The following is a 563,367-nucleotide window of genomic DNA, read 5'->3' as shown; positions in this document are numbered from 1 at the left end:
CCTCTACATGGGGCTGCCCTTGTGTCGAACGCGGAGACTCCAGGTAGTGCAGAATGCGGCGGCCAGGCTGCTAGCGGGACTACCTAGATGGGAACACGTGCAGCCTGTGCTGCGGGATCTGCATTGGCTGCCGGTTGTCTACCGTGTTCGCTATAAGGTGCTGGTTATCACCTTTAAAGCCCTATATGGCCGAGGACCTGCCTACCTACGGGACCGCCTCTCCCCATATATTCCCCAGAGAGCACTAAGATCCAGCTCCCAAAACCTTCTACAAATCCCTGGGCCAAAAGAGGCCAGACTTAAGATAACCCGGGAGCAAGCCTTTTCACTAATGGCCCCTCGTTGGTGGAACCAACTCCCAGAGATGGTGCGAGCCCTGCGGGATCTGAATCAGTTCCGCAGGGCTTGCAAAACCCATCTTTTTCAGCTCTCATTTGGAACAGGACCTGACCAAACTGACTAACTATCGTAATTTTAGCCACTTTATGTTGAAATTGGAACTGATGTATGACAATATGTAAACTATGACCGACAGAAATATAGCACCTATTTCTACCTACTTTATATTTTTATATCTTTTAATCTCCTATTCCCTTATTTTTATATTTTTAAACTTTATTAATTCATGTAATTGTATTATTTAAACCATTGCTGTCTATTTTAACCGAATCATGCTTGTCATGTCTGTGAGCCGCCCTGAGCCCGCCTTCTGGTGGGGGAGGGCGGGATATAAAAATAAAATTTGCTTTGCTTTGCTTTGCTTTTGCAACTCGGCTGAAAACAAAAGGTCGTAGAGCTGGAGGGGACCTCCAGGGTCATCTAGTCCAACCCCCTGCACAATGCAGGAAACTCACAAATACCTTACATTTATCCCAGTTAAAATTCATTTTGTTTTAGCCCAGTTTTCCAGCCTCTCAAGATCATCCTGAATCCTGTTTATGTCTTCTACTGTATTTGCAACCCCTCCCAGTTTAGTATTATCTGCAAATTTAATGAGCATTTCCTCTATTCCTTCATCCAAAACATTTATTAAGATATTCAACAAGCATTCCTCTGATCCAGCGAGGTAGTCACTTTCTCCAAAACAGTTAGTCTGACATGACTTGTTCTTGACAGGCTGGAAAACCAGGCTAAAACCAATAGAATGAATTTTAACATGGATAAATGTAAAGTTCTGCATTTAGGTAGGAAAAATCCAGTGCATGGTTATAGGATGGGGGAGACTTGTCTTAGCAGTAATATGTGCGAAAAGGATCTAGGGGTCTTAGTGGATCATACGTTGAGCATGAGTCAACAGTATGATGCGGTGGCTAAAAAGGCAAATGCGATTTTGGACTGTATCAACAGAAGTATAGTGTCCAGACCACATGATGTGATGGTATAATTTTATTCTGCTCTGGTAAGACCTCACCTGGAGTATTGTGGAGTTTTGGGCACCACATTTTAAGAAGGATATAGACAAGCTGGAACGGGTTTAGAGGAGGGCAATGAAGATGGTGAGGGGTCTGGAGACCAAGTCCTATGAGGAAAGGTTGAAGGAGCTGGGCATGTTTAGCTTGGAGAGGAGGTGGCTGAGAGGTGATATGATCACCATCTTCAAGTACCTGAAGGACTGTCATCTAGAGGATGGTGTGGAATTGTTTTCTGTTGTCCCAGAAAGATGGACCAGAACTAACAGGATGAAATGAAATTAAAAAGTCTCCAGCTAAACATGAGGAAGAACTTCCTGACTGCTAGAGCAGTTCCTCAGTGGAAGAGGCTTCCTCCTTGGGAGGTGGTGGGTGGGCTATCCTTCCTTGGAGGTTTTTAAGAGACGGCAGATGGCCATCTGACAGTGTGCTGATTCTGTGAATTAGGTAGATTGTGAGAAGGACGGCAGGAAGGACTGCATCAGAGCTGAGTTCTTGCGACCCTTTCCTACATGCCCCTCTGGGGTCAGGCAGTGATTTTTCTGCAGGCCACTTTGGCCTGGGATCCTGGAGTTTTTTTCCATCTTCTGGGCATGGAGCCTGCAGGGGTCCCTGGGGGGGGGGTGTACTTGTGCATTTCTCACATTGTGCTAGCCCTGTGCTAAATGATCCTGGAGGTCTCTTCCAACTCTATGATTCTATGACTCATGGACCCCCCCCTCCCCAAGGGTTTCCGGTCCACCCCTTCTGCTGATGCTCAGGACAAAAACAGTTAATCTGTCTGAGGGGGGGGGGGAGAGTATCTGGCTTGGTCTGTAATGCGTGTGGGGGGGGGGAGTAGCGATGTGATGATGACTGGGCTCCCATCTGTCCCCTCCCTGCTGATTTCTACTAAGTCCTTCCTTTGGGACTTGGGAAAGGAATGAGTTTAGAATTCAGCCCCAGGAGTGGGCAATGAGGTCTGTCCAATCTGCATGCCCGCAATTAACATCTGCAGGGTTGCCAAGTCCAGGCTGGAGAATTCCCGGTCCTTGGGCGCTGGAGTCTGGGGAAGGCAGGGCTGGGGGGCAGGAGCCCCCCTCTGGCTCCTAATTCCGGGAGGCGCCCAGGGCCTCGCGGGAGGTGGCAGCTCTAGGTGGGGGAGAGGGTGCGAGGGCGGCGGGCATGGAGCAGGGGCCCTTGGAGCCCGCCACGGGTGCCGCCGCCTTCGCCTAGCAGGGCGCTTTGGTGCCGGGCACTTTCTGCTCCTGGCAAGAAGACGCTGCTCTCTGGGAGAGGCACAGACGGAAGAGCTGGACCCCCCACCCGAGGCAGGCAAGGATGTCCCAGGCCAAGCCAGGTGTCAGGCAAACCTGCGGGTGGGGGGAGGGGGGAGCTAGGGCCGCTGGGGAAGAAGAAGAAGAAGGGGCCCGGTTTCCCTCCCTGCGGGGCTGGGGGCGAGAGCGCGCGGGGGCTGGGCTGCGGGGGCGGCTCCTCCTGGGGGGCAGGGCTCTCCTTTGTCCCCTGCAAGCAGCGCAGGTGAGGAGCGGGGCTGGGGGGGGGGCAGGAGGCGCTGCGGCTGAAGCTGGGCTTGTGCTCGCAGGGCCCGGCTGTGGGCGGAGGAGGGGAAGGATGTGGCGGTGCGCGAAGGGCTGCTCTCCTTGCGCCACTGGCTGGATGCGCTGGAGAAGAGGCTGGACTCGGGCCCACAGGTGAGTCCGTGGGCCGCGGGGGGCCAGGAAACAAACAAGCAACCCCTCCGCTCGGCCCCCAAGCGATCTGGGCGGCTAGGGCTGCCCGGTGCCCCCGGCCCAAGTTGTCAGATCCCGGCGGGCGGGGAAAGTGCTGGGGAGTGGGGGATGGAGCCAGCCAAGAGGGGCTGAGGGAGCAGACCGCGCGGGGGGGGACCCCCAAGCCCCAGGGACAGAATCCGGGGGGGGGGAGGTAGCGGGAGGCCGGGAGGCGAGGGGCCGTCCCGGGCAGCAGGCGGAAGCGAGGCCAGGCTCTCGGGGCGCCGGACTGCGGGGGAGAAGCGCTTCAGCCGTGCTCCTTCCCGGCCTCCCCAGCTGCCTGGTGCGACCGAGGTCCTCCCCTCCCCTCCCGCGAAGGCGGCCCTGCCATCTCCGGCGCCCGCCCTTTCCCCTGCAGCGGGGGGCGGCCGAGTCGCCTCGCCAGCAATGGGGCAGCCCCGGTGGTATGGCCTGCAGATGCCAGCCTCCAGGTGGGAGCGGGGCACTCCAGTTCCCCGGGAGAAAGGTGGGGCTGGAGCCGGCTGGACAAGAGCCCCCCTCGCCCCGGCGGTTGCCCAGGCAGGCCTTCTCCTCGCGGCGAGCTGCAAGGGGCCCAGGCCCTTGGCGGGGAGGCGGAGGGGGAGGGGGAGTGGACCCTCCAGCAGGAGGCGCGGGCGGGCGAAGGCTCTGCAGGAAAGAAGGCCTGCTCTCTGGAGCCTGTGGGGCGGGGGCGATGCCCGGTGGGCCCTCCTGGAGGTTGGCAGCTGTGCTCAGGAAGGAGCTGGGCGGCCAGGCGGAGGAGTCAGGCCTGCTGTGCGTTGCGGGCTGGGCCAGAGCGGGAGAGGAGGGCTTCTTCGGGGCCTTTGGTGGGGTGGCCCCGGGCGCACAGGGCTCTGGCTGAGAGAGGCGGGCTTGCGCTGCCGAGGAGCCTGTCCGGGCGGGGGCTGGGGGGGCGATTTGGCGGAGAGGCAAGGCAAAGGGGCAGCGAGGCGAGCGCCTGTGGCCGGCCGGGAGAGCTGCTGCTGCGGCCCGCGGAAGGGGAAGCCGGCGGGCGCTCCTCTCGCTCTCCTCCTCAAGGAAGGCGCGGCTGGCGGGCAGGGTTCTCCAGAGGAAGGGATCTCTGGAGCCTGGGGATCCGTTGTCAACCCTCCGGGAGATGTCCAGCCCTCAGCCCAGAATTGGTGGCAAGGCAGCCGGGGCAACCCGCGTGGCGATTCAGCGCCCACCGCTGAAGAAGTGCTGCGTCCTTTTGCAAGGGGCCGGCTGGCGGCCTCCGTCCGTGCCCGAGGGGGCTGCTGGAGAGAGGGGCTGAGGCCCGCCTCCCAGCGGCGCTTCCGGGCACGGGGGGGGGAGGGGGGCCGGCGTGCTGGTGGGAAAGTCCCCCTCCCCCCTCCCCTTCCCCCGCGGCCGGGATGCTTGCCCGCCCGCCCCTGTTTCCCCAGCAACGGCAATTGTGTGGGGCAGGCACAAGGGGTTAATGTGTGTGTGTGTGCGTGTGTGCGCGCGGCCTGACTGTGTTCGCCTGAGTGTGCCGAGGGGGTCAGCGGGGCCGAGGGGGGCAGCGAGGGAGGGTCTCTGCCGCGGGAGGGCAGGCAAAGGCAGCCCTTCTGGCTCCCCCCCAGCCCCCCAGGGCAGCCCAGCGCTGGGCCTGGCGCCTCCCTCCCCAGGGCCGCCCTCCTTCCCTCTCCCCCGCCGGGCAGGCCTCTGGAGAAGACCCCCGACCCCCGGGGCCCTGCACGCCGCCGCCGCCGCCAAGGAGGAGAAGGCCGCATCCCAAGGGAGCCAGAGCTGCCCACCTCCCGCCCGGGGGAAGACAACCAGCCCAGCGGAGCTGCCCGCGGGCGCCCGACAGGTGAGCGGAGCGGAGCGCATCAGCCCCCGCAGCAGGGCAGAGGGGAGGGGCGCCTCTTGGTGCAGCAGGCGGACGAAGCGGCGGGGCCGAGGCCAGGGGGACGGCCGCAGAGAGCGAGGCCGGAGCAGCAGGTGGCGGGCTAGGGGCTCTGGCTGCAGCCCAGCCTGAGGCCCAGAGGCCGGCGGGAGCGGAGGGAGACGGCAGTGCCCCAAAGCCCCGCCTAGGGCCAGGGAAGGGCTGCGTCTGGAGAGCACGGGGGGAAGTCCGCGCGGGTCTTGGATGGCGCTCCCCGCGGCGGGGCTGGGTAACGGGGCTGCTGGCGTTGATGTGTTGCAGGCGGCGGCGGCGATGGGCAACTCGGGGGGGAGGCCCAGCTGCCTGGGGGCGAAGAGCGCGAAGGCGTCCGAGGACTTCCTGAGGGACTCCTACGTGAAGGACGCGGGCTTGGGCGGCGAGCAGAGGCCGAGAAGGAGCCAGTCGCCGCCAGGCCCCGCGGAGAAGCCGCCGCCCGCCCCGGGAGCCCTGGAGAACGGCTGGCCCCTGCGAGCCCTCCCCAAGCAAGGCAGCCGCCCCTCGGCGGGCCTCCTCCTAGCTGCGGCCGGGAGCTCCTGGGCCTGGCCGCCCCTCGAGGTGACCGAGGTGACCGAGGTGACGGAGACGGTGGTGACCGAGGTGCTGGAGGTGACCGAGTACCCCGGCGGCGGCGGCGAGCCCCTCGTCTCCAGGAGCGTCAAGGTGGTGGCCGAGGGAGCCCGGCCGGCGGAGGTTAATAGCGGGCCGCCTCTGAAGGAGGAGGAGGAGGAGGAGGGAGAGCCCCGGCCGGCCCTCTGCGCCCAGCCCGGCCTGCCGCCGCCGCCTCCTCCTCCAGAGCCCGGGAGGGAGGGAGGGGAACCGGCGGGACTCCCTGCCGCAGGAGGGGGCGGCGGCTGCAAGCAGGGAGCAGCATCTGGAGCAGAAGTCCAGCGGTGGCTCTTGGCCCCTGTGCGCCCCTCCCTCCCCCAACAGAGCTTCTCTTCGGTTCTTCTGAGGGAGCGAGGCCGCCGGGGGGGAAGGCGGCAGGGCTGCAGGCGGCTGCAGGAAGAAGCCCCTGCCCGCCCCCCCTCCCCCCCAGCAGGGCCAGCGCCACCGCCTGGAGTCCCCTCCCTCCCTCCCTGAAGCTCTGCCTCTGGCCGCTGCCCTCCGGCCCTGCTGGACTCTGCAGCCTGGCTGGCTTCCCGCCCCGCTGCGCCCCCAGCCGAGCCGAGAGAGCGGGGCTGCCCAGGCCGCTGGGTGCGCGGGCCAGGAGGAGCGAGGGGTCCTCCGGGGGGCCTGGAGCAGAGCTGAAGCCAGCCACCTCCAGGTGAGGCCTGGAGACCTCCCGGAGTTCTCCAGGCGGCTGGTCTAGAGAGGGTGGCACCGGAGCCTGCCGAGGAGGAGGCGGCCTGAGGAGTCTCCTGTGGCTGGGCTCCACCCGCCCTCTTCCTCCCTGCAGGCGCTGGCCTTCCTGGGAGAGCAGCGGAGCCCGGAGCAGGCCCACGAGACTCTGGCGAAGCTGCTCACCTGGGTGCGAGACATGGAGGAGCTGGCGGCGCTCCAGAAGGCCCCTTCTGCAGAAGCAAAGGTGGTGAAGGCGCAGCTGCAGGAGCACAAGGTGAGCGGGTGGGGAGGGCGGGGGGGGGTCTGATTCAGGACAAGGAAGCTTCGGGTGACCCCAGAGGGCAGCCTGCTCCCTGCGAATGCACTGGGACTGGGGGCCCCAGGCAGGCTGTCTGGGGAGGCTGCGCTGCCGGGACGTTCCAGCCTGTGCCACAATGCGGCGGTGGGACGCTCACAGGCCCCAGCAGCCCTTGCAAGGCAGACAGCGGCTCCGCAGGAGGGGAACCAGCAGGGGTGCGAGGGAGGGAGGGAGGGAGGGAGGGAGGAAGGAAGGAAGGAAGGAAGGAAGGAAGGAAGGAAGGAAGGAAGGAAGGAAGGAAGGAAGGAAGGAAGGAAGGAAGGAAGCCGCAGGCAGTCCGATATTTCTGTCTTGCTGTGTCCTGACCGCGCAGCCTTTTCTGGATACTCTTAGGTTCTTTCTGGGAAACTGCCGCACAGGAAGGAGCAGAGCAGAAATATTGCTAATGTGAATGCGGACATAAATATTCGGCTTGCTGAGAGCTCAGGCGGCATTTGGGGGGCAGTGAGTTGCCAAGCGCCGCCCCCCCCCCCCCAGCCGCTGTGGTGCTCCGCCTCTGCTGGCTCCGGTGCTCACCACTCTCCCCCCAAGCCTCCATCAGCCCAGCGGACAGCCTTCGACCTGCAGGGACAGGCTGGGGGGGGGGGGGGGTCCCCGCTTGCAGAGGCTGCCCTGCTTCCTGCCAGCAGATGGGGGGGGAAGGGGCTTCGCGGGGGCCAGCCAGAGTCAGAAAGGAGGCAGGGACTGTGGGGGGGGGGAGAGGAACAGAAGGCAACCTGTGGCGGGAGGGAAGTCCACCCCCCAGTCCTCTCCTGGCCTCCCCCCCCCCACCCGGGGAGCTGCGGTGCAGCAGGCGGATGCCAGCCTGCCCTCTGCCCTTCCACCCAGGCAGGGCGCTGCTGCCACCCCCCCTCCCCCCCCCCCCGCCGCATGGAAGAGGCCAAGGAGGCTGTCATTAAAAGTGAGCCGCCTGGGCTGAGAGGAACAATGGGCGCAGGCTGGAAGCCGCCATCGGCCCTAACGCGGCCAGCTGGAAAGAGCAATGGTCCGGGATGCAACGGTGGGGGGAGGGGGGTAGAAAGAGAAGCCCCAGACACCCCCGGCTGCTGCCCAAGGGGGGGAGAGCGAGCACGTCTGCCCTGCCGTCCAAGCGCCGGTGCTGCTGAGGGGCAGGCGTGTGCTCCGGCTGCCAGAAAGGGCTGGGAAGCAGAGGCCCCTCTGCCAGTGCCCCAGGCTGCCCTGCCCCTCTGCCCTCCGCAGCTCTTCAAGCGCCTCCTGGAAGAGCGCCGAGGCCCGGTGGAGCTGCTGCTGCTGCAGGCCAGGCAGAGCCTCCTCGAGCCGGCTGGAAGGAAGGGAGGCCTGGCCAGCCTCCAGGAAAAGTGGGCCGCCTTGATCCGCGGGGCAGAAGCCAGGTGAGCCCCGCAGTCTGCTGGAACTCCGCTCCGTTAGAGAAGGGCAGCGAGAAGCAGCAGCGGCTTCAAGCACCCTAAAGAGAGCAGAGCTGCTCCAGTGCTGTGCCCTTTGAGAGGGTCGCTCAGTCGCCCCTGAAGCAGCAGTTTGTGTGGCCCAAGTTCTCTGGAGCCCCTCAGGGTGTGGCTGCTGCCTCCATTAGTAGCAGTAGGAGCCTCGGAACCCCCTCCAAAGGCAGCCCCAGGCAGAGGGCGTGGCAGTAGTCTGGCCTGGATGTGATCAGAGCCTCAATTGCCGCGGCCAAATCTTCCTTCTCAAGCGGGCACCGGCAGAAGCGGGACGGGGCACTGCGTAGCCTCAGCTAAGCCAGCTGGCAAAACCAGTCTCTTTTGAAAGGTGATGAGAGAGAGAGCGAGAGAGAGAGCAGCTTGCCCAGAACTACCCTGAGGCCAGCCTTTGATCCTGGGGGTGGGTGGGGGGGCCCTCCGGGTCATGCTCGCCTGAGCTCCGTGTCCCCCCCCCCTCGCCCCTCTGCCAGCCCTTCCCTCTCCTGGGGAGGTGGGCGGGGGGCTCTCCTTCCTTGGAGGTGCTTCAGCAGAGGCCAGGCTGATCCTGTGAATGAGGCAGATGGCGAGAAGGAGAGCAGGAGGGGCTGCCTAGCCCAGGGAAATGCTGGCGGGCACTTTGGGGCCAGGGATCCTGGAGGTTTCCTGCCATCTGCTGGGCCTGGAGCCTGCAGGGGTCGCTGGGGATGCAAAGAAGAAGAGGAGGAAGAGACTGGATTTATAAGCCGCCCTTCACTACCTTGTGGAGTCTCAGAGGAGCCTCCAATCCCCTCCCCCTCCCCCTCCCCCTCCCCGCAACAGACACCCTATGAGGTAGGTGGGGCTGAGAGAGCTCTAACAGCAACTGCTCTTGAGAGGAACAACTCTGAGAGAACTGTGACTGACCCGTGGTCACATCAGCAGGTGCAGGGGGAGGGCAGGGGTATCAAGCCTGGTTCTCCCAGACAAGAGTCAGTGGACTTGACCACTGCACCAAGCTGGTCTGTGTGTGTGCTGTGGGTCTTTGTTCCTGCCTTGTGCAGCGGGTTGGACTAGATGACCCTGGAGGTCCCTTCCCACTCGAGGATTCTATGGCTGAGCCCCCTTGAGACCTTCTGCTTGCCAAGCAGGCGTCCTCCCCCCCCCCGCCCCCTCACTATCCCTTCTCAGCAGTCTGCCTTTGTTTGGGGCTTTGGGACCTCACCGGCTCCCTGGAGGGAGGCCTTTGGACTGCATGGCCGTGGTCAGTTGGGCCCTGGATGCAGAGGGAGGGAGGGAGGGCTCAGCCAGCCAGGCAAGCTGAAGGGTGACATCTGCAGTGGCTGGTGGCCCTCTGCTGGCACAGACTGGAGGAGGCCTTCCCTGCCTATCTAAACGTGGCATTCTTGACGCCACCCCTGATGTGCTCCAGGGAGCCAGCGGTGGTGGTGGGGCATCCAAAGGGCTCCCCTGCAGAGAGCAGGCCTGCCTGTGTATGGGGGGGGGTGTCTTCTCTGGGTCTGCTGAGCCCGCCTTCTCTGCCCCCTGTCGTTCCAGGCACAGCTGCTTGGAGCGGCTCCTTCCCGCCGCTCAGACCTTCCAGCAGTCAGTGGACGCCTTCCAGGAGTGGCTGAGCAGCGCTGAGCGCCAACTGGCCCACCTCTGGGACGCCAAGGGGAGCCTCAGCCAGGCCCCAGCCTCCGGCCAGCAGATCCAGGCAAGCGGGGGGGGGCGGGGAGGGGGTCGAGGGGGAGTCCCTCCCTCCCTCTGCCTTGGACCGGGCTGTAGCCCCCGCCTTGTCTGCCCGCAGGACCTGAGCGAGGAAATGCAGGCCAGGGCGGGGGAGCTGGAAGCGCTGCTGGGACACGGGCAGCGGCTCCTGGAGATGGTGTCAGGCAAGTGCCCAGCAGGGGGGCCCCCTGGGGGGCGGGCCAGGAGGGGTTCAGCTTCGGGGGACTGGGGAAACGGGGCGGGGAGGGCGCTGACGGCTCTGGGGCCGCGGTCCGACTCCTGCCGCTGCAGGCGAAGAAGCCCGGCTGGCCCGAGAGAAGATGGACTCGCTGCGGATGCGCTTCGTGATCGTGGGCCGGAGCAGCAGCGGCCCCTGGCCGGAGGCCACCCCCGAGGCCCTGGGCGGCTGGCTGGAGCGCGTGGAGAGCGAGCTGCTCCGACTGCCCCCGGGGGAGGCGCCTGCTGGCCCCGGCTGCGCCGCGCACCGAGAGAAGGTAACTGGGCGCCGGGGCGGGGCGGGAGGGGCGGGAGGGGCCGGGAGGCTCTGGCCGGGGGCTGACGCGGCTCTGGGTCTGTCGTAGCTGGAGCAGGCGCTGGCATCGGAGCTGGCCCGCCAGGCCCACCTGCGCAAGCGCTTGGAAGAGCTGGCCCGAGTCCGCCTCGACGCCCCCGCCCTCCGCCTGCAGCTCGGCCAGCACCAGGTGGGTCGCGCCTCTGCGCCTCGCCCGCCCCGGGGGACCCCCCCGCCCCGCCCCGCTGACCTCCGCGGGCCCAGCGATGACGGCCCGGCGGCCCCCTCTGCTCTCCGCTCGCAGCTCCTGTCGGCCGAGCTCCTGAACCACCAGCGCCTGGCCCAGCGCCTGGCCGCCCTCGCCGCCCCCCTGCTCGGCGCCGCCTCCTCGCCGCCCGCCCAGCAGCTCCAGGTGAGACCCCGCGGCCGGCCGCCCTCCGCCTCTCGCTCCTGCCGCGGCTCCGCCTTGGGGGCGGTGGGGGGCTGAAGGCGGCCAGAGGCGCGCGCTTTGGGGAAGGGGCTGCTGCAGCAGCAGGAGGAGGAGGGTCGCTTCTTCCTTGCTGGCTTCTCTGGGGCTGCAGGAGCGCCTCCCCCTCCTCCCCTGGAAGGGGCCTTGTTCTGGCTCTGCACCTGCGGGTACATTTGGGCTGAAAGCTGAAGTCCAGCTAGGCGCCTTGAAGAGCAACCGAGTTCAATTCTGGGTGGAAGCTTCCCTGTCCTGGACCCTTCTCCAGGTGCACTCGGCTGAGTGATGAAGGGGCCTTCTCGCACACCAAAGCTGACATTCCGAATAAAACTTGGTTGGTCTTAAAGGTGCCACTGGACAGCTGCTTTGTTCTGCTGGGAGCTGCACTTCTCGCTCAGGCACTCCTGCATCTTGCATTAGCCCTTCCTGGCAACTAACCTCCCCCCCCCCCCCCCCGCATCTGTGAGGCTTGAAGAAGCCTGCCTCCAGGCATCTGGAGAAGTGGCAACGCCCACAGCAGCTTCTCCCCAGAATAAAACTTGGTTGGCCTTCAAGGTGCCTGGCTGGACTCCAGCTGTGTCCTGTTTGGTGTAGTGGTTAAGTGTAGAGCCAGTTTGGTGTAGTGGTTAAGTGTGTGGACTCTTATCTGGGAGAACCGGGTTTGATTCCACACTCCTCCACTTGCACCTGCTGGAATGGCCTTGGGTCAGCCGTAGCTCTGGCAGAGGTTGTCCTTGAAAGGGCAGCTGCTGTGAGAGCCCTCTCAGCCCCACCCATCTCACAGGGTGTCTGTTGTGGGGGAGGAAGGTAAAGGAGATTGTGAGCCGCTCTGAGACTCTTCGGAGTGGAGGGCGGGATATCAATCCAATATCTTCATCTACCTCACAGGGTGTCTGTTGTGGGGGGAGGAGGTAAAGGAGAATGTGAGCCGCTGTGAGACTCTACAGAGTGGAGGGCGGGATATCAATCCAATATCTTCATCTACCTCACAGGGTGTCTGTTGTGGGGGAGGAAGGGAAAGGAGATTGTGAGCCGCTCTGAGACTCTTCGGAGTGGAGGGCGGGATATCAATCCAATATCTTCATCTACCTCACAGGGTGTCTGCTGGGGAGGAAGGTAAAGGAGATTGTAAACCTCTCTGAGACTCTTCGGAGTGGAGGGCGGGATATAAATCCAATATCTTCATCTACCTCACAGTGTGTCTGTTGTGGGGGGAGGAGGTAAAGGAGAATGTGAGCCGCTGTGAGACTCTACAGAGTGGAGGGCGGGATATAAATCCAATATCTTCATCTACCTCACAGGGTGTCTGTTGTGGGGGAGGAAGGGAAAGGAGATTGTGAGCCGCTCTGAGACTCCTAGGAGTGGAGGGCGGGATATAAATTCAGTATCTTCATCTACCTCACAGGGTGTCTGTTGTGGGTGGGGGGGAAGGTAAAGGAGATTGTGAGCCGCTCTGAGACTCTTTGGAGTGGAGGGCGGGATATAAATCCAATATCTTCATCTACCTCACAGGGTGTCTGCTGTGGGGGGGAGGAAGGGAAAGGAGATTGTGAGCCCCTCTGAGACTCTTCGGAGTGGAGGGTGGGATATAAATCCAATATCTTCATCTACCTCACAGGGTGTCTGTTGTGGGGGAGGAAGGTAAAGGAGATTGTGAGCCGCTCTGAGACTCTTCGGAGTGGAGGGCGGGATATAAATCCAATATCTTCTTCTTCTGTTGCTTCAGACCAACAGGGCAGTGCCCACCCGGATCTATATTTGGGGTTGCAAGCCACCTTGAAGGCAGGCTCTAACTATCAGACGGGAAGGCAGCCAGGTGTGCAGGAGAGAGGAGCTGGGGCACCTGCCACTTCCCCCCCCCTCCCTCAGGCCCTTGTGGCCGAGGGGAGGAGGGGGCGGGCAAAGGCTCTGCTCCGTGGCCTGGCAGTTTTGCCACTGGCTGCCCAGTGCAGGCTTGCTTGCCCTGAGAGGGGGCCTCTTGGGAGGCAGCCCCAGGCTGGTTGGGCCGCCTCTCCTGCAACACTCTCGCTGCCCCGCCTCATTCCGCCTTCTGCAGGAACAAGCAGAACAGCTGCTGTGCCAGAGCTCAGCCTGTGCCCTGCAGCTGGAGCATGCCCAGTTGCTGCTGGCCCAGTTCGCAGAGGCCCAGGAGGAGCTCTTCCCGTGGCTGGAGGAGACGCAGCTCACCCTGGGATGCTTCTCTCTGGACGCCCTCAGCTGCGAGACCCTCAAGGACCGGCAGGAGCTGCTGCAGGTGAGGGAGGTCCTCATGGGGGGGGGGGGGCTGGTAGGACTGGTGACTTCCTGCTTCAGCTCCCACTCTCTTGACTTCCACAGGGTCTCCGGGAGGCCGTTGCAGAGCACAAGCCTCTGATGACCAAGCTGCAACGCGTGTTGGTGCAACTCACCAAGCTGTGCCCGCAGGAGGCTGCTCCCTTCCAGCAGGGCTGGCAGATGGCAGAGGAGCAGTACGGGGGCATCCGAGAGCGCCTCTCTCAGGCTGCGGCTCTCCTGGAAGATGCCCTCCCCCGCTACAGCCAGGTAAGCAGCAGTCAGCCCAGCCCGGGCACAAGGCAAACTCAAGGGCAAAACCCAGGCCAGCCACTCCTGCTGCGTCCAGGGGCTCCAGGAGATGCCAGGCAGACCAGGCTGCCTCCCCGCTGTCCCTTCCCCTTCCGATGTCCCCTGCCCACCCACCCCCCCGCCCTGCGGGCTTCCTTGTTCTGGGGAAGTTCCAGAGAGAGCAGTCCTGAGGGCTTGCTGTGGAAGAGCTGAGTCCAGGGACACCAGCAAGGCTCTTCAGAGAGTCCAAAAGACTAGCTGTCCTCTTAGGGACTTCTGGACTCAGATCTCGCTAGATCACACATTATGATTAAAGAAACCCAACACATTCCAGGCTCTCAGTGGGGCAGGACGGGGCTTCCAATCAGGGAGGCCCTGGGCTGGGTCAGGTCAGGTCACAAGGGGGCACAGAGGAGATGTGCTATTTGGAACTGGCTCTCACAGGCGGAGTCCTGCTTGCAGCAAATAGAGTGGGACAGAAATCAAATAAACATCATAATCTCTGCCGTTGCCATGTTAGGGAAGAAAATGGTTTCTCCTTTAAAATGATAGCCACTAAACAAGGACCCTGGTTTCAAATACCTCAGCCAACTGGAAGGGTTGAACTAGCGCCTCCTCCTCCTCCTCTTCCTCCTTTTTCTCCTCCTCTTTCTCCTCCTTCTCTTCCTCCTCATTTTCCACCTCTCCACCTCCTCCTCCTTTTCCTCTTCCTCCTTTTTCTCCTCCTCCTTTCCTCTTCCTCCTCCACCTCCTCCTTCTTATCCTCCTCTTCCTCCTACTCCTCTTTCGCCTTTTCTCTTTCTCTTTCTCTTCCTCCTCCTCCTTTTTCTCCTCCTTCTTTTCCTCCTCCTCCTTTTCCTCTTCCTCCTTCTCCTCCTTATCTTCCTCCTCCTCCTTCTTTTTCTCCTCCTCCTCCTTTTCCTCCTCCTCTTCCTCCTAATTATCCTCCTCCTTTTCCTCTTCCACCTCCTTCTCCTCCTTATCTTCCTCTTCCTTCTCCTCTTTCTCCTTTTCCTCCTTCTCCTCCACCTCTTACTCCTCCTCCTCTTCCTCCTCCTCCACCTTTTTCTCCTCCTATTTCTCCTCCTCCTTCTCTTCCTCCTCATTTTCCTCCTCCTTTTTCTCCTCCTCTTTCTCCTCTTTTTTCTCCTCCTTTCCTCCTCCTCTTCCTCCTCCACCTCCTCCTTCTTATTCTCCTCTTCCTCCTCTTCCTCCTCTTTTCCCTCCTCCTTTCCTCCTCCTCTTCCTCCTCCACCTCCTCCTTCTTATCCTCCTCTTTCTCCTTTTCTCCTCCTCCTCCTCTTTCTCCTCCTCTTCATCCTCCTCTTTCTTCTTTTCCTCTTTCTCTTCCTCCTCTTTCTCCTCCTCCTTCTCCTCCTCCTTTTTCTCCTCCTCTTTCTCCTCTTTTTCCTCCTCCTTTCCTCCTCCTCTTCCACCTCCTCCTTCTTATCCTCCTCTTCCTCCTTTTCTCCTCCTCTTTCTCCTTTTCCTCTTTCTCCTCCTCCTTTTTCTCCTCCTCCTGCGTGGCCTCAAGGCAAACTGAAGGTGCAGGAGCTCTTGGGCACTTTCTGGTGGGCAGGAGAGGAGGCCTGATTTTTGTCCCCTTTGACGCCACTTGCTTTCCATGCAGGGAGTCTTAGACCCAGTTTCTGGCTTCCCAGAGCCAGCTAGGAAAGACCCTCTGTAGACTCCCCGGAGACCACCGTGGCCTTGGGGCAAGGTGGACCCAGGAAAGGGCTGGGACAGGTGTGGGGGTGGACAGCTGCAACCTGCAGGGGGTCGTCAGAATTCCCCATTGCTTCCCACAGCTGTCTGATGTGAGCCACGCTGCCCCCTAGCATCCCCCCAAGGCTTGGGGCCAGGACCCGTCCTCAGCTCAGCCCCTCCCCTGTGCCTGCCTTGCAGCTGTCGGGGCGCCTGGAGTTGATGGCAGAAGGCCTGGAGAGGTTGTGCGGCCAGCTGCAGAACCTGCCTGCTGCACAGGGGGACTCAGCCTGGCTGCGGGAGCAACTGAGGGAGAACAGCCTGAGGCTGGCTGAACTGGAGAAGCTGGGCGTGGCTCTGGAGACCCTCCGTGGGCAGGGGGCTGAGCTGCTGGCCCCTGTGCAGGCAGGGGCAAGTGCAGGTACGAGCCCCTCAGCAGCATGCATCGGGCTCTCAAGCCCACCATGGTGGGGGTGGGAGTGGGTGAGGGGGGTGGTCAGCCAATCAGTTGCAAGTGTTGCTTGCCCTGAGCCAGTAGGAGCCCTGACTCCCCCCACCTCTTGCTCCACCTTCCCCCCCCAGAGAGTCTGTCCCCAGAAACCTCAGCCTCTTCTGTTCCGTGAGACGAGAGGGCCACGTCTCCCTCTGTGGCAGGACTGGTGGCGTGCTTCCCTCTCCCTCTCCCCCCCACCACACAGGGATCCTCCAGGCCCACGTGGAGCAGCTGCGGAGCCAGTGGGAAGGGCTGTGGCAGCAGGCGGAGGAGCGGGAGAGCCAGCTGCAGGGCCTGCTGGCTCTGGCTGACCAATTCTGGCAGGGGCTGGCTGACCTGGGGGCTGCACTGGGCGACACCCAGCAGATGGTGCTGGACCTGGCTGAAGGCTCCTCAGACCCAGAGGCCGTCCAGGCCAGGCTCGAGACCATGCAGGTACGGCTGCTGTGGCTTCTGGGGAGGCGATGGGGCATGGGCGGGGGGTGCTCTGGGTTGCAAAAAACTCAGTGGGGTTCTTGCTCAGAGTAGGAACTCCATTTCCTCCACCCACATGCACTGAAAACAGCGGTGGGTGGAAGGGGGCAGGCTGGAGAGAGAGCTGCTGCTGCCAGTCTGAATGGACAATGTTGACTTTGATGGACCGAGGGAGGTCTGATTCAGTTGAAGGCAGCTTCATGGGTATTCCAGTGAGCTACATGAACTTCCTGAAATATTTTGACTCAGGGACTGCAAGGGTTTTATTCCTAAAGAGGACTCTTGGCTTCTAAGAATATAAGCACATCAGAAGAGCCCTGCTGGATCAAACCAGTCAGGGCCCATCTAGTCCACCATCCTGTCCCTCACGTAATGACCAACCAGTTCCTCTGGAGGGCCAATGACAGGGCAGAGAGGCCGAGGCCTTCCCCTGAGGAGAACACGCTGGATCAGACCAGGGAGGGTCCATCTAGTCCAGCCTCTTGTCTCACACAGTGACCAACCAGTTCCTCTGGAGGGCCAGCAAAAGGGCAGATAGGCCAAGGCCTCCCTATGAGAACATCAGAAGAGCCCTGCTGGGTCAGACCAGGGAGGGTCCCTCTAGTCCAGCCTCCTGTCTCACACAGTGGCCAACCAGTTCCTCTGGAGAGCCAACAACAGGGCATGGAGGCCGAGGCCGTCTCCTGAGAAGAACATCAGAAGAGCCCTGCTGGGTCAGACCAGTGAGGCTCCATCTAGTCCAGCCTCCTGTCTCATACAGAGGCCAACCAGTTCCTCTGGAGGGCCAACAACAGGGCAGAGAGACTGAGGCCTTTCCCTGAGAACCTCAGAAGAGCCCTGCTGGGTCAGACCAGTGAGGGTCCATCTAGTCCGGCCTCCTGTCTCCCACAGTGGCCAGCCAGTTCCTCTGGAGATCCAACGAGGGGTCACAGAGGCTGAGGCCTTCCCCTGAGGTTGCCTCCTGGTTCTGGGATTCAGAGGTTAATTGCCTCTGAACATGAAGTGTTCCCCTCAGCCACCGTGACTAGTAGCCACTGTTAGACCTCTCCTCCATGAATCTGTCTAATTCCCTTTTCAAGCTCTCTCTGCTTTGTGGGAGGTTGCTGCTTTGAGCCTAGCCGGAGCTGAAGGGTGGATGTTGCCAGAATTCCCTACTGGCTCATTTCTGTCATTCGTGGACTGCCAGAATCCCGTCCCCCGCTGGCCAGCCCAGGAGTGCGGCATTGTGAAACTTCCTCCCCTTCATGAACAAGGTTCGAGTCCAGCCAGGCACCTTCAGGGCCATCACGGTTTTCTTCTGGGGGAGGCTTCTGTGCACATGAAAGCTTGTCCTCGGAATGTGACTATGTTGGCCTCAAAGGTGCCTGACTGGATGGGAACTCTGTGCTGCTGCTTCAGACCAACCCGGCTGCCCCACCTGAATCTGGCTTCCCTTGAGGCAGCCGCCCGACGCCCTCCCTGTTCCCCGCCAGGTGCTGCGAGAGGAGCTGGACTCTCTGCAAGGCGAGCTGGACTCCCTGGGCGTCTTGGGCACAGAGCTGATGTCCTCGTGTGGAGGCCTGGACAAGCCGGACATCACCAAGAGTTTGGATGATGTAAGCGGTGGGGAGATGGGGGGGATCCTGAAGGCCAGGGTACTGACTGCTGGAGCCTTCCTCGTGGGCCCTGGGAGGCCATCTGTGAGGGGCGTGGTAGGAGGCGGGCACACACAATGCATTGGCGAGAATGGCAGCTCTGGGAAAGTGTGCCGCTGAGCCAGCTGACCCCCATGCCAGTCAGCTGGCTCCCCTGATGAGGGAATGGGAACTGGGGGGGGGTACAACTAGGACTAGGAAGACCCAGACTGAAGATGCCTCTAAGCAACTTTGGGCCCATCATCTCTGCCTCATCCTACCCTTCCTCACAGGGCTGTTGAGAGGAGAAAATTAAAGCAGGCAACTCAGTGAACTCCTTGGAGAGGAGCAGAGCAGGATCCAAATGTGCTAGAAAGGCAGAACACGGAGTGGGGGCCTTTGCAGGGTCAGTTCCAATGTTCCCTCTAAGCTGCAGGGTCTTGTGAGCAAAAATTCCACTTTGTGAGCTCCTGGCAATAAAGCTGTGAGCTCTGCGGTCCTCCTTCCTGAGCTAAGACAAAGATGTGTGAGCTGGAGGCTAAAAATCTGTGAGCTAGCTCACACTAACTCAGCTTAGAGGGAACACTAGTCAGTTCCCTTGCGAGGGTGTGTCACAAGCAGGGGCTTTCTACTGGCTGCCCCCACTTTAGTAAGGCTCTGCCTGGGAGGGCCCCTGGGTCTTCCTTCTTAACAAAACACCTTCTATCTGTGATCGAGGAGACGTGAAGACCCAGGCAGTATAACAATAACAAGTTTATTATAAGTGCTCAAGAAGAAACAAGTGGGTTGTAAAAACCTTTTAGTACTTTAGTGAATATGAAAACAGTAAAAGAGGTATAAAGCAAAATAATAGCCCTAATACGACTAGCTCTGTGTTCCCTTCCTCTAATGCCAACAGACTCACCACCTCTTGGGTGAAGGAACCCTCCTGCTGCAGCCTCTCCAGAGAGAACTCTCTTGACTGCAGCCTGTCCAGAGAGAAACCTTCCCCACCCCCTCTGGCTGGGCCTCTTATTTCCTTCCTTCCTTCCAGGTCCTGCCTCTCTGGTCTCCACTGGGCAAGTTTTCCCTCACCCAGTCAGAGGGACAGAAGGGATCCCAGGAAATGTAGCACAAACACATCTGCAGAGTAAAGCCCCCCTCCCATTCTGTAGAAACCAAAAAGGAGATAATTGCAATCAAATTATCTAAGAGGCTAATGAGTAAGAACGATTGCAAGAAGGAAAAGCTCTAGAGCCACAAGTGAAGGATGCCCCAGCCCAGAGAGGGATTCTCCCAGCCTGGAGGGTCTTGCTCTGTGGGGGGGCAGGGGGAGACAAGGGACACAGCCCCCTCCCCTAGGCGCCCTGCTGGAGAAGGAGGCGCTGTGATGGATTCCTGCCCAGGCGGGGGAGGGGGGAAGGGTTGGCACGATGTCTGCCCCTCCCTGGCGCAGTTGGGCTCAGGATGGCTCCTACAGGTGGCACAAGCTGACTCCGTGGGCAGACGGGGGGGGGCGGTTCCTGGGTGGAACTCTGGACCTGCTGCCCCCCCCACCCACTGGTTCTCTCTTCACACCCGCCAGCTCTATGCCTCCTGGAACAGCCTCAACAGGATGTGGTCAGCGCAGCAGAGCCGTCTGGAGGAGCTCCTACAGGCCACCCTCCAGCACCAGGAGACCACGGAGGTGAGACGAGCCCCGGGAGCCCTCTGGGAGAGGGGCCTTTGCCCTGCAAGTGACTGGCCACTGGGGGCACAGCCCTCCCTTTGCGCACCAGGTGGTCCTGATGCCCAGCAGAGCTGCCAGTCCTGAAGAGCTGTGCAGGCCCTCCCTTCCAGGCACTCTCCTGCCCCACTTCCCACCCCCTTCCTTTCTGTGTGTCCCCCCCTGCTGCAGAGGCTGCTGCGCTGGATGGAGAGGGCTGAGCTGCGGATTGCGGAGGAGTTCCTGGTTGGGGGGGAGCCGGGGGTGCTGAAGCAGCAGCTTCTGGAGCTGAAGGTGAGCCAGGACCTGGCATGAGTGGGGAGGACCTGGGAGGGGGGGGCGGGCCCCTGCATTTCTTCTCCTGCCCCAGTGGGCCCCTGGGAGCAGAATGGGGCTGGGGGAGGGGCTGCTGCTGGGAAGGGAGCTCTGACTGGCAGTCCCATTTTGGCAGGACTTCAAGCGAGAGCTGTACCAGTGCCGGGTGGACCTGGAGAGCCTGTGCCCCTGGGGGGGCCCCCGGGGTTCTGCCCACAGGGCCCCCCCAGACACCCTCAGTGGCTTGCAGGAGCGCTGGATCCGGCTGGAGGAGGCGGTTGTGAGCCGGCAGGTGAGGCCACGGCAAGAGCTGGGGGAGGGCCTCCTGGGCCTTGGAGCCGTCGGGGCAGAGAGCCAGCTGCTGGAGGTGGTCCTTCTACCTCCCTGACTCCTGACTCTGCGGGCTCCCCTCAGCCCACCCCATCCTCTGGGCTCACCCCAGGGCCCATCTTCTCCTGTGTTGCAGCATCAGCTGGAGGAGGCCCTGCTGGGCCTGGGCCAGTTCCAGAGCCAGCTGGAGGAGCTGCTGCAGTGGCTGCTGCACACCACGGAGCAGCTGCGGGACCGGACTCCCCCTGGCCTGGACCTGCAGAGCTGTGAGATCGAATTGGCCAAACACAAGGCAAGGCGTGGCCCAAGGCGTGGGGGAAGGGAAGCCCCTCCCCGGCAGGCCATGCTCACCGGGCACTCCCACAGGTGCTGCAGAATGATGTGCTGTCCCGCTCCCGCACGGTGCGCTCCGTGGCCGAGGCTGGCGAAGGCTTGCTGCTCTCCAGCAGCCGGGGGGGCTCGGAGGAGGAGGAGGAGGGCTTGCGAGGCAGCCTCGTGCAGCTGCACCAGCGCTGGGACTTCCTTCAAGCTGAGATGGCCAGTCGCCAACTGGAGCTGGAGAACAGCCTCAGCCAGGTAACCCCGAGCAGGCTGTGCCTCCCACCCCTCCTCTGGAGCTGTCCCCCTCCTCTGGGCCTGAGCAATGGCTGCGGCTGCCCCCCACAGGTGCAGGATATCACCCTGGAGATCACGGAGTTGCTGCAGTGGCTGGACCGTGCGGAAGTGCAGCTCTTCTCCACCCAGCCCACCTGGGGCCACCCTGAGACCCCCAGAGACAAGCTGGCAGCGCACCTGGTGAGCTCCCTCCCCTGCCCCAGCACCCGGAAGGCAGGCAGGAGCTGAGGCCTGGGCTGCCCAGGGAGCAAAGGACAGGGCCCCTTCCCCACTCTGGGAAGGAGGCAGCAGGAAACAGAAACAAAGGAGTCAAACTGGGTCCCGAGGAGAAGAATTCAAAGAGAACGAGAGGGAGTGAGCAGTGACTGGCGGGAAGAAGAGAGCACCAGGAGCAGAGAAGGAGCAGAAGGGAGTCTCGGAGTTGTATCCTGGAGGCAAAAGAGGAGGAGGAGGAGGAAGGTCACGACTTGCATCTGGATCAGAGCACTGAGGGGCCACGCCTTGTCCGGCATCCTGCGTCATGCAGCAGCCCCCCCACCCCCCAGCCTTCTCTGAGGCTGCCTCTGAACAAGGACCCTGGGTGGACCCTCCTCCTCCTCCACGGGCCCTTCTTTTGCACCCACCGATGCCACTCACAGCTGCCCCTCCATCTGCTCTCTGGGAGGAAACATTCCCTTTTGTTGTCTGTTGTGAAGGTGTGGCTCGTGGCCTTCCCGGAGGGTGCCTCTCGTGTGAAGGGAGAGGGCAAGAAAACGCTCCCTCTGCCTCCTTCAAGCGTTGCCAGCTCCAGGCTGGGGAATGCCTGGAGACTTTGGGGATGGAGCGTGCAGGGGCTTGGGGGAGGGTTCGTCCCCCAGAGCAGCCGTTTTCTCCTGCAGAGGGGTCTTGCAGCCTGCTTGAATGGCCTTTTCTGGCAGGAGCTGTGCAAAGAGGCTGAGGCAAAGGAGGGGGTGTACGGCCGGGTCCAGGAACAGCTGCGGCATCTGCTGGCCACCAGTCCTCAGGCCCCTCGGCCCTCCAGCACCGAGCACAGCCTGAGCATCCTGGAGCAAAAGTGGGGCAGCGTGGCCGTCCTGCTGCAGGAGAGGAAGGTCAGTGGGGCGGGGTGGGGGTGCAGTCAGGGTGGCAGGCTGGCCGGCGAGCAGCTGCAGGGCTCCATTTCTCCTCCAGGAGCAGCTCACAGAGGGCCTGAGGCTGACCACGGAGTTCCACGCCACCTCCCAGGAGCTGCTGAGAGGGGTGGGGGCCATGGAGGAGGCCCTGGCGGTCCTGCCCCCACCCAGCTATGTGCTGGAAACTGTCACCAGCCAGGTGCAAGAGCAGAAGGTAAGCCTTTGGCAGTCCCGCTTTCTCTTGGAGGCCCAAGAGGCTTTTGAGAGTGGGGGGAGGCTGTGTCTTTCCCCAGCCAGTCCTCCTGGGCTCCTTGCAGGCCTCCATCCACTCCTGCTGCCGATGCTGTGGGCCCACCTGCCCTGTCGGTCCCTGCCAGGTGCTGCTGAAGGAGGCCCAGGGGCAGGAGGAGAAGCTGGCGGGCCTGGAGGCTGTGGCCACCCGTGTGAAGGACTTCAGCCACCAGCAGGAGGGCAGGGCCGTCCACCGCCTGGTGCTGAGTGCCAAGGAGCGTCTGGCCAGAGTGCTTCAGCGAGTCAGCCAGAGGGGCACCGTCCTGGAAGAGGCCCGCAAATGTGCCAAGCAGGTACCTGGCACCGAGAGGGGGTGCTGCAGTGGTAGAGGGCGGGGGGGGGGGTGAGTGGGGGCCTGCAGGACAGAGGTGGAGCGCTCTGCCCCTCTGGGCTTCAGTTCCAGGAATCCTGGCAGCTGCTTCTCGACTGGCTGGAGGAGGCAGAGTCCACCCTGGAGGCGACCAGCAGCACCGCCAAGAGCCCGGAGGAGATCAAGGCCCACCTGGCGGAGCAGAAGGTAAGGGAGCCCCCCCTCCCGCCAGGATAAAAGGGCCAGACTGGCAGGGGCGGGGACGGGGGCGCTTCTACCTGGATCCTGCTGGTGCTGCTGCAGACTGGGTGGTCCTGTCCTGTCCTGGAGACCCCAGAGACTTTCACCTGCAGCCCACCAGGCACTTTCTGGTGCCTGGCAGTGTTTCGGGACAGAGTGGCTGGCTGGGCAGGTGCACCCTTGGCATGGGCTCGAGGGGAAGTAGAGTGGCATCCTTGGCATGGGGGGAGCAATAAGCAGTGCCAGCTGCAGAAGAGGCCGGAGAGTCCCAGCAAGCAAGTCAAGCTGCACACAAGAGAGGAACACTTCCATGGAGGCAGCTGTCTTGGCATGCAACTTCCTTTTATACCAGCTATTTGGCCACAAAAGATGGCCCAGGGAAATGCTGATCGACGCTTTGGGGTCAGCCATTTTTCTCCAGGCCAGTTTGGCCAGGGATGCTGGAGGGTTTTGCCATCTTCTGGGCCTGGAGCCTGCAGGGGTCACTAGGGATGTGTGTGTGGGGGGAGGTATTTGTGAAGTTCCTGCATTGTGCAGGGGGTTAGACTAGATGACCCTGAAGATCTCTTCCAACTCTATGGTTCTGATTCAGCCCTTCCTGCCCTCCTTCTCACAATCTGCCTAAGGTCACAGAATCAGCATTGCTGTCAGATGGCCATCTAGCCTCTGCTTAGAAACCTCCAAGGAAGGAAAGCCCACCACCTCCCGAGGAGGAAGCCTCTTCCACTGAGGAAAGCCCACCACATCCTGAGGAGGAAGCCTGTTCCACTGTCAGGAAGTTCTTCCTAATGTTGAGCCAGAAACTCTTTTGGTTTAATTTCAACCCATTGATTCTGGTCCAACCTTCTGGGGCAACAGAAAACAACTCCACACCATTCTCTATATAACAGCCCTTCAAATACTTGAAGATGGTGATCATATCACCTCTCAGTTATCTCCTCTCCAGGCTAAACATACCCAGCTCCTTCCTGGTAGGACTCGATCTCCAGATCCCTCACCATCTTCATTGCCCTCCTATGGACATGTTCCAGCCTGTCTAGATCCTACTTAATTCGTGGTGCCCGAAACTGAATACCATGCTCTAGGTGAGGTCTTTTTTCTACCTAATGCAGAACACTGCATTTCTCTCTGTTGAAATTAATTTTATGTGTTTTAGCCCAGTTTTCCAGCCTGTCAAGATCATTCTGTGTCCTGACTCTGTCTTCTACTGTATGTTCAATCCCACCCAATTTAGTATTATCTGCTAATTTATAATTTAATAAGCTTTTCGTCTATTCCTTCATCCAAATAATTTATGAAGAGGTTAACAAAACAGGTCCCAGGACAGATCCTTGAGGATGAGGAACTATTAACAAGCACTCTTTGGGTGCAATCTGTCAACCAGTTGCAGATCCACCTAATAGTAGCAGGATCCAACCACATTTTACCAACTTGCCAATAAGGATAGTATGTGGACCCTTATCAAAAGCTTTACTGAAATCAAGATAAACGATGTCTACAGCATTCCCTGATCCAGCAAAGCAATGACTTTCTTTAAAAAGGAGATAAAGTTAGTCTGACATGACTTGTTCTTGAGAAACCCGTGCTGGCTCTTAGTAATCACAGCCATTTTTTTCTAAATGTTCCAGGAGTCGGACTGACTTTTTCATGATTTGTTCTAAAACTTTTTCAGATACAGACATCAAGCTGGTGGGTTGGTATTTTCCCAGATCCTCCTTTCCCCCCTTCTTGTTGTTGCTGTTCAGTCGCACAGTCGAGTCCGACTCTTTGCTACCCCGTGGACAAAGTCACGCCAGGCCCTCCTGTCTTCCACCACCCTCCAGAGTCTACTCAGATTCATATTTATTACATCAGTAACACTGTCTAGCCATCTCATCTTTTGCCATCCCCTTCTTTTTTCTTCTGTCTTTCCCAGCATCAGGGTCTTCTCCAGGGAGTGCTCCCTTCTCATTTGGGGGCCAAAGCATTTGAGCTTCAGCATCTGACCTTCCAGGGAACAGTCTGGGTTGATTTCCCTTAGGACTGACTGATTGGATCTTCTTACAGTCCAAGGGACTCTAAAGAGTCTTCTCCAGCACCACATCTCAAAAGCATCTATTCTTCTGCGCTTGGCCTTCCTTATGGTCCAGCTCTCACAGCCATACATTACTACTGGGAATACCATCGCTTTGACTATATGAACTTTTGTTGGCAGGGTGATGTCTCTACTATTTATTATACTGCTCAGGTTTGCCATAGCTGTCCTCTCAAGGAGCAAACGTCTTTTAATTTCATGGCTACAGTCACCATCTGCAGTGATCTTGGATCCCAGAAATGTGAAGTCTGTCACTACTTCCGTGTCTTCCCCTTCTATTTGCCAAGGTGTGATGGATGCCATGATCTTAATTTTTTTTGATGTTGAGTTTCAAGCCTACTTTTGTGCTCTCCTCTTTCACCCTCATCAAGAGGTTCTTTAGGTCCCCTCACTTTCTGCCATTAGAGTAGTGTTATCTGCATATCTGAGGTTGTTGATGTTTTTCTTAATTTTGGCTTGTGTGTCATCCAGGCCAGCATTCCACATGATGTACTCTGCATATTAAATAAGCAGGGTGACAATATACATCCTTGTCAAACTCCTTTTCAATTAATATCTTGATCTAATCTGTAGTTTAATCCACCAATCTAAGGATTTTTCATCAAGTTGTAAATCGCCTTTATCATCTAATAAGGTCTCATAATTAAGATTGTGCTCCCATTGGTAAAGGTTAGGGTGAGCTGATGCTTCTACCGGAGATAGCCATACAGGCATGTACCTGTAAAATTGGGCTTTTACTCCTATCCAAATTTTATAGATTGACTTTCTTATTTCGTGTCTAAAAAATACACTATTCTTTTTTGGGGGTTGGTACCAAATATAGGAATGCCACCCCCTTATTAGATCTGCCCCTTCTAATATCAGTAATCTCTTATTCTTCAATAAAAGCCAATCCTTTGCCCAAGTTAAAACACATGTCTTGTAATATGTTTGCCAGTCTGGTAATGCAAACCCCCCTCTTCGTTTACTATCTTGTAGTATCTTCAATTTTATTCTGGGCCTCTTATTTTGCCATATAAATTTACTTATTATCTTGTTCAATTGTTGAAAATAAGCTGTGGGATTACAATCGGACTCGTTTGAAATAGGAAGAGAATTCGAGGTAGCTCATTTTAATCGACGTGTTTCTTCCTAGTAGGGAAATTTGCAGATCATTCCATCTTTCTAAATCAAATTTTATTTCCTTCATAATCTTATCAAAATTGTCATGTTTCAAGTTTTTCAATTCTGTTGTCAAGTAAATACCTAAGTATTTTGCTCTTTTTCCATGTCCAATACCCGATTTCTCTTCCAATTCACTAATTTGCTTTTGTGACATATTTTTCGCAAGGAACTTGGTCTTTTGATAATTTATTTTAAGGCCCGCTACATCCCCATATTGTTCCAACCTCATTTTAAATTTTCCAATTGAGTGTATGGGATCTTCTAGGATGAATAGCATGTCATCTGCAAAAGCTTGGATTTTAAACCTTTCCCCTTTATTCTCGCAACTCTGATCTCCTTGTCCTCACGTATCGTGTTGATCAGAAACACCAAAGCAAAAACAAAAAGGAGAGGTGAAAGCGGGCAACCTTGTCTGGTACCTTGCTCAATATGTATAGGTTCTGAAAGGTTTCCATTAATATTTATTCTAGCCTTTTGAGTGGAGTAAATAGCCTTTACAAATTACAGTTTTCTTCAGTTTAAGCCTGAATTTTGCGATGAGTAGCTCATGATCTGAGCTGCAGTCAGCTCCAGGTCTTGTTTTTGCTGACTGTAAGGCACTTCTCCATCTTTGACTGCAGAGTATATAATCAATCTGATTTCTGTGTTGCCCATCGGGCGATGTCCATCAGGTGTAGAGTCGCCTTTTAGGTTGTTGGAAGGGGGTGTTCGCTATGACCAGCTTGTTCTCTTGGCAAAACTCTATTAGCCTTTGCCCGGCTTCATTTTGTTTTCCAAGGCCAAACTTGTCAGTTGTTCTGGTCACCTTTTGACTTCCTACTTTGGCATTTCAGTCTCCTATAAGGAGGAGGACATCTTTTTTTGGGTGTTAATTCTAGAAGATGTTGTAGATCTTCATAGAACTGGTCTACTTCAGCCTCTTTATTCAGCCTCTGAATTTTAACAGGAATAAATATAAAGTTCTGTATTTAGGTAGGAAAAACCCAATGTATGGTTATAGGCTGGGGGAGGCTTGTATGGCCCTCCGGTGTTTGGACAAATTCCGCAGGGCCTGCAAGACCTTTCTCTTTAAAATGGCCTTCACTTAATGCTGAGCCAAGATAGATTCGCTGAAGATGTTTTTAGCCACTGATTTTATAGAAGATCTGAGTTATAGCACCATAATGTTAATTTAATATGTTGATTTAAATGATGGTTTTATCTAATTGTAATTATTGTGTATTATGGTTTTACTGTGTATTGTATTTATGTGTTGTGAGCCACCCTGAGCCTGCCTCGGCGGGGAGGGCAGGATATAAATAAAAAGTTATTATTATTATTATTGTCTTAGCAGTAGTATGTGCGAAAAGGATCTAGGGGTCTTAGTGGATCATACGCTGAACATGAGTCAACAGTGTGATGCGGTGGCTAAAAAGGCAAATGCAATTTTGGCCTTTATCAACAATAGTGTCCAGATCACGTAATGTGATGGTATCGTTTTATTTTGCTCTGGTAAGACCTCACCTGGAATACTGTGTTCAGTTTTGGGCACCACATTTTAAGAAAGATATAGACAAGCTGGAACGGGTCCAGAGGAGGGCGATGAATATGGTGAGGGATCTGGAGACCAAGTCCTATGAAGAAAGGTTGAAGGAGCTGGGGATGTTTAGCCTGGAGAGGAGGCGGCTGATAGGCGATATGATCACCATCTTCAAGGACTTGAAGGGCTGACATATAGAGGATAGTGTGGAATTGTTTTCTGTGGCCCCGGAAAGTAGGACCAGAACCAGTGAGTTGAAATTAAATCAAAAGAGTTTCCGGCTCAACATTAGGAAGAACTTCCTGACCATTAGAGTGATTCCTCAGTGGAACAGGCTTCTTCGGGAGGTGGTGGGCTCTCCTTCCTTGGAGGCTTTTAAACAGAGACTAAATGGCCATCTGACAGCAATGAAGATCCTGTGAATTAGGGGGGAAGTATTTGTGAGTTTCCTGCATTGTGCAAGGGGTTGGACTAGATGACCCTAGAGGTCCCTTCCAACACTGTGATTCTATGGTTCTATGATTCTTCTGCATCAGTGGTTGGGGCATAGACTTGGATTATTGTGATATTGAATGGTTTGCCTTGGATACGGACCGAGATCATTCTGTCATTTTTGAGATTGTATCCCATTACTGCCTTCCTCACTCTCTTGTTAACTATAAAGGCCACACCATTTCTTCTATGGGACTCTTGCCCACAATAATAGATGCAGTGATCCTCTGAGTTAAATTCACCCATTCCCGTCCATTTTAGTTCACTGATTCCCAAGATGTCGATGTTCATTCTTGCCATCTCTTGTTCGACCACATCTAGCTTACCTGTGATATTGAATGGTTTGCCTTGGATACGGACCGAGATCATTCTGTCATTTTTGAGATTGTATCCCATTACTGCCTTCCTCACTCTCTTGTTAACTATAAAGGCCACACCATTTCTTCTACGGGACTCTTGCCCACAATAATATGTAGTGATCCTCTGAGTTAAATAATATGTAGTGATCCTCTGAGTTAAATTCACCCATTCCCGTCCGTTTTAGTTCACTGATTCCCAAGATGTCGATGTTCATTCTTGCCGTCTCTTGTTTGACCACATCTAGCTTACCTTGATTCATAGATCTTACATTCCACGTTCCGATGCAGTATTGTTCTTTGCAGCATCGGACTGTTCTTTCACCATCAGACACTGTTCTTTCACCATCAGACACATCCACAGCTGAGCGTCCTTTCGGCTTTGGCCCAGCCACTTCACTCTTTCTGTGGTTACTTGAATGCTCTTCCCCAGTAGCATACTGGGCACCTTCTGAGCTGAGGGGCTCATCTTCCAGCGCCATATCTTTTACCCCTTTGTTACTGTTCATGGGGTTTTCTTGGCAAGGATACTGGAGTGGTTTGCCCTTCTTGTAGATGGGGACAATGTTTGTCCACCTCCAAGTCTTCTGGCACCTCACCTGTTCTCCAAGAATTCTCAAAAATAATGGCCAGAGACTTAGGAATTACATCTTACATTGGGGTAGGTATTTGTGGGTTTACATTGGGAATTACATTGGGGTAGGTATTTGTGGGTTTCCTGCATTGTGCAGGGGGTTGGACTAGATGACCCTGGAGGTCTCTTCCAACTCTATTCTATGATCTGCAAGTTCTTTTAGTACCCTTGGATGCTGTTCATCTGGCCCTGAGGACTTAGTTTCATTTAAAGAAACTAGGTGTTGATGTACTACTCCTGTGCGGATCCTAGGCTGCAATTCCCTTCCCTCTTCATATGTCCCATTTTTATTTATTTTATTTTATTTTATTTATTTATGATTTGTATCCCGCCCTTCCCACAAGTGGCTCAGGGCAGCTCCCAACAATTAGTCAAACATAAAATTAAACAATATTTAAATATATAAACAGTTAAACATTTAAAACAGTTAAAACCTTAAAAACCAGTAAACATTCCAAAAATATATATAACAGGAGTCTGGCAAGCTACATTGAGTTTCTCATCTCAGCTAGGTGTAGGCTAGCCGGAAGAGGGTCGTCTTACAGGCCCTGTGGAACTGAACAAGGTCCCGCAGGGCTCTCACCTCCTCCGGCAGCTGATTCCACCATGTAGGGGCCATAACAGAGAAAGCCCTATCTCTAGTGGATTTTAAGCGGGCTTCTTTTGGCCCAGGGATAGTGAGAAGATTTTGAGTTCCTGACCTCAGTACTCTCTGGGGAACATGTGGGGAGAGACGGTCCTTCAGGTAGGCAGGTCCCAGGCCATATAGGGCTTTAAAGGTAATGACCAGCACCTTGTACTGAACTCGGTATATCACTGGAAGCCAGTGCAGGGTCCGAAGACCCGGCTGAATGTGTCCCCATTTTGGGAGACCCAATAACAGCCGGGCCGCGGCATTCTGCACCATTTCCGAGTTCGGGACAGGGGCAGCCCCATGTAGAGGGCATTGCAGTAGTCCAACCTCGAGGTGACCATAGCACGGATCACTGTTTCTAGGTCGTCGCACTCCAGGAAGGCGGCCAACTGCCTTGCCCGTCTAAGGTGAAAGAACGCGGACTTGGCAGCGGCTGCTATCTGAGCCTCCATCTTTAAAGAAGGCTCCAATAGTACCCCCAGGCTCTTGACCCTGTCCGCCGCCGTCAGCGGCGCACCGTCAAAAAATGGTAGGGGGATTCCCCCTCCCGGCCCCCGGCGATCCAAGCAAAGGACCTCTGTCTTCGCAGGATTTAGTCTCAGTCCACTCAGTCTGAGCCACTCAGCCACGGCCTGTAGTGCCTGATCGAGATTTTCCGGGGCGCAGACGGCTGGCCGTCCATCAGTAGATAGAGCTGGGTGTCATCAGTGTACTGGTGACACCCCAGCCCATACCTTCGGGCAATCCGGGCAAGAGGCCGCATATAGATGTTAAATAACATCGGGGAGAGAACCGCCCCTTGGGGCACACCACAATCGAGTGTGCACCTCCGAGATAGCTCCCCCCCAATTGCGACCCTTTGTCCCCGACCTTCAAGGAAAGAGAAAAGCCACTGTAAGGCCAACCCCTGAATCCCCACGTCGGCAAGGCGGCACATCAGTAGCCGATGGTCGACCGTGTCAAACGCAGCCGACAGGTCTAACAACATCAGCACCGCCGAGCCACCCCGATCCAGATGCCGTTGAAGGTCATCTACCAGGGCAACCAACACCGTCTCCATCCCATGACCCGGGCGAAAGCCGGACTGAAATGGGTCAAGGACGGAAGCGTCCTCCAGGAAAGTCTGTAACTGCATCGCCACTGCCCTCTCAATAAGTTTGCCCAAAAAGGGCAAATTTGAGACCAGCCGGTAATGTGCCAATTGGGCCGGGTCTAAAGATTTTTTTTTTAGGAGGGGACGGACCACAGCCTCTTTGAGCAGCGTTGGAAAATGCCCTTCCGTCAGGGATCTATTTATGATATCCCGTACAGGATATCTAAGGTCCCTCTGGCAGGATTTAATAAGCCAGGAAAGGCATGGGTCCAATTTACAAGTTGTTGGGCGAGCAGATAAGAGAATCCTGTCAACTTCCTCCAGGCTGAGGGGGCTAAAACCATCCAGAATATGATCCGAAGACAGGCTCGGGGCCTCGGTTTCACTAACTGTCTTAAAACTGGCAGGGGGGTCGGGGCAGAGTGACGCGATTTTATCCGCAAAAAAATTCGCAAAAGCCTCGCAGCCTATTTCCAATTCAATAGAATTTGGTCTGCCTTGCGGCAGCGTTGTAAGTCCTTGAATTATATCAAACAGTTGTGCCGGGCGCGAAGTTGCGGACGCAATCTTAGCCGCAAAGAATGCTTTCTTTGCGGATTTGATTGCCATCTCATAGGCCTTCAAACTCTCTCTATAAGATGTTCAGGTCACTTCATCTCGAGTACGCCGCCATTGCCTCTCCAGTCATCTGAGTCCCTGCTTTAATTGCCACAGCTCCCGGTTAAACCAGGGCGACGGCTTCGAGTGGGGGCGCAGAGGGCGCCTGGGTGCAATCTCCTCGATGGTCCTGGAGAGCCCATCGTTCCAGGACTCTACTAGATCATCCAGGGAATCGCCAGTGGGCCAGGTGTCCCGTAGGGCCGTTAGGAACCGTTCTGGGTCCATCAGACTCCGCGGGTGAGCTAAAATACGCTCTCTGCCTAAACAGGTTTTGGGTGACACATCCATACGAGCCTTAAGGGCAAAGTGATCCGACCATGGTACTGCTTCCATTGCAATATCGGTCACTGATATTCCGGCTGCGAAGACCAGGTCTAACATGTGTCCCCCCTGATGAGTGGGCATTGTAACAACCTGGGAGAGTCCTAGTGTTGCCATGGATGACACCAGGTCCATCGCCTGGCTGGAGGCCGCGTCGTCAGCATGGACATTGAAGTCACCCAAGACCAAGAGCCTTGGGCACTCCAACGCCCAGCCTGCCGCGGCCTCCACCAGGGATGGTAAGGCGCCGGCCGGTGCATTAGGCGGTCGGTACACCAGCCAGATCGCCAACCCCTCCCCAACATCCCACATCAGGCCAACACATTCAATGCCCAGAATCTCTGGAGCCAGAAGAGCCCTAAAGGAGTAAGCCTCTCGTATGAGTAGTGCCACCCCTCCCCCCTGCCCGCTAGTCCGTGACTGGTGAAAGACCGAGTATCCCGGGGGGACCGTCTGGGAGAGAGCTACCGTCTCCCCCTCATGCACCCAGGTCTCGGTCACGCAAGCCAGGTCCATATCCTTTTCGGACAGGAACTCCCGCAGGGAAGAGGTCTTATTGTTAATGGACCTGGCATTGCATAACACCAGTGACGGAGGCGAGTAATTCAACCTGGCCCTACTACCTGTCACCGTCGGGATGGGACGAAGGCTGGAAGGAGGTCGAGCACTATTCTCAATCTCCTTCCCTTATAATTCTGCCTAGTCCCACCGTCATATCTTCCCCTCCCCAGGAGCACTGTTTTCCTCAGAAGAGAAGACTGAGGAATTGAGGGGTCCTGCCCTCTCTTCATTACCTGTTACAATTTCACTTTCCTGCCCTCGTAGTGGCTCTGCCATCTCCTGGCTCTTTTTCTTACTTGGTACAGAACTTACTTGGTATGGAACTCTGCTTCCGGGGGGCTTCAAACATCTTCCTGGATTGCAAGGCAGGGCACGGGGTGTGGCTCAGTGGCAGAGGGCATCTGCTTGAAGGCCCCAGGCCCCCGTGATGGCAGCAGCAGCCTCTCCAGGTGAAAGGCTCCACCTGCCAGGGCTGCCGAGGGCCTCTTCCACCTCAGGCCCTGGAGAGCCGCTGCCAGTCCAAAGGCTGACCTTGATTGATTGAGCCAGTCTGTGATTGCAGAGGGCAGCAGCTGGGTGTGCTTGCTGCTCTCCAGGGTGCGGTCCGTTTCCGCTCCCCTCGGGTCCTTGCTGCATCTGCAGCCACCTTTGGATGAAGTTTCTCAATCTCTCCCCAGCAGCCGTCATCCCACATTGGCTCCTCCTTCTTGTCCTCCTCCGCCATCATCCGCTCCAGCCTGCTTTGTGTCTGGGCCGGGTTTTCTGCTCACAGGAACTTCCACAAGAAGCTGGCAAGTGGTGACTTGCTTCTTTGGCCTTTTGAGGGCAGTTGCCATGGATGCAGCAAGAAGGGGTGGCGACTTACACAGCCTTAGAACAGACCCCCCCCCCATCTCTTGTTTCAGAGGGATGGCGGGGGGCTTTGTGTACCCAGATGTTATTTTTTTACTTCCTTCACAAAGACCGAACAGCTGCCTTCCAGAAATAGCTGGACTTCTTCGCGAGTTATGAAGGGCTAAAAAGGCCTCCAGAATTTCATCTCAATTGTTTAGTGACCAATGGCTTGCTTCATTCATCTTTGTTTAACAAAATTTGCTGTGAGATTCAAAGACACCCGATCCCTCCGCACTTCCAGGCTGCCTGTCCCAGAGCCAGGGCCACCTCCCCCCGCAGCCTTCCTGACAGGTGTCCCTGCTCCTGAACTGTGCAGCACCTCCCTGTGGGCACAACCCTTGTCTTCGGTGAAGCCTGAAGCTGTGTGCGCTTCAACCTGGAGCACAAGAAGGTCCTCCCTCCCTCCTTCCTTCCTTCCTTCCTTCCTTCCTCCTCCTTCCTTCCTTCCTTCCGTCCTCCTTCTCCTTCCTTCCTTCCTTCCTTCCTTCCCTTCCTTCCCTTCCCTTCCTTCCCTTCCCTTCCCTCCCTCTCCTCTCTTCCTTCCTTCCTTCCTTCCTTCCTTCCTTCCTTCCTTCCTTCCTTCCTTCCTTCCTTCCTCCCTCCCTCCCTCCCTCCCTCCTTCCTTCCTTCCTTCCTTCCTTCCTCCCTCCCTCCCTCCTTCCTTCCTTTCTTCCTCCCTCCCTCCCTCCTTCCTTCCTTCTTCCCTTCCTCTTCCCTCCCTCCCTCCCTTCCTCCCTCCCTCCCTTCCTTCCTTCCTTCCTTCCTTCCTCCCTTCCTCCCTTCCTTCCTTCTTCCCTTCCTCTTCCCTCCCTCCCTCCCTCTCTTCCTTCCTTCCTTCCTTCGTTCTTCCCTTCCTCTTCCCTCCCTCCCTCCCTTCCTTCCTTCCTTCCTTCCTCCTTCCCTCCCTCCCTCCCTCCTTCCTTCCTGCCCCCTTCCTTCCTCCTTCCCTCCTTCCTTCCCTCCCTCCTTCCTTCCTTCCTTTCCTCCCTCCCTCCCCCCTCCCTTTCTTCCTTCCTTCCTTCCTTTCCTCCCTCCCTCCCTCCCTCCCTTCCTTCCTTCCTTCCTTCCTCCCTCCCTCCCTCCCTTCCTTCCTCCCTCCCTCCCCTCCTTCCTTCCTTCTTGCTCCTCCTCCTCCCTTCCTTCTCCCCCTCCCTCCCCTCCCTCCTTCTTCCTTCTTTCCTTCTCTTCCTTCCACTTCCTCCCTCCCTCCCTTCCTCCCTCCCCCTTCCTTCCTTCCTTCCTTCCTTCCTTCCTTCCTTCCTTCCTTCCTTCTTCCTTCCTTCCTTCTTCCTTCCTTCTTCCCCCTTCCTCTTCCCTCCCTCCCTCTCTCCTCCCTTCCTCCCTTCCTTTCCTCCCTCCCTCCCTTCCCTTTCTTCCTTCCTTTCCTTTCCTCCCCTCCCTCCTTCCTTCCTTCCTTCCCCTCCCTCCCTTCCTTCCTCCCTCCTCCCATCCTCCCTCCCTCCTCCCTCCTTCTTCCTCCCTCCCTCCTTCCTTCCTTCCTTCCTGCCCCCTTCACTTCCTCCTTCCCTCCCTCCCTCCTTCCTTCCTTCCTTCCTTCCTTCCTTCCTTCCTTCCTTCCTTCCTTCCTTCCTTCCTTTCCTTCCTTCCTTTCCTCCCTCCCTCCCTCCCTCCCTCCCTCCCTCCCTTCCTTCCTTCCTTCCTTCCTTCCTTCCTTCCTTCCTTCCTTCCTTCCTTCCTCCCTCCCTCCCTCCCTCCCTCCCTTCCCTCCCTCCCTCCCTCCCTCCCTCCCTTCCTTCCTTCCTTCCTTCCTTCCTTCCTTCCTTCCTTCCTTCCTTCCTTCCTTCCTTCCTTCCTTTCCTCCCTCCCTCCCTCCCTCCCTCCCTCCCTCCCTCCCTCCCTTCCTTCCTTCCTTCCTTCCTTCCTTCCTTCCTTCCTTCCTTCCTTCCTTCCTTCCTTCCTTCCTTCCTTCCTTTGTGCTGTACTGAGCTCCAGGCAGGCCCCAGTTGGATCCTGGGGCTCAGCTTTCTTTGGGTGTGTGTGTGAAGAAGAGCCTGTTGCTGACCTGCAGCTAGTGGCCTTCCTTCCAGCCCCACAGCCAGCCCACCTCCCCACAAAAGGTCCTTAAGCTGCCCCCCACCTGTGTTGCGGCCCCCTCCCTCATGGCCGTCTGTCTCCCAAATCTTTGCTTGTGGCCCTCCAGGCATGAGCTCCTCCCTGTGCGACTGACTCCACTGCCTGGGTGTGTGTGTGTGTGGGGGGGGGGGTAGGGTGTCCCTGGCAGTCCCTCCCGGGCAGGGAAGCCGTCTGTTTTTCTCCCTTCTCCCGCTTGGTCCCTCAGCAGCTCTGCCAAAAGGGGCACCTGGCCCGGCCCAGTGGGCTGTTCTTCTCTCCCTGCTTTCCTCATCTTCGGGCTGATGCCAGGGGGCCCAGGGGACATGTTGGCACCAGCTGAGGCAGGGCTGGCACCCTGGGCCATGTGAGGAGTCCCTGAGCAAATCTCTGTCTTCCACCTGGAGAGCTCCACACATCCCAGGGGCGTGGCAGAGGCTGAGGCTGAGGCCTGCCTCGCACGAGACGCAGTCGTCACGGGGGGGGGGTGTTCTTCCAGGAGGGCTCCAGGAAGCAGGGGAGTCTGTGCTGTGCTGCAGCTGCCCCCCCTCTCTCTCAGCCTCCCCCTCCTTCCTCCTCTGCCTTTAGGAGTTCCAGAAGGGACTTCGCGCCAAGCGCCCGGTTTACGAGGCGACCCTGAGGAGAGGGCGTTTGCTCCGCGAGAAGGCCCAGCTCCCTGAGGACACGCAGGCCCTTGAAGAGATGCTGGGGGAGCTGAAGGAGCGCTGGGAGGCCCTGGGCAGCCAGGCTGCGGAGAGGTGCGTGGGGGGGAGGGGACTGGACTCCTGCTTCCCCCTTCCTCTGCCTGCAGCTCCACCCCCCACCAGCCGCTCCCCACTTGCCTGCCTGCCTGCCCCTCAGCTCTGCCTCTGCTTCCAAGGGTGCACCTTTTCAGGCACTCACCTGCTGACCTGTGCTGCATTCGCCCCTGGTTGCAGGAAAGCCCACTGGCCATAGAAGCTGGCCTCTGGGAGAAGACCGCCTTTCTCCAGGGCACGTGGCCACAGTCTTTGTATTTGCCGCTCTCCTGTGCTCACCTGGTGGGGTCCCCTGGAGCATTAAGGATGAAGCCCCCCTCCCCTCTGCTGCCAAAGGAAGGAGGGCAGCAGCCCCCTCGCCCAGGAGTCGCAGGAGGGGCTTCCCCCATCCCGTTTCAGGCCTTCAGTAGTGAAGCTGGTGTGTGCTGGAGGAGGCTGGGGTCCCCCTCCCTCAGTTGCTCAACTACAAAGCGGCTCCCCCCCTCCCCCGGACTGGAAGCATGTTGGCACGGCCTAGCCGCCTTCAAGAGTCATTTCTGCGAGGAATTCCCTCTCTCCAAGGACTGAGGACTATATTCCACTAGCAGGAGGCACAGATTGTTAGGAAGCAAAGGACATGTGTTTGGGGTGGGTGGAAATCGTTCCTTCCGGGCAGGGCTCAGAGTGTTGTTGGAGAAACAGGCTGATCCGGCTGCAAAGCAGAGGTTCTGCCTGCTCCACTTAGCCCGGAAGATGGCCCCTGCCTTGGCCCAGCTGCTCCAGCCGCCTGGATTCCCGTTGGGGTCGTGTCGCGGCAAGACTGCTGCAGTGCCCCCTGGGTGGGTTCGCCTTCCAGAGACCAGTCAGCCACAGCTGGGGGCTTCATTCTCTGTCTCAAGAGGGAACCTGCTCGCCAGACTCCTTCTGCAGATGCTCCCTGGGCCACCAGCCAGTGGCTGGCTTCAGTTCAGTGCCTGAGTTGTCACCTCCGGGCATGCAAAGGAGTGCCACAAATAAAACAAGGCACTCGTCAAAGGTCTGTTTATAGGAAACAGAGAGGCTGAGGATGTGACCTCCTGCCCAGGGAGGGTGTCAGAAGGAGCTCGGCCAGCTTCAGGCACCCTCTTCAGAAGTGCTTCCACAGACTTCGGATCAGTATTCCAAGAAAGCAAGATACGCATAGCAGAGAACTACAGATGAAGTTCTGCAGAGCATTGCTGAGCCCCTGGCTGCTCTCTCTCTCTCTCTCTCTCTCTCTGTCTCGCTGCTGCGGGACAGAGCTTGTGGGGATGACCTTGGGGCACCCTCTCTTTCAGCCTGACCTTCCTCACAGGTCAAGATGGACGGCCATGGCAGTCTCTCTGCAGCGGGAGAAAAGAGCCAGAGTCTAGGGACACCTGAAAGACTCACAGAATTGGTGGCCACAGGGGAGGAGCTTTTGGGACTCCCTGCTCGCTTCTTCAGATCTAGCTAGAATGGAAGTCCACTCTAGTGGGGGGATTTCAGATGCCAAAAGACAACAGCAGGCGAATGAATGGCAGTAGCAGGCATGATTGGATTGGGTGTGCTGTGCTGAGGGGTGGTACACGGCATGTGGTTTGTAGGACAGGTGCCCTGGACACTCAGGCCAATCCCTTGACAAAGAAGGAAAGGTCAGAAGTCTGACATTGCAGACATCCAAAAAACAGTGTGTGTGGGGGGGAGGGGGGACATTTTAACCTTCTGAACATTCAGCTGCTGACCTAAGAGCAGCAGCAGCAGTTCTCTTCCACGGGGATTTCAAGGGGAGATGAGAGAGAGTCTCCTGAATTGCAGCTGATAGTGGAGTGCAAGACCACGCCCTGAAGCCAGACCAGGCCGACTGCTGCTCCTCTGCATCTCACACCCAATCCAATCATGCCTCCTACGGTCTTTCATTTGCCTGCTGATGTCATTTGGCATCTGCAATCAGGCCTGGCGCTACGGGTTCGAGCACCCCAGGCCAAAACCTGCCTCCCAAGGTGTCTATTCACACGTGCATTGTGTGCACAGCAAGCTCTAGGCCCACCCCTGTGCTCGGCCCTCTCCCACTTCAAAGGGAGCGGGAAAGAGCTCTAAAGCAGGAGAGGGCCAGGCACAGGGCAGGCCGAGCTGCACGTTCTTTCAAGAATGCCCCTTGCCTCCCCCAACTTCGCCAACGCTTCCCAAGCCTCGGTGAGATCCAGATGGCGCTGCCACGCCCCCTGACTTCGATGAGGCTTCCTGAGCCTCGTGAAGCCTCGGCAAAGTTGGACACGTGCGGCAGCGAGTGCGCCCAGAGCCGGGCTCTGAGTGCGCCCTGTCTTCCTGACCTTGCCAAGCCTCAGGAAGTTAGCAGCCCAGCACGTGAGGAGAGGGGGCACCTTGTGGCTCCCACTTGGCCTCCTCCCACACGCCGGCCCTGTCTGCAGTCACGCCGCTCTCCAAGCGATAAGGACAGACCCTGGACTCACCTTCCAGCTGTGCCTGCCCCAAATGTGCTCCTGGCCCTTTTCTCCTCTCCGGAGCTTCTCCAGGCCCCTGCAGTCTCCAGGGAGCCCTGCTGGCCCCTCACAGGACGTCCACGGGCAGGAGCCGCATCAGAACAAGCTCAAGAGAAGCAGAGGGGCTCATGATGCACCTGGGAAAGAGGGCTATTCCTCCGCCCGGAGGATCTCAGAGCCCCCTCTGCCCCATCTTTCTCAGGCAGCAGAAGCTGGAGGAGGCGCTGCTCTTCTCGGGCCGCTTCCCCGATGCCCTGCAGACCCTCCTGGACTGGCTGTACCGGGCCGAGCCGCAGCTGGCCGAGGAAACGCCGGTGGCAGGTGACAGAGACCTGGTCAGGGCACTCATGGACAAGCACAAGGTGTGTGGGGAGGGGGCAGCCGGTCTTGAGCCATGGGGGGAGGGCAGGATGGTTTGGGGCTGGCTGTTGTGGGCAGTGCCAGGAGAGAAGAGGCCGGGGCACACCATCCTTTCCCCCTCCCTCTCTCCCCCGCAGGTGTTCCAGAAGGAGCTGGGGCAGAGGGCCAGCTGTGTGCGGACCCTCCGGCGTTCTGTGCGTGACCTGACGTGGGGTGGCCAGGCGGGCGACTCCCAGTGGCTGCCCCACCAGATGGAAGAGCTGGGCCACCACTGGGAGCTGGTCTGCCAGCTCTCCCTCTCCAAGCAGGCGCGCCTGGAGGCTGCCCTGCAGCAGGTGGGCAAGGGAGGGAGGGAGGGGCACGGGGGCTTCTGCCGGGGCTGAGATGCCAACCGCTTGCTCCCACGTGCCAGGCAGAGGAGTTTGACCGGCTGGTGCATTCTCTCCTGGGCCGCCTGTCGGAGGCGGAGAAGAGGATCAAGGGAGGGGCCACCCCAGCAGAGGCGGAGGCTGTGCAGGAACGCCAGAGCCAGCTGAAGGTGAGCACAGGGCCTGCCTCCCCCCTCCCCTCCCCAGCTCCATGGCCCTCCCCTGCAGCCCTCAGAGACTCTCTTCCTTCCTCCCCCTCCACTTGGGCCCCTGCAGGAGGTGCGGCAGAGTCTGCAGTGCCACCAGCTGGAGCTGGACTGCGTCACGTCCCTGGGGGAGGAGATCCTGAGCACCTGCCACCCGGACGCCGTCATCCCCATCAAGTCCTGGCTGACGGTCACCAAGAGCCGCTTCCAGGAGGTGACCTGGGTCGGGGGGGGGGGGGGCTACAGGGAGAGTGAGAGAGCAGGAGGAAGTAGCCCAGCTGATGGACTGGAGGAAGCCCACCCTGGACGGGGGGGGGGGGGCGGGACCTGACCAAAGGGCAGCGTTCTGATGCTGCAGGCCGGGGTGTGTGTGTGTGTGACCTCAGGGGGCTCTCCCTGCTTTTGCCCTGCCTTGGTGGGGATCTCTGGAACACCTTGAGGTGGTGGGCTGAGCCACGGGGCTTCCGCCTCCCTCCTGAGCTTAGCAGGGGAAGATGTGGCCTTGGGGGGTGGGCAACGGCCAGCCAGGCCCAACTGCCTCCCTCCCGCCCACCCCTGCAGGTGGAGAGCTGGGCCCAGCGGCAGGAGGAGAGACTCCGAGGCCAGGCGGCCTCGCTGGCCGCCGAGCGGGAGGAAGTGGCCCGGCTGATGGACTGGATGAGGGCTGCGGAGGAGGCCCTGGGCCTGCGGGAGCAGGAGCCCCTCCCGGAGGACGCCCAGCAGCTGCAGGAGCTCGCCTCTCAGCACGCGGTAACTTGGCCCCTGCAGCAGGCCTATGGGGAGCCCTCCCCTCCCCTCCCCTCGGGAACCCCACACCATCACAGGGGGGCGAGGCCAGGAGTGTGTGAGGGGCAGGCCTCCCGGCAGAGGTGAGCTTTGAACCTCACCCCATGATGTTGTCGCTCTGACTCCCTCCCCCAGCTGGGCACTGTCTGGAGCAGAAAGGCCATTCCCGACACAAACACCCCCCCCACTCCGTCCTGAGATCCAGGAGCAAGATGCAGGATGTCCCTCCCTCCCTCCCTCTGGGAGCTTCCTGGGGGGGTGGGAGGGGGTCTGAGGCTCAGGTGACCCTGGGCGGCCCCCTCAGTTGCTGCCTCCCTCCTGCCAGGTGTTCATGGACCAGCTGAGCCAGAAGCAGCCAGATGTGGAGAAAGTCACCAAGAGCAGCAAATGCAGACTGCCCAGCGACCCCCTGGGCCCCGCCCCCCGCAGGTTCCCTTCCCGTGAGTAGACTCCTGCTGGATCCTTTGCTCCCACTCCTCTGCCTACCTGAGCTGGGTGATTCCTGTCCAGGGCATGACTCCTCTCCTAGAATCCTAGAGTTGGAAGGGATCTCCAGGGTCATCAGCCCCCTGCACAATGCAGGAAACTCACAAATACCTCCCCGCCCCCGTTTAAAAAAAAAAAAACCCTCCAGAATCCCTGTCCAAACTGGCCTGGAGAAAAATTGCTTCTTGACCCCAAAGTGGCCGTCAGCATTTCCCTGGGCATGTCAGAAAGGGCCACAGGAACTAAGCACTGAGGCAGCCCTTCCTGCCCTCCTTCTCCTGATCTGCCCAATTCACAGGATCAGCCTTGTGGTCAGATGGCCCTCTAGCCTCTGCTTCAAACCCTCCACGGAAGGAGAGCCCACCCCCCACCTCCCCAGGAGGAAGCCTCTTCCACTGAGGAACTGCTTGAATGGTCAGGAAGTTCTTCCTAATGCTGAGCCGGAAACTCTTTTGATATAATTTCAACACGCTGGTTCTGGTCCTACCTTCTGGGGCCACAGAAAACAATTCCACACCCTTCTCTAGATGACAGCCCTTCAAGTACTTGAAGATGTGATCCTATCACCTCTCAGCCACCTCCTCTCCAGGCTAAATATCCCCAGCTCCTTCATAGGACTTGGTCTCCAGACCCCTCACCATCTTCATCACCTTCTTCTGGACCCATTCCAGCTTGTCTAGATCCTTCTTAAAATGTGGTGCCCAAAACTGAACACAAGACTCCAGCTGAGGTCTTCCCAGAGCAGAGTAAAGCGATACCATCACATCATGTGATCTGGACACTAGACTTCTGTTGATACGGCTCAAAATTGCATTTGCCTTTTTAGCCACTGCATCACACTGCTGACTCACGTTCCACTAAGACCCCGAGATCCTTTCCACACAGACTACTGCTAAGACAAGCCTCCCCCATCCTCTAACGACGCAGGGCTCTCTGTCCAGGAGCGGGCAGAGCCGCCATCACCTCCCCCCACCGTGTCTCTCCCCCCACAGGGCGACGCTCAGCCGGGAGACTCTCCCAGAGGGCTCCTGCTGTGCCCCTGGACGATCTGGAGCTGCAGAGCCCCCTCCTGGCGCAGCTGGTGCGACGCTGGCAGCAGCTCTGGCTGCTGGCCCTGGACAGGCAGTATCGGCTGGAGAACGCCCAACAGCACCTCCGAGAGGCGAGGCCAGGAACAGGACGGGAGGGGAGGGGAGGGTCGCCCTTCCAAAGGCCTCTCTCATTCACTCTCTCGCACTCCCACAGCTGGAGGAGTTTTCCCACTTCGACTTTGCCGTCTGGCGAAAGCGATACCTGCAGTGGATCAGCCAGATGAAGTCTCGGGCCCTGGACGTGTTCCGGGGCATCGACAGGGACCAGGATGGGCGGGTCAGCCAGCAGGAGTTCATTGAGGGCATCCTCTCCTCCAGTGAGTGCGGCCCTTGAGCTGCAGCAGGGCTGGACCCGCTGCTGGAATGGCTCCTGTTGCCCCCCTGCCCGATGCTGTTGACGAGGAGGGGACCCCTCCCCTGTGCTGAGGGATGGAATGAGTCACACATGCCCCAGTCTCCTGCTCTCCTGGCTGGTTGGCAAGGGGCTCTCTCCAGGCTCTTGGGCTTTGGAATGGCCCTTGAACCCCTCCCTCCCTCCCTGCCTTGATTCAACTCCCTCCCTCCCTTCCTTCCTCCCTCCCACCCTTGATTCCTCTCCCTCCTTTCTTTCCTCCCTCCCTCCCTTGATTCCTAACCTTCCCTCCCTTCCTTCTTTCTTTTCTCCCTTCCTCCCTCCCTTCTACCTTCCCTCCCTTGATTCCTGTCCCTCCCTCCCCCTCCCTCCCTCCCTCCCTTCCTTCCTTCCTTCCTTCCTTCCTTGATTCCTGTCCCTCCCTCTTTCCTCCCTCCCTCCCTTCCTTCCTTATCCAGGATTTCCCACCAACGTGCTGGAGATGAGTGCCGTGGCCAGCATCTTTGACCTGAATGGGGACGGCTACATCGACTACTGCGAGTTTGCCAGCGCGCTGCACCCCAGCCGGGACCTTCTGCGGCGGAAGGCTGATGCTGACCAGATCCAGGATGAGGTACAGGCTGAGGGTGGGGGAAGAGCTGAGTTCAGATTCTAATGGATTCTGCTCCATGGCAAGGAGGAAAAAGAGGGGCAATAGCAGTGGAGCCAGCCCTGGTCTTTTCCTTCTTTGCAAGAGAATTGGAAAGAAAAGCCCTAAACTTCCTATCAGAAGCAGACACAATTAAGATTTCCCCCAGCAAAGAATCCAGCTCTTCAGCCGGAAGGTGGGGGGCGGGGGGCAGGATTCTGTCTCCTTCCATTGTCCTCTGCCTTCTTTTGTGCTTCGGGAAGGGCTCACTCCTAGGCTTTGGGGTGGAACTGTGGCCTCCAAGGCCCATGCCAGGGGCTCAAACTGGCTGCCTCCTCCGGGGAAGACGCAGAAAGGAGGGCCTGGGCAGGAGCTGCTCTGGCTCAGCTAGGTGGAGGTGCCTGGGAGGGGGAGGCACTGATGCCATCCTCAAAACCCAGCACTTGCGCCCACTTCCTCGGGCCTTCTGTGGCCCAGGGCGAGAGAGCTGTGAAGGGCATCATTCAGCCTGGAGGGGGGGGCATCCCTCCAACCTCCCCTGAACTCGAGTGGCCTTCCCAGTGCAGTTCTTCCATAGAAGACATCAGGGGGAAGGAGACTTCAAAGACAATCCCTTTTCTGCACGACCAGGGGTGGGGGGGGGGGGCTGGAGAAACAAGGAAAGTGAGCAGTGAGGCTTCACACTCTTTCCAGACCACACCCACCTTTTGTTGGGCACCTTCAGCTGTGGCGTTTTGGATGTGACCTCTTGGGTGTGTGGAGCAGTGACCAGCCGAGCCTTTCTGGCCAAGGGCTCCTCTCAGAAGCCGCTCCTCACTTACTTGCTTCCTGTGGCGGCAGCAGCCTCTTCCTCAAGCATCCTTCCACCGCCCCCCCCCCAGCAGCAAACATTCACTGGTTCAGCCCATCTGCTCAGAGGCAGGGTCCTCACTGCTGGTAACTCTCCTGGAGACCCCAACCCCCAGCTGCTGGGAACGTCTTCTCTGCTCCCCCCGGCCTCCTTAGGGGCCCAGGATGGCTGCTTTGCCTGCACACCCAGAACCCAAGGGGGCAGGCAGAAAGGGGCGGGGTTGTACCCACCGGATGGGGCAACGGTATAGGGTGCTCCCTGAAGAGGTGTCCTCTTTTTCGAGGACAGGTCGTCTGTTTTGGTGGATTCAGCAAACGCAAATAAAGCAGAACACAGTGGAAGATTCCAAACAAAACAACAAAGCAACTGTGTAGCCAAAACAAATCACTTAGTATCTTTAAAAAGTTTGCTTGAAAAACTTTCTATACAAAAGTGTCCTTTGCAGTTCAAAGTGCCAAAAGGCACCACATAAATAGTCTTGAAGTCCAGAAACTTGTAAGAAACCACTAAGGGTGGTCAAACCAAGGCTGCTTCAAACATGAACGGAACGGTGGAAACGTATTCAGAGGATGCCAGTGACACGGCGTCCCGCAGCCCTCTTTCTCCCTTTGGAAGGCATCCTCTGAACATGTTTCCACCGTTCCGTTCATGTTTGAAACAGCCTTGGTTTGACCACACCTTAGTGGTGTGGTCAAACCAAGTGTTTTTTTAAAAGTTTACAAAACCTTAGTGGTTTTTTACAAGTTTCTGGACTTCAAGACTATTTATGTGGTGCCTTTTGGCACTTTGAACTGCATAGGAAAGTTTTGTATAGAAAGTTTTTCAAGCAAACTTGTTTAAGATATGGGCAGCCCAATCCAGACAAACGTGACGGCCAACTGTGGTGTAGCTACCGCGCCGCTAATACACTTCCTGAGGACTTCGGCACGCTGGAGTGTGGGGAGGGGAGAGTCATAGCTTGCCGTGAGGGAGACGGTCACCATGGCAATGCCGCTGGTGGAAGCACGGAAGGGAGGTGGAGGCAGTCGGACAGGAGGGCCAGCCCACCCCCCCACCCCATTGGCCAGTCCTGGCACATGCATCACGGCTCATGACAGTCAGGGATGGGGAGAGGCGGCCCCAGAGAGGCTTAGCCATCCCCAACCCGTCCCCAAACAGAGAACAGAGCCAATGATGGGCAGACCATCACAGGCAAAGGAGAGACATCCCACCAACACGGGGAGGGAACAGGAGTGAGGCTGGGCATGCGCACACGAGAAGCCTGGCTTGGTGGCGAGGCGGGAGTGGGGGCGAGACAGGCCCACACGGGACCACGGAGAAGCCGTCCATCGCCTCACACCCTCCCGCTGTCAGAGACTCTGCCAATGGCAGGCAGGCAAGCAGGAAGTACCAAGTGCAGGAGTTCGCTATCATAGACAGCGGCTGGAATGTGTGTCTGGGAGTGAGCAGCCCAGCAGCAGACACCCACCATTCACCCAGAGACCCCCTGTGTTGCCCTGACGCCCCCCGCCATGTGCACGGAACACCTCCCCCGGGAGCTGCAGAGCTCAGAGTGTGAGTACATCAGCTGCAGAACTCTGAGTTCACTTCATCAGTCCCCCCCACACAGTGCCCTGCTGAGGGGCGGCATTCTCCTCACCTGTCCAGGCATGCGGGGGGCAGCATGGCGGCTCATAGACCGCCCCCCCCCCAACACCAAGTCTGCCCACCCTCCCAGGCATTCCCTCGGAGAGGCCACTGACGGGGGGGGGGGGGGGCGGGTTGCTCAGGGAACATGCAGCAGATGCCAAGCAGGAGAGACAACAGAGGGCACAGCTCAGACTTTATTTTTCCGGAACAGAGTGCACCAGTCTCCCTGGCGCGCGCTGGGCAGTCTCGCTGTGGGTGGGCTCCATTCCGAGCGGCAGGCAGAAACAGCTGAGGGAGTGGGGGGGGGGCAGTGGAGCAACACACGCAGAAGCCTGTGTTGGAGTCCCACCTGCAAAATGGAGATAGAGGTCAAGAGCACCTGCAGGGGTGGCAGCTGGAAGAGCAGGCTGCATTTCAGCAGGGTGCTCTCTTAAAGGGACAGTCTCTGAACCACCTCTCTGCAATGGGGCAGCTGCCACACACATACAACCCGTGCCCTGCCAGGGGTTGGGAACATGGCCGAGGGCAGACCAAGGGAAGGGAGCAGGCGGCAGCCCAGGGGAGCGGGGTCAGCAGACGCCCCCTGCTGGAGCACACTGCCTGCTTCAAGTGCCAGAGACGCTCGCACACCAAGCGGTCGACAGTGAGGGGAGGGGGAGGCTGGGGGGGGGCAGTGGAACTTACCCAGCCATGGGCGACAGTCCTCGCATGCAGAGCCCGGAACCTGTGGAGACATGGAAACGAGCAGTTAGCCCCAGGATAGAGACCTCTCTCTCCCCCTCGCAAGGCAAAGATACCGTCAAAGCAACCACACAGTGCATAACCCGTCACCAATGTGCCTGCCTGTTCCTCCCCCTGTATGGCCGGGAGCTCGCCAGCAGAGCTTCCCACCACTCACTCCTCTCCCTAGCAACTGAGTTGTGTGAGGCCAGAGTGGAAGTATTTCTGGGAGGGGAGACCGCAATTGGGTGCTGGGGAGGGGGCTCGTCAGCCTGAGGCATGAGAGGATTGGTGAGGCAATCACGCCACTCCCTAAGGGATTTGTGAGCTTCCACAGTGGTGGAGGCGACCTTTGTTTTTGGTTTCAACGAGTGCCTATGGGACACGCTGCTATTTTTGCCGGCGTGAAGTAGCACTTCTCGGGGGGGGGGGGATGTCATGGACCAAACTGCTCAGGAAGCCGCCTAAGCCTGGCCGCGCCCCCAACTCCACCCCCTCCTTTGCCTGAATGCCACGCTCCGCCTCACTTCCGCCCACGCTTGGACACAGCCCTCAGGTGCCGCTGCCCTTGGACAGAGCGGCGTTTGGGCAGCCCCCCACCCACATAACTCCCTCCCACTCTGGCGGCGCCGGTCATACGTCAGTGCGAACCCTTCCTGCACCCACGTAGCGGCTCTTCGGCTCCCAAAAGTCTTTCCGCCCCCCTCTCTGGATTGTGCTGCTAGTGATTTGTTTTGGCTACACAGCTGCTGTATTGTTTTCTTTGGTGGATTCAGCAGCAGCAGTGTGGGCCTGCAGCAGCAGGAGAGAGTGTGGGTCCAGGGGCGCCTTGAAGCCCTACAGAGATTCCTTCTGGGCCTGAGGCTTTGGGGGCAGGGATAGGAACGCATCTGCCTGGAGTCAAGGTCTGTTGGTCTTCAAGGAGCCCCCAGACTCACACTTTGTCTTCTCTTTTTGGTGTCTGCCCTCTTTGGGGCTGTTTTTTAATGATGAAAATGTCTTCCTTGCTGGGTTGGAAGGTTAGGGCAATTCCAAGCAAGCAGAAAGGATCGCAGCGCAAATAGTGGGGGGAGATTTGTGGCAGTGATCACTAGTTGGACATGGCCAGTCATGACCTCTGTCCTCTGGCTGGCAGGCGGGCGGGTGGGCACCTCCGGGTGTGATGGGGATTGACAGGGGGTGGATGAGCTGGCGCAGTGGCACAGGGGAACCAGTTGGGGTGCACCACCCCCTGGAGTGGGGGGCCTGGCCGGCTGGGCTGCCTCTCCCCCTTTTGAGGAAGCAGGGCACTCTGCCTGGGGAGGGGGGGCAGCAGTGGAAGCAACAGGCCTCCCTCCTCCTCTGCTTGTCTTCCAGGTGAACAGACAGGTGTCCCAGTGCAGCTGTGCCAAGCAGTTCCAGGTGGAACAGATCAGTGCCAACAGATACCGAGTGAGTGCTTGCCCAGCACCCCTGCCTTGGTGCTGGGGGTGGGGGGAGCTGGCTGCTGGCCTCCCTGGGGGGGGGGCGTGGGAGTCAAGGCTGGTGAGTCAGTGCTGGGGAGTGGGGAGTCAGGCAGAGGGAAGACCTCTGGGCCCCCACCTGGTGGCCTTCTGGGAGCTGGGAGAGCCCCTCTTTTTGGGGGGTGGAAAGGGCAAACTCTGCCCAGCAGGGGGCTACCCATTGCTTCTTCCCCTGCCAACTCCCCCCCTCCCTTCTGCAGTTTGGGGAGTCCCAGCAGCTGCGCCTGGTCCGGATCCTGCGCAGCACCCTGATGGTGCGAGTTGGGGGAGGCTGGGTGGCTCTGGATGAGTTCCTGGTCAAGAATGACCCCTGCAGAGGTGAGTGGGGATGGGGGAGGGGAGGGGGCTGGGGCCCTTCCTCTGAGGGAGACAGCCCCTGCTGGGTCTCCCCGCTTTTGACAGAAGACACATGGGGAGCCTTGCCCTCCCTCTGCCCTCTCCTTTGGGCTTCTGGGGAGGCTAGCAGTGGGCCTCCTCCCCCCCCCCGGCAGGTCCTTTAGGACCATCCCATCCCACCCCCCTCCCCACCCCACTCCCTTCCTGCTGGCAGAGAGTCACTCCCCCCCCTCTCCCCCAGTGAAGGGCAGGACCAACATGAAGATCAACGAGAAGTACCTGGCCCCCGACTCCTCCTCCTCCTCCTTGGCGTGTCAAGGGCCCAGCAGCCCCTCCTCTGCCCCCAGCTCCAAGGGTCCTTCCCCCGGCCTCTCCATGGCCAGCCTCTGCAGCAGCAGTGCCTCCGCCCCCAGCAGCCCCCTCCCCAGGAAGGTAGGTGGCTCTCCTTCTCTGCTTCACTCAGGCTCCTCCAAGGGCCTGGAAGTTCTCCCTTCCTCCAGCCCCGAGAGAGGGGGTGTGGGTCAAGGGCGGGGGGTGGGGAGAGCGTGACTGTCCCAGGGTTGCTCAACCATGGGAGGACCCTGGCCCTGCCCCCCAGCCACTGAGGCAGGCCACCTCTCCTTGCAGCTCACCTCTTGTCTTTGCTTCCAGTGTGTCCTGCGCAGAACACGCTCTGGGGATCGGAGCCTCCCTCCCCGCAGCTCTCTGGTGGTGACGGAGAGCCTAGAGCAGCTGGCCTTTGCCAGCACAGCACAGGATGAGGCCAGTCTTCCCGCCGAGGCCCTTCCTCCAGGTGAGCACTCTGCACCAGGCAGGGAGGCAGCCAGAAGTCTGAGCTTCCTTGCCCACGCTGGCCAGCTGCCCCCTGGACAGAGAGGCGGGGGTAGGATTGCTAGGCCCAAGGTGGGAAACTCCTGGAGATCTGGGGGTGGAGCTTGGGGGGGGCAGGGACCTCCTCAATGGGGCACAGAGCCTTTCGAGTCCTCCCTCCCAAGCAGCCCTTTCCTCCAGGGGAACCAACCAACCTCTGGAGTTGATCAGGAATGCCAGGGGGTGCTCAGCAGCCCCAGCGATGTTGTCTGTCCCAACCACAGTCAGAGCGGCAGGAGGTGTGACCACGCGGACGTGGGCAGGGAGGAGAGCTGGGATCTTTTACCTAGCGAGGGGGTTGTGGGTTGCAAGTTTAAGCAGGAAAAAGATGATGATGAGGAAACTTGATTTCAAGATTCTCAACGGAATACGGAGTTCATTGTGGGCTTTGGAGTATCGTTGGGCTTATGCTAAGCAGACAGCGGCAGCTCCTCGATCAGCAGCACAGGCCTTCCCCAAAGGCACCTGCAGCCAGGAAGGGGTTGGAGCAGGAGTTACTTTTAAGATAAAGGAGTGGGGGGGGGGGATGGGGAAATAGGCCAGGGGAGATGTGGACTCTGTCAGGTCTTCCAGCTGTGAGGTTGAGAGAGCGGAGAGGACCAAAGTGCCAGTTCTCCGTGTGGTGCTGTGTGTGTGTGTGTGTGGGGGGGGGGTTGGAAACAGAGGAGGAGAGATCAGGATGGGGAGGTGAGCCGTGCCTCTCGTGGCCTGCATATCCATCCGAGGAAAGAAGGAGCAGACTCAAAGGACAGGCTCTGAAGCTGGCCCAGTCGTGCAGCCGAAGGCCCTGAGGAGGAGAACAGGGCTCCTTTTCCGGAAACAGAAGGCTGCAAGAGCACCGATGGTGCTGGAGAACTTCTCAGGAAGGGACTCAGCAGGAGGGGCCATTTTTGCTTGAATTCTGTTTGAGGATGAGGAAACTAGGCAGGCGTCTGTGTCGAGTTCTGTCTGGGGACAAAGGGAAGGTCTGAGCCAGAGCTCCCTTCCCGGCTGGCACACTTAACACCCCAATGGTGCTGAGGGCCAGTGACTGCAGCGGAAGAAGAAAAGGACAAAGGGTAGGTTTTCATGCCCTGCTTTTCTCAAAGCGGCTTGCGATCACCTTTCCCTTCCTCTCGCCACAAGTGGCTCCTTGGGAGGCAGGTGGGGCTGAGAGAGCTTGGAGAAAGGGGACTAACCTAAGATCACCCAGCCAGCTGTAGCTGGAGGAGGAGAGGGGCGGGATCCAACCCGGTTCTCCAGAACGAAGTCTGCTCGTGGGCATTCGATGAAATTGCTGAGCAGAAAGGTTAAAACGGATAAAAGGAAGTACTTCTTCACCCAAAGGGTGATTAACATGTGGAATTCACTGCCACAGGAGGTGGTGGTGGCCACAAGCATGGCCACCTTCAAGAGGGGGTTAGATAAAAATATGGAGCACAGGTCCATTAGTGGCTATTAGCCAGTGTGTGTGTATATATAATTTTTTGCCACTGTGTGACACAGAGTGTTGGACTTGATGGGCTGTTGGCCTGATCCAACATGGCTTCTCTTATGTTCTCTTATGTTCTTATGCTGCTCTGAGCCAGGAGGCCACTCCGGCCTTCTTTGTGATTGTCCTCTAGAAACCTAGCCGGGCGGAGCTTAACTTCTCTCTTCCTCCCCAACTTCTCCCCAAAAGGCTCCCCTGGTGCAAGAGCCATCTTGAGGCGCCAAAGGTGGCAGCTGCTGGCCAGGCTCTGGCAGGGAGGGAGGGAGGGGAGGGTGCCTTCATTCCGGGGCCAGCTCTGTGGGAGCTTCTCTCTGCATCTTTCCAGATCCCCCGGGAGGACCCCCACCATGAAGACGCTGCCGCTGCCTCCACCCCAGAGACAGGCCAGCCACGCTCAGCAAGCAGAGGCTCCGTCCGCCAAACAGCGGGGCTGCCCCCCGAGCAGAAGGAGGGGCCCAGCGGAGCTCTCAACAGCCTGTGTGGGTGGCACCCTCCACGCTGCCATTCCTGGGAGCCTCCCCCCACCCCCGGCCAGTGGTGCCAGCCTCTTTGTGGGGAGGGGCAAAGGCTTACATGCTCCCCCATGAGCACGGAAGCCGCCCTGAGCCCGCTTTGGTGGGGAGGGCGGGATATACATGGAATTAAATCAATAAATAAATTCTGCCACTCCAAAGAGCTGCCTCCTCTGCCGCAGGCCCTGATCCCCCTGCTCCCCCCTGCCCGGCCCGGGGCTCCTCCCTCCCCACACACTTCGTTCTGGTGCCAGCCCCCCTCCTGCCCCAGCTAGGGTTGCCAAGTCCAATTCAAGAAATATCTGGGGACTTTGGGGGTGGAGCCAGGAACAAGGGTGTGACAAGCATCATTGAACTCCAAAGGAACTCACATTTAAAGGGACTGCACACCTTTTTAAATGCCTTCCTTCCATAGGAAATAATGAAGGATAGGGGCACCTTCTTTGGGGGCTCATAGAATTGGACCCCTTGGTCCAATCTTTTTGAAACTTGGGGGGTATTTTGGGGAGAGGCACTAGATGCTATACTGAAAATTTGGTGCCTCTATCTCAAAAAACAGACCCCCCAGAGCCCCCGATACCCGCAGCTCAATTCCCCATCATTCCCTATGGGAATCGTTCATGGAGGTGCATGATAGCTGTGGGGGCGGGGCTTCCCCCGCCGGCCAGCTGGCTGGGGGAGGGGGGAAGCCTGTAAAACCAGGGGGTCCCCCCTCTGGGACCTGGGGATTGGGAAGCCTAGCCCCAGCCCCCCTCTTCCGCTGCAGCCTAGGACAATAAAGCGCAAGGATCCCTGGGGGGCCCGCTGCCCTCTGGCTCTGTGTGTCTTTCTGGCCCCTCTGCCCAAAGCAGGGCCTGCTTGCCTCTGCCAGGGGTGGGCAGGCCCCTCTGGGGGGCTCTTGTCTGGCATCTCCCTCTTGGGGGCGGGCCCTGTGTCTGCCAGGAAGCGGGCGGGGCAGCAGGTGGCACGGAGAGGCTGGCCAAACCCCTGGACCTCGGAGACGGGAGGGAGGGATCCCTTCCGCCAGGCCCTGCCGCCTCCCCCCCAGGGATGGCAGGTTCCTCTGGGGCCGCTGGGCCAAGAGAGCTCAGTCCTGCCGGCGTGGGCCCTGGAAGCCAAGTGCCGCACGAGGGCTCCGAAGGGGCCAGGCTGCCCTCTTCCCCGGCTGCCGGCCAAGAGACTCCGGGGTGCCTCTCGGCCAGCCTGGCCTCCTCTTCCGTCTGAGTCCGGGGCTCTCGAGGACCGGAGGAGGGAGGGTTTCATTGCCCTGCAAGGGAAGCATCCAACCTCCCTTCCTAGTTTGCATGGTCAGAACTCTTAATCCCGGTTTGGCCCATTGGGGTGGCAGGGCTGGGGTGGGGGTGGGGCTGGGGGTGGGGAGGCAGTGGAAGGCGAGAGGCATTGGGAGGTGGGCTGCCCTGGCTTGCCTCAGCATAGGGACCCTGGGCTTGCCGGGGCTGGGGGGAGGGGGTCCCCATCCAGATACCTGCTGCCCTTCTGAGATCTGCTGCTCTTGGGCTCACCGGCGCCATCCTCAGGGCAGGACCCCCACGCAAGACTGCCGAAGCCACCTCATGCCTCAGAGCTCTTCTCTGTCTTGTGGTTTGAATCCCTGCCCGGCAACGGATGGCACAGGGCTCAGTGGCACCCCCTCTCAGGGGCTCCTGGGGGGGGGAGGTTTCTGCCAACCGGCTGGCTGCTGCTGGCTCCCTTTGAACAAGGAGAGGGCCTCACCATTAGCATCCAGATTCCTGATCAGGCCTTTGTGGTTTTCCCTGACCTTGAATCCGAATGAGTCAGGAGAGGCCTGGCCTTTCTGTGTCTCAAAGACGGGCCTCTCCGCCGAGTGGACTCAACTGCATGCCCCTCCCGCTGAGCTTTCTGGGGGCACCTTCCCTGATGCCCAGCTGGGCTCGGGGGAGGCCCATCCCATGCCGGGTTGATGCGCTGCTGGAGCCGGGCCAGGGGGCCAGCCTTGCCCCTGCCCCCCCTCAACACCTGGCAGGCCTCCTGGGGGGGGCGGTCAGCTCCTTCTGCAGCTGCACCCACTGGCAGGTTCCAGGCTGGGCTTTTTCACTGAGCCTCAAGGCAGGTTTTGAAAGATGTGTTTGAACAACTGCTCCGACAGCCAAAGCCATCTCCTAAAGAGTGCCATGGGGCAGGGAGAAGAAACCAAAAAGCCCCGTTGGAGGCCTGACCTCCCTGATATGGAAAGGGGGCCCCCCTCTCTCCCCCCTGCAGGGTCTGCTCCCCAGGAGTGGGGCTCCCTCTTGGCCATCCCCAGAGTGAAGGGAAGGGGCCACAAGAAGAGCCCCGGGGCGGGTTCAGGCTGTGGGGCGGGATGACCCCTCTGGCCAGGCCCCCTGTTGTTTCTGGCCATGGCCAGCGCCTGTGCCCAGGAGGAGCCGGTGTGAGCAAGCTCACCGGTGTTCTAGTCTCCAGCTCACATTTTTGCCTTAGCTTGCAACGTCCATCCCAGTAGCTCACTAAGTAGAATTTCTGCCTCCAAGGGAGCATTGCCCAGGAGGCAGCCCCCAGAAGGTGCCCAAAAGGGGCTGGTGCCTTGGGAAGCAGCCTTCTCAGTGGGCAGGGAGGGGCTGTGGGGGGGGAGTGCCTGCTTGGTCTCCTCTTGGGGAGGGGGAGGCTCTGGCTGTGCTCTCTCCACACACCCCCCCTCTGCCAGGGAGACACATGGCACCCAGCAAGGGACTCCTGCCTGCCTGGGGCCCCTCTTTTCTCCTTCCAAGGGCTCCAAGGACGACGCCAAGGCAGGTGCCATGGCCTGCTCCCCTGCACCTGGGCCTTCTGGATCCCACCGGCTGTGACCTCCCTCCCCTCTGCTGGCTGAGCTCCCCGCCCCACACAGAAGTCCACCTGCGTGGCTGCCCGCGGAAATGGCTGCAGAAAAGCCTGAGTGTGCTCTGGGTTGAGCAGGCAGCTAGGAATATCTGTGTGTGTGTGTGTGTGTGTGTGTGCTTGCATACGCAAATGACAACAGGTTGTGCGGCTTTGGGGCTGTTGCTCAGACTTGCAGCTTTCTTCTGAAGGAAGCGCCTTTTGAGCACAAAAGCTGGTTCTGGTTTCCTTGCCAGAGTTGCCTTCCCAGGATGTGAGGCGCAGGAGCGTGCACTGGCCAGCCCGGCCCCTCTTCATCTCTCTCTCTCTGTCTCTCTCGGGGGGGGGGGTTCCTCGTGAGCCATGTCCCCCCCCCCAGCATGCCATCCCTTTTTCAAGTTCTGCGTTCTGGGGGTCCCCCTGTCAGCACCGGAGTGGGAAGGCCCAGGTGTAGGGACACCAAGGAAGTGCCCCCAAGGTGTGGGGAGATGGGAGGGATGCCTGGCCCTGGGCTCCCCCCCCCTCTGGCCGCTTCGCTTTCCACCCCGTCTCTGCCCTGAGGGAAATGTGCTTTGCTGCCAGACCCAAGGGCCAGAGGAGGCCTCCCAGCTGTCTGTCTGGGGCTGGGCAGGAGTTGCTGGAGCCGGTGGTGACAAGCAGGGGAGACCCAGGCCCCCTCCCTCCCCCTCTAGGCCCAAACAGAAGCTTCTGGGAGGCACCAGCACAGCCCCTGGCTTCCTCACTCTTCTCCCGCTCCCCCAGGCAGGTGGGGCTGCACATTCCAGTGCCGCCTGCAGAGCCGCAAAGCTCTCCCTGCACCCTGGGCACTGGCTCTGTGCCGCCTTGCCTGCCTGCCCCTGAGGCTGCTGCCGGTGCAGGATCCTCTTGCCAGGGGCAATGCCAGGCAGCCAGCAGCCCTCGGAGGGCCGCCCTTTCCACTTGTCTGCAGCCTTTCCCGGCCAGGCCAGGCCAGCTCAGGGCAGCAGCAGCTGGGGGGCTGAGCGGGGAGGGGGGCGATGGGGCTTCCAAAAGGGCAAGCAAAGGAGCAGCCTGGTGGGCTTGCGTGGACCGTGGCGGGCATCCTCGGGGGGGGGGGGGCGGAAGGGGCACCACTCAGTCGGGATGCTTTCCCAGCAGCTGGGGGGAGGGGTCAAGGGATGTGCTGCTCAGCGCCTGCTGCTTGCTGGAAAGGCCCAGTTCTGAGGCTGTCCCCTTTCGAGGCCCCCTTCAATGCACAATGCTGGCCAAACACCCACCCACCCACCCACACACACTTGTCATAGCCGCCCCAGGCTCTGGTGCCGGAAAGGGCAAGGGGGCCTCTGCCTCCCCTGGGCCACAGCAGTGCTGCCATCTCTCAGCTGGGGGGGGGGGGTGCTGTGGCCCCCACAGCTGGAAAAGGAGGCCTCAAGACATTCCCTGCAAGGGAGGCAGGCAAGAAGCAACCCCCACAGCCCCCCCCTTGCAGGGCACAGAGGAAGCAGCAGACCCAGCTGGAATGCCCAAGGTCGGGGGGGGGGGCACTGCATTCTCAGGTGGAGCCCTTGGCCGGGCAGGCCAGAAGAGGGGGGGCACCAGGACACCTCCAGAGCCTCCTGGAAGGGACTTGCCACAGATCTTTGGAAGCCTCAAAGAAGCTGAAATCCTAGAGTGATCTCACTGCCCTACTGAGCTCCCTCCCCTTTCCAATTCAACCTCCCCCCAGCCCCCCCCCAATCTCATAGCCCTCCCCTTCCCCTGCCAGCCCTGGAAAGAGCCCCCCCTCCCGTGCGTGCCCAGGCCGCTTGATGAGTCTCTTCTTCCTCCGCTCCGCTCCCCTCCCAGGCAGCCTGCAGCCCAGGGCAGCTCTTGGGCTCTGGGAGCCAATCTCCGTGACAGCAAACACGGAGGCCATTAAGTCTGGGCTGCCGCTCTTTCTGCTGCCTGCCAGGCCCTGCCGTGCCAAGGCGTTGGCAGCTCTTTTGGGCAGGAGGTGTTCAGCAGGCTTTTCGCAGGTGTGCCCTGCAAAGCAAACCCTCCAGGGCATCTCCCTGGCAGCACCCAGGGCCAGAAGTGGGCATGTGCGGCACTGCTCTGGGCAGCAGGCAAGAGCAGCAAGTGTCCCTCCCCCCCGGGGCTGTGGTGGTGCCAACCGTGGAGTGGGGAGGGGGCCCTTCCTTGGCCTCTGCCCAGCGTGCCTCAGTCTCTCCCTTTGCCCGTTCTGCCTGCCTGCCTGTCTGGCGCCTGCCTGCTTTCCTCTGCCTCACCCAGAAGGGAGACCTCTCCGAAGAGAGAGCCGGACTGTTCAGGGCTGAGTGAGCTCCTTACATGAATCCCCCGACAGCTGCCTTGTCAAAGTACGAATGCAGCTCTTCAACATATTAGGATTCATGTATTAAACTGTCAGAATGGATTCTCAGCTTACAACATAAATAGAAGTGCTTTTTCCAAATTACTTATCCTTTAACATAATCCACTTTTAATAGAATAGTCAATATAGAAATTGTTTCTTGTGTTCCGCATCCCCAGTTGGGCCCAGGGAAGGTTCCTAAGTCCAGTTGCCAGGAAGGGGCCCAGAGGGGCCCACCTACAAAACGGCTCTGAAGACCCAGAGGCCCCCCAAGCGGTCCGTCCCCCTGGCTTGGCCCTGTGGCTCTTGGGAGTTTTCTGAGCCAGCCCTTTCCCAGGACAAGTGATGTCAACGCCTCCGATGAGAGGAGCCAGTTTGAACACATCGTTTCACTCGCCGAGCTCTCGCAGAGAACTGGAACATGGACATTCTGAGGAGGGAAAGCCTCAAAAGCAATTCGTTCAAAACCAGATAGGGAATTCCAGCTCTCACCCAGACAAGGCGAGCTGCTCAGCTACACTTTATCCCACCCTGGAAGAGCAAACAGAAGCCTCAGGCAGCGCCCAGGGAACACGAAGCAGCCGGCTCATGCCAGACAACACTGAAAGGCACCACGCAGGCTTGTCGCCCACAGCTTCAGAATAAAACCTTGCAACAAACATGAAAAGTTACTCATATCATTCAGACCCTTGGGCACTAAGGCATTGTGGGGAGGAATGCAGAGCCCAAGGGGTGGAGCTGCGATCCCTCCGGCTGGCCCACGCTCTGAAAGCCTCCCTGGGGGTAGGGCCAAGAGCACTGCAGACCAGCGCCTGAAAGGGGGCCCTGACTGAGGGTGTCAGAAGCACTGAGAGCTCCCAGAGAAGGGAGACAGCTGCCCCCCCCCCACCCACCAGGGCCACCCAGGCCACCTCAGTCCCCTAACCAGGCCGGCCACCTTCCTGGAATGGATCTAGACACCCCTTTCGTTCAGGAATCCCTGAAAAGAGCCGGTCCCCTTGCCCAGAGGGTCATTCTTCGACTCTCCCGGGCCCAGAGCAGGTCTCTTTCGGCACAGAGGCACCACTGTCTGCTTCAAGGCAGGGGCCACTCCGTCCTGCCCCTCTCTCCCGGAGCTCCTGCAGCCCCCCTGCAGCTTCCTGCCACCACCTGGGGAGACTGGGCAAGCTGAAGGCTATCCCACAGCAGAACAAACTGGCGTCCTGGGACCATCCAGTCTCCCGACGCTCCAAGGCAGGAAGAGGGGAGGCAAGCCCCAAAAGGGGCAGTCAGTCTGCAGATGGGCAGGCTCAGCCCCTCCTCCCTGGGCTGTTCTGGTTTGGGTGCCCCTCCCTCCCCGCCCTGGGGGGCCTCTGGCTGCTGGAAGCAGCTGGAATGTGTCAAGAGGGCCTCCGGACATTTCAGCCAAACTGCTCTGATCTCTGTGTAACCAAGGAAGGGAGCATTTTTTCAGCCATCTCTGCCTGATTACGAGTGCACCTGCAAGGGGCCTGGGAATGGAACAGGGGGGGGGGGGGGACAGCTTGCTTTGCAAGTGGGTTTGAATGTGCCACTGTTTGTACGCTTGGTATAAGCTGAGAGTGTTTGCCCACCCAAGAGATTTTTCGCAAGACCCATCTTGCGCTGGGATTGTCAGTAGTCCAAGGAAGTCTATTCTCTGGGTGGCCTGGTGTGGATCACTGAACTGTCCGGGACTTGCCTGGCTGCCCTCTGGCTGCTGGAAGCTACAGGGAGAGCAGCCGGAATGCCCCCTTCCCCTCCTGCATCTGAAGCCTGGCCCCCATGCTTGGACGGAGGATGAGGTTGCCAGCCACCAGGAGGGGTCAGGAGATCTCCCAACCACAGAGATTAGTTCCCCTCCCTGGAGGCTGGGCTGCTCTGGCCCCGCATGCCTGCTGACCGCCCCCACCCCCTGCACCTAGCCCAGGCCCCGCCCCCAAGTCTCTGGGAGTTTCCCAACCCCAAGCTGTAAAGGTCTCAGGAAGGCGAAGGGGCTGCTGGGCAGACTCCGCACCCGCTTCCCACAGCAGCAGGAGCAAGAAGGCTGGGGAGGGGGAGGAGGAGGAGGAGGAGCATGTAGGGAGGAGGGCCTGGGACCTCCCCAAGAGAAGGGCCCGAAGTTTTATTTATTTATGTGCATTATATTCAAGGCACTGGAAAAAGTGCAGAAAAGGGCAACTGGAATGATTAACGGTTTGGAACACTTTCCCTATGAAGAAAGGTTAAAACGCTTGGGGCTCTTTGGCTTGGAGAAACGTTGACTGCGGGGGTGACATGAGAGAGGTTTACAAGATAATGCATGGGATGGAGAAAGCAGAGAAAGAAGTACTTTTCTTCCATTCTCACAATACAAGAACTCGCAGGCATTCAATGAAATTGCTGAGCAGTCAGGTTAAAAACGGATAAAAGGAAGTACTTCTTCACCCAAAGGGTGATTAACATGTGGAATTCACTGCCACAGGAGGTGGCGGCGGCCACAAGCACAGCCAGCTTCAAGAGGGGATTGGATAAAAATATGGAGCAGAGGTCCATCAGTGTGTGTGTGTCTGTATTTTGGCCACTGTGTGACACAGAAAGTTGGACTGGAGGGTCCATTGGCCTGATCCAACATGGCTTCTCTGATGTTCTTCAGGCAGCTAACAACATAAAATAAGTAATAAGCAATATTAAAACAAGAAAACAATCAGATAAATTGCAATGGTGTTACTTTAGGCATATAATATTTCCTTTCTCAGATCCGAGGCAGTGAGTACTGAAGTGTGATGGATCCAGCTGTGGTGGCCGCCCTCTGCCCCCCGAAACGGTTCAGTCTTGCAAGTGGCGTTTGGACTGGCGGCACCAGCAGCCGCTCCCCTCAGAGGGCTGAGCCCCCCGAAAGCAGGGCTTGGGGTGGTCCGAGGCTCCTTTTGGGGCGCAGAGCTTTCGAAGCCGCATAAACTCTTGCGGTTGGAATGGCAAAGAAGGAAGCAGGAAGCCAGAATGAGGAACTGCCGGCCAATTCCAGCTTGCCGCTTTGCATGCAGCAGCAGGAACCTCACAGCACCTAACGGTGTGGGGAGGGGAGGAGGGGGCAGACACAGACCCACACGCACCCCGCTGCCTGCTTCTCAGCATAAGGGGCTCGTGGAAGAGCAGGGGGCAGGCCCGCAGCCTCCCCCAAACAACAAATCCTGCCGTGGGCCCCACCAAACATGAAATCCCGGCTCCGGCCCTAGCAGGGGGGGCATGCAGCTGGCACCTTCCACTCCCTCCCTCCACCCCCAGTCTCCCCCTTTCGCAAATGCCTCTTGTCTGAGCAGAGAGGGAGACCCACAAGCCAAGCGCACCCCCTGCAAAGACCACAGCAAGCGCAAGCAGCCCAGGGCATGGGGGGGGGGGGGTTCCACCTGAACCACTGCCACTTCCTGCTCCGAAGGGTCTTCTTGGGCATGAGTCCCTCACCTGCCAACCTTCCGGGGGGGGGGGGGCTGCTTTCAGGCAGCCTGAGCTGTTGGCCTCCATTCTAGAGATGGCAGCAGCCTCCAGGTGGGCCTGGCGACCCCCTGGAATTCCAGTCTGGTGTAGTGGTTAAGTGTGCGGACTCTTATCTGGGAGAACTGGGTTTGATTCCCCACTCCTCCACTTGCACCTGCTGGCATGGCCTTGGGTCAGCCAGAGCTCTGGCAGAGGTTGTCCTTGAAAGGGCAGCTGCTGTGAGAGCCCTCTCAGCCTCACCTACCTCACAGGGTGTTTGTTGTGGGGGGAAAGCCAATTTGGCGTAGTGATTAAGTGCACAGACTCTTATCTGGGAGAACCGGGTTTGATTCCCCACTCCTCCAATTGCAGCTGCTGGAATGGCCTTGGGTCAGCCATAGCTCTGGCAGAGGTTGTCCTTGAAAGGGCAGCTGCTGTGAGAGCCCTCTCAGCCCCACCCACCTCACAGGGTGTCTGTTGTGGGGGAGGAAGGTAAAGGAGATTGTGAGCCGCTCTGAGACTCTTCGGAGTGGAGGGTGGGATATAAATCCAATATCTTCTTCTTCTCCTCCTCTCTAGACCACAGAGATCCTTTTCCCTGGAGAAAAGGGAGGGTGGGTTGGGGGAGCTCTAGGGCACTGGGCCCCATGGGGAGGGGATTCCTCCTCTCCTCCCCAGCCCCCCCCCCCAAGTCAGCCTGGATCTGGAAACCCTTTCTCCTCCCATCCCCCACTGGTGGTCCGGGGTGGGCGGGACTGGAACCCCCAACTTCATTTTGCAAACGGCAGAAAAGAAAGAGCACCTGGCCACATGCACCTGCTGGCATGGCCTTGGGTCAGCCATAGCTCTAGCAGAGGTTGTCCTTGAAAGGACAGCTGCTGTGAGGGCCCTCTCAGCCCCACCCACCTCACAGGGTGTCTGTTGTGGGGGAGGAAGGTAAAGGAGATTGTGAGCCGCTCTGAGACTCTTTGGAGTGGAGGGCGGGATATAAATCCAATATCTTCATCTACCTCACAGGGTGTCTGTTGTGGGGGAGGAAGGTAAAGGAGATTGTGAGCCGCTCTGAGACTCTTTGGAGTGGAGGGCGGGATATAAATCCAATATCTTCATCTATCTCACAGGGTGTCTGTTGTGGGGGAGGAAGGTAAAGGAGATTGTGAGCCGCTCTGAGACTCTTCGGAGTGGAGGGCGGGATATAAATCCAATATCTTCATCTACCTCACAGGGTGTCTGTTGTGGGGGAGGAAGGTAAAGGAGATTGTGAGCCGCTGTGAGACTCTTTGGAGTGGAGGCGGAATATAAATCCAATATCTTCATTTACCTCACAGGGTGTCTGTTGTGGGGGAGGAAGGTAAAGGAGATTGTGAGCCGCTCTGAGACTCTTCGGAGTGGAGGGCGGGATATAAATCCAATATCTTCATCTACCTCACAGGGTGTCTGTTGTAGGGGAGGAAGGTAAAGAAGATTGTGAGCTGCTCTGAGACTCTGCGGAGTGGAGGGCAGAATATAAATCCAACATCTACCTCACAGGGTGTCTGTTGTGGGGGGGGGGGAGGTAAAGGAGATTGTGAGCCGCTCTGAGACTCTGCGGAGTGGAGGGCAGAATATAAATCCAACATCTACCTCACAGGGTGTCTGTTGTGGGGGGGGGGGGGAGGTAAAGGAGATTGTGAGCCGCTCTGAGACTCTGCGGAGTGGAGGGCAGAATATAAATCCAATATCTTCTTCTACCTCACAGGGTGTCTGTTGTGGGGGAGGAAGGGAAAGGAGATTGTGAGCCACTCTGAGACTCTCCGGAGTGGAGGGTGGGATATAAATCCAATATCTTCATCTACTTCACAGATTGTCTGTTGTGGGGGGGGGGGGGAAGGTAAAGGAGATTGTGAGCTGCTCTGAGACTCTTTGGAGTGAAGGGCGGGATATAAATCCAATATCTTCATCTACCTCACAGGGTGTCTGTTGTGGGGGAGGAAGGGAAAGGAGATTGTGAGCTGCTCTGAGACTCTTTGGAGTGAAGGGCGGGATATAAATCCAATATCTTCATCTACCTCACAGGGTGTCTGTTGTGGGGGAGGAAGGGAAAGGAGATTGTGAGCTGCTCTGAGACTCTTTGGAGTGAAGGGCGGGATATAAATCCAATATCTTCATCTACCTCACAGGGTGTCTGTTGTGGGGGAGGAAGGGAAAGGAGATTGTGAGCTGCTCTGAGACTCTTTGGAGTGAAGGGCGGGATATAAATCCAATATCTTCATCTACCTCACAGGGTGTCTGTTGTGGGGGAGGAAGGGAAAGGAGATTGTGAGCCGCCCTGAGACTCTTTGGAGTGGACGGCGGGATATAAATCCAATATCTTCTTCTTCTTCTTCATGGGGGAGCGCAGCATGAGCAGAGCCACCTGCCTCCACTTGCGCTGCAGCTGCCGCTCAAAGCTGGCAGGAAGTTCAGTGTGTCCAAGTGTGAGAGGAGCCCAGCATTGCCCAGTCCTGCTGTGGCCTGGGCAGCTTCTTGCTGCGGGCAGGTGTGGCGTGTCCAGCAAGAGAGGGGTGGGGCCAGCTTTTGACGGGAACACAAATGGCTTTTGGAAAGCAGTGGTGCTATCAGCAACTTCCACCATAATTATACAAATGTATTCAAATTAGAAAGAACTGATGACTTCAGTTGAAGTTCCAGTGAGCTGCACGGAGCAGGCCTCTTGGGCTGAGTCAGAAGGCCACCCTGTCGGGCTGTGTTTCCAAACCAGCATGCTGCTGTTTGCACAGGCAAAGGACTTGACAGGAGGCAGAGAGAGACAGGGAGTGCAAAGGGGCAAACGGGCACCATGCTGCAGACTCCTGTTTCGGGGGGGCGGGGCACTGCTGCTGCTCACCAAAGACTTTGTGTTTTGTTTGGCATCCCCAGCCTCACTTTCACTGGCCCTCTTCCTGGCTGGCACATATGAGAACAGAAGAACATAAGAGAAGCCATGTTGGATCAGGCCAATGGCCCCTCCAGTCCAGCACTCTGTGTCACATAAGAACATAACAGAAGCCAGGTTGGATCAGGCCAGTGGCCCCTCCAGTCCAACACTCTGTGTCACATAAGAACAGAAGAGAAGCCTTGTTGGATCAGGCCAATGGCCCCTCCAGTCCAACACTCTGTGTCACATAAGAACATAAGAGAAGCCTTGTTGGATCAGGCCAGTGGCCCCTCCAGTCCAACACTCTGTGTCACATAAGAACATAAGAGAAGCCCTGTTGGATCAGGCCAGTGGCCCATCCAGTCCAACACTCTGTGTCACAGAAGAGCATAAGAGAAGCCCTGTTGGATCAGGCCAATGGCCCCTCCAGTCCAACACTCTGTGTCAAATAAGAACATAAGAGAAGCCCTGTTGGATCAGGCCAATGGCCCCTCCAGTCCAACACTCTGTGTCACATAAGAACATAAGAGAAGCCATGTTGGATCAGGCCAATGGCCCCTCCAGTCCAACACTCTGTGTCACATAAGAACATAAGAGAAGCCTTGTTGGATCAGGCCAATGGCCCCTCCAGTCCAACACTCTGTGTCACATAAGAACATAAGAGAAGCCATGTTGAATCAGGCCAATGGCCCATCCAGTCCAACACTCTGTGTCACACAGTGGCCAAAAAACCCCAGGTGCTATCAGGAGGTCCATCAGTGGGGCTAGGACACTAGAAGCCCTCCTACTGTACCCCCCCCCCCCCCCCAAGCACCAAGACTATAGAACATAGTCTATAAAGCCATATTGGGTCAGGCCAATGGCCCATCCAGTCCAACACTCTGTGTCACATAATAACATAAAAGAAGCTCTGTTGGATCAGGCCAGTGGCCCCTCCGGTCCAACACTCTGTGTCACACAGTGGCCAAAAAAATCCAGGTACCATCTGAAACGTCCCTCTATGGCTGGAGGGGTTTGCTGTGTATTTTATTGACGAGGTTCACCTGAGTGTCCTTGTTGTCAAGGTGTAAATTCTTAGCATTTTTCTTGGCTGCCTCTGTGGCTGCCACCATTTCTACAGTTTTGGCCCGAGTCCACTTCACTTCTTGCAATAACGGCCTTTGACTTTGCTCATCCTGCACTCCACACACAAATCTGTCTCCAAAACATTTGCAAAGGTGCAGCGTTCAGATAGTTTTTTAGCTCTGCTACGTTGTCTCATATAGATTCTCCTTCCTTCCTCATTCAGTTATGGAATTTAAAATGTTCCACAATGACACACAGCCAGTTTTAGAACATAACGTTCAGTGAGAAGCTTTTGCAAATCTGTTAAACTTGCAAGAGGGCAAAGGTTGACTGCCACAGACAGTAGGAAATGTTGCTTTTGGTTTGGCTGCATCTGTGATCTCATTTGCCAGAAAGCGGTGGTCCAGTCTTGCAACAGATTGCTGCCAATTCTCCTCTTCTAGATTAAACCCCCCAGTTTTGCCATTCAAGGCCATGCTTTGTACCCTCGTCACCAGTTTTGTGATCTCATGGTGGTAATTATTACATCTCCCTTGGTACTCACTTGAGTTGCTGAACGTAACATGACTGCTTTATTGCAATCAACTTCAGACTAACACAGAAGCTGAAAGCAAGAACAGAGAACAGGTGGTGGTGGTGGGTGGAGTTCCCTCTAACCCACAGTCAGGCCCCAGGTTTACTGTCCATTTCACCACACACGCACCTGCGCGGCTGAACACAACCAGGCCTGGCAACATAGGCAGGCTGTCCGGCAGGCACACCATTTCACAGCTAACAGGGGCCAGGACACCTTTGATAATGGTTTCCCACCTCCCCCTCTTGCACTCTGCACATGCCCCTTCGCCCTAGCCCCACTCCCATCCTCAGAAAGGCATTCCTCCGGCGGGTGGGCCCTCCACCACGGCAGGCCCGGCATGTCGTCGCCCAGGCAACACAGCCGCTGCCCCCTCTAGGGTTGTCAGGCCTGTGCTGGGAAATGCCTGGAGACTTTGACGGTGGAGCCGGGAGAGGGTGGGGCTTGGGGAGGGGAGGGGCCTCAGCAGGGTCCAGTGCTAGAGAGTCCACCCTCCAGAGCAGCCCTTTTCTCCAGGGGAGCTGAGCTCTGCCAGCAGGAGATCAGTAAAGAACATAAGAGAAGCCCTGTTGGATCAGGCCAATGGCCTCTCCAGTCCAACACTCTGTGTCACATAAGAACATAAGAGAAGCCCTGTTGGATCAGGCCAACGGCCCATCCAGTCCAACACTCTGTGTCACATAAGAACATAAGAGAAGCCTTGTTGGATCAGGCCAACGGCCCATCCAGTCCAACACTGTGTCACATAAGAACATAAGAGAAGCCCTGTTGGATCAGGCCAATGGCCTCTCCAGTCCAACACTCTGTGTCACATAAGAACATAAGAGAAGCCCTGTTGGATCAGGCCAACGGCCCATCCAGTCCAACACTCTGTGTCACATAAGAACATAAGAGAAGCCTTGTTGGATCAGGCCAACGGCCCATCCAGTCCAACACTGTGTCACATAAGAACATAAGAGAAGCCCTGTTGGATCAGCCCAATGGCCCCTCCAGTCCAACACTCTGTGTCACATAAGAGAAGCCCTGTTGGATCAGGCCAATGGCCCATCCAGTCCAACACTGTGTCACATAAGAACATAAGAGAAGCCCTGTTGGATCAGGCCAACGGCCCATCCAGTCCAACACTCTGTGTCACACAGTGGCCAAAATACACACACACACACACACACTGTGGCTAATAGCCACTGATGGACATCTGCTCCATATTTTTTGTAAAAGTGGGAGATCTCCAGGCCCCACCTGGGGAGGCTGGCAACCCTAGCCCGCTCCCACTTTTCACGAGGCCCTCCTGCTATCACCAGACCCTCCTCTTGCCCCCTGCCAGGCCAGGCTCTTCCTCTCTGCCTCTGCCAGGGCAGAGAATGCCCGGCCGGGGAGGGGAGATGCCAATCTGCTTTCTGCAGCAGGAGCAGGAGGAGGAGATCCACCCAGAAGCCGCGTTCCAGCTGTGGGAAAGTCTGCCGGCGTGACTGCTGGTGCCACAGCCTCCTTGGCCTTTCTGGCCACTCAGCTCTTCTCCCCTTCCTGCCCCAAAGCACTTCCTGCAGCCATTCTGGGCCAGCCCCCCACCTTTGGTCTGAAGACACCTGCTGGAAGGCTGCTGGGGGGGGGGGTGGCAGAGTGGCCTGGCTCCCTCCCTCCCTCGACAGCAGCAGCTCCAGGATCCTGAGGCACAGCGAGAGCCAGGGCATCCTTGATGCAGAAGCTGAAGGGCCTCTGAGCATATGCCAAGTGCTTTCCCCTCACCATCGAGCTGCAGCCCCCTCCTCTTGTTCTCCCCGCTCCCTTAGGCCTCCACGCCACACAGATCAAGAGCCGGGTCTTCTCTCCAGTTCAGCCCCACCACCTCTCATCGTCTTCCAGGCCGCAGAAACCACCTTGCTGCCGGCCCACGACCCCCCGCCTCCACCCCATTGGGGCCTGTTCAGCTGAGGAGTCTGCATGCAGTAGCAGGCCTGAGCAAAGAGATGGGAAGGGGTGTGCTCCTGAGAACGCGCAGAGCGCCTTGTCCTCCTTTCTGAACTATGCCCCCCCTGCATCCCCGGCCAGCCCCCCCCCCCCAAGGCACCCCTGCCACCCCTCCCCAGTCACTGGGGGAGTCTCCCTCCTGGGCCATGGAGCCTGCCCTCGCCTGGGCCCCCTCACCTTTCCCAGTTCTGCCCGGGTGGGGGGAAGGGGAGCGATCACAGCCTCTCCGGTGCCACCTGGGCCCTGCAAGAGCAGATGGGTGACTGAGGGCCCGAATGAAGGCCAGGCTGGGGAATGAGCCGGGGAGCATGTGGGGCGTGCCCCGCTCTTTGTAGGGGGAGATGCAGGAGAGGCTGGTGAGCTGGCCTGGCTTCCTGGGGCGGGAGGGGAGAGGGGCAGGGGATTGCTTTGCATATGGCCTGGAGCGCTTTCCATGGAAATACAGCTTGGCTTGCTTCCTGGAGAGTTCTGCTGTGCTGCATGGGCGGGGAGAGGGTGGGGCTGTGTCTTGGGCACTGGCTTTGCTTTCCTGGGGGCCAAGCCCCTCCGGGCTGTGGAGGGAGACGCGGAGAGGGGGGTGGCCTAAGAGTCAACCCCCTGTCCCCCCCCCCTGCCCAGAGGGCCAACGGGGGGAGGGTTGTGCTCCGCGGGGGGTCCTGATCCCTGAGAATGCAGCCTGGCTGGTTTGCGCTGTGCAAACCCCGTGGGCTGCCCTCCCTCCCCCCTGCAGGCCAGAAGAGCCCCAGGGATATGAACATATGAAGCTGCCTTATACTGAATCAGACCTTTGGTCCATCAAAGTCAGTCTTGTCTTCTCAGACTGGCAGCGGCTCTTTCTCCAGGGTCTCAAGCTGAGGTTTTTCACACCTATTTGCCTGGACCCTTTTTTTTTGGAGATGCCAGGGACTGAACCTGGGACCTTCTGCTTCCATAAGAACATAAGAGAAGCCATGTTGGATCAGGCCAATGGCCCATCCAGTCCAACACTCTGTGTCACACAGTGGCAAAATATATACACACACACACACACACACATTGTGGCTAATAGCCACTGATGGACCTCTGCTCCATATTTTTATCTAAACCCCTCTTGAAGGTGGCCATGCTTGTAGCCGCCACCACCTCCTGTGGCAGTGAATTCCACATGTTAATCACCCTTTGGGTGAAGAAGTACTTCCTTTTATCCATTTTAACCTGTCTGCTCAGCAATTTCATTGAATGCCCACGAGTCCTTGTATTGTGAGAAAGGGAGAAAAGTACTTCTTTCTCTACTTTCTCCATCCCATGCATTATCTTGTAAACCTCTATCATGTCACCCCGCAGTCGACGTTTCTCCAAGCTAAAGAGTCCCAAGCATTTCAACCTTTCTTCATAGGGAAAGTGCTCCAGCCCTTTAATCATTCTAGTTGCCCTTTTCTGGACTTTCTCCAATGCTATAATATCCTTTTTGAGGTGCGGTGACCAGAACTGCACACAGTACTCCAAATGAGACAGCACCATCGATTTATACAGGGGCATTATGATACTGGCTGATTTGTTTTCAATTCCCTTCCTAATAATTCCCAGCATGGCGTTGGCCTTTTTTATTGCAATCGCACACTGTCTTGACATTTTCAGTGAGTTATCTACCACGACCCCAAGATCTCTCTCTTGGTCTGTCTCTGCCAGTTCACACCCCATCAACTTGTATTTGTAGCTGGGATTCTTGGCCCCAATGTGCATTACTTTGCACTTGGCCACATTGAACCGCATCTGCCACGTTGACGCCCACTCACCCAGCCTCAACAGATCCCTTTGGAGTTCCTCACAATCCTCTCTGGTTCTCACCACCCTGAACAATTTAGTGTCATCCGCAAACTTGGCCACTTCACTGCTCACTCCCAACTCTAACTTCCCAAGCAGATGCTCTACCACTGAGCCACCCCCCCCCCCGATCACTCCAGCTGAGGGCCCGGATTGCCCCCCCTCCCCGACCACTCTTGGGGCTCCCTGGTTGGGAGTGCAGAGCCCCCCCCCGCTGCCCGCCAGAGCAAAGACTGCTCAGCCTCCCGCCGCCTCGGGCGCTCTTGCAGGCAGGGGCGCGGCGGGGCCAGAAGCGCCGGGCTGGCGGGCTGGGAGGGCAAAGAGCAGGCGTGCAGCGCCGCTCGCAGAAGCCTCCGCCTGGCCGGCTGGGGGAGCAGGGGGTCCTTCCTTCGCACCCAGAGCCGCGGGGCCTTGGAGGGCGGGGCGCCGGGGCGGCTGCTGAGAGAGCTCCTCCCGGGAGCGCCTGTGCAGCGGGGGGGGGGGGGAGCTTTGCGTGCCACGGCCTCGCCTGCTCTGCGACGGGGCGGGCGTGGAGAGGCACCAGGTGCATATTTGTGCGAGTGTGCCCGCGTGTTGATCCGGCGGAGCTGCAGGGCCGGGGCGGGCCGGTGTGTCATCCCAGGGCGGAGACAGGGCGCAGGTTTCAGTGCAAGCCCGTCGTGGCCCCGCGCACTTCCCGGCAGGAGGCGGCGGCGGCGGCAGGTGGGCCCCCTCGAGGACAGCGAGAGCGAGCGAGCGAGCGAGCTGCAGGCTGGGGCTGGGGGCGCCCAGGTAGGCTGAGGCAGGCGCGCCGGGCGGGGGGGGGAGCCCCTGGAGGGAGGGGGCCGAGGGGCCTGGCAGCAGCCAAGGAAGCCGGAGCTCCCCGCCCACTAGGGCCCCCCTCCCTCCCGGGGCGTTTGGGGCTCAGGCAGGGCTGTTGCCACCCCCCCCCCCCGTGCTGTCAGCGGGGTCCTTGCTGGGCGAAGGCCACCCGCCGGTTGCACAGCACCCCCTCCCCGCCCCCAGGCCTCCTCCTCCTGCACTGCCCACGGGAAGCCAGGCCTGGGCCGCGGGGGGCCCGCAGCCACCTCCTTTCGGAAGAGCACGAGAAGCCAGCAGCGGGCACGCGGAGCCCCTTCAGAGGCTGCAGCGCATCAGCTGGCCTCGTGCTCACCTCGGGCCCAGGCGGCAGTCCTAGCTGGCATCAGAGCTCCGCAGGCAGTGGATTCCACCGGCTAATGCCAGCCTCCCCACTTCACCATCTGCCCCCCAGTCCTCCTCTGTGTACCTCCGCCCACTTTCTCCACCCTGGGCTCTTTCCTTGCCCCCTTAGTCTCCCTCCCCCCACGGAAAACTCCCAACCTGCCCTCCCTGGCTCGGTCCTTTGGCTCGGCCTCCTCTGCACTTCCAAGAGCTCCGGGTTCTTTCGCCTTGCAGAGATTCAAGGACCAGACCTCCAAAGGAGTCCACACCATAGATCGACACGAGGCCACGACAGTGCTGGCTCTTTGCTTTTCAGCCTCTTTCCAAGGAATTCTGGGCCTGGAGTGTGGCTCCCCCCCACTGCCACATGCTGGATGGACATTTTCCTTGAGCTTCCCCCCCAAAAAAAATCTCTTTCCTTTTGAGTTCCAGCAAGTTCCGGCCCCGTCAGCCATTCCCCCTCCTGTTGCCTGCTTGCCCCATTTGTGGAGGTCCTCTTTGCCTTCCACCATCCCGGATAATGTTGCCTCATCTGCAAAGTGGCCTCTGCACTCTCACTCCTGTCGCCTCGCCAGTTTCTCCTCTGGCAGCTGAGCGTGCTGGAAGCCAGGCGGGGGTGAGGAGCCTTGTTGCCCAAAGCCTCTCGAGCAGGCAAGAAAGGCTCCTGGACTGTCCTCTCTCACCTGCTTGTTAAGTCGCCCTGCAACTCGAAAGGGCTGCTGAGTCAGGAGTCCCCTTTGCAAAAGCCATGTCGGGTTCCCATCAGCAGTTTGGCTCCTCAGTGGATGCGGCATCATTCTGTCTTGAATAACAGTTTGTGCTAATTCATCTGGAAAAGGTGTTGGGCCGAATGGCCTGATCTGTCCTGACCGCTCCCCTCTGGACCCATTTTTTAAAACGGGGGTGACGCCTGCTGTTTCCCAGTCGTCTGGCACAGAGGCCAGTTCTAGCCACAAGTCATGCAGGCTGGTTGGCCTTTCAGTTTGGGCTGTTTGCCGTCTGGACCGGGGTCTGACTGGCTTCCCATTTGCCTTGTAGTCCCCAAACTTAATCTCTCATCAGTTCAGTTTAACACCATTCTTCAGACACCCTTGCCAGAAGCCGTGGCCCAGCCCAAGTACATGCCCCACATTTCCCACAGTGAAAACAGAGACAAAAAACGTGTCACGTTTCTCTGCCAGCGCCCTTCTTTCTTCAGAAACCCTTTTGTTCCTTTGCGGTCCAGCAGCCCAGCCCCCTCCCTGGGCAGCTTCTTCCTCCTCCTCCTCCTCCTGCTGATCCATTTGAAGAACTTCTGACTGTTTGTCTTCATAGAGTGTGAATTCCGTTGCGCCTTTAAGACCAACAAGGCCTTGTTCTAGGTGCAGCTTCCCATGGGCAAGCTCAAACAAGACTTTGCTGGTCTTAAAGGGGCCCCTGCTTCGGACCACCAATCGGCTGCCCACCTGGACCGGTTTCGGCAGCCTGCCCCTCACTTTGTGGTCAGCTTATGTCCATCCTTTGCCAGCTCTGAAAGTCTGTGTGTGCTCATGGGCCTCCCTTGCTGGGACTGAAGGATGTGGAAGCCTGTGAGTGGGACCCTCTCTCTGTGGGCAGGACCTACATTTCTTCCTGCTGTGCCTGAGTCCTGCAGGGGCAGCTCCAGCGCAGGGTGTCTGGGGTCAAGACTCAAGCTGGGCTGGAGTTCCGTCATGGGAGAAGGTGTCAGCTGGTCACGGTGGGCAGTGGGGCACTGGCCTGATTGTGGGGGGGGAGGGCAAAGGGGCTCCCATGCCATTTCTTCAGGGGTGAAAAATGGCCCCCTGGCAGGAGTGCTGCTGTGTTGACCCCCCCCCCCTGCTTTGCTGAGCTGCAAAGGACAAGGAACCAGACTTGGCCGATCAGGAGAAGTGAGGGGGTGGGGGGGGGGCTCTGGCTGGCTTTCTGCCTGGGCCCCCTCCTTGCAGGCCCAGACTGGTGCTCAGACAGGCACCACATCTCAGCAGGCTGCCTGGGGAGGGGAGGGGGGCATCAAGAAGCCAAGCGTGTGTCTGGTGGGGAGAGAGGAAGCGGAGGTGTTGAAGAAAGGACTGCTGTGAGCCACTCAGTCTGCAGGACTCTCACCAACCCCCTTGGCTGCAGCTGAGGCCGGCCTCGTGTGGGACTGTGGTCATGGCTCCAGGAGGTGGCTGGCAGCATGCAAAGTCCTATGACTCTCAGAGAGAGCCTTTGCCTGAGACCCCCGAGGCCACTGCCTCACTGGCCCGAAGGTTTGTGCCAGCCTGTCTGTGGCTTTGGCCATGTTGATGGGAACCAGCCTCATATCCTGCTTTGGTTAGGACAAAGGCAAGCACAAAAGCATTCAAAACAGAAGGACACACAAGAATGGATCCTACCAAGCTGCCTTCCCTCAGGGCCATTCTGCTGCTGTGTTCTGCTGCCCTTCTGGGGTCCAGAGACCCTCACCCACCTGGTCTGGATGTGGGGGTGGGGCTCCCCTTGATTCCAGCTGTGCGTGTCTCAGGGCAGTGGACTGGAAGTAAGCCGGGGCCACGATCATAGTGGCAAACCCTCCAGGAGCCTTGCATTCCTGTCTTGAGTTTCCGAAGGGAAAGGCGTTTGGCCTCGGCTCCTCTATCCCTGGGTCCAGGCTTCAGGCAGGGCCTGGAGGCGTCCCAGAATGACAACAGATCTCCCCCCCCCCTCCCCAGATCCCTTCTGCTTTGGAGGGTTGACTCGAAGGCATGGTGCCCCCTCCCTCCCCAAAGCCTGCCCTCCCCAGATGTAGAGGGATTCCCGCCCCCCCCCCCAGGCCATCTCTCGCTCACTTTGGGGCAGCTTCCACCACCTCTGAGCTGAGCCGGCTTCCCTTCCTTGGGCCGACCTGTGCTTCATAAACAGCCATTATCTCCCTAATTGCATTATCAGAGAGCCAAACCACATAATTGCTTCTTCCCACAAAATTATATCCTCCTCAGCAGGAGTGCTGCAACACTCCCCTGGAATTTGACATGTTCCCGGCAGCCACAAGCCGGAGACCAGACCAGAACTGCCTGCCCCCCCAGCCCACACACACCCCTCCCCAAAGAGCAGTGATCCCCAGGGCCAGAGGGAATGGGTCTGGAAGAACTGGAAGGCCTGGCTGGCTTTTGCCTGGAGACTCCCTTTCCCAGGCCTGCCTTCTTTCCAGTTGCCAGAGCCAAGTAGAGCCAGCCCAGCCCCATCAAAGAAGGAGGCAAACCCCCCACCCCAGGGGCAGGAGGGCCAGCCCAAGCCATGGGAAACAATGGGGGAGGGGCTCTATTCTGTGGCATCCTGACTCCCTCCCTGGGGGGAGGGGGCACCTGCAGCATTCCTGGAGTGGAGGAAGTGCAGAGGAGGGGGCTTTGGGAAGGAAGGCAGAAGCTCCCCCCTCCCTGGAGAGGCCAAGGGCTGGAGGCTGGGCCCCTGGGGCAGGAGGTGGCTTGCAGGACCAAAAGGGAGTGCTCCGAGAGCAGGGCTGGGATCAGGAGGAACTGGCTGGCTGTGGGGCAGGCCCTCCCCTCACTGCATCCACCTCGAGCCCCTGTGGGGAAGAAAAGGGGCCAAAATGTCCGGTGCTGCTGCCCAAGTTGGATGCCTTTTCCTGCGTAGCTTGGCGTAGATACAAGGGAGTGGGGTGGGGAGGAGGATTTATGCCACCCACGGCAGCAAAAAATCTCCCCCTTCAGCAAACCACCCATGCTGAAGAGTTTTGGGTCCAAGCCTCAGGAGGTCTACTCAAAAACAAGCCCCCTTTTCCCTCCCTGAGCCCCCCCCCCCCCGAGAGGGTCCTTGGGGAAATCAGGCAGCACTTAGTGGCGCCTGGAAGACTGGCAGCACTGAGGTGAGTCTGAACTCCCTTCCTCTGCCCCAGAAGGGGAGGGTCCTCTGTCAGGCAGCCGCATTGGTGCTCAGAGCTGCAGACACAGACGGGGGGTGGGGTGGGGGGATTGCAGGCTCCGATCCAAGAAGTTCCCTGCGCTGCATAGCCCTGGCTAGCCTGATCCCGCCAGATCTCACCAGGGTCGGCCTTTTGCCTGGGAGACCCCCAAGGAGAAAGCCCAGGGTTGCTCCGCAGAGGCAGGCAAGGGACAGCCCCTTCTGTCCCCCCACCTCACTTGCCTTGAAACCCCCCTGAAGGGTCACCCCCCTGAAGAGCCAGCAGGGCCTTGCGGGCACCTTCCTCTCCCAATCCAGAAAGCCAGCAATCCGCACCCACTTTTTGACAACTAGGAACAGTCGAAGGTGCATTAAACGGGTCCACAGCGGGATGAGTTACGAAGCCCAGATCCAATGCAAAAAGCAGGACACATTGAAATGAGTCAGGCATGAGATGCACGAGCAGCACTGGTGACCAGTCAGAAAGGACAAGCCCCTGCTAAGACCCAGACAGAGGCTGCTTCCCCCTGGCCAGGAGTCCCAGAGAACCTGGAATTCAGAGGGGGGGGGGCGGCTACAGGTTGCTGAGATATCTTTTGCTATAGCAATGGGCAGTTATTTGTAAAAGCCCTCTGGTAGAGTGGAGAAAACGGGGGGGGGGGGGAGAGGCAAGGAGAAGGGCACCAATGGAGGTGGGACCGTAAGGCAATGCACCCCTTCCCATCCACATGGCATGCGATATATTTGGAGTGCAAGCTTTCCAAAAAAATCAAATCAAATCCAGTTTGGCAAAGATGACATTGCAGCAGCAGAAGGTTGAATGTGGCAGAGAAGGGAATGACCTCATCGGGAGGGAGGTTCTTGACAAACCTGCTCCACTTGGGGTGTCAAACTAGAGCAAAGTCTGTGTGTGTGGAAGGAAGGAAGGAAGAGAGGAAGGAAGAAAGGAGGGAGGCAGAGACTGACCAAGAGAGAGATCTTGGTCAGTCTCTGCCTCCCATGGTAGATAACTCACTGAAAATGTCAAGACAGCGTGCGATTGCAATAAAAAAGGCCAGCATCATGCTGGGAATTATTAGGAAGGAATTGAAAACAAATCAGCCAGTATCATAATGCCCCTGTATAAATCAATGGTGCGGTCTCATTTGGAGTACTGCGTGCAGTTCTGGTCACCGCACCTCAAAAAGGATATTATAGCATTGGAGAAAGTCCAGAAAAGGGCAACTAGAATGATGAAAGGGCTGGAACACTTTCCCTATGAAGAAAGGTTGAAACTCTTGGGGCTCTTTAGCTTGGAGAAACGTCGACTGTGGGGTGACATGATAGAGGTTTACAAGATAATGCATGGGATGGAGAAAGTAGAGAAAGAAGTACTTTTCTCCCTTTCTCACAATACAAGGACTCGTGGGCATTCAATGAAATTGCTGAGCAGACAGGTTAAAATGGATAAAAGGAAGTACTTCTTCACCCAAAGGGTGATTAACATGTGGAATTCACTGCCACAGGAGGTGGTGGCGGCTACAAGCATGGCCACATTCAAGAGGGGTTTAGATAAAAATATGGAGCAGAGGTCCATCAGTGGCTATTAGCCACAATGTGTGTGTGTGTGTGTGTATATATATTTTGCCACTGTGTGACACAGAGTGTTGGACTGGATGGGCCATTGGCCTGATCCAACATGGCTTCTCTTATGTTCTTATGGAAGCAGAAGGTCCCAGGTTCAGTCCCTGGCATCTCCAAAAAAAAAGGGTCCAGGCAAATAGGTGTGAAAAACCTCAGCTTGAGACCCTGGAGAAAGAGCCGCTGCCAGTCTGAGAAGACAAGACTGACTTTGATGGACCAAAGGTCTGATTCAGTATAAGGCAGCTTCATATGTTCATATCCCTGGGGCTCTTCTGGCCTGCAGGGGGGAGGGAGGGCAGCCCACGTGGGCATTCGATGAAATTGCTGAGCAGACAGGTTAAAACAGATAAAAGGAAGTACTTCTTCACCCAAAGGGTGATTAACATGTGGAATTCACTGCCACAGGAGGTGGTGGCAGCTACAAGCATAGACAGCTTCAAGAGGGGGTTAGATAAAAATATGGAGCAGAGGTCCATCAGTGGCTATTAGCCACAGTGTGTGTGTATATATGTGTATGTATATATATATATATATATTTACACACACACACACTATATATATATATATATATATATATATATATATATATATATATATATATATATATATATATATATATATATAGTGTGTGTGTAAATTTTTTGGCCACTGTATGACAGAGTGTTGGACTGGATGGGCCATTGGCCTGATCCAACATAGCTTCTCTTATGAGGGAGGGAGGGAAGGAAAATTGGAGGGAGGGAAGGAAGGGAGGGAGGGAGGGAAGGAGAGAGGAGAGGGGGGAGGAAGGAGGAGGGAAGGGAGGGAGGGAGGAAGAGAGGAGGGAGGGCCTGCTGACATGCCAAGGCCTGGGAGGGGGAGGAAGGGAGGGGATGCCTTGGGCTGCTCTCAGCTGGGGGCTGCAGGTGGCCTCTTGGGCTGTTGCAGGGCAGCCCTGCCCTGGCTGAGCCTGTCTCCTTTCCGGGGGGGGGGGGTGCGAGGGCTGTCATCCCAAGAAGGCCCCTTGTAAGTTCTGCAAAGGAAGAGTCTCTGCCGGAGAGGTGGCCACAAATGTGGTTGTGTCGTGGTGTTTGTGGACAGCAGATTGTCTGGTGTGCTTTGGGTGGCATCATGCCCAGGAGCGAGTGTGTTCCTTGTGGCAGGTGGCCCTCAGGTATCCCTCATGTAGCAGTACAGGGATGCTCAGCACATGTATTTGTTAATTTTTTAAAAATACTGATCTGCCACCGTTCCCTGTGGCTCAAGGCACAATGCATTTTAAGCATTAAATTTACAACCAATGCAATAGAAATCCAGATCCCCCGTGTTGCGTGGAGACATCCGGATACCCCGTTGCAGGGACTGATCTGTGACTGATGGCCGGGTGAGAGTCCTTAAAGGTCCTGGGGGGGCCTTTCCTGGTGTCCAGATGAGGGAGGAGTCTCAGAGAGGGTGGGGGGAGTGCAGGGGGCTGCCTCCTGATGTGCTGTCAGCTCTGCCGTCGCTGTGGGTGGGGCCGCAGTGCAGGAGCCTGATGGCCAGATGGGTGGTGGGATGGGCTGCAGAGTCCTTCTCTGCTGGGGATGTTGGCACAGAGACGTTCACCTTCCACAGTGGCCAAAACCGGATTTCCTGGGACGGGAGTTTTCTCTGGAAGCCAACGGTGTCATGCCAGTGACTGCAGGTGTTGCTGGCAGGGCTGTGAAGGGGAGGCTGGGGCCCAGGATGGTGCCGATGTGTGGGACCATGGGGCATGCTGGGATGCCAGGCTGCTGGTGTGTTCTGAGCAGCTGAGGTTCGCAGGTTGCCCTCCGATAGGATTCCTTTGAACTCTAACAGGCAGGGGTTTTTTGTGACTTATTGGGCCACACCTCCCTGATGTAGCCAGTTTTCCTGGAGCTTACAGCAGGCCCTGTACGAAGAGCCCTCTAAGCTCTTGGAGGATTGGCTACATCAGGGAGGTGTGGCCTAATATGCAAAGGAGTTCCTCCTCCAAAAAAAGCCCTGCTATCAGGCATTCCCTGGGGGAGGCCTGAGGAAGTGATTGTGAAGGCCGTTTCCGGGTCATCTAGGCAGACCAGGGGAGGCGCCCGTGGGGCCATTCCTGAGAGGCATCTGAACACCTTCTCCGTCCATCGTGAATATCGTTGTCCTGCTGGGGCTTAGAAGAGGGCATCATTGCTGTGCTGAATGTGGAAAGGTGATCTCCAGGCGGGCCGCTTCTTCTCTTGAAAGCCCCGGTGAGGTCTAAGGTGAGCGGAATTCACGCCCAGGTTCCTCTGAGTGGGAGTGGGAGGACTTGAACTCAGGCACCAGGTCTAACTGGCTGTGCACATTTCACAAGGAAGCTTCCCTTTGGGAAGTTGTGCAACCCTCCCGGTCTGGAGGACAGAAACCGAAGCTGCAAGACGGGGCGGGGGCTGGGCCTGCGTACTTGGGCAGGTTTGTTGTGTGTTGCTGAGCAACGCTGTGGGTGTGTGTGTGAGGAGGAGTGGGGGAAAGTATGTGTCTTTGCCGTCCTGTGTAAGAGCCTGGAAGGGTGTGGCCAGCGGCTCCATCCCGTTCCCCAGCTCTCCCAGGGCAGCAGCAGAGGGCCAGATCCGGAGGAGGAGGCAGTGGGGTGGGGTGGGGGTGGGAAGCCCCTCCGGGGAGTCCTCCCACTTCTAGGCAAAGGCAGATGATTAAGAGCTCCCAGGTGAAGCAACACCCTCTAATTACTGGGGGGGCGGGAAGCAGAACACCTTCTCCCAGTCAGCTGCGGAGCTGCAATCCACAGGTCTCTCTGGGGTGTCAACACCGCCCAGGGAACAGGCCGGAAGCCACAAGCCATTTCTCCTCCTCCCTGGTCAGGTGAGAAAGCTGCTCCCAGCCCCTCTTGCCCTGAGGATGCCAAGAAGGAAGTGCCCCCAAGAGCCCCTGGCCTCCATCCCCATCTCCCCCCCTTCCCATGAGTCTCCCCACATGGTCCGGAGACACATTCCCCGGCCCTGGTGCCCAGGCAGGCCCTCCTCAAGTGTAGCCCTGCAAGCCAGAGGGTGCTCCTGAAACAGCCTGTGATTCTCCCACCAGGAGACAGGGTGGCCAGATGCCACGGGGCGAGGAGGGGTCTGTCTGGAGATCTCCTGGAATCACAGGCCATTTCCAGGCTACAGAGATCAGTTCCTCTGGAGAAAGGGGCTGTGCTGGAGGGTGGGCATTAGACGCAGGTGAACCCTGACCTTCCAAGGCTCCAGACCCAACCCTCCAGGGGTTTCCTCACTTGGAGAGGGCCACCCTAGAATCCCAGAGCGGGAAGAGACCTCCAGGGACATCTAGTGCAACCCCTTGCACAAGGCAGGACATTCACAAGCACCTCCCCCTAACACACACCCAGTGAGCCCTGCAGGCTCCAGGCCCAGAAGGCGGCAAAAAGACCCTCCAGGAGCCCTGGCCAAACTGGCCTGGAGAAAAATGGCTGCCTGACCCCAAAGTGGCCACCCGCATTTCCCTGGGCGTGTCAGAAACCAAGCCCCGAGGCAGCCCTTCCTGCCCTCCCTCCCGTGATCGGCCCAATTCACAGGACCCTCGTTGCGGTCAGGGGGCCGTCTAGCCTCTGCTTAAAAACCTCCAAGGAAGGAGAGCCCACCACCTACTGAGGAGGAAGCCTGTTCCACTGAGGAGCTGCTAGAATGGTCAGGAAGTTCTTCCAGAAACTCTCTTGATTTAATTTCAGCCCGCTGGTTCTGGTCCACCCTTCTGAGGCCACAGAAAACAATCCCACACCCTGTTCTTTAGGTCATCCCTATAAGTGCTGTGATGTCCAAGCTCCCGCCTTCCTCTCCCAGTGGGATTTTGCACGGTGTCCCTCCCCCTGCCTTTCCCTCCCCCCTTCTGGGGGGGTGTTGCATATTCTTTGGGGCCTCTGATTCCAGAGGGGGGGTGCTGCTGGAATATCCAGCTGTGTCTGCCCTGAGCACAAGGGGGGGCAGGAAGGGCTGCTCAGGGGGGGCTGCCCTGCAGGGGAGGCCAGCAGCTTCTCTTCCCACCCAGGCCTGGGGCTGCAGATCCCCCCTGAGCCTAGGAAAGGGCAATCCCCCCCCCCCAGGTAGGGCTACCAGCTGTGGGGTGGAGGAGCCCTGGAGATTCCTGGGGAGAGGAAGGGCAGGGACCTCCGTAAGGTGTCACATTGCCATGGAGCCCACCCACCCAAGTAGCCTCTTCTCCGGGAGACTGGGCCTCTGCTCCCATCTGAAGAGCAGGAGATGATAATGGATTTATAGCCTGCCCTCCACTCTGAATCTCCGAGCTCTCCCAGAAGCTGCCCTTTCAAGGACAGAGTCTCAGAGCAGACTACAATCTCCTTTCCCTTCCTCCCCCACAACAGACACCCTGTGAGGTGGGTGGGGCTGAGAGAGCTCTCCCAGGAGCTGCCCTTTCAAGGACAGAGTCTCAGAGCGGCTCACAATCTCCTTTTCCTTCCTCCCCCACAACACACATCCTGTGAGATGGGGGGGCTGAGAGGGCTCCCACAGGGCTCTCTGCCAGGGCTATGGCTGACCCAAGGCCATCCCAGCAGGTGCAAGTGGAGGAGTGGGGAATCAAACCCGGTTCTCCCAGATAAGAGAGCGATGGCTAACCCAAGGCCATTCCAGCAGCTACAAGTGGAGGAGTGGGGAATCAAACCCAGTTCTCCCAGATATGAGAGCTATGGTTGACCCAAGGCCATTCCACCAGCTGCAAGTGGAGGAGTGGGGAATCAAACCCGGTTCTCCCAGATATGAGAGCTATGGCTGACCCAAGGCCATTCCAGCAGCTGCAAGTGGAGGAGTGGGGAATCAAACCCGGTTCTCCCAGATAAGAGAGCTCTGGCTGACCCCAGGCCATTCCAGCAGGTGCAAGTGGAGGAGTGGGGAATCAAACCCGGTTCTCCCAGATATGAGAGCTCTGGCTGACCCAAGGCCATTCCAGCAGCTGCAGGTGGAGGAGTGGGGAATCAAACCTGGTTCTCCCAGATAAGAGAGCCATGGCTGACCCCAGGCCAAGTGGAGGGGTGGGGAATCAAACCCGGTTCTCCCAGATACGAGAGCTCTGGCTGACCCCAGGCCATTCCAGCAGGTGCAAGTGAAGGAGTGGGGAATCAAACCCAATTCTCCCAGATACGAGAGCTCTGGCTGACCCCAGGCCATTCCAGCAGGTGCAAGTGGAGGAGTGGGGAATCAAACCTGGTTCTCCCAGATAAGAGAGCTCTGGCTGACCCAAGGCCATTCCAGCAGCTGCAGGTGGAGGAGTGGGGAATCAAACCTGGTTCTCCCAGATAAGAGAGCCATGGCTGACCCAAGGCCATTCCAGCAGATGCAAGTGGAGGAGTGGGGAATCAAACCTGGTTCTCCCAGATAAGAGAGCTCTGGCTGACCCAAGGCCATTCCAGCAGCTGCAGGTGGAGAAGTGGGGAATCAAACCTGGTTCTCCCAGATAAGAGAGCAATGGCTGACCCAAGGCCATTCCAGCAGATGCAAGTGGAGGAGTGTGGAATCAAACCTGGTTCTCCCAGATAAGAGAGCTCTGGCTGACCCAAGGCCATTTCAGCCGGTGTAAGTGGAGGAGTGGGGAATCAAACCCGGTTCTCCCAGATAAGAGAGCCCTGGCTGACCCAAGGCCATTCCAGCAGCTGCAAGTGGAGGAGTGGGGAATCAAACCCGGTTCTCCCAGATAAGAGAGCTCTGGCTGACTCAAGGCCACTCCAGCAGCTGGAAGTGGAGGAGTGGGGAATCAAACCCGGTTCTCCCAGATAAGAGAGCTATGGCTGACCCAAGGCCATTCCAGCAGCTGGAAGTGGAGGAGTGGGGAATCAAACCCGGTTCTCCCAGATAAGAGAGCTATGGCTGACCCAAGGCCATTCCAGCAGCTGGAAGTGGAGGAGTGGGGAATCAAACCCGGTTCTCCCAGATAAGAGAGCTATGGCTGACTCAAGGCCATTCCAGCAGCTGGAAGTGGAGAATCAAACCCGGTTCTCCCAAATAAGAGAGGGGTTCTCCCTAGCCATTGGTGGGGGGTAGGAGGTGGAGGCTGCCTGATGCAGGCTGGGGAACACCTGGAGATTTGGGGCTGGGGAGAGCAGGGACACCAGAGGGGTGCAGTGCCCTGGCAGAGTCCATCCTGGCTGAGTCAAAAACTGGCTGAGTAATAGGAAGCAGAGAGTGAGTATAAATGGGCAGTCTTCGCAGTGGAGGACGGTAAGCAGTGGGGTGCCGCAGGGCTCGGTACTGGGTCCCATCCTCTTTAACTTGTTCATAAATGATTTAGAGTTGGGAGTGAGCAGTGAAGTGGCCAAATTTGCGGATGACACTAAATTGTTCAGGGTGGTGAGAACCAGAGAGGATTGTGAGGAACTCCAAAGGGATCTGTTGAGGCTGGGTGAGTGGGCGTCAACATGGCAGATGCGGTTCAATGTGGCCAAGTGCAAAGTAATGCACATTGGGGCCAAGAATCCCAGCTACAAATACAAGTTGATGGGGTGTGAACTGGCAGAGACAGACCAAGAGAGAGATCTTGGGGTCATGGTAGATAATTCACTGAAAATGTCAAGACAGTGTGCGTTTGCAATAAAAAAGGCCAACACCATGCTGGGAATTATTAGGAAGGGAATTGAAAACAAATCAGCCAGTATCATAATGCCTCTGTATAAATCGATGGTGCGGTCTCATTTGGAATACTGTGTGCAGTTCTGGTCGCCGCACCTCAAAAAGGATATTATAGCATTGGAGAAAGTTCAGAAAAGGGCAACTAAAATGATTAAAGGGCTGGAACACCTTCCCTATGAAGAAAGGTTGAAACGCTTAGGGCTCTTTAGCTTGGAGAAACGTCGACTTAGGGGTGACATGATAGAAGTTTACAAGATAATGCATGGGATGGAGAAAGTAGAGAAAGAAGTACTTTTCTCCCTTTCTCACAATACAAGAACTCGTGGGCATTCGATGAAATTGCTGAGCAGACAGGTTAAAACGGATAAAAGGAAGTACTTCTTCACCCAAAGGGTGATTAACATGTGGAATTCACTGCCACAGGAGGTGGTGGCGTCCACAAGCATAGCCACCTTCAAGAAGGGGTTAGATAAAAATATGGAGCAGAGGTCCATCAGTGGCTATTAGCCACAGTGTGTGTGTGTATATATATATATATATATATATATATATATATATATATATATATATATATATATTTGGCCGCTGTGTGACACAGAATGTTGGACTGGATGGGCCATTGGCCTGATCTAACATGGCTTCTCTTATGTTCTTATGTTCTTATCCTGATCGCCCCAGCCGGGAGATGAGTTGTGATTCTGGGGGATCTCCTGGTGCCCCCTGGAGGCTGGTGGCATCCCTCTCATGCAGATGGGCATGAGGCTTCCAGAACGGGCCAGGCAGTCTCCCTGCCTCCAGCAGTGGCCGTGGGGTGCTCCACCGGGGGATGGGGCAGGGAGTAGCAAATCGGGGGGAGGGGGGAGTCCTGGTCACCACGTGGCCTGCTGTCTCGTGGACATGGAGCTGCACGCAAGGTCTGGGGGTGTAGAACTGTCTTGTGCTGCGTCTCCCCCCCACCCCCTAGCCTCCAAGTCATCCCCAGCTGGGGGAGGCGTGGCTTGGCCCTGTGGCCAGACTCACCTGCAGGGCTTCCTTTCCATGCAAAAGAGGCAAGAGAGGAAGGGGGCCCAGGCTGTGGGCACCACGCCTGCCTTTCCCTCCAAGGTGGGCGGCGACTGCACTGGTCCCCTTCCCTCTTCCAAGGCAGGCTTTCTCAGCAAACAGAGAGCGACTGGCCCAGAGGTGGAGAGGAGAGCCACCTGCACCGCCATCTAGGGCTGCCACCTCCCCGTGGGGCTTGCATCTCTCCCAGGATTGCATCCCATCTCCAGAGACCCATTCCCTGGAGAAAACAGCTGCTTTGGAGGGGGGACCGCTCCCCAGACCTTGGGCCTGCAGCGGAACCCCGGCCACCTACAAGAGGGGTGGGCGCCCAGCGGCGGAGGCAACGGAGGGCTGGCAGGCAGGCAGGAGGCGGGGTGGGATAAGGGCAGATGGGCCCTGGGGGTGGGCAGACGGGGGCACTGCCTGCCAAGGGCCCCCCAACCCCTGGAACCAGCCCTGCGATACTTTCCACCCTTTGATTCAAAGGCAGGAGTACTTCAGAGACATAACAAGATTTTTTTTTTAGGGGGGGCATGAGCTTTCAGAAGTCCAAGCCCCCTTGGTCATCTATGAGTAAGAATAGAGCTCTCGGGGTCTTTCTTTCGCAGTCAGAAGGGGTTGGGGGGGAGTGGGGGTGGCTGCTGCAGAGATGGAATTCATGATGATGCAAAGACACAGCAGGGCCTATCGTAATCCACTTGTCTAGAGTAGAGGGGAAACGCGGGGGTGGGGTGGGGAGCTCAGGAAATTCACTTCTGTCATGAGATACAAATCCTCTGTCCCTATTCAGCCCTGAGGCACTTTGTTCTGGATGGTTCTTTTGTGAACTGTTGCCAGGGCCTAGGCCTGCCACAGGAGGTGGTGGCAGCTACAAGCACAGACAGCTTCAAGAGGGGACTGGATCAACATATGAGCAGAGGTCCATCAGTGGCTATTAGCCACAGGGTATTGGTGGAACCCTCTGTCTGGGGCAGTGATGTTCTGTATTCTTGGTGCTTTGGGGGCGGGGAGAAGAGTGGGAGGGCTTCTAGTGCCCTGGCCCCACTTCTGGACCTCTTGATGGCACCTGGTTTTTTTCTAACCACTGTGTGACACAGAGTGTTGGGCTGGATGGGCCATTGGCCTGATCCAATATGGCTTCTCTTATGTTCTTATGGAACACTCTGTCTGGGGCAGTGACGTTCTGTATTTTTGGTGCTTGCGGGGAGGAAGAGTGGGAGGGCTTCTAGTGGCCTGGCCCCACTGATGGACCTCCTGATGGCGCCTGGTTATTTTGGTCACTGCGTGACACAGAGTGTTGGAGAGAATGGGTTAGAGAATGAGAAGCCTGACCCAACATGGCTTCTCTTATGTTTTTATGTCTGGGGTAAGTGATGCTCTGTATTCTTAATGCTTGGGAGGGGCAACAGTGGGAGGGCTTCTAGTGTCCTGGTCTCACTGATGGACCTTCTGATGGTGCCTGGTTTTTTGGCCACTGTGTGACACAGAGTGTTGGGCTGGATGGGCCATTGGCCTGATCCAACAGGGCTTCTGTTATGTTCTTATGTGACACAGAGTGTTGGACTGGAGGGGCCACTGGCCTGATCCAACAGGGCTTCTCTTATGTTCTTATGTGACACAGAGTGTTGGACTGGATGGGCCGTTGGCCTGATCCAACATGGCTTCTCTTATGTTCTTATGTGTGACACAGAGTGTTGGACTGGAGGGGCCACTGGCCTGATCCAACATGGCTTCTCTTATGTTCTTATGTGTGACACAGAGTGTTGGACTGGAGGGGCCGTTGGCCTGATCCAACATGGCTTCTCTTATGTTCTTATGTGACACAGAGTGTTGGACTGGAGGGGCCATTGGCCAGATCCAACAGGGCTTCTCTTCTGTTCTTATGTGACACAGAGTGTTGGGCTGGATGGGCCATTGGCCTGATCCAACAGGGCTTCTCTTATGTTCTTATGTGACACAGAGTGTTGGACTGGAGGGGCCACTGGCCTGATCCAACAGGGCTTCTCTTATGTGACACAGAGTGTTGGACTGGATAGGCCGTTGGCCTGATCCAACATGGCTTCTCTTATGTTCTTATGTGTGACACAGAGTGTTGGACTGGAGGGGCCACTGGCCTGATCCAACAGGGCTTCTCTTATGTTCTTATGTGTGACACAGAGTGTTGGATTGGAGGGGCCATTGGCCTGATCCAACATGGCTTCTCTCATGTTCTTATGTGTGACACAGAGTGCTGGACTGGAGGGGCCACTGGCCTGATCCAACATGGCTTCTCTCATGTTCTTATGTGTGACACAGAGTGTTGGACTGGAGGGGCCACTGGCCTGATCCAACAGGGCTTCTCTTATGTTCTTATGTGTGACACAGTGTTGGACTGGAGGGGCCACTGGCCTGATCCAACAGGGCTTCTCTTATGTTCTTATGTGTGACACAGAGTGTTGGATTGGAGGGGCCATTGGCCTGATCCAACATGGCTTCTCTCATGTTCTTATGTGTGACACAGAGTGTTGGACTGGAGGGGCCACTGGCCTGATCCAACAGGGCTTCTCTTATGTTCTTATGTGTGACACAGTGTTGGACTGGAGGGGCCACTGGCCTGATCCAACAGGGCTTCTCTTATGTTCTTATGTGTGACACAGAGTGTTGGACTGGAGGGGCCACTGGCCTGATCCAACAGGGCTTCTCTTATGTTCTTATGTGTGACACAGAGTGTTGGATTGGAGGGGCCATTGGCCTGATCCAACATGGCTTCTCTCATGTTCTTATGTGTGACACAGAGTGCTGGACTGGAGGGGCCACTGGCCCGATCCAACAGGGCTTCTCTTATGTTCTTATGTGACACAGAGTGTTGGACTGGAGGGGCCGTTGGCCTGATCCAACATGGCTTCTCTTATGTTCTTATGTGACACAGAGTGTTGGACTGGAGGGGCCACTGGCCTGATCCAACAGGGCTTCTCTTATGTTCTTATGTGACACAGAGTGTTGGACTGGAGGGGCCACTGGCCTGATCCAACAGGGCTTCTCTTATGTTCTTATGTGTGACACAGTGTGTTGGACTGGAGGGGCCACTGGCCTGATCCGACAGGGCTTCTCTTATGTTCTTATGTGTGACACAGAGTGTTGGACTGGAGGGGCACTGGCCTGATCCAACAGGGCTTCTCTTATGTTCTTATGTGTGACACAGAGTGTTGGGCTGGAGGGGTCACTGGCCTGATCCAACAGGGCTTCTCTCATGTTCTTATGTGTGACACAGAGTGCTGGACTGGAGGGGCCACTGGCCTGATCCAACATGGCTTCTCTTATGTTCTTATGTGACACAGAGTGTTGGACTGGAGGGGCCATTGGCCTGATCCAACAGGGCTTCTCTTATGTTCTTCTGTGACACAGAGTGTTGGACTGGATGGGCCGTTGGCCTGATCCAACATGGCTTCTCTTATGTTCTTATGGGTCAGGATTCAAAAATGAGCTGGGAAAGTGGGACAGGGTGATGGGGGTGGGGGGATAGCAATTGATCAGTGGCTTCCATAGTAATCCTAACACCACTTCCTGGGAATCAGCCCCAGGGAAGAGGATTCGGAGTAGACCTGCTTCGGGTCCTTTCTTGGCCCTGTGACTCAGGCCTGCCTCTAGCCTAGGAATTGGCCCCAAATACCAGGCAGGTAGTGAGGGGGGAGCGTCTCCTCCCCACTCAGAGAACAGATTCTTCTTGACTGTACTTCTTCTTTAGTAAGGTGTGCTGGGGTTGAAGACAGCTGGGATATTCTCCCTCTTGTAGTAAAGTACTCCTCCCCCCAGTAGTGAAAGGTTTCTGCCTGGGGGTTATAACTGCCTGAGTTGGTCATTTGGGGGCTACAGAAATTACATAATAGGATCCTACTTTACAATAAACCTGCTCTATACAGCAGTAAAGACCCTTGAGGGAAGCACATGAATCCATGTTGTACTTTGCAGCCCTACAACCTGCACTGAAAAGCCCCAAGTAGTTTTGCACAGTTGGCAGAAGGCCCGGAGTGTGTGTGTGTGTGTGGGGGGGGGCGGGGTTCTTGACGTCCTCAGGCCAGCCAGTTATTCCAGCAGGTGGGAACCACAGTGGAGGAACAGCGCATGGGGCAGGCAGCTGCCCGTCTTTGCCCATGCGCAGGCTGCGTACTGCCGCTGAATACGGCAGTTGGGCACTCGCACTCTGCTCCTGCTCTTTCAGGCGGTCCCAGGCGTCTCATGTCCAAGCGCCCTGGCTCCTGGATGGCCTGTCCTGTCCTGATGCACTCTGGGTAGTCCACCTTCACTTTGGGTAATCCACTTGAGGGAAAGGCAGGCGATAAATAACGTAAAGGAAATATAAAATAAATAAGCCAGAGTTTGACAAGGGTTACTCATGCGTAAGTAAAAGGTGTTCTGCAGAAGGTCAGTGCCTTTTCGTACAAAGGCAAGGGGGGCAGGGTTGCGACTCATAATAAGACAAGGAGTGGAACTGGGGTGAATATTTCCATTCCTCCCCCTCCCCCCGCCCACAAGATCCCCCCTAGTTCTGAGCAATGTTCCCTCTAAGCTGCAGAGTCCTGTGAGCAAAAATTCTACTTTGTGAGCTGCTGGCTGCGTTCTGGGGTCATCCTTCCTGAGCAAAGACAAAAATGTGTGAGCCGGAGGCTAAAAAACTGTGAGCTCATCTGAGATGGAGGACCATTTCTGAGCAGGGTTCCCTCTAAGCCGAGTTAGTGTGAGCTAGCTCTCAGGGTTTTTTAGCCTCCAGATCACACATTTTTGTCTTCGCTCAGGAAAAAAGGCCCAGGAGCACAAAAATATATGCAGCAGCTCAGGAGACTCCACAGCTTAGAGGGAGGCTCATTCCCCACCCCCCACCCCACCTGGCCCCAAGGCTCTGTGACGGATAGCCTCTAGTTCCGCCCTCCAGGCATCTCATCCAATCCACACCCAGGAGTGGCCTCAGCCAATGGGAGGCAGTGGGAGTGAGGGGAAGGGGGCAGGACAGAAAAGTGGAGGGAAACTCCCTCATGGCTTCCGGGAGGGATTTTTTTTGGGGGGGGGAGCAACAGGGAAACCAAGAGGGGGGAAAGGCCGGGATTTCTGGGAGGAGAGTCAGGGACTGGGGGGGCGAGAGAGCTCAGGCTGGCCTTTCTTGGGTGTGCTGAGGGGGGTTGGGGGGCCCAGAGATGCAGGGAGGGGCAGCGCAGGTGGTCCTCTCAGTCCTCTGAGGGGATAATCTGTGATTGAGGATGGGCTTGGGATCCAGGGGAAGACCCCTCCCACGTGCCCCCTCTTCTATGGGGCTGAGAGGTTCTTGGGGTTCTGGAGGAGATCCACTTTCTGACCAAAACTCCTAAATGTCTGTGGGGTCCTTCCAAAGAAGAGAGAAAGAGCCTTTTTCCTGTCGTGAAAGGAAGGTGTTGGTGTGAATCACTGCAGGAGACTGGGTGGGGGGGTCGCTCGGGAGGATCCTGTTCCCCCTTCCCCCTGTTGGGTGCAGCGAGCGCCACCGACTTGCTGCACCCAACAGCTCCACTCCTACAAGGGGGAAGGGGAAATGCGCACACAACTTTGCAATTTTCAGCTATTGTGCTTACCCACTGCCCCCATCTGTTGCCACAATCCAGACAGATAAAAATAATCCACGTGGTTTCTGTTCAAGCATTCAGGCTGAGCAAGGCTGCAAAGAAAAGGCGAAAGTTTGCCTACCCTAAAGTCAATACTTATCCTAAATGATGTGGAAACAGAATGGGCCACAACCACTGGAAGCTCATCAGCGTTAGTTTAACATCCATCTTTGGCTCAGTTCTCACTGTTGGGACTTCTCCCCATGGCCCCCTGCGGCGTGGAGAAGATGGAGTCCATTGGTCTGTAAAGTGCTCTGGGGCTGCAGCAGGATGGCTGATCCCTTGGCCCGCTCGGAGTCCCCAGATGGGCCAAGTGCCGTCACCAGGACTGAAATGCTGGGGTGGGTCCTGGGGTCAAGGGCATTTCTCTATCCCAGTTTAGCCCCCAGCCTCTCAACAGCTGCAGTCTTCCTCTGCAGACCCTCCCTGGAGACAAAGGCGGCAGCCCTGCAGTTCAGAGCGACTGCACAAAACAGCCCTTGGGGGGAGGAAACGCACTTTGGCATGCCTGAGCAGAATCTGAAGGCCCAGGTCTCACACACACACACAAGAGGCAGGACAGGTGGGTGCTGGGTGACCCTGGGCCGGCCATCCTCAGGGTTGTTGCTCGGAGAGTGCAATGAGGAGAAAAGCAGGGCATGAAGAGAACATTCTAAACAAACAGTGCCAATGCCGTCTTCTTCCTGCTCTTCCCCAAGAAGAGGCCTTTGACTCCCTGTTTCCTTCCTTTGCTCTCTTTGCAGACACCCACGTGCCATTCCTGAAGGGAGCAGAAGGTTCCTTTGCCTGTGTGAGCAGAGCCCAGAGCAGCTCCCCCACCACAATGGAGCCAAGAGAGTCAGCGTCCGAGAACCAGTGTCACCCCCCTGCCCTCCCAGCAGACCCAGTGGGCCCAGACATCCAGAGCATCACAGGCGTCTACGTGGAGGCTTCTGCCAGGACCATGGGGCTCTACGAAGCCCTGCAAGAGCATTTCCTCCAGCCGGACCTCGCCCTGGCTCTGCTGGAGGCGCAGGCGGCCACGGGTGGCATCATCGACTGGAGGAGCAAGCGGCTGCTGTCTGTGGCAGAGGCCCTGAGGATGGAGCTGGTGGGGCTTGAGATGAAGGAAAGGCTCTTGTCTGCTGAGCGAGCAAGAACGGGCTTTGTAGACCCCTACACAGAGGAGACGGTCTCTCTCTACCAAGCCATCCAAAAAGAGCTCATTGGGAAGGAACAAGGCTTGAGCCTCCTAGGTGCCCAGATAGCCACAGGAGGCATCATCGAGCCCACCACCGGCCGCCGTGTTTCTCTCCGGGAAGCATGTGAGCTCGGCTACCTGGGGGAGGAACTGAGCAGCTTCCTTTGTGATCCAGGCAATGAGGCAGCCAAGGGCTTCTGGGACCCAAACAGCAGCCAGAAGGTCACTTACAGGGAACTTAGGAGAAGGTGCATCGCAGATCCAGCCAGTGGCTTGCTCCTGTTGCCCCTGAAAATATCTTTCCCCGGACTGAGAGGCAGGGTGTGCAGCCATGAACTGCTGGATTCTGGAATAATTGATTCTGCCCTCTTCAAAGCCCTCCACAATGGGGAGATCACGGCACAGGAAGTTGCAGAAATGGACTCTGTTCAGCGGTTCCTCTCAGGGACAGGCAGCATTGCGGGTGTGGCTGTGCTGGAGGCCAACGCCTGCAGGAGCATCTACCAGGCTTTGACAGAGCATCTCCTTGTGCCGGGCACAGCGCTGACCCTCCTGCAGGCTCAAGCAGCAACAGGCTGCTTGACTGACCCTGTCAAGAATGAGAAGTTCACTGCGGACACAGCCGTGCAGGCAGGAGTTGTGGGACCAGAACTCCACGAAAAACTGTCTGCAGCCGAGAGAGCGGTCACAGGATACAAAGACCCCTACAGTGGGGAGACGGTTTCTCTGTTCCAAGCCTTCCAGAAGGGTCTTGTGCCCAGGGATCCTGCCATCTTCCTGCTTGATGCCCAGCTTGCCACTGGTGGCATCGTGGACCCACACACGCATCACCGGCTTCCTGTGGAGGTGGCCTGCCAACGGGGCCTTCTGGACAGAGACACGCATGCCCTCCTCTGCAGTCCCACTGACGGCACCCGCGGCTTCTTTGAGCCCAACTCCAAGGAGACCTTGTCTTATGCAGAGCTGCTACTGAGATGTGTTACTGACCCAGAGACGGAACTCTACCTCCTACCTCTTTCTGGAGACCCCCGTGGGGCACATTCCTTCATTGACCACGGCACACGGGTTGCTCTCGAGAACACAGAAGTGCCGGTGGTCTGTGGCAAATTCAAGGGGAAACAGATGTCACTCTGGAAGCTCCTTTTCTCAGACTACTTCACGGGAAAGCAGAGGCGGTCCCTCATCCAGCAGTTCCGCTCTGGGGGGCTCTCCACTCAGGAACTGGCTGACGTCATCTGCGACAATATCCGGCAAGGGGCTGCCCATTCTGCAGTCACGTTTGAAGGCCTCAGGGAAAAGGTGACCCCTGCCCAGCTGCTGAGTTCCAAAATCATCAACCAAGATTTGTTTGAGAAGCTAACCCAGGGGGAAGCATCGGCCAAAGACGTTGTTGGCATGGGCACAGTTAGAAAGTACTTGGAAGGGACGGGCAGCATTAGTGGCTTAATCCTGCCTGACTCTGAGGAGAGAATCGGCATCTACCAAGCCAAAAGAAAGGGCTTCCTGCGGCCAGGAACTTCCCTCATCCTCCTTGAGGCACAGGCTGCAACGGGATACCTCATTGACCCTGCCGCCAACAAAAAGTACTCCGTGGATGAGGCCCTGCGTGCAAATCTCATTGGCCCAGAGGTATACGACAAGCTCCTAGCTGCTGAGAAAGCCGTCACTGGCTACACAGACCCATACACCGGCCACAAGATCTCCCTCTTCCAGGCCATGATGAAGGACCTCATTGTGAAGGAGCACGCCATCCGTCTCCTGGAGGCTCAGATTGCCACCGGAGGCATCATTGACCCAGTCAACAGCCACCGCCTCCCCGTGGAAGCCGCCTACCAGAGGGGCTACTTTGACAAGAAGATGAACCTGATCCTCTCAGACCCCAGCGACGACACCAAGGGCTTCTTTGACCCAAACACACACGAGAACCTGACCTACCTCCAGCTGAAGGAGAAGTGCGTCACAGAAAGCTCCACGGGCCTCTGCCTCCTCCCCCTGAACAGCAGGAAGCGCCAGTTCATCGATGATGCCACCAAGCAGGCCTTTCGGAGCTCCTGGCTCCTTGTGAAATACGGGCGCTTCCGAGGGCAAAGGGTATCTGTCTGGGATCTGCTGAACTCAGAGTACTTCAGTGAGGGTAAGAGGCGGGAAATGTTCAGTCACTACCACCTGCGCAAGGTCACCCTCGAGCAAATCAAGCTCATGCTGCAGGAGGAGATGAAGAAGTGGGCCCGCATCACATTCCCAGCCATGAGGGGCCACGTCACGGCCTACCACTTGATGGAATCCGGTATCCTTGGCCGGGACCTCTTTGAAAGGCTGCTGGAGGGAGCCTTGAGCCCAGAGGAGGTCCTGCGCATGGATTCAGTCCGGAAATACCTCTATGGCACGGGCAGCATTGGGGGGATTGTTCTGCAGCCCTCCAAGGAGAAAGTGGGCCTCTACGAAGCCATGAAGAGAAACATTGTGCTGCCAGGGGTGGTCTTACCTTTGCTTGAAGCACAGGCAGCCACTGGGTTCCTCCTTGACCCGGTGAGCAGCCAGAAGGTCTGCCTGGATGAAGCCGTGAAGGGTGGCCTCGTCGGCCCAGAGCTCTACGACAAGCTACAGCGTGCAGAAGCTGCTGTCACTGGCTACAAAGACCCCTTCACCGGTGAGAAGGTCTCACTCTTCCAAGCCATGAAAAAGGGCCTTGTTCCGGACAAAGAGGCCATAAGGCTCCTGGATGCCCAGCTGTCCACTGGGGGAGTAATAGACCCTCACAGGGCCCACTATGTCCCTGTAGAATTTGCCCAGAAAAGAGGCTATTTGGATGAGAGCCTCACCAGCAGACTGTCCCACCCAAACAGTGACACCAAAACGTTCTGCAGTCCTGACAGCAAAGAGAACGTGACTTACAGCCAGCTGATAGATCGGTGTCAACAGGATGAAGGCTCCGGTTTCCGCTTGCTGCCTCTGTCCGAAACCGCCTCTCTGGTCTGCACAGATGAGCAAATGGAACGCCTGTTCCGGGAGACCCTGGTGGAAGAAAAAGGGCTGAGTCTCTGGGAGCTCCTGCACTCTGGCTACTTCACTGAAGAGCAGAGAAGGGATTTCTTTGAGAAGTTCAGGTCGGAGGCAATTTCGCTCCAGCAGTTGATCCACCTTGTTTTGAGGCTCATTAAGGAAATGGAAATGAAGGCTCAAGCCCAGGTCACCTTCCAGGGCTTGAGAGGAACAGTGCCGGCTGTCTGGCTCTTGGATAACGGCATCCTTTCGGAAAAGGTCTTCACAGAGCTGGTGCAGGGCAGGAAGAGACCCGAACAAGTGGCCGAGATGGAGAGCGTGAAGCAATATCTGCAGGGCACTGGGAGCATCGTGGGAGTTTTCCTTCCAGCCTCCAAAGAGAAAATGAGCATCTACCAAGCCATGCAGAAAAACCTGCTCATGCCGGGCATGGGGGCAAGGCTTCTGGAAGCGCAGGCGGCAACAGGGTCCCTTGTGGACCTGGGGTCAAACCAGAGGCTTGGTGTAGAGGAGGCCACCAGGACTGGTGTGGTGGGCAAAGAGCTGACCGAACAGCTGCTCCAGGCTGAGAGAGCACTGACAGGCTACAGAGACCCTTACTCAGGAAGGCTGATCTCGGTGTGCCAGGCCATCAGGAAAGAGCTGGTTCCTGCCGCGGCTGGCATCCCTTTGCTGGAAGCTCAGCTGGCCTCTGGAGGGGTCATTGATCCAATCCACCACCATCACCTTCCTCTCCATTCCGCCTACAAGCACGGTTTCTATGACGAAGACATGCACAGGTGTCTTTCTCAGCCCACGGAGGACTCCTGCGTCTTCTTTGACCCCAACACACAGGACAGCCTGACTTATCAGCAGCTGAAGGAGAGATGCATCCGAGATCCACTGACCGGGCTGTTGCTACTTCCTCTCTCAGAAGATGCTGCTTTTTATGGGGACACACAAATTATGGAGGTGCTGAAATCAGAAACCGTTTGCGTCAGCGCTGGGCGGTTTAAAGGGCGAGTGGTTTCTCTCTGGGATCTACTCAACTCTGAGTACATCTCCAAGAGCAAGCGGAGAGAGCTGCTGATGACCTACAAAGAGGGGGCTGCTGAGGCCCTTCAAGAAATCATCACAGCCATCACCACGGCCATTGGAGAGACTGAAATGCAAGGCAAGAGGTTCACCTTCAGGGGGTTGCGCAAGCAGGTGTCGGCCAGCGACCTCTTCCAGGCAGAGCTCATAGACAAGGGAACTCTGGATGAGCTTCACCAGGGAAAGAAAACTGTCCAGGAGGTCACTGAGATGGACTCAGTCAGGAGGTTCCTGGAGGGCTGCAACTTCATCGCTGGAGTCCTTCTGCAGCCGACTTGTGAGAAGATGAGCATCTACCAGGCCATGAGGCAGGGTCTCCTGAGGCCAGGAATGGCCCTTGTGCTGCTTGAGGCACAGGCTGCCACTGGGTTTCTCATTGACCCCGTGAAGAACAAGAAACTGTCTGTAGACGAAGGGATGGCCACAGGGCTGATTGGAAGAGAAATCTACGAGAAGCTGCTGAGTGCAGAAAGAGCAGTGACTGGATACACGCACCCCTACACGAAAGGACAGATCTCTCTCTTTGAGGCCATGAACGAAGAGCTCATTGTGCGAAGCCATGGCATCCGCCTGCTGGAGGCCCAGATCGCCACTGGGGGCATCATCGACCCTGTGCACAGTCACCGGATCCCTGTAGAGGTAGCTTACAAGCGAGGCTACTTTGACGAAAAGATGAACCAAGTCCTTTCAGACCCCACTGATGATACCAAAGGTTTTTTTGACCCTAACACACACGAGAACCTCACTTACCTCCAGCTACTAGAACGATGCGTTCAGGATGCAGAGACTGGGCTGTATATGTTGCAAATAGTGAGAAGGGGGGAAAGGTACTTCTATATCGATGAGACAACGAAACAGTTCTTACAAACACAGTTGATCCAGATGCACGTAGGGAAGTACAAAGGCCAGGCTGTCTCCATCTGGGACCTCCTCTGCTCCCCATACATTCAAGAGCAGAGAAGGAAAGACCTGGTGAGGCAGTACAAGTGTGAAATGCTGACATTAGAACGTCTCATCAGCATCATCACCACAGCCATTGAGGAAACAGAACACAGGACTCAGAAGCTGAAGGTGAAGGGCCTCAGAGGGGAGGTATCAGCTGCAGAGCTCTTCAACGCAGACATAATTGACAAGAAAACGTTAGATGGGCTGCATCAAGGGGCTCATGCTCTCAACCAGCTTATCCAGAAGGACTCCGTAAAACGATACCTGGAAGGGACTGGCTGCATAGCAGGGGTTTCTGTGGCATCCAAGAAGATGACTATCTATGAAGCTGTGAAGATGGGACTTCTCTCCCCAGAGAATGGTCTTGTCTTACTAGAGGCCCAGGCAGCAACTGGCTTCATCACCGACCCACTGAAGAAGAAAACATTCTCTGTTGACCAAGCTGTCTCGGCTAGAGTTGTAGGTGATGAAATTCACGAAAAGCTTGTTTTTGCAGAGAAAGCTGTTACTGGGTACACTGACCCTGCCACAGGGAACAAACTTTCACTCTTCCAAGCTATGAAGAAGAGCATTGTTGAGAGAGCCTATGCTCTCAGGCTGCTGGAAGCCCAGCTTGCCACTGGGGGCATCATGGACCCTAAATCTGGCCACCGTGTCCCTGTGGAGGTAGCTTACAAACGTGGCTGTTTGGATGAAGACACCCTCGTCCTACTTTCTGATCCAGAATATGGCATCAAAGGATTTGTGGATCCCAACACACACAAAAGGATTACATATGCTCATCTCCTTCAGAGATGTGCCAAAGACAAAGACACAGGGTTGCACCTCCTACAGCTGCTCAACAAAAGTGAATATTTCTATGTAGACGACACAACAAAAAATATTCTGTCATCCACCAAAGTGAATGTAAAGCTTGGGAAATATGCAGGGCAGACTCTCTCTGTATGGGAACTTCTTTGTTCAGATTATATCAATGAAGAAAAGAGAAAAGAGTTGATAAAAAAATACAAGCAGGGATCCTCTGTTATTCTTCAACACATCACAAATGAAATCCTGGACATCATAGACGAAAAAGAGAGAAACAGAAGGGATATATGGTTCCAGGGCCTTCGACAACAAGTTACAGCTTCAGAATTATTCAAAGCTGACATAATAAGTCAGGACACAATAAAGAAGCTGGAGGAGGGAAGACAGACTGTCCAAGAAGTGGCCAACATGGATTCAGTCAGGAGATACCTGGAAGGCACCAGCTGCATTGCCGGAGTGCTTGTGCCATCCAAGAAAGACCCTTCCAAGATGCAGCAGATGACCATCTACGAGGCCATGTGGAAGGGCATTCTCAGGCCAGGCACTGCCCTCGTGCTGCTGGAGGCACAGGCTGCCACCGGCTTCATCGTTGACCCGCTGAAGAACGAGAGGCTCTCTGTCGATGATGCGATCTCTACCGGATTAGTGGGTGGAGAAATACATAGCAAGCTCCTTGCAGCAGAAAAAGCTGTGACTGGATACACAGACCCATACACAGGGAAAAGAATTTCACTTTTCCAGGCAATGAAAAAAGACCTTATAATCAAAGAACATGGAATCCGCTTGCTGGAAGCCCAGATTGCCACAGGAGGGATCATTGACCCAGTCAACAGCCATCGCATTCCTATTGAAGTGGCTTATAAACGGGGCTACTTTGATGAGCATATGAACCAGGTTCTCTCAGATCCTACAGATGACACCAAAGGTTTCTTTGATCCCAACACTCATGAGAACCTCACGTATATGCAGCTGCTTAAAAGATGCACTTGTGATCCTGACACAGGACTCTTTATGCTTCAGATAAACAACAAAGGATTTGGAGTCTTTGATTCAGAGGAGAACATTAGGAAGACTTTGAAGTCTACAAAAGTAAAAGTCAGTTTGGGGCAATTTCAAGACCAGAATGTCTCTCTCTGGGACATTCTCTACTCTACATACATCTCACAATACAAAAGACAACAACTTTTAGAAGAGTATAAAAATGGGAAAATAATGTTAAAGGAAATTACCACCATACTTAAATCAATTCTAGAAGAGATTGAACTACGTGGCAGTTATCATATTCAAAATATGTCAAACCTGAATGAAGAAGAAAAAATATCAAATAAGGAATATAACAATACACTACAGAACAATGAGGACTGGAAAACCACTCTGCAGAGGGCTACAATGACTGTGAAAGAAGAAGGTCTTCCAGACAAAAGACTCTCAGTATGGGATACTGTCTTTTCTATGACCATCCCAGAACACAAAAGAGAAGAACTGCTAAGCAATTACAGGAAAGGCAAGCTAACCATGGAGAAGCTCAAAGAAATCCTTGCTTCCCTCCATGCTGAGACCACCAGCAGAGTGGCCATATGTCCCAGTGCCCCAGACCCCCATCGTCCAGCCATGGCATCTTTTGCAGAAGAGGAGGATGCTGCTGCAGCAGAAGAGAACGGAAGAGAAATGGCCTTGAAGACCCGTATGGTTGAAATACGTGTTGGTGAGTTCCGTGGTCAGAAAGTCTCCATATGGGATCTGCTCCATTCCAAGTACATCCCTGAAGAGAAGAGGAAAGAGATCCTGCATTTGTACAAGACTGGCATTCTCACCATTGACCAGATGGAAACCGTGGTCACTGGCATCGTGAACGGAACAGAGGAGGAGAAAATGAAGGAAGCAGCTTCTCCCACAGCTGCATCGTCATCCTGGGAAGACCCCTTACGGAATCACACCGTGGTCTTGCATGTCAGTGAATTCCAAGGCCAGGAAGCCTCCCTGTGGGATCTCATCTTCTCTCAGTCCATTCCTGACAGCAAAAGAGAGGAGCTCTTGACAAAGTACCGGTCAGGACTTCTGGACATTCCTGACATGATTGCCACACTCATCCCCATTCTCACAGGGAGAGAGGGAAGCCACATCCAAGATGCAGGAAGCAGTCTGGCCAGCAGGAAACTGTTGCAGGAAGGCAGAACTGCCCTTCCTATGAACGATCAGGAGCTGGAACAGGCATTACGAATGATGACCACGGACGTCCCTGTGGGTGAATTCCAATGCTACAAGTGTTCCATCTGGGAGCTTCTCTTCTCCAAATATGTGACTGTGGAGCAACGTCAAGAGCTCCTGCAGAGGTATCGAGTTGGCGCTATCAGTGCTGAGGAACTCGTCCAATTAATCATTGCCCTGATTGAAGAAACAGAAGAGAGGAGCAACACGTTGAAGTTCCCAGGCCTCAGGAGAGAAGTAACTGCCTCAGAGCTCTTCAACTCCCAAATCATTGATCAGGACACACTGTCTGATCTCACGCGGGGAGCCAAGTCCGTGGTGGAGATCACAGAGATGGATTCGGTGAAGAGGTACCTGGAAGGCACCAGCTGCATTGCCGGAGTGCTTGTGCCATCCAAGAAAGACCCTTCCAAGATGCAGCAGATGACCATCTACGAGGCCATGTGGAAGGGCATTCTCAGGCCAGGCACTGCCCTCGTGCTGCTGGAGGCACAGGCCGCCACCGGTTTCATCGTTGACCCGCTGAAGAACGAGAAGCTCTCTGTCGACGATGCCGTCTCTGCAGGACTGGTGGGTGCCGAGCTACAAGAGAAGCTTCTCTCCGCGGAGAAGGCCGTGACCGGGTACAACGACCCCTACACAGGGAACAAAATCTCCCTTTTCCAGGCTATGAACAAAGGCCTCATAGTCAAAGACCACGGCATCCGCCTGCTGGAGGCCCAGATTGCCACAGGGGGCATCATCGACCCCGTGCACAGCCACCGCCTCCCCGTGGAGATGGCGTACAAACGGGGCTACTTTGATGAGGAAATGAACCAGATCCTCTCAGACCCAACGGATGACACCAAGGGCTTCTTCGATCCCAACACTCATGAAAACCTCACGTACATGCAGCTTCGACTCAGATGCATCCCTGATCCGGATACCGGTTTGCTGATGCTCCACTTGATGGAAAAGGGCTCCTTGTTCTTTGCTCTAAATGACAACACACGGAAGTCTTTGCAGTCTGCGAAGACCACGCTTGACGTGGGGATGTTCCAGGGCCAGCAAGTCTCCGTCTGGGACCTTCTCTTCTCGGGATACATCCCCCCGAACAAGAGACAGGAACTACTAAGGCAGTACAAAGCTGGCACTATCACTATCCAGGACATCATCCAGATCCTCACTGCTATCGTCACTGAGACCGAGGAAAGGAACACCAGAAATACCCAGTCCCGCAAACAACCTCCCAGTCCACCCCAAAGAGAAGCACTCTGTCCTGATGCTGCTCATCCAAGCCAAGAGGAAACCTGGGAAAAGACCCTGAAGAACACAGTCATCACCTTGCCTGCAGGTGATCATCAAGGTCAGCAAGTTTCTGTGTGGGATCTCCTCTTCTCCTGTTACATCACCGAAGAAAAGAGGACAGAACTGCTGGAGTTGTATAGGAGAGGGATGCTACCGATGGACCGGCTGATAAGTATCCTCACCACCCTTGTCGTGAAAAAAGAATCCACAAAGAGGAAACTTGACATCAAAGTGAGAAGCCCAGCCCAAGAGAGCGCAGCAGACAAGGAAGACGACATTTCCTCACCCTCAGGAACAGGAAACTGGGAAACTTCCTTGCAGTCTCATCACATCCAGGTGCCCCTTGGGGAGTTGCAACACCAGCAGCTATCACTGTGGGATGCCCTTTACTCCCGGTTCATCCCAGATAACAAAAGAGAAGAGCTACTGAGCGACTTCAGGAAAGGCAAGCTAACCCTAGAGATACTCACAGAAATCTTTGCTTCCCTCTATGCTGCGACCACCACCAGAATGGCTATATGTCCAAGTGCCTCAGACCCCCATCATCCAGCCATGGCATCTTTTGCAGAAGAGGAGGATGCTGCTGCAGCAGAAGAGGACGAAAGAGAAACGGCCTTGAAGACCCGTATGGTTGAAATACGTGTTGGTGAGTTCCGTGGTCAGAAAGTCTCCATATGGGATCTGCTCCATTCCAAGTACATCCCTGAAGAGAAGAGGAAAGAGATCCTGCATCTGTACAAGACTGGCATTCTCACCATTGACCAGATGGAAACCGTGGTCGCCGGCATCGTGAACGGAACAGAGGAGGAGAAAATGAAGGAAGCAGCTTCTCCCTCAGCTGCTCCATCGTCATTCTGGGAAGACCCCTTACGGAATCACACTGTGGTCCTGCATGTCGGTGAATTCCAAGGCCAGGAAGCCTCCCTGTGGGATCTCCTCTTCTCTCAGTACATTCCTGACAGCAAAAGAGAGGAGCTCTTGAAAAAGTACCAGTCAGGACTTCTGGAAATTCCTGATATGATTGCCACACTCATTCCCATTCTCACAGGGAGAGAGGGAAGCCACAACCAAGATGCAGGAAGCGGTCTGGCCAGCGAGACAAAACTGTCGCAGGCAGGTGGAACTGCCCTTCCTCCTATGCAAGATCAGGAGCTGGAACAGGCATTACGAATGATGATGACGGACGTCCCTGTGGGTGAATTCCAAGGCTACAAGTGTTCCATCTGGGAGCTTCTCTTCTCCAAATATGTGACTGTAGAGCAACGTCAAGAGCTCCTGCAGAGGTATCGAGTTGGCGCTATCAGTGCTGAGGAACTCGTCCAATTAATCATTGCCCTGATTGAAGAAACAGAAGAGAGGATCAACACGTTGAAGTTCCCAGGCCTCAGGAGAGAAGTAACTGCCTCAGAGCTCTTCAACTCCCAAATCATTGATCAGGACACACTGTCTGATCTCACGCGGGGAGCCAAGTCCGTGGTGGAGATCACAGAGATGGATTCGGTGAAGAGGTACCTGGAAGGCACCAGCTGCATTGCCGGAGTGCTTGTGCCATCCAAGAAAGACCCTTCCAAGATGCAACAGATGACCATCTACGAGGCCATGTGGAAGGGCATTCTCAGGCCAGGCACTGCCCTCGTGCTGCTGGAGGCACAGGCCGCCACCGGTTTCATCGTTGACCCGCTGAAGAACGAGAAGCTCTCTGTCGACGATGCCGTCTCTGCAGGACTGGTGGGTGCCGAGCTACAAGAGAAGCTTCTCTCCGCGGAGAAGGCCGTGACTGGGTACAACGACCCCTACACAGGGAACAAAATCTCCCTTTTCCAGGCTATGAACAAAGGCCTCATAGTCAAAGACCACGGCATCCGCCTGCTGGAGGCCCAGATTGCCACAGGCGGCATCATCGACCCCGTGCACAGCCACCGCCTCCCCGTGGAGATGGCGTACAAACGGGGCTACTTTGATGAGGAAATGAACCAGATCCTCTCAGACCCAACGGATGACACCAAGGGCTTCTTCGATCCCAACACTCATGAAAACCTCACGTACATGCAGCTTCGACTCAGATGCATCCCTGATCCGGATACCGGTTTGCTGATGCTCCACTTGATGGAAAAGGGCTCCTTGTTCTTTGCTCTAAATGACAACACACGGAAGTCTTTGCAGTCTGCGAAGACCACGCTTGACGTGGGGATGTTCCAAGGCCAGCAAGTCTCCGTCTGGGACCTTCTCTTCTCGGGATACATCCCCCCGAACAAGAGACAGGAACTACTAAGGCAGTACAAAGCTGGCACTATCACTATCCAGGACATCATCCAGATCCTCACTGCTATCGTCACTGAGACCGAGGAAAGGAACACCAGAAATACCCAGTCCCGCAAACAACCTCCCAGTCCACCCCAAAGAGAAGCACTCTGTCCTGATGCTGCTCATCCAAGCCAAGAGGAAACCTGGGAAAAGACCCTGAAGAACACAGTCATCACCTTGCCTGCAGGTGATCATCAAGGTCAGCAAGTTTCTGTGTGGGATCTCCTCTTTTCCAGTTACATCACCGAAGAAAAGAGGACAGAACTGCTGGAGTTGTATAGGAGAGGGATGCTACCGATGGACCGGCTGATAAGTATCCTCACCACCCTTGTCGTGAAAAAAGAATCCACAAAAAGGAAACTTGACATCAAAGTGAGAAGCCCAGCCCAAGAGAGCGCAGCAGACAAGGAAGACGACATTTCCTCACCCTCAGGAACAGGAAACTGGGAAACTTCCTTGCAGTCTCATCACATCCAGGTGCCCCTTGGGGAGTTGCAACACCAGCAGCTATCACTGTGGGATGCCCTGTACTCCCGGTTCATCCCAGATAACAAAAGAGAAGAGCTTCTGAGCGACTTCAGGAAAGGCAAGCTAACCCTAGAGATGCTCACAGAAATCTTTGCTTCCCTCTATGCTGCGACCACCACCAGAATGGCTATATGTCCAAGTGCCTCAGACCCCCATCGTCCAGCCATGGCATCTTTTGCAGAAGAGGAGGATGCTGCTGCAGCAGAAGAGGACGAAAGAGAAACGGCCTTGAAGACCCGTATGGTTGAAATACGTGTTGGTGAGTTCCGTGGTCAGAAAGTCTCCATATGGGATCTGCTCCATTCCAAGTACATCCCTGAAGAGAAGAGGAAAGAGATCCTGCATCTGTACAAGACTGGCATTCTCACCATTGACCAGATGAAAACCGTGGTCGCCGGCATCGTGAACGGAACAGAGGAGGAGAAAATGAAGGAAGCAGCTTCTCCCTCAGCTGCTCCATCGTCATTCTGGGAAGACCCCTTACGGAATCACACCGTGGTCCTGCATGTCGGTGAATTCCAAGGCCAGGAAGCCTCCCTGTGGGATCTCCTCTTCTCTCAGTACATTCCTGACAGCAAAAGAGAGGAGCTCTTGAAAAAGTACCAGTCAGGACTTCTGGACATTCCTGATATGATTGCCACACTCATTCCCATTCTCACAGGGAGAGAGGGAAGCCACAACCAAGATGCAGGAAGCGGTCTGGCCAGCGAGACAAAACTGTCGCAGGCAGGTGGAACTGCCCTTCCTCCTATGCAAGATCAGGAGCTGGAACAGGCATTACGAATGATGACGACGGACGTCCCTGTGGGTGAATTCCAAGGCTACAAGTGTTCCATCTGGGAGCTTCTCTTCTCCAAATATGTGACTGTAGAGCAACGTCAAGAGCTCCTGCAGAGGTATCGAGTTGGCGCTATCAGTGCTGAGGAACTCGTCCAATTAATCATTGCCCTGATTGAAGAAACAGAAGAGAGGAGCAACACGTTGAAGTTCCCAGGCCTCAGGAGAGAAGTAACCGCCTCAGAGCTCTTCAACTCCCAAATCATTGATCAGGACACACTGTCTGATCTCACGCGGGGAGCCAAGTCCGTGGTGGAGATCACAGAGATGGATTCGGTGAAGAGGTACCTGGAAGGCACCAGCTGCATTGCCGGAGTGCTTGTGCCATCCAAGAAAGACCCTTCCAAGATGCAACAGATGACCATCTACGAGGCCATGTGGAAGGGCATTCTCAGGCCAGGCACTGCCCTCGTGCTGCTGGAGGCACAGGCCGCCACCGGTTTCATCGTTGACCCGCTGAAGAACGAGAAGCTCTCTGTCGACGATGCCGTCTCTGCAGGACTGGTGGGTGCCGAGCTACAAGAGAAGCTTCTCTCCGCGGAGAAGGCCGTGACCGGGTACAACGACCCCTACACAGGGAACAAAATCTCCCTTTTCCAGGCTATGAACAAAGGCCTCATAGTCAAAGACCACGGCATCCGCCTGCTGGAGGCCCAGATTGCCACAGGGGGCATCATCGACCCCGTGCACAGCCACCGCCTCCCCGTGGAGATGGCGTACAAACGGGGCTACTTTGATGAGGAAATGAACCAGATCCTCTCAGACCCAACGGATGACACCAAGGGCTTCTTCGATCCCAACACTCATGAAAACCTCACGTACATGCAGCTTCGACTCAGATGCATCCCTGATCCGGATACCGGTTTGCTGATGCTCCACTTGATGGAAAAGGGCTCCTTGTTCTTTGCTCTAAATGACAACACACGGAAGTCTTTGCAGTCTGCGAAGACCACGCTTGACGTGGGGATGTTCCAGGGCCAGCAAGTCTCCGTCTGGGACCTTCTCTTCTCGGGATACATCCCCCCGAACAAGAGACAGGAACTACTAAGGCAGTACAAAGCTGGCACTATCACTATCCAGGACATCATCCAGATCCTCACTGCTATCGTCACTGAGACCGAGGAAAGGAACACCAGAAATACCCAGTCCCGCAAACAACCTCCCAGTCCACCCCAAAGAGAAGCACTCTGTCCTGATGCTGCTCATCCAAGCCAAGAGGAAACCTGGGAAAAGACCCTGAAGAACACAGTCATCACCTTGCCTGCAGGTGATCATCAAGGTCAGCAAGTTTCTGTGTGGGATCTCCTCTTTTCCAGTTACATCACCGAAGAAAAGAGGACAGAACTGCTGGAGTTGTATAGGAGAGGGATGCTACCGATGGACCGGCTGATAAGTATCCTCACCACCCTTGTCGTGAAAAAAGAATCCACAAAGAGGAAACTTGACATCAAAGTGAGAAGCCCAGCCCAAGAGAGCGCAGCAGACAAGGAAGACGACATTTCCTCACCCTCAGGAACAGAAAACTGGGAAACTTCCTTGCAATCTCATCACATCCAGGTGCCCCTTGGGGAGTTGCAATGCCAGCAGCTGTCACTGTGGGATGCCCTTTACTCCCGGTTCATCCCAGATAACAAAAGAGAAGAGCTACTGAGCGACTTCAGGAATGGCAAGCTAAACCTGGAGAAGCTTACAGAAATCCTTGCTTCTCTCCATGCTGAGACCACCAGCAGGGTGGCAATATGTCCCAGTGCCCCAGACCCCTGTCATCCAGCCATGGCTTCTTTTGCAGAACAGGAAGAAGAAGCGGATTCTGATGCCGCAGAAGAGAATGAAAGAGAAAAGGCCTTGAAGGCCCGGACAGTTGAAATACACGTTGGTGAGTTCCGTGGCCAAAAAGTCTCCATATGGGATCTACTCCATTCCAAGTACATCCCTGAAGAGAAGAGGAAAGAGATCCTGCATCTGTACAAGACTGGCATTCTCACCATTGACCAGATGGAAACCGTGGTCGCAGGCATCGTGAACGGAACAGAGGAGGAGAAAATGAAGGAAACAGCTTCTGACTCAGGAGACAAAGAAGAAACGAGTGCTGATGCACCAGAAGAGGACAAAACAGAAATGGCCTTGAAGGCCCGGAAGGTTGAGATAAGCGTTGGTGAGTTCCGTGGTCAGACAGTCTCCATATGGGATCTACTCCATTCCAGATACATCCCTGAAGAGAAGAGGAAAGAGATCCTGCATCTGTACAAGACTGGCATTCTCACCATTGACCAGATGGAAACCGTGGTTGCAGGCATCGTGAACGGAACAGAGGAGGAGAAAATGAAGGAAACAGCTTCTGACTCAGGAGACAAAGAAGAAACGAGTGCTGATGCACCAGAAGAGGACAAAACAGAAATGGCCTTGAAGGCCCGGAAGGTTGAGATAAGCGTTGGTGAGTTCCGTGGTCAGACAGTCTCCATATGGGATCTACTCCATTCCAGATACATCCCTGAAGAGAAGAGGAAAGAGATCCTGCATCTGTACAAGACTGGCATTCTCACCATTGACCAGATGGAAACTGTGGTCACCGGTATCGTGAACAGAACAGAGGAGGAGAAAATGAAGGAAGCAGCTTATCCCTCAGAAGACAAAGAAGAGGGAAAGGATGCTGATTCACCAGAAGAGGATGAAACAGAGATGGCCTTGAAGGCACGGAAGGTTGAGATAAGCATTGGTGAGTTCCGTGGTCAGAAGGTCTCCATATGGGATCTGCTCCATTCCAAGTACATCCCTGAAGAGAAGAGGAAAGAGATCCTGCATTTCTACAAGACTGGCATTCTCACCATTGACCAGTTGGAAACTGTGGTCACTGGCATCGTGAACAGAACAGAGGAGGAAAAGCTGAAGGAAGCAGTTTCTGACCCAGGAGAAAAAGGAGGAAAGGATGTTGATGCACCAGAAGAGGACGAAACAGAAATGGCCTTGAAGGTCCGGAAGGTTGAGATAAGCGTTGGTGAGTTCCGTGGTCAGAAGGTCTCCATATGGGATCTGCTCCATTCCAAGTACATCCCTGAAGAGAAGAGGAAAGAGATCCTGCATCTGTACAAGACTGGCATTCTCACCATTGACCAGATGGAAACCGTGGTCGCAGGCATCGTGAACAGAACAGAGGAGGAAAAGCTGAAGGAAGCAGTTTCTCACTCAGGAGACAAAGAAGAAAAGGATGCTGATGCACCAGAAGAGAACAAAACAGAAATGGCCTTGAAGGCCCGGAAGGTGGAGATAAGCGTTGGTGAGTTCCGTGGTCAGAAGGTCTCCATATGGGATCTGCTCCATTCTAAGTACATCCCTGAAGAGAAGAGGAAAGAGATCCTGCATTTCTACAAGACTGGCATTCTCACCATTGACCAGTTGGAAACTGTGGTTACCGGCATCGTGAACAGAACAGAGGTGGAAAAGCTGAAGGAAGCAGTTTCTGACCCAGGAGAAAAAGGAGAAAAGGATGTTGATGCACCAGAAGAGGACGAAACAGAAATGGCCTTGAAGGCCCGGAAGGTTGAGATAAGCGTTGGTGAGTTCCGTGGTCAGAAGGTCTCCATATGGGATCTGCTCCATTCCAAGTACATCCCTGAAGAGAAGAGGAAAGAGATCCTGCATCTGTACAAGACTGGCATTCTCACCATTGACCAGATGGAAACCGTGGTCGCAGGCATCGTGAACAGAACAGAGGAGGAAAAGCTGAAGGAAGCAGTTTCTCACTCAGGAGACAAAGAAGAAAAGGATGCTGATGCACCAGAAGAGAACAAAACAGAAATGGCCTTGAAGGCCCGGAAGGTGGAGATAAGCGTTGGTGAGTTCCGTGGTCAGAAGGTCTCCATATGGGATCTGCTCCATTCTAAGTACATCCCTGAAGAGAAGAGGAAAGAGATCCTGCATTTCTACAAGACTGGCATTCTCACCATTGACCAGTTGGAAACTGTGGTTACCGGCATCGTGAACAGAACAGAGGAGGAAAAGCTGAAGGAAGCAGTTTCTGACCCAGGAGAAAAAGGAGAAAAGGATGTTGATGCACTAGAAGAGGACGAAACAGAAATGGCCTTGAAGGCCCGGAAGGTTGAGATAAGCGTTGGTGAGTTCCGTGGTCAAAAGGTCTCCATATGGGATCTGCTCCATTCCAAGTACATCCCTGAAGAGAAGAGGAAAGAGATCCTGCATCTGTACAAGACTGGCATTCTCACCACTGACCAGATGGAAACTGTGGTCACCGGCATCGTGAACAGAACAGAGGAGGAAAAGCTGAAGGAAGCAGTTTCTCACTCAGGAGACAAAGAAGAAAAGGATGCTGATGCACCAGAAGAGAACAAAACAGAAATGGCCTTGAAGGCCCGGAAGGTTGAGATAAGCGTTGGTGAGTTCCGTGGTCAGAAGGTCTCCATATGGGATCTGCTCCATTCTAAGTACATCCCTGAAGAGAAGAGGAAAGAGATCCTGCATCTGTACAAGACTGGCATTCTCACCATTGACCAGATGGAAACTGTGGTCACCGGCATCGTGAACAGAACAGAGGAGGAGAAAATGAAGAAAGCAGCTTCTCCCTCAGAAGACAAAGAAGAGGAAAAGGATGCTGATGCACCAGAAGAGAACGAAACAGAAATGGCCTTGAAGGCACGGAAGGTTGAAATAAGCGTTGGTGAGTTCCGTGGTCAGAAGGTCTCCATATGGGATCTGCTCCATTCCAAGTATATCCCTGAAGAGAAGAGGAATGAGATCCTGCATTTGTACAAGAGTGGCATTCTCACCACTGACCAGATGGAAACTGTGGTCACCGGCATTGTGAACAGAACAGAGGAGGAAAAGCTGAAGGAAGCAATTTCTGACTCAGGAGACAAAGGAGAAAAGGATGCTGATGCACCAGAAGAGGACGAAACAGAGATGGCCTTGAAGGCCCGGAAGGTTGAGATAAGTGTTGGTGAGTTCCGTGGTCAGAAGGTCTCCATATGGGATCTGCTCCATTCCAAGTACATTCCTGAAGAGAAGAGGAAAGAGATCCTGCATCTGTACAAGACTGGCATTCTCACCATTGACCAGATGGAAACTGTGGTCACCGGCATCGTGAACAGAACAGAGGAGGAGAAAATGAAGGAAGCATCCTCCAGTGTCGACTGCGATCCAGTTGTTTCAGTGGAGGGGGAAAGTGTACAGTCCTCATACTATGATCTTCTTCAGCATACTTTACGCTTGGAGAATATTGATGTGACCATCCGTGAGATCCAAGGCCAGAAGTCTTCTGTGTGGGACCCTTTCTTTTCACAGTTTGTCTCCAACATCAGGAGAGAGGAAGTGGTTCACAGACATGGGGCACCTACCGTAAGTGTTAAAGAAAGTAGGAGGAGCATAACTACTCTGATTACACAAACTGAAAACAGACCATTTGCAGTGGGACACAGTGCAAAGGGAGATGTTGTGTCCCCAGATATATTCACGGCTTCTGCATCACAACGTCAAACAGAAACAGAGAATGCCTTGAAATCCAGGATGCTGAAGGGATCTTTTGGTGAGGTTTTTGATCAACAGGTTTCCCTTTGGGATGCATGCCACTGTGAACACATCCCTGAGGAGAAAAGGCGGGACTTGTTGAATTTGTTCAAAACTGGCATGCTCACCATTGACCAACTGGAAACCATAATCACCACCACCCTCAACAAAACAGTAGAAAAAGAGAACAGGAGGGAAGGGTCCCACCCAGACTTGCACTCAGAGCCCTGGGAAGACACATTGCATCATCACTCTGTGGTCCTCCATGCTGGGCAGTTCCAAGGCTGGGAAACTTCCTTATGGGATCTGCTTTTCTCTCAATATATCCCAGAAAATAAAAGGGGAGAACTTCTGATCAGCTACAGAAATGGCAGCTTAAGTCTTGAGGAGCTGAAAAAAATCCTTGCCTCCCTCTTTGCTGAGACTGCGTCTGGAGTTAGTGAACAACCCAAGACCCCAGACATACCTAGACCTCCCACGGCATCTTTTGAGGAAGAAGAGGGAAAGGGTGCTGATGCAGCAGAAAGGGACGAAACAGAGATGGCCTTGAAGGCCCGGAAGACTGAGATAAGCGTTGGTGAGTTCTGTGGTCAGAAGGTCTCCATATGGGATCTACTCCATTCCAGATACATCCCTGAAGAGAAGAGGAAAGAGATCCTGCATCTGTACAAGACCGGCATTCTCACCATTGACCAGATGGAAACTGTGGTCACCGGCATCGTGAATGAAACAGAGGAGGAGAATACAGAGAAATCTGGATTGGTCTCAAATCAACCTCAAGAGAGAAAACAATTCACAAAAAGTCCAAATGTTTCTTTTGGTCACTCCCTCTCTCTGGAGAAAATGTTACGATCTGAGATTGGTGTGGGTCCAGTGGGTGATTTCCAAGGGCGGATGGTGTCTTGTTGGGATCTGCTGTTTTCTCGGTACATTTCGGAAGAGAAACGACAGGAACTTCTAACCAAATTCAAAGAGAACATCCTCTCTGCTCAGGAACTGACAGACACTCTCACCAATATCATCACAGAAGCAGAAACGCACCGTCAGGTCTCAAGGCCTTCCAGGAGTCAGCTGAGCGCACCAGACAAGAGTGACGATTTATATGCACAGCAGCAGCAGCAACTGAAAAAATCTTTGCGGACCACTCTGGTCCCTGTGTCCAGTGGGCAATTCAAGGGGCAAAAGGTGTGTGTGCTGGACCTTCTGTTTTCCAAATACGTCTCTCAGGACAGAAGGCAAGAACTTCTCGAGCAGTACAGGGCTGGGACTCTGCCCATTCAAGATATGGTTACAGCGATAATCACCATGATCGAGGAAGCCGAACGCAAACCTGGGAAGGTGGATGTAAAGAGGAAAATGTCCAGCAAAAAGAGGACAGTATCTTGGGCAGAGAAAGGTGCTGCTGACTCGTAGGTAATGGGACACTGGTGCCTTGATGCTCTCTCAGGCCTCCCAGACAGTATCCCTGGCGGCTTCTTCTCCCATGCACCTTAGAGACTCCTGTCCCTCTGTGGAGATGGTGGGCTGGTTTTGCTGACAGGAGGGAAGGGATTACCTGCTGTTCTCCTTGGAGAGCACCTGGTTGCAACCCTCTCCTTTTCTCTCCATCCTCCTCTGATTATCACCTTGGACTCTGGCTTCTGTCAAACATTTAGCCTCCACACCAGATTATCCATCTGTGAAGAAGTTTGCACAGACATCGCTCTCCCTTGCTTGGCAGGACTCTGTGCTTTCTTCTCCATGGCTCACATAACGCTGGGCTTCTCCGCTGGGCTTGCACAGGAAGCAACATGAAGGAAGCAATCCGTTTCATGATCTCAGCCCCCACCCACTGGTAATGTCAAGTCACGTTCTCTCTGCTAGTTTAAGACCTGACTGCACACAAGATGGTGTCTCTTGCAGGGTTACATTACTGACTGCACACAAGATGGTGTCTTGCAGGGTTACATTATTCCCACACTCGTCCATTTAGCGGCAGATGTCCTGAATTTGCCTCTGGGACCAAAAACCAAGAAAGCCTTGGCATTCCTTCTCATTGCTCTTCGGTTCCTAAGGCTATTCTTACAAGTCAAACCTCTACATTGCAGTGAATGGACTGATGGCGAATTCTAGAGGGCCCCTCTAATGCCTCCCATCCCATCCTGACCCTGGCGATTGGCCCACCCTGGCCTGGAGCTGCATTTGCCTGCCTCCTCTGGGTAGAGGCCGCTTCACTCTGTTAATCATCAGGACAGAAATAAACCTTGAAATGTTTACAGGCCTCTCACTGCTCTGTTCAGCTCTAGATCGTCTCTGTCTCTGTGTGTGGTGCCCTCAAGGCCCTTGTGGTGACCCACCCGGTGGGCCCACATTTCCAAGAGCTCCGTTCTCCTCAGGGCCTGCAGGCGGAGGGCCCTCGTGGCTTCCTGGACTGAGCCTGCCCATCTCCTGTCAGGGCTTCCTCTTTTCCTGTTGCCTTCTAAAGCGGAATACCAATAAGCCGGAGGTTCCCTCCACCCAGGTGGCCTTGCTGCAGCAGAAGCAGCAGCATTCTTAGAGGTCCTGGCTGGGGCGGGGAAGGGGGCTTTGTTCCCTGACTAGAGCTAGGAATTCTGGGAAACAAGCTCCACCCCCTGTATTTGGCAGGCAGGGAAGAGCTGTCGGCTCCACCCCACATCTGTTGTCATCAGCACAGAAAGCAGAGGCCGCGCATGGGTGCTTAGAGGCTTCCTGGAGCCATACTGGTCTAAACACCCCCCTCCCCCACACAAAAGGGCCATGCAAGACCTTCCATTGAGGCCAGCCAAAGCTATGCAGAACAGCCAGCCCTTGGGCTGGAGACAAGGTGGGGGGAGGAAGGGCCCAGAAGGGGTTCCAGGGATCTTCACGGCCTCTGCCCAGACCAAAGCCACGGGGGCTGGAAGCTGTCGAAGGAGAAGGGCAGGGCAAGAAGCTAGCTGGATCCACACCACCCAGGGTTCAACTTTCACAGCATGTTCCTGACTGGAAATGGCCCTCCAGGAGATCCCGGCAAAGATTCCCCCCGGCTTCCAGGGCACCGCAGGCAATCAAAAGCAAGGCCTTCTTATTCACACAGAAACAACACTTCAGTACAAATACAGAACTTTAGTTTTGCGTACATAGAAATGCACAAAGTAGAAATTCAGTCCACCACATCCATACATTAGGACCTGCATGCTTGCATGATACAAACCCTCTCAAATGCAAACACACTTGGGTTTTCCCCCCATTATTAAATAGCTGAACTGTTTGTTATCAGGTCACAGTTCGGACTCCTTCATGTCACTGTATTAGCTTGACGAACAGGGAGCTCACATAGATGCTGTACTCTGTGGGGCTGAGGTGGCCCAGAGGAAAGGAAGGCCGGTCAGCCGTGGGTGGCAGGCGGGAGCAGTGAAATTCTTCCTCTGCAGTATAGCCTGAATGAGGCCCTCTTCCCAGAGCTCCCCCATCCCAAACCCCATGTGATACGAAGCAGGTTCCCCCTGAGAACCTTTTCTCCAAGCTGCCTCAGTCTCTGCCAGCCCCTCTCTGTCTCCCCTTCCTGGCTGGACCCCTCCCCCCTCCAGGCCTGGCCAGATCTCCTTCCTCCCCACCCCCTGGGGGCCCAGCAGCCTGCCCTTCCAGGAAGGTTCCTTTCAGCAAAGGCCCCTCTGAGCCATGGCTGGAGAGAAAGGCAGCACCCCACGGCAGAGTTTCCCCAGCAGTCAGCCTGAATATGAGAATTAGGCCCGCCAGCCTCCAGGTGGAGCTGGAGGGATCAGCGCTTCTGCAGCAAATGGGTGCTCCGGATCGTGGCTTTTGTGGTGGCATAATACTAGGGTTGCTGGCTTCAACTCAGGAAATACCTGGGGACTTTGGTGGGTGAACCCATAGTCTTTCCCATGCCCTAAAACAAAGAAATAAACATACAGCAGTCTGTTTCCCCTGAATACAGTCTTTATTTCCTCATTCCCCAGCAGCTGGCTGCACTTCCACTAAATGATAGATAGATAGATAGATAGATAGATAGATAGATAGATAGATAGATAGATAGATAGATAGATAGATAGATAGATAGATAGATAGATAATTTTATTTGTATCCCGCCCTCCCCGCCGGAGCAGGCTCAGGGCGGCTAACAGCATTATATAAAAACAAAGTTACATCCAACATTTAAAAATTCTAATGAGTTTAAAATTAATCAATTAATTAAATTAAATTAATAAAAGTGCTATTGCTATTCGTTCTTTTGTGGTGGCGGTTATCCTTAGCAGCTTCTTTCTTCAGCGAAGGCCAGTCTGAAGAGGAAGGTCTTGCAGGCCCTGCGGAATTGTTCAAGGTCCCGCAGGGCCCGCATTTCCTCTGGGAGTTGGTTCCATAGGCTCGGGGCTACAGAGGAGAAGGCCCGATTGCGGGTGCATTGCAGCTTCACCTCTCTTGGTCCGGGGGTGGTCAGCAAGTTTTTTCCAGCTGACCGTGCTCTCTGGGGTTCATATGGGGAGAGATGGTCCCTAAGGTAGACAGGTCCTCGACCATATAGGGCTTTAAAGGTAATGACCAGCACTTTGTAACGAACCCGGTATATAACTGGCAGCCAGTGCAGCTCGCGCAGCCCAGGCTGTATGTGCTCCCATTTAGGGAGCCCCAGCAACAGTCTGGCTGCTGCGTTCTGCACCAGCTGCAGCTTCCGGGTTCGGTACAGAGGCAGCCCCATGTAGAGGGCATTACAGTAATCCAGCCTCAAGGTGACCGTTGTGTGAAGTACCGTTGCCAGATCTTGGCGCTCTAGGAAGGGAGCCAACTGCCTTGCCCGCCTTAGGTGGAAAAAGGCTGACTTGGCAGTGGCTGCAATCTGAGCCTCCATTGATAATGAAGGCTCCAGTAAAACTCCCAGACTCCTAACCCGGTGCGCCGCTTTCAACGGCGCCCCGTCGAAGACCGGAAGAGGTATTTCCCCTTCCCAGGCGCCCCGACCCAGGCAAAGGACTTCTGTCTTTGCTGGATTCAATTTCAGCCCGCTCCCCCTCAACCATGTTGCCATATCCTGCAAGGCCATATCCTGAAAGTCAACACACATGCTCGCAAAGCAGCAAAAATAAATGCAGTTTGCAAGCACACATATTTGTGATCTTCTTGGGGCAATTTACTCACTGGAGCTGCTGAATGTAACCATCTGCTGTATTTCCATCAACTTCTTCATGCTAACAGAAAAATGAAAGCAGAGCAGCCTAGGGGGTGGAGCCAGAGGCGTCACTAGGGCAGGGCCAAGGGGGCCATTGCCCCCCCCCAGAGCATTCTCATTGGCCCCCTAGGGCTCTTTGAAGGCAGCAGGCGGCAAGCAATCACAGTCTTTATTGGCGGGAGACGCGGGGAGGCTCTTTCAAGGCAGTGGCGAAGCGAGAGAAGGCCGGGAGGGAAGAGGAAAGCGCAGCTCTCCGCAGGCAGGCATCAGAGGGCGAGCAGGCAAACCAGGGAAGGGAGGACGTTGCGAGCCAACCAGCGAGGGAAAGGAGGCTTTAGACGCGCGGGGCGCAGGAGGGAAGGGAAGGGGGCAGGCAGGCAGAGAGCGAGGGAGTCCCTCACGCAGGAGGAAAACAGGCGGCATCGGCCGCGCTCGCAGCAGCAAGAGGAGGAGCGGGTGAGGGGTAGCGCAGGAGCATTGCCGGCAGTGCGCATGAGCGCCAGTGCTGAAGACTCCGCACCGCAGGCGCTGCTGCTGGCGGCGGGGGAGGAGGGGGTAGGCGACGAGGACCCGAAGCGGGCTTCTTTCTCGCTGGTTCTCGCCAGGTGCGCTGAGCTCCCCCAGCCGCCGCTCTCAGCTAGCAACTGGTCTTGCACAAGCCCGCGCCACCGCCAGCGCCTTGGGAGGGACGGACTGATGGAAGAAGTAGTTTGCAGGACGAGCAGCGCCTCTCCTCAAGTTTCGGGACGGTTACCGTCCCCAAATCTTTCGGCTTCTCCAGGCGGAGGCTTCCTTTGTTCGAACGCGAGGGATTTAGCACCTCTGGGCAGCGCACGAGGACTGCTGCTCTTCCCTCCGAGTCCGGCACACTTGGCCCCAGGGTGCAACCGACTTGGTCCCAGGGTGCAACCCACGCACTTGGCCCCAGGGTGCAACCCACCCCAGTGACGCCACTGGGTGGAGCTTTCCTCCATACAAACAGAGGGACTCTGCTCACTTCTCTTCCTTGCACACACTCACTGGGAAGACCCATGTGGCTCTGCCTACTTACCCCACCCGTTCAGCTTTCTTCTTGGTCTCCCACCCAAGTACAAACCACAGGAGTTAAAGGCACACACGTAGTCCAAAACACAGGCAGTTTGCAGGCTTCTTCTGTGTCTGCCCAGATAGAAAGAGGAAACAGAAAGAACTGTGGACCAAAATAAACAAAGATCCTATCTTTTTCTATTTCTTTTACATATTAAGTAAATAACATTCTAGTCAATTTCAGAAGCAAGTATCAGAACAGTGAAAATGCATAATGGTACCCAAATATCGCAGAATAAAAGTTACAAAACAGCCATGGAGGGGCTCCGATGTCACTCTTCAAGAAAGCAGAATGTGCTCAAGTAAAACAATCAGTTTTCATAAAGGCACAGCCGACTTAATATTCTTCCAGCAGTCAGATGTGGTGGACATGCGAAACAGTGCAGACTTATTGGGCAAAAGTACATGAACTTATACAGAAAGTTTTAAAGATGGCTATACCCTTTAAACCTGAATTATTGTTGTTCAATCAAAAAAAAAAAGGTAAAGGTAGTCCCCTGTGCAAGCACCAGTCGTTTCCAACTCTGGGGTGACGTTGCTTTCACAATGTTTTCATGGCAAACTTTTTATGGGGTGGTTTGCCATTGCCTTCCCCAGCCATCTACACATTTCCCCCAGCAAGCTGGGTACTCATTTTACCGAACTCAGAAGGACAGAAGGCTGAGTCATAGAATCATAGAGTTGGAAGGGACCTCTAGGGTCATCTAGTCTAACCCCCTGCACAATGCAGGAAACTCACAAACACCTCCCCCAAAATTCACAGGATCTTTATTGCTGTCAGATGGCCATCTAGTCCAGGGCTGGGGAACAGTGGCTCTCCAGATGTTTTTTGCCTACAACTCCCATTAGCCATGCTGGCTGGGGCTGATGGGAGTTGTAGGCAAAAAACATCTGGAGAGCCACTGTCCCCAGCCCTGATCTAGCCTCTGTTTAAAAACCTCCAAAGAAGGAGAGCCCACCACCTCCCGAGGAAGCCTGTTCCACTGAGGAATCGCTCTAATGGTCAGGAAGTTCTTCCTAATGTTGAGGCAGAAACTCTTTTGATTTAATTTTAATCCGTTCGTTCTGGTCCTACCTTCTGGGGCCACAGAAAACAATTCCACACCATCCTCTATATGACAGCCCTTCAAGTCAGGAATCTATTTGACTTTTCATTTTTAGCAGAGTTGGACTTTCAACAGATGTCTGGGTAATTGAAATCTCCCATAATCACTGTATCCCTTCTCTTGGAGAACTTTGCAATCTGCTGTAGAAGTATCTCATCCAAGTCCTCTGCCTGACTTGGTGGTCTGCAGAAGACCCCCACAATAATACCACTGTTATTTCTTACTCCTTTTATTTTTACCCAGAGACTCCCAACTAAGTTGCCATGCTCAGATTCACATATTTTCTCACAAGTATATACCTCCTTCACATATACTGCTACGCCTCCGCCCTTTCTCGTTTGCCTGTCCCTTTTAAATAAGTTGTACCCCTGAAACCTAATATTTCAGTTGTGAGTGTCATCCCACCAAGTTTCAGTAAGGCCTATTATGTCATAGTCTCCTTCCTTTATTAGGACTTCCAGTTCCTCCTGTTTGTTTCCCATACCCTGTGCATTAGTGTAGAGACATCGGAATCCACGTTTTATGCATCCCTAGGGTTTAGTTTCCGTACAAGCCTGCAAGTTAAGATTACCTAGCGTATGTGCCACTCTTTGCAAATCTTTAATGTTCTTATCCCCAGTTTCTGGCATCATATGAGGCTTTGAATTATTGTCTCGCTCCTCCATACAATTTAGTTTAAAGCCCTCCTTATTAGGTTAGCAAGGCTTTACCAAACACCCTTTTCCCTACCGCCGTAAGGTGCAAATCATCTCCCAATAGAAGACCACCATCTCGAAAGCGTAAGTCATGGTCCAGAAATCCGAATCTTTCCTGATGACACTATTGATGTAGCCGGTTGTTTATTTGAAGAATTCTTCTTTCTTGTCCTAAGCCACGGCCTTCAACAGGAAGCACTGACGAGAACACAACCTGTGCCCCCAGTTCCTTCACCTTCTGACCCAGAGCCACATAGTCTTTTCTAATACGTTCAAGGCTATGACGGGCAGTATCATTTGTTCCCACTTTCAAGTCAACCTTGAGCTGGCTACCTGAATCTAGCTTCCGCTGGGATTGAACTCAGGTCATGAGCAGAGGGCTCCGACTGCAGTACTGCAGCTTTACCACTCTGCACCACAGGGCTCTTTTTGTTAAATATGATGCCACAAATTGTGAGGAAAAGCCCCCTTTTCCGAACATCGTAGTCACCAGTATGGTTGCCAGGGCGCCTGGAGGAGTGAGCTCGCACACGTCTGGCCAGAGAGTGTGGGCAAAACTATCCAAGAACTGAAAGGGACCTGTGTGTACAAGCAGCCACAAGTTATGCAGTCACTCTAATCTGGTACCGAGTGCTTGCTAACACACACAGACGTTTCCCCCATGGAGCGGAAGAAGCTGCGCCGCCCCGGAGCTATCCAGGCGACCGGTTATGAAGCGCTGAACATGGAATCCACCGTGTAACGCTAACACCACTCGTAGCCATCTTCCCGCCAGGCTGGACTTCATTCCCTCAAAGTGGAAGGCTCACGTACACACCTTATGTCACCTTTAGCCCGCAAGCAACCCGTCTGCCCCATGAATGGATTAACAGCTCAACTGTTGTTCCTGATTGTCTGGCAAAGCCCTAGACAAAGGCTCCTGCCCAGAAGATGATGGGAAAAGAGGAAGACCATCTCCTGTCAGAGCCAAGTCTTTTGTCTAAACCGGGGATACCTAGGTCAATATTTGATTCCCTATTGTCACCTTCCCAGATAAGCCCATTTAATCTTAAGTATTTAGCCATTTCCATTCTTCTTCCCAACTGACACCTTGGAGCCGCCCTAGGGCCTGTTGCAATCAGGAAGATTCTTTCAGGTACCCAGGATCCAGGCAAGCTCATTGGTCAAGACAGGTACCCAATTAGGTACCACCAAGGAACTCGCCATTGGCTCTGCAAGTGTCCAGCCTTCATGGTCATCGCAGAGCCTCCCCTTTCTCCTCCCTGATACTTCCCATCCCCTGAGGGCTCAAGAGAGTCCTTATAACCTGTGGACTAGCTACCCACAGGTGTGCTTCTATCAGTAACCCACCTTCCGCTGCATAGATCCATCCCCGATTCCTGATCATTTTCGGGTCCCTTACCCATTTCCTCACGTGTCGCCCATTGGAGCCTTCCTCGAAGACTGCGATAGGTAATATTGCCCTGTGTGTCTACCCTTATATGTTCCCCTATCGTTCTATCTATATTTCCTAGGACTGTGAGAATGTGTGATTGTATTTTTAATCTTGTGTGGAAGACTATATTTTTCTTAATAAATTACAATTGGTTTTACTAAATTAGAGTCTCCTTATTCAAGCATCACTCTCTGGCTGGTTAACCTTGTATACAAAGGTGAAAAGATCCCTAGTGAGCCAGGTGCCCACCTGACTAATTCCCCAACCTCGTTTTGAGGGCATTTAGGCTTACAGAATAACCAATAAGAATTGGTCGGCACATATTGAGAAAAAAATTCAAAGCAATGGTTTTATCTCTAGAACTACTGTCCATGCTGTCTTTCTCTGCCGCAGTCCAACAAATTAAAAACAGGTTGCTAGATATTGAGCACCAAGCCTTATACAGTCTGGCTAAGAAAATTTGTTCCACACTGAGCTCTGAGATCCCTCTCAGGACTGGGAAAAGGGCCTCAAATCTATCCGTCTTGCAGGTGCCGCAGAAGTGTAGAGCTTTCTCCCTTGCCAGATGCAACGCCATACCCTCTGCCATTCTTTATGGCAGATTCAATAAGACAGCCTACTCAGTGGGATACTGCCTCTGTAAGCAAAAATGTGTGGAGTCAATTTCTCATATTCTTCTTTACTGTAATTTGTATACAGATCTTCGTCACAAGCATTTACATCCTCTTTTAGTTAGCGGGGTTGATTGTTCTGATGCACTGAAAGTCTATAGACTTTTGAATGAATGATTCTTCATCTAGTGTCACTGAGAAAGTGGCTAAGGTTCTTTACTCTGTTTTAAAGGCATGTCAGAGGATCTCATAGAAACAGTTAATGTTTATGCTTACTCTGATGTATATGTACACAATCGTTCCATTTTATGTCTTTTAACCAATTTGCTCTGAGATATATATATATCTATATAAAGGTAAAGGTCGTCTCCTGTGCAAGCACCAGTCATTTACGATGCTGGGGTGACATTGCATCACAGCATCTTCACAGCAGACTTTTTACAGGGTGGTTTGCCATTGCCTTCCCCAGTCATCTTCACTTTCCCCCCAGCAAGCTGGAGACTCATTTTACCCACCTTGGAAGGATGGAAGGCTGACTGATCCTGGAGCCAGCTACCTGAACTCAGCTTCTGCTGAGATCGAACTCAGGTCGTGAGCAGGGAGCTCAGACTGCAGTACTGCAGCTTAACCACTCTGCGCCACGGGCCTATCTATCTATCTATTTTATGCCAATAAAGGCTGACTTGACTTGACTATAAGAATTGTAAACATTTGATAATACTGTACATATTGTAGCTGCAGCTAGAATAATTTTTGCCAAACATTGGAAAAAGAGAGATACCAGCTACAGAAGAATTGACACAGAAAATACTAGAAACAGCTGAAATGGACATGTTGACAGACATTTTAAAAGATAAACCTAAGCAAGAAGTGTTGGGAGGGATGGACTCCATTCTATGAATGGATAAAGAAGTAATGAAAATGAGACTTTTTCATAGAGTAGTAAGGTACTGAAATGTTATTCTTATACCTAGTTTAGAAGTCTACCACCTATGGGTTGAAAGAGAGTGAAAACATTTATTGTATCAAGAAGTATATAATATCTTCTCATCCATCCTTCCCCCTCTCCCCCTTCCCTCACTGTTTTTACCCCTGATTATATTCATAATTACAATAAAACTTTTTTGGGGAAAAATATTCTTCCAACAAATGTTAACGGAGTCCACATCTGAAAGATGTCCCACTTAAAAGGATCAATCTTCCTTTACATGCTTGCTAGCTTAAGTTACATGTCTTGCATATCCTTGCTTTTTCTGGAGCCGACTTATCAAACTCTGTGCTAATGAAGCTTAACATCCAAAGTGTTCACATCATTTTTCAATGGCACAAGCTGCCTCTGGGCATGATCTTTACTTTACTTTATTTGATTTATAACCCGCCCCTCCCCGCCGAAGCAGGCTCATAAGAACATAAGAGAAGCCATGTTGGATCAGGCCAACGGCCCATCCAGTCCAACACTCTGTGTCACATAAGAACATAAGAAAAGCCCTGTTGGATCAGGCCAGTGGCCCCTCCAGTCCAACACTCTGTGTCACACAGTGGCAAAAAATTTTATATATACACACACACTGTGGCTAATAGCCACTGATGGACCTGTGCTCCATATTTTTATCTAAACCCCTCTTGAAGGTGGCTATACTTGTGGCCGCCACCACCTCCTGTGGCAGTGAATTCCACATGTTAATCACCCTTTGGGTGAAGAAGTACTTCCTTTTATCCATTTTAACCTGTCTGCTCAGCAATTTCATCGAATGCCCACGAGTTCTTGTATTGTGAGAAAGGGAAAAAAGTACCTCTTTCTCTACTTTCTCCATCCCATGCATTATCTTGTAAACCTCTATCATGTCACCTCGCAGTCGACGTTTCTCCAAGCTAAAGAGTCCCAAGCGTTTCAACCTTTCTTCATAGGGAAAGTGCTCCAGCTCTTTAATCATTCTAGTTGCCCTTCTCTGGACTTTCTCCAATGCTATAATATCCTTTTTGAGGTGCGGCAACCAGAACTGCACACAGTACTCCAAATGAGACCGCACCATCGATTTATACAGGGGCATTATGATACTGGCTGATTTGTTTTCAATTCCCTTCCTAATAATTCCCAGCATGGCGTTGGCCTTTTTTATTGCAAACGCACACTGTCTTGACATTTTCAGTGAGTTATCTACCACGACCCCAAGATCTTTCTCTTGGTCAGTCTCTGCCAGTTCACACCCCATCAACTTGTATTTGTAGCTGGGATTCTTGGCCCCAATGTGCATTACTTTGCACTTGGCCACACTGAACTGCATCTGCCACGTTGACGCCCACTCACCCAGCCTCAACAGATCCCTTTGGAGTTCTTCACAATCCTCTCTGGTTCTCACCACCCTGAACAATTTAGTGTCATCCACAAACTTGGCCACTTCACTACTCACTCCCAACTCAGGCTCAGGGTGGCTCACAGTATAAAACCACAACAAACAATTAAAATCCATACATATTATAAAATTACACATTCAATAATTAAAACAGTCAGAATAATTTGATGCTAATCTCTGGATGTTATATAATTTCAATGGCGACAATATTTCTGCCATTTCCCTACAATACAAGCTCAGCGTGAGCTGAAAGCCAACCGGAAGCGGGTGGTCTTGCAGGCCTTGCAAAATCTGGGCTTCTACTTTGCTGCCTCCATTCCCTTTATGTTCTCATGCCCAGATCTAAAGGCACAGGGTGGCTGATGGGGGGGCGGAGGGTTGGCAAAACCAGGGAATCCCCTGTCCAGATCTGGGGATTGGCAATTTATATACGGGGGGGGGGCAGCATTCTGGAAGAAAAAATTAAAAGAAAGCCTTTTCTATGTACAAGAAGTTCTTACCACAGAGTTCCTGGTGAATCCTAGAACTACTTGGAAGTAACAAAGGGTAACTCTAGGAATCACCAGAAACTCCCTCTTAAAGCCAGAACCTGGCAGCCCCATGGAGGTTCTCAAACCCTGCCAAGAAGCCACCACTCCCCAGGAATTGCAGCCCCTGCAGTGTCGCCCAGCCTTCTCCCCAGGAGGGCACACCCAGAAGGTGAAGCTCCTACCTGGAGCCATTGGATGCAACATCCCAGCTGGGTGGGAGAGCCAGTTTGGTTGTGGCAGGTAGTGGTTGTGTGCGGACTCTTATCTGGGGGAACCGGGTTTGATTCCCCACTCCTCCGCTTGCAGCTGCTGGGATGGCCTTGGGTCAGCCAGAGCTCTGGCAGAGGTTGTCCTTGAAAGGGCAGCTGCTGTGAGAGCCCTCTCAGCCCCACCCACCTCACATGGTGTCTGTTGTGGGGGAGGAAGGTAAAGGAGATTGTGAGCCGCTCTCCAATATCTTCTTCCTGTGGGCTGCTGCCGGAGCACTGGATCCGAGTTTGAGCGAGCGGGGGTGGGGAGGGGGGTCTGGCTCATTCTGCTTTTGAGGCCCTCAAGTGTGTCCGGCCACCAGCGCCTCTGACCCTTACAAGCCAGCAGGTGAAGGCTGATTGGGGTGGGTGGAAGCCGCTTGAAGGGAGTGGGGCCAGTCCAGATTCCCCTCCCGCTCCTAGGCCCGCAGCCAGCAGAAGGGGGGTGGGGGGAGGCTGCTGGGACTTGGGGGTCAGCCAGGTAGGCCTCTCTCACCCTTCCCACAGGCCCCTGGGCATAATAATAAATAATAATAATAAATTTATTTTTGTATCCCGCCCTCCCCCGCCAAAGGCAGGCTCAGGGCGGCTCACAGACATGGAACAACCATGATTTCAATAAAATACAATCAATACAATAAGACAAATTAAAATACAATTAAATTACAGTTGTAAATTAGGTTAAAATTAGATAAAACAGCTGTTATGTGTAGTAATTAAGGTGCTACAATTCACAGTCATATATAAGATGGCTAAAAGTCAATTTAGCAGGGTTCTATCTTGAAAGCGAGCTGAAAGAGGGTGGTTTTGCAAGCCCTGCGGAACTGATTCAGGTCCCGCAGGGCTCGCACCACCTCTGGAAGTTGATTCCACCATTGGGGGGCCATTGTTGAGAAGGCTTGCTCCCTCGTTGTTTTCAATCTAGCCTCTCTTGGTCCAGGGATTTTTAAAAGGTTTTGGGAACTGGATCTCATTGCTCTCTTGGGAACATATGGGGAGAGGCGGTCCCTAAGGTAGGCAGGTCCTCGGCCATAAAGGTAATAACCAGCACCTTGTAGCGAACACGATACACAACCGGCAGCCACTGCAGTTCCCGCAGCCCAGGCTGCACGTGTTCCCACCGAGGTAGTCCCACTAACAGCCTGGCCGCCGCGTTCTGCACTAACTGCAGTTTTCGCGTTCGGTATAAGGGCAGCCCCAGGTAGAGGGCATTACAGTAGTCTAGCCTCGAGGTGACCGTTGCGTGGATCACAGTTGCCAGGTCGCTACGCTCCAGGAAGGGAGCCAACTGCCTCGCCCTCCTAAGGTGGAAAAAGGCGGGTTCAGTAGTGGCAGCTATCTGGGCTTCCATTGACAAGGAAGACTCCAGTAGCACTCCCAAGCTCTTGACCCTGCACACTGGTATCAGTGACGCACCGTCAAAGGCCGGTAGGGAGATCTCCCCTCCTGGCCCGCTGCGACCTACGCAAAGGACCTCAGTCTTCGCTGGATTCAGCTTCAGCCCACTCAGCTTGAGCCAGTCAGCCACGGCTTGTAACGCCCAGTCCAGATTTATAGGGACATCGCCAGTCCGGCTGTCCATCAATAGATAGAGCTGGGTGTCATCAGTGTACTGATGACAGCCCAGCCCATACCTCTGAGCAATCTGGGCAAGGGGGCGCATATAGATGTTAAACAACACCGGGGAGAGAACTGCCCCCTGAGGCACCCCACAATGAAGTGGGTGTCTCTGAGACAGCTCCCCCCCAATTGCCACCCTTTGTCCCCGACCTTCAAGGAAGGAGGAGAGCCACTGTAAGGCTAGCCCCCGAATTCCTGCGTCGGCGAGACGGTGGGTCAGCAGCCGATGGTCGGCCATATTGAACGCAGCCGATAGGTCTAGCAGCAGCAGTACCAGCGAGCCGCCTCGATCCAGATGTCGCCGGAGGTCATCCATGAGGGCGACCAAGACTGTCTCCGTCCCACGGCCCGGGCGGAAGCCGGACTGGCATGGGTCTAGGGTGGAAGCGTCATCCAGAAACATGGAGGTGTTTGCTGGGCTTCTACCTAGGCAGGGGCTTAGATTGGTGGAGCACAAGCGGATCTGCGGCCAGTGGGGCTTGCAGACTCTTGGGGCCAGCAGGGGGCGCTGCTCTCCTGCGCAAAATCCCTCGCGAGCCTCCTCCTCCTCCTCCTCCCCAGGCACGACGGAGCCTCCGGAGCCCGGAGCCAGGAGGGGGCGGCAGCAGCAGGGGGAGGGGGAGGCCGTGGCCGCTTCAGGCGCGGCTGCTGCTCTTGGCCCTCCCCAGGGGAGCCGGCAAGAGGCGCGTCCCGCACTGGTCTTCGTTCCCCTTGGAGCCAGTGACCCAGCAGAGCCGCCGCCGAGCCTTCAGAGAGCCCCTCCAGCACTGACCCCTCGACGGGCTCCCACAAAGCAGTGCCGTCGATTCTTCCGCGTGGATCCGTGGCGGGAGCTCCTCCGCCTGCTCAGAGTCCGGGCAGCAGCGGGGCCAAGGGGGCTGGCCTGTGTGTGTCCTCGGAGAGGCTGCTCTCCCCCTCCCCCCGGGCCCTGCGCCCAGCCCCCCCACGACCCCCGAGAGAGAGAAGGGGGCGGCAGCGGCAGGAGACCGTGTGGCCGGCAGAGGGCGCTGCCTCCTCCGTCCGCTCTGCAAGAGTCTCGCTTCGGCTGCCTGAAGGAGGCGGCGGCGGTTCTCCCTCCCGGGGCTGCTGCTGCTGCTCCGGGCCCCACTGGGAGGGGGTTGGCCGGCCTGGACGGAGGGAGGGAGGGAGGGAGGGAGTTCTTTGCAGCAGGCCCTCTGTCTAGCCGGGGGAGCGGTGGAGGAGGAGCCCGGGCCTGCCCGGGGCGCCGTCGAGGGGCGAAGTGGGGGGGGGGGGCGGGCGGCTTCTCCTCCTCTCAGGCAGCTTGGGACCCCAAGCAAGCAACCCGTCGGGCGGCTTGGCCCGGAGCTCTGCCTTCTTCTCCGGCCCTTGCCAATCTCCCGGCGGGGCTGGGGGGACCTTCGCTACGGAGCGCCTGGCTGCCTTGCGAAGGGGGTGGGGGGCAGGAGGGGGTGGCCTGCGGAGTGGTGGCCCCTGGGCGGGCGGGGAGAAAGAGGGGGGAGGAGCCTCTGTCCGCTCCGCACGAGGGCTGGGCTGATGTGTCATCCCCGGGTGGGCTGGGGCGGGGCGGGGTAGGGCTGGAAGGGGAGGCCTTAAAGCCAGGCGGCGGCGGCCCAGCCGGGCACACACTGGGCAGCAGCAGCAGGAGCAGCTGAGGCCGCCGCCGAGCCCAGGAGCCGCAGGTAGGGGACGGGGAGGGCGGTCTTCTTCTTCTTCTTCCTCTGCCTGCCTGGGCTGAGGCGGGGGGGGGGGCTCCTGCCTGGCGGGCGAGATCACTGGAGATGCCCGACGGTCGCAGCCTGGCTTGGGTCCGTGGAGATGCCCTGGCGCCTGCGGAGAGCAGCCCCGCCTGCAGTCTGGCCGGAACGCCTGCGAGGGGAGGGCAGCTCAGGCTTCCTCCTGAGCAGGGGGGCACAGAGACTGCTGGCGGGGGGCTTCTTTCTCAAGCCGGTCAGCCCGGCCCCGCTGCCCCCGCCTCCGGCAGCCAGCCCCTCGGCAGGCGCTGCTTCTTCCCTTGCCCCGGCTGGCGCGCAGCCTGGCCGCGGACGCTCCGTCCGGGCTGGGAGGGCGGCTGAGCCTCCACGGGCGCCGCGGTGCCCAGGACTAAGGGGCTGACCCCATCCCGCCCCCAGCAGCAGCGGCGGCGACAAGAAGAGGGGGGAACCCGCCTCTCGAGGAGCAGCCCTGCCCTCCGTGCCCCCGGGCGCTTCTGCTGTGCCCTCCACGATCGCCGGGCCTGCGCTGCCCTGCCTGCCGGGTCTGGGCAGAAGCTCCGCAGCTGGGAGGGGGTCTTGCAAGGCCTGGCCGCGGGGGAGGGGGGGCGGAGGGCAGCTCTCGGCCTGCGGGAGGGGAGGGGAGAGGAGAGGAGCCCCGAGGCCAGGCGGCCATGAGAGAGGGTAATGAGCGCTGGGCAGGGCAGCGGTGCACAGACCAGTTTCCCGGCTGCGGGGCAGAGACCGGTCACAGGCCTGGTCAGGCCAGCCGGGCAGAGTCCAGCCCGCCAACCAGAGCAGCCGCTTGGGTGACTCGCCAGGTGGGGGGGGGGCAGAACACCAGCGAGGCCCCTGGAGGCACCGGGCATTCCTCCGCTGCCTGCTCATCTGGGCAGGGGAAGAGGGCGAGGGCACAGCAGCGCTTCTGGCCGAATCCCTGGGCATGTCTGGCCCTTGTCCCTGCAGCCGGCTGTCCAAGGCAGGGGCCATTTTCTGAAAGGGGGGGCACGGGTGGGTTTGGCTCCCACGCAGGGGCCACGTGTGTCAGCCAGACAGCAAAGGCTGAGGAAAGCAGGGAGAGCGGCCCTTGATGATATCCTGGGAGGGATCCCCAGAGTCATCTAGTCCACCCCCCTGCAGCACAAAGCAGGGAATTCACAGACAGCTCCCCCTCCCCGCATACCCCCAGTGAGCCCTGCTCCAAGCCCAGAAGAGGGCAAAAAGATCCTCCAGGACCCCTGCCCAAGCTGACTGTGAGAAACTGCTGACTGACCCCAAAGTGGCAATCGGCATTTCCCTGGGCATCTGCTTCTAAACCTCAAAAGAAGGAGAGCTCACCCCAGCCTGCTCCTCTGAGGAACCACTCTAACGGTCAGGAAATTCTTCCTAACATTTAGCTGGAAACTCTTCTGATTTAATTTCAAACCGTTGGTTCTGGTCTGATCTTCTGGGGCAACAGAAAACAACTCTGCCCCATCCTCTGTATGGAAGCCAGCCCTTCAAGTACTGGAAGATGGTGATCATATCACCTCTCAGCCGCCTCCTCTCCAGGCTAAACATCCCCAGCTCCTTCAACCTTTTTTCATAGGACTTCATCTCTGGACCCCTCACCATCTTTGTTGCCCTTTTTTGGACACGTTTCAGCTTGTCTAGATCCTTCTTAAGCTGTTGTGCCCAAAACTGAACACAGTACTCTAGGTGAGGCCTAACCAGAGCAGAGTATAAACTATGTCTACCGCATTCTCCTGATTCAGCAAGGTAGTCACTTTCTCAAAAAAGGAGATCAGGGTAGTCTGACATGACTTGTTCTTGAGAAACCCATACTGGCTCTAGTGATCACAGCTGTCCTTTCTAAATGCTCAAGGACGGACTTTTATGATTAGTACTAAAACTTCCAGGTATAGACATCAAGCTGGCGGGTCGGTCGTTATCTGGATCCTCCTTTTCCTTGAAGATGGGGACAACATTTGCCTGCCTCCAGTCTTCCAGCACCTCACTTGTTTTCCAAGAATTCTCAAAAATAATGGCCAGAGCCTCAGAAATTACATGAACTAGTATCCGTGGATGCAGTTCATCTCACCCCTCAGGACTTAGTTTCATTGAAAGAAACTAGGTGTTTATGTACTTCCCCAAGAAACTAGGTGTTTATGTACTTCCCCTAATCACACTGGCAGAAATTAGTGTCAGAACGTCACCACTGCTGCCAGACCAAATTAAATTATGAATTTAAAAATGCTTTAACGGGTTTTTATGATATTAGTTTAAGTTATATTGTTAAATTTAAAGTTTTTATATTTATTCTGTATATGTATAAAATGCTGTTAGCCGCCCTGAGCCCGCTTAGGCGGGGAGGGCGGGATACAAATAAAATTTTACCTTACCTTACCTTACCTAAGACTGTGAATTCCAAAACCACATAGTCACTACTGCCCAGGGTGCCCACTGCTTTCACCTTGTCAGTCAGCTCTTCCCTGTTGGTGAGAATCAAGTCCAAGAGAGCAGATCCCCTGGTTTCCCTCTCCACATTCTGGAAAACGAAGTTGTCAGCAAGACAAGTCAGGAATTTGTTTGACCTTCCGTTTTGAGCAGAACTGGACTTCCAACAGATGTCTGGGTAATTGAAATCTCCCATGACCACTGTGTCCCATCTCCTTGAGAACTTTGTAATCTGTTCTAGGAGTGCCTCATCCAAGTCCTCTGCCCGGCCTGGTGGTCTAGGAGACCCCCCCCCAGCATAATATCACTGTTATTTCTTACTCCTTTTATCTTTGCCCAGAGACTCTCAACTGAGCGGCCATGCTCCGATTCACATATTTCCCCACAAGAATATACCTCCTTCACATATGATGCAACTCCTCCGCTCTGTCTTTGTCTGTCCTTTTAAAATAAATTGTATCCCTCAATCGTAATATTCCAGTTGTGAGTGTCATCCCACAGTTTCAGCAATACCTATTATGTTATAGTCAGTATTCCGTCTAAGCCCGAGGTGGGGGGGGGTGCAAACTGCAACTCAGGAGCCACATGTGGCCCTTTCACACATATTGTGTGACTCTCAAAGCCCCCACCACTCCATTGGCCAGCTTGGAGAAGGCATTTGTCTCTTTAAATCACTTCTCCAAGCCAAGATTTCTGGCAGTTTGGAGAATGTATTTAAAATTAAAGTTGCTTTATTTTTACCTCCTTGCCCTGCCCTGCCCTCCCCATCTCCCTCCCTCCCTCCCTCCCTCCCTTCCTTCCTTCCTTCCTTCCTTCCTTCCTTCCTTCCTTCCTTCCTTCCTTCCTTCCTTCCTTCCTTCCTCCCTCCCTCCCTCCCTCCCTCCCTCCCTCCCTCCCTGGTGGCTCTCAAACATCTGACATTTATTCTCTGTGGTTCTTACATTAGGCTAGTTTGCCCCCCCTCTAAGCTGAGTTAGTGTGAGCTAGTTCACAGTTAGTCTCCAGCTCACACATTTTTGTCTTAGCTTGGGAAAAAATGGTTCCCGAGCAAACTCATATCTGCAGCAGCTCACAGCTTTAATGCCAGTAGCTCACAAAGTCGAATTTTTACTCATGAGACTGCAGAGCTTGGAGGCAGTATTGGTCATAGTCCCTTTCCTGTATTAGGACTTCCTGTTCCTCCTGCTTGTTTCCCATACTCTGTGCATTCGTGTAGAGACGTCGGAATCCACGTTTTATGCTCTCTGAGGTTTTAATTTCTGCACTTAACTGTGAGTTAATGTTGCCTAGTGGAAGTGCCACTCCCCGCAAAACTGTAGCATTCTGATCTCCAGTTGCTGGCATCATCTGAGGCTTTGACTTTTTGTTTCCCTCCCCCTCCTTAGTTTAAAGACCTCCTTACAAGGCTTGCAAGAGTTCTCTTCTTGCCCTGTGAAATGGATGTGGCGGGATGATTGAACTTCTGCCTCTGTTTGCGAGGCATCCCGGGCGGGGGGAAGGCCCAGAGCGGGACTCAGAAGCGAAGGGAGAGAGAACCCTCCCCCCAACCGAATGCCAGGGGGCCCAGTCTGGGGCCATGAGCAGTCTCCGTCCAGCCCCCTGGAGGCCTCCCTGTGGGGCAGCAGGGGCAGCCTGGGCACGGGCTCTGCCCCCTGCGCATGGTGCCAGGGCTGACTTGGACCTCAGCCGGCATTGCCAGGGGAGCCACTGTGGTCTGAAGGAGGGCAGAGTGTTGGACTAGATCTGAAGAGCCCCCCCCCCCGCCCACTGGGTGACCCTAGACCACTTGCTCTCCCACACTTGGATCCCCTGACTGGGTAGTCAGGAGAATAAGATGGAGGAGGAAGGCCCCATCTTTGCTGCTGCTACAAACTCCTTGGGGGAAGGTGGGAGAAGGGGGGGTGCGAGGAAGAAACCCCCAAGCACATGGGCAGCGGCAGCAGGAGGGGCCTGTCAGGGAGGGAGGTGACCCAGACAGACGGAGAGCTGGCTGCCCCTCATGGAGGCTGTTCTGTTTCTTCTCCCGCAGAGACTCCGGAGCTGCCTGCCCCTGTGGGATCCACCCCCAGAACCCATCCGTCCAGAGCCATTTGTATCTGCACCTCCACGGCCGCCATGTCCCAGACCAAGCAGGGGACCAAAGGGGGCACCGAAGAGATGCCGATCGTGCAGGTCCGTGAGGAGGCGCAGTGGCCCTTCCCGTGCCCCCCAGAGCTGGGGGAGGAGCCCATCATCGCTGGCGTCCTGAAGGAGCCCAGCAAGGAGAAACTCAGCATCCAGAAGGCAATGCGGAAGGGCCTCCTGGCTCGAGGTACGGGCCTGGTTCTGCTGGAGGCCCAGGCCGTCTCTGGCTTCATCCTGGACCCCGTCAAGAACCGAAGGCTGTCTGTGCGGGACGCCACCAACGCCGGCCTGGTTGACAGGGAGTATTTCAACACACTCCTGGTGGCAGAGAAAGCGGTGACGGGCTACACGGACCCCTTCTCGGGGAACAAGATATCCCTCTTCCAGGCCATGAAGAGAGGCCTCCTGGTGAAGGACCACGGCATCCGCCTGCTGGAGGCACAGGTGGCTACGGGGGGCATCATCCACCCCATGCACAGCCACCGCCTCCCCGTGGAGCTGGCCTACAAGTGGGGCTACTTGGATGGAGACATTTGCCACCTGATCGCAGACCCTGCCAAGCACACCAAGAGGTGCTTCGACCCCATCGCCCGGGAGAACCTCACCTATGTGCAGCTTCTCCACAGATGCGTCCCTGACCCAGAGACGGGGCTGCTCATGGTTCCAATTATGGACAAGGGCTCCATCGTCTCCAAGCTAGACAAGAGCACTCAGAAGTCCCTGCAGGCTGCCACCACCAAAGTCCACGTGGGCCTTTTCCAGGGCCAAGAGGTCTCCGTCTGGGACCTCCTCTTCTCCAGGTATGTCCCTCTGCCAAAGAAGCAGGAGCTGCTGAAGCAGTACAAGGCTGGTTCCATCACCCTTCAAGACATCATCAGTGTCCTCGACTGCATCATCAGTGAGGCAGAAGCTCACAGTGAGGCAGAAGCTCCCAGAAGAGGCTCCTTCCGTGGAAAAGAGGAAGGGCCCAGCCAAGAAATGGAGCTCAGAAGTGCCTCAGAGCAGGAAGGACTAGAGAAGCCCCTGAAGTCGAGGATGGTCACGGTTTCAGCTGGCGAATTCCGTGGGCGGAAGGTCTCCGTGTGGGATCTGCTCCATTCCAAGTATATCCCCGAAGAGAAGCAGAAGGAACTTCTGAAGCTGTACAAGTCTGGCGTACTCAACACCGACCAAATGGACGTGGTGGTCACGGCCATTGTCACCAAGATCGAGGAGGTCAGAGCCAAGGAGCTGGGTCATGTTGCTGGCGCAGGCCGGGAGATGGAGACCATCGATGAAGCTGACATTTTTGACCCCCAAGAGGAAGACCTGAAGACAACTCTGCAATCGATCGGTATCCCTGTCACCCTTGGTGAGTTCAAAGGGCAAAATGTCCCTCTGCTGGACATCATCTCATCCAGATATTTCCCTCAGGACAAGAGGGAGGAGCTGCTTCGTCTGTTCCGGACAGGGACGTTTAGCATGGAACAGATGACCAGGACTGTTGGTGGCATCCTGGAGAAATTGGAAGCCAGTAGAAAGAGGCTGATTGTGAAAGTGATCGGCCAGAGCCAAGGGGCCCCTGGGGGCAGGGAGGGTCCGGTGGCAGCAGATGCTCCAGCTAGCAAACATCTGGATGATGTGCTGAAGTCCAAAATGGTGACGTTGCCTGCTGGAGAGCTCAAGGGCCAGCAGGTGTCCTTGTGGGACCTCCTCTTCTCTCACTACGTCGCCCGGGACAAGAGGGAGGAGCTTCTGAAGAAGTACAGAGATGGCATGTTCAGTGCTGATGAGCTCTCCTTGGTCCTCATTATCCTGGCTTCGCTGCATGAATTCTTTGACTCTCTGGAGTGCACAACGCCCAGGACAAGTAGGAACACCAGAGTACCAGCTGAGCCTGCTCCTGCCGCAGCAACGTTTGAGGAGGATGAGGATGAGGAGAATGACGACGATGATGATGACGATGATAAGGAAGACCAAGACAAGGACAAGGCCTTGAAGTCCAGGATGGTTTCAGTTTCAGTCAGTGAGTTCCGGGGGCGGAAGGTCTCCTTGTGGGATCTGCTTCACTCCAAGTATGTGCCTGAGAAGAAAAGGAAGGAGATCTTGAAGCTGTACAGAATTGGGATTCTCTCAACTGACCAAATGGAAACAGTGATCACCGCGATTGTCACCAGAGTAGCTGAGAAAATGGCTGCCACGGGCAGGCACGTGAGCGCCTCTAGCCCTGACATCAGGAGTGGGGGCAGCCGCCCTGCTCACGAGAAGCCCCGGGGGAAGACGGTGGACATCCTAACCATTGACTTCCCGGTTGGGGAGTTCCAGGGCCGGAGGGTCTCCATGTGGGACCTCCTCTTCTCTAGGTATGTCTCTGAAGCCAAACGGCAGGAGCTTCTCGCCAGGTACATCACAGGGACCCTCAGCAGCCAGGAGATCCTGGCCATTCTCACCACCCTCATCATGGAGACTCACAAGCTGAGGCGCACCTCAAGTTTGCACCATCCCTTGACCACATGGCTCCCAGAAGCCCTCGGACTCTCCCAGGCCCAGGGGGCCTCCTTGCCTGATCTCCACTGCCCCCTGCTTCCAGAAGAGCACAGAGCCCCCGGGATGGTGACTGTCAGCGAGATCACGGTGACCACCACAGTCATCAGTGGGCCGGAGCAAAAGCAGGGCTAGGCACCCCCCACCCCCAGAGCCAAAGCTCCTCCAGAGGGGAGGGGAGGGGAAGGGACATCAGCAAGAGGTAGCAGAGGGGGGGAGAGCGGGAGGCCAAGCCGGGGAGGGGGGCGGGGGAGGCCATGGAATGCCACTTGGCCTGGGGGGTCCAGGGGATAGGCAGGGAGGGCTGGGGAAACAGGCAAGTGGTGTGTGTTGGGGGGCTCAGGCCCACCTGCAGGGTCATGCCACTTGGCATGCAGTATTCCATCCGCACTCATGGCCTGGGGCAGGGGTCAGCTTGACTGCAGTTCTCCCTCACACCTGGGCAATCTCCTCCCAACATACCTGAGGAAGTCAGAGCTCGAGGAAGAGCATGGGGGGGGGGCTCCCATTTGCCCACGGGGGGGGGGAGGCCTCCAGCTCACCTGGCTGGCAGGCAGAAACTAGAGCCGAATGTGTGGGTGTGTGGGGGGTGATTGTCTTGGGGGGAAAAAAAGCAGAACAAGGCCTCCAGTCTACTTGCAGGAAGTTCTGGCCATAGAGTTCCCGGAGCGTCCTAGAGTGAATGGAAGTTTCCGAGAGCCAGAAATGGCAGCGTCTCTCAGGGCTTCCTGCAAGGAGACTGGGGGCTGCACTTAAATTTTCTTCCCTGGACACCAACTCTCCCCCCACAGCCCTCCTGCTGCCACCAGTGGGCACTAGACCTTGCTTGGGGTAACAACCCCAAAGAACCTGCAAAGGGACTTGGGGGGGGGAGGATTTGTGTCTGAAGCCTGGCAGTGAGTGTGTGGTGTGTGTAAGAGAGAGAGAGAACCCCTGCTGAGGGTCTTCTCCCAAACTGGCCATGGAGAGCCAACTTGCTTCATCCACAGGGAGGGTTGGGGGGGTTCCAAAGAATTGTATTGCAGCTAGAGAAGGCGGAATAGAAATGTTTTAAAGAAAATAAATATTGGTTCACATTCTGGAAGATCAGGCACACTGCCTAAAGGGCTGTTTCAGCAGGTAGCCGTGTTGTCCTGCCATAGAACAACTGGATACGGGCCCAGGAGCTGCTTAGGGACCAGCTGGGGTCGGGGGGGTGGGGGGATGAACTTTGGAGAGCCAGAGCTCTCTTTGCCAGGGGCACACCCATGAGGGGTGGCTGCTGGATTTCCTGGTGCCAGTGTGTCCCAAAGGGTGAGGGGATGGAGGGGGGGTGCAGAAGCTGGACGGTTCTGCACCCAGTTGCTAGCAGGGCAGACTGTGAGTGACATCTTCCTTTGGCCCTGGGAGCAGCCAGAGGGGGGAGGGGGCCTTGCATGCCTCAATGGCCAGTGTGCAAACCTCAGGTTGCCTCCTGGGATTACGGCAGATCTCCAGACTAGAGAGAGGAGCCCCCCTGCTGAAGAACATGGCTGCTGGGGAGGGTGGAGGTGGGCCCTCAGACATTGTCTCACGTTAAGGCCCTTCCCCTCCCCCAAACCCCGTCTCCGCAGGGTCAACCCCCAAATCTCCAGGAATTTCCCAATCCCAAGTTGGAAACCCTACTGGCACCCCAAGGGGCATTGGCAAGGGTATAAATGCCCTTTCCTGGCAAGAGCATGAAGCTGCTGGGAAGAGCCTCCTCTGTGGCTCCACCAGCAGCTGGGGAAGGGCCACACCACGAGAAGGAGCTGCCCCCTGCCCCCGTGAGGAGGAGGATGCTCCGGTGCCTCTCGACTGCAGCTGAGGAAGGGGAGGGAGGAGGCCTCCTCTCTGGCACCAGAGCTGCTCCGGCCTCTTGCATTGCGGGGTCTTCGTGAAGAAGCTGGGCTTCTAAAGGACTGGTTTGGAATATTAAAAACTGATCATGTGCAGGACTGGTTTGCAATAGGTATTAAAGAGTAATCATGCTATACGCATTAAATGCTGACATGTCTTGTGGATTCTTGTGAGTGCCTGGGGAAATGTTATGGAGAGAGCTTTGGGAAACAGTCTAGGCAGACCAGACCTTTTGAGGTGCCCCTCCCCTTATCGAGGCAGACCAGACCTTTTGAGGTGCCCCTCCCCACACCACTCCCCCCCCTTGCCCTCTACTCTGGAGGGTCCTCCTGCCCCCCCCATCCCAGCCCCGCCTTCCTGAGCTCTTTCCCACTGTCTCCAGGGAGTGGAGCAGGAGGAAGGGAGTTCCCTCCCCACAAGCTGAGTTCCAGCGTCCTGTGGGGCTGGAGGACCAGGAATGCCAACTGCAGACAGGTTGGGGGGGAGGGGGGCAGTCCCATCCCCCAGAGTCTGATGTCCTTCCAGGCTCCAGCTCCGGAGAACACCCTGTGGCTTTAACTAATGGCCTCCACTCCACATCCTCCAGGCCAGCTGCTTCATGCCTGCCTCACTTCCCCAAGGAAGGAAGGGCACTCCTCCGGGGGAGGCACAGCCGGGCCTCTCTTCTGCTGGCAGGCGGGGGCTCTGGAAGGGCAAGGGCGCTACTGTGCTCTATGGATGCTTCCCCCACTTCTTTGCCAAAGCCTGGGTGGGGTGTGTCTTCAGCATGCCTCCACAGACCTTGCTCTTTGGTGCTTGCCGCACTGTGCCGAAGCAGCCGCTGCAGCCAGCCGGCAACGACTCACTGCAGCCCTTGGAGAACCCACCCCGGATCTGCTTCTCCTCTGGAGTTTGCCCTCAGAGGATGAAAGCCTGCGAGAAGGACTGCTGAGGCAGGGGAAAGGCAGGGCAGGGAGTCACCTGCTGACTCAAACACCCCTCTCTTTGACAACTCCCCTCCCCCCCAAAAAAACCCTGCAGACTGCTAGTGAAGCCACCCGGAGGGAGGGAAGGACGGACGGAGCAGAGCAAGCAGCGTGTGGCCTCTTCAAAGCCACCTAGAAGCAGCTGCCGGAGTGGTGGCCAGGTGGTTCCGAAGCCTGTCCTGGGGGCCGTGGTCTGGGGGCTGACAAACTGGCCACTCACGAGCTCTCCCTCCTGGCCCTGGCGCTGGGGGCTTCCCAGAGTCCCTTAACCAGAGGTGCTCTCAGGGAGAGAGCCTGACCTGCCGCTCAGTGCGGGACTTTCTCCCCCGGCAAATCCCCGTCTTCTCCATGCTCCTCCGTAGAGATTCCACCTGTGCTTCAGCCTCCTTGGTCTGCTTAATACTCAGGGTGCCCCCCCCCCAGTCTGGCAGCAACAGAGGCAGGAGCAAAGCAGACCTCAGCTGGGCAAAGAGGAAAGGGGGGAATCCCACCCCCCCTCCCAGGCAGACGCCACCCAGCCCAGCCAACCCCCAGCCTCTCCATGCCCCGTGACCTCCTCGACTGCCAACTCGCTCCAAGGAAGGAGCTCCCCTCTAGGGCCAGGCTGAGGCTGGATTGCAGCCCAGCAAAGGGCACTTTCCACTTCAGGACCACTGCTTTCCAGGTGCTGCATGGCGTGAACCTGCCTCTCACCAGGTGTGTAGGCTGCCACTCATTGCATCTCCTTCCCTCCAGGGACAACATGCACAGGAAGCAAGGAAGGAAGGATGACTCATGCCCGTCCAGCCCTTGCTAAATGACAGCTTGGGCAAAACGTGCGCTATCTCTTGGCATCAGGCATCATTACTGAGTGCCCCTCCAGGGGCATCAAACACACACCCCTCCCGCTAGCATTTCAAGTGTTATGTTCAGTGCCATTGTGTGCTTTGTGTTGAGCAGCTCTGATTGCACATGAGCCTGAGTTGCAAGACAGGGAAGGGGGCAAACGTTTCCTTCCCGGATGGATGGATGGTGGCCCTCGGAAGGCAGACCCAGTGTCACTTCCTTCTTCTCTACCTTCCTGCTAAGTTGTGGGAAGAGATGGCAGAGAAAGTCGACTGGGTGGTGCTGTGTGAGCCAGCCAAGGAAGCATCATAGAACGGCCACACTGCCTGCACTTCTGTGACCAGGGTCCTGGGGGGAGGGTGTCTTCTCTAAGCACACCATGCTAGGCAGATGCCCCAGTGCTTGCACCTGTGGGGGTTCAGCTCTGACTGCCCCATCTCCTGGTCTGAGGGGGGGAGAGGACAATAACTGTCTGCCACATCGCTGAAGCATAGAAATCATAGAATTGTGGGGTTTGAAGGGATCAGCAGGAAATTCACAAGCACCTTCTCCCCAACACCGCCCGTAGACCCCTGGACAAGCTCTAGCCCAGTGCTTCCCATTTGCAGGGTCGTGACCCAGTACTGGGCCACGCAAGCCTCAATACCAGGTTGCCAGGGCGGCCTGACAGCTGCTGCCCCCTCCCCTTTCTAATTTATCTTTGGCGCTGCATGCGGCACCACGTCCAGCCCCTGTAACTTACGCTGCCGCCGCCTGTAGCACTCTCTGAGTGTCCTCCAGGCAGAGGATGCTCAGAGAGCACTACAGAGACTGCACGTTGGCCAGAAGCCCTCCCCTCTCTGATCTTCAGAAACATCAGAGAGGGCAGGGAAAGCTCCCGGCCAGCTCACAGTCTAAGTATCACTGCCTGAGCATCCTCAAACGGGCCACACGGGGGGGGGGGGGGAGGAAGTTTGGGACAGCCTGCTCTAGCCTGTCTAGATCCTTCTTGAATTGTGCCCAAGCCCTCCGTTGTCTCCTTCATTCTGGCTCAGAGGTTTCTTGCCTTTGCCTTCCAAGCGCCTGTCCTTTGTTTCCTTCTCTACATCTTCTGTTGGGACATTTTCCCTTCCAGCCCCTTGGTCCTTCTAACTGGCTCTCGTTGCTCGATAAGGCCATGGGAGACAGCGGCTGAGGGAGGAGGTGGGGAGCTCCTCCCCCCCCCGGTGGTTTTGAACCCGCGTCTGGATGAACTCTGCCAGAGAGGCTCTAGGCCGGGAGAGTTATGAAGGCCGGATCAGACATCAATGGGGCTTTGTGGGGCCGAGTCAGGCGTGTCAGAAAGGTGATGCCCATAAAGGAGAAACACAATTAAAGATATTATTTGTAACTTAAAATACAAAGATGCTCATTTTAAACTATTTGAGTGTATTTGTTTGTTCACATTGGCAAGTTAAGCCTTAAAGTGTTTGCCTATGCTATCTGGACATTTGTAATTATTGAGTTCCTTTTCAAAGTTTGTATAATTGTAGAAAATAAATAAAAATTTAAGTATTTTAAAAAATACAAAAATGCTTAAAACTCTTGTGATATCTTGTTTAAAATGGAAAGGTGGGGGAATAGTGGGATTTGGCAACGCAATTTTAAAAATAGAACATGAAGAAAAAGCACAAGGATCACAGCAGAAACTAAAAATATAAAAGGCTCTGAATCTAGGGATCATGAAATGGCTGGGCACTGCAAGCTTCTCTCCCCCACCAACCCTGGGTCTACTCAGATGGACAATAGCCCTCCAGTGTGCTGTGGTCGTGGGTGTCAAGACCCTGGCAGTTCAAGAATAACAAACAGTCCACTTCATTAATGACTGTTTATTAACTCCTATGTGGGGACAGGACAGACTTTGCAAAGACTGGCATGGCAGGCTTTTTGCCCCCTTAAAGAAAAGTGGGAGGCAGCATCCTCTCCCCCCAAGTCATTTCCAGGCCCTTTTTGCAGGTGCTCCTATTCTGTAGGGCAACCTTGGTTTCCCTTAGCAACCCCTCAGACCAGTGCGAAGGAATTTGATAACTGTGGCAAAGACAGATGCAGCAAAAGCAGAGAGGCAAAAGTGAAAGCAATCTAGAGAACAGGAAAAAAATGGCAAGGCACTTGACAGTGGGTTCCCAGGTTAGACTACTCACTGGGCACCAGTTTTCAGGTCCATTCAGCAGAGACAAGCTGGCTCAAAGCATCAACTCTTTATTTGCAAGCAGCTTCTACTGGCCATAAATGCTACAAAAAGTGAAACTGTCCTACCTCCACTCCATTGAAATACACTGCAGTACAGAGTTGCCAGAAAAGCACGGGATGGATTTTCCATTAAGGTCTCTGGGGGCAAGAGGGATTTGGCCTTAGCACAAGATTTAGTAAACCAAGGTTTGGTGATTTTAGAATGTTTGAAATTAGGCTTTCTATGAGAACGTGACAAGGTGCTGCCAAACTGTTGGTTCACTTTATCACACTCCAGCAAAGGGTCTTGGGAAATAGCCAGGTTAGACAAAGATGCACAAAGATGAGAGAGAAGCTCATGTGACAACTGCTCCTTCATAGAATCCTAGAGTTGGAAGGAACCTCCAGGGTCATCTAGTCCAACTCCCTGCACAATGCAGGAAACTCGCAAACCCCTCCCCCTAAATTCACAGGATCTGCATTGCTGTCAGGTGGCCATCTGGCCTCTGTTGAAAAACCTCCAAGGAAGGAGAGCCCACCACCTCCCGAAGAAGTCTGTTCCACTGAGGAACTGCTCTAAACTCACAAACCCCTCCCCCTAAATTCACAGGATCTGCATTGCTTTCATATGGCCATCTAGCCTCTGTTTAGAAACCTCCAAGGAAGGAGAGCCCACCACCTCCCCAGGAGGAATCCTGTTCCATTGAGGAACTGCTCTAAACTCACAAACACCTCCCCCTAAATTCACAGGATCTGCATTGCTTTCATATGGCCATCCAGCCTCTGTTTAAAAACCTCCAAGGAAGGAGAGCCCACCACCTCCTGAGGAGGAAGCCTCTTCCACTGGGGAGCCTGTCATAGAACCATATGGAAGGCCCCTCCTAGCAAAAGAGAGGAGATACCTTCCACCTTCAGAGGCAGTCTTTTGGTTCTTTTCGGATCAATTTCCCAGCTTGGGATCCACAGAAGCTGCCTTAAGGAGTGAATGGCTTCATTTCTGCAGGACCATCTGTCAAAGTTTATTGGCATCTTCACTACCACCAGAGTTCTTTGATTTTCTGAAAGCATAAGAGAAGTCTCTGGCTCAGTTTGGCAAACATATTTGTAACTCAAGCAGGGCTCTTATATTATAGAATTAAGGAGACTCAGTAGGAAAATGTAGTGTTGGCGATTTGTGAGAGAGTTGCCAGTGGTATCAATGTCCTCAGAGCATGGTTGCTACATGAACAAGTCTTATCCCTCGACAACACAAGCCTCAGAAACTGTGAAGGTCACTGGTAAAGGAAGCCAGGAACCTTTCTCTCATTTAGCAGAGCAGACTAAAAGGCTACACACAGCAGAGCCGCTTTGCCCGTGTGTGCCAGCAAATTTACAAAGATACACAGAGCCACTTTGCAGCTTCAAAACTAATAGGAAGTTCTTTATTTAGTGAACTCCAGTCTAGATAGCTGAGATGAAAGGCAGGAACAGAATCTAACTAAACTAACTCTCATGGATGCAGGTGCAGAGATGCATGTCCTGCATCCAAGGTGCCAAAGATGGAGAGCCACGTGCCCCTCCTCTGTGTGTGTGTGGTGGGAGAGAGAGGGAGAAAGGAAGGGAGGAAGGAAGCAGTTCCCTGAGAGTATCAGTCTATGCATCAAAGGGACAGAGGCAGAAGAGTAACCAGGAAGGAAACTCACAGTTTGCCTGTCTATCTAGCGGACTCTCTTGTAAACTCCACCCCCGCCTCTGGAGGCTGAGGCTAAGAAACAGTGTCCGGTCCTTCTCTTCCAACAGAACAGGGGCTGTCCATGCCTTTAGCACAAAAGAGCACAGTGCAAAAGAGTCATCTTCAAAAAACAGAAATCCTTCCTCATGAGGAATTGCAGGACAGGGGGTGAGGGTGGAAAAGAGACAAGCATGCAAAAATTGTGGGCTGCCGCCTGTTCCTAAAAAATACAAGGCATTTGGGAAGCCGGCTGTAATTGTGGGAAGCCTGGCCATTTTGCAGGGACCTATCAGCCCACAGCACAAAAAGATGGAGTGCAGGTAGCTGAAGATGCTCTCCGGCCAAGAGCTTTATGCTGCATTCGTGGAAACAAGACAAACTGGAGGCAGAGACTGGGTTTGTCCCAATGCAGGTGAATAAGACCCATTTAAACTGGGTGCTGGGTTCAAGTAGGTATCAGAACTGGATTATAAAGGTTTGCCAGTAAGGTCTAACTGGGATCAACAAAGATCAGTGTTAGTGTCAAGTACACCAATGCTGTGCGCAAGTTCTTGTTCATTGTTGCACCCAAGAGTGTGACACCCATCCTGAGATTAGCAGGTTATATGACAAACTGAAGCTGGTTGGACATGGATTCTCATTACAGGCCCAAACTAATCTTTGGTATGAGGCACTCATGCCAAGAGACCAGGAATTGTTTACAGGGCTAGGCTCTTTGCCAGGAAACTGAGCCGCTCAGATTAACAGAGCTGGGTCTCCTGGAATCTCCACCCATACAGGAAAGTGCCATTTGCTCTTTGGGGTAAACTGAAACCTGAGCTCAAAAGGAGGGAGACCCGCCTGTCCTTCAAAAAACAAACACTGCCCCCCCCCCATCCAACAACCTGAAGACCCAACATACTAGGGGAGCTCTTTAATATTTGTCAAGCAGCATTTGTGCACTTACCTGAGGTCCAAAAGACCTCAGTCAGGGAATAAAAAAGCACCACCTCAAACTGCCATCTGGAGAGATGAGAATGCCCCAGTTTACAATGCACAGTGATTCCCTTTTTTTGCAAGGTTCAGGATTTGAGCTAGTGCTGTGTGCCTTTCATGTCCCACTTGTGTGTCACAGACGTCTTGCCGCTCCTGCTTGCCTCTGGGGATTGGTTCTGCTCCGGCACTCGGTCAGAAGACCAGGCATGTACGTTCCATGAGATCATCACTGGGGAGGACACGGCCAGGAATGGCATTCTCACTTAGGGTGCAACTAAAGAAGGGCATGATTGACAACTTTGGGAAGTCCTGAATATTTCAATAACTACAGGCGGAAGCCATCAAGGAAGCCACTCGAACAAAAAAAGTTGGCAAGTGTTGACAAGCGGTGCCACATGCAACCAAATAACCTTCGTGCGCATTAGGAAAGAGCTACTCAGTACAATAGTTTCTTGTGAAATATTTAATTAATGCATTTAAGGACAGACATCCTTGGAAACAAATCATCAGCCTTATGCAGCTTTCTTTAGCAAATCACCATCTGCATTACAAATCTAACATATGATAATCAAGCGGCAGAAATATGGTTCAACAGAGGATCTTTGTACACAGCCAGCTTCTCTTCATTGCTGACCAGTGTTGCATCCCCCACCCCCCTCCCAGGAGCAGAAAAGACTTTGGAGACTGAAAGGAGAGTGGGAATAAAAGAACCCCCAACATATTAAAGGTTTGCTGATTCTGACTAACGTGGTGACTGTTCAGTAGCCAGAAATTAAAGATACATATGTGGTCTCAGAAATGTTAGAAGTGAACTCGTTACGGCAGATGGAGCGATAGAATCATAACAGTTGGAAGGGACCTCCAGAGTAATCTAGTCCAACCCCCTGCGCAATGCAGGAACTTCACCAATACCTCCCTCCCTTCCACACACACATCCCCATGACCCCTGCTCCATGCCAAATGTGTAATGAAAGCAAATGGTGCTACCCCATCACCTCCCCTGAGAAATATTGCAGAAAATCTGTCAAGGTTGCGGAAGTCTTTGAAAAGTACAAAACTGGGGAAAGGAGCTCGAGAAATGAGGTATTGATCCAGATTTAATTAGGACAGCTTGAAAGGGATATTTAAATGTGGTGGTATTCCAGAGGAAGTTTTCCGTGAAATGCCACACCATCTCCCTGTGCACCATTCAGGCGGCTTGTCAAAGACGGAGACTTCCAGTATGTCACGTCTGGCCCAAACTTTCCCCGTTCAGATGAAAGTAGGAAGGTCTGTAGAAAGCCATCAGACACCTGATGAAGAAAGCTTTTGACGGGGTGATGCTCTGCGTAAGTCCTGATGGTTTACTGATGGGCAGCCTCAGAGAACGGTTGGATCCAGTTTCAGCTTAATTGAGCTAATTTGACCAGAGTTCAAGATCACCCAAAATTTATACCAGGGATCAAGTTTGCATGAGAAATTGATCCACTTGTAGATCGGATCAAAAAGAGAGAGCCACATCCCAGGTCTTTTGTGATCCACCAGGCAATCCTAAACTGGTCTACTCAGAATCCCACCGATGTCGACTTGACGGCCTTCCTGCCAGACAAGTGCTCTTCAAGCAGGGTTCCTTCCAGGAGGCCCCGGCAACTCTCCTGCCATTACAATAGATTCCCATACAATAAAGGTTGGTTGCGATGGAGAAGGGACTTGAGGGCATTCCACCCTGCTGAGGTCCCACCCCCTCAAGGCTCCACCCCCAAATCCCAACCCAGAGCTGGCAACCCGGGTCCTTAGGACTTCACTGACAGACTGCCTGTGGAAATGCACTGGGCTGCAGCTCCTGGGACAAGAGAACTTTGCCAGGGGTGCCCACAGAGGACTCTGGCTCCAGTTCCAGCAAATGATTGTCCACAGAAGGGCCAAGTCAACATCTCCGATGAACTCATATCGAGGCTTTGACTGGAAAGACCCCGCCTTCCAAACGATTATTAGGGAAATGCTAATGGATGCTAATGCAGTGCAATTTATGATGCTAATGGGTGAAGATCATTTCTACAGCTCATGCATTTTCATTACGTAATTTTAATATGTGTTTTTTTTTTCTCTCAGAGGAAGATGTAGTGATAGCATTTAACATTTAGAGACAATCCCTTGCATTTAATAAGGCATTGGCAATTGGTGGATTGGCCCGGGAATTCTGTGCGGAAGGGCTGTGGAAGATGCTTCCTGGCTCTGTGTCTTAAAGCGGCTGGGAGCCATTTTGAGGATGCTGGAGCCAGGAAGACGGCAGAGCCCAAAGCCTGACGGGCCTTGGAAGGTCCAAGACAGCATCGTGCACAGAGCTCGAAAAATCAGACGGGCCTTCCAGCTCTGGACTCGTCTGGGAAATGTGACCTAGGCCAGGCTGCCTGTTCTGGACTGACGGCCGTTTCTGAAAGAGCTTCACAAAACGTGCACCACTTTGGCCAATCCAGAGGTCACCACAACAGCTCACCTTTCTGCATGTTTATAGCATTCGGGCTGGGATGTGCAACCACAGAGAAGTCCTCCTACAGGCCCAGAGCAGGTCTGGGAGAGGCGGCACACACCTGCCCTCCATAAGTAAATGAGCACATCAGGAGTGGACACAGATGGAGCCACTGTCCGTGGCTGAGCATCCATCTTGAAGAGGACGCACACACGCAGCACACCGCCCGCCTGCCTAGGTCCCCAAATCCCTTTGGAATGGTGATCTGTCTAAGAGGCAGACCGCAAGAGAACTAATGGCCCTGTTTTGCTTCACCTTCTCCCTTCCTGGGCCTCAGGCTCCTCTGCCTTGTTGTGATCCTCCTTCCTCCCTCCCTTCCTGGAGCAAGCCGGCTTCAAAGCCTTCCTGCTCATTAAGGCGGCACACTCACTCCCTTGGCCTGTCCCATTGGGGCATAAACAGCTCTCCCTCAAAGAGCAGCCTCTGCCCCACAGCGGCTTTTGGGAGGAAATGAGGCTCCCTGCATTTGAAATACCTAAAGAGTTAGTGGGTTCGCGTCTGTGGGAACCCACTGGGAAGGACCGGCTGGAAGGTCGTCTCCCACTTCCTGCTTTCTTGTGCGGGCTGCCTGTCAAAAAAACACCAAAACAAACAAGGAATGAGAGGAATAGAAAAGGGGCAGAGACAATGAGGCTCCATCCACACATTACAAAGGCCTCATGTTTGTTGGGGAACTACAAAGGACTTTGTGTGTATGGGAGGTGCAAAACTCCTTTTGCACCCCTGATGCCAAATCCTGGTGTTGCTCCCCAAGTAACGCAAGGGCTGGGCTGTAGCAGGAGACAGGTGGTCTGTCTGATGTTGGGGTTTGCCTGGAATCTGGAGGGGGTGTGGAGCAAGTCCTTGAGCAGCACTGCTGAGTCTCTTGGGGGTCCACAGACGCCTGGGCAAAGAGAGGCAACGGGGCTTCTTAGCAGAGGCTCAGTCCAGACCTGAGGAGGAGGTGCTGCTGGCCAGCGAGGGAGTCTCTTCAGGAACCAGGCGGCCCCTGTCCTGGAGGGCTTGGACTTTGGGGGTGCCCCTGGCTGGTTTTCCTGGTCTCCTCTGGGGCAGGGAGCCCCTTTGCCCAGCTTTGGCTGATAAGCCTACTGCTACTGTTTCTCAAAAGGCATGATTGGGCTTCAGCTAGATTACTGTAATGCAGTCTGCATGGGGCTACCCTTGAAGACTATTCAGAAAGGTCAATGACTCCGAAAGCCAACAACCGGCTATTGTGAGGGGCGGGCTCCAAGGGTCCTCTCTATCACCCCTGTGCTGAAAGAGCTGCGCTGAGTACACAATTCACGGGGCAGGTTGGCTCTTCCTTTTCGGGCTGGAGGCCTGATTTGGGGTCTCCTCCCATCCTGTGCTGCCTGCTGGTGGAGACCTCCCTCTCCAGAAGCCCCCACCCTGGGCTCTCTGGATCCCTGCCTTCCGAGGTGAGGCCAGCACTGATGGACCTCCTGATGGCGCCTGGTTTTTTGGCCACTGTGTGACACAGAGTGGTGGACTGGAGGAGCCACTGGCCTGATCCAACAGGGCTCCTCTTCTGTTCAGTGGCTGCAGGCAGGGCCTTCTTGGTAGTGCCTCTCCCCCTAGAAAGTTGCCTGGCTCCTGCCCTGTGGGCTTTTGATGCCAGGACAAAGTGCTCCTGCTCAGCCAGGACTTTTAACTGCATTTCAGCTCCTGCCTTTCCCCATCCCCCACTGATACCGTTTGCCTTAATTCCAGCTTTTACATTGCTAGCTGCTGTTTTAATGCTGATGATTCTTGTACTGAAATTTTTTCCATTTTTATTTGCAATGCTATTCTTTGTTCTAATGTGTAAGCTCCCCTCTTAGCAGATTTTTTGAATATGTGGGATGTAAATTGTTTAAATTCAGCAATAATAGCATTTTCAATGGCACCTGGACACAGACTCAGATCCCTGCACTTCTGCGTCACAGCTCTGGCTGAACACAGAGGATCAGTGACCCAAACGGAGATGTTTTGCCACCGCACTTTTGTGTCCTTTTTTCCTATGCTAATTCTTTTTTCTTAATAAACAATAAGCATTTGGGGCGTCATGTCTGGGGTGTGGAACACACCATATTTCTGAGCTGCACATTGGAGCAGATGCGTTTTTAGTCTTGTTGGACGAAAGGACTTGGACTAATGGATATAAAAGACAGCAAACACGGTTCCGTCTGAATTTGAGGAAGAACTTCCTGATGATGAGGCATGTTTGACTCTGGAAGGGGTTCCCTCAGGAGGTGATGCATTTTTGCCATCCGTCCCCCACCCCCGGTAGCAGTTGGCTACCTAGTCAGGGATATTATAGGTGTGTTGGCAGAGGGCTGGCTAGATGACCCTGAGGGGTTCCCTCCAGCTCTGGGATGAAATAAATGAAGCCCTGCCAGGCTGGGGAGTACTTGAGAGATGGGGGGGGCAGCCCCCAGGACTGCAGAGGCCCCAAGCCGCACCAGTTCTCTCTTCCTGACCTGGGAGTTGCAGGGGCCGGCCCCGCGGGGGCCCAGTGGCCAGTGGAGCTGAGCCAGCCCCACAGCTGCCCGTCCTTTGGTCCTCACCGGGCCCGTAGCCAGGCTGGGGCATCTCGTGGCCGCAGCCCCCAACTTGTGCTGCACCCTGGCCAGGCACCCCCCCTGAGCAAGCCTCTCTGACTGTGGGAGGGAGGGAGGGAGGGAGCCCGCTGGTGCCGCTGCTGCGGCTGAGGCAGGAGCAGTGCAGCTTGGCGCAGTCCTCCTGGTGAAGGTGCCAATGCTGCCGTCACCCTGGGAGCCTTCTCCACCTCTGCTGCCACTTTCAGGCTGTGGCCCTGACCCCCCCCCCTGAAGAGACGCCCCCCCAGGCAAGGCTGGAGAGCACAGGGAGGGAGGTGGAGGCACAGGGAAAGTGGAGCCACCCGTGGAGCAGCAGCAGTTCAAGGCAGCTGGGCGAGTCCGTCCTTTTATTATTGTATTGTTTATTTTATTTCTTTTGAATGTCGTGCCTTCACACCCCACCAGGTTCCCCAGTGCCCCCTCCTAGAAATTCCCTGGCTTCAGGCCTGCCTGCACTGCTCAGCTGAGCTTGTCCCTGGCGCCAGTCTACACCGGTGCTGAGGAGCCCTCCCTCTCCCAAAGGCAAGAGGTGAGGGCAGCACAGACAAGGGGGTCTGGCCGGCTCTCCTGCCTGCCCCCCCTAAGGGAGCCTAGTCTGAGTCCCCTCCCCCCAGGACTGGTGAGGCTGGTAGCTGTGGGGGGCCACCCCCACACTGCAGGAAAGAGCCAGGAGAAGGGCCAGCCCACTGCATTGCAGTGCTGCTGCTGCCCTCTAGTGGAACAAGGCATATTGCACAGCACCCTGTTCCCTTGCAGGTGGGCTTTCCTGCTGCAAAGGGCTCCGAGGAGGCTCTTGCTGAATCCACCCCCTCCCCACCCCCGCCTGGAACGCCTCAGTAGGGCCTGCTGCCCTGTGCAAAGCAAATGGGGGGGGGATTCTTGTGGCTTATTTAGAGCACTCTTTGTTCACTGAAGCCCCACTTATTTTTGCTGATACCTGATGTGGAGAAACCAAACATCTGCAGGCCAGCAGCAATGAGAAGGTTCTGGTGGGTAAACTGGAGGACTGTGGACCAAACACTAGGACAGGGCTTCTTTTGTAGCAGGAGCTCCTTTGCATATTAGGCCACACACCCCTGATATAGCCAATCCTTCAAGAGCTTAGAGGGCTCTTCGTACAGGCCCTCCCAGAAGCTCCAGGAGGATTGGCTACAGCAGGGGTGTGTGGCCTCATATGCAAAGGAGCTCCTGCTACAAAAAACAGTCCTGGTTAGGTGGACAGGGAACTGATCGGAGAGCTGCACTCAAGGAGTACATGTCCCCGGCATTTCATCTGAATCTGCTCTAGTTAGACCTCACCCTAGACTACTGTGTTCAGTTTGGGGCACCACAATTTAAGAAGGATCTAGACAAGCTGGAACGGGTCCAGAGGAGGATGATGAAGATGGTGAGGGGTCTGGAGATCGAGTTCTATGAGGAAAGGCTAAAGCAGCTGGGCATGTTTAGCTGGAGAGGAAGCGGCTGAGAGGTGATATGATCACCATCTTCAAGTACTTGAAGGGCTGTCATCTAGAAGATGGTGTGGAATTGTTTTCTGTGCCCCCAGAAGGCTGAACCAGAACCAAGAGGTTGAAAGTACATCAAGAGAGTTTCCAGCTCAACATTAGGTAGAATTCAGGGCCGGATCGGGGGGGGGGGGGCGGCAGAGGGGGGTGCTTGCCCTGGGCGCTGTCAGAAGGGGGGCACCAAATTGGGTATGGAGTCCATTGTTTTCTTTGGGACCATAAGATAGAATGGCCCATAAGGGGGTGCCATTTTTTTAATTTTGCTCCCCCTCAAAAAAATGTAGATCTGGTCCTGGTAGAATTTCCTGACAGTCAGAGCAGTTCCTCAGTGGAACAGGCTTCCTCCTTGGGAGGTGGTGGGCTCTCATTCCTTAGAGGTTTTTAAACAGAGGCTAGATGGCCATCTGACAGCAATGAAGATCCTGTGAATTTAGGGAGAGGGGTTTGTGAGTTTCCTGCATTGTGCAGGGGGTTGGACTAGATGACCCTGGAGGTCCCTTCCAACTCTAGGATTCCTGACACTTAGAGCAGTTCCTCAGTGGAACAGGCTTCCTCCTTGGGAGGTGGTGGGCTCTCCTTCCTTGGGGTTTTTGAAACAGAGGCTCGGTGGCCATCTGACAGCAATGAAGATCCTATGAATTTAGGGGGAGGTATTTGTGAGTTTCCTGCATTGTGCAGGGGGTTGGACTAGATGACCCTGGAGGTCCCTTTCAACTCTATGATTCGTGATTCTATGAATAGAGGGAGGTGTCCAGTGGGGTGCCCCAGTGCTTGGTTCTGGGCCTGGTACTTTCAAGATTTTTATCAATGAACTGGATGAGGGTGTGGCTGCTGATTTAATTTGCAGATGACACCAAATTGGGAGGAGCAGTGAGCACACAAGATCTGAACATGCTGGAAAAGTGGGCAGAAGTGAACAAGATGTAATTTTGCAAGAGTGAGTGCCAACTTCTACATCTTGGTAACAAAAATTAGAAACACACATACTTGATAGAGGATACATTTTGTCTAACTGTGTACAAACAAGATCTTGTGGTATGGCTGGACCATAAGTTAAATATGAGCAGCCAGTGTGATGCAGTGACAAAAACGGCTAACATGATCTTGGGGTGTGTCAGCAGAAGCGTAACATCCAAATTGCAAGATATCCCAGTCCAGCTGCACACTGCATTGGCCAGGCCAGGCCTGGAGTCTTGTGTGTGGTTCTGGACGCCCCACTTCAGACAGGATGTGGGCAGAACGGAGAGAGCGCAGAGGATGATCAGGGGCCTGGAGACCAAGGAAGCCTTTGAGGAAAGGCTGAGGGACTTGTTCAGTCTGGGGAGAAGGGGGTTGGGGGGGCTTTTACTTAGAGGAGGGCAGGGAGCTGCTCCTGTGGGCAGCAGGAGAGAACTTGCAATAATGGGTCTAAATTAAGGGCAGGAAGGCACCAGCTGGCTATTAGGAAGACTTTTTTTACAGTCAGAGTAGTTCAGCAGCGGAATCAGCTCCCTGGGGAGGTGGTGAGCTCCCCTCCCTGGCAGCCTTCAAGCAGGAGACCTTGTCAGGGTTGCCTTGAGCAGGGGATGTAGCTGGCCTCTTGGCTGCTTCCAACTCTATGGTTCTGTGACATTGAGAAGGAGTCCAGCTTTTGGAGGGCAGGATGACTTTCTCTTTACTTCCAGGTTGGGGGAACTGAGGTGTCCCCCTTGTCTTCCAGACAGACCTCTCAAGGTACAAAGGTGGCTGGCTATATCAGTTATCACACACACACACAAACCAGAGATGAAGCTGTCTCCAGGAATGGGCTGTTTGCCCTGTTTGTTTTCACTGGGGCCAAATGCCAGATTCCACAGAGAGCTCCCGTTATGCGCCAGTCAAGAGCACCTTCGGGCAGCCACGGCCTCCGTCCCAGAGAAGCCACGGTGGCTGGAGAGGAGCCCTGCCAGACCAGGATGCCTGCAGTTCAGAGTCCTGTGGCCAGGGCCAGCTGGCCAGACCCTGCTGTGAAGCTCACAAGCAGGGCAGGGGGGGCTGCAGCCGCTGCCGCCACCTCAATTAGGAGGGAAACTTTTGCTGCTGAAGAAGCAAAGAAGGGAAGCATTTCCAGGGAAGTACCCAATGGATTTGGGCCAGCATCCGAGTCTTCCAGCTGCTAGCTGGACAGCTGTCCCTGGGTCCTGAGCTCCCTGCCAAGGACTAAGCGGGGGTGGGGGGGGCTCTGCCGCCTGGGGCAAGGGGCACAGGGCTCCTGTGGGTGCAGCCAGAGGAGTGGGGAGAGCCTCACAACGGCCCCCCCTCCATGAATTCACTGGCCTCCTCCAGTCCGTGGCCGAGTCCAGGTTCAATCCCTGGCATCTCCAAAAAAAACCCCAAAAGGGTCCAGGCAAATAGGTGTGAAAAACCTCTGCTGGAGACCCTGGAGAGCCGCTGCCAGTCTGAGAAGACAATACTGACTTCGATGGACCGAGGGGGTCTGATTCAGTAGAAGGCAGCTTCATAGGTTCAACTGGAGCCCCCCAAAGCCCAGGGCCGGAGCCAGAATTTGGAGGTGGGGGGCAGATTTTTCCTTGGGGGGGCCACCCAGTTTGGCAGCCTAGCTGGGCTCTGCGGGCAAGCTGGAGATCCCGAAGGCCTTCTTTGCTGCGACGCCATTCGATCGCGACATAAGAACATAAGAGAAGCCATGTTAGATCAGGCCAATGGCCCATCCAGTCCATCATTCTGTGTCACACAGCGGCCAAATATATATATATATATACACACACACACACTGTGGCTAATAGCCACTGATGGACAGGGGCATTATGATACCTCAACATCCACTGGAGTGACTTTGTGACCAACACTGAAGTCCTCAAGCGGGCAGAGGTTACCAGCATCGAGGCACTGCTGTTGAAGACGCAGCTGCGCTGGGCAGGGCATATTTCTAGGATGGAAAACCACCGCCTTCCCAAGATTGCCCTGTATGGCGAACTCTCCACCGGCCATCGAAATAGAGGGGCACCAAAGAAGAGGTACAAGGACTCCTTGAAGAAATCCCTTAGCACCTGTCACATCAACCATCACCAGTGGTCTGACCTAGCCTCAGATCGCAAAGCATGGAGGCACACCATCCACCAGGCTGTCTCTTCCTTTGAGAACACACGCATAGCTGGTCTTGAGGACAAAAGGAGATTGAGGAAGAATCGCACTGCTACAGGACCAACCCTAAATCAGACTTTTCCCTGCAGCCGCTGTGGCCGGACCTGCCTGTCCCACATTGGTCTTGTCAGCCACCAGCGAGCCTGCAGCAAACGTGGACTATTGCACCCTTCTTAAATCTTCGTTCGCGAAGCCAAGCCGAGAGAGAGAGATGATACTGGCTGATTTGTTTTCAATTCATAAGAACATAAGAGAAGCCATGTTGGATCAGGCCAACGGCCCATCAAGTCCAACACTCTGTGTCACACAGTGGCAAAAAATGTTATATACACACATACACTGTGGCTAATAGCCACTGATGGACCTGTGCTCCATATTTTTATCTAAACCCCTCTTGAAGGTGGCTATACTTGTGGCCGCCACCACCTCCTGTGGCAGTGAATTCCACATGTTAATCACCCTTTGGGTGAAGAAGTACTTCCTTTTATCCGTCTTAACCTGTCTGCTCAGCAATTTCATCGAATGCCCACGAGTTCTTGTATTGTGAAAAAGGGAGAAAAGTACTTCTTTCTCTACTTTCTCCATTCCATGCATTATCTTGTAAACCTCTATCATGTCACCCCGCAGTCGACGTTTCTCCAAGCTAAAGAGTCCCAAGCGTTTCAACCTTTCTTCATAGGGAAAGTGCTCCAGCCCTTTAATCATTCTAGTTGCCCTTCTCTGCACCTTCTCTAAAGCTATAATATCCTTTTTGAGGTGCGGCGACCAGAACTGCACACAGTACTCCAAATGAGACCGCACCATCGATTTATACAGGGGCATTATGATACTGGCTGATTTGTTTTCAATTCCCTTCCTAATAATTCCCAGCATGGCATTGGCCTTTTTTATTGCAAACGCACACTGTCTTGACACTTTCAGTGAGTTATCTACCACGACCCCAAGATCTTTCTCTTGCCCATTTATACTCACTCTCTGCTTCCTATTACTCAGCCAGTTTTTGATCCACAAGAGGACCTGTCCTTTTACTCCATGATTCTCAAGCTTTCTAAGGAGCCTTTGATGAGGAACTTTATCAAAAGCTTTCTGGAAGTCAAGGTAAACAACATCTATCGGGTCTCCTTTGTCCAATTCCCTTCCTAATAATTCCCAGCATGGCGTTGGCCTTTTTTATTGCAAACGCACACTGTCTTGACATTTTCAGTGAATTATCTACCACGACCCCAAGATCTTTCTCTTGGTCAGTCTCTGCCAGTTCACACCCCATCAACTTGTATTTGTAGCTGGGATTCTTGGCCCCAATATGCATTACTTTGCACTTGGCCACATTGAACCGCATCTGCCACGTTGACGCCCACTCACCCAGCCTCAACAGATCCCTTTGGAGTTCCTCACAATCCTCTCTGGTTCTCACCACCCTGAACAATTTTGTGTCATCCGCAAACTTGGCCACTTCACTGCTCACTCTCAACTCTAAATCATTTATGAACAAGTTAAAGAGCATGGGACCCAGTACCGAGCCCTGCGGCACCCCACTGCTTACCGTCCTCCACTGCGAAGACTGCCCATTTATACTCGCTCTCTGCTTCCTATTACTCAGCAGTTTTTGATCCACAAGAGGACCTGTCCTTTTACTCCGTGACTCTCAAGCTTTCTAAGGAGCCTTTGATGAGGAACTTTATCAAAAGCTTTCTGGAAGTCAAGGTAAACAACATCTATCGGGTCTCCTTTGTCCACATGTTTGTTCACCCCCTCAAAGAAATATAGCAGGTTAGTGAGGCATGATCTTCCCTTACAGAACCATGCTGAGTCTTCCTCAATAACTCGTGTTCATCAATGTGCCTACTCATTCTGTCCTTGATAATGGTCTCTACCAACTTCCCCGGTATTGAAGTCAGACTGACTGGCCTGTAATTTCCCGGATCTCCTCTGGAACCCTTTTTAAAGATGGGGGTGACATTTGCTACCTTCCAGTGCTCAGGAACGGAGGCAGATTTCAATGAAAGATTACAGATTTTTGTTAGAAGATCCACAAGTTCAACTTTGAGTTCTTTCAGAACTCTTGGATGTATGCCATCCAGACCTGGTGACTTATAAGTTGTCTATCAGTTGTAGGACCTCCTCTTTTGTCACCTCAATCTGACTCAGGTCTTTCAACACCCCTTCCAAAATTAGTGGTTCTGGGGCGGGCAAAAAGTTCTCATCTTCCACAGTGAAGACGGAGGCAAAAAATTCATTCAGCTTCTCAGCCATTTCCCTATCCTCCTTCAGTAATCCTTTTACCCCATGGTCATCCAAGGGCCCCACTGCCTCCCTGGCTGGCTTCCTACTCCTAATATATTTGAAGAAATTTTTATTGTTGGTCTTTATGTTTTTTGCAATATGCTCCTCATAGTCCCTCTTTGCCTGCCTGATCACAGTCTTGCATTTGATTTGCCACAGCCTGTGTTCCCTTTCATTAATCTCACTTGGACTGGTTTTCCACCGTTTAAAGGAGTCTTTCTTACCTTTAACAGCTTCCATTACTTTGTTTGTTAACCATGCAGGCCTTTTCTTATACCTGTTTGTGCCTTTCCTAACTTGTGGTATGTATTTTATCTGAGCTTCTTGGATTATAGTTTTAAATAGTCTCCAAGCTTCCCCAAGGGTTTTGACCGTATTTACCTTTCCTTTCAGTTTCCTCCTCACATGCCTCCTCATCTCAGTGTATTTACCCCTTTTAAAGTTAAACGTGGTTGTGGCGGTCTTTTTGGGCAACTCCCTATTTATACAAATGGTGAAATCAATAACATTATGGTCACTGCTCCCAAGCGGCGCGATCACTTTTACATCTCTCACCAAGTCTTGGGCATTACTTAGGACCAAATCCAGGATCGCCCCACCCCTAGTAGGTTCTGAGACCATCTGCTCCATAGCACACTCATTGAGAGCATCAAGAAACTCAATCTCTTTCTCTCGACCAGAACACATATTGACCCAATCAATCTGCGGGTAGTTAAAATCACCTATTACGACACAGTGTTTACGTTTAGCCGCTATCTTTAAGCCTTCCATCATATTATAATCGTCCTCTCTCTTTTGATTTGGTGGGCGATAACAAACTCCCATAGTTAAATTTCCTTTTGGGCCCTCTATTTCAACCCAAAGCATTTCTAAAAGGGAATCTAATTCTCTGACCTCAGTCTTACTGGACCGTATATCCTCTCTGACGTACAGAGCCACCCCACCTCCAACCCTTCCCTCCCTATCCTTCCGATATAATTTATATCCAGGAATCACCGTGTCTCACTGATTCTCCTCATTCCACCAAGTTTCTGAAATTCCCACAATGTCTATGTTTTCTCCCAACACTAAACATTCCAATTCACCAATTGTACTTCGAACACTTCTAGCATTTGAATACAAACATCTATAATTTCCCAGGCGAGCTAGGCCCGCCACCTCCCTCTTGCCGCCTGAGACTCTGGCAGACAGTCCATAGTGTTTGTCACCATCACAGTGGACAACTCTGGTCCGTTACCGGTAGAAAAATAGCAGCCAACCTTTCATCTCTTTGAGACGAGTCCTCCCGAACCAGAGACAATTCATCTCCTGTCGGCTTTCCCCCAAGATTTAGTTTAAAAACTTAAGATTTAGTTTAAAAAGATTTTAAAAGATTTAGTTTAAAAACAAGATTTAGTTTAAAAACTGCTCTGCCACCCCCGGTGGTGTTTTTCAGCCCCATCAGCACACTGCAGGGCAGGATGTGCCCAACTGAAGCCGCCATCTACGGGCTGCAACTTGCTCTGACGTTACTTGCTGCCCTGAGCCCGTTTGGGGAAAGCGCAGAGTATAGAGAAGGGCCTGGGCAGCCGGAGGGGCTGCAGGGAGGCTGAGGCTGCTGCTGCCCCCCCCCCCCGGCTTAGCCTCGGGATCCCCGCCCCCCCCCGCGGCTGCTGCACCGCGAGGCCAATGGCAGGGCGAGCCTCCCTCCCTCCGCCAGCCGGGGCCGGGCCGGGGGAGGAGCCCGCGGAGGTGGGTGGGTGCCCGGGAGGCGTCAGAGGGGGCGGGCGGGCGGCGGCGGGGCTGGTGCGGGCGAGGATGGCGTCGGGGGGCGAGGCGCCGCTGCAGGAGCCGGAGGAGGAGGAGAGCGAGGACGAGAGCGAGGTGCTGGAGGAGAGCCCCTGCGGCCGATGGCAGAAGCGCAGCGAGCAGGTAGGCGGGCGGGCGGGGAAGGAGGGCGAGAGGCGGCCGCTGGACGGGGCGCCCCCCCCCCCCCGCTCTCTTGCCCCGCTGAGCAGCTGCAGCGCCCGGCCCGCTGCCCCTTCTCTCCCGGGCGGCTCCAGCAGAGCTGCGGAGGGAGGGAGGGCGGCCGCCGCGTCCCCTCTCCCCTCGAAGTGCTGGGCCCGCCGGTGCCTCGGGGCGGGGCGCTGCTGCAGCGCAGGGCGCGGGCGGCGGGGCCCTCCCTCCCGAAGGCTTCTGTGGCGGGGCTGCGCTTCACGAGCTGCAGGCTGCGGAGGGCTGGCTCGGAACTGAGCCTCCCCCGTGGCGGCCCGCTGGGGCTGGGCGGGGCGGGGGGGCGACTGAGCCAAGCAGCCGAAGGGGAGGGGGACGCCCGAGAGGAGAAGCAGCGACCCCCGCTGCACGCCCCGAAGATGGCAAGGACCCTTCTCCGGGCCCCCTGGCCAAAGGCGCCTGACCGCAGCGTGGCCAACAGCCCCAGAATCCCCGGGCTGCCGGGGGGCCGCCGCCTGGCCAACCTCCAAAGGAGAAGAGCCCCCCCCCCACCCCCTCCCCAGGCTCTCGGGCAGCCCGCCGGCCACCTGCTGCGGGATCCGAGTCTTTGATTTGGTTTCTCTGGTTTTTAGCCCTCCCGCCCTCCGCGTGACCGGTCTCAGGGCAGGGGACAAGACAGTCATTCCAAGAGTGTGCATATAAACAGCCTTCAAAACCACAATCTAACGTATAAAGATGGTGACCAAAATATATTTCATATGCTCCAATTGATCCAGTGAAGGATAAGTTATCTCCAGCTCTTGAGGGGCAGAGTCTGCATTGAGCTCAATTTCAGGCAGGGCAGCAAAGGGACTGTGATGGGGCAGGGGGGGTGGGGGTGCCTCCTTCAAAAGGCGCCCCCTTTTGCTGCACCCTTGCCCCTCCCTCCCTCCGCTTAGAGGGAGGACTGGTCAGGGGCACCTTGGGGGTCCCCAAGTGGGAAGGGTCTGGGGGCTGCCTGCTTCAGGTTGGGAACTACCTGGAGATGTTGGGGGAGGGGGGGAGCCTCCATGGGGCACAATCCCAGGGAGTCCACCTGCCCCCCAAGCAGCCATTTCCTCCAGGGGAACAGATCTCTGTCACCTGGGGACCACTTCTCATCCCAGTGCTAGGGTTGCCAACCTCTTGGTGCTGCATCAGTCTCCTTTAGGACTTTAACCGCTTGCACTCCTGTGAATGGAGGGACACGTTCTTGCCCTGCTCTTCCCACAAGGCCCAGCTGCTGGTCAGGGGGAGGGCCAGAAGGTCTGGGCTGGAGGAAGAGGCCTCCTCCCTTGCGACCCACAGAGGGCCACTTCTGGCTCTCTGCGGGGGCGGGGAGGAGGTCACGGAGACGGCCCCTTGTTCACCTGGTCCTACTTGGAAGGATTCATTTACTTGCCTTGGTTCCTTCCAAGGAGGACCATGTTGGGCTGAAATGAGAGAGGTTGGATCAACATCTGGAGCAGAGGTCCATCAGTGGATCTTAGCCACAGCGTATTGTTGGAACTTTGTCCGCGGCAGTGATGCTCTGGATTCTTGTGCTGGGGGGGGGCACAGTGGGAGGGTTTCTAGCCCCACTGATGGACCTCCTGATAGCACTGGGGTTGTTGGGTTTTTTGCCACTGTGTGACACAGTGTGTTGGACTGGATGGGCCACTGCCCTGATCCAACATGGCTTCTCTTATGTTCTTATGTGACACAGAGTGTTGGACTGGAGGGGCCATTGGCCAGATCCAACAAGGCTTCTCTTCTGTTCTTATGTGACACAGAGTGTTGGACTGGATGAGCCTTTGGCCTGATCCAACAGGGCTTCCCATATGTTCTTATGTGACAGAGTGTTGGACTGCATGAGCCTTTGGCCTGATCCAACAGGGCTTCTCATGTGACACAGAGTGTTGGACTGGAGGGGCCATTGGCCAGATCCAACAGGGCTTCTCTTCTGCTCTTATGTGACACAGAGTGTTGGACTGGATGAGCCTTTGGCCTGATCCAACAGGGCTTCCCATATGTTCTTATGTGACACAGAGTGTTGGACTGCATGAGCCTTTGGCCTGATCCAACAGGGCTTCTCATGTGACACAGAGTGTTGGACTGGAGGGGCCATTGGCCAGATCCAACAGGGCTTCTCTTATGTTCTTCTGTGACACAGAGTGTTGGACTGGAGGGGCCATTGGCCTGATCCAACAGGGCTTCTCTTATGTTCTTCTGTGACACAGAGTGTTGGACTGGAGGGGCCACTGGCCTGATCCAACAGGGCTTCTCTTATGTTCTTATGTGACACAGAGTGTTGGACTGGAGGGGCCATTGGCCTGATCCAACAGGGCTTCTCTTATGTTCTTATGTGACACAGAGTGTTGGACTGGAGGGGCCTTTGGCCTGATCCAACATGGCTCCTCTTATGTTCTTATGTGACACAGAGTGTTGGACTGGATGGGCCATTGGCCTGATCCAACAGGGCTTCTCTTATGTCCTTATGTGACACAGAGTGTTGGACTGGATGAGCCTTTGGCCTGACCCAACAGGGCTTCTCTTATGTTCTTATGTGACACAGAGTGTTGGACTGGAGGGGCCATTGGCCAGATCCAACAGGGCTTCTCTTCTGTTCTTATGTGACACAGAGTGTTGGACTGGATGGGCCATTGGCCTGATCCAACAGGGCTTCTCTTATGTTCTTATGTGACACAGAGTGTTGGACTGGATGAGCCTTTGGCCTGATCCAACAGGGCTTCCCATATGTTCTTATGTGACACAGAGTGTTGGACTGGATGAGCCTTTGGCCTGATCCAACAGGGCTTCCCATATGTTCTTATGTGACACAGAGTGTTGGACTGGATGAGCCTTTGGCCTGATCCAAAAGGGCTTCTCATGTGACACAGAGTGTTGGACTGGAGGGGCCATTGGCCAGATCCAACAGGGCTTCTCTTCTGTTCTTATGTGACACAGAGTGTTGGACTGGATGGGCCATTGGCCTGATCCAACAGGGCTTCTCTTATGTTCTTACGTGACACAGTGTGTTGGACTGGAGGGGCCATTGGCCTGATCCAACATGGCTTCTCTTATGTTCTTATGTGACACAGAGTGTTGGACTGGAGGGGCCACTGGCCTGATCCAACAGGGCTTCTCTTATGTTCTTATGTGACCCAGAGTGTTGGACTGGAGGGGCCACTGGCCTGATCCAACAGGGCTTCTCTTATGTTCTTATGTGACACAGAGTGTTGGACTGGAGGGGCCATTGGCCAGATCCAACAGGGCTTCTCTTCTGTTCTTATGTGACACAGAGTGTTAGACTGGATGGGCCATTGGCCTGATCCAACATGGCTTCTCATATGTCCTTATGTGACACAGAGTGTTGGACTGGATGAGCCTTTGGCCTGATCCAACAGGGCTTCCCATATGTTCTTATGTGACACAGAGTGTTGGACTGCATGAGCCTTTGTCCTGATCCAACAGGGCTTCTCATGTGACACAGAGTGTTGGACTGGAGGGGCCATTGGCCTGATCCAACAGGGCTCCTCTTATGTTCTTCTGTGACACAGAGTGTTGGACTGGAGGGGCCACTGGCCTGATCCAACAGGGCTTCTCTTATGTTCTTATGTGACCCAGAGTGTTGGACTGGAGGGGCCACTGGCCTGATCCAACAGGGCTTCTCTTATGTTCTTATGTGACACAGAGTGTTGGACTGGAGGGGCCATTGGCCTGATCCAACAGGGCTTCTCTTATGTTCTTCTGTGACACAGAGTGTTGGACTGGAGGGGCCACTGGCCTGATCCAACAGGGCTTCTCTTATGTTCTTATGTGACCCAGAGTGTTGGACTGGAGGGGCCACTGGCCTGATCCAACAGGGCTTCTCTTATGTTCTTATTGTCAGAACTTAAGAACTTCAAACGGATCCCATACTTGGTTACAAAGCTAGGATTTTATTGAAGAGAACTAAGCACTGGAAGAGGCAAGATAACAGTGATGGCGAGAGCCAGCACCAGCACAATTTTATACACGTAAAACAAACATCTCACAAAGCCCCAATTCACACCGTTACAGGCACATCTGTCTTCTCACCATCGCTATCAGTAGAGAGGATGCCTCCCTACTTCGAAGGCCATGCTGCTCGGCTTCAAAGGGTCCCAGGGTGAGAATGTGCAGAGACAAAACATAACTCATTCTACAACCCCAAATATTTTGGATACCAGTGGGGCAAGGTTAATTACTATTCAAGCATTCTGGGTCAAGCAAGGGTTACAACATGGAGTCAGTTTGGTTCAGTAACAAAGCAGTTCTAAGTCACAGTAAAAATACATTGCAGCATTGGTCACATTATAGGGGACCAGCAGTAAAGATACAAGTTCTGACATACTGCCCCCCCTAAGCACCCCCTCCCGCGGGGCCTGCCTTGGGCTTGTGCGGGTACAGTAGGTGAAACTTTTTCAGCAGTTGCGGAGCGGCTACATTCTGAGATTCGACCCACTCGTCACAGCTCGGGGGGAAGTGTTTCCACCTGATCAAATAATACAGTTTCCCCCGTTTGACTCTGGAGTCCAGGATCTCCTGGACTTCATGGTGACTCTGACCCCTCACTGTCGTCGGAGGGGGCGGTGGGGCCCTGGGATGGAAGGACGTAGCACCAGGGTCTTTCCGAAGCAAGCTGCAATGAAAAACAGGATGGATCTTACTTAGAGATTTGGGCAGTTCGAGTTCCACGGTCACTTTGTTTATTACCCTTTTTATTTTAAATGGGCCCAGGAACTTCAGTGCGAGTTTGCGACAGGCCTGGGGAAGGGGGAGGTTTTTTGTGGACAGAAAAACTGTATCCCCCACCTTCAAGTCCCACTCTTGGGAGTGCTTTTTGTCAAACTGTTTTTTGTAGGCCTTTTTCGCTTCCTCCAGGTTTTCCTGAATACCCTTCCAGCCTTCACGGAGGCCCTCCCACCATTGCTGACAGGAAGTGGGTTCGGCTGGGCTGGCGGGGAGGGCGAGAGTGGGAAACGGTTTGCCCTCGTAACCATTGATAATTTGAAAAGGGGAGGTTTTGGTTGAGCTATGGAGGCTGTTGTTGTAGCCATATTCTGCAAAAGGGAGGAGGTACACCCAGTTGGACTGTTGGAAGTTAATGAAGCAGCGGAGGTACTGTTCCAGAAGGCCATTAACCCTCTCCGTCTGTCCGTCCGACTGGGGGTGGTAGGCAGAGCTTAGCCCTTGCTCGATGCCAGCCAGTTTGCAGAACTCCCGCCAGAAGTTGGCAACGAACTGCGTTCCGCGGTCACTAATGACCTTGTCTGGGAATGAGTGTAGGCGTACAATGTGGGTGAAAAAGAGCTGGGCGAGTTTTTTGGCTGTGGGTAGTTTTTTGCATGGGATGAAATGGGCTTGCTTAGAGAATGTGTCGACTACGACCAGGATGACTGTTTTGCCTTGTGAGGGTGGGAGTTCGACAATGAAATCCATGGAGACTACCGACCAAGGTCTGGAGGCTGTAGGGAGTGGAACCAGGTGGCCTGGGGGTTTCCCCCCCCTTCTTTTTGCCATGAGGCAGGTGGGGCATGAAAGAACGAATTCAGAGACATCTTTCTTAATTTTTGGCCACCAAAATTGGCGGGTGAGTAAGTTGAGGGTTTTGACATAGCCAAAGTGGCCGGCCAGGCGACTTGAGTGACAGCGCTCCAAGACCTCTTTTCTGAGGGGGTCGGGCACATAGATTTTTTCATTGTGCAGCCAGAGCCCGTTTTCGGCTTTAACCAAGTTGGGTGGGCGGTCGGTTTCTTGGTTGTATTCTGAGAGGAATTTAGGCAGCAGCTCTGAATCCGGAGGGCTGGTCTGCCGGCCTGAGCGGGTAGTGACCCCCCCCGAGATAGCTGAGGGGGAAATTAATGAGTCCACTACCTCCTCCCGGAGACTGTCGTGTTGTGGCATGCGAGAGAGGGCGTCTGCTAAAAAGTTCTTTGAGCCCGGGATGTGTTTCAGCACAAAGTCAAATTTAGCAAAGAAACCTGCCCACCGGATTTGTTTTGCAGTCATTTTGCGGCGCCCGGTGAGGGCTTCAAGGTTTTTATGATCGGTCCAGATTTCAAAGGGCACTCTCGCTCCTTCGAGCCAGGAGCGCCAAGTTTTCAGGGCAAACATGACTGCAAACGCCTCCTTGTCCCAGACTGACCAATTCCTTTGTTCGTTGGAAAATTTTCTTGAGATATAGGCACATGGACGGAGCACCCCATTTTCCCCCCTCTGCATTAGTATGGCTCCCACTGCGGCGTCGGAGGCGTCGCATTGAACCACGAAGGGTTTCCGCTCGTCAGGATGAGCCAACACGGGTTCGGAGGTGAAGAGGCGCTTTAGTTCATTGAAAGCTTTTTGGCATTCAGGCGTCCACGTTAGGCGTGCGCCCGGTTTTTTCGCCTCTTCACCCTTCCCTTTGGTTTTGAGAAGTTCTGTGAGGGGGAGCATGACGGTGGCAAACCCCTTAATGAAATCGCGGTAAAAGTTAGCGAACCCGATAAAACTTTGTAACTGCTTGCGGGTTCGAGGGGGCTCCCAGTCTAGTACCGCTTGGACCTTTGCGGGGTCCATGGCCAATCCCTCCCCCGACACCCGGAAACCCAAATAGTCCAATTCGGTCTTGTGGAACTCGCATTTTGACAATTTAGCGTACAGTTTGTGTTTGCAAAGGGTGCGTAACACTTTTCGGACCAGGGGCACATGAGACTTAAGATCTTGTGAATAGATAATGATGTCATCAAGGTACACCACCACCCCCTTAAACAGGAATTCCCGTAGCACTCCATTGATAAAGTTCATGAAAACACCAGGAGCTCCCTGCAGTCCGAAGGGCATGACTAGGTACTCAAATTGTCCCAGGGGGGTGTTGAATGCCGTCTTCCACTCATCCCCCTCTTTGATGCGGACGCGGAAGTACGCGTCTCTGAGATCAAGCTTAGTAAATACTTTGCCCTTTGCTACAGTGTTCAACAAATCCTTTATCAACGGGATCGGGTAGGCGTTGGACATGGAAATCCCGTTTATAGCACGAAAATCTGTGCAAAGCCTAAGAGACCCGTCCTTTTTCTTTCGGAAGAGGACGGGGGCGGCATGGGGGGCAGTGGCCGGCCGTATGAAGCCGCGCTTAAGGTTCTTGTCCAAAAACTTTCGGAGTTCAGCTTTTTCCGCCCAACCCATGGAGTACAGTTTCGCCTTGGGAAGCTGTTGCCCTGGGATCAGCTCGATGGCACAGTCCGTAGGGCGGTGGGGCGGTAGCTCGTCCGCTTCCTTCTCGCTAAACGCTAATCTTAGGTCTTGGTATTCCTTGGGGATCGAGGCGACTTCCTCGAGAGTGAGGCAAGCCCGCATGTTCTGGGGCGGAGCGTGCGGCCCCCATTCGGGGCGCCAGTGGTGATGCTCACACCTCCAATCCGGGAACCGGACGATCTGTTCCTCCCACCTTATGTCTGGTTGGTGGCGGGCGAGCCAAGACGAGCCCATCACCACGTCAAAAGAGCAAGAGGGGGCAATTACAAAAGTTTCAATCCCCCAATGCTCCTCGGTTCCCACCGGGACTGCCTGAGTCTCTAACGCACATGGTTCCCCTCTCATGGGGCCCCCGTCCATCTGTTGGAACTGCATCGGCTGCGGTAGGGGGGAAGTGGCTAATCCCAACGCCTCAACTAGGCGGGGGGTGATCAGTTCCCTGTTACACCCGGAGTCGATCAACGCTCGGGCGTGCATGAATCTCTTTAGGTTAGGGTTGAGGAGGGTAACGGCCATAAAAAGTAAACCCCCTGTTGCTCTCACCGTGAGGAGTGCCGGCTGTTGCTGGACCTGCTTTGCGGCACCCATTAAAGCAGGTCGCTGTCGTTTCCCGCCGACTCGGTGTCGTCCGATTCCTCGGTCGATTCTTCCACGGTAGCCAATTCGGTGGTAAAATCCTCGTCAGTCGCCAGGGAAGTGGCGACAGAGCCCCGGCTGGGCTCCTTCGAGCGGCCGCTCTTTTTCTTCTTCAGCCCCAGGGTAGTTGTCTTCGCCGTGGGTGGGGCGGCACCCACTTTCACTGGGCAGTTGGCAGCGAGATGATTTGGGTCTCTGCATTTGAAGCACTTGCGAGCAGGAGACGGGGTGGAGGTCGCCGGTGTCTTCCTCCCTTCGGATTTAGTCGGTGTGAGTTTCGCCGCCTTCTTTGCCAGCTGCTGCCGTCTCATCCCCACATGTTGGAGGTTGGTCTCCACCTCTCCGGCCAGCTGGATCCATCCGACCAACGTGTCGGGTCTCCCCTGACTGTAACAGCGGTCGAGGATTGTCGGGTTCAGACCATTGATGAACGCGGTATATTTCATGACCTCGTTCCATCCCCTTGCCGCCGCGCAGTACCCCAGGAACTCGGTGGCGTATTCGCGGGTGGAGCGGTTGCCTTGCTCTATGCGCTGAAGGGCGGTGACAGCCTTCTCCTCCCGTAGGGGATCGCCATACTGGCGGAGCATCGCGTGCAGGAACCCCGCCACTGTAGCTAGTTCGGGTTTTCTTCCCATGAAAAGCCCGACGTACCACTTGCGGGCCGCGCCTCTCAGTCGGGACGCGATGTGGTACACTCGGCTGGCTTCGGTCGGGTAATCCGCACCCCAGTGGGTGAAGAACGTGTCGCACTGAATGGTGAAGTACTCCACGTCCTCCGGATTCCCATCGAAAGTAATCTTCAATTCTCTTCCTCGACCCTCGGCCCCTCCCGGGGCTCGCGGCGCCCCCGGCGGCGGCGCGGGGCCCGGTAGAGCCGGCAGGATCGGGGCGGGTGGCGCCGGGACCCCTGGAGCGGGCAGGGCCGGCAGCGCCGGGGCAGCCGGGGCCAGCGGGGCTGGTGGTGCCGGGGCAGGTGGAGCCGGCGGCGCCGGGGCGGCCGGAGCTTGCGGCGCTGGGGCGGCCGGAGCTGGTGGGGCCGGGGCGGCCGGAGCCTGCGGCGCTGGGGCCGGCGGAGCCGGCGGGGCTACGGGCGGTTGTCCCAGCGGTAGCCCTCCTATCGGGACTCCCAGGACCGCAGTTTGCAAGGTGCGGAGCTGGTCGTAGATCGCGCCCAGGTTCTGCTGCAACTCCTCGGCCATCGTCACGTGGGATCGATGCACGTCGTCGTGTATCTCCCGGACCCAGTCGAATAAGTCGTTGCGAAGGGTCCGGATCTGGTCGTCTCCCCCTCGGGGCGCCGGACCCTCCTCTTGGTCGCCGTCGCCGGCTCCCCCTTCGCCCAGCATGCTTCGGTACCGCTGCTCCGCGGCGTCGATTGCTGCCGTGGACTTCCGCGGGCTCCAGGTTCGCGGGGCTGGGAACGCGGCGTCGACCGAGAAAGGCGCTGGGACCTTAATCTTGCGCCGGACTCCCGTCACATTAGGGTCGAGCGGCGGGTCCTCTGTTGGGGTGGTGGGCTCTCCGTCGTCTGGTACTTTTGCCGCCATCGGGCCAAGCCTCCAGTACAGATAAGCCACTAACAATGGGATCACTGTTATAATGTCAGAACTTAAGAACTTCAAACGGATCCCATACTTGGTTACAAAGCTAGGATTTTATTGAAGAGAACTAAGCACTGGAAGAGGCAAGATAACAGTGATGGCGAGAGCCAGCACCAGCACAATTTTATACACGTAAAACAAACATCTCACAAAGCCCCAATTCACACCGTTACAGGCACATCTGTCTTCTCACCATCGCTATCAGTAGAGAGGATGCCTCCCTACTTCGAAGGCCATGCTGCTCGGCTTCAAAGGGTCCCAGGGTGAGAATGTGCAGAGACAAAACATAACTCATTCTACAACCCCAAATATTTTGGATACCAGTGGGGCAAGGTTAATTACTATTCAAGCATTCTGGGTCAAGCAAGGGTTACAACATGGAGTCAGTTTGGTTCAGTAACAAAGCAGTTCTAAGTCACAGTAAAAATACATTGCAGCATTGGTCACATTATAGGGGACCAGCAGTAAAGATACAAGTTCTGACACTTATGTGACCCAGAGTGTTGGACTGGAGGGGCCACTGGCCTGATCCAACAGGGCTTCTCTTATGTTCTTATGTGACACAGAGTGTTGGACTGGAGGGGCCATTGGCCTGATCCAACAGGGCTTCTCTTATGTTCTTCTGTGACCCAGAGTGTTGGACTGGAGGGGCCACTGGCCTGATCCAACAGGGCTTCTCTTATGTTCTTATGTGACACAGAGTGTTGGACTGGATGGGCCATTGGCCTGATCCAACAGGGCTTCTCTTATGTTCTTATGGGACACAGAGTGTTGGACTGGAGGGGCCACTGGCCTGATCCAACATGGCTTCTCTTATGTTCTTACGTGACACAAAGTGTTGGACTGGATGGGCCACTGGCCTGATCCAACATGGCTTCTCTTAAGTTCTTATGTTCTTATGGTTTTTGTCCCCGTGCCCACAGGGAAGGGTCCCACCAGTCGGCTTTTTGGGTGGGGGCTTCCAGTCATTGGCTGAGAATACCTCCTCGTGGGCCAGGCTGCCTGTTCATTGAGTGTTCTGCCCTTCAGCTCTGAATGTGATTTGTCTTCGTCTTCGAGAACTGAGATCAATATGGATTTTGTTGAAGTTTAAGGAAGAAGAGGACATCTGATTTTTGTCACATGGGTTTATTCGGGATTCCCAGCATTAATTTGCACCCAGCATTAATTTGTTGAGATTCTTGCCTAACGAAAAGAGTTCTGCTTTATTTTAACCCAAATCATTTGCTTGCAGCTTCGATCTGCTGTCTTACTGAGAGCAGCTCCTTGCGCTGCAGAGCAAAGTCTCTCCCAGGCAGCCTTCCTGGCAGACCCGGGCGGGGCAGTGCAGAGAGGGTCCCTCCAGGCCAGCCTCGGTGGGGTGGGTGGGGCCGAGGCCTTGCCCTGCTGCTGCCTCGTGGCTGTTCTGGACCCAGAGGCTGAGTGCTTGAATCGCTCTGGCCAGCAGCCCCTGAGGGGCCTCTTCTCCGCGGGCCTGTCTAGCTGGCTGTGCCTGCAGGATATGAGGCTGGCTTCATCCCACTGAGGCTTTCGCTCCGTGTAGAGCTCCAGCCTCAGCCACAGGGAAGTCATGTGAAAGAACAGTGGCAGCACAATATGTAAAATACAAAAATACAAAATGTCTAGGCTAGAATTTTTCCTTCAGAAGTCAACAAGCAACGGAGGGACTCCTGTGGAACTTTATTATTGAGTCTTAGTACTCAGTTTGGAAAACTCAGAGACTGTGTGGGGTCCTCCTTGGAATATTGTTTTGAGACTTTTGTTTGCTGTCTATTTATACTGTATGAATGCATGCCCACTGTTGTAGGCTGTTCATTTCATGACAATAGAATTTTGTATACACCAGTCAAGAGTGTTTGTTTTTGCACAATGTTTTGTATTTTTGTACAGGGAAGTCATGTGGGCAGACTCCTTGGGCAGTCTTGCAGGACTCCCTCTCTCTCGCTCGCAGCAGGCATCTGTCCGTCCCCACTCTCCACTCCTCTGCCACTGCTTGGTGCTTCAGCCCCACGCTGGTCATGCCAGAGCACGCATCCCTCCAAGGGGATTCTGGGAGTGGCAGAGAGGCCAGTGATCCTGTGGAACGAGCAGGCAGGAGCGCGAGAGGGTCCCTGTCTTCCACCCTGCACCCCTGCCCTTCTGCTTTGCCAGAGCCAGGAAGCGGGCAAGATTCGGGCCCCATGGTGGGGGCCCTTATCGCGGGAGAGGCGGCTGGGCCTGCAGACGAGCCAGCTGCAGCTTATCTTGCTGGGGCGAGAGGCTGGAGCCCAGCTTATCAGAGCCACCTGCTCTGGGGCAGGCTTCTGGAGAGAGAGAGGGAAGGCCTTTGTGTGTCCGACCTCCCCCCCCCTCCAACGTCTCGGAGGCAGCTGAGGGGGGCCCGGGGTGTGCTTCTTGCCTCCTGGTTTCCTCTGCGCTCTGGAGGGTTGGCTGAGGGGAGAGGAAGGGAAAGGAGACGGTAACCCTGCCCCAAGACTCCAAGTGGAGGGGGGGGCGGAGTCTAAATCCAGGTTCTTCTTCTTCCATTCCAGCTGGGTGGCTGCTTTGGTCTGTTGCTTGCAGCAAAAGCAAGCAGGAGCCTGTAGTGAAGGCAGAGGTGCCCTCTCCTCTCCTCTCCTCTCCTCTCCTCTCCTCTCCTCCCCTGCTTCTGCTTGCCTGGCGGCTTCCTCCTGCCTCGGGCTGGGCTGCTGGCCTCCTGGGCCTCCACTGGGCCTGAAGGGCACACGCCTGAGCAGTTGTTGTGCCCCCTCCCTCCGCCAGTCCCAAAGCAGCAGAGGTGCCCAGGCAGGCAGGCAGGTGGTGTGGCCTTTTGCTGGCTCTTCCTCCTTGTGATGAGCTGTGGTGGGACCAGGGGGGCAGGGTGGGGCTCAGGCTGCTGTGGGGATGCCGCTGCCAGTGGGCTTGGAAGGGCCCTGTGCCTGCTGCGTGAGGAGGACCAAGAGGGAATGTCCTGGGTGGTCAGGAGGCCGGGGAGCAAAATGGAGGGTAGAGATGGAGACTCTGCTGGGGTTGGGGGGGCATCCAGAGCAGAGCCAGGAGCACCTTGCTGGAGGATCCTTGTTTTCAGTCCTGTAATGCCAGAAGCCGCCTGCCTTCCTTGGTGCGCCTGGCCTGGCCTCCTCGGGGGCTTGCTGCGCACTGGGGCCTGGGACCAGATCCTTGCCTTCCCCCACTGGGGCTGGGGGCAGAGCATCCCCCGTCCACGGCAGCCTCTCAGGCGATGGCAGAGGCCTCCTGCACAGCCAGAGTGGAGAAGCCTGGAGGCTCTGCTTGGCCACAAGTGCTGGTAGCCACGGCACCGAGAAGCCCCCGTTAAAAGCCACAGAGGGCCGTGATCCCAGTTTCATTGGCCTCCAGCTTCTTCCAGCTTGTGCCTGAACAAAGGGGAGTAGAGGAAGTTGTGCGAAGTAAGCGTAAAGGTCAAAAGCCCTCTTTCCCCAGCTCGTGAGTGTTGGATAGACCCAGTCCCTGCTTAGTGGGGCAGACATAGAGCATAACGTGGGGTGGGGTGGGAGAAAGAGGCCGCAGATGCAGCTTTGGGGCTGGTGACCCCCCTAACTATGCCTCGTGTTGTCCTCTCCCCCTCCCTGTGTTGACTGAGCATGTCTCTGCCCCCCCCCTTGCAGGTCAACCAAGGCAACATGCCCGGCCTGCAGAACACCTTCCTGGCCATGGACACTGAGGAAGGGGTGGAGGTGGTCTGGAACGAGCTGCACTTTGCTGACCTGCAGGCCTTCAAGGCTCACGAGGTGAGAAACACACCTGTGGCTGAAGGGGCAGCTGTTCCTCCTGGCCAGGCCTCCCCCTCACTGCCCCCTCCCCTCTTCCTGCAGGAGAAGGTGAAGACCATGTTTGAGCAGTTGGTGGAAGTTGACCACCCCAACATCGTGAAGGTGCACAAGTACTGGCTGGTGATGAAGGACGTCATGGCCCAGGTGAGAGACAGAGAGAGAGAGCCCTGCGCAGGCCAGGTAACCAGTGTGGCAAGGGAGAGCCCCTTCAGGACAGAGAAGGCCCCCTCAGCCCCCGCCCCACCCCGTCTGGGACCTTGGAGAGCTGCTGCTGCCGCCGCCACTGAGCAGGGCAGGGCAGGGCAGTGCCCCTTGGGTAGCTGGGCCGGCTTCAGGGTGGCCATGCCAGGGGCAGCCTCTGGAGAGTGGAGCAGCAGAGCTGGGGGTGGGCAGGAGTGCAGGCACAGCGGCCAGGAAAGAGCCAGGGGGAGGGCGGGGAGATCCCCTGGAGAAAGCAGCCTGGCCAATGAAGCGAAGGATTCTGGGATTCCTGGCACGGACTGCCCCTTTCTCCCCCTGCCAAAGGTGATCTTCATCACGGAGTACGTCTCCTCAGGCAGCCTGAAGCAGTTCCTGAAGAAGACCAAGAAGAACCACAAAGCCATGAACGTTCGGGTAGGAGGCGCCTCCTTCCTGCCTCTCGGGCCGGTCTGGAGTGGGACTGGGGAAAGCTCCCCCCTCCCCCCAGCTGCATTCTCTGGCCCAGCCTGCAAAGTGGAGGAAGGCCCTGCTGGGCCCAGGGCTGCAGGCCACCGGGGGGGGGGGGGACTCATGTGCCAGGGGCAGCTGGGAAAGAGGCAGGTTGGAGGGGACCTCCAGGCTCATTTAGTCCAAACCCTGCACACTGCAGGAAACTCCCCCCCCCCCCCCCGAGAGCCCTGCAGGCTCCAGGCCCAGAAGGTGGCAAAAAGACCCTCCGTGGCCAAACTGGCCTGCAGAAAAACTGCTGCCTGAGCTCAAAGTGGCGACCAGCATTTCCCTGGGAGTGTCAGAAGCGGCCAGGGGAACTAAGCCCTTCCTGCCCTCCTTGGGGTTGGGGCTTCAGGTGTATGGGGGGAGCAGAGCTTGCCCCTCCCTGTCGTTGCAAGGGCTGCTGCCCCCCCAGGGTTGCCCCCACTTCCTGTCGGGCAGGGGCTGGGAGGGGTCTTTCTTTGTGGGCTCAGCAACACAGCCGGGACCTTTGGCCAGGGGCTTGCCTGCCTCCCCGTGGGCAGGGGGTGTCCTGACCTGAGGCCCTCTCTGTCTGGTTCCCACCCACAGGCCTGGAAGCGCTGGTGCACACAGATCCTCTCGGCCCTCAGGTGGGTGCCCGGCCTTTCCCTCCCCATCGCCTAGCAGCCCTCCCCCCAAGGGCCCTGGCACCCAATGGCTCTGTGGACTTCTCCCTCCCGCCTCCTGCAGCTACCTGCATGCCTGTGAGCCTCCCATCATCCACGGTAACCTCACCAGCGACACGATCTTCATCCAGCACAATGGGCTCATCAAAATCGGGTCAGGTACGCAGCAGCGCACCCCCTGCTGATGAATCCTGAGTGGGGCGGTTCTGTGGCCTGGCTGGAGAGATGGAGGGAGTCCCAGGGTCAAGGGGGTGGAGCTGAGCGCAGCCTCTGGGTTGAAGGCTGCTGAGCTTTCTTGAAGGAGCCCTGAAAGGTCTGTGGGCCACCCACCATGGGCTGCTCTCTTCTGAGGGGAGGCCTGCTGGGATAAAGGGGCTGGAAAGACCTGCAATGAAAAGTCCTTGTGGGGGAGTGCAGCGGCGGGGGGTGGGGTGGGGGTCCTGAGCAAAAAGCAGCAGCGGGGCTTTCTCTCGCCTGGGAGGGGGGCTGCTGAGGCCTGCTTCTCACTCCCGCCTCCCATCTCTCCCCCTCCCATCTCTCCCCCTCCCCTGCTGCTCTGCACTCCTTCCTCCCCAGTTTGGCACAGAATCTTTGCAGAGGGTGAGTCACTTTCTTTCCAGGTTCCTCCCTTTGCCCCCCACCTCTACCCCAGACCTCTCTTCCCGGGGGGGGGGGGCACGCTGCCTCCTTCCTTTTGGGGCAGGTCAGGGACTGAGGGGGGAGGGGAGTCTTAGTATTCAAGGGACCCCTGCGAGATGCAGCCTTTGGGGGGGAGCCCCTTCAGCCCCCCTCCTCCCTCCTTCTGAGGCCGTGCAGCTCCTCCCTCTGGTCGGTGTGGGGCATTCTGCCCCAGTCTGCCACCCTGGGGGATGCCCAACCTTGGCTTCCGTCTCCGCAGCCATCCCAGCGGACCTCCGCAGCTCGCTCCGTGCTGGCCAAGAGGAGCAACAGAACCTGCACTTCTTCCCCCCGGAGTACGGCCGTGAGTGTCTGCCTTCCGCCTGGGGGTGGGGTGGGGGTGGGGCAGCTGGAGGCTGGGCGTTGACTGGGCCTGGCTGCTCTGCAGGTGCAGCTGATGGGACAGCCGTGGACATCTTCTCCTTCGGGATGTGTGCCCTGGAGGTAGGGAGGGGCTTCAGCGGGAGGGCTTGTTCTGGGCCCTAGCACCTCCTCCTCGCCACCCTGGGTGGGGCCCAGCTTCTGGCCTCGCAGCAGGACCACCCAAGGGGCATCTCTCCCCCCCCCCCAGATGGCTGTGCTGGAGATCCAGTCCAATGGGGACGCCTGCGTGTCGGAGGAGGCCATCGAGCGGGCCAGGCACTCCCTGGATGACCCCAACATGCGGGTGAGAGGAGCGGCTTCCTGCTGGGGAGGAGAGGGAGGGAGCTCTGCCCTTCCCTTCCCTGCCTGGGCTTGGATGCACCTGGCCCACTCCTCTGGAGGGAGCAGGCTCAGCTGGGGGGGGGGGGAGGAGAGGCAGGACTGATCCCCCCCCCCCCGCCTGCCCTGCTTCTCATGTGGCCAGCCAGTTCCGCTCCCTGACCCTCAAGGCTGGCCTCCTTCCTCGGAGCAGAAGGGAGAGTTGCCTCTGCTGATGCCCCCCCGTGCCCCCCCACCGACAGGAGTTCATCCTGAGCTGCCTCCTGCTGGACCCTGCCCAGCGCCCTTCGGCCCACAGCCTGCTCTTCCACCGCGTCCTCTTTGAGGTCCACTCTCTGAAACTGCTGGCCGCCCACTGCTTCATCAACCACCAGTGTGAGTTGGGGCACCGGGGGTGGGGTGGGGGGGCTGTGCACCCCCACTGGGGCCTTGCTGCTCAGAGCTCCGCTCCTGCCTTTGCTGCAGACCTCATGCCTGAGAACGTGGTGGAGGGGACGACCAAGAGCCTGGACCTCAACATGGTGATGGCGGAGATGAAGCGCCGAGGCCGCCCTCCCGTGCAGTGGAGGTGGGCACCCCCTGGGCTGGCCCTCCCCGGGGAGGGAGGCGGGGAGGGGGTCCTCTGTAGGCCAGAGGGAGAGGAGCTGAGGCTGGGCTGAGGTCAGTTCCTGCCCCCATACCCCCTCTGGCCACGGCAGCCTACCCCCCCCCCCCCGCCCCAGCTGCTCATCTCTCTCCCTTCCAGGTACTCAGAAGTTTCTTTCCTGGAGCTGGACAAGTTCTTGGAGGATGTGAGGTGAGCTATGTGAGGCAAGAGCCCCGCTGCCCTGGGTGGGCGTGATGAGGAGGGAGGCTGGCTGGGTGGGCCCTTGGATCCTGTCCGGCCAGCTGGTGGGGGGGTGCCAAAGGGTGGCCCTGCTGGGACCCCCCAGGCTGAGTCTCCTGGCCCTCTCCTTGTTGTCAGGAACGGCATCTATCCCTTGATGAACTTTGCCACCACACGGCCCCACACCCTCCCGCGGTCAGCCTCCCAAGGCCCCGAGGACCCCCAGAAAGCCTCAACCCCCACCCCAGAGCCCTTCGATGTGGAGACCAGGAAGGTAGGAGCTGCCTCCTAGGAGGGGGCGGCAGGGGAACTGTCTGCCTTCTGCTGACCTGGGGAAGCTCCGTTTTGCTGAAGCTGAGCGGGGAGGGGGGCACTCCAGCATCTCTCCCAGAGTGTCCCCCGTGTGAAACTGGGTGATCTGGGTTTGGAGCTCCTCTCTGCCTCCTCTTGAGGCAGGCCCCTCTCAGCCCCCCCCCCAGCGCTTTCTCTCCAGCAGCCCACCCTCCTACCTCTTTGTTCTCTCTTGGCTCTCCTGGGTGAGCCCAGGGGGGGCTGTTCTGAAGGCCGTGTCTCTGTCTCCCACAGGTGGTGCAGGTGCAGGGCAGCATGGAGTGGAGCGAGGAGAAGGGCCAGTGGCACGTGAGTCTCTCTCTCTCTCTCTCTCTCTGGGGGGGGGAAGGGGAAGAGCAGCTCCCCAGTAGAGGCCTCGGCTTTTCCGGAAGAGGAATGAGTGTTGTCTGGGAAAAGGTCCTCCCCTCCCTCCTATCCTGTCACTTTCTTAAATGCATACCTTCAAGAACATTCTTATTTAAAAACAACAACAACCTGTGAGGAGTTTAATGAAATGTCCTCTGTGGTCATTGCTAGAGAGCCTTCAAGCCTTGGTTTCTGCCTGAATGAGGCGGGGGGGGGGGTGGGGTGGGGTGGGGCAAGGCCTCAGTCAGTTCTGTTTGGCTTGTAGGTGGTACAGGTGTAAGAGAAGTAAGACTGGGCCTCTCTCCTTTCCCCCTCCCCTCTCAGCTCACTCTCCTGCTGGTTCTCGAGGACAAGCTCCACCGACAGCTCAGCTATGACCTGCTGCCAAGTGAGTTGGACTCTTCCTCCCATGGCACGTCCCCCCCCCCCACACCACCCGTGGGTGCAAGGCGCTGGCCAGCCCCATGCCTTCCTGGGACCCCACCCCGTCCCAGGAGTCCCCAGGGCACAGAAGCCCTCCAGATGAGAAGGGGAGGGGTGGGGAATGAGGCTGTCCCAGTTGAACCGACCTGTGCAGCCGCCGCGGCTGAAGGGCATCTCCCCTCTGTTCTCTGCAGGGATTTGGGGGGGGGGGAGGATGGGGAGGGGCTAGAGGCCTGGGCCCAAATAGTCGGCTGCTGGGTGAACTCTGGCCAAATTGGATGTGTGCTTTCCTTGGCATGTCAGATGGTGGGATGGCTCCTTTCTGAAAGCTGCTTTGGGTCCCTTGGGGGAGAAGAGCAGCCTAAAAATGCTTGAGCATCAAGCCCCCCCCCCCCCGCACAATCCCAAAACCCTAGTGGTGGGTGGGGGGGAGATCAATTTGTGGGAGGGAAGAGCAGAAGTTCCCGGCCAGAGTGCCTCCCAAGGGGGCGGCCAGGAGGGGTTTCCTCCATCCCTTTGCCCCTCAAGCCAGTGCTGCTCAGCCCGGGATAGAGGGCAGATTGGAAAGCAGCATCTTGCTGGCCCTTTCCATCCGGAAGCCTGCCTGCAGGCCTCCCAAAAAGGGAGCAGGGGAGCTGCCAGCCAGCTCAAACCCTCCCGGCTCTCCTTCCCAGGGTATTGCTCACCCTTGCTCCTTGTTGGTTCTCTGCAGCTGACCATCCCGGGGACCTGGCCGCCCAGTTGGTGCATTACGGATTCATCCACCTGGTGAGGGCAGGAGGACTGGCTGAGGGCATCAGCAGGGATGGGGGAGGAGGGTGGGGTGTCACTGAAGGGGTGGGGGAGGAGGAGGATGAGGAGGGTGCCTTCTGTTGAGTCTGGAGCCAAGAGGGGCTCTCAGAAGAAGCACCCGGGTGGAAGTGGCCTAGGAGATAAGCCTGCCGAGGGGAGGGGAGCTGGGGAGCAGTTGCAGCTGGAATCCGAGGGGCTTTGCTGTTTGGTCTCCTGGGTCCAGGTGCAGCTGCTCTGTGCCTCCTGCCTTTTTCTCCAGGGGAGGCTACTGTCCCGGAGGGATCGCTGGAAGGGAGCCATGGGCACTTGTGGGGCAGCAGGGAGGGGGAGAGAGCAGAGGGGTGCTTGTGGGGGGGAGGGGAGGAGCCTGAGAAGAGGCGGGGGCTGGGTGGCATCGGGGGAGGGACATTCCGGCTCAGGCCACAGGGGAGGGGAGGGGAGGGGGAGCGCCGCCTTACTGACCCTGCTGTGTGGCTTGCTCTCCTCTAGGATGACCGTGAGAAGCTGGCCGCCTTCCTGGAGAGTGCCTTCCATCGGCATCAGCCAGCTCCCTCCTGAGCTGCCCCTGCCACCGGCAAGGAGATCTGGGGCAGGCAGGCAGGAGAAGTGGGAGGGGGAGGAGGGTCCGGCTGCTGCTGCTCACCCTCTCTGCTAGGCGAGGCGCCAAGAAAGGGCCGGCCACCCTCGGAGGGGAAGGCCAGCGACAGGCCAGGCCTGGGCCGAGAAGATCTTGGGAGGGCAGGAAGGAAGGAATGGATGGGGAGAGAGGAGGGAGATGTGGAAAGAAAGCAACTTTAATGGATTCTCCAAGCTGCTGGCTGGCTTGGCTTCGAGGAATGATTTCAAGAGAGAAATGCCTTCTGCAAGCTGGCTGATGGGGGGGGGGGGCTTTGAGAGCCACACAGTATGTGTGAAAGAGCCACAGTTCAGCCCCCCCCCCCCCGGACTAGATGGTGGGAGCCAAGGCGGCAGACTAAAGGGCTGGCAGCTTGTGGGAGTCCTCAGTCTTGGGCAGCCGAGGGAAAAGCCCTGCTGTCTTCTTGTCGAGGGGTCACCGCTAGCCTCGTCTGTGCCACCGCTTTGCTGCACTGCTCTTCCGGGCACTGTGTCTGCCTGCCAGGGGGCTGTTGTGTGGCACCATTCTGGCTTGGGCTTGCCTGTGGCCTGCTGCCGCCCCCATTGCCGCCGCTTGTGTTGTGCTGAGCCGCATGCCTTTGATGCAAGGTGCCTCCTGCATCCTTGCCCTGCTTTGCTGGCATCTCTGGTAGCCACTGGGCCAGAGCCACGTTTCCTTCCCTCCTGGGCTCCTCCTCAGGCTGCATCCTGGGCCTTTTCGGGGGGACAGGGGCTGCTGCTGCCGCTGCTGCATTTGGCCATGAACTGCCAGGAGGGGGGTTTTGGAGCAGAGAGGCTTTTCTAGGACTCCCATTCCCACCGGGTTCTGGAAGGGTGAGGGGAATGACTGGCAAGAAGAACCCCATAAACTGAGAGGAGGAGAGGAACCTGTTCCAAAGTTAAAAGCCATTTATTAAAATTAAAACCTATTAATCGCACAACATTCTGGTATGCGGCATGCAGAATTTATTACATTACCCAAATGCCCAATTAAAGTGCACTAGTATTTCTTAAAGAATGCATCCTGATTGCTCTGCCCAGAGACCTGTGAGGTGTTTGCCCAGAACAAGGGGCAAGAATAAAATCACCCATTAAATGCCCTCTCCCCACCCATAGGAGCTCATGGATTCGTCAGCCAGGTCTGTGAGGAACATCTGGCTTATCTGATACAGGCCAGCCGCAGCACACAGGAAGGCAGGAACTGTGGCTTAGTCAAAACCACACCAGGAGGAGGGTCAGGCTTCTGGCATTTCTTCAGGTGTATTATCTGTACTAGTGGGCCAAGAAGCCCTTAGACAAATACTACGTCATGAGCTCCTAATCTGGTGTTTAGGCTTTGAAGCTGACAGTATAACCTGTCTTCTGGGACACGGGGCACTTGCATAGAGACAGTGCAGCTGTGCTGTAGAGGATCATGGGAGAGAACCAAAGTTTCTAACAGTGAACAAATGGCTGTATACCTGGGTTTCTAAATCTCACTAAGATTCTGCCAGGGGTGGCAAAGGGTGGGGGCCCCACTGCAGCTCCAGGGAAAGGACTGGGCAGGTGGCTGGACAAAGTCTCAGAATGGCCGCCAGTTGGAGTCCGCGGTGCTGAGCTGGGGCCACTGCTCACCTTGTGACAAAATACTGTATTTGCAGCTGATTTCCAGATCTGCACTGAATCCAGCTCTTGGAGAGCTGAAGCCTCTCTGGGCTGATGAATGCAGCATTTTGTTCTCCTGTTAGGTCTGCAAAGAAGACTGTCGGAGAGAGACTTCTCCTTTGCAGCACAGTAACGGCTGTTGTTGGTCAGACGCCAGATCTTTCACTAGCTGAGAACTTTTAAAGCATTGATTATTTTAATTTAAAGCAAAGCTCATCTCTTTTTATTTAAGGTGTTATTTTATTTAAAACAAAGCTTGTCTCTTTTTATTAGGCAATAACTTAAAGAAAAACAAGTCCAAGTTTAATCCTATGAATCTGGAATAAATTCATGCAATAAAAATCAGATCTAATGTTTTCTAAGCTTTGCTTTGCTAAAGGCATAATGATTACAACTCTCAGAGATTTAAGGCAAATCAGACTTTAAGCTGACGGGTGGGAAGCTGTGCCCTTGGGAAGCCACGCATGCTGTATAAGGCCTCCCCAACAGGAAGTCATAGATAGAATCACAGAGTTGGAAGGAACCTCCAGGGTCATCTAGTCCAACCCCCTGCACAAGGCAGGAAACTCAAATACCGCCTCCCTAAATTCACAGGATCTTCATTGCTGTCAAATGGCCATCTAGCCTCTGTTTAAAAGTCTCCAAGGAAGGAGAGCCCACCACCTCCCCAGGAAGCCTGCTCCACTGAGGAATCGCTCTAACGGTCAGGAAGTTCTTCCTAATGTTGAGCCAGAAGATTAGTTGGTCTCCTTTGACTGGAAGCCACCAGCGGGCAGTCTGCCTGGCATGGCATGTCTTGGACAGGTGACAGGGACAAAAATCTTTCTAACAAGACTGTCCTTTAACTAAAACAATGGTCCCTAAATGGATTACGCTAATGAGTGGTGCCATCTGAACAAGGACATGTCTTCAAAGCTCTAATTAAAATTCTCCAAGCAGAGTTATAAGGCTAAAAGTAGAACTCTTTGTAGTTGAAGAGCAATAAAGTGGCTATTTTTGCAGCTACACTAATGCTGTGTCTTCAGTCAGTCCTGAACTTCCAGCTGGTCTGCCTAAGTGGCAGTTGAGCCCTACGTTGATTCAAATTGTCTGTGGCAGTCTCCTGTGGTCCTTGGCCATTTCCCATCCTGTTTCTTCACGTGGGTCCCATGTTGGCCAGCCTGGGGCAAGAGAAGAGGCCTGGGAGGATGGATTTCCCACTTCCTTTGTATCCGGCCAGTCTTCCCAATTGGTACCCGAAGCAGCTCCCACAGCCCTTCCCTCCTCTTGCCTCCACCCAGCTCTCCTTGGGAGGAGTCTCCGGTCTGCTGGGTTGGGGTTCCCCGTTTGTGGAGGAATGCTCAGCAGTTTAGCTCCAACTGCCAGCGCTGGCCTCCCTTCCCCCCTTGCCTAGGCCAAACTGGGGAGGGAGCAACAGAGCAGGTTCCAGGGGAATGGAGGCGGGCAAGCTGGCGGGGGAGGGGCAGTCGGCTAGACAATGCTGGAAAGGGGGGGGGCGGTTTCTGCCTGGGAGCAAGGGGAGGAGGGGGAGCCATGCTCTGAGCAGGCAGCCGGCTTCCTGCGCTAGCAGGAAGGAGCCCGTGGGAAGAAGGGAAAGGGGTGATTAGAACAGACATGAATTCACCTTCCTCTTGATGTTCCAAAGAGAACAGATGGATGGTATTGGCTGTTCTCAATGCTGCACGAGGGCATGCTCTGACAGCAGTGAGGATCCTGGGAATTGAGGGGCAGAAGGGGGCGTATTGGTGAGTTTCCTGCATTGTGCAGAGGGTTGGACTAGATGACGCTGGAGGTCCCTTCCAACTCTAGGATTCTAACGCTGTTCAACTGCTTTTGCATGTGTGTGTGTGTGTGTGTGTACGCGCTGTATCCTCTAATATGCTGGCCTTTTTCTAGCACAGTGGGTCAGGGTGTGTGTGCCAAATTAGACTCTTTCCACAAGACTTCACATAGAAAAACAATTATTTGCATTAATTTTGCCAGCCTGAATCGTTCTCCCTTGGTGGAGCACAGTTTTTTGCAGTTGATAATTTCGTATGGCCCGCGAATGATGTTATAAGTATCCAAATGGTCCTTGGAAGAAAAAAGGTTCCCCACCCCTGGTCTAGTGGCACTTTTGATGCCACTGGACTCTAACTTTATTCTGTTGCTTCAGACCAAACAACTACCCACCTGGATCTGTGTAATTATTATGCTGTTCGTTTTTCACCTTTTATGGTTACTCTCCAATATGACTGCACCGTAATTGCTGACTGCTCATCTTTATCATATGAGAGCCCCATGGCACAGAGTGGTAAAGCTGCAGTACTGCAGTGGGAGCCCTCTGCTCACGACCTGAGTTCGATTTCAGCAGAAGCTGGTTCAGGTAGCCGACTCGAGGTTGACTCAGCCTTCCATCCTTCCAAGGTCGGTCAAAAGAGTACCCAGCTTGCTGGGGGGGGAAGTGTAATGACCGGGGAAGGCAATGGCAAACCACCCCGTAAAAAGGTCTGCCGTGAAAACGTGAAAGCAGCGTCACCCCAGAGTCGGAAACAACTGGTGCTTGCACAGGGGACCTTTCCTTTTCCATCTTCATCATTCGAATTTTTACTCATTTAGAGCCAAATATCCTTACAAAAGAGAAATGGTGTGATACTTAGAATCACAGAAACCAAACAGTTTGTGAGTTGCTGACTCACTCTTAATTATGCAATCATTATTGTAAATTATTGGTTCAGATAATACAATAATAACAAGCAGCTTTGATGGGCAAAACCCTGACCTGGGCATGACCACTTTCTAAAAACAGCTCCCTTGCTTCCAGGTAGTGCTGGAGTTTTCTTGCACTGCAGGGAGGAGGACTTCAGCACCCCTGCCAAGTTCTTGCTGCCAGAAGAGCTCTCTGATATAACCAGGCTGCAAGGGAAACAACTGGCTTCTGCAAACTGGAAGGCGCTCTAGGAGATGAAATGGGGAGTGGGAGTCGTCCCTCACCATACAGCCCTCCGGCCGGCTCTTTAGGTGAGGGACAAAGGAGAGGGGAAGTGGCACCTGAAGCTGCAGCACTAAATCTGTATATGCTTTTTCTTTTAATAAACCTTCACCATTTGAGTTGGAAATCTGACTTCTGTTTCCTACAAACCACATATATCCCCAACCGTGTTCTACCAAGTCAGAAGGGAAAAGAGGCTGAATGCCACCCCCACCCCTCATCTTGCAAAGGTGCAACTTCAAGTTCCCACTGCACCTAGTCTGGCATGAGGTGATGAAGACAAGCCAGAAGCGGAGCCTGCAAGACTCCCCAGAGACAGAGATGTTGGGGTCCCAATCCTCAAGCTTGAGACACTGATTATGTGGTGGTGACAATGAAGGGGTTAATGTGGCAAGTTGAGACTTGGGGCGCAGCGCCTCTAAACTGCAGGCATGAAAAGAAATGGGAGGCCAGTGAGACGATTTCTCCAGACAGCTCTAGCTCAGCACTCCCTCAGTACACAAGAGACCACTGGTGTGTAGATTAGGGTTGCCAAGTCCAATTCAAGAAATATCTGGGGACTTTGGGGGTGGAGCCAGGAGACATTAGGGGTGGGGCCAAGATCAAGGCTGTGACAAGCATCATTGAACTCCAAAGGGAGTTCTGGCCATCACATTTAAAGGGACGGCACACCTTTTCAATTCCTCCCTTCCATAGGAAATAATGAAGGATAGGGGCACCTTCTTTTGGGGCTCATAGAATTGGACCCCCTGGTCCAATCTTTTTGAAACTTGGGGGACACTTTGGGGAGAGGCACTAGATGCTATACTGAAAATTTGGTGCCTCTACCCTGAAAAACAGCCCCCCAGAGGCCCAAATACCCATGGATCTATTCTCCATGATTTTCCATGGGAATAAATCTCCATAGGGAATAACAGAGTTCCCAGCAGACATCCCCCCCCCCCACCTGGGGATTGGCAACCCTAGTGTAGATGGATGCCTTCAACGGTAACTCTAAGCTGCCCAGAGAGTCCACGTGGTGCAGAGGTGATAAAGCAGGAAGTGGGAGCTGCGGTTCCGTCCCCAGCATGAGCCAGGCTCGTATTCTGTGCAAGGCCAGTCTGGTCCCAGCCGAGGCATCCCCTGCAGCCGAGGCTGTGCGTGCAGCTGGTTCACCAGCAAGCCGTGGCGCTTCCATCTTCACAGGTGGCTTCTCCTGCGTTCCAGATGAGAGGCTGAGGCGGGCGAGGGGGAGCAGCCTTTGCAGGGGATCCCCCGGTCCCTGCTGGGGTGGTGCAAAAGAGGGCCCGCCTTCTTCCTCTTCCTCTCCTGAGGAGGGGGCTCCGCTCTCGCTCTCCCCCCCTCGTGCCTTCGGCCCAGGCCGCCTTCTTCCAGACGCCCCCGCCTGGCCTGGCCTGCCTACCCGGCTGCAGGGGCGCGGAGGCAGCCGGGCAAGGCCGCAGGGCCCCGTTGCCGGGCAACGCTACTCTCGCGAGAAGGGAGGGAGGGGGCGGTGCCGGCGCCTCTCGCGATGGCTGGCCCGCCCCGCCCCTCTCGCCGCGCGCGAGACCTTTGTCCCGCGCTCTCGGCCGAGCCGCAGATCTCGCGAGACTGCGTGGCTGGCGGCAGGAGGCAGCCTGAGACGATGGCGGCGGCGACGGCAACGGCGACCACCACGACGACCGCCACGGCGACGCTCCCTCTGGTGAGCCGGGCGGCCCGGGACGGCGGGGCGGGAGACGATGGAGCCAGGCGGTGCGGCGGAGGAAGAGGCCTGTGGGGCGGGGGAGGGGCCGCGGTGGCCGATGGGGCCGGTAGTCTTTCCCTCCCTCCGAGGGGCCGCGTGGCCGGGGAGGGGAGGGGAGGCCGCTTCTCTTGCCCACGGCCCCGCCCGGCCCGGCCCAAGCGCCTCTGCCGGGGAGGGGAGGGGAGGGGGGAGGCGGCGCCCCGCCCTCCTCACAGCGGCATGTTTTAGTCCATTTGTACCCCGCCCTCCGCGCCAAGGCGGCTTGCATCAGCATCATAGAGCCATTTAAGACAATATGCAGCTGGCGCTAACAATTAGGCGCTTGTTACTCAGAGTCTCAAGATGGCAGTTATTCCAGAATTTTCCTACGTTCGGTTGAAGGCCTGCCGGAAGAGACGGTCTTACAGGCCTCGCGGAACTGAGCGTGGTCCCGCAAGGCCTGACCTCTTCCGGCAGTGGATTCCACCAGGATGGGGCTGCCACTGAAAAGGCCCGATCCCTGGTGGTCACTAATCTCGCCTCCCTCAGCCCGGGGACCGCTAGGAGATGTTGGGATCCAGATCTTAGAATTCTCTGGGGAATGTGTGAAGACAGACTGTCCCTCAGGTAAACAGGGCCTCGGCCATACAGGGCTTTAAAAGGAATAGCTAGCACCTTGTAACGAATCCGGTACACTATTGGTAGCCAGTGCAGTTGAATGATCACTTAGAGAGCACTGAAGCCAGATTCAACAAATGTGTGTCCTCTGAAGAATGAAATGAGAGGGTTCCAGACATGCTTCATGGGAGGATAGGGTCACCACCACCAAAAAGGCACTGCCTGAGGTAGTCATGCTTGCCATGACAGCTATCAAGCACTCCAGGTCTCCCAAAGTGTTTTCTGCTGGCTAGAGAGGGAGCCAAGCCTGGACTGCACCCTGCTACCACAGACGAGGTGCACCTCTCAACAGATGAGGTGTACCAACACGGGCAAAGCATCCAAATCACAAGATGCCCTAGTCCGACTGCATTCTACATTGGCCAGGCCACATCTGGAGTCTTGTGTGCAGTTCTGGAGGCCTCGCTTCAAGAAGGATGTGGACAGAATGGAGCAGGTGCTTAGGAGAGTGACAAAGATGATCAGGGGCCTGGAGACCAAGCCCTACTAGGAGGAAAGGCTGAGGGACTTTCTTCATAGGACTTGGTCTCCAGACCCTTCACCATCTTCATTGCCACTCTCTGGACATGCTCTAGCTTCTCTACGTCCTTAAACTGTGGTGCCTTAAAATGAACACAGTCCTCTAGCTGAGGTTTAAGCAGAGCAGAGTAAAATGATACCATCTCTTTGTGTGATCTGAACACTATACTTCTGTTGATACAGCCCAAAATTGCATTGCCCTTTTTAGCTACTGCTACAGACTCAGGTTCAATGTATGGTCCATTAAGACCCTTAGATCATTTCTGCCAAGGCAAGTCTGCCCCATCCTATAATCATGTATTGGATTTTTCCTACAGAAAACTTTACATTTATCCCCGTTAATATTCATTTTATTTGTTTTAGCCCAGTTTTCTATCCTGTCAAGATCATCCTGTAGCCTGACTCTGCCTTCTACCATATTTGCTACCCCTCCCTATATGGTATCACCTGCAAATTTAATAAGCATTCCCTCTATTCCTTCATCCAAATCATTTATAAAGATGTTGAACAGAACAGATCCCAGGACAGATTCTTGGGGGGCACTTGTCACTCCTCTCCAAGGGGATGAGGAACCATTCACAAGCACTCTGGGTGCAATCTGTCAACCAGTTACAGATCCACCTAACAGTAACAGATTCAAACCACATTTTACCAACTAGTCAACAAGAATAGTATGTGAAACCTTACCAGAATCAAGATAAACTATGTCTACAGCAGTTCCCTGATCCAGCAAAGTAGTAACTTTTCCCAAAAAGATCGGGTTAGTCTGACATTATTTGTTCTTGAGAAACCCATGCTGGCTCTTAGTAATCACAGCCATTCTTTCTAAATGCTCAAGGACTGATTGACATAATTTGTTCTGAGGTGTGTGTAAGTGGATATTTAAGAAGTGAAATTCAAAACGTTTAGTTGCTGAAATCTTGGAAAGTGCATATCTTGTAAACCAAGCAGGAGTCAAGTTGCACCTTTAACTTGACTCCTGCTTTGTTCAACTGCTTCAGACCAACACGACTGCCCGCTTGGATCTATCTTGTAAACCAGTTTTTGAAAGTCTTCCTAAACCAGATTATTTGCATGTTCCCACTTGTTTTTCATGATCTCAAGAAATGTTGGTCAAATGTAGCATTCTGCAAGGAGAGTTTTTACCCTTCCTATTCACAGTGCAAATGGTTGTTGCCTGACTTTGGCTGGGTAGGCATCTGTCCAGATAGTTTGATAATGTGTTGCTTTTATGGAGAGATTAGCTGGGCCTTGTGTAAAGAGACCCAGAAAAGGGCTCAAAATCTGAATAGAACTCCAGTGGTATTCTTTGTGCTTTGGAGGTAATTGTGTTTGGTTTGATTGGATTAGGGCCAAAATAAAGCTAAAAAGCCCCCTATTATTATTATTTACACCAGGGGTGGCCAAACTTGTTTAACATAAGAACCACAAAGAATAGATATTTGAGAGCTGCAAGACAGGAAGGAAGGAAGATGGGGGAGGGAGAGGTGGGAAGAAATTTAAACTTTAAATGCATTTTCCAAGGTGCCAGCTGGCTTGGCTTGGAGAAGTGATTTTAAGAGAGAAATTCCTTCTCCAAGCTGGCTGCCGGGGTGGGGGCTTTCAGAGCCACACAATATCTGTGAAAGAGCTACATGTGGCTCTCAAGCCGCAATTTGGCCACCCCTGATTTACATACAGGAAGCAAATAATATAAAATACATAACCAAATATATACAATGGTATGCAGACTGATTGGGCAATCCCCCTAAATACTAATATCTAAATTTCCAGTCCCCCCCAGTTGCAGCTGGGGAGAGCTCCATCACATCTCCCTGGAAAGCATGATGCTCATATTGCAAAACGAAGTATCTGTGATGTCTTCTACATAGAAAAATTGCCAAAATAATCTTACTGAAACCTCTAGAAAAACATGACATTGTGAATGAATTCATGGAATTAATGTACCCAAATATTTAAACATTGCAGGACTATAATGTATCTTAAATAGAACATGATCTTTAGATAGAGTTTTTCTCAAAAAGCATTCTATTCAAAGTCTGATTTAAATTTTTAAAAAGTCATTTGATTTTTAAAGAAAAATTGTTGATTTTTATTGAGAAGTGCTACTGGATGCAGCTCTGGTTGTTGATCTTGCTGTGCAACCTCACGCTGGGACTGTGCTTGTGCAGGCCAGTCATGAAGACAATCTTTTCTAGCTTAAAAACTCCTGAGAGGAGGCATCCCACCCACGTGGAACTGGCACATGCGGAGGATTCCCCACCATACGTATTGCATGCTTTGGGGCTGGGTGCCCCTTCCCTCAGTTCCATTTTCACCGCCACAAAAAGAGGATGTCTTTTACTAAGCTCCATATTACTCCATGTGCATTTGCTGAACAACACGCCTGCTCTTCTCTGCAAATTATCTATTTCAAGGGATTGGTCTTTCTTACTTCAGTTAGAAAGAACCCCATTATTTGATGCGCAATAATGGGAAGATGGCTTCTAAAGCTTTTTTCAAAAAATGTTCCAGTTGTGGCACCAAGATGATGTAATCAGACCCAGAATCATAGAATTGGATCTCCAGGACCATCTAGTCCAACAATACAGGAAATTCACAAATACTTCCCCGAGTCTACAGAATCAGCCTTGCTGTCAGATAGCCATCTAGCCTCTGCTTGAAAACCTCCAAAGAAAGAGAGCCCACCTGAGGGACCGTGGCTCAGTGGTAGAGCATCTGCTTGGGAAGCAGAAGGTCCCAGGTTCAATCCCTGGCATCTCCAAAAAGGGGTCCAGGCAAATAGGTGTGAAAAACCTCTGCTTGAGACCCTGGAGAGCCGCTGCCAGTCTGAGAAGACAATACTAACTTTGATGGACCAAGGGTCTGATTCAGTATAAGGCAGCTTCATATGTTCATCTCTCAAGGAGGAAGCCTGTTCCTCTGAGAAACCACTCTGTCAGGAAGTTCTTTAGCTGAAAATTCTTTTGCTTTCAACCATTTGGTTCTGGTCCACCCTTCTGGGTCAACATTAAGCATGCAGCCGTCTCAGGGAATGGAACAACAAGGGAATAATCTTGCAACTTGGTAAGCTTTAGATGCCTGCTCTAGTCCTTGTAACATCTAGCTAGAGCTTGTGTAGGAAGAAAGGAAAAAAGAATGCATATCTAACCAAATTTCCTTTGTCTTTCTGGTTGCTGATCTGGTGTTGTGCTAGAAGTATGCTTGTAAACTCTCCAGGGGAGCCCCAAAGCAGCATTTGACCTCTGTGGTAACCAGGCATTGAGTAGTAGAAAAAGAAGAATTGCAGATTTATATTCCACCCTTCTCTCTGAATCAGAGACTCAGAGCGGCTTACAATCTCCTATATCCTCTTCCCCCCCACAACAGACACCCTGTGAGATGGGTGAGGCTGAGAATGCTCTCACAGCAGCTGCCCTTTCAAGGACAACGTCTGCAAGAGCTATGGCTGACCCAAGGCCATTCCAGCAGGTGCAAGTGGAGGAGTGGGGAATCAAACCCGGTTTTCCCAGATAAGAGTCCATGCACTTAACCACTACACCAAAGCAGGAGACCTTGAGGCCCGGCCTCATAAGAGAACAGAGAGTCCTTTCCTCTCAGGGGAAGCCCCTAAAGAGAGCAGGTGGTGAAAGGAAGAGGAATAACTCCTTCCAGGAGGTGGCAACCCAAAGGAAGAGGAATAACTCCTTCCGGGAGGTGGCAACCTAAAGGGAGTGGGCAAGACAGGTCTACCACAAGCAGCAGAGTTTCCTGGTCAAACAGAATAGTGGGGCTGGGAGAATTACAGGTATTAGAAACATTATACCAATCCATTAGCAAGTGGAGTACAAAAAGGCTAAATAATTCAGTCTAACAGCAAAGATTCTTAACAAAACTAATCCTGTGGTTCTGGGACTGGAGAAGTGGCACAAGCAAAGCAGGCTGTCCTCAGGCATCTCTTTGTAGCAGTCTGTTGGGGCAGAAGTTTCCTGGAGGTATTAATGGTGGGTCCAGGGCAGGCCAAAAGAGCCGCAGATCTTTCTGGTTGCACAGGGCCCTTTTCACGTGCCTGCTGCAACAGAAGAGCTGATTGTTCCTGGAATAGTCAAGGAGTGGAAGGGTTTGGAGATCCCTCCCCTGACTGGCCAAGTAGCAGCCCCTCTTCAGAGCCCGGCTGGGGGAGGGGGAGAAGGAACACACCACTTCCTTCCCCTGCTGGGCCAAATGCCAGTAAAGCCAGCTCATTCCCACTGGTTCAGGAGGTGCAGTGGGATTCTACTCAGAAGCAAGTCCTGCTTTGTTCGGTTACACTTACTGCCTAGTAAGCATGATGGGAAACTTGAAGCCTCTACTACAGGAATAAAGCTTTGTTGGCCTTAAAGGTGCTACTTGACTCTTGCTTTGTTCTGCTGCTTGAGACCCACACGGCTGCCCACCTGGCTCCGTCTGCAGGGCTGCTGCTTGGCCTCTCTCTGCTCCAGTTTCCCTTCTGTAAAACCAGGTGGAGGATGGTGGTTTACCTTGTGAGGTCATTGCAAGGAGTGAAATCAGCAAAGCACTTTACAGGCCCAGGGCCTGAATCCCAGATTCATGGCCACAGTGGGAACTCTGGCAAAGGGGGGAATGTTTTTCAGCCAGCCATCTCAGTTGAATTGTGCAGTGCTTATTTGGGCATAGAGGCACATGTTCCTCTCAGCATGGACTCCCTTCCTTGCCATGTGGGCCCAGCAGTCCTGGGGGAGCTGTGGGGAATCCTTTGGCAGTGGGTCATCCAGCGGCTCCCCTGAGATCCCAAGAAACTCTGTCTGCCACAACACATTACCATGAGCATCCTAGATGGATGTGCCTCCTCCTGCCTGGGACTATAGGACCTCTGTGCACCTCGTGGCCACCCTGGATTATCTACCATTCTTCCACCCATGCCCAAGAACCTGGCAGGTGTGACACCCCCCCCCCCTCCGGGCCATGAATCAGAAACCAGCCTCTGATTAAGTTGAACTTGGATGACAGAGCTGGAAAACACAGCAAACCACTGGAAAAGCCCTGTTTTAGCATGACATCCATGAAGCAGGAGAACACCATGCAGTAAAAGAACCCAGGCTGACACGTGCAAGGGTGCAGGAGACTGCAGCAGCCCTCCTGATCATTGCTCTTTTGCGTGTCCTGTGGAATGACCTTCCTGTCCTCTTCAGGCAGGCCATTCTGCAAGGTAGGAGAGCCACCGTTAGCCTTTAAAATGCCAAAGGAGTCTTTGGTTTCGCTGCCCTGCCTGGTGGGAATGTTCCATTTAGGCTGCACTTGCTTGACCAAGGATACCTGCAGGATGTACCTGAAGCACCGCAAAGGAAGGCTGTTGCTCAGAATCCAAACACCACCATGGGTGGGGGTCCTGATGGGAGGGGTGCTGGCTTCCCTCTCCTGTCCTGCCTCTCCTGCATACTGTGGTGGGGCATTTGGGGCTGTGGTGGAGCCAGGGGGGTCAGGAGTTTGCCCTGGTTAAATGCCCTGGGCATCCTGGCTGAGGCAGGACGTGGTGCACTAATCATTTCAAAGGGTCAGATACCGACACTGGTTCTTATTGGCCCCTGAGTGCTGGTGACATAGCAGGTTTTTGAATGAATGGCGTGGGGAGCTGGTGGTGAAATCTGAAGCTTCTGATTTATCTCCATCATTTAGGACAGGAGTGGCCAACGGTAGCTCTCCAGATGTTTTTTTGCCTACAACTGCCATCAGACATTGGCCATGCTGGCTGGGGCTGATGGGAGTTGTAGACAAAAACATCTGGAGAGCTACCGTTGGCCACCCCTGATGTAGGATGATAGCATGCTGGGATCAACTGTGTTTGAGAGGGCAGATAGTAGTGACCGAGTGATCTTTCGGGGATTCCTGCTGCTAGTTGGAGTCAGGGTGGTGCAGTGGGTAAGAGTATTGGACTAGGATCTGGGAGATTCAGGTTGGAATCCCGACTCCTGCCATGGAAGTTTGTTGGGTGCTCTTGGGCCATTCACACTCTCTCAGACTCACCTTCCTTGCAGGGTGGTTGTGAGCCCAAAGTGGAGGAGATGAGAATCATAATGATTTGAAGTTATATATTTGTATTCCTTTAGTTGTTGGGAAGTTGCAGTAGAGAAAGAGGGGTGGGAAGAGGGGGATGAGCGACTGAGGTGATTGGCTGGAGGCAGAGAGTGTGGACAGAGCTAGGAAGGTTGTGTGTGGAGAGAGAGAGGTCAGTTGTGGTCAGTGACCTCTCAACAGAGGGGCAGCAGTTAACTGTCATTGGTGGTCAGTCAGAAGCAGCAGTCTTCTGGGTAGAAACCCCTCTGGGCTGTGGCAGGTGTTAAGATTGTAGGGAAGAAAAGGAGAAATACTTAGAGGGCCCATGAGGGGCCAGAGAGAGAGCCAAAACCTAGTATTGGCAGAGGAGGGTGAGAGACAGAAGCCGACAGAAAGTTGAGTGAGGCAGAGAAAGGAGGCTTTGAGGGGGTGGAGTGGCAGTGGAGTGGATGAGCGAGACATCTCAGTGTTATTAATTTCTACTCTTATCCACTGAAAATATAAGTAGTTATGCATCCTGAAACCAATACATGTCATGCACAAATAAAGTTTTATTTTGTTTTATATTATCCTGGAGTCCTATGATATTAAATTGCAAGAGTCTCCTCAAGGCCACATAGGCCAACGAAGAAGCCTTAGAAGAGTTTGGGCTCAATTCAGTGGGGAATCCCCATGAAATAAAGTGTTTGGGATTAAAGTCCTGGTGGCAGCATTACATGCAAATTAAATTGTGACAATCATGTAAGCTGCTTTGGGTCCCCACTGGAGAGAAGAACGGGGTACAAATGTAATAACAACTGCACAGTGTTTAATTTGTTCCCTTTGTGTTTGCTGTTCTCTCCCAAGCCCCAGGAGGTGTGTGTTGAGGACTGGCCAAAGCCCTCCGGGCCAGATCTCACCAATAAAACAGTGGTCTGCACTGTGTAGGCAGCATAGATGCCTTCTGGCCACATGGCAGAGAGCTGGCTCTGAGAAGCCCCCCACAGAGAGGTTGTTGAGGGGAGCAACCAAGGGTCCACTCGTGGCAGCAGCTCTTGCAGTCCAGAGTCCACATTTTCAGGCATCCAGAGGGCTTCGTCAGATGCCACACTGGCAGATGGAATCCATCCACACCTAGTTTTCCGTTGCTGAATTTCTTGGTGCTGATTACTATAGACAGCACCATCCAAAGGTCGTGAAATGCAAGGCCTGTAGCCTGGTGTTGGCTGTTCTGACTTGTGCTGACTCTCAGGCAGGGAAGGGTCAGTCGTGACCTCTGTGGCTTGAGGTCCAGCTGAGCATGCCTGCGCTTGGACCTTGGGGTTTCCTCTCCACTGCACCAAGCCCCTGGGAACATTTCCTACCCTGGAGGGTTGTTGATGGAGCCACCTTCCAGGCCAGGGAATCTGGAGGGCTTGCCTCATCAGTGTGTGTGTGGGGGGAGGTGGCCTTGGCAATCCACTTTGCACAATGAATGAGAGTTGGCATGGACGGACTTCAGGTTTCCACTTGGCACAGAAAGAAAGACAAGGAAGGAAGGGAGGGAGGTGTTGCAAATACAAATGTGTTTCTCTTAAGGGATTCTAATGTGCTGGAGTGACCTGGCCTCTCTTGGTGCCTGCAGCAGCAGCAGCACCATTTCTGCCATCAAGCTGGCTGGGAGGGGCTTGAGCTCTCAGGGGGGTGGGGTGGAGAGGTCTGTTCAGCATCTTCTGCAGAGGAGGGGTGGCTGGCATCAGCCTGTAGGAACCTGTGGCATGTCAGTCACAGTTTCCTCCTGCTTGCTGGTGCCCAGGAGAGGCTGTGTACTCTGGGGGGAAGAGCAGTGGCACTCTTCCCTGTGATCCCTCTAGGGCTTCCAGAGGGTTAGTGGACGTCTTGCAGGGTAATGGGAGGGGATTCTCCCCCCCCCCCTCCTTCCGCCTCAGCTCAGCTCTTGGGAGGTAAGGGCAGGAGAGAGAAAGCAGCCCCTTGCTGATTACATGGCTGGCATTCTGGCATGGAGGTGGGGAAGGTGATACCCTAGTTGGAGGAAGGAAGCCCTCGGTCTTCTGTGTGTGCGAGCACTGCCTAGTCTGGGTGTGTGTTTTGTAACAGATATCATCTTGTCATTGCAGGGCACAGAGCCCGTCAAAGTGGAAAATGGGCAGAGCACGGCAGCCAAGCTGGGACTGCCTCCTCTCACGCCAGAGCAGCAGGAGGCTCTTCAGAAGGTGAGTCCTTTGGTGGGGGCCTGTCAGCTGACTCTTGGCTGGAGGAGCTGCTGCCTGTGGGCTCTGGTCCCTGACGGGCTTCCTCCCCTGCCAAGCCAGGTGCTGCATTCTGTTGAGGAAGGGCGTTTTGTCCCTTCCTGAAAGGGAACTCGTGGCTGTGGCTTTGGGCGATGCCACTGTACTCTTTTAACGGGCCGGGCTGCAAACCAGCCTGAGAGGCACCTCAATGTGTTCCTGGTCAAGCAGTGGCTCGAGTGCTCATTCCCCTAGCCCCTACAGCACACTGCTGCTGTCTGTCACTGGGTATGTGTGGGAAAAGAAGCTGAGGCAGCTTCCCAGGTGGCTGGAGGCCTTGGCTTGGCTGCTCCTTGGCCCAGGCCCTTGTGCTGAGTAGTTTTCTCCCCTGAGAATGGAGATGCTTGCCTAAACAGCAGAATGCTCCTCAGCCCAGTCCCGTTAGCTTTAGGGAGGCTGGTCTCAGTCCTCCTGGAGGACGCACACCACGGGCTCTTCACAAGGGGGGCATCTTGAGGGCTGGCTCAAGTGAAGCCCTGTGTTCGCTGCTGTGGTGCTCTTCCACCATGACTTTGACTTTTCTTCTCTCCCGCCCACCAGGCCAAGAAGTATGCGATGGAGCAGAGCATCAAGAGCGTCCTGGTGAAGCAGACCATCGCCCACCAACAGCAGCAGCTCACCAACCTGCAGGTGAGGCACTCCTCGGGGCAGCCCTGCCTTCCACTCTCCCTCTCCTGTGCGCCCCCTCCCCCCCCGCCCCAAGGTGGAGCCCTTTATGCACTTAGAGCTACTGCACAGCCCTGAGATCTGCCTGGAGCCAGAGGTACTTTCGCTTCCGTTTCCACTGTGAAATTGAAGTGTGTTTATTTGGCCTGCCCTGTGAGGCCCTAGCCCCCACCCTTGCTTGCACGCGCCGCTGGGGGTGGGCGGAGGTTGCTTAGCTGCCTGGGGAGACCCAGAGCCCCCTCCCCATGCTGGGGGTTGTGCCTGCCCCAGAGAGGTCACCTGGGAGGGAGGGCTGGGTGCAGGGTCCTTGCCCCTGTAGGGAGCAGTGGCTGATCCAGAAGGCAAGGAGGCCCTTAGAGGTGGATGAAGGCCCCCCACCCCCACTTGACTCAGGTGCAGTGAATTGGGGGAGGGGGGGTCTCCTGCCAGGTGCTTTGGGTGGTAGTTCTGGTCACTGGGCGTTTGTGGGCCTGGGGGGGGAAGCATCCCTGCAGTTAGTCAGCTGTTGAAGGTTGAAGTGGAGTCACAGCTGTCAAGAGCCATCTCCCCCCACCCCCCCCCCCTGCTCCCTGGGGCTGTGCAGCGAGGAGGAGGAGGAGGCAGCAGGCAGGCAGGAGGAAGGAGAGGCCTCTTCCGCTTGAGTTTTGACGAAAAGCCGTCGTGTGCTCAGCTCCCACAGACTGAACTCTGTCTTTACTGTCTTTCAGATGGCAGCAGTGACAATGGGCTTTGGAGATCCTCTCTCACCTTTACAATCGGTCAATAGACACATTCACTTCTTCTGGGGCACTTGGTCTTAGTCAGGGCCTAGCGTGGGGAGGACTTAGCTGTGGCCTCCCTCCCCCCACATACCCACCTGCTCTGGACTCACCCAGCCCACCAAGGCCGAGTGTAAGCTCCCCAGAGGAAGACCGTGGGCTGGGGGCAGCCGGGGTCCTTGGAGGCATTGGGCAGAGAGAGAGAAAGAGACAGAGAGAGAGAGACAGAGAGCATTAGACCCAAGCAGCTGGGAGAGCCGCCTTTCTAGGGACGCTGAGGTCCTGGCCTCAAAGTCACTGCCAAGGTAACTCGCTAGTGGGCCAGCTTGGGACACCAGAGGCCTGGCAGGCAGGGAGTGGGATGCGAGAGGCGCTCTGAGATGCAAATTTGGAGAATCCTGGGGAAATGTGGCATGTCCCCTAAGGGGGTGAGGTGGGGTGAGGGGACACTGTGGCTGCAAGCCCGCTGATCGACACGTGCCCACCCCTGCCCCTAGAGGGTAGGCAGAGCTGAGAGGTGCCTGTGGAGGTGGTGACAGGAAGGAGCCACAATCAATCCCCCCCTCTGAGGAGGCAGCACGCCTGAATTCTAGCCGGCGGGATCTGGGATCCTGCTGGGGTCTTGTGCAGAATCCTCTTCCAGGCCAAAGTGATTTTGGCAAGAGCCCCAGCTAGTGCTGTGTGGTTGGGGGGGGGGGGGGGGAGAAGCAGGGAGGCTGGAGGGCAGCAAGGGCACACCTGCGCTGACTTGGCTCGCTCTCCCTTTGTTAGGCAGCTTGGACAGGCCTACGACTTGAGCGACTGGCTGGTGGTCTTATGGCTGCAGTGTCACCCAGCTACTTTCCTGCTGGTTCTGGAGGCTGCCTGGCAGTGCCTGCAGAAGGACAGGTGTGGGCTGGAGTTGGCTGCTCTCAGCCTGGCCTGGCCTTCCCCACCCGTCTCCTGAACTCTTTGTTCTGCTGACTCCTGAATGCAGAAAGGTCATCAAGTCTGTCCCCTTCCAAATTCACCTTGCAGCTTCTGGGCATAGTGTATAGCAGAGAGCAGGAGCCCTTGAGGAGCTCCAGTTCCCAGCAAGCCGGTGCCCCTTGTGCAGGGAAGGACGGCTGAGCTGATGGAGCTGAGGGAAGGAGAGGCCTCGAAGGCACAGGCGTGGAAGGCCTGAAGCCTTCATCCCAAAGGAGGAGTGTCTCTATGTGTCCTGGCAGCTTCCTAGAAAGTATTGCTGGCCCTCTGGGGTTCTTCAACCCCGCTGTTGAATGCCTGTCGAGAGCACAGCTGCCTGTTTCGCCTTGGCAGGGGTCTGGGGCATGGGCCTCTGAGAAGGCAGGAGAGCCTGTGGTTCTTTCCCCTTCTTCCAGTGGCCCCTCAGCCCAGCGCCACGCAACGCGCCAGTCTCCAGAGTTCCCCAGTGCGCCCAAGCGAGGCGGCAGCTAGGTGACTCGGGGCTCCAGCCAGGGAAGGGGACGGGGGGGCATGCTAGCGTGGCTGCGCTGCCGAGGACCGCAGAAGGAGGGGGTCCGTGCACACTGATCCGTGTTTTTTCCCTGAAGGTGCCTGTGGAGAGCGGCTGAGAGGGAGAGGCAGTGCCGGTGCCCTGGGATGGGGGGGGGGGTGGCAGGGAGGGATGGGGGGCTGAGTGAGGACAGGTGCCCCAGACCGGATCTCTTGCTGCCCCGAGGGGGGGGGGAGGGGGCGTCGGACCCCTAGTGGCCCGCTCTGGGGAGCAGTTGTGAGCGGTGGGCTGGGACTTGCGGACCTTTCCCAAGAGAGTTTCCCTTTGCCGCTTTGGAGCTGCTTGCTGCTCCCGAGGGATCGGGGGTGGGGGGGAGAGAGCTTTGCTTGCCTGCAGCCCTCCTCTGAGCTGACCGGCCAGCCGTTCTTCCCCTTCCCATACAGATGGCAGCTCAGAGGCAGCGGGCTCTGGCTATCATGTGCCGGGTGTACGTGGGCTCCATTTACTATGAGCTGGGGGAGGACACCATCCGGCAGGCTTTTGCCCCCTTCGGCCCCATCAAGAGCATCGACATGTCTTGGGACTCGGTGACCATGAAGCACAAGGTGGGTCAGGGGGCGAGGAGGGGAGGGGAGCCGGGGGGCTGGGACTGCACCTGCTGCTGCATCACCACGCGCTTCTCTCCCTTCCCCCACAGGGCTTTGCTTTTGTGGAATATGAGGTGCCTGAAGCCGCCCAGCTGGCCCTGGAGCAGATGAACTCTGTCATGCTGGGAGGGAGAAACATCAAGGTGTGTTTGAAGGTGGTGCCGGAGTGGGGGGGCCACTCTGGTCCATTGACAGACAGGCCTGGTTGATCCTGCCCCCTTCAGTGTGTCGCGTCCCAGTTCTCCAGGCTGCCCTCTTGTGCCCCTGCCTCCTCCCTGCCCAGCCTTTGGGCTGCTGAGATCTTCCTGGGCACCCCCCAGACCCAGCAGCAGCTGAGTGTCAGGAGCCTTGCTTCCAAGGGAGATGCACCAGGTCCTGCAGGCAGTGGGATTCTTCCTGGGACCACATTATGTTGGGGGACTGTGGAACTCTTGCGGTGGCCTGCATGTAGCACGGGGTGAAGGGGGCTGGGGGGGGGATGAGGTGCCCTGATCCCAGTGGAGATGTCTGGTGAGCAGGTGAACATCAGCTGCTCCCTGAGGCGAAGGTCCTGCCGTTCCCTGGTGCCCAGGTGTTGCTGCCTCTCAGCCCCCCTCCCCAGCCAGCCTGAGTGTGGTGCTGTGGGGCAGCAGCAGAGTCGGCCAGTCTCTGACCAGGAGGCTTCCGCTGGCAGGTGGGGCGGCCCAGCAACATCGGGCAGGCCCAGCCCATCATCGACCAGCTGGCAGAGGAGGCCCGAGCCTTCAACCGCATCTACGTGGCTTCCGTCCATCAAGACCTCTCCGACGACGACATCAAGAGTGTCTTTGAGGCTTTTGGGAAGATCAAGTCGTGCACGCTGGCCCGGGACCCCACCACGGGGAAGCACAAGGGCTACGGCTTCATTGGTGAGTGTTCTGTCCCTGCTGGGTGGAGAAGAGGTCTTTAGGGCTGCTGCTCTTCCCTCACGGGCTTTTCTGCCTGCAGAGTACGAGAAGGCGCAGTCCTCACAAGATGCCGTCTCCTCCATGAACCTCTTTGACTTGGGGGGCCAGTACCTCCGCGTTGGCAAGGCCGTCACTCCTCCCATGCCGCTCCTGACGCCAGCCACACCGGGAGGCCTGCCGCCCGCTGCAGCTGTAGCGGCAGCTGCCGCCACAGCAAAAATCACAGCTCAGGTAAGAAGCCTGAAAGCAGGGCTGCCTGTGCCCCCCAAAAAGCTGGATTGGATCCACGAGGATGAGTGTTGGGAGGGGGGAACTTTCTCCTCCTCCTCCCCCCCCCCCGCCCATGCCAGTCCAGCGTCTCCCCACTAAAGAAGCACTTTTCCTCAGAGGAGTCTTCTGGGTGCGAGAGCCAGGGGGGCACGGGAGTGTTGGCTGTTGCCTTCTGTCGGGGCCAGGTCCTTGGCCCCCTGGCCTCTGCTGCCCCAGCCAGTGACTGGGACCGCTGGGGGTTGGGGGTAGAGCCCGTGGTGTGCTAAGCACATGCTCTGCCACTGAGTGGTGGGCCGGCTGGATCCTCTTGGGATGGGCAGAAAGGAGACGGTTGGGGCGAGTGGCGCTGATGTTGTGCTGGCTTTTCTGTTGTAGGAAGCTGTGGCAGGCGCGGCAGTCCTGGGCACATTAACCACTCCTGGGCTGGTGACACCAGCCCTGACCTTGGCGCAGCCTCTAGGGGCACTGCCGCAGGCTGTGATGGCAGCTCAGGCCCCCGGGGTCATCACAGGTGAGTCTGGGGGGTGGGAGAGGAGAGACCTCTTGCTGCCTGAAGGCCACCGGGCCCTCTGCAGTGGCCCCAGCAGAGCTCACAGGCCGCAGGGGGCGGAGTGCAGGGGACCCTGCTGGCTTTCCCTAGCATGTCTCCCCAGAGGTAGCCGGCCGGCCTGCCTGGGCTCTTTTGAAAGCACCTTGGCACAGACAGTAGTAGTGATTCCACAGGGTGGTTGTGCTGCACACAGAAGATATTTCTTTGTCTGTCCTGAACTGCTTGTTGCTGTCATTGGACAGCCTTGTTCCTGTTGGCAATAGAGGGTAGGGTGCACAGTCGCGGGTTTAAATTAAGGGCCGGAAGGTAGCAGCTGGCTCTCAGGGGAACCATTTTCAGTGGAATCAGCTAGTGGGGGAGGTGGGGAGCTCCCAGGGAGGGCCTAGGCCAGGGCTGGCCAAACTTGCTTCAAGTAAGAGCCACATAGAAGAAACATCAGACGTTTGAGAGCTGCAAGACAGGAGCGTCAGATGTTTGAGAGTCTCAAGGAAGGAAGGTAAATAGATGGGGGAGGGAGAGGTGCAAAGAAAGTAACTTTAACCTTAAATGCATTTTCCAAGCTTGCCTTGGAGGAGTGATTTAAAGAGACAAATGCCTTCTCCAAGTTGGCCAGTGGAGTGGTGGGGGCTATGAAAGAGCCACTTGTGCTCCCGCGCCGTAGTTTGGCCACCCTGCTCTAGGCTGCTCCTGCATTGAGCAGGGGGTTGACCAGATGTCCTATATAGCCCCTTCCAACTCTGTGATTCTAGGAAGGGTTGCACCAGTTCTGGTTTTTTTAGGGTTTTTTGCCATCTTTTATTTATTTATTTATTTATTTGGGATTTATATCCCGCCCTTCCCACAAGTGGCTCAGGGCGGCTTCCAGTGATAGATCCAACAAAATTACAGTATTTAAACATATAAAGGGATCAGCATTTAAAACAGATAAAAACAGATAAAACCATGGTTATCAATAAATATTAATAAATATTTCAACTATATATAAAAGAAGTCCGGCAAGTTACATTAAAATTCTCAAGCTAGGTATAGGCTAGCCGGAAGAGGGTCGTCTTACAGGCCCTGCGGAACTGTACAAGGTCCCGCAGGGCCCTCACCTCTTCCGGCAGCTGATTCCACCATGTAGGGGCCATAACAGAGAAAGCCCTTTCTCTGGTGGATTTCAAACGGGCTTCCTTCGGCCCAGGGATAGTAAGGAGATTTTGTGTTCCCGACCTCAGTACTCTCTGGGGAACGTGCGGGGAAAGACGGGCATGGAGCAGAGGTAACGGGGGGTGTTGGTGGGGTAGGTATTTGTGAGTTTCCTACATTGTGCAGGGTGACCCGGAGGTCCCTTCCAACTCTGATTTTATGATTCTTTGATTAGCTTAATCTTTCACCACAAATTCCCTATGGACGGAAATGCTGTCTGTCCCTTTTGTGACATTTTCCATAGGTGGGATCAGGATAATTTCTTGTGGTATAACAGACTAAGCATTCATTAACTATATACAGTGCTTTTTCAGTGAAATATATCAAGTGTGCTTGCTTCCGTGTTTCCAAAGATGGATTAATTTCACAGTGACATTCTAGTAAAGTGATAATTTGCATTATGAAAAAATGATCCAAAATACTACTTCCTAAAAGGGCCCTTTCTGCTGTCCCAACGGGATTTTGGAACTCCTGTCTGAAGCATCAGCAGAAGTCGATTTTTCAGGGCTGATTCTTTCCCTACATTTTCTGCAGGTTTCTTACCAGGTTGTTGATGGGGAAAGGTCTAACTGCGTTGTTTTTTTCTTTTCTTGCTTCGTGACAGTGTTGGATGCTTGCTCCATTTGAATTCCAGCTTTCTGCTCCTTTAGCTACTCTAAACTCTTGGCATTATGATCTAGTGTGAGGGTACAAATGTTGGATTCCTGTTACAAAACAGTCTTTAATGAGTACTTTTCCCCCAGCCGCCGAAACTCAGGATCTGAGTGATGAATGTGGTTCAAATAGTACATCTTTCTCAGTAACACTTATGGTAGAAAAGTTTATTTCCATGCCATTTGCAGTTTTCCAGATCTCATTCTACCCCCCCCCCCCCATCTTTGTGGTCCTCATTTTCTAAGTGTGAGAGTCCCCTCCTTTTCAGCCTCCCCTGGCAAAGTCAACACATCTTTATAGCTGCCCTTTCCTGTCTCCCACCAAAGCAGGACGCGGGTTTATGCTGTGGTGTCCTTGCATTTTCCCTTTCAGCCTCTTTGGTGTAGAGAGCCAGTTTGGTATAGTGGTTAAGTGTGCGGACTCTTATCTGGGAGAACTGGGTTTGATTCCCCACTCCTCCACTTGCACCTGCTGGAATGGCCTTGGGTCAGCCATAGCCCTGGCAGAGGTTGTCCTTGAAAGGGCAGCTGCTGTGAGAGTCCTCTCAGCCCCACCCACCTCACAGGGTGTCTGCTGTGGGGGAGGAAGGGAAAGGAGATTGTAGGCTGCTCTGAGACTCTGTCCTTGAAAGGGCAGCTGCTGTGAGAGTTGTCTTAGCCCCACCCACCTGTTGTGGGGGAGGAAGATAAAGGAGATTGTGACCACTCTGAGACTCTTCGGAGTGGAGGGCGGTATATAAATCCAATATCTTCTTCTTCTTTTCTAATGCAGAGTCTCCCTTCCTTTTCTCTTCTGTAGCCCAGGCTAGCTTGATGGTCTTGGAGGGGGTGGGGGTTGGCCCTGGTCAGTACTGGGGAGGCTCCGGAGGAGTCCAGGGTTGCTACACAGAGGCAGGCAGTGGGAAACCACCTCTGCTCATTTCTTGCCTTGCTAACCCTGCAGGGTCGCCATCTGCTGGCTGATACCTGCACCCAGAGGTGCTTCTTCCTGGTTATGCACAGCAGTGCAGGTCTCTGGACCGCCGCAGGGTTTCTTGTTTCAGTCCCATGGTCAGTGAATGAACTTTATAGCCTGGTTTGGACTTCAGTATGGGGAAGCTAAAGGTGACTGTCCCTGCCACACCTCTGAGCCACTCATGAACAAATCGAATGGCCCCGGTCCAGAACACGGGAAGCCTTCACTGCCTGCTTTCTTCTGCCTTTGCTGTTAATCTGTATTCATTTTATCTTGCTTTTATATTTTTTTGGATGGACTGATTGATTTTGGAAAAATCATATCCTGCTTCTCCGTAAATGTGTCTAATCACAAGGACAGGAGTTGGAACATAACTTGGGAATGAGGGGTCATTGAGGGAATGCTTGGGAATACAAAAGTCGTCTTGGCACACAGTGGCTGAAAAGAAAGTTATCAACCTCTCCGAGGAGGAAAGCTTTTGAGAGTGAAAACAGGTGAAGTCTATCAGCCCTGCTGCATGCACTCAGAGGCCGCAAGCTGCTTTTCAGACCACTGGTCCACCTAGCTCAGTTTCTTTTGCTCCTCAGGCTGGCAGCTGCTCTTGCCAGGCTCAGGTTTGAGCCTGCCCTGCTTCTCCTGCTCCCTGACTCTTTAACCTAGAAGCACCAGGGACTGTAGAACAGCTGCTGCTCTACGGCTGAGTCAGAGATGCTGCTGCCGTTTCGGGGGGGGGGGGCGCTGCTTGGCAACTTCTGTGGTCTAGAAGGAGCCTGTTGTGCATTTTGCGGATTGGCTGTTCCCAGGTGAGGTAGTCCTTGTACTCCTCGGGAAAATTCTCTTAAATCGGTGGAACTGTGAGAGCTTTGAGGCTCCCGGTTCTCAGGGACAGATGTGGAGGTGAACCCAGCGGGAGGAGCTCTTGGGGGGGAAGGAGGAGCAGTCTGAAGCAGGGGAGAATCAGCTGATGCCAGGAGAGAGAAATGGCCTGGATACAGCATGTTAAGAATAGTCTATTAAACTTTCAGAGGATTATTAGGATTATTGTTGGATTATTAGGAAATTATAAGGAGGGAGGGAGGGAAACCCAGGCCTTAGATTAAGCCAGAATGACAGAAAGTGTTGAACTTGTTGATGAGTGATGTATTCATCACTTCCACATTGTGTATTCCTTTTGCAGTTTATTTGTAGAACAGTGTATTTGAGATGCTCAACAGTAGTGCATTGTTTCTTCTTACAGCTCTGCTGGCTCCTCATTTTTGTGAGATAAAAAATGTCCTTGGAATAATGAGTCAGTGTCTTGGGGCTGATAGGGAGAAAGTGGACCAAGAGTGTAGATGCTGTGAGTCCAGGAGACCAGCAAGAGTTTTGTCAGATACGAGAGCTGGTGTGAGATCTCGAGTCTGTCCATCTAACCCAGGCAGCAGGTGTGGGAGGTGTTGTCAAGTAGGAGCGTGGGATGTATAGGTACAACATGCATTGCAGTCTGCTAGCTAACAGCAGAGGGGAAATGCTTGGGGATGGGAAATTAGCATCGGTAGCTAAGTAAAAATCCTGGGTTCCTATTCAGCCCCGGGTGGCGGGGGGGGGGGGGATTCCATTGTTCTGAACCTGTGAATTAACTTCAACTCAGCAATCTTGTGGTGTATTTCTGAGAGCAAGTGTGTGCCCTACTTTTCTGCTGCCTTTCTGCCAAGCAGGTTCTCTCCCCAGCTGTTCACAATAACAGAATCAGGTGAAAATGGGATCTCTCTGCTCTAATGAGGAGGAGCCTGTTAGAAATGGCCCTAAGCATTGCAAGACGCTGCTTTCTGAGCTGCCTTGTTGGTCTGAGAACTTCTAAGCCTCTCGCAGCCTCTGGGGTGTCTCGTGCTGCTGACAGGCAGCGGTTGCAGGAGGCCCCGCCCCATGGGGAGATGTTAGTCCCAGTCAAGGGCTCAGGGTACGGCAAAGGAGCCCTCCTGGATAAGGCTCGTGAGGGTCTGTCGAGTGGAGGGCCAGCAAGCAGGGCAGGGAGGCTGAAGTGGCCTCTAGCCTTGAGAGGCTGCAGAGGCTAGCTGCCTCTGGATGTGGAGGCTGCCTTTAGTCACCCTGGCCAGTAGCCGCTGAACCTCTCTCATTCCCCTCCCCACCCCCAAAGCCCACCTTTCTAGCTCTTTTAAGTCCACCACTCTCACCTGATTGCCCAGCTTTTAAATGTTTTGCTGCCACTGATTTTGAATTCCAGAGGGGAGTGTGACCAGTATACTTACATACAGTCAAGAAACCCTAGAGGGTTGTAATACTAGATTGCACTTCCTTCTGGTGTTGATCCTGTTACTGGTCACCTCTCTCAATGGATCTATTTGGCCTTTATGTGCCCTTACAGCAGTCGAAGCTTTTGGGGTCAGAGTAGGCATCCTCGTTTGCTGCCCTCCTCCTTCAGTGCATAAGAACATAAGAGAAGCCATGTTGGATCAGGCCAATGGCCCCTCCAGTCCAACACTCTGTGTCACACAGCGGCCAAAAAATTTCTACACACACACACTCACACAGAGTGGCTAATAGTCCGAGTGTAGCACCATCCTCGGGGCTTGCAGGGCCAGCGTGTGGCACATGCATGTGTTGTGCAGCGTAGTTGCCTAGTGCTGCTCTAGCCCATGCCTGTCTCTGTGTCTTCCCTACAGGCGTGACCCCAGCTCGCCCACCCATTCCTGTCACCATTCCCCAGGTGGGAGTGGTGAACCCCATTTTGGCCAGCCCCCCAACACTTGGCCTGCTGGAGGCCAAGAAGGAGAAGGAGGAGGAGGAGGTGTTCCAGGAGTCGGAGAGGCCAGAGATGCTCAGCGAGCAGGAGCACATGAGCATCTCGGGCAGCAGCGCCCGCCACATGGTGATGCAGAAACTGCTTCGGAAGCAGGAGGTAAGTGGGGCCTTTGGGTGAGGTCGCTTCGATTTCCTCTCTGGCTTGCAGGTGGGCCAGCCAACCCCCCCCCCCCTTCCCATTGATGCAGAGCACGCCAAGCTTGCTGGATGCTGGAGGCGGCCAGTCCAGTGGTCAAAGGGAGCGAGTGGCACAGCTGGACCACGTGGGTAGCCACTGATGGGCTAGTTCTGTGGAATGAGACCTTTCCCCTCCCCTTTTCTCCCCCCCCCCCAAGTCAACAGTGATGGTTTTGCGCAACATGGTGGACCCCAAGGACATTGACGATGACCTGGAAGGGGAGGTGACTGAAGAGTGCGGCAAGTTTGGGGCGGTCAACAGGGTCATCATCTACCAGGAGAAGCAGGGGGAGGAGGAAGACGCCGAAATCATTGTCAAGATCTTTGTTGAGTTCTCCATGGCTTCGGAGACCCACAAAGCCATCCAAGCCCTGAATGGCCGCTGGTTTGCTGGCAGGAAGGTGGTGGCGGAGGTGTACGACCAGGAGAGGTTTGACAACAGCGACCTCTCGGCATGAACTCTGCTGCTCCAGAGAGACTTTCCCCCCTCCCCAGCCCCATGTTTTCAGAGAGGCGACTGGTCCAGCATCTTATTCCCCTGTGATGTATGTGTAGTTTTGGAAAAAAATACCACAAAGACACTTTGTTGTGTAGCTCTCTGCGTGTGGCCATCTCTCCTCACAGCACATGGGCAGGCTGTGGGGCCAGCAGGGCCTACTGTGAGAACGAGGGAGGGAGGGAGGGAGGGGTCTTGGCACAGATTGTGCAGAAGCAAGGCCAAGGGGACGAAGGGAGAACACAAGTATGTGTTGTGAGTGAACTACACAAGTTGTAGGGGAAATACCTCGCACAGAAAAACACCCAAACAGATACACAGTGCTCCATACACTAGAACAGCACGAGGCTATGGATTATATATACATTTTGAATCTTCAGGAGGCATAAAATGCATAAAAATGTGCAGCACCTGTTTTAATTTTCCCTGTTGGTCCTTTGCCTTGCTCTGGTTCAGTCTACAGGCATCCTTGCCCTGACTGGGCGGCCTGCCAAGCCCAGATTGGTCAGAGCTTGGAAGCTCAGCAGCCTCGGTGTGGGTTTGGGCAGGAAGTAAAGGCTGTGCCAAAACCACCCCTGAATGTCCCTTGCCTTGAAAGCCCCACGAGGGGTCGGTGGTGCTCAGCTACGATCCCACCCTCACGGCTTCTCTGCATGGGCTTGTAAGACTGGCCTGAGCTTTGCTATGGTGGTTGAGTCTCTTCAGACGTGTGGCTGGCAGGATGGGGACTGCCCCCAGACTAGGCAGAATTGGAGAGTATTTTGGGAGCATGCCATGATCCCAGGGTGATGGCTCCTTGCCACTCATGGATCCTGAGGGCCTGGTGGAAGGAGGGCCTCATGCTGAGGAGAGGGGCATGATGCCTTGGGAGGGACTCTGGCCTTGGTGAATGAACAGGTGTCCTGTCCCAAGGATATGCCTCGGAAGGGTGGGGGGAGATTGAATCTGGGTCTGTGACAGGCTTGTGGACAGCATGGTGAGTGGCCCGCCTGGTGCAAAAGCTGCAAACATCCCTCATTGACTAGATAGCTGGATAGTGTTGGGGAGGAGTCAGCACAGCTGTGGTGCACCTGTGATGGAAAGTGTTAGAGCTCCTGGAGGCACGTGCTAGAGAGTCTACAGAGAAACAGTGTGGAGATGTTTCTCTGCAAATACCAGTAGCTTCCAAACCAAAACGAGGGAGTTGGAGTCTACTCTGCGCTGGCAAGACCTCACGTAGAGCCTTGTGTTCAGTTTTGGGCACCACAATTTAAGAAGGATCTAGGCAAGCTGGAACATAGAGAAGATGATGAGGGGCTTGGAGACCATCTTACGAGGAAAGGCTGGAGGAGCTGGGCCTGCTTAGCCTGCAGAGGAGATGATGATGGAGAGGGGATAGGAGCACCATCTTCAAGTCATTGAAGGGCTGTCATCTAGAGGATGGTGCAGAGTTGTGTTCTGTTGCATCAGAAGGTCAGATCAGGGCTTGAAATTAAAAAGACCTTTTGGCTAAACATTAAGAAGTTTCCTGACAGCGGTTCCTCAGTGGAACGGGCTCCCTCCTTGGGAGGTGGTGGGCTCTCCTTCCTTGGAGGTTTTTAAACAGAGGCTAGATGGTCATCTGACAGCAATGCTGATTTTGTGAACTTAAGCCGATCATGAGGGCAGGGAGGGTCGCACCAGTGCTTAGTTTTCCTTGCCCTTTCTCACACACCCAGGGAAACACTGATCACCACTTTGGGGTCAGTCAGCAATTTTTGTCCAGGCCAGTTTGGCCAGGGTTCCTGGAGGGGTTTTGTTTTGGTTTTTTTGGCCATCTTCTGGGCTTCGAGCAGGGGTCCCTGAGTGTGTGTGGGAGGTACTTGTGTGTTTCCAGCATTGTGCAGGAGGTGGATTAGATGACCCTGTAGGATCTCTTCCAACTGTGATTTGGAGAGCTTGGTTTTAAGGGAAGACACAGATATAGCGAGCATAATGAAAACCTGGTGGAAGGGAGAGAACTGGCAGAAGACAGCAATCCCTGGATACAAACTCCATGTGCTGGAGGATGGCTTGCTAAGTGTGAGGTAGCCTAAATGACTGTCCGAGAAAGGTGGTCATGGAACCGACCAGAGGGGAAGTAACCCTGGGCTTAATCCTCAGTGGCTGTGCCCAGGATCTAGGGCAGGGGTGGGGAACCTCTGTCCCGATGGCCGTATGCGGCCCTCGAGGTCACTTGGTGTGGCCCTCGGGGATTGCTGGGGCAAACCAAGCCATGTGTCAGTTTCCCTGGGGCCTGGCTGGCCAGCGAGGATCATGGGGCCCAGCCACGCTGTGCAGCAGCCTCCCCAGGGCCAGGCAGGGATCACAGGGCCCAGATGTATTGTGCAGCAGGCTCCCTAGGGCCTGGCCAGAATTGCTGCAGGGCCTGGAAAAGTTACTGTCACAGTTCAGTTTGCACTTGATTGTCCCAGAGGGTGTGGCCTAATATGCTAATATTAGGGGATGTGGTCTAATATGCTACTGCGTTCCTGCTGGAAGCCTAGGGTTGCCAAGTCCAATTCAAGAAATATCTGGGGACTTTGGGGGTGGAGCCAGGAGACATTAGGGGTGGAGCCAAGATCAAGGCTGTGACAAGCATAATTGAACTCCAAAGGGAGTTCTGGCCATCACATTTAAAGGGACAGCACACCTTTTCAATGCCTTCCATAGGAAATAATGGATAGGGGCACCTTCTTTTGGGGCTCATAGAATTGGACCCCCTGGTCCAATCTTTTTGAAATTTGGGGGGTATTTTGTGGAGAGTCACTAGATGCTATAATGAAAATTTGGTGCTTCTACCCCAAAAAACAGCCCCCCCCCCAGAGCCTCAGATACCCACGGATCAATTCTCCATGATTTTCTATGGGAATAAATCTCCATAGGGAATAATAGAGTTCCCAGCAAACATTTCCCTCCCTTCCCCCCGCTTTCTGATGACCTTGAAGCGGGGGGAGGGTCTCCAAACTGGGGGATCCCCTGCCCCACCTGGGGATTGGCAACCCTATGGAAGCTGTGGACCTATGCATTTGACTAGGGCAGTGGGCCGTGTGTGTGTGTGTGTGCCACATTAGGCTCTGCCTATATGACTTCTAATAGAAAAACAATTGTTTGTATTAATTTTGCGGGCCTGAATCGTTCTCCCTTGGTGGAGCACAGTTTTTTTTTAAGTTGATAATTTTTTATGGCCTGTGAATGATGTTATAAATATCGATATGGCCCTTGGCAGTAAAAAGGTTCCCCACCCCTGATCCTAGGGTGAAATGTAGAGGTACCAGTTGGAAACGGTGAAGACGATGGATCAAATTCAGTGTACACACGTGGAAAGGGACAGTGGCTCAGTGGTAGAGCATCTGCTTGGTAAGCAGAAGGTCCCAGGTTCAATCCCTGGCATCTCCAATTAAAAAGGGTCCAGGCAAATAGGTGTGAAAAACCTCAGCTTGAGACCCTGGAGAGCCGCTGCCAGTCTGAGTAGACAATACTGATTTTGATGGACCAAAGGTCTGATTCAGTATAAGGCAGCTTCATATGTTCAAAAATGACAGCGAACTCCAGCACTTCAAAAGAGGAAGCTTCTCTAAGATGACCAATGTGTCCAGATCCCTTGGGAAGCGCTGGGCGTGACTACAGGTGCAGGCCAGAAGGGGAAAGGCCAAGCGCAACAAAGGCAACAGGAGCAGACAACTGGGCACGCAAGAAAGGCCCCTAACCCATAACGGCGGCTGCAGGGGGGGGGGCAGGGCGATGGAGGGGCCCGCCGGAAGCGGCTCTCGCAGCCGGGCCTGCTGGGAGTTGTAGTAAGGGGCGGGCTGGGCGGCCTCCCGGCATGCCGTGCGCGGGGGCGGGGCGAGGCGAGGCGGCGCGCGGTGCCGGCGGAGGTGGCGTCTGAGGAGGAGGAGGAGGAAGGCCTGCCTCACCTGCCCTGCCTGCGCTGTCCTCCGCTCCTCGGGCGGGCTGGCGGGGGGCGGGAGGGCGGCGGGAGGCGGAGGATGCTGCGCTGCATGCCGCCCTTGTGGCGCTGCAACCGGCAGGTGGAGGCGCTGGACCGGCGCCACTGCTCGCTGCAGGCCGTGCCCGACGACGTCTACCGCTACAGCCGCTCCCTCGAGGAGCTCCTGCTCGACGCCAACCAGCTGCGGGAGCTGCCCAAGGTCAGCCCCCGGGGGGGGGGAGGGCGGGCCGGGCCCCTGCGGTGCGAGGAAGGAAGCGCGGGGGCCCGCACAGGAGGAGGCGCTGCTTGGCGGCCTCTCTGCCTTCCTCGCCTGCTGGAATAGGGATGCTCCCTGAGACCCCGGGAGAGGGGGGACCAGTCCTCCAGCCGGGCTCTGCACAATGTCTCGCAACGCCTGCCTTCCACATGGGCTGGTGAATGGAGGAACTGAAGCCCTCTCGGAAGAAAGAGAAATGTCCTCCATTCACCCCAGAAATCCAGCCACATCCAGTGCATGAATTGCAGCCTGACTGCACACTCCAGGCCACCAAGCCCTAAGCACACCCTGCTTTATGGCTCTGGCTGAAGCAGGACAAAAGGGGGGCATTGCACATCTGGCTAGAATGTCCCACCTCAAGGGAGAGAGACTTGGATAGCCCGGTGGCTAGATAGTAATGTCTTCCTCTTGAGGCAGGAAGAACAGCACTACCTTGGGGAGATGGACTATCAGAGAGGATCCGAGGAAGGAAGAAATTCTCCCTCCGGGGGTTGGGATTAGGGAGGGATGTGCCAAGAAGGTCTCTGTGGCCAGGGGAAAGACCCAACAGAGAGCTAAGTTAATGGTGGACTTTTAAATGCTGCAACGAATACTAGCCTACTCTCGTTAAACATTGCTTATGATAAATACTGAGCATATGGTGAGGATTTTTTGTTTTAGCTGTTCTTTGCGTCCTTGCTCAGCACAATTCCTCGAGCGGACCGTGTGCACGCATCTTATGTTTGTTTGTTAAACTTTCTTATATTTTTAATGCTGTAACTTTGTTCTCTGGAAGAGCAGTATGCCTGTGAACCATGTAGGTGCTCCTTCCTTTGAGTTTGGAAGTGCCACAGATTTCCCTGGTGCAGCTTCTAAGAGTGAAGCAGGAGATGCAGCAACTGGGCAGAGTCTACATGGCCATGGCGAGGCAGAGGACTAGATGCACGCACTACAAGCATAGACAGCTTCAAGAGGGGGTTGGATAAGCATACCAGGGCCAGGTCCTTTTCGGTCCTGGCCCCAACCTGGTGGAATCAGCTCCCTATAAAAATCCAGGCCCTACCTGGCTTACTAGCCTTTCGTAGGGCCTGTAAAACGGAGCTGTTCCGCCAGGTCTTCGGGTGAGGCGGTGGGCATCTACCCACTAGATCAGTCGGCCTCCCTTACTGTATATCCTACTGCACTGTCCAGCTGCACCATCTCATCAAAATTGTTCTGCCGAGCTATTTGTTTATGGAATAATTGTAATTGTTTTTATTAATATATGATTTTAATGTGATTTTATTTATGTTGTGCTCTGCCCTGAGACCCCATGGGGGAATGGGTGGAATATAAATAAACTATTAATAATAATATGGAGCAGAGGTCCATAGCTACAGTTTATCATTGGAACTCTCTGTCTGGGGCAGTGGGTGGGCTTCTAGTGTCCTGGCCCCACTGGTGGACCTCCTGATGGCACCTGGGTTTTTGGCCACTGTGTGACACAGAGTGTTGGACTGGATGGGCCATTGGCCTGATCCAACATGGCTTCCCTTATGTTCTTATGTGACACAGAGTGTTGGACTGGAGGGGCCACTGGCCTGATCCAACAGGGCTTCTCTTATGTTCTTATGTGACACAGAGTGTTGGGCTGGAGGGGCCATTGGCCTGATCCAACAGGGCTTCTCTTATGTTCTTATGTGACACAGAGTGTTGGGCTGGAGGGGCCATTGGCCTGATCCAACAGGGCTTCTCTTATGTTCTTATGTGACACAGAGTGTTGGACTGGAGGGGCCATTGGCCTGATCCAACAGGGCTTCTCTTATGTGACACAGAGTGTTGGACTGGAGGGGCCACTGGCCTGATCCAACAGGGCTTATCTTATGTTCTTATGTGACACAGAGTGTCGGACTGGAGGGGCCATCGGCCTGATCCAGCAGGGCTTCTCTTATGTGACACAGAGTGTTGGACTGGATGGGCCATTGGCCTGATCCAACAGGGCTTCTCTTATGTTCTTATGTGACACAGAGTGTTGGACTGGAGGGGCCACTGGCCTGATCCAACAGGGCTTCTCTTATGTTCTTATGTCTGGGGCAGTGATGCTCTGTATTCTTGGTGCTGGGGGGGGCAACACTGGGAGGGCTTCTAGCCCCACTGGTGGACCTCCTGATGGCACTTGAGGGTTTTTTTTGCCACTGTGTGACACAGAGTGTTGAACTGGATGGGCCATTGGCCTGATCCCACATGGCTTCTCTTATGTTCTTCTGTCTGGAGAAAGTGATGCTCTATATTCCTGGTGTTTGGGGGGGGGCACAGTGGGAGGGCTTCTAGTGTCCTGACCCTTCTGGTGGATCTCCTGGTGGCACTTGGTTTTTTTTGGCCACTGTGTGATCCAGAGTGTTGGACTGGATGGGCCACTGGCCTGATCCCACATGGCTTCTCTTATGTTTTTATGCAGTTAGCTAGCAGGAGATACTTTCAGATTGCCAGTGGCAGCAGCAGGAACTACTCAGTTTGATCTTGATACCAGTAGGAAGGGAAAAGAGTGTTGTTGGCAAGCAGAGAGCTGGGGTTTTCCAGCTTCCTGGGACCCAAGGAATGGGACAGCAAGTCCCTGGATGATGAGGGCACCTCTTTTCAGTTCCTTTACCCCAATGTCAAAGCCATCTGTCTGTTATTATTTTGATGATGTGTTCCTTGTGGATACCTGGCTTCAGCCCAGGGCTAGGGCCCCTGAGGGGTGGTTTGTCTGTGCAGGATGTGCACCAGCAGACAGGCTGGCAGAGCCAAGGGGGCAGGGCCTCCTGCAGACAACCCAAAAGGGTTGCTTTGTGGTACAGGTGGGGGGCTGAGCAGTGGCCAGGAGGGGTATAAATCTGCAGTCCTCCTCCTCCTTAAAAATGCTCACTGTGTTGTAGGTACATGCCCCACATTTTCCACAGTGAACACAGCTGCAAAGAGTTTGTTCGGTTTCTCTGCTAGCTCCCCGTCTTCTTTTAGCAGTCCCATCCCTTGGTCATCCAAAGGCCCCGACCACCTCCCGGTCTCCTTCTCCTGACATATTTGAAGAAATGCTTTTTGTTTCTCTCAGTATTTTTTCCCACCTGCCCCTTAACATCTGTTTTTGCTTGACTTAGTGTCAGCCTACATTTGTTATGCCAGAACCTGCACTCTTTTCTGTTCATGTCATTCAGAAAAACTTTCCATCTAAAGGAACCAGTGGCAGCCACACACATAACCCCCCCCCACACACACACACACAAAAGATCTCTTCCAGGGCTCTGAACCTGTCCTTGTGATCTTGCCATCATGCAAATCCAAGTGGTTGTCCAGCAGCCTGAGTCCCGGGACCCCTTGGGATGGAAGGGGATGAGTCAGGTGGAGTTGGGTACCTCTGGGTATGACTGTCAGTTGAACCAGCTTTTAATTGACTTTTAGTCAATTAGGGCTGGATGTTGGCTTAGAGGAGAAGGCTTGTTTTAGTTAGAGAAAGAAGCCTCCTTGGAGGAGCCCATTATGCCTAATCTCTAGGTACAGGTTGTGTGTACGTGTTGGAGGTGGGACTCTTGGTGTTAAAAGAGCAACCTGGAGAAGATGCTGGCTGTTATGGAAACTGGTCACAGGGAAACCTTGTATGCTGAGGTAACTTACCTGGAGAAAGTGGAGCCACATCCTTCATTCGGATTCTGTGCCTTCTTCTCACCTACCTGTAGCAGACCTTTCAGTTCTTTGGCATCACCTTCCCGTCCAGTTCCCTGGAGAGCCAGTGTGGTGTAGTGGTTAAGTGTGCGGACTCTTATCCGGGAGAACCAAGTTTGATTCCCCACTCCTCCACTTGCACCTGCTGGCATGGCCTTGGGTCAGCCATAGCTCTGGCAGAGGTTGTCCTTGAAAGGGCAGCTGCTGTGAGAGCCCTCTCCAGCCCCACCCACCTCACAGGGTGTCTGTTGTGGGGGAGGAAGGTAAAGGAGATTGTAAGCCGCTCTGAGACTCTTCGGAGTGGAGGGCGGGATGTAAATCCAATATCTTCTTCTTTTTCTTCTGGTCTGTTGATTTATTTATTGTGGCGGAAGGGGCCTGCTCCAGCCTGCAGGCCGTGGCCCACCCTGTCCTCCAAGGTTTCCCCAACACCTGCAGAGCCTTCACTTTCTCTCTCGGGGAACCACGTCTAACACCTGACCTTGGTCAGGCAGACTGAGAACTCCCAGCTCCTTGGCCTTGCCTCGGTGTCTCCCACAGCCTGGACACCACTAGAACAGTTTGCTGAGGAATAGCCACTTGCTAGTTGGCTGCCTTCTTCCTGGCATGCCTTTCGAAAGACTGTGCCCAAGACATGGAGGTCTTATGTGGTGCAGAGAGCCCCTGCCAGCAGTGAAAGCTTGAAAGCATCTGTTAAAAAGGAAATGTTCACAAGCATCTCTTTGGCACAGCCCCAGGCTGAGGAAGGGATTCCAGAGAAAGGGGTGAAATGCAAGTCCTCTGTCCTCCTCTCTCTTCCTGCCCTCTCCGATGATGTTAACGTCTAGGACAGCCTCCTTCGCTTAGAGTGTTATACAGAGTCCCCGTTACCTTGTGGCTGCCTCCACCTACCTGGGCCAGCACCTGATTACGTGGCCTCCTCCTCCTCCAGACCTCCGTTAAGAGTTCTGTCTGCACCAAAGAGACCTTCCTCCCTGCCCCCCCCCCCAGTCTCATCACCCCTCTTTGCCCTCCCCCCTCACTGACTGGCCAAAGGAGCTTCTCCTGGAGACCTCCCGTTTCTTCCTTCCTGAAGTCCTTCTAGGCTTCATTCCTTCCATCCTCTGCTCCTTACTTGGGGAGGAAGGGGGGGAGAGCTTGACCATCCGGTTGGACTGAGCTAAATCTGGAAAGCACTTGATTTGGCTTCTCTCCCCCCCCCCCCCCCCCCGCCTGTTCTCTGCCCAGAGAGAAAAGCTTTTAAAACCCTCTGGTGAAAGTTTTGCTCATTTGAGACCTCCAAGAAAAACATGCATTTCCTCACAGCTTCATTGCCTGCCTTGCTGATACTCACAGTGATTACTGCATATAAGCAGTGTGAGCAGAAAGCACACGGCAACTGATGAGCAATCCGATAGGATTAGGATTACAGCATTAGAGAAGAATTCAAGCCAAAATGGAAGGCGAGGTATACTGTAAACCCCGGGCAAATTTGATCTAAATCATGATTTAAATCACAATTTAAGTCACCAGTCAGTAAGACTTGATTTAAATCAGGGTTTTCTGACTAATTCTTGCTGTCCTTAGTATTTACAACCCAGATGAAGGTTGCATTTTAGTATTATAACTTTTAAGGTTAGTTTTAGTTAAATAGATAAATTATGAAATCACTGCAAAGTGAACTATCTCCAGTTTAATAGATATCTTTTCTGTTGTACTTTATTGGAAGGATAAAAATAATCATTAACAATAACCATTTAAATTGTTTTATTTAACCAGAACAATAACATTATATAGCATCTGTATCCCTGAATTTGCTTACACTTCCATGAAGAAACAGTCATAAAGAAATCTTGAGATTTCTGGAGTGTTCTGTCATTTGTTCTGCTTGGCCCTCCCTCCCTCTTCACACTTGGTCTTGACATCTCCTCCTAATCCAGAGCTGTTCCACCAAAACCATCTTTGAACTTCTTGGAACGGAGCACTTCAGAGTTAAGGGGTTGATTCTGTGTGCATAGGTCTGTGGAGGACCAACAGGACTAAGGTTTCTTAATTCTATATGTTTATTTTGTTACATTTTTGCTGTGAAGAAAATCTCTGCAGACACAAATCCACAGTTTTGAAAACTGCAAAACCAAGCATCTGTGACAATATATTCTAGATAGAAAAACCATTTTTGGGGACTCTTGTGCAGTAGTTCCCTTATCAGAGCATGATGAAACATGGAAACCAGTTTTAGAGTTTTTGTGCAGTAAGGCTAGAATTCCCTCGATGCAGCTGAAGCTAGATGGTTGGTAACTGTGAACACAATTCTGAACCCTCAAAGATGCCCCCATCCACTATTATTTCCAATGGAGGGAAGAGGTTTAAAAGGAAGCATGGGCCCTTTAAATGTGATGGCCAAAACTCCCTTTGGAATTCTGTCAGGCTCTTGGCTTCACCCCCAAAGTCCCCAGAGATCTCCTGGGTTGGACCTGGCAACCAACCCGAGAATTCATTTACCAAAAAGTTTAAACATTGCAAGAATATACAGCCTCACAATACGTAGCTAAAAACTCAGTCCTTATTTCATGATGAGCAACCTTTACACTATAATGTATCTTAAGTAGAAAACTATCTTTAGTTTGATTTTTCCTCAAAAAGTATTTTATTTTTTAAAAATCCAATTTAAAAATCTGATTGTTTGGATTTATTTATTTTTAAAAACCCGCTGATTTTTCTCCAGCCTGCTCTAAACGATAGAGAAGGTCGATGGCCCCCGCGGCAGGGACGGGGGACGCCTGCGATGTGGATTCCAGAGGGCTGATTGGGTGAAGGAAGCCATGAGACCGGAGCAAGGAAGGCTGGGAGGAGAGGAGGGTGGGGAATCAGAAGGGACGTGAGAACACTCAAATAAAAGGGCTCTCCTGGACTGTTCTAGATGCTTTGGGTAACTGTGCTCTTGACCATTATGGCTTTTCATGTATTGCAGGATTCCAGCTGTGTGAAGAAGGGTTTGTTGTTGCACTCAGTGTTTTTGTAACCTGTTCCACTTGTTTTGCCAGAATTTGTGCTGCTTCTTGTTTAGAATATTTCTGTGCTGCCCCTTTAAGGTCCTTCTCAAGGCTGTTTACGAGTAAAATTTCCATGCCATTAAACATGCAATAATTGCTGTGCAGTTCTCCTTTCCTCTACTTGGAAGGCAACCCAGCATCCTTTGAGACGGTGGTACCTTTCCTGATTTGAAAAAGGTAGGGTAGGTACCACCGTAGATCCTGATTTGAGGGATGGGTTCTGCCTAGTGGTCCTGGAGGGATTTGGCTCTCCATCCTCCCTCCCTCCTGACTAGTGTCAAGCCAGAGTCTCCCTGGCTCCTCTGAGCTGCCCTCCCTCCCAGGAGTAGCTTTAAAAGCTGCCTGCTGCCTTTGGGGTGTTCAGGGCCATCAGCAGTCAGGGTCCCTTTGTGTTCAAACGAAGGCTGCCTCTTTTCCCAGAAGGCTTCCTGGCCCTGAATTAATCTGCAGCTCCCTTCCCTGTGGCCCCACTTTCCCTCATCCCCACATGGAAGTCTCTGCCGGTCCAGCTGGCCCTGCAGGTGGGGACTGGGCACAGTTCTGGGAGTGCGGCCTCAGAGGTGCTGGAGCAGCAGGTCCCTGCAGGGGTCTTCCTCCTTGTGACTCTGGTGCCAGCGGGTGCCGTGACTCCTGACCCCTGTGCAGCCAGCCTATGTGATGCTTGCCGGCCTCAGGTGCTCCAGGCGCCCACCACATGCCCTGCCTGATGGTCAGAACCCTTCCTCCTGCTGACCCCTCAGCCTGAGAGGTCTCATAATTCATAAATGATTTGGAGTTGAGAGTAAGCAGTGAAGTGGCCAAGTTTGCGGATGACACTAAATTGTTCAGGGTGGTAAGAACCAGAGAGGATTGTGAGGCACTCCAAAGGGATCTGTTGAGGCCGGGTGAGTGGGCGGCAAGGTGGCAGATGAGGTTCAATGTGGCCAAGTGCAAAGTAATGCACATTGGGGCCAAGAATCCCAGCTGCAAATACAAGTTGATGGGGTGTGAACTGGCAGAGACTGACCAAGAGAGAGATCTTGGGGTCATGGTAGATAACTCACTGAAAATGTCAAGACAGGGTGCGTTTGCAATAAAAAAGGCCAACGCCATGCTGGGAATTATTAGGAAGGGAATTGAAAACAAATCAGCCAGTATCATAATGCCGCTGTATAAATCGATGGTGCGGTCTCATTTGGAATACTGTGTGCAATTCTGGTCACTGCACCTCAAAAAGGATATTATAGCACTGGAAAAAGTTCAGAAAAGAGCAACTAGAATGATTACAGGTTTGGAACACTTTCCCTATGAAGAAAGGTTAAAACGCTTGGGGCTCTTTAGCTTGGAGAAACGTCGACTGCGGGGTGACATGATAGAGGTTGACAAGATTATGCATGGGATGGAGAAGGTAGAGAAAGAAGTACTTTTCTCCCTTTCTCGCAATACAAGAACTCGTGGGCATTCAATGAAATTGCTGAGCAGTCGGGTTAGAACGGATAAAAGGAGGTACTTCTTCACCCAAAGGGTGATTAACATGTGGAATTCACTGCCACAGGAGGTGGTGGCGGCCACAAGCATAGCCAGCTTCAAGAGGGGGTTAAATAAAAATATGGAGCAGAGGTCCATCAGTGGCTATTAGCCACAGTGTGTGTGTGTGTGTATATATATATATAATTTATTTTTTTTTGCCACTGTGTGACACAGAGTGTTGGACTGGCTGGGCCATTGGCCTGATCCAACATGGCTTCTTTTATGTTCTTATGTTGTTATGTCTGCAAAAGGGGTGGGTGGGGGCTTTAAATGGCTTGTTTGTGCTTCATTCAGTAGCTGCTGTGGTCTGAGTGGACGAGGGCCCTCCTGGGAGCTTTGGACTGGCCGCTCCGCAAGAGGCCGCCCAGCCCTGTGGAGGAGTGGGGCTTTCCCCGGAAGTAAGGGCCAAACCCTGGCCTTCCTGAGATTCCCTGGCAAGGGAGACAGAAAGAAGCCTCTTGTGCAACTGTTCCGCAGCTGCCACACCCCGCCCCACTGCAATCCAGGCAGGGCAGGCTGCACCCTCGCGCTCGGGGTGTGTGTGTTGTGGAATGGCTGCCAAAGTGCATTCCTCCCCCGGGGCTGGGGAATGTGGGGTGAAAGGGCAGGAAATCCGGCTGCCGAGGAGCAGAAGAGGCTGGTGTTTGTCTGGCACGGGAGCGTGCTTTGTGGGTCCTGCCCCTGCACTGGTAATTCCAGGGAGCAGCAGCGGTTCTGTCTTGCTTCATTCCCCCATCAGGGGGCTTTGTCTCTGAAACAGTTAGTTATACTGGATTGTGCTTTTGTGGGGCGTAAAGGTGTCCCAAGGCTCCTTTGCTAGTAGCTTCTGGCGTGGTCATGCCGTGGCCAAGGCTGCGTTTTCTCTGGTCCGCTGCCCGTCCATTCCCTGGGTTGCAGGCGCCCGTGGTCTCTCACTGCCCCCTGCCCTGGACATGGCGGGTTTGGTTTTGAGCTGCTTTGTGGAAGGTGGGGGCATCCATGTTCCCCCACATCAGCATTTCCCAAGCAAAACTTTTTGGGAATCTGAGAGGCTTCCTGCTCAGGACTCTCTTGGACACTGTTTCTTGTTCTCCTTCTGCAGGTGGGCCAGCCCCCCTGAAACCTTTAAAATGCAAAGCAAAAGCCCCCCTCGCCTGCTTTCATCCTGAGGGTCCAGGTGAATAAAGGTAGGAGGGAGAGAGACCCTTCCAGCTGGGCCCATGCATTCCGTGGTGGCTGGCTGGAGCTGTGGGCTGACTCCCTTCCTTCCTCCCCGCCCCCCATCTTGGTGGGCCTTGTGGGCTGGAGCAGGTGAGGCCAGCCTTGTGGGCAGGGTCTCAGTCCCCCCCCCCCACTCCCTGCGAGGGGGGGAGCTGCTTGATGTGCCCTCAGGGCTGGGGAGGGGGACATGCCGGGCACCCTGAGATCCTGACACCCCCCCTCCCCAAGGGAGAGGAGAGGGTCATGCTGGAGTGGCTGGAAGAAAAAGGAGAAAGGCTGTGCTCTCCAGAAGCGGGGTGTTGGTTTGAGAAACCCCCAGGAGCCCTTCCCTACCACTGTAACCCTTGGCTGTGGATGAGGCTCCCGTCTTCTGCCCTCTGCCGGGGGTCCCTGTGGGAAGGGGGGGAGGACAGCTCCCCTGCTTCTGTGGTGGGACTGCGGGGGGGGGGAGGGGAGGGAGTGTCGCCTCTGAGCAGGGAGGGGCTGAGCTGGTTTCTGGGGCATGTAATGAGGCTCCCCCAAAGAGCTGCCGCCATCTTGCTGGGGCGGGGGGGGGGGGGCTGTGCCTGGCCTGTGGGAATGTGCTGTGAGTTCAGCTAATCCCGCTGGGCCTCTGGGCTTTGTCTGCAGTGGGCAGCCCCCTCCCCTCCCCCCCTTTGCTTGCCTCGCCTGCCTTTTTCCCACCCTTTGGGAGGCCCTGGAGAGAGGGGGAGGGGAGGCTGAGAGACTGGGGGGGTGGGGCAACAGCAGGGCTGTAATGGCTGGCTGGCTCCCAGGGAATTAATGGGGGGCAGCCCCTTTTCCAGAGCCAACCTGGGCATTCTCAGTAATCTCCCTTAAGAGTGGCAAAGGAAGGAGGGCGGGATATCAGCGCAGCCCTGAAGGTCTAGCGTGGAGGCTGCCGGTGCTGGTGGGTTTGGGGTGTGCATCAACCACACACATTGTCTTGTCTGGCACCGCTGAGGGCCTCCCTCGTCTGGAGGGGGGATGCAAGGGCACTGTGTGTTCCTCATTGGGCAGCCGCTGCTCTTGTGGCCTCTTTCCAGAAGTTCTGGGCGTCGTGGGCATGTCTGAGGAGGGGAGGGGCACTCCTTGCCCGGCTTGTGGTGTCCTTCTGGGGAGGGTCCTCAGAGCTGGGAAAGCCCTTGTTGAGCACTGGGGGTCGGTCGCGGGAGGAGAAGTTCCCCTCACTGTGCTAGGCGGTGTGTCTGTCTTACAGCTTGCAAGCAGAAAGAGCTGCCTTTCCATTCCGGAATTCAGTGCTGGGAATGCCTCCCGAGGTGTCTCAGTTCTGCTCCTGGGCTGGCAACTGTGTGGCGTATAAAGCAGCGCCCCCCCCCCCCCCCCCCGGTTCTGGGCGTTCAATGGAGTGATAGGAACAGAGCCAGGAGGAAGAGTCCAAAGACTCGAAACGATATCGGACCGGTTTTTTATATGTTGTCGGACTTTTATTACAGCTTATACTCTCTTGGACATTGTTCCACAGCACAGTAGGAGCGGTGTGTGCTTTATGTTCCGCAGGGATTTTGTGTTGTATAAGATTTTTGTTTGTTTACCACTGTGAGATACCCGCTATAATGATTTATTAGTAAACACTGGATAAGTTAAGTAGGATGCAGAATTAGTTTTCCTGTTGCACGGAGGGGTTTTCTGAGGTGGATGATTTTGCAGGGAGGCTTTAAGACAAGCGGTTGAGTCCCAGGACTTCTCTCTGGGCTCGTTGGCTCATGGCTTCCAAGGCAGGCTCTGTTTCTAGGGCAGAACAGGACTAAATGAAGGGGGTGGGGATAGGACATTTTGCATTAATTAGAAGTAGCTCTCTTTCAAGAAGAGGTTTCTAAACTTCTGCTTAGTCTTCGTTGTGAAGATGACAGTCAGCATTAGCCTGTATTAATTGGTATTTATGTATGTAATTTAGAGTCTCTCAGGGCAGGTGCCATAGAGCGAGTCAGCCAAACGGGACCCTTGGTGCCCAGGGATTAGGATTGCAGAAGTCTGGGATCACCAGAAAGACTTGAAGCAGAGCATACGTATTCAGAAATTACATCAGAGGAGCCTGCTTTCTATAAGCTAGTCAGAGCCCTGTAGATCACTGTAGCGCCTAATCCTTTCTCCGAGTGAGTTTGTCAGACCATTTTGTGCAGGCAGCCTGTCGCCTCCACAGAAAACCCCCTTGAATAGTTCCGCTTTGTTGCCAGAAAGAGTGGGAACCTCGCTGTGCTCCTTGGGCAGCCATTTCACAAGGTGGAGCCACCCTGGAGAGATCTTGTGTTCGGGCGGTTGTTGGTTTGGCCCGCTTGCAGGTTGGCCCTGCTGACGGGAGGAGCAAAGTGGATGTGGCAGAGCGGGAGGGGGCGAGAGGGAGGGGGGGTAGTCCTGCGCACAAAAGGGCCAAGGCCATGAAGGGGGGGGGGAGGCGTTGTGCGGGAGAGCCAGTTAATTGGTTTAAGCTGAGCCCAGTAACAGAGGAACAGCCAATGGAGTGCTTGAAGAATGGAACGGAATTATGGGAAAGGGGACAGGGTTTCAGATTAGGTTTTGTGAAGGCTAAACAAGGAGTTTGGCTTCTTAATTTTTGGGGCTGGCTCTTAAAGCCAAAGACAGTTTGTCAAAGCCACTGGACAAGACAGAGGTGTGGTCAAGAATACCAGAGTGCCGTCATGTTGCTTCCAACTTGCGGGGATCCTGAATTAATGTCTTCTGAAAGTCCTGTTTTCAGCAGCCTTGCCGAGGCCTTGCCAGTGGAGGGCCCTCGTGGCTTCTTGATGGAGTCTGTCCATCTCACGGATTGTCTTTTCCTAGGAGACAGAAGTGCAATAGCCTCAGGTTACTCATTGTATCTTCTAGGGGGGGTTCAGGCTTGAGTTGATCTCTAGAAACCACTTGTGTCTTTTTTGGGGGGGGAGGCATGGTAACATTTTTCTTCAACACCACATTTCAAATGAATCAACTTTCAAGATCTAGTAGATATGAGAGGAAGATGATAGTAAATCATATGTGGAATATGTAGTTCAAATAACATAACAGCATGTAATCTGTGGCTCAGGGGACTGTTGGTGGGTGTTGGGTGCCTTCCAGGCCTGAAATCTCCCCTACCTTTCCAGCAGGTGCCTTCCCCCTCCTGGACTGCCTCCCCCCCCAGCTCATCTGCCACTCCCATCCCGGGCTCCTTCTGGCGTGGAACCCTTCCCTCCACCTCCTTCTCTGAACCTTTCCCGCAGTCCTCCTGTGGATCCTTTCTTAACTCCTCTGGTCTTGTCCTGGGATGGAGGTACAGGGGAGGGGCTCAGTGTGAGACCAGTGCTTGGCCTGTGGAAAGATCTTGGGGTAGCAGCAGATGTTGGCGAAGGGCCTTCTCTGCCCAGGAAGCCACTCACTGGCCAGCTGCAAGGGCCACCCAGCTGGTGTGGCAAACAGCAGCTCTGACCGCTGCTCCCACGTAGTGGTTGTTGGAGGTGCAAGAGAAATACAGTCGATGAGAGTGGAAGAGGAAATGTTATAATTGAACAAGTTAAGGCTTGGATGCAGCTTGCAGAGAAACAGGGACTTTGACCGGTTTTGCCTGTCAGCTTTCGGTTTTGATGGAGGCCTAAATGTGCTGAAAGAGGATCCACTTACAGTCATCCTTCATTGATTTATCGTGCATACGGTGGGTTGAATGTCCACACGTATTTGGTGACAGTAGTCACACCTTTCTAATAAATGAAGATACTTGAGACACTTGATACTGAAACATTTTTTTGAACTTCATCAATCTAGAAGTCTGTTCCATACGGTGCTGACGCTTGCTCTCCAGCTCCCCTGGAGTTGGCATGCCTTATAGAGAAGGCTTGCTTGGCTTAGCAGGAGGGCAGCAGAAGAGCTAGGATGGAGCCCAGGAGCACCGAAGAGGCCAACCTGAGAGGTTCAGGGTAGAAGCTGCTGTGGGCTGGTGGCAGCAGGAGAGGATGAAGACCATGGCTCTGCTCACACAGGCTGGGATCCCTCCACTCCTGAGCAGGCTCACTAGACCGGGGGTGTCGAACTCATTGCTTATGAGGGACAGATCTGATATACATGAGACCTTGTCGGGCTCTGGCCATGAGTGTTGTAAAATGTAATTCCAGGTAGCAGATACAGAAACTTTATAAAGTCTATAAACACAATTATAGATTTAATTTAATTAAACACAATTAAAGATTTTTTAAGAAACTTAAAATAAAACATGTTTAAAAGATTAGCACTCTTGCAGTATTTTGTTTAACAGTCTCTGATACTAACACCTCTTGCTCTGAATTACTGCATCAGAATCTGGAGTCAGTATCTGCGTTCTCTGTAAATTACAAACCTACTTTTGATTTATTGACACTCATTGCAGAAATCTCATGGTCAGTGCTTTGAGCCTAAGACCCAGAGGAAAACATTGCGAGCTTTTGTACATAAGTTGCTTCTTGTTCTGGCCAAGAACATGTGAAGGCACCATGACGTAGACTGAGGGCTATGTGTTTGTCTCCAAAACTGTAGTCTTCCCCAGAGGAATAACTACAACTCCTATGAGGCAGTGCAAGAACAGGGAAACAGCAATGTAATAGTGGGGTTTTTTGGCCATTGTGTAACACAGTGTTGGATTGGACGGGCCATTGGCCTGATCCAACATGGCTTTTCTTATGTTCTTATGTCAGTATCAGCCTACTTATATGGGAAGTGTAGGTTAAAAATCCTGTCTGCAAAGGAAGTGTGCTGAGTGAACTTGGTTTGGGCGTTCACACTCAGCCTGATCCAGCTGTCTGGCTTGTTGTTATTCCTCATCTTAATATTTCACATTGCTTTCCTACTGAGAAAGACTGGATCATGAAGGCATGAATTCAGAGAAACGGGAGAGGCAAAACCCATTTGCACCCAGGAGAGCCCTGGCACGAGTCAACAAAATTCTCTCTCTGGCCTGATAGGAGCCCTCTGGGGGCCTGATCTGGTTCCCGGGCGGCATGTTTGACACTCCTGCACTAGACAGTAAGTCCCACTGAACGTCATGGAATTTACTTCTAATTATGCATGCCTAGGATTGCACTGTAAGTGTGGGTAGAATCATGGTCTTTACATGGTGTGCTTATGAGTTCTTATACCTGTTCTGCTTTTTGGCTCTTCAAGGAACAAAGTGCCTGCCAGTAAAAAAAAAAACAGTACCATCATGTTGAAGAATGCAGTTTGAAAGCTGCCGGGTCCATATTTGTGTGGGGTGGTCTTTGTGGAGGCCCCGTCTCTCTCTGCCTTGGCTCTTGAGGTACCTTGATGTCTGCTGCCACCCTGGTTTGCAGCCCAGTTGCTTCACCCTGTGGGGAAATGGATGCATTTAAAATATATGAATAAACTGCCTTTCCCTAACCGGTGGGCCCAAGGTGGTCTGTGTACAAATGCCACCCACCCAAGAATTCACTCCAGTGTTTCCATCCTTTGGGCTGCACTTGGCTCCCAAATTGCAAACTCAGAGCCAGCTGAAAGAGGGGAAGTGGGAGGACTTACTCTGGCTGGAGTAAGACAAAGGTTTCCCTCCATCTCACATCCTGGTAGTATGTGAAACCTAAAGAAGACAGAGACTGCTGTGAGCCAGAAGAAGTAGGAAGGTCATCTGAATGACCCCAGGGAAGGAGGGTGGACTCTCCCGAGGGGAGATTATAAACCCCTTGGATGCAAAGAAGAAGCTGTCTTACTCTTACGGCTTCTCACCTTGGTCTGTGGACTCCCGTTTTATCCACAAGACAAGGGAGGTTGAGTAAAGTTCCAGCTGTGAGAACCAAGGCAACGATGATCTTTGTTAAAGCACAATTAGCCTGTCCTACTGAAGCATTGCTGAGGATAAGCAGAGAGGGCAGGGTAGAGAAAGGGGGTTGCATTTGCTCACCTTTTCATTGTAGCCCTGCTCAGCCTGAATGCTTGAACATCATACCAGGTGTACTCTTTTTACTCGTTTATTAAGATTTCTTGTGTGTTGAATGTTCTGAGCCTGATCTCTGGAAACGCATCACGCCTCTCTGGTCTTGTTGTCTGAAATGTGGTTCCTGCTGGGTGGGGCAGCAGCCAAGCTCGCCAGCCCAGGAGCACAATAGCTTGAAATCATGGTGCTGGGATAGATTGCTTTGTGCCAGCTTGTTGGAGTGAAGCAATGAGGCGGGGCCTCTGACTGGCAACACAGGCAGGGACAGAGCCCTGGAAGTGGGACTCCACTGAGGAGGAGATACTCTCAGCGCTGCTGGTAGCAGCAGAAGTTGCCGGCTTCGCTTATGCCAGCCTCAGGGAGGGAGGGAGGGGAAGGGGCAGCGCTGCTGAGGGGAGACCTGGCATGGCCACAGGGTTTTCTGACCTTTGGGGGGGGGGTGCGGGAGCTAGCTGAAAGGAACTGGAGGGGCTTGGAAGGCCCTTCCTTCACATGGTCTACAACAGGGGTGTCAAACATGCAGCCCGGAGGGCTCCTATCAGGCCCCCGAGCAACTGGCTGTCTTCTGTTTCCTTCTCCCTCTCTCTGGCTTCCTTCTGCATCACAGTTTGCTTTGCAAGGCTTGCTCAATTGCACAGGAGCTACAGAGCAAAGTCTGTTTTCTCCATTGGTTGAGGAAGGGGGGAGGGAGAGCTTGCTTTGCCAGGCTTTCTCAAGTGCACAACAGAGCTACTGAGCCAAACCTCTCTTCCTTCTATTGATTGAGGCTTCCCCCCCACCCTGGGGAAGGAAGGAAAGAGCCAGAGCTTCCTTTGCCCAGTTCCCTGGATCCCATGGGCGAAATACAAAGAAAGCACCTTTAAGACCAGTGAGTGTTAATGTTTTAAGTTAAAAAAAAATGTGTTTGTCTGTGTTCTTTATAAAAATGTATATCTCTGCTACCTAATCTTAAATAGGTCCACGCGTGGCTCGGCCCCTGAAGGTCTCATTTGTGTCAGATCCGGCCCTCATAACGAATGCGTTCAACACCCCTGTTCTACAAGATATGCTGCAGCACATATAAACAAAAGACGTATAAAACTTAGAGCATGTAAAACTGTTCTATGTAGCATATTTATTAAAAGCAGAAATCCTTGAATTTTGTACAAGCAAGATCTATATTAATGAAAGGCACCCTCTCTCTGACCACTAGCTTCAGGAAGATGACAGAGGAGTTGTCCTCAAAACAAAAAAAACCTGAAACGTCTTTGGCCAGGCTGTTTTCACTATCCACCTCACCTTCGCTCTTGGCAGTGAGAGCTACAATTGACTTTGCAAGCACCACTCAGCCAAGCTAGATGGTTTCAGGGGGCCATGGGAGTTGTGGTGCCGAAAAAGAAGAGAATCAGAACATCCTTGTCCAAGCAGTCCCCAGAACATAACCCCCCTCCCCCAATTTTTTTTTATAACATGTATTGACATTTATCAACCAACAAAACAAACATACATTTCTAAAACTTACAAACATCTAAAGGAGCTTTAGGATAAAATCTAATACATTTAGCTTAATCTATCTATTTAGTTTCATACTGTTTTACCCATTCATATATAAGTTCCCAAGTACATTAAATAACATTTCCATCTCTCAATCTGGTAGTTAATAAATCCATTTCTGCTGTCTCCATTAATCTTACAATAAATTCCTTTCTATTAGGTATTTCATCAGTTTTCCAATATTTGGCATACAATATTCTGGCAATAGTTATCATATGGAGTAAAAGTTTTTTCTCTACTTTGGTTGTCTCAGTTTTACAGACATTTAATAAAAATAATTCTGGGACATGAGTTTGCTTTTTTAACATCTTTTGAATCCATATAGACTCCGGAATCCAATATTTCTTCGCCATATCACATTGCCACCACATATGGAACAATTAACCTTTTGTTTTTTTGCACTTCCAACATTTATTCGAAACCTCCGGGTAAGCTTTGGATAGTTTTTCCGGAGTATAGTACCACCAATAAATTATTTTATATAGATTTTCTTTGAAGAGAGCAGACTTCGTCAGTTTCAAGCTCTCCTTCCAAATTTTTTCCCATTCTGTTATTTCAATACTATAACCAAAATCTTTCATCCATCTCACCCAAGCTGCTTTTACCGTTTCTTCCTGCATTTTACATTCTAATAACCAATTATAAATTCTAGATACAAGTTTTCGATCTGACTCTAGTATTATGGAATCAAATTCATTCAAATTGTTTGTAAAACGTTTTTCTTTATTATCTTTATATCTAGATCTTATTTGTAATTTTAGCCACCAATCCATTTTAGAATGCTCCTCAATATTTATATCCCCCTTAGAATCTCATAAGCATTCATTTCACATTGGGAGCCGTGGGTCTCAGCACTGGCCACCAGCCTTGGGGTGATGGTGAGGCTGTCACTGCCGGAAATGAGGGGGATCCGGCCATCCCTTCCCTGCCCAGGTGGTCCGCGGAAACCCCCTCCTGTGCTGCTTGCCAAGGAAGCAAGGTGGTCTTTGCGGCAAGCTCCGCTCATCAGAGGGTCAAACAAGGAGTCTCAGAATTGGCCAGAGCCTTGGGATGATGATGGGGCTTTTAGTGCCTGAAATGAAGGGGATCGAACCTTCCCATAAAGAAGAACTTCAGAGGGTATCAACAGAAATATAGTTTGGGCTGTATCCACAGAAGTCGAGTGTCCAAATCACATGAAGTGATGGTATCACTTTGCTCTGGTTAGACTTCACCTCAAGTATTGTGTTCAGTTTTGGGCCCCACATTTTAAGAAGGATGTAGACAAGCTGGAATGGGTCCAGAGGAGGGCGACAAAGATGGTGAGGAGTCTGGAGACCAAGTCCTGTGAGGAAAGGTTGAAGGAGCTGGGCATGTTTAGCCTGGAGAGGAGGCGGCTGAGAGGTGATAGGATCCCCATCTTCAAGTACTTGAAGGGCTGTCATCTAGAGGATGAGGGGTCTGGAGACCAAGTCCTGTGAGGAAAGGTTGAAGGAGCTGGGCATGTTTAGCCTGGAGAGGAGGCGGCTGAGAGGTGATAGGATCCCCATCTTCAAGTACTTGAAGGGCTGTCATCTAGAGGATGAGGGGTCTGGAGACCAAGTCCTGTGAGGAAAGGTTGAAGGAGCTGGGCATGTTTAGCCTGGAGAGGAGGCGGCTGAGAGGTGATAGGATCCCCATCTTCAAGTACTTGAAGGGCTGTCATCTAGAGGAGGGTGTGGAATTGTTTTCTGTGGCCCCAGAAGGTAGGACCAGAATCCAACAAGGCGTCCTTATTTCATTGCTTATACCATCTAACAGACCTCCCCTGTGCTGACTAACCATCTGGGCTGTTAGATATCAGGCCAACATCTGGGACGTCTAGGACATCTGTAACGTCTATGACTTAACTTATAAAATGTGTCACACCATCCACGCTGCCTTATCTTGTTTGCTTGTCCTGATTGTTTTATTGTTGGGGTTTTTAACTGTTTTATTGTGCTGGTAATCCACCCTGAGCCCATTATGGGAAAGGGAGTACAATAAATAAATAAATAGGTTGAAATTAAGTCAGAAGAGTTTCTAGCTAAACATTAGCAAGAACTTCCTGACCGTTAGAGTGGTTCCTCAGTGGAAGATGCTTCCTCCTTGGGAGGTGGTGGGTGGGCTCTCCTTCCTTGAGGTTTTCTAACGGGCTGGATGGCCATTGACAGCACTGCTGATTCGGTGAAAAGTGGATCACGAGAAGGAGGGCCTCAGTGCTTCGTTCCTGTGGCTCTTTCTTACACACCCAGGGAAATGCTGGTCGCCCCTTTGGGGTCAGGCAGCAATTTTTCTCCAGGCCACTTTGGCCCCAGGGATCCTGGAGGGTTTTGCCACCTTCTGGGCATGCAGCAGGGGTTGCTGGGATGTATGTGTGTGGGGGAGGTATTTGTTCATTTCCTGTATTGTGCAGGGGGTTGGACTAGATGATCTTAGAATTCTAGAGTTGGAAGGGACCTCCAGGGTCGTCTAGTCCAACCCCCTGCACAAGGCAGGAAATCCACAGCCCCCTCCCCCAAAATTCACAGGATCTCCATTGCTGTCAGATGCCTCTGTTTAAAAACCTCCAAGGAAGGAGACCCCACCGCCTCCCAAGGAGGAAGCCTCTTCCACCGAGGAACTGCTGTCAGGAAGTTCTTCCTAATGCTGAGCTGGAAACGCTTTTGATTTAATTTCAACCCATTGGTTCTGGTCCTTCCTTCTGGGGCCACAGAAAACAATTCCACACCATCCTCTCTATGACAGCCCTTCAGGTACTTGAAGATGGTGATCCTATCACCTCTCAGCCGCCTCCTCTCCAGGCTAAACATGCCCAGCTCCTTCAGCCTTTCCTCATAGGACTTGGTCTCCAGACCCTTCACCATCTTCATCACCTTCCTCTGGACACATGCCAGCTTGTCTATATCCTTCTTAAAATGTGGTGCCCAAAACTGAACACAATACTCCAGGTGCGGTCTTACCAGAGCAGAGGAAAGCGATACCATCACATCACGTGATCTGGACACTATACTTCTGTTGATACAGCCCAAAAATCTTGGAGATCTCTCTGCTATTTAAAATGGAAGAAAGGGTTTACTCATGGGAAGCCCAGATAGTACTGACAGCACAGACATGGAGGGTGGAAAATAGCCCCACAGTGACAAAACAAAGGGGGCTTAACATAACAGACTGTGTGATATAGTGATTATAATGTCAGACTAAAATCAAGAAGACGACTGCAGTTTTATACCCCGCCCTTCTCTCTGAATCAGAGTCTCAAGAGTGGCTCACAATCTCCTTTATCTTCCTCCCCCACAACAGACACTCTGTGAGGTGGGTGGGGCTGAGAGGGCTCTCACGGCAGCTGCCCTTTCAAGGGCAACTCTGCCAGAGCTAACCCAAGGCCATTCCGACAGGTGCAAGTGGAGGAATGGGGAATCAAACCCAGTTCTCCCAGATAAGAGTCCACACACTTAATCACTACACCAAATTTGCTCTCAAGGAATCAAGGAGATCTGGGTTTAAATCACAGCACAGAAGCTTAGAATCCTAGAGTGGAAAGGGACCTCCAGGGTCATCTAGTCCTACCCCCTGAAGCACAATGCAGGGGATTCACCAATATCTCCCCCCACCTACCCACCCCACACCCTCCCCAGCGACCCCTGCTTCCTGCCCTGGAGAGGGCACAAAGTCTCCAGAATCCCTGGCCAAACTGGGCCAGTCTCACATTGTCCTTGTAGCCTACCTCAACGGGTGGTTGTTGTGAGGGTAAAGTGGAGGGCAGGCGTGCTGTGTGTCTACAGTACACAAAGGAATGGTCACTTTCTAGCAATGGCTTGAAGGTTTCACACAGTACATACCATGCATTTTTAAATTTTATATTTTGTAACCATCCAGGCTGACAATACTCAGGCAAATAAGCAAGCACATGTTGACATCAAAGTGCATTTAAAGCAAATGAAGTTTCAGAAAATCAAGAGAAGCTTTCAGAGTTGCCAAGAAATGAGACTTTTCAAGCAAATAACATTACAGCATCTCAGGATTACTGGTTCAACGCCTGATGGTCAAATTTACAGCAAGCTTCCAGTTCTTGACTGTGAACACTTTGGTGGCTGAAGCGAGACCAAGTAGAATAGTGTTGGGACATATCAGAAGTCAGATTTAACATAATTTTTAAGATGACCCTGTAGCAGGACTTCTAAACAGTTGGATGTAGCCAGCATATGCCCGTCTGTGTTTCTGGCATTTCTGAGACACCGCCCTGGGGCATTTGTTTAGCCTGTGGAAGATAAAATACCTTAAATTTTTGGCAGTTCGCTTATTCAGTTTTACATATGTGCAAATAAAGCTTATAAGCCCAACAGACAATGGATTGGATCCAGCGAGCTTTTCCCAGTGTTGAAAAAAGGAAGGACATGGACCCTTTAGTAGCCAAAATTCTAAGCAGAGGATCATGGGACTTGAAGGGACAAACGCCAGTGAAGTGCAGGGCCTGCCCTCAGGAGAATAAATTAGAGGGGGCTGGCGGCAAAGCGGGCTGGATATGCCCCGTATTAATAATCTTCAGGCACTGAGTGTTTCAGCATTTTTCCCCGATGACTGAAAAGGCTCTGTCGGTTTCATTCTGTTGGGCCTCAATAAAATGTGTGTAATAAGCCCTTGGCTCATTCTGTAGTCTTCCGAAGTTGCCCAAGTGCTTCTCAGAGAAATAATGGCATTGTTTGAACTACTGCCCCCCCCCGCCCCGCCCAGTCTTGCAGTTGTGAGAAGGCAGCTCAGGGCTTCAGGATATTTCAATACAGAGGTGAGCACCTGGTTGTCCCTGAGTTGGAGAGGGAGTTCTAGATCCACTGATGGACCTCCTGATGGCACTTGGGGGGTTTTGGCCACTGTGTGACACAGAGTGTGGGACTGGAGGGGCCATTGGCCTGATCTAGCAGGGCTTCTCTTTTAAAAATAAAATCCCCGTTGTGTGTTTTGAGAGACTCTTAAAAGCATTTCTCTTAATTAAGCTGGGTATTCCCTTGAAGGCTGTCCAATGCTCTCCAAAAGTTCCTACTGGAAATTTTTTAAAAACCTCCTCTTGGGTGAATCTTGCTGGGTGATCTTGGACCATTCATGCACTTAGCCTGGCCTACCTCACAAGGTTGTTCTGAGGGTAAAATAGAGTTGGGGAAATGGAGGCATGTTGTCTGGCACTCCTTGGAAGAAGGGCCGGTAGAATGTAATAAATAAATGTTGGGGACTGGAAAAAGCCCCCCATCCCCCACATACACACAGACTTCTATAGTTCCCCCCCCCCACTTTTAAAAGATAATCATACACTTCTTTTCCATCTTGCTGAAAAGTGGTTTCCAGCTAACACAACTTTTAAACACATAGTCCACAACTATTTGGGGTAAATAAAAGCATTTATTTACCCCAAAATTAACCTAAACATAAGAGAAGCCATGTTGGATCAGGCCAATGCCCATCCAGTCCAACACTGTGTCACACACTGGCAAAAAAAACCCCCAGGTGCCATCAGGGGGTCCATCAGTGGGGCCAGGGCACTAGAAGCCCTCCCACTGTTGCCCCCCCCAGCACCAAGACTACAGAGCATCACTGCCCCAGACAGAGGGTTCCACCAATACCCACTGATGGACCTCTGCTCCAGATGCTTCTCCAGCCTCCTCTTGAAAGAGGAGCTGTTGCTCGTGTGCAGCCAAGTGCTGCAGGTTCTTCTAATGCCGAAAGCTCAGAGAGGCGATGCTAACTGCCCTGCCCCCCACCCCAATCTGCAAGTTCTCCCAGCAGTTTGTTCTCTTCCCCTCCCCCAAATGCCCAGTCTGCGTGGTGATTTTGATCACTGTTACTTCAGGACGCTTCTTTTAGTGCCACGTTGCCTCTTCCGCCTTCCCCCCACCTAGTCAGTGCCAGCAGAGGTGTGGCATTTGTTCCTCTGCAGCTTTGGAAGGGAGCAGAGCTTGATCCTGGGAAAGCCACAGTGGTTCAGGGGTCTTGGAGAGGTGAGTGGGTTTGAGCAGGTGTGCCCGAGAGACCCCTTCAGTGCTGCCTCCTCCTCTTCCCCAGAGCACCCAGGGCTGGACCAGATGTGTCCAGATGAGCTTTGTGTTCCTGCTTGGGTCGGGTGCCTCCTCCTCCCCCTTGGTGGTTTCTGGGCAAGCGAGCCAATTGGAGACAGCAGCTGCTCCCTTCCCTTGCTCCGCCCCCTGCCCCAAGAGGAGGTGGTGCCAGTTAATGCCCGGTGCAGCTGGCCGAGCAGTGGATGGGCCCTGCAGAGCCAGACCTGGAGCAGGCTGCATTCTGGGGCCTCCCTTTGAGGGCAGTGGGCTTTCTCACACCAGGACTGATGGCGCGCTGGAATGTGTAGAGGAACAGAGAGCCCTGCCTGGTCATTGGGGAGTTCCAGCGCACACAGCGCCATGTGTGCCTAGGATTCATATCAGGCTTGGGAAAGGCTTAGCAGTCTGCAGGCCCCAGAGAGCGAGCGAGCGAGCCCTCAGCCCAGCCCTCTTTTGCACAACAAGACTATGCAAGTCTCCGCAGGCAACATTGACTGTGTCAGTGAATAAGCAGAGGGGACCCGGGTCAGCCCCCCTCAGTTGACTTGCTTGCAAACTTTGGGGCTGATCCCCAAATCCAGCCTTGCTGCCCAGGCCTCCCAAGAACTCGTTTCCTGCTCAGGAAGGCACAGCTAGAGGAGAGGATGCGGCTCAGGATACAAGTGTGGTTAAACTGGTGCTTTACCACCTTCACCGGGTTAAGCAGTTGGTTCCCTTCCAGTCTCCCTCTGATTTAGCCAAAGTGACCCATGCAGTCGTCACCTCCAGGTTGCACTGCTGTAACTCGCTGTTTGCAGGGCTTCCCTTGAAACTGACCCAGAAATCGCAGCTAGTCCAGAGTGCAGCTGCTGCGTGAGTTCTGAGAGGAAGGCCCTGCACAGCACATAGACCTCTGGGCACTGCCAGCTGCACTGGCCCCAGAGTGAAGGCCAGATCATGGTCCAGCTTTTGGTGCTGACCTTTAAAGCCCTAAAGGGACTGGGATGAGCATATCTTTGGGGCTTCCTTTCCTTGTATATCCCCCACCCCCCCCAAAAAGAGCATTATGCTGTAGTGATCCAAATCCGCTGGCAATCCCTGGCCCAAAGAGGATCTGGCTGGCCTTTTCGGCCCTGGCTCCCAGGAGAGAGCAGGGCCCCGCGGGGCTCATGATGGGTCTCCTCTTCTCCATCATCCTTGTCACCCCCTTTCTGCCTTTTCCCATCTGGTTGCAGCGGGGGGGGGGGGGGGGAGGCATTTGCCTTCCTTTAGGACAACATCTGCTCTCTGAGTCTGAGGCCAGGTCTTCCACACAGGTGTATTTGGAAAACCTCTCCAGTGTCTCACTGAGTTTTAGAAAGGCCTCTTGAAAAGGCCCTCTTTACTTATTCTGTTGAAGTGAACTGGTCCACTCTGTTGCTTCTGTGTTGGAGTCTCTCTTTCCCCTGCGCTCTTTTTAAGCTCACCATCCACTCGTACTGGGGAGGTCATGAATGCTCCTATTCTGTAGTTTAGCAGCTCTTCAGAGGAGTGAGATGGCCTCTTCCTCTCCTTCCATGTAGCTGGTTTTACATGGTGACCTTTGTTGATGGTTGGAAACTGCCTTTCTGGTTGCTGTAACTTCCGGTAGAAGAGCAAGTGTGCTGTGTGTGTGTGTGTGTGTGTGTGTGGAGAACCTACTATACCTTCGCTTTCGACCCAGTAGGACCCTGTGTTGTGACCCGTCCTGACCTTCCTCCCCAAGGCGTGGTGCTTTTGTTTCATCCGTGTTGGGATTTAGTTTTTCCTGTCCCTTGACAGTCCCTTTGTGGGGCTGGCTTTGGCTGTCTGTACAGAGAGAGATGCTCCTTTCCATGAGGCCTCCCTGGCAGCTGAGCAGATGGGCAGCTTCATCCATCCGTCCCGCACTGTGGTCCCAGCTGATGATGCAGGTCCCCTTGCCCCAGAGCATCTTGAGGGCCGCTCCAGGACCCACGGAGATGGATGGATGGTGTGTGCTGGAGCAGGGCCGGCTTCTGCAGAGGGGCCACTGCTGGGAGGGGGGGGGGGAGGATGGGAAACAGCCTCCTCCTGTCTTTTTTCCTTCAGGCTGAAATAGCCTGGAGAGAGAAGCAGCCTTTGCCAAGAGGTCCTCCCTGCTGCTCGGTTTGCATGGACAGCACCTCCTCTTGCTTCTCGGGGTCCAGCCTGCTGGGTTTTATACCCCATTGACAGGGTGCATGGAGACACACCCCGGAAGCTGCCTTGAGAGAGAGCCCGTTGGGTGTAGTGGCTAAGTGTGCAGACTCTAATCTGGCAGAACCGGGTTTGATTCCCCACTCCTCTTCCACAGGCACCTGCTGCACTAGATGACTCCGGGGTCCCTTCCAACTCTGGGACCTTGGTCAGTCCTAACTCTCTTGGAGCTGTTCTCCTCAGAGCAGTTCTCTCAGAGCTCTCTTAGCCCCACCTCCCTCCCTGTTGAGGGGAGGGGAAGGGAAGGGCCTGGAAGCTGCTCTGAGTGAAGAGCGGGGTATAAATCCAGCCTCCTTCTCTCCTCTTCTTCTGAATCAGACCTTTGCTTTGTCAGCCTCTCCAGGGTCTCAGGCAGAGCTGTCTTTCCCCTCTCAGCTGGAGCTGTTCTTGCCCTGGGGGCCTTCTGCCGTGGCCCCTCCATTGTGCAGAAGCAGTCCAGGTCACTTCCCTGGGCCTGGCATTCTTCCTGTGTGGGGATTGGGGCCGTCGCTCCACCTGCCTCCCCTGAAACAGACGCCTCTTCTTCTCCCGCCGAGTGGGGAGGGGCGACTCTGTGGGGCATGCCTGTTGTGTGGAGCCCCTGCCCGTTTAGCTCTAGAAGTCCCCACCAGCACCCATTGCAGGTCTGAGCCCCCCTGAGCGGGATGGCAGAGATGCCCCGGGAAGAATCTCTGCGTGAGTCTCCTGCAAGCCTCCCCTTCCAGCAAGGCAGGCTGGTGCCCAGGAATCATGCCCAGCTCTGAAAGCTCCTGCCCTGCCTTCACCTAAGGCTGAACGGGGTTCTTGTGTGGCAGAGAGGGGGGCGGCTGCTGCACTTCTGGAATTCTCTTTTCAGCCTGCTGCTGATGGGGAGTTTGCCTCAGGAAAATGTGGCGTGAGGGCCCTGGTGACAGTGGGTGTGACCCATCCTCCCTCTTGTGGTCTGAGTGGGGTCCCTGCCTTGGGACAGAGGCCTTGTTTGCAGCAGTCCTGGATTCCTCCCTCCCGGAAAGGAGGCCTCTCTCGCTGAGGTTCAGCCCTGGCCTTTGGGGCGCCAGAATCCTCTCCAGGGCATTGGTCTGCTGTGTGCCTGAGGACGGGAGGCAGGGGAGCTCTGGGGGTGGTCCCAGAGGGAAGAGGCACACACATGTAGCTGCATTAAAGGCACATGAGCAGGCTTGCCGGCAAGCGGTTCCCCCTTGGCTGGGCTGCTGCAGAAGCTGCCTGGAGAATTCTGTGCTGCAGCGCCTTGGCCGGGGCTGGCGGGGCCCGTTTTCTCCCACACCACAGATGTCTGCAGATTGGCAAGCAAGAGAGCAGCCCTCTTGTTCCTTGGGCGGGGGGGGGGGGGGCACGCTCAGCCTTTTCCCAGCTTCCCTCCTTTGGGAGTGGCTCTTCGGAAGGCTGAATGCCCCCCAAGGGGGGGGGTTGTTGGGGCCCTGGCAGGCCCTTCCGGGTGAGGTTTGGAGGGCTGGGGGTGCCCACAGGCAAAGGCTGCACAGAGCCTCTCTCTCAGCCTGTGTGGGGTTGGGGTCTTCTTGGGACGGAGGTGCCTTGGAAGCCGTTCCCTGGCCTCCTTCACAGCCTCCGGGGCTTCGTGAGGCTGCAACAGCCCTGCAGGAGAGGCCCTCCCTGTCATTCCTGGCTGCAGGCAGGAGGCTGCGAGGGACTGGCTCAGCCAAGGTCCAGCCATGGTGTGTGTGTGTGTGGGGGGGATTCATGGCACAAGTGTGAAGGGGCAGCGCTCTCTCTTCCGGTCCTCTGCCACTGTGCTTCCCCTGCTCTCTTCCGGGGGGGGGGGGGGCGTCCCAAGCAGGCCAGGGCCCCAGGGTATCTGCCAGACTCAGTGGGCTCGAGAGCACGTTGCCTTAACCAGCCTGGGTTCAGGACGTGGTCTGCCCACCCTCTGGGGCCTGGTGGCTGGGCCTGGGCCATCTCTGCTTCCCACTGTGTCTAACGCCGCCTCTCCTTCTCTCCCCTCCCTCCCTTGGCAGCCTTTCTTCCGACTCCTCAACCTGCGCAAGTTGGGCCTGAGTGACAATGAGATCCAGCGCCTCCCGCCCGAGGTGGCCAACTTCATGCAGCTGGTGGAGCTGGACATCTCCCGCAATGGTGGGCTGCAGCCGGGGGAGGGAGGGGGGCTCTGTGGTGCTGCTTCCCCCTTTCAGGGCAGCCGCAGGGACACAGGCAGTGATGGGGGGCCACGGGGCTCAGAGGAGGAGAGGCCTTCCTGATGTGGGCGCCCCCTGGGGCAACTCTCTGGATGGAGTCCTCTGGGTGGGGAGGGGGTGGGGTGGCTTCCTGCACAGCAGCCTATTCTGCCTGGCCAGCCCCAGTCTGATGCTCCCCCCCCCACTCCCGCTCAGGGGATCAGCAGGCATCTCTCTGAAGAAGGCTGGGGCTGCTGAAAGCCCCTCCCCCCCCCCCCCCCCGTGTAATGAAAAGACTGCAGGGTTAGCAAGAAGCCTGGTGCAGGGCGGCTCAGGGTTTGGTATTCAGAAAGGGGGGAAAGTAGTTATTACGAAAGGCACATCAGAGATTTACACGGCGAGAGAAAAGGCAGCCTCACCCCAGGAGTGCAACGGCTGAGCAGTGGTTTGAGCCCAGGGCTCCCTCGACCATGGCCACGGCCACGCTTCCTCCTCCTCCTCCGTGGCTTTCCCTGCCCGGTTGCCTGGAGGAAGTCTGTAGCTGCCCCTAAGCGAGGGGCTCTTGTTTGTCCCGGGTGGCAACTGGCTTCTCACTCCTGGCTCTTTCCTCAGACATTCCAGAAATCCCCGAAAGCATCAAATTCTGCAAATCCTTGGAAATTGCGGACTTCAGCGGGAACCCCTTGTCCAGGTACGGCAGGTCGGAGTGCTGCTGCTTTAACCCTGCCCTGCCCAGTGCAGCTCTTGCCCGGGGGCCCCCTGGGTCTCCTGGAGGTCCGCTTGGAGAGTCAGCTCGGCTGTGTGCAAGGGGGGAGGCCGTGGAGGGCATCGTAGCAGGTGGCGCAGGGCCCCGTCCCAGTCTTTGGGGGCGGGGGGGGGGTGAGAGAGCGCTCCTGGCGGCTGCCTTCCCCACAGCTCCTCTGCCTGCAGGCTCCCCGAGGGCTTCACTCAGCTGCGCAGCCTGGGCCACCTGGCCCTCAACGACGTGTCTCTGCAGTGCCTGCCCCGGGACATTGGCAAGTGAGTCTTTGGTGGCCTGGCTGGGGGGGGGCGGGGGGGAGGCTGAGCCCATTGGCCCCCGGGAGGCACAAGCAGCGGCATCTCTGAGGGCTTCCTTCTCTTGCAGCCTGGCCAACCTGGTGACCCTGGAGCTTCGGGAGAACCTGCTCAAGTCCCTCCCTGCGTAAGTATTGCTTGGCTCCTGTCCTCCCCTGAGGCAGGGGGCCTGGGAGGGGAGGGAGCCATGGCAGTGTTTGGGGTGTGTGGCTGGGTGCTGCCTCCTGAGAGGGGACATGTGCCACGGGGGGCGGGGGAGGAGGAGGGGGCCCAGCCTCTGCCTGCTGGAAGATGAGCTCTGCCTCTTTGCAGTGCTGACCATCCTCTCCCCCCCCCCCCCGTTTCTCTGCAGCTCCCTCTCCTTCCTCGTCAAGTTAGAGCAGCTGGACCTGGGGGGCAATGACCTGGAGGTGCTGGTAAGGGGGGGGGGGTGGAGGCATCTGGAATCCCTTTGCCCCGCCTGCTGCATGTGTGGGGATGGGGTGTGGAGTCTGCCTTGACATTCCCTGCCCTGCCTTCCAGCCGCTTCCTTCTGTGGGAGGGGTCATGGGGGTGTTGCAGTCCTTGTGGGAGGCTTCCCAGGGAGGGAGGGAGGGAGGTCATGTGCTGCTTCTCTTCCACAGCCAGACACGCTGGGGGCGCTGCCAAACCTGCGGGAGCTGTGGCTGGACCGGAACCAGCTCTCGTCTCTTCCCCCGGTGAGTGTGGATGCTGCTGGGCACACGAGGGTGATCAGTTGGGGTGGTTGCATCTTGAAGCTTTACATTAGAATCTGGAGAAGCCTTGGTGGAGGATGGATAGAGCCAAGAATGCCTCTTTTGCTGCAGTGGGTGGGTGGTGGTGTGTGGGAGTCAGGTTTGCAGGTGGAGGTAGGTACAAAGGTCATTCGAAAGCATCTGGGAGCTTTGGATGGGTACAGGGCCCCTGGAGGTGTCCGCTCAAGAGTGCTGGAAGTTGGCAGAGCGGTGGTCCTTTATCTTCAGGGCTTCTTAGAGGGTGGGGGAGGTGCCAGAGGACTGGAGGAGGGCAAATCATGCCCCAGTTTTTTAAAAAGGGAGGCAGGACGATGCAGGGAACTAGAGGCTGCTCTGTTTAACTTCTGTCCCAGGGATTTTTAAAGGGCTGAGGATCACTTGGGGTGAAGAAGCAGCCAGTGTGGGTCCTGTCAGACTGTTCTCATTTCCTTCTTTGATCGGGAGACAGGTTTGGCAGGTGCCGTGCAGATTGCATGGTTGGATTTCCAGTGATTTCAGGTGGATAAGATTCCCCGTGATGTTTTGATGGGCAAGTTGGACGGCCGTGGATCAGATTCTAGGATGGTCAGGTGGAGAAGGAGTTGGTTGGATCATTGCCCCCGAAATGGCTCCTTGTCTGATTGGAGGGTGGTATCTAGCGGGGTTCTGGTTTTGGATCTGGGGGTTTTATCCGTGATCTGGATGAGGGTGTGAAGGGGCAGCTCCTCAGCGTTCCAGATGACACCAAATTGGGAAGGGCAGCAAACACTCCAGAAGACAGAAGTAATGACAGTTGGATAACCTGGGGAAATAGGCAGGTTTTGCATCAGCGTAGCAAGAATCTTATGCAGCTGTGCCAGATGGAGGACGCTTTTCCAGGTTCTTGCGTGTGTGAAGGGGATCTTGGGGTTTTGTAGACTGCAGATTGAATACGAGTAGCCAGTGTGATGCGGCAGCAAAGGAGGCAGATTTGATCAACAGCCGCATGGGCTCTGGGGCACCCGATGTGGTAGCAGAACCCTGGCATCCTGGCCTGGCCAGAGGCCATCGGGACTGCTGTGTCCAGTTCTGGAGGCCTTTTTATAGGAAGGACACAGAAACCTCAGAGCTGATACAGAGGAGAGCGATAAGGATGGAGACTGAAGGCTGATGAAGAAAGGCCTTGGAAGGGGGGCAGGGGGGGGGAGTATGATTTCTCTTTTAGCTGTTAGAGGAGGGTGGGGGGCTGTTTCAGTTGGTAGTGGAGCACAGGACTTTTAATGCTGGGTTTAAATGATGGATGTGGAGATACTGGTGGGCTCTTGGGAGAGCCTTTTAACAGTGGTGGCTTTGTTGGCCCAGGGACAAGGTGGGTTCTCCTGCCCAGGAGGTGTTTGCGCATCGGCTGGACAATGACTTTGCTAGAGATGCTTCAGGGGGTAGGAGGCTGGACTTAGATGGTCTTTAGGCCCTTTCCAACTTTTTAATTCTGAAATGCAGCAAAAAAAAATAATGCAAGAGCATTAATTATTCCAAGAACTTTGTTTTCTAGCTTAGCAGGTTTAATTGCTTGCATTGTCGCAACTGATGAAATGCAAGAGGCATTTTGCTCTGTGAGAGCGAAGATTGTCTGCTCCCAAAAGATCCTGCCTGAGAGTGAAGCTTATCTTTGGGGGTTAAGCTTCAGTTACCTCCCCCCCCCAAGCAAATGTGAAGCACAAAGGCTCCCCAGGACAGAGCCTTTTCTGTGGTGGCCCGCTGCCTTTTGGAACACTCTTCCTGCTGCACATTGTGCCTGTTTCCTCCTGTGATCCTGTGGGCTCCTTCCCTTCCCTTCCCTTCCCTTCCCTTCCCTTCCCTTCCCTTCCCTTCCCTTCCCTTCCCTTCCCTTCCCTTCCCTTCCCTTCCCTTCCCTCTGTGTTTGGGCAACTTCTGGCCTCTCATCCTTTAGGTGACCTGGAGCATCTGGCTCCCCATCGCTGGGAGGGAGTTGTGCAGAGCCAGATAGGCTCTGCTTGGCTGCGGCTGGCTGGCTGTTCCCCAGGATCAATTTTAAAAGCTCCTCTGGGACCGTTTTGCCATTGTCAGCGGTCTGGCTTCGTTTTTGGCTCAGCCTCATTTCTTGCGGGCTTTAATAGCATTTTAAGGGCTGGATGCAGTTCAGTCGCAGTCTTTGGCGTGTTCCAGGCTTAGGTGGGGGGGGTGCAGGTTTTTGAAAGAGATGAAGGGACTCCGTTTGGCACAGGAAGCCTCTGTCTCTGGGGGGGGATGCAGCCCCCAGACACAACAGGCACATGGGAGGCATTTTGGCCTGATCCCTCCCTCCTCCTCCCCCCTTGCAGGAGCTGGGCAATCTGCGCCGCCTGGTTTGCTTGGACGTCTCCGAGAACAAGCTGGAGCAGCTGCCCGGCGAGATCAGTGGGCTGGTGGCTCTGACGGATCTGCTTCTCTCCCAGAACTTGCTGGAGAACATTCCTGATGGGATTGGTGAGTGTGGCTGGCTGGCAGCAGGGCAGTGGGCACCAGTAGGAACGGACGGGCTCCGGAAGGAGGCTCTCTGGGGAAGGCAGCTGGTTGCTTGGCCTCTTCCAGCTCAGAGGGGCAAAGAAGCCTAGAAGTCCCCCAGACCCAGTCCGGTCCTCCCGAGAGGAGGTCGCCTCCATATCGGAGCAGAATGGAGAGCCTCTCCCCTCCTCCATTCAAGGAAGGGCGTCCAGTGTGACTCGGTCACAGTTCTCTCTGAGCTGCTCTCTCAGCAGCCGCTCTCTCAGCCCCACCTCCCTCCCTCCCAAGGTGTCTGTTGTGGGGAGGGGAAGCTGCTCTGAGACTCCTGGTAGTGAAGGGCTGGGTATAAATCCAATCTCTTCTCCTTATTCCTTCAGTGGATCAAGATGTGAGAAAGATCAGGTTACTCTGCAGGCTCTCCTCAGGGAGAGGAAGGCAAACTTTCTGAGGAGGAGCTGAGGGAAACTGTTCCTCAAACTCCCAGAAGTATTTCGAGTTGTTGCCCTAAAATCTGTTTCCCAGACGATGGGTTCTCTAATGGGACCGGTGATAAAATGGCCCTTCGTGGAAGACTCTGTGTCAGAATGGTCTCATTTTGTGAAGGCAGAGGTTTGCTCTTTGTGGCTGCTCAGGGGATAAGTTGCCGGTATTCGAAGCCTGCCCTATTCAGAGCGCCCAAGATGGGTTGGTGAAGCCGCTGGTAGACTGACGGGGCAGTCCTCGTGAGGAGGCCAATCAGAGACAGGATTCTGGCGGGGGGGGGGGCTGTGCAATCTCACTGTGATTTTCTCAAGGTGGGAGTGGAGGTTCCTTCTTGAGGTCTAGAAGCTTGAGGCCCAGGCCAGCAAAACAACCCCTCATTCTCCATGATAAAAATACATTCCCTCCGTGTTGGAGAAGGCTCTTCAGGCCCGAGGGGAACCCCCCAGCCAGAGTCCAGTCTAGTCCACCTTGTTCTTCCTGAGCAGCAGAGAGGTTCAGACCGGAGGGGTGACCTCGCCGCTGCCTTCGTGCTGCTCCTCTGTGGTGCTTCCCGCCTCCGTTGCGAGGTCTCTGGGTGGAGAATGCGAATGCACAGGAGGGAACCCCTTTCCCCTTCCCCTCCTTCCCTCGCTCACCTCAGGCCTGTCTCCCTCCTTCGTGTCCAGGGCAGCTGAAGCAGCTCTCCATCCTGAAGATTGACCAGAACCGGCTGGTGGAGCTGACGGAGGCCATTGGGGAGTGTGAGAATTTGTCAGAGCTCATCCTGACGGAAAACATGCTGCTGGTGGGTGTGCTGGCCCCAGTGCTCTGGGGGTGGGAGATGGCCTGGGGCAGCATACTAGCCTGCCTCTCTTGCTTCCTACTCACTGGGGCCCTTGGCCCGCCAGCCCCTCTCTAGGCCGCTTGTTTCCCCAGGGCGGGGCTGGGGCAGCCCCTCTGACCACTCGTCTTCTCCTGGCTCAGGCCCTGCCCAAGGCTCTGGGGAAGCTGGCCAAGCTGACCAACCTCAACGTGGACCGGAACAGGCTGCTGGCCCTGCCCCCTGAGATCGGAGGGTGCAGCAGCCTGAACGTCCTCTCTCTCCGCGACAACCGCCTGGAGCTCCTGCCCCCAGAGCTGGCAAGCACCACCGAGCTGCACGTGCTGGATGTGGCAGGCAACAGGTGAGAGGCCGGGGAGGGAGGTCACTTTTCTGTCTGCTCACTATAGCTGGAGTCCCCTCGTCTCACAGAGACCCTGGGTGGGTCACGCAGTGGAACGCAATTCAAGCAGGAGGGCACTGGCACAGGATTGGGTTGGTTTGTTTCTTATTTTCCATTTCTGACCCGCCCTTCCCCAAATGGGCTCTGAGCAGGTAACGACAATCAAAACCGGATCCATATAGTAGAACAATATAACATTCCAAAACCAAGCTCCGGTGGTGCAGGTGGTGGCCTCAGTTGCCTCCACTCACCCCCCAGCTGGTATCAAGCAGATGACTCCATAGAATTATTTCATCAGGGTCCTGCAGCAGGGAGGCCACAGATTAGCAAAATGCCCCCTGCCTCAGTCAGAGGCCTGGTGGGACAGCTCTGTCTTACAGGCCCTGCGGAGCTGCAGCAGTCCCCTCGGGGCCCTAATCTCCAATGGAGCTTGTTCCACCAGGTAGAGGCCAGAACAGAGAAGGCCTTGCCTGGGTGGAGGCTAAGTGGACTCCCTTTGTGCCTGGGGTTACCAGCAGATGCTGATCCATGGAGTGTCAAGCTCTCCGGGGGCATATAGGAAGAGGTGGTCTTGCAGATACGCTGGTCCCAGGCCGCTCGGAGCTTTGAAGGTCAGAACCTTGAACCAGATCCAGTACTCAATTGGTAACCAGTGCAGCTGGCAGAGCACCAGTTGCATGTGCGCCTGTATAGGCACTGCTGCCACATTCTGCACCAGTTGGAGTTTCCAGGTCAGATTCAAGGGCAAGCCCGCGTAGAGCGAATTGCAGTAATCTGGTCTGGAAGTGCCGGTTGCATGGGTCACTATGGCCAGGTCCTGGATGGAAAGGTCGGGAGCCAGCTGTCTCACCTGCTGTAGAAAGGAAAAGGCAGACCTGGGCCTCCATGGACAGTGAGGCATCCAGGATCACCCCAAGGCTCCAGACCCTTGGTGCCAGCAACAGTACTGCCCTGCCGGTGGTTGGGAAGGAGAAGAAGATACGGGATTTATATCCCACCCTATATGCTGAATGTCAGCATCTCGGAGCGGTCACAAGCTCCTTTATCTCCCCCCCCCCGGCCGCAACAGACACTCTGTGAGGTGGGTGGGGCTGAGAGCTCTTACAGCAGCTGCCCTTTCAAGGACAACTCCTGTGAAAGCTATGGCTGACCCAAGGCCATTCCACAGGTGCAAGTGGAGGAGTGGGGAATCAAACCCGATTCTCCCAGATAAGAGTCCACACACTTAACCACTACACCAAACTGGCTTTATTCCCATACGTATTCCGCCCCGGGCTAGACACACATCCTCCGTCTGAGATGGATTTACAGTGCAATCCTAAAGAGAGTTACACCAGTCTAAGCCTATTCATTTCAATGGACTTAGACTGGAGTAAGTCTCTTTAGAATTGTACTGCTAGTTTCAGCTGGCTCTGTTGCAACCACCCCATTTACAGAAACCTGCAGCAAAGCACAGAGAGTAGATGGGTTGCAGCGCAGTGACATAAGCCCCAACTATAGCCACCTTCAAGAGGGGTTTAGATAAAAATATGGAGCACAGGTCCATCAGTGGCTATTAGCCACAGTGTGTGTGTATATATATAAAATTTTTTGCCACTGTGTGACACAGAGTGTTGGACTGGATGGGCCGTTGGCCTGATCCAACATGGCTTCTCTTATGTGACACAGAGTGTTGGACTGGATGGGCCATTGGCCTGATCCAACATGGCTTCTCTTATGTTCTTATGTGACACAGAGTGTTGGACTGGATGGGCCATTGGCCTGATCCAACATGGCTTCTCTTATGTGACACAGAGTGTTGGACTGGATGGGCCATTGGCCTAATCCAACAGGGCTTCTCTTATGTTCTTCTGTGACACAGAGTGTTGGACTGGATGGGCCGTTGGCCTGATCCAACATGGCTTCTCTTATGTTCTTAAGTTGAAAGCCAGACAGTGAGAGCAGACAGCAAACAGGTGATACATCCTGGTTGGGTGGAGGCCACGGGTGAAGCAGAGTTGGCTGAAACCGAATCCAAGTAAGACGGAGGTTCTATGGCTAGAGTGGGGGGGTGGAGAGCCACGGCTGGGTTGCTCGCAACCAGCTCTTGATGGTGTGCCTTTATCACCAGCTCTGATCGTCCAGAGCCTGGGCCTGATCCTGGACACCACCTTGTCTATGGAGGCTCAGCTTGTGAAGATTGCCAAGTTGGCGTTTTTCTATCTGCACCAGGTTAGGCAACTGACCCCCTACCTGCCTTGCCTCAGCCTAGCCATGGTAATCCATGCAATGGGCACCTCCAGGATAGACGATTGCAGTTCACTGCCACAGGCCTCCCCTTGAGCCTGCCCCAGAAGCCCCAACTAGAATCATAGAATCATATAGCTGGAAGGGACCTCCAGGGCCACCTAGTCCACAGTGCAGGGAAATGGCAGGAGGAGTCCTCCTGCTCATGATCTGCCTAAGCCCAGTGAATCGGCGGCCATCCAGGACACCATCCCCAAAGCTACAGGATGAGCAGAGAGGTGGAACCCTGAGCCAGCATGGATGCTAATGCTGCTGCTGCTGCTGTGGCTCCCAACTGACCAGGGAGGCTGCCCTGGAAACAAAGTGGTTCTGCTGGACTGTGCTGAAACGACCATCACCCTGGCTCTGACCCCACTCCCGCTCCAGCGGCCTCCTGTTCCCCCCGTTGCACCAGGGGTTGCAGGCCAGAGAGTCCTGATGCTGTTCGTGGCATTGTGCTGGACTGAGAAGACGGCTTTTTCAGACTCTGTAGACTGCAGACTGAGCACAACAGTTCAGCAGCTGGCTGGCCGGCTCTTCCCCCCCACCTCCCTAGCTCTGCCCGGACACCAGCCAGCCACCTCCCCCCTTCACACCCTCCTCCTCCTGCAACTTACCAATATTTAAAGAAACCCTTTCAATAATTACAATGAGCATTTTAGCTTACAGTTAATTCTTCTGTAGCACTACTGCAAGCCAGAGACCTGCTTGTTCCCACAGTTTGCTAGATTTATTTCAGGGCAAAGGTTTCAGTGATTCAGTTATCTTTCCAAGTGAGATTTTTGCTGAGATGATAAAAATAAAGCTGTGTTTGACCATTGGCAGTTGGGGTCCGCAACGCCTGAGTAGTATAAAACACATAAAAAACAAATTAAAAAGTCAGAACTAAAATACATACATTTAAGAAGAGAGAAACATCAACTAAAAGCAGCAGGCAGGGAGGCCTTATTGAGGGGAGGCGTCACCCCCCAGGAGAAGGCCGCCCATGAGGGGACAGATGAACACCTCGGAGAGGGAATTCTAGATTCTTGGTGCCATGACCAAAAAGGCCCCTTCTACGACTTCAGAAGATGGGGGTTCCTCCAGACGATGAGGATGGCCGTAGTGAGCAGGTAGCTTCTTCAAGGGGGGAGTCCATGCTGTGTAGGGCTTTCTTGAGTCTGCAGACACCTTTGGGATTCAGGCCCAGGGTGGGGGCCACAACGTCTAAATGGTTGCAGCAGGAGGTGGCCCCCTCCCCCGGAGAAAGTGCAAGGGCAGGGAAGTGGAGTGGTGGTTGTAAAGTTCACTGTGAGAGAGGGAATAAAAGCAGCAATTGCTGCCAACATCATCCTCATTTTTCATCTGTGCAGCCAGTTAGATCTCCAGTGGCCAATCAGAAGTCATCCTAGCTGAGATCTGGTCTGGGAGGTGGTGTTGGGTGCAGTGGCCCCCGTGGGAACCATGTTGGAGGAGTCCCTGGGGGATCATCAGCACCAGCACCTTGAATTGGGCCTGGAAACAAATTCAGAGCCAACACGGATTGCCAGGCCCTGCCCCCTTTCCAAAGGCAGCCAGCCCGCCCCACGTAGCATGTGCTGCAGTCATCTGAGACCCTCCCCCCCGCCACACTGCTCAGAGCTTGCCTGCCCAGGAGGGGCTGCAGCTGGCTCATCCAACACTCTGGTTGCCTACCATGCCCCCAGCTAGGCCAACTTGCAAGAAGGCTATGAAGAGACTCTTGTGTCTTTCCACTGGTGTTTGGAGCACTGATGAACACTGCAGTTGCAGAACGGGGGCAGAGGAGGCGTGGCTTGTCCCTCTGCCCTGAGCAGCGGCAGCATCCTGCCTCTGCTTCAGAGAAAGGAGAGCAGTGCACCTTCCTCCCGGGGCAGCCCCACTGGCCTGCCGTTACCAGCCCTGAGCTGCCCCTCCCCTCCCCTCCGGTGCAGGTTGCAGCACCTGCCGTTTGCCCTGACCAGCCTCAGCTTGAAGGCCCTCTGGCTGACGGAGAACCAGTCGCAGCCCATGCTGAAGTTCCAGACGGAGGACGATGAGAAGACCGGGGAGAAAGTGCTCACCTGCTACCTCCTGCCCCAGCAGCCCTCCCCCAGCCTCGGTACGTGGGCCTCTCTGAGGCAGGCGGCTGCCGCCTTCCTGGCCCCTGGTCTGAAGGGGTGGGGCTTCCTTCCGGTTGCCTCCTCCCACACCCCTCTCCTCCCTTGGCAGAGAACCTTCTGCAGAACAGCGCAGATGAGAGCTGGACAGACACCAACCTCAACCGGGTCAGCGTGATCCAGTTTGCAGATGAGCCCCGAGTGGGAGAAGAGGAGGAGGAGGAGCTGGGCGTGGAGAAGAGGGTAACTGGAAGGGCGGTTGGGTTGTGGGAGAAGGAGGGAGGGAGGGGGGGCCCTGCCTGCAGGCCCTCTACGGGGGGGCGGGGCTAGTGGATTCTCCCTGGCTGCTTCCGGCATGGAGCAACCCCCTTTCCTTGGGAGGAGGAGGAAGATGAGTCTTCTCCATTTTCTTGTTTGCCAACTTCTTCTTTCCCAAGGGCCTGCAACGCCGTGCAACCCCTCACCCGAGTGAGCTGAAGTCCATGAAGCAGGCGATGGAAGGGCGGCGCAGTGAGGCTCACGCTGCCAAAGCAGGTCTCGATCGGGGCTCTTCTAACCCAGGGGTGAGCAGCTGGGGCCCCTTGGAGGATCCCCCTTAGCCTGGGGAGGGTGGGGTTGTGCTGCAAGCCCAGGGTGGGCGGTGGTCCCAGGCCCTGTGCAGGAGGAGGCTGGCTTGGCCTCTCCTCTGGGGGGTGGGGCTCAGAGTCAGCCAGCTAGTTGCCAGCCTTCCCCTGGGATGGGAGGAAGAGGAGGAGAGGGCATTGGGAGGGTCCAGATGTGTCCAGAGGCGTTTCAGCCTGTCTTCCGGCTTGGCTCTGGCACAAAGGTCACTTTTGCTGTGCTGATGGGGGAGCTCTTGTTCGATGCTGAAGCTGTGCTTGCTGTGCTTTCCGTGGCTGGGGTCTTCTGTTCTGGAATTGAGCCTGCGTTGCTGCTCTGTCTCTCTCCGGGTGGGTCTGCTTCAGGGAATTGGGGGGGGGGGTGTTCATGCTGTGTGTGTGTGTGAGCGGCTGCCGTTTTTGTGGGTCCGCTGGTGAAAGAGCCAGCCAGAAATGTGTTTCCAGTCAATCTTCCTGGGGAGGCAGCTGGTGGCGTGTGACCCTGCCAGTCCCCCCCCCCCCACGACTGATTGCCCTAAGTGGTGCTGGGGGCAGGACTCCCTTGGGCCTGTCCTTTGCATCCCTCCCAGAAGGGCTTCCTCCTCCTCCTCCTCTTCAGGGCCTCGGGGGGGGGGGGCTCCTTCTGCACTGGGGGCCACAGGGGTGTTTGGAGAGGCAGAGCCAGTTCTCCTTTGGCCACTGCTGTGGTGGAGGAGCTCGGCCACTTCTATTCAGAAAACCTCAGCCCTTGTTTGCCAAAGGTCACACACACACCCCGTTTTCCTCTTTTTGTGTGGCGCAGAAGAGGACCTTTATGTGCTGTGTCTCCTGGGGGGGTGTTCCTCACTCCACGTGCCTCTTCTGGGTGGGGGGCCGCTGCAGGCTGACTGTGGCCAGGGCTGCCTTCGGGGAAGCTTTCCAAAGCCCCAGAGGAGTGGTCTGCCCTGCCTCCCTCTTCTGCTTGCCAGGCCTCCTCTCTCTCTCTCTCCTTGGCCTTGGCTTTGCCCTTGCTGTGGGGGCCAGTGTCAGCTGAGGGGGGAGCCCAAAGCCTCCTTCTGAATTGAAGGCCGGAAAGGAGCAGCAGGCCTGTGGCAGGACGGACACCCCCCGCCTCGTTTTTAGCACAGAAAAGCAGAGATGTGCTTCATTGGCTGCGAGTTCCCCTCTCTGCTGCAGAACCCGCCCTCCCCGCCTTAGGCCCTCTGGAATCTGCTGCTTTGATCAGCCAAGGTGGAGGAAGGAAGGAGGAAATGTTGGGAAGGACAAGGAGCTCCTCCCAGCTCTGCTTCATTAGACTTGGACGAGCATCTGCCAAAGGGGGTTGCAGAAGCCAAGCAACCCCAATTCCAGAATTAACAATAGTGGCTCTAACGTGTGGAAGCCCAGGCCGCCTTTCCCTCAGCCAAGGGAGGTGGTGTGTGCTGAGGCCTCTTGGCCTTGTGCAGTCGACTGGGGTGGGGTGGGGGGGCACCGGACTGTAGAAACTCCAGGCAGCTCTATTGATGGCCCACATCCACTACTGGAGCTTAGGAACAGGAGCTGGTGTCAGGTTTTGCCCAGATGCTCTCACGAGACCTCTTGAGCATACGCAGAAGAAGCCTCCATTGAAACATCAGGTAGCAAACACAATTAGAATGCATTCGCAAGGTCTGGCAGGACTAAAGAAAATCAAAAGTTACCAATCAAATATAGTCCACCAGTCAACGGCTCAGCACCTTTTCCCACCTAACCCTCTTTGTCTTTGCATTAGATTCCCCGGCCTCAGTGGCCCTCTGCGTCAAGGCCACCTTCCAACTGCCCATTGGTATCCATCTCCATGGAGACAAGATGAGGCGAGGCCCTCTCCCTCCTGAATGAATATACAATACAAGCCGTTAAGTTGCCTGCAAAACTAAGAGGCTATAAATATAAATCTAATGAATTAGTGATTAATATTTATGGAAATAGTTGCATAGATATGGTTAATGCACTTACTATAAAATAATTGACTTATAATAGCCCATGACGATCGCCATAAGAAGTCCAACATAGCACATGAGACCACTGCTGCTGCTGCTGCGAAGGATTCCATTGTCCCTGGCAGCCAGAGAGGGGGGAGGGGAGGGGAGAGGAGAGCGGCGCTGGCTGCTCTGTTGTTGTGGAGCTTTGTCCTCCAAGGAAGAAGCGGCCAGGCTGTCTCTCACACATGACTGTGCATCAGTGGCTGTTGCTGTGGTGCATTCTGAGGGAGCCACCTCCACTAGCCAGCTCTTCCACAGTTGCTCACGGGAAACGAGAGGAGAGAGCTGTGGGACCTTGTCTCTCGCAGAGCAGACAGGGCATGGGCGGAGAGGGTGTGGGTCAAGCACTTTCTCAAGATGTTTTGCAAAACAGTTTGCATGTGCCCTGCCCACAGAGCAAGGGGCAGGCACGACCCATCTAGGGGTACTTTCTAGTCCACTGATGAGAAGATGCTCTCATCGCCAGACCAGTGTCTTGTTCCAACAAGATGCCCCTCTTCCAGCCTCCACCTGGGTCAGCTGGCTAGTCTGACCCCATTAGTGTGATCCACAATGATCAGGAAGAGGAAGAGACTGGATTTATACCCCGTCCCTCACTGGGAGTCTCAGAGTGGCTTCCAGTCTCCTTCCCTTCCTTTCCCCACAACCAACACCCTGTGAAGTGGGTGGTGCTGAGAGAGCTCTTTCGAGAACAGCTGAGAGAATGGTGACTGACCCAAGGTCACCCAGCAGCTGCATGTGGAGGAAGAGTGGGGAATCAAACCTGATTCTCCCAATTAGAGTCCACTGTTCTTAACCACTACACCAAAACGGCTTTCTGGGAGAACAACAGGTCACTTAGCTGTTCCTCTTATTCCAGAGAGCCAGTTTGGTGTAGTGGTTAAGAACAGGTTGGTTAGCTGTGGCGGGTGTTCTTTGAGCGGTCGTGTGTGTGGTCACATGAGCAGTGTTGTGTTCTTCCTGCTGCATCTTGCAAGTGAGAGCGGAGTGGGAAGCAGCACGCCTTTGCCTTCCTTGCCCGTTGCTTCTGGGTGCTCTAGAGGGCATGGCGAGTGCGGAAGAGCTTCATTCTAGAGGTTTCTGCAGATCAGCTCAGACCCCACCTCCCATCAATGCAGTTGTAGAGATGGACATTGGTCACAAGTACACAGGCTGCTCAGGGGTGTTTGGAGTTGGCAGTGGGTTGCATAAGAGCCAGTGAACCTGCCTGAAGTTCAGTCCAGGCGCTGGCCTGGGGAGGACGGAGGTCTTGTGCTCCCCCTCAGAGCCAGCATGGGGTCGTGGCTAAGCCCAGCAGCCTCTAATCTGATCTGCGGTAGATTTCCCAACTCCTCCCCCCCTCATGAAGCCCGCTGGGTGACCTTGGGCCAGTCCCCGTTCTCTCTGGACTCTCCAGGTCTCACCTGCCTCACAAGGGGCCTGCTGTGGGGAGAGGAAGGTGCCATGATCTGTGATGTGCTGTGAGAGACCGGGGCCTAGTGGGCCTGGGGAGCCTGTGAGGCCTGTGTCGCAGTAGGGAGAGAGAGCCTACAATCCCCAGAATGCTTGGCGCTGGTCTCAGCCAATCGGTGTCCAAGTAGGCGCTGAGGGGAATGGTTTAAGCGCTCTCTCAGGAGACAAAGTCTGGTCAGGCAGGCAGGAGGGCTGTGGGGGGGGGAGCAGGCCGAGGCCTGCCTGGGACCAGCAGACAAGGGACAGTTCAGTCTTGTCGCCTGAGGCACTTTGTGGTGGTTTTCCTGTTTGAAGGAAGCCCTTCGTTCCTCCGCCTGGTCTCCCCGCCTGCTTCCCTGGCCAAAGGCCTGGGAGGAGGGCACTGTGGGCCTTGCAGAGCGGGGGCAGCCTCAGGACGGAAGGGAAAGGCAGTGCTGAGCCCCTCGGAGAGGGTGCGGAAAAGAGGGGTAGAAGAGCCTTCTCCTCTCCTCTTCCGCTGCTGCTGCCGCTTCTCCTCCCCAAGAACCAGGCCTTGGAGGGATACCCCACACATTCGCATCTGCCGCCAGTCTCCCACCCGTGTAGCCAGGTGCTTTGGTTGTGCCCCCCACGCCCTTGGCCTGGCTCACGCTTTGGGCCTGATGGCCTTTCAGAGGTGTTAGCCTCTGTGGTGGCCACGAGGAGGGCTACAGTAGATAAATCCCTAAATTCCCCAAAGGCAGGACTGGAGGGCAGGTCATCACGGATCAAATGGCAGAGGAGGAGGAGTCAGCACTCAGGGACCCAGAGAGCCGGTGGGTGGGATTGGACTCATTCAGAAATTTCAGTGGAATGGGGGGTGAGCGGCAAAGTGGGCAGTTTTTCAGAGGACACCGAATTATTCAGTACAGTGAGAAATCAAAGCAGTTTGTGAAGAGCTTCAAATCTAGCTGAGTGAGCCACAGTGTGGCAAATCAGATTCAGGGTAAACAAGTATAAAATGTTGTGCAGTGGGACAATAATCCTGACTTAATCTGTGCACTTTTGGGTCTGAACTGGCATGAAATGACCAACCAGGAAAAAGCTGCCAAGTTTGTGTTTGGCAGCTCAGTGAAAACATTGGCATCCTCCGCAAGAGGATGAGCTAAATGAATTTAGTGCCTCCGTGGCCAAATACAAACTCCCATGGTCAGAGTCCTCTTGAATGCCACCAGAATTCATGCCATGGTTGTTACCTTGAGATTGGATTACTGCTCCTTGCTCTACTTGGGGCTGCCCTTGAGGCTGAACTGGAAATCACAGCTTGCCCAGAATATTTATTTATTTATTTTAGATTTATATGCCGTCCACTCTGCAAACGGACTCTGGGCGGCTAACAGGCATGGTAAAAACAATTCAAATTACAACTATAAAAGAATAAAAACATATATAAAGAATGTAAAAACTGCATTATTAGGTGCTATAAGAAGATTTCATAAGAAAGGTGGTTTCTTCATGTCTCAGTTCTCTGTTCCCTTTATTACTCTATTAGCAGTATTACAGATGATATTGTTCAGTGACGTAACAGTGGCAGCCTCCTCCCACATTAGTTGTTGTGTGCCTGTCGAAAAAGTTTAGTTTTGCAGGCCCTGTGGAATTGGGAGAGGTCCTGCAGGGCTATCATGGCCTCTGGAGAGCATTCCGTAACTTCAGTGCTGCCACTGAGAAGGCCCTAGCTCATGTGCATCAGTGGGGGTGCTGAATAGGTGCCCACGTGCGCTCCGCCGGTTGCACTGGCTTCAGGTTGAGTCCTGGATCCATTTCAAGGGTTTGGCACTGACCTTTAAAGCCCTTAATGGTCTGAGGCCAGAGTACTTGCAGGACCGCTTCTTCTCGCTTGTCCCCAGAAGAGCTTGAAGCTCAGAATCTACTGTGGGCCCCAGCCCCAGAGGCATCTGGCTGTCCTTTTTGGCTCTCTGCCTAGTGAGAGCCACACCCTGAGGGGCTGAGTTCAGTTGTGCAGGGTGGGCCACCAGGCCCGTGGTTGAGGGCAGCCTTATTATGGCCGTCACCATTTGTGGTTCACAACTTGCCCTTGGGAGGGAGCATAATTTATGTAGACTACTGATAAGTAGCTAATTTGCGTTGCACTGTGCTGATTTCACTGTTTTAGCTGCTATTTAGATTGTATTTTAACCCTTGTGGTCTAATTGATGTTGTGCACTGCATTGAGCCCTCCAGGGGAAAGGGGGTTTGTAAATCTAATTGTTATTATTAATAATAATGTATGGCTTTGTACCTGTGCTCCTGCTTGTGGCTTGCAGATAAATACCCTTTGCTCAAGAATTCGCCCCAGTAATTGAATCCTTGGGACTACATTCTGTGTCTGAGCTGGAAGAGGCTTGGGGGATCAGCCGCCAGGGCTCAAGTGCAGAGCTTCATCATTCGGCACCTTGCTCAGATGAGGGAAACAGTCAGAGGGCTGGACTGGATCCTCTTCCTCTGGAAGATCCAGAGAGGGTTGGACTCTCCTAAGGGGAGATTGCAGCTTCCCAGGACGCGGAGAAGAAGCTCATGCATCCTGCTCTTGGACAAACCACGAAGAACTAAACCGTTACCTAGGAATGCCACCTTGTCCATGAGGTCAGGGTCAGTGGGGAGAATTCCCAACCCAGAGCAGTGAGGGAATGCTGGCCTTTAAGCTGCTGCTACTTGAAGTAAAGCTAGGCTGTTGCAATGTTGTTTAGGGTAAGTGCCAAAGAGAGGCAAAGGGGACTACACATTTTTACCATTTCTTTGTTCCCTGCTCAGCCTGAAATTTCTGAATAGATCGTGTACACACCTTTTATTCATTTGTGAATGAATAAACATTCTGACATTTAGAATTCTCTAAGCCTGATCTCTGGAGACACGGCACACCTATTTTTTGTGGGGGGGGGAGCCCTTTTGCGCGAGAGCTGGGATGCCTGACCCCCAGGCGGGAGGGGCTGGAGGCAGGCCTCCCTTAAGTGGGAAGAACTCTGAGAGTTGCTGGAGGCCAGTGGGTGAGGAAGGGAGAGAGGTGGCATCTCTGAGTGGAGACTGGAAATGGCTGCGTGGTTTTCTGGAGGAATGAGGGTTGAGAATGCGTCGCTTCACAGAGACCCCTCTGAATGCCGCAGTTCGGGTGGGGGGAGGCTTGCGCATGTGCTCCTGCTTCTGCATCATCTAGGAGGGGGAAATGTAAAGTTCTGCATTTAGGTAGGAAAAATCCAATGCATCATTATAGGATTGGGGAGATTGTCTGGGCAGTAGTCTGTGTGAAAAGGATCTAAGGGCCTTAGTGGACTATACACCAAACACAAGTCCGCTGTGTGATGCAGTGGCTAAAAAGGCAGATTCAGTTTTGGACTGTATCAACAGAAGTATAGTGTCCGGATCACATGAAGTGATGGTATCACTTTGCTCTGGTTAGACCTCAGCTAGAGTATTGTGTTCAGTTTTGGGTACCACAATTTAAGAAGAATATAGAGAAGCTGGGACATGTCCAGAGGAGGGCAAGGAAGATGGTAATGGGGCTGGGGACCAAGTTCTGTAAGGAAAGGCTGGAGGAGCAGGGTACGTTTAGCCTGGAGAGGAGATGACTGAGAGGTGATATGATCCCCATCTTCAAGTACTTGAAGAGCTATCATACAGAGCAGTGGCGCCCAAACTTTTTGGCACCAGGGACCGGTTTCATGGAAGACAATTTTACCACGGTCATTGTGGGGAGGCAGCGCTGGGGGTTTTGCCAGGCTGGGACCCAGGCGGACGAAAGAGGCTGCAGGGGGAGGCAGCTTTGGAGTGAGGCTGCTCTGTCTCTTTTCTCTGCCTGGGTTCCAGGCCAGTGGGAGGGGCAGCAGGGCTGCTCTACCTTACTCCAAGGGAGGCCACGCTGTCTCTTTCATCCACCGGGCCAAATGAGTTTCCGGCTCAACATTAGGAAGAACTTCCTGACCGTTAGAGGGATTCCTCAGTGGAACAGGCTTCCTCTTCGGGAGGTGGTGGGCTCTCCTTCCTTGGAGGCTTTTCAACAGAGGTCATAAGAACATAAGAGAAGCCATGTTGGATCAGGCCAGTGGCCCATCCAGTCCAACACTCTGCGTCACACAGTGGCAAAAAAATTTATATATACACACACACTGTGGCTAATAGCCACTGATGGACCTCTGCTCCATATTTTTATCTAAACCCCTCTTGAAGCTGGCTATGCTTGTGGCCGCTACCACCTCCTGAGGCAGTGAATTCCAGGTCAGATGGCCACCTGACAGCAGTGAAGATTCTGTGAGCTTAGGCAGTTCATGAGAAGGAGGGCAGGAAGGGCTGCACCAGTGCTCAGTTCTTGTGGCCCTTTCTGACACACCTAAGAAGATAGAAGATGAAGAAGATATTGGATTTATATTCCGCCCTCCACTCCGAAGAGTCTCAGAGCGGCTCACAATCTCCTTTACCTTCCTCCCCCACAACAAACACCCTGTGAGGTGGGTGGGGCTGGAGAGGGCTCTCACAGCAGCTGCCCTTTCAAGGACAACCTCTGCCAGAGCTATGGCTGACCCAAGGCCATGCTAGCAGGTGCAAGTGGAGGAGTGGGGAATCAAACCTGGTTCTCCCAGATAAGAGTCCGCACACTTAACCACTACACCAAACTGGCTCTCCAGTTTGGAGAAAATGCCCCTTTGGGGTCAGGCAGCCATTTTTCTCCAGGCCAGTTTAGCCAGGGATCCTGGAGGGTTTTGCCATCTTCTGGGCATGGAGATATTTGTGAATTTCCTGCATTGTGCTGCAGGGTTTGGACCCATGAGGTCCCTTCCCACTCGAGGCTTCTTTGATTCTGTGGGGAAGATGATCCTGGGTGAGGGGAGCAATTCATCTGCCCCCCGGCCGGCGAAGGGAGGCCATGCCATGTCTGCTGTATGACTGCGATGTTTGCTGGGCCTTTGCTGAGAGGCCAACCCTTGGCCTGTGCCTGCAGGCATCGAGTGCTGCTGCTACTGCTGTCCGATCCTTCCGCCCTTCTGGGGCCTCTGCTCCTGCCCATCTGTGTGTGTTTGTGTGATGCCATGTGTGGCTTTCTGTTGACTGCTCTTTTCCGCCTCCTCTAGGACAAGAGACTGAGTGCCACATCCAACCAAAGTGAGGAATCACAGGTCTCCAGCAGCACCATCTCGGCCGGCTGCCCGGAGGAGTCGGGGAGGAGCCTGCAGCAGACAGCAGGGTCGGAAGAGGCCCCCTTGAGCGCTGGAGCTGAGGAAGAGGTGGCAGTGGTGGAGAAGGGACAGCGAGAGGAGGAGGAGGAGGCCACAGGAGACCAGGAGGAAGAGCTGGAGGTGGAATACAATGAGGTAGGAGCCTGGGAGCCTAGTCTGCCTTCCCTTGTGCTGCTCTTCCTCCCTGGGAGACTCAAGGTAGCCATGACTTCTCACATGCAGCATGCTGGGCTGGAGAAGGACAGAGACAAGGCCTGGGGCATGAGGAGGCTGCTGCTGCTGCTGCCCTCTTGAGTCACAGGAGCCCCTTCTGCTGAGCCTGGAAGGAGTGGGGTGGGCCAAGGCAAGCAGATCTCCAGGCAGAGTCAGTCCAGAGCAGGTGACCCTGATGTGACCCCCTGATTGGCAGTACAAGGGCTAAAGCCAAAGATGCAGCGCCGTTTCTGTGGCCCATGTCTGAGTGTGGGAATGCGGGGCTCTGAGCTCAGAATGCTTGGCTTTAGGAAGGCCTCCTTGAGCATTTGAAAGGCCTTTGCTGGAGCCAGAGCGCTGCCATGGAGGGAGTTCAGGAGGATGCACTTCTCAGTGGTGGCTGTTTGGGGCACTGTTCAGCTGAGTAGGAGCAGTCGAAGCAAAGAGAGTGCATGAAGATTTTGCAGCCCAGATTCATTTTGTGGAATTCCCTGCCGCAGGAAGTGGCACCGGCTACAGGCATAAGACGACTTTAAACATATGGAGCATATTAGCCACAATTATTGTTGTTGCTGTTGTCATACTCTGTTTATAACCTGCTCTCCCAGAACTGGCTCATTTTAAAAACATACAAAATTCTACAAACATTAAAATGGTAAAGTTCTGCCAGTTACTGACTCCAAGAATCTATGCACATAAAGTTATGGTTTGGATTTATTGAAAACTCAATACAAGAGTAGACCTTATGCTAGAGAGCCATTTGCAGGAATGACCCAATAGGTAAAGTAATTACAATTATAGACATCAAAAAATGTGGGCAAATCTGTCCCCTCCCTCTGGTCTGTTGATTCTCACAAAAGCTGGCACAGAAAGGTGTGAAGCATCTTCACTGGCCTCGCACCTGCAAGGTGAGACGGACCTGTTGCTACAGCTGCCTGGTAAGCTCAGTCGCTATAGCAATGATACTCATAATGAAGTCCCTTTCCATCGTCCCCCCTTCTGCCCACACTTGATATGTCAGAAAAGTTACATGCAAGCAAGCAAATAGCAATTTAACGGAATGCATCTGAAAATGAAAAACCATGTCAGGCTGAACCTGACAAAAATACAATAAATACACTACAAATTATGATGAATTACTATAAATATCATAAGAGCCATAAAATACATTCAGCTAAAAGATGGTGTTCCTATAGAAGGCAATATAACTATCTGAATGAGAAGGAAAGAGGAGAGGGAGGGGAGAAAGGAGAAGGAGGGGATGGAACCATAGATGGAACCAGTCAGAAAGAGGCCTGTTGCTGCCCTCTAACTATAGGCCTGGGGCAACAATTAGGTTTTGCGGGCCCTGCGGAACTGTAACAAGTCCTACAGGGCCCTGATCTCTTCTGGAAGCATGTTTCACTAGGCGGGAGCCAGGGCTGAAAAGGTCCTGTTACCTGTGTAAAAAATCCTTCCTGAATAATTGAGTTTTGTATAGTTAGCTGCAAGTGTGGGAGCTTTTCTGATCTCCTCAGACAGGCATTCTGCAAGAGGGGGGCCACAACAAAGAGGGCACCCGTTTGGGCAGTTGTTGATTTTACCCATTTGAAGGGTGGCGCCCCCAGAAGGCCCTCTGTTGTTGTGGAGCACAAAGGGAGAAGCGGTCCTATAGATGTGATGAACCAAGGCCACAGAGGGTTTTGCATGTGATGGCCAGCACCTTGAATGACTGCAAAATGGGAGTCATATACATGCACCATGCAGCCTCTGGTAGTAACCGAGCTGCAGCATTCTGTGCCCGCTGGAGCCTCCACGTTGACCCCCAGGGAAGAGGGCAGTTTATTCCCTGCCTCTTCTTGCGGCTCAGGGCAGCTTCAGATTAAAACATACAGTCAATCAATCAATTTTTATTTGTATCCCGCTCTCCCTGCCGAAGCAGGCTCAGGGCGGCTGCAAGTGATGTCCCAAACTGCACTTCAGCCCTCACGATCGCTCTCTTTTTTAATTTTAAAATTCATATCCCACCTTACTTGAAATTCACAATGCCTTATAATCTAAGATAAAAACAGAATCACAGTCGACCTTAGTCTCTGTCTGTCTCTCCCCCGCTCCTCTCCCAACCAAGTGCCCTTCCCATAAATCTGTTGTCCCCTTAATTAGCTGTTCTTTTTATATGAAGTTGCCCACATGCCTTCCTTCTAAGAAAGGGTTTTGCGTGCATGTGCTCCTGCCCACACTGTCCGGATGAATGGTGAGGAAGAGGAGAAGGAGACTGGATTCATGCCCTGGAGGAGCCTCAGAGCGGCTTACAATCTCCTTCCCTTCCCCTCCCCACAACAGACACAACACCCTGTGAGGTAGGTGGAGCTGAGAGAGCTCTTGCAGAACTGCTCTTGAGCAGAACAGCTCTGTGAAAACTTGTGACTGACTCAAGGTCATCTCAGCAGGTGCAAGTGGAGGAGTGGAGAATCAAACCCAGTTCTCCCAGGTAAGAGTCCACGCACCTAACCACTACACCAAACTGGCTCTCATTTTGGCATCTCCTGAATTGGATATTGCCATTGGTTTGTTATGACCTGCCCAATGGGAGACATTGGTGGGTTCCAGAGATGGTTATGTGCTGTTTTACATTTAAATTGTTTTAAATTTTAAGTTGTTACTTGTCTTTTCTGTTCTTGTACCTTTTGCTGTGACCTGCTCTGAACCCACTTCGTGGGGAGGACAGGATATAAATCCAAGGGTTAAAAAAATAAGTAAATAAATATGTAACTCTGTGCTCAAAGCCAGTTTTGTGTAGTGGTTAAATGTATGGACTCTTACCTGGAAGAACTTGGTTTGATTCCCCACTCCTTCACATGCACCTGCTGATGTGACCTTGGGTCAGCCACAAGAAGAAAAAGAAGACTGCAGATTTATACCCTGCCCTTCTCTCTGAATCAGAGTGGCTTCCAATCTCCTATATCTTCTCCCCCCTCAACAAACACCCTGTGAGGTGGGTGGGGCTGAGAGGACTCTCACAGCAGCTGCCTTTTCAAGGACAACTCCTGTGATAGCTATGGCTAACCCAAGACCATTCCAGCAGGTGCAAGGGGAGGAGTGGGGAATCAAACCTGGTTCTCCCAGATAAGAGTCCGCACACTTAACCACTACACCAGACTGACTCTCAAAGTTGTTCTGCCCAAGAGAATCAGGTTCTGTGCAGCTCTCATCAAGTTAGCCTCTGATTTGAATAAGGACTTCATTGAAAGGAGGTGTGTTCACAGCAGGATGTTCTTTGTTAGAACTGACCTCATAAGGCAAGGCCAGACACTTATACTTTAGGTATGACAGTTAATGACATCAGCAACACTAAGCGTGCAAAAGCATTTGAATTATTATGTGGTCAATTCCCCTCCCCCCAGTCACTCAGTGTCAAGCCGTTCCTTCCAGCTCTGCAGATAACCACCTGCGTTTCAAGGCCAACCACCTGTGAACACATTCCGGTCCACAGGGGCTAACAATGAGCAGTGCCAGGCCAAGCCAAGCAGAGCTATTCAGCGGAGGCATGATAAGAGATAAAATGGGAAAGACCTGTGTTATAAGAAATGCATATTTCTCAGTCACAGTATTAGTAATCAGCATTGGCAGTTGGCTGGCATCAACTCCATGGCATGAAATCAACAGCAGAAGCCTCTTCTTGACAAAGAGCAGTTTCTGTCTGAGCTCTCTCAGCCCCACCTCCCTCACAGGGGAGGGGAGGGGAAGGGAAAGGAGATTGTGAGGAGACTCGTGAAGGGTGGGGTGGAAATCCATTCTCCTCCTCCTCGCCCTTCATTTTGCTGTCCTCGGGGGTGATCAGAATGGTGCTCATGATTGCACCTTCCTTGATTAGAGCCCTCTTCTTTGCCCATAACCACTGTGACTGAGAGTTAGTTTCTCTTCCACTGCTGTTCCAGACTGTCCTGTCTTTGTAACCTCACTCCTGCCTGCCAGTTGTAAGTATAAATGACTGCTGTGGATGTTTATGTCTTGCATCTGAGGAAGTGAGCTTGGACTCACAAAAGCTCATGCTGGAATACATTTTATTAGCCTTGACGGTGCTCCTGGACATCTGCATGAGTCTGCTGTGTAACCCCTTTGGAAAAAGGTCCAAGGAGACCATCACCTGACCCCACCCCCCTCAGCAAGGAGGACTTTGCCTGCTGTGGCATATTCAGCACAGAGCTCCGTGCATTGGCACACCTGGAGACTTCTGTATCAAAAGGTCTGTGTGCCCATGGATCGAAGGAGGGCTGCAGGGCTTGGGAGTGGGAACGGTCTCCAGCGGACTGACTTGGGGGAGGATTTCTGTTGTGCTTTACAGCTCCCCCCTTCTCACTCCCAGGAAGCTCAAAGCCATTTGGCTCTTGGCACACCTGCCTTGCAGAATGTGAAATTTCTCTTCTTTCTTTCATTCCTTCCTGGACAAGGTCTGAAGGAACTTCTCCAAACCAGTATATTGTATTTTTTTCAATCCCCATTGCCCCCATATGCCCCTCAGCTCATGCCTGCTGCTGTGTCCAGCCTTCCCTTCCCTGGTCTCTCTGCAGTGGCTGCCTAGAGCCTTCACCCTGCTGCAGCCTAGCCCATGTGCTTTGGGTCCCTGCACCATGTGTCACTTGCGTCCTCTGCCCTGCCCTGCCCTGCCCTGCCCAGAAACTTAATGGTGCTGCTGGGCCCTTCAGGTGCTCTGCTTTGCTGCTTCCAGTGTCTGCCTTTTCTCCCTCGTTGCCACTAATGTCTGGAAATCCCCACCCACCCTGACACCTGCCTTCTCTCTCCAGCTGGGCTCCTGTGGCAAACTTCTGCTAATGGAAGGAGTGGAGGAGTTGCCCCCACCCACCCCGCTGTTTCTGAGGATCCCCTGTCTCCCCAGGAGCAGAAGGGTGTGGAGGTGAGGCTGAAGTTCTCTCCACTTGTGGAGACGTGAGGAGGGGACGCAGACGGGATGGGGGACAGACTCCTGGGTAACAGCATGTGGGGTAGGGGTTCACCGTAAGCTAAATACGGGCAACCACTGTGATGCAGTGGCAAAAAAGACTAGTATTGACAGTGGCATAACATCCAGATCACAAGATGTCCTAGTTCCACTGCATTGGTCAGCCACACCTGGAGCCTTGTGTGCGGTTCTGGAGGCCCCACTTCAGACAGGGTGTGGGCAGAACGGAGAGAGCGCAGAGGATGATCAGGGGCCTGGAGACCAAGGAAGCCTTTGAGGAAAGGCTGAGGGACTTGTTCAGTCTGGGGAGAAGGGGGTTGGGGGGGGTGAAGTATTTGAAAGGCTTAGAGGAGAGAACTTGCAATAATGGGTCTACATTAAGGGCAGGAAGGCACCAGCTTTTTTTGCAGTCAGAGTAGTTCAGCAGCGGAATCAGCTCCCCTCCCTGCAGCCTCCAAGCAGGAGCCCTTGTCAGGGATGCTGTGGCCTTGAGCAGGGCGTGGACTAGATGGCCTCTTGGCCCCCTCCAACTCTGGTTTTATGATTCTACATCACATGTGACCCAAGCCTCCGCCTCTTCCCCTCACAGCCAGCCTTTGCCAAGGAGTCCTTCTGAATGGCACCTTTCAGTATACAGGTCGTGTTACCTGAATAGACCACCTATGCCTCCTCTACCTTAACCAAAGGAGCCGCCTCCTTACGCAGGGCAAATATTGTAGGCATTGGGGTCCAGTATTTGATCTAACACCTCATAAGGGCATGCACGTCCTTAGAAATATACTGCATGGGTTTGAAGTCGAAGATTCATTAAGACAAAGAGTAACAGCAAAGGGAGTGCAACACATGCGTGCACACGCTCTAAAGAAATATTCTGCAGATCTTGGACAAAATTATAACCCAAGAGGAGACTGGGTGGTGGGAGGAAGAAGGCAGGAGAAGGATCCACCAGCCTGTCCTGTAGAAGAAGGAGGGGGAGGTGGTGGCATGGGAGGAGAGGGTGAGGCGGGGGAGCTGAGACCTGCGGTGGGGGCTGGAGGGCAGGAGTGCTGCAGCGTCCTGTGCACGTCCCCTCGTGACGGTTGTGAGGCCAATTACTGGAGCTCAGGATGGAGATGGGGACCAGCGGCTGGAAACAAAAAGCTCGGATTCTGGGGGCTCACCGTATACCTCAAAATTGTAAAGGTAGAGGGGGAAATAATAAAATATTTCTCAAAATGGATTGGATTGGAGCCTGAAACTTCAGACTTCATTGGCAGATCAGTAAGAGAACATGGAAGGAGAAATTGGGGATCTGACTACTTTGTTGATGAAGTTTATTGCCCATGTGGAATAACAGGTTTAGATTATATGGTTATCATTTGTCTGAACTGAATTTCAGGAGAAAACCCGACTGAAAAAGGGGTGATGGTTGAGCTGATGTGTCCTTCCTGTCTCATGGATAGATCCTGCTAGTGTTTGTGGAATGCCAAATGTAATACATTGAGACGCTCTCATCACTGTTGCCAACCTTGCATGAAGGGGGGAGAGTGAGCTCACTCACAGTTGTCTTTTCCCAAGCTTGAATGCAAGCTGCCACATTACATCCTCTCTTTGAAGTGGTATGATTTAGGGATGGGCACAAATCAGGGAAATGGTGGCTTGTGTTGGTTTGTGGTTCGTTTGATTGCATGAACCATGAACTTGCACAAACTCTTCCATTTCCAGAACCGGCTTGTGGTTCATTTGGTTCTGGAGGTGGTACAACAGCCCCCTTGCGAGTTAGAGATACCACACTGACAGGGAGTCTTCAGCAGGCTCTTCTCCATGAATTCTCCCAAGTTTGGCGAAGATGGGATATCGGATGTCTGAGAGAGAGCCCTTCAAACCAGGTGCCCCCAGGAAAGCTCAGCTCTAACTTCAGGTTTGGTCCCTGAAACACCACCAAGAACACCTTCCCAGCTGGGAGAGGCATTTAAAAAATTATCCTGCTGTGTGGGGGAAAGGAGTCCCTCAAAACCTGCCCTAAATCAGGCACACAGCAAACAATTCCTCTTCCGCTCTCACAACAACGAACTCTCCTCTCCTCTCTTCGTGCTGCAAAGCAAAAGCAGCTGAGTCAAGGTGTGGAATTCTAATGGCTCCCATAGAGCAGAATGGGAGCCTCCGTGGTTGACTCCCAGAGCTGCCAATCAAGCTATGGACAACTGCTTGAGGCGTTTTAGGGCTCCACCCCCATCGTTGCCGAGAAATCGAATGCATTTGTGCCAGGCCGTCTGCAGGGCAAACTGCTTCGAGAATGACTCTGCCAAACAAACCTTGGTTCCTGCCCATCCCTGGTGTGATTAGCTGTCTGGCAGTTCTCTTCTGTCCCCAGAAGAGAAATAAATTCGTATATCTTATTCCAAACTTTGGTAGAAATAAAACAACAGGGATACACAGCCCTTGTGGAGATCCCAGCTATGTGCTTAAGCGCTGATCTGAGTACTAGTAGGACCTCAGTACTAATTGTGTAGTCTTTGGACTCCCGAGTCCTTGTGAGTTTTCTTTGGCTAAAAGAAGCTCTGGCCTTCAGTATCCCCTAAGAGGGAGAGGAATATCTGCCCAGGCCCCAATGCAAGAAGGTGGTGTGTTCCTCTCAGGGGGGTAGCAGTGGGGCCTGCAGTAAAGGGAGGCGGTTTAAGTCCAGTGAGGAACAACAGATCCAGGCTATAAGCTTTTGTGAGTCAAAGCCTCCATTATCCCCCATTTACCCTGCAACATTTATTGGCTTTTAAGGTGCTGCTGACCTCAAACAGAAGTCCATCAGCAGCAGAGGTCCATCAGTGGCTAGTAGCCACAGCATAGCGTTGGAACTCTCTGTCTGGGGCAGTGATGCTCTGTATTCTGGGTGCTTGGGGGGGGGCACAGTGGGAGGGCTTCTAGTGTCCTGGCCCCACTGGTGAACCTCCTGATGGCGCCTGGGTTTTTGGCCACTTTGTGACACAGAGTGTTGGACTGAATGGGTGTTGGACCATTGGCCTGATCCAATATGGCTTCTCTTATGTTCTTATAAGCATAGCCAGCTTCAAGAGGGGATTGGATAATCATATGGAGCAGCAGAGGTAGATCAGTGGCTCTTAGCCACAGCGAATTGTTGGAACTCTGTCTGGGGCAGTGATGCTCTGTATTCTGGTTGCTGGGGGGGAGGCACAGTGGGAGGGCTTCTAATGTCCTGGCCCCACTGATGGACCTCCTGATGGCGCCTGGGTTTTTTGGCTGCTGTGTGACTCAGAGTGTTGGACTGGATGGGCCACTGGCCTGATCCAACATGGCTTCTCTTATGTTCTTATGTCTGGGGCAGTGATACTCTGTATTCTGGGTTCTGGGGGGGCACAGTGGGAGGGCTTCTAGTGTCCTGGCCCCACTGGTGGACCTCCTGATGGCACCTGGGTTTTCTGGCTGCTGTGTGACGCAGAGTGTTGAGCTGGATGGGTGTTGGGCCATTGGCCTGATCCAACATGGCTTCTCTTAGGTTCATATGTGTGACACAGAGTGTTGGAAAGGAGGGGCAACTGGCCTGATCCAACATGGCTTCTCTTATGTTCTTATGTGACACAGAGTGTTGGACTGGATGGGCCACTGGCCTGATCCAACAGGGCTTCTCTTATGTTCTTATGTGACACAGAGTGTTGGACTGGGTGGGCCACTGGCCTGATCCAACATGGCTTCTCTTATGTTCTTATGTGACACACAGTGTTGGACTGGATGGGCCACTGGCCTGATCCAACATGGCTTCTCTTATGTTCTTATGTGACACAGAGTGTTGGACTGGATGGGCCACTGGCCTGATCCAACATGGCTTCTCTTATGTTCTTATGTGACACAGAGTGTTGGACTGGATGGGCCACTGGCCTGATCCAACATGGCTTCTCTTATGTTCTTATGTGACACAGAAGTGTTGGACTGGAGGGGCCATTGGCCTGATCCAACATGGCTTCTCTTATGTGACACAGAATGTTGGACTGGAGGGGCCATTGGCCTGATCCAACAGGGCTTCTCTTATGTTCTTCTGTGACACAGAGTGTTGGACTGGAGGGGCCATTGGCCTGATCCAACAGGGCTTCTCTTATGTTCTTCTGTGACACAGAGTGTTGGACTGGAGGGGCCACTGGCCTGATCCAACATGGCTTCTCTTATGTTCTTATGTGACACAGAGTGTTGGACTGAATGGGCCACTGGCCTGATCCAACATGGCTTCTCTTATGTTCTTATGTGACACAGAGTGTTGGACTGGAGGGGCCATTAGCTTGATCCAACAGGGCTTCTCTTATGTTCTTATGTTACACAGAATGTTGGACTGGAGGGGCCTTTGGCCTGATCCAACATGGCTTCTCTTATGTTCTTATGTGACACAGAGTGTTGGACTGGATGGGCCACTGGCCTGATCCAACATGGCTTCTCTTATGTTCTTATGTGACACAGAGTGTTGGACTGGAGGGGCCATTAGCTTGATCCAACATGGCTTCTCTTATGTTCTTATGTGACACAGAGTGTTGGACTGGATGGGCCATTGGCCTGATCCAACATGGCTTCTCTTATGTGACACAGAGTGTTGGACTGGAGGGGCCATTGGCCTGATCCAACAGGGCTTTTCTTATGTTCTTATGTGACACAGAGTGTTGGACTGGATGGGCCATTGGCCTGATCCAACATGGCTTCTCTTATGTGACACAGAGTGTTGGACTGGAGGGGCCACTGGCCTGATCCAACAGGGCTTCTCTTATGTTCTTATGTGACACAGAGTGTTGGACTGGAGGGGCCATTGGCCTGATCCAACAGGGCTTCTCTTGTGTTCTTATGTGACACAGAGTGTTGGACTGGAGGGGCCATTGGCCTGATCCAACATGGCTTCTCTTATGTTCTTATGTGACGCAGAGTGTTGAGCTGGATGGGTGTTGGGCCATTGGCCTGATCCAACAGGGCTTCTCTTATGTTTTTCAACATTGCTGTGTGATGCAGCTGTAATTTGGGGCTTGTGAGTGCAAAAGGCAGAGGTGTTTCTGTGAGGTTGTCCAGAGTCCAGAGATGGGGGGTGGATGAGCACAGGAGCAGGCAAGGAAGGGAGCCAGCTGTCCTGAGAATTCCCGTCCCATCTGGGATGTTTTCCTTGCAGCCCTCGGTGCATTTTGCCGAAGATACTTTTGTCCGCAGCGAAGATGAGGAAGAGGAAGAGGAGTGTCGGTTCCCAGCAGGCAAGCAGCGCTTGATCCGCAAGGACACCCCCCACTACAAGAAGCACTTCCGGATTGCTCAGCTGCCTCAGCCTGAAGCAGTGGTGGCCCTCTTGCAAGGGCTGAGCACGGAGGTGGGGCCCCCGGCAGTGGAGGAGGAGGAGGAGGAGGAGCCTCGTAACAACGGGTGGGATGAAGAGGAGCCCAAGAACGAGGCCCCAGCTGCTCCGCCCTCCGTCAAGGTAGGTTCCTGGGCAAGGAGACAGTGCGGCGTTCCTGCTTCCCAGGGCCTCCCCCCTCTGCCAGTGGCTCAGTTCCCCCTTTCCTGTGACTCTTCTCTGCTACCTCAATCCAGGCTAAGGGGTCTCTTCCTGGAGGCAGCTGGCCGGCCGGCCGGCCGGCCTGCCTGCCTGCTTGCTCGCTTTCTGGGCTCGGCCACACTGGTGTGAGTAGGAAGTGGGCAGGGCACTGCATCTCTCTTCAGGCTAGAAGCATGTGTACCCTGCCCTGCCTTCCTTGCCAGACAAGGGGCTGCTTGCTGCTCCGGAGGTGGGTCTGTCTCTGGTGGGAGGCCTCTTGGGAGGCTCCAGAGTTTGCTTCCTCTGGCTCAGGCACTCCTTCCTTCCCTGGGAATGACACCCTCGGCCCTGATCTGGGAGCTGCGGAGAGAGAGGGTTTCGCAAGCCAGCCCTGCCCTGCTCCCTCTGCAGCCTCGGATTCCTGTGGGAAGGAGAGGCCTTTGCACGACGGTGTGGCCATCTGAATCCCGCCTCCCTAACAAGCAGTGCTCCCTTCAGGGACAGCTGAGGAAGGAGGGGCTTCTTGGCCATAGACCACCAGACCTTTGCTTCTGCAGCAGGAAGAGCCGTGTGTGGGGGGGGGGAGGTGTCTGTTCCCCACCTCAGTGGCGAGCCCTGCTTCTCTCTCCGCCTCTTCCCCCCTCCCTCTCTCTCCTTCTCATTGGTGTTAGGGGCAGGGCCTGTCTGTTCGTCTGTCCATCTGTCTCTGGTGGCAGCCTGGTCCTTCTCCACTAACCCGCATGCCTCTCTCTGCTGGTTCCTGTCCTAACAGGGGGTGTCGTTTGATCAAGCCAATAATCTGCTGATTGAACCTGCTCGCATTGAGGAGGAAGAGGTCTGTACGACTCCCGGCAACATCCCGCTGCCCCCTCTTCTCTTATTCTCCCCCCACCAGCCCTGTCGTTTCCCTCTGGGTTTTCTGGGACCCCACTGGCAGGGGCTGCTGGCTCTCCCTCCCTCCCTCCTTGCAGTGCCTGAGGTGCGCCAGGGGGTGGGGTGGGTGGGGGAGCTGCGTCAGCGAAGGCAGGCCACAGTTTTGTGATGGATGGGAAACAAGAGATGTTTTGCACAGTTGCAGTGGAGATTAATTGAAGTTCACTTCAAGGCTCCTGTGCTTCCATGGGGCCTCCAGATAAATGCAAACCTTAAAAACGCTGCTTTCTAAACATACCTGAGGAAAATCAGAATCTCAGCAAGCCAATGATGCTTTCACAGAGAGCGTTTGTGCACTTAGGTGTCCTTAAGCACACCGCGGGGTTTTGTGAAGATGTATGATGACTGACCTGGGCACTCCCCCAGCAGCAGAGGGGCGTCCTTGTTGCTTCCATGCCTCCAGAAGGCGGCGGGAGGGGCGGCAGAAGCACTGCCTTTGCTTCTCTTATCACACTCTAAATAGTTTACAGGACAAAATAATTCTGAGTCCCTTCTCTTTGCTTCTGGCTGCAAAATGTGACCCGTCTGATGTCATCTCATCATCCGTTGTGGCCACTCCTTCCCCTCTGCTTTGAATGCTCTGGGGATACCAAAGGATGGGATGTGTGTTGTGGAGGGGGAGATTTAGAGGGACCTCTGCATGAAATGGCTGTTCCTGTGAAAGTGCCCAGGTCCCCAAATGCATTTTAGGCAGAGTCCTCTGAGGCCCAGCTGTTCTCCCCCCTTGCTATGGGGCTGTTGTGGGGCTGCCAGATCAGATCCTCTGAAGAGAGGGGAGCACTTGGCCGTGAAGCAGAGGGCCCCATCGGGGAGCTGCTTGGGCAGAAGAGCCAGGAGTTTGCCCCAGCGGTGTCCTTGGCCCTCCTGAGCAAATTGTGGCGTGGGGCGGAGCCCAGCTGCAAAGGCACATCAGCCTGAATGTCCCCACTTCTCTAGCTGCAGGCCTGAGGGGCGGATGTGGCAAGAGCCCCATGGGGCAGAAGGGGTGTGTGTGTTTCCCCACGCTCCCCCCACCCCTTCCTGCTCTCACACAGCACTGCTTGTTGGGCCAGGGGAGCCCCCGCAATCCCTCTGAGCACCCAGTGGCTCCTTGGTCTGCCTTGCCTTGCCTTGGAGGGGATGCCCAGTGCCAGGGGGGAGAGGTGTGCTGCCTTGCCCTGCCTTGCCCCGACTGGGCCACTGTGGCTCTGGCTGTGCAAGGAAGGGCTCTTGGCTGTGCGGGCTCCAGCACTGCTCTGCCCCTGGCCCCTGCGGAGCCCCGCCCACTCCCTGGGCTCCTCCTACAGGGGCTGGGGGTTGTGCCGTGATATTCCTCCTGCTTGGGAGTGAGGGGGAAGGAGCTGGAGCCGGGGTGTGTGTGTGTGTGTTTCCCCCCTTGCTGATGCTCCCAAGCAGTGGCCCCTCAGCTTGCGTGTGCCTGTGCCAGATGAGCCCTGGGAGAGGGGACCCCCCATGTCTCCTCCCTGTGGGGCAAAGGTCACTTGCTGGGCTCTGGCCGTGACCTCGTCCCCTTTTGCTTTCAGCTGACCCTGATGGTGGTGCGGCAGACGGGGGGGCTGGGCATCAGCATCGCAGGGGGCAAAGGCTCCACCCCCTACAAGGGAGAGGATGAGGTAACTGCAGTGGGGGCGAGTCTGTGCTGGGGAGTTCTTGAGGGGGTGGGGGCAGGGAAGGCCCAGGGCGGCCTTCCTCCTCCTCCATGGCTTGGCTCTCTTTCCAGGGGATCTTTATTTCTCGTGTGTCGGAGGAAGGCCCAGCTGCGCAGGCGGGGGTGCGAGTGGGAGACAAGCTCCTGGAGGTGAGAAGAGGGGAGGCCCTGATCCCCACAGCTCCTGCAGGCCAGACTTTGCAAGGCCTGCTCCTGGCCCACAAGTGGCACTGGCAGGTTTCAGGGCTGGGGGAAGGCAAGGCAAGGCGGAAAGCTCTCCTGGGGCTCAGAGCTCTTGGAATGGAAAGGGTGCCGCTCTTGCCTTGCTCTGCCCTGCCCTGTGTCCTCAGCAGCTCCACTTGCAGGTCTCTTCCCAGGGGCCCTTGGCTGTGCCCCTCCCCCGGGTCCTTCTGCTCTGAGCATGGAGGCCCTCCCCCAGTTGGGACTCAGTGCCCTGGGCCCTTCCCCCCTTCTAAGGAGGCCACTGTGCGCAGAGCAGGTTCCTCCACTTGCTTTCTGGGCAGGGGCTGTGGAGGGGGCTGCCCTTGCTGGGGCCGCAGCTGGAGGCTTGTGGAGGGCACCCTTTTGGAGCGGGTGTGCTGCAGAAGTCTTCAGGTGGCAGCCTGAGGATATGTCCCCCCCCCCCGGCAGGTGAATGGAGTCTCCCTTCAGGGCGCAGAGCATCACGTGGCTGTGGAGGCGCTGCGTGGCTCAGGCAGTGCTGTCTCCATGACTGTGCTGCGGGAGCGAATGGTGGAGCCGGAGAACGCCATTACTGTGACGCCCCTGCGACCCGAAGATGACTACAGCCCTCGGGAGCGGCGAGGTGGGGGGCTGCACTTCCCCGAGCGGCCCGAAGGAGCGGCCCCCACAGAGCGCCTCTCTGCCTGCCTGATGCGAAACGAGCGGGGGCTTGGCTTCAGCATCGCGGGGGGCAAGGGCTCCACGCCCTACCGGCCAGGGGAAACGGTGAGCAGAGGGCAGGGCAGGGCAGCTTTGCCTGGCAGAGGCAGCTGGCTGGCGACATTCGATCCCTGCGCCCGGCTGCTTATTCTGGGCTCTGGGCTGGCCCTGCGCAGGAGGGTCCGAGGGGGAAGAAGAAGTCTCTGCGGCAGGACTGGGGCCTGGCGAGGGCAGGACTGGGGCCTTTCCAGGGCTGGCGGGGCCTGACTTGCCTCCTTCTCACAGGGGATTTTTATTTCGCGGATTGCCGAAGGGGGTGCAGCACACCGGGATGGCACCCTGCGCGTGGGGGATAGGGTCCTCTTGGTGAGTAGAGCCTCTGCGGGGGGTGGGGGAAGGTGGAGCAGGCATGGCCGGCCATTCCCCGTCTCTGAGGCTGCCTTCCTTCCTTGTGCCGTGCTGTCAAATGCTCCTTGGCCCTCCTCTGTGCTCTGCAGTCTTGTTTCTGAAGCTTCCTTCTGCTTCCTGAGTCTTCTTTGCTTGCCTGCTGCCAGCCTGAGGGGCTGTTTCTCCAGAGGTCTGTGCCGGAGGGAGGTTTTTGACTGGCAGCCCCTCTGGATGCACCTTCGGGGGGCTGTGTAAGCCCTGGGGTGGACTTGTCAGGGCTCGCTTCTGTCTGTCTGCCCCCTCCCCCTTTGCCCGTGCTCTCTGGAGCAAAGAAAGGGGCTGCATGCCTCCTGGAGCAACACCTCTGACCGACCGTCCCATGCCGCCCCCTGCTCCAGGCCTTTGGGGAGTGGGGGAGGGCCCAGGCTGGGTGCTCTCGGTGTCCTCCGGGTCAGTGGCCAGGTGCCTTATCCTCCCCCCCCCCCCGTTTGGCCCTGTTCCAGATCAACGGGGTCGAGATGACAGAAGCCAGGCATGACCAGGCCGTAGCGCTGCTGACTGCCACTTCGCCCACCATCACGCTGCTGGTCGAGAGGGAAGCTGCCGCTCCACCCGGCGAGGGCGACCAGTCCTTGGGGCAGCGAGTTCGGGTCCACTCTCCACCGCCCCCTGCCCAGCAGGGGAGCCCTCCCCCCGAGGAGTCCCGCAGCAGCCACCTACCCCAGACCTCCCTGGAGAGCCAGTACCCAGTGGAGGTATGTGAGCTGCCTCCGAGGAGCCGGACTCCTTCCCAGCACCAGGCGTGCTCCATCGGGCTGCTGCTTTCCCCTCTCCCTGGGGCGGGGGTGGGGGTCTGGCCCTGAGTGCAGGGGGGGGGGGGGCGTGTGCGTGCGCTTCAGATGTGGCCTGTGACCTGGAGGAGTCCTGGGGTCAGTTCTGCCTCCTCCCCTCCCCTCCCCTTCCTCAGGATGCGCCAGGATGAATCGATCCCGGCCAGGGGACTTGCTTCTCTGCCTGAGTGCTGCAGTGCTGGGTGGCCCCCCACGGTGTCTGCTGCAGATGCCCCCAACACTGCTTTCCTTTCTCTGCCCAGGAGGTCTGCCTGCTCAAAGCCGGGGGCCCGCTTGGGCTCAGCATTGTCGGGGGCAGCGACCACTCCAGCCACCCCTTTGGGATCCAGGAGCCAGGGGTCTTCATCTCCAAGGTAGAGGGGAGGGGGCAGGATGCCTCTGAGAGGAGACCAGACCTGCCTGGCTCTGCAGCGCAGCCCTGCCCCTTGGAGCTCACCCACAGGGCTCTTTCCTGAACGAGGACTGCCTCCTGCTAGTTTGCACACTTTGCCTCTCAGGTGATTCCACGGGGGCTGGCGTCCCGCAGTGGGCTGCGGGTGGGCGACCGAATCCTGGAGGTGAATGGCATCGACCTCCGCCATGCCACGCACCAAGAGGCTGTGAGCGCCCTGCTGTCCAACAGCCAGCAGCTGAGAATGGTGGTCAGGCGAGACCCACCCCCGCCTGGGATGGAGGTAGGCGTCCTTGGTGCAAGATGTCATTTCATCACTTGTGCCCCCCTCCCTCCGTCGCCAGCTCCCGGCACGCTTTCTCCACCAGTGACTGCAGAAACGGCCCAGCCAGGGCTAGCAGCAGGGGTGTTTGTCTCATTCTGCCTCTCCTCCTCCTCTCCCCAAGAGGCAGCTGGTGAGGTTTTTGCTCCCTGCTCCTGAAGGGGAGGGGGCGCCTGCTCTCTAGGGGTCCCTCCACCAGGTGGGTCTGGCTCCTGTGCGAGGGCGGCCTGCAGACGGTCCTTCCCCTGAAGGATGGCGGACTGTCACAGTTGAAGTAAAGGAGAGGAGAGAAGCAGCACTGCCCAGGCAGCCTTTCCTCCCCTGACTTCCTCTGGCTGTCCCGGAGCCAGGCGACTTTCTTGGACCTTGAAGAAGGGGCCAAGCTGGGCAGGACCACAGAGGCTACTGTTGCCGGGGGGGGGGGGGGGGGGGCAAGTTCTCCCCGTCTGCGCAGCCTCTCAATTTGTCTTTGCACTGGTAGGAGATCTGCATTGAGAAGAGGCCCGGGGAAAAACTTGGGGTCAGCATCCGAGGCGGTGCCAAGGGCCACGCGGGGAACCCCTTTGACCCCACGGACGAGGGCATCTTTATCTCCAAGGTACCAAAGAGGCGTGAGGCAGAGGGAGCAGCCTGCCGGCACTGGATCTGGTGCTTGGGCTGTGGATGGGGGAGGGGGGAGGGGCCTTTCTGCCTTGAGCCCAGGCAGCGGAACTGGGACGGAAAGGGCAAGCGGACTCTGCTGTTCAGTCTCCAAACCCTTGTGGCTTTTGGTTTGAGGCAAGGTTGTGGGAAGACAGGAGACATTTTCCTCCACCCAGCTCAGGAAGGAAAAGCAGAAGAGATCACAGCAGTGGCAGTCTCTCCTGCTCTCGTGCAGGCTTGTTCTGCCTCGGGCAGGACTCGAGAGGCAGCCTATAAATGCCCCATAGACTCAGGGAGGGCTCCTCCGGGCCACGGTGAGGCCTTGGGGCTTTGTGTCCAAGGCCCCTCCAGCTTCGCCTTCTTAGAGCGCCCCCTGTTGGCTTGGGGGTCCTGGCGTGTAGGGGGTGGGGCGGGGCTCATGACCCACTGGCACACCCTATCAGGTCTTTCTGTGGGGCGACTGCCCTTTCTCTTGGCATGGGTCTGTGAGCATAAGGACATATGAAGCTGCCTTCGACTGAATCAGACCCCCCCCTCGGTCCATCAAAGTCAATCTTGTCTACTCAGACTGGCAGGGGCTCTCCAGGGTCCCAAGCTGAGGTTTTTCACACCTACTTGCCTGGACCCTTTTTAGTTGGAGATGCCAGGGATTGAACCTGGGACCTTCTGCTTACCAAGCAGATGCTCTGCCACTGAGCCACCGTCCCTTCCTAAAGTCAGTCTTGTCTATTCAGACTGGCAGTGGCTCTCCAGGGTCTCAAGCGGAGGTTTTTCATGCCTATTTGCCTGGACCCTTTTTAGTTGGAGATGCCGGGGATTGAACCTGGGACCTTCTGCTTACCAAGCAGATGCTCATCCACTGAGCCACCGTCCCTCCCCTATGAGCCTGTCTCCCTTGCCGCTCACCGCCCGCCCTCCCTCAGGCCTGGCTGCCTTGCAGGTCAGCTCTGCCGGGGCTGCAGCCCGCGATGGCCGGCTGAAAGTGGGCATGCGCATCCTGGAGGTGAACCATCAGAGCCTGCTGGGCATGACCCATGCCGAAGCGGTCCAGATCCTGCGTGCTGCCTGCGATTCTCTCCTGGTGCTTGTCTGTGATGGGTTTGACCCCCAGGCCGTGGCTGCCCTCGAGGTGAGTGGTGGGCTGGCTGCAGTGCTTCCTTGGGCTGGGCCAGCAGCCGGGCAGGTGCCTCATGCCAGCTGCCTTCCTCTTGCAGATGTCTCCGGGGATCATTGCCAATCCCTTTGCGGCTGGCATGGGCCACAAGAACAGCCTGGAAAGCATTTCCTCCATAGACCGGGATCTCAGTCCGGAGGAGCTGGATCTGCTGCAGAAGGTACCGGGCCTGATGGGAGGCAGTGCAGTCGTCGCCCGTTTCCCACCCCACCCCTGTGGGGCCCTTTGTGTCTGGCCTGGCAGGGCTCTGACCACCTCCTTTGTCCCCAGGAGTTGGAGATGGTGAGGGAGACCACCCAGTGGGAGAGGGAAGAGAAGGAGAAAGTGGTGAGACTCTGTGTCTTCTCTCTCTCTCTCTCTCGCCTTTGCTGGTCTGGAGGTGCTCCCCTCGCCCCCCGCTGCTCTGCTGCTTAGGCTTTTGCATGTTGGCTGCGAGGTGCACTTGTGCTCTCTGTGTGCTTGTGGGAGGAGGAGGGGTGGTGCTCCTGCCGCTTGTGCCGTCCCTCTTGTTCTGCCAGGAGCCTCTTTCTTGCTCTGGCCACATTGCCCAAGGGAAGAGATGGTCTTTCTCTGTGGGGGCTCTTGGGTACTGGCTGAGCAGGACGCTGTGCTCGAGCATTCAGTGGCAACGCTGTTGGCATCAGGTGTCTAGGGGTGTTAAAGAACCCAGGTAAAATCCAGATTTGGGAGCAAGATATTTGGGAGGGCCAAATACCCCAGATTTGGCTGTTTCTGAGCCTATGGCCCCATTATACCCCACGGGCCATTGAAGTCAGTGGCAGAATCGGGTACAGTGGATGGCACGTGGCGGGAGGAGGTTTGAGGTGGAGCCTCTCCCCCACAGAGCCCCACAAAGGCTGGCCTAGGAGGAGGTCCAAGAGTCTGCTCCTATCCCACTATTATTCCCAATGGGCCATTGAAGTCAATGGCAGAATCGGGTACAATGGATGGGAGCTGGGGGGCTTTGAGGGAGATGCAGCCGCAAGAGCCCCTCCCCCACAGAACCCCAAGTTCCGAAAAGATTGGACCAGTGGGCTCCGTTCTGTCCCTGTGCCAGCACCAGTCCTTTCCGACTCTGGGGTGACGTCGCATCACAATGTTTTCACGGCAGACTTTTTAGGGGGTGGTTTGCCATGGCCTTCCCCAGCCACCTACACTTTGCCCCCAGTAAGCTGGGCACTCATTTTACCAACCTTGGAAGGATGGAAGGCGGAGTCGATCTTGAGTCGGCTGCCTGAACCCAGCTTCCTCCAGGATCGAACTCAGGTCGTGAGCAGAGCTTAGGACTGCAGCTTTACCACTCTGTGCCATGGGGCACCCAAATATGTCCCTCTCCGCCTCTAGAAGCAATCAGACTCTGGGGGGCACGGGGGTTAAGGGAGAGGCACCACATTTGCAGGGCTGCTTCCGGTGCCTCTCCCCGAGACCCAGAAAGTTTGGGACTGGGGGTCCAAATTCTAGGGGCACTCAAAGAGGGCCCTTTTTCCCTATGGTGGGAAAAACTACCCCAGACAGAAATCAGATTCTGCTTAAGAATCTCTGCAGTGGGGGAAGGGAAATCTATTGAAATTAAGACCAGATGGAAGACCTGCCTAGATTGGATATTGAAAGAAGGAAGAAAAGACCTTCAGTGGAAGATTAAGACTTTGTGCCCATGGCTGGGGTGAAAAGACTAGGAGTAGAGGGAGGGAGGGAGGGAGAGATCGAAATGTATATAGCTACAAATATTTGTTGTAACAGACGAAATAGAACAATAAAAAGAGAGAGAATCTCTGCAGTGGCAAGTCAGCTGTGGTGAGGGTGCTTACTTGCATAACACTGCTATGTGCCCAGCAGAACCAGTGCCACTGTGGCAGTGCCAATGCCACACATAGGACCTTAGTTCAAATTAGGGAATCTCTCTGATTCACCAGCCGGGGAGGGGGCTTTCTGCAGAGACTGCAGCACAGACCCAGTGCATTGGACACACTAGTGCCAGGCAGCAGAAATGGGGCATGCGCTTTCTGCATGCAAAGAACAGCCCTACAGAACAACCCGCTGTGGGGAATCCTTTAACCCTGACCTTGTTCTGGTGCTGCTCACAGTTGCCCCTGGTGGGGAATGCAGGAGCCCAGTTCAGAGGGTGGCTTGAAGGTGGGGTGACTCCAGAAGAAGCAACGCTCTGGGGCCACATCAGATCCAAGCAGACTTGCAGTGGGGTTGGACTCTTGACCTTCAACCTTGCTACCTTGGAAGAAAGGTGCAGAAGCACCAGGACTCTTCTGAGCAGGGCAAAGTCCAGCCTGGCTGCAGAAATGCCTGTGCTGAAAGAGCCCCAAAGGGCCCCCCCTCAGGGTCATACCAAAGTTGGTGTTTATGAGCTCATCCATCCTCTGCTGTTGTTTGCCTCAGATCACTTGGTGTTGTGGTGAGGGTGTCAGGCACGGGTCTGCAAGAGCCACGTTCAAATCCCACTCTCTGCCACAGAAGCTCGCGCTGGTCTACCTTGGGCCAGTCATGCCCTTGCAGCATAAGCTGTCTCACTGGGGGGGGGGGGGGGGGAGAAAGCCATGCCCTCATTGTCTAGATGGAGGTTGGGACATGTAAGAAAGGGCCACAAAAACTAGGCACTGATGCAGCCCTTCAAGCCCTCCCTCTCATGATCTGCCCAAGTTTGCAGGATCAGCATGGCTGTCTGGTGGCCATCTAATCTCTGTTAGGGCTGGAGACTGGCTTTCCTTCTTTTCATGCCAGCTGACTTCCTTGAGCTGCTGGATCCTGCCCCGCTCCTGCCCCCCCCCCCGCTCTCCTCTGTGGCTGCTGGGATGGCATCAGTGGGGGAGGTGCCTTCTTTTGGCCCGCCTCCCTCCACATCGTCTGCTTTGACGGGCATGGAAACTGCAGAAGAGCAGCCAACCAGCTGCTTCCTGACCTTGGCTTTCAGAGGCTTGCACCCTCCTCCTCCTCCTCCTCCTCCTCCCTGCAGGGAGGCCTATGGAGCAACGGATCGGTCTGTCTCCCCTCCCCTGTGCTTGTGGCCATCCTCTGGCAGCAAATCCCAGATGTCAGTCACTTGCTGAGCAGAGAGACGTTTCTTTTTGTCCATCCTAAACCTCCTGCCCATCACCTTCATCCACCGAGTTCTAGCATTTTGGAAGCAGGAGAGAAAGTTCTCCCTCTGCCCTTCCTCACTCTGAGTGGGATTTTATAAACCTCAGCTGTCTCCTTTGTAGACTGAGGAGCCCCTGACTCTCCAGCCCTCCCCCTCAGATATCTCTGTTGCCCTCTGCTGTACCTTTGCCTGGTTCTGCAGTGTGCTTTTGTGAGATAAACCTGTTCTGCACGCGCTCACACACACACACCCCAACTGCACACAGTGTTCTCATTGAGGCTGCACCAGGGATCTTTGAGGCACACCTGAAGAGTCGGGAGAGGGCAGCTGGGCTCAGGTCTGTTCCGGCACCCAGACCCAGAGATGGGGGAGGCTGCTGCCGCCGCCGTCGCTTCCTTTGTTGAAGTCATCCTGGGCAACCCTTTGCTTTGGTCGCTCCCTGTGGCTCTTCTTGCCCCCTTGTCAACTTGCAAAGCAAAAGAGGTGTCTTGCGGCAGTGGGGGTGGGGGCTGCTGAGGAGTGCTGCCTGGAAGGTGGCTGTCCTTGGCGGCCTTGCAGCCCCCCCCCCCACACACACTCTCTAGGGCTTCCTCCTCCTCCTCCTCCCTCCTGCCCCACTTGTGGCCCTCTCTCTCCCTCCTCTCTGTGTGGTGTCGCCTTGGGGTCTTTCCCACCCTTTGACTCCTCTCTCTCTCTCTCTCTCTCTCCCTGGCTCTGCCTGTCCCTGGGAAGGAGCGAAGGCGCAGGGAGCGGGAGATGGCCGCGCAGCTGCTGGCAGAAGCTGCAGAGGTGAGCCTGGGGAGGAGAGGAGAGGAGTGCTCCACTGGTTTGAGGGGGGCAGTGTGGCGTCTCCAACCCTGCCTGTTCCGCTTGGCCTTCCTCCCACAGGACATCAGCGCAGAGCCCCTGCAGCTGGATTACCGCACCCTGGCAGCGCTGCCCAGCAGTGGTCTCCCGAGAGCCACACGTAGTGTGAGTGGAAGTCGGCCCTCTTTCTCCCGTCAGGCCCAAGTGGGAGGAGCTCTTCTGGCTGGCTTGGGGGTGGGGGGCAGGCATGGATGATGCAGGGCGGCAGGGGCAAGGCGAGGAGCAGCTGTTGGGCTGGAATGCCTGTCTATAAATAAAGCCCTTCTCCCCACCATCCTCCTCCTCCCCCTCCCTGCTTCTGGGCCTTGCCCGGAGGGCCTGGTGCAGCTGTGAGAAAGGCAGGCTGGGCAGGGAGGGGTGGGGTTTCTCCCTCTGGGCTCAGACCAGTCAGTGTCCCTCTTGTCTCACATGGGCCAGCCTGTTCCTGTAGAGTGCCAGCAAGGGGCCAAGGCCAGCCCCGGGCTAGGTCTCCATCCCTTTCTGGAACCCCAGAGAGAGAGGACAGACACAAGCAGCAGGTCATGGAGGCTCAAAGCAGGGTCTTGGGCGTGGCTTCCTTTTGCTGGGCTTCGAGTGAGGGGGTTGCTGGGGAGGGGGTGTCTGGAAACCTGATCTTGGTCCTGGTGCCTGAATGGGGCCCTGTCCAGGCCTGGGCTATTTATGTCCTGGCTGGAGGGGCTGGGCTGGGCTGGGCTGGAGAAGGCTCCCTTTGTTTGCCGCTGCCGGGGATCTCTCTCTCTGTCTTTCTCTCTCCTTCCTTCCCTCCCTCGAGGGGGGCCCTGGCGGGCATGCAGGCAGGTAGAGTGTGGAGGGTGAGGTTGAGAGGGGTGGGTTTTGGCTCTGCTGGGGCTTGTCTTCTGTTCCTGCGGCAATCACTGGAGGGCCCTGTGAGCTGATGAGAATGAAGGAGAGTGGGCTGCGGGGGGCGGTGGATGCTGGCATCGCTGGAGGAAATTGGCTGGGTCTCCGCACGAACTCTTTGTGGGTGGCCTTTTGGAGAGTGGATGATGGAGGGGGCCAGCTCCCATGTTCCCTGCCCCCCTCCCCTGCTGGCTTTGCTGTGGTGGGTGATGGCCGGGTCTTCTCCTGCAGCCTGGCTCAGATGGGCAAGATATTCTCCAGCGCACCCTCTTGCGGCTGTTGTGTTGATGGGGAGTTTGCGCTGACTGAGCTCTGTCGCCTGCCCTGTGTTTGGCAGTCCCTCAGCTCAGCACGGGGTGCCTCCACCCCTCAGGACTGTGGGATGAGAAGGACTCTGCCCGGCTGCTACCCCTGGCCTCCCCCGCCCTGCTTCTGGGGGGCTCTCTCTCCCTCCCTCTGGCTCCTCTGCAGCTGAGGCCTTCATGCCCTTTGTCCCTCGGCAGCCAGGCTCTGTCGCCTGACCTCTTCTTCCTCCTCCCCCCCTCAGCCTCCCTGTTGTGAAATGGAAGGGGATTCCCAGGTGCACCCTGCGCCAGAGACTTGTGTCGTCCGCCACGCCCCCTCCTCGAACCCGGGCCTGATGAGCGGCGGCGCCATCTCGGCAAGTGGGGCTTCCCTTGAGCTGGGGCAGCCTAGCCAGGAGCAGGAGAGCCTGGTGGACTCTCAGCCCATCCCCTTCAGCGCCAACCCCTTTGTCGTGGCCAATCGCCAGGCCTGCCTGGGGGGCCCTCCCCTCGGCTACGGCCAGGGCGGGGTGCTGCAGACCCGTCTCCACGCCAAGGCAAGCGGCTCGGCCTGCTGCATGCCACTAACCGGGTGGATCTGGAGTCTTGCTACTGACCCGAGCGGGGAGGAGCAGAGTGGACTGCCCTTCCTGGGAATTGGGCTTGCGCTTTTGCCTCACTCTGGGTGGCCTGGCTCTGTGTGTGTGGTGTGGGTTGCAACGCATGCCTTGGAATGGGGCAGGAGCTCTCAGATCTCACAGCAGGTGTTGCGGAGGACATGGCTTCCAGCACACAGGCGGCTGCTAGCCAGTTCCCCTGGCCTGGAGATGTGTGTGATTTGAAACTGACCTTGATGTGTCTGTCAGAGGGGAAAGGGCAGCGCGGCCTTGAAATCTCCTTCGGACCACTGAGCATCTGAGTGCTTCGACCTCTGAGCTCTTAGCTGGTGCCGGCAGGTACTTTCAAGCATAGATGAGGCAGCTGGAATAGAAATTTGCTCATTATTAAAAGCAATAGAAGCGGGAGCTGAATTTTGTCCCCTCCTGTCCTTGTGGAGGACCTTCCCCCCTGGCTGTGAGCAGCAGCTTGTCTCTTTCCCGGAGGGAGGGGGCTATGGATTCATGGGGAGGAAAGGGGAGGGAAGGGGGGATGGCTGGCAGGTGAGGGAGAGGAAGGGCTTTGGAAAGGGGTGGCCCCAGCTGCTTGGCATTCCAGGGGGGCTGCCGTGGGGACAGTGTCGGGGGGGGGTGACCTGCTGGAAGAGGGGAAGTGGCAGAGTGGGAGTCCCCAGTCTGGTGCCCACCCAGCACCTCTCCTGGGTTTGAAGGGAGGGTGGGGCCAGGCAGTGTTTTTGGCCTGCAGGGCTTCAGATTGGCTGTGCAGGTTTTCTCAAGGCTGCTTTGACAGCAAGTGCCCCCCCAGCACAAGAACCGTCTCCTCTTTGTAGCTGAAGGGGTGGCGTGCAAGGCAGTATTCTGAGAAGACGTCCTTCTAAAAGTAGCTTCTGCTTGAAAGACTGAGGAGCTGGGCACGCCTTCCCTCCCGGACTGTTTTGTGGCTGGCTCTGCCTCTTGTGGGGGTTGGGGGGGGGCCCTTGGCGTAGAGCAACATGGCAGCCCCCTTGGTGGCAGTCCATCGGCTTGGCAGGTGCGGGGGGGGGGGCTGGCTGCATGTGCCAGAGCTGCCTGCAGCCCCCCTGAAGAGCAGGGGGGAGGGGGCAGCTGCTCTCGGGAGCTGTGGGCATGGCCAGTTCTGCAGGGGAGCTGGCAAGCAGCCTTCTCCTCCTCCTCTTGCTTTCCAGACGCCGGCCGGGGAGAGCGAAGTAGGCGCCGTGCGACGAGACTCTCCTTACTCTCCGGGAAGCCAGCAAGTAAGCCGCCAGGCTGGGCTGAGGGTGAGGCAGGGCGGGGGTGGGGCTAGGGGCTGTCTCTGCCTTTCCTGCCGTGGTCAGTCAGCCTCTCTGTGTTGTTGTGTGTCTCTGGTTCTCTCTCTCCGGCACTGCTTCCCTCCAGCTACCTGCCGCCCCCCGGCCTGCCCACCTGGTGGGCAGAGAGACCCGCTTTGTAAGTGCCCGGGTGTGCCGTGCCACGTTCCAGCTCTGCTGTGGAGGGCAGGGTGAGGGGGGCTGCAGAGTTCTGTGCTTTGAAGGGGGCGTGCCTCCTGCCCTCCAAGGGCCGCCTGCTGCTGCTGCTGCTCCTGCATCCCGGCTTGCGCTGTTGCTCGCATCAGGATTGGTCTTTCAGGCAGGAATGCTCCTCGCTGGAGACTTGAGGGGACTTGGGGGGGGACTTGTGGAGGAAGAGGGGTCCCGGGAGTGTCCAGGGCTTGGCTCCAGGCTAAGTGGCAAGTGCCTGTTTCTGTGGGAGGGGCAGAAGCCTGAGGGGGGAGCGGGGCCGAGGTCTCAGGCCCTCCCTGCTGACAGGGGCTGCCTTGTGTTTCCAGGCCTCCCTGCACTGCTTTCCCAGCCACCCCGAGAGCCAGTCGGTGAGTCCCGCCCCCCCCCCCCCCCGGGCACCCTTGCTGTGCTGGTGGGACTTGGCCCTGAGCATCTCTTGGCCTCTGGGCTTGGGGGCTCCCTAGGGGCAGGGAGATCCTCCCGCTGTGGCTCATTTGCCCTCCGCAGCACCAGCTTCCCCTCCTTTCTGCCTCTCAAGCTAGAGAGCCAGTTTGGTGTAGTGGTGAAGTGTGTGGACTCTTATGTGTGACACAGCATGTTGGACTGGATGGGCCATTGGCCTGATCCAGCATGGCTTCTCTTATGTTCTTATCTGAGAGAACCGGGTTTGATTCCCCACTCCTCCACTTGCATCTGCTGGAATGGCCTTGCATCAGTCATAGCTCTCGCAGAGCTGTCCTTGAAAGAGCAGCTTCTGAGGGAGCCCTCTTGGCCCCATCCACCTCACAGGGTGTCTGCTGTGGGGGGAGAAGATATAGGAGGGGAGCCACTCAGAGAGAAGGGCGGGGTATAAATCTGCAGTCGTCTTCTTCTTCACGCAGACGAAGCCCGGGACCATCCAGCCACTTTCCCGCATGCGGGGGCCCCCAGCTGCCTCGGAGGGCAGGGACAGTCCCAACCCATTCCAGCAGCCTGAGCTCTGCTCCAGGACCCACAGCTCTGTGAGTAAGCCCAGAGGCTTCCCTCGTCCGGCTCCACACCTCCCCTGGCTTGCAGCATTTGCCCCCCCCCCCCCCACAGCTGGGAGCTATCTAGAACTGGCCCCCCTGACCGCAGCCTCTCCCCGTCTCTGCCTCAGTCTTCTGGTTCTCCATTGCCCGAGGAGATCTCTCTCAGCGCCAAGCAGGCTTACAAGGCCTTTGCGGCGGTTCCAGTTTCGCACCTGCTGCTGGAGCCAGAGGTGAGCCAGGGATGGCCTTGGGGTGTGGCCGCATGGAGGCGAATCCCGAGTGTGCTGCAGTCCCATCGTGTCTCCCCTTCTCTTCCAGGAGCTGCAAAGCCAGGAAGGTGCAGAGAGGCCTCAGGCCCTGTCCCAGGTGAGTCCGGCTGCTGGGAAGGGTCTGGCTGCTGGGCAGGGGGTGGGGAGGGGAGGGGAGCAAGCAAGGAAGACCCTGCTGCTGCCACTGCTGCAGGTGGCGCCACCAGGAGGTTTGCACAGCCCGGAACAGCGGTCCTTTCGGGAGCGGCAGAAGTACTTTGAGGTGGAGCTGAAGCAGCAGCCGGCAGAGAAGCCCCCCAAGCGGGTGTCCCTGGTTGGAGAAGAGGACTTGAAGAAGATGAAGGAGGAGGAAGGTGAGGGGCAGGGCTGAGAAGAGGCTGGAGGGGATGCCAGACTGGCAGCCCTCCAAGGCCGGGCCGGGGGTTCTGCCAGCTGAGCCATGCGGTCCCCAGCCTGCCCTTGGTGGAGACTGCATGTGCTTCTTCCGTCCTCAGGCCAGGCCAGGCCAGGCTCTCGGCCACCTGGGAGCAGCTGGAGGGGAAAGGGGGCCCCCTGCAGGAGGTTAAGCAGAATTGTAACAGAAGAAATGTCCGGCTGGAACGAGACGATCAAAACATTTATTACAGGGGGAAATAGGTGTGGTTGGAAAAACCTTGTGGCCTCTACTTCTGAGGAGACTCTACTTCTAAACAATCTAAGATGAACAATATAAATGTGCACAAAAGGCACTTTAAATACTCCAAAGCTTCTACCTTTAAGCAGTCTGCAGTAAGAAACCCCAGAGTGCACGCACACACTTGGACATAGCCTCTTTTCCCAAACAGGCTGCACTAAAACGAATCCAAACAGTCTGCAGAAAAATAAACCAGAGTGCACGCAGCTTGCCTTTGACTCATAAACCAAAATCATGAGAAAACCGTCTGTAATGAATGCTTTCATCCAGATTGCACACAGGCACTTTAACGAACAAATTATCCCACTTCACAGTCTTGCACGTTCAGTCCCCGATTGTTTCAGTGAGGTGTTAGGAGAAAGAATCCACAGAAAGCCAGTCCACGTTTGCCGGAGTCAAGATTGATGGCTTCTAAGTGGAACCCAAAACCCTTGCCTCTGGCTCCTTCTTGGTTCCCTGGGAGCAGCAGTGGCCTGGGGGTGGTGGCTTCCAGGCAGACGGACCCACTGCTGAGCAGGAGAGACCAAGGGCTCTGTGGGGGGGGGGGCGCTGAGGGGCAGAGCCAGCTGCCCTCCTTCCCTGAGCCACATCGCAAGGCATGCTGCTTTTGTGTCATGGGCTCAGGGTGCAGGGGGTGGGAGGACTGCCAGGTCCTCCCTCTTCCTCTTTGGCCCCCCGAGTGGGTTTCATGAACCAGGACATGGCTGCCACCAGCAGCCCCTTTGGCCAAGCACAGTGGCCGCTCTCTCCTCTCCCAGCTGCCTTTGCAGTGGCCTGTGGCTTCTGCCGCTTTTACGGGGGGGGGGGGGGATTTCCTGCTCTTGTGATGGCCCCACAGCTGAGAGGGCTGGAATGCGTGGGTGGCATTGGAGCATCACCAGGCGTCTGCTGGGAGTGGCCATGGGTTCCCCAGGGAGCGAGAGAAGCGGAAGGAGGGCACCCCGGTGCAGGGATTCAAGAGGGAGGGAGGGGGCGTTGTCTGTCCAGATCCTGTGTTTGGAGTGTACTTTGTGCTCCTCTCAGATCCAAGAACTTTTCCCTTCCCTCCCCAGCCTTCTGGTGCTGCTGGGTTTGGAGGCATCTTGTGGCAGGGTCTGCAGACAGGGTGGAGTCACATAGGCTTCTCTTCTGGGGGTGGGCGTAGCCCCCAGGACAGGCTGCCGAGAAGCAGCCGCTGTGCATCCACCAAGCCTTCTTTCCTTTGGGCAGCCCGCAAGCTCCAGCAGAAGCGAGCCCAGATGCTGGAAGAGGCGGAGGAAGAGGAAGAGGAGGCTGGCATGGGAGAGCGGCCTGCAGGCACAGGGGCTGCTGCCCCGTCAAGCATCATGATTGAGGGAGTGGAGTACAAGGTCGAGAAGCTGGATGGAAGGGCGTTCCTGTCCCCGACAGCCTGGTGAGCTGCATGGCCTGGTCTCTGCTCCCGGCCCTCCAAAGTGCCTTGCCTCAGGCAGTGTAATTCTGCACTGTTGCCTTCTTCATGGGAAGTCTTTGCTTCATAAATGTGCTGTTTTTATCCTGTAACCCACCTTGATTCTCTGCAAGGAAGGTGGGCCTAGAAATCAATGTGTGACACCCCCCTCCCCTCTAAAGGGAAGGGCACCTCCCTTGCCCCGGCTGGCAGGCAGCAGTGGGGCCAGCTTGTCTGGCACCTGCTCTCCCAAGTCCCTGGGCACTCCAGCCTTTCCCTCCTGCATGTGTGAAGACAGGAGGCCTCGGCAGCCAGCTCTGCTGCTGGAAGCTCCCTGGGCCCTGCTCATGTGACTCTTCCCTTTCCCACAAGGTATCCTGAGGGAGCCGCTGACTCTCCAAGGAACTCCCTCGAGGAGGGCTCCCGGCCGGAGCAGCAGCCCCCTGGCATGCCTGGGTAAGGGGCGGGGAGGGACTGGGGGGCGGGCAGCTCCCGGGGCTCAGTCGGCCCTGGCAGGCTTCATTCTCTGGGCCCTCCTCTTCCTTTGAGCAGGCTCTGTCCCAGAGTGGGGGGAGAGTGGAGCATGCCCGTGAGGACAGCCAAAGCGGAGCGGCGGCACCAGGAGCGCCTGCGCATGCAGAGCCCGGAGCTCCTCAGCACTCAGGAGAAGAGAGAGCTTTCCCCTGCAGAGCGGCGGGCCCTGGAGGCGGAGAAGAGAGCCCTGTGGCGAGCGGCCAGGTAGGTATGGGAGTGGGGGGAGAAAGGAAGGGGGGCAACCCACTGCTCCAGCAGACACCTCCCCACCACCACCCCCACTGCCGCTGATGAAAACAGACAGCCCTGGAAGCAGAGAAGAGAGCCCTGTGGCGAGCGGCCAGGTAGGTGAGGGGGAAAAGGAAGGGCGCCTCTCTCGGCCCACCAAACCACTCTTCCAGCAGACACCCCACCACCACCACCCACCAATTCAAGGAGTCCTGCAAAGCAGCCTGGCGGGGGGAGGGTGCCAGGGGTCACTGCCACCCTTGAGTGGTTTTTGACTAAGAGAGAGAAGTTTATTCTTTTCCCTCTCCCAGAAGCTCAGGACTCAAAGGCAACAGGGTCCAGACAGACAATATGTAAATCCATGTCTATATACATACCCCTACTCTTTCCAAAAATTATGTATTTTGAAAGAATGGGGATACAGAAAGAAAGAGGGGTACTATTTAAAATATGTATTACAAGGATGATCAAAAGTCTTAATAAATGTAACATTTAATAGGCACATTTCCAAAGAAATGTTCAGAGGGACTCTTTCAGTCTGGATGTACATTGCACAGTCAAGTGCTTAAGAATAAAAAGAGACCATTTTATATAAGCATTCAGCACGGAAAGATTTAACATTAAATCCTACCACAGAAAAATATTGATTCTTAATAGGCTGCAAAGAAGGCTTTCTTTGTGGCCCAGCTTGTGTCTGCGAATTCTTGCCCGGCCCAATTATTCTATTTCAAACAATTTTTATTAGCAATATAAGAACATAAGAGAAGCCATGTTAGATCAGGCCAATGGCCCATCCAGTCCAACATTCTGTGTCACACAGCGGCCAATATATATATATATATATATATATATATATATATATATATATATATATATATATATACACACACACACATACACACTGTGGCTAATAGCCACTGATGGACCTCTGCTCCATATTTTTATCTAACCCCCTCTTGAAGGTGGCCATGCTTGTGGCCGCCACCACCTCCTGTGGCAGTGAATTCCACATGTTAATCACCCTTTGGGTGAAGAAGTACTTCCTTTTATCCGTTTTAACCTGTCTGCTCAGCAATTTCATCGAATGCCCACGAGTTCTCGTATTGTGAGAAAGGGAGAAAAGTACTTCTTTCTCTACTTTCTCCATCCCATGCATTATCTTGTAAACCTCTATCATGTCACCCCTCAGTCGACGTTTCTCCAAGCTAAAGAGCCCTAAACGTTTCAACCTTTCTTCATAAGGAAGGTGTTCCAGCCCTTTAATCATTCTAGTTGCCCTTTTCTGAACTTTCTCCAATGCTATAATATCCTTTTTGAGGTGCGGCGACCAGAACTGCACACAGTACTCCAAATGAGACCGCACCATCGATTTATACAGGGGCATTATGATACTGGCTGATTTGTTTTCAATTCCCTTCCTAATAATTCCCAGCATGGCGTTGGCCTTTTTTATTGCAAACGCACACTGCCTTGACATTTTCAGTGAATTATCTACCACGACCCCAAGATCTCTCTCTTGGTCAGTCTCTGCCAGTTCACACCCCATCAACTTGTATTTGTAGCTGGGATTCTTGGCCCCAATGTGCATTACTTTGCACTTGGCCACATTGAACCGCATCTGCCACGTTGACGCCCACTCACCCAGCCTCAACAGATCCCTTTGGAGTTCCTCACAATCCTCTCTGGTTCTCACCACCCTGAACAATTTAGTGTCATCCGCAAATTTGGCCACTTCACTGCTCACTCCCAACTCTAAATCATTTATGAACAAGTTAAAGAGCATGGGACCCAGTACCGAGCCCTGCGGCACCCCACTGCTTACCGTCCTCCACTGCGAAGACTGCCCTTTTATACTCACTCTCTGCTTCCTATTACTCAGCCAGTTTTTGATCCACAAGAGGACCTGTCCTTTTACTCCATGACTCTCAAGCTTTCTAAGGAGCCTTTGATGAGGAACTTTATCAAAAGCTTTCTGGAAGTCAAGGTAAACAACATCTATCGGGTCTCCTTTGTCCACAAGTTTGTTTACCCCCTCAAAGAAATGTAACAGGTTAGTGAGGCAAGATCTTCCCTTACAGAACCCATGCTGAGTCTTCCTCAATAACCTGTGTTCATCAATGTGCCTACTCATTCTGTCCTTGATAATGGTTTCTACCAACTTTCCCGGTATTGAAGTCAGACTGACTGGCCTGTAATTTCCTGGATCTCCTCTGGAACCCTTTTTAAAGATGGGTGTGACATTTGCTACCTTCCAGTCCTCAGGAACAGAGGCAGATTTCAATGAAAGATTACAGATTTTTGTTAGAAGATCCACAAGTTCAACTTTGAGTTCTTTCAGAACTCTCGGATGTATGCCATCCGGACCCGGTGACTTATTAGTTTTTAATTTGTCTATCAGTTGTAGGACCTCCTCTTTTGTCACCTCAATCTGACTCAGGTCTTTCAACACCCCTTCCAATATTAGTGGTTCTGGGGCGGGCAAACACTTCTCATCTTCCACGGTGAAGATGGAGGCAAAAAATGCATTCAGCTTCTCAGCCATTTCCCCATCCTCCTTCAGTAATCCTTTTACCCCATGGTCATCCAAGGGCCCCACTGCTTCCCTGGCTGGTTTCCTACTTCTAATATATTTGAAGAAATTTTTATTGTTGGTCTTTATGTTTTTTGCAATATGCTCCTCATAGTCCCTTTTTGCCTGCCTGATCACAGTCTTGCATTTGATTTGCCACTGCCTGTGTTCCCTTTTATTAATCTCACTTGGACTGGTTTTCCACCGCTTAAAGGAGTCCTTCTTACCTTTTACAGCTTCCATTACTTTGTTTGTTAACCATGCAGGCCTCTTCTTATACCTGTTTGTGCCTTTCCTAACTTGTGGTATGTATTTTATCTGAGCTTCTAGGATTATAGTTTTAAATAGTCTCCAAGCTTCCCCAAGGGTTTTGACCGTATTTACCTTTCCTTTCAGTTTCCTCACATGCCTCCTCATCTCAGAGAATTTACCCCTTTTAAAGTTAAATGTGGTTGTGGCGGTCTTTTTGGGCAACTCCCTATTTATACAAACGGTGAAATCAATAACATTATGGTCACTGTTCCCAAGCGGCGCGATCACTTTTACATCTCTCACTAAGTCTTGGGCATTACTTAGGACCAGATCCAGGATCGCCCCACCTCTGGTAGGTTCTGAGACCATCTGCTCCATAGCACAGTCATTGAGAGCATCAAGAAACTCAATCTCTTTCTCTCGACCAGAACACATATTGACCCAATCAATCTGCGGGTAGTTAAAATCACCTATTACAACACAGTTTTTACGTTTAGCCGCTATCTTTAATCCTTCCATCATATTATAATCGTCCTCTCTCTTTTGATTTGGTGGGCGATAACAAACTCCCATAGTTAAATTTCCTTTTGGGCCCTCTATTTCAACCCAAAGCATTTCTAAAAGGGAATCTAATTCTCTGACCTCAGTCTTACTGGATCGTATATCCTCTCTGACATACAGAGCCACCCCACCTCCAACCCTTCCCTCCCTATCCTTCCGATATAGCTTATATCCAGGAATCACTGTGTTCCACTGATTCTCCCCATTCCACCAAGTTTCTGAAATTCCCACAACGTCTGTGTTTTCTCCCAACACTAAACATTCCAATTCACCAATTTTACTTCGGACACTTCTAGCATTTGCATACAAACATTTATAATTTCCCAGGCAAGCTAGGCCCGCCACCTCCCTCTTGTCGCCTCGAGACTCTGGCAGACAGTCCATACTGTTTGTCACCATCACAGTGGACAACTCTGATCCGTTACTCGGTAGAAAAATAGAAGCCAACCCTTCATCTCTTTGAGATGAGTCCTCCCGAACCAGAGACATTCCATCTCCTGTCGGCTTTCCCCCAAGATTTAGTTTAAAAACTGCTCTGCCACCTTTTTGATTTTAAGCGCCAGCAGCCTGGTTCCATCCGGAGACATATTCAATTTCTTATATCATTAATAACTTTCCCCCCATATATTACTTTCTACCTCCCCCTCCCATTACTTGACCCCCGTCGGTGTACTAAATTCAAAACATCATTATAAAAGGAACCCCTAATTAATAAGAACCAAAGTTCATATCCTCATCTGCCAAAACTTTTTAGCTTTTTCACAAGTCCACCACATATGGTAGAAAGAACCTTCTTGCTTTTTACATTTCCAACATCTGTCTGGCATCTTGTTATTCATCTTTGCCAATTCTTTAGGAGTTATATACCATCTGTACATCATCTTAAAACAGTTTTCTTTAATATTCTGACATGTTGAGAGTTTCATAGAGTTCTTCCACAAATATTCCCAAGTTTCCATCGGTATTTCTTTATTCACATTAATTGCCCATTTAATCATTTGAGATTTCACTACTTCATCTTCTGTAGACCATTGTAGAAGTAATTTATATACTTTTGAATTTATTATTATCTCCAAGCAGAACTTTTTCCATTTCTGTTTGCTCTTTCCTTATTCCTTCAGTTTTAATATCATTCTCCACCAAGCTCTTTATTTGTTGCATTTGAAACCAATCATATTTATTATTCAACTCTTCAGCAGTTTGCAGTTCTATTTTGCCACTTTGTATTTTTAATAGTTGACTATATGACAACCACTTTTCTTCCCCTATCTCAGCTGTTATTTTTATTACTTCCGCCGGTACTATCCCCTTCCCCGGGGCCCCCTTCATAAAGCAGCATGGTCTAAGCGGTCAGGATCTATGTGGTACAGAGTTTGACTGCCAGCATTCAAAACAGAAAAAAATGTTTAATAAGAAGACAAAGAAAATAAAAAAACAAAAACAGTTACATGTAAAAGTTTAGCACAGCACCTGAATAGCAACAAGAAGGGCAAATAAAGGTGGATTTAAATGCATCTGCTCATCCCTGGTGTAAACTGGCCCTACCTTGTGAATGACTGCCTTGGGGCCACCCCCACAGGCAGGAGCCCAGGCTACCAACCTTTCTCCTTCAGCGTCAGCTGAAAAACTGGCCTTTTCCCGCCTAACTCAACTAAATAAAACAAAAGAACTTCCTGCCCCTCTAGGAGGCTTTCCCCCTAGAGGCGCTGGTTTAACTCTGGAAGGGAGGAGGGGATGGAGGGAGGCTAGGCCAAAGCCTGCTTTAGTAGTTTAATGTTCCCTTCCAACGAAGCACCAACATTAACTAAGATGGCGTTCCTCCACATACCTAAATGCAGAACTTTACATTTATCCCTGTTAAAATTCATTTTACTGATTTTAGTCCAGTTTTCCAGCCTGTCAGGGTCATCCTGTATCCTGTTCTGTCTTCTACTGTATTTGCAACCCCTCCCAAGTGTTCATAATAATAATAATAACTTTATTTTAATATCCCGCCCTCCCCCGCCAAAGGCGGGCTCAGGGCGGCTCACAGACATGGAATTCCATGATTCAAGTAAAACAATGTAGACAGTTTTAAATATAATCAATTACATAATAAATTTTTAAAATAGATAAAACATATAAATTATGTGCTAAAATACTGTAAGTCATAATATCCACAAGATGGCTGGGTGGCCACACGTCAGCTTAATCAGGTAGTGCGGCCAGTGTTTTTCACCTCTGCCAGGCCCGCCATCTGGCTCCTATTTGTCTGGGTCAGACCTTTCCACAACAATCCATGCAGTGGCCCCCTCCAGGCTGTAGTTCGCTGTCCGCAGGGCTACCCTTGAAAAGGCTTGGAGAGGGCAGGGGGTCCAGAATGTGACTGGCAGGTGGCTGACTCAAATGTCAGCATGGTCAGCACCAGTTCCAAGGCAGCTGCACTGACTACCAGTTAGTCTCTGGATCCCAGTGAAGGGGTCCCATTTAAACCCCTCAGTGGTCTCATTCCAACAAAGCAGCCTCTCCCGTTACAGCCCCCCCCCCTCCCTTTGGTCATCCTCTCGGGGCCTCTTGCAGGTGCCTGGCTCGGTTAGCTGTCCCCAGGGGAAAAGCCTTCTCTGTTGTGGCCCCTGTCGGGCGATGGAGACTCAAGGACGTATTTATTTAAACAACGTATACTTTATTGGAAACGCATAGCTTGAAACAGAAGTTGAGACTAATACCTTGGTATGGGTGTTTCAGGGTCTTATGGAACCTACTTCAAAGCAATATCTAAACAATAGCAGTATTCTCAAAACAAAGGGGAGTCAAGGTGCAAACTTTCACACGAGAGCTCGCTCTTATCTTTTAGCCCCTGGGAAGAGGCTAGCTAGCAGTCGTATCTAATAACGCTTACATTCCTTTGGTCTCACTGTCTCCTAAACACATTTTGCACTTCAAACATTCTCTTTGATATGCATGTGGACTACAGCATTCACCTAGACTCTCTCTCTTGGCTTGACTTCGCGAACGAAGATTTAAGAAGGGTGCAGTAGTCCACGTCCGCTGCAGGCTCGCTGGTGGCTGACAAGACCAATGCGGGACAGGCAGATCCGGCCACAGTGGCTGCAGGGAAAAGTCTGATTTGGCGTTGGTGCTGTAGATTTTTTGACCGCAAGTAAGGATGCCCGTTGACCGCGGCTAGCCAACTGGGGTGGGGGAGACGAGCTTGGTTTAGGCCACCTTTTCTAGGCCCCTCTCCGTGTGGAGCAAGCAGTGCTGTCCCTAGATAAGGCTGCTTGGTCGTTCAGGGTGCTGCCGAAAAATGCTTTCGTCTCCGGGTCAGCATTATGCGACCAATACCCTGAACCGCCTACATGCAGGATCGGGACTGCGGCTTCCAGTGGCATCTTCCACCTGCTGTTTCGCCCCTTGCCCATCGCTGCAGGACTTGGTGTGTTGTGGGTTGTGGATGTGGATATGCCCTTCAGGCCTGTGCAGAGGAATTTTTAGGTGAAGCACAGTGTGCGCGGTACTGGCTCCACCCTTTCACCTTGGGGTCATCTGCCATGGCCCAGTAAGCCGGGACGCCGGCAGCGAGTCCTCCAGGTGGTAGGTGTTACATTAATGAGCTCTATCTGCCCGGGTTTGATGTTAAGAGTTTTCCTTCTCTTGGCTGGCGAGGTTGGTGAGCCCAGCCTGCCCATCCGGTTATACCGCCGGACATTCGGTCACACCATGACGTGGCAAACTCTGTGAGAAACGGGGGGGACCAGCGGGAAGGTGTTGCCACGGATGCAGTAATGCAGGAGAGGCCATTGCAGTGACCATCTGCCAGGCATAGCCGGACAGTGACCACGCGGCGTTCACTGCACCGGGAGAGGAGAGGCTATGGATTGCGCATACACTTTCCCTGGGGGGGGGGCAGGATACCCAAGAGGGAGCCCACCTCCCCCCCCCCACCTAGACTAAAAGTTAGTATTAAACAAGCCATTTGGTTAGTATTTGTTACTTTCCTTAGGATAGAGTTACAGAGCCTGACATAGTGCCCCCCCTAAGCTCTTGCTCGGGGTTTGTCTGGGTGCAGTAGGTAAAATCTTTTAAATAGAATAGGTGCCCTTAGGTCGGTTGACTTGACCCTTTCATCGCAGGAAGGGGGAAAGTATTTCCAACGAACTAAGAAGTGCAGTATCCCCCGTTTAAACTTGGCATCCAGTATTTCTTGCAATTCATGATGACTCTGACTCCTCACGTTGCCTTTGCAAGGCCACTCGATCCATGTTGGTCTTGACTTCTCCGGCTAGTTGGATCCACCCCACCAGGGTAGTTGGTCGCGCCTGGTGGCGGGCTCGATCCAAGAGTGCAGATCGGAAGCCGCTTTGGTAGGCTTTGATCTTCATCACCTCATTCCACCCTCTCACCCTAGCGCAGTGGGCCTGGAACTCGGCCGTGTATTCTCTCACCGTGCGACCTCCTTGCTTCAGATCTTTCAGCACGTTCAGGGTGCGGGCTTCTCGAAGGGGGTCTTTGTACTGGTGTAGCATGGCTTGTAGGAAGATGTGCACGCTCCCCAATTCCGGCCCCCTCAACTCGTACAGACTCACGTACCACCTTCGTGCCGCTCCCGTGAGTTTCGATCCCAGGTAATCCACTCTGCTGGGCTCATCAGGGAAGGAGTTTCCCCAATAGTGCATGTAGCTAGTTGCCTGGATTGTGAAGTATTCCACTTCTTCTGGGTCCCCATCAAACTTAAGATTGAGTTTACGGGGCTTTCCTGGTTCTCGAGGTGCAGGACCTCCAGGAGGAGATGCCGGGTCTCCTCCACTCCCTCCACTGCTAGGGTTCGCCGGAGGAGGTGGTGCAGGTGGGACCGATCCTCGTGGCTGCTGGCGTTCCATTTCCCACAGGGCCTGCATTCGGTCGATCTGCCACCCGAGCTCCCAGGTGACGGTCTGGGTAATGCTCTGGATCTCACTCCGGAGGTCCCTCGCCAGCCCTTTCATTTGGGTTTTCACCTTCTCCATGATTTTCTCCTCCATCCAGGCAGCCTCGTCTCCCTTTCTGGGATCCCCGACCTCACTTTTGTCTTCTGAGTCGGGTAGCCTCACTCGTGAGGCGTCGAACTCTTCTCCAGCCGGGGGTCGGGTGAGGAGGATCTCGTGGTGCTCCAGGGCTGCATCCATCAGTGCCGTAGAGGTCCTTGGCTTCCACTGCTGTGGGCGGATGAACAAAGATTGGGTGTAGGATGGGGATTCGATTCCCGTGGCTCGCTTATGTCCAAGGGCGTGCCACGGGGGAGTTTTCGGTTCCCCTGGAGGTTCTCTGTTGTTCGAAACTTTTTCAGCCATTTGACTTCAAAGTGGTCGTTTTCAGATAAACCTCTTTACAGATTAGTCTCAAAATGTCAGGCAATGGAGACTCAAGGACATATTCATTTAAACAATGTATACTTTATTGGAAACGCATAGCTTGAAACAGAAGTTGAGACTAATACCTTGGTATGAGTGTTTCGGGGACTTATGGAACCTACTTCAAAGCAATATCTAAACAATAGCAGTATTCTCAAAACAAAGGGGAGTCAAGGTGCAAACTTGCACACGAGAGCTCGCTCTTATCTTTTAGCCCCTGGGAAGAGGCTAGCTAGCAGTCGTATCTAATAACGGTTACATTCCTTTGGTCTCACTGTCTCCTAAACACATTTTGCACTTCAAACATTTTCTTTGATATGCATGTGGACTACAGCATTCACCTAGACTAAAAGTTAGTATTAAATAAGCCATTTGGTTAGTATTTGTTACTTTCCATAGGATAGAGTTAGGACATAAGAACATAAGCCATGTTGGATCAAGCCAATGGCCCATCCAGTCCAACACTCTGTGTCACACAGTGGCAAAAAATTTTATATATACACACACACTGTGGCTAATAGCCACTGATGGACCTCTGCTCCATATTTTTATCTAAACCCCTCTTGAAGGTGGCTATGCTTGTGGCCGCCACCACCTCCTGTGGCAGTGAATTCCACATGTTAATCACCCTTTGGGTGAAGAAGTACTTCCTTTTATCCGTTTTAACCTGTCTGCTCAGCAATTTCATCGAATGCCCACAAGTTCTTGTATTGTGAGAAAGGGAGAAAAGTACTTCTTTCTCTACTTTCTCCATCCCATGCATTATCTTGTAAACCTCTATCATGTCACCCCGCAGTCGACGTTTCTCCAAGCTAAAGAGTCCGAAGCGTTTCAACCTTTCTTCATAGGGAAAGTGTTCCAGCCCTTTAATCATTCTAGTTGCACTTTTCTGAACTTTCTCCAATGCTATAATATCCTTTTTGTGGTGCGGCGACCAGGACGGCACACAGTACTCCAAATGAGACCGCACCATCGATTTATACAGGGGCATTATGATACTGGCTGATTTGTTTGCAGTTCCCTTCCTAATAATTCCCAGCATGGCGTTGGCCTTTTTTATTGCAAACGCACACTGTCTTGACATTTTCAGTGAGTTATCTACCAAGACCCCAAGATCTCTCTCTTGGTCAGTCTCTGCCAGTTCACACCCCATCAACTTGTATTTGTAGCTGGGATTCTTGGCCCCAATATGCATTACTTTGCACTTGGCCACAATGAACCGCATCTGCCACGTTGACGCCCACTCACCCAGCCTCAACAGATCCCTTTGGAGTGCCTCACAATCCTCTCTGGTTCTCACCACCCTGAACAATTTAGTGTCATCCGCAAACTTGGCCACTTCACTGCTCACTCCCAACTCTAAATCATTTATGAACAAGTTAAAGAGCATGGGACCCAGTACTGAGCCCTGCGGCACCCCACTGCTTACCGTCCTCCACTGTGAAGACTGCCCATTTATACTCACTCTCTGCTTCCTATTACTCAGCCAGTTTTTGATCCACAAGAGGACCTGTCCTTTTACTCCATGACTCTCAAGCTTTCTAAGGAGCTTTTGATGAGTAACTTTATCAAAAGCTTTCTGGAAGTCAAGGTAAACAACATCTATCGGGTCTCCTTTGTCCACATGTTTGTTCACCCCCTCAAAGAAATGTAACAGGTAAGTGAGGCAAGATCTTCCCTTACAGAACCCACGCTGAGTCAATAACCCGTGTTCATCAATGTGCCTACTCATTCTGTCCTTGATAATGGTTTCTACCAACTTTCCCGGTATTGAAGTCAGACTGACTGGCCTGTAATTTCCTGGATCTCCTCTGGAACCCTTTTTAAAGATGGGTGTGACATTTGCTACCTTCCAGTCCTCAGGAACGGAGGCAGATTTCAATGAAAGATTACAGATTTTCGTTAGAAGATCCACAAGTTCAACTTTGAGTTCTTTCAGAACTCTTGGATGTATGCCATCCAGACCTGGTGACTTATTAGTTTTTAAGTTGTCTATCAGTTTTAGGACCTCCTCTTTTGTCACCTCAATCTGACTCGGGTCATTCAACACCCCTTCCAAAATTAGTGGTTCTGGGGCGGGCAAAAAGTTCTCATCTTCCACAGTGAAGACGGAGGCAAAAAATTCATTCAGCTTCTCAGCCATTTCCCTATCCTCCTTCAGTAATCATCCAAGGGCCCCACTGCCTCCCTGGCTGGTTTCCTACTTCTAATATATTTGAAGAAATTTTTATTGTTGGTCTTTATGTTTTTTGCAATATGCTCCTCATAGTCCCTTTTTGCCTGCCTGATCACAGTCTTGCATTTGATTTGCCACAGCCTGTGTTCCCTTTTACTAATCTCACTTGGACTGGTTTTCCACCGCTTAAAGGAGTCCTTCTTACCTTTTACAGCTTCCATTACTTTGTTTGTTAACCATGCAGGCCTTTTCTTATGCCTGTTTGTGCCTTTCCTAACTTGTGGTATGTATTTTATCTGAGCTTCTAGGATTATAGTTTTAAATAGTCTCCAAGCTTCCCCAAGTGTTTTGACCGTATTTACCTTTCCTTTCAGTTTCCTCCTCACATGCCTCCTCATCTCAGAGGATTTACCCCTTTTAAAGTTAAACGTGGTTGTGGTGGTCTTTTTGGACAACTCCCTATTTATACAAACGGTGAAATCAATAACATTATGGTCATTGTTCCCAAGTGGCGCAATCACTTTTACATCTCTCACCAAGTCTTGGGCATTACTTAGGACCAAATCCAGGATCGCCCCACCCCTGGTAGATTCTGAGACCATCTGCTCCATAGCACAGTCATTGAGAGCATCAAGAAACTCAATCTCTTTCTCTCGACCAGAACACATATTGACCCAATCAATCTGCGGGTAGTTAAAATCACCTATTACAACACAGTTTTTACGTTTAGCTGCTATCTTTAAGCCTTCCATCATATTATAATCATCCTCTCTCTTTTGATTTGGTGGGCGATAACAAACTCCCATAGTTAAATTTCCTTTAGGGCCCTCTATTTTAACCCAAAGCATTTCTAAAAGTAAATCTAATTCTCTGACCTCAGTCTTACTGGACCGTATATCCTCTCTGACATACAGAGCCACCCCACCTCCAACCCTTCCCTCCCTATCCTTCCGATATAACTTATATCCAGGAATCACCGTGTCCCACTGATTCTCCTCATTCCACCAAGTTTCTGAAATTTCCACAATGTCTATGTTTTCTCCCAACACTAAACATTCCAATTCACCAATTTTACTTCGAACACTTCTAGCATTTGCATACAAACATCTATAATTTCCCAGGCAAGCTAGGCCCGCCACCTTCCTCCTGCCGCCTCGAGACTCTGGCAGACAGTCCATAGTGTTTGTCACCATCACAGTGGACAACTCTGGTCCGTTACCCGGTAGAAAAATAGCCAACCCTTCATCTCTTTGAGACGAGTCCTCCCAAACCAGAGACATTTCATCTCCTGTCGGCTTTCCCCCAAGATTTAGTTTAAAAACTGCTCTGCCACCTTTTTGATTTTAAGCGCCAGCAGCCTGGTTCCATCCGGGGACAAGTGGAGACCGTCTCTTTTGTACAGTTCCCGCTTGTTCCAGAAAGCATCCCAGTGCCTAACAAACTTAAACCCTTCCTCCTTACACCATCGTCTCATCCACACATTGAGACTTCTAATTTGTGCCTGTCTCTCCTGCCCTGCACGTGGAACAGGTAGCACTTCCGAGAAGGCTACTTTGTAGGTCCTGGCCTTAAGTCTCCCACCTAGCAGCCTAAATTTTTCCTCCAGGACCTCACGACTGCATTTCCCCACATCATTGGTGCCAACATGCACCACGACCACAGGTTCCTCCCCAGCACTGTCTATCACCCTATCTACTACACGCGTAATGTCCGCTACCTTTGCACCAGGCAGGCAAGTCACCATACGGTCAGTACGCGGTTTCGCCACCCAGCTGTCTACTTGCCTAAGGATTGAATCACCAACTACCAAAAAAAACCCCTCTCCCCCTGCCCAGGGATGGTTCCTTGGCGTGAAAGGATTCCCGCTCACCAACCAAAGAAGAGGTCCCTTCTGAGGGCGCATTCCCCTTATCCTCAGCACGGTGCCCTGTTCTCTCTCGACCCTCACACTCTCTGGCAGCAACGGGGCTGCTACGTTCAGAGCGGGGCTCATCTAATACTCCCCCGAGAGTCTTCCCCAAGTGCCTAACTGACCGTCTCTGCTTCTCCAGGGCAGTCACCTCGGCCTCAAGGGTACGAACTCGTTCCCTGAGGACCAGGAGTTACAGAGCCTGACAGCCCGTACTCTGTGGTGGAATGCCCTCTTGGATGGCACCTGCACCCTCCCAGAATCCCTTGTCATTTTCTGGTCTAAGATACCTTCCAGTTCACTGATGAGAAGAAATCCTTTAAGTCCAATGTTTGGTATCTTTCTAAAGACATCCAGTGAGTTTCTTTTGGTCCTGAGTGCCTGGCTGTCTTAGGCAACTGGCCTTCTTACAAAATAGCTTAACCATTTGGCTCTTCAGGCTTTTAGTGCCAGGGGGTAAGGAAACGAGTTTTAGTATTAGCAGATGATGTCCTAGCTGCACGGCCAGTTTTGACTTAAGAGGAGTTCTGCTGCATCAGGCCAGGGAGGGTCCATCTATTCCAACATCCTCCTGTCTCAGTGGCCAACCAGTTCCTCTGAAAGGCGAACAACTGGGCAGAGAGGCTGAGGCCTTCCCCTGAGAAGAACCTCAGAAGAGCCCTGCTGGATCAGACCAGTGAGGGTCCATCTAGTCCAGCCTCCTGTCTCACACAGTGGCCACCCAGTTCCTCTGGAGGGCCAGCAACAGGGCAGAGAGACCGAGGACTTCCCCTGAGAAGAACCTCAGAAGAGCCCTGGTGGATCAGACCAGTGAGGGTCCATCCAGTCCAGCCTCCTGCCTCACACAGTGACCAACCAGTTCCTCTGGAGGGCCAGCAACAGGGCAGGGAGGCTGAGGCCTTCGCCTGAGAAGAACCTCAGAAGAGCCCTGCTGGGTCAGATCAGGGAGGGTCCATCTAGTCCAATCTCCTGTCTCACACAGTGGCCAACCAGTTCCTCTGGAGGGCCAGCAATGGGACAGAGAGGCCGAGGCCTTCCCCTGAGAAGAACTTCAGAAGAGCCCTGCTGGATCAGAGCAGCGAGGGTCCATCTAGTCCAGCCTCCTGTCTCACACAAGGCCAACAACAGGGTGGAGAGGCTGAGGCCTTCCACTGAGAAGAACCCCAGAAGAGCCCTGCTGAATCAGACCAGTGAGGATCCATCCAGTTCAGCCTCTTGTCTCACACAGTTGCCAACCAGTTCCTCGGAAAGGCCAACAACAGGACAGAGAGGCCGAGGCCTTCCCCTGAGAAGAACATCAGAAGAGTCCTGCTGGATCAGAGCACTGAGGGTCCATCTAGTCCAGCCTCTTGTCTCACACAGTGGCCAACCAGTTCCTCTGAAAGGCCAACAACAGGACAGAGAGGCCGAGGCCTTCCCCTGAGAAGAACATCAGAAGAGTCCTGCTGGATCAGACCAGTGAGGGTCCATCTAGTCCAGCATCCCGTCTCACACGGTGGCCAACCAGTTCCTCTGGAGGGCCAACAACAGGGCAGAGAGGCTGAGGCCTTCCCCTGAGAAGAACATCAGAAGAGTCCTGCTGGATCAGACCAGTGAGGGTCCATCTAGTCCAGCATCCCGTCTCACACGATGGCCAACCAGTTCCTCTGGAGGGCCAACAACAGGACAGAGAGGCCGAGGCCTTCCCCTGAGAAGAACATCAGAAGAGTCCTGCTGGGTCAGGCCAGGGAGGGTCCATCTAGTCCAGCCTCCTGCCTCACACAGTGGCCACCCAGTTCCTCTGTAGGGCCAACAACAGGGCAGAGAGGCCGAGGCCTTCCCCTGAGAAGAACCTCAGAAGAGCCCTGCTGGATCAGACCAGGGAGGGTCCACCTAGTCCAGCCTCCTGTCTCACACAGCAGCCAACCAGTTCCTTTGGAGGGCCAACAGGAGGGCATAAAGAGGCCCAGGCCTTCCCCTGATGTTGCCTCCTGGTTCTGGGATTCAGAGGCTTTATGCCTGTGGATGTGGAGGTTCCCCTCAGTCTCCATGGCTAGCGGCCACTGATAGACATATTTTCTGTGTTGTAACAATTTATTGATAGCATATGGTTACAAAACTTAATTGTTTCTTAATTATTTCAGTACTAACCCATATGGCATTTCAATCCCCCCTCCCTCCAATGTTGACTTCCCCGAAGTTATAAATTCAAGTTCAGTGCCAAAGGTACTACTAACTGATCAAAATTCAATATATATATTTTCTTTTTTTCTCATTAATACTAAAAGATTGTCCAATGTCTTTTTACATTCCACTCTTTCTCCATATATCCTTTAAATTTCCTCCACTCCTTTTTGAATATCTCCAAATCATAGTCTCTTAGTGTTCTAGTTAGTTTGTCCATTTCACTCCACGATAAAACTTTCATAGTCCAGTCCCATTTCTCCGGTATTTTTTCTTGCTTCCAAAGCTGCGCATATAATGTCCTAGCAGCTGATAGCAAGTTCCAAATTAGAGTCCTGTCTTCCTTTGGAAATTTTTCTAATTGTAATCCAAGCAAAAACGTCTCTGCAGTTTTCTTGAAGTCATAACCCAAAATTTTGGAGATTTCTTGTTGTATCATCTTCCAGTACTCTTTCGCTTTTTCACAAGTCCACCACATATGGAAGAAAGAACCTTCATGTTTTTTACATTTCCAACATCTATCCGACATTTTCTTGCTCATCCTAGCCAGTTTTTTCGGAGTCATATACCACCTATACATCATCTTAAAACAGTTCTCTTTTATACTCTGACAAGTTGATATCTTCATTGAGTTCTTCCAAAGGTGTTCCCATGCATCCATTTGTATTTCTCTAATCACATTGATTGCCCATTTGAGACTTTACTACTTCTGCTTCTGTAGACCATTTCAATAATAACTTATATACTTTCGATATCAGTTTTTCATTATCTCCAAGCAGGACCCTTTCCAGTTCTGTTTGTTCTCGTCTAATTCCCTCCAATTTAATATCATTTTCCATCATGCTTTTAATTTGTTGCATTTGAAACCAGGATTCTGAGGATTTTAATTCAATTTTGTCTCCTTGCATTTTGAGCAGTTGGTTATATGACATCTCTCTTTCTTCATCAGATTCAGCTGTTATTTTTATTACTTCTGCTGGCACTTTTATTACTTTTATTACTTCTGCTGGCACTATCCATAGCGGTTTTCTCTCGTCCCCATATTTCTGATATTTTATCCAAGTATTTAGTAAAATATTTCTAATATAACGGTGAGAGAAAAAACCGTCCATTTTATTCTTCCCGTAATACATGTAAGCGTGCCAGCCGAATTTATTCCCGTGGGCTTCTAACCATAAAGGTTTTTTATCTAACAGCATTATCTAATCTTTGATCCATGTCAAACAAACTGCATCATGATACAGTCTTAAATCCGGAAGTTGAAAACCCCCTCTCTCTTTAGCATCCGTTAAAATCTTCATCTTAATCCTTGGTTTCTTTCCGGCCCAAATAAAGTCAGAAATTTTCTTTTGCCATTTGTTAAATTGTTTGGCATCTTTTACAATCGGGATAGTTTGAAACAAATACATTATTCTTGGCAAAATGTTCATCTTGATTGCAGCTATTCTGCCCAGTAAGGACAAGTTAAGCCTATTCCATTTCATCAAATCTTTGTCCATCTTACACCACAGTTTTTCATAATTATTTTTGAATAAATCAATGTTCTTCATTGTTATCTCTATTCCAAGGTATTTAACTTTGGTAGTGACTTCACAACCCGTCACCTTTTGTAATTCTTTTATTTTATTTGGTTGCATATTTTTACATAAGAATTTCGATTTCTCTTTGTTTATATACAATCCTGCTAATTCTCCATACTCTTTTATCTTAGCTAGCAACAATGGTGACACTTGGATCGGATTCTCCAATATAAACACTATATCATCTGCAAAAGCTTTGTATTTATGAGAATCTTCTAATTTTTAAACCTTCTATTTCTTTATCTTTTTGAATTTGTTGTAACAAAATTTCAAGAGTCATTATAAACAACAATGGTGATAATGGACATCCTTGTCTTGTTCCTTTACTCACTTTCAATTATTTGGTAAGATCTGCATTTATACACAGTTTTGCTAGCTGATCCATATATATTGCTCTTGTCATTTTTATAAATTGTTCCCCTAGATTAATTTTTTCCATTACCGCAAACATAAAGTCCCAGTTCAAGTTGTCAAAGGCTTTTTCAGCATCGACAAAAAATAAGGCTGCTTCCTTTTCTGGATGCTTCTCGTAGTATTCCACAACATTAATAACAGCTCTTACATTGTCTCTTATTTGTCTTTTAGGAAGAAATCCGGCTTGGTCTTTGTTTATAAAGTTGATCAAATATTGCTTCAATCGCTCTGCTAAAATTCTTGAATAGATCTTATAGTCATTATTCAACAATGAAATTGGTCTATAATTCTTTACATTTGTGATATCTTTATCTTCTTTAGGAATCAAAGAAATTACAGCTTCCCTCCAAGTCTTTGGAATTTTCCCTTCCTCTCTTATCGTATTTAACAATTTCAACAGTTTGGGTGTTATTTCATCCTTAAGAGATTTATAAAATTTTGATGTAAATCCATCTGGCCCTGGGGCTTTACCTTCTTTTATTGCTTTTATTGCTGCTTCTATTTCAATTTTCTCTATTGGGTCATTTAAGGTCTTTTTCATGTACTCAGTCAAAGGTGCCATCTGGATATTCCGTAGATACTCTTCCACTTTTTCTTTCCTTATGTTCACACCTTTAAATAAATTTGCATAGTATTTAAAGAATTCTCTTTTGATTCCTTCTTGATCCACTATTACTTTCCCATTCACCGTAATTTTATTTATAGTCTTATTTTCTTTCTTTTTTTTCAATTGCCAGGCCAAATATTTACCAGGTTTATTCGCACTTTCAAACGATTTCTGTTTCAGATTTTTTAAATTCCATTCTAATTCTTTGTTCAGCAAATGCTTAACTTGGGATTGTAATATCGTAATTTCTTTTATTAATTTCTTTTTCCCTGGCCTTTTTTTTTAAGTCCCTTTCTTTTTTATTTATTTCATTTTGCAATGCTGACAACCTTTCTTCCTTTGCTCTTTTGTCTTTATTATTCAATGTGATTAATAGTCCCCTCATTACTGCTTTGTAGGTGTCCCATACTGTTTGAAATTCCATATCATCCGTTTCATTTATTTGGAAGAATGCTGCAGTCTCCTTTTCTAAGAATGACACAATGTCTTTATCTTGTAGTAAATCCTCATTAATTCTCCATCTTTTTGTTTTCATTTGCAATTTTGTAGACCAACATATTGGATTATGGTCCGCACAAACCTTTGGTAGAATCTCAATTTTTTTTGTTATGAGGCCCAAACTATGGGAACCCCATAACATATCTATTCTAGAGAAAGAGTTATGTCTCGCTAAGAAAAATGCATAGTCTCTTACTTCAGGGTTAAACTTTCTCCAAATGTCTTCTAAATTTTCCTGTTTAATCAACTCAAAGAAAGAGTTGGGTAGCTTCCCTTCTTTATCATTCTTCTTTTGGCTTGATCTGTCAAGATTATTTTGTATTGTCCCATTAAAATCGCCCATCATCAATACCTGATCGTATGTCTTTTCATCCAATTGTCGATTGATGTCTTTAAAAAATTTATCTTTCGCTCGTTGGGCGCATATAATCCTAATAATAACATTTTTTTCGCCTCTATCATCACCTCAACAGCGATATATCTTCCTTCTTTATCTTTAAAAATTAATTTTGGCTCAAGTTGTTCTTTGATATAGAAGACTACCCCTCTTTTCTTTTGCTCTGCTAATGAAAAAAATTCCAACCCCAAATTTCTATTCCACAAAAATTTACTGTCTTTGCGTTGTATATGAACTTCCTGTAAACAGATTATGTTGCATTTTTGTTTTTTAATCCAATAAAATGTTCTCCTTTTCTGTGGTGAATTTAGTCCATTTATATTCCAAGATAGTAATTTGTACTCCATTATGATGTTGATTCTTTGTTCTCTTCAAAAAAGCTATGCATCTCTTGTTCACTCCTTATTGTAATCCTTTTCCCATGTTGTTCAAATCCAAGACCTTCCGGTATTATCCATCTATATCTTGTGCCCTCTGCACGCAGCTGGTCAGTTAACTTCTTGTATTTCTTCCTATCACTGATCACTTGTCTTGGTAACTCTCTCATTATTTTAATTTTGCTCCCTTCTATGGCCCAAGCTTTTTGGTAACCTTTACTCAAAATCTTCTCTGCCATCTCTTTTGATCTTAGTCCTATAACAATGTCTCTTGGCAAGCCTTTATTCTTCGCATATACTGAGTTGACTCTATAGGCACCATCCAGCATAGTCTTAAATTTGTCAGGGCCTTCTTCTAAGTATTCAGTGATAATGTTCACCATATATCCCATTAAGTCTGCCTCTTCCTTTTCAGGTACCCCTCTCAGACGAACTTGTGTTTCCATCAACTTGCAGTCATGTATTGTGACCTTCTCTTGAAGTTTTAACAAGGCAGAGGCCTGTGTATTCACTTTCACCTCTAACTCCTTAACTCTATTTTGTGTCTCTTCCTTGAAACCCTCTATCTCTTTTCTAAGATCTCCAACTTCTTTTTTAAAATCTTTTTTCCATAGCTTTTAACATTTTCGCCTCCAGAGCATCAAATTGGGATTGCATCTTGTCAAATGAATGGGCTCTTGCACGAGTTGTTCTCCCTTCTGACATATAAAAAGTCCCAAACCTTTAAAAAATCGCCAATTAAAATTCAGCACCCAGTCCAATAGCTTAGAACAAGTTCTTTCAGATGAGGCTAATTTCGTTTTCCTCCTATCTTCCTAGGCAAAGATATTGATTTTTAACAAATTTGACAGTTTTTCTCCCTTTTAAAATGGCAATCGTTCTTTCTCTATGGTAAAGTTCAGATCCAGAGAGGCCTTTCTTGGTCTTGATCTCAATTCCTTCCTGGCTCAAAGGTCAGATGTCACAGCTTCTGTAATCCTTACAAACTCTGTATTATTGGCCAGCCCCTTTTACTTCCTGGTACAGCTTGCTCTGATCTCGTGTCTAAGTATCGCAGTCTTTGAAATTCATGAAGAAACCGCAGCCACAGGAATTCAAAACAATGTGTCTTTTTCTCAAATATCCTTCAAGGCTATTATTTTTACAACATCCAATTTTCACAGGCTGAGTTCTCTTCCAATTATATCTTAATTCAGTTCAGTCTGTTTAAAGTTCAACAGTTTATGGGAGTGAATACATAACAAAAAGCGATTCTTCTTTACAGACCGCAGACCGTCTCAACAACTCCCTCTTTTGTTTTCAGATTCTGTTACAGCCTTTTACTTTCAAAGTTTCAGAGTTCAAACTTGACAAGGTAATATTCTTTATTCAATTACGCTTTAACTTCATCTGTTTATAATCCACTCAACGTTTAAACAGTATTCAAGGTCTCTTAGAGTGAAGATAAGAATAAAGTACCTTGCAGAAGTTCTTTTTTTTTTTCCAGCACTCCGGCTCTTGTTACCTTGCAATTAAAGTCAGTCCGTCTTTAAGTGTTTGGATTACGACAGGCTTGAGTCAAATTAATGACTTTAAATTCCACTGCAGAGAATGGCTAACGGCCCCTCTATAGGCTGGACTTCAAGAACTGAAGGAGGCAGCTCCCTGTCCCCCCCAGATCGAAATCAACAGCTAAAGGAAATAAACGTCTTGGATTAACCCTTGACTAGGGTTAAGAAGAAGAAGAAGATGATATTGGATTTATATCCCGCCCTCCACTCCGAAGAGTCTCAGAGCGGCTCACAATCTCCTTTACCTTCCTCCCCCACAACGGTCACCCTGTGAGGTGGGTGGGGCTGCAGAGGGCTCTCACAGCAGCTGCCCTTTCAAGGACAACCTCTGCCAGAGCTATGGCTGACACAAGGCCATGCTAGTAGATGCAAGTGGAGGAGTGGGGAATCAAACCCGGTTCTCCCAGATAAGAGTCCGCACACTTAACCACTACACCAAACCAGCTCTCCACACCAAACCAGCTCTCCACACCAAACCAGCTCTCCACACCAAACCAGCTCTTAATGGGCATAGACCCCCCAAGAGGTCTTTAATACCCTGAACAGTGAAAATAAAATCCCCCTTTGCTAGGGAGCTGCAGCCTGTCTTCCAGCCAAACAGGAAGTCCTGATAGACGTATTTTCTATTAATCTATCTCATTGCCTTTAAAAGCCATTTATTCCTGAGACCATCACTTCGTTCTCTGGCAGTGAATTCCACATTTTACTCACTTGTCGTGTAAACAGGTATTTCCTTTTGTCTATTTTTAATCTACAGCCCATCAACTTCATTGGATATCCTTGAGTTCTGGTGTGCTGGGAGAGAGGAATAAAAAATGCTTTCTGTCCACTCTTGTCTACCCTGTGCATAGGTTTATAAATCTCTGTCATACCCCCCCTCCCCTACTTAGTTGTCTCTTTTCTAAGCGGCAAAGTCCCCCAGGTGCTCCGTGCACCTTATTCGTCTCTGTACTTGCCCCACCTCTGTCTTGATAGGGAGTGAAATTCAGAGGCATCACAAATTGTTCTTCCAACTGATCTCCTGATTTCCCAGTTTGGCACTTCCAGTCCTCCTTTCCGGGTCAAATGATCCTGCCGGACTTAATTATCTGCCTCCTCCGGTTTTCTATGAAACAGTCTCAAGGTCTTGTATTCCTCTTTAAATCCTTCTGTTTTATTTTGTAATTATTGTCCTCTTCTGGATGTCTCAATGTTGATCTAAATTTAATTCATAGTGTGTGTTCTTATTTCTGAAATTCTTCCCCCATCTATTTGTTTCTTCCATTCATGATCCTCTCATGATTTGGTTAATAGGTCTTCCATATAATGAAAATAGTTTGAAATAGTTGCTAGTGCTGGTTCCTCGTTCTCTTTCTTGTTTCTTTCTTTCCCTTTTAGGGTTCGGTCCTTTTAAATAAGATTAACTCTTTCCTGCTTAAATTTTCACCTGAAGTCAAGTTCTAATTGCCTTTCATCACATTCTCAGTAGGAAATCTTGCTTGAGCAGCCCCTGAAATACTAACTTGGACCTGCCTCTCTTGTCACCTCAAAGAGCAGAGCTGCTCTTCTTCTTCTTCATCATCATCTTCTCATTCCGCAGGGTCTCTGTTGAGCTGGACTTTGGGGGCAGGGAGGGACGGGTGGTTTTGCCGGCTGCCTGACTCCTGCTGATCCAGGTGTGGGGGGGGGACACACTCTTGTCTGGCTGAAGAGGGGGTGGGTGTGTGAGAGTGTTGGGAGGAGTGCCTTCCTAGGCTGGATGGTGCTTTGAAAGGCTACCGTTGCTCCAGAAGTGAAGAGAGCCCTTTGGGATGGAGGGCTGTCACTGGAGTTTTCAGGGAGCTCCTGCATCAGATGTTGAAGCCAGTGAGACTCCAGGGAGTCCCTGCAGGGCAGAGGCAGTGTTGTATGGGGGATCTCTCTCAACTGGAGCCTCCCCTCCACAACTGGGGCTGAAAGGGGCCAAGACCAGCAGTGGCTGCTCCTGGGTCAAGATGGGTCCAAGGTGGGCTTGATGGCCCGTGTTGGGTTCCCCAGCGTCCTTCTAGAAATGCTGAGGCTCTGGACTCGGCGCTGGGAGACCCCTGGCAGCCCCCGCTGGTCTTTGCCTCACCCGTGCCAAGGAGGGAGGGCAGGTAGCTGCAGGATGCAGCTCAGGGGGGCTTGCTGACTGTGCAGGTGGCCCCCCTTCAGCATGGAGAGGGGAGGGGAGGGGTCTCCTCTCCAGAGTTGCTGCCTTCACTGCTTGGCCTTGGGAGGTGGCAGCTGTGGCCTTTGCAGCAAGCTTCCTTTGGCTCCCTCTCTCAGGGTGGCCTGGGACAGACTGCAGTGCCTCCAGTGTGATCTGTCAGTGCACGTGCCTGCCCCCCCCCCCCCGACCCATCCCCGGCATCTGTTCTAGGCATGCTCCGTCTTCCGGGGCAGAATCCCCTTGGGACTGTTAGCCCGTATGTGACTTCTGGACTCCTTGCATGTAGAAACAGGCACAGGTGTTCCCACCTCCTCTTGCTCCTCTTCTGGTGGTCCGGGCAGCATCTCCCTCTGCTCGCTTGCCTCCGGCCAGCCTCCCTCCCTCCCTCCCTCGGCATCTGCAGCGTCTTCCTCCTCTCCTCTTTTGGCTGCTCCACCCTCGAAGCGGGGGTCCAACAGGACCAGGAGGAGTTGGCCAGGAGGCTGGACCTGCAGACCAGTCAAGGGACATAGAGCTCCCACCCTCCTCCCCCTTGTGCAGAGCAGGGGGTCCTGAGCTGAGCAGCTGGCAGGAGCCCAAATCCTTTCTCTTCTCCCCCCCCCCCAGATCCACCCAGCTAAGCCAAGAATAGAGTCTCAGGGTCTCCCAATAGGTGGGGGGGGGGCTGTCTGGTTTGTGCTTGGGTTGCTGAAGCATCTCAGGCCCCCAGTGTGTGTGGCCGTGCTATGTGGCCCCTGACAGTCGAGGGGGGGGAGCACTAGGTGGTCTGGGATCCTCATGACTCAGTGGCCTGAGGGGGGTTCTGCCAGCCCAGAGCAAGTGGCTGCTGCAGGGCCCTGCCAGATCTCTCCCCCCTCCCCGCTCATGGCTGCTTCTCCTCCTCTTCCTGGGACAGGATGAAGTCTCTGGAGCAAGATGCTCTCAAGGCCCAGATGGTGATTGCCAGATCCAAGGAGGGCAAGAAGCGCAGCACGCTGGAGCAGCTGGCCGAGTCCCCCTCGCCTGCCCCCACTCCCTCGCCAACCCCCCTGGATGGTATTTCTTCTGTAGCCTCTCCTGCCAAGGCGGGGGGTAGGGGTGGGGGGGTGAAGAGGGCAGAGGGGCTGGGGGCGATGCTCATTAACGGGGTGACCCCTTTCTCTTACAGACTGCAGCTCCCGGAGCATCGCTTCGCAAGGCAGGCTGGTAGGAGGCGTGTCCCTGGCTCAGGGGGTTGGGGTGTCACTTCCCAAAGCCCCCTGGGGCCCAGCCAGTGGGGGAGGCTGTTTTGCCCAGCAGCTGGTGCTGAGGGGCCGTCCAGCGGCATTCCTCCCCACACAGCCTGCAGTTGTAGCACCTGGGAAGGGCTGGGGCTCTTTGGTGCAAGCCCACTTGGGAGTCTTCTCTCGGAGGAATCCTTGCCTTGCAGGGGTGATGAGCACTTCTCCTCCACCCCACTTGCTGCATGCGCACTGGCCCTTGGCTGTCTGGCAAAGGAGGAGCAGGGGGGTGGGGGGAGGGCTTGGTGCTGCCATCAGCCCCTCCCTGCTGGGGGAGAGCATCAGTCAGTCGGAAGGAGCCTGGTTTCCTCTCTGCCCCACTTGAACAACCCTTCTCTCTGCCTGCTGGGGCTCTCCAGAAGGGTCTGGTTCTTTCCTCTCTGCCCCCTCCCCTGCTGGAGAAGAGTCTGGTGGGCCTCTCTTGCCTTGCCTTGCCTGAGCACTCTCTGTTCATCTCCTCTTTCTGTCCTTCTCTCTCTCTCTCTGTCTGTCTCCTGCCTCCCTTTCTGTGCTGACCCTTCCAGTCTATGCCTGAAAAGAAGTTTGTCTACAGGGAATTTGCTGCCATTCCTTCTTCCAAACCTGTTTATGAGATCCAGGTACAAGCAGCAGGTGGGCGGGGCGGGGGTGGAGTCCTTGTCCAGGACAGGGAGGAGAGGAGGAGGAGGCCACCCTGAGGAATGCCATGGATGGGTCCTGGTGAGACTGAGTGGGTGAAGTCCTGGCTGGCCGCCTCTGGAGGCACATTCATGGGCCTCAGGACCCAGCTGGATCTGGCCTGGGCACTGGGTGGAGAAGGGAGGGGCTGGCCAGGCAGGCCGGGTCTTCTTGGCCACCTTGGCACCCAACTCACAGTCCCCTGGTTGCAAAGGCTGGCACACTCCAGACATTAAAAGAGAGGTGAGAGAGGGCCAGACAAAAGAAGCCTTTGCCCGCTGGCTGGCCTGAGGTGTGACTCTCCGGGGCGGGGAGTTCCAGCGCTTGGGTACCCTCTCCTCAGAAGCCGAAGGGGCAGCCCAAGCAGGACCCTGGAGAGGAACCCAGTGGTCAGGGAGGGTCTCGCGAAGCAGGCACTCTTTCAAACCAGAGAGGACAATCCCAGCACCTCCCCAACGCAGCTTGGAAGCCCATAGAGCAGGGGTGTCAAATGCATTCGTTATGAGGGATGGATCTGACATAAAGGAGACCACGTTGGGCCAGCCAGGCCAGGTAGTGGAGACACAAACTTTATAAAAGACACAAACACAATTAAATATAGCAGGAGTCCAGTGGCACCTTTAAGACCAACCAGGTTTTATTTAGAACGTAAGCTTTCGTGTGCTCTCTAAGCACACTTCATCAGACAAGGTACCTGATCCCAACTGGACTCCTGCTTTGTTCAACTGCTTCAGACCAGCACAGCTGCCCACTTGGATCTGTCTACAGTTAAATATATTATAGAACCACAGAATGATCGAGTTGGAAGGGACCTCCAGGGTCATCTAGTCCGACCTCCTACACAATGCAGGAAATTCACAAATACCTCCCCCCCCAGGCCCATGAGCCCTGCTTTTTTACTTTAAATACAAATTTGCTTAAAACATTAATACTCTTACAGTATTTCGTTGATGATGCCCCTATGCTGCCTAGAGCAGGGAATCTACAAAACTAACTGGAGTGTTTGTCTAGAGTCTTCCTCAGAAAAACAGCTCCAGCTCCTATGAGGCAGTGCAATAACAGAGAGAGCAATGTATAGTGGTCAGCCTATTATTTGGAAGGCTGAGGTGTATAAAAGGAAATGAGCAGGGTGAACTTGGTCTGGACAAACACTCCCAGCCTAACCCCCCTCTATGGCTTGCTTCACACACAGAGAGAGACACTTGGTAGGGGAAGGGGAAAGGGGGGAGGAGGCAGACCCAGTTGCACCCAAAACTGTAGCCCAAGAAACGGTATAGGGGCGGGGGGGGAGAGACAAGGCACATAAAAGCTCATACCTGGAAAGAAACGTCATTGGTCTTTAGGTGCCACTGGACTCAAAACTGAGCTTTGCACACAGAGAGATGGGCGGGGCAGGGCAGAGGCAGGTGGGGGGAGAGGAAGCAGAGTAAAAACTTGTTCTTGCTGCAGTGCAGGGAGCAAGGTGAGAGCATGGCTGGGCAGTTGCTTTCTGGGCCTCGGCCCTTCCAAGCCTCCTAGTCACGCAGAACAACATCAGGCCCTGCACCCCATGCCCTCCCATTGCCCCGTTTCATCTTGCCACCGCCCAGAGACCTTGGCGAGGTGGGCAGCAGGGGCCGGGAAGCGTGAGTGGTGGAGCTGTGCCTGGCGAGCCCCCTCACGGAGGGGCATGCAAGTGGCTGCTTCTGCCCGCCAGTCCCTGCTGCCACCCACCCTAAGATCCTTTCTTTAAAAACTTCAATATTTTTCTATAAATATATATAGTTTGCTCCCACTTCTCAGGGATGGCAGCCTGCAGGTGGGTGCAGAGGTCAGTCCCCCTAGCCTGGAGAAATGACCCAGCCGAGCCGCAAGGGCACAGCACAAAGGAATACCCACCACTGGGAAAAGGCCAGTGGGGGCGGGGGGGCGGTCACATGAAGCTGCTGGTTGCAGGAGGCAGCCTCCATTTCAGGAGCTGAAGGAGCCGCAGACAGCACAGGCGACCCCAATGTGTGTGTGGGGGGGAGTGCGGGTTTTTGTTTATTTATTTATTTATATTTAGACTTATATCCCGCCCTTCCCACCGAAGTGGCTCAGGGCGGCTTACAACATAATAAACTTACATAAATTTAGCATAAAAAACATTTACATAAGAAGATTAAAACAATAAATTAATAAGACATAAAAACATAAAAACCAGCGGTCTATTAAATGCATTTTAGTTCCATCTAAAAATTTCTCAGTGTCAGTTAGTTGTTGTAGGCCTGCCGGAAGAGGGCTGTCTTACAGGCCCTGCGGAACTGCCCTAGGTCCCGCAGGGCCCTCACCTCTTCCGGCAGCTGGTTCCACCAGTAAGGCGCCGTTACCGAGAAGGCCCGATCCCTGGTGGATTTCAGACGGGCCTCCTCTGGCCCGGGGATTACTAACAGGTTTTGTGAACCCGATCGTAGTACTCTCTGGGGAACGTGTGGGGAGAGACGGTCCCTAAGGTAGGCAGGTCCTAGGCCATATAGGGCTTTAAAGGTAATGACCAACACCTTGTACCGGACTCAGAATGTTATTGGCAGCCAGTGCAGATCCCGAAGCCCCGACCGAATGTGCTCCCATCTTGGGAGCCCTAATAGCAGCCGAGCAGCAGCATTCTGCACTAACTGCAGTTTCCGGGTCCGGCACAAGGGTAGCCCCATGTAGAGGGCATTACAGTAGTCCAACCTCGAGGTGACCGTGGCATGAATCACCGTTGCTAGGTCGTCGCGTTCCAGGAAAGGGGCCAATTGCCTCACCCGCCTAAGATGAAAGAATGCGGACTTGGCAGTGGCTGCTATCTGAGCCTCCATTGTCAGTGAAGGCTCCAATAGTACCCCCAAGCTTTTGACCCTGTGCGCCGCTATCAACGGCGCACCGTCAAAAGCTGGCAGGGGGATTTCCCTTCCCGGGCCACAACGACCCAAGCAAAGGACCTCTGTCTTCGCCGGATTCAGCTTCAGCCCGCTCAGCCTAAGCAACCTAGCCACTGCCTGTAACGCCCGGTCCAGATTTTCTGGGGCGCAGGCACGCCGGCCGTCCATAAGTAGATAGAGCTGGGTGTCGTCAGCATACTGATGACAGCCCAGCCCATACCTTCGGGCAATCTGGGCAAGGGGGCGCATATAGATGTTAAATAACATCAGGGAAAGTACCGCCCCTTGAGGCACTCCGCAATCAAGCGTGTGTCTCTGGGACAGTTCGTCCCCAATCACAACCCTTTGTCCCCGACCGTCAAGGAAAGAGGAAAGCCATTGCAAGGCCAGCCCCTGAATCCCCGCGTCGGCAAGGCGGCAAGCCAGGAGCCGATGGTCGACCGTATCAAACGCTGCCGATAGGTCTAACAATATCAGCATTGCCGAGCCGCCTTGATCCAGATGCCGCTGAAGGTCATCCACCAGGGCGACCAGCGCTGTCTCCGTCCCATGGCCCGGGCGGAAGCCAGACTGGCAGGGGTCAAGGACAGAAGCATCCTCCAGGAAGCTCTGTAGCTGCAACGCCACTGCCCTCTCAATAAGTTTGCCCAAAAAGGGCAAATTCGAGACCGGCCAATAGTGTGCCAATTCGGCCGGATCTAACGTTTTTTTCAAGAGGGGGCGGACCACCGCCTCTTTAAGCGCTGATGGAAAATGCCCCTCCAATAGGGATCTATTTATGATATCCCGTATAGGATATCTCAGCTCCCTCTGGCAGGTCTTAATAAGCCAGGAGGGGCACGGGTCCAATTTACAAGTTGTTGGGCGTGCAGATAGGAGGATCCTGTCAACTTCTTCCAGGCTGAGAGCACTGAAGCCGTCCAGAACACGATCCGAAGACAGGCACGGAGCCTCAGGTTCGCTAACTGTATCTAATATGGCAGGGAAGTCGGAACGGAGCAATGCGATTTTATCCGCAAAGAAATTCGCAAAAGCCTCACAGCCAATTTCCAATTCGTTAGAGTTTAGTCTGCCCTGTGGCAGTGTTGTAAGAGTCCGAATTATGTTGAACAGTTGTGCCGGGCGCGAAGTTGCAGACACAATCTCCGCCGCAAAGTATGTTTTCTTTGCGGCCTTGACTGCCATCTCATAGGACTTCATAAACTCTCTATAAGATGTTCGAGTCGCTTCGTCTCGAGTACGCCGCCATTGCCTCTCTAGTCGTCTGAGTCCCCGTTTCAAACGCCGCAACTCCTGGTTATACCAAGGTGTCGGCTTTGAACGAGGGCGCAGAGGGCGCCTAGGTGCGATCTCATCGATGGCCCCGGAGAGCCTATCATTCCAAGACTCCACCAGGTCATCAAGGGAATCGCCAGGGGGCCAGGGATCCCGCAGAGCCGTCAGGAACCGTTCTGGGTCCATCAGGCTCCGCGGGCGAGCTAGAATGAGCTCGCCGCCCAAACGGGCTTGGGGTGGGACGTCCACACGAGCCTTGAGGGCGTAGTGATCCGACCATGGCACTGCTATGGAAGCAAGATCGTTCACTAGAACTCCCGCTGCGAAGACCAAGTCTAACATGTGCCCCGCCTGGTGAGTGGGCGTCGTGACTACTTGGGAGAGTCCTAGTGTCGCCATGGAAGACACTAGGTCCATCGCCTGATTGGAGGTCACGTCATCGGCATGAACATTGAAGTCACCCAGGATCAGAAGCCTCGGGTGCTCCAATGCCCATCCTGCTGCGGCCTCCATCAGGGATAGTAAGGCGCTGGCTGGTGCGTTAGGCGGTCGGTACACCAGCCAGATCGCCAACCCCTTCCCAACGTCCCACGCCAGACCGGCACATTCAATGCCCTTGATCTCCGGGGCTGGGAGGGCCCGGAAGGAGTAAGCCTCTCGTATGAATAGAGCCACCCCTCCCCCCCGCCCGCTAGTCCGAGACTGGTCTCTCTGTAGGACGGATTGAGGGCCTTGGTCTGCTCGTTGCAGTAATCTAATCGCACAGCCACCCCCACCCACCCCCCTGCCTGTTGTGAAAGGGCTTCAGTTGCTTCACCAACCCAAACAGTTCAGAGGTGATCTTGGCTGCTGCGCCATCCCCCCTCCCCTGCCCCGTTATCTCACAGGATGCCCCGGTCCAGAGGCACCCCCCAGGTGCAGCCCCGCCCCTCGAGGGGGAGTGCAAGCCCACCAGGAAGGAGAGAGACTCCCCCTCCCTTGGTCATGGGACTGGAGCTCCTGGGGGGGAGGGGCTCGCTCCCTTCCAACACAGCCTGTATTCTGTGGAGGGAAAATGTCTGGGCACTTTTGCATGGTCGAGAGCGGCTAAGTGGGGAAAACCGCTGGCAGGCCGCCTCCTCCTTCAAGGGCAGGGTGCCGGGCGTGGCCCAGGCTGTGTCTCTGCTTGGTCTGCAGGAGGGCAACCCCTGGCAGTGCCTCCAGTTTTAAAAGATTCTGGCAGAAGTGAGACCCCCCCCCCCCGGGTTTTGGGCACTCAGACTAGGCATGGGTCACCCAGCAGCAGCAGCAGTGTTCCTTGAGCCCCCCTTCTGTGCTGCGTCTGCCTCTTGGGTTGCGGGCTCTTTGTGTTTGTGGTGGGCCTGGGGGAGGGGGCTGGACTGGGATTCTTGTCCTCTGGGCAGCTCCCTCGGGAACCTTTCCCAGCCAGGCCAAATGTGTCGGGCAGGGGGAGATCGCTTTTGGGCAGGAGCCTTTCCCCACTGTATGTGGGCCTGGCTGTTCTGACCCTTTCCTCTAGGCCAGGGAAAGGGGGGAGGGTCTGGGCGTTGGAGAGAGACGGTGGCCTCTGCAGGCCCCGAGCTGCTTGTGTGTGCTGCTGAGGCTGCTGGGGGCGGGCTTCATTTCAGCAGCTCTCTGCGTTCCTCCCAGGGCCTCCTGTGGGCCCTCCCTGTTGCTGCTGCTGCTCCTGCTCCGTGTGCAGGCTTTGCTGCAAGGGCTGCTGGAGTCAGGAAATGCAGGGCTGGCTGGGACCCCAGGGAAAGGCAGGAAGGAGGCCCCAGGGTGGCCGGGTCTTAATGGCAGGTCTCTTGTTCTTCCCAGACTCCTCCCGATGGTGGCAGCACCTGCAGACTCCTCCAGGATGGCAGCAGCTCAGGTGAGTGGCGAGCCTGGTGCTCACTCCTCTCAGGGGCCGCCTGCCTCGGTCAGGGGACCCACCTCCCTCCCCTCCCCTCTGGAGCCCCCCCCCCCGCTCTCTTCCTTTCTGCACCTTGGGACGAGGGCTTGGTGGGGCTGTTGTTGAGGGCACTGTGCGTGTGATGCCCCCACCCCCAGTCCAGCAGGCCTCCTCGCCCAGGGCTGCTTTGAGCACGCCCCCCCCCCCACTGCTGCCAGCCTGTGAAGAAAGCTGGATAACCTTCCCTGGAGGGCCCTGCAGGCAGCCGCGGGGGATCTCTTGCCTCAGGGCAGGCCGGGAGCCGAGACTTCCGCCAAGCAAGGTGTGCAATCCAAAGGCCTTCCCATGGGAAGATCAGCTCGGGCTGCTGCTGCTGCTGCTGGTCACAGAGTCCTTCCCCAAGGGATTGTTTGAGGACGGTCCTTTCCGGTGAAGCCTGTGATTGCTGGGAAGGGTGGGTGATTTTGACAGACCCCAGGTTTCTGGGACCTTCCAGGTATGACGGGGACTCCAGACCTCCTCCCTCACAGGGTGCTGCTTCTCCCTCTCCCCCCCTCTCCTGCTCAGTCTCTGCAGCTGCTTCAAAATGGCAGTGCAGGAGAGAGCAGCTTTTTGCTGGTGCTTTTCTTAGCCCTGCTCTCCTGCCCTTGAGCTTGGGCCGTTGTTGTTTTTGACTGGGCCTTCTTGGGGCGCCAGGCGGCAGCAGCTGTCTCCCCCCTCCCCTCCTCAAGGCAGCAGGGCTCCCGGGCCACAGCACCAGGCCACTCCTGGGCTCCTCTCCGGCCTCCTGCATGAGAAGGCAGGCAGTGCAGCCTCAAGGCGGCACCCATGGCCACAGCAGCAGCTCCAGGCTTGGAACTGAGTGCCTGCAGAGGCCACCTCTGTGTGCCTGAGGTGCCCTGCAGAGGAGGTTGCCTTCCTCTGCCTTAGGTCTCTCTCCCTCCCTCTCCAGTGAGCCAAGAGCAAGACGGGCGGGCAGAGGACCAGGAGGGGTTAGCGCCGCCCGCCCCCTCGATCCCCAGCGTGTCCCCTCGGGAGGAGCTGGGCCTTTTCAGCAGCAAGCGCAATATCCGGCATGCTCAGCACAGCCTGGAGACGGCTGTTCCAACATAAAGGTCCTGCCCCCCTCTGGGCCAATGGCAGAAGCAAGCGAGAGCGCCAGCTCTGCGGACCGCCTGGACTGGCACCAGCTGCTGCCTCCTCGGTGACACTGGACAGAACTGAGCTTTCCGAAGGCTCAGCAACCTTCTTTCAGGCTGTGAATCTTCCTCCTCTTCCCACAATGCACTGGGGCAGGTTCCGAGCAAACCTGGACTAGCGGCACTGGAGGAGGAAGCTGTGGTGTGCGGTGTGTGTTCACTGTGGTGTGGGAGCGTGCGTGCATGGCGGACAGCAAGCTGCAGCTGCTTCGTGATGACTGGCATGGGCCCTGTCCTGAGCCCCAGCGGGTATTTGCCAAACGGTCAGGGCTCCATTCACACCCTGGGCAGGGAAGGTGGGGCAAAGGAGGGAGAGAAGGCGCCTTCCTGGCTTCTGCCATCACCCTCCTCTTCCGTGGAGGACTGGCGTGATACAAGCACAGGATGGGATCTCTTTTACAGTGGTGTGCGTGCATGTGTATGTGTGTGTGCGTGTGTGTGTGTGTGAAGCGGCAATGGCACATCAGGCCCACTGACACACCCGATGAGGCGGCCAGTTGTGATGCCTGCCCAGCAGTAGCAGAGCTAGAGGAGTGGGGTGCAAAGTTTAGGGGCAGACTAGTTGGTTTAGAGTGTGGTGATGCAGGTAGAAGGGAGGGGGCCAGGGTTTGGAGTGGAGTAGTGCAGGATAGGGCGGTGGGTCGGGGGTGGCTCAGCAAGCAAGCACCAGAGAGGACTTGAGGGCCCCCCCTGCTGGAGCCCTGCCCTCGGCCAGCTTCATTCACCTGCGCTGGGGAAAGTTGGGGCATTTGGGGGGACACTGAAGGGCGACCGGCAGCTGTGGGCACCAGTGAGGGGAATGGAGGGGCTGGCTTGGGCCCCCGTGGTCATGCCTGGTCTGCGCACTTCCTGGGCAGCCTCTTGCCAGCTGCTGAAAGCCAGAGCGGGGACTCTCATCATGCCAAAATCCGTGGGCCATGTGATCAGAGCGTGTGAGCTCAGTCCGAGGAGGAGGGGGGAGGGTTCCTCGATGCCTCCATGGTGGCTGCTTCTACATCAACAGTTAGAGCTTTTTGATTTTAATCTAATTTTAGCCTTTGCTTTTAATGAGCAATTTTGGGGGCGATCAGGAAGGGTTTCTTTGACTAACTTATGACTTCTCTAGGTGCTGGGCTGTGGCATATCTGTTCTCTCCCGGGACACTTCAAGGGAGATAAGACTGTAACTAGTGACATTTGTACAACCAAAGAAATCTATTTTGTGGTTCCAGGACAATAAAGTTTACTTTACATTTTAGAGAGGCTGCCACCTCTTCCTTCCTTCCTTCCCTCACTGCCTCGGGGGCCTGCAGGCCTGCTCTTCGTAGGCACTTCTGCCCAGAAACCACGTTGACAAAGACCTGATCCAGGCACCTCAGCAAAGGGTGGAAGGGCTGCTTGGTAACAACCAGTCCAGTTTCCAGACAAGGTTCAAGGGCAGCCCCCCTCGCCCCCTTCTGAGGCAGAGAATTCTTTAAGCAGCCCCTGGGCAGGGTGGGGGTGAATCCCCTCCCTGGATTAGGCCTTCCACTCCTCTGCCCAGCCAGATGCTCTTTATTTTATTTATTTATTTATATTAAGATTTATACCCCGCCCTTCTCACCTAGGTGTCTCAGGGCGGCTTACAACACAATAATTAAAACAATTTCAGTTTAAACAATTAAAATACCATTAAACCATAATTTAGTAAAAACAAGATAGAGTAAAAACCGGCGGCCTATAGATACATTTTTTCATCCAGGATATTTTGCATTGTCAGTTAATATCATAGGCCTGCCGGAAGAGGACTGTCTTACAGGCCCTGCGGAATTGCCCTAGATCCCGCAGGGCCCGCACCTCTTCCGGCAGCTGGTTCCACCAATAAGGTGCCGTTATTGAGTAGGCCCGATCCCTGGTGGATTTTAGGCGGGCCTCCTTTGGCCCGGGGACTACCAACAGGTTTTGTGAACCTGAACGTAGTACTCTCTGGGGAACGTGTGGGAAGAGACGGTCCCTAAGGTAGGCAGGTCCTAGGCCATATAGGGCTTTAAAGGTCATAACCAACACCTTGTACCGGACTCGGAATATTACTGGCAGCCAGTGCAGACCCTGGAGCCCCGGTCGAATGTGCTCCCATCTTGGGAGCCCTAATAACAGCCGGGCAGCAGCGTTCTGCACCAACTGCAGTTTCCGGGTTCGGCACAGGGGTAGCCCCATGTAGAGGGCATTACAGTAGTCCAGCCTCGAGGTGACCGTAGCATGAATCACTGTTGCCAGGTCGTCACGTTCCAGGAAGGGGGCCAACTGCCTCGCCCGCCTAAGATGAAAAAAAGCGGACTTGGCAGTGGCTGCTATCTGAGCCTCCATCGTCAATGAAGGCTCCAACAGCACCCCCAGGCTCTTAACCCTGCCCGACGCTGTTAATGGAGCGCCGTCAAAAACTGGCAGGGGGAGTTCCCTTCCCGGGCCGCAGCGACCTAAGCAAAGGACCTCTGTCTTCGCCGGGTTCAGCTTCAGCCCACTCAGCCTAAGCCACCTAGCCACTGCCTGTAACGCCCGGTCCAGATTTTCTGGGGCGCAGGCGGGCCGGCCGTCCATAAGCAGATAGAGCTGGGTGTCATCAGCATACTGATGGCAACCCAGCCCATACCCTCGGGCCATCTGGGCAAGGGGGCGCATATAGATGTTAAATAACATCGGGGAAAGCACCGCCCCTTGAGGCACCCCGCACTCAAGCGTGTGTCTCCGGGACAGTTCCTCCCCAATCGCCACCCTTTGTCCCCGACCGTCAAGGAAAGAGGAAAGCCATTGCAAGGCCAACCCCTGAATCCCTGCGTCGGCAAGGCGGCACGCCAGGAGCCGATGGTCGACCATATCGAACGCTGCCGATAGGTCCAACAACATCAGCACCGCCGAGCCGCCTTGATCCAGATGTCGCCGAAGGTCATCCACCAGGGCGACCAGCACCGCCTCCGTCCCGTGGCCCGGGCGAAAACCAGACTGGTAGGGGTCGAGGACAGAAGCATCATCCAGGAAGCTCTGTAGCTGCAACGCCGCTGCCCTCTCTATAAGTTTGCCCAAAAAGGGCAAATTCGATACCGGCCGGTAGTGTGCCAATTCGGTCGGATCTAACGTTGTTTTCTTCAGGAGGGGACGGACCACCGCCTCTTTGAGCGCCGATGGAAAATGTCCCTCCAATAGGGATCTATTTATGATATCCCGTATAGGATATCTTAGCTCCCTCTGGCAGGTCTTAATAAGCCAGGAGGGGCATGGGTCCAATTTACAAGTTGTTGGGCGTGCAGATAGGAGGATCCTGTCAACTTCTTCCAGGCTGAGCGCGCCGAAACCGTCCAGGACACACTCCGAAGACAGGCACGGAGCCTCAGGTTCGCTAACTGTATCTAATGTGGCAGGGAAGTCGGAACGGAGCGATGCGATTTTATCCGCAAAAAAATTCGCAAAAGCCTCACAGCCAATTTCCAATTCATTAAAATTTGGTCTGCCCTGTGGCAGCGTTGTAAGAGTCCGAATTGTATTGAACAGTTGTGCCGGGCGCGAAATTGCGGACGCAATCTCTGCCGCAAAGTAAGTTTTCTTTGCGGCCTTGACTGCCACCTCATAGGACTTCATAACCTCTCTATAAGATGTTCGAGTCGCTTCATCTCGGGTACGCCGCCATTGCCTCTCTAGTCGTCTGAGTCCTCGTTTCAACTGCCGCAACCCCTGGTTATACCAGGGTGTCGGCCTTGAACGAGGGCGCAGAGGACGCCTAGGCGCGATCTCATCGATGGCCCCGGTGAGCCTATTATTCCAAGACTCCACCAGGTCATCGAGGGAATCGCCAGGGGGCCAGGGATCCCGCAGGGCCGTCAGGAACCGTTCCGGGTCCATCAGGCTCCGCGGGCGAGCTAAAATAAGCTCGCCGCCCAAACGGGGTTGGGGTGGGACGTCCACACGAGCCTTGAGGGCATAGTGATCCGACCATGGCACTGCTATAGAAGCAAGATCGTTCACTAAAACTCCTGACACGAAGATCAAGTCTAACATGTGACCGGCCTGGTGAGTGGGTGTCGTAACTATTTGGGAGAGTCCTAGTGTCGCCATGGAAGACACTAGGTCCATCGCCTGATTGGAGGTCACGTCATCGGCAATGAACATTGAAGTCACCCAGGATCAGAAGCCTCGGGTGCTCCAATGCCCATCCTGCTGCGGCCTCCATCAGTGATAGTAAGGCGCTGGCCGGTGCGTTAGGCGGTCGGTACACCAGCCAGATCGCCAACCCCTCCCCAACATCCCACGCCAGGCCGGCACACTCAATGCCCTTGATCTCCGGAGCCGGGAGGGCCCGGAAGGAGTAAGCCTCTCGAATGAACAGGGCCACCCCTCCCCCCCGCCCGCTAGTCCGCGACTGGTGAAAGACCGAGTATCCCGGGGGCGCCATCTGGGAGAGAGCTACGGTCTCTCCATCGCGAACCCAGGTCTCGGTCACGCATGCCAGGTCCATATCCTGCTCAAGCAGGAATTCCCGGAGGATGGAGGTCTTATTATTAATGGACCTGGCATTACATAACACCAGTGACGGAGGCGAGTAATTTCGCCTTGCCCCGCTACCTGTCACCATCGGGATGGGACACAGGCTGGAAGGTGGTCGAGCTGGAAGGTGGTCGAGCACTCAGGTGCTCTCCAGAGACCTGAGCAGGGTGCAGCCAATGCCTCCCTTGTCCCAGCCTCTAAACAGCCTTCCGTCTGCACCTGGAGGTCCTTGTTGGTTCTCTGCTTAAAACTTTTATACCCCACGGAGGGTTCCCAAAGCAGCTGACAAAACCCTCCTAAGAACAACAGATTGTCGGCTCTGTCTGTTGAGTCAGAGATGGGTGGGGACTTGAACCTTTAATTTGCAAGGCTTATCCTTGCCAGAGACAGAAGTGGTTCGGCTGCATTAGAGGAAGGTGCTTAGAGCTGGGACAGAGCTGCTGGTGAGTGTTGATTTGCTTTTCTAAAACTGCTGGGGAGCATTACCTAGGGTTGCTGTGGGGGGGGGGGGGACTGTGTGAAGGCTTAGTGCCTGCTGGAGAGGGGTTTCTGATTGCTTTTGTGTGTCTTTTGTGTAGCTGCTGCTGAGTGAGGAGAGCTTGTTTGCCTGGGGGTAGTTGCTGGCCTCACCCTTCTGATTGCTTTTGTGTGTGGCTCTGGCTGTTGAGTCAGAGGTGGGGGGGGGGAGCTTGAGCCTTTAATTTGCAAGGCTCATCCTTGCCAGAGGCGCAAGCCAAAAGGCAAGAGCCAAAGGGCTCTTGCCTGGGGTTCTGTAGAAAGGTGGGTAGTTACTCACAAGTAGTTTTAAGTGGCAGTTGGTATTGGAATTTATAGGGAAGTCAAGATAAAGAGAATTTTGAAATGGATTGCAGTAGCATGGCTAGTGAGGGAGCAGAGGAAGTGACGTGTAAAGATTGTGGGATATTTGTATTTCTACCTGAGAGTAGCAGCAATTACACTTGCAGCAAGTGTAAGTTAGTGGCCCTGCTGGAGGAGAAGATACAGGGACTGGAGGCATGATTGTCCACACTGCAGTGTACAAAGGAAGATGAGGATTTTCTTGACAGAACACGAGACTCTCTTGAAAGACAAGAGGGAGAGTAAGTGGTATCTCAGCAAGAGAACCTAACAGAGGAGGCGGGTTCATGGAAAAATGTAACCCAAAGGAGCAAGAAAATCAGGAGATGTTCTGAGTCCCTGCTGCTCAGCAGTAGGTTCCAGGATCTCCCCACTGATTCTGAACCACTGGAACAAGGGCTACTTCCCCAACCTCAGCGAAGCTTGAACAAAGTTTCTCAGGATCCTGTTGATAAGAAGCCTGGAGCTTCTGCTCCCCAGTATAGGAGGAGGAAGATGGTGGTGATTGGAGACTTTGCTCAGAGGGGTGGAGCCCGAAGTGTCCCAACCGGACTTGTCATCCCAAGAGGTCTGCTACCTGCCAGGTGCACGCATCCAGCACGTGACAGAAAGGATTAGAAGACCTATCAAGCCCACGGATTACTATCCTTTCGTGCTGATCCACGTGGGAACGAATGATACTGCCTGTCATAGCCCTGAATGTATTAGAAAGGACTATGTGGCTCTGGGTCAGAAGGTGAAGGAGCTGGGCGCACAGGCTGTGTTCTCATCAGTGCTTCCTGTTGAAGGCCATGGCTTAGGACGAAAGAAAGAATACTTCAAATAAATGACTAGCTACGTCGATGGTGTCATCAGAAAAGATTCAGATTTCTGGACCATGGTTTGCACCTTACGGCGGTAGGAAAAAGGGTGTTTGGTAACAGCTTTGCTAGTCTAATGAGGGATTTAAACTAAATTGTATGGGGGAGTGAGACAGTAATTCAAAGCCTTGTATGAAGTGGCGGATAAGAATACTAAAGATTTGCAGAGAGTGGCGTATATGCTAGGTAATGTTAACTTGCAGGTATGTCTGGAAACTAAACCCTCAGGATGCATAAAACATGGATTCTGATGTCTCTACACTAATGCACAGAGTATGGGAAACGAACAGGAGGAACTGGAAGTCCTAATACAGGAAGGAGACTATGACATAGTAGACCTTACTGAAACTTGGTGGGATGACACAACTGGAATATTAGGATTCAGGGGTACAACTTATTTAAAAGGGATGGCAGCTCAGTGGTAGAGCGTCTGCTTGGTAAGCAGAAGGTCCCAGGTTCAATCCCCGGCATCTCCAACTAAAAGGGTCCAGGCAAATAGGTCTGAAAAACCTCAGCTTGAGACCCTGGAGAGCCGCTGCCAGTCTGAGTAGACAATACTGACTTTGATGGACTGAGGGTCTGATTCAGTGTAAGGCAGCTTCATATGTTCATATGACCAGGCAAATGAGAAAGGGCAGAGGCGTAGCAGTATATGTGAAGGAGGTATATACTTGTGAGGAAATATGTGAATCGGAGCATGGCAGTTCAGTTGAGAGTCTCTGGGTAATAATAAAAGGAGTAAGAAATAACAGTGGTATTATTGTGGGGGTCTGCTATAGACCACCAAGTCAGGCAGAGGACTTGGATGAGATACTTCTACAACAGATTGCAAAGTTCTCCAAGAGAAGGGATACAGTGATCATGGGAGATAAAGTCAAATAGATTCCTGACTTGTCTTGCTGACAACTTCCTTTTCCAGAAAATGAAGAAGGAAACAAGGGGATCTGCTATCTTGCATTTGGTTCTCACCAAGGAAGAATTGATTGAAGAAGTGGAAATAGTGGGCACACTGGGCAGTAGTGACCATGTGATTTTGGAATTTACAGTCTTAGGAAGGGAAAAGCTATACATAGTCAGACTTATAGGTTGAACTTCAGAAAGGCAAACTTAACTTCAGGGCCAGATGAACTGCATCCAAGGATTCTAAAAGAGCTTGCAGATGTAATTTCTGAGCCTCTGGCTATTATTTTTAAGAATTCTTGGAGAACAGGAGAGGTGGCAGAAGATTGGAGGCGAATATTGTCCCCATCTTCAAGAAGGGGGAAAGGAGGATCCCGGTAACTACCGACCCATCAGCTTGACATCTATACCTGGAAAAGTTTTAGAACAAATCATCAAACAGTCACTCCTGGAACATTTAGAAAGGATGGCTGTGATTACTAAGAGCCAGTATGGGTTTCTCAAGAACAAGTCATGTCAGACTAACCAGATCTCTTTTTGAGAAAGTGACTACCTTGCTGTATCAGGGGAATGCTCTAGACATAATTTATCTCGATTTTAGTAAGGCTTCTGATAAGGTTCCACATACTATCCTTGTTGACAAGTTGGTAAAATGTGGTTTGGATGCTGTAACCATTAGATGGATCTGTAACTGGTTAACAGATCGCACCCAAAGAGTGCTTGTGAATGGTTCCTCATCCTCTTGGAGAGGAGTGATAAGTGGAGTGCCTCAAGGATCTGTCCTGGGGCCTGTTTTGTTCGACATCTTTATAAATGATTTGGATGAAGGAATTGAGCTTATTAAATTTGCAGATCATACTAAATTGGGAGGGGTTGCAAATACAGTGGAAGGCAGAAACAGGATACAGGATGACCTTGGGCTGGAAAACTGGGCTAAAACCAATATAATGGAGTTTTAACAGGAAGAAATGTAAAGTTCTGCATTTAGGTAGGAAAAATCCAGTGCATGGTTATAGGATCGGGGAGACTTCTCTTAGCAATAGTATGTACACAAAAGGATCTAGGGGTCTTAGTGGACTATACGCTGAACATGAGTCAACAGTGTGATGCGGTGGCTAAAAAGGCAAATATAATTTTGGGGTGTATCAACAGAAGTATAGCGCCCAGGTCACATGAAAGTGATGGTATTGTTTTATTCTGCTCTGATAAGACCTCACCAGGAGGATTGTGTTCAGTTTTGGGCACCACATTTTAAGAAGGATACAGACAAGCTGGAACGGATCCATAAGAGGGTGACGAAGATGGTGAGGGGTCTGGAGGCCAAGTCCTATGAACAAAGGTTGAAGGAGCTGGAGATGTTTAGCCTGGAGAGGAGACGCCTGAGAAGCGATATGATCACCAGGTCCTTGAAGGGCTGTCATAGAGAGGATGATGTGGAGTTGTTTTCTGTGGCCCCAGAGGATAGGACCAGAACCAATGGGTTGAAATTAAATCAAAAGAGTTTCTGGCTCAACATTAGGAAGAACGTCCTGACCGTTAGAGCGATTCCTCAGTGGAACAGGCTTCCTTGGGAGGTGGTGGGCTCTCCTTCCTTGGAGGTTTTGAAACAGAGACTAGATGGCCATCTGACAGCAATGAAGATCCTGTGAATTTAGGGAAAGGTGTTTGTGTGAGTTTCCTGCATTGTGCAGGGGGTTGGACTAGATGACCCTGGAGGTTCCTTCCAACTCTATGATTCTACAAGCCGCTGTCAGAAGCTAAGATTATTAACAGACCAATATTTTAAAATGTTCTTAGGAAATAGCTTGGGCACCTCTTCTTTTAATTGGCATTAAAGTAATGCAGGATGCTACAACAATCTCAGCATTTCCAGGTTGGAAAAATACTGCAGTTGCTGAAATATCAAGGTCATAAAATGGTAAATGCAGATCAACTAGAGCTTGGAGAATTGATTTAAAGAGAGAGAAATATCTTCTCCAAACCAGCCAACAGGGTGGTGGGGGGCTTGAGAGCCATACAATATGTGTGGAAAGAGCTCCTGAGCCACAGTTTGGCCTCCTCTGTTCTGGGACATTCTTTCCCAAGCCAGGACAACTAGAGTGTTGTAATTATTTTAGTCATGTTGTTTGTAGTCCACTTTTCTTACTGAGACTCCCAGGGGGCTATTCAGTGTATAAACAATGCAGTCAATAGGATGAGGCCTCCCACAAGCAATGCAATCGGACTGGGATTGCAGAAAGGTGTTTAAGTGTTCAGCATTGGATTTATACCCCCACCCTTCATTACCTAAGGAGTCCCAGAGCGGCTTCCAAATCGCCTTCCCTTCCTCTCCCCACAACAGACACCCTGGGAGGGGAGGTGAGGCTGCAAGAGCTCTTGAGAAGACGACGTATACTTTGCCCTTCTCTCTGAATCAGAGACTCCAGAGCGGCTTACAATCTCCTATATCTTCTCCCCACACAACAGACACCCCTGTGAGGTGGGTGGGGGCCCTGAGAGAGCTCTGACAAAAGCTGCCCTTTCAAGGACAACTCCTGTGAAAGCTATGGCTAACCCAAGGCCATTCCAGCAGCTGCAATGGAGGAAAAATCAAACCCGGTTCTCTCAGATAAGAGTCTGTGCAACTTACCACTACCCCAAACTCTGAGAGAATTTGACTGACTCAAGGTCGCACCAGCAGCTGCATGGAGTGAAGAAGTGGGGAATCATACCCAGTTCTCCAAAATTAGAGTCCGCACTACACCAGACTTACTTACAAGCAGTAAGTAGCACTACTGTGCCCTGAGAACAAGGGTAACATAACATCATCCACACACCAAGGCTCCCCCCCCCCCCCCAGCACATCCCCTTGCTGCCTGCTGAGCTTTTTTGGAGAGTGGGGGGGGCGGGCACTGTAAGGCAAGGCTTGCTGGTGGCTGCCCTCATCCAGGAGGGGACAGAAGGAGCTGATCAGCCCCTGGGGCTCCGCTCCCCCCCTCTGGCTTTCCTGCTGGCTTCCAGTCATGACTTTCCAGGCATTCTCCTTGTGAGGCTCATTCTCCCTTCCCCAGGGACCATGTAAGGGGGGGGGGGGCAGGGGCATAGCCATTCACTTGCTCTGCTTCCTCCCCTGGCCAGGCACAGGGCCATTTCTTCGCCCCCTCTCCTCTCCCCCAGCAGGGCTTGGAACTTCCCCCCCCCCAGTCCCAGCTGAGCTCAGTTCTCCCTGGAGGGAAAAGGCACCTTTGGTTCTGCTGATCTCGAACAAGGTGGGGGTGGGGGAGTGGGAAGGGGAGCCAGGCAACCCACCCTGTTCGCTGCTGGGAGAATGCCCTGAAGCAGAAGAGGGACCTCTGCCCAACCTGCAAGTGCTGCTGGCCCTTCTGCGGTTGCCACAAGAGACCCCCGCGTGGTGCTGCCTCACCTGCAGCTCGCCAACTGGTTGCCCTCTGCTGGCTGTGGTCAGTGGCTTCGTGTTTTGCAGACAGAAAGGCCCCGGTGTGATCGCTGCTCACTACAGTCAAAAATACCAAATAAACCTTAGAACATAAGAGGCCATGTTGGATCAGGCCAATGGCCCATCCAGTCCAACACTCTGTCTCACCCAGTGGCCAAAAAACCAAGGTGCCATCAGGGGGTCCACCAGTGGGGCCAGGACACTAGAAGCCCTCCCACTGTGCCCCCCCCCCAAACACAAGAATACAGAGCATCACTTGCCCCAGACGTAAGAACACAAGAGAGGCCCTGTTGGAATCAGGCCAATGGCCCATCCAGCCCAAACACTCTAAAGTGTCACACTGGCCAAAAAAGGCCATCAGGGACAGTGGGGGCCAGGACACTAGAAGTCCTCTCACTGTTGCCTCTCCCAAGCACCAAGAATGCAGAGCATCACTGCCCCAGACAGAGTTCCAACAATATACTGTGGCTAAGAGCCGCTGATGAACCTCTGCTCCCAGATGTTTACCAAGTCCCCCCTTGAAGCTGGCTATACCTCTTGTGTGGCAGTGAATTCCACTTGTTAATCACAATTTGGGTGAAGAAGGACTTCCTTTTATCCTTTCTAACCCGACTGCTCAGCAATTTCATGGAGTGCCCACAAGTTCTTGTATTGTGTGAAAGAGAAAAAAAGTACTTCTTTCTCCTACCTTCTCCATCCCATGCCTAATCTGGTAAACCTCTACCATGTCACCCTTCAGTCGATGTTGCTGCAAGCTAAACAGCCCCAAGCATTTTAACCTTTCTTCATAGGGAAAGTGTTCCAACCCTTTAATCATTTTAGTTGCCCTTTTCTGGACTTTCTCCAATGCTATAATATCCTTTTTGAGGTGCAGTGACCAGAACTGCACACAGTACTCCAAATGAGGGTCGCACCATCGATTTATACAGGAGTATTATGATACTGGCTGATTTGTTTTCAATTCCCTTCCTAATAATTCCCAGCATGGTGTTGGCCTTTTTTATTGCAGTTGCATACTGTCGACATTTTCAGTGACTTATCTACCACAACCCCAAGATTTCTCTCTTGGTCAGTCTCTGCCAGTTCACACCCCATCAACTTGTATTTGTAGCTGGGATTCTTGGAGCATGGGACCCCAGTACTGAACTATCAAAACCTTTCTGGAAGTCAAGGTAAACAACATATGTTGGGGCCCCCCTTTGTCCACGTTTGCTCACCTCCTCAAAGAACTGTAACAGGTTAGTGAGGCAAGATCTTCCCCTTACAGAACCCGTGCTGAGTCTTCCTCAGTAACTTGTGTTCATCAATGTGCCTACTCATTCTGTCCTTGATAATGGTTTCTACCATCTTTCCCAGTATAGAAGTCAGACTGACTGGCCTGTAGTTTCCCGGATCTCCTTTTTTAAAGATGGGAGTGACATTTGCTACCTTCCAGTCCTCAGGAAAGAAGGCAGATTTCAATGAAAGATTACATATTTTTGTCAGGAGATCTACAAGTTCACCTTTCAGAACTCTTGGATGTATGCCATCCAGACCTGATGACTTATTAGTTTTTTAATTTGTCTATCAATTGTAGGATCTCCTCTCTTGTCACCTCAATCTGACTCAGGTCTTTCAACAACCCCTTCCAAAATTAGGAGTTCTGGAGCAAGCAAACACTTCTCATCTTCCACAGTGAAGACGGAGGCAAAAAATGCATTCAGTTTCTCAGCCATTTCCCTATTGTCCTTCAGTAGTCCTCTGCCCTGCCTGGCTAGTTTCCTGCTTCTAATGTATTTGAAGGAAATATATTGTATATTGTAGTTATTCACAATTTTCCGTACCACTTTAACACCTTTTATGCCTCTCAAACAACAAATTTGTAATGTTACCAGTATTACAGCAACTTATCACTAAGCACAGAAATTTAGCTGAAAGAGCTGTGAGGACGCTGAGCTGGGGGACGCCATTGAGCTACGTGAAAAATTGGGCCGATCACTTAAACTACGGGATATTAAATGCACAGTCAGTGGTGCAGGACCAATTGTTTTGGTCAGTGCAGCGAGAATACTGGTGAGGCAAAAAGAAAGATGCCAATAAAGAATACTGGCTTCTCAAAGAGATACATCATAATTTCATATCCCTTTGAAGAAGGAACGAAACAGACTGTACAGTCATTAAAACCATCAGGAGAATACTGGAAGAATATTTATAAGCACTGCAGTTAATGTTGTGTTTATATGTCCATCTAGCATCATCACAGCTCTTTCAGCTAAATTTCTGTACTTGGTAATAAGTGATTGTAATACTGGTGACATTGCAAACTTGTTGTTTTGAGAGGCCTAAAAGGTGTTAAAGTGATATGGAAGATTGTGAATAACTGCAATACACAATATATTTTTTGTAACACAGTTTTATTTGGTATTTTGGACTAGACACTCCTGTGGTTCTTGTCTTCTTTGATCACTACAGTCAAAAAGCAGGAGTAGGAAACAAGAACTTGGTTGTGGGGGGAGCACAGCTAGCCCCCAGACACCCACCCTGACCTCAGGAGCAGGGCTATGAAGGGGGGGGGGGGGAGGGGAAAACCTGCCCCTTTGCTCTTTCCCATCCCATTGGGGCTGCTGCACCCAGCTAGGCCAATCGCCCTAGGACAAAGGCTCACGGGGAAGCACCCATCCAACAACAAGTTTATTTTAAGGGCAAACTTTGCTGCGCCCCTTCCCTCCCCCCCCAAGGGCCAACACACTGAGAAGAAGTTTTCTGGGCTGAGGCTCCAGCAGGCCTCCCCCCCTCCCTTTCCTGTGCTGGCCATGCAGGACTCTCACCAGGCGGAAGGAAGCAGCTGTGGGAAGGGGGGCTCTCTTCTGCAGCCTCTCTTTCTGAAAGAGAACAGTCCCCCCCGCCACTCAGTGCAGCAGAGAACACAGCCCTGCAGAAGGCAATGCTGCCTGCCTTTCCCCGCGCGCCCCCCTGGCAGGGGGCAGCCTCTTTCCTCGGGCCCTGGAATGCATCCCACAAAGTGGCAGCCAGGCCAGAACTCGGGGTGTGGCGGTGGCTTTAATGGGAATGAGGGCAGGCGGTGCCTACCGGCTGCTCCTCCGGGACAGAACCACCCTGGATGGGGAACAGAGTCTGCAGGAGTTCCTCGGGAGGATGGTGCTGCTTCGTGACCACAAAGAGCTTGAAACTTCTCTCTGTCCGAGCAGCCTGGAATTCAGTGTCTGCATATTCTGGGCCGTCTGTTGGTCTCAGCAGGGAGAGGTACCTGTGGAAGGGGGACACGGAGCACAAGGGCTGTTTTTCTGAGAGGGGGGAGAGAAGCCGCTCCTCTGGCCTCATGGGGCAACCCATAAACACCGCCCCCCCCCCTCCCGTGAGACCACCTGCTCACACCTGCCTTGTCCGACAGAAATCTCATTCAGATTCTTTTGGCAGGAGTCTCTCTGCTTGTGACCCAGCTTTTGCTGCGGCCCAAGTCTGCCTGCTAGCCTGAACAGCACTGTGGGGGGGAGGAGAGGAGGGAGGGAGCCTGAACAGCACTGTGTGTGGGGAGAAGAAGAGGAGGAGGAGGGCAAGCAGGGGCCTGAACAGCACTGTGGGGGGAGGGGAGGGAGGAGGGCAAGCAGGGGCCTGAACAGCATTGTGGGGGGGGGAGAGGAGGAGGAGGAGGGCAAGCAGGGGGTCTGAACAGCACTGTGTGGGGGGGAGAGGAGGAGAAGAGCAAGCAGGGGCCTGAACAGCATCGTGGGGGGGGAGAGGAGGAGAGCAAGCAGGGGTCTGAACAGCACTGTAGGGAGGAGAGGAGGAGGAGGGCAAGCAGGGGCCTGAACAGCACTGTGGGGGGGGAGAAGAGGAGGAGGGTAAGCAGGGGTCTGAACAGCACTGTGTGGGGGGGAGAGGAGAGCAAGCAGGGGCCTGAACAGCATCGTGGGGGGGGGGAGGAGGAGGGCAAGCAGGGGTCTGAACAGCACTGTGAGGGGGGGGGGAGAGGGAGGAGAAGGGCAAGCAGGGGCCTGAACAGCATCGTGGGGGGGGAGAGGGAGGAGGGCAAGCAGGGGTCTGAACAGCACTGTATAGGGGGGGAGGAGAAGAAGGGCAAGCAGGGGCCTGAACAGCACTGTAGGGAGGAGGAGAGGAGGAGGAGGGGCAAGCAGGGGCCTGAACAGCACTGTGGGGGGAGAAGAGAGGAGGAGGGTAAGCAGGGGTCCTGAACAGCACTGTGTGGGGGGGGGAGAGGAGGAGGAGAGCAAGCAGGAGCCTGAACAGCATCCTGGGGGGGGAGAGGAGGAGGAGGACAAGCAGGGGTCTGAACAGCATCATGGGGGGGAGAGGAGGAGAGAAGGACAAGCAGGGGTCTGAACAGCACTGTGTATGGGGGGAGGAGAGGAGGAGAAGGGCAAGCAGGGGACTGAACAGCACTGTGGGGGGGAGGAGAGGAGGAGGAGGGCAAGCAGTGGTCTTAACAGCACTGTGTGGAGGGGAGAGAGGAGGAGGAGGGCAAGCAGGGGTCTGAACAGCACTGTGGGGGGGGGGAGAGGAGGAGAAGGGCAAGCAGGGGTTTGAACAGCACTGTATAGGGGGGGGAGAGGAGAAGAAGGGCAAGCAGGGGTCTGAACAGCACTGTATAGGGGGGGAGAGGAGGAGGAGGGCAAGCAGGGGCCTGAACAGCACTGTGGGGGGGGGGAGAAGAGGAGGAGGGTAAGCAGGGGTCTGAACAGCACTGTGGGGGGGGGAGAGGAGGAGGAGGAGGGCAAGCAGGGGCCTGAACAGCATCCTGGGGGGGGGAGAGGAGGAGGAGGGCAAGCAGGGGGTCTGAACAGCATCCTGGGGGGGGAGGAGAGGAGGAGGAGGGCAAGCAGGGGTCTGAACAGCATCATGGGGGGCAGAGGAGGAGAAGGGCAAGCAGGGGCCTGAACAGCATCCTGGGGGGGGGGGGAGAGGAGGAGGAGGGCAAGCAGGGGTCTGAACAGCAACAGCATCCTGGGGGGGGGGGAGAGGAGGAGGAGGGCAAGCAGGGGTCTGAACAGCACTGTGTGGAGGGGGAGAGGAGGAGGAGGGCAAGCAGGGGCCTGAACAGCACTGTGGGGGGGGGAGAGGAGGAGGAGGGCAAGCAGGGGCCTGAACAGCATCCTGGGGGGGGGGGAGAGGAGGAGGAGGGCAAGCAGGGGTCTGAACAGCACTGTGTGGAGGGGGAGAGGAGGAGGAGGGCAAGCAGGGGCCTGAACAGCACTGTGGGGGGGAGGAGAAGAGGAGGAGGGCAAGCAGGAGCCTGAACATCACTGTGTATGGGGGGGAGAGGAGGAGAAGGGCAAGCAGGGGCCTGAACAGCACTGTGGGGGGAGGAGAGGAGGGAGGGCAAGCAGGCGTATTGCTGTGACCACTGCAGTCTCTCCTCAGCCAGCACCTGCACAAGTGAGAAATCTGACAAGATCTAGGGGGAGGGGTTGTAGACACCTACTTGCTGGAGCAGAGAACAAGAGCTGCATTGAGTCAACCATACCCATGCAACCCCCCACCCCACGAACAGGTGCATCGCCAAAAGCCCTTCAGCAGGGATTCCCTCCCACCCCTCCTATGCACAACAAACCAGATTCCAGAAACCCCCTGGAAGGGCAGCAGGGCTTCTCAAATAGGCATTTTGGCCGGTCTTTTCTGTACTTTTCCAGGTAGAGAGAATCTGTATTTATAGAATGCCATTGCAATTACAGTATTTTAAAGAGTCTACTGTCTTCTTCACACTCTGGATGCAACCAAGGTGTCTTCGTCCATGACCTCCAGGAGACCAGACCCAGCGGCACCAACAGGGGTATCCCACCCCAGCAACCCGGGGGAGTCAGAGGGCAGCACGAGATGTCTCCTTACGTCTCCCCCCCCCCAAAGGCACTGGGCTGCTCGCAGGCGAGCCAAGGATGATGTGGCAGGCCTACCTCTCGTTTGCAAGGATGGTTCTACTCAGCACAGCCTCCGCCAGGCCTGGCTCCAGCCGTTCCAGCTGCTTTTTCACAGTGTCAAACATGTTCACTTCCATCATGTCAAAGACTAAGGGTTTTCCATACCTGCAAAAGGGGACAGACGGAAGAGAAGGGCAACCCTGCCAGCTGAGCCATGGAACTGCCCAGCCTCTACCCCCCCCCCCGCCTCCTGAACAGCATCGTGGGGGAGAAGAGGAGGAGGGCAAGCAGGGGCCTGAACAGCACTGTGGGGGGGAGAGGAGGAGGAGGGCAAGCAGGGGCCTGAACAGCACTGTGTGGGGGGAGAGGAGGAGGAGGGCAAGCAGGGGCCTGAACAGCATCGTGGGGGGGAGAGGAGGAGGGCAAGCAGGGGCCTGAACAGCATCGTGGGGGGGAGAGGAGGAGGAGGACAAGCAGGGGCCTGAACAGCATCGTGGGGGGGAGAGGAGGAGGAGGGCAAGCAGGGGCCTGAACAGCACTGTGGGGGGGGAGAGGAGGAGGAGGGCAAGCAGGGGCCTGAACAGCACTGTGGGGGGGGGGGAGAGGAGGAGGAGGGCAAGCAGGGGCCTGAACAGCACTGTGGGGGGGAGGCTGTTCAGCCTCCTGCCTCTACCCCTCCAGCCTCCTTCCAGCACACCACTGGTTCACAATGCTGCAGGGCAGCTCTTCCCTGAATGCCCCACCACAGCCCTTGGCCAAGTTGGAATTGCTATATCTCTGCCCCCCCCCCCCAAAAAAAGAATATTCAGCTTTCCTCCCTACCGAATGGCCCCCAGCAGTGCTAGACGGATGGTTTCCACGCTCATGTCACTGGGATTCACAGCATTCAGGTAGTTGGTATCACGATAGCGCAAGAAGATGGCGGCTTGGCCAGAGGGATCAATTACTAGTGGCCACCTGTGGAGGCAGGAGGAGGAGGAGAAAGAAATGCACAGTGGATGCTGTTGAAGAGATGCAACCTTCTACGCCAGCTCTCCCAGGCATCCCAAGCTGCATACCACAAGCACCCCCCCCCCCCTTGTTCCCAGGCACCATTCAAAGTGCTGGCTCTTCCACTAAGGCCTTCAATGGTTTAGCGCCAGCCTGGTGTTTGAAGGACTGGCCTTCTTCCCTATTGTCCAACTCGCCTGCTAAGATCTGCCTCAAAGCCCTGCTGTCTCCACCTCTGCTTCAGAGATGAGGAGGGTGGAAACCAGACAGGGCTTTCTCAGTGGTGGAATACCCTTAAATCCCATCCCCCCAAAGGCTCACCTCGTGCCTACATTGCTTGTTTTGTTGTAGGCACCTCTGTTCACCCAAGCTTGCAATTAAGAGTTGATAGTATTTTAGTCTGGAAACTCTTATTTTAAGAACATCAGAAGAGCCGTGCTGGATCAAACAGTGAGGGTTCATCCAGTCCAGCATCCTCCAGTCTCACAAAGTGGCCAACCATTTCCTCTGGAGGGCCAACAACAGGGCATGGAGACCGAAGCCTCCCCTTGAGAAGAACATCAGAAGAGCCCTGTTGGATCAGACCAGGGAGGGTCCATCTAGTCCAGCCTCCTGCCTCACACAGTGGCCAACCAGTTCCTCTGGAGGGCCAACAACAGGGCAGAGAGGCCGAGGCCTTCCCCTGAGAAGAACCTCAGAAGAGCCCTGCTGGGTCAGGCCAGTGAGGGTCCATCTAGTCCAGCCTCCTGGCTCACACAGTGGCTGACCAGTTTCTCTGGAGGGCCAACAACAGAGCAGAGAGGCCAAGGCCTTCCCCTGAGAACAACATCAGAAGAGCCCTGCTGGATCCGACCAGTGAGGGTCCATCTAGTCCAGCCTCCTGCCTCACACAGTGGCCAACCAGTTCCTCTGGAGCAGTGGTCCCCCACCTTTTTGGCACCAGCGACCAGTTTTGTGGAAGACAATTTTTCCAAGGACAGTGGGGGGGAGAGGGAGATCATTTCGGGATGATACAATTGTGCACTTTATTTCTAAAGTGTTTGGCATGGTGGTTAAGTGTGTGGACTCTTATCTGGGAGAACCGGGTTTGATTCCCCACTCCTCCACTTGCAGCTGCTGGAATGGTCTTGGGTCAGCCATAGCTTCTCCCAGAATTGTCCTTGAAAAAGCACCTTCTGGGAGAGCGCTCTCAGCTCCACCCACCTCACAGGATGTCTGTTGTGGGGGAGGAAGATAAAGGAGATTGTGAGCCACCCTGAAATCCAATGTCTTCTTATTATTACTACTACTACCTTGTAATACATAATGAAATAATTATACAACTCACAGTCTGGTTGCTAACAGGCCACAGACTGGTACCAGTCCACGGACGGGGGGGTTGGGGACCCCTGCTCTGGAGGACCAAGAACAGGACGCAGAGGCCAAGGCCTTCATAAGAACAGCCCTACTGGATCAGACCGGTGGGGTCCATCCAGTCCAGCATTCTCATCTCACACAGAGGCCAACCAGTTCCTCTGGAGGTTCCTCTAGGATTTTATTCACAGAATCACAAGTGTAGGGAGGGGCTGTAATGCTGGGTTTTAATTAATATCTTTTAATGTAAGCCACCATAGGCCGGTTCCTGAAGAGGCCGAGGCCTTCCCCTGAGAAGAACACCAGAAAAGCCCTGTTGGATCAGACCAGGGAGGGTCTATCTAGTCCAGTCTCCTGTCTCACACAGTGGCCAGCCAGTTCCTCTGGAGGGCCAAGAATAGGGCAGAGAGGCCGAGGACTTCCCCTGAGAGGAACCTCAGAAGAGCCCTGCTGGGTCAGACCAGGGAGGGTCCATCTAGTCCAGCCTCCTGTCTCACACAGTGGCCAGCCAGTTCCTCTGGAGGGCTAACAACAGGGCAAAGAGGCCGAGGCCTTCCCCTGAGAAGAAAGTCAGAAGAAGAAGAAGAAGATATTGGATTTATATCCCGCCCTCCACTCCGAAGAGTCTCAGAGCGGCTCACAATCTCCTTTACCTTCCTCCCCCACAACAGACACCCTGTGAGGTGGGTCGGGCTGGAGAGGGCTCTCACAGCAGCTGTCCTTTCAAGGACAACCTCTGCCAGAGCTATGGCTGACCCAAGGCCAATCCAGCAGGTGCAAGTGGAGGAGTGGGGAATCAAACCTGATTCTCCCAGATAAGAGTCCACACACTTAACCACTACACCAAACCGGCTCTGGACCCGGGTGGGTCCATCTAGTCCAGCCTCCTGTCTCACACAGGGACCAGCAAGTTCCTCTGGAGGGCCAACAACAGGGCAGAGAGGTTGAGGCCTTCCCCTGAGAAGAACCTCAGAAGAGCCCTGATGGTCAGACCAATGAGGGTCCATCTAGTCCAGCATCCTTTCTTACACAGTAGCCAACCAGTTCCTCTGGAGGGCCCACCACAGGGCAGAGAGGCTGAGGCCTTCCCCTGAGAAGAACCTCAGAAGAGCCCTGATGGTCAGACCAGGGAGGGTCCATCTAGTCCAGCCTCCTGTCTCACACAGGGGCCAGCAAGTTCCTCTGGAGAGCCAACAACAGGGCAGAGAGGTTGAGGCCTTCCCCTGAGAAGAACCTCAGAAGAGCCCTGATGGTCAGACCAATGAGGGTCCATCTAGTCCAGCATCCTTTCTTACACAGTAGCCAACCAGTTCCTCTGGAGGGCCCACCACAGGGCAGAGAGGCTGAGGCCTTCCCCTGAGAAGAAAATCAGAAGAGCCCTGATGGATCAGACCAGGGAGGGTCCATCCAGTCTAGCATCCTGTCCCAGACAGTGGCCAACCAATTCCTCTGGAGGGCCAACAATGAGGCAGAGAGGCCAAGGCCTTCCTCTGAGAACACCAGAAGAGCCCAGTGAGGGTCTATCTAGTTCAGCATCCCGTCTCACACAAGGGCCAGCAACAGAGCATAAGAGGTCCAAGGCCTTCCCTGAGGTTGCCTCCTGACTCTGGGATTCTGAGGCATAGGGCTTCTCAACGTGAAGGTTAATAATAATAATAATAATAATTTTTTATTTCTATCCCGCCCTCCCCGCCGAAGCAGGCTCAGGGCGGCTCACAGCATAAAACACACATTACATCAGTTGCAATTATAAAACACGGTTAAAACAATTACAACCGTAGTCACCATGGGCAGTGGCTACTGATGCACTTTCCCTCCATGAATCTAATCCACTTTTAGAGATGTTTACTCCTGTGGCCATCACTACATCCTCGCGCAACAAATCCCACATTCTAATCAAGCTGTCAGTGGTGTCTCTGCATAGCCTTATTTGGGGCTGGGATTTTATTCACAGAATCACAAGAGTAGGGAGGGGCTGTAATGCTGGGTTTTAATTAATATCTTTTAATGTAAGCCACCATAGGCCGGTTCCTGGAGTGGTGGTATAGCATTTTCAGAACCACTCAGTCCCTTGTGATGAAGGCTCCAGGGCCATTTCCTGGTCAAGAGTGGGGGGGGGGCAAGGGAAGGGGGTGCAAATCCATGCAACTCACCGCCCATCAGAGTGGATTTTCCCGCCCACATCTTTGAAGAGCACATCGTCCAGCTCCTGGATGGAACACCGCAGGGCCTGAAACTCAGCTGGGGCCTCTGGCAAAGGAGAGCACAGCAAGAGAGAAGAGGGTGGGGGAGCTCTGGGCAGCGATCTCCACCCCCCCTCCCCACAGGAATCCTCCACACCAGCCCCCCTGCAGCTCTTTCGGAAGGGGGAAAGGGGCAGGCTCTGGTCTCACGGAGGGCCCTTTTGTTGCGGAGTGCCAGAAAAGGGGCTTCAATCAATCTTTAAAGCTCTTCTCAATTGAAACAGAGTTACTGAGGGCAAAACCCTCCTCTGAGCTGTTTGGGAGGGAGAGGCTGACAGAAACCTCTGGAGAGCCCTGCAGCCCTCAGGGACGAAGGGAGGAGGAACCCAGACTCAAGTGAAATCCAAGGGACACTTGAGAAGCCCGGAGGGGCATCACTTCTCACCTCCTGGCAGCAATTCAGCCCCAGCTGGCCAGGGGGGAGGGGCTGCCCATACTTGTGGGGCACCTAGAGAGGACTGGCAGGGGCACCCAGGGACCACTTGGAGAAGGGAACAAGCTCTGGCCGAAACGGCTTTCTTCTCCAAGGAGGGCTGAAGCCTACATAAAGGACAGGTTCGCAGTGCCATCATTCACCCAGGTGTCAAACTGAGGGGTGCAGTTCACATAAGAGAACATATTGGATCAGGCCAATGGCCCATCCACTCCAACTGCTGTGCATCCAGATGTTTGTGCACCCACACAGTGGCCAAAAAACCCAGGTGCCATCAGGAGGTCCATCAGTGGGGCCAGGACACTAAAAGCCCTCCCACTGTTGCTCCCCCCCCAAGCAACAAAAATACAGAGCACCACTGCCCCAGTAAGAGAGTTCCAACAATACATTGTGGCTAATAGCCACTGATGGACCTCTGCTCCAGGTGTTGATCCAATCCCCTCTTGAAGCTGGCTATGCTTGTAGCTGCCACCACCTCCTATGGCAGTGAATTCCACGTTAATCACCCTTTGGGTGAAGGACTTCCTTTTATCCATTCTAACTTGATTGCTCAGCAATTTCATGGAGTGAGAAAAGGAGAAAAGTCCTTCTTTCTCTACCTTCTCTATCCCATGCATAATCTTGTCAACCTCCATCATGTCATCCCGCAGTCGACATTTCTCCAAGCTAAAGAGCCACAAGCGTTTTAACCTTTCTTCCAACTCTTTAAGCCTCCTAGTTGCCCTTTTCTGGACTTTTTCCAACGCTATAATATCTTTTTTGAGGTGTGGTGACCAGAATTGAACACAGCACTCCCAATGAGGCTGCCCCATCGATTTATTATTATGATACTGGCTGATTTCTTTTCCATTCCCTTCCTAAGAAGCCCCAGCATTTCTGATCACCTACCTCCCTGCATCTGTTCCCGCAACTGGAGCCGGGCCAGCGACAGCTTCTCCTCTGCCTCCTCCACCTCCAGCCGCAGTTTCTGAACCAGCCCTTCTGCGTCAGCAATGGCCTTCAATAGACAGTGGGCACAAGCAAGGGAGCGAATGTGACTTCCTTCCCACCATTGCTGTTTCCCTGCTCCATTCAACGCAAGAGATACTCTGGGTGGTCAAAGGCTGCATTGGGGCTTAATCTGAAAGGAACGTCTTATACCACCACCAGACAGGAGAATGGCAACTAAAATCCTTCATTAGTTATACGTTGGTCCTTTATTTATTTATTTAAAATCTTTATTTTCGCCTCCCCTCCAAAACACGTCCATGAAGGCTCCCAGTTTGGTGCAGTGGTGAAGTGTGCGGACTCTTATCTGGGAGAATCGGGTTTGATTCCCCACTCTTCCACTTGCACCTGCTGGGATGGCCTTGGGTCAGCCATAGCTCTTGCAGAGGTTGTTCTTGAAAGGGCAGCTGCTGTGAGAGCCCTCTCAGCCCCACCTGCCTCACAGGCTGTCTTTTGTGGGGGAAGAAGATAAAGGAAATTGTGAGCCACTCTGAGACTCTGTCCTTGAAAGGGCAGCTTCTGGGAGAGCTCTCTCAGCCCCGCCTGCCTCACAGGGTGTTGTGGGGGAAGAAGATAAAGGAGATTGACAGCCACTCTGAGACTTTGAGATTCAGAGTGGAGGGTGGGATATAAATCTAATAGCAGCAGCAGCAGCACACTATCGACCAGTCTCAAATTTACCCTTTTGGGGGGAAATTATTGAGAGGGTAGTAGTGTTACAGTTACAGAGTTTTCGGGAGGACGCTTCCATCCAAGACTCCCACCAGTTCGGCTTCCGGCCTGGTCATGGGATGGAGACAGTTCTGGTCACCCTAGTGGATGACCTCCAGCAGCATCTGGATCGAAGCGGCTGGCGGTACTGATGTTGTTAGACCTATCAGCTGTGTTCGATACGGTCGACCATCAGTTGCTAGTCCGCTGCCTCGCCGACGCAAGGATTCAGGGGCTAGCCTTACAGTGGCCTTCCTGTTTCCTATGCGGCTGGAGACAAAGGGTGTCAATTGGGGGAGAGTCGTCCCAGAGACACCTGCTTAATTGCGGTTTGTCTCAGGGAGCGGTTCTCTCCCCAATGTTGTTTAACATTTACATGCGATCCCTTGCCCAGATTGCCTGGAGGTATGGGCTGGATTGCCATCAGTACGCGGATGACACCCAGGTCTATCTACTGATGAACGGCGACCTGGCGCTGTCCCAGAAAACCTGGATCAGGCACTGAAAGCTGTGGTTGGTTGGCTTAAGCTGAGCCGACTGAAGCTGAATACGACAAAGACAGAGGTCCTTTGCCTGAGTCGCAGCAGCCTGGGCAGGGAAATCCCCCTGCCAGCCTTTGATGGGCGCCACTGTCAATGGCGCCCAAGGTCAGAAGCTTGGGGGTGCTGTTGGAAGCCTCCCTGTCAGTGGAGCAACTGTGAAATCCGCCTTTTTTCATCTGAGGCAGGCTAAACAGTTGGTTCCCTTCCTCAATCTCTGTGACCTGGCAATGGTGATCCACGCAATAGTCACCTCGAGATTGGACTACTGTAATGCCCTCTACTTGGGGCTGCCTTTGTCGTGAATTCGGAAACTCCAGCTAGTGTAGAATGCGGCTGCTAGGCTGTTACTGGGGCTGCCCAAGTAGGAGCACATACAGCCAGCACTGCAGGAACTGCACTGGCTACCAATAGTGTACCGGATTCGTTACAAGGTGCTAGCTATTCCTTTTAAAGCCCTGTATGGCCGAGGACCCATTTATTTGAGGGACCATCTGTCCTCACACATTCTCCAGAGAATACTAAGATCTGGATCCCAACATCTCCTAGTGATCCCTGGGCTGAGGGAGGCGAGATTAGTGACCACCAGGGATCGGGCCTTTTCAGTGGCAGCCCCATCCTGGTGGAATACACTGCCGGAAGAGGTTAGGCCTTGCGGGACCACGCTCAGTTCCGCAAGGCCTGTAAGATCGTTCTCTTCCGGCAGGCCTTCAACGGATCGTAGGAGATTTCTGGAATAACTGCCATCCTGGAACGATGAGGAACATCTAATGTGTTAGCACCAAACTGTATATTGTCTTAATGTATAGGTTTTAACTTATCTATTTAAATGGTTTTTATTGTTTTATGACAGTGATCACAGCATGCCATGACTCCGATGTAAGCCATCCTGAGCCTGCCTTGGCGGGGAGGGCGGGGTGTAAATCGAATTAAACATTAAACATTTTCTTCTTCTTCCCCCCTCCCCAATGGCTAGAAGAACAGCAACACAACAGCATCGAATAACACCCACCCATTTGTCAAACACGAGTATCACAAAAAACAGCCGCACCCATAAGCCAAAGAGAAGGAAACACAAATGCTTTGCTCTGCTTCTCGGGCACAAAAGCTGTCTGCAGCTGCAGCTGGGAAGCAGCAGAGAGGGCGGGGGCTGCCCTCCTTGCCTCCTCGCTGGCCTTCAGTCTGCTGGGAATCCACCAGGGAAGCCAAGGCAGAGAGATCATGGGCATGGAAATGTGGGCCCCAAGGCATTGAGAGTTTTAAAGGTAAGAACCAGCACATTCAAAAGGACCCAGAACCAAACAGTCAACCAAGAAAGCTGCCCCAAAACAGCTGGCTGGTTGGCCACTATGTAAAACAGGAGGCTGGACTGACAGAGTAGTAGTAGAAGCGCCCACTGGGCCACTCTGGTCAGACCAGTCTCAGTTGCAGCTCTAAGGAAGACACTCACACAGACAGCCGGTTCAACAAACTGTGTTGGGTTCAGGCAGACATCAGAGTCAAGAAGCAGTCCAATAGTCATACACTTATATCCAATAAAGCCAGGCAGAAGTACAAAGTCCAATAGAATAGTCAATACACAGTCCACAGTCATCAATTCCAAGATCCATCCAACAGTATGCCACGCTATATCCGTCCTTTCCTATCCCACACTGAACAGGTAGCAGGCTACTGCATTTCAAGTCGCCTTAGCCAATCCCATTCCAAATTGGTTAAAGGCTCACACCTGATGACACTTTAGCACCTGTACTCAAGGATGACACAATCCCTTGGCAGTTCCAATTCATCTTAAAGGACACTGACATGGAAGATCGGCCTGATCTTGCAGAGCTGTTTTAAGACAAAGGAAGTAAAACCAAAACTAATCCACATAATCGTCCTGCTTATACCTGCCTTCTTCTTCTTTATTGTTCAGCTTGTGCCAAATTTTAGATTATAGAAGGCAGGTCCCTGCTGAGGACCTTGCAAAAAGCTAAACACCTAAAATCCTGTGTGGGAAACTGTCTGTCTGTCGACTGGGTAGATGTCAGGCGATTCTGCTTCTGTGAGGGAAGTAACACTACATTATCTGTATGCCTCTGGCTGGCCTGGCGCATCTGAGTGGGCCAGGCGGGTGGCTGCTTAGGGTGGCACCAGGCGCCTCTTCCTGCCCCCAAGCAGACTTTTTGGGAGGCTGAGCTGCCAGGGGTGCTGGGGAAGCTCACAAATAAAACTGTGAATGGGTCATTCTATTAGTGTGATAATTTTGTAATACTGAGAGTGTTGGAAATTTAGCTCACTGAAGCATTGCAAGTATATTGTTATGTATAAAGGTATATTACTAATTTTATTCTAGTTGGATATTATCACGAAGTGCTTTTGTTACAGTGCATATGTGGAATTGCACAAAGGACAACTCGAAACAGTAAACTCTATTTATTGGATTTAATAATTATTCTATGCTTATATACTACTCGACCAATATTGTCTAATTGTCATTGACCTCTATATAATGTATTGTTTTTTGTGAGACTGTTAATTGTCTTTACCATACAAATTTGCCACTTAGATTCTGTGATTTAGGCAGATTGTGAGAAGCAGGGCAGGAAGGGCTGCATCAGTGCTTAGTTCTTGTGGCCCCAAAGAAACGCTGATCACAACTTTGGGTTGGGCAGCAATTTTTCTCCAGGCCAGTTTGGCCAGGGATCCTAGAGGATTTTGCCATCTTCTGGGCATGGAACAGGTGCTACTAGGGGCATGTGGGGAGGAGGTACTACTTGTGAATTCCCTGCACTGTGCAGGGGGTTGGACTAGATAGCCCTAGAGGTTCCTTCCAATCCTATGATGCTAAATATGAGACCTGCAAGGCATGTGAAAAAACACTAGACTCTGGACACACATGGTGGTGGAGTAAGTTTGCTGCGACCGTGTGGCCATTTCTGCCCATTTCTTAGCTCTATGAACAATATGCTCAGATAACCCCTCTCAAGTAACTGATCCTCAAGCTTTTTTGCATCTTCCTGAAATTGACCCATCTCAGAAGAATTCCTCATTATTCTTCAAAACTGTCCTACAGTAAATTATCACATAACCATGATCGTTAAAACTGTTTGGAATTTGTTTACAAGACCTTTGAATGTACTTATGACTTTATTTGGACTTCTAAGATTGTTTCAGTCTTCTATTTTAATATAATTAGAGTTTAAGTTGTTAGAGAATTGTAGAATATAATTTGGTATTGTTATTTGTATTTGTTCTTTGTGTTGTATTTGTAGTGCCTCATAAATTCTGTGGCTAAATATTCACACAGCCCTTTTAAATTTTAATATGCATTTTCATATCTATTCCTTGTTATCTACCTTGGCCTCAGTGTCTGTCTGTCTTACAACTAGCAGAAACCCAGCCCACCAGATATAAATGAAGGTAAACCGGGAAACGGAGTGGGGTGGGGGGAGAGGACACATAAGACTGCAGCCTCCTCATCTTGGTAGTATGGCTGAAACTGGTCTGCAAAAAGGCAAGCTACACCCCCTACCCCACCCACCCCACCCCCTGTATTGCCTGCCGCACTACTAAGCAGAACACCTGACTTAACTGTGTGAGAGAGAGTGCCGCTGAGCAGCAGGTTGCTAGTTGGTTTTGCCACATGCTGGGAAGCCATGAGGGGTGGAGGGTTGGCAGGCTGCCCTATCAGAAGCCCTCTGCATGTGTGTATGTGTGTGCATGCCCCCATGCACTGGGGAATGGGTCATTGTGCTGGTGGGGGCATTGTGTCAAAATGCTCCCTTTAAGAGGCCAATGTCTGAGGCTTGCCCAGCAGACAGGCAGGCAGCAGAGAGCATCCTGGCAACAGCTCACCATCCTTTCTTACGGAACTGCAGGGCTCAGCTGAGGGCAGCTCAAGCAGCTTCCTTTCCTAGAATGTCCATGTGCCAAGGGAGGTGAGGTTGGCGCTCACCTGGAGAGTGATTTCTGCATTGCCCATCTGTTTCCGCTGGCATTTGTCATGCTCAGTTATGCGCCGGTTCAGCTCACAGTAGGCCTGCTGCAGCTGCAAGAGAAAACACCTTTGTTCTTTTGGATGCCACCGGAACCTGCTCCTGTCCGATCACAGAACAGCACTTAGCAGAGGAAGCTCCCAGTAAGAAACAGGCTGATTCCCTCCCTCTTGGGTGGTGCCATGCCACCATCAAGGTAGCCCAAGTAGCGGCCACTGCCACATCGGCCTTTTGTCACCTTAGGTGGATAAGGCAGTTGGTTCCCTTCCTTGAATGCAGTGACTTCGCGACTGTGATCCATGCTACGGTCACCTTGAGACTAGACTACTGTAATGCCCTCTACATGGGGCTGCCCTTGTCTCAAACCTGGAAGCTGCAGCTGGTGCAGAATGAAGCAGCCAAGTTGTTACTGGAACTCCCCATAAGGGAGCACATTCAACCTGTACTGAAAGCGCTGCCCTGGCTGCCTGTGGCATTCCGGATCCAAAATGCTGGTGCTGACCTTTAAAGCCCTAGAGGACCTGGGCAGGACTGCCTTTCCCCGCACATTTCCCAGAGAGCACTGCATTCAGGGACTCCGAATCTCCTGGTGATCCCTGGGCCGAAGGAGTGCATTCCCAGGCAACATCAGACTGAATTATTCCGTCTCTCGTTCAGTGAATAATTTGGGAGACTGCTGCCAAGTCACTGCAGAACTGACTGCCTTTGCCACCATCACTGCTCCAATATTATCAGCGCCATACTTTATGAGATCACTGGATGGTACTGGCGATGATGTCTCATTGATGGCTGTATTTTAAAATGATCCATAGATTGTATTTTATGGCATTGTATAGCTCCTGTTATTGTTTTATGATTTTTTTATGGCCATAACGGTTTGTTAGCTGGCCTGAGCCCACCTGCGGGGAGGGCAGGATATAAATCCAATAAAATAAAATAAAAACCAGGTTGCAGCCGAGGGGCCAAAGGGGGCAGTGAGAGAAGGGGAGGGGGGCTCGGCTCTCACCTCCTTGCTGCGTCTCTCATGCTCCTTGGCCAGCTGCTCCACCTCCTCGGCCATCCTGCGGAAGGAGAGAAGAGCACCAGAGAGAGCACAAAGTCTGTTGTGTGACACTCACTCACGCCCCCTCCTCAGTCCTCAGGCTTCCCTCCCTCACTCCCTTTCACTCTTTTCCAGCAGCAGCAACAGGCCTTCCATAGAAGCCAACTGAGCTCTCGGCTTCTTTGCTTATTGACTTAACTCACACCTCATACTCTATCCCACAGTGCAGGTGGCAAGACGTGGTCTTTGCTGCCCTGGCCACGATAGCCCAGGGCAAGAGAAGAATCAAGCCACACCCCAAAGCTCCCAATGCAGAGAGTCTGGCTCCTCCCTCAGGTGTAGGTAAAGCCTCCCCCCAGCCCCGACTCAGCCAACCACCTGATCCCCATTTCTGAAGGGTCTGGCTTCAGCCTGACCAATTGACTACAGCATCCCCGCAGGAAAGCGAGGCTGAGATCCAGGCAGAAGGTATGGCTGGGCGTCATCCGCATACTCACAGTACCCAATTCCAGACCTCCTGACAATCTGCCCCAGAGGGCCCATACAGATAGTAAACAACATTGGGGAGAGGAATGACCCCTGCGGGACTCCATGAACTCCCCCCCCCCAGCATCCCTGGAGAAAGGAGAAGACCCTCACCCCCCCCCACCCGGAGGCCAAGCGGTCAACTGAGACCAAATGATCAACTGTGTCAAAAGCACCTGACAGACCCAAAAGGATCAGCAGCAGTGGCCCACCTTTGTCAAAATGGGAGACACTTTCTGTAGACAAAGGGACAGCCACCAAATCAGATAACGCTCTGCACCTTTCTCATGGGACGGTTCTCGTTGGTGTGGGTGATTCTCAAAATTAAACATAAGTTCATACACGGGGGCACTGGAAAGCATCTGATAATATCCTATTAATTTTATGCAGCAAGATCAAAAAGACTGGAGAGTTGCAGGGGAGCCCTCCTGGGTGAATGGCAAGAGATGCTTTTTTACCCCACCTATCCTAGTGGTTAAAGGAAGGTTATAGTAATAGTGAAACAACATTTTCATTTCAAACAAAAATAAAACAGCAATCCCAAAATCCCCAAGAGTCCCTCAGACTGCAAGAAGATCCAATCAGTCAGTCCTAAGGGAAATCAACCTTGACTGTTCCCTGGAAGGTCAGATGCTGAAGTTGAAGCTCAAAGACTTTGGCCACCCAATGAGAAGGGAGCACTCCCTGGAGAAGACCCTGATGCTGGGAAAGACAGAAGGCAAAAGAAGAAGGGAACAGCAAAAGAGGAGATGGCTGGACAGTGTTACTGATGCAACTAACACAAATTTGAGCAGACTTTGGAGGATGGTGGAAGATAGGAGGGCCTGGTGTGACTTGGTTCATGGGACTGCAAAGACTATGTGACTGAACAACAACAAAATGGATGCCTGACCTTCACACACCCTCCAAAGCCCTCACAGCCCCTCCTGCTGATCTCCTGGGGGGGGGGGAGGGTTTCGTCACCATCACCCTTCAGGAAGCCCCTTCTACAAAGTCAGCCATGGTGGAAAAGGTTAGGGCCACCCTGAGGGGGGGGGGCAGCTACTTGATGACCACAGGTGGAAGGAGACGGGCCTTCCAACACGGGAGTCCCCAGTTAGTCAGGGCTTTAAAGGGCATCACCAGAAGCCAACTTGAACTGAACTCGGACACAGACTGGCAGCCAATTAAGCTGTTTCAAAATGGGCCATGTGTGTTCCCTGCAGCTCCTTCCTGACAACAGTTGAGCTGCCATGTCCTCGAGCAGTTGCAGTTCTCGAGTTGTCTTCAAGGGCAGCCCCACATACAGGGCAGAGATCACAACTGCTCGACTTCTAGCATGCCTGCAGTGCCATTTGCCTTCCGTTCCGTCTCCTGAACAGGAGGGAAGGCAAGCAAAGCAAGAACAGAGTGGCCACGATCCCCCTGCTGCTTTCACCAGGCCCTTATTCCCAGCCAGAGCTGTGGCCCTCTGAAGCACCAGCTGGATCCCCCAGTCTTGGGCAGGGGGGGGTCCCTCTTGACATCCAAGTCGCTCCAGCAGTCTCCTTGACTCCCATTTGCAGATTTTGTGGGGTTATTCAACAGGTATACTTATATAATGATTATGTAACTTGAGCCTGGATGTGGGGTTTGTCGAGTGGCCTACAAACCTAGAGCATTTGCATTCTTGGTGAGGCAGGGAGGCAAACTCACTTGTGTGTGTCTGCTTCTTTTTGCTTCTTTTCCAGATGGGCCCTCCGCTGCTGTTCTGCCTCCATCTTCTGAAGCATGGAGTCTGTCAGGCTGGTATCCCAGGAGTTCAGGATGGCCACCAAGCTGTCCAGAGAGGCCACCTAGGAGACAGAAGAGCACTTGGCCTCAACCACCATCAGGCTGCAGCCTTCAAGTGAGTAGGAACCCACCTGGCCATGGAGTTCCTTTGCACGCAGCAGGCCCATTGAAGGTGCCCCTGCTTCTGGGATTAGGCAGCAGGCAATCAAGGAGAGAGCCAGTTCGGTGTAGTGGTTAAGTGTGTGGACTCTTCTTATCTGGGAGAACCGGGTTTGATTCCCCACTCCTCCACTTGCACCTGCTGGAATGGCCTTGGGTCAGCCAGAGCTCTCTTATCTGGGAGAACCGGGTTGGATTCCCCACTCCTCCACTTGCACTGCTGAAATGGCCTTGGGTCAGCCACAGCTCTCTTATCTGGGAGAACCGAGTTTGATTCCCCACTCCTCCACTTACAGCTGCTGGAATGGCCTTGGGTCAGCCAGAGCTCTCTTATCTGGGAGAACTGGGTTTGATTCCCCACTCCTCCACTTGCACTGCTGGAATGGTCTTGGGTCAGCCATAGCTCTGGGCAGAGGTTGTCCTTGAAAGGGCAGCTTCTGTGAGAGCCCTCTCAGCCCCACCCACCTCACAGGGTGTCTGTTGTGGGGGGAGAAGATATAGGAGATTGTAAGTCGCTCTGAGTCTCTGATTCAGAGAGAAGGGCAGGGTATAAATCTGCAATCTTCTTTTTCTTCTTCTTGGTCAGTTGTGGCATCAAAACTCTGGAACACTCTTCCCCCACCACCACCTGGAAGACTTACCTGCCCCCTCCTGGTGCCATCTTCACCCAGTGGATGAAGGGGGGGGGGGTGTTTCACCTGGCATTACTTCAGTGATTCCTCCTTCCTCCCCAATGTCTTAACTGCTGTGTTTATCTTCTGTACTCATTTTAAGCTCTGGTTTTAAGGTGTTTTAAGTATTTGTGTTTATTTTAATGGCTTTTATTATGAGACTTTAATTTGTCCATGAGCCAGAAGTGACCTGACGGTCCTTCACACACACACACATACATGCACACACACAGATAGGAGCATCTTCCTTTCAAAGAGTCAGCAACCAATGCACACGCACGTGGTCAAGGCAAATATTATGGGGGCCAACTTGGCTGGTGTATACACCAAGGTCCACAATTTGATCTAACACCTCACAAGTGTGCAGGTCCTTAGAAATAAACAGGAATGGGTTTAAAGTTAAGGCTACGTTAAGCAAAGAATAGCAAAGGGAATTAGCAAATTGAATACAGTTTGAAACAAACATACACTAAATCAGGGGTGGGGATAGGGTTGCCAAGTCCAATTTAAGAAATATCTGGGGACTTTGGGGGTGGAGCCAGGAGACTTTGGGGGTGGAGTCAGGAGACATTAGGGGTGGAGCCAAGATCAAGGCTGTGACAAGCATAATTGAACTCCAAAGGGAGTTCTGGCCATCACATTTAAAGGGACGGCACACCTTTAATTGACAAAACAGATCTTTCTACAAACCTGAGAATGGTATGCAGAAAAATCAGAAAGCTAAAGAAAAATACTCTGGGTGGTTTGTGGCCATTGCTAGGCAATCACAACACTATTGCCAGGTAAAGCCTTGGTTTCTCTCAGTAAAAGCACTGGGACAAGGCAGCACTCTTTCCAGGGCTGTTTGGCCTTTGAGAGAGGACTCATCATGATCAGACCTGTAATAAATCCCTAGTCCAAGGGTGTTTGCTTAATGGGGCTGCAGAACACAAAATTACAAAATCCTGACAATGTGAACCTTCACTCACCAGTCTGGTAAGGTGCCACCAACCCCTTTTACCATCCCAACAGTCAGAAGACAAGAGGCAAACTTCTAACCTTCCTGGAACTAAACAAGAAAGTCAGCCCTGCAAGGTTGGACACTTGCAAAAATGAGTTTCCACAAACAATTAAACTGCAGGCAAGCACTTGGCCTAGGAACTTAAATTAGGATTGAAGCCACTTGAGCACAAAAGTTCACAAATATAATTAAAAATAGATTTATTTAAAGTGTGCAAGAATATTTCAAAAGAGAACAAGCAGCAGGAAATCAGATCAATAAAGTTATTTGTATGAGACTAACTACACAAAAATACAAATTGCAAGATGTTACCATTCCAAAGTTGCTCAGCAAGCAAAGTCTGTCTCCAGAGTTTGCATGGGCAGAGTGTCTGATCCATGTCAAGTAGTTTTCAAAGAATGCATCCAAAATCAAGGAGCAAGAAGCTACTCATGCCTTGCCAGTTGTGAACTGCTAATTGAAAAGGCTAACACTGAAGATGGGATCCAACGTGGTTTGGGTCTGTAAGGAGTGGAAAGTGGTCTAAAGGCCCCACCAGCGTGACTACCGCCAGGCCAGCCAGGGACACTCACCTGCTGCTGCTGCTGCGGGAGACTGCCGCCCGAGTGGAGTGGAGCGGCGCCGATAAGGGCGCGACGGCGCCAACGCCAGGCCAGCCAGGGACACTCACCTGCTGCTGCTGCCGCCGCCGCCGCGGGAGACTGCCGCCCGAGCGGAGTGCAGCAGAGTGCAGCGGCAGCGAGGAGGGCGCGACGGCGCCAACGCCAGGCCAGCCAGGGACACTCACCTGCTGCTGCTGCCGCCGCCGCGGGAGACTGCCACCCATTCGGAGTGCAGCAGAGTGCAGCGGCAGCGAGGAGGGCGCGACGGCGCCAAGCCAGGCCAGCCAGGGACACTCACCTGCTGCTGCTGCCGCCGCCGCGGGAGACTGCCGCCCGAGCGGAGTGCAGCGGCACCGAGGAGGGCGCGACGGCGCCAATGCCAGGCCAGCCAGGGACACTCACCTGCTGCTGCTGCCGCCGCCGCCGCGGGAGACTGCCGCCCGAGCGGAGTGCAGCGGAGTGCAGCAGCACCGAAGAGGGCGCGACGGCGCCAACGCCAGGCTAGCTTCCCCTTCTCCCGCTTCCGTTTTTTTAGGGAGCGGGGGGAAAGGCTGAAAAACCTGGGGTCCCCCGCTAGGGCGGGAGGGTTGGCAGCCCTAGGTGGGGAACCTCTGGCCCTCGAGTTCACTTGGTGTGGCCCTCGGAGATTGCTGGGTCAAACCGAGCCATGTGGCAGCCTCTCTGGGGCCTGGCTGGCCAGCGAGGATCATGGGGCCCAGCCGCGCTGTGCAACAGCCTCTCCAGGCCCAGGCAGGGATCAAAGGGCCCAGATGTACTGTGCGGCAGCCTCCCTGGGGCCTGGCTGGCCGGTCAGAATTGCTGCAGGGCCTGGAAACGTTACTGTCACAGTTCAGTTTGCACTTGATTATCCCAGATGGTGTGGCCTAATATGCTAATATTAGGGAATGTGGTCTAATATGCTATTGAGTTCCTGCTGGGCTTTTTCTAGGGTGGTGGGCCGTGTGTGTGTGTGTGTGTGTGTGTGTGTGCCAGATTAGGCTATTCCCACATGACTTCAAATAGAAAAACAATTATTTGCATTAATTTTGCTGACCTGAATCATTCTCCCTCGAAGGAGCACTGTTTTTTAAGTTGATAATATTTTATGGCCCACAAATGATGTTATAAATATCCATATGGCCCTTGGCAGAAAAAAAGGTTCCCCACCCCTGCACTAAACAAATGTTTAAAAAACTCTAACTTCTACTAAATCCTAACCTAAGTAAATGTTGGTCCAGGTGGGCAGCAGCCTTGTTGGTCTGAAGCAACAGAATGAAGTCAGAGTCCAGTTAGGCACCTTGAAGACCAATCAAGTTTTATTCAGGGTATAATAAGCTTTCATGTGTACAAACACACTTCTTCACATACAATGAAATGGGAGAAAAGCATTCAAACTTATGGACAGGGTTGGGGGGGGGGAAATTAGCATATAACATTTTGAGACAAAGTAGGGACGAGAAGCCAAGTGTGGAGGGTCAACAGCTGTATGGATCCAATTACTGATGGACGGCCAGCCGACCTGCGCCCTGGAAAATCTAGATCGGGCATTACATGCCGTGGCTGAGTGGCTCAGACTGAGCGGGCTGAAGCTTAACCCTGCGAAGACAGAGGTCCTTTGCCTGGGTCGCCGCGGCCCGGGAAGGGGAATCCCCCTACCAGCCTTTGACGGTGCGCCGCTGATAGCGGCGGACAGGGTCAGGAGCTTGGGGGTGCTAGTGGAGCCTTCCTTAAAGATGGAGGCTCAGATAGCAGCTGCTGCCAAGTCCGCGTTTTTTCACCTTAGGCGGGCAAGGCAGTTGGCCCCCTTCCTGGAGCGCGACGACCTAGCAACAGTGATCCATGCTGCGGTCACCTCGAGGTTGGACTACTGTAATGCCCTCTACATGGGGCTGCCCCTGTCCCGAACTCGGAAATTGCAGCTGGTGCAGAATGCCGCGGCCCGGCTGTTACTGGGTCTCCCAAAGTGGGGACACATTCAGCCAGGCCTTCGGACCCTGCACTGGCTTCCAGTGATGTACCGAGTCCGGTACAAGGTGCTGGTTATCACCTTTAAAGCCCTATATGGCTTGGGACCTGTCTACCTGAAGGACCGTCTTTCCCCTCATGTTCCCCAGAGAGTACTGAGGTTGGGAACACAAAATCTCCTTACTGTCCCTGGGCCGAAAGAAGCCCGCTTGAAATCCACCAGAGAAAGGGCTTTCTCTGTTATGGCCCCTACATGGTGGAATCAGCTGCCGGAAGAGGTGAGGGCCCTGCGGGACCTTGTCCAGTTCCGCAGGGCCTGTAAGACGACCCTCTTCCGGCTAGCCTATACCTAGCTTGAGAATTTAATGCACTTGCCAGATCTCTTTTATATATATTTGGAATATTTATTAATCTTTAAGGTTTTATCTGTTTTAAATGTTTAATCCTTTACATGTTTAAATATTGTTTAATTTTTATGTCGGATCTATTATTGGAAGCCGCCCTGAGCCACTCGTGGGAAGGGCGGGATATAAATTCTAAATAAATAAATAAATAAAATAAATTAAGAGGAAACAACAGTTGACACAATAAAAATGTCAAATTAGGAAATAAGTGTGCAAGAGAATCTTTTCTAATTGTGGGGAAGTTAACTTTATGGTGGCCATCTGCCTCCCCTAAAATGTGAAGGTAACAATCCCTATATGTTATTCTAAATACCATTTGTTGTTGTTCAGTCACACAGTCGAGTCCAACTCTTTGCGACCCCATGGACAAAGTCACGCCAGGCCCTCCTGTCTTCCACCATCCTCCAAAGTCTGCTCAAATTTGTGTTTGTTACATCAGTACCACTGTCCAGCCATCTCATCTTTTGCCAAGGTTTGATGGGGCCAGATGCCATGATCTTATTTTTTTTGATGTTGACTTTCAAGTCTACTTTTGTGCTCTCCTCTTTCACATCAACAAGAGGTTCTTTAGGTCTTCCTCATTTTCTGCCATTAGAGGAGTGTCATCTGCATATCTGAGGTTGTTGATGCTTTTCCGGCAATCTTAATTCCACCTTGTGCTTCTTCCAGGCCAGCATTCCACATGATGTACTCTGCATATAAATTAAATAAGCAGAGTGACAATATACATCCTTGTCAAACTCCTTTTCCTATTCTAAACCAATCAGTTGTTCCATATCCCGTTCTGACAGTTGCTTCTTGACCCTTATACAGGTTTCTCAGGAGACCTGTGAGGTGGTCTGGTACTCCCATCTCTTAAGGACTTGCCACAGATTGTTGTGATCCACACAATCAAAGGCTTTAGCACAGTCAATGAAGCAAAAATATATGTTTTTCTGATACTCCCGTGCTTTCTCCATAATCTATCGAATGTTGGCAATTTGATCTCTAGTTTGTTGTTAGTAATGCTTTCTAAAGCCCATTTGACTTCACTCTCCAGGATGTCTGGCTCAACGTCATCAATTTCACTGTCATGGTTATCCGGGACATTGAGATCCTTCTTGTATAATTCTTCAGTGTATTCTTGCCACCTCTTCCTGATCTCTTCTGCTTCTGTTAGGTCCCTACCTTTTTTGTCCTTTATCATGGCCATCTTTGCATGAAACATTCCCTTGATTTCTCCAATTTTCTTGAAGAGATCTCTTGTCCTTCCCATTCTGTTATTTTCCAGTATTGCTTTGCATTGTTTCTTCAGGAAGACCTCCTTATCTCTCCTTGCCGTTCTCTGGAAATCCGCATTCAGTTGGGTGAATCTTTCCTTTTCACCTTTGCCTTTCACTTTCTTTCTTTCCTGAGCTATTTGTAAAGCCTCATCAGCCACTTTGCTTTCCTGCATTTCTTTTTCTTTGGAATGGTGCTGATTGCTGCCTTCTGTACAATGTCATGAACCTCCATCCATAGTTCTTCAGGCACTCTGTCTATCAACTCTAGTTCCTTAAACCTATTCTTCACCTCCTCTGTATATTCATAAGGGATGTGATCAAGGTCAAACCTGAATGGCCTAATGGCTTCCCCAGTTTTCTTCAGTTTAAAGCCTGAATTTTGTGATGAGTAGCTCATGATCTGAGCCGCAGTTAGCTCCAGGTCTTGTTTTTGCTGACTGTAAGGAGCTTCTCCATCTTTGACTGCAGAGTATATAATCAATCTGATTTCTGTGTTGCTCATCAGGTGATGTCCACGTGTACAGTCGCCTTTTAGGTTGTTGGAAGAGGGTGTTTCCTATGACCAGTTTGTTCTCTTGACAAAACTCTATTAGCCTTTGTCTGGCTTCATTTTGTTCTCCAAGGCCAAACTTGTCAGTTGTTCCGGTCACCTTTTGACTCCCTACTTTGGCATTCCAGTCCCCTATTATGAGGAGGACATCTTTTTTTGATGTTAATTCTAGAAGGTGTTGTAGATCTTCATAGAACTGGTCCACTTCAGCCTCTTCTGCATCAGTGGTTGGGGCATAGACTTGTATTACTGTGATATTGAAATATCATACCATTGTGTTATTCTTAGATGTCTTGTGTCTGAAAAAAAATTATACCTATATACTGCATTCTATTACAAACAATATTCCATTATTCAAAAGAGAGATAGGAATGCATGAAAATACATAGGATGTATAGTCCTTATGGAGGATTATAGGAAAGAGAAAACAGACAGAAAGAGAGAGAGAGGGATGCATAAAAATATGAAGGATGTATAGTCCTTACAGTGGATGCATAGTGCTTCTTGGAATGAATTTAGCATATGTGATGAGATAAGAAACCAATATCCCTGTTAAGTTAGTAATCTAGAGCAGGGGTGTCTACCTGGCCCATGGGCTGGATCAGGGCTACCCAAGTCTTTAATGCAGCCCGCTGGTAGAGCGTCCCCCTCCCACCCCATTCGTTACGTACTGCCTGGCTGTTGGGGTCCGCAATGCAATGGGCAGTTCCAGATGACCCTGCTTGCCTTTTCGAAATCTAGCTACTGGGATCAGCCGCTTCCTTTGGGCTGTCCTTCCCGCAGCCGCAGGTGACTGCCTTGTGCACCCTGTTTGCAAACCCTGGAAGAGGCTCAGTGCGAAGGGCTCTGATCAGCTGCCTCTGCTCTGCCCTGCATGCTGCTTTCTGTGCCATGATTGGCTCTGATTGTTGCTTCTGCTCTGCCTTTCACACTGCCTCATGTGCTGCTGACTTTACAAACATGGGAGGTGTGATTGACTCTGATCAATTGCTTTCTCTCTGCTCTGCCCTTTGGGGCTGGAGTCTGCCTCTGTGCTGCTGTGTTTACAAATGCTCAGAGGCAATTGGGGTGGGTCCCTTTATGGCTGTTATATTGTAGTCAAGCTGCATTTATATGGCTCCCTTAATCATGCTTGGCTAGAATGTTATGGGTGCTTTCCTGGGACACTGCCTGATTGTAATTCGGGAGGTTTACACATGGTGAGAAAGCCAAAAAATAACTCTCTTAATAAAGCAATGTTTATGTTGTAGTGAAGCTGCATTATATCTGCTGTCCCCTTAATTATGGCTGGCTGGCGTGAGAAGCAGCTTACAGATACACACTTGGACAGCCTACTCCAACATGGTTTTCTGGAGGGCTCTGAAAGTTGAACGCAGCTTTTTAGGTGTCAGTCATCAAAGACTGTTAAAGCAACAAAATATTGCAAAATGTTTGCTAACAATAATTAAAACATTAACAATAATTGTTAATTATTGTTAATGTTTTAAGCATGTTTGTGTTTTAACTAAAAATAATACATTTAATTGTGTTTGTGTCCTTTATAAAGTTTATATCTTTGGTACCTGGCATTACATTTTATGACACACATGGCCCAGCCCAACAGAGTCCTCTTTAGTTCAGATCCGGCCCTCTTAATAATTGAGTTCGACACCCCTGATCTAGAGAGAAATTGGGGGCAGGGGAAGGAGGGAGAAAAATCTATTGAGCCTGTCCTGGTGAGTGAAGATGGCTGATGGGCAAACTGGAAGACTGTGGACTGGACTATAGGACAGTTCAGTGGATAGGGAAATGATTAGAGGGCCGTACCCAAAGAATGGTTGTCAATGGAGTTTCATCGGATTGGAGAAAGATGGGGTGCCACGGGGCTCAGTTTTGGGCCCGGTTCTTTTCAATATTGTTATCAATGATCTGGATGAAGGGGTGGAAGGGTTGCTCATAAAATTTGCTGGTTATACCAAATTGGGAGGAGTCACAAACACCCAGGAAGATAAAGTTAAAATTCAACAAGATCTGAATAATCTGGAGGTGGGCAGTTGTGAACAGGATGCAATTCAACAAAGATAAATGCAAAGTCTTATATCTGGGCCACAAAAATGTGAAGCACAAATACTGGATGGGGAATGCACTTTTGGGAAGTAGTGTGCGCGAAAGAGATCTTGGAGTACTAGTGCACTGTAAACGAAATATGAGCAGTCGATGTGATGCCATGGCAAAAAGGCAAATTCAATCCTGGGTTGTATCAAAAGGGCTATCACATCAAAATCACAGGAGGTCATAGCTCTGCTGTATACTGCCTTGGTCAGGCCACTCGTGGAATCCTGTGTGCAGTTCTGGAAGCCTCAGTTCAAAAAAGATGTGGACAAAATTGAGTGGGTGCAGAAGAGAGCAACAAGGATGATCAAGGGCCTGGAGGAAGAATCCTAGAGAGGCTGAGGGCCCTGGGAATGTTCAGTCTGGAGAAGAGGAGATGGATTGCTCTCTTTAAATATTTGAAGGCCTGTCATTTGGAGGGCAAGGAGCTGTTCCACTTGGCGGCCAAGGAAAGGACCCAAAGCAATGGGCCCAAACTGCAAGCAGAAAGGTACCAGCTGAAAATTAGGGAAAACATTTTTACAGCCAGAGTAGTCCAGAAGTGGAACCAGCTGCCTAGGAAGGTGGTGAGCTCCCCCAGAGATGCTTTGGTTTGATCCTGGATGGAGCAGGGGGTTGGATTAGATGGTCCAACTCTGTGATCCTGTAAGAGCAGTGTGGCAGAGGGTGAGGTGGAGGCGCTGAGAGCACCCTCTTCACAGGCCTCTGCATTGGGAAGGAGGGATGGTGCAGACTTATGTACATATTCCCCCCGCTACACATTTCCACGTGGGAGTCTGCAGCCAGTTGCTGGAGCCCAGTATCCAGATGGGAAGCAATGGCTGGCACAAAAAGCCAGGCTTCTCAGGGCTAGCTTTACACTCCGAACGTGTGACGACAAAGGAAGAAATCTTCACCCAAAGGGTGATTAACATGTGGAATTCACTGCCACAGGAGGTGGTGGCGTCCACAAGCATAGCCACCTTCAAGAAGGGGTTAGATAAAAATATGGAGCAGAGGTCCATCAGTGGCTATTAGCTACAGTGTGTGTGTGTGTGTGTATATATATATATATATATATATATATATTTGGCCGCTGTGTGACACAGAATGTTGGACTGGATGGGCCATTGGCCTGATCTAACATGGCTTCTCTTATGTTCTTATGTTCTTAAATAAGTTACTTCTCAAAACAGCTTGGATTGGAGCCACAGGTTTTAAACCTTGTTGGGAGGTCAGTGAGATTACTTGTTTGGGAAGGACACCTGTAAAGAATGGGGGAAGCTCAGGATGCTGAAGTCTTCTTTGATGAAACTGATGGCCCAAACGGAATAACAAGCCATGTTGTAGGGGGAAGTATAATGAAGGAAACAAATGTATCAAGATTGGCAATTGATGAGCACTCCAGAGAGCAATGAGACGTGCAGGGTCGGGGTGTGCAAAAGGTTGGCACAGGGCTCTGCTGCTTGGCACCAGTGCATTCAATGCACTGCTTCTGTGCTGCAGTACCTGCAGAAAGCCCCCCATCCCAACCTTTTTTGTGTGCATTTTTTAAACAAAGATCTTTATTGATATTTCCATGTTTACATCCACATTAATAACTCTACATAAGCCAATACCATATTTTGTTACAGTAGTTCAGAAATAAATCAAATCGGGACAAACAGGATTGGTAGGTATTATGTCATGCTCTGTTAAATATGTAATTACTGGAAACCATTGTTCAATAACTTTCTTTTCATACAATAAAGGTGAAACATTAGAAGTTGAATATGCAAGTTTACTAAAAAATAAAGTATTCCCAAATCTTTGTTTCTCCAGCTGTGAAATGATGGTAAGCTGGAATTTTTCCAATTATAGGTTAAAAGTGTTTTGGCAACAGATAGCAAAATTGAAGTAATTTCTCTTTTTCTGTTTTATTCCAGAGTGTGACCAATTTTCCAACAAGATCACTTCAGGATCCAAAGATAAGTTTATACTCAATATTTGATTAATGTCCACAACAATGCATTCCCAATATTTCTGGATATGGGGCCACAACCAACAAGTATGCATATATGTAGCAATTTGTCCACATTGTTTTGTGCAGTTAGGTGTCTGAGATGCTGTAAGTATATATAGAGTTGAGGGGGTTAAATACCACCTCTCCACAATTTTAAATGTTTGAAATTTGACCACAAAGATATTAGAGGTATTGCCAGGAGCAGACCAGATTTCGGTCTATGTATGATCATTTCAAAGGGAGTCGTTTTTCTTTCCATAGCTGGTTTCAATGTTTTAGATTCTAAACAGTGTTGAATTTGGAGATATTGGAACTAGGGCACCTTTTGTTTTAATCCTTGTTCTAAGGATGTCTTGTCTATTATGGAGCCCTCGTCCCAACATGAATGATGCATGGAAGACCTGCTTTCTTCCCTGCCTGAAAGTTTGCAGTCTCTATGCCTGGTCCAAATTTTTGGTTAAACAGGAGGATTTGTGGTGCTAATTTCTCATGTCTTTGACACCATAAATGCAGTGAATTATCTAAAAAGTTGTTTCCCATGTTCTGTTTTTTTTAATCAAGTCCAAATTTAAAGAATATCATATACATATTGGGGTGAATTGGGTGCAATTCTATTACAGCCCAGTCTGGAGAGTATTGAGCTGTTGCTGCCTTAATAAGAGTTTCTATGTTGATCTCCTCATAGTATAATTTTAAGTTTGGTATATCCACGCCCCCCCGCCCACGAGGAAGGTCTAGCTAATGTCTTGATGTTGATTCTGGGCTTTTTGAAGACCCATAAAAATTTGTTTAACATTCCTTGCCAAACTTTGAACATTTTATTTGTCATTTTGATACGTCAGGTGTGGAACAAAAATACAAATTTTGGTAAAATAAACTGTTTTAAGATATTTACTCTGTCTGCCGAGGTCTGCATTTTAGCATTATATTTGTTTAGGGTCTTTTCTATATCCTTTTTGTAATTTTATAAAGTTGGCCGAAAACAATTTAAAAGTATTGTTGGGAATATATATCCCTAAATATCTCCATGGTTTATCTGGAAGATGATAGTTATATTGACTGATTAAAGATTCCAATTCGTGTTGTGGAATATTAACTGGATGTACTATTATTTTTTGGTTATTGAATGAAAGTCCAGAGATAGTACTAAAGTGTGATACCTCATGATAAAGAGAATGCAAAGACGTTCATGGGTTTGCAATATAACGTATAACATCATCTGCACACATGGCCATCTTATGAGTTTTATTACCAATATTTAGAACATGTATGTTATCAATCTGCCTGATCAGTGTTGCTAAATGTTCCAATGCCATGATAAAAAGTAGTGGAGACAAGGGATAACCCTGTCTTGCGCCTCTTTGTAGGGGAATAGGTTCAGTGGTCATATTGTTGACTTTTAATTTTGCTATTGGGTTGGTGTATAATGCATTGATTGCATTTTGAAAGTTAACTCCAAATTCCACCTTGCTGATTAGTGTTCTAAAGTAAGTAATATTCACACTATCAAAGGCTTTATTCACATCAAGTGCCATAACTAGTGCTTTACTTTTGGTTTGTTAACAGTGTGCAATAAGACTGGAAAAAGAAAGGAAAGGTCCCCTGTGCAAGCACCAGTCGTTTCTGACTCTGGGGTGACACTGCTTTCACAACCTTTTCACAGCAGACCTTTTTACGGGATTGTTTGCCATTGCCTTCCCTGGTCATTACACTTTCCCCCCAGCAAGCTGGGTACTCATTTTACCCATCTCGGAAGGATGGAAGGCTGAGTCAACCTCGAGCCATATACCTGAACCAGCTTCCGCTGGAATCGAACTCAGAGGGCTCCGACTGCAGTACTGCAGCTTTACCACTTTGCGCCATGGGGCTCTGTAATAAGACTGAGGGTCCTCCTAATATTGTCTGCAACATTATGATTAGGTAGGAACCCAGTCTGATTACTGTGAATATAACATGGTAGTATTTTTGAGCTGATTTGCTATGATTCGTGTAATGAAGACGCTTGTTGTAGATCTTTATCAGGTTGAGATATTAGAACAATTTCTGAATGGGTCCAAGAGTTAGAAATCTGTACAAACTGAAAGATTTCTCTACATAAAATTTCAAATGGTTACAAGAGCCAGTTTGGTGTAGTGGTTAAGTGTGCTGACTCTTATCTGGGAGAACCGGGTTTGATTTCCCACTCCTCCACTTGCAGCTGCTGGAATGGTCTTGGGTTAGCCATAGCTATCACAGGAGTTGTCCTTGAAAGGGCAGCTGCTGTGAGAGCCCTCTCAGCCCCATCCACCTCACAGGGTGTCTGTTGTGGGGGGAGAAGATATAGGAGATTGTAAGCCGCTCTGAGTCTCTGATTCAGAGAGAAGGGCAGGGTATAAATCTGCAGTCTTCTTCTACAATAACTCTGATTTAAAAACCTTTAAAAACTAAAGAAAAGCCATCTGGGCCTGAAGCAGTATTGTTCTTTAATTGAGATATTGCTTCTTCTATTTCCTGCAGAATGATGGGTCTGTCCATATCCTCTTTATGTTCTTTAGTAAGTAATTGGGTAATGTTGTGGTGGAAGTAATCCATAACTGCTGTATTAGTTATGTTTTGGGCTTTGTATAAATTTGAATAATAGTCCTGTAGTTCCTGTTTAATTAATGTGATTTGTAATAAGTTTCTCTTCCCTATTCCTTAGGGAGTGTATCATTCTAGCTGCGTTTTTTTCTTTGACTTTTCATGTTAGTAATTTAATTGTTTTCAGGGTTGCGAAGCATAAACAAGCATAAACAAAGAATGCTTGTTTAATATAGAGGAGTCTTTTGTTTATTTTTGTTGCAATCAAAGGTTCTAAGATTTTTCATTCTGCTAAAAGTCTGGTATAGATTTTTTTACTTCCTGTTCTTTTATGAATTTGCTCCAAGTGTTTGATTTTTTTCCTGCAACATGTTAATTTGTTGGGGGGTTTTCTTTTAAGGGCTGAAGCAATAGATATGAATTGACCTCTAAGTGCTGCTTTCATAGCATCTCAGGTGTTACAGGCAAAGATGTCTTGAATTTCCCCCCCTTTAAAATAGAGCTTGATATATTTAGTAATTTTGTCCCTTACATCCTGTTGCAATAAAATTGATGTATTTAATACCCATTTGGTGTCTGGTCTAGTATGTTCTACACCTTGCAATTTACGTAAGGTGCGTGAATGGTCTAACCAAATTTTGCTTTCTATGTCTGTAGTTACAATTAATTGGGTCAATGCCAATAAAAAAATCAATGCAGGTGAATGTATTGTGGTGTGATGAGAAATATGTGTAATCTCTTTCTCCTGGGTGTTGTTGTCTCCAAATATGCAAGCCATTATTTTGAATAAAATAATGTAAATTCATCACCTTATCAGAAGGACTAGTTTGTTTTTTTAATTTAAATTTGTCCCAGCGGGTATCAAAAATGTAGTTGAAATCTCCCACAATTAGTACCTTCCCCCTCTTGAAAGGCTTTTAATTATTCCAACATTTCCTGTACAAATTTAAGTTGATTAGAGTTGGAGACATACACTGAACCAATACTCATTAGTCTGCCATCCAACCGCCCTTTGATAAAGTTAAATCTCCCATTTGTCTTTCAATTCAATCTTAAATTCAAACTTCATGGTTTTCATTAATAAAACTGCTGTGCCTCTGGCTTTAGAGGACCCTATGGAAGTATACTGCTGTGTGTACCAGGTGGTGATCAATAATGAGATACTCATTTTTGTGTCAAACCAATTTTATTATTGCAATGTATTGTAACAATATTTATAGGGGGAAAAAGCAAAAATAATACCAATACATCTCTCTTTTCACCCCTTCCATCCCCCTTATTTTGACACCCGCCGGTGTTTACTTAAATTGCTAAAAATACAAGGTAATATCTCTTAGGAAAAAAACCCTTATACTCTATCCTCTTACCTTTATCAAAAAAGGTACTAATAGTCCAATAAAAACAAAAACCAAAAAAAAGGGGGAAAAAAGACATTTCTTTATAATTATTACTATAGTCCACCATTCCACAAAGCTTCAATTATTTTCAAACATCACTATATGTCCCTTTACTTTCCAATGTTTTTCAACGTATATTTGAAATTTCTCCCACTCAGTTTTAAACTTCTCCAAACCATAGTCTTTTAAAATTCTTGTAAGTTTGTCCATTTCACTCCAAGACATAACTTTTAAAATCCAGTCCCATTTTTCCGGTGTTTTATCTTGCTTCCATAGCTGCGCATACAGTATCCTTGCAGCTGAAAGTAGATACCACACAATAGTTCTGTCTGATTTCAGAAAACTTTCCATTTGTAATCCCAACAAAAACACATCTGGAGATCTCTTAACATCGTAACCTAAAATTTCTGACATTTCTTTCTGTATCATTTGCCAGTATTGTCTTGCCTTTTCACACGTCCACCGCATGTGGTAAAAGCATGCTTTTTACACTTCCAACATCTGTCTGACATCTGGTTGTTTATTTTTGCTAGTTTCTTAGGCGTCATATACCATCTATGTAACATTTTAAAACAGTTCTTTTTAATCTTGTAACATGTAGATATCTTCATAGAGTTCTTCAACAAGTGTTCCCATGACTCCATTTGTATTTCTTTATTTATATTAATTGCCCATTTAATCATTTGAGATTTAACTACTTTGTCTTCCGTAGACCATTTCAATAACACTTTATAATTCTTTATATCAATTTATCATTATCACCAAAGAACATTCTTTTCAATTCTGTTTGTTCTTGTCTTATGCCTTCGTTTTTAATATCCTGTTCCACCAAACTCTTAATTTGTTGCATTTGACACCAATTGTATTTATATTCCAATTCTTCTACTGATTTTAATTCAACCTTCCCATCATGCATCTTTAACAATTGTTTATATGATAACCACTTCACTTCGGAGGTATCTGAATATAATTTTATCACTTCCATTGGCACAATCCAAAGCGGTTTTCTCTCATCCCCATATCTTTTATATTTTAGCCATATATTCAGCAAATTTCTTCTTATATAGTGATGTGAAAGAAAACCGTCCATCTTATTTTTCCCATAATACATATAAGAATGCCAACCAAAAATATTTCCATGACCTTCTAGTGTCAGTCATTTTCTATTTAATAGCGTCATCCATTCTTTGATCCACACCAAAAAAAATGCATCGTGGTACAACTTTAAATCAGGCAATTGGAAACCTCCCCTTTCTTTTGCATCAGTCAAAATTTTCATTTTAATTCTTGGTTTTTTCCCAGCCCACACAAATTCTGAAATCTTCCTTTGCCATTTACTAAATTGTTTGTAATCCTTCACAATTGGGATTGTCTGAAACAAAAACATAATTCTTGGTAGAACATTCATTTTGATTGCAGAAATTCTGCCCAGCAAAGACAAGTTCAATTTACTCCATTTTAGCAAATCTCCATCAATCTTACGCCAAAGCTTCTCATAGTTATTTTTATATAAATCTATATTTTTCATAGTGATTTCCACACCCAGATATTTTACTTTGGAAATAACTTCACAATCTGTTGCATTTTGTAATTCTTCCTGTTGATTCTTTGTCACTTCCTGTGACGTCTTCCAGTTCAGTGACGATGGGGGATTTTGCAGAAACCACAGGTATTCCAAACATAAGGGGTTTTTTTACTTTTAACTTGTCTTCTTAGATCCTAATAGTCCCAAAATTACCCCCTTCCCTTCTTCTTAACTTTAGAAAGTTGTAATTAGTTCCAAATTTTAGTCCTTATTTCCCAAATAGCTTATATTAGTCCCGGAGTGATAGAGAATGATCTTCTTACCTCGGGATCAAATATATCCTCCTTAACACCATTCTTGCTGAAGATAAATGAATAGATACTAAAATAGTCCAAAGAAGAGGAAGACTCAGCATGGGTTCTGTAAGGGAAGATCTTGCCTCACTAATCTGTTACATTTCTTTGAGGTGGTGAACAAACATGTGGACAAAGGAGACCCGATAGATATTGTTTACCTTGACTTCCAGAAAGCTTTTGATAAAGTTCCTCATCAAAGGCTCCTTAGTAAGCTCGAGAGTCATGGAGTAAAAGGACAGGCCCTCTTGCAGATCAAAAACTGGCTAATTAATAAGAAGCAAAGAGTGAGTATAAATGGGCAGTCTTCGCAGTGGAGGACGGTAAGCAGTGGAGTGCCGCAGGGCTCGGTACTGGGTCCCATGCTCTTTAACTTGTTCATAAATGATTTGGAGTTGAGAGTAAGCAGTGAAGTGGCCAAGTTTGCAGATGACACTAAATTGTTCAGGGTGGTGAGAACCAGAGAGGACTGTGAGGAACTCCAAAGGGATCTATTGAGGCTGGGTGAGTGGGCGTCAACGTGGCAGATGAGGTTCAATGTGGCCAAGTGCAAAGTAATGCACATTGGGGCCAAGAATCCCAGCTACAAATACAAGTTGATGGGGTGTGAACTGGCAGACACTGACCAAGAGAGAGATCTTGGGGTCATGGTAGATAAGTCACTGAAAATGTTAAGACAGTGTGCGATTACAATAAAAAAGGTCAACGCCATGCTGGGAATTATTAGGCAGGGAATTGAAAACAAATCAGCCAGTATCATAATGCCCCTGTATAAATCGATGGTGCGGTCTCATTTGGAATACTGTTGTCAATTCTGGTCACCGCACCTCAAAAAGGATATTATAGCATTGCAAAAAGTGCAACTAGAATGATTAAAGGTTTGGAACACTTTCCCTATGAAGAAAGGTTAAAACGCTTGGGGCTCTTTAGGTTGGAGAAACGTCGACTGTGGGGTGACATGATAGAGGTTTACAAGATTATGCATGGGATGGAGAAGGTAGAGAAAGAAGTACTTTTCTCCCTTTCTCACAATACAAGAACCCGTGGGCATTCAATGAAATTGCTGAGCAGTCGGGTTAGAACGGATAAAAGGAGGTACTTCTTCACCCAAAGGGTGATTAACAAGTGGAATTCACTGCCACAGGAGGTGGTGGCAGCTACAAGCATAGCCAGCTTCAAGAGGGGGTTAGATAAAAATATGGAACAGAGGTCCATCAGTGGCTATTAGCCACAATGTGTATATATATATGTGTGTGTGTATGTGTGTGTGTATAAATATATATATATATATAAATTTTTTGGCCACTGTGTGACACAGAGTGTTGGACTGGATGGGCCATTGGCCTGATCCAACATGGCTTCTCTTATGTTCTTAAGGCTTGAATCATGATGGGTTTAAGTCAATTGAATGACAACAGAAACCTCTGTAAACGCTGAAATGCAATCCTTCGCTGGGGATCCTTCAAAGCCTCAGAGAAGCCCCGTTGGAACTCCTCTTCAGCCAAAGTAAACCCCCTCAGAATTTCCAAAGTGGCCTTTCCCCTATCTGACAAAAGTAGGCAGTTGGCGTTGAAATCACCTTTTCTGCCCAAAAACAAAGGCCGGTCCACTCCTCTTTAGAGAAGTGTCCTAACTATCCATGATCCAACCCTGGAAGTCAAGATACTCATTTTTGTGGTGCATTTCCTGAAGAAGCAGAATTTGGAGTTTAGATTTTAAAATATGACTGGTTATCTTTTTTTTTATGTGATTATTTAAGCCTCGCACATTCCAAGACCAAATTGAATGCATAAACTAAACAATTCTTTCAACTGTTACAACCACCTTGTTAATCCTAACACCTATCTAAGTAACTCAACATCAGTTACTTTCTCACTAATAAAAATCAATCCTAACAAATGTTATTCTGAGTTGTTAAAATAATATAAAACAATATCAAATTAAAATTAAATAAAAAATAAAAAAGATGAAATAGTATATATACTACTTACACCAGTTGTTCAAAATAAACCAAACAACATAAGTGGTCCTTCCTATGACCAATACTGTGTACTCCTGCTAACACGCCACCAAATGGGAGCACAATCCCTTTTAAAGGGCCCCTCCCTAGCCACCCTCCCCCGAGGATATATTACACATGATTAGTTAGTTCTCTCCACATTGTTTTTATACATGTTATCTGGTTTGCCATCCCCAGTCTTATCCCCTTTCTTGATTTCTTCAGTCATTGCTGCTTGTCAGGGGTATCCAGTAAAGAAAGCTTTATTTTGGCTGTCTTCTTGGCTGGATCCATTGGCATCTCTAGCCCAAACCCCTTAGAAGTTTAGTCCCACTGTTTTCATCTGTTGCATACAAGATGATTCCATTTCTGTCCACCATTATTTTCTCAGGGGTTACCCATCGATAAAGGATGTTTTCTTCCCTTAATTTAGATGTTGTTGGCTTCAGTTTTTGCCAGATTGCAAGCACCTCCGTTGGCAGGTCCAGGAACACTTGAATCTTGAAACATGAGCTATCTTAACTCTTTGGCTTTATTAAGGATCAGTTTAGCTTGCCTTATATCAGCCAACAAAACTAAAATGTCTCTTCGTTGAAACTTGTTAAGGCTTCCAATCCGATGCACTTTCAAAAGGACTGGGTAAAGTCCTTCTTTAAATTGGAGTATTGTTGCTAACCAGACATTCATATCATGTGCTAGTGTAGAGCTGTGCTCCCTCTAAGCTAAGTTAGTGTGAGCTAGCTCACAGATTTTTAGCCTCCGACACACCTTTGTCTTAGCTCAGGAAAAATGACCCCAGAGCACAATAATTTATGCAGTAGCTCACAACTTTAACGCCAGTAGCTCACAACTTTAATACCAGTAGCTCACAAAGTAGAATTTTTGCTCACAAGATTGTGCAGCTTAGAGGGAACACTGGTGTAGAGGCTTCTTGAGGATTTTCATTAAAGCCATGAAATTCAAAGTTCTGAAGACTGGTGCCCTGCAATTTTGGGGCCTTTCCCTGAAACCCCTTCCTCCCCAGTGTCAATTTCCCTACAATGGGGAAATAGACAGCTTTTCCCCCTGCCACTGGAAAGCAAGTAGAATGGGGACACACTCTTTGGATGCCCCTAGAACTAGACCCCATGGTCCAATCTTTTTGAAACTTGGGGAGTTCTGCAGCTGCCCTGCAAGTTTGGGGCCTCTTCCTCAAACCCCCTCTGCTCCAGTCCCCCTTGATAATAGCCTATTTTGCCATTGACTTCAATGCCCCATAGGATATAATGGAGCCCAATAGCCACTGAATTTTGGGGGCTATATGGAACTGCTTTATTCGACAGCCAAATCATATCAGAGAATCTGATTCGGCTGTGCCCGAATACAGCTGAATCAGCTGCTTTTCAGGGTTGTATTCCATTCAGCTGAACCGTATGCGCACTCCAAGTGCAGGGTATGAGATTTATCTGACCAAGGGAGCTTTGACTCTCAGAAGCTTCAACCCTGAAAATCTTGATGGCCTCGAAGGTGCTCATGGACTGGACTCAAATCTGACTGCTGCAGACCATCGCAACCACCTTCTGAAACTCTGTCTGCATAGAAAAGTGATGAGTCATTTGTTTCTTTGATCAATGTGTCATTTCTGACTCCTGCACAGACACTGTTAGTGTTTGAGGAATGCTGAATGTAATTAACGGAGACACTGTTGTCCCCTGTGAATGGGAGTGAGCTTGCTCGCATTGCCTCACAGCGTCTTTGGAGTGGAGGATGTGCGTCTGCACTGTGTTTCCCCTTCTCCTTCCAGATTAGAGAAATAAATTCCCATCTGTTATCCCAAACTTTGGCAGAGGCCATGTTAAGAAATAAAATAAGATGCATGGCGATTTTAGAGGATCTGTGAAGGGATCTCAGCTATGTACTCACTGATCCAAGAGCCTGTACCTCCATAATCCCTCCCCCCCCACACACACACACCAGAGGAGGGCCAGAGCTGAAGGTGACATATCTTTGCTGGAAAATCCCCAGCACCCTGAGTTGGCTGTCAGTCCAGAAATTCCTGCAGGGACATGCTCCTCCCTCCCTCCCATAATTTTCCTCTACTAGTTTGGGGTCAGAGACACCAAATCCCCCTATTATCAGGTGAGCTTTATTTTATGCAGGTTTTTTGCTGGGTGAGCACTTGAAGCTGCCTTGTACAAAATCAGACCATCAGGGCCAGAACTGCCTACTCAGATGGGCAGCGGCTCTCCAAGGTCTCAGGCCGAGGTCTTTCCAATCACCTCCTACCTGATCCTTTCACTGGAGATGTTGCCAGGAATTGAACCTGGGACTTTATGCTTGCCAAGCAGATACTCCACCACTGAGCACAGCGCACCCCCACCCCCACCTGCAGGGTGGCCTGCCAAAGAAAGCCTAGAACAAGACCAAAACTAATATGGGGGAAAGGAAACACTTTAGACAATCACAGGGTACCTGTTCTGGGGTGTTGCCATCATCAGCATAAAGTCGGGGATCTGCCCCATGCTGGAGAAGAATTTCCACTGCTGCCAAGTGGCCCCCAAATGCAGCACGATACAGCGGAGTCCGGTTAAAGGCACCCTTAAAAAGAGAAGGAGTTGAAGATCAACTGGGGTTTACACATTTCACACTTCCAGTGATGTAGTGACATCTCAGTCATACGGCTGGGACAGATAGTAGCAATGAGAGGGGAAAACAGCCCAATGGTTATGCTAGTGTGGGCAAGTTAGTGGGCAAAGGAGGGTAAATAGTTCGTCTTGTGTCAGGACTGGCCTCTATGCCACACGAGGCAAGGAAGAAAAGGAAGGGTGGGAGAAGCAAGCAAAGCTTCCAAGAAGAGACGCTGTCTTGGGCGTGCCCTTGGGGTGCCTCACCTCCAAGCCCATGGCTGGGGATGGCCAGTGCTGCAGAGAACTCTAGCATCTGCCACCTTACCTGGAAGCAAATGGAATTCTTCTAGATAGACAATTTTTTTGCTTTGAGATAGGAATAGTTTTGTTGCATAATTAGTGGTTACTTTATACAGATGTTTATCCTCCTTTTTTGGCTCATCTTACTAGCTTTTATGCCATTTTTGGTAAATAATCTATAGATAATAAGATTCTCCATATGAGAGGGGCCGTGGCTCAGTGGCAGAGCCTCTGCTTAGCATGCAGAAGGTCCCAGGTTCAATCCCCTGCAGCATCTCCAGTTAGAAGGGGACCAGGCAGGAGGTGATGGGAAAGACCCTTCTCTGCCTGCCTGAGACCCTGGGGAGAGAGAGCTGCTGCCAGACTGCGTAGACAAGGCGGACTTGGATGGACTGGGGGGGGGGGGGGTCTGATTCTATAGAAGGCAGCTTCAGGTGCTCACATGTACTTTGTAATTTTTCTGTGACTGGGGAAATGAATGTTGTGGACTGGAGATATAATTTCAAGTGTTATGTTCAATGTGATATCACAGGAAGTTAACGGCCTGAGGAATTCCAATATGCGCAAAAAGTTTATTCCCAAGTTGAAAGATCTTAAAGCTGATATGGCTCCCCACCCACCCCCGGCAGAAATTCACACAATGGTAAAAGGTAAGAATTACTTGTGTAAGGATTAGATTGGTAAAGTTTATGTTACAGATATGTCTAATCCTCCTATATTTATTAATGTGTATTAATAACTAAGGTTTTATCTGTTTTATCTGTTTTATCTGGTTTAAATACGGATCCCTTTATATGTTTAATTATTGTAATTTTGTTGGATCTACTATTGGAAGCCGCCCTGAGCCACTTGTGGGAAGGGCGGGATATAAATCTTAAATAAATAAATAAATAAATAAATAAATAAATAAAGGTGCTGCTACACCAAGCATGTTTTCAGGAAGCACAGATTTAAATGGTCACCTTATTATTTTGAGAGTGAAAAGTTCTGATTCTGTTACTGATATGATTAATGTGTATGGTCAGAGTGTGAACTCTCCAGACACATTTCATCAATGCTTCTGCTGCTTAGTAAATTTTATATGTGACTATTTAATGACATGCTTTGGTTTGAAGCACACACACCCCACCCCCGAGAGAATATTCTTTTGTAAGATGAGTGTAAAGAGCTCAAGGAGGATCTCCATTATTTGAGGGAGTAGAAACAATGCAGTGGATGAAGTTCAAGCAGCGTCAGGTGATGAAAAACCCCAACTTCAAGTTTAGGCGAACGGGGTCTGAACATGCAGTGTCTGGGGGGAGATCTTGAGGTCACAGTGAACTCAGTATTAATGCCACATGCTGCAGCAGCACAAAGGGCAAACTCTATGTTGGGGGTTATTAGAAAAGGGACTGAAAATTAAACAGCCGGTATTATGATGCCCCTTATAGATGCTATAGTGTGGCCTCATTTGGAATACTATGTGTACAGTTCTGGTCACAATAGTACAATTATGTTGCAGAGCTTAAAGAAGGGAAATTGCCGAAGTCTTTTTTTGAATTAGTTAAAGAGGAGAGTTTGGAAGATATATGGAGGAAGTTTAATCCTGAAGTACGGGACTATACCTTCTTTTCAGCTACACATAGCTCTTTCTCTAGAATTGACATGTTGTGGGGTACTAAGGATTTGGGACTTATAACAAAGAAAATAGAGATATTACCTAAAATAGGAGCTGATCATAACCCAATAATGTGGATTACAAAACTGTCGAAAAAGTCAAGAAGATGATTAAATGAAGATTTACTACAAAATAAAGAAATAGTGACATCTCTAGAAAATGAAACCAAAGCGTACTTCCAAGTAAATGACAGAGAAGATATAGAATTTCAGATGGTATGGGATACCTACAAGGCAGTAATGAGAGGATTACTAATAACATTGAATAATAAAGACAAGAGAGCAAAAGATAAACAGATGTTGGACATTCAAAATGAAATTAAGAAAAAAGAAGGTGAATTAAGGAAAAGGCCAGGGAAAAAGAAAATTATAAGGGAGATTACAATATTGCAAACACAAATGAGACATCTGTTAAATAAAAAATTGGAATGGAATTTGAAGAAATTAAAACAGAAATCTTTCGAGGGAGCGAATAAACCTGGAAAATATTTGGCCTGGCAATTGAAGAAAAAGAGAGAAAGTAAAATTATTAATAAAATCGTGGCTGATGGAAGAGAGATGGTAGAGCAAGAAGGAATAAAGAGAGATTTTTTAAAATATTATGCTAAACTATTTAAAGGTGTTAAAGTAAAGAAGGAAAAGATGGAAGCGTATTTGCAGAAGATTAAAATAGCACCCTTAACTGATTATATGGGAAAAGTTTTAATGATCCAATTGAAAAAATAGAAATTGAAGTACATCAGTAACGCTGTCCAGCCATCTCATTTGCCGTCTCCTTCTTCTTTTGCCTTCTGTCTTTCCCAGCATCAGGATATTCTCCAGTGAGTGCTCCCTTCTCATTTGGTGGCCAAAGTATTTGAGCTTCAGCATCTGACCTTCCAGGGAACAGTCTGGGTTGATTTCCCTTAGCACTGACTGATTTGATCTTCTTGCAGTCCAAGGGACTCTCAAGAGTCTTCAACAGCACCACATCTCAGAAGCATCTATTCTTCTGTGCTCGGCCTTCCTTATGGTCCAGCTCTCACAGCCATACACTGGAAATACCATCGCTTTGACTATACAGAATTTTGGCAGGGTGATGTCTCTACTTTTTATTATATTGCTCAGGTTTGCCATAACTGTCCTCCCAAGGAGCAAACGTCTTTTAATTTCCTGGCTACAGTCACCATCTGCAGTGATCTTGGATCCCAGAAATGTGAAGTCTGTCACTGCTTCCATGTCTTCTCCTTCTATTTGCCAAGGTGTGATGGGGCCAGATGCCATGATCTTAGTTTTTTTGATGTTGAGTTTCAAGCCTACTTTTGTGCTCTCTTCTTTCACCCTCAACAAGAAGTTATTTAGGTCCTCCTCACTTTCTGCCATTAGAGTAGTGTTATCTGCATATCTGAGGTTGTTGATATTTTCCCAGCAATCTTAATCTGCTTCTGCTTCATCCAGGCCAGCATTTCGCATGATGTACTCTGCATATAAATTAAATAAACAGGATGACAATATACATCCTTGTCAAACTCTTTTTCCTATTCTAAACCAATTGTCAAGTCTGGCTTTAACTATGGTTCACTCAAAGAGCATGCTGGGTAGAACCAAAGTGTAACCAAAGGCTGCTAGCTAACTCTCTCCTGTTCCCCCCTCCCTACCGTAGAGAATGTCCCTGCTTTGAAATGGTGATGTGTGAAAAGTCTTATCTGAACCTTCTCAGCTCAGGCCCGGGGGAGACAGGAAGCCTGAGAGTACCAAGGCTGCTGGCCTCTAATCAACATGAGAATGTATTGGTAAAATCTATGTGTGAATGTTCCCCTCGCAAGATCCCCCCGCCCGTAGGAATCCCTTTGAAGTGCTCCTTATATGTAATGTATCTAATATACGGTCTCCAGTCTTTTCAAGCTCTGGCTAAGGCCGCAAGTAACCAGTATCAATAAACTAGCTTCTTTGTATCTACATTGACTCGTTATTGAATCTGCTGACTTGACACCAATCAGTTGCTCCATATTCCGTTCTGACCGTTGCTTCTTGACCCTTATACAGGTTTCTCAGGAGACATGTGAGGTGGTCTGGTACTCCAATCTTTTTAAGGACTTGGCACAGTCTGTTGTGATCCACACAATCAAAGGCTTTAGCGTAGTCAATAAAACAAAAATATACGTTTTTCTGATACTCCCGTGCTTTCTCCATAATCCATCGAAAGTTGGCAATTTGATCTCTAGTTCCTTTACCTATCCAAAACCCAGCTTGAACTTCTGGTAGTTCCCGATCTACGTACTGCTGAAGCCTAGCTTGTAGAATCTTTAACACGACCTTGCTGCCATGTGAAATGAGTGCAATGGTGTGATAGTTTGAACATTCCTTGGCATTACCCTTCTTTGGGATTGGGATATAAACTGACCTTTTCCAATCTTGTGGCCACTGTTACGTTTTCCAAATTCGTTGACATAATGTGTGCATCACTTTAACAGCATCATCTTTTAGGACTTTGAATAGCTCAACTGGGATACTGTCAACTCCACTCGCTTTGTTGTTAGTTAAGTTTTCTAAGGTCCATTTGACTTCACACTCCAGAATGTCTGGCTCAAGGTCAGCGATTTCACTGTCATGGTTGTCAAGGACATTGAGGTCCTTCTTGTACAATTCTTCTGTGTATTCTTGCCACCTCTTCCTGATCTCTTCTGCTTCTGTTAGGTCCCTACCGTTTTTGTCCTTTATCATGGCCCTTTGCATGAAATGTTCCCTTGTTTTCTCCGATTTTCTTGAAGAGATCTCTTGTCCATCCCATTCTACTATTATTTTCCTCTATTGCTTTGAATTGTTCTTTCAGGAAGGCCTTCTTATCTCGCTGTTCTCTGAAAATCTGCATTCAGTTGAGTGAATCTTTCCTTTTCACCTTTGTCTTTCGCTTTCCTTCTTTTCTCAGCTATTTGTAAAGCCTCATCAGACAGCCACTTTGATTCCTTGCATTTCTTTTTCTTTGGGATGGTACTGATTGCTGCCTTCTGTACAATGTCACGAACCTCCGTCCATAGTTCTTCCGGCACTTTATCAACTCGAGTTCCTTAAACCTATTCTTCACCTCCACTGTATATTCAAAAGGGATGTGATCAAGGTCAAACCTGAATGGTCTGATGGCTTCCCCAGTTTTCTACAGTTTAAGCCTGAATTTTGCAATGAGTAGCTCATGATCTCAGCCGCAGTCAGCTCCAGGTCTTGTTTTTGCTGACTGTAAGGAGCTTCTCCATCTTTGACTGCAGAGTACATAATCAAACTGATTTCTGTGCTGCCCATCAGGTGATGTTCATGTGTACAGTCGCCTTTTAGGTTGTTGGAAGAGGGTGTTTGTTCTCTTGACAAAACTCTACTAGACTTTGCCCGGCTTCATTTTGTTCTCCAAGGCCAAACTTGTCAGTTGTTCTGGTTACCTTTTGACTTCTTACTTTGGCATTCCAGTCCCCCATGATAAGGAGGACATCTTTTTTTGGTGTTAATTCTAGAAGGTGTTGTAGATCTTCATAGAACTGGTCCACTTCAGCCTCTTCTGCATCAGTGGTTAGGGCACAGAGTTGGATTACTATGATATTGAATGGTTTGGCTTGGATACGGACTGAGATCATTCTGTCATTTTTGAGATTGTATCCCATTACTGCCTTCCTCACTCTTGTTAACTATAAAGGCCACACCATTTCTTCTACAGGACTCTTGCCCGCAATAATTGATGTAGCAATCCTCTGAGTTAAATTTACCCGTCTAAAATATTCCCGTCTATTTTAGTTCACTGATTTCCAAGATGTCGATGTTCAGTGTTGCCATCTCTTGTTTGACTTCATCTAGCTTACCTTGATTCATAGATCTTACATTCCACGTTCCAATGCAGTATTCTTTGCAGCATCGGACTGTTCTTTCACCATCAGACACATCCGCAGCTGAGTGTCCTTTCGGCTTTGGCCCAGCCACTTCACTCTTTCTGTGGTTACTTGAACTTGCCCTCCGCTCTTCCCCAGTAGCATATTGGGCACCTTCAGACCTGAGGAATTCATCCTCCAGTGCCATATCTTTTAGCCTTTTGTTACTGTCCATGGGGTTTTCTTGGCAAGGATACTGGAGTGGTTTGCCATTTCCTTCTCCAGTGGATCACATTTTGTCTGGGTTCTCAGCTGTGGCCTGTCCATCTTGGGTGGCCCTGCATGGCATAGCCTATAGCCTCATTGAACAGCGCCAGCCCTCTCGCCACATCAAGGCAGTAATTAAGAGTGCAATCCTGAGGAGTGGGGGGCTGAAAGTGCTTTGGAGGCAGACTTACTGCTACGCCAGCGGAAATGGGAGGTACACCACTCTGACCACTTCCCCACTGGTGCAAATGGGGCTTACTCCAATCTGCGCACACCGCAGTATGTGTCCGTCCCAGTCTACAGGTGTAGCGCAGCTCCGCCTAGCCAGCAGCACAACTGGGGCGTAGGAAGGTACGCCGGCGTGCGAGGGGGCTGGCCTAGGGGCATGGCTGGCATTAGGTGGCTTCCTAAGACCTCTCAGCCCGGGCATGCCCCCTGCGAGAGGCCTAAAGTTATGGTAAGGTAAATTGTGGCGGATCCCATAGAAACCCATGTGCCCCGAAAACAAAGGTTCCCGGTGCTCCCGGCGCAGCCTCAGAAATGCTCAGGGAGCCGACTAAATGGTGCACCAATCCCCGCATGCTCTGGATGGGGCAAGCCCCCCATCCAGCACCCAATTACATCCCCCCCCTCTCCTACAAAGGCTGCCTGTCCTGCCCCACACACCCTTTAGGTAGGGCAGCAGGAAGCTCTGCTGGGAAGCTCTCTACCATGCGGACTTAAAGCGAGGGGGGCACTTTGGTGACAGAATGGGCACAGCGAATTTGCTTAGGCAGTATAGGGCGGGCACTTTGGCTTGCGAGGAGGGGAGCGCGTGGCTAACCTCTTTTTTTCGAGTCCAAGAAGGTGCCCAAAGCTTGGTGTGTAGAGCTGGTCGTGCCCTGATGGGTGTGAGTGCATGCTCCAAACTCACTCCCCACCCCCGTTCACAGTAACAATGTCTGTGGCACTGGACCCAGGCTGCAAGCCCAAGCAGGGGCTCTTGCCGTGGCCCCCACATGTTACTGGAGGCCCCCCCCCGGTCTGTCCTTTTCCTCATTCCCATCCCTGGCAGGGGAGGGGGGGTCTGGTAGCTCCTTCGATGCCTGTGGGGAGGTGGGTCAGGGACTGTCCCTTTATGAGATTCCCTCAGCACAACATGTGTACATGCTGCAGCTGCCGCCCCTTCAGGTGCTCCTGGTCTCTGTTTCTGTTTTGCAGGTGGGAATGCAACAGAGAGGCTTCTGTGTGGGGCACTTACTCCCCCCCCCTCTTCTCTGTCAGCTGTACCCACCCACCTCTCGGAGTGAAGCCCAATGGCCGGCAAGAATGTCAGAGTTGTTCCAGTTCCTGAGCAATAAAGTCTTGAGATGTGCAGTGTTCCTTGTCTCGTGTGCGTGGTGCCTGCTGCACATTCCCTCTGCCCCACCCCCTTCCAAGTGTGCTGTGTAAAGTGTTCCCTCCATCAGTGGGTTCTTGGGGGGCAGGGTCACATGTTTCATGGGGAGGGGCCGGGGCTTATAAGCCACCTCCGCGCGAGAGTGGACGGGGGAGCCCGGGGGTTCTTCCCCCCCTCATCCCATGGCACAGAGCAGAGAAGGGTGTGGGGGGGCATGAGCTGGGCACCTGGCTGGCGCCTTGCACTGTGTCCTGCTGCCAATGGGGGCGGGGTTCCCTGCAGGGAGGGGCCGCAAGACTCTATGTCCGCGCTGGGCAGTGCTTTCCTGTGGGACTTGGGCATGCCATGGCTCTGTCTCCTCTGTCCTGGACACACATTTTGCCTGGTTTCCCTGACTGCAGGCTCCTGCACTACATTTCCCGTCTGTGCATGGCTGAGGGGGGCGGGGCATGACTTCTCTCGCCTGCTTGCCATTGGCACAAGTCTCTGATGGTGGGCACGGCTGGCCAATCCCGTAGCTCATACTTCCCCTTCCCTGCCCCCATTGCGGCAGCGCGCCAGGCTTCTCTGTTGCTCTTGCGCGCATACCCAGCCCAACCACTTTCCCCTTGCTGCATTGGTGGGACTTCTCCCCCTTGACTGCTCCCGTTTGGCCATGATTGGCTCAGGTCTCTGACTGTCATCTGCCATGGCACCTGGCCAATCAGGAGAGGTTGGGCTGGCCCTCCCCTCCTCTTGTGTCCGCCTCACCCACAAATTCCAGTTGGGTTTTCAAGGTGGCCGCCAGACCTGCAGCCGCCTTACGCCTCTCCCACCCCTATGCCTGTGCATGCCAATCCCCTTAGGGACTCGATGAGCGCTGCCTGACGTGGGCCGTGGCCAGCCATTGCGTATGTCTGGATTGGGCTGTAAACTGTGGAATGCAATGCCAGCAGTTGAGGTTGTGAAGGCTAGGAGCACAGATGGCTTGGGGGCGGGGGTGGGAAACAGATTCCAAAGGGAAGGTCCATCAGGGGTTATAAGCCATGGTGAATGAGGCAGCACTCATCAATCGACAGAGGCAGAAAAACTCCTCTGCGTGGTGCTACTCCTGCTGGGAGGCAGCCTCTGCGCCCTGTTGGTTTGGCCCTCCAGGGCAGCGGGTTGACTGCTCTGTGAAAAAGTATCCTGGACAAGATTGTTCCCAAGTAATGCCCAAGACCTGGTGAGAGATGTAAAGTGACTGCACCGCTGGGGAGCAGTGACCATAACGTTATTGAGTTCAACATTTGTATAAGTAGGGAGCTGCCCAAAAAAGACCAACACAACCACGTTTAACTAGATGGCCCTGGAGGTCCCTTCCCATTCTAGGATTCTATGGTGGTGCACTAAAGAATGAGCACACAGAAATCAGGCAATGCAGCCAGACTGGTTAGAGCTGCCCTCGGGCAGACAGAAAAGGTCTTGGTTTGGCCTCCCAAAGCATCAGAGGGACACAGGCAAACACAATTAAAGATTTTTTTAAAAAAATTAAATAAAACATGTTTAAAACATTAGCACTTGTTGGTCTTAAAGGTGCTTTCTTTGTATTTCTACCATGGGATCTGGGAAACTGGGCAAAGTAAACTCGGGCTCTTTCCCACCCTCCTTAGGAGGGGGAGGAGCCTCAACCAATGGAGAAAATTGAGGTTTTGCTCTGTAGTTCCTATGCAATTGAGCAAATCTTCCAAGGCAAGCAGTGATGCAGAACAAAGCAAGAGAGAGGGAGAAGGAAGCAGTTGCTCAGGAGCCTATAGAAGCTGAGGGCCTGATTCAGCCCCCGAGCCACATGTTTGACACCCCTGCTGTAAAAGGTAAGGAGGATTTCTTTAAGCAGTGGAAAGCTAGTCTGAATGAGGTTAATAAAAGGGAACACAGGCTGTGGCAAATAAAATGAAAGTCTGTGATAAGGCAGGCAAAAAGGGAGTACGAGGAATGTATTGCCAAAAACATAAAAGACCAACAATAAAAATTTCGTCAAATATGTTAGAAACAGAAAACCAGCCAGGGAGGCAGTGGGGCCCTTAGATGACCAAAGAGTAAAAGGAGTACTGAAGGGCAATGGGGAAATGGCTGAGAAGCTAAATGAATTTTTTGCTCTGTCTTCACTGTGGAAGATGAGAAGTATTTGCCCACTCCAGAACTGCTGATTTTAGGAGGGGTGTTGAAAGACTTCAGTCAGATTGAGGTGATGAGAGAGGAGGTCCTATGACTGATAAACAATCTAAAAATTGACAAATCACCAGGACTGGGTGGTATACATCAGAGTTCTGAAAGAACACAAAGGTGAACTTGTGGACAAAAATATGTAATCTTTCCTTAAAATCTGCCTCCATTCCTGAGGACTGGAAGGTAGCAAAAGGGTAACTTGGTGGAAACTATTATTAAAGAAAAAATTATTAGGCACATTGATGAACAAAAGCTATTGAAGAAGACTCAGCATGGCTTCTGTAAGGGAAGATCTTGTATCACTAACCTGCTAGTGTTCTTCGAGGGTGTGAACAAACATGTGGACAAGGGGACAGATGTTGTTTACCTTGACTTTCAGAAAGCTTTTGATAAAGTTCCTCATCAAAGGCTCCTAAGCTTGGGAGGGACAACAGTGTGAGGACTTCTAGTGTCCTGGCCCCACTGATGGACCTCCTGATGGCACCTGGGTTTTTTGGCCACTGTGTGACACAGAGTGTTGGACTGTAAGGGCCACTGGCCTGATCCAACAGGGCTTCTCTTATGTTCTTATGTGACACAGAGTGTTGGACTGGAGGGGCCACTGGCCTGATCCAACATGGCTTCTCTTATGTTCTTATGAGACAGAGAGTGTTGGACTGGAGGGGCCATTGGCCTGATCCAACATGGCTTCTCTTATGTTCTTATGAGACAGAGAGTGTTGGACTGGAGGGGCCACTGGCCTGATCCAACATGGCTTCTCTTATGTTCTTCTGTGACACAGAGTGTTGGTCTGGATGGGCCATTGGCCTGATCCAACAGGGCTCCTCTTATGTTCTTATGTGACACAGAGTGTTGGACTGGAGGGGCCATTGGCCTGATCCAACAGGGCTCCTCTTATGTGACACAGAGTGTTGGACTGGAGGGGCCACTGGCCTGATCCAACAGGGCTTCTCTTATGTTCTTATGTGACACAGAGTGTTGGACTGGAGGGGCCACTGGCCTGATCCAACAGGGCTTCTCTTATGTTCTTATGTGACACAGAGTGTTGGACTGGAGGGGCCATTGGCCTGATCCAACAGGGCTTCTCTGATGTTCTGACTAGTCTGACCTAGGACAAGGTGTTGTGGAGTGCCAGTCAGGCCTTTCAGAGTCCCCCTCTGCCTCACGGCCCCCCTTCCCACGCAGGGGACTCCGGCAGCACAGAAGCAACAGAGAGCTCCTGGCACTGACAAAGGACTTCCGCCTGCCCAGCAGTCTCCAAATTACTCTACATACAGGAGGCAGCCAGCAAAACAGAGCCGGGGTGTGTGGTGGTTAGGGTGTCAAAGCCGTTGCTGGGACAACCAAGTTCAAAGCCCCCTCTGGCTCACGGGGGGGGGGGGTGGCTCATGGGATGACCTGGGCTCCTCATAACCTCTCAGTCTCACCCACCTCACAAAGTTGTGGTTCTGAGGACAGAGCGGAGGAAGACAGAATGATGTGATAAGCTGCTTGGGGTCCCAGAAGTGGGGTATAAACATTTTTTGTAGTTACAGCCCCAGCAACTGCACTACAAACAGCCAAAAAACAGTGAACCTGGAGAATTTTGGAATGCTTACCGTAAGCACTGGATAGCTAGCCATCAAAGGGAAACTACTAAAGAACACAAAAACATTTTTATAAATGTGAGGTAAGAAGACCCACATGTGACTTAGAAACCCTTTTCTGGTTTTTGGACAAACTGAGCCCTTCCTGGCCTATCTCGGCTTGGCTTCGCGAACGAAGATTTAAGAAGGGTGCAATAGTCCACGTCTGCTGCAGGCTCGCTGGTGGCTGACAAGACCAATGCGGGACAGGCAGGTCCGGCCACAGTGGCTGTAGGGAAAAGTCTGATTTAGGGATGGTGCTGTAGCAGTGCGATTCTTCCTCAATCTCCTTTTGTCCTCAAGACCAGCTATGCGTGCGTTCTCAAAGGAAGAGACAGCCTGGTGGATGGTGTGCCTCCATGCTTTGCGATCTGAGGCTAGGTCAGACCACTGGTGATGGTTGATGCGACAGGTGCCAAGGGATTTCTTCAAGGAGTCCTTGTACCTCTTCTTTGGTGCCCCTCTATTTCGATGGCCGGTGGAGAGTTCGCCATACAGGGCAATCTTGGGAAGGCGGTTGTTTTCCATCCTAGAAATATGCCCTGCCCAGCGCAGCTGCGTCTTCAACAGCAGTGCCTCGATGCTGGTAACCTCCGCCCGCTTGAGAACTTCAGTGTTGGTCACAAAGTCACTCCAGTGGATGTTGAGGATGGTGCAAAGGCAGCGCTGATGAAAGCGCTCAAGGAGTCGCAGGTGATGACGGTATAAAACCCACGATTCGGAGCCGTAGATGAGGGTTGTCAACACAACCGCTTTGTAAACATTGATCTTTGTGCCTTTTTTCAGATGCTTGTTGCTCCACACTCTTTTGTGCAGTCGGCCAAATGCACGGTTTGCCTTTGCCAGCCTGTTGTCAATCTCCTTGTCGATCTTAGCATCTGAGGAGATGATGCACCCCAGGTAGCTGAACTGCTGGACTGTCTTCAGAACTGATTCACCCACAGTGATGCAGGGAGGGTGATAATCTTCCTGGGGTGCAGGCTGGTGGAGAACTTCTGTCTTCTTCAGACTAACTTCTAGGCCGAATAGCTTGGCAGCCTCTGCAAAGCAGGACGTCATATGCTGCAGAGCTGATACCGAGTGGGAGACGAGTGCAGCATCATCAGCAAACAGTAGCTCTCGGATGAGTTTTTCCATTGTCTTGGAGTGGGCCTTTAGTCGCCTCAGGTTGAACAGGCTGCCATCGGTGCGATAGCAGATGTAGACCGCTTGGATGACCATGGGGTAAAAGGATTACTGAAGGAGGATGGGGAAATGGCAAGGAAGCTGAATGCATTTTTTGCCTCCGTCTTCACCGTGGAAGATGAGAACTTTTTGCCCGCCCCAGAACCACTAATATTGGAAGGGGTGTTGAAAGACCTGAGTCAGATTGAGGTGACAAAAGAGGAGGTCCTACAACTGATAGACAAATTAAAAACTAATAAGTCACCGGGTCCGGATGGCATACATCCGAGAGTTCTGAAAGAACTCAAAGTTGAACTTGTGGATCTTCTAACAAAAATCTGTAATCTTTCATTGAAATCTGCCTCTGTTCCTGAGGACTGGAAGGTAGCAAATGTCACCCCCATCTTTAAAAAGGGTTCCAGAGGAGATCCAGGAAATTACAGGCCAGTCAGTCTGACTTCAATACCGGGAAAGTTGGTAGAAACCATTATCAAGGACAGAATGAGTAGGCACATTGATGAACACGGGTTATTGAGGAAGACTCAGCATGGGTTCTGTAAGGGAAGATCTTGCCTCACTAACCTGTTACATTTCTTTGAGGGGGTAAACAAACTTGTGGACAAAGGAGACCCGATAGATGTTGTTTACCTTGACTTCCAGAAAGCTTTTGATAAAGTTCCTCATCAAAGGCTCCTTAGAAAGCTTGAGAGTCATGGAGTAAAAGGACAGGTCCTCTTGTGGATCAAAAACTGGCTGAGTAATAGGAAGCAGAGAGTGAGTATAAATGGGCAGTCTTCGCAGTGGAGGACGGTAAGCAGTGGGGTGCCGCAGGGCTCGGTACTGGGTCCCATGCTCTTTAACTTGTTCAGAAATGATTTAGAGTTGGGAGTGAGCAGTGAAGTGGCCAAATTTGCAGATGACACTAAATTGTTCAGGGTGGTGAGAACCAGAGAGGATTGTGAGGAACTCCAAAGGGATCTGTTGAGGCTGGATGAGTGGGCATCAACGTGGCAGATGCGGTTCAATGTGGCCAAGTGCAAAGTAATGCACATTGGGGCCAAGAATCCCAGCTACAAATACAAGTTGATGGGGTGTGAACTGGCAGAGACTGACCAAGAGAGAGATCTTGGGGTCGTGGTAGATAATTCACTAAAAATGTCAAGGCAGTGTGCGTTTGCAATAAAAAAGGCCAACGCCATGCTGGGAATTATTAGGAAGGGAATTGAAAACAAATCAGCCAGTATCATAATGCCCCTGTATAAATCGATGGTGCGGTCTCATTTGGAGTACTGTGTGCAGTTCTGGTCGCCGCACCTCAAAAAGGATATTATAGCATTGGAGAAAGTTCAGAAAGGGGCAACTAGAATGATTAAAGGGCTGGAACACCTTCCCTATGAAGAAAGGTTGAAACGCTTAGGGCTCTTTAGCTTGGAGAAACGTCGACTGAGGGGTGACATGATAGAGGTTTACAAGATAATGCATGGGATGGAGAAAGTAGAGAAAGAAGTACTTTTCTCCCTTTCTCACAATACGAGAACTCATGGGCATTCGATGAAATTGCTGAGCAGACAGGTTAAAACGGATAAAAGGAAGTACTTCTTCACCCAAAGGGTGATTAACATGTGGAATTCACTGCCACAGGAGGTGGTGGCGGCCACAAGCATGGCCACCTTCAAGAGGGGGTTAGATAAAAATATGGAGCAGAGGTCCATCAGTGGCTATTAGCCACAGTGTGTATGTGTGTGTGTGTGTATATATATATATACATATATATAATTTGGCCGCTGTGTGACACAGAATGTTGGACTGGATGGGCCATTGGCCTGATCTAACATGGCTTCTCTTATGTTCTTATGTTCTTAGACACCATCGTCATCATCTAGATCTACTGCGGCTCTTTGAAACATCATGCTAAAGAAGATCGTAAAGAGAGTTGGCGCAAGAACGCAGCCTTGCTTTACACCTGTGCCTATTGGGAAGGTCTCCGAGAGGTCGTTGCAGTGTCTGACTTGGCCTCGCTGGTCTTCATGTAGCTGGATGATCATGCTGAGGAACCTTGGGGAACATCCTAAACGTTCCAAGATTTGCCACAGGCCTTTCCTGCTAACGGTATCAAAAGCTTTGGTAAGGTCGACAAAAGTCACATACAGAGCCTTGTTCTGTTCCCTGCATTTCTCTTGGAGCTGCCTGAGAACAAATACCATGTCGGTGGTGCTCCTGTTAGCTCTGAAGCCGCACTGGCTCTCTGGGAGGAGTTCTTCTGCAATGGCGGGCACCAGTCTGTTCAGGAGTATTCTGGCAAGGATTTTGCCTGTGATGGAGAGCAGGGTTATCCCCCGGTAGTTGGAGCAGTCTGACTTTTCCCCTTTGTTCTTGTATAGGGTGATGATGATTGCATCCCGAAAGTCCTGTGGTAATTTGCCTTGTTCCCAGCAGGTGACAAGTACTTTGTGAAGTGAGCTATGTAGTACTGTGCCCCCATGCTTCCAGATCTCCGGTGGAATTCCATCAACTCCTGCTGCCTTGCCACTTTTCAGTTGCTTGATGGCTTTAACAGTCTCTTCTAGAGTGGGGATCTCATCCAACTCTGTTTTCACTGGTTGAAGTGGGGTGAGGTGAATTGCTGAATCTTGAACTACGCGGTTGGCACTGAAGAGAACCTGAAAATACTCCGACCACCAGTTCAATATGGATGCCTTGTCTGTGAGGAGCACTTGGCCGTCTGCACTACACAAGGGACTCTGAGTCTGATATGATGGACCATATACTGCCTTCAGGGCTTCGTAGAACCCTCTTAAATCACCAGTGTCTGCACACAGCTGGGTTCTCTCAGCAAGCTTGGTCCACCACTCGTTCTGAATGTCTCGAAGCTTGCACTGGAGGTTGCTACATACAGCGCGAAAGGTTGCTTTTTTCCCAGGACAGGAGGGCTGAGCAAGATGTGCTTGATAGGCAGATCTCTTTTTCGCCAGTAAATCTTGGATCTCTTGATTGTTCTCATCAAACCAGTCCTTGTTCTTCCTTGTGGAGAACCCGGGGACTTCTTCAGAGATCTGCAGGACGGTAGTTTTTAGGTGTTCCCAGAGTGCTTCTGGAGAAGGGTCTGTGGGGCAACTGGGGTCCTCAATTCTTGACTGGAGTTTTGCCTGGAAGGCAGCTTTAACTTCGGCTGACTGGAGACTGCCAACCTGAAACTTCCTCCGAGGGATACCTCCTCTCCTGGGTGTGGGTTTAAAGTGAAGACGGAGATTGCAGCGTACAAGACGATGATCCGTATGACATTCTGCACTGGGCATTACTCGGGTGTGTAAGACATCTTGAAGGTCTCTCTGGTGCACCAGAATGTAGTCGATAAGGTGCCAGTGCTTGGACCGTGGGTGCATCCAGGTTGTCTTCAGACTGTTCTTCTGCTGGAAGATAGTGTTGGTGAGCTGGTGCTCCATGCAGAATTCTAGCAGGAGGCGCCCGTTGTCATTGCAGTTGCCAATGCCGTGTTTGCCAAGTACTCCTTTCCAGGCTTCCGAGTCTTTACCTACTCTGGCATTGAAGTCGCCAAGGATGATCACCTTGTCCTCTGTAGGGGTCTTCCGTACGAGGTTGAGTAGATCAGCATAGAACTTGTTCTTTTCTGCAGGATCTGCTTGAAGGGTTGGGGCATACACACTGAAGAGTGTTGCATGCTGCTTGTTTTGAAGTGGGAGGCGCATGGACATGCGATCTGAGTGACCTGTTGGCAGTTTTTCGAGTTTGGAGGCAACGGAGTTCCTGACTATGAAGCCAACGCCAGAAAGGCGGCTCTCAGCCTTTGACTTACCTGACCAGTAGAGGGTATAGCCAGCACCGTGTTCTTGAAGACTACCTTCCTCAGGGAAACGGACCTCACTGAGAGCTGCTATGTCGATATTCAACCTGAAAAGTTCGTGGGCAACTAGAGCAGAGCGTCGTTCAGGGCGACCACTGTCTACTGTGTCAAGCATGGTTCTGATGTTCCAACACGCAAGCTTTAGTCTTTGCACACTTTGTGAGGCAGGTGCATGCCTTTTCTTTGTTATTTTTTGACCGCAAGTAAGGATGCCCGTTGACCGCGGCTAGCCAACTGGGGTGGAGGAGACGAGCTTTGTTTAGGCCACCTTTTCTAGGCCCCTCTCCGTGTGGAGCAAGCAGTGCTGTCCCTAGATAAGGCTGCTTGGTCGTTCAGGGTGCTGCCGAAAAATGCTTTCGTCTCCGGGTTAGCATCAGGCGACCAATACCCTGAACCGCCTACATGCAGGATAGGGACTGCGGCTTCCAGTGGCACCTTCCACCTGCCGTTTCGCCCCTTGCCCATCGCTGCAGGACTTGATGCGTTGTGGGTTGTGTATGTGGATATGCCCTTCAGGCCTGCGCAGAGGAATTTTTTAGGTGAAGCCCAGTGTGCGCGGTACTGGCTCCACCCTTTCACCTGGGGGTCATCTGCCATGGCCCAGTAAGCCGGGACGCCGGCAGCGAGTCCTCCAGGTGGTAGGTGTTACATTAACGAGCTCTATCTGCCCGGGTTTGATGTTAGAGTTTTCCTTCTCTTAGGCTGGCAAGGTTGGTGGGCCCAGCCAGCCCATCCGGTTATACTGCCGGACAATTCAGTCGCACCATGACGTAGCAAACTCTGTGAAAAATGGGGGGGACCAGCGAGAAGGTGTTGCTACGGATGCAGTAATGCAGGAGAGGCCATTGCAGTGACCATCTGCCAGGCATAGCCAGACAGTGACCACGCGGCATTCACTACACCGGGAGAGGAGAGGCTATGTATTGCGCATACACTTTCCCTGGTGGGGTAGGATACCCAGAGGGAGCCCACCCCCCCACCCCCCCTTCCTGGCCTAAGTAGGGTCAGAAATGGGAAGTCCCTCTAAGATATGCAGACTGGGTTGCCAGCAGCTTCCTTGGGATTTGGAGCCCAGATTCTAAGCAGGGATCTCCTCCTCAGCATTATAAGAGAGTGGGGAGGCATCTGTGAGAGCAGAAGTTAAGAGGGTGGGTGTCAAGTCTGCTCATAACTCTGGTCAAGCCTGCACCCAATCACTGGTTCAGGAAAAAAGCATCCTGGGTAAAGCCATACTGTATTCCATTGCTGCTAGCTGGAACTTTCCTCAGCCCCCTCCTCTCCTTTGTTATGTAGTGTTGCTTTGAAATGAGAATATATGAACAAGTGATCTGCGCCTTCTCAGGCTTGGCACCGGGGGAGGTTGGAGCCAGAGACGCTCAAGGCCAAACCAGGCCTGAGAAAGAAATTGTAACATCAGTGTGTGAATGTGCCCTGCATAGCACCCCTCCCTAAAGAATCCCTTTGAAGTATACCTTATATCATTGCATTCTACTGTATGATCTTTAGTCTTTCAATCTTACTGTAGTCGAGAACCATGATATCAATAAACTAGTTACTTTGTTTCAACGAAGACTCGTTATTGAATCTACCGACTTGACATTTTGAAAGACTCCCCTTCGAAGCTCAACCGTTCCGGCAACTTTATAACCTGGTGGCTGAAAAGATTCCGGACAACGGGGAGTTTCCCAGCGAAGACGGAGAGGCCGAAACGCCGTGGCACGTCCTCGACTCCAGGAGAGCGGCGGCGTCCCCTCCCCAGTTCCAGCTGGTAATCACCCCCCGGCAATATCAACCGAGGACCTCAACCACTACCATGGACGAGGCACCGATCCGCCGGGAAGCCATCATGACCCGACACATGCGGAGGGCCCGGAGGGCCGAACCAGAGGCTACCAACCCCGGCAAAGCCGGGGGAAGTGGACAGCATCATCGTCGTCCAGGTGCCGGAAGACGAGGCCGAGTGCGCGAAGTGTGCCGAGGGCGGCGGGGGAGAACCCCTGCCAAAGGACATGCATGAGGAAGATGCCCGCATGTTCCGTGCGATGGTGTGCTGCGAGGTCGATAGAGCAGTGCAGGGCTTGAAAGATGAGATGCGGGCCCTGACTGCTCAACTGGGGCAAGCGCTGGGGGTGTCCGGGTCCAGAAGACCACCAGTGGTCCAGCAAGCTCGAGCTTGCCTGGCTCCGCCAGTGCCGGTGGCACCCCCCCTGTAAGAGGCCCGGCTCCTGCGATCCCACCGGCTCCGCGCGATGGGGGGAGAGGGCAAGAACTGGATGCCACTTTCGACGGGGACCCGGAGGAGGTGAACTACTTCGCCATCCAGGCGAACAGCTACATGTACTATTGGGGAAACACATTCCCTGATGAATTCAGCAGGGTAGACTACTTGGGGCCGAAGCTGCGGGGAGCCGCCAAGAGGTGGTACGTGAGCCTATGCGAGGCCATGAGCCCCGACCTGGACTATGTGCATACCTTCCTACAATCCCTACTGACCCAGTATGAGGACCCCCTGCAGGAGACCCACGCGCTGGCGGCGCTCCATGACATGCAACAGGGGGCCCGATCTATCTGCGAGTACGCTGCTGAGTTCAGGGCGAATGCGGCTAAAGTCTGGGGTTGGAGCGAGCTGATGAAGATCGAACACTTCACCCGGGGCCTCAACGCCAGCATCCTGGATCGGGCCCTCACACAAGCGCGCCCGGACACCCTGGTGGGGTGGATCCAATTGGCGGGGGAAGTGGAGACCAACTTGAAGAGGGTGGCGATGCAACGCCAACACTAGTCGGGCAAGGGCCAGCACAAGGCGACCCCCGTAAAGGCGGAAGCCCAAAAGCCCAAGAAGCCCACAGGGGGGATGCCTACGGGGCCCCGCAAGTGCTTCAGGTGCAGGGACCCAAGTCACTTGGCCTCCAACTGCCCACGACCCCCGGCCACCCGAGCCCCCCAGGCGGGATCCAAACCCAGCACCCCGGGGCCCAAGAAACCGACAAGCCGCCCTAAGGAAGCGGTGAAGAGCAGCATGGTGGTGCCCGAGGAGCTGCTGGACGAGGAAGTGCTGCTGTCAGCGGAGCTGGCCGATCTTGCCTGGGCGGACGAGCCGGCGGGAAACGAGACCGGCCTGCTCTGAACAGTGCCAACCAGCAGGTCGAGCGGGAAGAGGCACCAGTGATGGTGAGAGTAACTGGACGCTTATATTTTGTTACGGTGAAGCTGCTGAACCCCAAAATGAAAAGGTTCATGCAAATCCGGGCCCTAGTGGACTCAGGGTGCAATCAGGAACTAATTTCCCCCAAGGTAGTGGAGGCATTGGGGCTAGAGAGCTCACAGCTGCCGCACCCGATGCTGTTTGAGCAGATGGACGGGTCCATAATGTGCGGAGGGCCTTGCACCTTAGCAACCCAGCCCTGCCCATTGGGGATTGAGGAACACTGGGACCAAGAGATTTTTGTCATTGCCCCGTCGTGCTCCTACCCCATAGTGTTGGGAGTAGGCTGGCTGGAGAAACACGAGCCCAGCATCGGTGGAGGGCCCAGACCATTAGGTTCCTAGACCCCCTTTGCAGAGGCCACCTATGGAACCCGGAGTGGGGCCCCCACGCTCTGGTAGCCAGGGAGCGAGCATGCGTGCTGGTAGAGGAAGCACATCCCGTCCCCAGCGCATACCGTGATCTGATGGGGGTGTTTAGTGAACGCGAGGCCAACCAACTGCCTCCCCACCGGAGCACGGACTGTGCCATAGAGCTGATCCTGGGGGAGAGCCTACCAAAGGCCAAACTGTACCAGATGGGGTGGGCAGAGAAAAAGGAACTGCGCAAGTTTTTAGACCTAAACTTGGAGTGGGGCTTCATTAGACCAGCGACAGCCCCCCATGCCGCCCCGGTGCTGTTCCGAAAGAAGAAGGATGGCTCGCTTAGACTTTGTACGGACTTTCGCAGGATAAACGCGATTTCCATGTCCAATGCCTATCCCATCCCCCTCATCCAGGACCTGCTGAACACGGTGTTGGGGGGGAAAATATTCACTAAGCTGGACTTGAGGGACGCGTATTTCCGAGTGCGCATCAAGGAGGGGGATGAGTGGAAGACGGCTTTCAACACCCCCATGGGACAGTTCGAATACTTGGTCATGCCCTTCGGGCTGCAGGGAGTGCCGGGGGTGTTTATGAACTTTATAAATGATGTGCTCAGAAAGTTTTTGTACAAGGGGGTGGTGGTATACCTGGATGACATCATTATTTACTCCCAGGACGAGCAATCGCATGTTAAATTAGTGAGAGAGGTACTCAGCACCCTGCTCGAGCACCAATTGTATGCTAAATTTTCTAAATGTGAATTTCACCGAATGGAGTTAGACTATCTGGGGTTCCGGGTGTCAGGAGAAGGGTTGGCGATGGACCCAGCCAAAGTGCAAGCAGTGTTGGAATGGGCCCCCCCTAGGACACGTAGACAGCTCCAATCGTTCCTCAGGTTTGCAAATTTTTACAGGGCCTTCATTGAGGGGTTCGCCCAGATTGCCCTCCCCCTGACTGAGCTCCTAAAGACGAAGGGGAAGGGGCCCGAGGCCAAGCAGCCGGGGGCTCAATTACATTGGACCCCGAAGTGCCAAGAGGCTTTCGACCGACTGAAACGCTTGTTCACTAGTGAACCGGTCCTGAGCCACCCCGATGAACAGCGGGCCTTCGTGGTACAATGCGACGCTTCCGACGTGGCCATAGGAACCATTCTCATGCAGAAAGAAAGGGAGGGGAAACTACGGCCTTGTGCGTACATCTCACGGAAATTCTCGGGGGAGCAGAGGAACTGGTCAGTGTGGGACAAAGAGGCCTTCGCGGTTATGTTTGCCCTCAAAACCTGGCGGTCCTGGCTCAAGGGGGCCAAGGTGCCGTTTGAGATCTGGACGGACCACAAGAACCTCAAAGCCCTGACGGGGAAAAGGAAGTTGAGCGAAAAACAAATTCGGTGGGCGGGCTTCTTTTCCAAATTCGACTTCACCCTGAGGCACATCCCAGGGACGAGGAATTTTCTGGCGGACACCCTCTCCCAGCTCCCGCAGCACGAGAGTCAGAGAGACGAGGTGGTAGACTCCATAATTTCGCCCTCGCAAGTGGCGGCCATGGTCACCACCCGTTCACAAAAGAAGCGGGAGCTGGAAGGGCTCAGCAAGGAGAGAATGGCCGTAGAGACAGAAAGGGAAGGGGAAGTACGGCCAGAAGGGGTGCTAAAGGGGAAAGACGGGCTTTGGTATAGGGGAGAAAAGCTGTATGTTCCCGAGGGGCTGAGAAAGGAAGTCCTGCAACTCTGTCACTCTTCCAAACTAGCAGGGCACTTCGGATATGTAAAAACCCTGCACCTAGTCAACAGATAGTTCTGGTGGCCATCCCAAAAGAAGGACAGAATATGTGGCCAGCTGCCCTGTCTGTGTCATGGCCAAGCGAAGGGGAGGGAAGCCGCCAGGGCTCCTACAGCCGCTAGAAACCGCCAAGCGACCCTGGTCAGTGGTGTCTATGGACTTTATAGTAGAACTACCCCCCTCCCGAGGGAAAACGATAATATTGGTGGTGGTTGACACTTTTTCAAAACAGGCCCACTTCATCCCGTGCACACAGCTGCCCACAGCCAAGAAATTGGCTGCCCTGTTCTTTGATCACGTGGTAAAACTCCACTCGTTCCCCGATAAGGTCATTAGCGACCGCGGGCCGCAGTTCGTTGCCACCTTCTGGCGGGAGTTCTGTAAACTGGTGGGGATAGAGCAAGGCTCAGCCTATCACCCCCAAACCGACGGCCAGACGGAGAGAGTGAACGGGGTTCTGGAACAGTATCTAAGGCACTTCATCAACCAACGCCAGTCAGCCTGGGTTGATCTCCTCCCGTTCGCCGAGTACGGCTACAATAATAGTGTGCACAGTTCTACCAAAGCCTCCCCCTTCTCCACCGTATTCGGGTATGAGGGAAGGCCTATCCCTTTGCTACCAGGGGGGGAGCCCTCCGGGGCGCCATCCACGTTCGAACAATGGTGGTAGGGGCCGAGCGGAAGCTGGCCAACCATCCAGGAAAACCTGGAGGCTGCAAAAGAAACCTACAAAAAGTACTATGATAAGTCACATGTCCCTGCTTCGGATTTCAAGGTGGGGGACTCTGTATTCCTGTCAACCAAGAACCTACCTCTCTCCCAACCCTCCAGGAAATTAGCTTACAAATTTTTGGGACCCTTTAAGATCAAAAGGGTCATTAATCCAGTGACAGTGGAGTTGGATGTGCCACCCGCTCTTGGTAAAATACACCCTGTATTTCATTGCAGCCTACTCCATCGCGACCCTGGCTCTTCGATTTGGCATCCGCAGGCGTCAGGGCCCCTCACAACACCGAAGGGGAACCAAAGCCACGAGATCCACAAAATCCGGGACTCTAAGACCAACCAGCCTCACCAACTGCCGCAGGGGGTGGAGGGGGACTAGGGGGGGCAGTATGTCAAGTCTGCTCATAACTCTGGTCAAACCTGCACCCAATCACTGGTTCAGGAAAAAAGCATCCTGGGTAAAGCCATACTGTATTCCATTGCTGCTAGCTGGAACTTTCCTCAGCCCCCTCCTCTCCTTTGTTATGTAGTGTTGTTTTGAAATGGGAAAATGTGAACAAGTTATCTGCGCCTTCTCAGGCTTGGCACCAGGGGAGGTTGGAGCCAGAGACGCTCAAGGCCAAACCAGGCCTGAGAAAGAAATTGTAACATCAATGTGTGAATGTGCCCTGCATAGTACCCCTCCCTCAAGAATCCCTTTGAAGTATACCTTATATCATTGCATTCTACTGTATGATCTTTAGTCTTTCAATCTTACTGTAGTTGAGAACCATGATATCAATAAACTAGTTACTTTGTTTCAACGAAGACTCGTTATTGAATCTACCGACTTGACAGTGGGCTGAACCCTGGCTCTGTCAGGCCTCCAAGTGGCTCTTCTGGAGAGCTGGTAACCAGGCTATGGAGGAAACAAAACCACATGACCCACAATTATGGGCACGCTCCCCAGCTTCTCTTTTCCAGGCGTTCCACCTCCTCACCCGACTATTCAGATTGGCTCCATTTTCTATCAGCATCTTAATGGCCAAAGGGTGGCCACCTCCGGCAGCCTCCGAGAGTGGTGTGTTGCCATTGGCATCTGTGCATTCCACCATGTTGATCAGGTTCCGGAGCCGAATGGTCTTCCCCTTCTCATCTGTTCCAACACCATTCTTCGTATCCAGATCTGCCACCTTAAGAAATGAAGTCTGTGAGTCATAAAACATGGCCGGAGTAACCACCCACCCCAGAAGCGATGCTCATCTCCCCCTGGAGCAACTGCTGATAAGGAAGCAGCTCAAGACGTGGCTCCAGCACAAAAGCAGGAACTGGCTCCACACTGCTCTGTCTGTTGTGGGGGGAGAGGATATAGAAGAAGAAGAAGATATTGGATTTATATCCTGCCCTCCACTCCGAAGAGTCTCAGAGCAGCTCACAATCTTCTTTCCCTTCCTCCCCGACAGCAGGCACCCTGTGAGGTGGGTGGGGCTGAGAGGGCTCTCGCAGCAGCTGCCCTTTCAAGGACAACCTCTGCCAGGGCTATGGCTGACCCAAGGCCATGCTAGCAGGTGCAAGTGGAGGAGTGGGGAATCAAACCCGGTTCTCCCAGATAAGAGTCCGCACACTTAACCACTACACCAAACTGGCTCTCCAGTTGGAGATTGTGAGCCGCTCTGAGTCTCTGATTCAAAGAGAAGGGTGGGGTATAAATCTGCAATTCTTCTTCTTCTCACAGTTTCACTTTCCTGCCCTCGCAATGGGCCTACCATGTCCTTGCTCTTTTTCTTACTCTGAACATAAGAACCCTTTTTTGTTGTTTTTAGCATCTTTGGCCATACTGAGCTTTAGCTTTCCTAACTTTTTCTCAACAAGCGCTGGTGATTTGTTTATACACATCCTTGGTTATAAGGTCCTCCTTCCAATTCTTAAAGGAGTCTCCTAAAGGAGCTGCTGGAATGGCCTTGGGTTAGCTGTAGCTATTGCAGGAGTTGTCCTTGAAAGGGCAGCTGCTGTGAGAGCCCACCTCACAGGGTGTCTGTTGTGGAGGGAGAAGATATAGGAGATTGTAAACTGCTCTGAGTCTCTGATTCAGAGAGAAGAGCAGGGTATAAATCTGCAGTCTTCTTCTTCTTAATTTAATTTTTCAATTTATACCCTGCCCTATCCTGCAAGCAGGCTCTGGGCGGCTTACAACATTAAAACCTGACAGAAACATTTTAAAAACCCCCTCTCTCTCTCTCGGCTTGGCTTCGCGAACAAAGATTTAAGAAGGGTGCAATAGTCCACGTTTGCTGCAGGCTCGCTGGTGGCTGATAAGACCAATGTGGAACAGGCAGGTCCGGCCACAGCGGCTGCAGGGAAAAGTCTGATTTAGGGTTGGTCCTGTAGCAGTGCGATTCTTCCTCAATCTCCTTTTGTCCTCAAGACCAGCTATGCGTGCATTCTCAAAGGAAAAGACAGCCTGGTGGATGGTGTGCCTCCATGCTTTGCGATCTGAGGCTAGGTCAGACCACTGGTGATGGTTGATGTGACAGGTGCTAAGGGATTTCTTCAAGGAGTCCTTGTACCTCTTCTTTGGTGCCCCTCTATTTCGATGGCCGGTGGAGAGTTCGCCATACAGGGCAATCTTGGGAAGGCGGTGGTTTTCCATCCTAAAAATATGCCCTGCCCAGCGCAGCTGCGTCTTCAACAGCAGTGCCTCGATGCTGGTAACCTCCGCCCTCTTGAGGACTTCAGTGTTGGTCACAAAGTCACTCCAGTGGATGTTGAGGATGGTGCAAAGGCAGCGCTGATGAAAGCGCTCAAGGAGTCGCAGGTGATGACGGTATAAAACCCACGATTCGGAGCCGTAGATGAGGGTTGTCATCACAACCGCTTTGTAAACATTGATCTTTGTGCCTTTTTTCAGATGCTTGTTGCTCCACACTCTTTTGTGCAGTCGGCCAAATGCACGGTTTGCCTTTGCCAGCCTGTTGTCAATCTCCTTGTCGATCTTGGCATCTGAGGAGATGATGCACCCCAGGTAGCTGAACTGCTGGACTGTCATCAGAACTGATTCACCCACAGTGATGCAGGGAGGGTGATAATCTTCCTGGGGTGCAGGCTGGTGGAGAACTTCTGTCTTCTTCAGACTAACTTCTAGGCCGAATAGCTTGGCAGCCTCTGCAAAGCAGGACGTCATATGCTGCAGAGCTGATACCGAGTGGGAGACGAGTGCAGCATCATCAGCAAACAGTAGCTCTCGGATGAGTTTTTCCATTGTCTTGGAGTGTGCCTACTAAACAGTATCATAATTACAAAATCTGTAAAGTTACAGAATTATCAAAATAATATTCAACATAACTTTAGCACCTAGATGGTGAGTTGCTAATAAGGTGCTGGGGAAAGCGATGGCTTCAGGGGACGCCTGGCAGAAGAGCTCCATCTTACAGGCCCTGCGGAACTCGGATAAGTTCCGCAGGGACTTAGAGAACTGTTTATGGAGCCACCTCGGCTTCTTCCATTTTTTCTTCTCATAGGAATTGTCTGTTTGTGCTTTCAGTATTTCGCTTTTAAGAAATTCCCACCCCTCTTGAACCCCCTTCTTCCTAAGTATTTCTGACCATGGGATTTTATCCAGCATAGTTCTAAGTTTGTCGAAGTTTGGCTTTCTGAAGTCCAACCTATAAGTCTGACTACATATAGCTTTCCCCTTTCCTAAGACTGTAAATTCCAAAATCACATGGTCATTACTGCCCAGAGTGCCCACAATTTCCACTTCTTCAATCAATTCTTCCTTGTTGGTGAGAATCAAATGCAAGATAGCAGATCCCCTTGTTTCCATCTTCACTTTCTGGAAAAGGAAGCCTTCAGCAAGACAAGTCAGGAATCTATGTGACCTTTCATTTTTAGCAGAGTTGGACTTCCAACAGATGTCCAGGTAATTAAAATCTCCCATGATCATTGTATCCCTTTTCTTGCAGAACTTTGCAATCTGTTGAAGGAGTATCTCATCCAAGTCCTCTGCTTAGTTTGGTGGTCTATAGCAGACCCCCACCATAATATCACTCTACACACCTGTAAGTTAACACTACGTAGTGTATGCACCACTCTCTGCAAAGATTAAGGGTTGTTATCCCCAGTTTCTAGCATCAAATGAGGCGATGAATTATTGTCTCACTCCCCCATACAATTTAGTTTAAAGCACTCCTTATTAGGTTAGCAAGGCTTTTACCAAACACCTTTTTTCCTACCATTGTAAGGTGCAAACCATCTCCCGATACCACCATCTCAAAAGTGTAAACCATGGTTCAGAATCCGAACCTTTCCTGATGGCACCATCAACGTAGCCAGTTTTATCCTTTTAAAGTTGCACCTGGCTCTGTGTAGCTCTGTAAGCTAAGTAAGCAACCTAGCACTGTGTAGCTCTGTAAGCTAAGTAGCTAAGTAAGCAAGTAAACTCTGTAAGCTAAGTAACCTGGTTAAGTGACGCTCCTGCGTCCGTAGCTTTATTTAAGCACTCTGGTAACTAGTGGAACTGGCTAACTATACCAGTTAATCCCAACAAGAACTTGCTGGGGAAGAAAGTGAGACTCTCTCAGAACATGTGGTTGAACCCTCCCCCCCCTTACACACTGCCCACCTCTTTGAGGATGGCCTTCATCTCTTCCACATCCCCATCAAAGGCTGCCTCCAACATCCGCTTCTTCCTCTGCTGCTCCTCTCGCTGCTTCTTTTTCTCTTCTTCCTCTTTCTTTCGCTCCCGCTCAGCTTCCTCCTGCTCCCTCCTCACCAGCGCAACAAAGGCCTGCAACAGACAAGGGAATGTCGAAAGGCAGAGGACAGAGGAGAGGCAGAACAGAGGAAGGGCTCCTGCTGCTGGGGCCATGGAGATCAGTAGAAGAGCTTCAAGAAGAAGGAAGAGGCAAGGGGTTGCTTGCTCGCTTGCCCTTCTACCACTCAGGTGCTCTTGTTTTATAGTTGCCTTGGGTTTTTTAAAAAGTCTTGTAAGCCACTTTGAGCACTGCTTTACAGGCAAGGAGAAATGCCCTCCACACCAAAGGTCACATTTAAGAACATAAGAACATAAGAGAAGCCATGTTAGATCAGGCCAATGGCCCATCCAGTCCAACATTCTGTGTCACACAGCGGCCAAATATATATATATATATATATATATATATATATATATATATATATATATACACACACACACACACACACTGTGGCTAATAGCCACTGATGGACCTCTGCACCATATTTTTATCTAACCCCTTCTTGAAGGTGGCTATGCTTGTGGACGCCACCACCTCCTGTGGCAGTGAATTCCACATGTTAATCACCCTTTGGGTGAAGAAGTACTTCCTTTTATCTGTTTTAACCTGTCTGCTCAGCAATTTCATCGAATGCCCACGAGTTCTTGTATTGTGAGAAAGGGAGAAAAGTACTTCTTTCTCTACTTTCTCCATCCCATGCATTATCTTGTAAACTTCTATCATGTCACCCCTCAGTCGACGTTTCTCCAAGCTAATTGGGATGACACTCTGTCTACATACTGGAGCCTGGCTGAAAGTTCAAAGCTGGCAAAGGAGGCCCAGCCAAGCCCAGTGATCTTGCCAGATCTTGGAAGATAAGCAGGGCTGACCCAGGCAGATGCTTGGAAGGGAGACCTCCTTGGAATACCGGAGTGGGAGGTAGAGCAGGCTGCATCACTTCTCTGAACATCCTCCTTAACCCACTAGGGGCTGCTAGAAGCCCCCCCCCATAAAAACACAAAACAAATTACCCCCCCCCAAAAAAACTGGCAAGAGAGGAAGTTAGTGGGGGATGAGTCCTCAAATCCCAAATACAAAACACTTCAGTGGAAATGGTTCTGCTCGGAAAAGAGACAAAAGGTAACCACCTAACACTTCCACTAAGAAACTGTCTCCTTAATTTAAGAGTCCTGTCCTGTGGTGCAGTCTACATTGGCACTACCCAACGCAGTATCAACACCCGCCTCACCGAACACAAGACATACTGTCGCTTGTTTCAGCCAGAAAAATCAGCTGTAGCTGAACATGCACTTGAAGGAGACCACGTCATCCACTTTGAAAGAACTGAAGTCCTTTCTACGGCCTCACATTATCATACCCGCCTGAACAAAGAAGCTATTGAGATTTACAAACACCAGCACAACTGTAACAGAAAGGAAGAAGGCATTTCCATCCACCAATCTTGGTATCCAGCTCTGCAAAACACCCTACAGACTATAAATTGCAGAAATTCACAGAACAATCAGCACAGTCAACAACCATCTTCCTTTTCTTCACACCCCTTCCAACCCTCCCAGCAATTAACACAGAACAATGGTCACATTCAACAGCCAGTTTCCTTATCACTACCCTTCCAGGAAGCCCCACCAAACAATAGGCACATCCACAAACCTATTGCCCTTTCACCACACCCCCTCCAGCCTAGAAATAGCAGCTCTCCAGCAGCCCTGGCCTCACTCAATGCACAGCAGCCAAGAAGGTCAGAGCGCTTGCTCCGGCTGCAACGCCACTGAGGATGTTCGCCGCAGCCAAGAACGAAACGTCTGGAAAAAAAACTTTCTCCAGTAGAACACAGCACTTGAGCCCGAAAGATTCTACAAACCCTAATGAATTTAAAGACTCCCACCTGTCTATCATCAATCCACTGAGTGGCAATCATCTCAAGAGATAGTTTTATATGTGGGCAACATTGGAAGTGGGTGGTTGGAACAGGTAGCTAGCAACGTATGTCAGAGGAGTGGGGTGAAGGTTAGATAACCCACCAGTACAAGCATGGCCCGAGGGGAGGGCTGTGTCCATATTCCTCCTAATGGCACCAGGAATGACAATCACTGTTCCTGTGCATCTGTGTGGAAGTCTGAGAAGGCTAAAGATCAGGGGACAAGAGATCCTGAATTCTGCATGAATCCAATGCCATAAAGAGAGCTTTCTGGTTTAAGAGGTTGGGTCTCTGTTATTCCCACATGAAATTTGGAACTGTCATAATGCATCCTTAGTGACAGTTGACTTCATAACAGAACTCTCCCTTTGGCCTGCCTGCCTGTCTTCCCTTCCCTTCCTCTCCTCTCCCTGAACTGCCTAGCTTTCTCAATGTAGAATCAATTATAACTTGAGGTTTTTTGTATGGCTCCCAGTCTGTTAGATTTTCTTTTTTCTAGGCTGTTTCTAGCTTAAACCTGCATGTTCCTTGCTGCAATTCCCATTGTTACTTAACTAAGTTTAATGTTTACTGTTTTTCTAGTTTCATAAAATTTTATTATATTTTTTAAAAAACTGGCAAAAGAGGAAACTAGTGAGGGATGAGTCCTCAAAACCCAAATACAAAACACTTCAGTGGTCATGGATGCAAAGAGTTCTGCTCAGGAATGAGACAAAAAGCTGCCCACCCAACACTTCCGTGAAGAGGAGGAGGAGACTGGATTTATACCCCTCCCTTCATTTGGTGTCTCAGAGCAGCTTACAATCTCCTTCCCCTCCCCACAACAGACACCTGGAAGGTAGGTGAGGCTGAGAGAGCTCTTTTAGGAACTGCTCTTGAGAGAACAGCTCTGAGTTATGACTGATCCAAGGTCATTCCAGCAGTTGCATGCAGAGGAGACGAGGGGAATCCAACCTGGATCTCCCAGATAAGAGGAACATATGAACATATGAAGCTGCCTTATACTGAATCAGACCTTTGGTCCATCAAAGTCAGTATTGTCTTCTCAGACTGGCAGCGGCTCTCCAGGGTCTCAAGCTGAGGTTTTTCACACCTATTTGCCTGGACCCTTTTTTGGAGATGCCAGGGATTGAACCTGGGACCTTCTGCTTCCCAAGCAGATGCTCTACCACTGAGCCACCGTCCCTCCCCCAAAGGAAGTAAAGGAAGAAGAATCTTAGAGCTGGAAGGGGCCTCCAGGGTCATCTACTCAACCCCTGCACAATGCAGGAACCTCACAAAGACCACACGCACAAACACATGCAGGAAACCCACAAAGACCATACGCCCAAACACATACATCCCCAGTGACCTATAGTTCATGCCCAGAAGATGGCAAAAACCTCTAGGATCCCTGGCCAAACTGGCCTGGATAAAAATTGCTGATTGACCCGAAGTGATGATCAGCATTTCCCTGGGCATGTAAGAAGGGGCCACGAGAACAAAGTCCTGAAGCAACCCTTCCTGCCCTTCTCTTATGATCTTCCTAAGCTCACAGGAGCTTCATTGCTGGCAGGTGGCCATCTAGCCTCTGCTTCAAAACCTCCAAGGAAGGAGAGCCCACCACCTCCCAAGGAGGAAGCCTGTTTCACTGAGGAACCACTCTAATGGTCAGGAAGTTCTTCCTGATGTTGAGCCGGAAATTCTTTTAATTTCAACCCGTTGGTTCTGGTCTGACCTTCTGGGGCAACAGAAAACAATTCTGCACCATCTTCTAGATGATAGCCTTTCAAGGACTTGAAGATGGTGATCAAATTACCTCAGTCATCTCCTCTCCAGGCTAAACACACCCAGCTCCTTCAACCTTTCCTCATAGGTCTTGGACTCCAGACCCCTCACCATTTTCATTGCCCTCCTCTGGACATGTTCCAGCTTGTCTATATCCTTAAATTCTGGGGCCAAAACTGAACACAGTACTCTAAGTGAAGTCTAATCAGAGCACAGTAAAGCGATACCATCACTTCATGTGATGTGGACACTGCTTCAGCCCAAAATTGTATTTATCTATTTTGCCACTGCATCATACTGCTGACTCATGTTCTGTGTATGGTTCACTAAAGACCCTAGATCCTTTTCGCACATACTACTGCCAAGACAAGTCTTCACCATCCTATAATGATGCATTGGATTTTTCCTACCTAAATGCAACTTGACATTTATCCACGTTAAGATTCATTCTGTTTGTTTCGGCCCGGTTTTCCAGCCTGTCAAGATCATCCTGTATCCTGACTGCCTTCTGTCATATTTGCCACCCCTCCCAATATGGTATCATCTGCAAATTCAATAAGCATTCCCTGTATTCCTTCATCCAAATCACTGATAAAGATGTTGAACAAAACAGATCCCAGGACAGATCCTTGAGGCACTCTGCTTGTCACTCCTCTCCAAGAGGAGGAGGAACCATTCACAAGCACTCTTGGGGTGGAATCTGTCAACCAGTTAAAAACAGCGCTGCCTTAGGTGGCTACCTGCCTGGCCTAGTGGTGATGCGCCGAGCTTGGTTACAAATCCACCTAACAGTAACAGGAGCCAAACCTCATTTTTCCAACTTGTCAACAAAAATACTATGTGGAACCTGGTCAAAAGCCTTACTGAAATTAAGAGAGACTATGTCTACAGCATTTCCCTGATCCAGCAAGGTAGTAACTTTCTCAAAAAAGGAGATCAGGTTGGTCTGACATGACTTGTTCTTGAGGAACTCCTGTTGGCTCGTAGTAATCACAATCATCTTTTCTAAATGCTCAAGGACTGACTTGAAGAAGACTGGGTGGAGACCCAGGATGGCCATGGAACTTTTATGACAAGCAGGAACATGGCTTGAAAGATAGTTCATTCATAATAGGAGACAAGAGAAGAAGAAAGGAGGAGGAGGAGCTGGATTTATATCCTGCTTTCACTCAGAGTAGCTTACAATTCCTTCCCTTCCTCTCCCACAACAGACACCCAGTGAAGGAGGTGGGTCTGAGAGCTCTGAGAGAACTGTGACTGAACCAAGGTCATCCAGCTGGCTGCATGTGGAGCAGTGGGGAATCAAACCCGTTTCTCCAGGCTGGATCTTTATCTAGCAACTCCTGCCTTGACTACATGAAGGGAAAATGGGAATAAATCCCAAACTCTGATTACTAAGGCAATGGAGGATTTTAAATGCTGCAACTTCCAAGAGATACTGGTGTATCCTAATTTAAAATTATTCAGGATATGTAACAGAGTTAGGGTTTATACCCAACCTGATCTTTGTACAGAACATGTGCACTCTTTTTAATTCTTAAACTTCCTTATATTTTTGGATGCCAGATGCCCTTCCTCTGTACCTCAAGGAAAACACGAAATGGATTTTCCATTAAGGTCTCTGTGCCCAAATAGACTACTCCCAAAGATGTTAATGGAAAGTCCATTCTGCATTTTCTTTGCAACTTTGCAAGCCCAGAACTGCTTCCTGCTTCAGCCTGCAAAGACAAGGAAGAAGGAGCTGGGAAATTTGGCAGCCTTGAAGCTTCAAAGGGTGAGGACAGGAGAGGGGGAGAAGAGAGCCCCATGGGCCTGATTAAAGGCCTGGGCAGGCTGGGTGTGGCCCACGGGCTGGACATTTGACACCCTTGCAGTAAAGGCACTGACGGCATGCAGGCGGCAGTTTCCATCTTGTCTATCATACTTTCACAACAAGGAGCACAGTTTGTTCCCTCAGGCGCAAGCTAATTCAGGAAACATGGTGTCACCCAAGGCAACTCTCCTGCCTTCAAAGCCCGGCACCCAGCTCACCTCTCTCTGGAGGCGCTCCATCAACTCATTGTACTCCTGACGCTCCTTTGTTCTCCTCGCCCTCTCCCGGCAGGCCAAGAGGCGGCGGAAAGTGCACTGCAGAGTTAGGGCAGCCTTCAGTTCACGGCTCTGCTCTGAGACACAGAAAGAAAAACAACAGGCAGCAGGACTCCAGCTGCACTGAGACCTTGGCCAGTGGTTTAGTTCCACTATAAGGAAGATGAGTCCAGGGATTCTCTCCTAGCCCCCTAGACACACAGTCTATTACTTTCCCTTCCCTCCCAACCCAAACCAAGGACGGACGCGTCAGGAGGAAGGTTTCTACTCCAGCCCTTCAGTGCCAAACAATGGTGCACACCCCTGATTTAAAGGAAAGAAAGGCCAAGGAGTGGCCCAGATGTCCCTGCTCAGTAGCCTTTCCCATCCATCATGTGAGAATGAGGTAGTGTGCTGATGGTGCTGCCAGATCAGGAGAGCTAATGGAGGAAGAAAGATCTGGCTCACTTCTGGTCTGTGGTGGTGAGCAGGCAGATTCGTTGCAGTCATCAGAAGCCAGCTTCCAGCTGAAGAGGGATCATTTCCTGCATGGGATGGGGAACTTTCTGTGTACCCCAGAAGCCATGTTGAGAGGGAAGGGGAAAACCACGGTGATCATCTGGAAGTGGGATTCTTCCAATCTCTCCTCCCGGAAACTGCTCCCTCCCACAGTTGTTGAGGGGAGGCAAACTGGGGAAGGAATAAGAGGCTCAGCTTGTTTCCTTTTTCTCATTCCCACCCCAAGTTGTTGGCTGAGGAAAAAAAGAGAGAGAAACTAGGTCTTTCTCCTCTCCTGTTTGCAAGATTAAGATAATTCCATCTCCCCCCCCCACCCCCACTCAGCTTTGAGGGAGGGAGAGAGAAGCAAGCTCTTTCTCCCCCTCCCTTCTGCAACACAGTGATTTTTTAATCCTTTTTTTTGCACTAGGGAGCGGTTTTGTGGAAGACAATTTTTCCAAGGACCGGTGGTGGTGGGGGGTCACCCCAGGCTCCCCCCGCCCCATCTCTGCTCCCCATGGGGGGGGGGGACTGGAGCTGTTTCTGCCTCCCCTTCCCATTTAAAGAGTCTACAAATGAAGGGTAGGCTAAGGTCACAGCAGCTCTACTGGCCTGGGACCCTGCAAGGGGAGGCAGACTTGGGAGTGAGGCCGTGTTGCTGCTTTAGTCTGGGGCTGATTCTGCCCCAGTTCCTAGCCGGCCACAGCCCGGTACTGGTCCACGGCCAGGTGGTTGGGGACCCCTGTCATAGAGGACAGAATTCATTATTATGGCCTTTCCAAACAATATCTCAGTTCTCTCACTTATGATAATGCTAGGGAGATAGTGAAACAGAGAATATTGGACGTTGTCAGACAAAATGACCTTAATAGCACAACCAAATGGCAGCTCTGACAGAACCAATCGACAGGGTGACCCCGATGCCCCACCTATACGGCTTAACAAATAATGAATATAGGAGAACGTTTACTCTTATGAGGTGAGACGTTTACCCTTCAGCAACGGTGGAGGCGAGATACAAAAAAGGGCCATTCCAAGAATGATTCTGTCCCCGCTGCAATGATGGTATCAAATCTTTAGGCCATGTCATATTTGATTGCGAGGCTTACAATGATCATCGCAAAGTACTTCCATTTTTCACGGCCATACCTTTCACCAGTAGTCAAAAACTACAACTCCTTAAGAATCTTCTTGACGATAAGAACCCTGAGGTTACATACAAATTGGCAAAATTTGGCTGGCTTGCCACAATAAGGAAAACTCTAATAATTCAGTCAGAAAATGGCTAAATACCTTTTGCCAATCTGTATGCTGTAACTGCCATGTTCTGTTGTATTTGTAGTCTCACAACAGGTGTGAGCAATGGGTTGAAATTAAATCAAAAGAGTTTCCGGCTCAACATTAGGAAGAACTTCCTGACTGTTAGAGTGGTTCCTCAGTGAAAGAGGCTTCCTCCTTGGGAGGTGGTGGGTGGGCTCTCCTTCCTTGGAGGTTTTGAAACAGAGGCTAGATGGCCATTTGACAGTGATGAAGATCCCATTGAAATGGTCTACAGAAGAAGAAGTAGTAAAATCTCAAGTGATTAAATGGGCAATTAATGTGAACGGAGAAATACAAATGGATACATGGGAGTATCTTTGGAAGAACTCAATGAAAATATCAACATGTCAGAGTATTAAAGAGAACTGTTTTAAGATGATGTACAGGTGGTATATGACTCCGAAAAAACTGGCAAAGATGAGTAAAAAGATGTCGGATAGATGTTGGAAATGTAAAAATCATGAAGGTTCTTTTTTTCATATGTGGTGGACTTGTGAAAAAGCGAAAAAGTTTTGGCAGATGATACAACAAGAAATTTCTAAAATTTTGGGATACGACTTTAAGAAAGTTGCAGAGACTTTTCTGCTGGGATTACAAATGGAAAAATTTCCAAAAGAAGATAGAACTCTGATTTGGTACTTGCTCTCAGCTGCTAGAACATTGTATGCGCAGTTGTGGAAGCAAGAAAAGTACCAGAGAAATGGGATTGGATTGTGAAAGTTTTATTGTGGAGTGAGATGGACAAATTAACAAGAACTTTAAGAGACTACGATCTGGATGTGTTCAAAAAGGAGTGGAAGAAATTTAGAGGATATATAGAGAAAGAGTGGAATGTAAAAAGATATTGGACAATTTTTTAACATGAATATGAGAAAAGAAAGATATTGAACTTTGATTGGTTAAGGGTACCTTTATAATTGAACTTAAGTATATAACCTCGGCGGGAGTCTAGTAACAGAGGGAGGGGGGATTGGAAAATATCATATGGGTTAGAGATAGTAATGATATAATTAGATATTGTCACCATATGCTATCAATAAAATTGTTAAAACACGACAGTGATGAAGATCCCGTGGGGGTATTTGTGAGTTTCCTGTTTTGTGCAGGGGGTTGCACTAGATGGCCCTGGAGGTCCCTTCCAACTCTATGATTCTATGATTTCTAATTGCTGCCCACCTAGACTGTGGAAGTCACTTCCCACAGAGGCAACAGTGGTGCAATCTCTTTGGCCCTTGGAGCAAAATGAGCAGATTGCTGTTCTTTGAAGTAAGGTGGTCCTGAACGCCTCTTTTACTGAGTTTTATTGTTTGGTTTTTAAAAGATTTCAAAACTGTCATGAGACATCTTTTGGATCCCTAATATGACCAAAAAGGTGGCATAAAAAGCCTAAATAATTTAAGTTATCCCTTCCACTCAGGGGCTGCATGTGCAATTCTCCCTTCTTCATTTTATCTGCATTTTAATGATTCACTCAGAATAAAGAGCAAAGAAACTCTTTCAAGTTTGCCTGAACAGAATATGAGCTGGGCCTTATCAAACGCTGAACATCTTGAGAGCTGTCTCCATCTAGTGGAGAGAGTGGGCCACCACTGGCTTAGTGGCATGCTTTTGCCTTAATTTCAGCATCTGGTCATCCCAGAGAAACAACATCTACCATTTCTGGCCCCTCGGCTGCAGCAAGGGAAAGCAGATCGAGCATCAGTTTTTGATCATACTAATCCTTCTGTCCCTTGTGAGTGAACAAGATCTTGGTGTACAGGTGGACATTAAGTTAAATATAAGCAGCCAATGTGATAATGCGATAAAAAAGGCTAATGTGATCTTCAGGTGTATCAACAGAGGGATAACATCCAAATCACAAGATGTCCTAGTCCCACTGTACACTGCTCTGGTCGGGTCGCACCTAGAGTATCGTGTGCAGTTCTGGAGACCTCACTTCAAGAAGGATGTGGACAGAATGGAGCATGTGCAAAGGAGAGTGACGAGGATGATCAAGGCCTGGAGACCAAGGCCTACTAGGGGTGGGCAATGGTAACTCTCCAGATGTTTTTTGCCTACAACTCCCATCAGCCCCAGCTGTCAGACCCAGAGGCAAGGAAAAGACAAGTAAAGTTCAAGTTCTTTATTCCAGCATCATAGGCAGATACAGGCATTGTCGGAACTGGCTCTCCCGCCAATTCCCAGGTCTTATAACCCCTTGCCCTGACCGTTACAGTAAAAGCAAAGCGTGCCAAGCTGTAACGGAGAATTTGCGCGGGTTCCCTCCTACTCTATCATCACCCCGGGTGTCTGTTATCTACCCCCTTCGGCTACTTCTCCACCAGCTTCCCTGACCTTGGTTGCGTAGTAACATATGAGTTCCCAGACATGCCACCCTCCCTCTAGATAAACAGTGGGGATGCTTCAAAGCAATAGCCAGAATAGCAAGCACAGCGTTAGCATTGTATAATTGTTAACTAATTGGATACATATGGCAAGAGGAACAAGGATGGAGTGACTCTTGACACCTGCCAGCATGGCCAATGACTGGAGCTGATGGGAGCTGTAGGCAAAAAACATCTGGAGAGCTACCGCTGGCCACCCCTGTATTAGGAGGAAAGGCTGAGGGGCTTGGGAAGGTTCAGTCTGGAGAAGAGGCGGTTGACAGGCTTGCTGTCTTGAAGTCTTTAAAGGGCTGTCCCTTATTGGAAGGCAGGGAGCTGTTCCTGTTGGCAGCAGAGACGAGCAGGACTCACAATAATGGGCAGAAGGTACCATCTAGATATTAGGAAGAACTTTTTTACAGTAAGAATTGTTCAGTGGTGGAATCAGCTGCCAAGGGAGGTGGTCTGCTCCCCCTCACTGACAGTCTTTAAGAAGCACTTGTCAGGCTGATCCTGCACTGAGCAGGTTAAGCAGGGGGTTGGACTAGATAGCCTCTATGGATCTTTCCAAGTCTATGATTCCTTGCTTCTATCATGCCTTTGCTTTTGACACACCATCAGAATTCAGAGTGCACCATTCTCTGGTTTGGGCCCTGCCTTTTTCTTCTTGATTGCATTTCTGCACACAGCCACCTACAATAAATTAGTAAGAATAAGCCCATCTATCTGCTAAGTGCTGAGATGGTACATGCAATAAGCCAAGACAGCTTTTACAATGATCCAGCTTTTACAATGAATTTAAAAATTCCTTCTGCCTGTGAACTGCAGCTAAGTGACTTGCTAGTGACCTACTGCACAATCCTTCCAAACAGAAAGTCGCTACAGCAAAGATAGTAAAATGTGGTTTGGATCCTGTTACTGTTAGGTACATCTGTAAATGCTTGACAGATTGCACTCAGAGTGCTTGTGAATGGTTCCTCATCCTCTTGGAGAGGAGTGACAAGCGGAGTCCCAGGATCTGTCCTGGGGCCTGTTTTGTTCAAGATCTTCATAAATGATGTGAATGAAGAAACAGAGGGAATGCTTATTAAATTTGTAGGTGATACTAAATTTGGAGGGTAGCCAATACAGTAGAAACAGAGTCAGGATACAGGATGATCTTGACAGGCTGGAAAACTGGGTTAAAACAGAATGAATTTTAATGTGGATAAATTTCAAGTTTGCGTTTAGATAGGAAAAGTCCAATGCATAATTATAGGATTGTGGGGACCTGTCTTAGCAGTAGTATGTGTAAAAAGGATCTAGGGGTCTTAGTGAACCATACACAGAACACGAGTCTGCTGTGTGATTCAGTAGCTAAAATGGCAAATGCAATTTTGGGCTATATAAACAAAAGTACAGTGTCCAAATCACACAAAGTGACCACTTAGCTCTGGTTAGACCTCACCTGGTGTACTGTTTGGGGCACCACAATTTAAGAAGAATATAGAGAAGCTGGGACATGTCCAGAGGAGGGCAATGAAGATGGTGAGGGGTCTGGAGACCAAGTCTTATAAGGAAAGGTTGAAGCAGCTGGGCCTGTTGAGCCTGGAGAGGAGACTACTGGGAGGTAATTTGATCACCATCTTCCAGTACTTGAAGGCCTGTCATATAGAGGATAGTGCAGAATTGTTTTCTGTTGCCCCAAAAGAGCAGACCAGAACCAACGGGTTGAAATGAAATGTTTTTGTCCAAACATTAGGAAGAATTTCCTGACAGTTAGAGCAGTTCCTCACTGGAACACGCTTCGTCAGGAGGTGGTGGACTCTCCTCCTTTGGAAATTTTTAAAATGAAAGTCCCTTGGACTGCAAGAAGATCAAATCAGTCAGTCCTAAGGGAAATCAACCCAGACTGTACCTTGGGAGGTCAGATGCTGAAGCTCAAATACTTTGGCCACCAAATGAGAAGGGAGCACTCACTGGAGAGGATCCTAATGCTGGGAAAGACAGAAGGCAAAAGAAGAAGGGGACGGCAAAAGATGAGATGGCTGGAGAGCGTTACTGTAACTAACACGAATTTGAGCAGGATGGTGAAAGACAGGAGGGCCTGGCATGACTTGGTCCATGGGGTCGCAAAGAGTCGCACTCAACTGTTTGATTGAAGAACAACAAAATAGCCGTCTGACAGCAATGCTGATTTTGTGAACTTAGGCAGATCATGAGGAGGGCTGGAAGAATTGCATCAGTGCTTAGTATTCTGATCACCACTTTAGGGTCAGGCTGCAATTTTTATCCAGGCCAGTTTGGCCATGGATCCTGGAGGGTTTTTTGCAGTCTTCTTGGCATGAAGCAGAGGTCACTGGATCTGTTGTGGTGGAGAGATCTGTGAGTTTCCTGCATGGTGCAGGGGACTGATGACCCTGGAGGTCTCTTCCAACTCTACGATTCTATGATATCCTCCTAAGACTTAAGTCCCTGTGGCATCTTCAGGAACATTTCTCTGCAGGTAGTAACACTCAGCAAAAAGTCTGCCAAAAAAAGTTCTTTACTCAGCTAGTAACTAAATTGTGAAGTCCAATGCAGATGCAGCCATTGGCTAGTGCACAACAGCTTTGAAATCAAGATTATACAGATCCATGGAGGAATGAGTGATCACTGGCTATTAGCCATGGTGACTAAAGTGAACCTCCACATTCACAGCCAGTAAATTTCTGAAAGCCAGTGCTACAGAGCAGGCCTCAGATTCAGCAGGAGTTCACAGACCCCCTTCCTCCTCTCCATCTACCTTGTCCACTGAATAATAGGTGCAGCTTTGTAACAATCCCTGGATTCGGAGCGGGTAGCCAGCCACCCACCAGTTTTGCCACACCCCCAGCACCCTCATTAACCCCTGGAGCAGCCCGTGCCACCCTTTCTCCACTTCTTATGTGATTTTGGGCAGTGGGTGGCTTGCTGGCCTTTGGACTGGTGGGGAGGGGAGACTCAGGAGAGCGAGGCCTGCTTGGGCTGGCTGGAGGGGTGGCTGGGAGGCGGCATATGCTAATAGGTTGTGGTAATGAGCTCCACCACCTATTTTTCTACAAAATGACCCCTGCTACAGAGTCAAATCAGGGGAGTCTTGGTCTTCCCATCCTGTGTGCTGGCCCTCCAGGGCAAGTGGTCACCTGCTGTGTGAAACATGGTGCTGCTGGACTAGATGGGGCACACAGGTTTGATCCCTCTGGGCTCTTACCTGTTTACCTTGTTTATTGCCGGCCTTTCCCAATGAGACTCAAGGCATATCACACTGTGTAAAATGAGGCAATCAAATTGCATGAGACATCCACTAAACAAGTCAAGAGGACTAAAATTACCAGTGAGTAGAAGTAACACAAAAAAGTAGAACGTATGCTAAGTTAAACAAAGCAAAAAGCCAGCAGAACTACAAAAGTCAAAGCAATGCAAGAGGAGCAAGAGAGGACCTATGTTGCGCTCCGGCATACACTACAATCCAATCCAATCCCCTTTCTAAAAACAGCTTTTACTCGGAACTGTAGGAGGGCCAGCCTACCAAGCAGCAGACCGTGGGAGTTCATACCCGATACGGCCAAGGGCAAGCCCCCTCCGTGATCCTAAAGCTGTGCCTCAGGCAACATTTTCAGAGCTTTCCCAGTTGAATCCAGCTTTTTTACCTGTGGAATGGCCAAGGTCTTCTGGGAGTCTGGAGTCACGGTTTGGTTTATCAGCTTCCTTCCCATCTTCACAGACCAGGCAAGGGAGGTTGAAGGAATCAAAAAGCAAAAAATTAATAATAATTCTAATTCCAAACATCAGCCAAGGCAAATGGACATTTCATGTGGAATAATGGTCTGCTTAGTGTCTTGCTGAGATGGCTTCCCTTTATGGTGCAGGACAAAAGGACAGGGTAAAAGACTAAAGTCCAAAATAGCAAGGTTAAAGAAGCAGCACTTGCTAAAGTTCATTCCAGTCAGCATTATAAGATAGATTCATAAAATGGGAAACATATTAAACCCCACATTTAAGAGCACACATCCTTTATGACTGTTCAGATTTAAATTGCACTTTCACGGTCTTGAGCTCCTTCTGCCAGATGCATTTGGCTTGACCACTCTCTTCCTTGAGGCAGGGCTGGACATGCTGCTCCATGCTCTTCTGACCTCACAGCTGGAATATTGCAATATGTTTGCACTGGGGTGCTGCTGCCCTTAAAGACAACCCAGAAAATGACAACTGGGGTGCTGCTGCCCTTTAAGACAACCGGTCAAGAGTGCACAGCAGCCCTTTCATGTCCAGGGGTGCTCTATAAGAATAGATGTGGCCCATTCTTTCAAAACAACTATATTGGCTGACACAGCCTGACACAGATGGTCTAGGGCAGCCAATTTAATCAGATCTCGGAAGCTAACCTTAACCCTAAGAACACAAGAGAAGCCATGTTAGATCAGGCCAATGGCCCATCCAGTCCAACACTCTGTGTCACACAGTGGCCAAAATATATATATATATATATATATATACACACACACACAAACATATACACACTGTGGCTAATAGCCACTGATGGACCTCTGCTCCATATTTTTATCTAACCCCCTCTTGAAGGTGGCTATGCTTGTGGCCGCCACCACCACCTGTGGCAATGAATTCCACATGTTAATCACCCTTTGGGTGAAGAAGTACTTCCTTTTATCCGTTTTAACTTTTCTGCTCAGCAATTTCATCGAATGCCCACGAGTTCTTGTATTGTGAGAAAGGGAGAAAAGTACCTCTTTCTCTGCTTTCTCCATCCCATGCGTAATCTTGTAAACCTCTATCATGTCACCCCGCAGTCGACGATTCTCCAAGCTAAAGAGCCCCAAGCGCTTCAACCTTTCTTCATAGGGAAAGGGTTCCAGCCCTTTAATCATTCTAGTTGCCCTTTTTCAAACCCTGGCTAGTCTTGTATGGCAGACCACCAAGGAAGTCCGGGGTTGCTAAATGGAGGCAAGCAATGGCCAATCACCTCTGAACCTCTCTTGCCCTGAAAACCCCCCCTCCAGGGGTTGCCCTAAGTCTCCCAGGGGTCTGCTTATTTATAAGAACATTTCCTCCATTTGGTTCTGGGTGCTAACTGCAATCTTCCATGTACCACCTGCTGGCTGACACTGTTGGAGCAAGAATCTACATAAACCCAGTCTGACAGCTACAGTATGACAGCTGGTGATCTAGCTGCCAGGCTAGGTCACAGTGACCTGATCAGCAGACCGGCTTGAGCCGGCAGAAGCCAAGTGATGCAATCTGCTGAGTCAGCACGGCCAGGATTGGCTGCTTGGACTATATATGATCTGTGTGTGCATCACACAGGTCTCTCCCTGTGAGATGGTGGTTAGGCGAAGCACTTTGTCCGTGGAGGTGATATTGTATAGACTGCACAAGAGAGCACTTGTTGTGTATATATGTTAATACACCTTTTGGCACTAGTTGCACGTGTCTGCCTGATTTTCTTTCCTGAAGCCCTGTGTCGGGCAAGTCATCTCCCTCACTCTGCTACTCCCGCTCCGACAGGGTTATGGGCCCAGGGCGGTTCCGCTGCGCGGAGGAGAGAGTTGAGAGTTGAGCTGACTGTGAGTTTGGAAAGAGCCGGAGGCGAGGAACGCCGGTGAAGGACACAGAAGCACCACCGTTCTCTGTTTGAGAGCCAGAGGGACGTCGGCAGCCAGCTGTGAGGAGGAGTCGGCACGATGGCTCAGCAACAGCTTGGAGTAGCCGTTGAGAAGCTCACCTCAGCCAACTACGCGGTGTGGAGCCTGAGAATGCAACACTACCTCAAGCGTGAAGGGCAATGGCTGTTCGTGAGTAACCCCCCTGCTGACTTATCTCCTGCCGAGACTGTGTTATCGGATAAGGCACTGGCCAACATAGTGCTGTCTATAGGAGATGACCAGCTGGTTTATGTGCGAGGGAAGGACACTCCCAAGGCTGCCTGGGACGCGTTGAGTGCGGTGCATGTTAGCACCACTGCTGGTTCCCTCATGGCCTTGACAAGGAGGATGTTCCGCACCGTTATGCCGGCTGGAGGGTGTGTGAAAGATCACATCAAACGGCTAACGGACTGTTTCGTTGAGCTGGAGGCAAGAGGCAAGACTGTAGCTCCAGACGACAGAGTGTACATTTTGCTGTCGTCGTTGCCACCTGAGTACACTCCCCTGATAACTTCTCTGGAGACGGTGGACGTAGCGACCCTGACCATGGAATACGTCTGTGCCCACCTGCTTGACTCCCAAGAGAGAATTGCGGCCGTGAGCTGTCCGGGGGTGTCGGCCGGGCAGCGTGCTGTTATCGGTGTGTCCGGGAAGACAGCCAAGAATGAGCCAGCTTCTGCTGCTGGCAGGCGTCCGAAGGTGGAGGAAGTGGAGCCGACTGCGTTTGCAGTCCGTCGCTGCTATGGATGCGGGTCGTCGCAGCACCTGCTCCGAGCTTGCCCTGAGAGGGAGAAGAGGCGGGGGCGTGTGCGGCGAGAGCGGAGGACCGCCAGCCCGTGTGAGGAAGCAACCCGGCTGGTCACGTCTGCAGTAGAGAGCACAGGGTCTGCTTGGATTTTAGACTCCGGGGCAACGAGCCATCTCTGCTGCGAGAAGGAGTTGTTGAAAAACATTGACAGTCCTGAGCATAAGTATGTGAGATTGGCTGATGGGACCACTGCCAATTCTGTTTGCTCAGGCAATGTGGAATTTCCTGCACTGAAATGTATGTTGCAAAATGTGTTGTATGTACCCTCACTGCAGTCTAACCTGTTGAGTGTTAGCACACTGTTTGACCAGGGATACCAGGTGAGATTTGAGAAAACCTGCTGCAAAATCCTGGGAGGTGGGGGAAAGTTGCTTGTGACAGGAAAGAGGGAAGGTAAACTGTATGTGGTCCAGAGTGATTGTGCCCAGGTGGCTCAGGTGTCGAATGAGCCTGTGCACAATAATTGTATACATTTGCTCCATAGGAGACTTGGGCACTGCGGATTTAGGGCGTTAAAGAAAACCCTGGAGCTTGTGCCTAGTTTGAAAGTAAATCCTTGCAAATGTTACTTGGATTGCCAGGTCTGCAAGAAGACCAAAAGCAAGGCGTGTGCTGTTGCTAAAGAAAGCTCAAGGGAAAGCACACGAGCCCTGGAACTAGTCCATTTAGACGTTATTGGCCCATTGCCAAAGAGTCTGTCGGGGAGGAGATACTGCTTGGTGGCCACCGACGACCACACGAGGTACGCGTGGGTTTTCACCATGGTGCATAAGTCTGAGGTGTATAAGACATTCACCAAGTGGGTCAAAGCAGTGGAGAGACAATTAGGGGTTAATCTCCTGGCTGTACAAACCGACAGAGGGGGGGAATTCTTATCTAACCCGATGAAACGTTGGCTGGAGAACAAGGGCATTGCCCACCGTCTGACGAACCCGGCAACGCCCCGAGAAAATGGGCATGGGGCTGTATTGCAGAATGTGATGTATTGCATGTTAGAGGATGCACAACTGCCAATGACCTATTGGGCAGAAACCATACATGCAGCTGTTTTTTTGCAAAATAGGGTTTGGTGTAATACTGTGAAAAATGTGCCTTACAGGTTACTGTTGAACAAGACCCCAGATTTGAGTTCTTTAAAAGTCTTTGGGTCACGGGCTCGGGTTGGCATCCACTCCACGAGTAGCGGGGAGGGGGATGTCCGGGCAGAGAGCCTAATTTTTCTGGGCTACAAGCCAAGGGCCAGGTGTTATCGTTTCTGCAATAGCAAAAGCAAGATAACACTTAGTCAGAGTGCCCAGTTCAATGAAGAAAGCAGCTGGCCAAGGTTGCACTCCTTGCAGAAACAATTTGTCCTGCTGCCAAGTAGCGATAACGATGTTGGAGCGCAGCCCAGAACTCCAGCCCAGGAGGTGGCACCCAGTGGGGCTGGAGAAGGTGAGCCGAATGCTGGCACAGAGCCTGACGAGCAGAGTCAGGAGGCAGAGCCTCAAATGCAGGAACTGGAGGTAAAGTGTGAGAGTCAGGAGGTTCAACACCCAATTACAGGGGCAGAGCAACCAGCCCAGGAGGTGGGAACAGAGCAACCCGAAGAAGACAAAGCTGGTCCAAGCACAGGGCCACGGGTGTCTGCCAGGTCCACCAAAGGCCAACGTCCCGCTAGGTACAAGTGTCCCTATGTCACTCTGACTGTCAATCCAGACCCACCCGGATTTGAGGAAATGTTAAAAGAAAAGGCTAAGAAACGGAAAGCCTGGGTGGCAGAGTGCGAGGCAAGGGAGAAGGAGGCTGAAGCCAAGCGTCTGAAAGAGCTGGCTGAACAGGAACACGATGATGTGTTTTACAATCATGATGAGTTCCTGAACGAATTCCGGAAAGGGTTCCGAGCTACGTAAATATGAACTGTAATGTTGCTGGTGGACATGTATGTAAACTGTGTAAAGTGTTTTGGTGCACTGGGTTTAAATAGATTAGGAGGTGTGTTGGAGCAAGAATCTACATAAACCCAGTCTGACAGCTACAGTATGACAGCTGGTGATCTAGCTGCCAGGCTAGGTCACAGTGACCTGATCAGCAGACCGGCTTGAGCCGGCAGAAGCCAAGTGATGCAATCTGCTGAGTCAGCACGGCCAGGATTGGCTGCTTGGACTATATATGATCTGTGTGTGCATCACACAGGTCTCTCCCTGTGAGATGGTGGTTAGGCGAAGCACTTTGTCCGTGGAGGTGATATTGTATAGACTGCACAAGAGAGCACTTGTTGTGTATATATGTTAATACACCTTTTGGCACTAGTTGCACGTGTCTGCCTGATTTTCTTTCCTGAAGCCCTGTGTCGGGCAAGTCATCTCCCTCACTCTGCTACTCCCGCTCCGACAGACACCCCCCCCCCCCAATTAGGGTGGCCAGGGAAGCACCTCCCAGCTCTTGCTCTAATGGCAGGGCTGGATGGGGGGGGGGGGGGGCAGAGGAGGGTGCTTGCCCCAGGCACCAATGGATGGGGGGCACCAAATTGGGTATGGAGTCCATTGTATTCTATGGAACCATAAGATCAAATGGTCCATAAGGGGGCATCATTTTTTAATTTTGCCCCCCCCTCAAAAAACATGTGGATCCAGTCCTATGCAATGGGCTGCCTGGAGTGGGGGGGGGGGGAGCTCCCTCCCTCCCTGGAGTGTCTCAAAGGCTTGCTTGTGTGCCAAAACTTTTGCCAGGCTACAAAGAGCAGACGCCTCTTTGGGCGATGGTGGGGAGGGTCTTGGGGTTTGCTATTCTGTTTGATCTCAATTTGAACTGTTTGAATTATTACTTGCAAGGCACCTTGAGCAAAGAGGGGAGGAGGAGTGTTAAGAAGAAGAAGAAGAAGATATTGGATTTATATCCCGCCCTCCACTCCGAAGAGTCTCAGAGCGGCTCACAATCTCCTTTACCTTCCTCCCCCACAACAGTCACCCTGTGAGGTGGGTGGGGCTGGAGAGGGCTCTCACAGCAGATGCCCTTTCAAGGACAACCTCTGCCAGAGCTATGGCTGACCCAAGGCCATTGCAGCAGGTGCAAGTGGAGGAGTGGGGAATCAAACCCGGTTCTCCCAGATAAGAGTCCGCACACTTAACCACTACACCAAACCGGCTCTTAATATTTTAACAACTGAAATAAATACAGAAAGCAGGACGATGAGCATATGGAGAACTTTGGCCCAAATCCCTTGTTGGAAGCAGCCTCTTTCTTCTTCTTGACTCCGGTCACCAGTTCTTTGCAAAAACCCCTCCCCACAGCCCTGCTGCAGGCCCCTTTCTCTGGATGTCCTTGCGGCAGGACAGGACAGGAGGAAGTCAGTCTCTGCCACTGCCCTACCTGGCTTCCCAGGCCCTGCTCCCAGCTGCTGGGGTGGGGCTGCCGGCTTGGCCCCCTTCCGAGCTGCTGCCGCTGTAGCCCTTCCTGCTGTCTTCTTGGGGCTCATTCTAGGAGGGGAGGAGAGAAGAAAAGCCGCTTCAGGAACAGTGGGGCAGCAACCCTACAAGGACAGCCTGAAGAGGGGCAGGTGGGGTGCCAGGATGCCCTGTGGGGGGCAGGTGGGGTGCTAGGAAGTTCTGAGGGGAGGCAGGTGAAGAGCCAGGATGCCCTGAGGGGGGCAGGTGGGCGGCCAGGAAGCCCTGAGGGGGGCAGGTGGGGAGCCAAGAAGCCCTGAGGGGGGCAGGTGGGGTGCCAGGATGCCGAGGGGGGCAGGTGGGGAGCCAGGGTATCCTGAGGGGGGCTTGTGGAGAGCCAGGGTGCCCTGAGGGGGGCATGTGGAGAGCCAGGGTATCCTGAGGGGGGCAGGTGGGGTGCCAGAATGCCCTGAGGGGGGCATGTGGAGAGCCAGGGTGCCCTGAGGGGGGCATGTGGAGAGCCAGGGTACCCTGAGGGGGGCAGATGGGGTGCTAGGATGCCCTGAGGGGGGCATGTGGAGAGCCAGGGTGCCCTGAGGGGGACAGGTGGAGAGGCAGGGTGCCCTGAGGGGGGCGGGTGGTGTGCCCTGAGGGGGGCAGGTGGAGAGCCGGGGTGCCCTGAGGGGGGCATGTGGAGAGGCAGGGTGCCCTGAGGGGGGCGGGTGGTGTGCCCTGAGGGGGGCAGGTGGAGAGCCGGGGTGCCCTGAGGGGGGCATGTGGAGAGGCAGGGTGCCCTGAGGGGGGCGGGTGGTGTGCCCTGAGGGGGGCAGGTGGAGAGCCGGGGTGCCCTGAGGGGGGCATGTGGAGAGGCAGGGTGCCCTGAGGGGGGCGGGTGGTGTGCCCTGAGGGGGGCAGGTGGAGAGCCGGGGTGCCCTGAGGGGGGCATGTGGAGAGGCAGGGTGCCCTGAGGGGGGCGGGTGGGGTGCCCTGAGGGGGGCAGGTGGAGAGGCAGGGTGCCCTGAGGGGGGCGGGTGGGGTGCCCTGAGGGGGGCATGTGGAGAGGCAGGGTGCCCTGAGGGGGGCGGGTGGGGTGCCCTGAGGGGGGCAGGTGGAGAGCCGGGGTGCCCTGAGGGGGGCATGTGGAGAGGCAGGGTGCCCTGAGGGGGGCGGGTGGGGTGCCCTGAGGGGGGCAGGTGGAGAGCCGGGGTGCCCTGAGGGGAGCAGGTGGAGAGCCATGGTGCCCTGAGGGGGGCGGGTGGAGAGCCATGGTGCCCTGAGGGGGGCATGTGGAGAGCCGGGGTGCCCTGAGGGGGGCGGGTGGGGTGCCCTGAGGGGGGCATGTGGAGAGCCGGGGTGCCCTGAGGGGGCGGGTGGAGAGCCATGGTGCCCTGAGGGGGGAGAGCCGGGGTGCCCTGAGGGGGGAGAGGCAGGGTGCCCTGAGGGGGGAGAGCCGGGGTGCCCTGAGGGGGGAGAGCCGGGGTGCCCAGAGGGGGGAGAGCCGGGGTGCCCTGAGGGGGGAGAGCCGGGGTGCCCTGAGGGGGGAGAGCCGGGGTGCCCTGAGGGGGGAGAGCAGGGGTGCCCTGAGGGGGGAGAGCCGGGGTGCCCTGAGGGGGGAGAGCCGGGGTGCCCTGAGGGGGGAGAGCCGGGGTGCCCTGAGGGGGGAGAGCCGGGGTGCCCTGAGGGGGGAGAGCCGGGGTGCCCTGAGGGGGGAGAGCCATGGTGCCCTGAGGGGGGACAGCCGGGGTGCCCTGAGGGGGGAGAGCCATGGTGCCCTGAGGGGGGAGAGCCATGGTGCCCTGAGGGGGGAGAACTGGGGTGCCCTGAGGGTGGAGAGGCAGGGTGCCCTGAGGGGGGCATGTGGAGAGCCAGGGTGCCCTGAGGGGGGCATGTGGAGAGCCAGGGTGCCCTGAGGGGGGCAGGTGGGGTGCCAGAATGCCCTGAGGGGGGCATGTGGAGAGCTGGGGTGCCCTGAGGGGGGCATGTGGAGAGCTGGGGTGCCCTGAGGGGGGCATGTGGAGAGCCATGGTGCCCTGAGGGGGGAGAGCCATGGTGCCCTGAGGGTGGAGAGCCGGGGTGCCCTGAGGGGGGCATGTGGAGAGCCAGGGTGCCCTGAGGGGGGCATGTGGAGAGCCAGGGTGCCCTGAGGGGGGCATGTGGAGAGCCAGGGTGCCCTGAGGGGGGCATGTGGAGAGGCAGGGTGCCCTGAGGGGGGCATGTGGAGAGGCAGGGTGCCCTGAGGGGGGCATGTGGAGAGGCAGGGTGCCCTGAGGGGGGCATGTGGAGAGCCAGGGTGCCCTGAGGGGGGCATGTGGAGAGCCAGGGTGCCCTGAGGGGGGCATGTGGAGAGCTGGGGTGCCCTGAGGGGGGCATGTGGAGAGCTGGGGTGCCCTGAGGGGGGCATGTGGAGAGCCATGGTGCCCTGAGGGGGGAGAGCCATGGTGCCCTGAGGGGGGAGAGCCGGGGTGCCCTGAGGGGGGAGAGCCAGGGTGCCCTGAGGGGGGAGAGCCGGGGTGCCCTGAGGGGGGAGAGCCATGGTGCCCTGAGGGGGGAGAGCCATGGTGCCCTGAGGGGGGAGAGCCATGGTGCCCTGAGGGGGGAGAGCCGGGGTGCCCTGAGGGGGGACAGCCGGGGTGCCCTGAGGGGGGAGAGCCATGGTGCCCTGAGGGGGGAGAGCCATGGTGCCCTGAGGGGGGAGAGCCGGGGTGCCCTGAGGGGGGACAGCCGGGGTGCCCTGAGGGGGGAGAGCCATGGTGCCCTGAGGGGGGACAGCCGGGGTGCCCTGAGGGGGGAGAGCCATGGTGCCCTGAGGGGGGAGAGCCATGGTGCCCTGAGGGGGGAGAGCCGGGGTGCCCTGAGGGGGGAGAGCCGGGGTGCCCTGAGGGGGGCATGTGGAGAGCCGGGGTGCCCTGAGGGGGGAGAGCCATGGTGCCCTGAGGGGGGAGAGCCGGGGTGCCCTGAGGGGGGGAGAGCCGGGGTGCCCTGAGGGGGGCATGTGGAGAGCCGGGGTGCCCTGAGGGGGGAGAGCCATGGTGCCCTGAGGGGGGAGAGCCATGGTGCCCTGAGGGGGGAGAGCCATGGTGCCCTGAGGGGGGAGAGCCGGGGTGCCCTGAGGGGGGAGAGCCATGGTGCCCTGTGGCTGCTTGCCTCTCCTTTGAGGGGCCTCCTGAGCCCCTCCCCCTCCTCCTGGGAAGGGCGAGCAGCGTGGCCAGGGGCGGGGCCTCCCTCCCTCCCTCCCTGGCGCCCCTCAGAGGCAGGGCGGGGCCTGACCTGCGCCGCTCTCGCCGCCTGGCACCGAAGGGGGCGGGGCCGTTGGGGGAGGGAGGCCCTCCGCGCGCGTCCTCCGGCGTCGCCTAGCAACGAGCGACTGTCTCCCGCTCGCGCCCTCCGCCAGGCCTGGGGGTGCGCTGAGCCCCCTCTCTCTGCCCCCTCCGGGCACTCCATCCTGGGGGGGGGGGGAGGGCAGCAGTGCCCCGCTGCAGGAGCGCCTGGGGGTGAGCCCCACCCAGGTCGGCCGTCGTGGGTGGAGAAGAGGAATCGCGGAAGCCACGCGCTCCCTGGCCGCCTAAGGGCGGAAAGGGAAGGGTTCAGGAAGTGGAGGAGGCCAGCCAAGGACACCCCTCTGCGGGAGAGAGGAGAGGGTCTTCTGCCTGTTGAGCCCCAATAAAAAGGGGGGTGGGCCCACTGGGCGTGAAAGCGGAAACCCTGGCAGAGGAAGCAGAAAGGCTTCATGCCTTTTTTGACTCAATTTCCACCTCCCCCCCCCCCAGGTAGAGAACGGGCTTACCTGGTAGGCGGGGCTGCTGGCGACGGAGACATGGAGTACAAGTGGCCTGGGCCAGACGGGATGCACTCAAGGGGGCTCAAAGAACTTCCTAGAGAGCCTGCAGAGCCTTTGTCCATCATTTCCCGCTCCTCTTGGGACAGGATTGGAGAAGGGCAGATGTTATCCCAGGTTTCAAAAAAAGAAAGAGGAGGGGTGGCCCAGGAGACTACAGGTCAGCCAGTCTGACCTCTGTCCCAGGGAAGGCACTGGACCAGATTTTAAAGGGACCAGTCTGCAAACATCTAAAGCAGGGATGGCCAGCGGTAGCTCTCCAGATGTTTTTTGCCTACAACTCCCATCAGCCCCAGCCAGCATAGCCAATGGCTGGGGATGATGGGAGTTGTAGGCAAAAACATCTGGAGAGCTACCATTGGCCACCCCTGACCTAAAGGACAACTTAGTGATCCCCGGAAGTCAGCATGGATTTTTTGCCAGACCAACATTTCCTTCTTTGCTAAAGTGACAAGGGAATGCTGCTGACGTTGTTTACCTGGATTTCAGTAGCACTTTTGACAGGGTTCCCCATGATGGACTGTGGACTGGACTCTAGGATAGTTAGGTGGAGAGGGAACTGATTGGAGAACCACACTCAAAGAGTAATTGTCAGTGGCATTTCACCTGAAGAGGGAGATGTCCAGTGGGTGCTACAGGGATCGGCTCTGGTATTTTTCAATATTTTTATCAATGATCTGGATGAGGATGTAGCTGCTCATTAAATCTGCAGATACACCAAATTGGGAGGAGCAGTGAACACACCAGAAGATAGAATTTAGTGAGATCTGAACATGCTGAAAAAGTGGGCAGGTGTGAACAAGAAAAAGAGAAGATTGAATTTTATCCCATCCTTCACTCAAAGTCTCAGAGCAGCTTACAGTCTCCTTTCCCCCTCCCCCCCACCCCGTGATCCCCACAACAGACATCCTGTGAGGTAGGTGGAGCTGAGTGAGCTCTTTCAAGAACTGCTCTTCAGAGAACAGCTCAGAGACAATTTGTGACTGACTCAAGGGGATGGCAAAAGATGAGATGGCTGGACAGCGTTACTGATGTAACTAATACAAATTTGAGCAGACTGGAGGATGGTGGAAGACAGGAGGGCCTGGCGTGACTTTGTCCAGGGGGTTGCAGAGTCGGACTCAACTGTGTGACTGAACACAACAAGGTCATATCAGCAGCTGCATGTGGAGGAGTGGGGAGACAAACCCGGTTCATAGAATCCTAGAGTTGGAACAGACCTCCAGGGTCATCTAGTCCAACTCCCTGCACAATGCAGGAAACTTACAAATACCTCCCCTTAAATTCACAGGCCCCATGGCGCAAAGTGGTAAAGCTGCAGTACTGCAGTCAGAGCCCTCTGCTCATGACCTGAGTTCAATCCCAGCGGAAGCTGGTTCAGGTAGCTGGCTCCATGTTGACTCAGCCTTCCATCCTTCCGAGGTCGGTCAAAGGAGTCCCCAGCTTGCTGGGGGGAAAGTGTAGATGACTGGGGAAGGCAATGGCAAACCACCCACTAAAAAGTCTGCCATGAAAACATTGTAAAAGCAATGTCACCCCAGAGTCGAAAACTGGTGCTTGCCCCTTTACCTACTTTTTAAAAAATTCACAGGGTCCTCATTGCTGTCAGATGGCCATCTAGCCTCTGTTTAAAAACCTCCAAGGAAAGAGAGCCCCCCCCCCCGAGGAAGCCTGTTCCACTGAAGAACCACTCTAACGGTCAGCAAGTTCTTCCTAATGTTGTGCCGGAAACTCTTTTGATTCAGTTTTAACCCACTGGTTCTGGTCCGACCTTCTGGGGTCACAGAAAACAATTCCACACCATCCTCTATATGACAACCCTTCAAGAACTCGAAGATGGTGATACTATGCAGGCTAAACACGCCCAGCTCCTCCAACCTTTCCTCATAGGACTTGGTCTCCAGACCCCTCACCATCTTCATCGCCCCCCTCTGGACCTGTTCCAGCTTGTCTAAATCCTTCTTAAAATGTGGTGCCCCAAACTGAACACAATACTTACCAGAGCACAGTAAAGCGATACCATCACTTCATGTGATCTGGACACTACTTCTGTTGATACAGCCCAAAATTGCATTTGCCTTTTTAGCCACATCACACTGTTGACTCATATTCAGTGTATGGTCCATTAAGACCCCTAGATTCTTTTTGCACATACTACTAAGACAAGTCTCCACAGCCTATAACCATGCATTGCATTTCTCCTACCTAAATGCAGAACTTTACATTTATCCCTGTTAAAATTCATTTTATTGGTTTTAGCCCAGTTTTCCAGCCTATCAAGATCATCCTGGATCCTGTTTCTGTCTTCTACTGTAATTGCAACCCCTCCCAATTTAGTATCACCTACAAATTCCCTCTTATTCCTTCATCCAAATCATTTAAAAGATGTTGAACAAAACAGGTCCCAGGACAGATCCTTGAGGTATTCCACTTGTCACCCCTCTCCAAGAGGATGAGGAACCATTCACAAGCACTCTTTGGGTGCAATCTGTCAACCAGTTACATATCCACCTAACGGCAACAGGATCCAAACCACATTTTACCAGCTTGTCAACAAGGATAGTATGTGGAACCTTATCAAAAGTCTTTCCTGAAATCAAGATAAACGACGTCTACAGCATTCCCCTTATCCAGCAAGGTAGTCACTTGCTCAAAAAAAGAGATCAGGTTAGTCTGACATGACTTGTTCTTGAGAAACCCATGCTGGCTCTTAGTAACCTTAGTTCTCCCAGGTTAGAGTCCATGCTCTTAACAATTACACCAAGCTGGGCACAGAGAACTTAATGGAAAACCCACTCTGCATTTTCTTTGCAGCTTTCCTTCCACTGCAGCTGACAAACACAAGGCAGAAAGAGCAAGGAATTTCATCAGTCTCGGAGCTTCAAATACTGAGGACAGGAGGGGAAAGAAGAGTCCCACAGGCCTGATTAAAGCCCTGGCCGAGCCAGTTCTGGCCCACAGGCTGGACATTTGACATCCCTAACCTAAATGTTTCTCTGTGACTTTTGTGGAGAAAGAAAATTTTTTTTTGCGAAGGTAGCAACTACTGTGAGGAAATATATGCAGGCACAAGGTGCCCATTGATACCAGAGAGAGAAAGAAGGCAGTTCTCCCTGAGGAGGTGAATAACCAAACACTTCTTTGTATTAGAAATATTAGAAAAGTGAAGGACTGTCTGCTGTTTCATGCCTCAGGAGGTCACCAGGGGTTTAGTCAGATAAGAGGGGTCAGGATCCACCCCTTCCTGCTATCTGCTCCTCTCCACTGTTCTCAGGGGGGGGGGAGATTTCTCCCGTCTGGCTTGGCACCTCTCTCTCACACACAAAGGCGCCTCACCCTGTCTCCCTCCTTTAGCAGTGGATGCGGGGGGAGGCACTCTCCCCTGCGGGACAATCCACACCCATCCTAGTCAGATTAGAGTTTATCTCTGTATCTCATCTATACTGTCTAGAATCAAGTTCCATATAATAAAGAACTCTCATTAGTTTTGAATCTGACTACTGGCTCCGTGTAACTTTGTAAGTCTGCTGGGACACTCGGTAGCAAACCTTTGCTGCATGGAAATACCCCGTGCACTCTGCTGCTATGCTGATGCTTGGCTGCACTAAAACTAGAGGATTCAACAACAACAACAAAAGCTTTCCAGAAAGAAAGCCAAGTATTGGGAAGAAAGTTCTAACTCAGCCTTCATCCTGCCTGGGTTATGTCCTATATGCAGTGTCCTACCTACAGAAGCATTGTTGCTATATGGAGTCCCAAAGGCATAGGAGCCCCCACCTTTCATTGCAAAGAGAGTTAGGAAGGGAGCAGCCCTTCACGGATAAATAAGTCATACACATTGATTGAAATATTTTGATCATTTAAATTTTATCCCCATTAACATTTTTTAAAAAAATGTAAATTAGTTCTGATGATACTGTTTATAAAAACCAGCTGTCGTTTGCCACTCCAGTCAAGAGAGGCATTCCACCTTTTTTCCTAGCTTAGGAGGGCATGCATGCCCCTTCACCTGCAGAGGTAGCAACTGGCTCCTGCTGCTCGTCATGCTCCCTGAAGGACTCTGGGCCTGGGCTGGGCCCCGCAGTGACTGCCCTGGGCTACAGAGGCTGGATTCATCAATGCCTGAAAGGAAATTGCTTCCCTCTTGATGTGGCGGGAGTCAGGGCAAGATCAGGCACGTGAAGGAGCCCACGGCTGCTGGTGGCAAACATTTGCATCCATGTGCAGAGCCCGCCTGCATCCAGAATTCTGAGGACTGGTGTGACTCTTCTGCTCTGTGGCCTGTCTGACATTGGCATGAGGAAGCCTGTTTATCGCCACTGAGCTGTTTTCCTGGATAGTCCGAACCAGTTCAGAGCCCACCAAGTTTTTTGTTTAATCTCAGTTACCTTCCTTGTTCATGTAAATTGAATCTCATTTGCTGTTTTGTTACCAAGTCATCATATTTGAGAAAATGTGTTAAATGTTTGGAGACTGCTTTGCATTTCACCATCTGGAAGATTTCAGCTTCATCCATGGACGCGGCCTCTCCACTGCTCCCCAGGGCGGGTATGAAAAAGTTCAGTAGCAACCATCCCAGCTCAGATCACTGCTTAAACAAGATGTCTAATGAAGAATTTGGAGGGAAAGCATAGGATCCAGGGAACAGGAGTTGCAAATGCTGCATGAAGATGAGAGGTTTGAAAGACAAGGAGAGAGAGAACCTTGTTAATTATCTGGAAGAGTTATTTAATGAAGCAGAGATCTCTCTGCAGCTGCAGGCACCTTTGGAGTTTGACACAGGCTGCTGGATGCTGCAAGGGCAAAATGGCTTCCACAGGAGGCGAAGCCAACCAGTGCAGAAGGCCCTTCTGGGTCTGGCAGATCTTGTCTACCCTCCCATAGGAGGCCTCGGACTGAGAGGGAAGGAGGTTTCCACCGCCCTGGCTCTTCACCCGTCTTCCAATCCTTCTGCTTCCAACCCCAAGAGCAACAGCCAGTGTGTCCTCTCTGACCTACTTCCTTTTGCCTTAGAAAGGGTGGGCCTGGCCCCTCTGGATCTGAGCACGTCCTGTGGGGAAGCTACGGCTCATCTCGTTATCTGGCCGTTCCTGGCTCCTCCAGGCAGGCTGCCTGCCACCCGGAGGCAGGCTCATTGGGCCGTGGGCTGTGACGGGACCAGTCCCTCGCAAGCCCAGTGGCACAGCAGACTCAGGCGTGAAGGTGCCACGTGGGTTGCCACTCTGGTGCACAGACACTGATGGTGGGTCTCAGGTTGCTCTCTGAGGCAGCGAGACGGGGGGTTTCTCAGGTCCCCAGCAAGCAAAATGGCTGCCATAAGAGGCGGAGCCAGCCATAAATATCATGGAGTGACATTCTGCCTGACTTTAATAGTAACCACAAATCATTTCAGGTAGTGGTTGCTTTTTAACATCTTTCAAAATGTTGTCTTGCATACATAGACCTTACCTTCAGTCATGCAATGAGAAGTCGCCTGCTGGTTGCAGCTGCTGGTGAAGCAACTCTGTACAGGCCAATCACACCACCAATGGCCAATCAGAAGCCCTGCTGGCAGAAGTCCTATCTGGCCCCACCCACCCACTTGGTGCCTTAATAAGAGTTTCTACTAAATAATCTGTAGCAAATGTTAGGCTAACTAGTCTGTAATGCATTTCTCTGCCATCTCCCCATCTGCCTTAACCTCAACCTTTTCCTTTCTTTGTCATCCACCTCCCTGGCTGGTTTCCTTCTCCTGGTAGATTTGAAGACATGATTAAGATTGTTTGGCCAGAAGCTGACGGCAGTCGGTGGAGTGAGTGATGCGGGGGGGGGGGCTGCCAGGGGGCAGTCTGAGCAAAGGGGGGTTTCCTCAAGAGCCCAGCTTAGAGCAGCCCCACCAGAACGTGCCCCAGGCAGGGGAAGCCTTTGGGGTCAGTCCAGTTTATTGGACCATGTGGCCAGTGGCCATTACAAGTTAACACATTCTAAAAACATACTAAAAAGTTAGGAAAACATGCATTTTTTTCCTAAAATACAAGGTCCATCTTTAAGTATTCACTTTCACTAGTTACCTCAAACTTTAAGACACAGACCTCCCTCTCCAATTCCAACCGCTCACAGGCAGGTTCAGGAATTAGAAATTGCCCAGGACTACCTGCTGCTGCTGCCTGGCTTGCGACGGCCCGCGGGGCTTCCTTCCTTGGGTCTGCTGCACAGTTGTACCCTACCATCTGCTCCGGCGAGGGCCCCGTCCTACAGCCCCTGCGGCTCGGCGCCCTGGGGGAGGGGAGGGGAGGGGAGGGGGGCTGAGAGGCGGCGTGCCTGCCCTGCCCTGCCTGCCGTCATCATCTGCCCGCTTCCCCGCCAGTGGGGCCTCTAGCTCCGCCGTCGATCCGGCCCCGGGCCAGGCAGCTCCCGGCCAGGTGCACGCGAGGACACGCCTCGCCCGGCCAGGCTGAGCAAAACCTGCCGCCCCCCCGACGCTCGAGCGCCGCTGCCTCCTGCTGGGTCGCCGGACTGCCCTCGCCGCGCGGTGGGACTGCTCCCCGACAGAGCGGCTCTTCACAGCCCGCCCGTCCCGTCCCGTCGGAAGTGGCCCTGGCCGCGCCTTTGCTGAGCTCTCCCCCTCGCCTCGGCCCGGCCCGGCCGGGGAGGAGCCTGGCGCCAGGCGCGGCCAGGGGGAGAAGAGGAGGCGGAGGAGGCCGAGCCAGCAGCGCCTGCCCGCCCGCCCGGGCTCACCTGGCCGCCAGGTAAGGGCCGCTCGCTGGCCGGGGATGGGGGGGGGGGGGGCGGACAGGCCTCGAGAAGGAAAAGGGGGCGGGAGGGCAGGGGCGCCACCGCCGAGGGGTCCGCGCAGCAGCAGGGCCAGGGGGAGGGCGGCGCCCGTCGGGCAGCAGAGCAGCAGCAGCCGGAGCTTCCGAGGGCCGCACGTGCCCGCCTGCCGGCTTTCCCGAGGGAGGGAGGGAGGGAGGGCTGCCTGCCGGCGGGCCGGGCGAGAAGGGCCTGCGGGGAGGTGGCGCCGGCTTCCGCTTCCTCCGCACCTCCCTCCCGGCCGGTCCCGCCTGGGGCTGTCGCGCTGGCCTCTCCGGGCCCCCGACGACGCGGGGCCAGGGATTGCTGCCGCCAAAGCCGCGCTCTCAGGGGAGGGGAGGGGAGGGGGCTGCTGGAGGCCGGCAGAGACGGCGCGGCCGCCGCCAGGGGCCCGAGGCGGAGTCAGTCCAGCCAGGAGCCGGGCTCCGAGGGGGCGGGCAAGAGAGAGAGGCTGAGCAGGGAAGAGCAGCGTGTCCTGCCGAGCAAAGGGAGCCCCCCGCGGCAGCAGCATTGGGAGGGGGAGGGAAGGGCTGCTGGAGTGGGGGGGGGGGGGCTGAGCCAGCGGGGAGACCTGCAGCCCTCGCACCCCCCCCCCCCCCCAGCAGCAGCAGCAGCAGCGTCTCCTCCCGCCTCAGGAGGCTGCAGGGGGGGCGGCGGAGAAAGACCCCGCTTAGCTGCCTGCCTGCCTTCCGGGGGGGAGTGGGGGGGCAGGTAGGGGCCTGGAGGAGGGGGGGAGCCTGGGACTGGCTGCTCCAGGCGCCCCCTCCCCCGAGGGTCCTTCAAGCTCTTCTCCAGCGGTGTGCAGTTGTTGCTCTGTTGACCAAGGCTTTAGGCGGGGTCTGGTGAGTCTGTCCCAGCTGAAAGAGACCCGGCCCCAAAGACATGTGGGGGGGAGGGGCTGCGGGGGAGATCTGGGTGGAAAGGGCGACTTCTTGGAAGGCAGCAGCGGGAGGGGAAAAGGCAGACTCCTCAGGGAAGGGATGGTTATGAAAGGGACTGAAGAGAAAATGTCCAAAATTGGGAGGCCCTTGTGCAGCGCTCTCCGGTGGCACCCACAGTGATTCAGGGGCTGGAGCGCCTCTCTTACAGGGCCAAATTGGATCTGCAGTGACACCTCCACATTAGGTTTCAAAGCCATCTTTATTAGTCACACAAGTATAAAACACACTTCAGGGCTGCAGTCGGCCCCACTCCCAACTTAGAACATATGAAGGTGCCTTATACTGAATCAGACCCTCTTGGGTCCATCAAAGTCAGTCTTGTCTACTCAGACTGGCAGCGGCTCTTTCTCCAGGGTCTCAAGCTGAGGTTTTTTACGCCTATTTGCCTGAGCCCTTTTTAGTTGGAGATGCCGGGGACCTTCTGCTTACCGAGCAGGTGCTTGACCACTGAGCCACTGTCCCTCCTCATTACATTACTTACATACAACCCTCTTAAAGAAAGTATCTTGAGGTACTGCATCTCCCCCTTTTCTCACTCCGTAAGGTAGGCCCTCATAAGAACATAAGAGAAGCCATGTTAGATCAGGCCAATGGCCCATCCAGTCCAACACTCTGTGTCACACAGTGGCCAAATTTATATATATATATATATATATATATATATATATATATATATAGCCACACACTGTGGCTAATAGCCACTGATGGACCTCTGCTCCATATTTTTATTTAAACCCCTCTTGAAGGTGGCTATGCTTGTGGCCGCCACCACCTCCAGTGGCAGTGAATTCCACATGTTAATCACCCTTTGGGAGAAGAAGTACTTCCTTTTATCTGTTTTAACCTGTCTGCTCAGCAATTTCATCGAATGCCCACGAGTTCTTGTATTGTGAGAAAGAGAGAAAAGTACTTCTTTCTCTATTTTCTCCATCCCATGCATTATCTTGTAAACCTCTATCATGTCACCCCGCAGTCGACGTTTCTCCAAGCTAAAGAGCCCCAAGCATTTCAACCTTTCTTCATAGGGAAAGTGTTCCAGCCCTTTAATCATTCTAGTTGCCCTTTTCTGGACTTTCTCCAATGCTATAATATCCTTTTTGAGGTGCGGCAACCAGGACTGCACACAGTACTCCAAATGAGACCTCACCATCGATTTATACAGGGGCATTATGATACTGGCTGATTTGTTTTCAATTCCCTTCCTAATAATTCCCAGCATGGCGTTGGCCTTTTTTATTGCAAACGCACACTGTCTTGACATTTTCAGTGAGTTATCTACCATGACCCCAAGATCTCTCTCATGGTCAGTCTCTGCCAGTTCACACCCCATCAACTTGTATTTGTAGCTGGGATTCTTGGCCCCAATGTGCATTACTTTGCACTTGGCCACATTGAACCGTATCTGCCACGTTGACGCCCACTCACCCAGCCTCAACAGATCCCTTTGGAGTGCCTCACAATCCTCTCTAGTTCTCACCACCCTGAACAATTTAGTGTCATCCGCAAACTTGGCCACTTCACTGCTCACTCCCAACTCTAAATCATTTATGAACAAGTTAAAGAGCATGGGACCCAGTACCGAGCCCTGCAGCACCCCACTGCTTACCGTTCTCCACTGCGAAGACTGCCCATTTATACTCACTCTCTGCTTCCTATTACTCAGCCAGTTTTTGATCCACAAGAGGACCTGTCCTTTTACTCCATGACTCTCAAGCTTTCTAAGGAGCCTTTGATGAGGAACTTTATCAAAAGCTTTCTGGAAGTCAAGGTAAACAACATCTATCGGGTCTCCTTTGTCCACATGTTTGTTCACCCCCTCAAAGAAATGTAACAGGTTAGTGAGGCAAGATCTTCCCTTACAGAACCCATGCTGAGTCCTCCTCAGTAACCCGTGTTCATCAATGTGCCTACTCATTCTGTCCTTGATAATGGTTTCTACCAACTTTCCCGGTATTGAAGTCAGACTGACTGGCCTGTAATTTCCCAGATCTCCTCTGGAACCCTTTTTAAAGATGGGGGTGACATTTGCTACCTTCCAGTCTTCAGGAACAGAGGCAGATTTCAATAAAAGATTACAGATTTTTGTTAGAAGATCCACAAGTTCAACTTTGAGTTCTTTCAGAACTCTTGGATGTATGCCATCCGAACCCGGTGACTTATTAGTTTTTAATTTGTCTATCAGTTGTAGGACCTCCTCTTTTGTCACCTCAATCTGACTCAGGTCTTTCAACACCCCTTCCAAAATTAGTGGTTCTGGGGCAGGCAAAAAGTTTTCGTCTTCCACAGTGAAGACGGAGGCAAAAAATACATTCAGTTTCTCAGCCATTTCCCTATCCTTCTTCAGTAATCCTTTTACCCCATGGTCATCCAAGGGCCCCACTGCCTCCCTGGCTGGTTTCCTACTTCTAATATATTTGAAGAAATTTTTATTGTTGGTCTTTATGTTTTTTGCAATATGCTCCTCATAGTCCCTTTTTGCCTGCCTGATCACAGTCTTGTGTTTGATTTTATTATTATTTATTTATTTATTATTTATTTATTACTTTAAATTTCTATCCCACCCTCTCCGCAAGCGGACTCAGGGCGGCTAACAACATACATTTTTACAATTTAACCATTAAAACTACAATTTAAAATTATTTAAAACACTTAAAACAGCCTGTGTTCCCTTTTATTAATCTTACTTGGACTGGTTTTCCACCGCTTAAAGGAGTCCTTCTTACCTTTTACAGCTTACATTTGTTTGTTAACCATGCAGGCCTTTTCTTATGCCTGTTTGTGCCTTTCCTAACTTGTGGTATATATTTTATCTGAGCTTCTAGGATTATAGTTTTAAATAGTCTCCAAGCTTCCCCAAGGGTTTTGACCGTATTTACCTTTCCTTTCAGTTTCCTCCTCACATGCCTCCTCATCTCAGAGAATTTAACCCTTTTAAAGTTAAACATGGTTGTGGTGGTCTTTTTGGGCAACTCCCTATTTATACAAACGGTGAAATCAATAACATTATGGTCACTGCTCCCAAGTGGCGCAATCACTTTTACATCTCCCACCAAGTCTTGGGCATTACTTAGGACTAAATCCAGGATCGCCCCACCCCTGGTAGGTTCGGAGACCATCTGCTCCATAGCACAGTCATTGTGAGCATCAAGAAACTCAATCTCTTTCTCTCGACCAGAACACATTGACCCAATCAATCTGCGGGTAGTTAAAATCACCTATTACAACAGTTTTTACATTTAGCTGCTATCTTTAAGCCTTCCATCATATTATAATCGTCCTCTCTTTGATTTGGTGGGTGATAACAAACTCCCATAGTTAAATTTCCTTTTAGGCCCTCTATTTCGACCCAAAGCATTTCTAAAAGGGAATCTAATTCTCTGACCTCAGTCTTACTGGACCGTATATCCTCTCTGACGTACAGAGCCACCCCACCTCCAACCCTTCCCTCCCTATCCTTCCGATAGAACTTATATCCAGGAATCACCGTGTCCCACTGATTCTCCTCATTCCACCAAGTTTCTGAAATTCCCACAATGTCTATGTTTTCCCCCAACACTAAACATTCCAACTCACCAATTTTACTTCGAACTCTTCTAGCATTCGTATACAAACATCTATAATTTCCCAGGCAAGCTAGGCCCGCCACCTTCCTCTTGCCGCCTCGAGACTCTGGCAGACAGTCCATACTGTTTGTCACCTTCACAGTGGACAACTCTGGTCCGTTACCCGGTAGAAAAATAGCAGCCAACCCTTCATCTCTTTGAGACGAGTCCTCCCGAACCAGAGACATTTCATCTCCTGTCGGCTTTCTCCCAAGATTTAGTTTAAAAACTGCTCTGCCACCTTTTTGATTTTAAGCGCCAGCAGCCTGGTTCCATCTGGGGACAAGTGGAGACCATCTTTTTTGTACAGCTCCCGCTTGTTCCAGAAAGCATCCCAGTGCCTAACAAACTTAAACCCTTCCTACACTATCGTCTCATCCGCACATTGAGACTTCTAATTTGTGCCTGTCTCTCCAGCCCTGCACGTGGAACAGGTAGCACTTCCGAGAAGGCTACCTTGGAGGTCCTGGCCTTAAGTCTCCTGCCTAGCAGCCTAAATTTTTCCTCCAGGACCTCACGACTGCATTTCCCCACATTGTTGGTGCCAACATGCACCATGACCACTGGCTCCTCCGCAGCACTGTCTATCAGCCTATCTATTACACGCGTAATGTCCGCTACCTTCGCACCAGGCAGGCAAGTCACCATACAGTCAGTACGCGGTTTTGCCATCCAGCTGTCTACTTGTCTAAGGATCAAATCACCAACTACCAAGACCCACCCCCTCTCCCTGCCCAGGGATGGTTCCTTGGTGCGAAAGGATACCCGCTCACCAACTGAAGAAGAGGTCCTACTGAGGGCGCATTCCCTTATCCTCAGCCCGGTGCCCTGTTCCCTCATGCTCCATGGCAGCAGCGGGGCTGCCACGTTCAGTGTGGGGTTCATCTAATACGTCCCCAAGAGTCTTCCCCGAGTGCCTAACTGACTGTCTCTGCTTCTCCAGGTCAGTCACCTCGGCCTCAAGGGTACGAACTCGTTCCCTGAGGACCAGGAGCTCCTTGCATCGAGCACACACCCAAGACTTCTGTCCTGTGGGCAGATAGTCATAAATGTGACACTCAGTGCAAAACACTGGAAAGCCCCCACCCTCCTGCTTGCATTCTACCTTCATGATAGCTTTTTTCAAAAATATACAGTCCCCTTTTAAATCCTGTTTGTTTATGTGGCTCTCCTTCTGGAGGGTCTACTTACCTTATTGGGAACACAAGGAATCTGGGTTCCTGGTCCTTACAGAGCCCCCAGGCTAAGAGCCACAGGCCAAGAGCCCTTTAGCTCTCGCCAAAGGCTCGTGCCTCTGGCAGGGCGCAACTTAATAATGCAAAGAGGGTGGGGAACACAGCCACTCCTAATCAATCAGCAATAATCACCTTCAGTCCACTCAAACCAAACAAACAGCAGTTCCCCAGCAGTTCCTCAGAATTTTCAGCAATCACACAGTCACACAAACGCAGAAATTCTCAGCAACTTCCCCAGCTGCTTAGAAAGCCAAACCTCACCCTTGTAGCACTTCTTCTCTGCTCTCTCTCAGAGCTCTCTGTAGCTGGGATTCTTGGCCCCAATGTGCATTACTTTGCACTTGGCCACATTGAACATCATCTGCCATGTTGACACCCACTCACCCAGCCTCAACAGATCCCTTTGAAGTGCCTCACAATCCTCTCTGGTTCTCACCACCCTGAACAATTTAGTGTCATCTGCAAACTTGGCCACTTCACTGCTTACTCCCAACTCCAGATCATTAATGAACAAGTTAAAGAGCATGGGACCCAGTACTGAGCCCTGTGGCACCCCACTGCTTACCGTCCTCCACTGCGAAGACTGCCCAGAGCTTCCTTTGCCCAGTTCCCTGGATCCCATGTGAGAAATAAAAAGCAAGCAAATTTAAGACCAATGAGTGTTAATGTTTTAAGCATGTTTCATGTAAGTTTTTTTTAAAAACTTTAATTGTGTTTCTCTTTGTCCTTTATAAAGTTTATATCTCTGTTCTCGAATCTTAAATAGGTATACAAGTGGCCCAGCCTGAAATGGCACAAGGTCTCATTTATGGCAGATCTGTCCCTCATAACAAATGAGTTTGACACCCCTGTGTTAAACTGTTGAATATCTGCATTAGCTTGCGGATAGTACACCAACAGCCTCCTATCTGTAATATTTGATTCCACCAAAAAAGTTCCAAATTCTGAAGAACTAAATTGGGCCCCATTATCAGAAAACACCTCTCACAGCTGCAGTCCCTCCCACTCCCAGTTTAAGAGCCAGTTTGGTGTCGTGGTTAACTGTGCAGACTCTGATCTGGGAGAACCATAGAGTTGGAAGGGACCTCCAGGGTCATCTAGCCCAACCTCCTGCACAATGCAGGAGATTCACGAATACCTTCCCCCCCACACATACATCCCCAGTGACCCCTGTTGCATTCACAGAAGATGGCAAAAAACCCTCTAGGATCGCTGGCCAAACTGACCTGGAGAAAAATTGCTGAGTGACCCCAAAGTGTCAATCAGCATTTCCCTGAGCGTGTAAGATGGAGCCACGAGAATTAAGCACTGATGCAACCCTTCCCGCCCTCCTCATGATCTGCCTAAGTTCACAGAATCAGCATTGCTGTCAGATAGCTATTAGCCTCTATTTAAAAATTTCCAAAGGAGGAGAGTCCACCAACTCCCAAGGAAGGCTGTTCCACTGAGGATTCGCTTTGTCAGGAAATTCTCCCTAAAGTTGAGCTGGAAACTCTTGATTTAATTTCAACCTGTTGGTTCTGGTCCGACTTTCTGGGACAACAGAAAACAATTCCACACCATCCTCTATATGACAGCCCTTCAAGTACTTGAAGATGGTGATCAAGTCATGTCTCAGTCGTCTCCTCTCCAGCCTAAATATACCCAGCCCAACATTTCCTCGTAGGAAGGTCTCCTCGCCATCTTCATTGCCTTCCTCTAGACACATTCCAGCTTGTCTATATCTTTCTTAAATTGTGGTGCCCCAAACTGAACACAACACTCTTTTTGTTGTTCAGTCACACAGTCAAGTCCAACTTTGAGACCCCATGGACAAAGTCATGCCAGGCCCTCCTGTCTTCCACCATCCTCCGAAGTCTGCTCAAATTCGTGTTTGTGACATCAGTAACGCTATCCAGCCATCTCATCTTTTGCCGTCCCCTTCTTCTTTTGCCTTCTGTCTTTCCTAGCATCAGGATCTTCTCCAGGGAGTGCTCCCTTCTCATTTGGTGGCCAAAGTATCTGAGCTTCAGCTTCAGCATCTGACCTTCCAGGGAACAGTCTGGGTTGATTTCCCTTAGCACTGACTGATTTGATCTTCTTGCAGTCCAAGGGACTCTCAAGAGTCTTCAACAGCACCACATCTCAGAAGCATCTGTTCTTCTGTGCTCGGTCTTCCTTATGGTCCAGCTCTCACAGCCATACATTACTACTGGGAATACCATCACTTTAACTATACGGACTTTTTTTGGCAGGGTGATGTCTCTACTTTTTGTTATACTGCCCAGGTTCGCCGTAGCTGTCCTCCCAAGGAGCAAACATCTTTTAATTTCATGGCTACAGTCACCATCTGCAGTGATCTTGGATCCCAGAAATGTGAAGTCTGTCACTGCTTCCATGTCTTCCCCTTCTATTTGCCAAGGTGTGATGGGGCCAGATGCCATGATCTTAGGTTTTTTGATGTTGAGTTCAAGCCTACTTTTTTGTTCTCCTCTTTCACCCTCAACAAGAGGTTCTTTAGGTCCTCCTCGTTTTCTGCCATTAGAGTAGTGTCATCTGCATATCTGAGGTTGTTGATGTTTTTCCCGGCAATCTTAATTCCGGCTTGTGCTTCTTCCAGGCCAGCATTCCGCATGATGTACTCTGCATATAAATTAAATAAGCAGGGTGACAATATACATCCTTGTCGAACTCCTTTTTCTATTCTAAACCAATTAATTGTTCCATATCCTGTTCTGACAGTTGCTTCTTGACCCTTATACAGGTTTCTCAGGAGACATGTGAGGTGGTCTGGTACTCCCATCTCTTTAAGGACTTGCCACAGTTTGTTGTGATCCACACAATCAAAGGCTTTAGCATAGTCAATGAAGCAGAAATAGATGTTTTTCTGATACTCCCGTGCTTTTTCCATAATCCATCGAATGTTGGCAATTTGATCTCTAGTTCCTCTACCTCTCCGAAACCCAGCTTGAACTTCTGGTAGTTCCTGATCTACATACTGCTGAAGCCTAGCTTGTAGGATCTTTAACATGAACTTGCTGGCTTGTGAAATGAGTGCAATGGTGTGATAATTTGATCATTCCTTGGCATTACCCTTCTTTGGGATTGGAATATAAACCGATCTTTTCCAATCCTGTGGCCACTGTTGTGTTTTCCAAATTTGTTGACATAATGTGTGCATCACTTTAACAGCATCATCTTTTAGGACTTTGAAAAGGTCAACTGGGATACCGTCATCTCCGCTCACTTTGTTGTTATTAATGCTTTCTAAAGCCCTTTTGACTTCACTCTCCAGGATGTTTGGCTCAAGGTCACGATTTCACTGTCATGGTTGTCAAGGGCACTGAGATCCTTCTTGTATGTCTGTGTATTCTTGCCACCTCTTCCTGATCTCTTCTGCTTCTGCTAGGTCCCTACCATTTTTGTGCTTTATCATGGCCATCTTTGCACGAAACGTTTCCTTGATTTGAACATATGAAGCTGCCTTATACTGAACCAGACCCTTGGTCCATCAAAGTCAGTATTGTCTTCTCAGACTGGCAGCGGCTCTCCAGGGTCTCAAGCTGAGGAATTTCATGCCTACCTGCCTGGACCCTTTTTTTGGAGATGCCAGGGATTGAACCTGGGACCTTCTGCATACCAAGCAGATGCTCTACCACTGAGCCACTGTCCCTCCAATGTTCTTGAACAGATCTCTTGTCTTTCCCATTCTATTATTTTCCTCTATTGCTTTGCATTGTTCCTTCAGGAAGGCCTCCTTATGTCGCTGTTCTCTGGAAATCCGCATTCAGTTGGGTGAATCTTTCCTTTTCACCTTTGTCTTTCGCTTTCCTTCTTTCCTCAGCTACTTGTAAAGCCTCATCAGACAGCCACTTTGCTTTCTTGTATTTCTTTTTCTTTGGGATGGTGCTGATTGCTGCCTTCTGTACAGTGTCACAAACCTCCGTCCATAGTTCTTCCGGCACTCTGTCTATCAACTCTAGTTCCTTAAACCTATTCTTCACCTCCACTGTATATTCATAAGGGATGTGATCAAGGTCAAATCTGAATGGCCTAATGGCTTCCCCAGTTTTCTTCAGTTTAAGCCTGAATTTTGCGATGAGTAGCTCATGATCTGAGCCGGTCAGCTCCAGGTCTTGTTTTTGCTGACTGTAAGGAGCTTCTCCATCTTTGACTGCAGAGTATATAATCAGTCTGATTTCTGTGTTGCCCAACGGTGATGTCCACGTGTAGAGTCGCCTTTTAGGTGTTGGAAGGGGGTGTTCGCTATGACCAGCTTGTTCTCTTGGCAAAACTCTACTAGCCTTTGCCCAGCTTCATTTTGTTCTCCAAGGCCAAACTTGTCAGTTGTTCCGGTCACCTTTTGACTTCCTACTTTGGCATTCCAGTCCCCTATGATGAGGAGGACATCTTTTTTTGGTGTTAATTCTAGAAGGTGTTGTAGTTCTTCATAGAACTGGTCCACTTCAGCCTCTTCTGCATCAGTGGTTGAGGCATAGACTTGGATTACTGTGATATTGAATTGTTTGCCTTGGATACGGACCGAGATCATTCTGTCATTTTTGAGATTGTATCCCATTACTGCCTTCCTCACTCTCTTGTTAACTATAAAGGCCACACCATTTCTTCTACGGGACTCTTGCCCACAATAAAAGATGTAGTGATCCTCTGAGTTAAATTCACCCATTCCTGTCCGTTTTAGTTCACTGATTCCCAAGATGTCGATGTTCATTCTTGCCATCTCTTGTTTGACCACATCAAGCTTACCTTGATTCATAGATCTTACATTCCACGTTCCGATGCAGTATTGTTCTTTGCAGCATCGGACTGTTCTTTCACCATCAGACACATCCACAGCTGAGTGTTCTTTTTGGCTTTGGCCCAGCTGCTTCACTCTTTCTGTGGTTACTTGAATGCTCTTCCCCAGTAGCATATTGGGCACCTTCTGAGCTGAGGGGCTCATCTTCCAGCACCATATCTTTTAGCCTTTTGTTTCTGTTCATGGGGTTTTCTTGGCAAGGATACTGGAGTGGTTTGCCATTTCCTTCTTCAGTGGATCACATTTAGTCTGGATTCTCAGCTGTGGCCTGTCCATCTTGGGTGGCCCTGCATGGCATAGCCCACAACCTCATTGAACCACACAAGCCCTCTCGCCACAACAAGGCAGCAATCCATAAGAGGGACACAACACTCTAGGTGAGGTCTAACCAGAGCAGAGCAAAGTGATACCATCACTTTGTGTGATCTGCATTTTTCCTACCTAAATGCAGAACTTTACATTTATCCCTGTTAAAAGTCATTTGATTGGTTTCAGCCCAGTTTTCCAGCCTGTCAAGATCATCCTGGATCCTGACTCTGCTATATTTGCAACCCCTCCTGATTTAGTATCAGTTGCAAATTTAATAAGCATTCCCTCGATTCCTTCATTCCAATCATTTATGAAGATGTTGAATGAAACAGGTCCCAGGGTAGATCCTTGAGGGACTCCACTTTTCACTCCTTTCCAAGAGGATGAGGAACCATTCACAAGCACTCTTGTTTCCTTGTCCACTTTCTGGGAAATGAAGTTTTCCGCAAGACAAGTCAGGAATTTGTTTGACCTTTCATTTTTAGCAGAATTGGGCTTTGAACAGATGGCTGGGTAATTAAAATCTCCCATGACTGCTGTATCCCTTCTCTTGGAGAACTTTGTGATCTGTTATAGGAGCATCTCATCCAAGTCCTTTGCCAGGCCTGATGGTCTATAGCTGACCCCCACCATAATATCACGGTTATGTCTTATTCCTTTTATTTTTACCCAGGGACTCTCAACTGAACTGCTATGCCCAGATTCATGTATTTCCTCAAAGTATATATGTCCTTCACATATAATGCCACGCCTCCATCCTTCCTTATTTGTCTGTCCTGTTTAAATATGTTGAACCCCTCAGTTTTAATATTCCAATTGTGAGTGTCACCCCACCAAGTTTTAGTAGTGCCTATTAGGACATTGTCCCCTTCCTGTATTAGGACTTCCAGTTCCTCCTGTTTGTTTCCCATACTCTGTGCATTAGTTGTAGAGACATTGGAATCCATGTTTTATGCACACTGAGGTTTTTGTTTCCTTACATCTTTGCTGGAGTGACCTTGGGTTAGTCACAACTCTCTCAGAAGCCGTTCTGGAAAGAGCAGTCTCTGTCAGAGCTCTCTCAGCCCCACCTACTTCACAGGGTGTCTGTTGTGGGGAGGGGAAGGGAAAGGAGATTGTGGGCCACTCTGAGACTCCAAGGGAAGTGTGTGGTATAAATCCAATATCATCTTCCTCATTCCTAACTTATATTCAATTCTTTTAAAGAAACATACACCACACATACGCCAGTTTGGTGTAGTGGTTAAGTGTGCGGACTCTTATCCTGGAGAGCCGGGTTTTATTCCCCAGTCCTCCACTTGCACCTGCTAGCATGGCCTTGGGTCAGCCATAACTCTGGTAGGAGTTGTCCTTGAAAGGGCAGCTGCTGTGAGAGCCCTCTCCAGCCCCACCCACCTCACAGGGTGTCTGTTGTGGGGGACGAAGGTAAAGGAGATTGTGAGCCGCTCTGAGACTTTTCGGAGTGGAGGGCGGGATATAAATCCAATATCTTCATCTACCTCACAGGGTGTCTGTTGTGGGGGAGGAAGGTAAAGGAGATTGTGAGCCGCTCTGAGACTGCAGAGTGGAGGGCGGGATATAAATCCAATATCTTCATCTTCATCTACAAGGATGGTCTGGAAAATCTGGGATTTTTAGGGCTAGAGAAAATGGCGAGGGTGGGGTGGGGTATAGATGTTTATAAAATTCTGCATGGGGGTGGGTACAGTGGAGCTATCTTGGTACTAGGACTGAGGCATCTGTTGAAATTGATGGGCTACAAATTCAGGACAGCTGAAAGAAAATACTTCTGTACTGAACAAACAGCTGAAATCTGGAATTCACTGCTAGCAGATGCAGAGAGGGCCACGCCTGTAGGGGGCTTTAACTGGGGGGGGGGGAGGGCTCCCCATAATCTGGGAGGAGACCACCACCAACGGCTGGTAGTCTTAGCGAGGCAAACCTCAGCCACCCGATGTCAGGAGGCAGCATCAGGAGAAGGCCTTGCCCTTTGTGCCCCCGGGTGACTGGCTGGCAACATGTCGATGCCAGTTGAGTCGTGTCCAGTGCCAGAGAGGAGAGGCCCACCCAGAGAGGTGCAGCATCAGAATAAGCCTGTGTTGGTCGGTTTCTGGAATCTCTTCAGCTGCCCAGCTGTGAAATGGGAGCATGGCTTCAGTTGTGTCTGGCTCTGTGTGTGCCAGAAATGTGACTGGGGTGATCCTTTAAGAAGGGAATTGTCCTCCTGTTCCCTGTCAAGGCTTCTGGCTTCTTAATTCAGTCATCAGACAAAGTCGAAAGTAAGTGAAGCTCTCTCAACACTTTCCAGCCTAGTTCTCCGGCCTGATGCAGCTCCCCCCACCCCTGAAGCTGGTTCCTCCCAGTCACTCCCCTGCGTTGGACCAGATGGGGAGTTCTGGCCTCCCTGGAGTTGAGGCCTCCTTTTCTCAGTGCCTTACAGGATGCTGCCTTTTGGGTGAGGAAGTCCCCCCGTGTTGGGTTGAGAGAAGAATTCCGGAGTTGTGTGTTTCCTAGGCATGCATGGGGCTGGTTCAAACTGGGACCGCAGGGGAGGGAGATTGACCCCCCCTCCCCGGTGCCTCTTTCCTGTGCTCAAAATGGCCCCACGACTCAAAATAGCCTCCGTGATCCTGCACCGAGGAAGGGGGGGTTGGATTAGATGCCCTCCAACTCAGGGGCTCTGTGATTCAGGCAGCCTTCTTGGCACTTGCCCCTTTGGCAAGCCCAGCAGGACAGGTGGAGCCACCAAGGAGGCCTCCTCATTGGGCTCGTTTTAGGCCGGCAAAGCATGGCATGGGGCGGGGCCACTCTGCCCCCCCTTGTATCTGGCTCGCCTGTGTCTGGGAATTTGAGAGGGTATTTCTGGTGCTGGTCTGGAGGAGGCCTGGAGGGGACCCCAGAGGCCTTCAGATAGAACTGGACTTGCCAGGGAGGCTGACCTTGCATTGAGCAGGGGGTGGACTAGATGGCCTCTGGGGTCACTTTCAATCAGATAGTTCTATGACCCTTTGCCAGTGAGTCTTGCATGATGAGATGTTCCCCCCGGAGCATAGAGAAGTGGCTGTGCCAGACCTCATCTGTCTCCCCTGCAAGCTGTCCTTCTGAGTGCAGGACCCTTCAGTCATGAGAGTCCCCCTCCAACCATCAGTTGGCAGTCTGGGGACAGGCTCCCCCCCCCTGCTGCCCATTCTCCTCTCTCCTGGCTGGAAGGGCTGTTTGGGAACCTGCTTTTGGAAGAAGAAGATGATGATGATGATACTGGATTTATATCCTGCCCTCCACTCCGAATTTCAGAGTCTCAGAGTGGCTCACAGTCTCCTCTATCTTCTCCCCCCACAACAGACACCCTGTGAGGTGGATGGGGCTGAGAGGGCTCTCACAACAGCTGCCCTTTCAAGGACAACTCTTGCAAGAACTATGGCTGACCCAAGGCCATTCCAGCAGCTAAAAGTGAGGAGTGGGGAATCAAACCTGGTTCTCCCAGATAAGAGAGCTCTGGCTGACCCAAGGCCATGCTAGCAGGTGCAAGTGGAGGAGTGGGGAATCAAACCCAGTTCTCCCAGATCAGAGAGCTATGGCTGACCCAAGGCCATTCCAGCAGCTGCAAGTGGAGGAGCGGGGAATCAAACCCAATTCTCCCAGATCAGAGAGCTATGGCTGACCCAAGGCCATTCCAGCAGCTGCAAGTGGAGGAGTGGGGAATCAAACCCAGTTCTCCCAGATCAGAGAGCTATGGCTGACCCAAGGCCATTCCAGCAGCTGCAAGTGGAGGAGGGGGAATCAAACTCAGTTCTCCCAGATCAGAGAGCTATGGCTGACCCAAGGGCATTCCAGCAGCTGCAAGTGGAGGAGTGGGGAATCAAACCCAGTACTCCCAGATCAGAGAGCTATGGCTGACCCAAGGCCATTCCAGCAGGTGCAAGTGGAGGAGTGGGGAATCAAACCCAGTTCTCCCAGATCAGAGAGCTATGGCTGACCCAGGCCATTCAAGCAGGTGCAAGTGGAGGAGTGGGGAATCAAACCCAGTTCTCCCAGATCAGAGAGCTATGGCTGACCCAAGGCCATTCCAGCAGCTGCAAGTGGAGGAGTGGGGAATCAAACCCAGTTCTCCCAGATCAGAGAACTATGGCTGACCCAAGGCCATGCTAGCAGGTGCAAGTGGAGGAGTGGGGAATCAAACCCAGTTCTCCCAGATAAGAGAGGGCTGGCTGACCCAAGGCTATTCCAGCAGCTGCAAGTGGAGGAGTGGGGAATCAAACCCAGTTCTCCCAGATCAGAGAGCTATGGCTGACCCAAGGCCATTCCAGCAGGTGCAAGTGGAGGAGTGGGGAATCAAACCCAGTTCTCCCAGATCAGAGAGCTATGGCTGACCCAAGGCCATTCCAGCAGCTGCAAGTGAAGGAGTGGGGAATCAAACCCGGTTCTCCCAGATAAGAGAGGTCTGGCTGACCCAAGGCCATTCCAGCAGGTGCAAGTGAGGAGTGGGGAATCAAACCCAGTTCTCCCAGATAAGAGAGCTATGGCTGACCCAAGGCCATTCCAGCTGGTGCAAGTGGAGGAGTGGGGAATCAAACCCGGTTCTCCCAGATAAGAGAGCTCTGGCTGACCAAAGGCCATTCCAGCAGCTGCAAGTGGAGGAGTGGGGAATCAAACCCAGTTCTCCCAGATCAGAGAGCTATGGCTGACCCAAGGCCATTCCAGCAGCTGCAAGTGGAGGAGTGGGGAATCAAACCCGGTTCTCCCAGATAAGAGAGGTCTGGCTGACCCAAGGCCATTCCAGCAGCTGCAAGTGGAGGAGTGGGGAATCAAACCCAGTTCTCCCAGATCAGAGAACTATGGCTGACCCAAGGCCATGCTAGCAGGTGCGAGTGGAGGAGTGGGGAATCAAACCCAGTTCTCCCAGATAAGAGAGGTCTGGCTGACCCAAGGCCATTCCAGCAGCTGCAAGTGGAGGAGTGGGGAATCAAACCCAGTTCTCCCAGATCAGAGAGCTATGGCTGACCCAAGGCCATTCCAGCAGCTGCAAGTGGAGGAGTGGGGAATCAAACCCGGTTCTCCCAGATAAGAGAGCTCTGCCTGACCCAAGGCCATTCCAGCAGCTGCAAGTGGAGGAGGGGGGAATCAAACCTGGTTCTCCCAGATAAGAGTCCACACACTTAACCACTTCACCAAACTGGCTCTCTTGAAGTGCCTCAGCCAGTTTCCAATTTTACCCACTGTGTTCTCCAAAATTGCCAGGGACTTTAAAGAACAGCCTGGGTCTGTGTTGGGGTCCAAGAACTGTCAGCGTGGGGGAAGGGAGGGAAAGGGGTGGCCAGCACTGTGCTCCACCCTCCAACTCCAAGGGCCCCGGCAGGCGCCCCCTCCCTCCCATCGGCCGTGCAGCTGGCCTCTCTTGCTCTGGCAGCCCTTCCCTGCTGCCGCCCCCCCAGTGTGCAGCCAGGAAGGGGTGGAGCCTGGGTGTAGCATGGGATGGGCTATGCCGTAGTGCCCACAGCCAGTGCAGTGTGGATGGCACCCCCCTCCCTCCATACCCCTTTTACTAGGAGCCTTCCTGCACACGTTTCTCAGAAGAAGAAAGCAAGTTGTGGGTGCCAAGTTCTGTCCCAGCCTTTGAAGTTAGGTGCCGAAGCCGCAGAGGCCTAGCATGTGGGCGGAGCCTCTGAAAGAATGAAGCCGGGTGTGCCTGGGCTGCTGCGTGCCTGTGTGGGTGCGGAGCGCGGGGGGAGGGGTACTGGCGGGCCTGTCTGCCTGGGAACTCCTTGGAGTGAATCTGGCCTGCAGCACCACATGGGGGAGGTGTGTGTGTGTGGAGAACTGATTTGGCAGGCAGGGCTGTGAGAGAGACACACACACAGCAGTTCACTCACCTGTGTGTGTGTGTGTGGGGGGGGGTCATGTGTTGGCCACAGGCGAGTTTCCTGGGGCTACAATACCCGGGTGGAGCCAGAGTCACGTGTGTGTGTATCTGGCTCTGACTCTGTAGCTCCCCTTTCAGTTGTGGCGATTTCTGGGCTGTGAGACACAGGTGGTGGGAGCGTGACTTCCTCTCCCAGCCCTTGCAAGGCCCGTGTGCTGCAGAAGGACTAGGGAAGCAGGTCTGCTTGCACTGGCGAACACCCTTGGAGGCTGCAGGGCAGAGATGGAGAAGGAGGAGGCTCTCGTGATGAACGTGGCCAGGCCGGGCTGCTTCTCTGCCCCCCCCGCCCCGCAAGGGCAAGAGCTCTGCCCAGGCTGCCACGGCCAGCTTGCCTTTCAGGGGCAGAGCAAGGAGGCAGCCTGTGCAGGCAGACTCTCAGGGCACTTCCAGAAGTGGCTCCCCTTTTGTGTCTCTGAAGCTGCTGCCTGGGGGTGGAAGAGGAGAAGAAGGGGGGGGGGGCTGTGTCGCTCTGCCTCTCTCACACAGCGGCCAACGGAGGGGGCATTGAGGCCAGCCCTGCTTCCTGGGGCTGACCTACCGAGGAGAGCAGCCTCTGAGCTGCCTTTATTTGCCATCACTTGCGGTGGCAGGTGGGCAACTCCTCCATGACACTCTCCTGCCCCTTTGAAAGCCCCCCGCCCCCCCGCATCCACTAGCAGGGGGGTTGATTCCTGAAGTCAAGAAGTGCCCCCTTTTGCGTGGTGTCCGTCCTTTTCGTGGGGTGCCCTTGAGTTACCGCATGACAGGAGAGGGCCAGACTCTCTCTTTGAACCTACCTCACAGGGGTGGTGTGAGGATTAGAGGGGAGCTGGAGCTCTTGGCAGAAGAAGGGTCAGTGCTGTGCTTCTCCCAGGCAGCCGCAACTGGGCTCACTGGGCCAGGCGCTCGCTGGCTGGCTGGCTTCTCCTCTCCCCCCCCAAGAGGGCTGGCAGGGTTGGTGTTTGGGATGAAGGGAGGTGGCAAGGCTGCCCTTTGTGGCCCAGAAGGCTCAGCTCCTTCTAGAGGGCAGGCCCAGCAGGGAGGCCGCCTCCGCGGGTGTGTCGGAAGCAGGCGAGCCGGTCCGACCAGGCAGCGCTCTGGTGAGAGGGCGGGCTGGGAACCCACAGTGCCGCCCAGCACCGAGAGCACGTAGCGACAAGCCCTGCCGGGGCAGGCTAGGGCAGGAAGGAGGCGAACGGTGAGTCTGGGAGATGCGGCCTGGCGAGAACTCGGTGGAACTGGGGGGGGACTGCGCAGCCTCTGGGCCAGGACGGCTTGCTGCTTCCCCAATACACGGCTAGCTGCTTGGCAGGACGGTGCCTGAGGAAGGAAGGAAGGAAGGAAAAGGAGGGCTTTCCAAGAGACAGGGCCCACAGGTAACAGCAGCCGGCGGCTTCAGTGCCTCGTGGGGAGCTGATCGGATTATCCAAGAAGCCGTGTCCCCCCCCCCCCCCAGGGGAGCAAAAGAACCTCTGAAGCTACCTTTCAAGGTTCTTGGGGGGAGGGGGGGCCAGTCTTGTACAGAGTCTGCAGTGTGCCCTCTTGTATGGGTGTTATCCCAGTGGGTAGTGTGGGCAGGCAGGTGAAGCCCTCGGTGGAATCCAGAGGCTGCCGCCATCTCTGTGGCTTTCAGCTGGGCCATGCTCTTCCTGGGGGGGGGGGGGAGATCCTTTGTCCTGTTGTCTAACTCTGAGCTGGGTGGAGGACGGGGATGTGCCCAAGGGCTTGGGATTCTCCTCACGGCAGCCTGGTGGGAACTTAGAGGGGGCCTCCATTGAGCCCAAGATGGTTTGCAAAGAGTGTCGGAGTTGCTGCTCATAGACAAGAGTGCTCAGCCAGTGTGGGACTGCCTCCCCTGGATCACCCTTTACACGGCTGGCTCTCTCTCGTGCCTGAGCCAGAACCCAGCTGGGCTTGGGTCTGCATGGTGCTGGGGAGGAGCCTCTGGTTCCAGTGCAGATGGGGGGGATCCTCTCGTGCTGGACTCGGGGAGGGGGGTCAGGTCACTAGGGTGGTCTGATCAGCAGAAGGAAGTGGCAGCCCAGTCAAGCACAGTCTTTGTGTGCACCACACTTCCTCAGGCACAAGTATCGGAAGCCGCGTGCACGCGCAGGGAAGCTCATGCCAGAATAAGGCTTTGTTAGTCTAAAAGGTGCCGCTGGGCTCAAGCTTTGTTCTTTTAGTATTGGACTGACTGCTGGACAGGATGTATCCCCCCCACCTTCCTGCCCTCATAAGGGCCCCCCCAACGTGGCTAAGGTGTGACTGGCAAGAACGTACGGAAACAGGCGGCGTTTGCCCTTGGGGAGTGTGCCAGAGTCTGGGGTGGGATAACAGACATGGGTAGGAAAGATGGGCTGCTGCGTCGATTGTTGACCAGGCGTGCATGCTGAAAGCGGGTGACATTCCCCCTGGATGGCCACTGGCTGGCTTGCTGTTGGATGAGCCCAGGTGGAGCGTGGCCACGTGCAGAAGTGGGCCGTGTCTCTGGGTGTCCGTCGGGACCCCTGCTGCCTCTGGTGGTGGGAGAAGGGGGGGCTGGGGAAGGAAGCCGGGGGGGGGTCTTTGATCTCTGTGGCTGGGATCTGGGGCAGAAGGCTGCTGGTGGGAAGTGAGAAGGCATGCCAGGCCAGAGGGGCGGTGGCTCAGAGGGCGGTGGGCATCCGTCTGCCTGCCCCAGGCAAGGCTCCCCCTGCGCCCTCTTGGGGATCTGGGCGAAAGAGGAGGAAGATCCAAGTCCATTGGCCCTTGAAGACCAGCAGGCTTTCCAGGTCTCACTCGAGGCCGTTGATGTCCTTCACAAGGGTGGAGAAGGGCGGAAGGTCTCCTTTCGGGGGTGCTGGCTGCTCATGGGCTGGTCAGGCAAAGCCAGTCACAGACAGACCCAGCTGCTGATTCTCTGGGGGGCGGGGGCCAAGGGCCCTGAAAGTGAGTGGAAGTGGGGGGGGGGCGGTGTGTGTTATCATTGGGGTGCCTGATGGTTGCGGTGACTGCAGGGACATGGAACCCCCCCAAGGGGCTGGAGGAGGGGGTTTCCCAAGGGGGGGGTGGAGGGAGATGTCCAGAGCCACCGGGTCCTCCTTCCCCTTTGTGCCTTAAGGCCTGTCCAGGTTGGCTGGGCTGTTGGCAATGCAGGTTCAGCCTGGGCGAAGGCAGGGCTTTCTGTCCCTCCTCCCCCCCCCCCATGGCAGATAGCCCACCTGCAGGCCCGATTAAAGGGCTGGTGCTGCACCACCCCTGCAGTGACGACTGTGCCGCTGACGTCACTGGACCGGGACTGAGAGCCTTCCCTGGATGGTGTGCAGCTGCCAGGGGGACGGGGAAGCAGCGTGACTTGCCAAGCCAGAAAAGGCGGCAGAAAAGCGGCTTGCCGGGAAGGGCCACAGCTGGGGTGGGGCGGCAGCAAAGCAAAGACTGAGCCAGCGTCTGGTGCCGAGGCGGCTGAGCCAATAGGCTGAAGTCCCCGGGGGGGGGGCACCAGCAGGTTCCCCAGGCCTATTGGCAGAAGGGGAGGCTCTCCCTCCCTTGGAGGCTTGGGGTGGGGGCTTTGCTTTTGGCTTCCCTGCATGGAGCCCCTCCTGGACTCTGCTTGCCGTGGCAACCACAGGGAGCACACCGGGGGCATCTGCAAGCAGGTGGGCAACTGGGGTGGGGGTGGCACTGCTGTGGTTGGCTGGGGGAGCCCTCCCTGGGCAGGCAGGCAGGAGAAGGCCCCGATTCAGCAAGAGGTCACCAGGCTTGCTGGCCCAGCCTGAGGGATGGAGTAGCAGGGTCTGAAATTGCCCTCTTCCAGGCCAGGCTGCGTGGGGGAACGTCAGGAATCGGGGGGGGGGGAGGAGTGAGGGGAGCCCCTCCCCATTCCTCCCCTCTCTCTGCTTCCTCCCTTCCTTCCTTTCTCCTTCCCTCTTCCCTCCCTCCCTCTCCTTCCTTCCTCCCTCCCTTCCTTCCTCCCGCACTTCCTTTCTTCCCTCCTCCCTTCCTTCCTTCCTCCCTCCCTTCCCTTTCCTTCCTTCCTCCCCTCCCTCTTCCTCTTCCCTCCCTTCCTCCCCCACTCCCTCCCTTTTCTTCCTTCCTTCCTTCCTCCCTCCCTCCCTCCTTCTCTCTCCCCTCCCTCTCCTTCCTTCCTCCCCCACTCCCTCCCTCTCCTTCCTTCCTTCCGCCCTCCCTCCCTCCTTCTCTCTCCCCTCCCTCTCCTTCCTTCCTCCCCCACTCCCTCCCTCTCCTTCCTTCCTTCCTTCCCTCCCCCTCCCCACTCCCTCCTTCCCTCCCCACTCCCTCCCCTCCCTCTCCTTCCAAGGCCGAAAGTGCATGCATGTGTGCGTGCACCTGGAAGTCCTGGTGACCTCTGGTGACTGACCCCTACTGGGGTCCTGGATATTCAGGGAGGTGGTTGAATAAAGCCTGCCTCTGCCTTCCAGTCCTGGTATTCCAGGAGGTCTCCCATCCGAGTACTTGCCTGAGTCAGTCCCGCTCAGCTTCTGTGATCTGGCAAGAGCAGTGGGCTTGCCACTGGGCTCCCTGGCTCTGGCTGTGCCCCTCGGGGCCAACTGTGGCATGGGGTGGGGCGGAGGCGCCTGCCACTTCTTCACACCTCTCACTGCTCTGGTCTGTGGCACGAGGGCAAGGCCTTTCCTGCAGACCTCCTGTTTGCTCTCTGCCTCCCACCCTGTCAGAGGAAGAGCTGGGGAGGGGGGAGGAACCCCTGACCAGCCCCCCCCCAGGTGTATCAAAGTACATAAGAACATAAGAGAAGCCATGTGGGATCAGGCCAATGCCCATCCAGCCCAACACTCTGTGTCACACAGTGGCCAAAAAACCCCTGGTGCCATCAGGAGGTCCATCGGTGGGGCCAGGACTTTAGAAGCCCTCCCACTGTGGCCCCCCAAGCACCAAGAATCCAGAGCATCCCTGCCCCAGACGGAGAGTTCCAACAATACGCTGTGGCTAAGAGCCACTGATGGACCTCTACTCCATATGCTTATCCAGTCCCCTCTTGAAGCTGGCTGTGCTTGCAGCTGCCGCCACCTCCTGTGGCAGTGAATTCCATAAAGTAGTGTGCCGCTGACCCCCCCCCCCCCCCCCCCGGACTGGCAGAGCGCAGGGCACATGTCGCCTCCTGGGATTCTGGTGACCCGTTTTTGCGTCTGTGAGCCACACAATCCCAGGTTTCGACCCAGCAGACTCCATGCCCTCAACCCGGCCAAACTCCGACTGTGCCAGTGTGGGACCATCTGGCTCTGCCATTGAAGGGGGAAGGGCAATGATGAGGGACAGGCGGCGAGAGCAGTGGCAGGCCCTCTGCCACGTGTGGGCTTTTGGGGGCCTGCTTCACTAGGCTTGGGGGTTGGCTCTCTGCCACCTCCTAGGCCATAGCTCTTGCCCCTTGCTCTTACTTGGATGCCTTGGACTATTGTCAGCAAGCCGGCTGGGGGCACTTTGTGCCACAGGGAGGGCTGGAAATACTCTGCTCTGTCTGCAGAGTTCTGGGCCAGCTCCCTGCCCCTTCAAGACCGCCCCACGTCCTCCTATGCCAGCGAGGCAGTGGCTCAACCGATGGTGTCTGACAGCGTAGAGCATTCCTGTCAGGTCTAACAGGAGCAGCAGCAGCACCCCTCCCCCCCCCCACTAGCTGCCCACAGCAGCACCCCAGTCCCATGGCCAGGGCGGAAGCCCGACTGGGATGGCTCTAGGGCTGACGGGTCTTCCAGGGAAGTCTGTAACTGTTCTGCCACCGCTCTCCCAGTTCCTTTCCCCAGGAATGAACGACTCGAGGCTGGGCTGCTGCTGCCTGCAGGTGCCACTTTCAGAGGGCACGCCTGCCTGCCCGCCCGCCTTCCGGCTGCTTCAGGGAGGGTGTGAGGTCCTGCCAGGCCAGGGGTTTGGTGCTGCAGTGCTCCAAAGGGCCTGGGTTTGGGTCCTTGTGGTTTCTGCCAGATGCATAGGGTAGAGCACCCGACACAATCACTTTGAGCCGGCAACACCATTCTCCTTGGATGCCAGATAGGGCATGTATGGCCATGATGAGTGCAGGTGGCGTTAAGGGTGGGGGGGGGGTGGCTGAAGGAGGCCTCTGTAGACCACTGCTCTGCCAGCCTCTCTGCCCCGCTGTCTGTTGTTTGGACCACTGGTCAGAGCCCGCAGGCCCCTTTATGCACCCTCGTGTGGCAGGAGGAGAGGAGGGCTCTGGCTGGGAGCGTCTGGGGATGTTGTTGCAGGAAGGAGTGCATTTGGAGGAAGGGAGCCAGGCCCTCTCAGCAGCACCCCTTTGTCCGGTTGCCCCAGCAGCCCCTTGCTCCCCTCCCCTTGGCCCCTCGTGCAGCAAAGCTGAGTGGGAGAATTGCCTCATTCTGTGTTGCCCGCTGAATGCCACCACTGTGTTACACGGCAGCCGTGGATTCCAGCTGCAGAAACCTTCTCTTGGGTGCTGTTGGGATGTGGCCTTTATGGCAGGCCCCCCAGGCCTGCAGCATTTTTTCAAAACATGGAAAAGAGTCCTCTTTTCTCTCCAAGGGCTGGGGGCTCAGGGCAGCTCCATAACATCCTGGCCAGGAAGACTTCGCTCGTGTAGCTCTTGTGGTCTTTGGAACCTAATCTTGAACTCCTGGCGTTTGCAGCAGTAACCTTTAGCTTTTCTAATCTGGCAAGAGTCTCCTTGTATGAAAATTGCGCCGGTCTGATCAAGCTTTCCTTGAAAAGCAGACTGGGAGGGGAAGAAGGACACCTTGTGCAACTGCTAGGGAGGGGGGATTTTTAACCTGTTGTGGTGCTGAGCACCAGTGTCTCGCAGGGGTTAGAGTGCTGGGTTAAGATCTACGAGAACCAGTTCAGAGTCCTACTTGGGCACCTTAGGCCAGTGTCTCCCTTTCAGCCTCGCCGATGCCAGCCTGGCAAAGGAATCGCCCATGTTGCTGCCCAAAGCGGCCTTCCTCTCACACCCACTGAGGCCAGTTCTGCTTCCACCTCTGTTGGCGCTGAAAGGGTTTTCTGAACCATCCATCCATCCATCCATCCATCCATCCATCCATCCATCCATCCATCCATCCATCCATCCATCCCTATGGAGCCACAGAATCATGGTCCCCATGGCTGAGCACTGCCTGTTGGCCACTCTGTGAGGGGGAGGGGAGGCAGGTCTAGTCAAGATGGAGTGAGGACTAGATGCAGGGAGGATTGAACTTCAAGGCTGCCTGCTGGCCTTTTTGGCCCCAGGCCTTGCAGTTCAGTCAAAAAGGGGAGGGGTTTGGCCAGCTTCTTGTTAAGGGGCCTCTGTCCTGCCCTGCTTGGAGCAGGCAGTGGAATAGTGGCCCCTCTCTGGGCCTTTCTGTAGAGCAGGCAGGAAGGCCTCACTTCAAGCAGGATGTGGGCAGAACGGAGCAGGTGCAGAGGATGCCCGGTGGCCGTTCAGTCTGGGGAGCAGGGGATTGAGGGGGAGCGTGATTGCTCTCTTGAAGTATTTGAAAGGCTTTTCCAGCAGAGGAGAGGACTCGCAGTCATGGGTCTAAATTAAGGGCGGGAAAGCACCAGCTGGATATTAGGAAGAAGGGTTTTTTACAGTAGTTCAGCAGCGGAATCAGCTCCCTGGTGAGGTGGTGAGCTCCCCTCACTGGCTGAAGGAGCCCTTGTCAGGGATGCTCTGGTCTGATGCTGCCTTGAGCAGGGGGTGGGCTAGATGGCCTGCAGGTCTCTTGTACCCTTCGAGCTGTCCCGCCATCTTGCTCTGGTGCCATCAGCCCTCTCCTGGGCCGCTGCACAGTGGTGTGGGGCAGTGCCTCAGAAGTAGGGATGGGCACGAACCACATTTTCACAGTTCAGTTTGTAATCATGGCAGTTCTTCAGTTTGCAAACATTGCTTCACAAAGGGCAAACCAGTCGAAATTCATAATGAGCTTTAGTTTGTCAACTTGGTTGTGCAGCGGCAAGAATTGACTGTGTTTTCATGTTGCTGCCCCATAGCAGGGTAGACCAGTGTGAGAGTGGCTTAGTCATATTCCACATAGTTTCATCAGTTACCTCCTGAGTCTTCGCAACACTCCAGGCAAGTAGGTGTGGAAAACCTCAGCTTGAGACCCTGGAGAGCCGCTGCCAGTCTGAGTAGACAATACTGACTTTGATGGACCGAGGGTCTGATTCAGTATAAGGCAGCTTCATAGGTTCATATGTTCATATAACACATGGGCTGCCTGCAGAGCATTAGCTTTGAAACTGGGGCTTCGTTCACGATAGTGGAACTTCCTAAATTGTTTTGCAGCAGCCTGAGCCTTCACATTATTCCAGGCCCTTCCGTCTAGGAAACCGATTGTCAGAATAACCAAGGGCAGTTGACAGTGTGTGAGGAAGTCAGGTTTCCTCCTGGCGGATGGATCCCATCACCTACTTCTACTGGCAGGAACCTGCGGAGTTGTGAGCAGACAGGTGGCCAAATAATCTGTTTGATCCGCTGCACCAGGACCTGCCCGAGGACCAGCTGCGGGATGTTGGTGCGTCAACTCTGTTGCCAGTGGAGTTCAAAGTAGGGATGCTTGAATCCCCCTGATCTCGCTTCTGTTCTGGCTGCCGGTGGTGAGCAAAGGGCTGCTTTCTCCTCAGGAGCACTTCAAACCTCTTTGCCTGGCCACTTTGGATATATTCAGACAGTGCAGTTTGCAGCACTGCACAACCCTGATGGGATTCCTGTCTCCGCCTCCCCCCCCCCCCGCTCACCCCTCCCAGGCCTCTCTTTGGCTGCCAGGCTGCAACCAACAAGCACAGAAACAGCCAGCAAATCAGTTAACCAGTGACTATAAATATAGTTCTTTTCATTGCCCCCCCATTCAATGCTCATCAAGGTTTTGGGAGGGGGACGGTGGCTCAGTGGTAGAGCATCTGCTTGGTAAACAGAAGGTCCCAGGTTCAATCCCCGGCATCTCCAGCTAAAAGGGTCCAGGCAAATAGGCGTGAAAAACCTCAGCTGGAGAGCCACTGCCAGTCTGAGTAGACAAGACTGACTTTGATGGACCAAGGGTCTGATTCAGTATAAGGCAGCTTCATATATATATAAGGTTATTTCACACATGAATGTTTCTGCACAGCCTTGTGGGATTGTAGCACCCCCCCAACCCCCATACACCCACACCCCTTTTAATGTCCTGGCCCCCCATGCCACCCGTGACCCTGGGGCAGAGTCTGTTTCACCTACTTATGCAGATGCAGTGGGGCTTGCAACACAGCAGGGAACTCTGCCATGTCAGCAGCTGCACCACTGTGGCAAAGCTGCCCAGCAGCTTTTTGAGGTGAACGCATCCAAGGCTTTGCTTAGGGTTGTTGAAGGCAGAAGGTGCACCTGCCCAACCTGTTTGCTGTGCCAGTTATGGCATCTCTACTCCCTTCAAGGCCCCTGAGTGGATCCTGCCCTGTTTCTGTCCACCACGCAAGGAAGTGCTGGAATCCTCTAGCTGCTTTGTAAAAGCATCACCACTCCATCTGAGTCCAGTGGCGCTTTAGGCAGCAACGAGATCTGGGGGGTGAGGACTCACTTCTGGGAGCCAAAGGTTGTAACTGGCAAAGGGAGCTTTGACTCCGGAGAGAAGATGCAAGTCTGGTTGGTCTCTCTCCAGAGATGTTTTGCTGCAGTCCAGCAAGGTTGTCCTCTGATACTTAGCCATACTTTCCAGGTGTGTTTGGGGCTGGCTGGCTGGCTAGCAGAGGGTTTCCTTCTGTAGCTTTGTGGTAACAGTAAAGTTATCTGTTGGTTTTCAAGCTAATGTGTGTGGTCTTCTCTTACTAATATTGACCATGGAGGTCTCAAGAACACGTGTCGTGCCCATTAGGTAGTGATGATAATCTGGGCCGCAGGAAGTTTCTGGCCGTTTCACTGGCAGCCCGACTCTCATTCTCTGTCATAATCAAGCCTTAGTATTACTTCCTGTGCAGTTACTAGAAGCCGAGTCCCTCCCTTTTAAGGCTAGCAATGCCAATTGGCTCAGAAGGTGATAGCTCTGCTTGGGGGGGGGGGCGCAAAACAAGGCAAACACTTTGCAAGGGGGGGCTACAGCCAGGCGGGGGGGGCAACCCTCGCTGATAAAACCAGGGGTGTCGAACTCATTTGTTTTGAGTTGTTATGAGAGTCAGATGTGACATAAATGAGACCTTGTTGGGCCAGGCTATGGAATGCCAGGTGGCAGAGAAATAAACTTTATAAAGGTCACAGAGAAACACAAAGTTTTTAAAAAACTTAACACATGTTTAAAAGATTAGCACTGTTGCAATATTTTGTTTATCTATCTCTGATAACTGACACCTCTTGCTCTGAATCATTGCATCAAAATCTGGAGACAGTGTCTGTGCTGTAGTAATCTTGAGTATGCTGTTCAGGTGTGTATCTGTAAGTTGCAAACCTACTTTTGGTTTACTGACATTCATTACAGAAATCTCATGGGCAATGCTTTGATCCTAAGACTCAGAGGAAAATATGAAAGGTTGAGCATTGTGAGCTTTTGTACATAAGTTGCTTCATGTGCTGGCCAGCCAATGGAGAAAATAGAGTCTTTGCTCAGTAGCTTGACTGAGGAAACCTGGCAAAGAAAGCTGTGATGCAGAAGGAAGCAAGAGAAAGAGAAAGAAGCAGACCACAGTGAGTTACTTACGAGCCTGGTAGGAGCCCTCCGGGGGCCTGATCCGGCCCTCGGCCCACACATTTGACATCACTGTGATAAACCTTCTGTCTGAGTGAAAGATGCTATTCTGGCTACTCATACCTTCAAGGAAATTTCAAGGAATAGTGGAGAGCTGGAAGTTTCATTAGAAGAAGATGACAACGACATTGGATTTATATCCTGCCCTCCACCCTGAATCTCAGAGTCTCAGAGCAGCTCACAATCTCCTTTATCTTCCTCCCCCACAACAGACACCCTGTGAGGTGGGTGGGGCTGAGAGGGCTCTCGCAGCAGCTGCCCTTTCAAGGACAACCTCTGCCAGAGCTATGGCTGACCCAAGGCCATTCCAGCAGCTGCAAATGGAGGAGTGGGGTCCAGGAGGGATTTCTTTGGGAGTACCATAGCAGCAACCTCCTTCAAGATGGCTGGGCACATTCCTTCTCATTTATTTATTTGAAAAAACTATATCACACCTCTCCATCTGGTTGAGGCAGTTAACAACTCAATTAAAATACCAGGATGTAAAAGCAAAGCAAAAATATAGCAAACTTCTACCTGACTGCTAATCACTAAAACAGCATTACAGGAAAGTGACCTCCAAAACAGGGAACTTCCAAGTACATAACATAGGCCTTCCAACCTCCTTCAGCAGCTCATGCAGAAGTTCTAACCTGGTGAGCAGGTCCACGGAGGAAGCTGAGCCAGTGCCTCCATCTCTGTAGTCCTGGAGATGGGTTGTTTCTGGGGTGATTTCAGTGGCCACCCCTTGTTCAACCTCCAGGGGTTGTGGCCACTGTGGGAGGGAGCAACTGGAATGTCCCAGATTGTGTAGGCCCCAGTGCAGGAGAAAGCACATGTTTCTGATGATCTGGTTAGAGTCATGCTCAAATCAAGGGCTTTGCAGTTGGATATTATTGTCTTGGCACAATGGCCAGTATTTCTGGATGGGATGGGAAATGTCCAGTAGTAGAAAGCATGCCCCAGATGGTCTGTGGCCTTTTGGCCAGTTAACTTTAAAGGGACTTTATTGCTTGGAAGAAGAAAATTCTGCCCAGTACTACACCTCGGGGCACACTGAAAACAGGTGGGCGACCTGGCACCCAGGTGTGGAGTTGTGCGGCTTCTCCCTCCCAATTCTTGCCGCTTTGGGACAGGGGCTTCAAAGTCTATCATTTTAAAAGGGCCTGATTATTGGTTTTGGTCAGGAGTATTTTACAAATATTTATTAAAACAGCTTCCTGATACAACAATACTGATATCTTTTTAAAACGATTACAAAGCCTTCCTGATTTTCTGTTATGGATTAAGACCCTGTTTGAAGTGAGCAACTCATTCCCCACCAAAGGCAATTCTAGTTGTTGCTCAGGGAAGCTTCCAGCAATTGACAAAACAGGCCAGCAAAGGACTTGACCACCATTGCAATGGCTGAATCTTGTCCAGCACAGTTTAAGGTGATTTGTATTTTAACAATTTATTGATAACATATGGTTACAAAACTTAATTATAAATTTCCTGTACTAACCCATATGATATTTCAATCCCCCCTCCCTCCCTTGTTTGACTTCCCCGAAGTTATATATTTAAGTTCAATACTAAAGGTACCACTAACTGTTCAAAGTTCAATATTTTTTTTCCCTCATCAATACTAAAAAATTGTCCAATGTCTTTTTACATTCCACTCTTTCTCCATATATCCTTTAAATTTCTTCCACTCCTTTTTGAATATATCTAGATCATAGTCTCTTAGAGTTCTAGTTAGTTTGTCCATCTCACTCCACGATAAAACTTTCATAATCCAGTCCCATTTCTCTGGTATTTTTTCTTGTTTCCACAGCTGTGCATACAATGTCCTAGCAGCTGAGAGCAAGTACCAAATTAATGTCCTGTCTTCCTTTGGAAATTTTTCTAATTGTAATCCAAGCAAGAAAGTCTCTGCAGTTTTGTTAAAGTCATAACCCAAAATTTTGGGGATTTCTTGTTGTATCATCATCCAAAATTCTTTCGCTTTTTCACAAGTCCACCACATGTGAAAAAAGAACCTTCATGTTTTTTACATTTCCAACATCTATCCGACATGTTCTTACTCATCCTAGCCAGTTTTTTCAGTCATATACCACCTATACATCATCTTAAAACAGTTCTCTTTGATATTCTGACAAGTTGAGATCTTCATCGAGTTCTTCCAAAGGTGCTCCCACGTATCCATTTGTATTTCTCTATTCACATTGATTGCCCATTTGACCATTTGAGACTTTTCTACTTCTTCTGTAGACCATTTCAATAATAATTTATATACTTTCAATATCAATTTTTCATTATCTCCAAGCAGGACTCTTTCTAATTTTGTTTGCTCACGTCTAATTCCGTCTGATTTAATATAATTTTCCATCAAGCTTTTAATTTGTTGCATTTGAAACCAGTCATACTTATTATTTAACTCTTCTGAAGATTTTAATTCAATTTTGTCTCCTTGAATCTTGAGCAGTTGATTATATGACATCGCTCTTTCTTCATCGGATTCAGCTGTTATTTTTATTACTTCTGCTGGCACTATCCACAGCGGTTTTCTCTCGTCTCCATATGTTTTATATTTTATCCAAGTATTCAATAAACTGTTTCTAATATAATGGTGAGAGAAAAATCCGTCCATTTTATTCTTCCCATAATATAAATGCGTGTGCCAGTTTAAGGTGATTTGTGATCTGCTGATACCTGGATCTGGAAATTAGTTGCAGTGGTTCTGCTGGGTTTGTTACCGACGATAAAGTTTCTTTTATCTCATCCAACCTGAAAACGTGTTTGAAGGTAGATTTTGTGATTGGGGAATCAGCACAATCCACTTCTCAGCATTTTACGCATGTTTTTCTGTTGCTGCCCCTCATCCATGCAGGCAGGGTGCTTGAGGCCGCCACATCTGTTAACTGAATCCCCACCTCGATTTATCCCTGCAAATAAATCCTGCCGGCCTCCAGCACTATCTAGAGCATTATCTAGAGAAAAATGAAATTGGCAAATGGAGCACATCTTGTAGTCTTTGGACAGAAACAGTCTTGGTGGTTAAAACAATTTTATTTGGTAACGTATGGTAACAAATTATATTTCTTGCATCATTAATAACTTCTTTTATCTATCCCATATATTACTTTCTACCCACCCCTCCCCCCGTTACTTGACCCCCGCCGGTGTTATTTACTTAAAGTACTAGTGTTTAAAGGTACCCTTAACTAATAAAAACAAAAATTAATATTCTTCTTTTTTCTAAGACTTAATCATTATCAAAAATTGTCCAATGTCCTTTTATTTTCCACTCCTTTTCTACATATCTTCTGAACTTTTTCCACTCCATCTTAAAAACTTCTAAATCATAGTCTCTTAAAATTCTTGTTAATTTGTCCATTTCACTCCAAGTCATAACTTTTACAATCCAATCCCATTTCTCTGGTATTTTTTCTTGCTTCCACAACTGCACATATAATGTCCTAGCAGCTGAAAGCAAGTACCAAATTATAGTTCTATCTTCTTTTGGAAATTTTTCCATTTGTAATCCCAACAGAAAAGTCTCTGCAACTTTCTTAAATACATATCCCAAGATCCTAGAAATTTCTTGTTGAATCATCTGCCAATACTTTTTTGCTCTTTTACAAGTCCACCACATATGGTAGAAAGAACTTTCATGTTTTTTACATTTCCAACATCTGTCTAGCATCTTCTTATTCATCTTTGCCAATTTCTTAGGAGTCATATACCATCTATACATCATTTTAAAACAATTCTCTTTAATACTATGACACGTCGAAAGCTTCATAGAGTTCTTCCACAAATATTCCCAAGTTTCCATCTGTATTTCTTTATTTACATTAATTGCGCACTTAATCATTTGAGATTTCACTACTTCTTCTGTAGACCATTTTAAAAGTAATTTATATAATTTTGAAATTAATTTTTCGTTGTCTCCAAGCAGAACTTTTTCCATTTCTGTTTTCTCTTTTCTTATTCCTTCAGTTTTAATGTCATTCTCCACCAAACTCTTTATTTGTTGCATTTGAAACCAATCATATTTATTATTCAGCTCTTCAGCAGTTTTCAATTCTATTTTGCCACTTTGTATTTTTAATAGTTGATTATATGACAACCACTTTTCTTCACCCATCTCCGCTGTTATTTTTATCACTTCAGCTGGCACTATCCATAACGGTTTTCTCTCATCATATTTCTTATATTTCATCCATGTATTTAGCAAGCTGTTTCTTATATAATGGTGAGAGAAAAAGCCGTCTATCTCCCCCCCCCCCATAATACATACAAGCGTGCCAGCCAAATTTATTTCCACGACCTTCCAGTGCTAAGAGTTTTTTGTTTAACAACATTATCCATTCTTTTATCCGTACTAAGCAAACTGCTTCATGATATAATTTTAAGTCTGGTAATTGAAATCCGCCTCTCTCTTTTGCATCTGTTAAAATTTTCATTTTAATTCTTGGTTTCTTCCCCGCCCACACAAACTCTGAAATTGTTCTTTGCCATCTATCGTTTACTGTCTTTCACAATCGGAATAGTTTGAAACAAATACATTATTCTTGGTAGAATATTCATTTTAATTGCGGCTATTCTACCCAACAGTGAAAAAATTAAGTTTATTCCACTTTAACATATCTTCATACATTTTATGTCATAGCTTCTCATAATTATTTTTGAACAAATCAATATTCTTCATTGTTATCTCCACGCCCAAATATTTTACCTTGGAGGTAACTTCACAGCCCGTTAGTCTCTGCAATTCTTGTTGCTTATTTATTTGCATATTTTTACATAGAATTTTTGGTTTTTCTTTATTAATACAAAGTCCCGCCAACTCCCCATATTCTTGTATTTTAGCTAACAACAAAGGTGTGACTTGTATGGGGTTTTCATTTGTAAACATCATATCATCTGCAAATGTTCTGTATTTGTAAGTAAATCCTTTTACTTTTAATCCTTCAATTTCTTTATCTTCTTGAATTTGCATCAGTAACATTTCAAGAGTCATTATAAACAACAGTGGGGAAAGTGGACAGCCTTGTCTTGTACCTTTACTAATTATCATGTCTTCTGTAAGATCAGCATTTATACATAGCCTTGCACGTTGTTCAGTATATATTGCTTTTATCATTCTTATAAAGCTTTCTCCCAGCTCCATTTTCTCCATTACTGCAAACATAAAATCCCAATTTAAATTGTCAAATGCTTTCTCTGCGTCCACAAAGAATAATGCTACTTCCTTTTCTGGATGCCTTTCATAATACTCTACAATATTTACAACAGTTCTGATATTGTCTCTTATTTGCCTTTTGGGAAGAAACCCCGCTTGATCTTCCTTTATAAAATTTATCAAATATTGTTTAAACCGTTCTGCCAAGATTCTTGTATATATTTTATAGTCATTATTCAATAATGAAATTGGTCTATAATTTTTTACATTCATAACATCTCTATCTTCCTTTGGAATCAACAAAATAACAGCTTCCTTCCACGTATTTGGTATTTTCCCTTTTGTTCTTATCATATTCATCAATTACTGAAGTTTCAGGATTAACTCCTCTTTGAGGGTTTTAAAAAATTTAGCTGTATATCCATCTGGCCCAGGTGCTTTTCCATTTTTCATTGCATTAATTGCTGCTTCAATTTCTATTTTTTTCAATTGGATCGTTCTAAACTTTTCACATATTTTCTGCTAAGGGTGCTATTTTTATCTTTTGTAAGTACTCATCCATCTTTCCTTTCCTTATTTTAACACCTTTAAATAACTTGGCATAATACTTAAAGAATTCTCTTTTTATTCCTTCTTGATCTACCACTTCTCTTCCATCCACCACAATTTTATTAATAATTTTACTTTCTCTCTTTTTCTTCAGTTGCCAGGCCAAATATTTTCCAGGTTTGTTTGCTCCCTCGAAACATTTCTGCTGAAATCTTCTCAGATTCCATTCCAGTTCTTTATTTAACAAATGTCTCATCTGCATTTGTAATATTGTAAACTCCCTTATAATTTTCTTTTTCCCTGGCCTTTTTCTCAGTTCCCCTTCTTTTTTCTTTATTTCATTTTGAATATCCAACATTTGTTTTTCTTTTGCCCTCTTATCTTTGTTATTCAGTGTAATCAATATTCCTCTCATTACTGCTTTATAAACATCCCAGACCGTCTGAAATTCTATGTCCTCTTTATCATTTATTTGGAAGAAAGCTTTAGTTTCGTTTTCTAGAGATGTCACTATTTCTTTATTCTGTAGTAAATCTTCATTCAATCTCCATCTTCTCAACTTCTTAGACAATTTTGTAATCCACATTATTGGGTTATGGTCAGCCCCAATTTTAGATAAAATCTCTATTTTCTTTGTTATAAGGCCTGAGTCTTTAGTGCCCCACAACATGTCAATTCTGGAAAAAGTTTTATGTCTTGCTGAAAAAAAAGTATAGTCCCGCACTTCAGGATTAAATTTCCTCCATATATCCTCCAAATTTTCTTGTTTGACCAATTCAAAAAAAGACTTTGGCAATTTTCCTTCCTTATTATTTTTTTACCCCCAGACCTATCCAGTGTGTTCTTAATTGTTCCATTAAAGTCCCCCATTATCAAAACTTGGTCATAAGTCACTTCATCAAATTGTTGTACAATGTCTTTTAAAAAGCATCCTTTGCACCATTTGGTGCATACAGTCCCAATAACAACGGGGGTTTTTGCATTTAATATTATTTCTACCGTTACAAATCTTCCGTCTTTATCTTTAAACACTAATTTCGGCTCCAATTCTTGTTTAATATAGAAAATCACTCCCCTTTTCTTCTGTTCAGCCAATGAATAAAATTCTAGTCCCAGTTGTTTATTCCATAAAAATTTGTAATCCTTTTGTTTGATATGCACTTCTTGTAAACAAACTATATTACAATTTTGCTTTTTAATCCAATGAAACGTTGCCTTTCTTTTTTCATAGACAGAAATAGTCTCATCCAGTCCTCAGAGGATTTGGATACCAAGTTCCATTTTAACATGGACAACACTGAACTATTCAGTCATATATTACCATCTTACAGGCTATAGCATATTAATCATATGCAAAATTAGTTGTATTTAAATCATAGAGTTGGAAGGGACCTCCAGGGTCATCTATCCCAAACATCGACTGCGGGGTGACATGATAGAGGTTTACACGATAATGCATGGGATGGAGAAATCTCCCTTTCTCACAATACAAGAACTCATGGGCATTCGATGAAATTGCTGAGCAGACAGGTTAAAACGGATAAAAGGAAGTACTTCTTCACCCAAAGGGTGATTAACATGTGGAATTCACTGCCACAGGAGGTGGTGGTGGCCATAAGCATAGCCACCTTCAAGAGGGGTTTCAAGAATATGTTTATTATGGCTATAGTCTGCACAGGAATTATTCTCCAAATGCTGTAGCTTGTTTTGCATCAAGAACTTCGTATTTCACATTCTGAGTGAGTCAGACCTTGTCTTAAATATTTCTGTCACTGCAATGGAGGAAACGTGTAGGAACCACAAGACTGGAGAAGGACAGATGTTGTCCCAATTTTCAAAAAGGGGAGGAGGGATAACCCAGGAAACAACAGGCCAGTCAGCCTGGCCTCTGACCCAGGGAAGATACAGAGTTTAAGGGACAACTTGATGAGCGTCTCAAGGACAACTTGGTGATCCAGGGAAGGGAGCCCAGATTTGTCCCCAACAGGTCCTGTCAGACCTCATTTCTTCCTTTGATTGAGTGAGAAGCTTACTGGATTGAGGGAATGCTGTTGCTGTTGTTTAGGTAAACTGTGGACTGGACTCTGGGATAGTGTGTGTCACGGCTGGGGCCGGGTCAGGCAAAGTCCAGAGGCAGTCCGAGGTCTGTAGCCAGTAAGCAGGAGGGTCTGAGGCACCAAATCCAAATCAGTGTACAAGTATCGCAGGTCCGAGGTCCAGAAGCCGAGGTCAGGGAGTCCAGAAGTCAAAAGCCAAAGTCAGGGAGTCAGGAACCAAAGTCAAGCCGGAGTGGATGCTAGGATGTCAGGGAGATGACTAGTTGCTTCCACAAAGCCTCCTCCCAAAGCCCACAGCTATATAGCCCTCTGCTGGCTGTTGCCCGTTTGGGCTAATTGCTGGCTCAGGGAGGCAGCCAGGATCCTGTCATAACTCAAGCATCCTTGCTCTTAGGAGGGCCAGAATCCTCTCAGAACTCAGGGCTCAGGGAGCGTCTTGCTTGTGAGCGTGCCGCCCTCCTCCGATCCCTGAGGTCCTGCCGGAGGCGGTCACGCACACGAGCCACCCGAGAGGGCGAGGCAGGGGGGCTGGGATCTTCTCCAGCAGGAGGCAGGGGCACTGGTGCAGGTGGCAGGGGCACAGTTTCCTCGTCAGACTCAACTTCCTCTGCAGGGTCCCCAGCACCCATGACACTATCCCCCCCCCCGGGCCCCCCTCCGTCGAGGGACCTGGAAGGTCGGGGTGGTCGTTGTGGAACCGGTGCACCAAGTCCGGGGCATGAAGATTGTCCTCGGGCTCCCAAGACCGGTCTTCTGGGCCATATCCCTCCCAGTCCACCAGGTATTGGAGGCCTCCACGATGGTACCGGGAGTCCAGGATCTGGCGCACCTCGTATTCTTCCTCGTCATCCACCAACACCGGTGGTGGCGGCGGTGGGCAAGGAGGCCGAGCTGGGTCAGGGGGTGCAGCTGGAACAAGGAGGGAGCGATGGAACACAGGGTGAATGCGGAGGTGGGGTGGCAACTGGAGCCTGAAGGCGACGGGGTTTATTTGGTCCGTGACGGGGTAAGGTCCAATGAACTGCGCATCCAGCTTGTGAGACCGACCAGGCCGGCGCAGGTAGCGAGTTGAGAGCCACACCTGATCCCCTGGCTGGATTGGGGGGCCTTCCTGCCTCTTCCAGTCCGCAGCTAGTTTATAGGCTTCCTTGGCCCGCTGTAGCTGCTCCCGGAGCAAGTCTTGGCTGGCGCGGAGTTCTTGCAGGTAGGCCTCGACGGCGGGGACATTCGTGGGTGGCAGGATCGCCGGGAAGAACCGAGGGTGGTACCCGTAGGTTGCAGCAAACGGGGTCATTTGGGTGGACGAGTGGACCGCGTTGTTGTATGCAAACTCCGCTAGAGGCAACAGACTGGTCCAGTCGTCCTGCTGGTAGCAGGTGTAACAGCGGAGATATTGCTCTAGCGTGGCATTGGTGCGCTCTGTCTGACCATCAGTCTGTGGGTGGTAGGCTGAGGACAGGTGCACTCGAGTACCCAGGCTGGAATGGAGGGCTTGCCAGAACCGAGAGGAGAACTGGGGGCCCCGGTCTGAGATCAGGTGGGCTGGGAGTCCGTGCAGACGAAAGATGTGTTGCAGGTAGAGCTGGGCTGTCTCCTGAGCTGTGGGCAGTTTCGGACACGGAATGAAGTGGGCCATCTTGGTAAATAGGTCGACGACCACCAAGATGCAAGTCTGACCTTTGGATCGTGGGAGTTCTGTAATGAAGTCCATCGAGATGGTGTCCCAGGGTCCTGAGGGTGCGGGCAAGGGCTGTAACAACCCCGAGGGTTTGGCCGGGACGTCTTTGGCCCGCCGACAGACATCACAGGAGCTGACATAGCGGGCAACATCGGAGCGCACTTGTGGCCACCAGAATTCTCGCGTCAGCAAGTGGGTGGTCTTATGCTGTCCAAAGTGCCCGGCAGGTAACGAGTCATGAGTCAGGCGTAGCACTTCTGCCCGCAAGGGCCCGGGCGGCACATAGAGGCGTTCGCGGTGTAGCAAGAGACCGCCTCGAGTCGTGAACTCGCCTGCTGAGTCGTCTTGGAGTGCCTGGAGGTGTTGCTGGACCCAGGGATCGTTGGCCTGGCTAGCACGAATGTCCTCCACGAGTGTGGGTGAAGTGGAGGTGGCTGCAAATACTGAGGGCGGCAGGATGGGAGCAGCGGGCGCGGCCTCAGTTGAAGCAGGGGCGTATTCCGGTTTCCGGGACAGCGCGTCTGCTTTCCGGTTCTGGGTATGGGGGATGTAGGAGATCCGGAAGTCAAAGCGAAAGAAGAATAGGGACCACCGGATCTGGCGCTGGTTGAGACGGCGGGTGGTCTGGAGGTGCTCTAGGTTCCGGTGGTCAGTGAGCACTTGAACAGGGTGGCGAGCCCCTTCGAGGTAGTGCCTCCAAACCTCAAAAGCCGCCTTGATCGCGAGCAACTCCCTCTCCCAGATGGTATAGTTCCTTTCCGCAGCCGTGAGCTGCCGCGAGTAATAGGCGCAGGGCTGGAGTGGCTGAGACGGCTCCTCGCGCTGGGACAGCACTGCTCCCAGGGCCACGTTGGAGGCATCAGCTTCCACCGTAAAGGGAAGCTGGGGGTCAGGGTATCTCAGGAGTGGCCCGGTGGCAAAACGGGTCTTCAGGGTGGAGAAGGCGTTATCGGCCTCTGGGGACCAGCAGAAGGGTTCTTTGGGGCGGAGTAGTTGAGTCAGGGGTGTTGTCAGGGAGGCATAGGCCGGGATGAATTGCCGATAGTAGTTGGCAAAACCAAGGAATCGCTGCAGGTCTTTGCGATTCTGAGGAGCCTGCCAGGTCAGGACCGCTTCTACTTTTTTCGGGTCCATGAGGATCCCTTGCGGGGACACAATGTGACCGAGGAACTCGACAGAGCGCAGGTCGAAGTCGCACTTCTCCAGCTTGGCGTAGAGGCCATGGGTTCGTAGGCGCTGCAGGACCTTGCGGACGTGCTCGGCGTGCTGGGCAGGATTGCGGGAGTAAATTAGGATGTCATCTAGATATATGATTGCGAAGCGGTCGAGCAGGTCCCGGAATATGTCGTTCATGAACCTCTGGAAGACAGCGGGGGCGTTGGTCAATCCGAAGGGCATCACCAGGTGCTCGTACTGCCCGTACCGGGTCCCAAATGCGGTCTTCCATTCGTCTCCAGGTCGTATGCGCACCAAATTGTACGCTCCACGGAGGTCCAGCTTGGTATAGATTTGGGCCCCCTTTAAGCGATCCAAGAGTTCAGGGATCAGTGGTAGAGGGTACCGGTCGCGGATGGTGATCTTGTTCAGGGCCCGGTAATCATTGCACAGCCGGAGCTCCCCACTTTTCTTCTTCACGAAGAGGACTGGAGCAGACAGGGGAGAGGTTGAGGGTCGGATGAAGCCGCGTTTCAGGTTCTTATCTAGGAAGTCTCGCAGAGCGGCCAACTCAGGCTCCGACATTGGGTACAGACGCCCCACCGGGAGTGGTGCCCCAGGTACCAAGTCAATGGCACAGTCATAGGGCCGGTGAGGGGGAAGCTGATCCGCTCCCGTCTCTTCGAAGACATCGGCGAAATCCGCATACTTCTGAGGGAGCTGAGGACCACCACTCGGGATGCCAGCTGCCAGAGTGGTGGGAGGAGTCAGATGGGGGCATGGGTCTTGGAAACGTAGTTCCTGCTGGGCCCAGTCCACGATGGGGTTGTGCAGCTTCAGCCAGGAAAGGCCCAGAATCAGTGGGAAGCGAGGCATGCGGGCGACATTAAACTGCAGCTGTTCTTGGTGCTGCTGGACGTGGAAGGTGATGGGACAGGTCTCCTGGGTGACAGGCCCAGAACGGAGGAGACGCCCGTCAATAGCCTCCACCAGCGACGGAGTCTCTTTTGTCTGCACCGGGATCTGGTGCTGTTTTACAAAGGCAGCATCTATAAAACAGTGGGCTGCTCCCGAGTCCAGCATGGCATACACGAACAGCCAGCGTTCGTCAGGCAGACGGAGTTTGACTGGTAGCAGGAACGGGCCCGGGGTATCAGCCCGCTGTTCGGAGGACCCAGCTAGTCGCCCCAGGCTGGGGGGTCCACTTACGCCTGGGGCTGCCCTTTTGGCGGCGGTGGCGGTGAAGGCCCGGGTATCTGATGCTTAGCAGGGCAGCCAGAGGCATAGTGGCCTGCCGTGCCGCAGTAGAGGCACAGATTCTGTGTGCGGCGTCTGGCCTTTTCCTCTGGGGTCAGGCAGGGTCGAGCAGCTCCAAGCCGCATAGGCTCGTCCTCGGCGCTGGTACGAGCTGAGGATGGGCGAGGAGCCAAGTGGCACGGCGCAGGGAGCTGGCGCCCTCTGGTCTTGGCTTGGTGGCGACTTTCCAGGCGGCCATTGATGCGGAGGCAGAGGGTGATAAGTTGTTGAAGCGTGGGTGGTGGCTCCACCCTGGCCAGTTCATCCAGGACCTCCTCTGCCAACCCCTCGGTAAACTGGTCCATCTGGGCAGCCTCATTCCACGCCAAGTCTTGGGCCAGGAGCTTGAATTCGGTGGCATACTGAGCCACCGAGGATTTGCCTTGTTTCAGTGCCCTGATCTTCCGGTTGGCTGTGGCTGCTTGGACTGGGCTAGAGAAAGCAGCAGACAGGTGGGCCTCAAACCCTTGGTAATTAGTTAGTAGGGGAGAGGATGCGACCAGCAAGGGTGTGGCCCATTTGGCCGCCTGCCCCTTTAACAGACTGATGATGAAACACACCTTTGTCTTGTCATTGAGGAAGTCCCGTGCTCTCAGTTCAAAGTACAGCCGACACTGTGCTAGGAAGGCAGGAAATTCTTCCACGGCACCCCCAAATCTGTCAGGTGGGGAAACTGGGCACTTGGCTGGAGCACTGGCCGCAGGTTGTTGCTGCAAGTGCACTACTGCCTGTGTTAGCTGCTGTACCTGGGCTTGGAGCGCAGCCAGTAGTTCTGTGGTTTCACTTGCTTCAGCATCCATCCTGTGGAGTGGGTGTTTGTCTGGTGGAAGCAATCTGTCACGGCTGGGGCCGGGTCAGGCAAAGTCCAGAGGCAGTCCGAGGTCTGTAGCCAGTAAGCAGGAGGGTCTGAGGCGCCAAATCCAAATCAGTGTACAAGTATCGCAGGTCCGAGGTCCAGAAGCCGAGGTCAGGGAGTCCAGAAGTCAAAAGCCAAAGTCAGGGAGTCAGGAACCAAAGTCAAGCCGGAGTGGATGCTAGGATGTCAGGGAGATGACTAGTTGCTTCCACAAAGCCTCCTCCCAAAGCCCACAGCTATATAGCCCTCTGCTGGCTGTTGCCCGTTTGGGCTAATTGCTGGCTCAGGGAGGCAGCCAGGATCCTGTCATAACTCAAGCATCCTTGCTCTTAGGAGGGCCAGAATCCTCTCAGAACTCAGGGCTCAGGGAGCGTCTTGCTTGTGAGCGTGCCGCCCTCCTCCGATCCCTGAGGTCCTGCCGGAGGCGGTCACGCACACGAGCCACCCGAGAGGGCGAGGCAGGGGGGCTGGGATCTTCTCCAGCAGGAGGCAGGGGCACTGGTGCAGGTGGCAGGGGCACAGTTTCCTCGTCAGACTCAACTTCCTCTGCAGGGTCCCCAGCACCCATGACAGTGTGGTGGAGAGGGAACTGGTTGGAGAATAGTTGTCAGTGGCATTTCATCTGAATGGGGGGAGGTGTCCAGTGGGGTGCCATGGGGCTCAGTTTTGGGCCCAGTACTGTTCAGTGTTTCATAAACTATCTGGATGAGGGTGTGGAGGGGCTATTCATTAAATTTGCAGATGACCCCAAATTGGGAGGAGCAGGGAACACACCAGAAGCGATAGGATTTGTCAAGATCTGAACATGCTGGAAAGAAGAGCAGAAGTGAACAAGATGCAATTTAACAAGGATAAGTGCCGAGTTCTACATCTGGGTAACAAAAATGAGGAACATGCATCCTGGATGGGAGATATGCTTCTGGGTAGCAGTATGTGTGAACAAGATCTGACTATGAATTAAATATGAGCAGCCAGTGTGATGCTGCAACAAAGAGAACACAACCAGGTGTTTTCTTGCATCCTGGCCACTGTCCTGGGAGATGGGAAGAATACCTTAAAACACACACAGATTAAGCAAACAAGCAAGCGTGAGTGGGGTGGGGGGTGTTCCCGTTGCAGTGCATTTGTTTCAGTGCCTTTCTGGATTGCAGAGGGTGACCATGTGGCCTCCTTCAATAGGATTTTTACAAGATAAAGAAGCTGGGCATTAGTGGGGGGGGCATGGCTGGCCTTCCCCCCCATCTGTCATCTAAAAGGCCTGGGGGTGCATCAACAGAAGCATAACATCCAGATTGCAAGATGTCCCAGTCCCTCTACACTGCATTGGCCAGGCCACCCCTGGAGTCTTGTGTGCAGTTTTGGAGGCCCCAGTTCAAGCAGGATGTGGACAGAATGGAGCCAGGTGCAGAGGAAAGTGACAAGGATTACCGAGGGCCTGGCGATCAAGCCCTACAAGGAGGAAAGGCCAAGGGACTTGGGAATGTTCAGTCTGGAGAAGAGGAGGTGGTGGGGCGGGGAGGGACAGGTGTGTTCTCTTGAAGCTTTTGAAGGGCTGTTGGCAGGAGAGGAGAGAACTCCCAATCATGGGTTTAAATGAAGGGCAGGAAGGTACTGGTTGGATATGAGGAAGAACTTTTTGACAAAGTCCAGGCACTGAGTGTGGCCTCTCTCCAGGAGCTCATTCCATGGGCTGGCTGGGCCTTCGAGCCTTCTAGGTAGCCAGGCTCGGTTCCCGTGCAGAGCCAGTCTGCCACAGGGCTGCTGCCAGAATGCCTCCTCCAGCACCCTTCCCCCTCCTGGGCCACATCACCAGCCAGGCATGCCCAGGCAACAGCTGCAAGAGGCACACCTGCTTCCTCTCCGCCGAGGATGCATTCCTTTGTGCAGTTCCCTGTGGCCTTTGGCACCTGCCCAAAGTCACACCCACAGCACTGCTGCTGCTCCTGCCACCGCCGCCATGTGGGAGGCTGAGAGGCAAACGCTCGGCAACAGAGTGCCCTCTGGGGTGGAACCAAAGGCTGTCTGCGCCAAACCCTCTGCCGGGGTCAGCCTCTGTGCAGACGCAGCCCTCCTGTTCTCCCAGGTGAGGCCCTTGGGCACCCCTCAGGCCTGGCCTGGGAAAAGAAGGAGAGGGATTTGGGTGCAGGCTGGCCTTCCCCCAGTTGGATTCCACAGCCTTTCTTTGTGGAAAGGCAGTGCTGACAGAGCCAGAGCTCGCTGGCTGTGATCTCTCCCCACTGCTTTGTGCACCTCTGGGCAGCCTGCGAAGTCAGGGGCAGGCGCTGTGGGGAGGAATGTGCTCAGTGGTGTGCCCTGCGTGAAGCTCCACCTCAGTGACGACACCCCTGCAATGTAGGCTGGGATTGTGATCCCTGTATTGCAGGAAGGGGCCTGAGACTATTGATTTCCTTACTTATCAGGTTTGTAAGTGGATTTTTAAAACTGCCAAGGCTATATAATTCTGGCTTGGATTAGTACAAACATGACACATATAAGCATCCCACCCACCCCCTCCGGGGGAGCGTGGTGGAAGGGAGCTCAGAATCATTTTGTGGAAACAGAATTCTAAAAAAACCCTTGAAAGGTAGGGTTGCCAAGTCCAATTCAAGAAATCTCTGGGGACTTTGGGGGTGGAGCCAGGAGACACTGGGGTTGAGCTAGGAGCAAGGGTGTGACAAGCATCACTGAACCCCAATGGGAGTTTTGGCCATCGCATTTCAAGGGACGGCACACCTTTTTAAATGTCTTCCTTCCCTCCACCCTCCCCTTCTCTGATTTCGCCTCAGAGGCGGAGCGGGCGACGCCGCTGCGCTGCTGCCGCCTCTTCTCCGCTTCACCGTAACTGCTCCTCTGAGATGGGCTCAGGCTGAGCCCATCTTGGAGGAGCAGCTACGGTGAAGCGGAGAAAAGGCGGCAGTGCAGCGGCGTCGCCTGCTCCGCCCCGCCTCTGAGGTGAAATCAGAGAAGGGGAGGGTGGAGGCAGGCCAGGAGCGTGGTGAGCCGCGAGTCCGGGTCCTAGAAGGACCCAGATTCGCGGCTCGCCACGCTCCTGGCCTGCCTCCACCCTCCTCTTCTCTGATTTTACCTCAGAGGCAGAGCGGAGCGGGCGATGCCGCTGCGCTGCTGCCGCCTCTTCTCCGGTTCACCGTAGCTGCTCCTCCAAGATGGGGCGGCTCGCCACGCTCCTTGGTGCCGTTTCCCCCCTCCCCCCGCTTCCATTTTTTTTGAGAGCGGGGGAAGAGGCTGTAAATCCTGGGGTCCCCCGCCAGGGCGGGAGGGTTGGGAAGCCTATTGAAAAGTCATGAGGGGCACCCAGCTGCTCTCCTTCATTTTCCAGGAAAAAAGCCCTGCATCTGAGTAGGGGCCTTAAAATCTTCTGCAGCAGTAAACACCAGGTTGCAGCCAAATCCAGCAGCTGTGAATGGAGCCACGGAGGCTAGAGAGATAATGATATTGTCTGGAGCCATGAAGGCTAGAGAGATAATGATATTGAATTTATAACCTGCCCTCCACTCCAAAGAGTCTCAGAGCGGCTCACAATCTCCTTCACCTCCCCCCCCCCACAACAGAAACCCTGTGAGGTAGATGAAGATATTGGATTTATATCCCGCCCTCCACTCTGAAGAGTCTCAGAGCAGCTCACAATCTCCTTTACCTTCCTCCCCCACAACAGACACCCTGTGAGGTAGATGAAGATATTGGATTTATATCCCACCCTCCACTCCGAAGAGTCTCAGAGCGGCTCACAATCTCCTTTCCCTTCCTCCCCCACAACAGACACCCTGTGAGGTAGATGAAGATACTGGATTTATATCCTGCCCTCCACTCCGAAGAGTCTCAGAGCGGCTCACAATCTCCTTTCCCTTCCCCCCCCCAACAGACACCCTGTGAGGTAGATGAAGATATTGGATTTATATCCCGCCCTCCACTCCGAAGAGTCTCAGAGCGGCTCACAATCTCCTTTACCTCCTTCCCCCCAACAGACACTCTGTGAGGTAGCTGAAGATATTGGATTTATATCCCGCCCTCCACTCTGAAGAGTCTCAGATAAGAGTCCACACACTTAACCACTACACCAAACTGGCTCTCTCAGAAGCTGCCCTTTCAAGGACAACTCCTACGAGAGTTATGGCTGACCCAAGGCCATTCCAGCAGTAGAAGTGGAGGAGTGGGGAATCAAACCCGGTTCTCCCAGATAAGAGTCCACACACTTAACCACTACAACAAACTGGCTCTCAGGGTTCCGCCCCTTGGTGGAGTGCCTGCAAAGACTGGCCAGACTCAACACTGCTGCTTATGGGGTAGGGTTGCCAAGTCCAATTCAAGAAATATCTGGGGACTTTGGGGGTGGGGCCAGGAGACTTTGGGGATGGAGCCAGAAGCAAGGGTGTGACAAGCATAATTGAACTCCAAAGTGAGTTCTGGCCACCACATTTAAAGGGACTGCACACCGTTTAAATGTCTTCCCTCCATTGGAAATAATGAAGAATAGGGGCACCTTCTTTGGGGGCTCATAAAATTGGAACCCCTGGTCCAATCTTTTTAAAACTTAATGGGTATTTTGGGAAGAGGCATTGGATGCTAAGCTGAAAATTTGGTGCCTCTACTTCAAAAAACAGCTCCCCAGATACTCATGGATCAATTCTTCATTATTCCCTATGGGAATGGGTCTCCATAGGGAATAATGGAGTGCCCAGCAGCAATTTCCCTCCCCCACCTTGCTTTCTGATGACCCTGAAGTGGGGGGAGGGCCTCCAAACAGGGGGATCCTCTGCCCCCACCTGGGGATTGGCAACCCTATTACTGGGGAACAGGGGGGCACCAACAGTTGTGTCCTGCTAGGCTTGTGAGGGCCAAACTGGAGTCCTCAGTAAGGCTTGACTAGCAGGCCATAATTCGGGGGGGGGGGGGAGCGGGTTGTCACGCAGGGATGGGTTGCCAGGCAGTGCCAGAAACAAAATGGATGCTTTGAACTAAAAGTTGTTATCCTTGTTGACTTGGCTCCTCGAGGCGAATGTTTTCCTGTACACCCGACGAACACTGTCGTTGCTTGTAGTGGGTCCAACTACTCCTTGGATGTCTCATGAGAAGATTTACATGGTCTTAATTGACGGTTTTGTACCTTTGGAGCTGCATTTGCCAGCATCTTTGTTTTCCATCCAGTTGTAGATTATTGTCGGTGACTGGATGAAATGGACTATGACTAACTGATGTGTGGATTTATAACCTGCCCTCCACTCCGAATCTCAGAGCGGCTCACAATCTCCTATATCTTCCTCCCCCACAACAGACACCCTGCGACTGATGTTTTCAGAACGGATACATTGGATACATTGAACCTTGGAGGTTTTTAAACCGAGACTAGATGGCCATCTGACAGCAATGTGGATCCTGTGAATTTAGGGGGAGAGGTTTGTGAGTTTCTTGCATTGTGCAGAGGGTTGGACTAGATGACCCTGGAGTTCCTTTCAGCTCTATGATTCTATGACATGGACTAATTCATCACCAGATATTTGGAGCATATCATTGTATTAGGGGCTAGTATTAATTCCTCTGTTTTTGTATGATGGATGTTTAGCAGTTGGATCCAGGTGGGCAGCCATTTTGCTCTGAAGTAAGAGAACAAAGTTACAGCCCAAAGACCAACCAGGTTTTATTCAGGGTGTGAGCATTTGTGTGCAGGCGCACTTTGTTGAACAGAATGATAGTGTTTGTTTAGCATTTTCACTTTACATCAATAACCAAACTTTCCCAGTTTATCAAGTATACTTTATTACATTATTTAGCATCTGTTCCATGAATTGGCTTTGTTGGTTTAACTTTGGGAGGGAGCATCCTAGAAGGGGGGGGGGAGGCCTCGTCTCCTTATAGGAAGTCCTGCCCACAGAGTTCCTGCCAGTTCCAAAAGCTACCTGGCAGTGGTGATGCTTGCTCCCGCAACTGCGTGACTGCTGGTGATTGCTAGTGCTGCCGTTGCTACTTCTGGGTATCTCTAGCAGTTGTCAGGACCTCTGTGGTCAGAATTTCCTATAAATAGAGAAGGCCTTATTTTGTTCTTTTTTAATTTTCCTCCCCAGGAGGATTGCGTGCCCCCCAGCCTTAATTTCTGCCCTGCACATCAGCTGAGGACTAGAATTGGTTGGAGGTCCTCTACTATAAGCGACAAATGGGAATCCTAGACGGGGCCCAGGCTGCTCCTGGATTTCTAGGCCAAAGCTGGCACCTTGATTTTGGCCCAGAACCATACAGGAGGAACTGGCGGTTAAGAATAATAGAATCATAGAGTTGGAAAGGACCTCCAGAGTCATCTAATCCAACCCCCTGCACAATGCAGGAAACTCACAAACACCTCCCCCTAAATTCACAGGATCTCCATTGCTGTCAGATGGCCATCTAGCCTCTGTTGAAAAACCTCCAAGGAAGGAGAGCCCACCACCTCCCGAGGAAGCCTGTTCCACTGAGGAATCGCTCTAAACTCACAAACACCTCCCCCTAAGTTCACAGAATCTGCATTGCTGTCAGATGGCCATCCAGCCTCCGCTTAAAAACTTCCAAGGAAAGAGAGCCCACCACCTCCCAAGGAGGAAGCCTGTTCCACTGAGGAATCGCTCTAACGGTCAGGAAGTTCTTCCTAATGTTGAGCCGGAAACTCTTTTGATTTAATTTCAACCCATTGGTTCTGGTCCTACCTTCTGCGGCCACAGAAAACAATTCCCCACCATCCTCTATATGACTGCCCTTCAAATACTTGAAGATAGTGATCATATCACCTCTCAGCCGCCACCTCTCCAGGCTAAACGTGCCCACCTCCTTCAACCTTTCCTTGTAGGACTTGGTCTCCAGACCCCTCACCATCTTTGTTGCCCTTCTCTGGAACCATTCCAGCTTGTCTATATCCTTCTTAAATTGTGGTGCCCAAATGTGTGTTTAGCCCTGGCAGAATGTGCTCTCACCAGCTAGGAGTCCACTGCCTGTGGCGTCCCATACCAGCCGCAGTTCTCTGGACCTTCTTTCATAATGGCCTGGTGTGATGGGCCTGGCCGTGGTGGAGTCCTTGGGAGGCCCAATCTAGAGCAGCTTGCCTGAGGCCACCTATTGAGTTCCTGGACAAGGAGTGGAGAGATGTGGCCCAGGCAGGGTGGGCTTCCATCCTGGCTCACCAGTTGACCTGGTTGTAGCACTTCATATCCAGCTGGGTGTGGCCAGCCTGCGAGCACGACCGTGACACCAGCGCTCATTATGCACTTGTCAGCTGCACACCCATGAATATTCAAACGCAGCATTCCTTGCAGAGAGCAGCTTCAACTGAGCAGGTGCTGCCCGTCAGCGGGAAGGAGAGGGACCTTCCTGCGCTGAGTAGCCCCAGCATGCTCTCCAGGAGGCCTGTGCTGGACCAGGGAGGTTGCTTGGAGACCACACAGCAGCACTTGCTACAGGGAAGGTTGCCCGGGCTCCTTGGAGCTGCGCAGGGAGCAAAGTGCTTCCTGCCCAAGGGGCTGGAGGGTTTCCATAGGGTCCACTGGGGCTCCCTGGGAATGCTGCATGTTTTGTGGGTGAAGTCTTGAATCTAGCTGGCCTGGCTCGTGTGATGCTGAGGTGCCCATCGCCTTCCTCCCAGGGCTGCAAACAAGTCACACTGAGGCCCGCAATCCCAGGATCTTCCTGGGGGTGGGGTGGGGGACAAAGCTGAGCAGTGGAGGAGAAAATGAAATGCCCCGAATACATCCTGCAGCAGCCGCATATTGTAAGAACCTCAGAAGAGCCTTGCTGGATTAGACCACTGATGGTCCATCCAGTCCAGCATTTCCCTGTCTCTCCCCGTGGCCAGCCAGTTCCTCTGGACGGCCAGCATAGAGGCCGAGGCCTTCCTCTGAGGTTGACTCCTCTTGGTTCTGGGAGTGAGTGGTTTAAGGCCTCTGAAGGTGGAGGTTCCCCTCAGTCATCATGGTTAACCTCAGGCCATGCCTCAGTCATGGAGCGTGCTGGCCCTTCTGGAGTTGAGTGATGTGGGGATGGCAGCCCTGGAGTCAGCTTCAGGATGAGTGGAACCCTGGGAGAAAGTGCAGGCCCTGTAGGGGCGGGGAGGGCGATGACATGGAAGCCTCCCTGGAGGGCATGAGGGTGCTAACGGGGGCCACCTGTAGTCAATCTCTGGATCCGTAGCACTGAGTGCAGCAGGAACTGGGTTTCTTTGGATCTTTTTGGCTGCTCTCCTGGTCAGTCTAGTAGTTGTGCGCTGCCCTGTCCGTGCCATATGTTATCAAAATTGCACCCTGTGTGTGTGTGTTTGTGGGGGTGAGTGAGGGGTATCTGTATGGCTCTACTGGTGATCCCTGGCCCCAAAGAGGTTTGTCTGTCCTCGACGAGGGCCAGGACCTGACCCCGACCTGGTGGAATGCTCTGCTGAAGGACACCAGGGCCCTGCGGGAGGCTGGCCCCTCTCCTCAAGGGGGGATTCTCAGCTCCTGAGGCCTCAAAGGCTGAATTGTTGCATGTTACAAAGGATGTCATCAGGTTGTAGACTGTTTTTAATTCATTGGATCTACTGATTTTATATGTATTTTATGTTGATGTACATTGCCTTACCCTGGCATTGGCCAGGGTAAGGCAATTCACAAATAAAATAAATAACAAGAGCAAGTCTTCTAAAGCTGTGGGGAAGATCCTGGCATGTTTCTCCTGTCTGCACCTGGACTCTGAGCTGCTCTGCTCAAACCCTTCCTTGACCTTTGCACGTTGCGTGTCAGTCTCAAAAGCACGGCCACAAGAGTGCTGCTGGAATGACTCAGAGAGCGAGAGAGAGAGAGCACGTGGTCCATGGCTGCTGTGTGGGGGGGAGGGTCCCTTCAGGCATGTCCAGAGGAAGGTGCTGCCAGCCAGGATCCTTCAGAGAGACCCTCCCATCATCCTTTCCTTTTGGGGGTGGGCAGGTATCGAGGGGGGGAGGGAGGTCATCATTGTGTGACCACAGACTGGCCAATAAGTGCCCTGTGCCCTGAGTGAGATGAGAATTGGGGCCTACCCGTCGCTTATCTGGGATGTGCCTGTAGAAGTCCCTGCTGGGCAAAAGAGTCGCTCAGTCTCCCAAGCTCTGGACATGGACCCAGGAGGGTGGGAGGGGACGCCTGGTCTGTGACTGTTGGCATTCCTCTCTCACGTGGAGTCTTCTTGTTCTTGCAGGGTTCTCTGCCATTATGGCTCGCAGGTCGCAGAGTTCATCACAGGGGGACAATCCCCTGGACCCCAATTACCTCCCTCCGCACTACAAGGAATATTATCGCCTGGCCCTGGACAAGCTGGCTGAGGAAGGTGAGGAGAGCTACCGGCAGTTCCTGACGGAGGAAGGAGCCCCGGACTTCCTCTGTGCCTCAGAGGTGGAGCACATCACCCGGCACCTGCAGAAGCCCCAGTATGCCAGCCAGGAGGGGGGAGGCAGCACAGACTCTGGCCCGGGGGACACGGACGCAGACGGCTCTTCGGGGACTTATTGGCCCATGAACTCTGACCTGGCTGTCCCAGAGCTGGACCTCGGCTGGCCAATGGTCTTTGGCTTCAGGGGGACTGAGGTGACAACCCTGGTGCAGCCCCCCCCACCAGACAACCCCAGCATCAAGGAGGAGGCACGCAGGATGATTCGAGCTGCGCAACAGGTGAGTTGGTCCATAGAACCCCGCCATTTTGGGCCCGGCTATTCTGGGCAGGTTTCCCCCTCTGAGCCCTTTGAAGCTCAGTGATTGTTCTCCTTCCGGCCCTTGGAGGTGGCCAAGGAGGGGGCTGCGTTTCTGTCCAGCTCAGACCAAATGTCTCCCCCACTCCGCACTCTGATGGCTTCTGGGAGGAAAGAAGATTGCCTGGGCTAAAGACCTCTTCCTGAGCACAGCACAGCTCTTTGACTTCTGACAACATCCATCCAAACAAAGATCCTGTCCCACCCCAACCCCACATCTTCTTAGATGAATAGCCCATCATGCGCATGCAAAGCCAAACACTGCCAGCCCAGGCTTTCTAGTGGAACTCCAGGAAAGGCCAAAAGGGATTGGCATGACACCTCTCTACTACCAGGCCAACCTCTTGGGCAGCGAGTGCTCCAGGAGACTTCCCTCTGGGAGCCAGCCTCCCTTCCTCACTTTCTTTCTCCCTCCCTCCCGGCCTCCCTTCCTCCCTTCCTCCCTCCCGTCCTCCCTCCCTTCCTTTCTCCTGTCCTCTCTTCCTTCCTCCCTCCGTCCCTCCCTCCCTCCCTCCCTTCCTTCCTCCCTCCCTTCCTTCCTTCTTTCCTTCCTTCCACCCTCCCATCCTCTCTTCCTTCCTTCCTCCCTCCCTACTTTCCTTCCTCCCTCTCTCCCTTCCTTCCTTCCCCCTTTCTCCCTCCCTCCCTTCTTCCCTCCTATCCTCCTTCCCTCCCTCCCTTCTTCCCTCTCTTCCTTCCTCCGCTCCCTCCCGCCCTCCCTCCCTTCCTTCTTCCCTCCCTCCCTCCCCTCCTCCCTTCCTTCCTTCCTTCCTCCCTTCCTCCCTCCCCCTTCCTCCCCTCCTCCCTCCCTCCCTTCCTTCCTTCCTTCCCTCCTTCCTTCCTTCCTCCCTTCCCCCCTCCCTTCCCCCCTCCCGTCCTCTCTTCCTTCCTTCCTTCCTTCCTTCCTTCCTTCCTTCCTTCCTTCCTTCCTTCCTTCCTTCCTTCCTTCCTTCCTTCCTTCCTTCCTTCCTTCCTTCCTTCCTTCCCTCCTTCCCTCCTTCCTTCCTCCCTTCCTCCCTTCCTCCCTTCCTTCCTTCCTTCCTTCCTCACTTTCTTGCTTCTTCTCTCCCTTCTTCCCTCCCTTCTTCCCTCCCTCCCTTCCTCCCTCCCTCTCTCCCTTCCTGCCTCCCTCCTTCTCCTTCCTCCCTTCCTTCCCTCCCTCTCTCCCTTCCTGCCTCCCTTCCTCCCTCCCTCCTGTCCTCCCTCCCTTCCTCTTTTCCTTCCTCCCTCCCTCCCGTCCTCCCTCCCTTCCTCTCTTCCTTCCTCCCTCCCTCTCTCCGTCCCTTCCTTCCTTCCTTCCTCCCTCCCTTCTTTCCTCCCTCCCTTCCTTCCTCAATCCCTCCCTTCCTCCCCTTCCTTTCTCCCTTCCTTCCTTCCACCCTCCCATCCTCTCTTCCTTCCTTCCACCCTCCCTCCCTCCTTTCCTTCCTCCCTCTCTCCCTTCCTTCCTTCCCCCTTCCTCCTTCCCTCCCTTCTTCCCTCCTATCCTCCCTCTCTCCCTCCCTTCTTCCCTCCCGTCCTCTCTCCCTCCCTCCCTTCCTTCTTCCCTCCCTCCCTCCCTTCCTTCCTCCCTCCCTCCCTTCCCCCTCCCTCCCTTCCTTCCCCCCTTCCTCCTCCCTCCCTTCCTTCCTTCCTCCCTCTCTCCCTTCCTCCCGTCCTCTCTTCCTTCCTTCCTCACTTCCTTGCTTCTTCTCTCCTTCCCTTCTTCCCTTCTTCCCTCCCTCCTTTCCTTCCTCCCTCCCTCCCTTCCCTCCCTCTCTCCCTTCCTGCCTCCCTCCCTCTCCTTCCTCCCTCCCTTCCTTCCTTCCTTCCCTCCCTCTCTCCCTTCCTGCCTCCCTTCCTCCCTCCCTTCCTTTCTTCCTCCCTCTCTTCCTTCCTTCCTCCCTCCCTCCATCCCTTCGTTCCTCCCTCCCTCCCTCCCCAGGCTACCACAGGAGGTGATGGCAGCTACATGCATAGGCAGCTTCAAGAGTGGATTGGCTAAGCATATGGAGCAGAGGTCCATCAGTGGCTAGTCGCCACGGGGTATTGATGGAACTCTCTTTCTGAGGCAGTGATGCTCTGTGTTCTTGGTGCTTGGGGAGCACAGTGGGAGGGCTTCTAGTGTCCTGGTCCCACTGGTGGACCTCTGATGGCGGGATTGGCCACTGTGGGGCCACTCCTTGGGGAGGCGGGATTGGCCACTGTGTGACACAGAGTGTTGGACTGGATGGGCCATTGGCCTAGTCCAACATGGCTTCTCTTTTGTACTGGCCCCCATTGCCTTTCTAGGACTCTGTCCATTAATGTGGCTTTCCACCAATCTCACCAGCTGCAGCAGAAGTGGTTCTGACAAAGGGGAGTGGAGTCCCTGCATTAGAGGTAGCCCAAAGAGGGGCTGAGGAAAAGATCTGTTTCCCCCACCCATGACCACGACGGAGGAGGTGTCATGGAGCTGTGAGAGAGCTCTCCTGCTTGGTGGGTTGGTTGGCTGGTTGGTTTTCTTGTAAAGGAGGGCAGGCCTGTGCTTATGCTATAGAGGGTGAAAGGCCCCCCCAAGGTTTAATGGCTGCAGAGAACAGGCGGCAGCTCCCCTGTAGAAAGAACCAATGAACCCTCACATGGCTGGGAGGAGCATGGTGGCAAAGCCTGAGCATATATAAGTATTTTACATAAAAAGAGCCATTATTATTTTTAATAATTGCTGTAAAGTAAAATCAGCATTTATATGCAGGTAAAACGCAAAAACTTTGTAAAATAGCAAGAGGTATTCAAAAGTCACCTTAAATTAAATAGCACCAGATATTTAAACCAGGCAGAGCACAAATTTTCCCTTTGTTTAAGCCGTCTAAAGGTGCAACCAGCCACCTCCTGGGACCATCTCAGATAATCTCCCCCCGCCCACACCACCAAGTGCCAATCTGCCCCCCCCCCTTCCCAAGGAATCAAAACCAACAGGCAGGATTGGGTGCAAAGGTGGCTTTTTAGCCAGTAAGAAATGAGGCTAATACAGTTTTTGAAACTTAATATCAACCTGAATCACCTCAGTTGGAGAGGCCATTTCACACAAGAAAATCCCTCTAAGTTTTTTACAAGTTTCTGGCAAGTGACAGGACAGCTAAATGAGGAAGAAACTGGGGTGCTTGGGTGGGAGGGGCATGCTTAGGTCAGGAGGACATTTCCCATGATGGACGCAGAATCCTTCGAGGCAGGTCTGGGCAGAGGGAGACAGGGTGAGGATGGGGGAGACTTGTCTTAGCAGTAGTATGTGTGAAAAGGATCTAGGGGTCTTAGTGCAGGGATGGCCAACAGTAGCTCTCCAGATGTTTTTTTGCCTTCAACCCCCATCAGCCCCAGCCATTGGCCATGCTGGCTGGGGCTGATGGGAGTTGTAGGCAAAAAACATCTGGAGAGCTACCGTTGGCCACCCCTGTCTTAGTGGATCATACACTGAACATGAGTCAACAGTGCGATGTGGTGGCTAAAAAGGCAAATGCAATTATGGGCTGTATTAACAAAAGTATAGTGTCCAGATCATATGATGTGATGGTATCGCTTTGCTCTGCTCTGGTAGGACCTCACCTGGAGTATTGTGTTCAGTTTTGGGCATCACATTTTAAGAAAGATATAGACAAACCCACAGGGGATTGTAACTACATTCACATAGAGAATATATTCTTCCTGTTTCTACCCATAATGTCAGAAATTAGTGCTCTTATTTTTAAATGCTCTTATCTTATTTTTATAGCCAACCCTTCTATGCATAGATCAACTAATAGTGGTGGAGTGGTGCCTCACTCCACAAAATAACTGAAATTGCAAAGAAAAATGTCCTAAAAAGAAAATCACATGATTAAAAGCCTCCAAAGAAGGAGAGCCCACCACCTCCCAAGGAAGCCTTTTTGGCATCTAAAAAGAAAAAGGCTGCAGGTATCTGTTCTTGTTTTGCCAAATTAATTAAACTGATCAGTCTTAGAACATTACTTTCCATTTACCAACTTGTTAAAAAAAAAAACATGTTTGACCCTCACTGTAATTATTTAACACCTTCTTTAAATGACACAAGAGCCCCCTAGCACAGTGTTAAAGCTGCAGTACTAAGCTCTGCTCACAACTAGGGATGTGCAAATAAAAAAAATTCGGAATTACACGGATTCGGAAGTATACGGGGGGAAAAAATTCGGAATCCCGTATACTACTGAATACCGTATTCGGAATAGCCGCATATACGGTAGATGCGCAGCTATTTCCGAATATACGGCCCTATTATATCCTATGGGCCATTGAAATCAATGGCAAATAGGGTATATTTGAAGCAGCCTGGAAGGGAGGGGGTTTGAGGGAGAGCCCCCAAATTTGCAGGGGACTCTCCCCTACAAACCCCCCAAGTCCCAAAAAGATTGGGCCAGGGGATCCCATTCCAGGGGCACCCAAAGAGGGTGCCCCAATTCCACCATTATAGGGCATAATTAGAGGCTACTGGGGGGCAGGGGGTTTGAGGGAGAGCCCCAAAAACTGCAGGGAACCCGCAGGGGACTCTCCCCTACAAAACCCCCAAGTCCCAGAAAGATTGGGCCAGGGGGTCCTTGTCTTTGGGCTCCCCAAAAGGACCATTGCCAACAATGATGGGGAAAGCCCAATTAGCCACTTCCTCCACTACAATTGCTGTGGGGAAAGTGTCTCTGGCCAGAGAGGGGTTTGAGGGAGAGGCCCCAAAACTGCAGGGCAGCTTCAGGGGACTCCCCAGCATGCAACCCCCCTGGCCCAAAAAGACTGCACCCATCTGTGGGCACCCCAAAAGGAACACTGCTCCCAATGGTGAGAAAAAAACAATTAGAGCCACTTCCTCACTGTAATTGTCATGGGAAAAGTGGCTCTGGGGAGCAGGGGGTTTTGAGGAGAGCCCCCCAAACCCAATAATTGCTAGTATGTTACAGCAATGTAATGTTATAAACATCTGTTGCCATAATCTACTGGTTCCTCTGAATTCCAAGATTTTACTTTTTTAAAAAAGCTTATAGCTATTTTTTGTGGTGAAGATATTTAATTTTAATATTATTTACTTCACGTATAGCCTGCCTTTCTCATTCAGACTCCAGGTAAAATACACTTTTAAAAAAATCAACACAATTTGATCAGATAGCAAGTAGGGGTGTGCAAAAAATAAAATACAGAAATAATCGGATTCGGAAATATACGGGGCCAAAATATTTGGAATACAGTATATTTCCGAATACTGGTAATGGGAATAGCCGTATATAAGGGAGATATACAGCTATTTCCGAATATATGGCCCCATTATACCCTATGGGCTATTGAAGTTTGCAGGGGACCTGCAAGGGACTCTCCCCTACGAACCCCTCAAGTCCCAAAAAAGGTTGGGCCAGGGGTTCCCATTCCAGGAGCACCCAAAGAGGGTGCCCCTATCCCACCATTATACCCTATGGGCCATTGAAATCAATGGCAACATAGGGTATATTGGAAGCCACCTGGAGGGAAGGGGGTTTGTGGGAGAGTCCCCAAATTTTCAGGGGACCTGCAGGGGACTCTCCTGACTCAAGTCCGAAAAAGATTGGGCCAGGGGGTGTCTGTCTTTGGGCTCCCCAAAAGACCCATTGCCACCAATGCTGGGGAAAGCCCAATTAGCCACTTCCTCTACTATAATTGCTGTGGAGAAAGTGGCTTTGGCCAGAGGGGGGGTTGAGGGAGAGGCCCCAAAACTGCAGGGCAGCTTCAGGGGACTCCCCTGCATGCAACCGCCCTGCCCCCAAAAGACTGCACCCATCTGTGGGCACCCCAAAAGGAACACTGTTCTCTATGGTAAGAAAAACCAATTAGAGCCACTTCCCCCACTGTAATTGTCGTGGGGAAAGTGGCTCTGGGGAGCAGGGGGTTTTGAGGAGAGCCCCCCAAACTTCTGTGCAGCTTCAGGGCACTGTCCCACACAAAACCCACAAGGGAAAAAGAAATTGGACCTGGGGTCCAATTCCTGGGGCACCAAAGCCAAACCTAACTTCACACCAGATAATCTCTATAGGACCCAAATGCACTACATCCCTCTATCTACTCTATGAACCCTGCAGGCCTGGAACCAATATAAACCCAGTTGCCAACATCACCGCCACAGAAAACACAATCTGTTCAAGGGCAGCAAACCCAGATGCCAGCTCTCCAGCCCTGCCCCAAACAACACGGGGAGAGCTGGCCAAGCACAACAACCATGCTGGCTCTGGGTCTCTCACCCAGGTGCCAGCTTCCCTGCCACAGAACACACAATCTACAGATGCCAGCTCTCCAGCCCTGCCCCAAACAACATGGGGAGAGCTGGCCAAGCACAACAAGCCTGCTGGTTCTGGGTCTCTCACCCAGGTGCCAGCTTCCCTGCCACAGAACACACAATCTACAGATGCCAGCTCTCCAGCCATGCCCCAAACAACATGGGGAGAGCTGGCCAAGCACAACAAGTCTTCTGGTTCTGGGTCTCTCACCCAGGTGCCTGCTTCCCCCCTCCAAAACCAGAACCAGGAAAAGGGACAACAGGAGAAGGCCAAGAAACTCAACTGTTTAAAAAGTGGCCTTTTAATGAAAATTAGGCCAAACAGCACCCCCCCCCCCAAGAACCAGAAGAGAAAAGGAACAACAGCAGCACAACACAGCAGCAACAAATCAAACACAGAATCCTTTTTAAACAGTAAAAAAATTAACTTTTAACAATACAGGAACTTTACCAACCCCTCCCCCCCCCCAAAGAAAAACCTTTCTAACCCCAAAAAATCCAAGCCACCCAAATCAGGAAAAGTAAAAGGACACTGCACTTTTAAAAGTCCTCTCACTAAAGTAAGATATGGGCAAATTGGCAAACCTCCACCCCAGGCCCCCTCCCCAAGCTGAAACCCCTAACCCCCTAACCCCAAATAAGCTGCCCACCACCACCACCCAAATCTGGATAAGTAAAGAGACTCTGAGTCTTAAAAAGTCCTTTTACCAACTAAAATAAAAACAAGAACCCCAAGACTGTCTTACCTTGTCTTCTCTACTCCAGGGAAGTCTGGTAAGGCTGAGAGAGAGCAGCAGCAGCTGAGACCAAGGGCCAGCCAGCAGCAGAGCACAATCTCTCACACCAACACAGCAGCACTGCTCTGTGATTGGCCAGACAAAAGAACAACATTGTTGCTGATGGCTGGAGGATCAGCTACACAAAAGCCTTTCAAAGCATGCATTTGCAATGCATTTTGCAAATGCATGCTTTGGATTGGCTGCTGGGGCTCCTCGTCCCCCTCCCCCCACTCCCTGATCTCAGGGAGGCTATGGGAGAGGCGGGAAAAGGCTACCAAAGGTGGGAAAGGAGGCAAGCAGCTCCCTTGAGGCTGCAGAAGCCCCTTTCCCGCCTTTTGCATTGAATTCCATATACTTCCGAATATATATACGGAAGTATACGGGGAGCCGTACTCAGCTCCCGCATAATGGGCCCCAATTGGAATCGGCTGCAGGCAGTTCTGTATACAGCCGAATCAGTGGTGATTCGGCAGCTGATTCGGTTCGGCCGAACCGAATGCACACCCCTAGCTCTTACTTGTACACAATAAGTAACTACAAACAAATTCTAGCTTTGGGACTTTTTTGACAAATGTCACAAAGGCAAAAAGAGTATCCCAAACCCGGTATTCATAACGATCCACCACAGAGATTAACAGGCTCCCTTCCTCTCCCTCCTGCTTCTCTGCACCACAGTCCTAGCCATGGGCTTGGAAGGGGGAGGAGAAATCCCGCCCCCCGCAGGCCAAGGGATCAGGTCCCTTCTGAGCCCTGAGTGCCTCCACCACTCCCTGAGTTGCTGGCTGTCTCCCTCCCTTGGGCCTGAGTGCCTCCACCACTCCCTGAGTTACTGGCTGTCTCCCTCCCTCGGGTCGTTAGCAGAGGCTCCTCCTTGGTGGGGCCTGGTTGCTGCCCAAGCTTTGGTGCAGGGAGGGGAGGGGAGGAGCCCCAGTGAGGCCAGAAGGGGCAAGCCCTGTGCCATTGGGGAGTGGGCGTGGGAAGGCTGGCTCTGCGCCTGACTGCAGATCTGTTCTTGAGCACCTTTGAGTTATAGAGGGTCAGTTTGCTTATGTTATGAAGAGCCAGTTTGGTGTAGTGGTTAAGTGTGCGGACTCTTATCTAGGAGAACCGGGTTTGATTCCCCACTCCTCCACTTGCACCTGCTGGCATGGCCTTGGGTCAGCCATAGCTCTGGCAGAGGTTGTCCTTGAAAGGGCAGCTGCTGGGAGAGCCCTCTCAGCCCCACCCACCTCACAGGGTGTCTGTTGTGGGGGAGGAAGGTAAAGGAGATTGTGAGCCGCTCTGAGACTCTTCGGAGTGGAGGGCGGGATATAAATCCAATCTCTTCATCTACCTCACAGGGTGTCTGTTGTGGGGGAGGAAGGTAAAGGAGATTGTGAGCTGCTCTGAGACTCTTCGGAGTGGAGGGCGGGATATAAATCCAATATCTTCTTCTTCTTCTTATCTACTCATTTCTGTTGATTTTTCTGCACCTGTGAGCACAGTATTATGCATGTAGACCAAATTATTTTGTAACCTAAGTGTTGTTTCACCACCAACCTTCTTTATTTCCTTGTAATATTAGCAGATTTAGAAAGGTTTGGATATAGACTTGGTGGTGGTGGTTGCTTAGTGGGATTCTCTTTCTGCATTGCAGCTGAGAGCAGCAGGGAGGTGTAGGGAGGACGGCCTTTTGGGAAAGTGTTAGGGGGCATCATGAGAGTGAGAAGTGTTGCAGCTGGTCCAGCGGATGGGTCTGGAATCTGCCTCTGCTGGAAGCCTTGCAAGAACATTGGTATAGCACTTGCCTTCCAAGGGAGCCGGAGGCACCTCCCAAGGCACCATCCCGCACCGTCAACAGAAGGCTGGCCATGGCTACCCAGCAAAGAGGGGCCCCTCCCTCCCTCCCTCCTTCTGCAGCAGTGGGGCTGAGGGTCAGCTCGCTGGCCCCTCGGCTGAGGGAGGATCTCCCAAGGAGGGCTGGCCTAGGGATGAAAAGGCAGAGACTTTCCGTGCATCTGGAATGTTCTCTTGGCATTGACGTTTTTTCTCAGGTTGTTGCAATAGTGATGGATATTTTCACGGATGTGGACCTGCTGAGTGAGGTGCTGGATGCGGCCGCACGCAGAGTGCCTGTCTATATCCTGCTGGACGAGATGAATGCCAAGCTCTTCCTCGACATGGCTGCCAAGTGCAGAGTGAACCTGAACTATGTGGAGGTGAGTGAGTGCAGAGTGGAGCGGGGCTGGAAAGGCCTCAAGAGACGGGCCAATAAGGCTGCTCCCCATTGGAGTCTCCTGCTTTCGGCTGGCCTTGTGTATCCCCAGACTAGCAGGAGCAACCTCCCATTATTGAAGCTAAGAGGGGGGGGATGGGAACATTTCATAATAAAATGAGACTGTAATGGAAGTGCTAACTTGGCCTTCACTTCTCCAGTAAAGAGTGTGTCAGGCCAGACTGGAGAAAGGCTGGTCTTTTCACTATCAAACTGGGCATGAAATCCGGGGCGGGGGATGAGGCGCCTCGGTTGCCTTGCATGCATGCGCAGGAAGAATCAGCCAGTGCTGATTTTCCTGGGAGTAGAAACCAAGCAGAAACCAAGAGGGCCCGAGAGCCCAAGGCCAGTGGAAGAGGAAGGGCTTCTTCATTGCCTGAGCAGCTCTCTGTTACTTTGCAGTTCCTGCGGGTGCGAACAGTCTCTGGCCCCACATACTACTGCCGCACGGGGATGTCGCTCAAGGGGCACGTGAAGGAGAAGTTCTTGCTGGTGGACTGCATGGTGGTGCTGAGTGGCAGTTACAGGTGAGGCAGGAGGGAGAGAACACTGGAGGGGCAGCAGGCAGAGGTGAAGGGACCCACCTGGGCAGCTGTGAAGCAGGAGAGAAGCAGGAATTCCAGAGGGGGGCTCAGAGGGAATGTGAGCATGGCACCTGCAGAACACCTGCCCCAGGGCTCAGGCAATGCCTACCTGCCCATCCTCTTGCAGTGAGTCAGTGGATGTCGCTTGGGCTCCTCCTGTGAAAATCCCATCAAACTAATTATGTCCAAGTTACAGCCTTCAGACTGGTAGGGGCAGGGCCATGGTGGCTCAGTGGCAGAGCCTCCGCTTGGCACGCGGAAGGTTCTAGGTTTAATCCCCGACATCTCCAGTTAAAAGGACCAGGCAGGAGGTGATGGGAAAGAGTCCTTGACCTGAGACCCTGGCTCAGTGGCAGAGCCTCTGCTTGGCACATGGAAGGTCCCAGGTTCAATCCCCTGCATCTCCAGTTAAGAGGACCGGGTGGGCTGTGGCTCAGTGGCAGAGCCTCCGCTTGGCATGTAGAAGGTCCCAGGTTAAATCTCCCACATTTCCAGTTAAGAGGACCAGGTGGGCTGTGACTCAATGGCAGAGCCTCTGCTTGGCATGCGGAAGGTCCTAGGTTCAATCCCCCACATCTCCATTTAAGAAGACCATGTGGGCTGTGGCTCAGTGGCAGAGCCTCCGCTTGGCCTGTAGAAGGTCCCAGGTTCAATCCCCCACATCTCCAGTTAAGAAGACCATGTGGGCTGTGCCTCAGTGGCAGAGCCTCTGCTTGGCATGTAGAAGGTCCCAGGTTTAATCTCCCACATTTCCAGTTAAGAGGACCAGGTGGGCTGTGGCTCAGTGGCAGAGCCTCTGCTTGGCACATGGAAGGTCCCTGGTTCAATCCCCCGCATCTCCAGTTAAAAGTACCAGGCAGGAGGTGATGGGAAGGTCCTTGACCTGAGACCCTGGCTCAGTGGCAGAGCCTCTGCTTGGCACACGGAAGGTCCCTGGTTCAATCCCCCGCATCTCCAGTTAAAAGTACCAGGCAGGAGGTGATGGGAAGGTCCTTGACCTGAGACCCTGGCTCAGTGGCAGAGCCTCTGCTTGGCACATGGAAGGTCCCAGGTTCAATCCCCCGCATCTCCAGTTAAGAGGACCAGGCAGGAGGTGATGGGAAGGTCCTTGACCTGAGACCGTGACTCAGTGGCAGACCCTCTGCTTGGCACGCAGAAGGTCCCTGGTTCAATCCCCCACATCTCCAGTTAAGAGCACCAGGCAGGAGGTGATGGGAAGGTCCTTGACCTGAGACAGTGGCTCAGTGGCAGAGCCTCTGCTTGGCACATGGAAGTTCCCAGGTTCAATCCCCCGCATCTCCAGTTAAAAGGGCCAGGTGGGCTGTGGCTCAGTGGCAGAGCCTCTGGTTGGCACGCAGAAGGTCCCAGTTTCAATCCCCCGCATCTTCATTTATGAGTTCCAGGTAGGCTGTGGCTCAGTGGCAGAGCCTCTGCTTGGCAAGCGGAAGGTCCCAGGTTCAATCCCCCACATCTCCATTTATGAGGGCCAGGTAGGCTGTGGCTCGGTGGCAGAGCCTCTGCTTGGCACGCAGAAGGTCCCAGGTTCAATCCCCCGCATCTCCAGTTAAGAGGGCCAGGTGGGTGTGGCTCAGTGGCAGAGCCTCCGCTTGGCACGCGGAAGGTCCAGCAGCATCTCCAGGTAAGAGCCAGGCAGTGGGTGATGAGAAAGGCCTTTCTCTGCCTGAGTCCTTGGAGACCCACTGCCAGTCAGAGCAGACACCAGACAGTAGTGACTTTGCTGGACTGATTGTGCAGGGGAGTGTTGTCTGATGTAGTGCAAGTTCTGCTTCACAAGTGTGTTCATGTGTGAAGGTACCCCAGTGCTTGAGCGCAGGGCTGGCCTAGACTGTCTGGCCCCCTAGGGAAGGCTAACCACTGGCGCCCCCCTTCCCGCACTGATGATGTCATGTCTCGTGGGGGTCTCGTTTGCCTAGCGGCAGGGCCAGCTCTGCTTAGGCGGCTGCCTGGATGGCGGACTCCCACAAGGACCCTAAGAGTGGCGGCCAGGAAGAGGCTCACGTGCAGCATGGGAGGAAGTGCTTCCACACTCTGCAATAACTCCACATTCTCTGATTTGCTCCCCCCTTCTTTTCTGCAGCTTTATGTGGTCGTTTGAGAAGATCCACCGGAGCATTGCCCACATTTTCCAGGGAGAGCTGGTCGCCAGCTTTGACGAGGAGTTCCGCATTCTGTTTGCACAGTCAGACCCTTTGGTTCCTCCTGCCAACGTCTTGATGAAGACAGAGGGCCTCATGGCACCCTTTGGCTTGACCCCTTTTGGCCACAACATGTCCTTGTTCCCCAAGAAGCCCCCCCACCTGCTGTTTCCTAGAGAAGACAACCTTTTCTCACCATTTATGGACAGAGTTGATCCAGATCGATATTTCTTGTCCTCTTTCAGAAGAGATGACTTGCTGCGTCACACCTTGGAGGGTTCTGCCATGAGGATGTATTCCAAAAAGATTGAATTGGAAAATGCCCAAATGGATCCTGTCCGGGGCTTTCTCCGTTCCAAGCAATTGGAGTTGGATTCATTTAAAAGGCATAGCTTTGCAGAGGGAACCTTTGAGAACTTTTCTGCTTCAAAGCAGTATTCCAGGCAGATGTTCATGAATAATTTGGATGACTTTAAAATCCAATCAAGTCATTTTCAGAAGGACCAGTTTTATCAGTACCAATTTGAACACCCCCATGGTGCAAACAGGCCTCAGGGACTCTTTGAAAGAATCCGGGGGGGCAGGTCAGGGTTTGGTGAACTAGAGGATTACACAGAATCTCTGAGGCACCCAGAACTGGAATCCAACTTCCCCCAGGAAAACTTCCCCATGCGCCTGGATTATGTGCCTTCTAATTCTTCCAAGGAAGTGAGACATGGCTCTGACCAAGTGAATCCAGCGGGAAATGGCCTTCTAGGGCTACCGCCTCTAAAACGGCAAAACATGGGGCAGAAGTTCATGTGCCAGACCTCCCCAACACAGAAGCAGAGCCTGGAACAGAGGCTGTTTCTGCATGACCAAGACCAGGATGCTGATCAAGACAAGAAATCCCAGGAGAACAGAGCAGGTTTACGCAACTGGAGAATATCCTCATATCTGAGCGGGTACCAGACTGAATCCGGAGAAGAAGGACTCTGTAATGTGCCAGTGGAGACGGAGCCCTTCAGTGAAGCGCTTGGTCTTGCAGAGCCTCTCCCCAGGTTCCCCAGTGACCTCACCTCCTTCAAGCCCTCCCTGCCACTTTCCAGTGTCAAAGAGACGGCTGGGGCTGACAAAGCAGGCGAGGAGTCCTCTGTCCTGAAGCAGGAGCCGTTCAGGAGCAGGATAAATCCCTTGATCCAGAGAAGCTCACGGCTCAGATCTTCCCTTATTTTCAGTGCTGCCAAGCTAGACCAGCAGAATGTGTCTGCTGAGAAAGTTCAGATGATCCAGAAAGAGCAGACATCCACGGAGACTACAAAAGACAATGAAACAGTCAAGACTTCCACGGCCTCTAAAGTAGCTGAGCTGCTGGAGAAGTACAAGGCTGCCAGCAAAGACTCTGAGAGTACTACAGTCAGTCACACTAAGGCCATGTCCACATTTCTCCAGGAGGAATCCCAGAATGCAGAGAAGAAATGTACCAAATCAGTGCAGTATAAGATTTTGGAGAGCAGGGTGTTGGACTCAAAAGAATCCTTGAGTTATAAGCTGCACACAGAGTCAGATGCACCATTTGGAGTGTGCCCTGCAGCCAGCCAACTCACGGATGCCATAAGCAAGGACACCATAGCACAGATTAGCAGTAAAATGGACAAGTTGTCATCTCGATTTTATCCTGTAGACAACAAACCCGGTCTTCCAGAGAAGGAGAGCCTCATCTTTGTGGGAGAAACTCAGAAACTTAATCTTCCAGAAAGAAAAGAGAAACCATCACTCAAAGGAGAGGCACAGAATCCAGCCAGTACAGAAGTGACAAAAACAGCAGAAGCACAGACCAGTGCAACAGCAACACTTGAAGGCTCCCCAAAGAACCAGGACTCTGACAGCTCCATCAGTAAGCCAGAGGAAGAATGTTGCAAGCAAGAGCAGAGCCCAAGAGAGTTTTTTAGGAAAGGGTCACTAAGGCTAAAGCAGTTGTTAAACCCCAAAGGTGAGAAGAAGTCAGAAGAAGAAACTATCACTGAGAGCTGGAAGCCAGACAAACAAAGCATGAGCCTCAAGCGAACCTCCAAGGCTGATCTGCAAGAAATCAGGGAGGAGGAGAAGTCTCCAAAGCTGACTTCACCACCTGTCTTCAAAGGGAATCCACCTCGGTTTCCGTCATCTACTGCCAACGTTCTCTACAGTAGCAACCTCCGTGATGACACAAAGGTAATTTTGGAGCAAATTTCTGCCAACAGTCAGAAGAACCGAGCAGAATTGGCTAGGCAGCTTCCAATTGCTTGCAACCCTGAGCTGTCCAAGTCCACAACCAGCCTGGACAACCGAGGTGAAGAGAAAAGCACAGGGATCAGCCGGTCAGAAAGCTTCGGCAGTCACAAGAGGATGCTTCAGAGAGAACCTTCCGAGGACAGAGATTCTCTTCTGAAGAGGATGGAGAGCATGCGCAAAGAAAAGCGAGTCTACAGCCGATTCGAGGTCTTCTGCAAGAAGGACGAGCAAGGTGAAGAGGAATGTGACCCGGATGCCAAAGACAAGAAGATGGGGAAGTTCATGCCCAAACTTCTGGGCACATTCAAAACCAAAAAATGACTCTAGACATTGTTGCCTGTTTCCACCTACCTGGGGATGAAATGCTGCTGCTGGACAACTGTATTGACCCACCCATCCTAGTGCTGATGAACGGGGTTGGGCGAGACGAGGGGCTGGGTGGCAGAGGAAGTGCCTGTCACTTAAAAGTTGACCCAAAGGTCATACTGTGCAAGAAGATGCACGGCTTCCAATCCCCCCCCCCAAAAAAAACCCCTTCATCTTGCTTGGGAAAACCCCACAAAAAGGAGTCCCCACAAAACCCCCCCAACAACCACCACAAAAAGGAGTCCCATAAGCACCTTTCTTTGACAATAGGTGAACTCTTAACTCCCAGCTAATCTGCCAGGCCTGTGAGCTTCACTGACCTTTTTATAGAGAAAGAGGCTGCCTCCCCCTTCTCAGGGGACGGCTCAGGAAAAGGGTCTCTTCAGAGCATGAGCCTCTCCTTATTCCTCGCGGTAGCAGAGGCTGCCTTGACTCGCACGGACTCACCCTGTAAACTCCAAGAGTGCTCTTTCCCTTGGGTATTTCCCTCATTGGGTGGGTGAGTGAAGGGCAGCAGGGCGGTGGGGTGGAGGGCCTGTCTGAGGAGAGCAGGATGCAGCGCAGAGCAGAGGGCAGAAGGTGGACACCTGGCAGTGGAGCACCCAGTAGACCTGAGCAGATGTGGCTTCCTGGCAGCACTGGAGGGAAGGAAGCTCAGTGGATAGGAGAAGAGCCTTGCTCACCATGTGGAGCATGAAGAATTGGGAGGCAGTGGGGGTGGGGCAGCTGTATGGAAGCAGGAGCACTTTCAGGCCTCCTCCTTCTCACCAAGTGGCCGCTTACCGCACTTAGGGACTCAGGCTGAATTGCTCTTGGCAACCCTTCCATAGAGGCTGGGATCAACTGTACCGGATGCTCCCCACAAGGAAGAAAGAGTGTAGAGCACGGCCTTCCCTCCTGGTTCAGGAGGAAGGGGGAGGGGTGGAGGGGGTAGTAAAAGATTCCTTCCTTTGGTCCTTCCTGGAAGACCCTAGAGGAGTGTGAAGAAAGGGGGGAGCGCCAAGCTTGGGAAAGCAACCCCCCTTCTCTCCCCCCACCAATGACCTTTACAGAGGAGCTCTTCCCCTCCCCTTGTGGCCATTGCCTTGTCTTGAATGAAGCCAGTGGCAGTGCCTCCGTTTGTGTGGGACTGGGGGAAGGGTCCATTCAGCCTCTTGCACAAGGGAGAAGATGAAGCAATGTGAAGGGGAGGGAGTGTGTGTGTGTGAGTGTGAGGGGAAAATAAAGTCCAGGAAATACAGACCTCTGTGTGTGGGTTGCCTGAGGCACAAAATCTCTCTCTCTCTCTCTCTGGAGTGGGGGTGGGGCAGTGGCTCTGCCTCCACCAGTGCCCAACAGGGTCTTCGTGTGGACCCTCCTGCAGGGCAGCAGATCCACTAGGCCCACCCCTGCCACCAGAGCCCCGGAGAGGGAGAGAGATTCTGGCAACCCACACGCAGAGGCCTGTATTTCCTGGACTTTATTTCCCCCCACCTTCCCTCAGGAACACGGAGCAGAGCTGTGGGCAGCGTCTCCAGGCAGCAGCCCCAGCAGAAGCCTGCGGGGACCACCCCAAGTTGTGATGCGAGCAGCAGCAGCAGCAGCAGGACCTGCCTCTTTGGCCTGCTCTGATCAGCTGGCCCCGTGGAGCCGTAAGCAGCAAGGAGAGCACTGGATCACCAGAGGCAGCACAGGTCTGTCATGGCACAACTGGGAACGTTTGGCAGAAAGAGAAAGAAATAAACCTGTAAATACATAAACCAAAAACCTCTCCTGCCTCATTGGGGGGGCACTCAAAACGTCGCAAATCAGGATCCTCACATCACCACCTCTTCATATTAGCTAGTCTTATGCACAGGAGTGCGTTTCATTTCTTTCATTTTTGTTATTCTAGGGATGGGTGTGAACCAGCTCACAAACTAAAGTTCGTTGTGAATTTTGGCTGGCTCACAGTTCACAATGTGATGTTAACAAACTGAAGAGCTTCCACAAATTTTAAGGCAGTTTGTGGTCATTTATGAAGAGCAGAAGGCAGGGGGTTAGATGACTCCCTGCTGCTCAGCTGTTTGGTTTAAATCAGGGGTGTCAAACATGTGACCCAGGGGCCAAATCAGGCTCCAGAGGGCTCCTATCAGCCCCCCGAGCAACTGGCTCTTGTCTGCTTCCTTCTCCCTCTTTCTTGCTTCCTTCTGCATGACAGCTTGCTGTGCCAGGTTTGCTAAATACCACAGGAGCTACAGAGCAAAGTCTCTGTTTCTCCATTGGCTGAGGCTCCTCCCTTAGTGAGGAAGGGGAAGAGGGATAGTTTGCTTTGCCAGGCTCTCTAAATTGGCAGCAGAGCTACTAAACCAAGCCTCTCTTCTTTCTGTTGGCTGAGGCTCCCACCCCACACAAACCAGTCCCCTGGGGAAGGAGGGAAAGAGCCAGAGCTTCCTTTGCCCAGTTTCCTGGATCACACAGGAGAGATACAAAGAAAGCACCTTTAAAATCAACAAGTGCTGATATTTTAAGCATGTTTTAAAAAACCTTTAATTGTGTTTGTCTGTGTCCTTTATAAAGTTTACATCTCCGCTACCTGGCATTACATTTTATGATGCGCATGGCTTGGCCCATTTACATTGGATCTGGCCCTCATAACAAATGAGTTAACACCCTTGGTTTAACACAAGCCATGTAACCCCCTGCTTTCTGCTTGCCACCCAAAGTGGTGGGGAGCAGCAAGCAGGGGCCACAAGATACAAACCGATACACCAGTTTGTGGTTTGGTTTGTGGCTCAACCATGAACCAAAATGCAAAAATGCAATTCATGCCTATCCCTAAGTAATTCCAAAGGAAAGGAAAGATCCCCTGTGCAAGCACCAGTCGTTTCCAACTCTGGGGTGATGTTGCTTTCACAACGTTTTCACGGCAGACCTTTTACAGGGTGGTTTGCCATTGTCTTCCACAGTCATCTACACTTTCCCCCCAGCAAGCTGGGTACTCATTTTACCGACCTCAGAAGGATGGAAGGCTGAGTCAACCTTGGGCTGGCTACTTGAATCCAGCTTCCACCAGAATCGAACTCAGATCATGAGCAGAGAGTTCAGACCACAGTACTACAGTACTGCTGCTTTACCACTCTGCGCCACGGGGCCAATAATTAATTTCAAAACAGACTTAAATTTTTTTTCTTGGTTTGTGTGTTTCTGGAATGATAGAGGTTTACAAGATTATGTATGGGATAGAGAAGGTAGAGAAAGAAGTACTTTTCTCTCTTTCTCACAATATGAGAACTCGTGGGCACTCAATGAAATTGCTGAGCAGTCGGGTTAGAACTGATAAAAGGAGGTACTACTCCACCCAAAGGGTGATTAATACATGGAATTCACTGCCACAGGAGGTGGCAGCAGCAGCAAGCATGGACGGCTTCAAGAGGGGATTTAAGAAACATAGAGCAGAGATCCGTCAGTGGCTATTAGCCACAGCATATTGTTGGAACTCTCTGTCTAGGGCAGTGATGCTCTGTATTCTTGGTGCTTGGGGGGGCATAGTGGGAGGGCTTCCAGCCCCACCAATGGACTCCTGATGGTACCTTGGGGTTTTTTGGCCACTGCGTGACACAGAGTGTTGGACTGGATGGGCCATTGGCCTGATCCAACATGGCTTCTCTTATGTTCTTATGTGACATAGAGTGTTGGACTGGAGGGGGCACTGGCCTGATCCAACAGGGCTTCTCTTATGTTCTTATGTGACACAGAGTGTTGGACTGGATGGGCCACTGGCCTGATCCAACAGGGCTTCTCTTATGTTCTTATGTGACACAGAGTGTTGGACTGGAGGGGGCACTGGCCTGATCCAACAGGGCTTCTCTTATGTTCTTATGTGACACAGAGTGTTGGACTGGATGGGCCACTGGCCTGATCCAACAGGGCTTCTCTTATGTTCTTATGTGACACAGAGTGTTGGACTGGAGGGGGCACTGGCCTGATCCAACAGGGCTTCTCTTATGTTCTTATGTGACACAGAGTGTTGGACTGGATGGGCCACTGGCCTGATCCAACAGGGCTTCTCTTATGTTCTTATGTGACACAGAGTGTTGGACTGGATGGGCCATTGGCCTGATCCAATATGGCTTCTCTTATGTTCTTACCTGCAGGCACCTTTGCTTGGATGGGGCTAGAAGGTTTGGAGAGCAGCAGGCATGCAGGGGAGTGCAGACTGCAAGGGACAACTTGGCACAGCTGGGCAGAGGGGTGGGAGGAGGGAGGAAGTCAGAGTCCCACCCCATGTATTTCTAGACTGGAATACCTCACACACCTGTGGGTAATTCTATACAGACAGAAGGCAACCACTGAAACCCAGAGCCTCCCTCCTCCTCCCCCAAAGGAACCCTGGGCTATCTCCATGACTTAGTGAAGGAAATGTGCTCTGCCTTGAGAAAGTGAAACCAGTAGAGGGCGGAGATTGCAATATCGAATGCAACCAGAACAAAACTAAAGAAAACCATTCCCCCCTCCCCCAATAGGTGAATGTGATGGGGAATTTATTTCATGTTCATATTTATGACAAATCCCCCCCCCCCGCTGCCACCAGTGTCATAAGAACATAAGAGAAGTCATGTTGATCAGGCCAGTGGCCCATCCAACACTCTGTGTCACACAGTGTCCTAATTATTGTAGGTAATAACAAAATAAATACCTAAGTCTAATATTTTGGGAAGTACTAGTCACTCCACCCAACAGCCCAGCCCCACACAGAAGTAAGCCCCAATGAATGTAATGGAATTAACTTCCAGGGATAGCAGCCTTTATCTTTAGATGCTGCTATGATGGAGAAACTGCCCTGTCCATTTTGGGTTGCTCAGAGAACTGTCCTTCCCACCAGAAAAGGTCACAGGCTGTCATAAGGTAGGAAGGGAGTTGGTGCTGTCCCAACACTTGTGCCATCAGCACTGCGGGGTGGGGGGGCACCATGCTGGGCCCTGTCCCTGGCAGCGGATGTTCTGCTCACAGGGCTACCACCCAGCAGCACAAACTACTTAGGCTCAGTTTGTCTGTAGCGGCCCTGTGAAATACGAGGGTAGGGGAAGATATATGCCCAAGTGGCAAGGAGAGGCTCAAGATGAAACGTACTCAACTGGCCGGGGTGGAGGAGGGAGGGTGGCCTGTTCACAAGTGCTGAAGAGCAGCCCTGCTGGATCAGCCCAAAGTGGCCGAGTCTGGTCTTGAGGCTGCTGTTGTGGTGTGGATCCAGGTGGCCAGGCCAGCTGGGTCAGGGTAGAGCAGCCCTGCTGGATCAGCCCAAAGTGGCCGAGTCTGGTCTTGAGGCTGCTGTTGTGGTGTGGATCCAGGTGGCCAGGCCAGCTGGGTCAGGGTAGAGCAGCCCTGCTGGATCAGCCCAAAGTGGCCGAGTCTGGTCTTGAGGCTGCTGTTGTGGTGTGGATCCAGGTGGCCAGGCCAGCTGGGTCAGGGTAGAGCAGCCCTGCTGGATCAGCCCAAAGTGGCCGAGTCTGGTCTTGAGGCTGCTGTTGTGGTGTGGATCCAGGTGGCCGGGCCAGCTGGGTCAGGGTAGAGCGTCATCTTCCAGAATAGACTGAGATGGTTATTTTTATTTTTTGCAGCTAAATGACCTTGTGTCTCCAGTAGTAATATCGGATCTGAACTGGCTCAGCAAGGGCCAGCTGAGCCCTGTTGAAACGGGGAATGGTGTTCTTCAGGGTCTCTGCTTTCACAACCAGCATCACTTCTGTCTTCCCAGGCCTTGGCTATGGACTTCCCTTTTGATGGGCAAATACAAAATCAAAGTATTTTGGGGGGAAGGAAGATCTGAGGGGTTCTCAATTCATTTTGGGTTTCTTCTAGAAAAACAATTTACCATATTTATACTATTTATATGATGAGTCATTTATATGCTGTTTTCCTATAATTCTGGTATATTACATCCAGTGTTTCCTCTATGCTGAGTTAGTGTGGGCTAGCTGGCAGTTTTTTAGCCTCTAGCTCACACATTTTTGTCATAGCTCAGGAAAAATGGCCCCAAAGCAAACTAATTTATACAGTGGCTCACTTTAATTCCAGTAGCTCAAGAAGTAGAATTTTTGCTCACAAGACTCCACAGCTTAGAGCAGGTGTCAAATGTCCAGCGTGCAGGCCACACCCATCCCACCCAGGGCTTTAATCAGGCCCAAGAGGCTCTTTTCTCCCCCCTCCTATCCTAATCCTTTGAAATGCAGAAGATGACAAAGTTTCCCACTCTTTCAATTCCTGGCTGTTTCTGCCTTGTCTGTGCTGGCTGCAGCAGAAAGCAAGCTCCAAAGAAAATGTGGAATGGATTTTCTACTAAGGTCTCTGTGCCCAGATAAATAGGGTCTAGAGACCTTAATGGAAAATCCATTCCATTTCCCTTGCAATTTTGTCTGTGCTACAATGTGTTTCAATGGAGTGGAGATAGTTTTACTTTCAGCATTCCTATAGCCAGCTGAAACTCATGCTTCCTGGAGTTGTGTCCTTGCAAATAAAGGATTGATACTTTGAGCCAGCTTGTCTGTGGTAACTGGGGACCACACCTCAACTAAAGCAGCAGAGGTCTTTAGAAACAACCATTGTGGCAATCTACCAGAAACCTTGCCTGCACATGCCCCATATATGAGCAGGAACCATGCACAAACACAGCTTGTAGCAAAGGGGGTCTGGGAAGCAACTGCTTCTGATAAACTGCACTCCAGGGAGAGACACACTAACAGAGAGGCCGAGCCAGGGGAACGCATGCATGACTGGAGAAAGACAGTGTTGTCCATTCTCCCCTGCTCTCCTTCCTCTGTCTTGCTAAAGCTGAGCCTGTTAAGAGGAGGCCAGGATATAAATCTAATAAAATAAATACATTAAGTACCTTAAAAATGTCAATGTCCAAGGGCCTTGCCATTTTGCTATTTCTGTATATGGGATGCTTGAAGAATGAAGGGAGATGCATTCTACTGGCTTTGCCTTGGGCGTGCTCTATCCTTTGTACCAATTGCATGTATTCATTTCAGCTGTGTAGAAGGGAGTGAGCCTGTACTTCAAGGTTATGGATCTCTTTTCTCAGAAACAGCCGGCTGCAAAGCATCAAGTGAAAACAAGGTGCTGGTGGGAACTAATTTGTATTGCTTTTATGCAGGCTTTTGCACTGAACTTCTAGCAGGCTGCTTAATGGTCCCAGATAAGGTATAAAACCTTCTTTAATTGAGGATAGTCATAGGATCATAGAATGATAAGAGTTGGAAGGGACCTCCAGGGCCATCTAGTCCAACTCCCCATGAATTCTCAAGATCCTCATTGTTGTCAGATGGCCATCTGGCCTCTGTTTAAAAACCTCCAAAGAAGAGAGCCCACCACCTTCCAAGGAAGGAGCCGGTTCCACTGAGGAACCGCTCTAACAGTCAGGAAGTTCTTCCTAATGTTGAGCCAGAAGCTCTTTTGATTTAATTTCAACCCATTGGTTCTGGTCCTACCTTCTGGGGCCACAGAAAACAATTCCATCCCATCCTCTATATGACAGCCCTTCAAGTACTTCAAGATGGTGATCCTATCACCTCTCAGCCACCTCCTCTCCAGGCTAAACATCCCCAGCTCCTTCAACCTTTCCTCATAGAACTTGGTCTCCAGACCCCGCACCATCTTTGTCGCCCTCCTCTGGACCCGTTCCAGCTTGTCTAGATCCTTCTTAAAATGTGGTGCCCAAAACTGAACACAAGACTCCAGGTGAGGTCTTACCAGAGCAGAGTAAAGAGATACCATCACTTCATGTGATCTGGACACTAGACTTCTGTTGATACAGCCCAAAATTGCATTTGCCTTTTTAGCCACTGACATGTTCAGAGTATGGTTCACTAAGCCCCCTAGATTAGTGTTTCCCATTTGCAGGGTTGTGACCCAGTACTGGGCCATGAAAGCCTCACTACCGGGTCACAAGAAAGGCCAAAGCTAGCCCCGCCTCATCTCTGTGTTGTGGAGAGAGGAGCTGGGCTGCCCCTCCTTCCTTCTCCCCCACTCCCAGTGTTTGAGAGAAAAGCTGGCATCCACTGGCACTTTAGATCCATGAAGTGTTCTTCAAGGTGTGAGCTTTCATGTGCCTTGCAGTATGTTCTTTTGGGAAGATTTCCCCGGGAGGCCTGGGCAGCAAAGAAGGGTGTGTGTGTGTTTTTTCAGCCAGGAGGGGCGGGAAGTGGGCATTCCAGTAGCTATTTTTTTTTTACCAAATGACCCCTGGGCAGAATTTTTGTTGGCTGGGGTCATCTGATGGTGAGGAAGGCTTTTTTTTTCTTTGCCCCCTTCTTTCTTTCTTTCCTTCCTTCCTTCCCTGCAAGTGATGCTCTGTCTGTAGTCTTGGTGCTGGGGGGGGGGGGAGCAACAATGGGAGGGCTTCTAGTGCCCTGGCCCCATGAGTGGACATTCTGGTGCTTTTTGGACATTGTATGAGGGAATTTTGGACTGGATAGTCCACTGGCCTGATCCAACATGGCTCCTCTTATGTTTATGTTCTTTCTTTCCATGTCTTTCTTTTCCTTTCCTTCCACTTCATTCTTTCCCTTTCTCTCCTTCCATTTTTACTGGATGAAACTTTTCTGTTCATCATACTGTTGTTGCAGACATAGGAGCTCTGCCAATGAAAAGTTGGCACCCCCAGTTGTAGCCAGGTGGCCTTCTATGAGACTTCTGTGTGAGTGAGTGAGTGTAAGAGAAGATATTGGATTTATATTCCGCCCTCCACTCCGAAGAGTCTCAGAGCGGCTCACAATCTCCTTTACCTTCCTCCCCCACAACAGACACCCTGTGAGGTGGGTGGGGCTGGAGAGGGCTCTCACAGCAGCTGCCCTTTCAAGGACAACCTCTGCCAGAGCTATGGCTGACCCAAGGCCATGCTAGCAGGTGCAAGTGGAGGAGTGGCGAATCAAACCCAGTTCTCCCAGATAAGAGTCCGCACACCAAACCACTACACCAAAGAGGTGTGGGGCAGAAAGAGATTATTGGAGATTACTGCGGTATATCTCAACAGCACTGGAAGAGTGAACTCTGAACCATTTTACTGGTCCTGCTTTTAACAGCCATCTGTCACCAAAATTAAACTCCTCCTGTAAATATTAAAAAGGATTAAAGTAGTTCACTGGCTAAGTATCTGCACAACAGGTTACTTTTAAAGGCATGGGAAACACAGCCAGTAAAAAGCTGCAAGTACCTCATAAATATATTTTTTGGGATAACTGCAGAAAAGCTTGTATGAACTTCATATAACTTGAAATTAATTCATTAATTGCAGTACAATTCTCTGCATACACTGGCCAGCGCTGTTGAGGAAGAGATGTGTAGGTGGTGCAGGCAATTGAACATGGGCATTAGGAGTGCTTGCAAGCTGGAGAAGAATACACAGATAGGTGCATGCAGGTGTGGGGGTGAAAAGAGAGGACCACCCACTCTCCACCCCCATTTTGGCTCAGCATGAGTTTCAGAGAGATTTTTCTGAAAATGAATTTACTTCTGAAGAAGAGGCAGGTTTGGGGGAGTGCCCTGGATGTGACATCACTTGGTCCTTGACACCACAGGAAATGACACAATTCCTGTCTCCCGGCTCCACCCCCAAAGTCTCCTGCTCCACCCCCAAATTTTAGTGGGCCACAAAGGAGAAGTGTAAAAATAACTGGGACATAGGAAATAAAAGTTTGGGAAACCCTGCCCTAGATCTGTCGTGGGTCCAGCCCACGCACCGGTGAGAAAAGTAAGATTTCCACGACAATGAAAACACACACACACACAAGGACACACACAGGGAGGCGCCTGGATCAGTTTCTAAAGTGCATCAGAGTTGCTAGCAGCTTCTCATAATTCATAAAACTCTGCTCTGCTGCGCAACACTGATGGCCGCTTTTATTTATTTCATGACCTCATAACATTCCACTTGCTCCAGCCAATTATCCACCGTCTCAGGTCAACGTGACCACAAATAACACCTGCGCAGATCTCTCAAACAGCATGTTTTCTCTGGTACCATAAATCAAGTTTGTCTGCAAAACATTCCGTCCACGTACTTTACTCTCTCTCTCTTAAACCTACATTACTGCTTCTTGTCTGCACTTAAACTAAATCCCCACATTGATCCTTTTTGCACAGACTACTGCTAAAACAAGTCTCCCCCATCCTATAGCCATGCATTGGATTTTTCCTACCTAAATGCAGAACTTTACATTTATACCTGTTAAAATTCATTTTATTGGTTTCAGCCCAGTTTCCAGGCCGGTCAAAATCATCCTGAATCCTGCTTTTGTCTTCTACTGTACTTGCAATTGCAACCCCTCCCAATTTAGTATCATCTGCAAATTTAATAAGCTTTCCCTTGATTCCTTCATCCAAATAATTTATAAAGATATTGAAAACAGGCCCTAGGAAAGATCCCTGAGGCACTCCACTTGTCACTCTTCTCCAAGAAGACAAGGAACCATTCACAAGCACTCTTTAAGTGTGATCTGTCAATCACTTACAGATCCACCTAACGGTAACAGGATCCAAACCACATTTTACCAACTTGTCAACAAGGATAGTATGTGGAACCTTATCAAAAGCCTTAATGAAATTGAGATAAACTATGTCTACAGCATTTCTGACCCAGCAAGGTAGTCACTTTCTAAAAAAAAGAGATCTGGTTAGTCTGACATAATGCGTTGAGAAACTCACACTGGCTCTTAGTAATCACAGCCATCCTTTCTAAATGTTCCAGGAGTGACTGTTTGATGATTTGTTCTAAAACTTTTCCAGGTATAGATGTGAAGCTGATGGGTCAGTAGTTACCGGGATCCTCCTTTCCCCCTTCTTGAAGATGGGGACAATATTTGCCCGCCTCCAATCTTCCGGCACCTCTCCTGTTCTCCAAGAATTCTCAAAGGCTCAGAAATTACATCCACAAGCTCTTTTAGAATCCTTGGATACAGTTCATCTGGTCCTGAAGACTTAAGTTTCATTTAAAGAAACCAGGTGTTTATGTACTACCCCTATGCTGATCCTAGGTTGGAACTCCACACCCTCCTTTTATGTTGTTTTTGCCATGTTGAGCACCATTCCCCTCAGAAGAGAAGACTGAGGAAAAGTAGGAACTGAGCAGTTCTGCCCTCTCTTCATTATGTTACAATTTCACTTTCTTGCCCTTGCAATGGGCCTACCATGTCCTTGCTCTTTTTCTTACGCTGAACATAAGAACCCTTTTTTGTTGTTTCTAGCATCTTTGGCCAGCTTAAGCTCATATTGAGCTTTAGCTTTCCTTTTTCTCTACAAGCATTGGTGATTTGTTTATATTCATCCTTGGTTATAAGGCCCTCCTTCCAATTCCTAAAGGAGTCTTTTTTATCAAGTCTTTAGAGAGCTGTTTATGGAGCCACCTTGGCTTCTTTAGGCTTCTTCCATTTTTTCTTCTCACAGGAATAATCTGTGATGGTGCTTTCAGTATTTCACTTTTAAGAAACTCTCACCCCTCGTGAACCCCCATCTTCCTAAGTACTTCTGACCATGTCCCCTTCTTCCTAAGTACTTCCTGCATTGTGCAGGGGGTTGGACTAGATGATCCTGGAGGTACCTTCCAACTCTATGATTCCGTGTCCCTGGGGCTGACAGTCAATAAACAGGTGGGCAGGAATGACAGGTGACTGGATTTCATAGAATCAGAGTTGGGAGGAGCCACAGAGGCCATCCAGTCCACCCCTCTGCTGAATGCAGGATCAACCACCTAGAGCACCTCTGACAAGGGTTTGTCCAGCTGCTGGTTAAAGACTGTCAGTGAGGGAGAGCTCACCATCTTCCTTGGTAGCTGATTCCACTGTTGAACAAATCTTACTGTAAGAGTTCTTCATAATATCCAGTCAGAACTTTCCTGCCCCTAATTTCAATCCATTATTGTGTCAAGCATTATTGTGTCAGTGTGCGTTTGCAATAAAAAAGGCCAACGCCATGCTGGGAATTATTAGGAAGGGAATTGAAAACAAATCAGCCAGTATCATAATGCCCCTGTATAAATCGATGGTGCGGTCTCATTTGGAGTACTGTGTGCAGTTCTGGTCGCTGCACCTCAAAAAGGATATTATAGCATTGGAGAAAGTCCAGAGAAGGGCAACTAGAATGATTAAAGGGCTGGAGCACTTTCCCTATGAAGAAAGGTTGAAACGCTTGGGACTCTTTAGCTTGGAGAAACGTCGACTGCGGGGTGACATGATAGAGGTTTACAAGATAATGCATGGGATGGAGAAAGTAGAGAAAGAAGTACTTTTCTCCCTTTCTCACAATACAAGAACTCGTGGGCATTCGATGAAATTGCTGAGCAGACAGGTTAAAACGGATAAAAGGAAGTACTTCTTCACCCAAAGGGTGATTAACATGTGGAATTCACTGCCACAGGAGGTGGTGGCGGCCACAAGTATAGCCACCTTCAAGAAGGGTTTAGATAAAAATATGGAGCACAGGTCCATCAGTGGCCATTAGCCACAGTGTATGTGTGTATATAAAATTTTTTGCCACTGTGTGACACAGAGTGCTGGACTTGATGGGCCGTTGGCCTGATCCAACATGGCTTCTCTTATGTTCTTAAGCATGCGGGTTCAATGACGAGTCGAAGTTGATACAAAGACTACGTTTATTGAGAAACTGATACTTTGGCTCAAGCTGTGGCTTGAGAAGAATGAAACCAATACATTGATACTCAACTTTTAAGAAACACTTCAAAGGGATTCCTACGGGGAGGGGAAGCAAGGGAGCGTTCACACATAGAATATCAAAACTACATACATTCCCAGGGCATTATCAGGCATTCGGCCTTGCATTGCCCAGATGGCTCATCCTCCCGGAGAAGGATTCATGGGAAGGTGCTGATTGCTTTGTTCCCTCTAATTAAGTCATAAAGCAAGAGAGGAGCCAGGAAAGAATAAACAACAGCATTTGGTTCTCTGGGATCTTACTCAGGCCTGCTTTTAGTCAGGCCCTAAAACCATCAGTTATTGATCAGAATTAGCCATGCTTGACATGAGTCCTGCCATCATCTGTTGCCAACAGGAACAGCTCCCTGCCCTGCCCTAAGGAACAGCCCTTCAAATACTTTTAAGAGAGTAATCTTGTCCACTCTCAACCTCTTCTTCTCCAGACAGAACATCACTAAGTCCTTCAGCCTTTTGGTGTGGTGATTAAGTGAGCAGACTCTTTATCTGGGAGAACCAGATTTGATTCCTCACTCCTCCACTTGCAGCTGTTGGAATGGCTTTGGGTCAGCCATAGCCCTTGCAGAGTTGTGCTTGAAAGGGCAGCTGTTGTGAGAGCCCTCTCAGCCCCACCTAGTCACAGGGTGTCTGTTGTGGGGTAGGAAGGTAAAGGAGATTGTAAGCCATTCTGAGATTCAGAGTGGATGGCAGGGTATAGAGCCAATATCTTCTTCAAGACTCCTCAGAAACTTCAGAGTCATGGGATAGAAGAATGTCCTCTGAAGACTGGAAATTGGCTTAAAAAACAGGAAGCCGAGAGTAGGAATAAAGTTATTGCTATGATGGGGATATGAACAGCAGGGCCCCTTAGGGATCTTTCCTGGGGATCAGTGCTTTTCAACTTAATAAATGACCTGGAGTTAGGGGCGAGTAGTGAAGTTGCTGAGGTTGCAGGCCACACTAAATCATTTAAAGTGGTTAAAACGGATGCAAACATTGCAATCTTCAAACTAGGGGAATGGGTATTAAAATGGGATACAATGGAAGCATAAGCTGATGTGTATTGGGGTTAAAAATCCCAATTTCACTTACACTGATGTGATTTGAGCTGATGGCAACAAACCAAGAAACAGATCTTGGGGTTGTAGTAGATAGCTTGATGCAGCTGTTGGGAAAAAAGGCAAATTCCACGGTAACCATAATTACAAGAGGAACACAGAACAAAATTGTTGGCATCGTGTTGCCGTAGCAGGAAAAATATATAAATCTTGCCAAGCAAAGAGCATGAAATAATTCAGATAAACCAGCTTTGATAACCTGAAATTCCACCGATCAGACCCGATTTAATAAGCAGTCGTGAGACAGCACAACACCACCTAAATGCCTTGTATTGTTGGTTTTAACTGACGTAATTTTAGCCTTCAGACATGGTTGTTGTATCAGCCCTTATGTTGTCACCTGCCGTAAGGCGGCCTGGGCGGGACAGACAAGGGAGGGAGGGAGGAGGGCACCAACTCAAGTGACCTCCTGGGAGGACACGGCCTACGTGGCTCTGAAGGGGGGCGTGACGGAGCCCAGGGCTAGAAAGCTGTGCAAGGGGGGGGGGTGCCGATGCCGGGGTCCCTGCTCCTCCTCCCCCCCCCCCGCAGGGAGACCGCCGCGCCCCTCCTCCCTCCCTCCGAGAGGCCGCTGCCCCCGCGGGCTGGCCTGGGCCGGACGGGCGCCTCTGCAGCGGGGGTCCCCGGACTAGGCCTGGCCCTGCCCGAGCAGCCTCCTGTCGTCGCCTCCGCGGCAGAGAGACGCACAGGAAGTGCGTCATGGCATGAATCACGCCCCCAGCGGAGGCGAAGAGTAGGCGGACCCGCCCCTCCCATCCCCGCTGGCTTGTCCGTCAGCCTGTCGCTAGGGAGCCGCCCCGGATGTTCCACCTCCTCCCTCGGGCGGACCCGTCGCTGGAGTGTGCGGCCGAGGGGAGCAGGAAGGCCCGCCTCCCAGGCCTGCCGCTGCGCAGGCGCACGGCTCCGCTGCCGACCGTTTCCATGGCAGCAGCAGTCAACAGGGCTGTCCGCGGGGTGGCCGGCCTGGGCTCCCCGTGCCACGATGAGCGCGGCGGCGGTGGCGGCCGAGGTGGAGGAGCGCGTCGCCCGGCGATACGACATCAAGCGGCGGCTCGGCAAGGGGGTGGGTGAGCCCCGCGGGGCGGGCGGGAGGGAGGGGGGCGGCTGCGGGGAGCGGCAGGGCCTGCTAAAGGGCGGCTCCGCTTTCCTCCTTGGGACACGGCAGGCCTACGGGATCGTGTGGAAGGCCGTTGACCGCAAGACGGGGCAGATCGTGGCCGTCAAGAAGATCTTCGACGCCTTCAGGAACCGCACCGACGCCCAGGTGAGGAAGAGGCAGGGCTGCTCCCGACTGGCTCTCAAAGCCCCCATCTGATCTCTTTCTCTCGCTTCTCCAGACCAAGCGCGGGGAATGCATTTAAAGTTGCTTTCTTTGCACCTCTCCCCCATCTGTTTGCCTGCATGCCTTCCCGCCCTGCGGCTCTCAAACATCTGACGCTCATGTCTCCCGGCTCTCAACATCTGACCTTACATTAAGCAAGTTTGGCCACCCCGCTCCAGGCTTTTGACTTCCCTGCTCAACAGTCGCTGTTGTTATGCTGCCATTGGGATTTTAATCCATGCGCTTGTGATGTTTTTATGATCTTCTGTTTGTTTTGCTTTGTTTTCTGTTGAGAGCTGCCCTGAGCCCGCTTGTGGGGTGGGATGGGATGGGAGATGGAATAAAATAAATAAAATCCATGATGTTCAAAGATGGAGGTTTTAACTGGGCCAATCCAGAGCCAAAATATACCTGACTAACACAGAGGAGGGTTGACTGTGTATTTCTGAGAGCTGCTTAATTTCCCCCCAAGAATGTGTGGAGCTACCAGTCAGAAACAAAACAGCTGACTTGGTGGATGGAACCAGTCTCAAAATGGCGCCACATGCAAAAATCACAGCGCTCTCAGACAGGTCTGCTATGCTTTGGTGGGCAAACTTCCTTTGCTATTTTGCCCCCATCCAGACTTGTAACTTGGCCCATGAGGGGAAAGTGTAGTTTTCTTTGTGTTTTACCTTGAAGAGGCAAATAGTTTTGGTGGGGGTGGGGGTGAGGAGAGAGTCAGTAGCACACATAATTCCTGTCCAGAGCAAGGGCGCATGCAGGTGCAGGAGGTACTTTTGTTCTCCTGTCCAGAAAAAAACATTTGTATGTGCATGCATGTGGTGTGTATGTGTACTGTTTCCTCCTATGAAGGACTGTCCTATAGAGGATGGTGTGGAATTGTTTGCTGTGGCCCCAGAACATCAGACCAGAACCAGTGGGCTGAAATTAAATCAAAAGAGTTTCCGGCTCAACATTGGGAAGAACTTCCTGACCGTTAGAGCAATTCCTCAGTGGAAGAGGCTTCCTCCTTGGGAGGTGGTGGGGTCTGCTTCCTTGGAGGTTTTTAAACAGAGACTAGATGGCCATCTGACAGCAATGAAGATCCTGTGAATTTAGGGGGAGGTGTTTGTGAGTTTCCTGCATTGTGCAGGCGGTTGGACTAGATGACCCTAGAGGTCCCTTTCAACACTATGATTCTCCTCTGCATCAAAAAGAAAGAGGAAAGGAGTCTTGAATCCCACATGTGGCTGCTTCCTGCTTAGCAGAGGAACCTGACTGCTTGTGGTGAACTGCCACTGTAACAGTTAACAGGAGCTCGCTTTGTCTTTACTTTTCTGGACATTCTAGGAAAGCTCTTGAGATTACATTGTGTTTGGAACAGGTGGCTTATGTGTCCTTTCTTCTTTCTACTATTCAGTTCAGATCTCCTGTTACAAGATCCCGTTCTGTCTAATTTCACAGGGTTCTTAAGTCCCTGAAAAGGGAATTCTTTGTGGTGTTAGGCACAGACAAACACCCCAGTTAATGCTGCCAGCAATCTATATGTCCATTTAAAAACAGATATCACTATTCTGCATCCTTCGTGCTTGATAGAACTTGTACCAACAGACTGTTGCAGAGATCTTGTCTTATTACTGAGGCATCATCACATCCCTAACCTTTAAAAATGAATTAATAAAATTGGCCTTCTGTCTGGGATGCTGGAGGAAGAGAAAACTGAGCATACCTTTGTGGCAGACACTGTTGGAGGAAACTGCTCTCTGTGTGTCTGCGTCTCAGTTAATGCTGTCTGATTGTGTAAGTCCTCCATCGCTGCTGAATTGGAGGCTGGGGAGGGTGGTGGCAGCTTTGTGGCTTTTTCTTCTTTCACAGGGTCTCTGTGCACAGATCATTCCTTGCTTATGTGAGGGTCTAGAGACAAATAGGGCACCCTGTCTGGCCTGGTTGTGGTAATCTTGAACTTGGCCCTGGAGACACCCAGATGGGTTGTTCTTGGTGATTTAAATGTTCCTGCTAATGGCACCTTGTCTCGTGTGGGGGTGGGAGAGCTGTTTTGGCCCTTGCAAAGGCATAGGCAGTGGGGAACCTTGTTCTGGTCCTTAGATAACCTTTCTTCTCTTGACAAGATTTGTAGGGACTTTCTGACTTGAGATGCTTCAGCTGAGGAAAGGACTGATATACGAATCTGTTGGCTTAACAGACGGGTTAGAAGACAGTTTCTGTTTTCTGTGAAGGAATGAGTGTGTGGGAGGCTGAATCCTGTGCTCTGCTTGAGCCAGCAGCTGATGCAAAGTCTTGGTTGTGAGTTCTGAGTGTGACCTCACAAAGCAGATAATTACATAGCTGTGTATTCATTTCCTTATCTAACAATTGTTTTCTGGTTTTTTTCCAGAGAACATTCAGAGAAATAATGTTCTTGCAGGTAAGAAATGCTTGTCTCATTCCTAAATAATGCAGTATAGAAATGGAGTCCTGATAACCAGTGAAACTTGTTACAACATCTCCCTTAGGAACCTTTTCTTTGGTAGAGCCTTCTTTATGCCTAACCCTCCAATAAAATGTCATGTCAGCTTTTTTGGAACTGTGTCACGGCTGAGCAAGGGGCTAAATGGACCTCCCTCTTAATCTTCACTACCACCACCAGAGAGGGTGAGTCTGAGAGATGGTGACAAGCCCAAGGCTACCCAGCAGGCTTCTGTGTCAGAGCAGGGATGGCAACCCAATGCCAGCCCTAGAACAGGCGTCCAGAGCCTTGAGATCTCTTGCGTCTGGCACACTGGGGGGGTTGTTGTTGTTTTTTGCCTGCAGGAATTTGGAGAACACCCAAACATCATTAAGCTCCTGAACGTCATCCGGGCTCAGAACGACAAGGATATATACCTGGTTTTTGAATCCATGGGTGAGCTCTTCATGCTTATAAGTTGTAGCTTATAAATGTTCTCTATATTTAATGCACACTGCCTGGTTTATTGGGAAAAAGCAGAGAAAATAAATGTTACAAAATGATGAATCAGAGATATGTAAAAAGCTCCATAGATGCTGAGGTTGCCATGAGTCACTGGAAGAGATGAGCCAGATACACAGGGGGTGGGGGATCTCGAGCAGTGCTTTCATTATGGCCATTAATCCTCTGCTGTCCCCTGTTGCAGAGACAGATTTGCATGCTGTGATTAAGAAGGGGAATTTACTGAAAGATATTCACAAGTGTTACATCCTGCATCAGCTCCTGAAAGCCACCAAATTCATACACTCAGGAAACGTCATTCACAGGGACCAGAAGGTGCATGTCTGAGAAGGACCCTGCCTGCCTGGAGGCACATCTTCCCTTCGAGAAATGGCAGGCAGGGGGGTGGGCTGCTGGGGTATGAGCGTGTCCCAGACCAGAAGGGGCATGTCTGAGAAGGACCCTGCCTGCCTGGAGGCACATCTTTCCTTCGAGAAATGGCGGGTGGGCGGGCTGCTGGAGCATGAGCGTGTGCTGGATTGCCAGGGCCTGCCTAGCCCTTTTTGCACATCTCCAGGCAAGGCCATTGTGTTCTACTAAGACAATACCCTTTTCTGTTTCCAGCCTTCCAATATCCTGCTGGACGCAGACTGCTTTGTTAAGTTGTGTGACTTTGGACTGGCACGTTCCTTGTGCCAAATCCACAAGGATCATGGCAACCAAGCGCTTACTGAATATGTTGCCACTCGCTGGTACAGGGCCCCTGAGATTCTGCTTGCTTCTCATAGGTAAGGAAATGAACTTTGGTGAGTTTATTGCAATTGCAGTAAAAAAGGCCAACACTGTGCTGGGAATTATTAGGAAGGGAATTGAAAACAAATCAGCCGGTATCATAATGCCCCTGTATAAATCAATGGTGCGGTCTCATTTGGAATACTGTGTACAATTTGGGTCACTGCACCTCAAAAAGGATATTATAGCATTGGAAAAAGTCCAGAAAAGGGCAACTAGAATGACTAAAGGGTTGGAACACTTTCCCTATGAGGAAAGGTTAAAACGCTTGCGGCTCTTTAGCTTGGAGAAACGTCGACTGCGGGGTGACATGATAGAGGTTTACAAGATTATGCATGGGATGGAGAAAGTAGAGAAAGAAGTACTTTTCTCCCTTTCTCACAATACAAGAACTTGTGGGCATTCAATGAAATTGCTGAGCAGTCAGGTTAGAGCGGAAAAAAGGAAATACTTCTTCACCCAAAGGGTGATTAACATGTGGAATTCACTGCCACGGGAGGTGGTGGTAGCTACAAGCATAGCCAGCTTCAAGAAGGGTTTAGATAAAAATATGGAGCAGAGGTCCATCAGCGACTATTAGCCACAGCATTTTATTGGAACTGTCTGGGGCAGTGATGCTCTGTATTTTTGGTGCTTGGGGGAGGAGGCAAAGTGGAAGGTCTTCTAGCCCCACTTGTGAACCTCTTGATGGCACTTGGGGTTTTTTTGGCCACTGTGTGACACAGAGTGTAGGAGTAGATGGGCCATTGGCCTGATCCAACATGGCTTCTCTTATGTTCTTATGAGTCTTGAAGAAGTGAGATAGCTGGGGAGCTTAGTTGCTCATTTGACCAACTCTCTCTCCCTTCCTCATGGGGCTAGTGGTGGGGGGACATAGCCATTGAGGGGCATAAAAGATGTATTGTCTATGTAGAGCCTGATTCCTCCAAGGCTCCTCTTCCTGCTTTGTTTTCCTATGAGCCTCTGCAATGGCTGTTGTCAAGTGACACTGTGGATCCAGTTTTCTGAGGAGTGGCTGCTCTGACTGGGCAGGAGTTTTTGACAAGAGGACTTTGGGGGCTAAAATGAATAATGAACAGCCTCAGAAGGTGCCTTCGCCCTCCGCCTTCTGGAGGGAGGCAGCAGGATTGTTCACCAAAGTTGTGCGAAATAGGTGCTGCCTTCAGCTTGTCTTGAGAGGTTTCAGCTTGAGAGACTGACCAAGAGAGAGATCTTGGGGTCATGGTAGATAAGTCACTGAAAATGTCAAGACAGTGTGCGATTGCAATAAAAAAAGGCCAACGCCTTGCTGGGAATTATTAGGAAGGGAATTGAAAACAAATCAGCCTGTATCATAATGCCCCTGTATAAATCGATGGTGAGGTCTCATTTGAAGTACTGTGTGCAATTCTGGTCACCGCACCTCAAAAAGGATATTATAGCATTGGAAAAAGTGCAGAAAAGGGCAACTAGAATGATTAAAGGTTTGGAACACTTTCCCCATGAAGAAAGGTTAAAACGCTTGGGGCTCTTTAGCTTGGAGAAACGTCGACTGTGGGGTGACATGATAGAGGTTTACAAGATTATGCATGGAATGGAGAGGGTAGAGAGAGAGGTCCTTTTCTCCCTTTCTCACAATACAAGAACTCGAGGGCATTCAATGAAATTGCTGAGCAGTCAGGTTAAAACGGATAAAAGGAAGTACTTCTTCACCCAAAGGGTGATTAACATGTGGAATTCACTGCCACAGGAGGTGGTGGCGACTACAAGCATAGCCAGCTTCAAGAGGGGATTGGATAAAAATATGGAGCAGAGGACCATCAGTGGCTATTAGTCACAGTGTGTGTGTGTATATATATGTGTTTGTGTGTGGCCAATATATATTGACCACTGTGTGACACAGAGTGTTGGAGTTGATGGGCCATTGGCCTGATCCAACAGGGCTTCTCTTATGTTCTTATGTGACACAGAGTGTTGGACTGGATGGGCCATTAGCCTGATCCAACATGGCTTCTCTTATGTTCTTATGTATGACACAGAATGTTGGTCTGGAGGAGCCATTGGCCTGATCCAACATGGCTTCCCTTATGTTCTTATGTGACACAGAGTGTTGGACTGGATGGGCCATTAGCCTGATCCAACATGGCTTCTCTTACGTTCTTATGTATGACACAGAGTGTTGGTCTGGAGGGGCCATTGGCCTGATCCAACATGGCTTCTCTTATGTTCTTATGTATGACACAGAGTGTTGGTCTGGAGGGGCCACTGGCCTGATCCAACAGGGCTTCTCTTATGTTCTTATGTGACACAGAGTGTTCGACTGGAGGGGCCACTGGCCTGATCCAACAGGGCTTCTCTTATGTTCTTATGTGACACAGAGTGTTGGACTGGATGGGCCATTGGCCTGATCCAACATGGCTTCTCTTATGTTCAGTCTTTCAAGGAAACAAGATTGCTGGGAAAAGCCAGCAGCTGCAGCTGACTTGTCGGCTCACTTGTCCAGCTGTCTTATGGGTGCTGCTGCAGTGTGTGTGTCTTGTCTGTTTCTCAGCGGGGGGGGCAGTGTCCAGTGGCTGGTGAAGCTGGCTGTGATCTTGTTTTGTTGTGCTTTCCTTTTACATCCCTTGTCTGCTGTTTTGCTGCTATATATTTTGCTTCTATTTTAATGTGTTTCGTAGATTCTGCGTTTTATTGATTGTATATGTGAAACGTGATTGTGAGCTGTCTTTTAGATTCATATGACAGATAAATACTGTAAAAATAATAAACTTGATCCTGCACTAAGATATTGGTTTGGAGTTTTCAACTCTGTTCTGCTAGTATGAAGGCTTTTTCTGCTAGTGGAAACTGCCCCTGTTCACAGAATGGAGTTTTATCTAGGATCAAATCCATAATAGTTCTTTTCAAGTGAAGCTCTGGATACCTCTGCTTTTAGCAATAAGGCAGGGATTAGATTAGCATATGGAGCAGAAATCCATTAGTGGCTATTAGCCGCAAGGTATCGGTAGACCCCTGTGTCTAGGACAGTTATGCTCTGTCTTTTTGCTGCTTGGGGGGCAACAGTAAGAGGGCTTCTGGAGTTCTGGTCCTGCTGGTTTTGGCCACTGTGTGATGCGGAGTGTTGGACTGGATGGGCCCCTGGCCTGATCCAACATAGCCCCTCTTATGTGGCAACTAGAGCCAGGGCATTTTCTGTGGTGGCACCTTGCCTTTGGAATTGGCCTTCCTCTTGAGCCTTGCCTGACATCTTTTTTACATTCCTTTACATGCCAGGCTAAAGCACATCTTTCTACCTAGGCTTTTAATTAGGGGTTTTATCTTACAGGTTTTTAACGGCCTGCTTGGCTTTATGGGCAGTTTTTATGCTGTTTATGTCTAATGGTTTGTTTTTTGATTGCTTGTTTTTATGTGGTGATTTTTAATTGTAATCTTTCTCAAGCAGGACTCTGAAACAGTGGCATAATAATATTCTATATAAATCAAAGCTGTAGGAATTTGCAGATGAGCCCTGGTTAGCCAGGGGTGAGGTTGTGCTGCCTGGTAGCTGACGCCCTTTGCTTGGCTGGGTGGCTCAGCCACAGGAACCAAGTCTGTGAGCAGGGCTGAAGAATGAAGGCTCTGCTGGCTTTGATGGACTAGCACTGGGAAGAGGCCCGGGTCAGCCAGCGAGGTGTTGGGATGGCATGGTGTTCCCCTTGCTGCTGCTGCAGATGGCAGGTTCATCTTCACGGCTGGACTGGCATTTGCACCATCAGGGGTGCACCCCTTCTGCAGGCCTGTTCCCAGTCCCTTTCCAAGACCAGTGTGCATCTTCTGCAGAACTTAGCTGCCCATGCCTAGGGAGAGCCCCAGGCTGCTGTATGAAGCATGTGGGGTGGGGTGTGGGGAGCATTTCCACAAAGGCCTGTTGGTCCTTCAGGGGTGTGCTGGTGCCAAGTGCTCCTTGGCCCTTGATGTGTGCGGGAAGCTGAGTCCCGCCAGCCGGGGCCTCAGTGACATAGCTGCCTGCTGCATGACTTAGCCTCTGCCTTGACCAGGCCTGAACTGGGGCTTATATCTTGCTGGGTGTTGGTGGGTGCTGTGTTGGTGAGGGATGGGTCTCAGGCCAATGGAAAACACCTGGCCTCCAGGCTGCAGTGCTATGATACAAGGTTGGGTGGGGGTGTCACTTTCCCCTGCAGTGGCTGCTTTCAGGCTGCTTTGCTAACATTGCAGTTAGGCCTCAACTGTGCAGGTTATGCTTCTGGGTTGCCTTAGGGAACTAGGTAACCCCTATCACACCCTTGGGGACAACCCTTCTCCCCTTGCAAGGGGGATTTGGCAGTAGCGCTATGGTGGGAGCTGTGACAACACCCTGCAACACCACATCAGTGTAATTCTGGAACACAGCAGCGTTATGCCTAGTCTGCTTCATGAGTGTTCAGTTGGGGCTTTTGTGAGTCATGTATAATATTCTGTTTGGGGTACATTGTATTCTGAGACTGCATGAAAGAGATTACTGGCTTTCAGAGCAGAGAGTTAGAATTCATAGAAGTTGCCCTACTTGGTGTCCTGGGCTCACCTGCTCCCTGGCCCATCCTCTTGTTTCTTTTTGAAGTAGCTGCCTCTGTGGAAACAGAGGTCCTAGAGGTCTCTGCATTCCTTGTTGGTCTTGAACAGTGTCCCCAGCATTATTATGCTTGCTGATTTGGCTCTAGGGGTATGTTCTATATCACAAAGCAGACTTTGGTTATGAACCGTCTGGAATAAGAGATTCCAACACCCCCCTCAATGCAATAGTATCTTAACAGTCAGTTTAGATATTGAACAACAAACATCACACCTTGGATAAGGGAAGAAGAAGAGGAGTTGGAGCAAATGAGAAGAAAGAGGGTGTGGAAGAGGATGGGATGGTAGCAACCCCAATTTTTTTTCCGCCTGCTCCACACAAGCCCTGACAGTTGTGGTCTCTCGCTTTCTGCAGCTACACCAAGGGCGTGGACATGTGGAGCATTGGCTGCATTTTGGGGGAAATGCTGCTTGGGAAGCCCCTGTTCCCAGGAACATCCACCGTCAACCAAATTGAGCAGATCTTGCGTGTCATTCCTCATCCGTCCCCAGAAGGTGAGAATGCTGTGAAGGGTTCATGAGCTAAAGGACTAGCCCCGTCGCAACCTGGAGAGGGTGGAGCCTTGGGGTGCTTTGGAGAGGGATGTGCAAAGGGGTCACAGTCCATAGCTAGAAAATTGCATTTGCTCGCGCCTTTTCTTGCACCGTGCTTCCTGCTGTGCTGAAGGTCTCCTGAGAGCTATTCAGTCTTTGTCCTGAGCAGTAGGATGGGCCCAAAACACTTTGCCCAGACACATTCACGAGTCAGACTTACTACATTAAAACATGTCTGTTGGACTGAGGTTGTTGGTCACCTGATCTTTTCCGTTCATGCTGAATAGCAACAGATGCTTATCAAACTGGTTTTCCCTAGATTGCTGCAGGTACAAAGATGATGCTGATTCAGAGTACTTGGTGGTCCTCAGCATCACTAAGGACTCCTCGGATGAACCCTGAAGAGTAAGGGTTTTTTGGAACACAACATTTATTCCGGACTGATTGTCTATTTAAACAACTGCCTGCTGGGCAGAGCGGTTTCACAGCAAGAATGAGAGGGAGAGCAGAATTCGGTCAGGTGGTGTGGGAGTCTACTGGCCCCAAAAGCCAGTTGCCCTAAATGGGTGGCTGGGAAGGAATATGGAGACAGAATGCAGTGAAGCAGCCTGTTGAGCAGGAACAAGCAGATTGGTGAACTGCTGAGCACAGAAAAAATTAAGTTCTTCCTTGTTCTCAACTGGCGAAGGGACGGCAAGTCAAATGGGCAGGGCTTCGAGCATCCCTCTCTGTGATGCTTCATAGGATCTCTGCTGCTGGATGACACCTGGGACAGCAGTGAGATTCTGAACTGCACAGGATTCTTGCAAGTAGGAAACAGAATAGCATAATGTACACTGTGAAAATTGGTCTTATTTCTTCATGGCCTCTACAATCACAGTGAGGGGCCATGTGTCTCTGCAGAACAGCAGTTCAGAAACTCTGAGGACCCTCAGTTGAGCAGAAATCACCTCATTTGTTATGAGGGCTGGATCTGACGTAAAAGAGACCTTGCTGGGCCGGGCCATGTGTATCATAAAACGTAATACCACATAGTGGAGAGATAAACTTTATAGGCTGCAGACAAACACAACTAAAGATTTTTTTTACTGAAAATAAAACATGCTTAAAATATTAGCATGTTTGCAATATTTTGTTTAACAGTCTCTGATAACTGACACCTCTTGCACTGAATTATTGTATCAAAATCTGGAGAAAATGTCTGTGTTGCAGTAATCTTGACTCTGCTCTTAAGGTGTGTATCTGTAGATTGCAAGCTTACTTTTGATTTATTGACATTCACTACAGAAATCTCAGGGTCAATGCTCTGTGCCCTAGGACCCAGGGGGAAACATGAAATGGCTGGACATTGTGAGCTTCTGTACATAAGTCCCTTTGTGTGCTGGCACCATGACATAGAATGAGGACTGTGTGTTTATCTATAAAACTATAATCTTCCCCAGAAAAAATAACTGCAACTCCTATGAGGCAATGCAAGAATAGAGAGTGGGGTTGCCAATCCCCAGGTGGAGAACTGGAAAAAACCGTGATGCAGTAACAAAAAATATAATCCAAATCCAACAATTCTTACATTTTAAATAATGTAATTTTCATATACTACATTCATTTCATTTATCCACTGGGTGAGTCAATCAATAACAATCTATAATCACATGCATCTAAGGACACATACAATGTTTTTTAGAAATCAGATCCACCAACAAAGTGCTTAGTGCAAAAAAGTGCTTGTATATTAAAGTGCCAACATTTAATCCAATAGTCAGTTTCATGAAGACTGCACCGTATTAGCCACAACAAGGTATAGATGGAACTCTCTGTCTGGAGGGGGCAACTGTGGGAGGGCTTCTAGTGTCCTGGCCCCACTGATGGACCTCCTGATGGGACCTGGGGGGGGGTTGCCCCTGCGTGACAGAGTGTTGGACTGGATAGGCCATTGGCATCTTTTACGTTCTTATGACATGAATCCTCTGAATCCCAGAGCCAGGAGATAACACCAGGGGAAGGCCTTGGCCTCTTTATGCCCTGTTGTTGGCCCTCCAGAGGAACTGGCTGGCTGCTGTGTGAGGCAGGAGGGTGCTGGACTTGATTGTTCTTCTGTAAGTCAGGCTATTTCTCTGTTAAGGTTAGTATTGTTTACTAATCAGCCTTGGGTCTCCACGGTCCCAAGGATCTTTCGCATCTCAACTGGTCTTGTTCCCTGGAGATACCAAGGATTGAACAGATATCTCTCTGCTGAGCTGCGGCCTCAGCCCTGTCCTGGATCCATGACTTGTGTTGTTTTTTCTTCATGATTGTTTTGCATTGCTGCATCTTGTCCAAAATGTTCTTTAGGAGTATTTTAAAACTGAGACTGAGTGCCTTCCTCAGATTTCATTCTCTCTTCAGGACCAGGGCAGAAGCATGATTAACATACCGTATTTGCTAGTGTATAAGACGACTTTTTTGCCCTGAAAAACATGCCTCCAAGTGGGGGGGGTCGTCTTATACGCCGGGTGCACTTCAGTTGGGATAGACCTTGCTGCCCATAGTGGCCTTCTGATGCTCGCCCGGTGCCCATAGTGGCCTCCCGATGCCCGCCCACCTCATTCTACATACCGTCCAGTATCGCGCGGTATCTAGCGCGGCCGCAGCGGGTCATCAGCATGGCTGCGGTGAGCATCAGCAGCGAGACAGGGGTGCCAGCCTTTTCGGCGTGACCGGCCCGTTCTGCCTGGCGGTAAGCAGCGGCACTCCGGCCCGCCCCTTGTCTACACAGAGCTCGCACTAGTGCCGGTCACCGGGAGATGCAGGGGCGGGCCGGAGGTGCTGCGGCCGTACAGTGGTGACAATGACAGGTATATTTTGAGTGGAAATGTCGGGGGGTCGTCTTATACGCCGGCAAATATGGTATTTACAGCCTAATTGTCTGCTATTGAACTCTGGAGTAGCTTTCAATTTAAAATGAAAACAGCATATAATTGTCAAATACAAAATGTTAGAAGTTCTCAATACCCTCCTGGGAAAGGGTGGGTGGGTGGTCGGTCTCTGGCAGATTCATCCTCGTGGTAAGAGCTGGATTGTGTCCGCTTGCAGATGTTGCAGCCTTCCGTTCAGACTACAGAGCCTCGATTATCAGCCGCCTGAGCTCCCAGTGAGTGTTCAGCCCTCCTCCTGTCCTGAGCAGCCAAGTCCCAGAATGAGCTTCTCCTCCATGGAGGTATCAGAGCCTGTGGGGGTGGACTGGAACTGCAGCAGTGTGTTTCTGTGTGTTTCCCCTCTGAACGCAGGCAAAGGGTGTCTCTTGAGGACATCTTACCCCGCTCGACTCCTCCTCAGGCCGTTGACCTTCTGAAAAGGCTCTTGGTTTTTAACCCTGACAAGCGACTGACGGCAGAAGAGGCCCTGAAACATCCCTATGTGCAAAGGTGAGTCTCCCAGCTTGCAGCGATGCTGTCCAGTAGTTTTCGCTTGAGTTCCCATGTTGGTGTTCATGTACATCAGTATGCCTGACATACATTGCAAGATTTTTATCTTAAAACATTTATACCCTGCCTTTTCCCATGGAGCAAGGAGGCTTAGAATAACAGTTTAAAAAAAAACAACAGTTAAAACCAAACTAAAGTTGCCAATGCCAAATCCCTCCCTCCCCCCCCCCCCATTCGACCCTCCTCAAAATCCCTGGCAAAGAAGCAAACCCTGCAGCCCCTTCTGAAGACCTCCCAGGAAGAGACCCCCCTCCCCCTCCCCTCTTCAGGGAGTCCCTTCCACAGGGCTGGAGCCATATTGGAAAAGGCCTGGGAGGGCCTCTGGGCCATGCCAGATGGTCCACTGGTGGGCGAGCGAGCAGGTGGGGTAGCCAACTGCAGTTGGGGCACAGGGACATACGGAAGGTGGTCCTTCAAATATGCAAGTCCCAGGTGATGAAGGACTCTTTGAATTGAACTCAGAAACGGATGGGCAGCCAGTGTATGTTCCCAGCACCTAGCTCCTGACTGTGGTTGAGCTGCCGTAAGAACATAAGAGAAGCCATGTTGGATCAGGCCAATGGCCCATCCAGTCCAACACTCTGTGTCACACAGTGGCCAATACACACACACTGATGGACCTCTGCTCCATATTTTTATCCAATCCTCTCTTGAAGCTGGCTTGTAGCCGCCACCACCTTCTGTGGCAGTGAATTCCACATGTTAATCACCCTTTGGGTGAAGAAATACTTCCTTTTATCTGTTTTAACCTGACTGCTCAGCAATTTAATTGAATGCCCACGAGTTCTTGTATTGTGAGAAAGGGAAAAAAGGACTTCTCTCTTTATTACTGCATAATCTTGTAAACTTCTATCATGTCACCCCGCAGTCAATGTTTCACCAACCTAAAAAGCTAAATGTGCGGTCTCATTTGGAGTAGTGTGTACTATTCTGGTCACCGTACCTCAAAAAGGATATTATAGTACTGGAAAAAGTGCAGAAAAGAGCAACTAGGTTTGGAACACTTTCCCCATGAAGAAAGGTTAAAACGCTTGGGGCTCTTTAGCTTGGAGAAATGTCGACTGCGGGGTGACATGATAGAGGTTTACAAGATTATGCATGGGATGGAGAAAGTAGAGAAAGAAGTCCTTTTCTCCCTTTCTCACAATACAGGAACTCGTGGGCATTCAATGAAATTGCTGAGCAGCCAGGTTAAAACGGATAAAAGGAAGTACTTCTTCACCCATAGGGCAATTAACCTGTGGAATTCACTGCCACAGGAGGTGGTGGTGGCTACAAGCATAGCCAGCTTCAAGAAGGGATTGGATAAAAATATGGAGCAGAGGACCCTCAGTGCTATTAGTCACAGTGTGTGTGTGTATATATATTTTGGCCGCTGTGTGATACAGAGTGTTGGACTGGATGGGCCATTGGCCTGATCCAACATGGTTTCTCATGTTCTTATGACTGGCCTGTAATTTCCTGGATCTCCTCTGGAACCCTTTTTAATGATGGGGGTGACATTTGCTGCCTTCCAGTCCTCAGGAACGGAGGCAGATTTCAGTGAAAGATTACATATTTTTGTCAGGAGATCCACAAGTTCAACTTTGAGTTCTTTCAGAACTCTTGGATGTATGCCATCTGGACCTGGTGACGTATTAGTTTTTCATTTGTCAATCAGTTGTAGGATCTCCTCTATTGTCACCTCAATCTGACTCAGGTCTTTCAACACCTCTTCCAAAATTAGTGGTTCTAGAGCAGGCAAACACTTCTCATCTTCCACCGTGAAGACAGAGGCAAAAAATGCATTCAGCTTCTCAGCCATTTCTCTATCCTCCTTCAGTAATCCTTTTACCCCTTGGTCATCCAAGAGCCCCACTGCCTCCCTGGCTGGTTTCCTGCTTCTAATATATTTGAAGAAAATTTTATTGTTAGTCTTTATGTTTTTTGCAATATGCTCCTCATAGTCCCTTTTTGCTTGCCTGATCACAGTCTTGCATTTGATTTGCCATTGCCTGTGTTCCCTCACTTGGACTAGCTTTCCACCACTTAAAGGAGTCCTTCTTACCTTTTACAGCTTACATTATTTTGTTTGTTAACCATGCAGGCCTTTTCTAATACCTGTTTGTTTGCCTTTCCTAACTTGTGGTATATATTTTATCTGAGCTTCTAGGACTGTAGTTTTAAATAGCCTCCAAGCTTCCCCAAGGATTTTGACTGTGTTTACCTTTCCTTTCAGTTTCCTCTTCACATGCCTCCTCATCTCAGAGAATTTACCCCTTTTAAAGTTAAACGTGGTTGTGCTGGTCTTTTGGGGAACTCTCTATTTATACAAATTGTGAGATCAATAACGTTATGGTCACTGCTCCCAAGCGGTGTGATCACTTTTACATCTCTCACCAAGTCTTGGGCATTACTTAGGACCAAATCCAGGATCGCCCCACCCCTGGTAGGTTCTGTGACCATCTGCTCCATAGCACTGTCATTGAGAGCATCTAGGAACTCAGTCTCTTTCTCGACCTGAACACATATTGACCCAATCAATCTGCGGGTAGTTAAAATCACCTATTACGACACAGTTTTTACGTCTAGCCACTATCTTTAATCCTTCCATCATATTATAATCGTCCTCTCTCTTTTGATTTGGTGGGCGATAACAAACTCCCATAGTTAAATTTCCTTTTGGGCCCTCTATTTCGACCCAAAGCATTTCTAGAAGGGAATCTAATTCTCTGACCTCAGTCTTACTGGACTGTATACCCTCTCTGACATACAGAGCCATCCCACCTCCAACCCTTCCCTCCCTATCCTTCCGATATAACTTATATCCAGGAATCATCGCGTCCCACTGATTCTCCTCATTCTTCCAAGTTTCTGAAATTCTCACAATGTCTATGTTTTCTCCCAACATTAAACATTCCAACTCACCAATTTTACTTTGGACGTGTTCTGGACCAGCTAATTCCCAGGCTGGCTTTCATGGCAGCCCCACGTAGAGGGTGTTGCAGTAGTCCAGCTGTGAGTTTACAGAAGTGTGGATCAGAGTGCCCAGATCATCTGAGTCTAGGTAGCGAGAGAGTGGATGGAGAAGGTGCAGCTGACAGGGAGGTGCTCCGAGCCACCATTCTGGCCTGGCAGGCAGGGCCCCTGAGCCCCCCAAGCTCTTCCCCTGCTCTGAGGAAGCCAGCTTCACTCTGCCTGGGAGGGAGGGAGGGATTCAGCCCCTCCGGAACATCCGCCGTCCTGGCCAACATGATCACTGCTTGGTCTCCACTCCGCTTCAGCTTGTTCTTCTAAGGCACCTCTCTGCACCCCCAAAGCCCTGGTTCAGAACTGAGATGGAGGCACCTGGAGGCTCAGATGACTAAACACAGAGCTCTGTATGTCGTCTGTATATTGATGACATCCAATGCCTGTGCTCCAGACCCACTCCGCCCCCAATGACATATTCCCTTCAGTTGATTCTGCACCTCTGGGGGAGACTCTTTGCGTCCAGTCAGACAGAAAGCAATGAAACCACCCAACGACTGCACCCTTAACACTAGCCGTAAAGGTTGCTAAAAGGTTTTGATCATTGGTGGTCAGGGAGCACCTCTCTCATTATGGAAGAGCAATGCGAACTTCCTGGTGGGGCCTGTCTTCAGCTGGGGCCAGGCCTTCTTGACCTCGCCCCGTGGTGGAGAACATCCGTGCCTGGCAGGAGTCACTCCCTTTCTCTTGGGCTTGCAAGGCAGAGACATTCCACCAGGCATTGAGCTGAGGACGCTCTCTTACCCCCACCTCCCCCAACCCAGGGGAAACTGATGGAATCTGGAAATTTGTTATCATCTTGGACATTGTATTGTTCTATCACTGTCAAAAGTGCTTTATGTTGTTTTAATCCTATTTAAGCCAGCTTCAAGAGGGGATTGAATAAACATGTGGAGCAGAGGTCCATCAGTGGCTGTTTGCCACAGCGTATTGTTGGAACTCTCTGTCCCTTGCAGTGATGCTCCGTCTTCTTGGTGCTTGTGGGGGGAAACAGTGGGAGGGCTTCTGGTGTCCTGACCCCACTGATGGACCTCCTGATGGCACCTGGCTTTTTTGGCCACTGTGTGACACAGAGTGTTGGGCTGGATGGGCCACTGGCCTGATCCAGCATGGCTTCTCTTGTGTTCTTATGTTCTGTTTTCTACTGTAACCTACCCTGATGTATGCTGGGCTGAGCCCTGCTTGCAGTGAAGGGTGGCCTAGCAAACTGAAATAAATAAAGTAGTGTTGGCTTTTATACCCTGCTTTCTCAACATTATTGTCTCAAAGCAGCTTACCGCCTCCTTCCCTTCATCTCTCCATAACAGTCCCCTTGTGAGGTAGGTGGGGCTGAGCGGGTTCTGAGAGAACTGTGACTGGCCCAAGGTCATCCAGTGGGCTTTGTGTGGAGGAGGAGTGGGGGGGTCAAGCTCCGTTCTCCAGATCAGAGCCCACCACTCTTAGCCAGTGTGCCTTGCTGGCAGAGAAGAATGGAGTGGCTGCTGAAAGGTCTCGTCATACCAACGGGGAAGATGGCCCCCATCCAGCTTCAAGTGGAGATTGGCTCCCGGAGCCACTGAAGCAGCCTGGGTATCAAACCTAGTTCTGCCACTGGATTGAAACGGGTCATGGGCAGGTGAAGTCCCAGAGCTGCTCTGGCGCTGCATACTCTGTCCAGAGTCATTTCTCAGTCTGTGCCACAAGAGGTTGTGGGGAGATGGACCAGTTCTCTGAGCAAGTGGTGGTAGCACACGTGTGCCTCAGAGAACAGCACCAACACCCCTTTTCTCTGGTGGAGTCAGCTGCGTCCTCCCTGCCTTAGTAGATTCTCTTTTGGCAGGTTCCATTGTCCCGCCAAAGAGCCCGCTCTGGACTACAATGTGATCCTCCCCCTGGATGATGACTTGCAGCTCTCTGTGGCAGAGTATCGCAATAAGCTGTATGAGGTAACTTGCTGTCCCTTCTCCCAGAGATTGTCAGTCAAAAGGGCCCGTTGCCTTGACTGCTTTTATCATGATGGTTTGTGCTTGATTTACTGGATTTGCAGCTTACTCCCCTCTCAGGGCTTCAGAGTGGACATCAAGGTGCTAATTCTACTCTTCCGTTGATGCAGGACAGAAGCTACTGTGTGTGTACCTGTCAAGTGCTATCTAGTGACTGCTGACTTTTGGCAAGAGGCAAATGAAGGTGGTTTTCCATTGCTTGTATTTGACTAGTAACCCTGAACTTCCTTGGTACTAAGCAGAGCCCACCCTGCTTGGCTTCTGACGTTTCACAGGAAGACATAAAGAGAGATGGTTGGCCATTGTCTGCCATTGCACAGCAGCGACTGTGTCCCTGCTGAGCTTCCAAAGACCTGATGAGATCAGGCTAGCATTGGCCAGCCAGGTCAGTGCCTGCTACACCAAGCCAATGTCAGACATGTAGGCTCCAGGGCAAGAGAAAGAAGAAGATGACTGGAGTTATACCCTGCCCTTCACTTGGAGCTTACAAGATCCTTTCCCTCCCTCTCCCCATAACAAACACCCTCTGAGGTAGGTGAGACTGAGAGAGCTTTCCCAGAACTGCCCTTGAGCAGAACAGTGCTGAGAGAACTTGTGGCTGACCCAAGGTCACATCAGCAGGTGCATGTGGAGGAGTGAGGAATCAAACCTGGTTCTCCCAGATAAGAGTCTGCACACTTAACCACTACACCAAAGTGGCCCTCTGCTATGGGTGGGTGGGGGGAGTAGATAGGGGAGCTTTTTCTGCCTCTTTCATATTACTAGAACTTGAGGGGCACCCAGTTAAGTTGGTGGGCAGCTCGGTACAGGACAGACCAAAAGAAATACTACTTTATTGAATAAGTGATTAAAATGTGGCATTCACTGCCAGCCAGCATAGTGGCAGCGGAAAGTCTGGGTCCTAACTTGTCCCATGGACCAACACTGATCAAGTGAGGAATGTGCATGAATGCTTTAGTTGATAAAAAAATAAATGCAAATGATGTATTAAGTACAATGTATGAATCATCCCAATCCCTCCTATTCAACCCAAGTCTGACTGAATTCCAGTTCAGCAGCTTCCCCTTGGATTTTCTTTTTTGAAATGTTTCTGTTGAGCTTTGGTGGCCTTTAAGTCTTTGATGGAATGTCCCATGTGTGAACAATGCCTCTCTGCTCTGGGTATAGGACAGACCAGCCAACCTGTACGCAAAAGACACAAATCTGACTTCAGAAATGGCTGTAGCCAGAAACTGGTAGGAGAGCTCTTCCATCTACCAGGGCATAGTCCATCTCTGCTGCTTCAGGCTGAAGGCAGAGGCAGGGGGGAAACTCGTGCAGACTTTGGCACCCCGAGGTAACGTGCTCTCAATAAGTCACATTATAAAAACGGGCTGGAGCATTTTCCACCCCCTGTGACGTCCAAATCACAACAAATGAAGCAGTAAATAAATAACAATATTTGAAACAAATGACCAAAATTAAGATTTATTCAAAGCACTTGGTTTCAGAGCATCATAATAGTTAAAATGTTGCTGCTTTGAGAGATACAGACAAGTGATATACTTAAAAACAGAGTTGCAAGTAATCAAAAAGTGCGATGGTCACTTCCAGCTTGGATTACTGCCGTTCGCTCTACACGGCTTGCACTCGAATCTGTCCTGGAAGCTCCAGCTTGTGCAGAACGCAGCGGTGCACCTGCTTGCTACAGGCAGACATGCAGTCAGTGCTCTGCTAGCTGCACTGGCTGCCAGTTGAGTACTGGATCCAGCTCAAGGTTCTGGTTCTGAGCTTCAAAGCCCTGAACGGCCTGGGACCAGCATATCTGTGAGACAGCTGCTTTCCATATACACTCCCATGGAAGTTTTATGCTCCATGGATCAGCATCTGCTGGCAATCCTTAATAATAATAATATTATAATAAATTTTATTTATATCCCACCCTCCCCGCCTAGGCAGGCTCAGGGCAGCTAACAACATGTCCATACAATAATTATACAAACTTTTAAAATCAACATTAGTCTTAAAACCATTCTAGTTTAAAATTGACAATAAATTAACAGTAAGCATTTTGAGCATTCTTGGCTCAAAAGAACAGGCCTGGCCCTGGACCTTTGGCACCCCAGGCAAAGGTAACTACTCTTGGGTGCCCCCCACATCTCGGGTCACTGTGGCCAGATCTCTCTATTCTGTCCTATGACCCCCTAGGGTGACCCCACAGAAGGGGCTTAAACTTTAAAACCTCTTCTCTAGTGTCGTGCTACAGCGACAGCCGGATTCCTCCATGCTACCCTATGGCCTCTTGGATAGAATGGAGTCCATTCGATTGAGTGGACTCCATAGGATTGAGTGGACTCCATTCGATCCTGTGGGCCCATAGGACAGATTGGAAGGATTGGGCCGCCACTGTGGTGTGACGCTAGAGAAGGGACTTTAAATTTTAAACTCCTCCTCTGGCGTCATGTAGCAGAGGCCGCTGGATCCCTCCATTCTATCCTGTGGGCCCTTGGGATAGAATGAAAGGGGCACAATGACCCCAGAGAAGGAGGGAGTGGGGGAGATCCTCTCCCTGCATTTGCACCCCTAATGGCAGGGCTGACCTCGGCCTCATCCCAGGCCAGGGCCTTCTCTGTTCTGGCCTCTACTTGGTGGAACAAGCTCCCATTGGAGATTAGGGCCCTGTGGGGACTGCTGCAGTTCTGCAGGGCCTGTAAGACAGAGCTGTCCCACCAGGCCTTCAGCTGAGGCAGGAGGCATTTTATCAATCTGTGGCCTCTCTGTTGAAAAGCCTCTGCTGAAATGACTTTGTGAAATTGACCTGCCAGCTTAGGGTATGCCATCTGTTTTATACCAGCTGTAGGAGGAGTAGATGAAACTTGACACCGTCAACTGCAGAATTTAAGTTCATTTTTAGAGTGCTATATTGTTTTTATTAGATGAATTAATTTTAACTCTTTATGTTTATTGATTGTCCTTACCCGCCCTGAGAGAAGGGCAGGTTATAAATGGAAAATAAGAAATAAGTAAATAAAGTAGTTGGGCATAGAGAAGGCATCACGAGGGGCTGGTTTCTTAGAAAATAGAGTCTAACAAGTAACCATAGAAGGCGTCTAATTTTTTTTAAAGCTTCCACTTTGGCCACACTGACAGTGTTGGGATTGTTTGAGAAAGCATTTGGCCCCAGATACCTCAGTAGTCTCCTCCTTTATAAATCACACTATTTTTAGGGATAATGCCCAGACCAGTAAATTGGCATAAATGCAAGCTGTATAGATGCCTTCTTCTTAACTGGAATGGAAAAAGGAATTCCATAAAGACTGTGACGCCCTTTACTCAGGCTTTGCAGCATGGATATTGTGCTTTATAAGGTGCTGGAGCACGTTTGGCTGTGGTATTTGGAGCTTTTGGTTTTAGGGGGAAAGTGCATAGAATTGCATGAGGTGGTGAAAATATAACTTTTTCTCCCCTCCGTCCTCCAATTCATGGATTTTTGGCATCCAACCAAATGAATCTCTAATCAGGCAGCTGAAGTGGGGTGTTGGTTGCAGCCCTTCGTACCCAAGAATCACGATCCCAATGTGGATGTCTCAGCCAGATCACGTTAATGCCAAGTGTTGAGGAGAGGCTGCCTGTAAAGGCGGGCCAGAAGCATCCACTCTTAATAGTGGGGTGGCCAGGCCAAGGCAGGTGATGAGGGAAGCATCTCGCCAAGATTAGGAACTCTATGTGGGCTGCCTGCTTCCTATTGGGCCCAATTCAAAAAGCTGGTTATCCCTGAGAAGGGGCTTGGGGCCAGGCCATGGGAAGTCTGCCAAGTGACAAGGCAGCTCCCCAGCCTGCTCTTTGCACTCTTTGCACTGGGTGAGCTCCAGAGACGGGCCATTCCCAGTGGCAGGACCTTGATAAGGACCCAGGATGAGCTGCTGCATGGGTCAGGCCAGAGAGGAGGGTCCATCTGATCATGCAGAGACTGTTTCACACAGTGGCCAACCCCAGTTGCCCTCCTCTCCTCAGCCCAACGAATCAGAGGTTTGCTGCTTCTCTAGATGGATGTTCCCTTCAGCTCCAACAGCTAGTAGCCACAGGTGGACTTCTTTCTCCTCTATGAACCTGTCTCACCAACACCACATGAGGAGCTGAGCTTTCTGGACCTGTCCAGAAAGGAGGTGTGGGGGCTGCCACAGAAAAGGAGAGAGTTCTTCCAAAATTGTGGCACCATTGGTAGGTTGAGCCCAGGCCAGAACACAGCATGTCAGCAGGATGGAGAGGAAGGAGTGTGCTATGGTGGAGGTGGGGTGGTACTGGGGAGACCAGCTGGAGGCATCACCGTGTCCAACTGGGAATCCTGTGTTGGTTGGCAAGCACTTGGGGCTTGTGTGGCCACGCAGATAAACTGGAATGAACAGTACAAGCTAGAGCACAGCTGCTCCTAGTGGATGCTGAGCAATAGAAAAGGATGACTCAAGAAGGAGGCAAGAAGGTGTAAGTGCTTGAGACTCTGAGGAATCATTGGGGAGGCTGTGAAGAAGAGAGAGGCGGCCTTCGTGAGCTTTCTGATCTTGCCCCCTCCTAGTGTCACAGGAAACAACCTCTCCTCTCGCCTCCTGTTGCTGCCTGCCGTTCAGTATTCACATTGCAAAGAAACCTTTATGTCAATTAAACTCCTTTGGTTCTTGAATCCTCATGCCATAACATTGCAGGCTACCTTCAGATTCAAAGTCCAGAATGGGAAGTAATGTGTAACTCACCATCTGGAGTCTTTTAAACCCATTGTGCTTGTGTAGTTTATTTATTTTATTTGTATGGTTTTCTATGTTTTTATCTATTGCTGTACATCACCCAGAGCCCTGCACCTAGCAGGGATTGGGCAGTTCAGAAATTCAGTCAATAATAATAATGACAACAACAGTCTCCTCTTTCTCACAGATTATTTTGGGAAGGAAGGCAGCCAACCAGCATCAGAAGCAGCAGCAGCAGCAGCAGCTCCAAAGGAAGACTCTGCAGCCCAGCTCCTCTGAGCCTCATCTCCCGTCCGCTGCCTCTCCATGTAGGGAGCAGGGAATGCTACAGCCCCTTCCACCAAGTGGCTCTCCCAGGGTGCCATCAGGAGCTGTGGTTCCTCACGAAGTCTCCCTCCAGAGCACCCGTGACATAAGACGGCTCTGCCCGAGGCCAGCAGTGCGTTCCACAGGGTGCGACCCCCTCGCCCACGTCAGCGCCAACAGTATGTGCCAGTCCCCCTCATGCTGGGCCCTCGGAAGGGAGGGGTGGATGAGGGAGGCTCAGAGGACAGCAGGAACAAGAAGGGAGGGGCAGCTGGAGAGGGGACTGGTGAGCAAGGAGGAGGCAGTCAGCAGCTGACCAAGTCCAGGTTCCTCTGGCTTGTCAAGCTGGGAGTTGCCAGGTCTGCTGCTGGATGCTGGCAGGGAGGAGGTGACATGGTGCTTGGACTGAAATCTGTAGCAGGTGGGTTGGACACCCCTTGGAGATGCTTGGGAAGGACCACTGCTACTGCTGGTCACAGAATCTGTTGTCAAGAGTTTGTTGGAAAATGGGGGTTGCTTACTAGAGGATATATGCCCTCAGAGACCCATTCCCTTCCTGGAAACGCTGCCTGAACCAGCCCCTCTGAACAGTTCTGTTCTTCCTGGTTTGCAGAATGCTGGGAATGCTAGGGGCTTTCCTGACCTCCTCAGGCTGGGCATTCCACAAGGTGATTTCATACACGTGGGCAGTGGTTGATCTTGCCCATTTGGTACTTGAAATATATCTGGGACTCTCAGCTGTCCTCCTTGTCAGCCCAAACTAAAAGGGTCTCTCACTTTACCCAACCTTCCTTCAGGAAAAAACCTTTGGGTGAGCCTCGTGCTAGCAAAGCTCAACGCAGCCTGTTGCCTTTGCAGTCCCTTCCAAGGCCAGAATGACACACTGCTGCATAGTGAGGCCAGATCTCTGCAGGAGAGCCAGGAGGATCCTGCAGTGGGGATGGGGCACTTTCACCTGCAACTGTATTTCCCTGTTCCACAGGGCCTTCACTGGGTGGCCCCACCTGCTGAGATTAGGTGGGTGGCACCATGGGAAAGGCCCCTGCCTGTAGTTGCCCTCTGCAGCAGAATGGCTCCCGCAGGCATTCTGATACCTGATACCCTCTCTCCAGGAGCCAGGCCTGGGCTTTGAGGGCTCTCTCCAGGGAAATGCTGTGCACCCCGGACATCTGTGTTGTTAGTTATAACCATTGGGTCTGCACTGTGTCTATGTGCAGAGTGCGCTAAGTGCCTTGTGAGTGGGTAGGCATTACTCCAGCTGCAATAGATAGGCAGTGGTTGAGCAAGGGGGCAGGAATGTCAGAGGAGCTGCACCACAGAACCTGGTGCAGCCAAAGAACAGAAGGTCAGCCTTCTTTGGGGAATAGCAGAAGAAGAAGAAGATGAAGAAGATATTGGATTTATATCCCGCCCTCCACTCCAAAGAGTCTCAGAGCGGCTCACAATCTCCTTTACCTTCCTTCCCCACAACAGACACCCTGTGAGGTGGGTGGGGCTGGAGAGGGCTCTCACAGCAGCTGCCCTTTCAAGGACAACCTCTGCCAGAGCTATGGCTGACCCAAGGCCATTTCAGCAGGTGCAAGTGGAGGAGTGGGGAATCAAACCCGGTTCTCCCAGATAAGAGTCCGCGCACTTAACCACTAGCAGAAGACAGAGGGTCTAGAAAATTGTGGGGGGTGGAGGAGGAGAGAAGACACCCCCCCCCCTTAAGGAAGAAGCTCTCTTGGTCCTCTTTCTCTCTCCTTGGGAGCAGTTTCATACCTGAGCTCCTTTGCAGCAGTGGCCAGGACCACCTGTTGCTGAACAAGGAGGAGGAGGGGATCCCCTACCCGGTGGAATGGAGGTGATGGGCCATTGCGGGGTGCTCACTGCCTGGACCAATGTTGCCATCATTCAGGACACCTGGGGGTTTGGGTCAGAGGACTGTGAAGAAGAATTGCAGATTTATACCCTGCCCTTCCTGAATCAGAGACTCAGAGCGTCTTACAGTCTCCTATATCTTCTCTCCACACAACAGACACCTTGTGAGGTGGGTGGGACTGAGAGGGCTCTCACAGCAGCTGCCCTTTCGAGGACCACCTCTGCCAGAGCTATGGCTAACCCAAGGTCATTCCAGCAGGTGCAAGTGGAGGAGTGGGGAATCAAACCCAGTTCTCCCAGATAAGAGTCTGCACACTTAACCACTACAGCGAACTGGCTCTGTGGTTATGTGACTTTTCATTTTGGATCCTTGCTTAACCTGCTGTGTATTGAGTCCACATGCACGTTTTTAAAATGTCCCATTAAACTTCCTCCTGTTTTGAATGTTGGTTGTCTGATCTCTGTCTCCATTAAGCCCCTTGATAGAAGCATAGAGTTGGAAGGGACCTCCAGGGTCATCTAGTCCAATCCCGTGCACAATGCAGGAAACTCACAAACCCCTCCCCCTAAATTCACAGGATCTTCATTGTGCAGGTGGCCATCCAGCCTCTGCTTAAAAACCTCCAGCAAGCACTTAAGGAGAGGGGGCAGCGTTTCATCCCTCGGGTTAGCTCATGAGAAGACGGGGGGGGGGGGGGAGAGGCATTAGACCAGAGCCTTCAACTGGCAAGTAAAGACTGCTGGTCCTTCAACAGGAGATGCCCTTTCAGACTAACTGTCAGCACAGAGAAGTAGTAAAGGAATAAAGGAAACAGAGGCGGCCTTGTTGGGCAGAGACCTGGGGTGCCCACAGCATTTCCAAGCAGAAGTGGAGACTTCTGAGTTTTTCCCCAAAGGGGCTACAAGTAATATTTCTCTTCTGATGTTGCTGACTTAACGTAAAACTGTTTTTCAGTTTTTATATTGGTGATTTGGATATTGGGTTTTGTGTGTGTATTTGGATTATTTTTAGTGAAGAATTGCAGTTTCTCCTAAATCTCACATTAGCAAAAAGGTGGCCTAGAAACCTTTTTATGTCCTTACATAAATGTTTGCCTGGGAGCTTCCTCTCCAGCTGGCTCTGGGCTGTGCCTGGTTTTCTCTGTGCTCCTTGTCCTGTTTGTGGCCTTCTTTTCTGCAGCCGGTCCGTGGCACCCTGGCTTCTTGGCAAGGAATCGCTCTGCTCCATTTGCTTCCCACCAGGCCCCCTCCTCCTTCCACAGGCGGCCAGGGAGGCCGGCATCCTGGGAGCCAGCGCTCCATCCTGCTCCAGCCGCAGGCACAGAAGAGCTCCATGGGGTGAGTAATCTGCCTTGCCCCCTTGAGGCCCAGCACAGGCTGGCTGGCTGTGGGGAGATAGGTCTGCCCTTGAAAGGCTGCAGACCCTGCAGAAGGAAGCAGCCTCTCCCTGCCAGCCCTGGTCAGAGCAGGGAGAAGTGACCCTCTCTGCCTGGGCCTCTGAGACTGGCTGCTGTCTAATGGCCTCATGACTCTTCTCTGCTCTTATGGCCACTCCAGGAGGGCTCCTGTCTGTAGGGGAGACAGGGGATTTGTGGTGCAGAGCTTAGTAGGGGCTTCATTTGTGATCCCGAGTGGGCGGCCTGAGCCCTCATGCTAAGGACAGCCTCGGGACAGTCAAATCCCAGTCTACTTTCATTACTTTTTCCGATGAGCTTGCTTGAACCAGAGGGTGTCTGGTAGTTATTCTGTGCTCTGCTGGAAGTCTTCAGTGGCTTATTTTATGACAATTTTCTGCTTTGTATTTGGGATTTGTTTTTCTTCTTCCTGAGCAACTGGGATAACTTTGTTCTTCTCACCTTCGGTATCTGAGCTCCAGCCTGTCTCTTGGCATCTGAGGCAGCTGAGGGAGCCTTTCCTGTGAGGGGAGCTGGGAAGTACAGAACGGGGGCAGGGCACCTATCTTCTCTCTGGGGAGGAAGACAGAGAGGCCACCCTTTCTCTTAAGAGGACTGGCAGTGGTCTGCGTCAGAGAGTGACTGAAATATTGAAGCCAAGAGACTGAGCTCCAAGTTAGGAGACCCTGGTTTAAATTTGGCATGTAGCAACTCTCTCCGTCTCCTTGCTCATCTAGTCTGGGGGGGGTAGCAGTGGAGTCTGTTCAGCAGCAAAAGAACACACACATGTGCCTCTGGATGCTGGGATAATTGCTGCATAAATGGGCAGTATTGCTAGTGCTGTGAGTGTGAAATCGGGGGGTGGGGGGAGGAGGAGAGACGGAAGAGGTGGTGCTTGCTTGCAGGGGAGCTTCAGTTCTCCCGCTTGCATCCTGGCCCCAGATCTTCGCCAGCGAGCTTCCCTTTGTGACTGATACCCCCTCCCCCTTAGAGAGAAGAAGCCCTTTGTTCCAGATGTAGCTGCTTCTCTTGGGCCAGGTGGGGGTTGCCCGTGGCGTGCCTCAGCCCCTGTTCTGGTTCTGCAGGCACTGAAGGGACCTGAGGGCCGAAGGCAGCCCACACCCTCCCACATGAGGAGGCCCTTCTCACTCTCTGACCAGGCCCAGGAAGCTGCTCTCAACCACCTCTTGATCAGGAAGCAGTCTTCTCCCAGCAAGGTTGCAGCTGAGCACCCGGTGAGTGAGTGAGTGCAGGTCTCCCATCTCTTCCCCACCACCCACCCCCATTGCTGCTGCTGCTGCTGCTCTCCCCCTTCTTGGGGTGTTCTGGGCAGGCTTGTGTCCTCCTCCCCCTCCTCCTCCCAGGTTAGCTGTCATGGTCTAGCTTGTAGCCGGGGCCAGCTTCCTATCCAGGAAGGGGAGGGAACTCTCCAGCAGACTCCTTTCCCTTTTCCCAATCAGGGGAACAGTCAGGCTTCCCTCTCCTGGAGTGGCCTTGCCCTTGCTGCCCAGTTCTAGACCACTGCAGCTACCTCTCCCCCCGCCCAAACCCCTTGGTGCTCTGCTGGCCTTGTGGTGCTGTGCTATCATTGTTCTTTTTCTCATGCAGAATTCAAAGACCTCTGAGGCTCACAGCAAGGAAGTCCATCCCATTCCGAAGCCCAGTAGAAAGATGTTCCAGGTCACAGCAAACATAGGAGCAGCTGGTGACCCCCGGGCCTGCCTGGGCAGTTACTCCCAGTCCTATGGGACCATCTGCAAGTCTGCCCTGCAGAACCTGCCTGTGCCACACTCCTGCCTTCAGGCACTGGCCCCGAGCGGGCAGAAGCGTTGACGGATGCAGAGCCGGGTACAGAGCAGAACACTTAGGCCACCCTTCCCTCAGGGAGGGAGGGGAGAGGACCGCAGAGGCCTTTCTCTGCTCTGCTCATCTGCACCAGTCCAAATTGGCTCCTCTTCACTCTGCCCATAGTTGCATTAAAAAAAGAAGAGACAGCCCTCTCAGGAAGCCCCCAAAGAAGGGGGAAAGACTTTGATTCTTGGAGTCTTCTGCGCCTTTTCATGTCCAGGGAAACCAACGTGTGTGAGTTTTTTTTCCTCAGTCCCACTGGTTCATCTTTGTAAGCATCTCAATAAGGAAACTTTTAATAGGGCCCTTTCACAAGGAAACATTTGGGTTTTCTGCTGCAGAGAGCATCATCCAGTAAATAGTAAGGATTTGGTTTCTCTCCATTTTCAAATATGACTTGGCTGGTTTTGTCTTTGCCCAACTTTGATTGTGGGGCTGAAAGTGGGGGGAGGGGGCTGTATCCTCAGGCACTGCAGAGCCCCTGGAGGGAGAGCCAATGTCAGGGAAGCACTAGACAGATCAATGCCCGATTTGATTTCCAGAAATGTGTTCCCTACTACCATTTTCCTACCTCATTTTTGCTGCCTTAAGAGATGTCTTGCACCAGTAGGACACATACGTGGAAGGGCACATCTTCTGTCAGGTCCAGCTGGCTCCTCCCTCTTCCCCAGCATGCCCTGCACCAGCCAGGAGTGGCTCCTCTAAAGGGGCAGCAGGGGAGTTCTTCTCGCTGGTAGAGCCTGGTGGGCACCAAGATCTCTGTGGTGGTGGACAGGAAATAGAGGGCACAGACCCACCTGGCACCACCTCCACCTTGAGATTTACTTCTGCTCTTGGAGAATTTGAGAAGATGAAAGACACACTCAGGCCTGTAGCCCTGGAGGGGGGCAGGCCCCTCCACCCAACCCCCCCCCTCAACGTTTATGGTCCCTCCTTTTCCCACTGCTTTGGCGGCCCCCACTTTCTGCCGCCACTTCTCTGGTGGCCCCCAATCTCCCCGCCACTCTGGCAGCCCCCACCCCCCTCCGTGGTGCCTCCCCCTCCCTCCCTCCCACCCACTCACCCACCCAGTGAAGGGCCGGCTCCTGGGGGTCTTTCAAGCCTTCCCCCCCTTCTGATCGGCAGAAAAAGCCGCACCAGAAAGCCGACGTAGAAACCGCCAGCCTCCGCGTGACTTTTCCTGCTGATCAGCTGATCGTGGAGGGGGGGGGCACCTTGAAAGAGCCCCAGGAGCCGGCGCTGGAATAATGGGATTTGGCAATGCAATTTTAAAAATGAAATATCAAGAAGAAGATGATATTGGATTTATATCCCACTCTTCCCTCTGAATTTCAGAGTCTCCGAAATCTTCTTTACCTTCCTCCCCCACAACAAACACCTTGTGATGTGGGTGGGTCTGAGAGAGCTCTCCCAGAAGCTTCCCTTTCAAGAACAACTGCAATAGCTATGGCTGACCCAAGGCCATTCCAGCAGGTGCATTTGGAGGAGTGGGGAATCAAACCCGGTTCTCCCAGATAAGAATCCATGCACTTAACCACTACACCAAACTGGCTCTCTCTCAAGAAAAAGCACAAGGATCACAGCAGAAACTAAAAATATAAAATGCTCTGGGCCTAGGAAAACATGAAATGGCTGGGCATTGGAAGCTTCTCACCCACCCCCCACCCCCAAGTCTACTCAGATTGGCAGTGGCTCTCCCTTTGGCTGTGGATTACCAGGTTAGAGTATTCACTAGGCACCAGGTCTCTGGTCCATTCAGCAGAGACAAGCTGGCTGCAAGCATCAACCCTTTATTTGCAGAGAGTTTCAACAGGCCATAAATGGTGCAAAAGTGAAACTGCTTTAGCTCCACTCCGTTGAAATACATTGCAGCACAAAGTTGCAAGGAAAACACGGAATGGATTTTCCATTAAGGTTGCTGGGGCCCGATAGACTTGTCCATCTGGGTGCAGAGACCATAATGCAAAATCCAATCCACATTTTCTTTGTAGCTTTGCAAGCCCAGAAGAGCTTTTTGCTGAAGCAGGCAAAGGCAAGACAGAAGGAGCTGAGAATTTTGGCAGCAGCCTCAAAGCTTCAAAGGGTGAGGACGGGGTGGGGGGCTGGGGTGGTAGAAAATTGCCATGGGTCTGATTGAAGCCCCAGGTATGGCCCATGGGCTGGAATTTTGCTTTGTCTTTGAGCCAAATCAGGTTCCTTCCCTCTGGCTTTACTTTGTCAGCCTAGGAAAGAGAGGAGAGTATCATACCTCTGAACTGGAAAAACTGGAAGACCACTTGGTTTGCCTCCACCTTGCCCCTTGGGAAGCCTTTGGTGGCCCAAACAGCAGAAGGGTGAAGACATTCTTTTGGGGCCTCACTTTTGTGAACTGCCTGAACTGACACATACTAGACCAGGGGTGTTGAACTCATTTGTTATGGGGGCCAGATCTGATATAAATGAGACCTTGTTGGGCCAGGCCATGTGTGTACCTATTGAGGTAGCGGAGGTATAAACTTTATAAAAGACACAGACAAACAAATATTGTTTAAAAAAAACCCTTAAAGCATGCTTGAAACATTAGCACTCGTTGGTCTTTCTTTGTATCTCTCCCACGGGATCCAGGGAACTGGGCAAAGGAAGCTCTCTTTCCTCCCTTCCCCCCCAGGGGACCATGCAGGGGAAGGAAGAGAGGCTTGGCTCAGTAGCTCTGCTGTGCAATTGAGAGAGCCTGAAAAAACAAGCTCTGCCTCTCCCTCCCCTTCCTCCCCAAGGGATGAGACTCAGCCAATGGAGAAATAGAGGTTTTAGTCTGTAGCTCCTGTGTGATTGAGCAACCCTTATAAAGTGAGCTGTTATCCAGAAGGAAGCAGATGACAGCCAGTTGCTCAGGGGCATGATAGGAGCCCTCTGTGAGCCTGATTTGGCCCCCAAGCCGCATGTTTGACACCCCTAGTCTAGACTGCAGACAGAGATGCTGTGCCCATTCTGGAGAAGGGGGCCGCTGGTGCTTGCCTGCTGGTTGCTGAGTAAGCAGCTGCCTTAATCTGAGAGCTGCCAGGGTGCCACTTGCAAGCCACCCTGCGTGTTTGAGTCATCTCTGGCTGTCCAGGATGGTTGAGTGTGCTGCAGGCTCACTCCAGAAGACCCAGGCTCAGATGCCCGTTTTTGTGAAGGAAGCCTGCTGGGTGACCTTAGGCCATCAGCTGTCTTTCTGCTGAACCTGCCTGGAAGGGTTTTGTTCTGATGATACAGCACAGGAAGGAAGATGCAGGTTGTAAGCCACTTTGGATACCCACTGAGAGAAAAGCCAGGTATAAACAAACAAGCCTATGACTGAATGTTGGCTCCTTCCTGTAATTTGAGTCAAATATGCTACTGTTTTATGTGTTCTTAAACATTCTTTACTTCTCCCTCATTAATCATTGACCTTTTGCCTTTCTCCAAACCCCTCGATGCGGCTTTCTCTCCCTCTTTGTCCTTATAGCCTGCCTTCCAGCCTGCACTGAAGCCATGATTGCCAAAACTGTTGACTTTTCCTCACAGCAAATCCTGTATCCTCAGCCCTGCCCGCATTGGCCTGTTGCTCACACCTGAGGCCTCCAGGACTGTCTGTCTGCTGACGAGCTCCGTCACTGAACCTGCTCTCTTCAGCCAATCTGATATTTCCAGTTCCCTGGGTGAACTTTCTGCTTAGATGTCTCATTGCCATCTCAAACCTTGTTCTTCCTCAAAGTTTTCCTCTGCTCACAAGCTGTCACTTCACAAATTGTGATAATTTGTGCAAAAACGGCCCTTCCTCTCTGCCCTCTGGCCACCTGCCTGCCCTGCTGGGCTTGTGTTGCTACATCACAACTTCTCCCCTCTAGTCAGCCATCTACTACCAAAAGCATTCACCTCCCTCATCTCTTGTCTTGGCCATGTGGCAATCCCTCTTGGGCGCTTTAGCTTGGAGAAACATCAACTGCGGGGTGACATGAGCGAGGTTGACAAGATTATGCATGGGATGGAGAAAGTAGAAGTCCTTTTCTCCCTTTCTCACAATACAAGAACTCGTGGGCATTCAATGAAATTGCTGAGAAGTCAGGTTAAAACAAATAAAAGGAAGTACTTCTTCACCCAAAGGGTGATTAACATGTGGAATTCGCTGCCACAGGAGGTGGTAGCGGTTACAAGCATACCCAGCTTTAAGAGAGGATTGGATAAAAATATGGAGCAGAGGTCCATCAGTGGCTATTAGCCACAGTGTGTATATAAATATATATATATGTGTGTGTGTGTGTGTGTGTGTATTGGCCACTGTGTGACGTGTTGGACTGGATGGGCCATTGGCCTGATTCAACATGGTTTCTCTTATGTTCTTATGTTCTTGGTTTTCTCATCCAGTGCAAACCACTCAGCCTTTAAAGACTTCTGTGGCTGTGACCACTCTTTTCATCCAGCCCCATCACTCTCAGCCCAAGGAAGGTCTTCTGCAGCCTCCAGAAAGAGGCCATCCCACACTGAAACACTTGCTGCATGTGAGCACATTGGAGGAGGAATGAAGGCCAAATCCTCCCCATCTCTGCCTTCCTCCGTGGTTTCCCCTTCCCTCAGTGGTTTCCTGTCTCTAATTGTAGATTGTCAGCACCTACAGTGCAGAAGGACTAGCAACCACTTGTGATGATGTTGCTATTTGTGATTGTGTCATTACTGACTAAGGACTGGATATCATTTAACTTGGAAGGGCACAGAGACTTTGAATCTCCTTTATTTGTTTAATGTATTTATATTCTCCTTTTCCAGGTTTTCTGCTTGAAGCCTTTGTCACTTCAGTCTGTCTGGTGGATTTCAAAATGTTATAACTGGATTAAGAAGTTTCATTTGTTTTTTCCTAATAATCGTCCCTATCCTTATATCTGTTGAATGTGAAGGCAGAAAAAGAGGAATACATGAGATAACCAGTCCTGTGCCGCTTCCCATCCGACTTTCTGGGGAGGATCTTCCCTTCCTCTTGAGCTCCCTGTTCTCCAGTCCTGTGAGGAGCCGTTTCTTACAGCCCTGGTCTTTTATGCTGACACCATACCTTCAGCTGGTAGGCATCTTACTGCTGCCGCTCTTAGAAACCATAGCTGGTGTCCTGCTCTCCTCCGTCGGTGGACTGCTTGGAGGATCCGCCTCGTCCCTTTCCTGTGGCATCGTGAGGCGATGGAGTCCTGTTCCTAGCAGAGGGGCTGCATCTGAAGCTGCTGCCAGGAGTGAGGACCAGTCGAGCCCCGTGCTGCCTGAGCCAGTGGCGCATGCGTGCCAGGTCTTGGCTGTATTGGTGCTCCCGCAGAAGCTGTTGCTGCTGTTCTCTCAGCTGGATCATGAAGTCTTTCAAGACTTCGGCTCGTTTGATGAGGTTTAGCAGTTCATGGCGCAGTCGCCAGTTCTCTGCTTTCACCTGCCTGGTGTGCTGTATTAGACTGCGCACAGCTTCCTTCTCTGCCAGCTTGGCCAGAGTTTGGACTTTCTGCTGAGACTCCAGCTCATATTCAGCCTTCTGCTGTAGGAATTGATTCTTGACCTTGTGCATTTGCTCCGAATGCTGGATTTTCATGGCCAGAAGCTCTTTCTCCAGCTCCCGGATCCGGGTCAGCTGCTCAAACTGCAGTTCTTTGAAGGGCTGTAGCTCTTCCACTTCTTTATTCATGAGGGAGTACTTGGTCTCCATTTCGATCAACTGGCTCTTCACTTCCTTCTCCTTGTCTGTGTACTGTGAGATCAGCTGCTCCTTTTGCTTCCGAACCTGTGCTAGGTCTGAACGATTCTGGTCATTTAGGGTAACAATGGCAGTCTGGCATCGGAGGGTGCGCTTATTCAAGTACGAGAGATAGGCTTTGTTGTTCTCCCGGATTTGCTGTGCTTCCTTGTCCAGGAACTCGTTCTCCCCCTGGAAGTGCTGCACACGCTGTGTGTACGTGTCCACATGCTCTGTCAGGATGGCATATTCCTTCTGCAAGTACTGCTCCCGCTCACTGACAAATGGCACAGTGACAACAGCCCCAGCCTTGCCTTTTTTCTCCTTTGGCTTCTTTTTCTTTGGTGCCATGTTGTGTCAAATGATGAGTGTTTAGACACTGGACAAAATGGAACAGAATAGGTTGTTATCCAATGACCATGTGTTACCTAGGGGGACATGAGGACGGGGGCTTTCTTGAGCTATGTTGAAAATTCTGACACTCAAAATGACAGGACACCCATGCCCCAGGGGCCATTACTCCAGCAGCCGTGGAAGAGGGAAAGGAGGGCAATGTCATGGAGTTCTTCCTCCTCCTTGCTAAATCTTGTGGCCTGTCTGGCCCTCTGTTTGCATCTAGCAGCCTCAAGGATCAGCAGTGTGAGGGGATCAGGAGGACTGCTAGGGAGAATGGGAAGGGCTGGCGGTAGAAAAGAAAACTGTTTTGAATACACTCCAAGCAGCTCACAATGAAACAGAGAATGGCAACTGGGGTGAAAAACCTATCCAAGAATTGACCTGAGCATTTCAGTCATGGTAACTACATCCTGTGTGTTCTGAAGAATCTAGCTGCAACTAACAGAAACGAGAGAGGAGGGTTGGGGAAAGGAGCCATCAAGCATGGAATACTCAAGCTCTTGGTTCTGGATCAATGTTCCCTCTAAGCTGCAGTCTTGTGAGCAAAAATTCTACTTTGTGAGCTACTGGTATTTAAGTCATGAGCTACTGGCATTAAAGTTGTGAACTACACTGCATAAATTATTGTGCTTTGGAGTCAATTTTTCTGAGTTAAGGCCAAAAACTCAGCTGGAGCTGGAGGCTAAAAATCTGTGAGCTAGTTCACACTAACTCAGCTTAGAGGGGAACACTGTTCTGGATGCCACTTATTTTATCAGCAGATTGGGCCAAGAGAGATCACTTACCATGTAAAGCACTATTGCTGGATGGTATTGGAAAAGTAACTTAACTTTGCTGCTGCAGCACTCTAGCCATTGTCCAAAATGTTTCCCCTTTCTAAGTTTGCTAGCACATGGGTGGGAAAGTAATAGCATTTGTCCCAGATCATTGACCTGATTCCAGCAACTTTAGTGGCATGATGAAGATTTCCCTCTATCTGCTTTATATGTTTTGGTTATTTTCCCTTTTTTTGTGAGGGAAAATATTAGAAAGTTTGTCAAATCTTAGAGTTCAGCAAAATTCTCACAGGGGGTTTGAACATTGGAGCCCAGAAGCAAGTATTGGAGGGGGTGGGGAGAAAAAAGCACAATAAAATTTAGAGATTCTGGAGCTCCACTCCTGTGAGCTCCTGCCCCAAAAGAGGCCTGTGAGCTGCCTATGTCAATGGAGCTACACTAAACTCTTCCATCTGCCCAAACTCCCACGCTTGAGGATCTCTCACCAACCGTCTTTCCCTGTGCTCAGCTGCCAGCCAGCCTCTTCCCAGCAGACTTGAGAAAATGCCAAGGGAACAGATGGGGCTGGGTTTTTTCAAGCAACTGGCATTTTTGGAATGTTGCCTGTGTCCATGGTGATGATGGAATGCCTTGGTATCAGAGGTTGTAAACCATCTAGCCAAGCCTATTGCTTTGATTGCTAGACCCAGGTGGGCAGCCATGTTGGTCTGAAGCAGCAGAACAGAGCAGGATTCAAGCAGCACCTTTAAGGCCGACAAAGTTTTATTCAGAATGTAAGCTGTCTTGTCTGATGAAGTGTGCTTCTAGCACACAAAAGCTTACATTCTGAATAAAACTTTGTTGGTTGCTACTTGACTCCTGCTTTGTTCTACTGATTGGATTGCTGTTACTCCTCAGACTCTTACACACAGGAACATAGCTATGAGAAGGCCCTCACCAGGCAAAGGCCTCCCCTCCCATATCTCCAGCCTTGCCAGAAGATTGATTGTCCTATGTCTGCTCTGTAGGTAAAAGCTGTTTTTAGCTCCCTGTGGCATGTCACTGGGCACTCCCCTCCATCCAGATGGAATACTCCATTCAGATGAAAAGCAAATGAAATACAATTACTCTTTGATTTCACACTCACCCTTAAGTTGCTCTCATGCCCATTTTCTCAGTGCGGCGTCCTCCCAACTTCTCACTATTTGCACTGGGGTTGCAGCAAACATTGCGGTTTTCATGCAGCAAATGGAAACCAGTTTCCATTTGCTGCGCAAACCCCATGATGTTTGTGGCATGCCCAATGCATCCCTTACGGTTAGGGTCATGGTTCAGGGGTTAGGGGGTCAAGAGTGAGGGGTCGGGGTGAAGAGGTCAAAGGTCAGGGTGTCAAGGGTCAGGAATTGTGGATCATAGGTGAAGGGTCATAGAACATGGGATAGATCATGTGTCAAAGGTCATGAGTCAAGGACCATGGGTTTACAGGTGAAGGCTCATGGGGTCATAAATCAAGGGTCATAGGTCATGGAGTCAAGGGTCGCGAGGGTCATGGGGTAAAGTAAAGGGTCGAGCTGTGGGTTCATAGGTCAAAGATCATGGGGTCGTAGGTCGGAGTCAGGTCTAGGGTTAGTAGTTAAGAAAATAATGATTTTTTTTTTAGAAAAATAATTATTTTCATTTAAATAATCCTTTCCACATACAGACAAAGGGAAATTGTCCCACATGCAGATAAGTCTCTTATGCAATGTCATATACAGTTCCTAGATACCCTAGGATACAGGAAGTAAAAATTGTACAGTTACATAATTTCATCATTATATAAGTTTTTCTACCAACAAAATTGTCAGATGTGAACTTTAATTACAGAGAAAAAGAAAAACCGATAAGTCTCTCATGCACCGTCATATACAGACCCTAAGTACCCTAGGTTACAGAAAGTAAAAACTACATAGTTACATAATTACACCATTATATAACTTTTTGTGTAAACAAAATTGTCAGATGTGGACTTGAGCTATAGAAAAAAAAATCACTTTGTTACAGAAAGGAAATTAAAGTTTAGTTAAAGTTTAGTCACATCGTGTTGTCTTTTGTTTACAAGAATGTTATGATGATAGAAAATCAAATGGGCTATTCCAGCCATAAACAAAAGGAGGAAGAGTGTGATGATTTCTGCTTTATATACTTTACAGAAACGAGCAAATCTCTGGTACTTTGTTAAGCCCATTCGGGCATTACCCCTTCTCACTCTCCTAACAGTGTAAAGTTCATATCTCCCCCGGGGGCGTGTGGAAGTCTCAGGGTTGTCATGGAAGCGTACCTTCTTCTTCTTTAGAGTTGGGTCTCCTAGAATTCAGAAAAATTAAGCAAACGTTTGTGAAAGAAAAGGATAGGGTTTCTCAAGGAATGGGCGGATTGACCGCTTCAAACCACTTCAACCTCTTCCACCATACAGATTCCTTAGCCTTTTGTTTCTCCCACATTTTGACTTGGGAAAGGGCTTGTGTGACTCTAATCACCATGTTCTTTGTGGGGTTGCTCTTTTTGGATACCATTTCCTGTCACCTATTTTGAAAAACAACGTAAAAAATAACCAAATTAACCAAACGGACCAATGACCACGGTACCTTACACGGTATGTTCTGGGAGAATAAAATCATCGTGCCATGACCCTTAACGGCTGGGGGCCAAGTTTGACCCGGGTGACCGTACCCCTCCGGAGGGTTAGGGGTTAAAGTTAGGGTTAGGAAAATAATGATTTTTTTTTTTAGGGTTAGGGATTAGGGTTAGTGTTAGGAAAATAATGATTTTGTTTTTTAGGAAAATAATGATTTTTATTTAAATAATCCTTTCCACATACAGACAAAGGGAAATTGTTCCACATGCAGATAAGTCTCTCATGCAATGTCATTTACAGTTTCTAAGTACCATAGAATACAGAAGAAAAAATGATAAGTCTCTCGTACACTGTCATATACAGATCCTAAGTACCCTAGGTTACAGAAATTAAAATATTATACAGTTACATTATACGGTTACATAATTATACCATTATATAACTTTTTGTACAAACAAAATTGTCAAATGTGGACTTCAACAACAGAAAAAAATTCACTTTGTTACAAGAAAGAAATTAAAGTTTAATTAAAGTTTCAACAAATGCTTGTGAAAGAAAAGGAAAAGGAAAGGGCTTCTCAAGGAACGGGCAGATTGACCACCTCAAACCACTTCCACCTCTTCCACCATACAAATTCCTTAGTCTTTTGTTTCTCCCACATTTTGACTTGGGAAAGGGCTTGTGTGACTCTAATCACCGTGTTCTTTGTGGGAGTGCTCTTTTTGGATACCATTTCCTGTCGCCTATTTTGAAACACAGCGTAAAGAATAACTAAATTAACCAAACGGACCAATGACCATGGCACCTTACGCGGTACGTTCTGGGAGGATAAAATCATCGCACCATGACCCTTAACGCCGGGGGCCAAGGTTGACCCAGGTGACCGTACCCCTCCGGAGGTTCTAATCCCGAGACCATCACCTCCCAGGGTTGGTGCAACAAGTACGGCCAATGAAGAGTCCTGGCGATGGATGCGCATTCCTTAAGAATGGCCACGCATGCGGATACTGCGTGCTGTACGGTTTCTATGGTGGCCATTCGTCTGTACTGGTCCACGAACCTCCCCGGGTCTGATAAAAGAAAACTGATACAATCTACCCTGGGGCAGGCTTTCTGTTCTATCGGTAGTCCAAACCGTTGCCCCCCCACCCATAGTACCTATTGATAAGCCCGCCACCTCAAATCCCGGTAGTAAAAGGGGATGGACCCATCGGAAAAACTGGGGATGGGGAACATGGGTTCTCTCAGGTAACCCGAGATGGTATTCTTTAGAGCCCTTCTCTGATAGTAAGGGTCAAGAAAAGCCTTTTTCAACGCCTCCCAGTACATTTTCCCCATTCAGCCCTTCTCTCCCGAACATGAGGTCTTGACCAGGTGAGCCGTCAGCTGATACCTTTTCACCGCCCTCCAGACTTCCAGTAAAAAGGTCGGTGTGGCTCTAGCGGTGTGCAAATTTAACCGGGGGATATGTCCTTTCTCCACCCACCACGCCTTTCCCAAAGAAACTGCCATCCACGATTTTAAAAAGTGCAAGTGCACGCCTTCCAAGCTTGAGGTAGGATCTGAACCTGAGTTTTGAATATCACCCAGCCATCCCCAGTTCATGTTAAAAATATTGCACAAAACCCATAAGCCTACTTCCAACAGTCCTAGCCCGCCGTTTTGCTGTTTGTTGTAGGATACGGCTCTGGCCAAAGGAAAATTTAAGGTGCCGAAAAGCCACGAGAACACCCTTCGTGTTACGGAGGCTACGATCGGTTCGGGTGGGGGGAAAACACCTGCCAGATAATTCCCTGCAGGGATGCAGTACGTGGTAAAGAACTGGATTTTCTGACTAGTGGAGAGGCGCCAGTTCTTCCAACACTCCAGTCTCTTTGAAACTGTGCCCTCCCATTTGAACCAGTTCTCCTTCCAGCCGTTTTCCGTTAAATCGAAGGAGACGCCTAGGATCTTCAGCACGTTGTCTCCTACGGGGATCGGGTCAGGGACTGTGGAGGATTCGTATTGACACCTTCGCTCCGTGGGTTCTGTGTAAGACTCAACTGAGCTCACCGAGATGATTTCGGACCTTCCGTCTAACAAGTAGAGCTTGCTCTTGTTGAGATTGATACGAGCTCCCGAGACCCGTTGGTACCGCCAAATGTGGTGTTTGGTCCTCTCCAGATCCTGGAGGTCCGAGAGCCACACGTAAGTATCATCCGCATGTGCTATACTGGAGAGACGGAAAGTAGGGACTTCGGTGGAAACGACTCTTTTGATGAGAGGGTCTGTTTTTACTGCCCATAACAAAGGTTCCAGGGTTAGAACGTAGAGCAGAGGGCTCAATGGGCACCCCTGCCGAAGACCACGGTGTATTTCGAAGAAAGGGCCGCTCTGTCCGTTCACCCACGGCTGAACCTTGGCACTGGAACACAGGTGTTGCAGCAGATTGAGTAGTACGGCTGGAAAGGAGCATCGGGCCAATAGGGACCATAAAAACTGATGCGACACCCGGTCGAGCGCTTTGCTCTGATCCAACTGCAGCAACCTCTGCGTTCTCCGTTCCTTCTTGATGGAGTGGAAGGCTTGCCTAAAGGTGCACGTGGTGTGTACCATTTTACGTCCCGGTACCCCACTCGTCTGCCCGTGATCGATGAGCGACCCTATGATGGCTTTAAAATGATTATTCACGACTCTGGTGAAGATACGGTAGTCCACATTGGAGATAGTGATTGGTCTCCAATTGGTTACCTTTGTCGGATCATCAGTTCCTCCTTAAAGCTCGTTCCCACCTGGCCGCGTTCTAGCATGAAGTTAAAAAGTCTGGTTAAAATCGGGAGAACGAGGTCTTTAAGTTCCCTGTAAAAAGCGTACGACAGACTGTCAGGTCCTGGAGTCGAATTCCTTCTTCCGCAACCGATGGACAAAGCGACCTCTTGTTCCATAAAGGGAGAACACATCTGGGATTGCACGATCTCCAGTAATCGGCAGTTCCAGCTCTCAATGGAGTCCAGATAAAGTGCTATGTTTTTCATATTCGAAACGGTGTCTCTTTCGTTGAGAGGGGTCACGTAAAATTTATTATAAAATTCGGAGAGGTAGAGGGCGATGTTTCTCAAGCCGACGATGTCCCCGGTAGGTTCCTCCAGTCTCAGGAGCATCAGGCAGGTCATCGGACTAGACTGCCGATCTTTTTGCCATTCCCATTTAACGAGAAGGGGTCCCGATGCTCTTGCCAGAAAAGTTAAGCGGCGCCGCCGCCGCTGCGCTAGCTGATATGATTTAATGGTGCCCTGATGCTGAGTCAAGCATTCCTTATCATAGGCCATGCCCTTGTCCCTTCTCCACTGAATGCTCAGGAGTCCGGCGATGGCCTTATGATAGTCCCTCAGTTCTTTTGAGGAGTTAATCCCCTTGACCCTCATCACTGTCTTCTTCATCACCTTCTTAAGGTTTTCCCACCAGGTAACGTTGGAGTCTTCGTTGATGAATAAGCTGTGATAAGAGATCAGTTGACGGAGTTCCCTCCGGAACATCAAGAAGGCATTAAGATCTCTATCCATCAGCCTCCATCGCAGCTGTGTGGGTGCCTGTCGGACAGGGGTAATAATAATAATAATAATAATAATAATAATAATAATAATAATAATATTTTATTTTTATATCCCGCCCTCCCCGCCAGGCGGGCTCAGGGCGGCTAACAGACATGGGAGTCCCATGATTCACATAAAACAACATGAACAATTTAAATATATCAATTACAAATAAAGAAAGAATGGCGTGCAACATGGTGTGGTCCGACCAAATCATAAAGATTAAGTTCAATTGAGCCGGAATCAGAGATGAGGGACACCAAAATCGGTCGATCCTGCTGAGGTGTAGGGGGTGGTAGTAAGTCATTTTACTTTCGCCATAGTGTCCAAATTTCTTTATGAAGAAATCCCTGTGGTGAGTGGGAAGGAAATCCATATGACCTGCGTGGCTTAAGCCCAAATCCGTCAGAGCCAAGTGGTCTTTCAGGAAAGCTTTTAGTTGTAATTCTTCCACATTTAAAGGCTTGGCGGGTGCCAGACCGCTGTCCCCCCACCTTACCCTGTCACCCTCCTCCGAGCAATTGTTGAAGTCACCCACCACTATTAACGTTCTGTGGGTTCGAGAGAAATCTTTTAAGACCTCCCAGAGCGCCCTCCGTTTCTTAACATCAATGGGAGCGTAAAGCGCCAACAGTCTATATTTAACTAAAGATGGGTCGGGGTGAGCCAGGAAATTGAAGTCTAATATGACTAAATGGCCGGGGGAGGCGTGTATCGTCCTTATCGTCTGGACTTCGCTGGATCCTTTAAGTAAAATCCCTATCCCCCCCGCCCCGTGCTTGAGCTTGAGCGACCAGATGGAAGGTCCCCAAGTCCAATCCCATTGCGCTTCACTGCGTTCTCTTGGAGAGCTGATGTTAGTTTCCAATAAAATTAACATGTGAGTTTGAATACAGGCACAAATGTAAAAAATTTCCTCTCTCCGGGAGGGCTGCCGAAGCCCGTTGCAATTCCAGGATAAGATAGAGGGGGCCATTATAAAGAAAAAATTGAGATATAAAGGGAAAGGAGGTCTTGGCTGTTAGCAAGTCTCCGGCTTGCTTAGAGTTGTCTCGGGCTTTGGCAAACCTTGATTACCTGCCCCTTCCCTAGGGGAGGGAAGTGCAGCTTCACTGGGGAGTAAAGGGGAAGCTTCCTCAGACGTCTTATCCCCTTTACTTAGGTTGGCGAGCGGAGGGTACAGGTGAGGCTGTAAAAGGTAAAGCTCCTGATTGGGAGGCAGAGTAGGACAGGGTTGCGAGTTATCCGCTTCAAGAGGTGATGGGAGTTGAGAAGGACCTTTGCCTTGTTGTCCTGGATCGAGCGGCGTGTGCTGCTGGATTGCAGGTTGCCGCTCTCCCCGTTGAGTACCTTCCTGCGAAATCTGATGAATTTCACGATCTTCCTGCAGCTCTTGTTGATTGTCTGCATCCTGGTTTGTGTCTTTCGAGTCCATTTGATTGGTTTGGGCCATTCCTCTTGGTTTCTTTTCAGCATCCTGTTCTATGTCTCTCTTCCTGTCCTTGGGTTCAGCCTCCACGAATTCCATGTCGGAGGGGTCCGAACCTGCCGACTCTTCCTCCATAACGAGCTGCGTCCTTCTGTTCCCTTCTTTTATCCGCCTCGCTGGTGGCCATGGCGAGCTGGGTTCTAACTATCTGAAGATGTTCCACTAAGCGGGGTTTCTTCGACTCGTAAGCACGAATCTTTCTCTTCTCAGCTTTAGAACCCGAAGGTGTTGTACCTTGTTCCCACATCTGCCGAAATGTGGTCTCCTGTCGCTCCAAATTGTCTCCTGTCTCATCTCCCGAATCAATTGCTCCAATTTGGTTTCGTCCAGAGCTGCCACTATCTTCCCCCAACGACTCAGGTAGGTGATATATTGGTTGTCCTAACCCTAACCCCTAACCCGAACCCAAACCCTAACCCAGAGTTGGTTGTCCTGCCAGAGTCTTTTGGCGATGAAGTGGTGAAGAAAAAATGAGAAATTGGTGATGGGTTAGGGTTGGGGTTAGGTTTAGAGTTTAGGGTTAGGGTTAAGGGGTTAGGGTTTAGGGTTGGGTTAAGGTTAGGGTTACGGGTTTAGGGTTAGGGCTAGGGGTTAGTGTTAGGGGTTATGGGTTAGGTTAGGGGTTAGGGTTTATGGTTTAGGGGTTAGTGTTAGGGTTTAAAGTTTACGGGTTAGGGGTAAGGGGTTAGGGTTACGGTTAGGTTAGGGGTTAGGGTTTATGGTTTAGGGGTTATAGTTTAGGGGTTAGGGTTAGGGGTAAGGGGTTAGGGTTTGGGTTAAGGTTAGGGTTACGGGTTAGAGGTTAGGGTTTAAGAGTTAGGGGTTAGGGTTTAGTGGTTAGGGGTTAGTGTTAGGGGTTATGGGTTAGGTTAGGGGTTGGGGTTAGTGTTAGGGTTTAAAGTTTAGGGTTGGGGTAAGGTGTAAGGGGTTAGGGTTAGGGTTACGGTTAGGGGTTAGGCTTAGGGTTTATGGTTTGGGTTTAGATTTAGGGTTATAGGGTTAGGGGTAGGGGTTAGGGTTAGCAACCAGAGGGCAAATAAAGGTGGATTTAAACGCATCTGCTCATCCCTGGTATAAACTGGCCCTACCGTGTGAATGACTGCCTTGGGGCCACCCCCACAGGCAGGAGCCCAGGCTACCAACCTTTCTCCTTCAGCGCCAGCTGCGGACTGCCTTTTCCTGCCTAACTCAAATAAAAAAAACAAAAGAACTTCCTGCCCCTCTAGGAGGCTTTCCCCCTAGAGGCACTGGTTTAACTCTGGAAGGGAGGAAGGGTTGGAGGGAGGCTAGGCCAAAGTCTACTTTAGTAGTTTAATGATCCCTCCCAATGAAGCACCAACATTGACTAAGATGGCGTTTCTCCACACCTCCTATGACCTTTACTCCATCTATGGGAAGGGGGGCAGCTGTGGTCTTTCTTTCCATGTCATCTGAGACAATTGAACCCTAAAGCCCCAGGGAAGGCTTCAGCTAGAATTAGCATGAAAGACATGACTAGATCACGTTCTAGATATGATCCACCCCAAACCCCTTCACCTCCTCGAGCATCAACAAATAACTTTAAAACAGTTATGGGAAAAATTAGGAAGGAAACACAACCAGACCGTCCAACTCACACTTCTCCATCTAGATCATCTGCCCAAGCCCATACTTGTTCAGAGTCCGCACTGTCTGTTTTTGGCATTAAAGGCTTACACTTTAGGGCTTGTGACTTACATGTCCCGGCTAATTTTTCAAAGGGCTTCTCGATGCTGAAAGAGAGGGAGGTTATGTCAGGTGTGGAATCTTTGAGCTCCAGTGGAGGGGAGGATGAGATATATGGAGGAAAGGGGGAAAAACCCAATGTTTCAGCTTCACTAGGTACCTTGGTAGGGAGGCAGAGTTTACCTATCCAAATGGGAAAGGGGGAGGAAGGGAGGAAGATGGGGGAAGGGAAAAAACCTTCACAATACCTGTCCTGGCCAGAGTCTCTCTCCGCTCCTTTTTCATCCTCAGCTCCACCCTTAGCTCCTACCACACCTGCTTATGAATCGCTGGAATTTATGGAATCTCCTGTCGGAGGGATACCAACAAACGCATCGAAGACTGGACTTCGTTCTATAGAGACTGCGGAGATCGAACTTTCTCCAGTTATTCCATTTATGATGCCTAAGGGTCAACATCCTCCGAAGCTTCAACTGGAACCCAAGAATGCCTTGTCCTTTAGACAATATTTCACACGCTCCAGCCTCTAAGGACAATCTTGTGGGTGTAACAAAGCAAGACAGTGATATACATGAGGTTATAACAACTTTGGGTGACAATCTCCGTTCCAATGTTTCTGATACCACCTCAAATTTTAGAAATACTGATGCGACTCAACGTAGATTATTCAGGGGACAAAGGGGAGGGTAAGGTAGATCCGATAACTACACAGACTGACTTCAATCTGATAGAGCCTGGTGTTGTCTCCACTGTGCAGGGACAGTTTCCTCTTCCTACTCAGTCTTTGAAAGGAGAGGGCTCAGAGGTGATGCTGACTGGTGATGCTACTAAGGGAGCTAGACTGAACACTTCACGGATGGCAGATAATAAGGGGGTGCCACAGGAAGCTTTTCCAGGCAGTATAGGACGAGGTCCTCTGAAAGATAATTCTGAATCTCAACCCTCTAAACCGGGTACGTCAATTTCTTTAATTTCTTAAGTTTCGACTCCTTCTACGGACCCAGTGAGTCCGACAGACTTGTCAGTCCATGGTAGGACTACCCAACACTCTCTAGAATACAAAGGGGTGAGACCTCCTCTTCCCTGTCTTACGCTAAGGCCCTGCAAGGGCAAAATTCAAGGTTTCAGTCAGCGGGTAACAGCCAGGCTACGCCACTTAGTGGTTTGAGAGATCAGAATCCACCACCCGGACAGTCTTGGGGAACCCCTAGAACTGATCTTCCCAGGAGAGCGGTCAATTATGAGCAGGAAAGAATCTTTGATGATGAAATTTTAGAGGCTTTTTTTTAGTGAAGGCAGTGACATGGAAGATTCTTTTGACCCTCGGCAATGCTTTGTCACTCGTTTCAGATACAGGGGGAGTGACCCCCAAAAGCTGTCTGACACATACATGACTGATGTTATCCTCGAGGATTTCTTACACGTGCTATAGAGGATATTTTAGCCGTTATCTGTCCCCCTGGAATGAGGGAGACGGATGTATGTGTCATCTCTGAGTTAGCTTTTCAAAGGTTCTGGGCTCGGATTCAAATGGCCACTGCTTTCTCCTCTGGCCCATTGGCTGATTTTGATATCTTCCCTTTGTTTCGGGGAGAGGCAAGGGTTCTGACAGTGTCCTTAAGAACAACTACTGTTCGGCTTCCGGAAGATGGCGGAGTGAAGCGGAGCTCCTTTCTCTAGCTCGAGAAGGGACTCTGTTTGTGGGGCGACAGAGGGGGCTTCCCGGACGGGGGGTACCCTTATCGGAGCTGTCAAGGGACGCTCCGGAGTCTGGAGGGCTTCTGGCTGATGGGGGGGGAGCGGAGGTTCCCCAACCAGCGCCGGTTTCCTCCTGGCCGTTGCCTCTCAACGCTTAGGCGCTTAACTGTGCTGCCGGAGTGAGGGAGAACGGAGAGGAAGCGTGACTCCTATCGGTTGTACCCTAAAGACTGTTCGAAAGTGGGTACTTCCCCTCGGCTAAGTGCTTAGTGGATGAAGAGAAGGTCCTTTGGGTCGGTGGTCCGAGAGGCGCGGAAGCGGAGGTGTGGAGAAAGCGGCGGCGAGTGGTGGTGAGTGGTGGCGCGCTTCCCCGGGGGCTGGCCGAAGCCGCAAGCGGACTTGAAGGTGGCTGTGGAATCGTGCAAGAGCGTGGTCGGGTGAGTGGAGCCGGTAGAAGGGGGCTTAAAGACAAGACAAGACGAGAAGCAGGAGTGAGGAGGGGGAAAAGAGGGACTAGATCGCTGGGGCCCGGGAGAGTCATTCGCGGAAGCAAGTCGTAATGGCGGACGGGACCTTTTTTGTTTATTAGGAAGGTGTGGAGTAAAGTGAAACATCAGTGGCTCCCCGGGGCTGAAGAATCCCCCCCCCCGCAAGTTTCGACTTGGCAAGATTCGATAGTGCTTGGTGCTTGGTGGTCGTTGGAATATATCTTCGTGTTTCTGATCTGTTTTTATATCTTGTTCCGGGGATGAATAACTGAAAGGGTAAAGAGGCGGTTCTTAGCGGCATTTGCCGCGGCCGTGCTTTATCGAAGATCTGGGTGTTGTGTCTGTGTCCGTGTCGATAACCAGCAGGAGCAGAGAGAACTTGGAGTTTTGGCGGAGGATTTGTTTTGTTTTGCTGCGGTTTGTGTTGGCTTTTTTCCCAGACTCTCTTCTCTCCTGTGATCTCGCCTACAATAAATAGACTGTCTGAACTGTGGAGTTTGAATTGAATACAGCAGGAACTGAATATAACTAAGCACAACTGAACACAACAGGAACTATCTTCTTTATTGGATAGAGGCTGATAGAATAATAGGATAGGATAAAGGCAGAAGAAAAGAAGCAGGGGGAGGGAAGAAAGAAGAAAGAAGAAGAGGTAGACAAGAAGCAGGCAAGATAAGACTGTGATTAAAATTCTTATCCACTTTTTAATTTTTTATAACAGCACAACTGTATATTTATTTCAGAATCTGTATTTGCTATTGGACTAAATTGATTTATTTTTTTTGGTTTTTGAATAATTGAAGTTCCTAATTATTAAGCAATAAGAAATTAATTGGAATATCGGATCTACATTATAATGAACTGAAATACTGATTTCTTTAAGGGTAAATTTATTTAGGGGGGTTGTTTTGGGTAAGGGGATCTTGAATGGTGATTTAAGGATTGGATTGGATTATTGATTATTGAGTTGTTACAGCTCATCTTAAACAAGAGGGGTGCCGGTCTTGTCAAGAAGAAATTGAGAGATTGAGAGATTGAATTATATAGTAAAGTGAAAGGGGGGGTGAACTTATTAGACTTGGTCTAGCAAAATTAGAATGACAGAAACGAAGATCAAGAAATATCAGCAAGGCACCCCACCGGCGGTGGGACCTAAAATGACTCCAGTCTCTGGAAACCAAGATGCATTGGAAAAACTGCAGAAGAGTGTAACAGCTGGATTTAAGAAAAATCACGAAGCTTTGGATGAATTAAGAACTGACCTGATGAGTGAAGTAAAGAAGACAAATGACCAGTTGGCTGAATTCCAAAAACAACTGCTGGCTAATACGCAACAGGTCCATGGCTTAACTGCTAAAGTAGACAGAATGGAAGAGCGAAGTAAGCAGACAAGTGACATAGCTAGAGAGAATCAAAAAGAATTGACAGAGCTGGAAGATCGATTGATGAGACTTGAAATGGAGAAAGCAGCAACAATTCTGCGTTTCCAAAACATCCCTGAAGAGAGGGAAGAAGACCTACCCAGTAAGATAATGGATATTTTAACAGTGGATAATGAAGAATTACTAGAAGAAGGCCCAAGAGATATCTTATGGGCTAAAAGAGTCTCATCCAGTTACATAAGGAAGTTTAAACTCCCTAGGGAGGTTCAAGTTAAACTTTTGCGATCAGAAACAACGGAAAGAGTCCTGAGAAAAACAAGAGAATGTGAAATTAATTGGAAAGGAAACAAAATAAAGATCCTAAAAGAGATACCCTGGAGTGTAAGGCAGAGGAGGTTTAAATTCAAGAAACTGTCAGCGTGGCTAATTAAGCATGAAATTCAGTTTAGATGGCTTTTTCCACAAGGTCTCTTTTTTACATTTCAAGCGAAGAGGTATAACATTACTACTGAGGCAAAGATGGAAGAATTCTGGGACCAGTACGTGGAACGGAGTGGATCGGAGTCAGGAGGCGAACAAGAGCTAGAAGGCGATGAAGAATCTCCGGCTGGAGAATCCCCCAAAAAACAACGAGACAAGATGAAGACAAGACTTCAGAGTAGGAAGGAAGTCAAGATACCTGATAGTAAGGAATCACCAAAATGAATTCCAAGGCAGAGACTACAATATTTTCTTTGAATGTGAACGGTTTAAATGAACCCGGCAAGAGGAGGAGAGTCTTTCAACAATTGAAAAAATCTGGCGCACAAATCATTTGTTTACAGGAAACTCATATTCGGAAAGACAATGTAAAGTACCTGGAAAACAAGAAATTTGGAACTTTATATGCTTCATGTGACTCGCAGAAGAAGAAGAAAGGGGTAGCAATTTTCATCTCTCATCAGATTAAATCGAGCTGTTTGTATTCGGATGAGCAAGGAAGAATCCTTATCGTTGAAGTAGAATTAAATGGGCAGGGGGGGCGGAGCGTCGCGAGTTAATGGCGGACGCAACCTAAGCTAGCTCCGATCTCCTCCTTCCTCAAAACCTTCAGAAATCAACGAAACAAACTCTAATGCCTACAAAAACAAAAGGAAAAGCCGTCCGAAGCAAACAGAAGCAAGCTCCGAAAAAGAAAACTTTGGTGTCGGCTTTCTTCTTGCCTGAAAACGCTTTAAAGGTGGGTGACTCGACCGCGTGCTCCCCAGACGGCCCTAATATGGCGCCCACTCCGACCTCTCCCAGGCCTGCTGACGCTGCTCAGTCTGATAGCGAAGCAGAAAGACCAATCACTAAAAAAGACCTAGATCTATTAAAAATGGACATCCACAAGTATTTTAATGAAGCCATTATAGATCATATCAAGCCACTGAAAGAAAAGATTGGGGAGCTCACAGAAGACCTCAATACGACTGCAAACATAGCTGAATGCTCAGCAGAGCTGGGCTTGTCGTTAAAAAGGGAAGTCACCACCTTAAAAGAAAACGAGCATAAATTGCAAAACAGACTGGCAACCTTGGAACATAAATGGCGTGCCCTAAATATTAAGCTTCGCGGATTTGATGAGAAAGCGGAAGAGAAAAAGGACTTGCTGCTTTTTGTGGCAGACTGGCTGAGGGAGACATTTTCCCTTCCCGACAACGTGGCTGCTAGTATAGTTCGAGTTCAAAGACTGGGCGCCATTTCCTCGCAACGGCGCAATTTTACTAGAGACATTCTAGTCCAATTTACTAACTCTCGACTGAAAGACCTTATACTCCAAAAATCAAGGCAAATGGATGCTATCGTATACAGGGGGAAAAAAATTTTGCTCCTGCTTGATCTTTCGCCAGAATCACTTGAGAAAAGGAGAAAGCTAAAGATCGTTTCCAGCAAGCTGCATGAGAGCAACCTTAGGTTCAGATGGAGCCCGACTTCGGATCTCCTGTTGTTTAAAAATGGCGCCTTTTACAAGATCCATGATGCACAGTCAGGAATCACAGCGTTGAATGCTCTTGCCATCAAATACTCAGAAGAAGAAGAAAAAGAGCTACGAAAGAACTTTGAAGCGCCTGTAGACAACCAGCCATCTGAAGATGCGGTTTAAATCTCTGCAACTCTACATAAACTCCATTGGAGCTAACAAAAAGTTAATTTGCCTCAATAGCCCCGTTGGGCTTTTATCTTACAAAAACTGTTATGAAACTGTTATGCCAATGTTAACCTTGAGAACTCTGCTTTACTAAGCTCAGCAGAAGAACTGATTGCTAGAGTAATGCATCATTTAACAAACAGAGATGTAAAACATACATGTTAACTAACAAAATCAATGAGCCCAAGCAATCCTGTTGGGGGGGGGGGGTTTACCTGTGTGAAATCATTTTGAATTTGTTATGCAACTGTTAACCCATAGAAAGCTGTTTTACAAGTCTCGTTAATAGAGCTGCTTGTAAGGGAAATGTTTTCATAGACATACCTACATTGCCTTAAAACTTCTGATGAGGCCTTTTTCTTTTGAACTAATGGAATTTTTTGACCGTTAACATTTATTGTGCTTTTCCTCACTAGCTCCACAGGAGAGGTTATGCAACTAACTTTTATTTCCAGATCTGGCAACAGCACTCTTGCCTTCAATATCCATACAGCAACTAATGGTGCAAAGCACGCATATTAAGGCTAAGTTCATCTCTTCATGGTTTCTAAGGTTGATATTTATATTACCCAGATGTTAGAGTTTTTAAGGCTTAATAAATGAGGATGGGGGAGGAAGGTTAAAGTATTTGTGCTTTACTTGTAGCTTTTGCCCTCTTGGTAGGGATTTGAGAGTTTCAAATAAGGGAAACCTAAAGGGGTTTTTTCCCTAGCTCCCTAGTTACTGGGTAGCTGTGAAACTTCACCCAAGAATTGGGTGCGAGTGAGTAGAATATAGTTGTCTTGTTCTTTATTGGCGGGTGGATTGGCATTCCCCCCCTTTCCTTGTTTTTTTTTTTTCCTTGTCTTTTCCTTATTAATTTAACTCTGCTATTTCCTCGACTTAGTTACCAGCTCTTATAAAATAGCAATTCACATTAGGCTTGATCTAGTTTGCATTAGTGAAACAACACCTTAAGTCTCCTGGTAAAGTGTACTAAACCTCACGCTTAATGCCTATAATGTCTAAAAGTCTGAAACTGTTAACTTGGAACTGCAGAGGGTTTAAACACCCAATTAAGCGCTCTCGCATTTCTAACTTTCTAGCAAGGCAGCGACCGCATGTGGTCTGCCTGCAAGAAACTCATGTGAAGAAACAAGCCCCTTTCGGGTTGCGCTCTATATGGTTCAATCAGATCTATCATGCGCCAGGCTCATCTAAAGCAAGAGGGGTGGCAATCCTATTTTCTAAAGACACTGTTTTTGATTTGCATGATACCAAATCAGACCCCAAAGGACGATATATTTTTGTTAAAGGTACTTTGAACGGTAAACCCATAACGGTTGTTTCTATTTATGCACCCAACAGCAGCCAATTGTCCTTTTTGAGAGAGACCTTCGCTGAGCTGATGGATTTCAAGCATGGTAAGCTTATTGTTGGAGGTGATCTTAACTACATCGCAGATCTGAACCTCGATAAGACAGGGGGTAAGAAGCCCAAAAAGAGACACACTAAAGAAACAGGCCTAAACAACCTCTTGCAATCCTTAAATCTAATAGACGCCTGGAGGGCATTACACCAAAAAGCAAGAGATTACACTTACTTCTCACACGTGCATAACGTATACTCCAGGATTGACTACATTTTAACTTCCCCAGCTCTCTTAGCTTGTATCCATGATGTTGAAATCGGTTCCCGGACCATCTCAGACCACTCATGGGTAGCAGCTAATTTCATGATGCAAGAGCTAAATAGCAAAGGGCAGACCTGGACTTTGAATAAACTCTTGTTGACGAAAGACAGCATTTGCGATAGGGTAGATAAACAGATTCAAGAATACTTTCAATTCAATGACAACTGCGGAGTTGCACAAAACGTAGTATGGGATGCCTTCAAGGCTGTTCTTAGAGGCAACTTAATCTCTTTGGCTGCATTCTGCCACAGAAACAGAAATAAAGATATTTTGGAACTTAGATCCAAAATCACTGAATTGGAAACAAAACATAAGAAATTTGGAGGAAAGAAAACCCTTAAAAAACTAACTATGGAAAGAAATAAATTAGACCTAATTGAAACCTCAGACGTCCAAAAAAATCTACTATATTTGAAACAACGCTATGTTACTAAAACAGCAAAATCCCTGAGATTATTAAAATTTAGACTCCAGCAAAATAAGGCAAACTCTCAAATCCATTCTATTAAATCGCCTCAAGGCAATTTGCACGTCATACCCCAGGAAATTACTAAAGTTTTCCAAGACTACTACTCCACCCTGTATAGTACAGCTATAGAGGCAGATTTGGACTTCAAAAAGTATTTGAGGGACATGAAATTCGACCGGAAACTGTCAACTAACGATGCTGAGTTCATGGATAGGCCTATTTCAGAAATAGAAGTTCGTGAAGCGCTCTCCTCAATCAAAAACAACAAGGCGGTTGGTAATGATGGATTTCCTATCGAATTTTATAAAAGATTTAGTTCTAGTTTGCTACCCCCTTTAACGAAAACATGTAATTTGGCAATGTCAGAAGGTACTATACCTGAGACTTGGAAAGACTCAAAAATGATAGTTATTCATAAGGAAGGGAGAGACAAACAAGACCCTAAATCTTTTCGACCAATTTCGCTCCTAAATCATGACTTTAAAATTTTTTCCACAGTGCTGGCCCGCAGACTAAACAAAATTATCAATGCATATGTCCATCCGGATCAGACAGGATTCATTCCTGGCCGGTCCATTGCCGATAACATTAGGAGAACACTCAATCTAATTCATTTCAGTAAATCAACACAAACAACTTCTCTTATTGCTTCGCTAGACGCCGAGAAGGCCTTTGATAGGTTGGAAATTAAATATTTGAAAGCAGTGCTGGAACAAATGGGCTTTGGGGAAAAATTTCTAAACTCAATAGCTGCCATTTATAATCAACCGAAAACACAAATTAGTATTAACACCCTCAAATCTGAAGTAATCACTTTATCTAGAGGTACGCGACAGGGTTGCCCCTTGTCTCCGATCCTATTTGCCCTCTCACTAGAGCCTTTAGCTCACCTAATACGGATGGACCCCGAAATTGAAGGTATAAGAGTTGCTGGAGTAACCCATAAAATTAGTCTGTTTGCAGATGACGCGGTCATATACTTAAGCAATCCATTAAAATCTTTAACTAAATTAATGCAAACAATAGACACCTTTGGAAAATTTTCTGGCCTTGCTATTAACATATCTAAATCAGAAATCTTTCCAATTTATGTTCCTGCTGAGGTGCGCCGGGACATTATGCTTACCTTCCCCTTTAAATGGGTCGATAAAGCCTGGCGACATTTGGGGGTCCAAATTCCTATAGACCTAGCCAACTTGATTAGTGCAAATTATGGGCAACTCTTTAAAAAGGTTAAATTAGATCTACAGTCCTGGGCAAAACTTCAACTCAACCTGCTGGAGAAAATTGATTTATTAAAAACTTTTGTGATGCCTAAATTTCTTTTCTTATTTCAAAACATTCCTGTAGATATCCCAAGAGGTGAAATGAAAATGTGGCAAAAAAGCTTTTCCCTGTTTCTGTGGCAGAATAAACAACCAAGAATAGCATATCATCTTCTGGCCAAACCTAGTGCCAAGGGAGGTCTAGGTGCGCCAATCTTAGAAAAATATCACCTGGCGGCCCAGCTGCGGAACATCCTAATATATTCTAAGAAAAGCTGTGACCTACCCTGGCTGCAAATAGAGGCAGCAAGTGTTCTTCCTGCTCATCTCAATGAATTTGTATGGGTTAGCGAAACGGATAGGAAAAAAACCAGCTTAGCTAACCCCTTCCTACGCTACACACTACAACTCTGGGACAAGTATAGATCTGTAGTGACTCAGCCATCAACCCCGATTATGTCTTTCTTGGGGCAACCCTGGTTCCCGCCGGGCATGCCCAAAGAAAACTTCCAAACCTGGAGAAAAGGAAAAATTATGAGAATTACTGACATTAGCGCCAAAGGTAAATTATATACGCGTGAGCAGCTCAAGACCAAATTCAAAGTCGAAATCCCTTGGTTTGAGTATCATCAGATACATGATACTCTAAACAACGTGATCCCTGTGATGCTACCAGTTAATCAGTTGAATGCCTTCGAGAAATTAATACATGATGAAAATACGACAATGAGAGGTGTAATTGCAAAAATATACTTTTTATTAAATCAAAAAAATTGGGCACACCCTACATCACAGCAAAATGCATGGGCTAAGGACTGTAGCACACACCTGACTGAGGAACAGTGGCATACAATTTGGACTTCATCTTTATGTAAATCTAGATGCGTTAATTTTAAATTGCAGCAATACAAAATAATCTCGAGATGGTATCTGACTCCACAAATGCTAAGCCATGCACAGAAAAACATCAGCTCCCTCTGTTGGAAAGGTTGTGGGACTTCTGGCTCCTTCCTCCATTGTTGGTGGTCGTGTCAAAAAGTGCAGACATTCTGGAATAGTATAATTACCAAAATTGAAGCAATTGTACAGGAAACCATCCCTCATACCCCTGATTTTGTCCTTCTTAATTTGTGGCCGAAAACAGCCTACTCCAAATTGAAATCAGAACTCATCTCACTCTTGCTCTTAGCAGGAAAACTGCTGCTTGCAAAACTTTGGAAGAGCACTAAGATACCTTCAATAACTCGCTGGTTTCAAAAGGTGTGGGAACTTATAATACAAGATAAGATTGCCTCTCAACTCATCGCGGGGGACAACCCCAGATTAGGGGGAAATTTTGTGGAAAGATGGTTTCCTTTTTTAGACTTTATAAACAAAAACACATCCAAGAAGTATGCAATGCCGAAAAAGTTCCTGGACTTTGTTTTATACTGAAACTTGGCTTGCACAGACCGGGCCTGCTTGAAATTATTTAGGCAACTGCTTAGGGACACGACCATGTTATAAGTATAGATGCCAATGTATAAAGGTGGATTCATGGTTAAATGCAAACATATGAATATGTATGCTGGTTATTATCATATATTTATCACTCCTTTATTTATTTTTGTATTTATTTATCTATTTACTTTTTCTTTTACTTGGTTCTAAAAGTTTGGTTGTTACACCTTTGTCGACATATGCATGGAAGCTGTGTTTGAGCTAATCACTTGTGTTTGTATGAGAAATGTTATTATCGTTCTTTTTCTTATAAAATAAAAATTTTAAGTTTAAAAAAAAAAAAAAGAATTAAATGGGCAGAAAACAATTTTGGGGAATATATATGCCCCCAATGAAAATCAAGAAAAATTTTATCAAGATCTGTACCTTAAGTTAAGAGAATTTAACTCGGATAGATATTGTATTATAGGAGATTACAACGCGATATTTGATATGAAATTGGACAAAAAATATGAAGACTCACAAAAGAAAAAGAAGAAGACTCGAAATTTATTACCTAATTCCTTCTTAAAAATGGCTGAGGAACTGAATCTAGTAGATGCTTGGAGAACAAGAAATTCGAGCACAGCAGATTATACTTTCTACTCACAACCACATAAGTCTTGGTCAAGAATTGATATGATCTGGATGTCTCTGGATATGATGTTGACAGTTAATCAAGTAGATATTCTTCCCCAATCGTATTCAGATCATAGTCCAATCTCGGTGGCATTTCAGGAACAAAAAAGAAACTTTAGATGGTCTTTAAATTTACAAATCTTGAAGGAAACCAAATTTTTGGAAGAAGCCAAAAAAGAAATACAAGAATTTTTTAAATGTAATCTTGAAAAGGATACAAAGATTTCAATAATATGGGATGCATTCAAGGCTTTTTTTAGAGGTGTCGCCATCCGATATTCATCAAGGAGGAAGAGAGAACAAAGAAAGACTTACATTGAGCTCCTAGCAAAGTTGAACTATTTTGAGAAACAACAGAAAACGGGGAATCCAAACGGGATCAAGACTAAAATTATAGCTATTCAACATCAGATAAATATTCTTTTAGCAGAAGAAATTGAGAGAAAGCTAAAGTGGACAAGACAAAATTACTTTGAAAATGCGAACAAAGTGAGTAGATGGTTGGCGTACAGATTGAGAAAAGAGAAGGAGAAAAAGATCATAAAGATGTTAAGGAATGAGGCGAAAGAGGAGATCTTTCAAAACTTTCAAATGAAAACCATTATTCAGGACTTTTACCAGAATTTGTATAAGAAACAGAAACTTGATCAACAAAAACAAGAGGCTTATATAAAGGAAGTGAAAATGCAACAATTAACAAAGGAACAACAAGCAAGCTTAGAAAACTCAATCTCAATGCAGGAAGTAGTCGATGCTATAAAAACTCAAAAAAACAACAAGACGCCGGGCACAGATGGATTGCCGATTGAATTTTTTAGAGCTTTTGAAGATGTATTACTACTTCCCTTTAAGAAAGTAATGGAAAATGTTTATAATACCGGTGATATCCCAGAATCGTGGAAAGAAGCTTTAATATCTCTTATACATAAAGAAGACTCTGATCCAGCAGAAATTAAAAACTACAGACCAATTTCTTTGTTGAACAGTGACTATAAGATTTATGCAACAATACTAGCAAATAGATTGAAGAAAGTCATCAGAAGTTTAATACATGAGGATCAAACGGGGTTTGTTCCGGGACGCTTAATGAATCAGAACGTGAGACTGCTCCTGAACGCAATTGAGTACTATAGAGAACACCCAGATAAAGAATTTGCGGCGATCCTGATAGATGCTGAAAAGGCTTTTGACAATGTTAATTGGAACTTCATTAAAGAGACTTTGGTAGGAGTTGGGTGTGGAGAAAGATATTGTTCAATGGTTGAAGCAGTGTACACGAAACAGACAGCGAAAGTTAATTTCAACGGAGTAACGACTGACTTAATAGAAATACAACAAGGTACAAGACAAGGATGTCCACTATCTCCGCTACTATTTATACTGACCTTAGAACCGCTGATCAAGAAGATTAGAGAAGACTCTCAAATTCAGGGGATTAGAATAAACAATACAGAATTAAAAACGTTGGCGTTTGCAGATGATCTGGTATTTACACTGGAACAACCTATATCATCGATTGAACTCTTAAAACAAAGATTAAGAGAGTATGGAGAAGTATCCGGGTTTAAATTGAATACTGTTAAAACCAAGATCCTAACAAAGAATATGGAAAAGGACCAAACTGAAAGGTTGGAACAGCTTTCTGGATTTAAGAATGAAAAGAAGGTTAAATACTTGGGAATCTCTCTGACCAATAACTTAAAGAATTTATATAGAGACAACTATGAAAAAATTTTGAGAGAGATTCGGAGGGACCTAAATAATTGGAAAGATCTCCAAATTTCGCTCCTTGGCCGAGTTGCAACGATTAAAATGAATATTCTTCCGAGAGTATTATTTTTATTCCAAACAATTCCAATTACACTACCTAAATCTTTTTTTCAGCAACTTAACGAGATGACTAAAACGTTTATTTGGCAGAGTAAGAAGGCCAGAATTAAAATGAAAGTTATGCAAGATGCTAAGCTAAGAGGAGGACTAGCTCTCCCGGAATGGAAACTGTATTATAAAGCCTGCAATATAGCGTGGCTGAGAGCTTGGTGTAAATTGGAAAACAAAAGATTATTGGCTTTAGAGGGCGAAGGGTTAGGAGAAGGCTGGCATAATTACATGTGGTATAAAACTCCTGTCAAAACTGGGCGCTTTTTCAGACATGAAATAAGAAGATCTCTGTATGCGGTCTGGGGTGAAATTAAAGTGATGTATAAACATACTCCAAAATGGATCTCCCCGATAGAGGCTGCGTCACATCCCAAACTGTATAATTGGGAAAATCAACAGGACTATGCCTACTTGCTCAATGACCAGAATGAACTGATTGAGGAAGAAGTTCTAAAGTTAACTTGGTGGCTACAATGCCAAGTGAGATCAAGATTTCGGAAAGATAAAGAAATTGGTTTCCTGAACTCTTATTCTGACCTAGATTTGATTTTGGAGTCCAAACAAAAATTAATTACCAGAGTTTATGACTGGTTGCTCCAAGTTAAGATGCAAGACGAGGTGGTCAAAGAAGCATGGATCAGATGGCTGAAGGACTTCGGTTACAATATAGATCTGCAAGAATGGGAGAAGCTATGGAAGCAAAATATAAAGTTAATAAAGCCAGCAGATCTTAAAGAAAATATGTATAAAATGATATACAGATGGTACCTTACGCCAGATAGATTGGCAAAGATATACCCTTCTTATTCTAATAAATGCTGGAAATGTACTGAAGTTAAAGGCTCTCTGTTCCATATATGGTGGCAATGTAAAAAGGCTAGAAAATACTGGACACAAGTCAATATCTGGATCCAAAAAATTCTGCAAATACAAGTGAAACATGTTCCGGAACTATATCTTATAAACATTTGTAGACAAAACTTACCTGCGACCAAGCTGAAATTATTACTGTACATAGTCACAATTGCAAGAATTTTATACGCTAAATATTGGAAGGAAGATAGAACTCCTAATAGAGAAGAATTTATTATTAAACTTTTAGAAATAGCGGAATCGGATCTGTTGACTACCCGACTGCGAAATGGTAACGTGCAGAAATGCCGGGAGGAATGGGATCCGGTATACGAGTGGGTTAAAAATAGAGGTTTTGACATAAAATGATTATATCTATTTTTAAAATAGAGGTTTCGATACAAAATAATTATATTTAGTTTAAAGTAGAGATGGAGTAAGAAATGTTTTATTTACAAGCTCAATCCTCTCCCTCTCCTGTGGGGGAGTACATGTAGTTAAGTAGTAGTTAGAGGTTGTATGTAGTAATGTGTATTTTGTTTAGTGTTTCTTTGTATTAGTGTTTAGTGTGTTTTGTCTTAGTGTTTTTTGTTTTAGTGCTCTTTTGTTTCTGTGTTTTGCTTTGTTTCGTATCCTGTTTTTCTTAATAAACTTAAAACTTTCCTTAAAAAAAAAAAAAAAAAAGAACAACTACTGTTCTGGAACAGGATATCAAACAGTGGTTATTGCGACATTGTACAGTACTCATGTCCCCAAAGAAAAAACTGAATAACAAAGGGATCTGGACAGGTGAATACAAGGCTGTCATTGCCTTGCAGAAAGATTTGAATCCAACACCTACCCAAATATTTTTTCTTAGGCCCAGAACAGTGCATTGCTAGATATAGTGGTCAACCTCCAGCCTGTTTCCTTTGCGGAGGATACGGCCATATCCGGCAGGATTGTTCTTCACCCTTATGCTCCAACTGTGGGGAATTTGGTCATCTGTCCACAGGGTGTAGGAAGGGAATTTTTTGTAGCCTTTGTAGACAAGTGGGTCACACATACCTATTATGTCCCTATGCATTCTATAATACCAGTACCCTAGTGCATATGAACGACTTAAACAGACTCACTTAGGCTATAGGAAACAAACACCTACTGGAGCTCCTCCTTCCCGACCCCGGTTCCACCAAAACAGGGGCAACTCAAACATCTTCCCCCACAGATATTGTAGACCTTACCTCTTTGCACACGGAGAAAGTGCAACGTGACCGATCTGATAAGGTTATGACAGCTGAATCTAAAGAACAAGATTGGATTCAAGTTTCGAGAAAAAAGATAACTTCCGCCAGAAGGCCCGTATCCAAAGGCGTGTAATATAATAATAATAATAATAATACATTTTATTTCTACCCCGCCCTCCCCGCAAAGCGGCTCAGGGCGGCTAACAGTAAGTAATATATTAACATAAATAGTAAAACATTAGATTAGCAATTAAAATTACACATATAAAAACCCGTTAATTCAGTTAAAATACTTAATTTACAATTACATTATATATATATCTGGCAGTAATAGCTGTTCTGGCGCTGATTCTGCCAGTTTAAATGGTGTTAAAGATGGCGGTTCTTCGTTCATTGCAACTCAGCAGTCCGTATCTTTATACGCGTGTCTAAAAAGGGCAGTCTTGCAGGCCCTGCGGAACTGGTCGAGGTTCCGCAGGGCCCGCACCTCCTCCGGGAGCTGGTTCCACAGTGCAGGTGCCGCAACTGAAAAGGCTCGTGTATAAGTTGTTTAAACGCACAGAGGAGCAGGAAACCATGCCGGTTTCCCGAAACCGTTTTGAACTCTTCCAAAACGCAGAAGACCAAAACACAGAAGACCAGGAAATTCAACACCGAGAGGACCAAAGAACGAACGTAGGTGAGAAGATGCCGGCGAAGGATGGCAATGAGCGTGCAGGAGAGTGTCTTGGAAGTGAAGATGATGATGAGTCGGGGGATGGTGAAAATCTCCCTTCTGCAACAGCTAAGGACACATCAACAACTTCCTCTCCCTCTTCTTTTTTTCGTTACCTCACCGTCCAAAACCTCCGGCGGGGCAACCAGTACGGAAAAATACATCACCAGCTTACATCGATGGGGGAAGATGGTGGTGGCTCTAGACAAAACCGACCTGGATCAATTGATTCAAGAGATGAGACAGGAGTATCAAGCGACTGAAGACACCATGCAAAGAAAGGAGGCCACATTCCAACGAATGTGGGAACAAAGGACAGGATCCAAGATGGGGAAGAGAAAGGTCCGCTCTTACGAATCAGAGAAATCCCACTTTGTGGAACAGCTCCAGAGGGTCAGGACCAAGCTAGCCATAGCCACTAACGAGGCAGACAAGAGAAGCGAAAGGAAGGACGCAGCCCGCATGGAGGAAGAGGCGGTGGGTTCAGATTCGGACCTTTCAAATATGGAATGTTTGGAAGTTGAACCCAAGGATGGGCAGAGAGAGTTAGAGAAGGATACGGAGAAGGAACTGCGCGAAATGACCCAAACCGACTATAAGAGTCTAAAAGATATAACCCAAGATATGACCCAGGATGCAAACAACCAACTCCAACTCGTTCCCGGACAACAGGGCGAAGGACCCTCCCAACTCCTATCGCCTCTCGAAGAGAACGGTTCTCTACCCTACCCCACTTTACCTCCTAATCAGGAGCTTTATTTTCTACAGCCTCACCTGTACCCCCCGCCTGTCAACCTAAGTGAAACGGAGCGAGATTCTGAGGGAGCCATTCCCCCCCCCCTTAGTGAGACCGCACTTCCCCCTCCCGGGGAAAGGGCGGGTGATCAGGCTTCGCTGATGCCTGAAATGACCTCCATTCGGTCAGAGATCGGCTAACAGCCAAGACTACCTGCAGAACTATCGAAATTTTTGTGCCTGTACACTTTAACACTCGTGCACTTTTTTCTTAAAAGGTCTGTGATGGGATAGCTTTTTAACTGCTTTTTATACGGATGAAACTTAGTAACCTTGTAGTTTTACTTTTCTTTTTTTGTGATTCCCTTTTTTGGTGTCAATAAATTAAAACTTCCTGATCAGATGAATTTTTAGTATTAGATTCCTTATGATACCTGATAATAATAGTTTTCTTTTTTCTATAATCAATTTTTTATGATGGCTCTATTTTATTTTGGAACTGTAACGGGCTACGGCAACCCTCCTGGAGAGAGGAGATAATTTATACCTGCGCTCGCATCCAAACCCATATCCTGATTTTAGTGGAAACTAACATCAGTTCTCCGAGAGAACAGAGTGAAGAGCAATGGGCTTGGACTTGGGGACCCTCCATTTGGTCTCTCAAGCTAGAACACGGAGCGGGGGGAATAGGAATTTTGTTTAAAGCCTCTAGCGACTTACAAACGATAAGAACTATACATGCCTACCCCCGCCATCTAGTTGTTTTGGATTTTAATTTTTTGACCCACCCTGGTCTTGTTGTGATTAAATACAGACTGTTGGCACTTTACGTGCCCGTCGATTTTAGAAAACGGAAGGCACTTTGGGAGGTCTTAAAGGATTTCTCTAGGACTCATAGGACTTTAATAGTGGCTGGAGATTTTAACATCCGTTCGGAGGAGGGGGACAGGATGGGGGGACAGGGGTCCATTACCCTCTAAGCCTTTAAGCATAGAGGAATCGCAGCTGAAAGCCTTTCTGAAAGACCACTTGACTTTGATGGACTTGGGCTTAAACCAAGTGGGTCACATGGACTTCCTTCCTACTCATCATAGGGAATTTTTAAAAAAGAAATATGGACATTACGGCGAGAACAAAATGAGCTATTACCATCCTTTGCACCTGAGCAGTATCGATCGAATTTGGTGTCCCTCGTCTTTGACTCCGGCCCAGTTAAATTTGCTTTTTACGATTTGGTCAGACCACGCTATCTTGCACGCCGACTTCTCCAGTCCCGTTCAACAACCGTCCGCGCGACCGCGATGGAGATTGATGGACAGGGATCTCAACGCCTTTCTGATGCTCAGAGAGCTTCGGCAAGTGATCTCCTACCACAATTTATTTAGAGGTGAAGATTCCATTGTCAACTGGTGGAAAAACCTCAAAAGGGCGGTGAATAAGATGGCGATGAGTGTTAAGGGGGTCAGCTCCTCTAAAGAGCTCAGGGATTACCACAAGGCAATCACCGGGCTCTTGAGTATACAGTGGAGAAGGGACAAAGAGATGACCTACGATAAGGAATGCCTGAATCAACACCAGGGCACAATCAAAACGTATCAGTTATCCCAGCGACGGCAGAGACTCACGGCCTTTTTGGCAAGGGCATCGGGACCCCTTCTCATCAGAGGGGAATGGCAGAAAGATCGGCAGTCTAAACTGACGACTCGCTTCTCGCACCTGAAACTGGAGGGACCCAACGGAGACGTCATCGGTTCTAGAAACATCGTTTTTTATCTTTCTGATTTTTATATTTACAAGACTCCCGCTGATGAAAGGGACACTATCTCAGACTCTAAGAACATAGCATCCTACCTCAACTCTATCCCAACTTGGAACCCCTGCCTGTCAAAGACTGTGCAATCCTAGCTCTGCTCTCCTTTTACGGAGGAAGAGGTTTCTTTATCCATCGGCTACGGGAAAAGAAACTCAACTCCCGGTACAGACGGTCTGTCTTACGCACTTTATAGAGAGCTCAAGGAACTCTTCGTCCTGATTTCAACCAAACTTTTTAATCATATGCTCGATGATGGCCAGGTGGGAGCTAGCTTCAAGGAAGGTCTGATGGTTTTTATTTTCAAAGGGGGGGACCCGACCAAGATGACCAAC

At 52.0% G+C, this 563,367-nt stretch overlaps 10 protein-coding genes and 1 long non-coding RNA gene across 12 annotated transcripts; 8 read left to right on the top strand and 3 right to left on the bottom strand.

Moving 5' to 3' along the window:
• Positions 1 to 21,477: 21,477 nt before the first annotated feature.
• LOC132574796 (microtubule-actin cross-linking factor 1, isoforms 6/7-like) lies at positions 21,478 to 40,386 on the top strand. The gene is made up of 11 exons (XM_060243030.1): positions 21,478 to 21,646; positions 21,726 to 21,881; positions 22,045 to 22,251; positions 22,356 to 22,475; positions 35,569 to 35,738; positions 38,421 to 38,580; positions 38,716 to 38,913; positions 38,991 to 39,116; positions 39,223 to 39,366; positions 39,714 to 39,902; positions 40,264 to 40,386. The coding sequence occupies exons 2-11, from the start codon at positions 21,804 to 21,806 to the stop codon at positions 40,384 to 40,386; spliced, it is 1,515 nt and encodes a 504-aa protein (XP_060099013.1). The 5' UTR covers positions 21,478 to 21,646; positions 21,726 to 21,803.
• Positions 40,387 to 41,644: 1,258 nt separating this feature from the next.
• LOC132574795 (microtubule-actin cross-linking factor 1, isoforms 6/7-like) lies at positions 41,645 to 47,886 on the top strand (the record flags this gene model as incomplete). The annotated part of the gene is made up of 5 exons (XM_060243029.1): positions 41,645 to 41,832; positions 42,326 to 42,480; positions 47,051 to 47,125; positions 47,397 to 47,514; positions 47,774 to 47,886. Coding segments are annotated over exons 1-5 (558 nt in total), but the record flags the coding sequence as incomplete, so codon positions are not given.
• A 38,121-nt stretch (positions 47,887 to 86,007) lies between these two features.
• Positions 86,008 to 130,692, top strand: LOC132574794 (epiplakin-like). The gene is made up of 5 exons (XM_060243028.1): positions 86,008 to 86,011; positions 87,988 to 108,343; positions 122,214 to 122,900; positions 123,898 to 124,019; positions 127,940 to 130,692. Exons 1-5 carry the CDS (start codon positions 86,008 to 86,010, stop codon positions 130,690 to 130,692), a joined length of 23,922 nt encoding a protein of 7,973 aa, XP_060099011.1.
• A 22,204-nt stretch (positions 130,693 to 152,896) lies between these two features.
• Positions 152,897 to 172,318, top strand: NRBP2 (nuclear receptor binding protein 2). 2 transcript variants are annotated; one of them, XM_060242896.1, is made up of 18 exons: positions 152,897 to 152,987; positions 166,129 to 166,251; positions 166,336 to 166,437; positions 166,819 to 166,908; positions 167,554 to 167,594; positions 167,695 to 167,789; positions 168,207 to 168,230; positions 168,529 to 168,612; positions 168,697 to 168,752; positions 168,880 to 168,975; positions 169,253 to 169,385; positions 169,476 to 169,578; positions 169,756 to 169,806; positions 169,975 to 170,110; positions 170,422 to 170,475; positions 170,857 to 170,920; positions 171,668 to 171,723; positions 172,237 to 172,318. In XM_060242896.1, the coding sequence occupies exons 2-18, from the start codon at positions 166,144 to 166,146 to the stop codon at positions 172,303 to 172,305; spliced, it is 1,362 nt and encodes a 453-aa protein (XP_060098879.1). In that variant the 5' UTR covers positions 152,897 to 152,987; positions 166,129 to 166,143; the 3' UTR covers positions 172,306 to 172,318. The 2 variants fall into 2 exon arrangements, with proteins under 2 accessions (XP_060098879.1, XP_060098880.1); XM_060242897.1 differs by lacking the exon at positions 169,756 to 169,806.
• Positions 172,319 to 178,487: 6,169 nt separating this feature from the next.
• On the top strand, positions 178,488 to 199,808 carry PUF60 (poly(U) binding splicing factor 60). The gene is made up of 11 exons (XM_060243027.1): positions 178,488 to 178,770; positions 187,956 to 188,104; positions 188,720 to 188,809; positions 189,553 to 189,603; positions 191,503 to 191,664; positions 191,757 to 191,849; positions 192,380 to 192,593; positions 192,673 to 192,863; positions 193,278 to 193,413; positions 198,912 to 199,147; positions 199,386 to 199,808. Exons 1-11 carry the CDS (start codon positions 178,488 to 178,490, stop codon positions 199,683 to 199,685), a joined length of 1,905 nt encoding a protein of 634 aa, XP_060099010.1. The 3' UTR covers positions 199,686 to 199,808.
• Positions 199,809 to 203,683: 3,875 nt separating this feature from the next.
• On the top strand, positions 203,684 to 312,898 carry SCRIB (scribble planar cell polarity protein). Its single transcript, XM_060243026.1, has 44 exons — positions 203,684 to 203,871; positions 231,002 to 231,119; positions 231,770 to 231,848; positions 232,088 to 232,177; positions 232,284 to 232,340; positions 232,566 to 232,629; positions 232,837 to 232,911; positions 235,269 to 235,413; positions 236,580 to 236,698; positions 236,878 to 237,077; positions 241,313 to 241,479; positions 241,590 to 241,720; positions 241,915 to 242,040; positions 250,586 to 250,825; positions 260,953 to 261,252; positions 262,082 to 262,144; positions 263,766 to 263,855; positions 263,963 to 264,040; positions 264,542 to 264,859; positions 265,079 to 265,159; positions 265,684 to 265,935; positions 266,274 to 266,384; positions 266,529 to 266,705; positions 267,226 to 267,342; positions 268,327 to 268,515; positions 268,601 to 268,720; positions 268,831 to 268,887; positions 272,384 to 272,440; positions 272,540 to 272,623; positions 273,927 to 274,220; positions 275,465 to 275,533; positions 276,106 to 276,147; positions 276,661 to 276,780; positions 276,918 to 277,019; positions 277,108 to 277,155; positions 277,252 to 277,411; positions 278,941 to 279,124; positions 279,512 to 279,595; positions 279,692 to 279,877; positions 303,389 to 303,528; positions 303,641 to 303,678; positions 304,277 to 304,351; positions 310,388 to 310,446; positions 311,420 to 312,898. The coding sequence occupies exons 1-44, from the start codon at positions 203,710 to 203,712 to the stop codon at positions 311,574 to 311,576; spliced, it is 5,625 nt and encodes a 1,874-aa protein (XP_060099009.1). The 5' UTR covers positions 203,684 to 203,709; the 3' UTR covers positions 311,577 to 312,898.
• A 12,350-nt stretch (positions 312,899 to 325,248) lies between these two features.
• On the bottom strand, positions 325,249 to 414,503 carry IQANK1 (IQ motif and ankyrin repeat containing 1). Its single transcript, XM_060243025.1, has 14 exons — positions 414,385 to 414,503; positions 410,587 to 410,693; positions 396,551 to 396,759; positions 390,702 to 390,866; positions 387,082 to 387,273; positions 363,604 to 363,729; positions 342,557 to 342,696; positions 340,322 to 340,376; positions 339,276 to 339,368; positions 333,990 to 334,098; positions 332,579 to 332,675; positions 328,905 to 329,039; positions 328,119 to 328,247; positions 325,249 to 325,456 (listed from the first exon to the last, which is right to left on the bottom strand). Exons 1-14 carry the CDS (start codon positions 414,501 to 414,503, stop codon positions 325,249 to 325,251), a joined length of 1,884 nt encoding a protein of 627 aa, XP_060099008.1.
• Positions 414,504 to 418,277: 3,774 nt separating this feature from the next.
• Positions 418,278 to 421,012, bottom strand: LOC132574885 (uncharacterized). Its single transcript, XR_009555649.1, has 3 exons — positions 420,569 to 421,012; positions 419,884 to 419,938; positions 418,278 to 419,095 (listed from the first exon to the last, which is right to left on the bottom strand). It is a non-coding gene; the product is annotated as an uncharacterized LOC132574885 (long non-coding RNA).
• Positions 421,013 to 439,183: 18,171 nt separating this feature from the next.
• On the top strand, positions 439,184 to 487,539 carry FAM83H (family with sequence similarity 83 member H). The gene is made up of 5 exons (XM_060243114.1): positions 439,184 to 439,206; positions 470,599 to 471,068; positions 480,214 to 480,378; positions 480,837 to 480,961; positions 483,117 to 487,539. The coding sequence occupies exons 2-5, from the start codon at positions 470,613 to 470,615 to the stop codon at positions 485,746 to 485,748; spliced, it is 3,378 nt and encodes a 1,125-aa protein (XP_060099097.1). The 5' UTR covers positions 439,184 to 439,206; positions 470,599 to 470,612; the 3' UTR covers positions 485,749 to 487,539.
• A 13,005-nt stretch (positions 487,540 to 500,544) lies between these two features.
• MAPK15 (mitogen-activated protein kinase 15) lies at positions 500,545 to 528,700 on the top strand. Its single transcript, XM_060242894.1, has 14 exons — positions 500,545 to 500,636; positions 500,739 to 500,837; positions 503,272 to 503,301; positions 503,688 to 503,778; positions 504,029 to 504,159; positions 504,448 to 504,611; positions 509,558 to 509,697; positions 512,809 to 512,866; positions 513,003 to 513,140; positions 518,029 to 518,134; positions 523,097 to 523,394; positions 526,256 to 526,413; positions 527,555 to 527,704; positions 528,078 to 528,700. The coding sequence occupies exons 1-14, from the start codon at positions 500,556 to 500,558 to the stop codon at positions 528,300 to 528,302; spliced, it is 1,869 nt and encodes a 622-aa protein (XP_060098877.1). The 5' UTR covers positions 500,545 to 500,555; the 3' UTR covers positions 528,303 to 528,700.
• Positions 528,701 to 533,394: 4,694 nt separating this feature from the next.
• Positions 533,395 to 534,392, bottom strand: CCDC166 (coiled-coil domain containing 166). Its single transcript, XM_060243024.1, has one exon. The coding sequence runs from the start codon at positions 534,367 to 534,369 to the stop codon at positions 533,395 to 533,397; it is 975 nt and encodes a 324-aa protein (XP_060099007.1). The 5' UTR covers positions 534,370 to 534,392.
• Between the last annotated feature and the right edge of the window lie 28,975 nt (positions 534,393 to 563,367).

Source organism: Heteronotia binoei, chromosome 7, assembly GCF_032191835.1.
Source record: "Heteronotia binoei isolate CCM8104 ecotype False Entrance Well chromosome 7, APGP_CSIRO_Hbin_v1, whole genome shotgun sequence".
Lineage (NCBI taxonomy): Eukaryota > Metazoa > Chordata > Lepidosauria > Squamata > Gekkonidae > Heteronotia > Heteronotia binoei.
This window is presented reverse-complemented; position numbering and strand designations above follow the sequence as displayed.

Excerpts from the sequence above, each read along its gene's own strand:
- NRBP2 (XM_060242896.1), top strand. The coding sequence starts at position 166,144 with ATGCCCGGCCTGCAGAACACCTTCCTGGCCATGGACACTGAGGAAGGG. Across the intron at positions 166,438-166,818 it reads TGAAGGACGTCATGGCCCAG|GTGATCTTCATCACGGAGTA; the intron begins GTGAGAGACAGA and ends CCCCTGCCAAAG. Across the intron at positions 168,976-169,252 it reads TGGATGACCCCAACATGCGG|GAGTTCATCCTGAGCTGCCT; the intron begins GTGAGAGGAGCG and ends CCCCACCGACAG.
- LOC132574794 (XM_060243028.1), top strand. Across the intron at positions 122,901-123,897 it reads CCGGGCCCCACTGGGAGGGG|CAGCGGCGGCGACAAGAAGA; the intron begins GTTGGCCGGCCT and ends CGCCCCCAGCAG. Across the intron at positions 124,020-127,939 it reads TGCGCTGCCCTGCCTGCCGG|AGACTCCGGAGCTGCCTGCC; the intron begins GTCTGGGCAGAA and ends CTTCTCCCGCAG.
- SCRIB (XM_060243026.1), top strand. The coding sequence starts at position 203,710 with ATGCTGCGCTGCATGCCGCCCTTGTGGCGCTGCAACCGGCAGGTGGAG. Across the intron at positions 264,860-265,078 it reads CCTACCGGCCAGGGGAAACG|GGGATTTTTATTTCGCGGAT; the intron begins GTGAGCAGAGGG and ends TCCTTCTCACAG. Across the intron at positions 272,441-272,539 it reads TGCTGGCAGAAGCTGCAGAG|GACATCAGCGCAGAGCCCCT; the intron begins GTGAGCCTGGGG and ends TTCCTCCCACAG.
- PUF60 (XM_060243027.1), top strand. The coding sequence starts at position 178,488 with ATGGCTGGCCCGCCCCGCCCCTCTCGCCGCGCGCGAGACCTTTGTCCC. Across the intron at positions 178,771-187,955 it reads CGCGGTGGCCGATGGGGCCG|CACTGCCTAGTCTGGGTGTG; the intron begins GTAGTCTTTCCC and ends TGTGTGTGCGAG. Across the intron at positions 189,604-191,502 it reads CTCTCTCACCTTTACAATCG|ATGGCAGCTCAGAGGCAGCG; the intron begins GTCAATAGACAC and ends CTTCCCATACAG.
- CCDC166 (XM_060243024.1), bottom strand. The coding sequence starts at position 534,369 with ATGGCACCAAAGAAAAAGAAGCCAAAGGAGAAAAAAGGCAAGGCTGGG.
- IQANK1 (XM_060243025.1), bottom strand. The coding sequence starts at position 414,503 with ATGATGGACAAAGGCTCTGCAGGCTCTCTAGGAAGTTCTTTGAGCCCC. Across the intron at positions 340,377-342,556 it reads AAAGAAGCAGACACACACAA|GATGGCCGAGGAGGTGGAGC; the intron begins GTGAGTTTGCCT and ends CTCCTTCCGCAG. Across the intron at positions 329,040-332,578 it reads AAAATCCACTCTGATGGGCG|GTGGCCACTAGTAATTGATC; the intron begins GTGAGTTGCATG and ends CTGCCTCCACAG.
- FAM83H (XM_060243114.1), top strand. The coding sequence starts at position 470,613 with ATGGCTCGCAGGTCGCAGAGTTCATCACAGGGGGACAATCCCCTGGAC. Across the intron at positions 480,379-480,836 it reads TGAACCTGAACTATGTGGAG|TTCCTGCGGGTGCGAACAGT; the intron begins GTGAGTGAGTGC and ends GTTACTTTGCAG. Across the intron at positions 480,962-483,116 it reads GTGCTGAGTGGCAGTTACAG|CTTTATGTGGTCGTTTGAGA; the intron begins GTGAGGCAGGAG and ends TCTTTTCTGCAG.
- LOC132574796 (XM_060243030.1), top strand. The coding sequence starts at position 21,804 with ATGGAGGAGGCCCTGGCGGTCCTGCCCCCACCCAGCTATGTGCTGGAA. Across the intron at positions 21,882-22,044 it reads GCCAGGTGCAAGAGCAGAAG|GTGCTGCTGAAGGAGGCCCA; the intron begins GTAAGCCTTTGG and ends GGTCCCTGCCAG. Across the intron at positions 35,739-38,420 it reads GGCAGCCAGGCTGCGGAGAG|GCAGCAGAAGCTGGAGGAGG; the intron begins GTGCGTGGGGGG and ends CATCTTTCTCAG.
- MAPK15 (XM_060242894.1), top strand. The coding sequence starts at position 500,556 with ATGAGCGCGGCGGCGGTGGCGGCCGAGGTGGAGGAGCGCGTCGCCCGG. Across the intron at positions 500,838-503,271 it reads GGAACCGCACCGACGCCCAG|AGAACATTCAGAGAAATAAT; the intron begins GTGAGGAAGAGG and ends GTTTTTTTCCAG. Across the intron at positions 503,779-504,028 it reads CCTGGTTTTTGAATCCATGG|AGACAGATTTGCATGCTGTG; the intron begins GTGAGCTCTTCA and ends CCCCTGTTGCAG.